The sequence below is a fragment of the Bombina bombina genome, chromosome 2 (genome assembly GCF_027579735.1).
Source record: "Bombina bombina isolate aBomBom1 chromosome 2, aBomBom1.pri, whole genome shotgun sequence".
Taxonomy (NCBI): Eukaryota; Metazoa; Chordata; class Amphibia; order Anura; family Bombinatoridae; genus Bombina; species Bombina bombina.
The window spans coordinates 459,914,355-460,487,838 of record NC_069500.1 but is presented as its reverse complement, the minus strand read 5'-3'; the positions used below and the strand labels follow the sequence as shown (position 1 = coordinate 460,487,838).

Below are 573,484 nucleotides of genomic sequence, written 5' to 3'. Positions count from 1 at the left end.
CTATAGCACTCTCAGGAAGCTGTGCTGTCTCCAGAGTCACATACAGTTAACCCCAGACAAGCCTGGGTGCAAGGCCCATAGGGAAAATTACAAAATAAATTAATACAACACACAGAGAAAGCCCAGCACTCGCTTACAAGCTCTCAGCTAAGATTAAAAGCAAAACTGGAAGAGTTAAATACCGCATCTGGCCAAATGGGACAAGCCCAGGCACCACTTCAAGATCTCTTCCAAAACCTGACTCTGGAGACAGCACAGCTTCCTGAGAGTGCTATAGCACACAGGGCTGAGCAAGTTGCAGGGTCATATGATGTGTACCCAGTCCAGTCTGAGAGTGCAGTCCCCTTCCGTGTTATGTATATGTCTAGGGAGATTACATAAATCTGTGAACCCTGACTTGTTCCCAGTTTGTTTGATTGAGAGCATCCCAGAAGCCTCAACTCACTGTTTGAATAAACCTTTTACTCTACACCCAGTCAGTATGTCAGTCTTTAACACATTTATTATCTGTCTCATAATCCTTTTCTTTTGTTATTAGTCTTTAGTTTGGAACACAATCACATTCTGCAGTGCTGATGGGTACAATTAATAGGACATAATACCCGTATGTTAAATCACTTGAAGGTGATGCAGCACAAGTGTAGAAAGTTGAGAAGCAAATATCACCTGAACATCTTTATGTAAAAAGGGAAGATATTTAACCTCAAAATTTATTCAGCTCACAAGAGTAAGTGCTCTGTGAGAAGTTATCCTTCAGATACTGTCAGTGCATGATTAAAAAAACAACAGCAAATTAGCTTCATCAGTTATGATGCCCCAATTAATTTGCTTTACTGTGATCTCATCAGATTTCACTTAAATATCATGAGATTTCATAGAAAACTTCCTAAAACTGAGGAGGGAAACATGAACATATTAACCAGAAGCACACTCCCTTGCAAGTCCTGAAACTATCATCTTGATTGGCTACTTAACCCCTTGTTTTTTTATAGCATGACTGCGCTAATCCAGGATGCCTACAGCAGGGAGGGAGGTCGTAATAGCACGGTCCTGGTGCTCGCACTGTTATGAAAAACCCTTAACGAACAGCAACATACAGGGTATGTCATGATCATTAAAGGGATAGGAAAGTCAAAAATTAAACTTGCATGATTCAGATAGAGCGTGTCATTTTAAGACACTTTTAAATTCACTTCTATTTTCAAATGTGCTTCGTTCTCTTAGTATCCCTCGTTAAAAAATGAATATGCACATATCATGCACTAGTGAAAGCTGCTGCTAATTGGTGCCTGCACACATTTGTCTCTTGTGATTGGCTAAATAGATATTTTCAGCTTCCTGTCAGTAGTGCAATGCTGTCCCTTCAGCAATGGATAACAATGAAGAAAATTTGATAATAGAATTAAATTGGAAAGTTGTTTAAAATTGTATGTTCTATCTGAATCATAAAATAAAATGTTGGGGTTTACTATCCCTTTAAGGGGTTAAAGTCCATTTACAATGTAATGTGGTTACTGGGGACATTTTGAGGTAAGACATCTTCCTTTTTTTACATATACAGATATGCTGCATCACTTTCAAGTGCTTCAACATTTGGGTATCATGTCCTTTAATATAAGGTACTCAAACATAAATGAAACAGAAAGATCTGCTCTTTTGAGAAGATTGAAATTGTGACTTGTAGGAAAGAAACAAAATACATGGCATTGATACAAGAGACAGAAAATATTAGAGTTGCAATAATGGTGGAAATAAGCTGTGGACATGAAGGTGTTCGGGTACCTCATACTCTGGAGTTGGAGTAAAGCAACTGAACAGTGCTACATAAGATGAGGGAGACAATTAGCTGCATACAACATACTGTGTAAAAATTATATCTAAGCATGTGCAATGTTTTATGATATATTTAGCTGTTCAGTTACCAATAAAAGAAGATGGTATAGGAGTAGTAGGAAATTAAATTAAAAGCACAGTGAAAATAATTAAATGAATGGGTATAAATGAAGAAAAATATGTTTGCCTAGAGAGTTTAGGAGAAATGATGGTCTGACAGGAGAAAAGTAAAAGGATAGTGATGTCTATTAGGAGATGTTTTGTACATTTTTCACTTGTGAAATAATTCAAAACCCAAATCTCTGTATGGCCTGGGTACTGACGTACATTCTACAACTAGGGATGGGTGAATATTTTGCAACATTCAAAAAATGAAACTAATTTTAATTAGGTTCGTTTGTTTCGAATTTCAAATGTTTGTAAAACATTCTAACATTCATTTAATGTAATAGTATGTCTAATGTTTTCTTTAAATGTAATATTCAATAAGAATTTTTTTTATTAATGGAATCAATATATTTGTAATAGTATTTCTAATGCTCTCATTAAATGTAATATTCAAATTATTCAATATTCTAAATAGAAACTGATATATGTGTATCTATTATGTATCAATTTACTACATTTCCTACCACATGAACTATTGAAATTCTGAATAGTATTTGAACATTCGAAAATAAAAGAAACATTCGAAAACCAGAAATTACATTTGATTACCGAATTTTAATGGATTTTCATTTTCATCAAAAATCTTTGTACACAGGAGTATTCGTTCTACCAAACAAATTACCCTTTGAGTACAGTCGCCCATCCATAGCTACAAACATGAGATAAAGTTTACCAAATTATGAAGAAGGAACTAACTGTTCTAGGGCACCATAACTTCATGGTTATTAAAAAACATAACCTTTACTTTAAAAAAATGAAAAGTCCTTCTCAAGTTAGCCAAACTAGCATGAATATTTCTATATGAGAGTTATGTACAACAATAATTTACTTAAATGACACCCACTAGAAAAAAAAAATTAATCAACCTAAAAAAGTGACCTACATAAACTGTCCTTTGGTGAGAGCTAATCTGGGCTTGGAGTAGACAATGTTTGCCACTGCCATTTTGTTAGCAAAACTTGCATTGTTTTGCAGTATATTATATAATACTTCTGCTGAGGCCAATTGGGGATAGATATGTAGCAGGGTTAGGCTTGGGAAGTATGTTGTGCACATTTTAGAATTGGAAAACCCATAATTTTATAGGTAAATTATAGAAAGAAAAAAAAAGTAAATTGCATTTTTTTTCTAGCATAAATAAACTGTATTTAAGCACCTAATGTAATCTATATTGCAACAAAAAGTTACCTGGCCTGGTATATGCTCTTCATAACCAAGACGTGAGTTGTACGCATCCTCTGCTCTCACACAGTCAATTATATGGTTGGTGCTAGGGGCGACCCAACTGTAAACTTGATAGGGCGTCGCTATTCTTTCTAATGGATGGCGATGAACCCTTAGGAAAGACAGTAAATGAAAATGATCTGTGCAAAGGACTCAAGGGTATGCAGATTAATTCACTGCTTTCACTTGGAGACATCATTTATAATAAGTGATATTATAAAGCTCGGATGGCAGATTGATAATTAAAGGCTTCAAATGTAAATTACAATAATAATTAAAAAAAAAAACGGTGCTCATATTTTTGGTTTAGTGATCCCAGTACAAATACAGCTCACTAACAGCAAGATTACAAGTAGTAGGTTATGAGTTTTCAGGCGTGCAATGTGGTCTTTTTGCAATCAATTTTCATTGTGCAGTTATTACAAGTCTTGATTTCATGATTGTGCACGCATTCACCTTTAACGCAACAACCCTTTCTGCACTCGAAGAGCTGTAATTAATGCTTTTCCGCAACAAAAACGTTTTACGAAACACTTCAAAAATACATTACATAGTACAGTTACACTCATATTAAAACCATCTATTAAATACAAATATTGCACACAAAAGTTATAAGGAATCAAAGATACAAGATCTTGGGTGTTAGAAAAAAAAAGCTGATGAAGGGATTTTTCATTGACATACATACACATACATTGAGCAACATTGATTTATATGTATAGAGATTCGTTTAACTATGGAGATAATGAAAATATTTTACATTACAATCTTATGCACATTAAACAATATCTCAGATGGATTTTCAAAGAGATATTCGCATATAGATCTCGAGATATCTAGACATATATATATATATATATTCATATACATATCTCACAATAAATAGATATATCAGTCCAAATATAATCAAATATATAGAGAAATATTTATTTAGAAATAAATAGAAAAAAACCTTTGCGAAAAGATTTTCGCAATATGAAATATTCGCTTTTCCATGTACACTTTTTTCTATTTGTCTTCTCCATTGACTTCTATGAGGAATACGTGAACGCTCAAGCAATTTCGTGGTTTGCATTAAACGGCTTAACGTGCGCACAAATAAGTTGTGTTGCAACTTGTAATACCTGCACAACCCCAAATGCAAAAAAGTCATAACGCGCATGGGGTTTTCGCAACTGATTTGCCGCGCGACTTGTAATCTTGCTCTAAAAAAAATAATGACTGTTTTGTTTTATTTATTTTTTTAAACATTTATAACATATTCTAAACGACTGAGATACTTTTGTTTTAATCTATGCCCTCAGTCCAATACATCAGTGTTTCTCATCCTTTTTGTAGCAAGTACCCCTGTAGGCATACACTTGTTTTCTATGTACCCCAGCTGTAGCACAAATGTTATTTATATTTTACAAGCTTGTTTCAGTGTGTTATATATATATATATTTAAGGAATCAGATAATTATTTTCTGTTTTCTGGAATTTAATATATTACAATATTAGAAACACAGATATACAGTCCATTGATATTAATACTTATATGCAAGTAATGTGCTTCCTAAAAAAACCCCCAAAAAAACAGGAAAATAAACTTTTCTGCATGATTAGTAAAGTAATATTTATGATACCATCTTTCTATTCTTAATAACCATTTCATACACGGCTTATCTGTCTCGTTTTACTGCGTCACACTTCAGTATGATGCGCTTTACCTATTTCACAGTAGCACATTTATCTGCCACTTGTCTCTGTGACAAGTGTCTCATTTCATATCATTTTTACCATCGTGGCCCTATAGAAATGTTGTGTTAAGGTTCATTTGGTTATTTGTTGAGTAAATTAATTTTTTTCCCCTTTCAGTAGATTCTAAGACAAAATTATTTGTCAACCTAGCTTTCAATGGACTCCATTCCAGTCCATTAAATGCTGTAATGCAAAAAGGTTGCCTAACATTCCTGTACATTACAAGAAGCATTGTTTGAATTAGTTAAGCTGACCAAATCTATATAAAAAGAGAATCTGTTTTTATTATACTTGGATTGCGTAAGCACGTGAAAATGTATAAGAGGATTTTTTTTAAGAGGATAAATGTAAATCTGGTTGGTGTGACCGATTTAATACTTGAATGGTTTGAATTTTGCATTTAGAACCATGAGCCAATAATATCCATTCATGACAATTCATCAACAATTTCAGATCATTTGGGGCCATTTTATAATATTAATATTTCTTAGCATCAAATAACTTAGTTGCAATTATAAAAGACCATTCAGAGGATTGGATTTTAGTTGTATACAGTTTACAATGTGATTTAAGCTATACATTAAACTTTTTTTTAAATAAAGCAGAAAATGAATATGATAGTGGTTTATTAATATGTATATTAAGTTAAAAAAAAAGTTTGTCTTAAAAAGCCTAAGATATGCCATGAGAAAGACCAAAAAAGGTTATCAAGAAGTAAAGGTTGTTAAATTATAAAGGTGAAGAGATTTTCTGATTGATTTTAAAGAGACATGAAACCCAAAATGTTTATTTCATGATTCAGATAGAACACAAAATTTCAAGCAATTTTCTAATTTACTCCTATAATCAGTGCTTGTTGATCAGCAAATGCTAACCAGGTGCTAAACCAAAAATGGGCTGGCTCCTAAGCTTACATTCTTGCTATTTCAAATAAAGATACCAAGAGAACAAAGAAAAATTGATAATAGGAGTAAATTAGAAAGTTGCTTAAAATTGCATGCTCTATCTGAATTATGAAAGTTAATTTTGACTAGACTATCCCTTTAATACTGCTGTGATGAGATGTTTCCCCTAGAAACTAACGGCTAGATTTAGAGTTTTGTCGGTAAAGACCCGCGTATCTAACGCTGGCTTTTTTCTGGCCGCACCTTTAAAATAACTCTGGTATTGAGAGTCCACAGAATGGCTGCGTTAGGCTCCAAAAAGGAGCGTAGAGCATATTTAACGCAACTTCAACTCTCGATACCAGAGTTGCTTACGGACGCGGCCAGCCTCAAAAACGTGCTCGTGCACGATTCCCCCATAGGAAACAATGTTTGAGCTGAAAAAAAACCTAACACCTGCAAAAAAGCCGCGTTCAGCTCCTAACTCAGCCCCATTGTTTCCTATGGGGAAACACTTCCTACGTCTGCACCTAACACTCTAACATGTACCCCGAGTCTAAACACCCCTAACCTTACACTTATTAACCCCTATTCTGCCGCCCCCGCTATCGCTGACCCCTGCATATTATTATTAACCCCTAATCTGCCGCTCCGTAAACCGCCGCTACTTACATTATCCCTATGTACCCCTAATCTGCTGTCCCTAACACCGCCGACCCCTATATTATATTTATTAACCCCTAATCTGCCCCCCACAACGTCGCCTCCAACTGCCTACACTTATTAACCCCTAATCTGCCGACCAGACCGGACCGCTATTATAATAAAGTTATTAACCCCTAATCCGCCTCACTAACCCTATAATAAATAGTATTAACCCCTAATCTGCCCTCCCTAACATCGCCGACACCTAACTTCAAACATTAACCCCTAATCTGCCGACTGGAGCTCACCGCTATTCTAATAAATGTATTAACCCCTAAAGCTAAGTCTAACCCTAACACTAACACCCCCCTAAGTTAAATATAATTTAAATCTAACGAAATTAATTAACTCTTATTAAATAAATTATTCCTATTTAAAGCTAAATACTTACCTGTAAAATAAATCCTAATATAGCTACAATATAAATTATATTTATATTATAGCTATTTTAGGATTTATATTTATTTTACAGGTAACTTTGTATTTATTTTAACCAGGTACAATAGCTATTAAATAGTTTAATAGCTAAAATAGTTAAAATAATTACAAATTACCTGTAAAATAAATCCTAACCTAAGTTACAATTAAACCTAACACTAGACTATCAATAAATTAATTAAATAAAATACCTACAATTACCTACAATTAAACCTAACACTACACTATCAATAAATTATTTAAATACAATATCTACAAATAAATACAATGAAATAAACTATCTAAAGTACAAAAAATAAAAAAGAACTAAGTTACAAAAAATAAAAAAATATTTACAAACATTAGAAAAATATTACAACTATTTTAAACTAATTACACCTACTCTAAGCCCCCTAATAAAATAACAAAGCCCCCCAAAATAAAAAAATGACCTACCCCATGCACCAAAGAATTCAGCTCTTTTGCCTGTAAAAAAAAAAAACATACAATAACCCCCCCCCCAACATTACAACCCACCACCCACATACCCCTAATCTAACCCAAACCCCCCTTAAATAAACCTAACACTAAGCCCCTGAAGATCTTCCTACCTTGTCTTCACCTCACCGGGTATCACACCGATCCGTCCTGGCTCCGATATCTTCGTCCAACCCAAGAGGGGGATAGACATCCATCATCCGACGCCTGAAGAAGTCCAGAAGAGGGTCCAAAGTCTTCATCCTATCCGGGAAGAAGAGTAGATCCGGACCGGCAACCATCTTCTTCCAAGCGGCATCTTCTATCTTCATCCGATGAGGACCGGCTCCATCTTGAAGACCGCGGACCCATCTTCTTCCGACGACGACTTCCCGACGAATGACGGTTCCTTTAAGGGACGTCATCCAAGATGGCGTCCCTCGAATACCGATTGGCTGACAGGATTCTATCAGCCAATCGGAATTAAGGTAGGAATATTCTGATTGGCTGATGGAATCAGCCAATCAGAATCAAGTTCAATCCGATTGGCTGATTGTTGGGGGGGGGTATTGTATGTGTTATTTTACAGGCAAAAGAGCTGAATTTCTTGGGGCATGCCCCGCAAAGGGCCCTGTTCAGGGCTGGTAAGGTAAAAGAGCTTTGAACTTTAGTAATTTAGAATAGGGTAGGGCATTTTTTTATTTTGGGGGTCTTTGTTGTTTTATTAGGGGGCTTAGAGTAGGTGTAATTAGTTTAAAATTGTTGTAATATTTTTCTGATGTTTGTAAATATTTTTTTATTTTTTGTAACTTAGTTCTTTTTTATTTTTTGTACTTTAGTTAGTTTATTTCATTGTATTTATTTGTAGATATTGTATTTAATTAATGTATTGATAGTGTAGTGTTAGGTTTAATTGTAGGTAATTGTAGGTATTTTATTTACCGTATTTTTCGCTCCATAAGACGCACCTGACCATAAGACGCACCTAGTTTTTAGAGGAGGAAAACAAGAAAAAAAATACAACTGCTTGTTGTTCTTCCCTCTCCCCCTTGAGACTAAAGTTACAGCCTTAAAGTAATGATAATGATAACTAACGGAACAACGCTGCAATCAAGGTGTTTAGGAAATTCCTGAATCCTGAGTGCAGTGTGGTCTGTTAGTTATTATTATCATTCCTGTAAGGCTGTAACTTTAGTCTCAATGGGGAGAGGGAAGAACAACAAGCAGTGAGTCCCCCCATAAATAAAAAATACATAATAAGCCTTTACCGTCTTTTAGCGTGCAAACACTGGGGCAGGGCACCTCAGCAACAAACTAAACACTGACTGCAGCACTGTGAAGAGACAGAACAGACATACTAAGCTGCTAGTTCTTACCATGTTGCTGCTGTTTGTTTTCCTCCGGTTCCGATAAGTTATAGTCTCGGCCACTGGAGTTCTGCTAAGATCCTCTGTTCATTTTGAATGGAGAATGTTAGCAGAAATCCAGTCACTAAAACCATAACTTATCGGGACCAGAGGAAAACAAATAGCAGCAGCATGGTAAGCGAAAGCAGCTTATTATGTCTGTTCTGTCTCTTATCTTCTATGTGCGTACCACCATATGTAGTCCCTATCCCACATCCTGCTCACACAGGGGACACCAAAAATACAATAAACCCCTAACGAAGAGGTGACCCTTTTAGAATGCACTGGTCCCCATGTGTTGGATAAAGCAAATAGTGTACCAGGAACACCAATATAATAATGCAATGTGCTAGGTGTCTTTAGTGGCCCCACGGCCCTTCGGTAGCTGTGTATGCTCAGACTTACCCTCTCTTCACGGCCCTACTTCCAGATAGCCCGGTGTGTCGCGTCTTTAGCTTGGAGCTGCTCCGCTCCCACAAGCTAACAGCTACAGTGAACCGAACTCGCGATCACTCACTCACTCGTTATGGCTCCTGGTGATGACGTCAGAAAGACGTGACCGGCTTTAGAGGGGTAGCGATTCCAATGATGTAGTCACCGCTCAATTGTAGTCAGCACCATCCGTCTTAGCAATGCCCAAACACTTACCGTAATGCTTTAATAGTCCTCCAGGGATAGACCAACCGCTCATGCTCCAAATAGAAACGGCCCATAGAATAAACAGAACACAACGTCCGGAGCAGCAGCTAAAAGAATACTTTATTGATCCTTCTTAAAACCGGATACATGTACACACACAACACATGCCCTTAGTGTGCAAAGCTTACATTGTTTTTGCTTGAACGCCGTACTCATAGCTCTCTCACACTAAGTTGTGTGTGTACATGTATCCGGTTTTAAGAAGGATCAATAAAGTATTCTTTTAACTGCTGCTCCGGACATTGTGTTGTGCTTTGTCTTTAATAGCAGGCTTCTGCAATCGGCATGTGTACTGTCCGAAGTCTCAGAGTCAGTGGGTGGGACCAAAGGTAACCGACTGTTCACACATTCGCTCCATAAGACGCACAGACATTTCTCCTTACTTTTGAGGGGGGAAAAAGTGCGTCTTATGGAGCGAAAAATACGGTAATTAATGTATTGATAGTGTAGTGTTAGGTTTAATTGTAACTTAGGTTAGGATTTATTTTACAGGTAATTTTGTAATTATTTTAACTATTTTAGCTATTAAATAGTTCTTAACTATTTAATAGCTATTGTACCTGGTTAAAATAAATACAAATTTACCTGTAAAATAAATATAAATCCTAAAATAGCTATAATATAATTATAATTTATATTGTAGCTATATTAGGATTTATTTTACAGGTAAGTATTTAGCTTTAAATAGGAATAATTTATTTAATAAGAGTTAATTAATTTCGTTAGATTAAAATTATATTTAATTTAGGGGGGTGTTAGTGTTAGGGTTAGACTTAGCTTTAGGGGTTAATACATTTATTAGAATAGCGGTGAGCTCCAGTCGGCAGATTAGGGGTTAATGTTTGAAGTTAGGTGTCGGCGATGTTAGGGAGGGCAGATTAGGGGTTAATAAATATAATATAGGGGTCGGCGGTGTTAGGGGCAGCAGATTAGGGGTACATAGCTATAATGTAGGTGGCGGTGGCGTGCGGACGGCAGATTAGGGGTTAATTATTGTAGGTAGCTGGCGGCGACGTTGTGGGGGGCAGGTTAGGGGTTAATAAATATAATATAGGGGTCGGCGGTGTTAGGGGCAGCAGATTAGGGGTACATAAGTATAACGTAGGTGGCGGTCGGCAGATTAGGGGTTAAAAAAATTTAATCGAGTGGCGGCGATGTGGGGGGACCTCGGTTTAGGGGTACATAGGTAGTTTATGGGTGTTAGTGTACTTTAGAGCACAGTAGTTAAGAGCTTTATGAACCGGCGTTAGCCCAGAAAGCTCTTAACTACTGACTTTTTTCTGCGGCTGGAGTTTTGTCGTTAGAATACTAACGCTCACTTCAGACACGACTCTAAATACCGGAGTTAGAAAGATCCCATTGAAAAGATAGGATACGCAATTGACGTAAGAGGATCTGCTGAAAAGTGAGCGTTAGACCCTTTCCTGACTGACTCCAAATACCGGCGGTAGCCTAAAACCAGCGTTAGGAGCCTCTAACGCTGGTTTTCACGGCTACCGCCAAACTCCAAATCTAGGCCTAAGAAAGCTCTCTGGAATGTAAAGTTTACATGATAGTAACTAGAGATTCTAACAATTCTTGGTTTTAAGCACATACAATTCAAACTGCAATGTTGTCAGTGAAGTTTAACTTGTAGTCATTTTTAGTTTTGTATGCATTACTTTTTGTGTTAGTGTAATAAGTGTAATTTGAGATAACTTTGGCAGCACACTGTAAAATAGTTAAATCACTGAGACCTGAAGGAGTAAAATTAGAGAGATGTTTAAACTTGTCCAAAGAACGCCCTGTCAAGACCACTCACGGACACTGTGAAAATAATTTTAAAATAGATCAAATTTAAAATAATATACTGCTGTTAAATCCTCTCAATGCAAAGTACTAGTGGAGTTCACATAATGGAAAGTTACTGGAAAACTGCAAAAATAAAATCTTATGGATTGGAATGAACTAAAATTCTAGAACCCTGTAAAAACATATTCAAAACACTTCTGTCCATTTTAATGGATTGAAATACACCTCCATTGTTTTTGAGATTATAGAAGTTCCTTCTGCAAGGGCATCTTAATATATCAAAGACAGAATGACAAGACAAGAATAAACTGAATATTAAATAAATTGAATATTAAATTATTATTTTTTAACAATACTAAAAAAATAAATATTTTTCTTTTCTAAAAAGGATATTTCACATGGACATCAGCTAGTCATACTCGGGTCCATAACATGTTTCTATAAACAAACATGATCTCTATGTGTAGCATTCTGTATTATTTGGACAATATTTAACTTCACATAATGGCTCCCATCTACTAATCTTTGTAGCCACCCGTCAATCACTCTGAATGAACATATTCAGAGCGATTTATCGCCCCCACCTCTGTTGTAGGAAGCAGGGGTCAGCAGCATGAGTGAACCTGCTCTGCAAGGGCTCCAAAGAAACATTTGATGCTTAGTACATGGAGCCCAAATTATTTATCTATACAGCTCATAAACTATATTATATGTGTGTGTAATATATATATATATATATATATATATATATATATATATACATACACATATACATACATACACACACAATTTACTATACAAGGTAGGCTAATCACTAGCCTCTATATTGTGGTGCATACAGGGGTGTATTTTGGCCTAGGGTAGAGGGATTTTAGTGGGGCAGCCAAGAACAGCTTTACTTCATAAATAATTGGAAATCGTTTTTAACTGGTCTAAAGGAGGCTGACAGAAGAGAATAACCACTGGCCTGTGCTTTTTTGTGAGTCTGGCAACAACAAGTGAATACTTAACTGGTCAGTATGTTTTATGAAAAAACAAAACAAATATGAGGCAAGTATGAACTAAAAATGGTGGAGGGGGGGGAAGTAGCACAAAACCTAAATACGCCCCTAAATGCATATAGTATATATCAGAGCTTTTATATACATGAATATCATTAATACTTCTATTATGCACTCTTGTGTTGATGGATTTTACCTCTTCTTTTGTAGGATGGAAAAGTTTTTCTTGAATGCCGGGCTGATCTGGCTCAGCAGCTCCACAAGACTGTGGCTCAGATGACTCGGAGAAGCTGGTTTGGGGTTGAACAATTCTGTTGTTGACCTTGAAAGAAATCATAAAGTCAATGAAGTATAGTTTTAGCCCAGTGTTGGTAATAAAGTCCTACTGGAATGCTCTGAATGCAAAAAAACAAATGAGTCTATCAAATAAGGCTGCATGGAACATAGGATTATCTAAAAAAGATTTCCACACAGTTTAGTCTGCACAAACAGAGATAAATAGAAACCTAATTCAAACATGGTGGCCCCTGTTAAGGTACAGAAAATAAAGTATTTTATAGAAACTAAATTTATAATTAATTTGCAATATTTAAACAACTAATTCTAAAGCTAATCTTTGATCTGAATACATCATTATGTGCAACATGTATATATTGTTTAACATTTCAGTAATTTTAACTACTGGTTATCATAAAGCAGCTCAAAAAATGAAAAATATTACCAGATCTGACAGCTTTTAAAAATATTACATTAGTGCATACTAACTTGAATGTCACAAAAAAATGTTATTAGAGAAAGCAATCTACAGTATAGTTTAATGAAGCCTGAACCTTAGTAGAATATTATTTTAAAAATATTTTTTTTAATACTTTACTCATTTTCTATATAAAACATTTTATATAGATGAGTGCAGATATTTATCTTAGTTTTTTACATTTTCTATGTATAAAGCAGTTTCCTAACTCCAGTACTCATGACCCTTAACATAACAGGCCAGATATTCACCAGATATTCACTATATCTTAACTACACTCTGACATAAGCTAAGGAATTGAGTGATGAAATCTTATTGGGACATCACAAGTAGTCTAGTACCATTTGAATTTTCTTCCCTTCCTTTTACATTGATTGAGCTAAAACACAGACTCCAAACAGTGTGTCACACAACCTGATGGCATGACTTGTCATCCCTGTATACTAAAAATAATAAGAATAACATTATTTTATAATATTCTATTATCCTAAGTGATCCCTTTACAAAACTGCAATTTAAAACTGTGCAGTCTCAACAAGATGAATATTCTAATTTAAAAAAGTAACATACTTTATATATGAGAAGAAATATGAAATCATCTAAAAGAAACAACTCAAAGGACCTCTCAATGCAGTAGAATTTAATAATTAACAAGTGCATAATTAAAAGACAATGATTTAACAACTTCTCTAAGCAGTAGTTTTTTTTTCTGACAAATTTATTTTTTCTCCCATTTTCCGACCCTCTATATCATGTGACAGACATCAGCCAATCACGGACTAGTATACGTATACCATGTGAGCTTGCGCACATGCTCAGTAGGATCATGTTCCCCAGAAAGTGTGAATATAAAAAAGGACTGAGTAAAATTTGACAATGGAAGTAAATTGGAAATGAAAAATGTCTTAAAACTGCATGCTCTATCTGAACCATAAAGTTTATTTTGACTTGAGTGCCCTTTTAATTAGCAACTCTAATGATCTAAAAAAAAAGTATTTCAACAAGACACATGCATTTAATTTTGCTTCTATACCTAATTGTGACAACTACACGTTAATGAGTGGAAAAGTGCACAATAAATTACTGCGGGAAAGTGATACATTCCTTCAGAAATACACTTACTGATTAATGTAAAATCCCCTGTTGGAAGCTGTAATGTTGATGTGATGATCTTCCATTGTTATGATATTCAAGTACATAAGGTCTCCATGCATTCTCCGATTGCCTGGAGGTGGATTCCACCCACTCATCATCAAGGCTTTGAGACACTGGGGAGGCTGTGGTGACACCAATTACTAAGGGTTAGTATTGCTAGTTAGAAACAAGAAAGCATTTGATACAAAAAAAAAGTGTCATTAAAATAGTTTTTCCTCTGGTGCATCAAAAATAGGATATTTAATAGAATATATATATATATATATATATATATATATATATATATATATATATATATATATATATATATATATATATATATATATAAAGCAGAAGAGAAATATGAGGGGAAAACCTGGGTTCCATCATAGCGGCTTTCTTTAATTTTTAGAAAAAAAACTATTCAGTTAAATCAGTTAGGAGAAAATAAAGTATACTGCAACATTTTCCTACTACACATAATTAAACATTTTATATGTTACCATATAAACTGTACAATGTCCCTTTAAGAAACATATGGACCCTGAAAGAGTAGAATCCTGGACCAAATTCACAGACTGCCTCATTAAGAAATTAAATAATTTAGTTGCCTAAGCAGGAGCTATTGTGCAATGTTTGTTTATGGGTTATCAGCCTTTGTTCTTTTACAGACTATAATACAGCTTTGACTAGTCAGACAGAATAGGAAAGGCAGAGAAAATAAACATGTTTGTCAAGTAAAAGGCCTTGAATTTTCGAGAGAGAGAGAGAGAGAGAGAGAGAGAGAGAGAGAGAGAGAGAGAGAGAGAGAGAGAGAGAGAGAGAGAGAGAGAGAGAGAGAGAGAGAGAGAGAGAGAGAGAGAGAGAGAGAGAGAGAGAGAGAGAGAGAGAGAGAGAGAGAGAGAGAGAGAGAGAGAGAGAGAGAGAGAGAGAGAGAGAGAGAGAGAGAGAGAGAGAGAGAGAGAGAGAGAGAGAGAGAGAGAGAGAGAGAGAGAGAGAGAGAGAGAGAGAGAGAGAGAGAGAGAGAGAGAGAGAGAGAGAGAGAGAGAGAGAGAGAGAGAGAGAGAGAGAGAGAGAGAGAGAGAGAGAGAGAGAGAGAGAGAGAGAGAGAGAGAGAGAGAGAGAGAGAGAGAGAGAGAGAGAGAGAGAGAGAGAGAGAGAGAGAGAGAGAGAGAGAGAGAGAGAGAGAGAGAGAGAGAGGAGAGAGAGAGAGAGAGAGAGAGAGAGAGAGAGAGAGAGAGAGAGAGAGAGAGAGAGAGAGAGAGAGAGAGAGAGAGAGAGAGAGAGAGAGAGAGAGAGAGAGAGAGAGAGAGAGAGAGAGAGAGAGAGAAAACAAATGGTTACAACATGATTTATATGGAGCTGTGCACTTTAAAACTTTAATGCACATGATTAAAAATAAATTTTGAGAGTGAAAAGTCAGAATCTGTTGACGTAAATATATGTAATGTTCACTTAGCAAAGCTATGTTGAAGAATCTTTATGCAACACCCCCTATTTTTAATATAAATTAGACTTTTAAATTTACATTAGCCTTATCTTATTTTCGTCTGTGTGATTTCCAAATGAATCATTTGTAGGTTTTTGCAATAAAGTCTTTCATGAAGGTAGTACTTTAATGCAATGTCACAATATATTGATGTTGTATACATTCCTTTCAAATCACTACGTAACATTGTCATAAAAACATAAAAAAAACAGTATGGTTCAATGTTCCTACTTTATTCTAGTTTTAAATTGTAAGTCATATTCAAATTAAAAGATGTTTAAGCCAATACCTGTCTCTATTTTTTTTTATTGACATTGGCTATTTACATGGCTTTTTATATTTATCCTGTTGTCTTCTATATTTGTATTTTCTGATATATTACATTATGTTTTATAATGTTATCATACTTTATGAGACAACAATTGTCCTTTAAATTAACACCAAAAAAAACCACTTTGAGAATATGGGGCTGAATTAGCAAGGGCCGAACGGCCCCTGATGCCCCTGTTTTCCTTTGGCTCGCTGGAGACCGCAGTTAAGAAGCAGCGGTCTTAAGACCGTTGCTCCTTAACTGGTCCGTCTGCTCTGAGCGTTGGACAGCAATCAACCCGATCGAATACGATCGGGTTGATTGACACCCCCTGCTGGCGGCAAATCTGCAGGGGATGGCATTGTACAAGCAGTTCACAAGAACTGATTATGCAATGATAAATGCCGACAGCGTATGCTGTTGGCATTCAGCGATGTCTGTTGGACATGACCCACTGAGCAGATCATGATAAATTGGCCCCCATGTGTAGAAAAAAAAAAAAAGAATTTTCTAGTACTTATAGCAATACATGTCAGGCTTGACAAGCAGTGGTGTTGCCAGAAAGTAATGATAAGGTACTTGTGGAATAGGGGTGGGGCTTCAATGGGAGAGGCGTAACCAGGCATGCATGGGGGACTGGGTCTAGCATGGGTGGTTTTTGTTGGAGAGTCATCAGCAGAGTGGTGATGGGAAAAGCAAGAGGTTTACAGTTGGGGGGCACATAGGTAAGCTAGACATTATGCTGAGGGAGCTAGTGCCCCTCTGGCAGCACCACTGTTCAAATGCCTAACTGTCACATATCTGTCTCTAATTTGCTTCAGAAAGGATGAATAAATAAGAACTGCAAAGCAATGGAGAGTTTTTCACATAATGACTATGGCTAGTTGTGTCTGTTCTAGTAACAAGTTGGGATTGGCTCCTCTAAACAAGGCAAGTGCAGGAAAACAATTGCAACAAGTTGATAATGTATTCCAAATATTTTCTATCTCAGTCAGCATCTCAGTTTATTGCAAAACTGCAGAAAAATCATGTAATTACAAAGTAGTTACTGTCCTTTAAAGCAAGTTAAACAAAAAGCATAATAGTGTTTATATTTGTTTAACAGAAATGCTGAGAAGATAAGCCCCTTTTAACACTACCTTGTTGTCTAAGCTCATTGGTTGGAGAGGCTGCAAGGGGCGTTCTGTACTCCCTGGAAGAATATAATCTGGAGGAGAACAATCAATTGCTTCCAGGCTCTGGTCTGACGTGGAACGTTTTTTCTTTTTGCCATTATTTTCAGAGTAAAGAGAATCTAGAGAAGACAACAATCATTAGTAACATTTCTGTTTAGGTGTAATATTCATTTTAAGTACTGTATTGCAAAATAAATATTTCAAAATAATTTACTACAGTCATTTCCTAAAGTTTTTGAAAATCCTAGTAGAATCCACATTCCTGGTGTCCTTTGTTGTATCCAATCAGAAACAGATTTAAAGGGACATAAAACCCAACATTTTTCTCTCATGATCCAGATAGAACATACAATTTTAAACAACTTTCCAGTTTACTTCTGTTATTAAATTTTTTCTTTGTTTTAATGTTATCCTTTGTTGAAAAGTGGAAAGGTAAATTCAGGAGTGTGCACGTCTGCAGCACTATATGGCAGCAGTTTAGCAAGAATGTTATACATTAGCAAGAGCACTAGGTTGCAGAAGTAGTTATGTAGTGCTTCAGGCATGTGCACACTACCTGGATATCTCTTTAGCAAAGAATAACATAAGAACAATGCAAATTTGATAACAGAAGTTGGAAACTTCTTTAAAATGTTTTTCTCTATTTGCACCAAGAAAGAAAATGTTTGGTTTCATGTACCTTTAAATTAACCTAAACATAGAATGTTGCCGGTTCAGGTGCATTACACCATACGTCAAGTCATTGTAAAGTTTAACGAATAAGTGCTCGGTATCTAGAAAACAGGGGCACATTCATTCATTAAACTTTACAAAGATGCTTATTTTTTAAAATACTTACCTTTGCATTATGGTAAATATAACGCCAATCCTCCACCCACAGCTTCTGCTTTCTTTAGCAGATAGATGACGAATCCAGCTTCCTCCAATCGTTGTGTGCCCCCTTTGGCGTCCAGCTCTTGAGGCACACAACGATTGAAAGAAGCTGGATCATCATCGATATGCTAATAAGAGGAGCTGCAGGAGGAGGATCGGCGTTATGTTTACCTAAAACAAAAGCGTCTTAGTAAAGTTTAATGAATGAAAGTGCCCTGTTTTTAATATTATTATTTTTTTTTTATTTAGGTTCAAGGCATACAACATTATAAAAGCAATACTTACGTTGCATATAAAATACCACTTTTAGAGAAAATAGAAAGAGCAGGTTATATTAAAGAAAATCAAGTGGGTAAAAGCTTATGTACCATAGAAATTGTATACAGATATGGTGCCAATTGGTCTGGTAGCCTCCAAAATGACATGGAAAGGCCTCTCTTGGGCCTTGTAAAACAAAAAATTTAAAGTAATTGGAGGAAATTGTAAACCTAAGAGACCACTTTTGGATCTCAGACAGACCTCTTTTTCTTTTTTTATCATGGGAATATATACAGTGGGGCAAAAAAATTTAGTCAGCCACCAATTATGCAAGTTCTCCCACTTAAGAAGATGAGAGGCCTGTCATTTTCATCATAGGTATACCTCAACTATGAGAGACAAAATGTGGAAACAAATCCAGACAATCACATTGTCTGATTTGGAAATAATGTATTTGCAAATTATGGTGGAAAATAAGTATTTGGTCAATATCAAAAGTTCATCTCAATACTTTGTTATATATCCTTTGTTTGCAATGACTGATGGTAGCCTTTGTTACGTTGGTCCCAGCTCTCTGCATGTCATTTACTAGGTCCCCCTGTGTGGTTCTGGGATGTTTGCTCACCGTTCTTGTGATCATTTTGACCCCACGGGGTGAGATCTTGCGTGGAGCCCCAGATCGAGGGAGATTATCAGTGGTCTTGTATGTCTTCCATTTTCTAATTATTGCTCCCACAGTTGATTTCTTCACACCAAGCTGCTTGCCTATTGCAGATTCAGTCTTCACAGCCTGGTGCAGGTCTACAATTGTGTTTCTGGTGTCCTTCGACAGCTCTTTGGTCTTCACCATAGTGGAGTTTGAAGTGTGACTGTTTGAGGTTGTGGACAGGTGTCTTTTATACTAATAACAAGTTCAAACAGGTGCCATTAATACAGGTAATGAGTGGAGGACAGAGGAGCCTCTTAAAGAAGATACAGGTCTGTGAGAGCCAGAAATCTTGCTTGTTTGTAGGTGACCAAATACTTATTTTCCACCATAATATATAAATTCTTTCCAAATCATACAATGTTATTGTCTGGATTTGTTTCCACATTTTGCCTCTCATAGTTGAGGTATATCTATGATGAAAATTAGAAGCCTCACTCATCTTCTTAAGTGGGAGAACTTGCACAATTGGTGGCTGACTAAATGCTTTTTTGCCGCACTGTATAAAAGACTTATGTTTTCTACCCCAGATACGAAACGGTGGGCCACTCTTGCACCTTTTATATAGAAACAATATATGGAGAGGGGTAGATACTGAGTATAGGCATACAATAACAAAAAACAAAAAAATTGGCATCATTATGAGGGTAATTGTTGTAATAGCAGAATGAATAAAGATGCCAGTGCCACAGCAGGACACTTCTATAGTGCGACAGATGATATTAAATTCCTGAAACATATATATATGTATCCTATGGACATCAGATATAGGTTAGGTGATTATTAAGTGTCACCCTCCAGCAGTCCGGTATGGTGGGATAATGAGTGAGCTATGGCACAAAAAGTATAATATTGGACCAAGTTAACATATGGTTAATCCCCTACTTTAAGGGATTAGTTTTAACATGCAAGGTATATTACCGATCCTAGGATCTCTATAGATGTTGAGCTCCATGCCAACGTTAGGTGCTACATATATATGGAGATGGGTTATTTTAATCATATGGCCATATCCCACACTGAGTCAAACAAGCCTTCCCCTCTGCGGCTCTGGACACAAGCCACAGGGTCAGGAAAAAAACCTTCTACAATCATGAGGTTGGGGGAAATAATAGTTAGTGGGTAGGGTTATATGGCTTCATGTGGAGGGCACAATGTACCAAGTATAGTTGGGCTCTCCCTGTAAAGGGATTGAAGTATATCTAAAAGGATTGCATGGTGCCAGATGTATAATACAGAAACCTCAGATTTACATAGGCTACACTCTAATACAGGTTAACAAAGACATAATTAACAGCTGTGTCACATAAGGAAATATAAAATACAGGCAGCTGTGTCAAAACATAAATACCCAATCCAGGATCTTAACACTTTAAACTACTTTTGATGATAGACAGGAGGGATATTATAGTCCGAGCATCCGTCAGCCCCATTACTTTATCTGCAGGAATAAATGGGCTTTAGATTAAACCTGAGACTTTGTGTCACATCCTCAAAGTAAAAGTTCCAATGTAAAGGGAGCCCCAAATAGCAAGCCGCACTGCGTCTACCAACATTGTCCAGCAAATGAAGGCACCCATTTACAAGGTAGAGAGTCTCTTGAGGGTGGTTGTAGAAATCCTGGGTAATGTTCTGAATTGCGAACTCGCACAATGTGTAGTCTTCGACTTCGGCATTCCAGGACCTCCCCCCCAAAACCCAGCAGGGCCTCAGCCGGCAGAAAGGATTGCACAGTTCACTGATTCTCCCTTGTGACATCAAGAGACATAGGTGTCGCTGGTGCAACTGAATCCTCCACCTTAGGGATTATTGCTTGTGAGCTACTCAGAATCTTGTAGGGTGCACTAGCATGCTGTAGCTTGTTTGAGGGAGTGCTAATAATTTCTCTATACTCGCCCTGATAACGGGACCCCTCCATATCACTGGCTTCCAAGTCTCCTTCAGTATTTGCTGAGACAAATGCTATCAGTAGAGGATCCTATGGGGCTTTCACCATTAGGCTTAGTCAGAGCGCTTCAAGCCTGTGCCAGTACTCGTTATTAAAGATGTCCTGAAAGTCAGATTCTTCCTCGGCCGCCATTTTAGATATGATATGGCGTGCATTGTTAATTTCTTCCGTCTGTGTAGAGCTGTAAGATCAGTCTTAACTTTCAAAGCTCTTGAATCTTAAGGGTAACTTGGTAAGGACTCAGGTATCAATACAAGATTGTCCCGCTGTGGCGAAATACCTCTGTTAACCGAGAGGGGTAGCGCAGCCTATTAGGTGCCGCCGTACTAGGCCTCTATCATCTGACTTCTTGCTTTAGCTTCAAAAATACAGCTTGGTATTATATATAGAGAAACACCCCGGTGAAGCAAAGCTGTTAGGTGACTCTTTAAATTGGCGGATTAGAAGAGATTCCGCTAGAGCACAAAAAGATGTGACTGTTCCCGATCACAGTTCAGACACGCCCCCTTAATATTATTTTTAGATACCGGGCACTTATTTAATAAACTTTACAATCACTTTAAGTATGATAAAGACACATCAGCCCCTCTGGAGGGAGTGGAACAAGAACAATTTTCAGAAGTAATTTATAGCAAAAGCAGGCAAAAAAAAGGAATGTATTTTGAAATGTTTATTTTCCTAAGAAGACCATTAAATATAGTAGAACTACATCATCAACAAACACAAACGCAATGCAGTAGCACCTCCTCTGAATTTCAAATAAACAGTAGATTTTTTTTGAGAAAATTTTAAAAATATCCTTCCATTTCCCTGTTCCCTATACCATGTGACAACCATCAACAAATCACAGACTCATATAAACTGTGAACTTGTGCTCATGCTCAGTAGAAGTGCCTCAAAAAGTGTATCTACAATGACAGTGCACAATTTGATAATTTAAGTATGCACTCTTCAGCACTATATGGCAGCAATTTTGCCAGTATGCTATATATTTGCAAGAACACTAGATGGCAACACTACCTACCTATCTCTTCAAAAAAGAATACGATGAGAATGAAGAAAATTTGATAATAGATGTAAATTGGTAACTTTTTAAAAATTGGATGCTCTTTCTCAAAAAATAAATAAATTGTGTTTCATGTCCCTTTAATATTTTTTAAAATAAACCCAAGCTAAAGGCCAGTTCTTTAATAAAAAGCTACAATATTCTACAGGTAAGAGACCACCACTAAAATATATAGTTGCTCTTCTGAAAAAGCAAGGTGGTTAAACACATAAAGTCACCTCTAAAGCAGAAACACACAGCCGATCCTAAAGGGAAAATAGCTAGTGGTCAATCATGAGCAGCATATGTGCGTAGCTGTTAATCATTGGCCATATTCTGCTCTAAAGCAGGTGCTCATTGCAGCTTTGGAGCAATGTGTTTAACTCCTGCATAAGTGATAAAACATATAGGGATAGATAAAAACAAGTTTGATAAAAAAAATAGTTAACACATCAAAGCATTTTTTTATTTCAGTTTTTTACTTGGTTCTCTGTTCATTCATAGCCTTTTGAACTGGGTTCCAATAAGTTGAACCAATGTTTTAACCATGTCATGACACCATGTACAAAATCTCTTTCCATAAAAAAAAAATCTATTTTGTTGCGCGCCTTGATGCAAATATTTTTATAACACTCATTTTACATCTGTATTACAAGATATACTTAAAATAACAAAGTCTAGACAATCTAAACTTAAAGGGACAGTAAAGTCAAAATGAAAGCTTTTATGATTCAGATAGACTTTCCAATTTACTTCTATAATTTTGTTCTCTTGGTATCATTTGTTAAAAAGTAAACCTAGGTAGGCTTAATGCACTACTAGGAACTAACTGAATACACCTGGTAAACAAATGACAAGAGGCATATTTGTGTAGCCACCAATTACCAGGTAGCTCCAGTGGAGAATTGCTGCCCCTGTGCCCACCTAGGTATGATTTTCAACAACAGATACCAAGAGAACAAAGCAAATGTGATAATAAAATAATTTGGAAAGCTATTTTAAAGGACATGCTCTGTCTGAATCATAAAAGAGTAATTTTGACTTTACTTTCCCTTTAAGTTGTATTATAACAATATATATACGTAGCTATATCTGGAAATATATTGGTATGTTTTTGTACCTCCAAAGTCACCCTCGGAGATGTTGCTTAGGTAAGACAGTGAACTGCAATCTACTCCATTGTAGGCATCAGTAAGGTCCAAACTCTTTAGCAGGTCCCTGAAATGGCGGATGTGAATTCGAGCCTCTCTGATTGTGTACGGTTCTAAAAGCGAAAAACAGCAACTAAGGTAATAAACAACGGAAGTCAGTTCATTTCTGAGTTTTAAATAATAATTACAATGTACTCCCATATTGCAGCTTGCTCAGTATAAATTTAATTTGTCAATCAATAAAAAACACTACTATAAAATAGTGTTTTATTATGACAAAAAACAGAATTTATGTTTACCTGATAAATTTCTTTCTCCTACGGTGTATCCGGTCCACGGCTTCATCCTTACTTGTGGGATATTCTCAATCCCTACAGGAAGTGGCAAAGAGAGCACACAGCAGAGCTGTCCATATAGCTCCCCTCAGGCTCCGCCCCCCCCCAGTCATTCGACCAACGGTTAGGAGAAAAAGGAGAACCATAGGGTGCAGTGGTGACTGTAGTTTACAAAAATAAATTTAAACCTGACCAAATGCCAGGGTGGGCCGTGGACCGGATACACCGTAGGAGAAAGAAATTTATCAGGTAAACATAAATTCTGTTTTCTCCTACATTGGTGTATCAGGTCCACGGCTTCATCCTTACTTGTGGGAACCAATACCAAAGCTTTAGGACACGGATGAAGGGAGGGAACAAGTCAGGTAACCTAAACGGAAGGCACCACTGCTTGTAAAACCTTTCTCCCAAAAATATCCTCCGAAGAAGCAAAAGTATCGAATTTGTAAAATTTGGCAAATGTATGCAGTGAAGACCAAGTCGCTGCCTTACAGATCTGTTCAACAGAAGCCTCATTCTTGAAAGCCCATGTGGAAGCCACAGCTCTAGTAGAGTGAGCTGTAATTCGTTCAGGGGGCTGCCTTTCAGCAGTCTCATAAGCCAACCGGATGATGCTTTTCAGCCAGAAGGACAGAGGTCGCAGTCGCCTTTTGACCTCTCCTCTTGCCAGAATAGACGACAAACAAGGACGATGTTTGTCTGAAGTCTTTAGTTGCTTTTATATAGAACTTTAAAGCACGAACCACATCAAGATTTTGCAACAGACGTTCCTTGTTAGAAACTGGATTAGGACACAGAGAAGGAACAAGTATTTCCTGGTTAATATTCTTATTGGAAACCACTTTTGGAAGAAAACCAGGTTTGGTACGTAAAACGACCTTATCTGTATGGAACACCAGGTAAGGTGAATTACACTGCAAAGCAGACAATTCAGAAACTCTTCTAGCAGAAGAAATAGCTATCAAAAACAAAACTTTCCAAGATAGTAACTTGATATCTATGGAATGTAGAGGTTCAAACGGAACCCCTTGAAGAACTGAAAGAACTAAATTTAGACTCCATGGAGGAGCAACAGGTCTATAGACAGGCTTGATTCTGACTAAAGCCTGTACAAATGCCTGAACACCTGGCATTGCTGCCAAACGCTTTTGTAACAAAACAGACAGAGCAGATATCTGTCCTTTTAAGGAACTAGCTGACAAACCTTTCTCCAATCCTTCTTGGAGAAAAGATAGAATCCTTGGAATCCTAATCTTACTCCATGAGTAACCCTTGGATTCGCACCAACAAAGATATTTCCGCCATATCTTATGGTAAATTTTCCTGGTGACAGGCTTTCTAGCCTGGATCAGGGTATCTATAACTGATTCCGAAAACCCACGCTTAGCTAGAATCAAGCGTTCAATCTCCAAGCAGTCAGTTGCAGAGAAACTAGGTTTGGATGTTCGAATGGACCTTGAATTAGAAGGTCCTGCCTCAAAGGTAGCTTCCATGGTGGAACCTATGACATATTCATCAGGTCTGCATACCAAGTCCTGCGTGGCCACGCAGGAGCTATCAGAATTACCGAAGCCTTCTCCTGTTTGATCCTGGCTACTAGCCGGGGGAGAAGGGGAAACGGTGGAAAGACATAAGCTAGATTGAATGACCAAGGCGCTAATAAGGCATCTACCAATGTCGCCTTGGGATCCCTGGACCTGGACCCGTAACATGGAACTTTGGAGTTCTGACGTGACGCCATCAGATTCAGATCTGGAATGCCCCATAGTTGAGTTAACTGGGCAAAAACCTCCGGGTGAAGTTCCCACTCCCCCGGATGGAAAGTCTGACGACTCAGATAATCCGCTTCCCAGTTGTCCACTCCTGGGATGTGAATTGCTGATAGATGGCAGGAGTGATCCTCTGCCCATTTGATGATTTTGGATACCTCCCTCATCGCCAGGGAACTCTTTGTTCCCCCCGATGATTGATGTACGCTACAGTCGTCATGTTGTCCGACTGAAATCTGATGAATTTGGCCTCCGCTAGTTGAGGCCATGCCTGGAGCGCATTGAATATCGCTCTCAATTCCAAAATGTTTATCGGGAGAAGAGATTCTTCCCGAGACCATAGACCCTGAGCCTTCAGGGACCCCCAGACCGCGCCCCAGCCTAGGAGGCTGGCGTCAGTCGTGACAATGATCCACTCCGGTCTGCGGAAACTCATTCCCTGAGACAGGTGATCCGGAGACAACCACCAGAGAAGTGAGTCTCTGGTTTTCTGGTCCATTTGAATCTGGGGAGACAAATCTGCATAATCCCCATTCCACTGTTTGAGCATGCACAGTTGCAATGGTCTTAAATGAATTCGAGCAAATGGAACCACGTCCATTGCTGCAACCATGAGTCCTATTACCTCCATGCACTGAGCTATGGAGGGTTGAGGAATGGATTGAAGAACTCGACAAGTGTTCAGAAGTTTTAACTTCCTGACCTCTGTCAGAAAGATCTTCATTTCTACTGAGTCTATTATTGTTCCCAGGAAGGGAACCCTTGTGAACGGGGACAGAGAACTTTTTTCTATGTTCACCTTCCACCCGTGAGACCTTAGAAAGGCTAGAACAATGTCTGTATGAGCCTTTGCTTTGTGAAAGGACGACGCTTGTATTAAAATGTTGTCTAGGTAAGGTGCTACTGCAATGCCCCTTGGCCTTAGCACCGCTAGAAGGGACCCTAGTACCTTTGTGAAAATTCTGGGAGCAGTGGCCAATCCGAAGGGAAGAGCCACGAACTGGTAATGCTTGTCCAGAAAGGCGAACCTCAGGAACTGATGGTGATCTTTGTGGATAGGAATATGCAGGTACGCATCCTTTAAGTCCACGGTAGTCATATATTGACCCTCCTGGATCATTGGTAAAATTGTCCGAATGGTTTCCATTTTGAATGATGGAACTCTGAGGAATTTGTTTAGAATTTTTAAGTCCAGAATTGGCCTGAAGGTTCCTTCCTTTTTGGGAACTACAAACAGGTTTGAGTAAAAACCCAGTCCTTGCTCTGCTGTCGGAACTGGGTGTATCACTCCCATTTTTAAAAAGGTGTTCTAAGCAATGTAAGAATGCCTGTCTCTTTATCTGGTCTAAAGATAAGCGAGACATGTGGAACCTTCCCCTTGGGGGAAGGTCTTTGATCTCTAGAAGATACCCCTGAGAGACAATTTCTAGTGCCCAGGGGTCCGGAACATCTCTTGCCCAAGCCTGAGCAAAGAGAGAAAGTCTGCCCCCTACTAGATCCGGTCCCGGATCGGGGGCTACCCCTTCATGCTGTCTTGGTAGCAGCAGCAGGCTTCTTGGCCTGTTTACCCTTGTTCCAGCCTTGCAATGGCTTCCATGCTGGTTTGGGCTGGGGTGCGTTGCCCTCTTGCCTAGTGGCTGTAGAGGTAGAAGCCGGTCCGTTCCTGAAATTGCGAAAGGAACGAAAATTAGACTTATTTTTAGCTTTGAAAGGTCTATCCTGTGGAAGGGCATGGCCCTTTCCCCCAGTGATATCTGAAATAATTTCTTTCAACTCTGACCCGAATAGGGTCTTACCCTTGAAAGGAATATTAAGCAATTTTGTTTTGGACGACACGTCCGCCGACCAAGATTTTAACCAAAGCGCTCTGCGCGCCACGATTGCAAAAACAGAATTTTTTGCCGCCAATTTAGCTAACTGGAAAGCGGCATCTGTAATGAAAGAATTAGGCAACTTCAGGGCGTGAATTCTGTCCATGACTTCATCATACTAAGTCTCCTTCTGTAGCGAGTTTTCTAGTTCCTCAAACCAAAAAGCCGCTGCAGTGGTTACAGGAATAATGCAAGAAATTTGTTGAAGAAGAAAACCTGTTGAACAAAAATTTTCTTAAGTAAACCTTCTTATTTTTATCCATAGGGTCTTTGAAAGCGCAACTGTCTTCTATTGGTATAGTTGTGCGCTTAGCTAGCATTGAAACTGCCCCCTCTACCTTGGGGACCGTCTGCCACGCGTCCCTTCTAGGGTCAACAATTGGGAACATTTTCTTAAATATAGGAGGGGGAACAAAAGGTACACCTGGCTTCTCCCATTCCTTAGTCATGATATCCGCCACCCTCTTAGGTATCGAAAACGCATCAGTGTGTACTGGGACCTCTAAGAATTTGTCCATTTTACACAATTTTTCTGGGATCACCAAAGGATCACAATCATCAAGTGTAGCTAGGACCTCCTTAAGTAAGGGCGCGGAGGTGTTCTAGCTTAAATTTAAATGCTATGGTATCAGGCTCTGCCTGCTGAGAAACTTTTCCTGTGTAAGAAATTTCTCCCTCAGACAGGCCCTCCCTCACCGCCAAGTCAGATTGATGTGAGGGCACTACAGATAAATTATCCTCTGCGTCTGCTTGCTCATTTTCTGTGTTTAAAACTGAGCAATCACGCTTCCTAGGAAAAGCTGGCAGTTTGGATAAAAATGCTGAGAGAGAATTATTCATTACTGCCGCTAACTGTTGCATAGTAATCGCAATTGGTGCGCTAGATGTACTGGGCATCGCTTGCGCGGGCATAGCTGGTGTTGACACAGAAGGAGAGGATAGCGAGCTATCTTCACTACCTTCAGCTAAAGAATCATCTTGGGCTATATTTTTAAGTGTAATTGTACGGTCCGGTCCTTAAGCTGTTTGGACGCTATGGCACACTTCACACATAAATTTAATGGGGGAACCACCTTGGCCTTTGAACATACAGAACATAGGCTATCTGAAGATTCAGACATGTTTGACAGACTTAAACAGAACTTCAATGCAATAAAAATTATTTTTGACAAAAACGTTACTGTCTCTTTAAATAATAAAAGTGCACACTTTATTACTGAAACATCAAAAAACCATCAAATAAACATCCGATTTTAATGAAATTTTCACCACAGTGTCTTAATGCTTTGAAAAGATTGCACACAAATTTTCAGACCAATTAACCCCTTAATGCCCAAACCGGAGCTAATAACAGTTATTAACCGGTTAACACACTACAGTACTATGCCCCGGCTTCCACTGTTGCCTTTACCTTCCTTAGGGATTATTTTAGTAGGAAATAAGCCTCTCTGGAGTCTTTTCTGATGCCTCTGGACTCCCCACGTGAAGCTGCATGAACTGCCTAGGCAAAACAACTGCGCAATTGAGGCGCGAAAATGAGGCCTCCTCCCTCTTCATTCCAGAGTGGAGGGGCCTTTCTGACTAGATTAGGTGTCCAAATAAGTGCCAGGCGCAAATTAAACCCCAAAAGTGTTTTAAAGTCTGAAAAAACACCTTATTTATAGTGAAAAACATGCTAAAAAGCAATCGATTTTTAAGCCCACAGTAGTGTCAACCAGCATAGAGCCCTTAATATAAGCCATCATTTTATACAGAGTCTAAGAAAAATGGCTTACCTATCCCAGAGGGGATTTCTGACAGTCTTCTAGCATTACATGGTCTTGTTAGAAAAATGACTGATCATACCTGAAGCAGTTAAGCCTGCAAACTGTTCCCCCCAACTGATGTTCTCTGGTTTCAACAGTCCTGCGTGGGAACAGAAATGGATTTTAGTTACTGGTGCTAAAATTATATTCCTCTTAGCAGAAATCTTCATCACTTTCTGCTGCAGAGTAAATAGTACAAGCCGGCACTATTTTAAAATAACAAACTCTTGATAGAAGAAATAAAAAACTACAACTAACACCACATACTCTTTACCACCCCCGTGGAGAAGCTACTAGTTAGAGCGGCAAAGAGAATGACTGGGGGGGCGGAGCCTGAGGGGAGCTATATGGACAGCTCTGCTGTGTGCTCTCTTTGCCACTTCCTGTAGGGATTGAGAATATCCCACAAGTAAGGATGAAGCCGTAGACCGGATACACCAATGTAGGAGAAACAGCGGTTTTATTTTTTATCAGAACAATGTCTTTCTAGACAGCTGATTTTACTTCAGAACAACATGCCTGGGTATATTACAATACAGTTGAAACAGTTTGTTACAAAATTCCCCATTAAAATCTCGGAATGCTTTTGTAAACAAATTCTGTGCTATAATCTGCCCCACCACATTTTACCTTCAACTACTTTTAGGACAGACCCAGCTTTCAGTCCTTCCACAGACTTCAGCTCTGAGAAATTATCCAGAACATTCCCATCTAGTTGCAGTGAAAAACAGGTTCTGTGACAGGAATCTTCATGTTCCATTAACACCTGGATTATCTCCTGCACCAACTCTTTAGAAGATACCTGTGCAGATATAGGAGGAGTGAAGACGTCAAATCCTTAAAAGGGAAGTGGAATTTAACTGCATCATGATAAAGTTAAACAATTTACAATGGAAACAAAATTCCTGTTTAATTATATTATTAAATGTTCCTCTTTCTGTTGATATAATTTGTTGAAACATAGTTCCATTTTGTTAAAGCATACCTAGATAGGTTCATGAGAGTGCACTTGTCTACAGCATTATATCTTATTAGTGTTTGTAGTAATGTTATACATTTCTGCAAACATTACTCAAGATAAATTGGTACTATTTCATGGAAAGGAGTTAAATTTCAACAGTGATGTACCAGAAAGAAGTACATTTGAAATAAATTTGATTTTATTTTTAACAAAAAGTAAATTTGAAATAAATTAGATTTTTTTAATACATGCTCTATCTGAAGTATATTGTTAACAAAATATGCACACAACTATAATAAGATTACTTGTAATAAAGAAAAATATAGATTGGTTGTCATATTACATATTTTAAGAATGACATGCAAACTTTAGAATTTCAGTGTAATATCTAAAGTATAATTTTGTCTGCAAACTAGCTCCTCTAGTTGGAAATTAATAATTGTATTGTAATTATATGGCACTTATCTGTCCGAGGGGACTCAAAGCTTTGAATGCACAGACTTCATAATCTAATTGATTATATATAGGGTGTTGGCGTTCTGCCAGTGATTCACTATTATGCTATTTATGAGTTACATTACAAATGCAATAAAACCCTTCAATCTACACAAAGCTATTATTATTTTTTTTACATATTTCTGGTTGAGCTCCACTGGAAAATTCTTTGTAGTATGTTTTGATTAAGAGTCTGATAACATATTATAAGGTTAAATTATAACAGATTCTGACCTGTATATCAAGAAATTCTCCTACTGGCAACTGGATTTTCACATCAAATACATCTTGTGAGCTTTTGGTCTCATTTGTTGATGCTATTGAACTTACTTTACTTTCACTGTTAAGTTCTGTAATTATAAACACAAAAGTATATTGAAAATAAATACACATTTTAGATGATATATTCAAGATTAGTTAAAGGTTTGTGATACAATAGGAAAAAAAATGGTTTTAGAGCACCCCCTTATTAGCATTTGGTTCAAACCTTAGATGTATGTTATTCAATGTTTACATACATTAAAGGAAATAAAACCCTAATGTTATTCTTTCATGATTCAGATAGAAAATACAATTTCCTATTTACTTCTATTTTCTAACTTGCTTCATTCTAATGGTATCCTTTGTTGAAGAAGCAGTAATGCACTAATAGAAGCTATGTAACGCATTGGGTGAGCCAATAACACAAGGTATATATGTGCAGCCACCAATCAGCAGTTCCTGAGCCTACCAAGGTATCCTTTTCAAAAAGAATCAATCAAGAAAGAAAAAAGTCTTTTATGTCCCTTTAACTTGCTAATTGCTTATATATTTATTGCAGCCTCAAATGAAACACTTGTCATTGCAGAGGTACAATCCTGTGAAACCCAGTGCCAACCTGTATTCCAGGCAACCCCCTCCCCCACACATTTGTAAATGAGAAGAAATCATTCGTTTTTTAGTAGGCCAATATATGTGTCAGCAATAAAGGCTGCCATTTCTATTTCCCTGGCTGAACACTGGTTCCCTCCCATCTCTCTTTCAAAATTACTTTATAGGGACATAAAAGTCAAATGTAAACTTTCATAATTAAGGTAGAACATACAATTATACAAAAAAATACAATTTTCTTCTACTTCTGTTATATTTACAGTAATACTTCTTTACTTTTTCCTTTACTTCTTCTATCCTTAGTTAAAACGTTGTTTCTTTCCATGAGAGCATACTGAAGTATGCTTCTGAGTATGCACGTCTTGAGCCAATATGGCAGCTGTTCTTTAAACAATGTTTGAAACAGTGAGCTCCCTCCTGCACCTACCTCAGTATGCTCTTATAGTAAGGAGCCATAATGTTTGTTTAATTTGAAAAAAGTTACCAATGGCACTACCTATGTGTGATAGACCTATTTGTATCTTCAATTATGCCACTAAAGTACGGCAAGATGTGGGTGCATGGTGTATGAGCATAAGTATTGGAGTTACAGAGAAAAGCATACACTTGGGTTGCACTCCTAGGTCAAATTCCGAAATAGTTGCAAGTAATAATCACTTAGTTGCTGATCCAAGATTGGAATGTGGGAATAGGAGTAGACACTACATTAAAATATAACTTTTATTGGGTTTTACAATTAAAATAGGAAAACTCATTAAAACCACACTTAAGTACCGACTGTAGTATATAGAAATATAATGAGCGAATTAATGGTTCAGTTAAGCAGTTATACCTGCTTGCATGCAAGCCTATTATACCTATCTACCGTTATACATAACTTGTATGTTTGTAACAGTGAGAAGCCTCCTGGGCCTACCCTAATATGCTCTTATGGTAAGGAGCCATAATGTTTATAACAGCGAGCACCCGCCTGCGCCTACCTCAGTATGCTCTTATGGTAAGGAACCGTAATGTTTGTAACAGTGAGCACCCTCCTACACTTACCTCAATATGCTCTAATGTTTGTAACAGTGAGCACCCTCCTACACTTACCTCAATATGCTCTAATGTTTGTAACAGTGAGCATCCTCCTGTGCCTACCTCAGTATGCTATTATAGTAAGGAGCCATAAATAGGCAAATTTGATAATAGATGTAAACTTTTGAAAACTGTGTATATATGTATATATATATATATATATATATATATATATATATATATATATATATATATATATATATATATATATATATATATATATATATATATATATATATATATATATATAATAGGATATAAGGAGGCACTCACTGGTCTTTTTCAATGGTGTAGTTTAATTAGCGTGACGTTTCGGGGACACGCTTCCCTTCCTCAGACAAACGTCCGTTTATTAAACTACACCATTGAAAAAGACTAGTGAGTGCATCCTTAAATCCTGATATATACATATATATACACACATACATACACACATACACAAAACAGGGGGTATTTGCACACATTCACTGCAAAAACACCAACACATTTTTAAATGCTGCAAAAAATTGCCTGCGAAAACATCTATGCTTTTATATTAAAATTGTGATCTTATGGCCATATTCTGCTTAGCCGGTCACCAACTTACAAGGTGTCCCAATGTTGACTGGTCGTAATACTACAGTACTTTGCCTTTATGGGCTGAATCATTTCTGCTTTTTCTCTTCATAATAGAATGACACAAAACAGGGGGTATTGGCGCACATCCATTGCAAATAAACTCATGACAGAGTAATGGAGTTGTTTATATAAAGCCAGGGAGTCTCATTGCTAATCACTAACAATTAGACTCTCTCTAACTCCATATACCCTCCATGTAGGCTTCTCCCCTGTGTGTGTTGATAGGTAACACCCACGCTTGTGAAGAGGTACAAAATTAGTGCCTACCTTGCATTAAAGGGACAGTCAAGTCCAAAAAGAAAAAAACTTTCATGTTTCAAATAGGGCATGTCATTTTAAACAACTTTCCTATTTACTTTTACACCAATTTTGCTTTGTTCTCTTGGTATTGTTAGTTGAAAGCTAAACATAGGAAGGCTCATGTGATCATTTCTAAGCCCTTGAAGGCCACCTTTTATCACATGCTTTTTTATTTGCTTTTCACAACAGCAGAGTACTTGTTCATGTGAGCCATATAGATAACATTGTGATCATGCCCGTGGCTTGTGGCAGACACTGCACTAATTGGCTAAAATGAAAGTCAATAAATAATAAATACAAAGTCATGTAATCAGGGGGCTGTCAGAAGATGCTTAGATACAAGTTAATCACAGAGGTAAAAAGTATATTAATTTAACTGTGTTGGTTAGGCAAAACTGGGGAATGGGTAATAAAGGGATTATCTATCTTTTTAAACAACAAAAATTCTGGTGTTGACTGGCCCTTTAAGCAAAATAAGGAAAACATTTACTCACTCATACATACAAACACACTCACAGTACATTACCAAGTCTTGTTGGGACCAAAATAATTTTTTAAAGGAACCTCTGGGGGTCCCGATTCCCAGTTACAAAGTACTGCCCTAGTGGGTGGGATTTTTCGAACCCTGGTATATGCATTATACAAGTCAAGGATCACTACTCCACTATATTATAAATATGTAAATTAGAGGAGAAAAAAATAGTTTTGGTAGCAAATACAAAAAAAAAAAGGTTAACACATTTTCACATTGTGCTCACTTCTGTGGAGTTTTTTATGAGAGGGCACGGATTGGTTAAAATGCAAGTCTGTCAAAAGAATTTAAATAAAGGGGCAGTCTGCAGAGGCTTAGATACAAAGTAGTCAAAGAGGTAAAAAGTGTATTAAAATAACTGTGTTGGTTAAGCAAAACTGGGGAATGGGTACAAAGAAAATGGATTATCTGTCTTTTTAAACAATAAAAAATTCTATAGTAGACTGTCCTTTTAAGGAACCAATTTGAAAGGAAGCTATATTTGATTTAATACTTACAGAGATACAGTTTCAAATATGTCTGTAGGTGAGAACTTAGGATCCAGTGATCATCAATCTGTTTGGTTTAGTATTAATGTGCAGTCACTGCCCACCCAGACTAAAACAAAAGTTTTAAACTTTAGGAAGGCTGATACATGGGAGGATACCTAGTCAACTATTTAAAAGGGCAAACTCTTATTACAGGGACTTAAGAACAATGGGAATTTTTGAAGGGTGCCATATTAGATGCAACTGCACACTGTATTAGACATGTCTGTAAAAGTAAAAGAAAGAGGAAACCAATTTGGTTTTCCAAAGAAGTAGCACATGCTGTAAAGACAAAAAAAGATAGTTGATACAAATTACAGACATGCAAGGCTCCATGTACCAAGCAGCAAAAGCTGCTCCTGAGCCCTTGTGGGGCAGGTTTGCATATGTGAGCCTGCTTCCCGCAATGTAAAAAGCAGTGGTCATTAGACCACTGCTTCTTAAACCCTACGCCACCTCTGAGGTGGCAAAGGAAAATCACAGAGCTTGCTCGCTCTCGGTGATTGACAGCACCTTCAGTCACGAGATTGGTTGCGCAAATAAAGGGGCGGGCATTACACACTGCGACGAGAGTGTAATGATGCATACGGGCCCGAGAGTAGTAAAGGCGGGCAGACCGCTTCGCAAGTTGAGAAGCTGTCCGCCCGCCTTTTGGTACATAGAGCCCACAGTCAGATGATGATATGCAATTATGGAGGCTCCAACAAAAAAGACTAAGAAGTTAATCAGTAAGGTTAAAGCTCATGCGGAAGAGAAGATAGTACAGTCAGTAACACAATGGGGACAAAATCTTCTTTAGATATATCAGTAAAAAAAAAAACAACTAATGTTGGAATAGTAAAATTGAAAACAGTTAATGGTACAATAGTAGAAGGAGATAAGCAAATTGCAGACTGTCTCAATGATTACTTCTGTCCTGTTTTCACAAAAGATTGTGAAGATAGAATGTCTATGCTACAAAAAATGGAATTAGCTTAACACTAATACTTTTTACAGAGGATGAGGTTTTGTTGGTATTCATCCAAGGGTTTTAAAGAAACTTCGATCAGTGCTATCCCTTTAATGTAGTACCTGTTCAAAAAATGGCAGTAGGGAAAAGTCTGGTAACTACAAGCCAGTTAACTTCAGTAGTAGGGAAATTAATGGAGAGTCTCTTAAAAAAAGAATTATGACTTACATAAAGACAAACAATTTAGGAGGACCCAAATCAGTCACCAATTGTGCAAGTTCTCCCACTTAAGAAGATGAGGGAGGCCTATAATTTTCATCATAGGTATACCTCAGCTATGAGAGACAAAATGTGGAAACAAATCCAGACAATCACATTGTCTGATTTGGAAAGAATATATTTGCAAATTATGGTGGAAAATAAGTATTTGGTCAATATCAAAAGTTCGTCTCAATACTTTGTTATATATCCTTTGTTGGCAATGACAGTTTTCTGTAAGTCTTCGCAAGGTTGTCACACACTGTTGCTGGTATGTTGGCCCATTCCTGCATGCAGATCTCCTCTAGAGCAGTGATGTTTTGGGGCTGTTGCTGGGCAACACAGACTTTCAACTCCCTCCAAAGGTTTTCTATGGGGTTGAGATCTGGAGACTGGCTAGGCCACTCCAGGACCTTGAAATACTTCTTACGAAGACACTCCTTTGTTGCCCGGGTGGTGTGTTTGGGATCATTGTCATGCCGAAAGACCCAGCCACGTTTCATCTTCAATGCCCTTGCTGATGGAAGGATGTTTGCACTCAAAATCTCACTATACATGGCCCCATTCATTCTTTCATGTACACGGATCAGTTGTCCTGTTCCCTTTGCAGAGAAACAGCCCCAAAGCATGATGTTGCCACCCCCATGCTTCACAGTAGGTATGGTGTTCTTTGGTTGCAACTCAGCATTCTCTCTCCTCCAAACACGACAAGTTGTGTTTCTACCAAACAGTTCTACTTTGGTTTCATCTGACCATATGACATTCTCCCAATCCGCTTCTGGATCATCCAAATGCTCTCTAGCATACTTCAGACGGGCCCGGACATGTACTGTCTTAAGCAGGGGGACACGTCTGGCACTGCAGGATCTGAGTCCCTGGCGGGTAATGTGTTACTGATGGTAGCCTTTGTTGCGTTGGTCCCAGCTCTCTGCAGGTCATTCACTAGGTCCCCCCATGTAGTTCTAAGATGTTTGCTCCCCGTTCTTGTGATCATTTTGACCCTACGGGGTGAGATCTTGCGTGGAGCCCCAGATCGAGGGAGATTATCAGTGGTCTTGTATGTCTTCCATTTTCTAATTATTCTAATTATTGCTCCCACAGTTGATTTCTTCAAACTAAGCTGCTTGCCTATTGCAGATTCAGTCTTCCCAGCCTGATGCAGGACCAGGGTGGAACAGATGATGTAGTATATCTAGATTTCAGCAAAGCATTTGACATCGTCCCACACAACAAACTAATTCACAAACTGTATCTCCTTGGTCTAGAATATTGTGAACGGTGTAGAATGATGGCTTCAGGATAGAAAACAGAGTGTCTTAGTAAATGGAGTACATTCAGCAGAGGGGCTGTTACTGGTGGTGTTCCTCAGGGGTCAGTTCTGGGGCCTGTTTTCTTTAACATATTTATCAGAGATTTCAGCAAAGGGCTACAGGGAGAAAGTATGTCTGTTTGCAGATTATTCAAAAATGTGTAAGAGAGTAGATGTTCCCGGGGGGGGGGGGGGGAAGAAAAATCCAACCGTTAATTACAGACTCAATGACATTTTACTGACTGTTACAAATGAGGAATAGGACTTGGGGATTATTTAAAATCTAGTAAACAATGTAGTACTGCAGCGAGTATGGGCAGTAGAATGCTTGGATGTCTTGGTAGAGGTATTTGCAGCAGAAATAGCAAGGTTGCCACTTTACAGATCATTAGTTAGGCCTCATCTTGAGTATTGTGTGCAGTTCTGGAGGCCATACCTTCAGAAGGATATAAACAAACTGGAATCTGTGCAAAGGAGGGCTACCAAAATTGTACATGGTCTAAAAAGTAAAATGTACCAGGAGTGGCTCAATGACCTAATTAAGTATAGCTTAGAGGAGAGAAGGGAAAGAGGTGATATGATAGCAACTTTCAAGTAAATTAAATTAAAGGGCTTAGTAAAGTTGAGGCTGTGAATATTTTTCATTAAAAGAAAAATTTAAGAACAAGGGGTCATCTCAAGATGAAGGGTAGTAGATTGAGGAGTAATTTGCGGAAGCATTTCTTTACAGAAAGGGTGATTGATTCATGGAATAAACTTCCACAAGAGGTGATAATGATAAACACTGTGGGGGACTTTAAGAATGCCTGGGATAAACAGAAGGCTATCCTACGAAATAAACAACACAAAAAAATGGTGTAATTAAGTACACCAAGTAGCGCTAATCTTATATCTATATGCATATATTGAATAGAAAATATATATATAAATATATATGTTGTTATATGTATAACAAATACATCACCCACAGTGTATAAAAATATATTCCCAAAACAAAGGATAAAAGAAAACCCTATATAGACCAAAATTAGTCCAAAATTATTCCAAAATTCATAGACAAATAGATATGCAATACATAAACAAATATAAAAATATGTCTCAAAAGGATAGTCCGACAGCTCCTCTTTTAAAGGTGGTTCCACAGACCTTGTAACATGTTTTTCTGAAAAAGAGAGGAGAAGAGCGCAGACTCAAATGTAGAGTAATATTCCTTTAATACATATGCACACACGACAAGTGGCAACTCACAAAATATATGATTAAAAACAGCGAATGAACACAATGTGTTAACGTTACAAATGTAACTTATCCCACACGGCACCGGCTCAGCATGCAGCTCCAGAAGTAACAGTTCCATGCTCCTGAGAGGATGACAGCAATACTTGGTCTGGGTAAGCAGCGATGTTCTCAAACTCTGCCTAAGCTCCATGTACTGGTATGAGGAAAGTAATAGTCTCTGTCCCGCCAGTAAATATAATTAACACAAGCGGTAAGTAACTTGACCCTCGGCACACAAACCAATAAGTTCCCAACTGCAGACCGGGAACTACGGTGGCCTCACTGGATCAGATAGGGACGGTCCTCTACGCGTTTCGTCCCGATACAGCGGGACTTTCTCAAGAGTGATTATTCAGATGCTGCAATGCTCTCTATAAACAGAGTGGGATGCATACACTCCCAATTATCGAACCAATGGGGTTAGCTCATTGAAAGGTGTATATTGATTACTATTAAAAAGAACATAGTGGCACCCTAATAGCGTTAGAACATGGATCCTACGAAAGTTTATACTTTTTCTATACTTTCTGGGCCTATGGCTCTTATCTGCTGTCAAAATCTATGTTTCTATAAATGTATCTTAGAAATTCAACACCAATCCAGTCTCCATCTCTTATGTGGCTCAAAATCTTAGAACACACTTTTTTACTCTTTATTCAGGAGGATGGTGGTTTAGTGAGCTCAGGAGTTGACAGATTTATTTAAAACATTGGATTAATTCAGAATACTAAGGACAAAGTGAAATGATTTCATATAGGGATGCAGCTAAATAATCCAAAAATGTAATAGCCAAACAAGAATTTTAGGAGCACAGTATTCTAAATTGCTTGCCTGTTTTATTCCATGTATCAAATAAAGAGGTAATGCTAACATACCTATATAATGTAGACTTTCTGTGTCCCACGCCTTCCACGAAGACTAAACTTTAATATATTTTTAGATCTAACCTCAGGGTAAATATTTTAAAAGCAAGGTCATATTGCAACGCTTGCTTATTAAGCCCTCTAGCAATATCTTTTTGCAGATATGAAGCGTTCTACATCTGCCATTAAACAACCACCATACAAATTCCATATGAACTTTAAATTATGTCCATACCTAAATGCTAAGGTTAAAGTCCATCTATCTTTACATCATCTTGCCAAAATTATTTATAAAGATACTGTTAGTAAATTCAAACACCTGGCTATCTCTAGGCACATAGGATTTTAGATACTTTAGCAATTGTAACTTTTTTTGCACACATTCCAGCTTGCTACAATGTTTTGGTCATAGATCTTGTTTCAACAAGAGAAATACAGCTTGTATTACTGTTCCCACACACCTGTCTCAAGATAAATACAAAATAATTAGTCTTAAAGTGATTGTAAAGTTTAATAAATAAGTGCCCAGTATCTAAAAATCTCCCTTAAAATCAGGGGCACTTTCATTCATTAAACTTTACAATGAAGTTGCTTTTTAAAAATAAATAATCTTTGCTTTATGGAAAACAGACCGGCGATCCTCCGCCCGCTTCTCCTGCTGTAGTTAGCACAGCAATGACGAATCTGGCTTTCTCCAATCGTTGCGTGACCTCATTGCTGTGCTTTCTACCGCAGGAGAAGCGGGCAAGTGTGTTGCCAGTCTGTTTTCCATTGAGAAATATAAGGATTTTAAAAAAGAAACTTCATTGTAAAGTTTTAGTGACAGTGTTTTTAAGAGTATTTTTAGATACCGGCACTTATTCATTAAACTTTACAATCACTTTTACTTTATCAGCCCCAGAAAGACATAAAATTATATTTACAAATAAACTGGATTTAAAAGCAGCTACGTACACTATTTTAAAAACCAAACAAATAGTTATATAGTATGTGTTTTGCTTTACTAGTGTGACGTTATTTCACAAGTTTTCAGGGCATATATATATTAATAATCAGGTTTCTGTCTTGTGAATTGATTTGCAGATTTGAAGCGTTCTACATCTGCCATTAAACAACCACCATACAAATTCCATATGAACTTTACTCTGAGCTGTCTCTTGAAAAAAACTGTAACATATATATATATATATATATATATATATATATATATATATATATATATATATATATATATATATATATATATAAGATTTTTTTCAAGAGACAGTGCAGTGTAAAATTGGTTTACCCTTAACATATTTTCAGTGACTTGTTATACTATTTTGTAGAGCATTGAATTTATGTTTATTTTTGTATGTGAAATAGATGTGTGTTTTGCTCTTTGAAACCACAACCCATTAAAATGATCTGAGCTTGCACAGAGAACAGATCCTGTTATCGTATCACTCTATAGAATCTTAAAGGATTCCTTATTGTATCACTGCCTGAGATAATTAAACATTATCATTGTGGTACCTACCTCTACCATCCACCCAACTGGGAGTGTTACTTTGGTTGCTAGATTTGATTACATAGCCTACTGCAGTATTGACATTTTCAGTATACCTGTTGGTTTAAACTGGCAAACACAACTAATTCAAATGACAAAATAAAGGCAAAGGAGCTATTTATACACAATTCAATACAATTTAGTGGGTGAAATGTTTAATTAAATACACATTAAAGGGGAGGGGCAATTTACAGTAGTGTCCCTTTAATCTAGTTTATTCTTAAAATGATGGTAAATCCTAGTGTTTCAATAAAACTAAGCTTCAGTCATGAGTTTTAAAAAAAAGTATTAACAAAGTAGCTTTATTTTGCTATGACTTTATTGCGATACTAAGTGCTTCAGTCCACCCACGGCAGAGAACGTTTTTTTTCAATGAGGTGATGTTTCCAACTCTCTAGCCATTCAGTACAGCACTGTATGGCTAACACGGCTATTGGCTAAGAGGTGGAAACATCAACTGATTGAAAAAAATTCATCTTTGTCGTGGGTGGCTGGGGACACTTAAAGGGGTACTGAACCCAATTGTTTTCTTTCATGATTCAGATAGAGCATGCAATTTTAAGCAACTTTCTAATTTACTCCTATTATCATTTTTTTCTTCGTTGCTATCTTTATTTGGAAAAGAAGGCATCTAAACTAAGGAGCCAGCTAATTTTTGGTTCAGACCATGTACAGCACTTGTTTATTGGTGCTGTCCAATCAGCAAGGACAACCCAGGTTGTTAACCAAAAATGGGCCGGCATCTAAACTTACATTCTTGCTTTTCAAATAAACATACCAAGAGAATTAAGAAAAAATTGATAATAGGAGTAAACTAGAAAGTTGTTTAAAATTGAATGCTCTATCTGAATCATGAAAGAAAATTTTTTAGGTTCAGTGTCCCTTTAATATCGCAATAAGGCCGCAGCAAAATAAAGCTACTTTGGGAATACTTTTTTTAAAACTCATGACTGAAGCACACTTTTATTTCTAACAATGGTACAGCCAAGCATTTTTTAAGTGCTATGATTTCCCATCACTTTAAGAAAGATACACACTTTTATCATTTAATTAAAGCATTGCAATTGACAAATGCTATATCAACTTGGAATGAGATTTATGATAATTATTTGTATTATGTTCAAATAGAGAAATTAAGCAATTATGGACTGTACCTCCATAATACATATAAATATATTAATATACCACAGGCTGATACATTTATACAGAACTAGAAAAATTTGAAGATAATTATTACAAAGGTTGTTGTATGGTAAAAAGTGCTTTGCTTTGACCAAACCTTAAAAAATAAATAAATATTTGTCTTATTCAGTCTGCACTTTTCTGTCTCCAAAGTAAATATTTAGACAGTACTTTTCTCTTTAATTTGTCCATACAGTATCTGCTAACTTTTAAATTACCTTTATAGTACTATAATGTTGCCAAGATACACAGTACAGTAAACCAAATTCACGTAGGTCAGGATATTGCAGGCATGGAAATTTAGTATAAGGATATATCTGGCTCTATCTGGGTAGTGAACAGTTTATGGTTTTGTTGCCAACTAAGCTTGAGGTTCATATAATTTTCAAAAGTTTTTGTGTGGCCTTCAGAACCACTGAGCAGAAAAAAAAAAAGGCATAAAATATTTGCTATTTATAATTAAAAAAAAAAGCAGTTAAACGCTTCTAATGAGATATTTGACTGACCATTAAACAAAGTAGAATTGCATAATCATCAAGTGTACAATAAAAAGACAATGCAATATTACTTACTCTGCATTTTAAATGAGAAGTAGACTTTTTCTTGACAAATTTCAAAATGTACTTCAATATGCTGGCCCCCTGTATCATGTGACATCCGTTAGCCCATCACAGACTAATAGCAAACACTGAACTCTTGCACATTCTCAGTAGTAGCTGGTGCCTCCAAAAGTGTGCATATTTGATGCCTGCACACATCTTGTTAAAATTGCATGCTCTATCTAAATTATGAAAGTTTAATTTTTACTTTATTGTGTATGTGCACTACATTTGAAAAGTATATACAGTTAATTTAAATTTATTAACAGCAACTTATTTACTATGTAAATTTTAACAAAAAGTGTGTTTATAATTTAATTTTATGTTATTATTGCGAATCTCACCATTATTGACTGGCCTTCCAAAAAAAAGTATGGTTACCCCTGCTCCTATAATACAAAACTGTAAATATAGAGAACTAAATCTTGTAATTACAAGACCATGTGTGGCATTACTGACCAGATAAGTGTACAGGTGGCCCTCGTTTTACAACGGTTCAATTTACACCGTTTCAGAATAACAACCTTTTTTTCCAGTCATGTGACTGCTATTGAAAAGCATTGAGAAGCAGTGCATTTATTAAAATAGCCAGTAGGTGGAGCTGTCCGCTTGTGTTGCAGCAAAGCCAAGCAAGCTGAAATTAATCAGTTTAACCAGAATTGAGCTATCGAGCAGATTTCAAAGGAACAAGATCTTCCTGTCTATAAATCAGTCCAGATTGGAATGCATAGAAAGAACTGTTTGCAGAAAAATGCAAGTGAAGTCTGTGTTGTGTGATTATTTTATTAGGATTATAATGCAGTTTAGCAAATGTTTTTGTTCATTTAACTTAGTTTAATTATATATTCTGTGTTGTGTGATTATTTTATTAGGTTTATAATGCTGTTTAGCATTTAAAGTCTTCATTTCAAAGCTTTAAAAATAATGTATTAGGTGTTACTTATGACAATTTTGAGAGGGGCCTGGAACCTATCTCCCTCACTTCCCATTGACTTACATTATAAACTGGGTTTCAATTTACAACGGTTTCGATTTACAACCATTCCTTCTGGAACCTAACCCCGGCGTAAACTGAGGGCCACCTGTATTATATTGCAGTGATAATTGCATACTGTGTTTTCTGTCTTATTTTAACATATCACAATGTATAATGTAAGCATCTTGTGTTTATGTAAATGTCTACAGGAGAAAAGTTCCAGCTATAAATATAGTACTAGTCTAGCATATGATCTGGCAGTAGATGTCAGCAGAATGTAAAAGGCATTCTCAGTCTACAAAACTTAATAATGAATTTTCTAAGTCTAGTCCTTTGTTGCTCCATCCCACAGATGTCTGCTATCACTGAGGACACAACTAGCTAAAGGTGACCTTGCAACTTTGTACACACATCCACGTGTTGAATGACCACAGCTAAAAGGCAACAAACCAGTTGATCAGTGTGAACTAGCAGCATTTTGATCGACAGGAATGTCTCTATCTGCACTGCACACAAACAAGTGCATGTATGTATGTAAGACTGTGAAAACTGCTAGTTTATATGTATGTATAAGTGTAGAAGCTTATAATTTGCATAGCACTGCTATAAAGATAACTGTATATGTTTGCATGCTATAGGCAACATGTATCAAGTATAGTGTATATAGATATACTTATGTGTTGCAAAAAGCTTAACAGATTATATATATATATATATATATATATATATATATATATATATATATATATAATCTACAGATGCAAAAAAGGTATAATTTTTTGTTCATATTTAGTGTTATGACTGTATTATGAGCACTCTATATATAGTATATATTGATGTGGTGTTTTTGTTTGCACAGCTAACAATATTACACAATAAATTGCAGGCACATATATAAGTCTAGCATGGCAAACCCATAAGGGCGCAAGTGGTCATATAAACACTGCTCCTGTCACTTATCCAATTGTTACCTTGCCCGGTATTGTCCAATGCTGCTTCCGCCTTGTGCTGAGCAGGCAGGGGGAGTCCAGCAGCCGGGCTCTCGGTCACGCTCACCATGCTTTGGCTGTGCGGTGTCTTCTGATAAGTGGATCAAAGTATCCGATCCGCAGCTTTTCCTTCTGTGATCTCCCGAAACATGGAACTAATCGCAGAGGTCACCCTGCCAGCCACAGCCGAGGGGGCGGTGACATGAGACTTATATGGTCAGGCTGCCCTAATATGGATACGGGGAATACTTGTCAGCCAATCAGAACGCGAAGGTGTGTGTGGCAGACACAGTTTTACTATCCCATTCACAGCTGAAGGCCACTGGGATGGTGTGTAGAGGTGACAGCGTTTTGCACAAGGACACACTTAAACAAGCCTAAAGTTTGCTTCAAAATAATCAATAAGCTTAAACGTAATTTAATAATACCAATATAAACATGAAGTTATGATTTGTACTGATGATAACATTTCATGACTTGCTGGAAAGCAGCCACCACTAAAAAAATAGCAAAGTTAAAGAAAATAATACTGATCATTATAAATGATGCTCAACATAATTATAATAAAATCATTGTTGAAAAAACTACTAAAGTAAACTAAATAAAACTGATAGGTTTCAGCTTATAAGTATTGAGTTTATATGATGCAAGTGTATGAACAGATGCAATAGAGTGAAACAACATACCGTGAATGTCAGCATCACAAAGCAGTTGCTCCTGCAGAATTGCTGATTTAAAAAAAAAAAAAAAAAAATTGCTTACAATTTTCTGCAAATCACACACCGAATTTTCTCTTTTTAGGTGTTAGAAGGATGAATTACTAAACTCTGGTATCCATAATTCCAAACTATGATTTCTAGCAATCTCTTAAAGGGACAGTTAAGTCAAAATTAAACTTTCATGAATTAGATAGAGCATGCAATTTTAAACAACTTTCCAGTTTACTTCTGTGTCGCGGCTTGTGTGTGCGTTGTGCGTGTGTAGTATGAAAATGTTTGTGGTGTTTGCGTCTGTTTCATGAAAGTGTGTGTGGTGTGTCTGTGGCATGAGAGTGTGTGTGTGTGGTGTATCTGTGGCTTGAGAGTATGTGTGTGTGGTGTGTCTGTGGCATGAGAGTGTGTGTGTGTGGTGTTTCTGTGGCATGAGAGTGAGTGTGTGTGGTGTGTCTGTGGCTTGAGAGTATGTGTGTGTGGTGTGTCTGTGGCATGAGAGTGTGTGTGTGTGGTGTTTCTGTGGCATGAGAGTGAGTGTGTGTGGTGTATCTGTGGCTTGAGAGTATGTGTGTGTGGTGTGTCTGTGGCATGAGAGTGTGTGTGTGTGGTGTTTCTGTGGCATGAGAGTGAGTGTGTGTGTGTGTGGTGTTTCTGTGGCATGAGAGTGTGTCTGTTGCATGAGAGTGTGTGTGTGTGGTGTATCTGTGGCATGAGAGTGTGTGTGGTGTTTCTGTGGCATGAGAGTGTGTGTGGTGTGTCTGTGGCATGAAAGTGTGTGTGTGGTGTGTCTGTGGCATGAGAGTGTGTGTGGTGTATCTGTGGCATGAGAGTGTGTGTGGTGTTTCTGTGGCATGAGAGTGTGTGTGGTGTGTCTGTGGCATGAAAGTGTGTGTGGTGTGTCTGTGGCATGAGTGTGTGTGTGTGTGGTGTTTCTGTGGCATGAGAGTGTGTCTGTTGCATGAGAGTGTGTGTGTGTGGTGTATCTGTGGCATGAGAGTGTGTGTGGTGTTTCTGTGGCATGAGAGTGTGTGTGGTGTGTCTGTGGCATGAGAGTGTGTGTGGTGTGTCTGTGGCATGAAAGTGTGTGTGTGGTGTGTCTGTGGCATGAGAGTGTGTGTGGTGTATCTGTGGCATGAGAGTGTGTGTGGTGTTTCTGTGGCATGAGAGTGTGTGTGGTGTGTCTGTGGCATGAAAGTGTGTGTGTGGTGTGTCTGTGGCATGAGAGAGAGTGTGTGTGTGTGTGTGTGTGTGGGGTGTGCCTGTGGCATGAGAGTGTGGTGTATCTGTGGCATGATAGTGTGTGTGGTGTGTCTGTGGCATGAGAGTGTGTGTGATTACATTTTACAACACTTTGATGTTTGACTACAATCAGGAGTAAAGTACACACACATTTAGTCACTTTGCTAAAATTGCAGCTATCTAGTTGTATATTAGTTACTAATATTTTCAAAGTATAAAAATAGGGTCACATATATATGTGGTATCATGACACTGGGTCTTGGGGGAAAAAGTTTGAAGAACCCTGCTCTATCTCAATCATAAAAGTTTAAATTTGACTTGAGTGTCCCTTTAACCACAAACCAGAGATGCTGATGAGCTAGCACATGAGAAGTTTGGGACATGCAGAGTTCTGCAGAGTACTGTTAAATTTGTCATTAAAGGGACATAAAACCCACATTTTTTATTTCATGGTTCGGATAGAACATACAATTTTGAATAACTTTTCAATTTACTTCTATTATCAAATTTTCTTTGTTTTCTTGTTATCCTTTATTGAAAATCAGGAAAGTAAGTTCAGGAGTGTGCATGTGTCTACAGCACTAAATGGCAGCAGTTTAGCAACAATGTTATACATTAGCAAGAGCGCTAGATGGCAGCACTATTTTCTGTAATGTAATGCTTTAGGCATGTGCACGCTACCTACCTAGATATCTCTCCAACAAAGAATAACATGAGAGCAAAAAAATTTGCTAATAGAGGTAAATTGGAAACTTTTTTTAAATTGTATTTTCTATCCGAATCATGAAAGAAAAAATTAGGGTTTAATGTCCCTTTAAAGTGAAGGTCAATTTTTATCAATGAGTGCCCGGTTTTTAAAAATATTTTTAAAAACAGGGGCACTTTCATTGATGAAAATTAACATTGCACTGGATTTAAAGAAATACTTACCTTTTACTTCTGCAAACCCGGATAAACGATCCCCCTCCGTCTTCTTCTTCCTGCTGTAGACCACAGCAATGACGAAACTGGCTTCCTCCAATCACAGCCGGGCATCACGAGATGGACGCTCTGGGGTGCAAGCCATGATTGGAGGAAGCCGGTTTTGTCATTTCTGACATCAGTACAGAGGAACTGAGGCTGAGATCGGCGATCCGGTTTTGCAGAACTAAAAGGTAAGTATTTCTTCAAATCCAGTGCAATGTAAATTTTCATCAATGAAAGTGCCCCTGTTTTTAAAAATATTTGTAAAAACCAGACACTCATTGATGAAAATTGACCTTCACTTTAAAGTGATGGTAAATGCTCCCCTTTTTAAAAACAGATCTGGAATATTGGTGATATTTTAGATGGAGTGTAATTCATCAGTTGTAATGAAGTTGCGCTATACCTTACTTTTTAATGTAGCTATAACATTCAAATTCCCTGCGCTCCGCCGCCCCCTTTAAAAGTAAATTCTTCTGTGAGCTAACGGTATGAATTGTTCTCCAATCAGCACTCTCCTCATGTTTCCCTTTTGTTGTAGCTATCGTGCTGATTGGAGAACAATTCAAACCTTTACCTCATGGAAAAAAATTACTTTTGAAGTGGACCGTGCAGCGCAGGGAATTTTAATTTCATATATACTTTAAAAAGTAAGTTATATCGCAACTTCATTACCACTGATGAATTAAACGCCATCTAAAATATCACTAACATTCCGGATCTATTTTTAAAAAGGGAAGAGTTTACCATCACTTTAATTCATTTGGGAAATTACAGTACAATGTCCCTTGTCAACTGTATGTCTTGAAAAATTATGTTGCAAGTTTATGGATTTTGACACTTTTAAGACCTGATAGCGGGGCTTAGCATGACCACTAAAGTGATTATAGCTCATCTTCTAATACAAGCAGCCTTTACTAGAAGTGTGACTATAGCGCCACATTGAAACATGGATGCAGAAATGTAATGCTATGATATTTAAAGGGACAGTACCCTGTAAAATTGTTTTTATATGAATGTATTTTCAATGATTTGTTATACCAGCTGCAGAGTATAAAATGTATGAGAAATTGCATTTTTCGGTTTATTTGTGTATATGAAGTAGCTGGTTTTGTGCTTTTAAACCACAGCCTATTACAATGGGTTGAGCTTCAGGTAATATCAGATCTCATTATGTTATTACTTTTATGTACACACACTTGCTTCCTTATCTTACATTTGTCTAGAAAACCAAAGCTCAATACTTAGAGAGAACAATGGAAAATTATCATTTTATTACTTAACTATCCTGCACCCCACTGAAAGTGTAATCTCTTCTGCTGGCTGTATTTACTTAGGCTATTCAATAGAATATACTCCAGTATAGAAACTTTCAGTATAGGTTGGGATGCCACAGGCTAAATCAGCAATTTCAAATGCCAAAATAGGGGTAAAGCAGCTACTTGTAAACAATTTAAAACACTCCAGCAGGTAAAATGAATCATTGGGAACAAGGGGAGAAACATTTTGGGTGAACTGTCCCTTTAAGGTATATATACATTTTTTTTATTATGGCCAAACAAAAATAAAACTTAAAGGCAAAGAAAGACTTATGAAAAACTAATAAATAGAAGATTCTAAAAGTAAAAATGGTTAAACAATACTATATACATGTACCATACACAATATTTTAATTTCTCTGAAAATGTTCTTTAATATTTAATATTAATTTTTATAATTATTACTATTAATACAGTCGTTAATAGCCACTAACAACATTTTATTTGCTGATGTATGTGGTTTGAATTATCAGGGGAGTTATTATTCATTATAAGTAATAATAATTCAAGCACAATATTCCATGAGTCACACCTATGACAAACTCAAGTCAATGGAACACACCTAGGCCACTTGTCAATCTTTGACAAATAAGCAGAAAGTAACCCCAGACAGCCATTAAGTGCATCATTTGTTCACTGTCTACTCATCATTTAAAAAGTGATTTCATTTGTATAGACTCAGTGTTTTATAGGTGTTCCTCAAGAGCTCTCTGAGAAAGCATCCCACACCTTCATTGTTCAAGATTTTTAAATTGTATTTGTTTGCTTATCCCAGTTTAATTAAATCTGAGATTTCACAATCTCGTTCTTGAAATGGACATTAAAATATATATATATATTTTTTATTACAACTACAGTTTTACAGTTTCATTGTGAATGTGCATTCCTGTGCTGAGAAAAAAGAAGAGACAGTTTTTGTTTTTGTGCTTGTGGGTGTGTCCCAGCTAGGGTTACCACCTCGGCCATATATTCTTGGACATATATGAATTATACATGCTGCAGAATGTGCAGAGAGGACCATAAATAGTGCTGTTCAGTGCCACTATTGATGTGCTTTTCAGGGTTGAAATTCATGTTCCTACCTGCACACCCTGCAGCATGTATAACTCATAAGTGTCCAGGAAACCATGGCTGAAGTGGCAACCCTAGTCCCAACCCATCAATATAGCTTTGGTCATTTTTATTATTAGCCAGTGACCTGCTTTCCTATGGACAGCTGCATAAACACATTCATTTGGAAAAATAAATAGCCTTTTCAATGTAAAACACATTTGCAGGTAAATGTAAAAAAATAAAAATTAATCATACTTCTATTTCACACTGTAGTAAAAAACAAACAGGTAATCTGATAGTTCCATCTGCATTACTAATTCAAGTGCAACAGCTTCAAGGACACGCGGTAACAGTTGAGATTTAGGGTGGCAGTCAGAACTCAGTTCCTAATATCAGACTTGCTTGTATTTCCATAAATTTACTGGGAGACACATTTTAGTGATTGTATAAACTGTATTTGAAGTATAAGCTCATGTGGAAAAGAGATTTCAGAGGAAACATTTAGCGCTGAGAAACAAAGATTCAGCAAACATGCTGCTAAAGGGACAGTCTACTCCAGAGTCGTTATTGTTTACAAATATAGATAATCCCTTTATTATCCATTCCCCAGTTTTGCATAACCAACATGGTTATATTAATATATATTTTTTACCTCTGTGATTACCTTGTATCTAAGACTCTGCAGACTGCCCCTTATTTCAGTTCTTTTGACAGATATACATTTTAGCCAATCAGTGCTGACTCATAGGTAACTCCACAGAAGTGAGCACAACCTTATCTATAGGGCACACATGAACTAGCGCTGTCTAGCTTTAAAGAACTGTCAAAATGCACTGAGATAAGAGGCGACCTTCAAGGGCTTAGAAATTAGCATATGAGCCTCCCGAGGTTTAGCTTTCAACAAAAAATACCAAGAGAATGAAGCAAATTTGATGATAAAAATAAACTAGTAAGTTGCATGCCCTATGTGAATCATGAACATTTACATTTCACTAGACTGTCCCTTTAATGCAAACGCTTTGATATTGTAAACTGATAGGAGCAGAAAAGTTGTATTATTGCAATATTGTATGCTTATAACTATGAGTTTAACACCTGCAAATAAATTAAATACAACATTAAAGTCAGTTCCAGAGCAGCAAAGCACTACTGGTAATATAGCTAACCACATCTGGTGAGCCAATGACAAGAAGCATATGTGTGTAGTCAGCAATCATTTGCTAGCAGCATGTAGTGCATTGCTGTTCCTGAGCCTACCTAGGTATGCTTTTCAACAAATGATAATGAGAGAATGAAGTAAATTTGATAATAGAAGTAAAGTGAAAGTCACTTAAAATTGCATGTTATATCTGTATTATGAAAGTTTACTTTTGACTCATATCCCTTTAAGAACCTTAGGAAGAAATAAAAAATGTTGTCCCGTCAGAAAGCTAGATCAGAGAACTAAGATCTCTTGGCTAGATAGACAACAGATAAGGCACGCTCTTTCTGTCCCACTTGATTTATAGCAATACTCATGGAATCAAAACAGCATGAATAAAGATAGAATCTACTCTCAGCTTCCAAGGAATTACTGTTTTGCAAAACCAACAAAAGGCTTGAGGGTGCAACACTTGCTGATTTCAACTTCTGCCTGGAGGGAACACCCTTTAGAATGACTTACAATTTAAGAAATCTGCCTGGGAGTTCAAAAACCTGTAAAAAAAATGCACATATTTATTTTCTTCCTACCTGAATATACTCACAGTTTCCTATATTACAAACTTTCTAATACCTCATGCTGCCCAAATGAATAACATCAACACAAAATTACAGGGGGGCTTCTAGTTTTTGAAACTGCTCTGACCTCTTAAACACGCATGGGGAAGAATTACTCATAAGGAGGCATCCTCCCAGGAACCTAGATTTGATCACAGTGCCCTGACCAAAATGACTGCCATCTGTGAAAATGACAATCAACCTATAGAAGTATCTGTACCACGTCAATTAATTAAGGGGGTTCCCAGCTGATGAGATGGATGAAACATCTTAAATAAACCATGAGGTTCAATTGCAATGGTCCTTTATGAAACCATCCAAAAAAATCAAAAACTACAACATTTCTGCCATCAAAAGCGAAACCACTATACAATATTTGCACAAAGAGCCCACAGGTGCTAGCGATCTACAGAAATATTTTGGCTAAACCTGCACAAGGAATAATCCAAGAGAACTGGACCTGTTTTGAAAGCATTAGATAGTTTTTGGAAATATGAATCTGTCATCAAAAATTTGAATAAAGTTTACACCAGGGTGAATTCCAGATACAATAAGAGTTTGATATTAACCACAGGTGCTGTTAGAACCTTGGCATGTGGTCATGTCAAATGTTTCCACAAAAAGCAAAGAATCCAAAATGATCTGATTGAATGGAAACAGGAAAATAATCTCCTATTAGATCTACCATGTACACAAACTAGACTACATTTTTAATATAACTTTGACCAAAATAAACACTCTCCCTAAAGAGAAAAGCTGCAAAAGACCCCTCTTCATCAGGTTTTGAGAAACCTGAAAAGAAAAAACCATGGACGAGGGGAGCTGCTTAAATGTTTATCTCTGCACTAGGGAAAAAAAGCTGTTTGCACTAGAATGTGAAAAATTTAATGGACATGTTTCCTAATACAATTCTGAAGGTCCTGAAGGCATGCAGTATTGTTATGAAAAATGCTGTATGTAGCTAAAACAAAATACCAACACTTAAGGACAAGTTCCTTTGAAATGGCCACCATAAAGATGTTGTAAGAATACTTATAATTGTATGTCCTATTACTTACTAGGGTCTTGGTGAATGTTCTCCGTACAAATAAAAAGTGTAAGGTATATAAACCAACTTAAAACAAAACCAGAACATTATGGGGGTGGAGTTGAAACAGCTCATCAACCCTGTTTGTATTCCTTCGTAAAATTGTTGCAACCAATTATTTCCCCTACCCTTCTCTTATCCCCAAGCAAACACCATGGAAGAAGCACCCTCAAAGTCTCACAGCAGAGTGAACAGAGATCAGGCCGTCAGAAAGTGAGTCCTAAACACCTCTGGGCACAAGCAGACAGAAGAACAGTAGTATAAAAATTTATAATAATAATTTGCGATTTATATAGCGCTTTTCTCCCTATGAGACTCAAAGCACTTTACAATTATACCAACATAAGACATAAAAGTTAGGAGTTTCTGAAGGTCAGATAAGCGGACTGAATGCCTGATGGAAGAGTTGGGTCTTGGGCAGCGTGGCTGAATGCTCTGGAGCCTGAGTTTGTCCTTATTCTTGGCACTGAAAGGAGGGATGTGTTGGCTGACCTAAGTACGCGGGATGGGATGTAGGGTGTCAGGAGCTCTTTCAGGTACTGTACTTTGGTTGTTTAAGGCTTTGAAGGTCAGCAGGCCAATTTAAAAATATGTTCGCCATTTGATTGGAAGCCAATGCAGGGAGTGGAGAACAGGTGTTATGTGGCTTTGCCTCCCTTGCGATCTTGTCTCGGGCGGTGGAACACCGTGTAGTTGTCTGGAATAGCTGCCTCTAAAATAGGCCCTGCATTTTCATCTAACCATGATTCTGTGCTAATTCGCATGTTTCAATAAGGTCGGCAATAATAGCTGTTTTTTTCTTTATTGATCTGGCATTGCATAGGATTGCTCTGATAGGACAGTCTTGGGATTCTGAGTTTTTGCTCTGTACTTTGGAGACAGTGTGTCTTCTAATGGGGATCACACAAAAATATTTTCTTGATTTGATAGTGCATTTTTTGTGGCTTTTAGGTTGGATCACTTCAATTGGGCTTGCGGGTGGACAGGGTGGTGGGGCAGCTGTGATAGTGTTAGCATATAAAACTTTAAATTCTGATTTTCCTCCACGACAGGAACCTGTTACATCAGCCAATTGAGAGTCACAGCACACATCATACCTCATCACAAACAGCTAACTAACAGACAGCGGATAGACTGCATAGCAGTGTAAAAAGGCACAGGCAGGGGCCTGTGTTACCCCACAGTGACTTGGAGGTAGGCCAGGGGTTTACAACTCCCTACAAGCAACCAACAGGGACAAACTGGGACCAACCTGTCTCTATACACACTTACCTGGATCCCAACACACTGCTGCTGCTCACTTACAAAAAAGGCCCCCATTGTTATAAAAACACTCACCTAGATTACGAGATTTGCATTAGAGGCTGTGCGGTGTTAACGAGCAGTTTAAGCTCACCGCTCACTTACAGACAGCGATGGTATTATGGGTTTTAAGAAACCCGGCGTTAACCGCAAAAAAGTGAGCAAAGAGCAAAATTTAGCTCCACATCTCACCTCAATACCAGCGCTGCTTACGTTAGTGGTGAGCTGGTAAAACATGCTCGTGCACGATTTCCCCATAGGAATCAATGGGGGAGAGCCGGCTGAAAAAAATCTAACACCTGCAAAAAAGCAGCGTAAAGCTCCTAATGCAGCCCCATTGATTCCTATGGGAAAATACTTTTTATGTCTACACCTAACACCCTAACATGAACCCCGAGTCTAAACACCCCTGAAAATAATAAAATAATTACAAGATTTTTAAACTAATTACACCTAATCTAATCCCCCTAACAAAATAAAAAAGCCCCCCAAAATTAAAAAAAAGCCCTACCCTACACTAAATTACAAATAGCCCTTAAAAGGGCCTTTTGCGGGGCATTGCCCCAAAGTAATCAGCTCTTTTACCTGTACAAAAAGTACAAATCCCCCCCAACATTAAAACCCACCACCCACACAACCAACCCTACTCTAAAAACCCACCCAATCCCCCCTTAAAAAAACCTAACACTAACCCCTTGAAGATCACCCTACCGTGAGACATCTTCACCCAACCGAGCAGAAGTGGTCCTCCAGACAGGCAGAAGTCTTCATCCAAGCAGGGCAGAAGAGGTCCTCACGGTAGGGTGATCTTCAATGGGTTAGTGTTAGGTTTTTTTAAGGGGGGATTGGGTGGGTTTTAGAGTAGGGTTGGTTGTGTGGGTGGTGGGTTTTAATGTTGGGGGGGATTTGTACTTTTTTTTTTTTTACAGGTAAAAGAGCTGATTACTTTGGGGCAATGCCCCGCAAAAGGCCCTTTTAAGGGCTATTTGTAATTTAGTGTAGGGTAGGACTTTATTTTGGGGGGCTTTTTTATTTTGTTAGGGGGATTAGAGTAGGCGTAATTAGTTTAAAAATCTTGTAATTATTTTATTATTTTCTGTAATTTAGTGGGGGTTTTTTTCCCGTACTTTAGATAATTTTATTTAATTGTAATTAATTGTATTTAATTTAGTTAATTTATTTAATTATAGTGTAGAGTTAGGTGTAATTGTAACTTAGGTTAGGTTTTATTTTACAGGTAAATTTGTCTTTATTTTAACTAGGTAGTTATTAAATAGTTAATAAGTTATTCTACCTAGTTAAAATAAATACAAAGTTGCCTGTAAAATAAAAATAAACCCTAAGCTAGCTACAATGTAACTATTAGTTATATTGTAGCTAGCTTAGGGTTTATTTTATAGGTATTTAGTTTTTTTTTTTTAAAAAACTTGATGCAATAAACTTTATAGTATATAATGAAACAAAAATATAGAATATGTATTAATAGTTATGAGAATAACCCTTAATCATATGAGTGATGTATTTTTTGCTATGTCAACTTAGAAATAGTTATTAAAAGTATATTATCAGACTGATAAGCATATAACATAATTTGCTTGACTATTCAATATAGCAGTATGATGCAGAAGAATTGAGTCCCAATTTATTTTATTAAAAGGAGCACTGTGGAAAATAATTTGTGTTTTAAAAAGGAAAGTGCAAAAGTAAAATGCTGCATTGTGCTGGAACATTTTATCAGTACACTACTGCATGCCTGTAACTGTGTTTAATGTCCAAAAAAAGTGTTAAAAAAAAAATCTGCTCCTGAGCTGGACATGATTTTAGGCTTTGCAGACACAGCAGCAGTGTATGATAGAAAAGGACATTTTGTTATCTAGTTATTATAATTAATTTCTAAAGCACTGGTATATACCAAAGAGATAAAAAAAATGTGGTTAATTTTCAGAAAATCTAGTTTCTTCTGATTCATGTATCATACATTAATTTTACCTCCTGCACACAGGTGCTGAATGTAAGCTAGTTTCAAATAAAGAATAATACTAAGTTTTTTTTATGTTTCTGGATTTCACTTAAATAATTTAATAATAAAAAAAATGACAAGGCAAATATACAAGTTAGGAACTAATCAATACTGCACACCTAAGTATTGTGCCCTGATAGCAAGTAAATGTCAGGTCCTAGAGAGAAAAGCAGTAGTCCAGCGAGGCACATCCGCCTGTAATTTCTCTACGGCTGTCAATTATCCACATGACAACCAGGCTCAGCAATCTCCTGTATAGTCCTGTCCTCCCCTTTAGCTCCTCTTATATGGGGTGCAGCTTACTGCATGAGGGTAACTGGCCTCAAATTCAAAAAAGGGGGAAAGAAATGGATTAAATCAGTAACTAAGTGATTACATTCTGTCTGTCTATCAATATTACAATGTATGTCTCATTAAAAATACTAAGATCCTATGAGCAGTTTGGGATGTGTGTGCCCCATCAGTACCTGCTAAACTGGTTTATTACGTGTTGTTGTGGTGCATTATTTAGATGTAAAATGAAATGGGGGTAAATGCTAAGATTTTCAGAAAAGGTGAAATTTCTGGAAGTTACTATATAACTCTATCAAAAAATCATAATTTATGTAAGAACTTACCTGATAAATTCATTTCTTTCATATTAGCAAGAGTCCATGAGCTAGTGACATATGGGATATACATTCCTACCAGGAGGGGTGTCAGTATATTTATGAAAATCTTAGTAGTGCTATCCAAATAATATATATAAGTTTATGGCAGGGTTATAAACACAATACAAAGAAATAGAAACCCTTATCAACCATGCACCTACTAGACCATACAATTAATATAAATATCTGAATTCTTTTATTTAGTTAATATCCATAAACATATTGAACTATATTTGCAGTAAAAGGAAACTGAATAAAAGTTTATATGCGTAAAACCAACTCTTAAGATATGCTATCCTTCTTACAAAACCCAGAAAAATATACCTTCACAATTCAGCCTTTTATTTATTTAACACAATGGGACTAAAAACCTTTAACATCCAAGCAATACAATTCTAAACAGTGTTTATAAAACAATAGGATAATATATATTCTGCTATTTAACTGCAATTTATCCTAATAAAAAATTAACTGACAATATCAGAACTTGCATAGATGAGTTACTTGGTCAATCAGACGCAGATTTAAACAATATATATATAGGCTGTGAAATGCTAATTAAAACACACTATTTCTTTAAATCTATTAAATACAAATTGACTATGCATATAACTTATCTTACAAAACCCTTGTATACATCACCCAAATAAACAGCAATCCGGTTCCCAATGTTTTGCAACAGATCCAATTCGTAGCGGTCTTTAGGTCATCTCATTTGAAAGAAGGTTTTTGCACAAATCAAGGATAAGTTTTAAGCTCCTTGCTGAAGTGAACTTTTTTTTTTTTAGGTATATCGCAGCCAAAATCAGATCACTAATTTTCAACAAGTTACAGACAACTCTCTCTTGTGCATTCAACACTCCCATTATATAATCATTGATGACATCATGTGGGTGGCACTACGGGAGCTGACCTTCCCATTGGTTATCTGGGAAGTCTAAATCGGATTGGCCCTTGGAAATTTCATTTTTAACAGCCAGAAAGAACCTTCTGGCTGTAGTTCTCGCAACATAACACCAGGTGGCAGCATACAGTACAACATAGCAATACAATACAGCATTTCTGACATTTTTAAGCAAGTTAATTTTTTTTTTTATAAAATGGTTATTTAATCAGATCACACTCTCTGCATTAATCATATATAACCCCAATTACAGATGGTTAATATTAGGTTATTTTTTCTGATTATTCTGATACCAAATATGTTATATTATTAACATTTTATTATATTAAGGTAATTTAACACTGCTAATTATTAGCTTAAAATGCATTATAATTTTATCAGTATTCTGGCATTTCTTTGCAAATAACAGCTTATTTTTATATCTCCAGATTGGTAGTATTTAAAACTCCTGATATTTGCATCCACCCAGATATAGTATGTGATATTTCTGTGTATTTCTTCCTGAATACATAAATCCTGTTTATGTCGATCTGAAATAAAAATAAATGTTAATAATCACTTCTCTTCAGGTCCATAAACATCTATTCATGTTCTTAAACACACAGAGGCTAAGATATTCATGCTTTCAAAACATACACATATATATATATCATATATATATATATATATATATATATATATATATACACATACACACACACATCTCATGTCCATTAAAACATATACTGTTGCTTTGAAATCATAATGTAAGTCATTTGTCTTCACTGTGTTATTCTAACCCCCGACACAACGTCTGTGTTACGTGTATTCTGATGTTATCATCCAAACAGCCTGAGTCACTCAACAAGTCTGTGCCAATTATCAGTTCCTTTGAAGAATGTTTGTATCTCTCACATTTCTTCAGACGGATCGGCATTTCTCTTGGAGGAAATCCATATATTTGCTGTATCCTGAAACTGTGTTAGTTTCCATTTCCTTTCAAAATTACTTCCCCCAACATTCCTCTAAGTGACTGTTCTGAAATTTGGCAGGCCAAATGTTCCATTGTCTCCCCCTGTGTGTTCAGCATAATTTTACATAATGAATGTGGGAGATCTCTTAGGAACAAACCTTTGTCTACAGACCATGTTCATATCCACAGATCTATTAAATAAAGACAAATATACCTCTATATATTATTTAATAACATTTCAAATACCTTGACATAAATCCCCCTTTCCAATTCAAAAACATGTAGGACACATGTATTTGAATTGGATCAAAGTTAGTGGTATTTGGTGAGGATGTTGACCGTACACATCATGGACAGTCTTCTATGTAGATAGTCTGTCAATTTTGAACCTTCATGTTTATCAGTTAGGCATCTTTAAACTATAGTATGTCTTTAGTTCATTTGGGGATGTGACACTTCATTCTCCCTCTATGACTTGTAGTTGGGATCTGGGATGACACGCTCGCAATTGATTGATATGGACCCATTTATCTATGAAACTTTCATTTTTTGGGATCCGTATTTTATAGGCCACTGGAGATATTTTGTCAGTAATGACAAAAGGACCTTTCCATGAGGGAAGAAATTTCTTCTCCCTAACCTGACCTCTTCCAAAGTTATAAAGATAAACTTTATCATTTATTTCATATTCCTTTTTGGATGTTTTGAGATCATAATAGGTTTTAGTGGCAGTTGCGGCTCTTTCTAAATTCCTTTGAGCAAATGCAAAGGCATATTGCAGGTGCTTTCTTAAGTTTTCCACATATTGATGTGTATTGGCAGCGTTTATCAAATTTTGGTCTGATGTACGGTACAGCAGATGCTGAGGTAGAACCATTCTTCTACCAGTCATCAGCTCAAAAGGTGACATCTTGGTAGCACTACTTGGAGTTGCTCTTAATGCCATTAAGACTAGAGGTAGTTTTATATCCCAGTCTTTACCTGTTTCACTCACAAACTTTTTGAGGATTTTAACAATGGATTGGTTGTAACGCTCTACACCACCACTTGAAGCAGCTCTATAAGCAATATGGAGCTTTCTTTTAACCCCTAGTATTTTCCACATTTTTGTCATCACTTCGCTAGTGAAGTGGGTCCCCCGATCCGATTCGATTCTTTGGGGCAAACCAAATCTGGAAAATACATGGTTGATGAGCAATGCTGCACATGTTTCAGCACTATTGTTAGGTGCACTAATGCACTCTACCCATTTAGTGAACAGGCATGTTACGGTTAACATGTATTTGTTACCTCTTGATGATCTTGTTACCGGGCCAATAAAATCAATTTGTATATCTGACCATGGCATTACCATCCCCCTTTTCTGCAATGGCGCTCTATGCGTTGGTGCAGTGGGTTGGAACTGTGGACAGATTAAACACCCTTGACAGTAGGTTTGAACATCTTTCAACATGTGTGGCCAAAAAGCATAATCACGCAATATTTCATACGTGAGTTTGGCACCCCGATGACCAGATGTGGGAGCATCATGGGCATGTTGAAGCATTAGACCTCTGAACTTGGTGGGTACTACCCACTGCTGGATGCCAGTTTTGGAGGTTCTAATTAACAAACCATCCTGTAACTTGAATTGTGATTTAGATTGTATTAAGATTCTCAGATCTTCTTTGCCAATACAATCATCTTTTGAGATGGGGTTGCTTTCAGGATCTTCTATGTGTTTATAGAAGATGCCTACAATGGGGTCTTCTTTTTGACTAGTGATCAGGTCCTCACTAGGAGAATCCTGACTCCATTGTACCAAGTTAGGCTCACTCTGTTGTTTTGCCTGGTTTCTGGTAATGGCTTCTACCTGAATTGCACCCATTAAGTGGTCAATATTAAGGAGTTCTCCAGTTATGGCTCCTTGTTTGGCTAATGAATCCGCAAGGTCATTGCCTTCCTTATCAGGACCTAGAACTCTGGAATGACCCTTGGTCTTTTTCCAGTGTATGGTTAAATCATTGGATACTACCAGATTATCAATCTCGCAGAACAACTTGCCATGCTTGACTGGTTTGTTATTGCTTTTCTGCATGCCATTTCTTTTCCAAGTTGGCAGGTATTCAACAAAACTGTCACGCACATAATTTGAGTCAGTTATGATCACAAATTCATGAATATCATGTTCAATAGCCATTTCAATGGTTTTGAAAACAGCAGTTAGTTCTGCAACTTGACTGGATCTTGGTCCAATGTTGAAACCTATAGATATATTTGGGAATCCATTTGCCCCAGTTATACCAATGCCAGCGACTAATCTGCGCTCATTATCAATAGTGGCATGGTAAGAACAACCATCAACATATACCCAAGGTAATGTTTGACAATGGTCCTCATTGTACATTTTATATGGGGAAAGCAATTGTTCCTCCAGAAAATCATCTTCTGATAATTCTTTCCCAGGATCTCTATCAGTACAGTCGTGGAGCTCAGCAAGTCCTTGTGCGACTGGATTCTTTTTATTCTGCTTGTAGCGAATTTCTAATGGCCAGCCTTGCAAGGAAAGAGTCCACGCTGTTATGCGGCTATTAGACAAATTCCCATCTCTTATTCTCTCACTTTGCAAATATAGCAAATGCTGGTGGGCCGTTTCTACAATAATTTTCTCGCCCTGTATATAGCTGCGGAAATTTTGTAGAGCCCATACAGTAGATAAGAGGGCTTTTTCGCAATCGTTAAACTTTATTTCTACTGGGGATAGATTTTTGCTCGCATAAGCAATGGCTTTGTTCAAATTATCATGCTTTTGGTATAACACAGCACTCATGCTTTTATCTGTGTAACCTGTCTCTAAGAAGAAAGGTTTACCACCTTCAGGGTACGCTAAGCAAGGTGCTTGAGTGAGTTTTCTCTTCAGCTCTCTGATGGCTGTCTCTTGAGACTCACTCCAGTGCCATTTCACATCCTTCTTTAGAAGAAGTAGTAGTGGTTTAGCTAATTCCGCATAATTATCAATGAATTTGCGAGAATAATTTGTCATACCCAGGAATGATCTCAATTCCTTTAAGTTAGTTGGGTTTTTAGAATTCACTATAGCTTCCACCTTTTTCTTCTGGGGATTTAATCCATCAGAGGTAACTTCATGTCCCAAGAAGTTTACACGAGTGCGGCACCATTGAGCTTTTTGCAGGGATAATTTGACACCTGCCCTTTTAAGTTGGCTGAGGACGTGTTTAAGTTCTGTGACGTGTTTTTCAAAGTCTGTGCTTTTGATTAAAACATCATCAACATAAGATAAGGTCCCCCTTTCCAGTGCGTCAGGCATAGCCTTATGCATGAATACAGCAAATTCATGTCCAGAATTTATGTATCCAAATGGAAGTCTCTGGAATGCATATTGGACCTTTTGGAAAGAGAATGCCAGCTTATACTGGTCCTCCTCATGTACCTTTATGGTCCAATATCCCTGTGCACAATCAATGGCAGTGAATATTTTGGATCCCTGCATTTGTGCTAGGCACTGGTCAATGTATGGTACAGGCCAGCCAGACATGTATACTCGTTTGTTTAGCTGTCTTAAATCAGCACACAAACGCCATTGTCCATTGGGCTTAAGGACACCTAGAATAGGATTATTATAAGAGCTGTGCACCTGTCTGATAATACCTCTTTCTTCCAAATTCCTTATGATCTCTGCAAGAGAATCATATGAGGCTAAGGGAAGTCTGTATTGTTTGACAAATACAGGTGGCGCATTAGGATCTGTTTGTATCCTTGCAATGTGCAAGTCTGTAGTACCACAGTCATAAGAATCCTTAGCGAAAATTTCCTTGTACTCCATCAGGAGTTCTCGCAGCTGTTGGCGTTCATCATTGCTGGAACAGCCATTAGCTAAGGATATTTGCTCTTCGACTATTTGCTGAAATCCTGGAAAGATTTCAGGCTGTCCTATTTCATAGGCTTCTTCCAACCTAGAGGTGAGATCCCCTTGATTATAATTTACATTGCTCCCATGACTCTGGGTATTGGGGTAATCTTGCTGTTTGATTGGCTGATCAAACACTAGAGAGGCTTCTTCAATTTTACAGATGCCTTCCTCTGAGCTGAAGGGATAAATAGACTGAATATTAAATAGACCCTCTGGCATAGATGCAAAGGATTGTTCTGTTAATTGTTCTTCAGTTAAGTATCCTTCAGGTATTAGCCCAATTACATTATTCTGGAATCCAAAAGTGTAATAACTTGATTCCAGTGCATATCCTATGGTAGTTCCCTTGGATAATGTTATATCCTGTGGGGTCATGTTATGCACAATAATATGTATTGGAACAGTTCCAATATTCACCATAGGAGTGTAAGTCACTGTGACACCCAGATTTTGTATTCTATGGGAGAGGCAAATCAGTGTTTCAGAAGTTTTTAATTTCTGCCCTCTCTTTACCTGTAAGGGTAAAAGAAATTTATCAGCCCCAGCAGGAATTATAACATCGCTAGATACCTGCATATTCACAGCATATGGCAATTGCTGGTTTGATTTCAGGGCTGCATTTTCATCCTGAAATACTTCAGGGTCCCCCTTTAACCTGCTCCAGAGGCAAGAATTAATCAAATCTATTTGTATGGCATATCTATGTAAGATATCATTGCCAATGTATATTTGATTATGGGGAGTATTTAAAACTAAAAACAGGTGCTTCACTGACTTATTTCCTATAGAGATAGATAATAAGCACTTAGCTGTGATGTTATAGCTTTCAGACCTGTCATCCAGGTTGCTGACACTGTGGTCTTGGGGAGAAAGATATTTAATCACTTTAGGTTCAGCTATCTGCGCTAATAAACCTTCGCTTATATAGCTAGCTTCCTGTTTTAAGTTTATTTTAGCATACTCGGTTTTACCAAGGTCATGCACTTGTATAGGGATAAATAGATCCTCTTTAACTCTCTCAATCCCTGTGAGGTATTGAGCATGGTCTCCCCCTTTAGGGATTTTAGGATCCCCCTTGTGGAGTGATATGGTTAATATATCGCCATCTAGGGAGATATTCGCTATTTTTCCGGGCGAAATTTTAAAAGTATTACCATCAGAGCCACTAAAAGGAGTCTGATCATCTATTTGTAGAATAGTGATTTCAGGTGTAGAGTTATTCCTGAAATGAATCTCCACAGCATCTGGTTTCTCTTCCACCACGTGACAGCTGTGTCGGGTGCGAGGTGTACCAGATTTTTCATAATTGATAGGCTGTTTAACTTGCGACCAAATTACATTATTTATGCAATCAATTATGGTGCTTAATCGTTTCAGGAGATCACTACCAATAATTAAACGATCAGTTGGCAGATCCACTATAATGACAGGGTGTCTTATGACCCTGTTCCCCAATTTAAATTTTAACCAGGCAGTACCGTAGACTTTTAGGGAGTCACCCCCAACACCTATTAGAGAACCGTCAAATTCTCTTATTTTGGGTTTGTGGGGTGTTAGCTCATTTAGCTGTGTGTAGTACCTGTGGGATAAGATAGTTGCCTGTGACCCAGTGTCAATTAATCCCCTGATAGGGTTGGAGACTGAATCTTGCAGCTCAACTAGTACATAATATCTTCCTGCAGTTTCTATCATTTCACACATAAAATTTGCATTCTTGTACATCTGTGGGCTTCGCCACGTTTTACCTGGATCCGCTGCGTCATTCGATGCAGAGGAAATTTCATACCTACCTGTTTCCCCTATGACAAGGTCAGCTGGGTTCTTGTGTACTGCATCTGTGGAAATAATGTTAAGAGAACACTGCAGAGGAAAAGTTTGGTTAATTTTTCCCGGCTGATATCGCTCATTGTCACAGCTAATTTGTCCGTTTCCGGTCTGTGGGGAGATAACATGATTAGTATCATTGATATTTATTACTACATTTTGTATATCTCTCCCCTCCCCTTCAGGTGATACTGCAGTATTTATGACTGTGCCTGTGGTCCACTGCTGACCACTGGCTGTACCCCTAAAAAAGTATTGTTCGGTTGCTGAGCCGTAGATTTTTGACTCATATTAGCGATTTGTTCGCTCAACCGATTTAATTGGGTAAACAGCATATCTACCTGATTGTACAAGTTACCTCTACCCCTGGGCCTATCTCTTGGTGCCCCATTGTACTGATTCCTGGACCATTGGGTTCCCTCAGAATCAGGGCCACTATTTCTATTCTGGCGTGGTTGCCCCTGGGGTTCAGCTTGTTCAGCATTAGTACTTTGGGGAGCATTATATACCTGGGGTGTCTGGTTACCCTGAGAATATCTTCGCCGTCTATTGTATCTACCCTTGCGCGGATACCAATTATTTGGTGAGTATTCTCTTTGTGAGTAATTATTCACCTGATTATGTCCCCCACTTTGGTTATAGTCTCCCTGCGCCTCAACCTGTGTAGGGGGAGGGGCAGAATTAAACCTCTGTGGAGATGGCCTGTTTTGACTGGCCACCTCTGCATAAGTTCTCTTGTTAGACTCCAAATTGAGGGGTTTAGGTGACACCCTAGTTTCTGCTACAATTTTGGGTTTTGATTCCTTTTTAACCCCCTGCTCACTGGACTGCTGAATAGAGTATAATTTTGTACTCTCTTTGATCAGCCATTCCAATGAGCAGTCCTCATCAAAATCTCTAGCTAAGTTAATTTTGATGGGTGTAGGCAGTGCTTCAAAAAATAAATTTACAAATTCTGAGCCGTCAAATTTGGGATTATCTTCAGCCATACTGTACGCATTTTTCAATACAGAAAGGAATTCGATTGGACTCTGATTCGCACGACACTTTAAACCATATACCGCTATCTTCGCGGCAGTTTTAGTGCAATATTGCCCGAATTCTTTTCTGCATTGTCGTTTTACCCCATTCCAGGAATGAATATTCATATCCTTTAGTGAGGCAAAGAATTTGTGATGCTTACTGTCAAATACCCAAGGTAGAAATTCAATTTTCAATTTCTCACTTGTAACATTCATTATAGCTAACGCATTTTCAAAAGCCTGTAAATGATCAATTACAGAGGTTGTTCCCTTATTGGAGAATATAGGTACTGCGCGTTGTACGAAGGTGATTATTTTATGGGAATCATAGACTTTATCAGACTTATTTTGGGACTCTCTGTTAGAGTTTCCCTCCCCCGCATCAGCTGCGCTACAGCTGTCCTCTGGATTTACATCCTGAGGGGATTGTCTATTTGGGAAATCTACTTCTGACCCGTTAGGGGTCATTTGTCTATGTTGTTCTATATATTTTCGTACCTCGTCCCTGACGCGTTCGCTAAAGGAGTTAGCATTATCTGTATTATTCTCATTGCTAATATAGGGGTTTTCATTATGGCGATATGACCTTTTTAAATCGCTTAATTCTCTCTGGCTTTGCGCAAGCTGTTTATTTAAATCTTGTATCTGTGCGATTAAGTCCATATTGTGCTTATCTAAGGTGGCTAGGTTTTGGGCAAATTCATCCATTTTATTTTTGGCTGTTTTTAAACCCTCTTCGCGTCTGCGCGAGGAACGAATACTATTTTCTAGCTCCTGTATTTGCAATCGTTTGTCTGTGACACAAAACGACATTTCGTCAATTATGCATATTAGAAGGGGCCAAGATTTTAGTATTAGTTTTTCTCGCTTTTTGGGATCTTTGCATTGATTAATCATTAATAATTCCTGGAAGAATTCATTCTCTTCATTCCACATATTATTATTAACGGTAATATTTTTAGCCCTAGTTTCAAGCATATCCACAAAATCATTTAATTCACCAGCAATATTTAACTTCCCTTTAATGTAACTTAAGATATCTTTCTTAAGGACCTGACCTTTAGTAATGGGTATTGTAATGGGACCAATTTCATTGCTATGTATAGAATTAAATGAGTCACTTCTGGCTACAGACATTATTGTATTGGTTTAGTATTTATTTAAATAAAATGCTAATACAATTTTTGCCAATAAAAAGAGAGAAAAATTTTATATTTCAAAAAAAAAAAAAATATTATTAATTTTGAAATATGAAAAATTAATATTCCGAAATATGAAAAATTAATATTTTTGATTAACTTTGAAAATATGAAAAATCAATATTTTTGATTAATTTTGAAATATGAAAAATTAATATTTTTATTAATTTTTCAAAATTAATCTTTAATAATATTTCAAGATATTAATGTCAATCTCGAAATATGAAAATTAATATTTCAACTTTTCAAAAAAAAAATTATATCTTCAAAATATTAATATCGAAATATGAATTATTTTTTTTTTTTCTCTTTTATAATAATTTCTATTTACTTACAAATATATTATATCAATTATGATGGATATTATTAAATCTCAGAAAAAGTGCCTCCAATTATTATGTCAGTATATTTATGAAAATCTTAGTAGTGCTATCCAAATAATATATATAAGTTTATGGCAGGGTTATAAACACAATACAAAGAAATAGAAACCCTTATCAACCATGCACCTACTAGACCATACAATTAATATAAATATCTGAATTCTTTTATTTAGTTAATATCCATAAACATATTGAACTATATTTGCAGTAAAAGGAAACTAAATAAAAGTTTATATGCGTAAAACCAACTCTTAAGATATGCTATCCTTCTTACAAAACCCAGAAAAATATACCTTCACAATTCAGCCTTTTATTTATTTAACACAATGGGACTAAAAACCTTTAACATCCAAGCAATACAATTCTAAACAGTGTTTATAAAACAATAGGATAATATATATTCTGCTATTTAACTGCAATTTATCCTAATACAAAATTAACTGACAATATCAGAACTTGCATAGATGAGTTACTTGGTCAATCAGACGCAGATTTAAACAATATATATATAGGCTGTGAAATGCTAATTAAAACACACTATTTCTTTAAATCTATTAAATACAAATTGACTATGCATATAACTTATCTTACAAAACCCTTGTATACATCACCCAAATAAACAGCAATCCGGTTCCCAATGTTTTGCAACAGATCCAATTCGTAGCGGTCTTTAGGTCATCTCATTTGAAAGAAGGTTTTTGCACAAATCAAGGATAAGTTTTAAGCTCCTTGCTGAAGTGAACTTTTTTTTTTTTTAGGTATATCGCAGCCAAAATCAGATCACTAATTTTCAACAAGTTACAGACAACTCTCTCTTGTGCATTCAACACTCCCATTATATAATCATTGATGACATCATGTGGGTGGCACTACGGGAGCTGACCTTCCCATTGGTTATCTGGGAAGTCTAAATCGGATTGGCCCTTGGAAATTTCATTTTTAACAGCCAGAAAGAACCTTCTGGCTGTAGTTCTCGCAACATAACACCAGGTGGCAGCATACAGTACAACATAGCAATACAATACAGCATTTCTGACATTTTTAAGCAAGTTAATTTTTTTTTTTATAAAATGGTTATTTAATCAGATCACACTCTCTGCATTAATCATATATAACCCCAATTACAGATGGTTAATATTAGGTTATTTTTTCTGATTATTCTGATACCAAATATGTTATATTATTAACATTTTATTATATTAAGGTAATTTAACACTGCTAATTATTAGCTTAAAATGCATTATAATTTTATCAGTATTCTGGCATTTCTTTGCAAATAACAGCTTATTTTTATATCTCCAGATTGGTAGTATTTAAAACTCCTGATATTTGCATCCACCCAGATATAGTATGTGATATTTCTGTGTATTTCTTCCTGAATACATAAATCCTGTTTATGTCGATCTGAAATAAAAATAAATGTTAATAATCACTTCTCTTCAGGTCCATAAACATCTATTCATGTTCTTAAACACACAGAGGCTAAGATATTCATGCTTTCAAAACATACACATATATATATATCATATATATATATATATATATATATATATATATATACACACATACACACACACATCTCATGTCCATTAAAACATATACTGTTGCTTTGAAATCATAATGTAAGTCATTTGTCTTCACTGTGTTATTCTAACCCCCGACACAACGTCTGTGTTACGTGTATTCTGATGTTATCATCCAAACAGCCTGAGTCACTCAACAAGTCTGTGCCAATTATCAGTTCCTTTGAAGAATGTTTGTATCTCTCACATTTCTTCAGACGGATCGGCATTTCTCTTGGAGGAAATCCATATATTTGCTGTATCCTGAAACTGTGTTAGTTTCCATTTCCTTTCAAAATTACTTCCCCCAACATTTCTCTAAGTGACTGTTCTGAAATTTGGCAGGCCAAATGTTCCATTGTCTCCCCCTGTGTGTTCAGCATAATTTTACATAATGAATGTGGGAGATCTCTTAGGAACAAACCTTTGTCTACAGACCATGTTCATATCCACAGATCTATTAAATAAAGACAAATATACCTCTATATATTATTTAATAACATTTCAAATACCTTGACAGGGGCAAAGTTTCCCAAACCTCAAAATGCCTATAAATACACCCCTCACCACACCCACAAATCAGTTTAACGAATAGCCAAGAAGTGGGGTGATAAGAAAAAAGTGCGAAAGCATAAAAAATAAGGAATTGGAATAATTGTGCTTTATACAAAAAAATCATAACCACCACAAAAAGGGTGGGCCTCATGGACTCTTGCTAATATGAAAGAAATGAATTTATCAGGTAAGTTCTTACATAAATTATGTTTTCTTTCATGTAATTAGCAAGAGTCCATGAGCTAGTGACGTATGGGATAATGACTACCCAAGATGTGGATCTTCCACGCAAGAGTCACTAGAGAGGGAGGGATAAAATAAAGACAGCCAATTCCGCTGAAAAATAATCTACACCCAAAATAAAGTTTAAATGAAAAAACCTGAAATTATAAGCAGAAGATTCAAACTGAAACAGCTGCCTGAAGTACTTTTCTACCAAAAACAGCTTCAGAAGAAGAAAACACATCAAAATGGTAGAATTTAGTAAAGAAGACCAAGTTGCTGCTTTGCAAATCTGATCAACCGAAGCTTCATTCCTAAACGCCCAGGAAGTAGAATCTGACCTAGTAGAATGAGCTGTAATCCTTTGAGGCGGAGTTTTACCCGACTCGACATAAGCATGATGAATTAAAGATTTCAACCAAGATGCCAAAGAAATGGCAGAGGCCTTCTGACCTTTCCTAGAACCGGAAAAGATAACAAATAGACTAGAAGTCTTTCAGAAATTCTTAGTAGCTTCAACATAATATTTCAAAGCTCTAACCACATCCAAAGAATGCAATGATCTCTCCTTAGAATTCTTAGGATTAGGACACAATGAAGGAACCACAATTTCTCTACTAATGTTGTTAGAATTCACAACCTTAGGTAAAAATTTAAAAGAAGTTCGCAACACCGCCTTATCCTGATGAAAAATCAGAAAAGGAGACTCACAAGAAAGAGCAGATAATTCAGAAACTCGTCTGGCAGAAGAGATGGCCAAAAGGAACAAAACTTTCCAAGAAAGTAATTTGATGTCCAACGAATGCATAGGTTCAAACAGAGGAGCTTGAAGAGCCCCCAGAACCAAATTCAAACTCCAAGGAGGAGAAATTGACTTAATGACAGGTTTTATACGAACCAAAGCTTGTACAAAACAATGAATATCAGGAAGCTCAGCAATCTTTCTGTGAAAAAGAACAGAAAGAGCAGAGATTTGTCCTTTCAAGGAACTTGCAGACAAACCTTTATCTAAACCATCCTGAAGAAACTGTAAAATTCTCGGAATTCTAAAAGAATGCCAGGAAAAATGATGAGAAAGACACCAAGAAATTTAAGTCTTCCAGACTCTATAATATATCTCCCTAGATACAGATTTACGAGCCTGTAACATAGTATTAATCACAGAGTCAGAGAAACCTCTTTGACTAAGAATCAAGCGTTCAATCTCCATACCTTTAAATTTAAGGATTTGAGATCCTGATGGAAAAAAGGACCTTGCGACAAAAGGTCTGGTCTTAACGGAAGAGTCCACGGTTGGCAAGAGGCCATCCGGACAAGATCCGCATACCAAAACCTGTGAGGCCATGCTGGAGCTACCAGCAGAACAAACGAGCATTCCTTCAGAATCTTGGAGATTACTCTTGGAAGAAGAACTAGAGGCGGAAAGATATAGGCAGGATGATACTTCCAAGGAAGTGACAATGCATCCACTGCTTCCGCTTGAGGATCCCTGGATCTGGACAGATACCTGGGAAGTTTCTTGTTTAGATGAGAGGCCATCAGATCTATTTCTGGAAGTCCCCACATTTGAACAATCTGAAGAAATACCTCTGGGTGAAGAGACCATTCGCCCGGATGTAACGTTTGGCGGCTGAGATAATCCGCTTCCCAATTGTCTATACCTGGGATATGAACCGCAGAAACTAGACAGGAGCTGGATTCCGCCCATACCAGAATTCGATATACTTCCTTCATAGCCAGAGGACTGTGAGTCCTTCCTTGATGATTGATGTATGCCACAGTTGTGACATTGTCTGTCTGAAAACAAATGAACGATTCTCTCTTTAGAAGAGGCCATGACTGAAGAACTCTGAAAATTGCACGGAGTTCTAAAATATTGATCGGTAATCTCACCTCCTGAGATTCCCAAACCCCTTGTGCTGTCAGAGACCCCCAAACAGCTCCCCAACCTGTCAGACTTGCATCTGTTGAAATTACAGTCCAGGTCGGAAGAACAAAAGAAGCCCCCTGAACTAAACGATGGTGATCTGTCCACCACATCAGAGAGTGTCGTCCAATCGGTGTTAAAGATATTAATTGAGATATCTTTGTGTAATCCCTGCACCACTGGTTCAGCATACAGAGCTGAAGAGGTCGCATGTGAAAACGAGCAAAGGGGATCGCGTCCGATGCTGCAGTCATAAGACCTAGAATTTCCATGCATAAAGCTACCGAAGGGAATGATTGTGACTGAAGGTTTCGACAAGCTGATATCAATTTTAGACGTCTCTTGTCCGTTAGTGACAGAGTCATGGACACTGAATCTATCTGGAAACCTAAAAAGGTTACCCTTGTCTGAGCAATCAATGAACTTTTTGGTAAATTGATCCTCCAACCATGATCTTGAAGAAACAACACAAGTCGATTCGTATGAGATTCTGCTAAATGTGAAGACTGAGCAAGTACCAAGATATCGTCCAAATAAGGAAATACCACAATACCCTGTTCTCTGATTACAGACAGAAGGGCACCGAGAACCTTTGTAAAAATTCTTGGAGCTGTAGCTAGGCCAAACGGTTGAGCCACAAACTGGAAATGCTTGTCTAGGAAAGAGAATCTCAGAAACTGATAGTGATCTGGATGAATCGGAATATGCAGATATGCATCCTGTAAATCTATTGTGGACATATAATGCTCTTGCTGAACAAAAGGCAGGATAGTCCTTATAGTTACCATTTTGAATGTTGGTATCCTCACATAACGATTCAATATTTTTAGATCCAGAACTGGTCTGAAGGAATTCTCCTTTGGTACAATGAAGAGATTTGAATAAAACCCCAGCCCCTGTTCCAGAACTGGAAATGGCATAATTGAACCAAATTTCCTTGAAAAAACGTAATCTGCCCCCTACCAGCTAAGCTGGAATGAGGGCCGCACCTTCATGTGGACTTGGGAGCTGGCTTTGGTTTTCTAAAAGGCTTGGATTTATTCCAGACTGGAGATGGTTTCCAAACTGATACCGCTCCTGAGGATGAAGGATCAGGCTTTTGTTCCTTGTTGTGACGAAAGGAACGAAAACGATTATTAGACCTAAATTTACCTTTAGATTTTTTTATCCTGCGGTAAAAAAGTTCCTTTCCCTCCAGTAACAGTTGAGATAATAGAATCCAACTGAGAACAAAATAATTTATTACCCTGGAAAGAAAGGGAAAGCAGAGTAGACTTAGAAGACATATCAGCATTCCAAGCTTTAAGCCATAAAGCTCTTCTAGCTAAAATAGCTAGAGACATATACCTGACATCAACTCTAATGATATCAAAGATGGCATCACAAATAAAATTATTAGCATGTTGTAGAAGAATAATAATGCTATGAGAATTATGATCTGTCACTTGTTGCGCTAAAGCTTCTAACCAAAAAGTTGAAGCTGCAGCAACATCCGCTAAAGATATAGCAGGTCTAAGAAGATTACCTGAACACAAGTAAGCTTTTCTTAGAAAGGATTCAATTTTCCTATCTAAAGGATCCTTAAAGGAAGTACCATCTGCCGTAGGAATAGTAGTACGCTTAGCAAGAGTAGAGACAGCCCCATCAACCTTAGGGATTTTGTCCCAAAATTCTAATCTGTCAGATGGCACAGGATATAATTGCTTAAAACGTTTAGGAGGAGTAAAAGAATTACCCAAATTATTCCATTCCCTGGAAATTACTTCAGAAATAGCACCAGGGACAGGAAACACTTCTGGAATAACTACAGGAGATTTAAAAACCTTATCTAAACGTTTAGATTTAGTATCAAGAGGACTAGAATCCTCAATTTCTAATGCAATTAGGACATCTTTAAATAAAGAACGAATAAATTCCATTTTAAATAAATATGAAGATTTATCAGCATCAACCTCTGAGACAGAATCCTCTGAATCAGAAGAACCAATATCAGTATCAGAATGATGATGTTCATTTAAAAATTCATCTGAAAAATGAGAAGTTTTAAAAGACTTTTTACGTTTACTAGAAGGAGGAATAACAGACATAGCCTTCTTAATGGATTTAGAAACAAAATCTCTTATGTTATCAGGAACACTCTGAGTATTAGATGTTGACGGAACAGCAACAGGTAATGTAACATTACTAAAGGAAATATTATCTGCATTAGCAAGTTTGTCATGACAAACAGTACAAACAACAGCTGGAGGAACAGATACCAAAAGTTTACAGCAGATACACTTAGCTTTGGTAGCTCCAGCACCAGGCAGCGATAGGTGGATAGGATAGTCATTTGGTGGAATAGTGCAACATACTATCAGTGGACCCTGCGGACATTAGACAAAGATACTGTACTGTATAGGGAGATGAAGAACACAAAACAGAGAACAGTGAGCAGAAACATTGCACATAACACACAGGAGTCATAACATGAAACTTAGATAGCTTGTAAAAACTGCTGTAGACAAGATGTACATATATCCATATTTCAGTGAATATGAGGCTAAAATAATCGTGAGCTATCAATGGAATCTCAGACACACTGTCCTCATACGGATAGCCAAGACTTTGTCCACCTGCCTCTAGAAGTAAGCAGAATGTGACTGCCCGTTAACATTAGTTACTGTTATGTCCTCCCCAGGGGTCAGGCTTATCAACCGGGGCTCAGCAATAAGGTCCTGTAACGACCGGATGGTCAGAATTGCATGTGTTGTATTAGCCCTGGGTTTCATATCACACTCCTCAGCCCACGCCTTGACGGGTAGAACCAGGGAGGTTGACTAGCAAATTGAGTCCTAAATGAAAAGAAAGCCAGTCGCTCCACTTCAGTGACAGCATGCCATCGATCAAATCCTGCCTTTCACAGCTCAGAAGCGCCTTTCCTCTTATATCGCTCCAAATCTTAGCCGCCACAGAGGCCACAGAGCGGCACAGGGTAGTCTCCCAGATGTTCAGGTAATGGTCCTTCAGTTCAAGGCTAAAGGGACCTCTCTGTAAATCCACTGTAGTTTCACTCGACAAACACATATCGTCATATGAGGAGACCCGTGCCTGTAGCTTCCAGAGCAAACCTGTCGCCTTTCCAAAAGCAGTGCTCACACAGTCCGGGGGAAGCTGCGCTTCGTAGAGCAGGTCACCCTCTATCTCAGGAGACTCCGGAGGGAGATCAGCAGAGGAGGAAACGCCATTAGAGCCCGGGAGTACAGGCTACACTGGTAAAGGGATTACATCCCGGTTTTCTTCATTTCTGTGAGTGCAGGCATCGTATGAGGAGTGTACAGCAGGTACCGGTCTGATTCCGATAAGAGGCCGTTGTCTGCTAATGATTGCACACAGCTCCGTCTCCAAATGCAGGAAGTGATTGCGGATGTGCTGGCTCATTTCTGCCTCCCATCTGTCCAGGGCCTCCATTTACACTGCTTAAAACTCAGGGATCGTTAGATGGGTCTCCCTGTAAAGATATAAGTTGTTGTTTCCCTTTTAAGTAGAACAGGCAGTCACTGCACGACTGCTATACCCGATACACGGGGGGGGGGGGGGGGTTAAGTCCTCATGGTAAGGCCACCGCCTGAGGTCTCAACGGTCCAGATTTGGGCCCAGGAGTCATAAAGTCTGCAACTTTGATATAGATCAGATCAGTAATGTATAGCCTGTTCAGAGCTGAGATGAATATTGTCAAAAGTTGCAGATCAAGCTCAATAACCGGCGGGTTAGGGAGATCATACCGGGAGCCACAAATATTGCGACCTATCATGGCCGCCGCCTATACACGCCCCCATAGGTATTTAGTTTTAAATAGGAATTATTTAGGTAATTGTAGTAATTTTATTTAGATTTATTGTAATTATATTTAAGTTAGGGGGGGTTAGGTTTAGGGTTAGACTTAGGTTTAGGGGTTAATACATTTAATATAGTGGCAGCAACGTTGGGATGGCAGATTAGGGGTTAATAAATGTAGGTAGGTGTTGGCGATGTTAGGGATGGCCGATTAGGGGGTTAATAATATTTAAGTGCGGCGGTTTAGGGGTTAATATATTTATTATAGAGGCAGCGATGTCCGGTTCGGCATATTAGGGGTTAAAATATTTATTTTAGTGTTTGCGATGTGTGTGTGTGGGGGGTCGGTCGGTTTAGGGGTTAATATGTAGTTTATGGGTGTTAGTGTACTTTTTAGCACTTTAGTTAAGAGTTTTATGCTACGGCGTTGTAATGTAAAACTCTTAACTACTGACTTTAAAATGCGGTACCAGGCTTGACAGGAGAGGGTCTACCGCTCACTTTTGGTCAGACTCGTAATACCGGCCATATGCAAGTCCCATTGAAAATATAGGATACGTAACCGGCCAACGCTGCTTTTTAACCCTAACGCACAACTTGTAATCTAGGTAAGAGTATAAACATCGCTGCAAGCTGTCTTTCATAATATTTGTGCTAGAACCTCTGCCACCGCTCAGACTGATAGGGCAAAGGGACAAAATCAGAGGGACATAACAAAATTACACAGGGCATTTGTAATTTCTCATTTGAAATAGCTGCTTTTGCCTGTTGTATCCGCACCTGTACTGAAGATTTCAATATTTAAGAAATGGCTATAGAAAAGTTATGTAAACAAGAAGGTTTAGAAGTAATCACGCACCGAGTGGGGGTTGGACAGAGATATAATAAATTGTTAAAATGTGTTCTCTCTAAGTATTGTTATAACAGTGATTGTGAGATATAAAAAAGCTGAATGTTATGTAATTATAGAGATATAAGCTAATAAAGGTCTGCTCTCCTGCAAGCTCAGCCAATTTGGTTGGGTTTTGGTTTAAATTAGCAGAGATTACTATTTCATATACAAAAAATTACATACCATTTTCCCTCTGCATCTGGTATAACAAGTAATTGGAAACACATTAAGAGAAAATTAATTTTACAAATCACTGACCCTTTAGGTAACAAACATTCAGGGCACATGAAAAATGTAGACAATAGGTTGCTAAAGCAGCAAACTATTCTCAAAGGTTCAGCTGTCATTCCTTGCTGAGTGTTTAGATTGCATACTTTGAAGGACCAATATTTACTAAACAGTATCGACTCCATTCCAAAACATCTGATTGTATTGATTTAATAGGTATTTAAATCGATTAGAAGAGCTATCAATTACATTAGAAAACAAGTTTAAAATAGAACATGATAAAACATCAAAATCCAGTTAAACACAAACGTTTTCAGAAGAATTTTCAGAAAGCAAAATATTTAAACCAAGTTTCACATAATTTTAATTTTTTATTTAACATTTTTGAAAATCCAAACACTTTATTGCAACCAAAAAAGGACACTTATGCAAGTTTTACACAAATTAGATACAATTGTTTAAGTGCTTTTTTTGACTTGATAAAAAAAAAAATATTTATTCAAAAATGGTTTAGTAATATGTGAATTGCCACTAAAAACAGGCAAACGTGTTTCAACAAGTCTAAGAATTTGAAATAAAAAACTGCTGAAAATGTGTTTTGTGATTGATTGAAATATTGTCATTGTATACAGTGTTTTCATGACACAAATTACATTTTAAAAGCATTAGATAATTGGGTTATTGTGGGATTTTCAAAACTGTTGGAGCAGATATCTTTGAATTATAAAAAAAAAAAAAAACAAACAAAAAAAAAAAAACATTCTGATTGACTGGTATGGATCCCAATATTATTCTTAATGATAAGTAAAAAACATATACTTTGGAACAAGTATCAGTAACCCAATGTTATAACTCTTGTCAATATTAGCTGTTATGAGATTAATTAGGTCTACCGAGGCTTTAACCAATGAATAAGAGTAAGAACAGCCGGAACGACAAGGGTGGACATTTCCACCTCTGTCCTCCCCAGCATCGGGGTCGCTGCTTATGCAATGCTGTGTGTAAACAGAGGCTGTCAATCACTCCGGTCAGAGAAGTCCGGGGGGATTGAGAAAACATAATTTATGTAAGAACTTACCTGATAAATTCATTTCTTTCATATTGGCAAGAGTCCATGAGCTAGTGACATATGGGAAATATACAATCCTACCAGGAGGGGCAAAGTTTCCCAAACCTCAAAATGCCCCTCAAAATCCCCTCACCACACCCACAATTCAGTTTAACGAATAGCCAAGTAGTGGGGTGATAGAAAAAAAAGGAATTGGAAATATAATTGGGCTTTATACAAAAAACATAACCACCATAAAAAGGGTGGGTCTCAAGGACTCTTGCCAATATGAAAGAAATTAATTTATCAGGTAAGTTCTTACATAAATTATGTTTTCTTTCCTGTAATTGGCAAGAGTCTATGAGCTAGTGACGTATGGGATAGTAATACCCAAGATGTGGAACTCCACAGAAGAGTCACTAGAGATGGAGTCATTTTCCGCTGAAAAATTAAATCCACAACCAAAAGAATAAGTTTTTCTCATAATTGAAAAGAAAAAAACTTAAAACATAAGCAGAGGAATCAAACTGAAACAGCTGCCTGAAGAACTTTTCTACCAAAACTGCTTCCGAAGAGGAAAATACATCAAAACGGTAGAATTTAGTAAATGTATGCAAAGAAGACCAAGTCACTGCTTTGCAAATCTGATCAACTTAAGCTTCATTCTTAAAAGCCCACGAAGTGGAGACTGATCTAGTAGAATGAGCTGTGATTCTCTGAGGCGGGGCCTGACCCGACTCCAAATAAGGCTTATGAATCAAAAGCTTTAATCAAGATGCCAAGGAAAAGGCAGAAGCTTTCTGACCTTTCCTAGAACCAGAAAAGACAACAAATAGACTAGAAGTCTTCCTGAAATCTTTAGTAGCTTCAACATAATATTTCAAAGCTCTTACAACATCCAGAGAATGTAAGGATCTCTCAAAAAAAATCTTAGGATTAGGACACAAAGAGGGGACAACAATTTCCCTATTAATGTTGTAAGAATTCACAACTTTAGGTAAAAATTTAAATGAAGTCCGCAAAACTGCCTTATCTTGATGAAAAATCAGAAAAGGTGACTCACAAAAAAGAGCAGATAATTCAGAAACTCTTCTAGCAGAAGAGATAGCCAAAAGGAACAACACTTTCCAAGAAAGTAGTTTAATATCCAAAGAAAAGTCCTCAAAACCTCAGAACTCAGACTGAGCAAACAGAAATTACAAGTAACAAACGCAGAATAAACATCTGAGTCCAGTAACATGCTGCCATCCATAGGAGGACATGGAGAAAACACTATCCGCAAGGAAGAAGTGGGCGAATGAAATAGCAAATTGCCCAACCTCCATAGACAGAGGACACTCTCCCGGCAATCCAGGCGGCCAAGTCTACTCACAGATCACAAAGGGGGAGAGGCACAGAACCTCTAAAAAACATAATTTATGCTTACCTGATAAATTTATTTCTCTTGTAGTGTATCCAGTCCACAGATCATCCATTACTTGTGGGATATTCTCCTTCCCAACAGGAAGTTGCAAGAGGATCACCCACAGCAGAGCTGCTATATAGCTCCTCCCCTAACTGTCATATCCAGTCATTCGACCGAAAACAGAGAAAGGAGAAACCATAGGGTGCAGTGGTGACTGTAGTTTAATTAAAATTTAGACCTGCCTTAAAAGGACAGGGCGGGCCGTGGACTGGATACACTACAAGAGAAATACATTTATCAGGTAAGCATAAATTATGTTTTCTCTTGTTAAGTGTATCCAGTCCACGGATCATCCATTACTTGTGGGATACCAATACCAAAGCTAAAGTACACGGATGATGGGAGGGACAAGGCAGGATTAAGCGGAAGGAACCACTGCCCGAAGAACCTTTCTCCCAAAAACAGCCTCCGAAGAAGCAAAAGTATCAAATTTGTAAAATTTTGAAAAAGTGTGAAGCGAAGACCAAGTCGCAGCCTTGCAAATCTGTTCAACAGAGGCCTCATTTTTGAAGGCCCACCTGGAAGCCACAGCTCTAGTAGAATGAGCTGTAATCCTTTCAGGGAGCTGCTGTCCAGCAGTCTCATAGGCTAGGCGTATTACGCTCCGAAGCCAAAAGGACAGAGAGGTTGCCAAAGCTTTTTGACCTCTCCTCTGTCCTGAACAAGTTGTTTCCTCTGTGTCAGACATGTTTAAACAGACTAGCAATGAGACTAGCAAGCTTGGAAAACACTTTAAACAAGTTTACAAGCAATATAAAAAACGTTACTGCACCTTTAAGAAACACAAATTTTTGCCAAAATTTGAAATAACAGTGAAAAAAGGCAGATACAATAACAAAATTTTTACAGTGTATGTAACAAGTTAGCAGAGCATTGCACCCACTTGCAAATGGATGATTAACCCCTTAATATCAAACACAGAATAATAACTGACAAAAACTTTTTTTTTTTAAAATAGTCACAACTGCCACAGCTCTACTGTGGCTTGTTACCTCCCTCAAAAACGACTTTGAAGCCTTTTGAGCCCTCCAGAGATATCCTGGATCATGCAGGAAGAAGCTGGATGTCTGTGTCTGTAATTTTTGCTGCACAAAAAAACCCCTCCCACTCATATATATGCATCTCTATTAATAAGCCTGATACCAGTAGCTTTCACTGCATTTAAGGCTTTACTTACATTAGTTCAGTATCAGCAGCATTTTCTAGCAAATTCCATCCCTAGAAATATATTAACTGCACATACCTTATTGCAGGATAACCTACACGCCATTCCCTCTCTGAAGTTACCTCACTCCTCAGAATATGTGAGAACAGCCACGGATCTTAGTTACTTCTGCTAAGATCATAGAAAACGCAGGCAGATTCTTCTTCTAAATACTGCCTGAGATAAACAGTACACACCATTTAAAAATAACAAACTTTTGATTGAAGAATAAACTAAGTATAAAACACCACACTCCTCTTACGACCTCCATCTTGGTTGAGGCTTGCAAGAGAATGACTGGATATGACAGTTAGGGGAGGAGCTATATAGCAGCTCTGCTGTGGGTGATCCTCTTGCAACTTCCTTTTGGGAAGGAGAATATCCCACAAGTAATGGCTGATCCGTGGACTGGATACACTTAACAAGAGAAAAGGTCCACAGTCATCCCCAAGACCTGAGGATGAACAACAGATCTCAGATCTTACACCTAGCCGGACCAGCCCAAGCAGCGGCAGATCTGAAAGCAAGGGAACCGAAAGGAACCCTAAAACGGCGGAAGAATGGACACAGCCACTTCAATCTAATGACAATCGAGCAGGCGATAGACCCAAGCAATCTAGCATGGCCACCCGACTAAGTCTCAATGTGGAGCCATCAGCCCCCGAGATGGAAAGGAACAACTCAATGAGCAGACCAATCCCCTAACCAGATAAAACATCTGCTCCAACTTCCCGAACACAGGAGAGGCCCCTAAAAAAGGAACCAGACGTCCGTAAGGTGGATACCGAGCCCCCTGAAAAGGAGAGCGTCGATAACCACCTGCACATAAGACAGGAAGTCGTAAAAGAACCGAGAGGACACAAGGTCACGTCACTGATGAACATGGACGAACCCCTTAAAACACCATCGTGCTAGCACACATACCAGGCGCAAAAGTGACAACTGAGCAACCGTGAACCCTCCATTTGCTAGGCAGGAAAGCCCGCCATCAGGTCACGTTAATTTGCTGTCCCAAGGGAACTGTATCGTCCGGCACAAGACAAGCCCCAAGGAGCCCCAGCTCTCAGAAAATCTGGTCAAGTTGTTAAACAGAACAGCCAGAACAAGGGCTAAGCCCAAGTACCCCGGAAACTGGAACCCCCAGGCCAGTCCTAGGATCATAAGGCCCAGTAACATCCCACAGCGGGATCCACAAAGAGAAAACGCAGAGTAAAACACTCAACCACCAGAAGATCCGGACAAGAAGCCCGGGCCCCACAAATGTTTAACAATCTTCCAGGAACATAAATCCCTCGTCTGATATAAAAAAACAGACCTCCCAGGGAAAAATCCAGAATAACCCGGATAACAAGAGCAAGAAGCCCTTGCAAGTCCCGACCCAAGGGAAGAGACCACCCCTCGCAGGAGCCCAACACGCCAAAGAGCCATGGCCATAAAAGGACACTAGAGCTAACAGGCGTCCAAGCAACATTAACATGATTGTGCTTTAAAAGTGTGGCTAATGCCCCAAAAGGGACACAAGGCGGTGCTCATTTTATCAACCTTGGAACGAGGAAAGGCTGAGTAGCCCTCGAACTAGCAACCCTCAGTTTGCCACAGTACAGAGTAGTCACAGAGCATTAGTATGTTGATCTAGCTGTCCAGCTAGCCACGAGCTCCAGACAGAAGGGGAACAGAGAGAACAAGTCACCCGAAACGAGCAACATCAAGCCTCCACATCACCTCAGAATCGAAGTCAGAGGACAGTAAAAATTGGTTTTGGATGCCACCTGGATGGCAATACCTGAACCATATGAGTGAAAAAACACTAGGACCTCTTCTATCCCAAAAAAGAGATGCAGAGCAATCCCAACACCGGGAAAGGACCCCTAACCGGAGCCCAAAAGGACCCCCCTGACTAATGTCCCGAAAAGAAATAGCCAACTCCCGAAGGGAATCCAGTCCCCCAAAGGCGACCCATCCCAAGGAGAAATGGACAATCCAAGAGGTCTCAATGAAGAAGAGAACCATTAAAGGAACAAGTCCACAAAGGACAATTTCCTAAAGCAACACCGCCCCGCCGGTGGAAGAGGCGCTAAACCCTCTAATCTTCCCACCACTAGGGAAGGAATACTCTAGGTTCCGAGGGTATCGGTAACAACAGAGATTGATGCAGCAAAATTCACTGACCCAGTCACCAGAGCAATGGCTAATTAGGACTGAAAAAATCCAGAGAGCCGCACGGACCCGCAAGTCCTCTTTAGAATGCTTAGTTGAAACTAGTAAAACAAATTACAAATAATGTTAAGAGCACTCGGCACCCTAACCTGACCAGCAAGGTATAATAGGCGCAACGTGTCTGAATAAGCCGCGAGACAGAAGATCAGAACCCAAACAGGACTAGCCTGCAACCAGGGTCATAACTGCCAAGCTGGCTAAATCCGCCTTCAGAGAGGGTGGAAGAAAAACAGACAAAAATGGGACTAACGTGTCCTGAGTATCGATCCCAAAGATTTTTAAGTTCCCGCAGGAGACATAGTATGAAAAAGAAACAAATTCATCCTAACCGGATAAAATAAAATAACAGGCAACCCGAGGGTTAACGCCCAAGAACAACAGAAATATCTGCAGGACCAGCCTAACGGAAACCCTATTCTTCCAACAAAACTGGGAAGGATCTCGATAACAAGACTTAAAGGAGATTACTTCATCCCCCCCATGTCTAGCGAGGTGAGCCATTCGAAGGAGACTGATGAGTCCCATAACCAAAAAGGATAGGGTCCCCAAACAGCTCAAAAACATGTCTGAGTAAGAAACAAAGACGAGCCTGTCTGTAACGAAAGGCACAACACTCAGGAACAGTTACACCCACAGGGAACTGCACATGCCCTCCAGTGGCCGAGAGACCCGGGGCAATCTGGCACTAGCACAATTGCAAATAAACATCTGGACTTTGTAGACGCGCAAGCGCCAAAAGTATGTAAAAGCGAAAACATGCCACAACCTCTGGGTAGAACAATCCACATAACCTGGGTTACCAACATGTGTAGTAGTAGTGAGCGGTAGGGAACTTGCCTCCCGAAGGACAGGGCCCCCTGAGGCGGATGGCGCAGCAGTCCCTTGAATCCCCGAGCCCGAGGAACAAGGCGCTCTAGGACGGCCTAAAGAACATAACTGTCTGACCTGAGTCAATGGGGCCAATTCGCATTCTTCATAGGACGAAGAATCTGTATCAGAAAGTTGAACAATCTCAACATCAGCATCCTCCATAACTGGATAAAGGATACCAAAAAAATGGACTATATACAAAACAATTTAAACGGCACCTGACACCCCAAAATGGCTGGGGCACTCACCACCTCCTATGAACCAGACACCAGTGGACTAGAATACTCCGTCACCACACAGTCAGGAATGCGGAAATCGGAGACCAAAATGTAGACACGCCCGGTCACAAGGTGAACCGTACAGTCCAAAGAAAGCGCGCCCAACCGTAAGGTTGCGTCACTTCGTTATGTTCCTAAAGCCACAAGCCCAATTAACACTACACATAAGCAGATTGGCTCACATAACAAACATGATTAAAAAAAATACCTGTTCAATAATCCCCCTCAGGAGATATTAACCCTTGATTCCAAGATACTAAAGGAGTCCCACTGAGACCCTGTATTTTTCATGCGAGTTCGCAGGAACAAATAAGTTACAGTACATTCATGAAGAAGTAAAATTAAACGATCTTACCGGAATCTACACCGTGGAACAGGAACACGGCCCTTCAAGTGTGACGAATAGTAGCCTTGCCTCCACCATGGACTTGAGAGAAGAAAGCAGGCAGCGAAGCGAAGTTAGACAACGCTGATTGCTTGTGGAGTTGTTAAAATGAGTCGGGATGGTTTCGCAGAAAGACTCTTCCTGCATCTCCGGACTCTAACTTTCATTCAAGCCCTCACTGAGAGACTGACAGGATTACATAAAACTCCAGTCCCATGTCAAAGAGTACTACCCTCCATAAGAGACAAAAACAAACTTCTGACATTTCTCTACCAACCTCCTGGGACGAAAGGCAAAGAATGACTGGGGGATGAGGGAAGTGGGAGGAGTATTTAAGCCTTTGGCTGGGGTGTCTTTGCCTCCTCCTGGTGGCCAGATTCTTATTTCCCAAAAGAAATGAATGCAGCTGTGGACTCCTGTCTAGTGCATACATCATCTCTAAGATAGTGTGTCTGTGTACAACTATGAAGGATACATGTCCTCCATGTGACTTTGTTGTTTATCATTGTAGATACCGCGCTCCAAATCTATAGCCGATTCATTCAGGTAATGGGGTTGTTTTATGGACAATAAATAGTTTGATGCCTTTAGTTGTGTGATCATAACAACATTGAGGTTGCTAGGCAATCTATGTATAGCCAATCTACTGACAACACGTCACAATAAGGAAGAAGGGAAATACAATATGATTGGCGTATTTGAAATCTATAACGTCATTAGAAGCCTAATGGATACTGTGGAATGGAGTGTGGCAATACAAATGTATGTTAAACTGTTTAATTTACTCTATACTTACAATGATTGCATCTTTACTTCATGTGGTATGTTAATTTCACACAGGTGTGTATAATTATAATAATACGTATGTGTGTGTGTGTGTATATATATATATATATATATATATATATATATATATATATATATATATTCATTGTACTTGTCACTTTTAGGATTGCTCTATTGCTGGCAATTGTTTTTTTTATCAATTTTTAAATAAATTGACTTCCAAGTCATCAGCTTGGGAAGTTATTTTAGCCTTTTTAATCCTGTATGGTGATGTTGATCATTTGCTGTGGGATATAGTCAAGGTCTGGCTGCTGATTGTGACCGGTTTTGAGCTAGCTGGGGAGCTCTTAATGACCCAGACTGTACTATTTTGCACCTTGCCAATAGATGGTGAGTATCCTGCAAACAAGGGGGGTTTGAACACCTGTGGGTCTCCATCCCTGAGTTACTACGCCATTGGATAGCAACATTTGCCTGTCTAGAATCTTGTCAGAGATCTTGAAGTGCTGGCGTACCATTTTAGATCATCTCATCTGAGTACAGAGTTCTATGGTAAGGAACCATTCTGGGACTTGCAGGTTCCGCCCTTTTTATTATGACATTTAGAGAGTTCACCCCCTGTGAAAATTGCACTATAATTTCTCTCCAAGTAGGGGAATCTTTTATCATCAGGCCGTAGATGAGCAGTTCCTCCTACGATGCATGAACTGCCCCCAGAAATAAATATCTTCATGCTTTCGGCTGGTGACTAGTTGATGTCAAAATTCTATGGTTTTCTGTTGCTATTTGTGTCCCTTCTTTATAATAATATCTAGAAAGGAAGAAAAAAAAATCAGGATGATCATACAAGTGATATTTTAAAAACGATATTCAATCAATTTTTTTTTTTTTTTTTTTTTTTTTTAACAACTTCTCTATGGGGACGTGCCACAGTACTAGTATGACATCCACATATCATAACCATAATTGTACAAAATTGTCTGTGTACTCACTTAACAAGACGCCATAAGTGTACAACGTCCAACATTAAGTCCTTTAGGATATGCCCTTTATGGCAGCTGTGTCCTGGGCTCTTACAGACATAGGGAAGACTGTTCCATTTTGGAATACGCCTTACAAAGGCGTGAACACAGTTGAATGGACCAGTCCTGAAAAAGCCCCATTAATAAAGCCTTGGTGTAAAACGTGCAACGATAGGTGTTCTCACTGGCCCGTTTTGCAGTAAGCAGTCCTGCTATGTTGATCAACTGCCAATTTCTGTAGCTCTATCTTTTATGCACAGCTTTCGCCTGAGTCAGTGAGGGGATTGGATTAATCTACACTGCTCTCCTATCCTCCCACTAGTGCTGTCTATGCAGTCCAATCTGATTTGTGCTGTGGTGATGTGAGGAAGCAGAAGTGTGTGAAATCCCTTAAAGGATACCTCTAGACTAGAGTGATTGAAAGGCTCTATTGATGTAAGATTTTCTTGAATTTCAGGCACCAAGGTGGTTCGGGATATTTCATTTCCATGTATGGGTGTTACTTACTTTTGCTGCATTGCTCCCATGCTCTGTCTGATTCATGAATTTTGACTTTACTTCCACATTAATAAGCAGACCTTTAGTGGAAATTGTGCATCCAAAGCCAATGATTCAGTTTAACACCATCCCCTCTACATCAGTTACAGTATTGAAATTACAAACAGAAGAATATCTGTACATTAAAGGGACATAACACAAGTTGGGATAGAGATATAAGTAATATGTACTTTAATTACTTTACCTGCAAATTTATACTGCAGTGCTTCGCCATTAACCCTTTCTTTATCGTTTCTGAATTTTAACACTCTAACTCCCCAACACAATTCTTTTTAAGGCTGTATCTATGTTTATTGTTCTTTCGGTAGAATGCAAAGGTGAATAGGGATTATCTGCTGGAGCATGCCTAGAAGCTTTGAATTTAGTTGAAATACAATGCCTGTGCCTAAACACTAAGAGGGGTGGAGTTAGCTGCTTCAGCCAGCTTAGCTATGTAATTCATTTTGCTTATTTTTGAAAATGATTTTAAAATACTTGCCAGCAATTTTTAAACAATTTTTTATGTAAACTATTTTAAATTAGCCCGTTCAGGATATGCACAGATCTCAACCTCTTTTGTGGGTCTTTAACATGTTTCGTTTTAACAATAAAAAAATGTGTGAGATATCAGAGTGTTCTTTAAAAAATTGTGATTGGGTTTTATCCTTTTCCTATGCATCAGCCTATAAGTGGGACTGATCTTTGGTAAATTAACTTTAACTCAGAGTTAAGAAATGCCACATTTGTACATCTAGGAGGTATGGAAGTGTTTAACCCTTAGAAAGAGGCAATAAACAAGTTTAAGTGTGCATCATTGAAGGGCTTTAGTGAGAATTAATGAGTGAAATTATATACACTCAATAGATTACAGCAAACAAAACAATGTACCAATAAAAGTTCCTTTGGTATTTTAGTATTGACATTAATATCGATAAAGTTTCACACAAAAATTATCATCTTTGTTAAAAGTGTTTAATGTTATGAGACATAAAAAATGAATGTACTGAATCATATATTAATTATTTTAAATAGAATTTTGTAAATTATATTTAAAAGAGGATACTATAAGTCGCTTGCATAACAACTCTGGGGGAAAGAAAGATCGCCAATCCACCTTGAAAAATTGTAATCCAGTTCAAAACACCAGATACCTCTGGTTAATTAAAATCACATTATTTATTAACTTTACACTAGTATAAACAAATTTAGATTCTGCTCATTGTGTAAGAACCATGTGACATTCACAATTAGTGAACATTTTTAAAAACCTTCTTGAAATAGTATTTATCTTCAAAATGTTGTTGATATTTTGTGAGGTTTGGACACCTTAAAAGAATGATAAAATAGTGCTTGTAATTCCTTATAAAATACTCACAAAGGACTATTGAGGAGTAAAAAGAAGTAGTTCATACAGTAAATTCACAAACTACAGAGATTCATTTTTACTGGGAGATTTTAAAAACTCCAAAGTACAAACAAGTGCAAATACATTCGCTCGGGACAGTCACAGTTTGGCAATGTTTGGCAAGCAATATGCTTGGATATCTCTCTTCCTTTGACAATTTCAAGGATTTTCTTCTTTTCAATGAAAAATATGTAATGCCCTGCAAAAGAATATATAAAAACTTAGCAAATAAACCAGTTTCTAATTATATATATATATATATAAAAAAAAAGTTGTTAAAATGTTATGGTAACTTTAAGGTTAGCTTCAAGTGGGGGTAAAGTCAAAGTTAAACATTGATGAAATGCAATCAAAAATATATATAACTCCCCACCCCAAAAAAACTATCCCTTTTTGTTGTTGCTATCCTTTGTTAAAGAGTAAACCTAGGTAGGCTTATAGGAGCATGCATATCTCTGTAGCATTCTATGGCATCAGTGGTTGCAAATATGTATAAAGTTGCTTTAAACATTGTTGCAGACACTGCTCCCAGATAGCTAAAGCCACGTGCACACTTCTGAGTTCACCTTTGATTATTCTATAACAAAGGATACCAAGAGAACTAAGGAGAATTGATAACAGAAGCATGCTGTACATTTATGCCAAACAAAAAAACGTAATTTATGTAAGAACTTACCTGATAAATACATTTCTTTCATATTGGCAAGAGTCCATGAGCTAGTGACGTATGGGATATACAATCCTACCAGGAGGGGGTAAAGTTTCCCAAACCTCAAAATGCCTATAAATACACCCCTCACCACACCCACAATTCAGTTTAACAAATAGCTAAGTAGTGGGGTGAAAAAATAAGTAGTAAAAAATCAAACAAAAAGAGGAACTGGAAATAAAATTGTGCTTTTTATACAAAAATCATAACCACCATAAAAAGGGTGGGCCTCATGGACTCTTGCCAATATGAAAGAAATTAATTTATCAGGTAAGTTCTTACATAAATTATGTTTTCTTTCATGTAATTGGCAAGAATTTATGAGCTAGTGACCTATGGGATAGAAATACCCAAGATGTGGGAGATCACAGAAGAGTCACTAGAAAGGGAGGGATAAAATAAAAACAGCTATTTCCGCTGAAAAAAATTAAATCCACAAAAAAATAAATCTCTCTCTATAAATTTAAAGAAAAAAAAACTTAAATCATAAGCAGAAGAATCAAACTGAAACAGCTGCCTGAAGAACTTTTCTACCAAATACATCAAAATGGTAAAATTTAGTAAATGTATGCAAAGAAGACCAAGTTGCTGCTTTGCAAACCTGATCAACTGAAGCTTCATTCTTAAAAAACCCAAGAAGTGGCAGCTGATCTAGTAGAATGAGCTGTAATTCTCTGAGGCGGAGACTGCCCCGCCCTCCAAATAAGCCTTGTGAATCAAAAGTTTAACCAAGATGCCAAAGAAATTGCAGAGGACAAGAAAAAACAACAAATAGACTAGAAGTCTTCCTGAAATCTTTAGTAGCTTTGCCATATTATTTCAAAGCTCTTACAACATTCAAAGAATGTAAAGATCTTTCAAGAGTATTCTTAGGATTAGGACACAAGGAAGGAACAACAATTTCCCTACTAATGTTGTTAGAATTCACAACCTTAGGAAGAAATTTAAACCAAAGTCCGCAAAACAGCCTTATCCTGATGGAAAATCAGAAAAGGAGACTCACAAGAGAGAGCAGACAATTCAGAAACTCTTCTAGCTGAAGAGATAGCCAAAAGAATCAACACTTTCCAAGAAAGTAGTTTAATATGCAAAGAATGCATAGGCTCAAAAGGAGGAGCCTGCAAAGCCTTCAAAACAAAATTAAGACTATAAGGAGGAGAGTGATTTAACAACAGGCTTGATAAGAACCAAAGCCTGAACAAAACAGTGAATATCAGGAAGTTTAGCAATCTTTCTATGAAATAAAACAGAAAGAGCAGAGATTTATCTCTTCAATGCACTTGCAGACAAACCTTTATCCAAACCATCCTGAAGAAACTGTAAAATTCTAAGAATCCTAAAAGAATGCCAAATTGGCAATGCTTGTCTAGAAAAGACAATCTCAGAAACCGATAGCGGTCTGGATAAATCAGAATATGAAGATACGCAGTCCTGTAAGTCTATTGAGGACATGTAATGACCTTGCTGAACAAAAGGCAGAATAGTCCTTATAGTCTCCATCTTGAAAGTTGAGACCCTTACAAATTGATTCAAAAACTTCAGATCCAGAACTGGTCTGAAAGAATTTTCCTTCTTCAGGACAATGAATAGATTTGAATAAAAACCCAGAACCTGTTCCAGAATTGGAACCGGTACAATTACTCCTAAAAGCTCTAGATCTGAAACACACTTCAGAAAGGCCTGAGCTTTCATGGGATTTGTTGGAACGTGAGAGAGAATAATTCTTCTCACAGTAAGTCTTATTCTGAAACCTATTTGATACCCCTGAGAGACAATATTCTGAATCCAATTATTCTGAATGGAACCTGCCCAAACGTCTTGAAATAATTTCAATCTGCCCCCCACCAGCAGAACTGAATTGAGGGCCGCACCTTCATGCAGTCTTGTGGACTGGCTTTGGTTTCTTATAAGGCTTGGATTTATTCCAACTCGAGGATGGCTTCCAATTGGAGCCAGAGTCCTTAGGGGAAGGAGTAGTTTTCTGTTCTCTATTTTGACGAAAGGAGCGAAACCGATTAGAAGCTTTAGATTTGCCCTTAGACTTTTTATCTTGAGGCAAAAAAACTCCCTTCCCCGCAGTAATAGTGGAAATAATAGAATCCAACTGGGAACCAAACAAATTATTACCCTGGAATGATAGATAGTAATCTAGATTTAGATACCATGTCAGCATTCCATGATTTGAGCCATAAAGCTATTCTAGCTAAAATAGCCAAAGACATAGATTTAACATTAATCTTGACGACATCAAAAATAGCATCACAGATAAAATGATTAGCATGTTGAAGCAAACGAACAATGCTATGCAAATCAGAGTTTATTTACCGTTGTGCTAAGCTATCCAACCAAAAAAGTTGATGCAGCCGCAACATCAGCCATAGAAATGGCAGGTCTGAGAATATAGCCAGAATGCAAATAAGCTTTCCTTAGATAAGATTTAATTTTCATATCTAAAGGATCCTTAAAATAAGTACTATCTTCCATTGGTAGTACGTTTAGCAAGAGTAGAAATAGCCCCATCAACCTTAGGGACTTTTTCCCAAAACTCTAATTTAGCCACTGGCAAAGGATACAACTTTTTAAACCTTGAAGAAGGAACAAAAGAAGAACCAGGCTTAGACCATTCCTTAACAATCACATCAGAAATAGCATCAGGAACAGGAAAAATCTCAGGAATAGTTACAGGAGGTTTATAAACAGAATTTAAACGTTTACTGGATTTATTATCAAGAGGACCAGACTCCTCAATGAAGTAAGAGAGATCCTCATCAGAGGAGGATATATCAGTATGTTGCCGGTCATTACAAATTTCATCATTATTACGAGAAGTTTTAAAAGACCTTTTACGTTTATTTGAAGGCGGTATAGCAGCCATAGCCTTCTGTATCGCATCAGCAATATAATTTTTTATATCAACAGGGATATCATGTACGTTAGATGTTGACAGAACAATAGATACTGTACTAGCACTAATAGAAACCTTTTCTGCATGCAAAAGCTTATTATGGCAACTGTTACACACTACAGCTGGAGATATAATCCCCACTAGCTTACAACAGATACACTTAACTTTGGTAGAACTGTGTTCAGGCAGCATGGTTTCTACAGCAGCTTCTGAGACAGGATCAGATTGAGACATCTTGAAAAATATAAAATAAAAAATAACATTTAAACAGAAATATCTTATTTCCACATACAGCAGTTTCGGGAATGGGAAAAAATGCAAATGCTAAAATTGGCAAAAAAAAAGCAAATAGCATAGCCCTCTGAGCATAAAGAAGGCAAGGAGCATATAGGAAGTGGGGTAAAATAAAACTAAATGTTTTTAACGCCAAGCATGACACACAACGCAAAAGGAAGTTGAGAATTGTTTTTGGCGCCAACAAACATCCGTAAATGACGCAACTTGCGTCATAAATGCAATTTTGCGCCAAACAACCTAGCGTCAACTAAGACCCAGGAAATGACGAACATGCGTCATTACAGACGCACATTCACGCCAAAAGAATTTCTCGCACAGAGAATTATGCAATAAAACATAATTTATGCTTACCTGATAAATTTATTTCTCTTGTAGTGTATCCAGTCCACGGATCATCCATTACTTGTGGGATATTCTCCTTCCCAACAGGAAGTTGCAAGAGCATCACCCACAGCAGAGCTGCTATATAGCTCCTCCCCTCACTGCCATATCCAGTCATTCGACCGAAACAAGACGAGAAAGGAGAAACCATAGGGTGAAGTGGTGACTGTAGTTTAATTAAAATTTAGACCTGCCTTAAAAGGACAGGGCGGGCCGTGGACTGGATACACTACAAGAGAAATACATTTATCAGGTAAGCATAAATTATGTTTTCTCTTGTTAAGTGTATCCAGTCCACGGATCATCCATTACTTGTGGGATACCAATACCAAAGCTAAAGTACACGGATGATGGGAGGGACAAGGCAGGAACTTAAACGGAAGGAACCACTGCCTGTAGAACCTTTCTCCCAAAAACAGCCTCCGAAGAAGCAAAAGTGTCAAATTTGTAAAATTTTGAAAAGGTGTGAAGCGAAGACCAAGTCGCAGCCTTGCAAATCTGTTCAACAGAGGCCTCATTTTTAAAGGCCCAGGTAGAAGCCACAGCTCTAGTAGAATGAGCTGTAATCCTTTCAGGGGGTTGCTGTCCAGCAGTCTCATAGGCTAAGCGTATTATGCTCCAAAGCCAAAAAGAGAGAGGTTGTCGAAGCTTTTTGACCTCTCCTCTGTCCAGAGTAAACGACAAACAGGGCAGATATTTGACGAAAATCTTTAGTAGCCTGTAAGTAAAATTTCAAGGCACGGCCTACGTCCAGATTATGCAAAAGACGTTCCTTCTTTGAAGAAGGATTAGGACACAATGATGGAACAACAATCTCTTGATTGATATTCCTGTTAGAAACCACCTTAGGTAAAAACCCAGGTTTGGTACGCAGAACTACCTTGTCTGAATGAAAAATCAGATAAGGAGAATCACAATGTAAGGCAGATAACTCAGAGACTCTTTGAGCCGAGGAAATAGCCATCAAAAACAGAACTTTCCAAGATAAAAGTTTAATATCAATGGAATGAAGGGGTTCAAACGGAACTCCCTGAAGAACTTTAAGAACCAAGTTTAAGCTCCACGGGGGAGCAACAGTTTTAAACACAGGCTTAATCCTAACCAAAGCCTGACAAAATGCCTGGACGTCTGGAACTTCTGCCAGACGCTTGTGCAAAAGAATAGACAGAGCAGAGATCTGTCCTTTTAAAGAACTAGCTGATAAGCCTTTGTCCAAACCCTCTTGGAGAAAGGACAATATCCTAGGAATCCTAACCTTACTCCATGAGTAACTCTTGGATTCACACCAATAAAGATATTTACACCATATCTTATGGTAGATTTTCCTGGTGACAGGCTTCCGAGCCTGTATTAAGATATCAATGACTGACTCGGAGAAGCCACGCCTTGATAGAATCAAGCGTTCAATCTCCATGCAGTCAGTCTCAGAGAAAGTAGATTTGGATGACTGAAAGGACCTTGTATTAGAAGGTCCTGCCTCAGCGGCAGAGTCCATGGTGGAAGAGATGACATGTCCACTAGGTCTGCATACCAGGTCCTGCGTGGCCACGCAGGCGCTATCAGAATCACCGATGCTCTCTCCTGTTTGATTTTGGCAATCAGTTGAGGGAGCAGAGGAAACGGTGGAAACACATAGGCCAGGTTGAAGAACCAAGGAGCTGCTAGAGCATCTATCAGCGTTGCTCCCGGGTCCCTGGACCTGGATCCGTAACAAGGAAGCTTGGCGTTCTGGCGAGACGCCATGAGATCCAGTTCTGGTTTGCCCCAACGATGGACCAGTTGAGCAAACACCTCCGGATGGAGTTCCCACTCCCCCGGATGAAAAGTCTGACGACTTAGAAAATCCGCCTCCCAGTTCTCTACGCCTGGGATGTGGATCGCTGACAGGTGGCAAGAGTGAGACTGTGCCCAGCAAATTATCTTTGAGACTTCTAACATTGCTAGGGAACTCCTGGTTCCCCCTTGATGGTTGATGTAAGCCACAGTCGTGATGTTGTCCGACTGAAATCTGATGAACCTCAGTGTTGCTAACTGAGGCCAAGCTAGAAGAGCATTGAATATTGCTCTTAACTCCAGAATATTAATTGGGAGGAGTTTCTCCTCCTGAGTCCACGATCCCTGAGCCTTCAGGGAGTTCCAGACTGTGCCCCAACCTAGAAGGCTGGCATCTGTTGTTACAATCGTCCAATCTGTCCTGCGAAAGGTCATACCCTTGGACAGATGGACCCGAGAAAGCCACCAGAGAAGAGAATCTCTGGTCTCTTGATCCAGAGTTAGTAGAGGGGACAAATCTGAGTAATCCCCATTCCACTGACTTAGCATGCATAATTGCAGCGGTCTGAGATGCAGGCACGCAAATGACACTATGTCCATTGCCGCTACCATTAAGCCGATTACTTCCATGCACTGAGCCACTGACGGGCGTGGAATGGAATGAAAAACACGGCAAGCATTTAGAAGTTTTGATAACCTGGACTCCGTCAGGTAAATTTTCATCTCTACAGAATCTATAATAGTCCCTAGGAAGGAGACTCTTGTGAGTGGTGATAGAGAACTCTTTTCCACGTTCACTTTCCACCCATGCGACCTCAGAAATGCCAGAACTATCTCTGTATGAGACTTGGCAATTTGAAAGCTTGACGCCTGTATCAGGATGTCGTCTAGATACGGAGCCACCGCTATGCCTCGCGGTCTTAGAACCGCCAGAAGTGAGCCCAGAACCTTTGTAAAAATTCTCGGGGCAGTGGCCAACCCGAAGGGAAGTGCCAGAAATTGGTAATGCCTGTCTAGAAAGGCAAACCTTAGGAACCGATGATGATCTTTGTGAATCGCTATGTGAAGCTAGGCATCCTTTAAGTCCACTGTGGTCATGTACTGACCCTCTTGGATCATGGGTAGGATGGTCCGAATAGTTTCCATTTTGAATGATGGAACTCTGAGGAATTTGTTTAAGATCTTTAGATCCAAGATTGGTCTGAAGGTTCCCTCTTTCTTGGGAACCACAAACAGATTTGAATAAAATCCCTGTCCTTGTTCCGTACGCGGAACTGGATGGATCACTCCCATTACTAGGAGGTCTTGCACACAGCTTAGGAATGCCTCTTTCTTTATCTGGTTTGCTGATAACCTTGAAAGATGAAATCTCCCTTGTGGAGGAGAAGCTTTGAAGTCCAGAAGATATCCCTGAGATATGATCTCCAACGCCCAGGGATCCTGACCATCTCTTGCCCACGCCTGGGCGAAGAGAGAAAGTCTGCCCCCCACTAGATCCGTTTCCGGATAGGGGGCCATTCCTTCATGCTGTCTTGGGGGCAGCAGCAGGCTTTCTGGCCTGCTTGCCCTTGTTCCAGGACTGGTTAGGTTTCCAGGCCTGTCTGGAATGAGCAACAGTTCCCTCTTGTTTTGAAGCGGAGGAAGTTGATGCTGCTCCTGCCTTGAAATTTCGAAAGGCATGAAAATTAGACTGTTTGGCCTTTGATTTGGCCCTGTCCTGAGGAAGGGTATGACCCTTGCCTCCAGTAATGTCAGCAATAATTTCCTTCAAGCCAGGCCTGAATAAGGTCTGCCCCTTGAAAGGAATGTTGAGCAATTTAGACTTTGAAGTCACGTCAGCTGATCAGGATTTAAGCCATAGCGCCCTACGCGCCTGGATGGCGAATCCGGAATTCTTAGCCATTAGTTTAGTCAAATGAACAATGGCATCAGAAACAAACGAGTTAGCTAGCTTAAGCGTTCTAAGCTTGTCAATAATTTCACTCAATGGAGCTGTCTGGATGGCCTCTTCCAGGGCCTCAAACCTGAATGCCGCCGCAGCAGTGACAGGCGCAATGCATGCAAGGGGCTGTAAAATAAAACCTTGTTGAATAAACATTTTCTTAAGGTAACCCTCCAATTTTTTATCCATTGGATCTGAAAAAGCACAACTGTCCTCAACCGGGATAGTGGTACGCTTTGCTAAAGTAGAAACTGCTCCCTCCACCTTAGGGACCGTCTGCCATAAGTCCCGTGTAGTGGCGTCTATTGGAAACATTTTTCTAAATATAGGAGGTGGGGAAAAGGGCACACCGGGTCTATCCCACTCCTTGCTAATAATTTCTGTAAGCCTTTTAGGTATAGGAAAAACGTCAGTACACACCGGCACCGCATAGTATCTATCCAGCCTACACAATTTCTCTGGAATTGCAACTGTGTTACAGTCATTCAGAGCAGCTAATACCTCCCCAAGCAATACACTGAGGTTCTCAAGCTTAAATTTAAAATTAGAAATCTCTGAATCAGGTTTCCCCGAGTCAGAGATGTCACCCACAGACTGAAGCTCTCCGTCCTCATGTTCTGCATACTGTGACGCAGTATCAGACATGGCTCTAACAGCATTTGCGTGCTCTGTATCTCTCCTAACCCCAGAGCTATCGCGCTTGCCTCTTAATTCAGGCAATCTAGATAATACTTCTGACAGGGTATTATTCATGATTGCAGCCATATTAGCGTGCGTCCCCTGAGCGGGAGGCGAAGGGTCTGACACGTGGGGAGAGTTAGTCGGCATAACTTCCCCCTCGACAGAACCCTCTGGTGATAATTATTTTATAGATAAAGACTGATCTTTACTGTTTAAGGTGAAATCAATACATTTAGTACACATTCTCCTATGGGGCTCCACCATGGCTTTCAAACATAATGAACAAGTAGGTTCCTCTGTGTCAGACATGTTTAAACAGACTAGCAATGAGACTAGCAAGCTTGGAAAACACTTTAAAACAAGTTTACAAGCAATATAAAAAACGTTACTGCGCCTTTAAGAAACACAAATTTCCCCAAATTTTGAAATAACCGTGAAAAAATGCAGTTACACTAACAAAATTTTTACAGTGTATGTAATAAGTTAGCAGAGCATTGCACCCACTTGCGAATGGATGATTAACCCCTTAATACCAAAAACGGAATAACAAATGACAAAAACGTTTTTTTAACAGTCACAACAACTGCCACAGCTCTACTGTGGCTTTTTACCTCCCTCAATACGACTTTTGAAGCCTTTTGAGCCCTTCAGAGAAGTCCTGGATCATGCAGGAAGAAGCTGGATGTCTGTGTCTGTAATTTTTTCTGTGCAAAAAAATGCTAAAATAGGCCTCTCCCACTCATATTACAACAGTGGGAAGCCTCAGGGAACTGTTTCTAGGCAAAATTCAAGCCAGCCATGTGGAAAAAAATAGGCCCCAATAAGTTTTATCACCAAACATATGTAAAAAACAATTAAACATGCCAGCAAACGTTTTAAAATACACTTTTATAAGAGTATGTATCTCTATTAATAAGCCTGATACCAGTGGCTATCACTGCATTTAAGGCTTTACTTACATTACTTCGGTATCAGCAGCATTTTCTAGCAAATTCCATCCCTAGAAAAATATTTTAACTGCACATACCTTATTACAGGAAAACCTGCATGCTATTCCCCCTCTGAAGTTACCTCACTCCTCAGAATATGTGAGAACAGCAAAGGATCTTAGTTACTGCTGCTAAGATCATAGAAAACGCAGGCAGATTCTTCTTCTAAATACTGCCTGAGATAAACAGTACACTCCGGTACCATTTAAAAATAACAAACTTTTGATTGAAGAAATAAACTAAGTATAAAACACCACAGTCCTCTTACGACCTCCATCTTAGTTAAGAGTTGCAAGAGAATGACTGGATATGGCAGTGAGGGGAGGAGCTATATAGCAGCTCTGCTGTGGGTGATGCTCTTGCAACTTCCTGTTGGGAAGGAGAATATCCCACAAGTAATGGATGATCCGTGGACTGGATACACTTAACAAGAGAAATAACAGCATTTTGCGTCCTCATGAGCCTAATTTGCCCGCAAGTTATTTAAAGAAAAAACAAGTCAAATTGAAAAGACAATACCCCAGGTAAGAAAAGCCTCCTAAAACATGATTCCCATAATGAAACTGCCAGACTGCAAAGGGAAATACACACATATATATATATATATATATACTTACCGAAAGACACCCATCCACATATAGCAGATAGCCAAACCAGTACTGAAAGCTATCAGCAGAGGTAATGGTATATTAGAGTATATCGTCTATCTGAAAAGGGAGGTAGGAGATGAATCTCTACGACCGATAACAGAGAACCCTTGAAAAGATTTCCCGCGAGGGAACCATAAAATCAAATAGGAGATACTCTCTTCACATCCCTCTGACAAACACTGTACTCTGAGAGGAATTGGGCTTCAGAATGCTTAGAAGCGCTTATCACATCAGAAATCATAAAAAAACAAGCACAAACTTACTTCACCACCTCCATAGGAAGCAAAGTTTGTAAAACTGAATTGTGGGTGTGGTGTACAACTACTCGCTGCTCTGTCTTTTATTCAGTTATTTATCCATGAGCTAGCATTTTCAGCTATCACCTGTCCCTTAATTTTGTACAATAATGTTTTGTGTGGCGCTGTATCAAAACTCTTTACAAAATCCAAGTATATCATATTAACTGCTTATTTTTTATCTATATTTTTACTTACTGCCTCATGGAATATAATTAGATTAATCTAACATGTTCTATTTCTTATTAAAACCATGCTGATTTAAATTTATAATCTTGTTTACACAAATATACTCCTCAATATAATCTTATATAATCCCTCCACTACTGATGTCAGACTAAATGGTCTATAATTTCCCGGATCAGCCCTGCTTCCCTTTTTAAAAAGTGGCACCACATCAACTTTACGCCAGTCGGGGTACTATTGCCTGAGAATAATGAGTCTTGAAATATTAAGAGTAGAGCTTTTGCTATAACAGTGCTAAATCCCCTTAAAAACCCTTTGGTGTATTCCATCTTCAGCAATAAGGGCACAATTTATCATCATTGCAGGTAGACAGCTTCGCAAGTAGTAAACCTGTTTGCCTGCAATTGCCACTTGTGATGCAGCATTACATGACAAAATTGCACAAGAGGTTTCTTGTGCAATACTGCCCCAAGCTCCTGCACTACCAATTGTGCAAGAGCAGAACATGTCAATCACCCCAAACGAGTGAGTGTCAGGGTGATTGATCTCACCACCTATGAGGTGGCAAAGAGGCAATAGAAGCAGTGTCCGCAGGCCTGCATATCCTTAAAACATGCAAATGCAGCCTCATAAATTTACTTTTAAGTCTCTGAAACTCAAAGGACTATCACTTCAACTGTGACATTCAGAACATAAAACAGTACTTAAAAGGGAGTAAGCTTTTTGGAGAAACACAATTATACAGTAACTTTCTGTACAATTTATTTTAAATGAATTGAGTGTAAGATGACGACATTAGAAGGTAGACTAAATTTTCCTTAAAGGGACATGAAACCCCCCAAAATACTCTCATGATTCAGATAGAGAATACAATTTTAAACAACTTTCAAATTTACTTCTATTATTTAATTTGCTTCCTTCTCTTGTTATCCTTTGCTGAAAGGTTTATCTTGGCAAGCTCAGGAGCAGCAAAGAACCTAGGTTTTAGGTGCAGATTGGTGGCTGCATATATATATACTAATTGTCATTTGCTCCACCATGTGTTCAGTTAGAAACCAGTAATGCATTGCTGCTCCTTCAACAAATGATACCAAGAGAATGAAACAAATGAGATAACAGAAGTAAATTAGAAAGTTGATTAAAATTGTATGCTCTATCTGAATCATGAAAGAAACATTTTGGGTTTCATGTCCGTTTAACATGGCAGTTGGGAAGCATGTGTGTTTTGTGAACTGGATACTATTTGCTCATTTGCTAAAAAAGGGGTTTCCCTTGCATATTATTTATGAATTTATGTTATTCCTAACGTCAACAGAAAGATGACGCTGAAATAAAATGTTCTGTTTAACTTCAATGTTTGCTTATGGAGTGTGAGAAGAAGCACTTACACAACAAAAGTTTATTCATGCCTGAGAGCAATGTAAATGTTGTTAGGATGGATTACTTATACTTTAATAAATATGCTTTAGCAGCATTATTTTCTAACCTTGGAGCTATAACTAATTTGTTATAATGACGCACAAATACATTTTCATCTACAATGACTTTTGATTGCCTTAAGCAGTACCTGAATTAATTTCAAATCACCAGTGTGAAGAGTTATTCTGATTTGCCTAGAAACAAACAGAGAAAGAAAAATGAATAGTTTGTAATCAACATATTTTTACTGCCAGAGAAAACAGGGAGTCTAAAAGAAGACAATAACTTCTAGGTCTCTCTTTAACTAAGTGCCAAATACATACCAAAAGAAGTTGACTATCAGCATACTCTAATACAACTTACCTAGTGTCAGAGGATTTTATAATAGTACTAGCAACGAGTTCTTTTAAATCAGTATTACATTAAAAAAAAAAACACAATTTTCTAGCTGTAATGTTTATTTTAAATAATAACTGCGGCGCTTGCCAGGTCCCTAATGAAATGTGCCCCTTGATCTCCAAAGAGATCTCCCTCATCCTTTGTCTATTGACTGCATCCCTGTGCCCTGTATATGTAAATAGTCACAGATCTAGCTAAATCTTAGTAGATCTTGTTTTAATAATATCACCAAGTATAATAAAAGGGGCACATGGAGAAAGAATGTAAACCCTCTACATAATATTATAAGGGACACATTTTTAATAGCTACCGCCATGAAATGTAAAGTAAGTAGATTGAGGGACATGGTATTAACCAAAGCTACAGCAAAAAAAAGGGACACTAAAGTCAAAATTAAACTTTTATGAATCAGTTAATGCAGTTTTAAGACACTTTCCAGTTTACCATCACTATCAAATTGTGCACAGTATTTTTATATGTACACTTTGTGAGGAACCAGATACTATGAGCATATGCAAGAGTTCGTAGTGTATACGTATAGGAGTCTGTGTCTTATGGCTGTCACATGGTTCAGGGGTGTAAAACAAAAAATGAAATGTATGCTTACCTGATAAATGTATTTATTTCTTGACACAGTGAGTCCACGGATCATCTCTAATTACTATTGGGAATATCACTCCTGCCCAGCAGGAGGAGGCAAAGAGCACCACAACAAAGCTGTTAAATATCACCTCCCTTCCCTCCAACCCCAGTCATTTGACAGAAGTAAAAGGAGAGAAAGGAAGTAAAAAGGTGCAGAGGTGCCTGAGGTTTATAACATAATAAAAACGGTCTAAATAAACAGGACTCACCGTGTCAAGAAATAAATAAATTTATCAGGTAAGCATAAATTTAGTTTTCTAATGACACAGTGAGTCCACGGATCATCTCTAATTACTATTGGGAATCAATACCCAAGCTAGAGGACACATATGATAAGGGAGGGACAAGACAGGGAACCTAAACGGAAGGCACCACTGCTTGAAGAACCTTTCTCCCAAAAGCGGCCTCAGCCGAGGCAAAAGTGTCAAATTTGTAGAACTTTGAAAAAAAAACAGTCCAGCAAAGGATATGAAACCCCAAAACAAAGCTCACAAACCAATAAAATAAATTAAAATATCCCAAGGCAAGGGATATATTTTATTAAAAAGTAGTATAAAAACAATACAAGAAATTCTGCTATGCGTTTCAAGATGCTGCTGGCACCTTTTCATCAGGCAGCATCTTGAAACGCATAGCAGAATTTCTTGTATTGTTTTTATACTACTTCTTAATAAAATATATCCCTTGCCTTGGGATATTTTCATTTATTTTATTGGTTTGTGAGCTTTATTTTGGGGTTTCATATCCTTTGCTGGACTGTGGATCCTGTTCTTTGGAGTGAGTCAGCTGTTAGACTCTGATTAGCTTGCACTACATTATAGTGCGCTCCATTTGTGAGTACCCATTTATTTTTAAGGGGATCATTTCTGGGGAAAACCTTATATTACAGACCACATTCAAATTGTGCAGAAGCCATTCCTTCTGAGAAGTAGGATTAGGACACAAGGAAGGAACAACAATCTCCTGATTAAAGTTTTGATCAGAAACAACCTTAGAAAGAAAACCTAATTTAATATGCAAAACCTCCTTATCTGAATAAAAATTAAGGTAAGGAGACTCAAACCGCAGAGAACTCTGATACTCTGCGTGCAGACGCAATAGCAACAAGAAATAAAACTTTCCAAGATAACTCAATATCCAACAAATTCATAGGATCAAACGGAACCCATTGAAGAGCCCTAAAAACCAAATTAAGACTCCATAGCGGAGTAACTGGTTTGAACACAGGTCTGATCCTGATCAAGGCTGATCAATGTCCCTATGAACGATTTTGAAAAGCCCCGCTTGGAAAAAACATAATTTATGTAAGAACTTACCTGATAAATTCATTTCTTTCATATTAGCAAGAGTCCATGAGCTAGTGACGTATGGGATATACATTCCTACCAGGAGGGGCAAAGTTTCCCAAACCTCAAAATGCCTATAAATACACCCCTCACCACACCCACAAATCAGTTTAACGAATAGCCAAGAAGTGGGGTGATAAGAAAAAAGTGCGAAAGCATATAAAATAAGGAATTGGAATAATTGTGCTTTATACAAAAAAATAATAACCACCACAAAAAGGGTGGGCCTCATGGACTCTTGCTAATATGAAAGAAATGAATTTATCACGTAAGTTCTTACATAAATTATGTTTTCTTTCATGTAATTAGCAAGAGTCCATGAGCTAGTGACGTATGGGATAATGACTACCCAAGATGTGGATCTTTCCACGCAAGAGTCACTAGAGAGGGAGGGATAAAATAAAGACAGCCAATTCCTGCTGAAAATAATCCACACCCAAAATAAAGTTTAATGAAAACATAAGCAGAAGATTCAAACTGAAACCGCTGCCTGAAGTACTTTTCTACCAAAAACTGCTTCAGAAGAAGAAAACACATCAAAATGGTAGAATTTAGTAAAAGTATGCAAAGAGGACCAAGTTGCTGCTTTGCAAATCTGATCAACCGAAGCTTCATTCCTAAACGCCCAGGAAGTAGAAACTGACCTAGTAGAATGAGCTGTAATCCTTTGAGGCGGAGTTTTACCCGACTCGACATAGGCATGATGAATTAAAGATTTCAACCAAGATGCCAAAGAAATGGCAGAAGCTTTCTGGCCTTTTCTAGAACCGGAAAAGATAACAAATAGACTAGAAGTCTTTCGGAAAGACTTAGTAGCTTCAACATAATATTTCAAAGCTCTAACAACATCCAAAGAATGCAACAATTTCTCCTTAGAATTTCTTAGGATTAGGACATAATGAAGGAACCACAATTTCTCTACTAATGTTGTTGGAAATCACAACCTTAGGTAAAAAATCAAAAGAAGTTCGCAACACCGCCTTATCCTGATGAAAAATCAGAAAAGGAGACTCACAAGAAAGAGCAGATAATTCAGAGACTCTTCTGGCAAAAGAGATCGCCAAAAGGAACAAAACTTTCCAAGAAAGTAATTTAATGTCCAATGAATGCATGGGTTCAAAAGGAGGAGCTTGAAGAGCCCCCAGAACCAAATTCAAACTCCAAGGAGGAGAAATTGACTTAATGACAGGTTTTATACGAACCAAAGCTTGTACAAAACAATGAATATCAGGAAGATTAGCAATCTTTCTGTGAAAAAGAACAGAAAGAGCAGAGATTTGTCCTTTCAAGGAACTTGCGGACAAACCTTTATCTAAACCATCCTGAAGAAACTGTAAAATTCTCGGTATTCTAAAAGAATGCCAAGAAAAATGATGAAAGACACCAAGAAATATATATAATAATATAATATATCTCTCTAGATACAGATTTACGAGCCTGTAACATAGTATTAATCACAGAGTCAGAGAAACCTCTTTGACCAAGAATCAAGCGTTCAATCTCCATACCTTTAAATTTAAGGATTTGAGATCCTGATGGAAAAAAGGACCTTGCGACAGAAGGTCTGGTCTTAACGGAAGAGTCCACGGTTGGCAAGAGGCCATCCGGACAAGATCCGCATACCAAAACCTGTGAGGCCATGCCGGAGCTACCAGCAGAACAAACGAGCATTCCTTCAGAATCTTGGAGATTACTCTTGGAAGAACTACTAGAGGCGGAAAGATATAGGCAGGATGATACTTCCAAGGAAGTGATAATGCATCCACTGCCTCTGCCTGAGGATCCCGGGATCTGGACAGATACCTGGGAAGTTTCTTGTTTAGATGAGACGCCATCAGATCTATTTCTGGAAGTTCCCACATTTGAACAATCTGAAGAAATACCTCTGGGTGAAGAGACCATTCGCCCGGATGCAACGTTTGGCGACTGAGATAATCCGCTTCCCAATTGTCTATACCTGGGATATGAACCGCAGAGATTAGACAGGAGCTGGATTCCGCCCAAACCAGAATTCGAGATACTTCTTTCATAGCCAGAGGACTGTGAGTCCCTCCTTGATGATTGATGTATGCCACAGTTGTGACATTGTCTGTCTGAAAACAAATGAACGATTCTCTCTTCAGAAGAGGCCAAGACTGAAGAGCTCTGAAAATTGCACGGAGTTCCAAAATATTGATCGGTAATCTCCCCTCCTGAGATTCCCAAACTCCTTGTGCCGTCAGAGATCCCCACACAGCTCCCCAACCTGTAAGACTTGCATCTGTTGAAATTACAGTCCAGGTCGGAAGAACAAAAGAAGCCCCCTGAATTAAACGATGGTGATCTGTCCACCACGTCAGAGAGTGTCGTACAATCGGTTTTAAAGATATTAATTGAGATATCTTTGTGTAATCCCTGCACCATTGATTCAGCATACAGAGCTGAAGAGGTCGCATGTGAAAACGAGCAAAGGGGATCGCGTCCGATGCAGCAGTCATAAGACCTAGAATTTCCATGCATAAGGCTACCGAAGGGAATGATTGTGACTGAAGGTTTCGACAAGCTGAAATCAATTTTAGACGTCTCTTGTCTGTCAAAGACAGAGTCATGGACACTGAATCTATCTGGAAACCCAGAAAGGTTACCCTTGTCTGAGGAATCAATGAACTTTTTAGTGAATTGATCCTCCAACCATGATCTTGAAGAAACAACACAAGTCGATTCGTATGAGATTCTGCTAAATGTAAAGACTGAGCAAGTACCAAGATATCGTCCAAATAAGGAAATACCACAATACCCTGTTCTCTGATTACAGACAGAAGGGCACCGAGAACCTTTGTAAAAATTCTTGGAGCTGTAGCTAGGCCAAACGGCAGAGCCACAAACTGGTAATGCTTGTCCAGGAAAGAGAATCTCAGGAACTGATAGTGATCTGAAAAAACGTAACCTGCCCCCTACCAGCTGAGCTGGAATGAGGGCCGCACCTTCATGTGGACTTAGAAGCTGGCTTTGCTTTTCTAGAAGGCTTGGATTTATTCCAGACTGGAGATGGTTTCCAAACTGAAACTGCTCCTGAGGATGAAGGATCAGGCTTTTGTTCTTTGTTGAAACGAAAGGAACGAAAACGATTATTAGCCCTGTTTTTACCCTTAGATTTTTTATCCTGTGGTAAAAAAGTTCCTTTCCCACCAGTAACAGTTGAGATAATAGAATCCAACTGAGAACCAAATAATTTGTTACCCTGGAAAGAAAGGGAAAGTTGAGTCGATTTAGAAGACATATCAGCATTCCAAGTTTTAAGCCATAAAGCTCTTCTAACTAAAATAGCTAGAGACATAAACCTGACATCAACTCTGATAATATCAAAAATGGCATCACAGATAAAATTATTAGCATGTTGAAGAAGAATAATAATATTATGAGAATCATGATCTGTTACTTGTTGCGCTAAAGTTTCCAACCAAAAAGTTGAAGCTGCAGCAACATCAGCCAATGATATAGCAGGTCTAAGAAGATTACCTGAACGCAGATAAGCTTTTCTTAGAAAGGATTCAATTTTCCTATCTAAAGGATCCTTAAACGAAGTACCATCTACCGTAGGAATAGTAGTACGTTTAGCAAGGGTAGAAATAGCCCCATCAACTTTAGGGATTTTGTCCCAAAATTCTAATCTGTCAGACGGCACAGGATATAATTGCTTAAAACGTTTAGAAGGAGTAAATGAATTACCCAAATTATTCCATTCTCTGGAAATTACTTCAGAAATAGCACCAGGAACAGGAAAAACTTCTGGCATAACCACAGGAGATTTAAAGACCTTATCTAAACGTTTAGATTTAGTATCAAGAGGACCAGAATCCTCAATTTCTAAAGTAATTAGTACTTCTTTAAGTAAAGAACGAATAAATTCCATTTTAAATAAATATGAAGATTTATCAGCATCAACCTCTGAGACAGAATCCTCTGAACCAGAAGAGTCATTAGAATCAGAATGATGATGTTCATTTAAAAATTCATCTGTATAAAGAGAAGTTTTAAAAGATTTTTTATGTTTACTAGAAGGAGGAATAACAGACATAGCCTTCTTGATGGATTCAGAAACAAAATCTCTTATGTTATCAGGAACACTCTGAACATTAGATGTTGATGGAACTGCAACAGGTAATGGTACTTTACTAAAGGAAATATTATCTGCATTAACAAGTTTGTCATGACAATTAATACAAACAACAGCTGGAGGAACAGCTACCAAAAGTTTACAGCAGATACACTTAGCTTTGGTAGTTCCAGCACCAGACAGCGATTTTCCTGAAGTATCTTCTGACTCAGATGCAATGTGAGACATCTTGCAATATGTAAGAGAAAAAACAACATATAAAGCAAAATTGATCAAATTCCTAAAATGACAGTTTCAGGAATGGGAAAAATGCCAAGGAACAAGCTTCTAGCAACCAGAAGCAATGAAAAATGAGACTTAAATAATGTGGAGACAAAAGCGACGCCCATATTTTTTTAGCGCCAAATAAGACGCCCACATTATTTGGCGCCTAAATGCTTTTGGCGCCAAAAATGACGCCACATCCGGAACGCCGACATCTTTGGCGCAAAAGAACGTCAAAAAATGACGCAACTTCCGGCGACACGTATGACGCCGGAAACAGAAAAAAAATTTTTGCGCCAAAAAAGTCTGCGCCAAGAATGACGCAATAAAATGAAGCATTTTCAGCCCCCGCGAGCCTAACAGCCCACAGGGAAAAAAAGTCAAATTTTTAAGGTAAGAAAAATGATTGATTCAAATGCATTATCCCAAATATGAAACTGACTGTCTGAAAATAAGGAATGTTGAACATCCTGGGGCCTAGTTATCAAGCCGTCAACCTCAAATACGCTGGAATTCCGCAGCGTATTTGTGGCGCGGCTGATTCGCCTTAGTTATCAAAGGCTCGAGACCGGCAAAAGTAGAATTTTGTGACGTAAACTTCGATCCGCCGGACTCAGTCCGACACAGATCGATTCTTACGTCACTCCAGATGTTCCGCACACAAGTGCGGCACAATCTCACTACTTTTGCTAGTTATCAAAAAACTAGCAGGTACGCTCGGCACTTTTACGGGTCTTGAATCTTCCTTCCGCCGACGCGGAACCACCTTCTTCACCGACGGACTACGACGAATGACGACTCCTTTAAGGGACGTCATCCAAGATGGCGTCCCCTCAATTCCGATTGGCTGATAGGATGGAATCAGCCAATCAGATTCAAGTTCAATCCGATTGGCTGATGGAATCAGCCAATCAGATTGAGCTCGCATTCTATTGGCTGTTCTATTGGCTGTTATTTTATTAGGGGGCTTAGATTAGGTGTAAGTAGCTTAAAATTGTTGTAATATTTTTAACATGTTTGTAACTTATTTTTTTATTTTTTGTAACTTAGCTTTTTTTATTTTTTGTACTTTAGTTAGTTTATGTAATTGTATTTAATTGTAGTTATTTGTATGTAGTTTATTTAGTTAATTTAATGATAGTGTAGTATTAGGTTTAATTGTAACTTAGGTTAGGATTTATTTTACAGGTAATTTTGTATTTCTTTTAGCTAGGTAGTTATTAAATAGTTAATAACTATTTAATAACTATTCTAACTAGCTAAAATAAATACAAAGTTACCTGTAAAATAAATATAAATCCTAAGATAGCTATAATATAATTATTAATTACATTGTAGCTATCTTAGGGTTTATTTTACAGGTAAGTATTTAGTTTTAAATAGGAATAATTTATTAAAGTATAGTGTAGTGTTAGGTGTAATTGTAACTTAGGTTAGGATTTATTTCACAGGTACATTTCTCTTTATTTTAGCTAGGTAAGCTATTAAATAGTTAATAACTATGTAATAGTTATTGTACCTGGTTAAAATAAATTGAAAGTTACCTGTAAAATAAATATAAATCCTAAGATAGCTAGAATATAATTATTATTTATATTGTAGCTATATTAGGGTTTATTTTAAAGGTAAGTATTTAGTTTTAAATAGGATTCATTTAGTTAATAAGAGTTAATTTATTTAGATTTATTTAATTAATATTTAAGTTAGGGGGGCGTTAGGGTTAGACTTAGGTTTAGGGGTTAATAATTATATTACAGTGGCGGCGGCGTAGTGGGGGGCAGGATAGGGGTTAATAAATTTATTATAGGTGGCGACGGTGTAGGGGGGGCAGATTAGGGGTTAATAAATTTATTATAGGTGGCGACGGTGTAGGGGGGGCAGGATAGGGGTTACTAGGTATACTGTAGGTGGCAGCGGTGTCCGGGAGCGGCGGTTTAGGGGTTAATACATTTATAAGACTTGCGGCGGGGTCTAGGAGCGGCGGTTTAGGGGTTAGTAACTTTATTTAGTTGCGGGGGGCTCCGGGGGCGCCGGTATAGGGGGTAGAACAGTGTAGTTTAGTGTGAGTGCTTAGTGACAGGCTAGCAATAAAGCTGGGAAAAAGCCGAAGGGCAGCGAGATCGGATGAGTGATAACTGTCACAGTCCGCTGCTCATCGCCCCGCGGCTTTTTGACAGCTTTATTTGATAACTTAGGCGAACGTATTCAAGGTCCGCGGCGGCGAAGGTAGGCGAGCTTAGGCGGACGTATTGGGCCGGCGAAGCCAGAAAAGTAGACGGCTTGATAACTACCCCCCCCTGAGTCAAGGCAAATAAATGTTTGAATACATATATTTAGAACTTTATTAAAAAAGTGCCCAACCATAGCTTAGAGTGTCACAGAAAATAAGACATATAAGACTTACTTACCCCAGGACACTCATCTACATGTTTGTAGAAAGCCAAACCAGTACTGAAACGAAAATCAGCAGAGGTAATGGTATATATATATATATATATATATATATATATATATATATATATATATATATATATATAAGAGTATATCGTCGATCTGAAAAGGGAGGTAAGAGATGAATCTCTGCGACCGATAACAGAGAACTTATGAAATAGACCCCGTAGAAGGAGATCATTGAATTCAAACAGGCAATACTCTCCTCACAACCCTCTGACATTCACTGCACGCTGAGAGGAAAACCGGGCTCCAACCTGCTGCGGAGCGCATATCAACGTAGAATCTAGCACAAACTTACTTCACCACCTCCATAGGAGGCAAAGTTTGTAAAACTGATTTGTGGGTGTGGTAAGGGGTGTATTTATAGGCATTTTGAGGTTTGGGAAACTTTGCCCCTCCTGGTAGGAATGTATATCCCATACGTCACTAGCTCATGGACTCTTGCTAATTACATGAAAGAAATAACAACTTTTCCGTATGTGGGATCTTACTAGTTGTAAGGATGGCGCCTGGATTAGTATGTCATCCAGATAGGGCGCCACTGCAAAGCCCCGTAACCAAAGCACCGCCAATAGCAATCCCAGAACCTTAGAGAAAATTCTGTGGCAAGACCTTAGGAACTTGTAATGGTCCCTGTAAAATCACGAACAGATTGGAATAAAATCTCAGACCCTGTTCCTGAATCGGAACAGGAACTATCACTCCCAGGTCGGAGAGGTCTCTTACACAATCTAAGAAAGCCTCTCCTTATATCTGGTCTACAGACTCTGGGAGGAAAACCTGTTTTCCCTTATTCCAAGACTGATTGGGTCTCCACGAAGGTTTAGACAAATCCTGCTTGGAGGCGGAAGAATTTCCCTCGAAATTTCGAAAGAAACGAAAATTACTCTGTCGTCCCTCTGGTTTGTTTCTCTTGTCCTGAGGGAGAAGATGACCCTTACCTCCCGTAATATTAGAGATTATTTCCGTCAAGCCAGGTCCAAACAAGGTCTTCCCCTTGTGAGGAATCGCTAAAAGCTTAGACTTAGAGGATACATCCGCAGACCAAGGTTTTAACCGTAAGGCTCGCTCTGTGAGCTAGAACAGAGAAACCTGACAGCATTCTCATCAGAAAATATTGGCTTAGAAAAAGTCTATTCCTGTAGCCTAAAGTTCTCTCCATACATGAGGAACAGAAAGGGATTGGTGGTTCCACATTGGTATTGAAGCATAGTGATCAAGAGACCCTTAATAAAACCCCCTGGTTCATTCTAACATCCAAGTAAACAGTTTGATTATCAAAGGGTTACATTTTTTTATTAAAAATGCAAAAGCCTAAAAAAACTTTACTGTCTCTTTAAATAATAAACACTAATTTTTTTATGAATGTCTGAGCGATTTCAGAATTTATAGGAGTAAACATTTGCCCTCCTCAGCAACCCTCTGCTGAGGTGCTGAGCAGGAGTCGCGAGATAAGACTTTTGCACTGTAGATTAAGACTTTTGCATTGCCAGATATATACAGATACAATATATTTGTATAATCTCTCCCCCTCAGCAACGACGTTTGCACTGTAGAATAAAACTCTTGCATTGTCAGATATATGCAGCTACGATAAATTTGTAAAAACATCTCTCCACCTCAACAACGCTCTGCTGAGGTGCTGAGCATGAGTCGTTGAAATTACGTTTACACTGTAGAATAAAACTCTTGCATTGGCAGATATATGCAGCAACGATATATTTGTAAAAACATCTCTCCACCTCAGCAACCCTCTGCTGAGGTGCTGAGCAAGAGTTGTTGTGATTAAGACTTTTGCCCTGTCAGTTTTACTGTCGGTCATACGCAGCTATTGGATTGGAGTAAAATCCCAGACTCTGTTCCTGCATTGGAACAGGAACTATCACTTCCAGGTTGGAAAGGTCCTGAACACCGTGAAAGAACGCCTCTCTTTTTATATGGTCTACAGATAATCTTGAGAGCAGAAACCTGCCCCTGGGAGGAAAGGTCTTGAACACTAGTTTGTATCCCTGGGACACAATGTCCAGCGCCCAGGGATCGTGAACATACAAAACCCAAGCCTGAGCTAAGAAGGAAAGTCTGCCCCCCACAAGATCCAGTCCCGGATCAGGGGCAGACCCTTCATGCTGACTTTGAGCCATTAGCGGGCTTCTTAGAGTGCTTTCCCTTGTTCCAAGACTGGTTGGACCTCCAGGAAGGCTTGGACTGTTCCTGCTTAGTAGACGGAGAGGAAGGCTTACCCTTGAAGTTTCGAAAGGAACGAAAATTACTCTGACGTCCCTTCTGCTTATTCCTCTTATCCTGAGGGAGGAAATTACCCTTTCCTCCCGTAATGTTGGAAATAATTTCAGCAAAGCCTGGCCCAAAGAAGGTCTTACCCTTGTAGGGAATCGCCAACAGCTTAGACTTAGAGGAAACATTCGCAGACCAGGATTTAAACCATAAGGCTCTGCAGGCCAGTACGGCAAACCCAGAAATCTTTGCTCCCAGCTTAATAACCTGTAGGGAAGTATCTGTAATAAAAGAATTGGCCAACTTAAGGGCCTTGATCCTATCCTGGATCTCTTCAAGGGGAATGTCTGTCTGAATAGAATAAGACAACGCATCAAACCAGTATGCTGCGCACTAATGACAGTAGCAATACACACAGCAGGTTGCCATTGTAAACCCTGGTGAACATACATCTTTTTGAGCAATCCCTCCAACTTTTTATCCATAAGATCCTTAAAGGAACAACTTTCCTCTATGGGAATAGTGGTTCTCTTAGCCAAAGTGGAAATTGCCCCTTCTACCGTGGGGACCGTCTGCCAAGACTCCTTGATAGAGTCAGCGATAGGAAACATATTTTTAAAAATAGGGGACGGAGAAAAAGGGATACAAGGTCTCTCCCATTCCTTAGCAATAATCTCTGTAGTCCGATCTGGTACAGGGAAAACCCTCCACCATGGAAGGTACATCAAAATATTGTTTAGCTTGCTAGACTTCTTAGGATTGACTACGACCGTCGTGTCGGAGTCGTCCAAAGTAGCCAAAACCTCCTTAAGTAACAAACAGAGGTGTTCTAGCTTAAACCTGAAGGATACAACATCAGCATCAGAAGATGGAATTACACTGTCTGAGATGTCACCCACAGATGGTACCGAAGTATCTTCCTCCTTAGATTTCTGGGAGAGAACATTCGGAATAGCCACGACTGTGTCAGAAACCTTACTCACCGATTCTTTACATTTCCTCTTGCGCTTTCCCTGCAGCATGGGAAAAGCAGACAGCGCATCAGATACCGCAGAAGACATGAGGGTAGCGATGTATTGCAACATAACTCCAGGCGGAGTTTGAGAGTAAGTGCAGGGCACTGCATGTGTGGACGATAAAATTTAGGACACTTGAGGAGAAAGCTGCGGCATATCTTGAAAATTTTCAGGAGACTCCTGAACAGCATCCGCCTTAGACAACATTGGCTCAGAATCAAAAACTCTATCCCTATAATTCAATGTTCTCTCAATACATGAGGAACAGAAAGGGACTGGTGGTTCCATGTTAGCATCAAAACAAAGTACGTTACATTTTGCAGGGCTTCCTGTTCCATCTTTACCCAGAATTGAATAAATTAACTTAATTTTTAATCAAAAGTTCACAAAAAAGAAAAGTTACTGTCCCTTTAAATATAAAATGAAACTGCTTTATTTTTACAGCAAAAATATAAAAAAGTTGTTCTCAAACACCCCGGACAGCCTCTACACCTCAGCTTAGCTTTGCTGAGGTGCCTACCTGCCCTGCTGGAAACCCGGAGACAATAATTAGATGAATTCCAGACTCTATCCAGAGCACTGCATCCAATGTCCGTCGAACGTAGCACATAAACAGCAAGCCGCAAACAAATTTCTCCCCTCCGGAACACAGGAAGTGAAGAGAAAGGGGGCGCGCAATATAAACCTTGGTGCCTCAGCTAGCCCCGCCCATCGTGGGCGTAACAAAACTAACCTCCCGGCCAGCATGATTAACACTGAGGTAAAAACCGCTGGAGCAAGTAAAACACGCACCACATAACTGAGCCTATCTCCTCGCCCCCAGTGCCTGCAACCACAGCCTTATATAAGCCCCTTAAATTGCTAGGAGCCATATAGTGTCCCATCAAAATAAAATATTAAATTCCATCTTTTTCCTGTATACTGCTCAGAAAATAAAAATAGCACTTACCTCAATGAAATCTGCCAGGAAGCAGGGTAGCTCACTAGGTTTAAGAGGCATGCTTCCTCACATGTGATGTAGTGAAAAGAGGGTTGGCGCTTACTAAAAAATCCTATATGCCTGGTGGATGGGGAAAACTCCTCCTCCTCAGTAGTTTAGGTAAAGAACAAATGTATGAGTTTGGATTTCCACTGGCGCTTGTAGATTAAGCTAGGATTTATACTACAGTCATATGTGTAACTTATCTAAGTGAGATATTTTAAGTGACTCTGATTGGTCCACTTGATACCAATCATAGTCACTTAAAATATCTCACTTAGATAAGTTACACATATGACGGTAGTATAAATCCTAGCTTAATCTACAGGGAGTGCAGAATTATTAGGCAAGTTGTATTTTTGAGGATTAATTTTATTATTGAACAACAACCATGTTCTCAATGAACCCAAAAAACTCATTAATATCAAAGCTGAATAGTTTTGGAAGTAGTTTTTAGTTTGTTTTTAGTTATAGCTATTTTAGGGGGATATCTGTGTGTGCAGGTGACTATTACTGTGCATAATTATTAGGCAACTTAACAAAAAACAAATATATACCCATTTCAATTATTTATTTTTACCAGTGAAACCAATATAACATCTCAACATTCACAAATATACATTTCTGACATTCAAAAACAAAACAAAAACAAATCAGTGACCAATATAGGACACTCAAAAGCCTGCCATCCATGGATTCTGTCAGTGTTTTTATCTGTTCACCATCAACATTGCGTGCAGCAGCAACCACAGCCTCCCAGACACTGTTCAGAGAGGTGTACTGTTTTCCCTCCTTGTAAATCTCACATTTGATGATGGACCACAGGTTCTCAATGGGGTTCAGATCAGGTGAACAAGGAGGCCATGTCATTAGATTTTCTTCTTTTATACCCTTTCTTGCCAGCCACGCTGTGGAGTACTTGGACGCGTGTGATGGAGCATTGTCCTGCATGAAAATCATGTTTTTCTTGAAGGATGCAGACTTCTTCCTGTACCACTGCTTGAAGAAGGTGTCTTCCAGAAACTGGCAGTAGGACTGGGAGTTGAGCTTGACTCCATCCTCAACACGAAAAGGCCCCACAAGCTCATCTTTGATGATACCAGCCTAAACCAGTACTCCACCTCCACCTTGCTGGCGTCTGAGTCGGACTGGAGCTCTCTGCCCTTTACCAATCCAGCCACGGGCCCATCCATCTGGCCCATCAAGACTCACTCTCATTTCATCAGTCCATAAAACCTTAGAAAAATCAGTCTTGAGATATTTCTTGGCCCAGTCTTGACGTTTCAGCTTGTGTGTCTTGTTCAGTGGTGGTCGTCTTTCAGCCTTTCTTACCTTGGCCATGTCTCTGAGTATTGCACACCTTGTGCTTTTGGGCACTCCAGTGATGTTACAGCTCTGAAATATGGCCAAACTGGTGGCAAGTGGCATCTTGGCAGCTGCACGCTTGACTTTTCTCAGTTCATGGGCAGTTATTTTGCGCCTTGGTTTTTCCACACGCTTCTTGCGACCCTGTTGACTATTTTGAATGAAACGCTTGATTGTTCGATGATCACGCTTCAGAAGCTTTGCAATTTTAAGAGTGCTGCATCCCTCTGCAAGATATCTCACTATTTTTGACTTTTCTGAGCCTGTCAAGTCCTTCTTTTGACCCATTTTGCCAAAGGAAAGGAAGTTGCCTAATAATTATGCACACCTGATATAGGGTGTTGATGTCATTAGACCACACCCCTTCTCATTACAGAGATGCTTAATTGGTAGTAGGCTTTCGAGCCTATACAGCTTGGAGTAAGACAACATGCATAAAGAGGATGATGTGGTCAAAATACTCATTTGCCTAATAATTCTGCACTCCCTGTACAAGCGCCAGTGGAAATCCAAACTCATACATTTATGCTTCCTCACATGGACCTGTGGAAAAAAAGAAAGACTGAGTAATCTTACTCAGGCTTTCAATGTTAGGGCAGCATTAACTACTTGAGAGGCGCAGTGAGGATTGTACCCCACAAGTTCCCATTGCTTAAAAGTCACCACTGCTCTACTGAAGAGACTGACATGGACTACTGCTACACCCCAGGAGAAAAGCAGAACAAACTTGCACTGCTGAAAAATAATAAAATCTTGATTGAAGAATCTTCTTCTAGACACCTAAACTTTACCACCTCCTTGCTCTTAACGTAGGCAAAGAGAATGACTGGAGTTGGAGGGTGCTCTTTGCCTCCTCCTGCTGGGCAGGAGTTAGTAATTAGAGATGATCCGTGGACTCACTGTGTCATTAGAAAGAAAAGATAACTGGCACAGTGGAAATAAGAGAGATTTTAGTAACAAACTAGGTGGAGACAAACCACCTAAGTTTGATGCAAACCTTCTGAAAGCAAAAGTAATAAAGAAAAATAACAGGAAAGAGATTTCTACACAATACTATAAAAATTATTCACCTTTTAATGAAAATTATGCAATTCAAATGGATACCTGTAGTCCATATACCTGACAAATAAAATCAGTCCTAAGCTAGAGGAACAATTCCCAAAGTCAGAAAAGGGGAAAGGCTGTGTCACCACCCACAGATTCCTGGCCAATAACTTAAAAGTCAGCATTTGGTGGGGAGGTGGAACACCACAGAAAAATTATGCTTCCAGATAATTTCCTTTCCTTCTGTACAGGGAGAGTCCACAGCTGCATTCCTTACTTGTGGGAAATACTGAACCTGGCCACCAGGAGGAGGCAAAGACACCCCAGCCAAAGGCTTAAATACCTCCCCCACTCATCCCCAGGGAACAAGGAACAGTAGGAGAAATATCAGGCTGGAAAAGGTGCCAGAAAAACATATTAAAATTTAGGGCCACCCATCGAAGAACACGGGCAGGAGCTGTGGACTCTCCCTATACAGAACAAAAGGAAATGATCTGGTAAGCTTAATTTATGTTTTCATTCTTAATACAGGGAGAGTCCACAGCTGCATTCCTTACTTGTGGGAAATTATACCCAAGCTCTAGAGGACACTGAATGCTAACGGGAGGGCAAAAAGAGAGGCGGCCCCCATCTAAAGGCACCACAGTCTGTAAAACCCTTTCTCCCGAAAGCTGCTTCAACAGAAGCAAACTCTATAGAAATGTAGGTTAAAGAATGTAAGGAGGACCAAGTAGCCACCCTAACAATTAGATCCACAGGCCTCATCTTAGAGGCCCAATAGGATATCACTGCTCCCATAGAATGAGCCGTGATCCTCTGAGGAGGTTTGAGTGCCGCTGTCTCATATCAAGCGGATGACACTCCTCAACTAAAGATAAACAGATAAAATCGGTCTATCCCTAAGCAGCCTAAAGATAGAACTCCAAGGCATGACTTCATACTCTGTAGTAAACATTCCTTCAAAAAGAAGGAATAGGACATAAGAAATGGACCACAAGTTCCCGATTGAAGTTGTGATTTGCCACAAGCTTAGGAGGAACACCTAACTAGGTTCATAGAACAACCCTATTATCGAGGAATACCCGATAAGGATGGTCGCCTGGCAAGGTCGTAATCTCAGAAACTTCTGCACGTAGAAACCCTAATTAGGCGGAAAAAGTCTGTAAGATAAACTTAACGACAACCTCATGCATAGGTACAAAAGGAGTCCCATGCAAAACTTAATAAGATCTAAGCTCCAAGGGGGAGCAGCAGATCAACACATCAGCAGTCAGAGCTGTAACAAAAAAACCCGACAGGGCCAACTTGTCTCAACAAGTAACTAGCTAAAAGGCCCTTCTGCAGACCATCCTGGAGGAAGGAAGAGTTCTAGCAAACTAGATTAGTGCGCCAGGACGAACTACGCGCTTTACAGCAGAAGGGTTCCTCCACACCATGAGATAGATGAAAAGGGACCAGCTTACGCACTTGAAAGAGAGGGCCATAACCTCTCAGAAAAACCCTCACTTTGCTAGGACCAAGCGACATCTTGCAGTCCGTCTCAGAGAGCAAAGATTTGATAAGCAAAGGGGCCTTGTTTTATCAGATCCATGCAACATGGTAACCTTCCTGGAGGCGAAGACGCCATCCCCCCTAAATCACGACCCCAACATCGCAGCCGCAACAAAGCAATCAGAATCCCTGGCGCCTGCTCCTGATAGGTTCGAGCCACCACTCGAGGAAAGAGTGATATGGCCGAAGAGGAAGAATTGTATTGAACCTCCAAGGCACCATTAAAGCATCCATTAGCTCCGCATGAGGATCCCTGAACCACGACCCATCTATGGGTAACTTGGTATAGAGACGGGACGCCTGATATTCCCATCCGGCATCCCTTACCAGATACAAATATCCGAAAACCCTCGGATGGATTCCTTATCCCCAATTAAGGGAAAGACCGTAGAGACCATCCGACCCGGATGACCACCCCGGAGAGTGGATTGCTGACAGCGAGCAGTAGTGGGCCTCCACCCACTACAAAACCCAAGATACTACCCTCAATAGGGATTCGCTCGTTCTCCGATGGAGATCTAAGCCACCGAGAGTAATACGGACTAGAATCTATACAATGGCGCAAACCTAGTAGACTAAACCCTCAGAGCAAAGAGATTGCCTGAAGATCCAAAGCTACTCGGGAGAAAACTCTTGAGTCCACAGGCCCCCCTCTTGGTACGCCCCCACACCCCCCTGACGGACTTGCGACCGTAGTCAAAACCGCCACGGGTGATTAAGAAAAATGTCCCTCAGGACAAGAAGATCTGGACAAAGATCTCAGAGAACAATTCTCTCAACCAGTAGTCCAGGTAAATCTGCTACAGATTCGAACAGCGCCACTCCGCTGCCTCCTCATACACCGAGCATCGGCCGAGATGAGACCTGGTAAAAGGAATGAAGTCCAGCCTAACACAAAGCCAGCAATGGCCTGAAGGAGACCTGGAGGGCAGGACCTGAGGAAGTTAACTCATAACTTCACAAGTTCGATAGGCATGTCTTTCTGCCTGAAGACTAAATGGATCCACCCTGGCGCCTACACCAGAGAACTCTGGTCTAAGTATTCTTCCCTCTCTGATCGAGGAAGACAGATGAAATCCCTAAAGGACATATATCAGACTCAACAATGGAAATTAAACCAGAATCGTCAAAACAAGGGAAGCTACGGTTAGATCTGGACTCAGGTCACTGCCAAAAGCCTCTCCAAGGCTCTAGAAGCAGTATCGAGACCAAAATGACAAGAGCAATGCTCTGGAAGTGCTGGTCCAGACAAATGCAACCTTAGGAACCAGAAATGTTCCCTGAGGAGGAAAGAAAAGGTATGATATCCTTCCTCAACAGTGGTCCTGCACTGCTCCTACTGAACCAAGGGTAGAGAGGAACTTATAGTCACCCGAGGAGGCATGATAAGGTTGCTTTAAGTACTTTAGGGTCCAAATAGGACGGGAGTTACCCTCCTCTATGAGACCCCGAATCAAAAAAACGGTTTGAATGACCTCCCAAACCTCACTCAGCTATAGGCACTGGGACAATGACTCCAAAGGAGAACAAAACCCTGAAGGATTCCCTCTCTCTGACTGAAAGACAGGATCAAGAGAAGGAAAACTGCCCTGGAAGGCTAAGATTTGGAGCCTAGCTAAAATTTCCTGAATCAAGTGTCCAAAAAGAGGGAAAGTCAGTTCCCACACGATCCAAGATAGGACCTTGAACTGGCCCCTCCTGCCAATCTAGGTTAGGCGGGCCTCTGTTCTGCATGGACTTATTCCAGGACTGGATCGGACTTGGATAGCTAAGGCTTAGCGGAGATCTCAGATGCTGGGTCATAACCGCTCCAAAAATAACGAGAAAAAGAACCTGTCTCTCAGATTTGCTTTCTTACCCAACAGTGAAAACCACAGAATAGTGGAACCAAATAAATCTTCCACCATTCAAAAGGACAGAATAGACTGAAAGACATATCTGTCAGCCTGAAACCCTAGCTTTGGGCCAGAAACTGCGAAAGTTCGAAAAAAGAATTATAAGCTCCAAGGCCTTAATTAATTCTTTCTCAAACTATATTGAGGGAAACATCACCTAGAATCGAGACAGAGATGCTTCATAGGAAGTCTCCAGAAACTGTAACAACCTAAGTCGACAATACATAAATATCCCTCTAGACGAAACAACTTATAAAAACAGTTTCCGCTAATAACCATAAACTATCCTTAAGCAGAATAGAAAAAAAACGGACGGCAAGCGCACAAAAAGGGATAGCCAAGTAGGGATGTGCAACAACACACCCCTCTAGAGAGCCCGGAAACAGAGACATAAAAAGGAAATAAGATGAAAAGGAAAAGGATCTCCATCCTTCCTAACCCGTCTTAATCAACTTCGCTATCTGATTCAATGGTCTGAGATTCAACTGGAAGATCAGTATTAAGCATTTCTAATATTGACACAACTTCACTTAGAAGCCAGTGCAGGCGTGCCACCTTAAATCTAAAGGAATAGAAGCAGCAGGCTCCAACCCAGAAGGTCCGTGCTCTGACGCCTCAGAGAGAAACGCATCCCCAGACGACTGATCGGATAAAACCGCCAATTTACATGAATCAATGCAAGATATGCTAGGTACACAAAGGAAACCAAGCTAATATCTATAAGAGGCTCCAAGCTGTATAGTTATATAGTGATGGGCAATATCAATGTGACCTATGATTATAATGTATGATACTAATAATATCTAAATGATATGTAAGTGATATGAGTATGTATGGCAGTATCTATATGATATATGGGACAAGGTAAAAAGGTATATGTAATAAAGATAAAAGGGGCACCACAAAATGTACAATATATAAAAATATAAAACCAAAATAAATTAAATATAATAAAATATAAATAAAAATGAAATATATAAAAACAAAGTCAGCAAAAATGAAATACAATAATGATAGCAGGTCAAATAAGCAAGGCGTTTCTCAGTGACACAGCAGTGTTTCCTCAAGCTATGAGCCTGAGGAAACAGTGCTGTGCCACTGAGAAACGCGTTGCTGTTTTAAAATTTACATTAAAACTTTTACACTATTATTATCTCGCTGCTGCACTTTCTTTCACCCTAGATTTTTGCTGCATCCTGCCATTTGTTGAGTGCTGTCTGTCACTGATTGCGGACCTTCTGCCTGGCACTCACTGTGGCTTAAAGTGATCATCTCTGGACTCACTCTGGTGGGACGAGGATATCTCCTGTTCCAGGTGTGCCTAAGAGTCTGCCGGACGACTTTTTGGATCCGGTCTGCCTGTATAGCATTTCTGTACTTCTCACGTGAGTAGGCTGCTTCCGGGTGGTAAATCGCCATAGAACAAGCCACTGAGCTGTTGTTCGTTCCTGGTAGAGCGCTTCTCTCTTTGTATGCAAATTATTATGACCCTGGGGAAGTCTCCCTATGGGTGATGGGGGAAACCAGACGTGGACTCCTTGCCCAGTGTGCTTAGAGGAATGTGGCTGCTCCTCACTGACGAGGCCCATAGGAGGCCAAAACGATCGTCTGGGGTTGTCATGTTCCTCGTTCAGAGGAGAATTGCCTGGTATTTCGGGGCTGGACTGACCTTACTTGGCGGGATCAGACTGATATACTTCAGAAAAGTTTTTTTCTGTGAAAAGCACACTGGTCTAAAAGAGGCTGCTTCCGGGTGGTAAATCGCCATAGAACAAGCCACTGAGCTGTTGTTCGTTCCTGGTAGAGCGCTTCTCTCTTTGTATGCAAATTATCTGGATTAACTAGCTGATTTGCACTATGTGGCGCCCTCTATTTTTTTGTATTATAGAGTCAATTTACATAATGCTCCCTGGGCCGAAGTGCATGGATTGACCCTTCGTTTGCGTGTAGCAGTACGAGGCAAAGCGGCTAAGGCCGCAGACATCACCATATGGAACTGGGCCGTAACGTCTGGTGGAAAAAGGCCCCCTCCAGGTGAAGGATTAGCGATGCAAGGGAAAGCTGCATGTGTAGGATCTGATGACTGTAGGGGACACGCCTCATGGGGCGAAGATTCCTCAGAGGCGGAAGGCTCAGTGGCATCTAACATCTCAACATTAGTTAATGAAAATACCCTGTTGCGGCATATGGAACATAATTGAGAGGGCTGGATTACCCGGGTCTCCTCACAATATAAACAGGTATCAGATTCTGTCGTAGAGGGATAACCCTCTAAAAATTCAGAATCCTCCATAACTAGGTAACCCTATTTAAATGAAGAAAACAACTGGCACCTATACCCCCCAATGGCTGGGGCACTCACCACCTTCTATGACCCAGACAGTATAGAGAAACTCGCTCCTCTCTGTAGTCACCCAGTCAGGAATAGGAAACCGTGACCACTCCCAGAATCTATGCCGTTGAACAGAAACATGACCCTTCAAGTTTGACAGACTGTAGCATCGCTTCTGACACGGAGTGATGAAAAGCAGGCAGTGAAACTCGTCAACACTGATTGCTTAGAAGACGTTAATACGAGTCTGGGTGGGTTCGCAGAAAGACTCTCCCTGCATCTCCAGACTAACTTTCATCAATGCTCTCACTGAGAGGCTGACAAGACTACTTAAAACTCCAGTCCGATATAGAAGGGTAGATACCCTTCCTAAGAAACTACTCCAAAATCTTTTGACACTTCTCTGCCAACCTACTGTGACGAAAAGGCAAAGAATGACTGGGGGAGGTAGTCTAGCCTTTGGCTGGGGTATCTTTGCCTCCTCCTGGTGGCCAGGTTCAGTATTTCCCACAAGTAAGGAATGCAGCTGTGGACTCTCCCTGTATTAAGGAAATATTGGTACAAACGCGTTTCAGCCCTCCTAACCAGGAGCTTGCACTAACATTAAACCCTTAAGAACCAATGACGGAATTATTCTGTCATGAAACAATCACCAGGCTGCGTCCCCTGAATGACATCAGATTGACTTCTAAACTGCGCCACGGGTGCATGGCAGTAACACAAACATGCTGTTAGTAACTTTGTATATAAGAGAGTCTTACCGATCCTTAAAGGGACATGAAACCCAAAAACGTTCTTAAATGATTCAAATAGAGAATACAATTTTAAGCAACTTTCCAATTTACTTCTATTATTTAATTTGCTTCCTTCTCTTGTTATCCTTTGTTGAAAGGTTTATCTAGGCAAGCACATGAGCAGCAGAGAACCTAGGTTCTAGCTGTTGATTGGTGGCTGCATATATATATCGAATGTGATTGGCTCACCCATGAGTTCAGTTAGAAACCATTAGTGCATTGCTGCTTCTTCAACAAATTATACCAAGATAATGAAACAAATTAGATAATAGAAGTAAATTAGAAAGTTGTTTACAATTGTATTCTCTATCTGAATCATGGAAGAAAAAAATTGGGTTTCATGTCCCTTTAAATTATCTTCACAGGGAAGTTATATAAGACCAGATGTAGATCATACCTGAATCTTTAATCATCGAATGTATGTAAACAAAAAAAAGTAGTTATGTTTACGATTTCTTATTGGTCAGTAATGTACTACGTGACATTGTTTACCTTTCCACGTGGGAGTATATGCTGAATCTCACAGGAGCTGTTACAGCGTCATTGCGATCATCACATAAAAAATACTGTGATAACTCAGACGCTGCACATATCCTGCCAGTTCATATTAAACCCTCATGATCTTCATTATATAAATGTTTACATAGATACAGTTCTTTATGACAGCCTCTAAGTTAAAGGAACAGTATACACACATTTTCATATAAAACTGCATGTAATAGACAATACTATAAAGAAGAATATGCACAGGGAAAGCAGTAACAGCAGATACTTTCCCCTCCCCTGCATATGAAAAGACACTTTACACAAACAGAAGCAAGCTGCAGTCTGTATACATCAGTATACATCTAAAACTTTGGGGCCTGGTTAGGAGTCTGGAAAACAGAATTTATGTTTACCTGATAAATTTCTTTCTCCAACGGTGTGTCCGGTCCACGGCGTCATCCTTACTTGTGGGATATTCTCTTCCCCAACAGGAAATGGCAAAGAGCCCAGCAAAGCTGGTCACATGATCCCTCCTAGGCTCCGCCTACCCCAGTCATTCGACCGACGTTAAGGAGGAATATTTGCATAGGAGAAACCATATGGTACCGTGGTGACTGTAGTTAAAGAAAATAAATTATCAGACCTGATTAAAAAACCAGGGCGGGCCGTGGACCGGACACACCGTTGGAGAAAGAAATTTATCAGGTAAACATAAATTCTGTTTTCTCCAACATAGGTGTGTCCGGTCCACGGCGTCATCCTTACTTGTGGGAACCAATACCAAAGCTTTAGGACACGGATGAAGGGAGGGAGCAAATCAGGTCACCTAAATGGAAGGCACCACGGCTTGCAAAACCTTTCTCCCAAAAATAGCCTCAGAAGAAGCAAAAGTATCAAACTTGTAAAATTTGGTAAAAGTGTGCAGTGAAGACCAAGTCGCTGCCCTACATATCTGATCAACAGAAGCCTCGTTCTTGAAGGCCCATGTGGAAGCCACAGCCCTAGTGGAATGAGCTGTGATTCTTTCGGGAGGCTGCCGTCCGGCAGTCTCGTAAGCCAATCTGATGATGCTTTTAATCCAAAAAGAGAGAGAGGTAGAAGTTGCTTTTTGACCTCTCCTTTTACCTGAATAAACAACAAACAAGGAAGATGTTTGTCTAAAATCCTTTGTAGCATCTAAATAGAATTTTAGAGCGCGAACAACATCCAAATTGTGCAACAAACGTTCCTTCTTTGAAACTGGTTTCGGACACAGAGAAGGTACGATAATCTCCTGGTTAATGTTTTTGTTAGAAACAACTTTTGGAAGAAAACCAGGTTTAGTACGTAAAACCACCTTATCTGCATGGAACACCAGATAAGGAGGAGAACACTGCAGAGCAGATAATTCTGAGACTCTTCTAGCAGAAGAAATCGCAACTAAAAACAAAACTTTCCAAGATAATAACTTAATATCAACGGAATGTAAGGGTTCAAACGGAACCCCCTGAAGAACTGAAAGAACTAAATTGAGACTCCAAGGAGGAGTCAAAGGTTTGTAAACAGGCTTGATTCTAACCAGAGCCTGAACAAAGGCTTGAACATCTGGCACAGCTGCCAGCTTTTTGTGAAGTAATACCGACAAGGCAGAAATCTGTCCCTTCAGGGAACTTGCAGATAATCCTTTTTCCAATCCTTCTTGAAGGAAGGATAGAATCCTAGGAATCTTAACCTTGTCCCAAGGGAATCCTTTAGATTCACACCAACAGATATATTTTTTCCAAATTTTGTGGTAAATCTTTCTAGTTACAGGCTTTCTGGCCTGAACAAGAGTATCGATAACAGAATCTGAGAATCCTCGCTTCGATAAAATCAAGCGTTCAATCTCCAAGCAGTCAGCTGGAGTGAAACCAGATTCGGATGTTCGAACGGACCCTGAACAAGAAGGTCTCGTCTCAAAGGTAGCTTCCAAGGTGGAGCCGATGACATATTCACCAGATCTGCATACCAAGTCCTGCGTGGCCACGCAGGAGCTATCAAGATCACCGACGCCCTCTCCTGATTGATCCTGGCTACCAGCCTGGGGATGAGAGGAAATGGCGGGAACACATAAGCTAGTTTGAAGGTCCAAGGTGCTACTAGTGCATCCACTAGAGCCGCCTTGGGATCCCTGGATCTGGCCCCGTAGCAAGGAACTTTGAAGTTCTGACGAGAGGCCATCAGATCCATGTCTGGAATGCCCCACAGGTGAGTGACTTGGGCAAAGATTTCCGGATGGAGTTCCCACTCCCCCGGATGCAATGTCTGACGACTCAGAAAATCCGCTTCCCAATTTTCCACTCCTGGGATGTGGATAGCAGACAGGTGGCAGGAGTGAGACTCCGCCCATAGAATGATTTTGGTCACTTCTTCCATCGCTAGGGAACTCCTTGTTCCCCCCTGATGGTTGATGTACGCAACAGTTGTCATGTTGTCTGATTGAAACCATATGAACTTGGTCCTCGCTAGCCGAGGCCAGGCCTTGAGAGCATTGAATATCGCTCTCAGTTCCAGAATATTTATCGGTAGAAGAGATTCTTCCCGAGACCAAAGACCCTGAGCTTTCAGGGATCCCCAGACCGCGCCCCAGCCCATCAGACTGGCGTCGGTCGTGACAATGACCCACTCTGGTCTGCGGAACGTCATCCCTTGAGACAGATTGTCCAGGGACAGCCACCAACGGAGTGAGTCTCTGGTCCTCTGATTTACTTGTATCTTCGGAGACAAGTCTGTATAGTCCCCATTCCACTGACTGAGCATGCACAGTTGTAATGGTCTTAGATGAATGCGCGCAAAAGGAACTATGTCCATCGCCGCTACCATCAACCCGATCACTTCCATGCACTGAGCTATGGAAGGAAGAGGAACGGAATGAAGTATCCGACAAGAGTCTAGAAGTTTTGTTTTTCTGGCCTCTGTTAGAAAGATCCTCATTTCTAAGGAGTCTATAATTGTTCCCAAGAAGGGAACCCTTGTTGACGGGGATAGAGAACTCTTTTCCACGTTCACTTTCCAGCCGTGAGATCTGAGAAAGGCCAGGACAATGTCCGTGTGAGCCTTTGCTTGAGGAAGGGACGACGCTTGAATCAGAATGTCGTCCAGGTAAGGTACTACTGCAATGCCCCTTGGTCTTAGCACCGCTAGAAGGGACCCTAGTACCTTTGTGAAAATCCTTGGAGCAGTGGCTAATCCGAAAGGAAGCGCCACGAACTGGTAATGTTTGTCCAGGAATGCAAACCTTAGGAACCGATGATGTTCCTTGTGGATAGGAATATGTAGATACGCATCCTTTAAATCCACCGTGGTCATGAATTGACCCTCCTGGATGGAAGGAAGAATAGTTCGAATGGTTTCCATCTTGAAAGATGGAACCTTGAGAAACTTGTTTAAGATCTTGAGATCTAAGATTGGTCTGAACGTTCCCTCTTTTTTGGGAACTATGAACAGATTGGAGTAGAACCCCATCCCTTGTTCTCTTATTGGAACAGGATGAATCACTCCCATTTTTAACAGGTCTTCTACACAATGTAAGAACGCCTGTCTTTTTATGTGGTCTGAAGACAACTGAGACCTGTGGAACCTCCCCCTTGGGGGAAGTCCCTTGAATTCCAGGAGATAACCCTGGGAGACTATTTCTAGCGCCCAAGGATCCAGAACATCTCTTGCCCAAGCCTGAGCGAAGAGAGAGAGTCTGCCCCCCACCAGATCCGGTCCCGGATCGGGGGCTAATATTTCATGCTGTCTTGGTAGCAGTGGCAGGCTTCTTGGCCTGCTTTCCCTTGTTCCAGCCTTGCATTGGTCTCCAAGCTGGCTTGGCTTGAGAAGTATTACCCTCTTGCTTAGAGGACGTAGCACTTTGGGCTGGTCCGTTTTTACGAAAGGGACGAAAATTAGGTCTATTTTTCGCCTTGAAAGGCCGATCCTGAGGAAGGGCGTGGCCCTTACCCCCAGTGATATCCGAGATAATCTCTTTCAAGTCAGGGCCAAACAGCGTTTTCCCCTTGAAAGGAATGTTTAGTAGCTTGTTCTTGGAAGACGCATCAGCCGACCAAGATTTCAACCAAAGCGCTCTGCGCGCCACAATAGCAAACCCAGAATTCTTAGCCGCTAACCTAGCCAATTGCAAAGTGGCGTCTAGGGTGAAAGAATTAGCCAATTTGAGAGCATTGATTCTGTCCATAATCTCCTCATAAGGAGGAGAATCACTATCGAGCGCCTTTATCAGCTCATCAAACCAGAAACATGCGGCTGTAGTGACAGGGACAATGCATGAAATTGGTTGTAGAAGGTAACCCTGCTGAACAAACATCTTTTTAAGCAAACCTTCTAATTTTTTATCCATAGGATCTTTGAAAGCACAACTATCCTCTATGGGTATAGTGGTGCGTTTGTTTAAAGTAGAAACCGCTCCCTCGACCTTGGGGACTGTCTGCCATAAGTCCTTTCTGGGGTCGACCATAGGAAACAATTTTTTAAATATGGGGGGAGGGACGAAAGGAATACCGGGCCTTTCCCATTCTTTATTAACAATGTCCGCCACCCGCTTGGGTATAGGAAAAGCTTCAGGGAGCTCCGGCACCTCTAGGAACTTGTCCATTTTACATAGTTTCTCTGGGATGACCAACTTTTCACAATCATCCAGAGTGGATAATACCTCCTTAAGCAGAATGCGGAGATGTTCCAACTTAAATTTAAATGCAATTACATCAGGTTCAGCCTGTTGAGAAATGTTCCCTGAATCAGTAATTTCTCCCTCAGACAAAACCTCCCTGGCCCCCTCAGATTGGGTTAGGGGCCCTTCAGAGATATTAATATCAGCGTCGTCATGCTCTTCAGTAACTAAAACAGAGCAGCCACGCTTACGCTGACAAGGGTTCATTTTGGCTAAAATGTTTTTGACAGAATTATCCATTACAGCCGTTAATTGTTGCATAGTAAGGAGTATTGGCGCGCTAGATGTACTAGGGGCCTCCTGAGTGGGCAAGACTCGTGTAGACGAAGGAGGGAATGATGCAGTACCATGCTTACTCCCCTCACTTGAGGAATCATCTTGGGCATCATTGTCATTAACACATAAATCACATTTATTTAAATGAACAGGAATTCTGGCTTCCCCACATTCAGAACACAGTCTATCTGGTAGTTCAGACATGTTAAACAGGCATAAACTTGATAATAAAGTACAAAAAACGTTTTAAAATAAAACCGTTACTGTCACTTTAAATTTTAAACTGAACACACTTTATTACTGCAATTGCGAAAAAACATGAAGGAATTGTACAAAATTCACCAAATTTTCACCACAGTGTCTTAAAGCCTTAAAAGTATTGCACACCAAATTTGGAAGCTTTAACCCTTAAAATAACGGAACCGGAGCCGTTTTAACACTTTAACCCCTTTACAGTCCCTGGTATCTGCTTTGCTGAGACCCAACCAAACCCAAAGGGGAATACGATACCAAATGACGCCTTCAGAAAGCCTTTTCTAAGTATCAGAGCTCCTCTCACATGCGACTGCATGCCATGCCTCTCAAAAACAAGTGCGCCACACCGGCGCGAAAATGAGGCTCTGCTTATGCTTTGGGAAAGCCCCAGAGAAATAAGGTGTCTAATACAGTGCCTGCCGATATTATAATATCAATATACCCAGATAAAATGATTCCTCAAGGCTAAATATGTTTTAAAAATGAATCGATTTAGCCCAGAAAAGTCTACATTCTTAATAAGCCCTTATGAAGCCCTTATTTACCATCGTAATAAACATGGCTTACCGGATCCCATAGGGAAAAATGACAGCTTCCAGCATTACGTCGTCTTGTTAGAATGTGTCATACCTCAAGCAGCAAGAGACTGCACACTGTTCCCCCAACTGAAGTTAATTGCTCTCAACAGTCCTGTGTGGAACAGCCATGGATTTTAGTTACGGTGCTAAAATCATTTTCCTCATACAAACAGAAATCTTCATCTCTTTTCTGTTTCTGAGTAAATAGTACATACCAGCACTATTTTAAAATAACAAACTCTTGATTGAATAATAAAAACTACAGTTAAAAACTAAAAAACTCTAAGCCATCTCCGTGGAGATGTTGCCTGTACAACGGCAAAGAGAATGACTGGGGTAGGCGGAGCCTAGGAGGGATCATGTGACCAGCTTTGCTGGGCTCTTTGCCATTTCCTGTTGGGGAAGAGAATATCCCACAAGTAAGGATGACGCCGTGGACCGGACACACCTATGTTGGAGAAATCAGCACAATGATATTTAAAAATAAGCAAAACTATACATTTTTACAAAAACACCCCCCAGATGGGCAATATAAATGTATTAGCTAAAAAACATTAATGCAAAGAAAAATCTAGTGTACAATGTCCCTTTAACGGATCAGGCAAATCTACCCACCACTTTCTCAAACCTAAACCATGAATGCATGAATTATTTGAGACAGACCCAATAATTATTAAATTAATTCATGCCCGTAGGAATAACAGATTTAATAGAAAATCCATCTAATACCCACCTAATACCAGTTTAAACTCTTTTAATGCCCCAGTACCTAAGTGCTTTCGTACTCGCATTATGTTTTCCAAATATTTTTTGCTACAGATGTAATCCTCGTGCTTTCCTCTATATCTTTCTTGGCTTTATGAATGTTACTCAAATGTGTACCTAGGACTTTCGTGGTCACCATTTATAATAGATAACAAAGTTACAGGTGATACATTAAATCACATGGATTGTTTTGCAATTTATGTAATCCCTCAATTTCCAAATATTTTCAAATCCTCTTATTTCTTGTTTATTCTACATATATGTGCATGGAATTTAAGCCTGAAATAAAGATACTCTCTTGGCATTGAGATTAATATGACTGGTGACTAAGAAGTAATTTAAATTAAGTGGCTTTCTATATCTAAAAGCAAGTTCTGTTGATATTTGTGGTAAACATTGGTCATCAGATAGATGAATCAGATTTGTGTGTCTGATTTGTTAGGTTTTGGTAAGACTCTCCTATATACAAAGTTAATAACAGTATGTTTGTGTTTATGTTGCGCAGGTCTTATGTGCGTTGACTTGAATATTATTCAGTGAGCCGGGCCTATTAAATTACTCGCCACTGGAGAATCTGGGTTACGTACCTTTTATATAAGACTTGATCAAGGTAGATAGGCTGGCTTGCCTTAACATTGAGAAAGACATAGTTAGGAGGGGCAAAATGAGTTTGTTGGTGGGGAGGTGAAACTACACCGAAATATTAATACAAAGGTTCAAGTTATTAGCCAGAAATCTGGGGGAGGTGGTGACATGGTCTTTCCCTTCCCAGCCTTTGGGAATTGTTCATTTAACGTAGATGTGATTTTACTTGTCAGGTATATGGACCAGGTGAATCCATTTCGATTGAATAACTCCAACTCCATTAAAGGTTAATTTTAATAGTATATTGTGCGGAAAAACTTCTTTCCTGTTCTTTTTCTTTATTACATGATACAGGGGGCCAGCAAATTCAAGAACATTTTAAAATTTGAGAGAATAAAAAAAAATGCTGATTATTTAAGAGTCAGAGTAAGTGCTACTGAATTGTATGTTTTATTATGCACTTGTTGATTATACAACTCTACTGTTTTAATTAAATTTTAAGCATGCAGATTGATATGAGAAAGAAAACAATTTATGTAAGAACTTACCTGATAAATTCATTTCTTTCATAATGGCAAGAGTCCATGAGCTAGTGACGTATTGGATATACATTCCTACCAGGAGGAGCAAAGTTTCCAAAACTTCAAAATGCCTATAAATAAACCTCCCACCACACTCACACCTTAGTTTAACATATAGCCAAGCAGTGAGGTGTAAAAAGGAGTAAAAAAGCATACAAAAAAGAGGAACTGGAAAATAATATTGTGCTTTTATACAAAAAATATAACCACCAAAAACAGGGTGGGCCTCATGGACTCTTGCCATTATGAAAGAAATGAATTTATCAGGCAAGTTCTTACATAAATTATGTTTTCTTTCATGTAAATGGCAAAAGTCCATGAGCTAGTGACGTATGGGATAAAATACCCAAGCTGTGGAAGTCCACAGACGAGTCACTAGAGAGGGAGGGGTAAAATAAAAACAGCTATTTCCGCTGAGAAATGAAATCCAAACAAAAAATACGTTTTTCTTATAAATTACAAGAAAAAAAACTTAAAAATATAAGCAGAATGAATCAAACTGGGACAGCTGTCTGAAGAACGTTTCTACCAAAGACTGCTTCAGAAGAAGCAAATACATCGAAATGGTAAAATTTTGTAAATGTATACAAAGACCACCAAGTTGCTGCTTTGCAAATCTGATCAACTGAAGCTTCATTCTTAAAAGCCCAAGAAGTGGCAACTGATCTAGTAGAATGAGCCGTAATTCTCGGAGACAGAGACTGACCTGCCACCAAGTAAGCCTTGTGAATCAAAAGCTTTAACCAAGATGCCAAAGAAATGGCAGAGGTTTTCTGACCTTTCTTAGGACCAGAAAAGACAACAAATAGACTAAAAGTCTTCCTGAAATCCTTAGTAGCCTCAACATAGTATTTCAAAGCTCTTACAACAACATCCAAAGAGTGTAACAATTTCTCAAGACAATTCTTAGGATTCAGACACAAGGAAGGAACAACAATTTCCCTACTAATATTAGAATTCACAACCTTATAAAGAAATGTAAACGAAGTCCGCAAAACAGCTTTATCCTGATGGAAAATCAGAAAAGGAGACTCACAACAGAGAGCAGACAATTCAGAAACTCTACTATCAGAAGAGATAGCCAAAAGGAACAATACTTTCCAAGAAAGTAGTTTAATATCCAAAGAATGCATAGGCTCAAAAGGAGGAGCCTGCAAAAACTTCAAAACCAAAGTAAGACTCCAAGAAGGAGAAATAGATTTAATAACAGACTTGATACAGATCTTGATACAGACCAAAGCCTGAACAAAATAGTGAATATCCGGAAGTTTAGCAATCTTTCTATGAAATAAAACAGAAAGAGCAGAGATTTGTCCCTTCAAAGTACTTGCAGACAAACCTTTATCCAAACCGTCCTGAAGAAACTGTAAAATTCTAGGAATTCTAAAAGAATGCCAAGAGAATTTATGAGAAGAACACCATGAAATATAGGTTTTCCAAACCCGATAATAAATTTTTCTTGAATCAGACTTATGAGCCTGCAACATAGTATTAATCACTGGACCAGAGACACTTCTATGACTAAGCGTTCAATTTCCATACCTTCAAATCTAGCAATTTGAGATCCTGATGGAAAACGGCCCTTGAGACAGAAGGTCTGGCCTTAAAGGAAGTGGCTAAGGTTGACAACTGGACATCCGGACAAGATCCGCATACCGAAACCTGTGAGGTCATGCTGGTGCTATAAGAAATTCATGCAATTGTTCCATTATGATCTTGAAGATCACCCTTGGAAGAAGAACTAGAGACGGAAAAATATAAGCAGATTGGTAAGACCAGGGAACTGCTAACGCATCCACCATCTCCGCCTGAGGATCCCTGGGCCTGGAAAGGTGTCTGGGAAGTTTCTTGTTTAGATGGGAAGCCATAAGATCTATTTCTAGAAGACCCCACATCTGTACAATCTGAAAAAAGACATCTGGATGGAGAGACCACTCCCCCGGATGTAAAGTCTGGCGGCTGAGATAATTCGCTTCCCAATTGTCTACACCTGGGATATGAATCGCAGATATAAGACAAGAGTTGGATTCTGCTCAAGAAAGTATCCATGATACTACTTCCATTGCTAAAGGACTGCGAGTCCCTCCCTGATGATTTGACATATGCCACAGTTGTGATGTCTGTCTGAAAGCAAATGAAAAGTTCTCTCTTTAATAGAGACCAAGCCTGAAGAGCCCTGAAAATAGCACAGAGTTTTAAAATATTGATTGGAAACCTCGCCTCTAGAGGATTCCAAACCCCTTGTGCTTTCAGAGACCCACAGACAGCTCCCCAACCTGAAAGACTTGCATCTGTTGAGACTACAGTCCAGGAAGGACGAACAAAAGAGGTGCTTGAACAATACGATGGTCTAACAACCAAGTCAGAGAGAGTAGAATACTGGGATTTAAGAATATCAATTGTGATATCTGAGTATAATCCCTGCACCAATAATTCAGCATGCAAAGCTGCAGAGGTCTCATATGAAAACAAGCAAAGGGGATCGCGTACAATGCTGCAGTCACGAGACCTAAAACTTCCGTGCACATAGCCACTGACGGGAATGATCGAGACAGGCTGAAACCAATTTAATTTGTCTCTTCTCTTTTAAAGACAGAGTCATGGACACTGAATCTATCTGGTAAAATAAACAAGTAACCCTTGTCTGAGGAATCAAGAAACTCTTTTGTAAATTGATCCTCCAACCATGGCTTTGAAGAAACAACACTAGTTGATTTGTGTGAGATTCTACTAAATGAAAAGATTGAGCCAGTACCAAGATATCGTCAAAATAAAGAAACACTGCAATACCCTGCTCTCTGATTACAGATAGAAGGGCACCGAGAACCTTCAAAAAGATTCTTGGAGCTGTTGCTAGGCCAAATGGAAGAGCGACAAATTGTTAATGCTTGTCTAGAAAAAAGAATGTCAGAAACCGATAGTGATCTGGAGGAATGTGAAAATAAGCGTCCTGTAAGTCTATTGTGGACATATAATGACCTTGCTGAAGAAAAGGCAGAATAGTCCATATAGTCACCATCTTGAAAGTTGGGACCCTTAAAGTATTCAAAAACTTCAGATCCAGAACTGGTCTGAATGAATTTTCTTTCTTTGGGACAATGAATAGGTTTGAATAAAAACCCAGACCCTGTTCCTGAAGCGGACCTTTTATAATCACCCCTGAAAGCTCTAGATCTGAAACACACTTCAGACCTGAGCTTTCACAGGATTTGTTGGAATGTGAGAGAAAAAATCTTTTCACAGAAGGATTTAATATGAAATCTATTCAATACCCTTGAGAGACAATGCTCTGAAGTCTGAATCCACTGATTCTGAACAGAATCTGCCCAAATTTTTTGAAATAATTATAATCTGCCCCCAGCAGTTGAACTGGATTGAGGGCCATACCATCATGCAGTCTTGGGGGCTGGTGTTGGCTTCTAAGGCTTGGATTTATCCCAACTTGAAGATGGCTTCCTATTGGAACTAGAGTCCTTAACCAAATAAATGATTACCCTGGAAATATAGAGATAGTAATCTAGATTTAGTTACCGTCAACATTCCATGATTGAAGCCATAAAGCTCTTCTAGCTAAAAATAGCTAAAGACATAGATTTAACATCAATCTTGATGATATCAAAAATAGCATCACAGATAAAATGATTAGCATGTTGAAGCAAACGAACAATGCTAGACAAATCAGGATCTGCTTCCTGTTGTGCTAAGCTATCCAACCAAAAAGTTGACGCAGCAACATCAGCAATAGAAATGGCAGGTCTGAGAATATAGCCAGAAAGCAAATAAGCTTTCCTTAGATAAGATTCGATCTTCCTATCGAAAGGATCCTTAAAAGAAGTACTATCTTCCATAGGAATAGTAGTACATTTAGCAAGAGTAGAAATAGCCCCATCAACCTTAGGGACTTTTTCACAAAAATTGTATTTTAGCCACTGGCAAAGGATACAACCTTTTAAAACTTGAAGAAGGAACAAAAATAGTACCAGTCTTAGACCATTCCATAGCAATCACATCATAAATAGCATCAGGTACAGGAAAAACCTCAGGAGTAGTCACAGGAGGTTTATAGACAGAATTGAAACATTTACTGGATTATCAAGAGGACCAGACTCCTCAATATCCAAAGTTATCAACACTTCTTTTAACAAAGAACGAATATACTCAATCTTAAATAGATAAGATGATTTATCAGTGTCAATGTCTGAAGTAGGATCTTCTGAGTCAGAGAGATCCTCATCAGAGGAGCATATATCAGTATGTTGTCGGTCATTACGAATTTCCTCAGTATTATAAGAAGTTTTAAAAGACCTTTTACGTTTATTTGAAGGTGGTATAACAGCCATAGACTTCTGTATCGCATCAGCAATATAATTTTTCATATCAACAGGGATATCATGTACTTAGATGTTGAAGGAACAACAGATACTGTACTAGCACTAATAGAAACCTTTTCTGCATGCAAAAGCTTATCATGAAAACTGTTACACACTACATCTGGAGATATAATCTCCACTAGCTTACAACAGATACAATTAGCTTTGGTAGAACTGTGTTCAGGCAGCATGGTTCCTACAGCAGCTTCTGAGACAGGATCAGATTGAGACATCTTGTAAAATGTAAAAAAGAAAAATAACATTTAACCAGAAGGTCTGAGAATATAACCAGAATGGAAATAAGCTTTCCTCAGATAAGATTCAATCTTCCAATCTAAAGGATCCTTAAAAGAAGTACTATCTTTCATAGGAATAGTAGTATGTCTGGCAAGATTAGAAATAGCCCCATCAACCTTCGGGACTTTTTCCCAAAACTCCAAATTAGCCACCAATACTTCTTTCAACAAAGACCGAATATATTCAATCTTAAAAAGATAAGAAGATTTATCAATTTCAAAGTCTGAAGTAGGATCTTCTGAACCAGAGAGATCCTCTTCAGAGGATGATATTTCAGTATGTTGTCTGTCATTACAAAATTCATCAGTTTTATGAGAAGTTTTAAAAGACCTTTTACGTTTATTAGAAGGTGGAATAGCAGACATATCCTTCTGTATTGCATCAGCAATAGTTTTTCATATCAACAGGGATATCATGTACATTGGATGATGAGGGAACAACAGACTGTACTAGTACTAATAGAAACATTATCGGCATGCAAAAGCTCATCATGACAACTGTAACATAATATAGCCGGAGATATAATCTTAGCTTGCTTACAACAGAAACACTTAGCTTTGGTAGAACTGTGTTCAGGGAGCATGGTTCCTACAGTAGCTTATGAGACAGGATCAGACTGAGACATCTTGAAAAACGTAAAAGAAAAAAATAACATTTAAACAAAATATCCAATTTCTTCATATAGCAGTTTCAGGAATAGGAAAAAATGCATATGCTAATATACGCAGAAAAGCAAACAGCATAGCCCTCTAGAATATAGAGAGAGCAATGAGCATAAAGGAAGTGGAGTAATAAAACAAAAAAATATTTGGCGCCAAGAATGACGCACGACGCAAAGGAAAGTGAAATTTTTATTATTATTATTTTTCTTTGGCGCCAACCAACTTCCGGAAATTACGCAACTCGCTTCATAACAAGTGCGACTTCGCTCCAATCAACCTAACGTCAATAAAGATGCAGGAAATGCCGAAAGTTGCAACACTAAAGACGCAAATTCGTGCCAAAAAAAAAAAACTTTGCGCCAAACTTTTGCACACTCGCGAGCCTAGATTTGCCCACGAAATTTAAGGAAAAACAAGTCAAATTGCAAAAAAAAGACTAAAACCCAGGTAAGAAAATATGAAAAAATAACTTCCTAAAACATGATTCCCATACTGAAACAGTTAGACTGCAAAGGGAAATACACATAGACCTGACTCATGGCAAATATAAGTAAATACATATATTTAAAACTTTATATTAATACATAAAGCGCCAAACATAGCTGAGAGTGTCTTAAACAATGATACATACTTACCAAAAGACACCCATCCACATATAGCAGATAGCCAAACCAGTACTGAAAACTATCAGCAGAGGTAATGGTATAAGAGTATATTGTCAATCTGAAAAGGGAGGTAGGAGATGAATCCCTACGACCAATAACAGAGTACCCTTGAAAAGATTTCCCATGAGTGAAACCATAAAAATCAACAGGCGATACTCTCGTCACATCCCTCTGACAAACACTGTACTCTGAGAGGCACTGTGCTTCAAAATGCTTAGAAGCGCTTATCATAGAAGAAATCAAGCACAAACTTACTTCACCAACTCCATAGGAGGCAAAGTTTGTAAAACTAAGGTGTGAGTGTGGTGGGAGGTGTATTTATAGGCATTTTGAGGTTTGGGAAACTTTGACCCTCCTGGTAGAAATGTACATCCCATACGTCACTAGCTCATGGACTCTTGCCATTTACATGAAAAAGTGATAGAAAACAACTAATAATGTACTATTAAAGGGACATAATACTCATATGCTAAATCACTTTAAACTGATGCTGTATAACTGTAAAAAGCTGACAGGAAAATGTCACCTGAGCATCTCTATGTAAAAAGGAAGATATTTTACCTCACAATTTCCTCAGCTCAGCAGAGTAAGTTCTGTGTAATAAGTTATACTCAGCTGCTGCTCAGCTGCAGGTAAAAAAATAAATAAATGAAGAAATGAACAGCAGCCAATCAGCATCAACAGTGCTGAGGTCATGAACTCTTTTACTGTGATCTCATGAGATTTCACTTAACTCTCATGAGATTTCATTGTAAACTTCCTTAAGCTGAATAGGGAAATAAGATGAGAGTGCACGTAAGCTCGCTCCTTCTGCTGTCCCGGGACAGACATACTGATTTGTTGCTTAGAAGTCCTTTACAATGGGATGTGGCTACTTAGGACATTTTGAGGTAAAATATATTTCTTTTTTACATAAAGATGTTCAGGTGATATTTTCTAGTCAGCTTTTTACAGCTATGCTGCATCACTTTCAAGTGTTTAAACATTTGGGTATTATGACCCTTTAAATTAAATTTAACAGATTTTACTTTCCATTTTTAGACAGACAATTTTGAGTACAATGTACCTTTATCATAAAAACTGCAGTTACATACCTGAAGATATCCTTTCAGATTATTTGGTGTCTTAAAATCTCCCTTCATGACCTGTAATGAACACAAATCAAATACAATAAGATATACCAGTAAGATACAATTAAAATTACTGCAAATCCCCTTTATGCACAATTACTAATCTTTATCATAAAGTCTGTCATGTAAAAAGTAAAATCAACTAGCATGCAAAAAATGGTTGGAGTTCTTACTAAAATATGAGTAAGCTGGGTTCAAAAGGTGCTATTAAAGTACTTTTCATACACTATAAAAAATATATAGATATCTGACCATTACACCTATATGAGCTTGTTGGGCATGCCATTCCAAAATAATAGGCATATGAGAGAGAATGTATGAGAGTGAGCGGAATATATATATATATATATATATATATATATATATATATATATATACACACACACACACATATATATATATACATATATACACACACACACAGTATATATACACTGTATATACACATACAGTGGATATAAAAAAGTCAGGTTTCTGTGATGTAAAAAAATGAGAAAGATAAATCATTTCAGAACTTTTTCCACCTTTAATGTGACCTATAAACTGTACAACTTGAAAAACAAACTGAAACTTTAAGGTGGAGGGAAGTAAAAATAAAAAAACTAAAATAATATGGTTGCATAAGTGTGCACACCCTGTTATAATTGGGGATTTAGCTGTGTTTAGAATTGAGCAATCACATTCAAAATCATGTTAAATAGGAGTCAGTAGACACCTGCCACCATTTAGAATGCCTCTGATTAACCCCAAATAAAGTTAAGCTGTTCTAGTAGGTCTTTCCTGACATTTTCTTAGTCGCAACCTACAGCAAAAGCCATGGTTCGCAGAGAGAGCTTCCAAAGCATCAGAGGGATCTCATTGTTAAAAGGTATCAGTCAGAAGAATGGTACAAAAGAATTTCCAAGGCATTAGATATACCATGGAACACAGTGAAGACAGTCATCATCAAGTGGAGAAAATATGGCGCAACAGTGACATTACCAAGAACTGGACAGCCCTCCAAAATTGATGAAAAGACGATAAGAAAAATGGTCTGGGAGGCTACCAAGAGGCCTACAGCACCATTAAAGGAGCTGCAGGAATATCTGGCAAGTACTGGCTGTGTGGTGCATGTGACAACAATCGCCAGTATTCTTCATATGTCTGTGTTATGGGGTAGAGTGGCAAGACGGAAGTATTTGCTTACGAAAAAAAACATCCAAGCCCAGCTAAATTTTGCAAAAACACATCTGAAGTCTCCCAAAAGCATGTCGCAAAAGGTGTTCTGGTTTGATGAAACCAAGATTAAACTTTTTGGCCATAATTCCAAAAGATATGTTCGGCGCAAAAACAACACTGCATATAACCAAAAGAACACCATACCCACAGTGAAGCATTTTGGTGGCAGCATCATGCTTTGGGTCTGTTTTTCTTTAGCTGGAACTGGGGCCTTAGTAAAGGTAGAGGGAATTATGAACAGTTCCAAATACCAGACAATATTGGCACAAAACCTTCAGGCTTCTGCTAGAAAGCTGAACATGAAGAGGAACTTCATCTTTCAGCATGACAATGCCCCAAAGCATACATCCAAATCAACAAAGGAATGGCTTCACCAGAAGAAGATTAAAGTTTTGGAATGGCCCAGTCAGAGCCCAGACCTGAATCCAATCGAAAATCTGTGGGGGTGATCTTAAGTGGGCTGTGCACAAGAGATGCCCTCACAATCTGACAAAGAAGAGTGGGCAAATCTTGCCAGGTCAAGATGTGCCATGCTGAAAAACTCATACACAAAAAGACTGAGTGCTGTAATAAAATCAAAGGGTGCTTCAACAAAGTATTTCTTTAAGGGTGTGCACACTTATGCAACCATATTATTTTAGTTTTTTATTTCTACTTCCCTCCACCTAAAAGATGTTGGTTTGTTTTGCAATTGGAGTTGTACAGTTTATAGGTCACATTAAAGGTGGAAAAAGTTCTGAAATGATTTATCTTTGCCTCCTTTTTTTACAACACAGAAACATGACATTTTAACAGTGGTGTGTAGACTTTTTATATCCACAGTTTACTTTCAACTCATAATATGAGCGCAAAAAGGTTACTTCTAGCAAAGTTAACTCACAAGTGAGAGTGTTAATTAGCTTTACACACACACACATATATATATATATATATATATATACATACATACATATACATACATACACATATACATACATACATACAGTACAGGTGGCCCTTGGTTTACGCCGGTTCAATTTGCGCCGTTTCAGAATAACAACCTTTTTTTTCAGCCATGTGACTGCTATTGAAAAGCTTTGGAAAGCAAAGTGCACTAATTAAAATAGCCAGTAAGTGGAGCGGTCCGCTTGTTTTGCAGCAAAGTTATGCTACTTAAAGGGCCATAATACCCAAATGTTTAAACACTTGAAAGTGATGCAGCATAGCTGTAAAAAGCTGACTAGAAAATATCTCCTGAACATCTCTATGTAAAAAAGAAAGATATTTTACCTCAAAAGTTCCTCAGTAGCCACCTCCCATTGTAAAGGATTTCTAAGCAGCATTTTAGTGTGTCTGTCCTAGGACAGCTTAGGGGATGAGCCTCGTGCACTCTCATATTATTTCCCTATTCAGCTTACTATGAAATCTCATGAGAGTTAAGTCAAATCTCATGAGATCACAGTAAAAGAGTTCATGACCTCAGCACTGCTGATGCTGATTGGCTGCTGTTCATTTCTTAATTTTTTTTAAAAACATTTTTACCTGCAGCTGGGCAGCAGCCGAGTATAACGTTTTACACAAAACTTACTCTGCTGAGCTGAGGAGATTGTGAGGTAAAATATCTTCCTTTTTTACATAGAGATGCTCAGGTGATATTTTCCTGTCAGCCTTTTACAGTTATAATGCATCAGTTTCAAGTGATTTAGCATATGAGTATTATGTCCCTTTAACAGCCTGAAATTGATCTGTGTACACAGAGCAGACATTAGCTATGGAGTAAGATTTAGCAGCCACTTCCCTATTATCTTCCAGTCCAGCAGCTTCAGGTGAGGGTGCCTAACTGCTTATTAATCACTGCAGATTGAAATGCATAGAATAGGTGCAGACCCAATATTATCGAACATGCTAACAATGCAGAGAACTGATTGCAGAAAAATGCAAGTAAAAAAACGTTTTTTGTTCATTAAACTTAGTTTGATGATGATGATGATGCAGTCTGCTGTGTAATAATTTTATTAGGTGATGTTTAGCAAATGTTTTTGTTCATTAAACTTAGTTTGATGATGATACAATCTATATTATTAGGTTTATAATGCTGTTTAACATTTAAAGTCTTCATTTCAAAGCTTTAAAAATAATGTATTAGATGTCACTTATGACAATTTTGAGAGGGGCCTGGAACCTAACCCCCTCACTTCCCTTTGACTTACATTATAAACTAGGTTTCAATTTACAACGGTTTCGATTTACAACCATTACTCCTGGAACCTAACCCCGGCGTAAACTGAGGGCTACCTGTATATTTATAAATAACTTAACATAATCATGCAAATTATAATAGAGCTTTTTGTTAAATTCAAAGTCAACTATGTGTTTATAATCACTTTGTAACACTACTTCGTATGTATGTATGTATGTATGTATGTGTGTGTGTGTATGTATGTATTGTGACAGAAAGCAAGGCCTGGTTATAAATGGAAGATATTTAAGACCAAGCATTGTACATGCTATTTCTCCTTTCAGTTAAAACCCCAGGGAGAAAGAGTGTGTATTTGATTATCCCAGACAGCTGTGAAGCTGTCCAGCAGCTAATCACAGGTGTGGCTAATTAGAAGTTGTGAGGGTTTAAATAGCAGCCTCACTTAGGCCTTGAGAGAGAGATATACAGCTACAGAAGCTGGTGTGTGTTTGTTACACTGTGTAAAAGACTTTTGTTCCTGTGAACTGTAAAAGGACATTATTTTTACAAAGCACTTGTGGAATGCTGTGAAGTGCTGGGACACATTTAAAAGCACTTAACTTTGCTGCAGAGGAAGGATTTCCCTCTTTTGAAAATGAACTGCCTGTTTGTTATTGCTGTGAAAAATAAAGCCTTTTAAACTACAGTGGATTGTCCTGTGCTGCATTTGTGCCCTAGAAGACCGTGGTTAAAAGTGTTCCTGTCACACTTGGTGGAGAATATGGGCAACCACGTTGTATGTCTGTGGGCATAATAATCTGCAAGCAACATGGAGGAAGTCATTAAAGCTTTGATCCATTCTAATGCTATACAGCAGGAGACTAACAGAAAAGCTGCTGAAAATAGTGCAGCACTGCAACAGTTGGTCTTGGCCCAGTCAGAGAGTGCTATGCTGCTGGCTAAATCACAGAAGGAGAACACTGAATTGTTGATACAACAGATGGCTGCTGTGCAAGCTGAAACATTCAGGAAGACCCGGGAGGAGCAGCAAAGTGCTACACAGACTCTGCAACGAGAGGTTCAAGCCATATCAGAAAGACTGAACTCTGAATATGTTGGTGGCAGCCAAGGTTCCAGAGTAATAAGGGCTAGTCATTATCTCCAAAAAATGACAGCAGCCGATGATGTTGAGGCATATCTTTTGGCATTTGAACGCACAGCAGAAAGAGAAAAATGACCGACAGTTGAGTGGGCGAGTATACTTGCGCCATTTCTTAGTGGTGAACCTCAGAAGGCCTACTTTGATTTAGAGCCAGCACAAGCCTGTGACTATGAGAAATTGAAAGCAGAAATCCTTGCACGCCTGGGGGTGACTTCGGCAGTCCGTGCACAAAGATTCCATTCCTGGATGTTTTCATCTCATAATGCTGCAAGATCCCAGATGTTCGACCTTATACACCTTGCCAGGAAGTGGCTGCAACCAGAGGTTAATTCGGCTACCAAAATAGTGGAACTACTGGTGATGGACCGGTTTCAGCGTGGATTACCTGCTTCCCTGCGGCGGTGGGTTAATCAAGGTGATCCTCAAACAGCGGATCAGTTGATTGTATTGGTCGAAAGATTTATAGCTTCAGGAGAAGTTTTGCAACAATCTTCAATGGATCAGCCCCACAATCCCAAGTCCCAGAGCTCTACAAGAACCAGTAAGACTGTTCAGGGGATAAAGGGGATAAGAGAGCAGCAGGTGTATAGGCAAAACACCAGAGACATTTCCCCAGGAATTAAGGAAACATTTAACTATAACCAACCTGTAAGATGTTTTAAATGTAATGAGGTTGGGCATATTGCTAGAGACTGTGATAAAGATGAATTTATGGACTGTAATGTTGCACATTCACTATTGTCTAATAGCAACAGCTCTGTTAATAATGATTCCCATTGGTGTACTGTGATGGTTAATGGTAAAGTGTCTAGGGCTTTGCTTGATTCAGGAAGTATGGTCACACTAGTGGCTAAATCTTTAGTACCAGATGCAATATTAGATTATGGGGAAAAAATGGGAATTATCTGTGTTCATGGAGATAAACGGGAATATCCTACAGCTGAGGTGGAGATTGAGACTCAGTGTGGTAAATTAAAATATTGTGTTGGTGTAGTACCAAATTTAGCCCATGAGGTGGTGATAGGGAGAGATTTTCCAAAATTTCTGGAGTTATGGGAATCTCCAGAAATATGTCAAACTTCTGATATTTATGTATTTCCTTTCTCTGAAACTGATTTTGAAGGGGGTTCCATTGAAAAGGAGAAAAATAAGATTTATTGCCCTATGCCTGTATTAGTAGGTGATCAACCTTCTCAGAGTAATGAAGTACCAAGTACTAGCTCGGAAAATATTGATGATTTGATAGATCTGGTTGGTGGCCCTGGTAATTTTAAAAAAGCCCAATGGGAGGATCCAACATTGGTAGAGGCAAGAAATAATATCAGGGTTATAAATGATGTTGTGACACAGCCAGGAAATGTATTACCCTATCCTTATTTTGAAGCAGTTAATGATTTGGTATATCGTGTAGAGAAGAAAGGAACAGACATTGTTAAACAACTTTTGGTGCCCCAGACTTTTAGGAACACTGTTTTAAATCTTGCACATAACCACATTCTAGGGGGGCATTTGGGAGTTGAGAAAACCAAAGAGAGAGTTCTTAGAAGGTTTTATTGGCCAGGGATATTTGTAGCCATCAAGGATTATTGTGCTTCATGCCCTAAATGTCAACTTACAGCTCCTGCTAAAGATTTTCGTAACCCTTTAGTGCCCTTGCCTATAATTGATGTGCCTTTTGAAAGAATTGCTATGGACTTGGTGGGTCCGTTGGTTAAATCTGCTAGAGGACATCAGTATATACTGGTAATCCTTGATTATGCTACACGCTATCCTGAGGCAGTTCCCCTTCGTAACAGCTCTGCAAAGTCCATAGCAAAAGAACTCATGCTAATGTTTAGCAGGGTCGGGATACCTAAGGAAATTTTGACAGACCAAGGAACTCCATTTATGTCCAGGGTTACAAAAGAATTGTGTAAGTTGTTTGGCATAAAACAACTAAGGACCTCAGTATATCACCCTCAGACTGATGGTTTAGTAGAAAGGTTTAACAAAACTCTCAAAAGTATGCTAAGAAAGGTAATTGACACAGATGGGAGAAATTGGGACCTTCTGTTACCCTATTTAATGTTCTCTATCAGGGAGGTTCCCCAGGCTTCTACAGGTTTTTGCCCCATTTGAACTGTTATATGGGCGGCATCCCAGGGGATTACTAAATATAGTTAAAGAGACTTGGGAGCAAGAGACAACACCTTATCGAAGTATTATTGAACATATTTCCCAAATGCAGGATCGTATGGAAGCTGTCATGCCCATTGTAAGGGAACATATGGGAAAAGCACAGGAAGCACAAAAGTACAGCTACAACCGTAATGCTAGAGCCAGGGTGTTTCAACCTAGGGATAGGGTGTTAGTTCTGGTCCCTACAGTTGAAAATAAATTCTTGGCTACTTGGCAGGGCCCATATGAGATAATTGAGAAAGTGGGTGATGTTAATTACAAAGTCAGCCAGGGAGAAGGAAACCTGAGCAAATATATCATATAAATCTGTTAAAACCTTGGAAAGATAGGGAAGTTTTAGTTGCCTTAAAACCTACAGAACTCCCTATAACTGAACCAGAGGTAAATATATCAGAAACCCTATCTGTACATCAGAAGCGAGAGGTCAAGGATTTTATTAGAAGAAACAAAGAGGTATTTTCTGTGGTACCGGGAAAAACTAATGTTATTAAGCATGACATAATAACAGAACCAGGGAAGAAGGTCTGCCTTAAACCCTATAGGGTCCCTGAGGCTCGTAGAAAGGCTATTAAACTGGAAATAGAAAAAATGTTAAAGCTTGGGGTAATTGAGGAATCACAAAGTGAGTGGAACAGTCCAATCGTGCTTGTTCCAAAGCCGGATGGTTCATTAAGGTTCTGTAATGACTTTCGTAAGCTTAATTGTGTTTCCAAATTTGACACCTACCCAATGCCTAGAGTAGATGAGTTAATAGAAAGGCTAGGAAAAGCACGTTATGTCACTACAATTGATTTAACGAAAGGGTATTGGCAGGTGCCTCTCACTAGTCAAGCAAAGGAAAAGACAGCTTTTTCAACCCCAGAGGGCTTATTTCAGTATACGGTGTTGCCATTTGGTTTACATGGGGCCCCGGCAACATTCCAGAGGATGATGGATAGAATTCTGAAACCCCATGTTTGTTATGCGGCAGCATATTTGGATGATGTTATAATTTATAGTACAGATTGGGAATCCCATCTTCCAAAAGTTCAAGCAGTACTTGATGCAATACGGTCCGCTGGGTTAACTGCCAATCCTGCAAAATGTACTGTTGGTTAACAGGAAGCTAAGTACTTGGGTTATACTATTGGTAGAGGATTAGTTAAACCTCAGACAACAAAAATAGAGGCCATACAGAACTGGCCACCGCCTCTAACTAAAAAACAAGTAAGAGCATTTTTTGGGATAACTAGTTATTATAGAAGGTTTATCCCGAATTTCGCTACAATTGCGGCACCCTTGACGGATCTCACAAAAGCAAGGGCCCCAATTATGATAAAATGGTCCCCAGAAGCAGAACAAGCTTTTAAGCAGTTGAAAGATGCCCTTTGTGCCCATCCAGTTTTGGTAACCCCCAATTTCGCTAAAGATTTTATTGTACAGACAGATGCCTCTGATGTTGGTTTAGGAGCAGTTCTCTCGCAGGAGTGTCAGGGAGAAGAGCATCCTGTCCTTTTCCTAAGCAGAAAACTTATTTCACAGGAAAAGAACTATTCTATAGTGGAGAAAGAATGCCTTGCCATTAAGTGGGCTTTAGAGACCCTTAGGTACTATCTGTTGGGAAGAAAATTTAAATTAATAACAGATCATGCTCCTCTCACATGGATGAGTCAGAATAAGGAAACAAATTCAAGGGTTACTAGGTGGTTTCTTAGCTTGCAACCCTTCAATTTTACTGTTGAGCACAGGGCCGGTCTTTTGCAGGGCAATGCTGATGGTTTGTCTCGGGTACATTCATTGATGTCCATGGTCGCTCAACCCACTGGGTGTGAGCTGGGGGGAGGATATGTGACAGAAAGCAAGGCCTGGTTATAAATGGAAGATATTTAAGACCAAGCATTGTACATGCTATTTCTCCTTTCAGTTAAAACCCCAGGGAGAAAGAGTGTGTATTTGATTATCCCAGACAGCTGTGAAGCTGTCCAGCAGCTAATCACAGGTGTGGCTAATTAGAAGTTGTGAGGGTTTAAATAGCAGCCTCACTTAGGCCTTGAGAGAGAGATATACAGCTACAGAAGCTGGTGTGTGTTTGTTACACTGTGTAAAAGACTTTTGTTCCTGTGAACTGTAAAAGGACATTATTTTCACAAAGCACTTGTGGAATGCTGTGAAGTGCTGGGACACATTTAAAAGCACTTAACTTTGCTGCAGAGGAAGGATTTCCCTCTTTTGAAAATGAACTGCCTGTTTGTTATTGCTGTGAAAAATAAAGCCTTTTAAACTACAGTGGATTGTCCTGTGCTGCATTTGTGCCCTAGAAGACCGTGGTTAAAAGTGTTCCTGTCACAGTATGTATATATATATATATATATATATTATATTATAATATATATATATATATATATATATATACACACACACATCTATCTATCTATACATACACACACACACACAAACAGCATTGGCCCAAATGTTAAAGCTTAGGAGCCAGCCCATTTTAGGTTCAGCACCATGGATAGTGCTTGCTTATTGGTGAATACAGTTAGAAAACCAATAAGTAAGCATAACCCAGGTTCTCAACCAAAAATGGGCTGGCTCTTAAGCTTTACATTCCTGCTTATTAAATAAAGATAGCAAGAAAACAAAGAAAAATTGATAAAAGGAGTAAATTAGAAAGTTGCTTAAAATTGCATGTTCTATCTGAATCATTAAAGAAAAAAAATTGGGTTTAGTATCCCTTTAATGATAGAAAACATAATTTATATAAGAACTTACCTGATAAATTAATTTCTTTCATAGTGGCCGGAGTCCATGAGCTAGTGACGTACGGATATACATTCCTACCAGGAGGGGGCAGTTTCCCAAACCTCAAAATGAATATAAATACACCTTCCACCACATTAATAACTTAGTTTAACATATAGCCAAGTAGTGAGGTATAAAAAGGAGTAAAAAAAACCCATACAAAATAGAGGAACTGGAAAAAATAATGTACTTTTATACATAATAATCATAACCACCAAAAAAATAGGGTGTGTCTCATGGACTCTTGCCACTATGAAATGAATTAATTAGGCAAGTTCTTACATACATTATGTTTCTTTCATGTAATTGGCAAGAGTCCATGAGCTAGTGACGTATGGGATATACAATCCTACCAGGAGGGGCAGAGTTTCCCAAACCTCAAAATGCCTATAAATACACCCCTCACCACACCCACAATTCAGTTTTACAAACTTTGCCTCCTAAGGAGGTGGTGAAGTAAGTTTGTGCTAAGATTTCTACGTTGACATGCGCTTCTCAGCATTTTAAAGCCCGATTCCTCTCAGAGTACAGCGAATGTCAGAGGGATGTGGAGAGTATCACCTATTGAATGCAATGATTTTCCTAACGGGGGTCTTTTTCATAGGTTCTCTGTTATCGGTCGTAGAGATTCATCTCCTACCTCCCTTTTCAGATCAACGATATACTCTCATATACCATTACCTCTACTGATAACTGTTTCAGTACTGGTTTGGCTATCTGCTATATGTGGATGGGTGTCTTTGGTATGTTTTTATTACTTAAGACACCTCAGCTATGGTTTTGGCACTTTATGCATTTATATAAAGTTCTAAATATATGTATGTACTGAGACGGGACGCCATGAGATCTATCTCTGGCGTCCCTCACTTGCTGCATATCTCTGCAAACATCTCGGGATGGAGAGACCATTCCCCTGGATGGAAGGATTGTCTGCTGAGAAAATCCGTGTCCCAGTTGTCCACACCCAGATAGAGGATCGCTGACAGCGAACAGCTGTGGGCCTCCGCCCACTCCAGAATCTGAGATACATCCTTCATCTCTAAAAAACTTCTCGTTCCCCCCCCGATGGTTGATGTAAGCCACTGAGGTTATATTGTCTGATTGGAATCTGATAAACTGTGAGGAATCCAGAAGTGGCCAAGCCTTCAAGGCCTTGAAAAATACCCGTAGTTCCAATATTGATAGGGAGGGAGGACTTCTCCTGAGTCCACAACCCCTGTGCCTTCCTGGCACCCCAAACAGCTCCCCATCCGGATAGGCTTGTGTGCGTAGTCCCAATCTCCAAGAATGGTCTTAAGAAGCATGTTCCTCGGGACAGATGATCTCGACAGAGCCACCAAGAGAACGATTCTCTCGACCAGCTGTCTAATAAAATCTGTTGAGACAGATCTGAATGATCGCCATTCCACTGCCTCAGCATGCACAGTTGTAAAGGTCTGTGACGGAACCTGACAAAAGGAATGATGTCCATGCAGGACACCATGAGACCAATCACCTCCATACACTAAGCAATAGAGAGACTCAAGGAGGTCCGGAGGGCAAGACATGCCGAAGATAGCTTGCAACGTATCTGGTCTGTTAGAAGTATCCTCATGGATATGGAGACTATTATAGTACCCAGGAATTCCACCCTGGTACTTGGGATAAGAACCCTTTTCCAAGTTTATCCTCCATCCATGTGATCGAAGAAGACTGAGAAGGGAATTCTTCCACAAGACGAAAGGATGGTGCTTGAACCAGAATATCATCCAAGTATGGGGCTACTGCAATACCCTGAGTTCTGGCAACGGCTAGAAGAGCCCCCAGAACCTTCATAAAGATTCTTGGAGCAGTATCTAGGCCAAACGGAAGGGCAACGAACTGGAAGTGCTGGTCCAGGAATGCAAACCCCAGGAACTGAAAGTGTTTCCTGTGGATATGAACATGAAGGTAAGCGTCCTTCAGATCTATAGTGGTCATAAACTGGCCTTCCTCAATTCAAGGAAAGATGGACCTTATCGTCTCCATCTTGAAGAAAGGGACACTGAGAAATTTGTTTAAGCACTTTAGGTCCAGAATTTAGCAGAAAGTTCCCTCCTTCTTTAGGACCATGAAAAGGTTTGAATAAAACCCCAAACCTCTTTCTTTGATAGGCACCGGGAAAACAACTCCTAAGGAGGATAGATCCCGAACGCACCCTAGAAAGGATCCCACTTTTCTGGTCTGGTAGACAGATTAGAGAGAAGGAATCTGCCCCTTGGCGGATGAGATTTGAAGTCTATCTTGTATCCCTGAGATACCACCTCCAGGACCCATGGATCCTGTACGTCCTTGAACTAGATGTCTGAAAAATGAGAAAGTCTGCCCCTACACGATCAGATCCCAGATCGGGGAACACCACTTCATGCCGATTTGTTTTCGGTGGGCTTCTTATTCTGCTTGGATTTATTTCAGGACTGAGCCGGCTTTCAAGTAGTCTTGGGTTGCTCGGGCTTGGAGGAAGATTGTTGTCATTGGGATTTGTTAGAATGAAAATTAGAAGATTGTCGTCCCTTAGACGTGCTCTTCTTATCTTGCGGTAGGAAGGCACCCTTGCCTCCGGTAACCATAGAAATAATGGAGTCCATGCCTGGACCAAATAAAATCTTTTCCTTGAAGGGAAGAGAAAGGAGTCTCGACTTAGAAGTCATATCTGCAGACCAAGACTTCAACCAGAGCGCCCGGCGGGCTAGGACCGCAACGCAAGAACCCTTTGCATTTTTGCATCACAGATAAAAGAATTCGCTATTCTCAGAGCTTTAATTCTGTCTTGAATATCCGCGAGGGGAGACTCCACCTCAATGAGTTCCGACAAAGAGTCGCACAAGTAGGTAGTCGCTCCGGTAACTGCAGCCGCCGGTTGAAACAAAAATCCTGTATGTTGAAACATCTTTCTCAGAAAGGTTTCCATTTTCTTATCTATTGGCTCTCTGAATGAAGAACTATCCCCAAGAGGTATAGTAGTAGGTTTAGCAAGCGTAGAGATAGCACCATCCACCTTAGGAATGGAGCCCCACAAATCCAGTTGGGAGTCCGGGACCGGGAACAACTTTTTAAAAATAGACAAGGGGGAAAAGGAAGAAACAATTCTTTCCCATTCGTTCTTAATAATGTTCGCCATCTTAACCGGCACAGGAAAAGTTAAAGGAACTTTCCTATCTTCGTAAACTCTGTCTAATTTAGGTATCATAGGTTCTTCAGGGAGCGCAGCCTCTGGAATCTCTAACAGACAGAACCTCCTTTAATAAAAAAACGCAAGTGCTCAATTTAAAATTTAAAGGACGGTTCATCCGCAGCAGGAGGCATAGACGCTAAGGACTCTGACCCAGAAAGTTCACCCTCTGAAGCTACAGAGGTTAACTCATCTTCGGATAACTTGGACATAATCAGCCAATAGGATTGAGCTTGCATTCTATTGGCTGTTCCAATCAGCCAATAGAATGTGAGGTCAATCAAATTGGCTGATTGCATCAGCCAATAGGATTTTTCCTACCTTAATTCCGATTGGCTGATAGGATTCTATCAGCCAATCGGAATTCAAGGGACGCCATCTTGGATGACGTCACTTAAAGGACCAGTCATTCAGTTGTTGGCCGTCGGATGAAGAGGATGCTCTGCGTCGGATGTCTTGAAGATGGACCTGCTCCGCTCCGGAAGGATGAAGATAGAAGATGCCGACTGGATGAAGCCTTCTGCCGGTCTGGATGTCCTCTTCTGGCCGGATAGGATGAAGACTTCGGACCCTCTGGAGGACCACTTGTGCCCGGCTGGGTGAAGACGGCTCAAGGTAGGGTGATCTTCAATGGGGTAGTGTTAGGTTTTTTTAAGGGGGGATTGGGTGGGTTTTAGAGTAGGGTTGGGTGTGTGGGTGGTGGGTTTTAATGTTGGGGGGGTATTGTATTTTTTTTTTACAGGTTAAAGAGCCGATTACTTTGGGGCAATTACCCGCAAAAGGCCCTTTTAAGGGCTATTTGTAATTTAGTATAGGGAATTTTATTATTTTAGGGGGCTTTTTTATTTTATTAGGGGGGATTAGATTAGGTGTAATTAGTTTAAAATTCTAAATTTCTTTTTTTTTCTGTAATTTAGTGTTTTTTCCCCCCGTAATTTAGTTTATTTAATTTAATTGTAATTAATTGTAGGTAGTTTAGGTAATTAGTTTAAAGGACCAGTCAACACTGTAGATTTGCATAATCAATAAATGCATGATAAGGAGACAATGCAATAGCACTTAGTATGAACTTCAAATGAGTAGTAGATTTTTGTTAAATAAATTGCAAAGTTATGTCTATTTCCACTCCCCCTGTATCATGTGACAGCCATCAGCCAATCACGTATATGCTGTGAATTCTTGCACATGCTCAGTAGGAGTTGGTGACTCAAAAAGTGTAAATATAAAAATACTGTGCACATTTTGTTAATGGAAGTAAATTGGAAAGTTGTTAAAAATTGCATGCTGTATCTGAATCATGAAGTTTAATTTTGACTTGAGTGTCCCTTTAATTATAGTGTAGTGTTAGGTGTAATTTTAACTTAGTTTAGGGTTTATTTTACAGGTACTTTTGTACTTATTTTAGCTAGGTAGTTATTAAATAGTTAATAACTATTTAATAACTATTCTACCTAGTTAAAATAAATACAAAGTTGCCTGTAAAATAAATATAAATCCTAAGCTAGCTACAATGTAACTATTAGTTATATTGTAGGTAGCTTAGGGTTTATTTTATCGGTAAGTATTTAGTTTTAAATAGGATTAATTTATTTAATTATGGTAAAATTTATTTCGTTTAATTTAAATTAAATTTAAGTTAGGGGGGGGTTAGGGTTAGACTTAGGTTTAGGGGTTAATAAATTTAATATAGTAGCGGCGACGTTGGGGTCGGAAGATTAGGGGTTAATAAATGTAGGTAGGTGTCGGCGATGTTAGGGACGGCAGATTAGGGGTTAATTAAATTTAACTAGTGTTTACGAGGCGGGAGTGCAGCGGTTTAGGGGTTAATACATTTATTAAAGTGGTGGCGATGACCGGTCGGCATATTAGGGGTTAAACATTTTATTAAAGTGTTTCCGATGTGGGGGGCCGGGCTCGGTTTAGGGGTTAATAGGTAGTTTATGGGTGTTAGTGTATTTTTAGCACTTTAGTTAAGAGCTTTATGTTCCGGCGTTAGCCCATAAAACGCTTAACTACTGACTTTTATATGCGGTAGGAGTCTTGCCAGGAGAGGGTGTACCGCTCACTTTTTTAGGCGATCGTAATACCGGCGTTAGGAAAATCCCATTAAAAAGATAAGATACGCAATTGATGTAAGGGGATTTGCGGTAAGCTAAAATCGCAGAAAAAAAAGTGAGCGGTAGACCCTTTCCTGCCTGACTCGTAATACCAGCGGGCGTTAAAAAGCAGTGTTGGGACCCCTCAACGCTGCTTTTTAAGGCTAACGCAAGACTCGTAATCTAGCCGTAAGTCTTTTTTTTTTTTTTTTAAATATTAAATTAAAAAGTTTGGATTTCAGATACAATTTTTGATTTTGGCTTCCCGGATTTGGGGGATTTGTACCTGTAAACCTAAATTTATACCTCATCACTGTACAAAGAATACTGGTTAAATATGTGTCCGTTTAATAACATGCACCGGGTTTCCATACTGGCTGGTGTAGTTAATATTACTTATCATATAGCCAATGTTGGAAGACAGCACACCCTAAGGTATGGGGCACGGAGAAAAGGTTTGCCAAGTCTCAATCAGAATCCAAAATTCATGCAATTTCCAGCCTCCAAAATTGTAAAAAGACCTTCATTTTTTAAAATGGGTCCATAAGCACACAAAAAAAGTTTTAGGCCTGCAATTCTTCATTTGGGTTGGGTTCTTAATTATGTTACATACAGTTATTCACCTGTCTCTGTAGGATTGTTTCACACTTTGTTAGTAGGATTTCAGACTATTTAATCAGTCACATAATTGCCTATATTATCTTTTTACTTTTAAAGGAACAATGTACTGCAAAACTGTTTCCATTGTAGGGCTAGATCACAAGTGGAGCGCTATTTAACGCACCTGCTCAAGCGTTAACTGCTAAAGAAGCGCTCGTATTACAAATTAAAAGTAAACTGTTTTCGCTCTTGTGCTATCCCGACGCACTTATAAAGCAGAACTTACAAAATTGCATGCATGATAACCTATTCCCCCATAGAAATCAATGAAGGAAAAAAAAAAGTAGAAAAAAACTAAAACCCTGCTTATGCGCAAACCCGATCACATTTTTCAAGTCCGCTAACCTGATATGAAAGTATGAATATTTCACATTCCCATGTTCTTTACATAACAGAATATGTTCTATTTATTCATAAATACATATTTCTATACATTTCTGATGGTATTTTGGATATATATCCCCCCTTGAACCCCCCAGATGGAGGTTAAAGAAAACAAAACATAAAATTATGCTTACCTGAAAATGTTCTTTTCTTCTGACGGGGAGAGTCCACAGCTGCATTCATTACTTTTGGGAATTCAGAACCTGGCCACCAGGAGGAGGCAAAGTCACCCCAGCCAAAGACTCTCTTCGTCAGAAGAAAAGAAAATGATCAGGTAAGTATAATTTATGTTTTTCTTCTTAATTGGTTTTACTTTTGGGAAAACAATACCCAAGCTATAGAGGACACTGAATGTAAAAAAAGTGGGGGTAGACAAAAAACCCTAACCAAAACAAAAACTGCAGTACCAAGCAGAATAAAAAAGGACTCAAAGGACTAAGTAACTGCCCAACAGTTAAATCCAGCAAGGCCTAGATAGAGACCACTCTAAGGCACTAGATTCCACTGAGCACAAAGACCAAGAAGAGACAAGTCCCGCCGGCTCCAAACCCGAACCATTCCCACATATTCCCAGGGAAAAGGAAAGAGAAATATTCAACAAGAGATCCAAAATCTCAGCAACTATGGTAAAAAGGGAACCCCAGCAAAAGCGAGCGCAACCGCAGGTTGCAGCAAGACAAAGAAAATGAATAGAGATAAACTCCAACAACCTACCAGAATTAAGATAGGAAAAAAACCCTACCCCAATCTGGAGAAAGTCCAAAGGACCAAGAATCGATCAAAAGACAACCCCGAAGACGGAGCAGAACCCATAACTCACACAGAGTGCAGACTGCACTCATGAAAGAGCGATAGCGGAATAAACAGATAGTTCCCAGAACTGCCAACAATTAGCAGCATAAGCAGTTATGCTCCAGATGGAGCTCCCGGCTCCTACTCTGCCACACAAGACTAGTAGTTTCAGTCACGAACACTAGCCTATCAAGATAGACACTGCACCAGGAGACATCCACAGAGGGAACCCTCAAAAAGTGCAATAACTCACTCCCTTACAAAATTAGGGAAGCAGGAAAAACCCTGCTAAGTAAAAAAAAAACTCCAATTTCCACCTATGGAGAGATAACAAAAACTGAGGAACACGGTCAAGCTCAACCGATCCATAGGCCTCAGGCCGTAAAATGTAAAACCAGCCCCAACAGCTGGATTCGAACCAACAACTCAAGTTGCAGAGCCCCAAAAACCCACCATTAGGTTACATGAGCTACTTCATCGAGACAAAGGCCCTGCACCAAAACGTCTGGAATAAATAAATCCATAAATAAATCCCGTACTACCCAGAACTAAAAAGAGGACTAAACGGTAAAAAAAAAGGGTAGGCAAACACTGATCATATGTAAAAAGCTTGGTATGCTAAACCCCCAAGCCGGAACAAAACGTAGTACGATCTTGGGTTCCAAAACCCAGACCCAGATTCCTTCCCTACAGAAAGGTAAATTCACAGTCAAAAGGAGACCACACACTGACAACAGTGTGAACACAATACCAGAATCCGTCCTAATATGACAGTACCACAAGGTCGAGGGACCCCCCTCCGAGCATTAGGCGGACACTATGGTATATCCCGCTCTCCCTAAGGGGAGGGAAATGAAAAGACACCTGCTCACCGACCCACAGGTACGGAGAATATGTCAACGAACAGAAGACAAAAACAGAACTGACTGAAAGGGCACCCTCTGGCTGCAACAGCCGGTCCAGGAGCCAGACAGCCAACGAGCCCACCTATAAAGTGGAACGGCTGTAATAAGAAATCAATCTCCCAAAGGACAAGTCAGGCCTTAAAAGTGTATAACCAGTACCCGTAGGTGGATGTGAACTCTGGCCTACCTGCTTGCAAGCCCAAATAGCTAGCCCCTGTGTCATAACATATGGTCCCTGAAATAAACTGGGTCTTCCCAAACCAGTCCTCATAAGTCTCCAGACATCCAAGAAGGATCCAAGACAAGAACTCCGGACCCGTGACCCAGAATCGTCCTAGAACGAACGACACCCTCAGGGAACACAATATACCCCGTCTGAAGCAATCAGACCTCATAGGGGATGAGAACCAGGAAACCCGGCAAACGGGTACAGGACTCACTCGTCATTCCCAGCCCAAAGGGAAGAGAACACCCTTAACCGGAGGTCAACACCCCCCCAAGCAAGGTATTAGGCCCCGACAAAGTCACACAATTTCTCTAGAGTCCAAAGTCCCCAAGGGCAGCACTAAGAGAATGAAAAGGAGAACAGAGTCACCGAAAGAGAGTAGAAGAAAGGCTAGTCTCCATAATCCTTTCAGATTAACATTCCAGAGGACCACACCCGAGGGAGAGGACCTCACCCGAGGGAGAAGAATGCAAAGCATCCCGAACCTAGGCAGAAATACATCCCCTAAGCAAAAAGCTTGGAAAAAGAGACAACACCTCCTATCGCCCCTGATATGGAGACGACTAATTCCCAAAGAAAGACAGATCCTCATGACCTTCACTTCCTAATTAAGCAGCCAAAGCCGCCAGAAGAACCGGACGAAGTCTAGAAAGTCTTGACCTAAAGGAAGAGAACCTCTAAAATGAACAAGTCCTAAAAGAACACTTCCAAAGAGACCATGAAAGGCAAAACCGTAAGAACGGAGGTATGAAGGACCTAAATCCTTTAAGCCTCCAACTCACAATGGGAAGGAACACTCTAGTTCCCGAAAAATTGGTTAACGACTTGGCACGGCGCCACAGATCTCAACGGAGTCCTGGCCCACTAGATTGAAAGGGCGAATGAGGACTGAACCAATCCCCCATGCCCCTAAAAAAACACGGACCCTCAAGTCCTCTCATGATGCTAGTTGGAGCTTGTAAAATAAAACAAGGCAACCACACAAATCATATTGTGATCACTAGGCGCCCTCACCGGACCAACCGGACATATGGAGGGATAAGAACAGTCAGAAAGACTTTTGTAAACAGTGCGACCACAAAATCGCGAGTATCAATTCCAGAGAGGAAAGTTCCCGAAGGAAACATCACCCCCAAACATGAGCTTTAGACCAAATAAAAATCATCCTCACTGGATGAAAATAAAATAAAAGGCAACCCATAGGTTATCGCCCAGGAAGAACGGACAGACCCCCCGGACCAGCCCAACAGGGGTCCGAGACTAACAAGCTCAGAACTGGAAAAGGATACACAAATAACAAGATTACTTCATCCCTTTATGTCTATGTATGCAAGCCAGTCGAAGAGTAAGACTGAGAATTCCCAGACCCATTAAGAGTGGGATCCTCCAGCAATGCCAAAAACGTGCCTTAGTAGGACACGAAGGCGCGCCAGTCTATAACGAAAGGCGCAACATAGCTCCGCCGGAACAAAAGGAAACACCGGGCCCTGAAGGTTGACCCCCTGAGCCCTCAGGGGCAGTCACTCCCACGGAAGGCTGAACTGAACCAGGGGATCCCACGCCTGACGAGCCCCGGTTAAGGAAACACGGACAATATCGCAAGCACACTCCCGGGAGGTGCAGATGCGCCAGAAATACAGCCATGCGGAACCGTGTCGTAACCTCCGGTGGGAACAGGCCACACTCCCTAGAAAGGATAAATAGCATTTTGGTTACCTGCATGCGTAGTAAGAGTTGATGGTAGGGAACTCGTCTCGTGAGAAATAGAATCCCCAGAGACGGGTGGCTCAGTGGGCACCCGAATCCCCGATCCCAAGGAACAGAGCACTATAAAACGGCATTCGGAACATAACTGATGGGCATGTATCCCCCGGGCCAATTCATATTCTTCGTAAGAAGTAGAGTCTGAATCAGAGACATCCGTACATAACTAGGATACTGCCGCCTCCAGAGAACCAGACACCAGCGAGGATTTCTCCGTTGCCACGCGGTCAGGAAAACGGAAATGGAGTCACAAGGTAAACCGTGCAGTCCATGCAAAAGCGCGCCCGACCGAAAAGGAAGTGGGAGGAGTATTTAAGCCTTTGGCTGGGGTGTCTTTGCCTCCTCCTGGTGGCCAGGTTCTTATTTCCCAAAAGTAATGAATGCAGCTGTGGACTCTTTCCATTTATGAAGAAAAAGATATCCAAAGAAAAACATAAATCGGAGACAATAAGGAGATTAACTTCATCCCCCCACGTCTAACCCAGCTTGCCGTCCGGAGCAGAAGACCGAGGACCCCTCAACCCCTCCGGGCTGCCAAAACATGCCGCAGCAGGGCGCGCCAGTCTATAACAAAAAGTAAGACTTACCTCCACCGGGGGAACAGATGCCGCCGGGGAACAGACGACCCCGAGGGTTGGGCCCCTGAAACATCAGAGGCAACCGCTTCCCCAGAGGGCTGATCTGACCCAGACAATCCCTCGTCTGACGAGCCCTGGTTCACCAAACATGGACAGAATCTCACTAACGTCTCCCTCCCTGGAAGATGTAAATGCGCCAATGCCAAAGAAATGGCCATGCAGAACCGTGCTGTAACCTCTGGAGGAAACAAGCCGCAACCTGGAGAAGGGGTAACGGCATTAGGGACACCTGCTTGCGTAGCCAAATAAGGTTCTAGGGAACTCGCCACACGGGATATAGGGCCCCCAGGGGCGGATGGCTCAGGAGACTCTAAGTTCCCTGGTTCAGGAGAAAAGAGCACTATAAAGCGGCATGCGGAACATAACTGATGGGCATGTATTACCCGGGCCATTTCATACTCTTCGCAAGAAGTAGAATCTGAATAAGAGACATCCGTCTCCAAAAAATACATCAGACCACACAGAATGTGTGTGTCTAAGAGAGAGGTGCGCCACAAAATCAATTACTCTATGGTGAGTGAACAATGTAAAAATGAACAATATTACATATAAGCAAACAGAGCTATAATAAACATATAAAAGGTGAAACAAAGTCCGTTAAAAATTGTTATAACACCAACAGATGTTAGTTGTTATTCAACAAACCCTTGAACATATAGTGTATAGGTGTATACTAATCCCAGATAGTCTTTCAACAAATTCTTTGGGAAACAAAGCAACGTGTAAACCGAAGGGCAGCTTTCTCCACAGGAAGAAGAAGAAATGATGAGTCCTAAAAGACACAAAAACGAGAGGCGCCCTTGGTGCAGCAACTTCTAAATGAGCACAGTGAATAAAATTGTAACGTTCATGTACTCACAAAGGTGACTGCACATCCAGTGCAATAGTAGACAAGCCGAAGCTTCAGAGCCGTTCGGCTGACTCCCCAATGGCCAGTTGGCTGTATGCAGAACTCGTCTCCAGATCAAGACGCGAACTATATGCCAACAATAAGTACCAAACAAGGCGGGTTTCCAAGAGGTGCATATATAATAATCCAAGAGCATGGTAAAAGTATAAAGATACTTTATTAAAACAAATTTAAAATGTTGCTTAGCAACGCGTTTCTCGGCTCAGTACGCCGTTTCATGAGGCTACATATTATCTGATAATACCTTGCTCCATTTTAAACCTCAACTAACCAATCAAATGCTCAGAATGTCACACACCCACAAGTGCTACGTAATGCAATGATACATAGGGTCATCATAATAAACTATACATATTAATTTAAAAAAAATATAATAAATATGACATCTAATAATTTCATAAACAAATCCTTAGATTATACATGATGATAATAATAATTAATAATAAATACAGTGTTAAGAATGATAATTAATACTAAGGCTCAACAATATAAAATTATAATTTATCCCGACCCTCTACTACATTTTTTTTATTTTAGTTATTTTTGTACATTATGATTCTTATGTAGTAGAGGGTCGGGATTTACTTCCTACAATGCATAATGGAACAGTTTTTTTATTTGGATTTAGAGCTTTTAGACATAACGATAAATTATAATTTTATATTGTGGGTGTGTGACATTCTGAGCATTTGATTGGTTAGTTGAGGTTTAAAATGGAGCAAGGTATTATCAGATAATATGTAGCCTGATGAAACGGCGTACTGAGCCGAAACACGCGTTGCTAAGCAACATTTTAAATTTGTTTTAATAAAGTATCTTTATACTTTTACCTTGCTCTTGGATTATTATATATACACCTCTTGGAAACCCGCCTTGTTTGGGACTTATTGTTGGCGCCTTGATCTAGATAACAGCACCAGAATCTGTGCCATCACCAGGAGACGAGTTCCCAATGGCCAGTGGGCTGTATGCGGGAGTCAGCCGAATGGCTCTGAAGCTTCGGCTTGTCTACTATTGCACTGGATGTGCAGTCACCTTTGTGAGTACATGAACGTTACAATTTTATTCACTGTGCTCGTTTAGAAGTTGCTGCACTAAGGGCGCCTCTCGTTTTTGTGTCTTTTAGGACTCGTCATTTCATCTCCAAAAAATCAGAGTCCTCCATAACTAGGATAGAAATTATGGGTAGGAAAAAAGAAATAAAACGGCACCTTACACCTACAATGGCTGGGACACTCACCACCACCTATGACCCAGACAACTGGCGAAACAGACTCTCTCCTTTGCAATGCGGTCAGGAATATGAAAACGGTGACTTGAAACGTTACCACGCCTGGTCACAAGGTACACCATGCAGGTCAACGAAAAAAAATGTGCCAAAGCCACAAGGGCTATAGCCACGAGCACACATATCACTACACATTAGCAGATAGAATCACATAACAAACATGAGTAAAGTCCCCCTGTTCAATAACCCCCCTCAGGAGATATTAACCCTCGATTCAATAAGATAAAGTAGTCCCACTGAGACCCTGACTTCTTTGTTTACTTTACATTTCACACATCTTAAAGGGACACTGAACCCAATTTTTTTATTTTTTTATTCAGATAGAGCATGACATTTTAAGCAACTTTCTAATTTACTCCTATTATCAAATGTTCTTCAATCTCTTGTTATCTTTATTTGAAATGCAAGAATGTAAGTTTAGATGCCGGCCCATTTTTTGTGAACAACCTGGGTTGTTCTTGTCGATTGGTGATAAATTCATCCACCAATAAAAAAAGTGCTGTCCAGAGTCCTGAACTAATAAAAAAACTTAGATGCCTTCTTTTTCAAATAAAGATAGTAAGAGAACGAAGAAAAAACGATAATAGGAGTAAATTAGAAAGTTGCTTAAAATTGCATGCTCTATCTGAATCACGAAGGAAAAAATTAGGGTTCAGTGTCCCTTTAAGTAAAATGAAACGATCTTACCAGAATATACGCCGTGAAACAGGAACACGGCCCTTCAAGTGTGACAGACAGTAGCCTTGCTTCTGACATGGACTTGAGAGAACAAAGCAGGCAGCGAAACTCGTCAACACGGATTGCTAAGGAGCTGTTAATATGAGTCGGGATGGTTTCGCAGAAAGACTCTCCCTGCATCTCCGGACTCCAACTTTCATCCATGCTCTCACTGAGAGCCTGACAGGACTATTTAAAACTCCATTTCCATTCCGAAGAGTACTACCCTCCATAAGAGACTATCTTTAATCGTCCGACACTTCTCTGGGGGATGAGAGAAGTGGGGGAGGTATTTAAGCCTTTGGCTGGGGTTTCTTTGCCTCCTCCTGGTGGCTAGGTTCTGAATTCCCAAAAGTAATGAATGCAGCTGTGGACTTTCCCCGTTTAAGAAGAAAAAGATAGTGAAGACGGGGAATTACAGTGCATCGTATATATGTTTGATGCAGTGACTCGATCAGTCTGAGGGGATTTATAATCTTATATTGAGTTTTACCCACAGCCGCTTAAGTAATCCTAGCATTACCCGGGTAATAGTTAGGATTACCCAAAATCTGACTTTAAGCGCACTCTACTTTTTTGCCTGCACCCTTGTAGGTGATTTAAAGAAGTGAAAGTATAATCCCAGAACAGGCATACACTCTCTGGAAATTTTCAAAGTGCTTTAATGTGCAGAAAAAGAGTAAGACGTGACGTATCCAGGATCTCACCCTTTCATCAGACAAAGTCATTTCATGTTGACTTTCATTTTGTGTTTAATGTCCCTCTAAAGAAATACTGTGCAAAAAAAGAAAATGCTGTGCTGTGTTAGAGTATTTTATTACTGCCCTGTTGCTTAAAGGGACAATTAACACCAAAATTGTTATTGTTTAAAAATATAGATAATGCCTTTACTACCCATTCCCCAGCTTTGCACAACTAACATTGTTATATTAATATACTTTATACACTTTATAACCTTTAATATACTTTATAAACCTTTAAACCTCTAAATTTTTGCCTGTTTCTAAGCCACTTAAAGGGACACTGTACCAATTTTTCTTTTGTGATTCAGATAGATCATGCAATTTTAAGCAAGTTTCTAATTTACTCCTATTACCAAATTTTCTTTATTCTCTTGGTATCTTTACTTGAAAAGCAAGAATGTAAGTTTAGATGCCGGCCCATTTTTATTGAAAAACCTGGGTTGTTCTTGCTGATTGGTGGGTAAATTCATCCACCAATAAACAACTGCTGTCCATGGTTCTGAACCAAAAATTGTCTGACTCCTTAGCTTAGATGCCTTCTTTTTCAAATAAAGATAGCAAAGGAACGAAGAAAAATTGATAATAGGAGTAAATTAGAAAGTTGCTTAAAATTGCATGCTCTACCTGAATCACAAAAGAAAAAAATTGGGTTCAGTGTCCCTTTAAGACAGCTTCTTATCACATGCCTTTTTAATAGTTTTTCACAATTGGGGAGTGCTAGTTCATGTGAGCTATATAGATAACATTGTGCTCACTCCCATGGGTCGTGGCAGACTGCACTAATTGGATAAAATGCAAGTCAATAGATAGTAAATAAAAAGTCATGTGATCAGGGGGCTGTCAGAAAAGGCTTAGATACAAGGTAATCACAGAGGCAAAATGTGTATTAATATAACTATGTTGGCTATGGAAAACTGGGGAATGGGTAACAAAGGGATTATATATCTTTTTAAACAATAAACATTTTTGAGTTGACTGTCCCTTTAAATATAACTGTGTGTTTAACCCCTGCAAAGACAAGTCAACTCCAGTGCACTACTGGTGAGCCAATGACAAGAGGTGTTACATGTGGCCTCCAATCTCCAGCTAGCTCTTAGTAGGGGGGCACTGGTGCTCCTGAGCCTAACTAGTTATGTTTGCTTTTTTTTTTTTTTTTTTTAAACAAGGGGTACCAAGGGTTTAAAATAAATTTAATTACGTGAGTGAATTAAAAAGTGTTGAATAGGTTACTTTATAAGACCATTATGTATAACTGGATATCAAAATGGTTAAAGCAGTTTAGAGGTTTGTTTTGGAAAATATGTTTTTTTATGGCAAAGTTAATCATAAGCAAACAATGACAACACCAGGATACTCACTCTGTGTGTGTTGTTAACCACTATAGCATCTGGACTTCCGTATTTTGGTGGGTTTGCAAATGGATCATACCCAAGCCTGGCAAGCATGGGGGCAATACGTGGCATGTCATCCAATACATCCACTGGGATTTTGCCAACCCATTTAGACAAAGCTTCAAGATTCACTGGCTTCATTACTTGGTCAGTTGATTTCTCAGTTCTGTAAATAAAATTTTAAAAAAAGTTAAAAACATACAACACCTATGAATATATACATCATCTATGAGTGAGCACAATGATGTCCACAAGAACTTAAAAGGACACTGAACCCAATTTTTTTTTATTTTGTGATTCAGATAGAGCATGACATTTTAAGCAACTTTCTAATTTACACCTATTATAAAATTTTCTTCATTCTCTTGGTATCTTTATTTGAAATGCAAGAATGCGAGTTTAGATGCCGGCCCATTTTTGATGAACAACCTGGGTTGTCCTTGCGGATTGGTTGATAAATTCATCTACCAATAAAAAAGTGCTGTCCAGAGTTCTGAACAAAAAAAAGCTTAGATGCCTTCTTTTTCAAATAAAGATAGCAAGAGAATGAAGAAAATTTGATAATAGGAGAAAATTAGAAAGTTGCTTAAAAACAGAATTTATGTTTACCTGATAAATTTCTTTCTCCAACGGTGTGTCCGGTCCACGGCGTCATCCTTACTTGTGGGATATTCTCTTCCCCAACAGGAAATGGCAAAGAGCCCAGCAAAGCTGGTCACATGATCCCTCCTAGGCTCCGCCTACCCCAGTCATTCGACCGACGTTAAGGAGGAATATTTGCATAGGAGAAACCATATGGTACCGTGGTGACTGTAGTTAAAGAAAATAAAATATCAGACCTGATTAAAAAAACCAGGGCGGGCCGTGGACCGGACACACCGTTGGAGAAAGAAATTTATCAGGTAAACATAAATTCTGTTTTCTCCAACATAGGTGTGTCCGGTCCACGGCGTCATCCTTACTTGTGGGAACCAATACCAAAGCTTTAGGACACGGATGAAGGGAGGGAGCAAATCAGGTCACCTAAATGGAAGGCACCACGGCTTGCAAAACCTTTCTCCCAAAAATAGCCTCAGAAGAAGCAAAAGTATCAAACTTGTAAAATTTGGTAAAAGTGTGCAGTGAAGACCAAGTCGCTGCCCTACATATCTGATCAACAGAAGCCTCGTTCTTGAAGGCCCATGTGGAAGCCACAGCCCTAGTGGAATGAGCTGTGATTCTTTCGGGAGGCTGCCGTCCGGCAGTCTCGTAAGCCAATCTGATGATGCTTTTAATCCAAAAAGAGAGAGAGGTAGAAGTTGCTTTTTGACCTCTCCTTTTACCTGAATAAACAACAAACAAGGAAGATGTTTGTCTAAAATCCTTTGTAGCATCTAAATAGAATTTTAGAGCGCGAACAACATCCAAATTGTGCAACAAACGTTCCTTCTTAGAAACTGGTTTTGGACACAGAGAAGGTACGATAATCTCCTGGTTAATGTTTTTGTTAGAAACAACTTTTGGAAGAAAACCAGGTTTAGTACGTAAAACCACCTTATCTGCATGGAACACCAGATAAGGAGGAGAACACTGCAGAGCAGATAATTCTGAGACTCTTCTAGCAGAAGAAATCGCAACTAAAAACAAAACTTTCCAAGATAATAACTTAATATCAACGGAATGTAAGGGTTCAAACGGAACCCCCTGAAGAACTGAAAGAACTAAATTGAGACTCCAAGGAGGAGTCAAAGGTTTGTAAACAGGCTTGATTCTAACCAGAGCCTGAACAAAGGCTTGAACATCTGGCACAGCTGCCAGCTTTTTGTGAAGTAATACCGACAAGGCAGAAATCTGTCCCTTCAGGGAACTAGCAGATAATCCTTTGTCCAATCCTTCTTGAAGGAAGGATAGAATCCTAGGAATCTTAACCTTGTCCCAAGGGAATCCTTTAGATTCACACCAACAGATATATTTTTTCCAAATTTTGTGGTAAATCTTTCTAGTCACAGGCTTTCTGGCCTGAACAAGAGTATCGATAACAGAATCTGAGAATCCTCGCTTCGATAAAATCAAGCGTTCAATCTCCAAGCAGTCAGCTGGAGTGAAACCAGATTCGGATGTTCGAACGGACCCTGAACAAGAAGGTCTCGTCTCAAAGGTAGCTTCCAAGGTGGAGCCGATGACATATTCACCAGATCTGCATACCAAGTCCTGCGTGGCCACGCAGGAGCTATCAAGATCACCGACGCCCTCTCCTGCTTGATCCTGGCTATCAGCCTGGGGATGAGAGGAAATGGCGGGAACACATAAGCTAGTTTGAAGGTCCAAGGTGCTACTAGTGCATCCACTAGAGCCGCCTTGGGATCCCTGGATCTGGCCCCGTAGCAAGGAACTTTGAAGTTCTGACGAGAGGCCATCAGATCCATGTCTGGAATGCCCCACAGGTGAGTGACTTGGGCAAAGATTTCCGGATGGAGTTCCCACTCCCCCGGATGCAATGTCTGCCGACTCAGAAAATCCGCTTCCCAATTTTCCACTCCTGGGATGTGGATAGCAGACAGGTGGCAGGAGTGAGACTCCGCCCAAAGAATAATTTTGGTTACTTCTTCCATCGCTAGGGAACTTCTTGTTCCCCCCTGATGGTTGATGTACGCAACAGTCGTCATGTTGTCTGATTGAAACCGTATGAACCTGGTCCTCGCAAGCTGGGGCCAGGCCTGGAGAGCATTGAATATCGCTCTCAGTTCCAGAATATTTATCGGTAGAAGAGATTCTTCCCGAGACCAAAGACCCTGAGCTTTCAGGGATCCCCAGACCGCGCCCCAGCCTATCAGACTGGCGTCGGTCGTGACAATGACCCACTCTGGTCTGTGGAACATCATCCCTTGAGACAGATTGTCCAGGGACAGCCACCAACGGAGTGAGTCTCTGGTCCTCTGATTTACTTGTATCTTCGGAGACAAGTCTGTATAGTCCCCATTCCACTGACTGAGCATGCACAGTTGTAATGGTCTTAGATGAATGCGCGCAAAAGGAACTATGTCCATCGCCGCCACCATCAAACCGATCACTTCCATGCACTGAGCTATGGAAGGAAGAGGAACGGAATGAAGTATCCGACAAGAGTCCAGAAGCTTTGTTTTTCTGGCCTCTGTTAGAAAGATCCTCATTTCTAAGGAGTCTATAATTGTTCCCAAGAAGGGAACCCTTGTTGACGGGGATAGAGAACTCTTTTCCACGTTCACTTTCCAGCCGTGAGATCTGAGAAAGGCCAGGACAATGTCCGTGTGAGCCTTTGCTTGAGGAAGGGACGACGCTTGAATCAGAATGTCGTCCAGGTAAGGTACTACTGCAATGCCCCTTGGTCTTAGCACCGCTAGAAGGGACCCTAGTACCTTTGTGAAAATCCTTGGAGCAGTGGCTAATCCGAAAGGAAGCGCCACGAACTGGTAATGTTTGTCCAGGAATGCAAACCTTAGGAACCGATGATGTTCCTTGTGGATAGGAATATGTAGATACGCATCCTTTAAATCCACCGTGGTCATGAATTGACCTTCCTGGATGGAAGGAAGGATAGTTCGAATGGTTTCCATCTTGAACGATGGGACCTTGAGAAATTTGTTTAAGATCTTGAGATCTAGGATTGGTCTGAACGTTCCCTCTTTTTTGGGAACTATGAACAGATTGGAGTAGAACCCCATCCCTTGTTCTCTTAATGGAACAGGATGAATCACTCCCATTTTTAACAGGTCTTCTACACAATGTAAGAACGCCTGTCTTTTTATGTGGTCTGAAGACAACTGCGACCTGTGGAACCTCCCCCTTGGGGGAAGTCCCTTGAATTCCAGAAGATAACCCTGGGAGACTATTTCTAGCGCCCAAGGATCCAGAACATCTCTTGCCCAAGCCTGAGCGAAGAGAGAGAGTCTGCCCCCCACCAGATCCGGTCCCGGATCGGGGGCCAATATTTCATGCTGTCTTGGTAGCAGTGGCAGGTTTCTTGGCCTGCTTTCCCTTGTTCCAGCCTTGCATTGGTCTCCAAGCTGGCTTGGCCTGAGAAGTATTACCCTCTTGCTTAGAGGACGTAGCACCTTGGGCTGGTCCGTTTTTACGAAAGGGACGAAAATTAGGTCTATTTTTTGCCTTGAAAGGCCGATCCTGAGGAAGGGCGTGGCCCTTACCCCCAGTGATATCAGAGATAATCTCTTTCAAGTCAGGACCAAACAACGTTTTCCCCTTGAAAGGAATGTTTAGTAGCTTGTTCTTGGAAGACGCATCAGCCGACCAAGATTTCAACCAAAGCGCTCTGCGCGCCACAATAGCAAACCCAGAGTTCTTAGCCGCTAACTTAGCCAATTGCAAAGAGGCGTCTAGAGTGAAAGAATTAGCCAATTTGAGAGCATTGATTCTGTCCATAATCTCCTCATAAGGAGGAGAGTCACTATCGAGCACCTTAAGCAGTTCATCAAACCAGAAATATGCGGCAGTAGTGACAGGGACAATGCATGAAATGGGTTGTAGAAGGTAACCCTGCTGAACAAACATCTTTTTAAGCAAACCTTCTAATTTTTTATCCATAGGATCTTTGAAAGCACAACTATCCTCTATTGGAATAGTGGTGCGTTTGTTTAAAGTAGAAACCGCTCCCTCGACCTTGGGGACTGACTGCCATAAGTCCTTTCTGGGGTCGACCATAGGAAACAATTTTTTAAATATGGGGGGAGGGACGAAAGGAATACCGGGCCTTTCCCATTCTTTATTAACAATGTCCGCCACCCGCTTGGGTATAGGAAAAGCTTCTGGGAGCCCCGGCACCTCTAGGAACTTGTCCATTTTACATAGTTTCTCTGGGATGACTAAATTTTCACAATCATCCAGAGTGGATAATACCTCCTTAAGCAAAATGCGGAGATGTTCCAATTTAAATTTAAATGTAATCACATCAGATTCAGCCTGCTGAGAAATGTTCCCTAAATCAGTAATTTCTCCCTCAGACAAAACCTCCCTGGCCCCCTCAGATTGGGTTAGGGGCCCTTCAGAGATATTAATATCAGCGTCGTCATGCTCTTCAGTAACTAAAACAGAGCAGCCACGCTTACGCTGACAAGGGTTCATTTTGGCTAAAATGTTTTTGACAGAATTATCCATTACAGCCGTTAATTGTTGCATAGTAAGGAGTATTGGCGCGCTAGATGTACTAGGGGCCTCCTGAGTGGGCAAGACTCGTGTAGACGAAGGAGGGAATGATGCAGTACCATGCTTACTCCCCTCACTTGAGGAATCATCTTGGGCATCATTGTCATTATCACATAAATCACATTTATTTAAATGAATAGGAATTCTGGCTTCCCCACATTCAGAACACAGTCTATCTGGTAGTTCAGACATGTTAAACAGGCATAAACTTGATCAGAAAGTACAAAAAACGTTTTAAAATAAAACCGTTACTGTCACTTTAAATTTTAAACTGAACACACTTTATTACTGCAATTGCGAAAAAACATGAAGGAATTGTTCAAAATTCACCAAATTTTCACCACAGCGTCTTAAAGCCTTGAAAATATTGCACCCCAATTTTGGAAGCTTTAACCCTTAAAATAACGGAACCGGAGCCGTTTTAAGCTTTAAACCCCTTTACAGTCCCTGGTATCTGCTTTGCTGAGACCCAACCAAACCCAAAGGGGAATACGATACCAAATGACGCCTTCAGAAGTCTTTTATAAGTATCAGAGCTCCTCTCACATGCGACTGCATGCCATGCCTCTCAAAAACAAGTGCGCAACACCGGCGCGAAAATGAGACTCTGCCTATGCTTGGGGAAAGCCCCTAAAGAATAAGGTGTCTAAAACAGTGCCTGCCGATATTATTATATCAAAATACCCAGATAAAATGATTCCTCAAGGCTAAATATGTGTTAATAATCAATCGATTTAGCCCAGAAAAAGTCTACAGTTTAAATAAGCCCTTGTGAAGCCCTTATTTCCAATCGTAATAAACATGGCTTACCGGATCCCATAGGGAAAATGACAGCTTCCAGCATTACATCGTCTTGTTAGAATGTGTCATACCTCAAGCAGCAAGAGACTGCTCACTGTTCCCCCAACTGAAGTTAATTGCTCTCAACAGTCCTGTGTGGAACAGCCATGGATTTTAGTTACGGTTGCTAAAATCATTTTCCTCATACAAACAGAATTCTTCATCTCTTTTCTGTTTCTGAGTAAATAGTACGTACCAGCACTATTTGAAAATAACAAACTCTTGATTGAATAATGAAAAACTACAGTTAAACACTAAAAAACTCTAAGCCATCTCCGTGGAGATGTTGCCTGTACAACGGCAAAGAGAATGACTGGGGTAGGCGGAGCCTAGGAGGGATCATGTGACCAGCTTTGCTGGGCTCTTTGCCATTTCCTGTTGGGGAAGAGAATATCCCACAAGTAAGGATGACGCCGTGGACCGGACACACCTATGTTGGAGAAATAGCATGCTCTATCTGAATCACGAAAGAAAAATAATTGGGTTCAGTGTCCTTCAGCTCATTTTACTAACCACCCGGCTAACAATTTAGCTAATATTAAATTTTTATTGCACAAATTATCATTAAATACATTTATTTTAAATTATGCAATTAATTTGTGCTTTGGATAGCAGAAAAAGATATATTATTAGAAAACATTACCCTGGCACCACCCGTCTACTTCATAATGACACCCGGCTGCCAACATTTTCTGTGGAGAAGATTGAAATAAGTAGAAATGGAAAACATAAATTATGCTTACCAGATAATTTCCTTTCCTTCTGTATAAGGAGAGTCCACTGCATCATTCCTTACTGTTGGGAAATACTGAAACTGGCCACCAGGAGGAGGCAGACACCCCAGCCAAAGGCTTAAATACCTCTCCCACTTCCCCCAGTCGTTCTGCCGAGGGAACAAGGAGTAGGAGAAATATCACGGTATAAATGGTGCCAGAAGAAAAATATAGAGGGCCGCTTATCGGAGAACACGGACGGGGGCCGTGGACTCTCCTTATACAGAAGGAAATTAAATTATCTGGTAAGCATAATTAATGTTTTCCTTCTTAATATAAGGAGAGTCCACAGCATCATTCCTTACTGTTGAGAAACTTATACCCAAGCTCTATAGGACACTGAATGATAATGGGATGGACAAAAAGAGAGGTGGACCCTAATCTGAGGGCACCACAGCCTGCAAAACCTTTCTCCCGAAAGCCGCATCAGCCGAAGCAAAAACATCAAACTTGTAAAATTTAGAAAAAGTGTGTAAGGAGGACCAGGTAGCCATCTTACAAATCTGATTCATAAAGTCCTCTTTCTAAAAGGTCCAAGAGGAAGCTACTGCTCTAGTAGAATGAGTTGTAATCCTCTGAGGAGGCTTATGTCCCACGGTCTTATAAGCGAGACGGATAACACTCTTTAACCAAAAAGATAAGGAAGTCGAAGAGACCTTCTGTCCCTTACGCTTCCCTAAATAGACAACAAAGACGAAGTTTGTTTCAAATCCGTAGTAACCTGAAGGTAGAACTTCAAGGCACGAACCACGTCCAGATTATGAAGCAAACGTTCCTTCGCAGAAGGATTTGGACACAAAAACCACAATCTCTTGATTGATGTTGCGGTCGGACACGACCTTAGGAAGAAAACCTAACTTAGTACGTAGGACAGCCTTATAAGACTGGAACACCAGATAAGGAGGCTCAAATTTCAAGGTGGCAATCTCAGATACTGTGCGCGCAGAAGCAATAGCCAGTAGAAAAAGAACCTTCCAGGACAACAATTTAATGCCAATTTCATGCACAGGCTCGAACGGAGCCCGTTGCAAAACCTTAAGAATAAGATTTAGACTCCAAGGAGGAGCCTTAGATCTAAACACAGGTCTGATCCTAGCCAGAGCCTTAAAAAAAGGACTGCACATTTGGAAGCTCTGAGAGCCTCTTGTGCAGTAAAATAGATAGGGCCGAAATCTGGCCCCTCAGGGAACTGGCAGAAAGGCCCTTCTCCAGTCCATCATGAAGAAACGATAGGATCATGGCAACTTTAACTTTATGTCAGGAAAATCCACACTCTTCACACCAGAATAAGTAGGTTCTCCACACCTTATGATAGATGCAGAGAGTAACCGGCTTACGAGCTTGAATGAGAGTATCAATCACTCTCTCAGAAAAATCTCTCTTGGCTAGGACTAAGCGTTCAATCTCCACGCAGTCAGCCTCAGAGAATCTAGATTTTGATGAGCAAAAGGACCTTGTTCCAGAAGATCCTGTGACAAGATAACTTCCACGGAGAAGATGACATCCTCACCAGATCCGCGAACCACATCCTTCGCAGCCACGATGGAGCAATCAGTATCACTGATGCCTGCTCCTGCTTGATGGAGAAGTGGTAACAGTGGGAAAAGGTAAATTAGACTGAACCTCCAAGGCACTGCTAATGCATCTATTAGCTCCGCCTGAGGATCCCTGGACCTCGACTTATATCTGGGTAGCTTGGTATTGAGACGAGACGCCATGAGATCTATCTCCGGCGTCCCCCACTTGTTGCATATCTCTGCAAACACTTCAGGATGGAGAGACCATTCCCCCAGATGAAAAGATTGCCAGTTGTCCACACCCAGAATGTGGATCGCTGACAGCCTCCGCCCACTCCAGAATTCAAGATACCTCCCTCATTGCTAGGGAGCTTCTCGTTCCCCCCTGATGGTTGATGTAAGCCACCGAGGTTATATTGTCTGATTGGAATCTGATAAACCGGGATGAACCCAGAAGGGGCCAAAGCCTTCAGAGCATTGAAAATTGCTCGAAGATTCAGAATGTTGATTGGGAGGGAGCGTTCCTCCTGAGACCACAGGCCCTGTGCCTTCTTGGCACCCCAAACAGCTCCCCATCCTGATAGACTTGCATCCGTAGTCACAATCTTCCAGAATGGTCTTAAGAAGGATGTCCCTCGGGACAGATTATCTGGACAGAGCCACCAAGAGAGCGATTCTCTCGATCAGTTGTCCAGAGAGATCTGTTGAGACAGATCTGAATGACAGCCGTTCCACTATCTCAGCATGCACAGTTGCAGTGGTCTGAAACGGAACCTGGCAAAGGGAATGATGTCCATGCTGGACACCATGAGACCAATTACCCCCATACACTGAGCTACAGAGGGCCTTAAGGAGGTCCGGAGGGCAAGACATGCCAAAGCAAGCTTGCAACGTCTCTGGTCTGTTCAGGTCAGAAATATCTTCATGGATATGGAGTCTATTAAGTACCCAGTACTCTTTTCTATGTTTATCTTCCATTTATTAGATCGAAGAAGAGAGAGAAGAGATTCCGAATGGTCCTTCGCTGGAAAAAAAGACGGTGCTTGTACCAGAATATCGTCCAAGTAGGGAGCTACTGCTATACTCCGGGTTCTGGCAACGGCTAGAAAAGCCCCTAGAACCTTTGTAAAAATTCTTGGAGCAGTAGCTAGAACAAACGGAAGTGCAGTGAACTTGAGGTGCTGGTCCAGGAACGCAAACCTTAGGAACTGGAAGTAATCCCTGTGGATTGGAATGTGAAAGTAAGCATCCTTCAGATCTATAGTGGTCATGAACTGTCCTTCCTGAACTAAAGAAAGGATGGACCTTATCGTCTCCATCTTGAACTTTAGGTTCAAATTTAGGTCCGAAATTTAGGTCCAGGATCGGGCAAAAAGTTCCCTCCTCCTTTGGGACCACGTACGGTTTAAATAGTATCCCAAATCTCTTTCTGCGATAGGTACCGGGACAATGACCCCTAAGGAGGACAGATCCCACACACACCCCAGAAAGGCTTCCCTCTTTTCTGGTCTGGAAGACATGCTTGAGAGGAGAAATCTGCCCATGGGTGGATGAGACTTGAAACCGATCTTGTATCCCTGAGCTATGATCTTGTATCCCTGAGCTATCCTCGGATAACTGAGTCAGAACAGATAAATCCAATAAATCACATGATGACCCCTGGGTAGGAGAGCTACGTGTAACCTTTTGCTTGCATTTAGCGGGGCGAGGAAAAGCACTGAGGGCCTCAGACACCACCGTTTTTAAATGCGCGGTAAAATCTGATGGTAAAAGGCTCCCTTCCAGATGGAGGATCAGGCGTGCTACAAAAAGCTGCGTGTGTAGAAGGAGATGACTGATGGGTATGCACCTTATGGGACAGCGAGTCCTCAGAGGTGGACGGCTCAGTGGTACTAAAGGGGTTAACCTTCTTAGACCTAATAATGTATTCAAGGCATGTGAAACATAGTTGAGAGGGCGGGCATACCAAGCCCTCCTCACAATATAAACCGGTATTACTATTTAGAATAGAGGGCGTACCCTATAGTATCTCAGAATCCTCCATAGCTTAAGCTAATGACAATAGGATACAGAAAATAAAACAATCCTTTTTTATTTCTCAAAAAACGGCACCTTTATACTCTCAATAAGCTGGGGCACTCACCACCTCCTAGACCCAGACAATACAGAGAAAAAGAGTCTTCTCCGACAGCCAGCTCGGTCAGGAGAGAGGAAATGAAAGCGAGACCACTCCCGGTCACATGGTGCGCAAGGCAGGTCCGCCCCTGCTATGAGAAATAGCACGCCAAGCTACAAGCTGCGCAGCGTTCAAAGTGAAAGTAAAAACCTGTGCGTTCCAGCCACATAACGAACAGTCTATGAGACCAATAAATCTCACATATAAAGTAGCATAAAATCAAAGCATCACATTTGATTAATCCCCACTGTTCAATAATCCCCCCCAGGAGATATTAAGCATGTTTGTAGCCAGGATATAACGGACCATAGCTCCTTCTGCATTACAGGTTTAGCACATACATACTATACAAAACAAACAGTAGACTTTGCCATGGAAAGACCATTTTAATGTCTGTGGAAGAAACAAATTTGTCTTCCTTCGATCTTTTGTTCTGTAAACACAATGGTATAAACATCTGACATCATCCAGTGTTTACAATGGTTTTCCATCAATTGTCCTGCTGCATATAGACAACATCCTTCGAGGCATTGAAGTCTGAAACAACACTAGGTAAAATTTAGGAAAGTGTATGAAATAGTTCCTTGTCCTTATGAAAAAACATAATTTATGTAAGAACTTACCTGATAAATTCATTTCTTTCATATTGGCAACAGTCCATGAGCTAGTGACATATGGGATATACAATCCTACCAGGAGGGGCAATGTTTCCCAAACCTCAAAATGCCTATAAATACACCCCTCACCACACCCACAATTCAGTTTAACGAATAGCCAAGCAGTGGGGTGATAAAGAAAGGAGTAGAAAGCATCAACAAAGGAAATTTGGAAATAATTGTGCTTTATACAAAAAATCATAACCACCATAAAAAGGGTGGGCCTCATGGACTCTTGCCAATATGAAAGAAATGAATTTATCAGGTAAGTTCTTACATAAATTATGTTTTCTTTCATGTAATTGGCAAGAGTCCATGAGCTAGTGACATATGGGATATCAATACCCAAGATGTGGATCTCCACTCAAGAGTCACTAGAGAGGGAGGGAATAAAATAAAAACAGCCATATACCGCTGAAAAAATTAGTCCACAACCCAAAAAAATAAGTTTATTATATATATTTGAAAGACAAAAAAAAACTTAAATCAAAAGCACAAGAATCAAACTGAAACAGCTGCCTGAAGGACTTTTCTACCAAAAACTGCTTCCGAAGAAGCAAATACATAAAAACGGTAGAATTTAGTAAATGTATGCAAAGAGGACAAAGTTGCTGCTTTGCAAATCTGATCAACTGAAGCTTCATTCTTAAAAGCCCACAAAGTGGAGACTGATCTAGTAGAATGAGCTGTAATTCTCTGAGGCGGGGCTTGACCCGACTCCAAATAAGCTTGATGAATCAAAAGCTTTAACCAAGAGGCCAAGGAAAAAGCAGGGGCCTTCTGACCTTTCCTAGGACCAGAAAATATAACAAATAGACTAGAAGTCTTCCTGAAATCTTTAGTAGCTTCAACATAATATTTCAAAGCTCTCACCACATCCAAAGAATGTAAGGATCTTTCCAAAGGATTCTTAGGATTAGGACACAAGGAAGGGACAACAATTTCTCTACTAATGTTGTTAGAATTCACAACCTTAGGTAAAAATTCAAATGAAGTCCGCAAAACCGCCTTATCCTGATAGAAAAGGAGATTCACAAGAAAGAGCAGATAGCTCAGAAACTCTTCTGGCAGAAGAGATAGCCAAAAGGAACAACACTTTCCAAGAAAGTAGTTTAATGTCCAAAGAATGCATAGGCTCAAATGGAGGAGCCTGTAAAGCCTTCAGAACCAAATTAAGACTCCAAGGAGGAGAAATGGATTTAATGACAGGCTTAATACGAACTAAAGCCTGTACAAAACAGTGTATAGCAGGAAGTATATCAATCTTTCTGTGAAATAAAAAACAGAAAGAGCAGAGATTTGTCCTTTCAAGGAACTTGCAGACAAACCCTTATCCAAACCATCCTGAAGAAACTGCAAAATTCTAGGAATTCTAAAAGAATGCCAGGAAAATTTATGAGAAGAACACCATGAAATATAAGTCTTCCAAACTCTATAATAAATCTTCCTAGAGACTGGTTTACGAGCTTGTAACATAGTATCAATCACTGAGTCAGAGAAACCTCTATGACTTAGTACTAAGCGTTCACTTTCCATACCTTCAAATTTAATGATTTGAGAGCCTGATGGAAAAACGGACCGGACCTTGATAGAGAAAAAGTAGGTCTGGCCGTAACGGAAGTGGCCAAGGCAGGCAACTGGACATCCGAACCAGATCCGCATACCAAAACCTGTGTGGCCATGCTGGTGCCACCAGCAACACAAATGATTGTTCCATGATGATTTCGGAAATCACTCTTGGAAGGAGAACTAGAGGCGGGAAGATGTAAGCAGGATGATAACACCAAGGAAGTGTCAGTGCATCCACTGCTTCCGCCTGAACATCCCTGGACCTGGACAGGTATCTGGGAAGTTTCTTGTTTAGATGAGAGGCCATGAGATCTATCTCTGGAAGACCCCCACATCTGAATAATCTGAGAAAAAACATCTGGATGGAGAGACCACTCCCCTGGAAGTAAAGTCTGGCGGCTGAGATAATCCGCTTCCCAATTGTCTACATCTGGGATATGTACCGCAGAGATTAGACAGGAGCTGGATTCCGCCCAAACAAGTATTCGAGATACTTCTTTCATAGCTTGGGGACTGTGAGTCCCACCCTGATGATTGACATATGCCACTGTTGTGATATTGTCTGTCTGAAAACAAATGAACGGTTCTCTCTTTAACAGAGGCCAAAACTGAAGAGCTCTGAGAATTGCATGGAGTTCTAAAATATTAATTGGTAATCTCGCCTCTTGAGATTTCCAAACCCCTTGTGCTGTCAGAGATCCCCAAACAGCTCCCCAACCTGAAAGACTCGCATCTGTTGTGATCACAGTCCAGGTTGGCCAAACAAAAGAAGCCCCTTGAACTAAACGATGGTGATCTATCCACCATGTCAGAGAGTGTCGTACTTTGGGATTTAAGGATATTAATTGTGATATCTTTGTATAATCCCTGCACCATTGATTCAGCATACAAAGCTGAAGAGGTCTCATGTGAAAACAAGCAAAAGGGATCGCGTCCGATGCTGCAGTCATGAGACCTAAAACTTCCATGCACATAGCCACTGAAGGGAATGACTGAGACTGAAGGTGCCGGCAAGCTGCAACCAATTTTAAACGTCTCTTGTCTGTTAGAGACAGAGTCATGGACACTGAATCTATCTGGAAGCCTAAAAAGGGGACCCTTGTCTAAGGAATCAAGAAACTTTTTGGTAAATTGATCCTCCAACCATGTTTCCGAAGAAACAACACTAGTTGAATCGTGTGAGATTCTGCAGTACGTAAAGACTGAGCTAGTACCAAGATATCGTCCAAATAAGGAAACACTGCAATACCCTGTTCTCTGATTACAGAGAGTAGGGCACCCAGAACCTTTGAAAAGATTTTTGGAGCTGTTGCTAGGCCAAATGGAAGAGCAACAATATGGTAATGCTTGTCTAGAAAAGAGAATCTCAGAAACTGATAGTGTTCTGGATGAATCGGAATATGAAGGTATGCATCCTGCAAGTCTATTGTGGACATATAATGTCCTCGCTGAACAAAAGGCAGAATAGTCCTTATAGTCACCATCTTGAAAAATGGTACTCTTGCATAACTATTCAAAATTTTCAGATCCAGAACTGGTCTGAATAAATTTTCCTTCTTTGGGACAATGAATAGATTTGAATAAAACCCCAAACCTTGTTCCAGAAGAGGAACTGGCATGATTACCCCTGAAGACTCCAGGTCTGAATCACACTTCAGGAAAGACTGAGCTTTTACTGGATTTACTGGGATACGTGAGAAAAAATCTTCTCACAGGAGGTCTTACTCTGAATCCTATTCGATACCCTTGAGAGACAATGCTCTGAATCCATTGATTTTGAACAGATTTTATCCAAATATCCTTGAAAAACCTTAATCTGCCCCCTACCAGCTGAGCTGGAATGAGGGCCGCACCTTCATGCGGACTTAGGGGCTGACTTTGGTTTCCTAAAAGGCTTGGATTTATTCCAATTGGAGGCAGATTCCTTGGGGGGAGGATTGAGTTTTTGTTCCTTATTCTGACGAAAGGAACGAAAACGGTTAGAAGCCTTAGATTTACCCTTAGGTTTTTTATCCTGAGGCAGAAAAACTCCCTTTCCTCCAGTAACAGTTGAAATAATAGAATCCAACTGAGAACCAAATAAATTATTACCTTGGAAAGAAAGAGATAGTAATCTAGATTTAGATGTCATATCAGCATTCCAAGATTTAAGCCACAAAGCTCTTCTAGCTAATATAGCTAAAGACATGGACCTAACATCAATTTTGATATCAAAAATGGCATCACAAATAAAATGATTAGCATGCTGCAGTAAGCGAACAATGCTAGATATGTCAGAATCCAATTCCTGTTGCGCTAAATTCTCCAACCAGAAAGTTGATGCAGCCGCAACATCAGCCAAAGAAATTGCAGGTCTGAGAAGATGACCTGAATATAAATAGGTCTTCCTTAGATAAGATTCAAGCTTCCTATCTAAAGGATCCTTAAAGGAAGTACTATCTTCCATAGGAATAGTGGTACGTTTAGCAAGAGTAGAAATAGCCCCATCAACTTTAGGGATCTTTTCCCAAAACTCTATAGATTTTGCTGGTAAATTATACAATTTTTTAAACCTTGAAAAAGGAATAAAAGAAGTACCTGGCTTATTCCATTCCTTAGAAATCATATCAGAAATAGCCTCAGGAATAGGAAAAACTCCTGGAGAAACCACAGGAGGTTTAAAAACAGCATTTAAACGTTTATTAGACTGAACGTCAAGAGGACTGGTAACCTCAATATCCAAAGTAATTAACACATCTTTTAATAAAGAACGCATATACTCAATTTTAAATAAGTAGATTTGTCAGTGTCAGAGGAAGGATCTTCTGAATCAGATAGATCCTCATCAGAGAAAAAAGCAAGAGGCAAACATCAATGGGGTATTGAAATAATGAAAAAGTTTGGCGCCAAGTATGACGCACAACGTAACTAAACTTTTTTGGCGCCAAAAATGACCGGAAATGACACACTCGCGTCACTAATGACGCAACCGTGTGAAAGGTCTTGGCGTCAAGTATGACGCCGGAAATGACGAACTTGCGTCATAGACGTACTTTTTCGTGCCAAAAAAATTTCCGCGCCAAGAATGACGCAATAAAGTTTAGCCTTTGACACACCCGCGGGCCTAATACCACCCGCAATTTGTAAGAAGTAGTCAATTGAAAAAAAGACTAAACCCCAGGTAAGAAATAAATTTCTTTAAAAAAACGTTTATACAGGTGGCCCTCAGTTTACAACAGTTCAATTTGCACCGTTTCAGAATAACAACCTTTTTTTCCCAGTTATGTGACTGCTATTGAAAATCATTGAGAAGCAGTTCATTGATTAAAATAGCCAGTAGGTGAAGCTGTCCGCTTGTGTTGCAGCAAAGCCAAGCAAGCTGTTGAATTAATCAGTGTAACCAGACCTGAGCTATTGAGCAGATTTCAAAGGAACAAGATCTTCCTGTCTATAAATCAGTCCAGATTGGAATGCATAGAAAGAACTGTTTGCAGAAAAATGCAAGTGAAGTCTGTGTTGTGTGATGGTTTATAATGCTGTTTAGCAAATGTTTTTGTTCATTTAACTTAGTTTAATTATATATACTGTGTTGTGTGATTTAATTAGGTTTATAATGCTGTTTAGCATTTAAAGTCTTCATTTCAAAGCTTTAAAAAATAATGTATTAGGTGTTACTTATGACAATTTTGAGAGGGGCCTGGAACCTAACCCCCTCACTTCCCATTGACTTACATTATAAACTGGGTTTCAATTTACAACAGTTTAGATTTACAACAATTCCTTCTGGTACCTAACCCCGGCATAAACTGAGGGCTACCTGTATTCCCAAATATGAAACTGACAGTCTGCAGAAGGAAATACATTAACCTGACTCATGGTAAATATAAGTACAATACATATATTTAGAACTTTATATAAATGCATAAAGTGCCAAACCATAGCTGAGGTGTCTTAAGTAATAAAAAACATACTTACCAAAAGACACCCATCCACATATAGCAGATAGCCAAACCAGTACTAAAACAGTTATTAGTAGAGGTAATGGTAAATTGAGAGTATATCGTCGATCTGAAAAGGGAGGTAGGAGATAAATCTCTACGACCGATAACAGAGAACCCATGAAAAAGACCCCCGTTAGAGAAATCATCGTATTCAATAGGTGATACTCCCTTCACGTCCCTCTGACATTCGCTGTACTCAGAGGAATCGGGCTTCAACAATGCTGAGAAGCGCATATCAACGTAGAAATCTTAGCACAAACTTACTTCACTACCTCCATAGGAGGCAAAGTTTGTAAAACTGAATTGTGGGTGTGGTGAGGGGTGTATTTATAGGCATTTTGAGGTTTGGGAAACTTTGCCCCTCCTGGTAGGATTGTATATCCCATATGTCACTAGCTCATGGACTCTTGCCAATTACATGAAAGAAATCGTTCCTCCACTGAAAATGCTTGAAGCTCTGAATTTTTCTTGCAGAAGTATTATCCACAAGAAATAGCTTAAAAGTGTCAAAACCCATAAAGGGAATTTACTCAAAGGTTTGAATGTGCTTCCAAAAGTGCATCAAGCTCAAGAGTTAGGTTACAAGGAGGCATAAGTAAATTGCTTTAAAAATGAATATGAGGAGAAAATATATAGTGAATAAATTGTGGATGTGAACGCCAAATATAAAGAACCTATAACATAAGTAAGTATAATCTAGTTCAGTGTGTGAAATGTTATTAACTAAAAAAATAAAGAGGTGTGTAGTGGATGTGAATGGGATACCTAGTATCAGTGGTTAATCTGTAGATATCTAAGTGCTCAAACATACATAGTAAAAGAAGAAGAAAACAAGATGATAACAAACTAAGGTAAATACAAAACGTATACTAAATTCTAATGGTGTAATCTTAAGTGTGAGAATTAATAGGCTAAGAATCCTCCAAGTAGATAATGGGTCTCTCGTTAATAAGGGATCCCCAGAGACGGCGTAAAATCACTGTATGTACTATTATAAGATATACAAACAAGCCGGACGGTCATCAAATAATATAATACAAAATGGATATGGTAAGATAGCTAATTTAATAAACAAGAATGAATTTAAAGTTTATAAAAAAACACATATAACTATACTTATACTCAAAATTAATACAGTCTAATGGGAATAAAAAATAATAAAAATAACACCGGTGTAAAAATTCTATAATACATCAAACATTAAAAATACAAGTAAAAAAGGGAATTTAAAAGCGACTGATGCTTGTACAGAGAGTATGTACAAAATTATTAACTGGGTTGAGATAAGGATAAAGGTTGATTATTGTTGGAGCGTTCATCAGTCCCAATCTTTCTGTATTCAATAAGCACTCAAAAACAAATATATGATCTGACGATATAGACGCTTAAACACAATGTATCCATAGACGTAATATTTGTAACGAGTGACACTGTTTGCAAAGTTTTGACACTTCTTTCGTTTAACAGATCTGGGTACCTTATGTTAACGTAATGTCAGATACAATAAATTCTTGTCTTCCTGTGGATACTTTTTAATAATCCGGAGTAAAATAAGATCACAGTACCTTTAGGTGTAATCCTTGAAACACCTCTCTCCTCTCTGTTGGCGTTCCAACTTCTGGTGTATCGGCTGTGGGGTCACATGGGTTTCATGGACCAATGGTGCAGGGTATTTTTTTGAATTAAGTGTGCGCACTATGTTCCTTGGTAAATCCTCCACACGGCTCCTCTCGCTGGCCTATTACTAACCCCGGTTTCTTTATTTCAAACAGCAGGGTTAGGTGCAGCGGTCCTGGGTGCCGTTCACATCCAGAATTTATTCACTATATATTTTCTCCACTAATTAAATTGTCCATCATCCACAGGACGAATTGCTCTAGGAATATTACACTTAGTAAGTTTGAAATAAACCTTCACAAATAAGGAATATTATTATTTTTAATTAACACTTTTTGAAAATATCCAGATTGGTTTCTCTAGCGCCCCTTTCATACTTTTTCTATTTCTCCAACACATTGTGTTGTCATTTGTGAGAAGACAACACTAGCAAAGGAGGCTATATCTGGAGTGAGGTGTAAAGTTCATCACTTGTCTAGAAGTACAGATCCTCCCTTCTGAACTTCTGCAACTATTGGTAACTACATCGGTAAAAGTCTTTTGGAAATGTCAAATAGAATTGATACAAACAGAATTGATACAAACTGTAACTTTGTGTTCCTACGGCAAACAACATTTATGAAACATGACAGCTTGTCACTGGAATGCACATCCATTTAATATATATATGGAAAAAACTATGACAAGGATTAGCTTAAACATAACTCCATCATAAATCTGGAACTGGCCTTAAACACCCCCCCCCCCCTTTCCAGATAAAGATGAAAGTGAAACCCCGGTCTGTACATCAAATGATTTATGTACTGCAGAAAGTTGCCTCTTTTGCCTAAATGTGTTGGCAACAGGGACTGTATAAAACAATACCTAGTACCCCTTAAGTGAAATTGCCAACACTTTTGTGAGTTGCTGTTCTATCATCACAAAGACCTTCTGGGTCCTCTACATTGTTTACAGCTTTGTGAAAGAGATGCTTCTCTGGAGGAAGAATCTTTGCCGGTATTAAACTGAGAACACTGTCTGTAAAAAAAAAGGAGGATGATTACCTAGCCTTGAATAGAAAAGGACTTTGAAATCAAATCAACTAATGCTTTTCCAAGTGATAAACTGAACAAAATGGAAACTGCCCCCAATAGTGTAACAATAGGGCAAGCCTTACTTACCAGGTCTTTAGCCAACACATTCTTGGCATCAAATTTAAGATGTTACATAATAATCTCACCAAACATGTTGCATATTAGAGTAGGGCTGCAACTAACTATTATTTTCATAATCAAATAAATTATTATTATTATTTTTTTTTTCGATTAATCGGATAAAAAACAACAATTTTTTTTCCTATATTTAAAATAAAATCCACATATTAAGTGTAACAAATATAAACTTCAGGTTAAAACTTTACATTAACACAGCTGTCCAATTTTTTTGCAGCAGATTTTTTTTTTATAATAAAGCAAAACAAAACCACATACTGTTTGAAATGTGGTAGAACTAGAAAGATTCACTGTTTATAACATTTTGTTATTCACTCTTTCAGAAACTTTGCATAGAAATGCAAACATGGCCACATGCTCCTGGTTGAGGTTGGCTCTCTTTTTGCAAGCTATTTTGCCTACAGCAGAGAAGAGGCGCTCAGATGGTGTTGAGGTGCCTGAGATGCATAAGTAGGGATATTTTATCTATGTTAGCTATCCACCAATGCAAGGGGCCTCTTAAAGTAAGCCTGGACTTCATTCTAAAATAAAAATATCTTGAATATCTTGATTATGCAATGGTAAATAACCAGCTATAAGGATAGGGAAATCTAGTACACTCTTAAAATAACAGATATATACTTAGAGGTTAAATTTGGTACATATTACAATTAATTAAAAATATATATATAAAAAAAAAGTCAAAAGTGCTAATGACTATCGGCTAGATTACGAGTTGTGCGTTAGGCTTAAAAGGCAGTGTTGGCCAGTCCCAACGCTGCTTTTTAACGCCCGCTGGTATTAAGAGTCTTGCAGGTACAGGTGTACCGCTCACTTTTGCAGCCAAACTTGGAAATACCGCAAATCCACTTACGTAAATTGCGTATCCTCTTTTTTCCAATGGGACTTGCATAGCGCCGGTATTACGAGTCTGACAAAAAGTGAGCAGTACACCCTCTTCTGTCAAGACTGGTACCGCATTTTAAAGTCAGTAGTTAAGAGTTTTACACTACAACGCCGTAGCATAAAACTCTTAATAAAGTGCTAAAAAGTACACTAACACCCATAAACTACCTATAATATATTAACCCCTAAACCGCCGCACTCCAGCCTCGCAAACATTAGTTAAATATTATTAACCCCTAATCTGCCGTCCCTAACATCGACGCCACCTACGTCGTGTTAAATGTAATTTAATTGTATTTAATTTAAGGAAATAATTTAATTGTAGTGTAGTGTTAGGTGTAATTGTAACTTAGGTTACGTTTTATTTTACAGGTACTTTTGTATTTATTTTAGCTAGGTGGAATAACTATTTTACCTAGTTAAAATAAAAACTTGCCTGTAAAATAAAAATAAACCCTAAGATAGCTACAATGTAACTATGAGTTATATTGTAGCTAGCTTTGGGTTTATTTTACAGGTAAGTATTTAGTTTTAAAAAGGAATAATTTAGTTATAGTAATTTTATTTAGATTTCTTTTAATTATATTTAAGTTAGGGGGTGTTAGGTTTAGGGTTAGACTTAGGTTTAGGGGTTAATAAATTTAATATGCTGGGGGCGGCAGATTAGTGGTTAATAAATGTAGGTAGGTGGCGGTGATGTTAGGGCCAGCAGATTAGGGGTTAACAATATTTACCTAATGTTTGCGAGGCGGGAGTGCAGCGTTTTAGGGGTTAATACGTTTATTATAGTGGCGGAGACGTTGGGGGCGGCAGATTAGGGGTTAAGAAGTGTAGGTAGGTTACGGAGACATTGGGGAAGGCAGATTAGGGGTTAATAAATATAATGTAGGTGTCGGCGATGTTGGGGGCAGCAGATTAGAGGGTCATAAGTATAATGTAGGTGGCGGCGGTGTCCAAAGCGGCAGATTAGGGGTTAATAATATAATGTAGGTTGCGGCGATGTCGGACGGCAGATTAGGGGTTAATAAGTGTAAGACTAGGGGTGTTTAGATTCGGGGTTCATGTTAGGGTGTTAGGTGTAGACATACATTTTATTTCCCCATAGGAATCAATGGGGCTGCATTAGGGAGTTTTACGCTGCTTTTATGCAGGTGTTAGACTTTTTCTCAGCCGGCTCTCCCCGTTGATTCCTATGGGGAAATCGTGCACAAGCACGTTACACCAGCTCACCCCTAACGTAAGCAGGGCTGGTATTGGAGTGCGGTAAGGAGCAAAATTTTGCTCAACGCTCACTTCTTGTCTGGGTTGTAAAAACCTGTAATACCAGCGCTGTCTGTAAGTGAGCGGTGAGCATAAACTGCTCGTTAGCACCGCATAGCCTCTAACCAAAACTCGTAATCTAGGTGTATATGTCTAACAGGTCAAAGCCTTACACATTTATCTATACAGTAGATATAATCAGCAGTAGCAAGCGATCTGCTAACAATTGTGCAAACAGATAATAGTGCACATCAATTCAAATAACTCCCATCAATCTAGGGCTTAGTGTAAATAACAACCTCGGCACTATATCATACAAAGCATAGTCCTAAATCACCTTATTTAATATAAACAAAAAATCCAAATGACTCCTATTTTATTTCTGGGTTGCACTTAAGACAGGAGTAGTTGTAAACCTATACTGTCCTGAAAAAGTGAAAAGTAATTGTAGACATCCTTTAGACTAAGGGCATTACCATAAACACAATACCATGAGCAGGAGCTCATGGGAGTGAAGAAGCTGGTGCCCATGCAAGGAAGGACAAAAAGAATAAAGTCGACACATTTCAGCTTAAAAACAGACTTTTTGTAGCAAAACTCACCCTGTTTTCTTGATTGAAAAAAAGCCAGTTTTCAAGCCGAAATGAGTCACCTTTATTCTTTTTGTCCTTTTCTCTAAAAAGGCTGTATATTAGTCATTAGCTATTTTATGGATTTTTTTTGTAGGCAATCAAGTTTTAAAAGGAAAAAAAAAAACATGTTTTTTATTTTATGCACCCTAGCTGCATAGAGTTCCTCTAATGTTTTTAATAAAATTAAAATGAGCTAAATAAGAAAGCAACTAGATACTTCAGTATCCAAATTTTTCACATTCTAAAAAGCTTTATGTAAAACATTGGAGATATCCATCATCTGACTGATTAATTGGCTATATAAAAAAGTGCCTCGAAATATGTTTTGCGAAAGACTGAGTTCAGGGCTAAAATGTTTTTAAAAAGGGAGTAAAATCGGCAATTATAATAAAAAACAGAATTTATGCTTACCTGATAAATTTCTCTCTTGTGATGTATCGAGTCCACGGATTCATCCATACTTGTGGGATATTCTCCTTCCTTACAGGAAGTGGCAAAGAGAGCACTCACAGCAGAGCTGTCTATATAGCTCCTCCCTTAGCTCCACCCCCCAGTCATTCGACCGAAGGCTAGGAAGAAAAAGGAGAAACTATAGGGTGCAGAGGTGACTGAAGTTTTTTAAATAAAAATATACTACCTGTCTTAAATAAACAGGGCGGGCCGTGGACTCAATACATCACAAGAGAAAGAAATTTATCAGGTAAGCATAAATTCTGTTTTCTCTAGTAAGATGTATCGAGTCCACGGATTCATCCATACTTGTGGGATACCAATACCAAAGCTTTAGGACACGGATGAAGGGAGGGACAAGACAGGGACCTTAAAAACGGAAGGCACCACTGGCTTGTAGAACCTTTCTCCCAAAAATAGCCTCCGAAGAAGCAAAAGTATAGAATTTGTAAAATTTGGAAAAAGTATGAAGCGAAGACCAAGTCGCCGCCTTACAAATCTGTTCAACAGAAGCCTCATTTTTAAAAGCCCATGTGGAAGCCACTGCTCTAGTAGAATGAGCAGTAATTCTTTCAGCAGGCTGCTGGCCAGCAGTCTCATAAGCCAAACGGATGATGCTTTTCAGCCAAAAAGAAAGGGAGGTAGCCGTAGCCTTTTGACCTCTCTGCTTACCAGAATAAACAATAAACAATGAAGATGTTTGACGGAAATCTTTAGTTGCTTGTAAGTAGAACTTTAAAGCACGAACCACATCAAGATTGTGCAACACACGTTCCTTCTTTGATGAAGGATTAGAACACAGTGAAGGAACAACAATTTCCTGATTGATATTCCTATTAGAAACAACCTTAGGAAGGAATCCAGATTTGGTACGCAAAACCACCTTATCTGCATGGAAAACAAGGTAAGGTGAGTCACACTGTAAAGCAGATAACTCAGAAACTCTTTGAGCCGAAGAGATAGCTACTAAAAACAAAACTTTCCAAGATAGAAGCTTAATATCTATGGAATGCATAGGTTCAAACGGAACCCCTTGAAGAACTTTAAGAACTAAGTTTAGGCTCCATGGCGGAGCAACAGGTTTAAATACAGGCTTGATCCTGACTAAAGCCTGACTAAACACTTGAACGTCTGGGACATCTGCCAGACGTTTGTGTAAAAGAATAGACAAAGCAGATCTCTGTCCTTTTAAGGAACTAGCTGATAATCCCTTCTCCAATCATTCTTGGAGAAATGACAATATTCTAGGAATCTTAATCTTACTCCATGAGTAACCCTTGGATTCACACCAATAAAGATATTTGCGCCAAATCTTATGTGGATTTTCCTGGTGACAGGCTATCTAGCTTGAATCAGGATATCAATGACCGACTCAGAGAAACCACGCTTTGATAGAATCAGGCGTTCAATCTCCAAGCAGTCAGACGCAGAGAAATTAGATTTGGATGCTTGAACGGACCATGGATTAGAAGGTCCTGCCTCATTGGCAGAGTACACGGTGGAACAGATGACATGTCCACTAGGTCTGCATACCAAGTCCTGCGTGGCCATGCAGGTGCTATCAGAATTACTGAAGCTCTCTCCTGCTTGATTCTGGCAACCAGACGTGGGAGGAGAGGAAACGGTGGAAATACATAGGCCAGATTGAAGGACCAGGGCACTGCTAGAGCATCTATCAGTACCGCCTGGGGATCCCGGGACCTGGACCCGAAACAAGGAAGCTTGGTGTTCTGACGGGACGCCATCAGATCCAATTCTGGTGTGCCCCATAGCTGACTCAGCTGGGCAAATACCTCCGGATGGAGCTCCCACTCCCCCGGATGAAAAGTCTGACGACTTAGGAAATCCGCCTCCCAGTTCTCTACTCCTGGGATATGGATTGCTGAGAGATGGCAAGAGTGATCCTCCGCCCATCGGATTATTTTGGTTACCTCCATCATCGCTAGAGAACTCCGTGTTCTTCCTTGATGATTGATATAAGCTACAGTTGTGATGTTGTCCGACTGAAATCCAATGAATTTGGCCGCAGCTAGCTGAGGCCACGCCTTTAGCGCATTGAATATCGCTCTCAGTTCTAGAATGTTTATCGGGAGGAGAGTTTCCTCCCGAGACCATAAGCCCTGTGTTTTCAGGGAGTTCCAGACTGCACCCCAGCCTAGCAGGCTGGCATCTGTCGTTACTATGAGCCACTCTGGTCTGCGGAAACACATTCCCTGAGACAGGTGGTCCTGAGACAACCACCAGAGAAGAGAATCTCTGGTCTCCTGGTCCAGATGTAGTTGAGGAGATAAATCTGCATAATCCCCATTCCACTGTTTGAGCATGCATAGTTGCAGTGGTCTGAGGTGTAGGCGGGCAAAAGGAACTATGTCCATTGCCGCTACCATGAGTCCAATTACCTCCATACACTGAGCCACTGATGGCCGAGGAATGGAATGAAGAGCTCGGCAAGTGGTTAAGAGTTTTGATTTTCTGACCTCCGTCAGAAATATTTTCATTTCTACCGAGTCTATCAGAGTCACTAGGAAGGAAACACTTGTGAGAGGGAAGAGAGAACTCTTTTTTTATGTTCACCTTCCACCCGTGAGATCTCAGAAAAGCCAACACGATGTCCGTGTGAGACTTGGCTAGCTGGAAAGTCGACGCTTGAATTAAAATGTCGTCTAGATAAGGCGCCACTGCTATGCCCCGCGGTCTTAGAACCGCCAAAAGGGACCCTAGCACCTTTGTGAAAATTCTGGGAGCTGTGGCCAACCCGAAGGGAAGGACCACGAACTGGTAATGCCTGTCCAGAAAGGCGAATCTGAGGAATTGATGATGACCTCTATGAATAGGGATGTGTAGATACGCATCCTTTAAGTCCACGGTAGTCATATATTGACCCTCCTGGATCAAAGGTAGAATAGTCCGAATAGTCTCCATCTTGAATGATGGTACTCTGAGGAATTTGTTTAGAATTTTGAGATCTAAGATTGGTCTGAAAGTTCCCTCTTTTTTGGGAACCACAAACAGGTTTGAGTAAAACCCTAGCCCTTGTTCCGCTTTTGGTACTGGGGGGATCACTCCCATGGTATGTAGGTCTTCTACACAGCGTAAGAACGTCTCTCTCTTTGTCTGGTTTGCAGACAATTGAGAAATGTGAAATCTCCCCCTTGTGGGGGGAGCCTTTGAAGTCCAGAAGATATCCCTGGGACACAATTTCTAAAGCCCAGGAATCGTGAACATCTCTTGCCCAAGCCTGAGCGAAGAGAGAGAGTCTGCCCCCTACTAGATCCGGTCCCAGATCGGGGGCTACCCCTTCATGCTGTCTTAGAGGCAGCTGCAGGCTTCTTGGCCTGTTTACCCTTGTTCCAAGCCTGGTTAGGTCTCCAAACTGACTTGGATTGGGCAAAATTCCCCTCTTGCTTTGCAGCAGGGGAAGCTGAAGTGGGACCACCCTTGAATTTCCGAAAGGAACGAAAAAGATTTTGTTTGGTCCTCATTTTTGTTTTATCCTGAGGGAGGGCATGGCCTTTCCCTCCAGTGATGTCTGAAATAATCTCTTTCAGTTCAGGCCCGAATAGGGTCTTTCCCTTGAAAGGAATGTTCAAAAGTTTAGATTTTGATGACACATCAGCAGACCAGGACTTAAGCCATAACGCCCTGCGTGCTAAAATGGCAAAACCTGAATTCTTTGCCGCTAATTTAGCCAGTTGGAAAGCGGCATCTGTAATGAAAAAAATTAGCCAACTTAAGGGCCTTAATTCTATCCATAATATCCTCTAATAGAGTCTCCATCTGAAGAGCCTCTTCTAGAGCCTCAAACCAGAAAGCAGCTGCAGTAGTTACAGGAACAATGCACGCAATAGGTTGGAGAAGAAAACCTTGATGAACAAAAATTTTCTTCAGGAGACCCTATAATTTTTTATCCATAGGATCTTTGAAAGCACAACTGTCTTCGATAGGTATAGTTGTACGCTTAGCGAGAGTAGAAATAGCTCCCTCCACCTTAGGAACCGTCTGCCACGAGTCCCACATGGTGTCAGATATGGGGAACATTTTCTTAAAGACAGGAGGGGGAGCGAACGGTATACCTGGTCTATCCCACTCCTTAGTAACAATATTCGCAATCATCTTAGGGACTGGAAAAACATCAGTGTAAACAGGAACCTCTAAGTATTTATCCATTTTACACAATTTCTCTGGGACCACTATAGGGTCACAATCATCTAGAGTCGCTAATACCTCCCTGAGCAACAAGCGGAGGTGTTCAAGCTTAAATTTAAAGGCCGTCATATCAGAATCTGTCTGAAGGAGCGTCTTTCCTGAATCAGAAAACTCTCCCTCAGATAACAAATCCCTTACCCCTACTTCAGAACATTGTGAGGGTATATCGGATACGGCTACTAAAGCATTAGACGGCTCAGCATTTGTTTTTAACCCAGAGCTGTCACGCTTTCCTTGTAAACCAGGCAGTTTAGATAAAACCTCTGTGAGGGTTGTATTCATAACTGTGGCCATGTCTTGTAAAGTAAATGAAGTAGACGCACTAGAGGTACTTGGCGTCACTTGTGTGGGCGTTACTGGTTGTGACACTTGGGGAGAGCTAGATGGCAAACCCTCATTTCCTTCTGTTTGAGAATCATCTATTGCTATATTTTTAAGTGCTAAAATATGCTCTTTATAATTTATAGACATATCAGTGCAAGTGGGACACATTCTAAGAGGGGCTTCTAAACACATTGAACAAGGATTTTCCTTGATGTCAGACATGTTAAACAGGCTAGTAATGAAACAAGCAAGCTTGGAAAACACTTTATTCAAAGCACATAATACTTAGAAAAAAACGGTACTGTGCCTTTAAGGGAAAAAAAGATGCACAAACTCTGCAAAACAGTGTAAAAAAGCAGTAAAAAGTATGGATGAATCCGTGGACTCTATACATCTTAAAAGAGAAATAAAGGTTACTAACACTTCTTTTGCCTTCTGAGCCCAAAACATAATACTGTTTCTATTCAGTTTAGAGGCCTTAAAGTGAAGGTCAATTTTCATGTGAAAGTGCCCGTTTTTTTTAAAAAAAAACTATTAAAAAAAGGGACACCTTCATTCATGAAAATTGACTTGGCACTGTATTTTAAAAATACTTACCTTGTTCTTCTGAAACGATGCCCCGCCTGCTGCTTCCTGGTTTACTTACCCAGCAATGACGAAACCGGCTTCCTCCAATCACAGAGTTGCCTCAGGCAATGATTACCCTGGGGGGGTAATCCGGATTGGAGGTAGCCGGAGTCGTCATTGCTGACGTATGAAGAGGCTTGCGACGGGCTGGTGAAGTACTGGAGCGGCTTCAAGAAGAAAAGGTAAGTATATTTTAAAAAAACGGCTGCAATGTCAATTTTCATGAATGAAAGGGCCCTTGTTTTTAATAGTTTTTTTTTTTTTTTTAAACCGGGCACTTTCACATGAAATTGACCTTCACTTTAACAACCTGGGCATCCAGAAAGTCACTACTTCCATCTAACATGGAAAGCAATTAAATTAAATATTACCATCCAATAAAAAATAAAACAACAACAAACGCAGAAAACCAAAATTAACTTTCTTAATGGAACTTACTTTGAAAGTGATACCCCTCCTGGTTTCCCAATCAGTTCTTCATGATGAAGAACTGCATCATTCCAGGAAATGTCTAGGAAATCCATAATTGCATTCATGGTTTGCTTTGGATGTAGGACCAACTGTTCATAATAAACTGCTAGGCACTTCTGCTCACCAATTTCTAAACACTGAGCATACATAATCTCTATAGCTTTGTTCCACTTGGTTAGGCAGTCTCTATAACTATTCAAATCAAATCCAGCTATAGTTACTTTCCTGGTGATCATAGAATGTACAGAGGCACGTCCATCACGAATCATTAGAAGAAACTTGGAATTTGGAAACAGTCTTGAAAGATAAACAGAAGATTTCAAGGTAAAAGGGTCCTTATTACATAAAAACTTGGCAGGCTCTCCATGCTTAGCTATTATTTCTAAAATAAAAGCCTGCATTGCAGCGTCCATCACTTGGTCCGTCACACCAGCTTCATCAAGACGCATTTTTTCACGTCCAGACTTTGACCAAGCCTGACGCATTGCTAAAATCCTTGGAATAATACGAGTTTCTTCCCCACAGCGGACATCTGGATGGGCATCTAGCATGGCCCTCATTAATGTTGTACCACTTCGAGGCACTCCACCAATAAATATAAGAGGCATATCTTTGCTGTACTTATACTCAACATTTTTTGAGTCTAGCATTATTAGTTCTTCATTCTCTGGTTTCATAACACCACGATTTCTTTTGCTGTTACCTTCATCAAGAATCTGACGACACTGCAACATCTGCTGCCCTAGATGAACTGCCAGTGCCCCAAGTATGATGAAGCAAAAGACCAAGAGTACCTTCCTCACTGTGAATCGCATTCTTACGGGTCCACATACGGTGGCACTGTTACTTACAGCTAATTAATCTTTGGGATGACAAGTTTTCCTTAAGTAACCTATAAAAGAAAAAAAAATGTTGAAATTTAGCCATTTAATAATTTAAATAAGCCATAGTCTTCCACTGCACAAAGACTAATCAAATTGATCTAAGAATGGTTATAATGTTGCTATATGGAAATAACATACACATTATAGCATAATAAAAATATCAATCCAGAGACCTTACTGTCAGCAGATTTTATCTCCTACTGAACAACAAATAATTTGCTATGGCTTTATGTAATCTATTTCTAATGCACAAATTTTAAAGCGACAGTACACACATTGAGATTGTTATACAAAAGTTTTATTTTTAGCAAAGCGATTTTGCAATATAGAAGTCAACTAATCTCATTATCGATTAGGTGGTCAGTTGCATGGCACCAGTTGCTTTACTCCCATGAAGTCCTGCACATGGTATTGTGCAAAAAAAAAAAAAAAAATCGGATAGAAAAAGAAAATTGATAGATACCATTTTGTGCACAATGCCATGTGCAGGAGTTCATCTGAGTGAAGCAACTGGTGCTGTGCAACTGACCAACTAATCGAAGACCACCTAAATCAATAATAAGATTAGTTAACTCCTGAGAATTAAAAAAACACACTTTTTTAGAGTTAAATTTCATGAAAAGAGTGCAACTGACCAACTAATTGATAAGATTAGCTGACTATTAGTTGTGACAGCCCTAAAAGCAATCTAGTTTTTGCCAACATAATGACTGTGGCTAGGCTGGTCTACTGCAACAAGTATGCATTGGCTCCTCCAAATAAGGGAACGTTGGGTGGAGTTTGGCTACAAAAATAATAACTGTAGCAAACAAGATTTTAAATTTGTTTGTTAAATTTAGATTTGGCGGATATCTTATTCTGTAATTACAAGGTGTTTAGTGTCCATTTAAGTCATTGCTTACTCCAATTACATCAAAAGGGAATTGTGTAAAATATGTTTCTCAAGTAGAATTTGGCAAGCATGAGAGCATTTTAAATACCATTAGAAGAATGTTTTACAAATGTGCAGGAGAGCCACTGCCTGTTCTGCACTTAGATGTTTACCGACATAACTAACCCTAGAACTGAACATGAGTCGCTGGCACATGAACCAATAGTAACTAACAACAAGATAATTATAACACTTTCTATTCACATAATAATATAAAAAAAATGGCATGCTTTAAATCGTTAAATCAAATCATAGCTTAGTATTTAATACTATTTATTAGGGCTGCAACTAATGATTATTTTCATAATCGATTAATCGTCCGATTATTCTTTCGATTAATCGACTAATCGGATAAAAAAAAAACACCTATATTTAAAGAAAAATCCACATACTAAGGCCTAGATTTAGAGTTTGGCGGTAGCCGTGAAAACCAGCGTTAGAGGTTCCTAACGCTGGTTTTAGGCTACCGCTGGTATTTGGAGTCAGTCAGGAAAGGGTCTAACGCTCACTTTGCAGCCGCGACTTTTCCATACCGCAGATCCCCTTACGTCAATTGCGTATCCTATCTTTTCAATGGGATCTTTCTAACTCCGGTATTTAGAGTCGTGTCTGAAGTGAGCGTTAGAATTCTAACGACAAAACTCCAGCCGCAGAAAAAAGTCAGTAGTTAAGAGCTTTATGGGCTAACGCCGATTTATAAAGCTCTTAACCACTGTGCTCTAAAGTACACTAACACCCATAAACTACCAATGCACCCCTAAACCGAGGTCCCCCACATCGCCGCCACTCGATTAAAATTTTTTAACCCCTAATCTGCCGACCGCCACCTACGTTATCCTTATGTACCCCTAATCTGCTGCCCCTAACACCGCCGACCCCTATATTATATTTATTAACCCCTAACCTGCCCCCCACAACGTCGCCGCCAGCTACCTACAATAATTAACCCCTAATCTGCCGACCGCAAAGAGCCGCCACCTACGTTATCCTTATGTACCCCTAATCTGCTGCCCCTAACACCGCCGACCATATATTATATTTATTAACCCCTAATCTGCCCCCCTCAACGTCGCCTCCACCTGCCTACACTTATTAACCCCTAATCTGCCGAGCGGATCTCACCGCTAATATAATAAAGTTATTAACCCCTAATCCGCCTCACTCCCGCCTCAATAACCCTATAATAAATAGTATTAACCCCTAATCTGCCCTCCCTAACATCGCCGACACCTAACTTCAATTATTAACCCCTAATCTGCCGACCGAATCTCGCCGCTACTGTAATAAATGGATTAACCCCTAAAGCTAAACACTAACACCCCCCTAAGTTAAATATAATTTAAATCTAACGAAATAAATTAACTCTTATTAAATAAATTATTCCTATTTAAAGCTAAATACTTACCTGTAAAATAAACCCTAATATAGCTACAATATAAATTATAATTATATTATAGCTATTTTAGGATTTATATTTATTTTACAGGCAACTTTGTATTAATTTTAACCAGGTACAATAGCTATTAAATAGTTAAGAACTATTTAATAGCTAAAATAATTAAAAAATTACCTGTAAAATAAATCCTAACCTAAGTTACAATTAAACCTAACACTACACTATCAATAAATAAATTAAATACAATTCCTACAAATAAATACAATTAAATAAACTAACTAAAGTACAAAAAATAAAAAAATATTTACAAACATTAGAAAAAAATTACAACAATTTTAAACTAATTACACCTACTCTAAGCCCCCTAATAAAATAACAAAGACCCCCAAAATAAAAAAATGCCCTACCCTATTCTAAATTACAAAAGTTCAAAGCTCTTTTACCTTACCAGCCCTGAACAGGGCCCTTTGCGGGGCATGCCCCAAAGAATTCAGCTCTTTTGCCTGTAAAAAAAAACATACAATACCCCCCCCCCAACATTACAACCCACCACCCACATACCCCTAATCTAACCCAAACCCCCCTTAAATAAACCTAACACTAAGCCCCTGAAGATCTTCCTACCTTGTCTTCACCATGCCAGGTATCACCGATCGTTCCAGGCTCCGAAATCTTCATCCAAGCCCAAGCGGGGGCTAGACATCCATCATCCGATGGCTGAGGAAGTCCAGAAGAGGCTCCAAAGTCTTCATCCTATCCGGGAAGAAGAGTAGATCCGGACAGGAAACCATCTTCTTCCAAGCGGCATCTTCTATCTTCATCCTATGAGGACCGGCTCCATCTTGAAGACCGCCACCGCGGACCCATCTTATTCTTCCGACGACTTCCTGACGAATGACGGTTCCTTTAAGGGACGTCATCCAAGATGGCGTCCCTCGAATTCCGATTGGCTGATAGGATTCTATCAGCCAATCGGAATTAAGGTAGGAAAATTCTGATTGGCTGATGGAATCAGCCAATCAAAATCAAGTTCAATCCGATTGGCTGATCCGATCAGCCAATCAGATTGAGCTCGCATTCTATTGGCTGATCGGAACAGCCAATAGAATGCAAGCTCAATCTGATTGGCTGATTGAATCAGCCAATCGGATTGAACTTGATTCTGATTGGCTGATTCTATCAGCCAATCAGAATTTTCCTACCTTAATTCCAATTGGCTGATAGAATCCTATCAGCCAATCGGAATTCGAGGGACGTCATCTTGGATGGCGTCCCTTAAAGGAACCATCATTCGTCGGGAAGTCGTCGGAAGAAGCAGATGGGTCCGCGGTGGAGGTCTTCAAGATGGAGCCGGTCCTCATCGGATGAAGATAGAAGATGCCGCTTGGAAGAAGATGGTTGCCGGTCCGGATCTACTCTTCTTCCCGTATAGGATGAAGACTTTGGAGCCTCTTCGGGACTTCTTCAGCCGTCGCTTGATAGAAGACTTCAGCCGGATGATGGATGTCTAGCCCCCGCTTGGGCTTGGATGAAGATTTCGGAGCCTGGAACGATAGGTGATACCTGGCATGGTGAAGACAAGGTAGGAAGATCTTCAGGGGCTTAGTGTTAGGTTTATTTAAGGGGGGTTTGGGTTAGATTAGGGGTATGTGGGTGGTGGGTTGTAATGTTGGGGGGGGGTATTGTATGTTTTTTTTTTACAGGCAAAAGAGCTGAATTCTTTGGGGCATGCCCCGCAAAGGGCCCTGTTCAGGGCTGGTAAGGTAAAAGAGCTTTGAACTTTTGTAATTTAGAATAGGGTAGGGCATTTTTTTATTTTGGGGGTCTTTGTTATTTTATTAGGGGGCTTAGAGTAGGTGTAATTAGTTTAAAATTGTTGTAATTTTTTTCTAATGTTTGTAAATATTTTTTTATTTTTTGTAACTTAGTTCTTTTTTATTTTTTGTACTTTAGTTAGTTTATTTAATTGTATTTATTTGTAGGAATTGTATTTATTTAATTTATTTATTGATAGTGTAGTGTTAGGTTTAATTGTAGATAATTGTAGGTATTTTATTTAATTTATTTATTGATAGTGTAGTGTTAGGTTAATTGTAGGTAATTGTAGGTAGTTTATTTGATTAATTTATTGATAGTGTAGTGTTAGGTTTAATTGTAACTTAGGTTAGGATTTATTTTACAGGTAATTTTGTAATTATTTTAACTATTTTAGCTATTAAATAGTTCTTAACTATTTAATAGCTATTGTACCTGGTTAAAATAAATACAAAGTTGCCTGTAAAATAAATATAAATCCTAAAATAGCTATAATATAATTATAATTTATATTGTAGCTATATTAGGGTTTATTTTACAGGTAAGTATTTAGCTTTAAATAGGAATAATTTATTTAATAAGAGTTAATTTATTTCATTAGATTTAAATTATATTTAATTTAGGGGGGTGTTAGGGTTAAAGTTAGACTTAGCTTTAGGGGTTAATAAATTTATTAGAGTAGCGGTGAGCTCCTGTCGGCAGATTAGGGGTTAATACTTGAAGTTAGGTGTCGGCAATGTTAGGGAGGGCAGATTAGGGGTTAATACTATTTATTATAGGGTAATTGAGGCGGGAGTGAGGCGGATTAGGGGTTAATACATTTATTATAGTAGCGCTCAGGTCCGGTCAGTAGATTAGGGGTTAATAAGTGTAGTTAGGTGGAGGCGGCAGATTAGGGGTTAATAAATATAATATAGGGGTCGGCGATGTTAGGGCAGCAGATTAGGGGTACATAGGGATAATGTAGGTGGCGGGGGTGTACGGAGCGGCAGATTAGGGGTTAAAAATAATATGCAGGGGTCAGCGATAGCGGGGGAGGCAGATTAGGGGTTAATAAGTGTAAGGTTAGGGGTGTTTAGACTCGGGGTACATGTTAGAGTGTTAGGTGCAGACGTAGGAAGTGTTTCCCCATAGGAAACAATGGGGCTGCGTTAGGAGCTGAACGCGGCTTTTTTGCAGGTGTTAGGTTTTTTTTCAGCTCAAACAGCCCCATTGTTTTCTATGGGGGAATCGTGCACGAGCACGTTTTTGAAGCTGGCCGCGTCCGTAAGCAACTCTGGTATCGAGAGTTGCAGTGGCGGTAAATATGCCTGTACGCTCCATTTTTGGAGTCTAACGCAGCCATTCTGTGAACTCTCAATACCAGAGGTATTTAAAAGGTGCAGCCAGAAAAAACATAATTTATGTAAGAACTTACCTGATAAATTCATTTCTTTCATATTAGCAAGAGTCCATGAGCTAGTAACGTATGGGATATACATTCCTACCAGGAGGGGCAAAGTTTCCCAAACCTCAAAATGCCTATAAATACACCCCTCACCACACCCACAAATCAGTTTAACGTATAGCCAAGATAAGAAAAAAAAGGAGTGATAAGAAAAAAAGTGCTTTAGCATAAAAAATAAGGAATTGGAATAATTGTGCTTTATACAAAAAAATCAAAACCACCACAAAAAAGGGTGGGCCTCATGGACTCTTGCTAATATGAAAGAAATGAATTTATCAGGTAAGTTCTTACATAAATTATGTTTTCTTTCATGTAATTAGCAAGAGTCCATGAGCTAGTGACGTATGGGATAATGACTACCCAAGATGTGGATCTTCCACGCAAGAGTCACTAGAGAGGGAGGGATAAAATAAAGACAGCCAATTTCGTTGAAAATAATCCACACCCAAAATAAAAAGTTTAAATCTTTTAATGAAAAAAACTGAAATTATAAGCAGAAGAATCAAACTGAAACAGCTTCCTGAAGTACTTTTCTACCAAAAACTGCTTCAGAAGAAGAAAACACATCAAAATGGTAGAATTTAGTAAAAGTATGCAAAGAAGACCAAGTTGCTGCTTTGCAAATCTGATCAACCGAAGCTTCATTCCTAAATGCCCAGGAAGTAGAAACTGACCTAGTAGAATGAGCTATAATCCTTTGAGGCGGAGTTTTACCCGACTCGACATAAGCATGATGAATTAAAGATTTCAACCAAGATGCCAAAGAAATGGCAGAGGCCTTCTGACCTTTCCTAGAACCGGAAAAGATAACAAATAGACTAGAAGTCTTTCGGAAATTCTTAGTAGCTTCAACATAATATTTCAAAGCTCTAACTACATCCAAAGAATGCAATGATCTCTCCTTAGAATTCTTAGGATTTGGACATAATGAAGGAACCACAATTTCTCTACTAATGTTGTTAGAATTCACAACCTTAGGTAAAAATTGAAAAGAAGTTCGCAACACCGCCTTATCCTGATGAAAAATCAGAAAAGGAGACTCACAAGAAAGAACAGATAATTCAGAAACTCTTCTAGCAGAAGAGATGGCCAAAAGAAACAAAACTTTCCAAGAAAGTAATTTAATGTCCAATGAATGCATAGGTTAAAACGGAGGAGCTTGAAGAGCCCCCAGAACCAAATTCAAACTCCAAGGAGGAGAAATTGACTTAATGACAAGTTTTATACGAACCAAAGCTTGTACAAAACAATGAATATCAGGAAGATTAGCAATCTTTCTATGAAAAAACAGAAAGAGCAGAGATTTGTCCTTTCAAGGAACTTGCAGACAAACCTTTATCCAAACCATCCTGAAGAAACTGTAAAATTCTCGGAATTCTAAAAGAATGCCAGGAAAAGTGATGAGAAAGACACCAAGAAATCTAAGTCTTCCAGACTCTATAATATATGTCCCTAGATACAGATTTACGAGCCTGTAACATAGTATTAATCACAGAGTCAGAGAAACTTCTTTGACTAAGAATCAAGCGTTCAATCTCCATACCTTTAAATTTAAGGATTTGAGATCCTGATGGAAAAAAGGACCTTGCGACAGAAGGTCTGGTCTTAACGGAAGAGTCCACGGTTGGCAAGAGGCCATCCGGACAAGATCCGCATACCAAAACCTGTGAGGCCATGCTGGAGCCACCAGCAGAACAAACGAGCATTCCTTCAGAATCTTGGAGATTACTCTTGGAAGAAGAACTAGAGGCGGAAAGATATAGGCAGGATGATACTTCCAAGGAAGTGACAATGCATCCACTGCTTCCGCTTGAGGATCCCTGGATCTGGACAGATACCTGGGAAGTTTCTTGTTTAGATGAGAAGCCATCATATCTATTTCTGGAAGTCCCCACATTTGAACGATCTGAAGAAATACCTCTGGGTGAAGAGACCATTCGCCCGGATGTAACGTTTGGCAACTGAGATAATCCGCTTCCCAATTGTCTATACCTGGGATATGAACCGCAGAAACTAGACAGGAGCTGGATTCCGCCCATACCAGTATTCGAGATACTTCTTTCATAGCCAGAGGACTGTGAGTCCCTCCTTGATGATTGATGTATGCCACAGTTGTGACATTGTCTGTCTGAAAACAAATGAACGATTCTCTCTTTAGAAGAGGCCATGACTGAAGAGCTCTGAAAATTGCACGGAGTTCCAAAATATTGATTGGTAATCTCACCTCCTGAGATTCCCAAACCCCTTGTGCTGTCAGAGACCCCCAAACAGCTCCCCAACCTGTCAGACTTGCATCTGTTGAAATTACAGTCCAGGTCGGAAGAACAAAAGAAGCCCCCTGAACTAAATGATGGTGATCTGTCCACCACGTCAGAGAGTGTCGTACAATGGGTTTTAAAGATATTAATTGAGATATCTTTGTGTAATCCCTGCACCACTGGTTCAGCATACAGAGCTGAAGAGGTCGCATGTGAAAACGAGCAAAGGGGATCGCATCCGATGCAGCAGTCATAAGACCTAGAATTTCCATGCATAAGGCTACCGAAGGGAATGATTGTGATTGAAGGTTTCGACAAGCTGAGATCAATTTTAGACGTCTCTTGTCTGTCAGAGACAGAGTCATGGACACTGAATCTATCTGGAAACCTAAAAAGGTAACCCTTGTTTGAGGAATCAATGAACTTTTCGGTAAATTGATCCTCCAACCATGATCTTGAAGAAACAACACAAGTCGATTCGTATGAGATTCTGCTAAATGTGAAGACTGAGCAAGTACCAAGATATCGTCCAAATAAGGAAATACCACAATACCCTGTTCTCTGATTACAGACAGAAGGGCACCGAGAACCTTTGTAAAAATCCTTGGAGCTGTTGCTAGGCCAAACGGCAGAGCCACAAACTGGTAACGCTTGTCTAGGAAAGGGAATCTCAGAAACTGATAGTGATCTGGATGAATCGGAATATGCAGATATGCATCCTGTAAATCTATTGTGGACATATAATGCCCTTGCTGAACAAAAGGCAGGATAGTCCTTACAGTTACCATTTTGAATGTTGGTATCCTTACATAACGATTCAATATTTTTAGATCCAGAACTGGTCTGAAGGAATTCTCCTTCTTTGGTACAATGAAGAGATTTGAATAAAACCCCAGCCCCTGTTCCAGAACTGGAACTGGCATAATTACTCCAGCCAACTCTAGATCTGAAACACATTTCAGAAATGCTTGAGCCTTCTCTGGATTTACTGGGACACGGGAAAGAAAAAATCTCTTTGCAGGAGGCCTTATCTTGAAGCCAATTCTGTACCCTTCTGAAACAATGTTTTGAATCCAAAGATTGTGAATTGAATTGATCCAAATTTGTTTGAAAAATCGTAATCTGCCCCCTACCAGCTGGGCTGGAATGAGGGCCGCACCTTCATGTGGACTTGGGAGCTGGTTTTGGTTTTCTAAAAGGCTTGGACTTATTCCAGATTGGAGATGGTTTCCAAACTGATACCGCTCCTGAGGGCGAAGGATCAGGCTTTTGTTCCTTATTGTGACGAAAGGAACGAAAACGATTATTAGACCTAAATTTACCTTTAGATTTTTTATCCTGTGGTAAAAAAGTTCCTTTCCCTCCAGTAACAGTTGAGATAATAGAATCCAACTGAGAACCAAATAATTTATTACCCTGGAAAGAAAGGGAAAGCAAAGTTGACTTAAAAGACATATCAGCATTCCAAGTTTTAAGCCATAAAGCTCTTCTAGCTAAAAACATAATTTATGCTTACCTGATAAATTCCTTTCTCCTGTAGTGTAGTCAGTCCACGGGTCATCATTACTTCTGGGATATTAACTCCTCCCCAACAGGAAGTGCAAGAGGATCACCCAAGCAGAGCTGCTATATAGCTCCTCCCCTCTACGTCACACCCAGTCATTCGACCGAGAACCAAACGAGAAAGGAGAAACTATAGGGTGCAGTGGTGACTGGAGTATAATTTAAAAATTTAGACCTGCCATAAAAAACAGGGCGGGCCGTGGACTGACTACACTACAGGAGAAAGGAATTTATCAGGTAAGCATAAATTATGTTTTCTCCTGTTAAGTGTAGTCAGTCCACGGGTCATCATTACTTCTGGGATACCAATACCAAAGCTAAAGTACACGGATGACGGGAGGGACAGGCAGGATCTTTATACGGAAGGGACCACTGCCTGAAGAACCTTTCTCCCAAAAACAGCCTCCGAAGAAGCAAAAGTGTCAAATTTGTAAAATTTGGAAAAAGTATGAAGAGAAGACCAAGTTGCAGCCTTGCAAATCTGTTCAACAGAGGCCTCATTCTTAAAGGCCCAAGTGGAAGCCACAGCTCTAGTAGAATGAGCTGTAATTATTTCAGGAGGCTGCTGTCCAGCAGTCTCATAGGCTAAACGTATTATGCTACGAAGCCAAAAAGAGAGAGAGGTAGCAGAAGCTTTTTGACCTCTCCTCTGTCCAGAATAAACGACAAACAGGGAAGAAGTTTGGCGAAAATCTTTAGTTGCCTGTAAATAAAATTTCAGGGCACGGACTACATCTAGATTGTGCAGAAGTCGTTCCTTCTTTGAAGAAGGGTTAGGACACAATGATGGAACAACAATCTCTTGATTGATATTCTTGTTAGTGACAACCTTAGGTAAGAACCCAGGTTTAGTACGCAGAACTACCTTATCTGAATGAAAAATCAGATACGGAGAATCACAAAGTAAGGCTGATAACTCAGAGACTCTACGAGCCGAGGAAATAGCCATTAAAAACAGAACTTTCCAAGATAACAATTTAATATCAATGGAATGAAGGGGTTCAAACGGAACACCCTGTAAAACGTTAAGAACTAAATTTAAGCTCCACGGTGGAGCAACAGTTTTAAACACAGGCTTAATCCTGGCCAAAGCCTGGCAAAAAGCCTGAACGTCTGGAACTTCTGACAGACGTTTGTGTAAAAGAATGGACAGAGCTGAGATCTGTCCCTTTAAGGAACTAGCAGATAAACCCTTTTCTAAACCCTCTTGTAGAAAAGACAATATCCTAGGAATCCTAACCTTACTCCATGAGTAACTCTTGGATTCGCACCAATGTAAGTATTTACGCCATATTTTATGGTAAATCTTTCTGGTAACAGGTTTCCTAGCCTGTATTAAGGTATCAATTACTGACTCCGAAAATCCACGCTTTGATAAAATCAAGCGTTCAATTTCCAAGCAGTCAGCTTCAGAGAAATTAGATTTTGATGTTTGAAAGGACCCTGAATTAGAAGGTCCTGTCTCAGAGGCAGAAACCAAGGTGGACAGGATGACATGTCCACTAGATCTGCATACCAGGTCCTGCGTGGCCACGCAGGCGCTATTAGAATCACCGATGCTCTCTCCTGTTTGATCCTGGCAATCAATCGAGGAAGCATCGGGAAGGGTGGAAACACATAGGCCATCCCGAAGGTCCAAGGTGCTGTCAAAGCATCTACCAGGACCGCTCCCGGGTCCCTGGACCCGTAACAAGGAAGCTTGGCGTTCTGGCGAGACGCCATGAGATCTCTCTCTGGTTTGCCCCAAAGTCGAAGTATTTGGGCAAAGACCTCCGGATGAAGTTCCCACTCCCCCGGATGAAAAGTCTGACGACTTAGGAAATCCGCCTCCCAGTTCTCCACTCCAGGAATGTGGATCGCTGACAGGTGGCAAGAGTGAGACTCTGCCCAGCGAATTATCTTTGATACTTCCATCATTGCTAGGGAGCTTCTTGTCCCTCCTTGATGGTTGATGTAAGCTACAGTCGTGATGTTGTCCGACTGAAACCTGATGAACCCCCGAGTTGTTAACTGAGGCCAAGCCAGAAGGGCATTGAGAACTGCTCTCAATTCCAGAATGTTTATTGGAAGGAGACTCTCCTCCTGAGTCCATGATCCCTGAGCCTTCAGGGAATTCCAGACAGCGCCCCAACCTAGTAGGCTGGCGTCTGTTGTTACAATTGTCCAATCTGGTCTGCTGAATGGCATCCCCCTGGACAGATGTGGCCGAGAAAGCCACCATAGAAGAGAATTTCTGGTCTCTTGATCCAGATTCAGAGTAGGGGACAAATCTGAGTAATCCCCATTCCACTGACTTAGCATGCACAATTGCAGCGGTCTGAGATGTAGGCGTGCAAAGGGTACTATGTCCATTGCCGCTACCATTAAGCCGATTACCTCCATACATTGAGCCACTGACGGGTGTTGAATGGAATGAAGGACACGGCAAGCATTTTGAAGCTTTGTTAACCTGCCTTCTGTCAGGTAGATCTTCATTTCTACAGAATCTATAAGAGTCCCCAAGAAGGGAACTCTTGTGAGTGGAAAGAGAGAACTTTTCTCTTCGTTCACCTTCCACCCATGCGACCTTAGAAATGCCAGTACTAACTCTGTATGAGTCTTGGCAGTTTGAAAGCTTGACGCTTGTATCAGAATGTCGTCTAGGTACGGAGCCACCGAAATTCCTCGCGGTCTTAGTACCGCCAGAAGAGCGCCCAGAACCTTTGTGAAGATTCTTGGAGCCGTAGCCAATCCGAATGGAAGAGCTACAAACTGGTAATGCCTGTCTAGGAAGGCAAACCTTAGATACCGGTAATGATCTTTGTGAATCGGTATGTGAAGGTAAGCGTCCTTTAAATCCACTGTGGTCATGTACTGACCCTTTTGGATCATGGGTAAGATTGTCCGAATAGTTTCCATTTTGAACGATGGAACTCTTAGGAATTTGTTTAAGATCTTTAAATCCAAGATTGGTCTGAAGGTTCCTTCTTTCTTGGGAACCACAAACAGATTTGAGTAAAACCCCTGTCCGTGCTCCGACCGCGGAACCGGGTGGATCACTCCCATTAGCAAAAGATCTTGTACACAGCGTAGAAACGCCTCTTTCTTTATTTGGTTTGTTGACAACCTTGAAAGATGAAATCTCCCTTTTGGGGGAGAGATTTTGAAGTCCAGAAGATATCCCTGAGATATGATCTCTAACGCCCAGGGATCCTGGACATCTCTTGCCCAAGCCTGGGCGAAGAGAGAAAGTCTGCCCCCCACTAGATCCGTTCCCGGATCGGGGGCCCTCAATTCATGCTGTCTTAGGGGCAGCAGCAGGTTTTCTGGCCTGCTTGCCCTTGTTCCAGGACTGGTTAGGTTTCCAGCCTTGTCTGTAGCGAGCAACAGCTCCTTCCTGTTTTGGTGCAGAGGAAGTTGATGCTGCTCCTGCCTTGAAGTTACGAAAGGCACGAAAATTAGACTGTCTAGCCCTAGGTTTGGCTCTGTCTTGAGGCAGGGCATGGCCTTTACCTCCTGTAATGTCAGCGATAATTTCTTTCAAACCGGGCCCGAATAAGGTCTGCCCTTTGAAAGGTATGTTAAGTAATTTAGATTTAGAAGTAACATCAGCTGACCAGGATTTTAGCCACAGTGCTCTACGTGCCTGAATGGCGAATCCGGAATTCTTAGCCGTAAGTTTAGTTAAATGTACTACGGCATCTGAAATAAATGAATTAGCTAGCTTAAGGGTTTTAAGCTTATTTGAAATCTCATCTATAGTTAGAGTCAAGAGTCTCTTCCAGAGACTCGGACCAAAATGCGGCCGCAGCCGTGACAGACGCAATACATGCAAGGGGTTCCAATATAAAACCTTGTTGAACAAACATTTTCTTAAGGTAACCCTCTAATTTTTTATCCATTGGATCTGAAAAGGCACAGCTATCCTCCACCGGGATAGTGGTACGCTTAGCCAGAGTAGAAACCGCTCCCTCCACCTTAGGGACCATCTGCCATAAGTCCCGTGTGGTGGCGTCTATTGGAAACATTTTTCTAAATACAGGAGGGGGGGGAAAGGGTACACCGGGCCTATCCCACTCCTTAGTAATTATCTCTGTAAGCCTCTTAGGTATAGGAAATACGTCAGTACTCGCTGGTACTGCATAGTATCTATCCAGCCTACATAATTTCTCTGGGATTGCAACGGTGTTACAATCATTCAGAGCCGCTAATACCTCCCCTAGCAGTACACTGAGGTTTTCTAGTTTAAACTTAAAATTTGAAATGTCTGAATCCACTCTATTTGGATCAGATCCGTCACCTGCAGATTGAAGCTCTCCGTCCTCATGTTCTGCAAATTGTGACGCAGTATCTGACATGGCCCTAATATTATCAGCGCACTCTGTTCTCACCCCAGAGTGATCTCGCTTACCTCTAAGTTCTGGTAATTTAGACAAAACTTCAGTCATAACATTAGCCATGTCCTGTAGTGTGATTTGTAATGGCCGCCCTGAAGTACTCGGCGTTACAATATCACGCACCTCCCGAGCGGGAGATGCAGGTACTGACACGTGAGGCAAGTTAGTCGGCATAACTTCCCCCTCGTTGTTTGGTGAATGATGTTCAATTTGTACAGATTGACTTTTATTTAAAGTAGCATCAATGCAATTAGTACATAAATTTCTATTGGGCTCCACCTTGGCATTTGCACATATAGCACAGAGATATTCCTCTGAGTCAGACATGTTTAACAAACTAGCAATTAAACTAGCAAGCTTGGAAATACTTTTCAACTCAATTTACAAGTAATATGAAAAACGCACTGTGCCTTTAAGAAGCACAGAAAAAAACTATGACAGTTGAATAACAATGAACCGGAGAAATTATAAAAACCAAATTTTTCCCGGTAAAGGCATAAATTTCGCTAAGGATTGCCCCCATTAGCAATGGATAACTAACCCTTAATAGCAGAAAAAAATGTACAAAATATAAACGTTTTTTATCACAGTCAAAGCACAATCTCACAGGTCTGCTGTGAGTGATTACCTCCCTCAAAATAATTTTTGAAGACCCTTGAGCTCTGTAGAGACGATCCGGATCATGCAGGGAGAGAAACAGACTTTTGACTGAATTTCTGATGCGTAGCAAAAGCGCCAAAATAGGCCCCTCCCCCTCACACACAGCAGTGAGGGAAGTTCAGTAAACTGTCTAAAATTAAAATAAACGACAGCCAAGTGGAAAAACAGTGCCCAAAACAATTTTTCACCCAGTACCTCAGATAATTAAACGATTTAACATGCCAGCAAAACGTTTAAAATCAAATAACATGAAATGTCATTAGCCTGTTGCTAGACGTTCCCACTGTAAGTTAGGCTAAAAGTTATATGCATATAGTATTATCCCAGTGAAGTGCCATTCCCCAGAATACTGAAGTGTAAACATATATACATAACAGCCTGATACCAGTTGCTACTACTGCATTTAAGGCTGAACTTACATTATATCGGCATCGGCAGTATTTTCTCAGTCAATTCCATTCCTCAGAAAATAATATACTGCAACATACCTCTTTGCAGGTGAACCTGCCCGCTGTCCCCTGATCTGAAGTTTACCTCACTCCTCAGAATGGCCGAGAACAGCAAAATGAATCTTAGCTACGCCGGCTAAAATCATCCAAAAACTCAGGTAGATTCTTCTTCAAATTCTACCTGAGAAGGAACAACACACTCCGGTGCTGTTTTAAAATAACAAACTTTTGATTGAAGATATAAAAACTAAGTATAATCACCACAGTCCTCTCACACATCCTATCTATTAGTTGGGTGCAAGAGAATGACTGGGTGTGACGTAGAGGGGAGGAGCTATATAGCAGCTCTGCTTGGGTGATCCTCTTGCACTTCCTGTTGGGGAGGAGTTAATATCCCAGAAGTAATGATGACCCGTGGACTGACTACACTTAACAGGAGAAATAGCTAGAGACATATACCTGACATCAACTCTAATGATATCAAAGATGGCATCACAAATAAAGTTATTAGCATGTTGAAGAAGATTAACAATGCTATGAGAGTTATGATCTGTTACTTGTTGCGCTAAAGCTTCTAACCAAAAAGTTGAAGCTGCAGCAACATCCGCTAAAGATATAGCAGGTCTAAGAAGATTACCTGAACATAAGTAAGCTTTTCTTAGAAAGGATTCAATCTTCCTATCTAAAGGATCCTTAAAGGAAGTACTATCTGCCGTAGGAATAGTAGTACGTTTAGCAAGAGTAGAGACAGCCCCATAAACCTTAGGGATTTTGTCCCAAAATTCTAATCTGTCAGATGGCACAGGATATAATTGCTTAAAACGTTTAGAAGGAGTAAATGAATTACCCAAATTATTCCATTCCCTGGAGATTACTTCAGAAATAGCATCAGGGACAGGAAAAACTTCTGGAATAACTACAGGAGATTTAAAAACCTTATTTAAACGTTTAGATTTAGTATCAAGAGGACCAGAATCCTCTATTTCTAATGCAATTAAGACCTCTTTAAGTAAAGAACGAATAAATTCCATTTTGAATAAATATGAAGATTTATCAGCATCAACCTCTGAGACAGAATCCTCTGAACCAGAGGAACCACTATCAGAATCAGAATGATGATGTTCATTTAAAAATTCATCTGAAAAATGAGAAGTTTTAAAAGACCTTTTACGTTTACTAGAAGGGGGAATAACAGACATAGCCTTCTTAATAGATTTAGAAACAAAATCTCTTATGTTAACAGGAACACTCTGAGTATTAGATGTTGATGGAACAGCAACAGGTAATGTAACATTACTAAAGGAAATATTATCTGCATTAACAAGTTTGTCATGACATTCATTACAAACAACAGCTGGAGGAACAGATACCACAAGTTTACAACAGATACACTTAACTTTGGTAGATCCAGCACCAGGCAGCGTTTTTCCAGAAGTATCTTCTGACTCAGTGTCAATCTGGGACATCTTGCAATATGTAATAGAAAAAACAACATATAAAGCAAAATTGATCAAATTCCTTAAATGACAGTTTCAGGAATGGGAAAAAATGCCAGTGAACAAGCTTCTAGCAACCAGAAGCAATAAATAATGAGACTTAAATAATGTGGAGACAAAAGTGACGCCCATATTTTTTAGCGCCAAAAAAAGACGCCCACATTATTTGGCGCCTAAATGCTTTTGGCGCAAAAAATGACGCCACATCCGGAACGCCGACACTTTTGGCGCAAAAAAACGTCAAAAATGACGCAACTTCCGGCGACACGTATGACGCCGGAAACAGAAAAAACTTTTTGCGCCAAAAAAGTCCGCGCCAAGAATGACGCAATAAAATGAAGCATTTTCAGCCCCCGCGAGCCTAACAGCCCACAGGAAAAAAAGTCAAATTTTAAGGTAAGAAAAAAATTGATTTATTCATATGCATTATCCCAAATATGAAACTGACTGTCTGAAAAAAAGGAATGTTGAACATCCTGAGTCAAGGCAAATAAATGTTTGAATACATATATTTAGAACTTTATATAAAAGTGCCCAACCATAGCTTAGAGTGTCACAGAAAATAAGACTTACTTACCCCAGGACACTCATCTACATGTAGTAGAAAGCCAAACCAGTACTGAAACGAGAATCAGTAGAGGTAATGGTATATATAAGAGTATATTGTCTATCTGAAAAGGGAGGTAAGAGATGAATCTCTACGACCGATAACAGAGAACCTATGAAATAGACCCCGTAGAAGGAGATCATTGAATTCGAATAGGCAATACTCTCCTCACATCCCTCTGACATTCACTGCACACTGAGAGGAAAACCGGGCTCCAACCTGCTGCGGAGCGCATATCAACGTAGAATCTAGCACAAACTTACTTCACCTCCATAGGAGGCAAAGTTTGTAAAACTGATTTGTGGGTGTGGTGAGGGGTGTATTTATAGGCATTTTGAGGTTTGGGAAACTTTGCCCCTCCTGGTAGGAATGTATATCCCATACGTCACTAGCTCATGGACTCTTGCTAATTACATGAAAGAAAAGCCAGCGTTAGCTACGCGGGTTGTTAACGACAAAACTCTAAATCTAGCCGTAAGTGTTCTAAATATAAACTTCAGACTAAAACTTTACAACTTTACATTAACACAACTGTTGGTCCAATTTTTTTAAGCAGCAGAACACATTTTTATAATAAAAAAACACCACAAACTGTTTAAAAAGAGGTAGAACTAGTAAGAGATAGATTATCACTGTTTATAGCATTCTGTTATTTACTTTTTCAGAAACTTTGCATTGAAATGCAATGATGTCAACATATCCATATGCTCCTGGATGAGCCTGGGTCTCTTTTTTGCAAGCTATTTTGCCTGCAGCAGAGAAGAGGCACTCACATGGTGTTGAGGTGCCTGAGATGCATAAGTAGGGTTTTGCCAATTTCACCAAGGTGGGCTATTTATCTTTGTTAGCTCTCCACCAATGCAAGGGGCCTCTTAACAAAGTAAGCCTGGACTTCATTCTGACATAAAATAGCTTGAATATCTATATGCAATGGTAAATAACCAGCTATAAGGTAAGGGGAAAAATATCTAGTCCACTCTTAAAAATAACAGATATATACTTAGAGGTTGAATTTGGTACATATTCCAATTAATTAAAAATAAAAAAAAATAAAAAAGGCAAAAGGGCTAAAGACTATATATCAGTAAAAGGACACCGTCTAACACATTTATCTATAGAGTACATATAATCAGCAATAGCAAGCAATCCACTAAAAATTGTGTAAATAGGTAATAGTGACATCAATTCATATAACACATGCCATCAATCTAGGCTAGGTGTAAATAACAAGCTCAGCACTATATCATGCAAAGCATAGACCCAAATCACCTGATTTTATATAAGCAATCAAAATTATGACTCCTATTTTATTTCTGGGTTGCACATAAGACAGGAGTAGTTGTAAACTGAAAAAGAAACTTAGCCTAAAGGACGTCTACAGACATTTTACTTTTCACTTTTTCAGGACAGTATAAGGACATAACCATAAAACACAATTCCATGTGCAGGAGCTCATTGGAGTAAAGCAGCTGGTTCTGTGCACAGACCAACTAATTGCAAGCCAACTAATCGATTATGAGATTCGTTGACAACCATTTTCATAATCGATAATGCCGATTAGTTGTTGCAGATCTAGTATTTATTTAGTCCCATAAAAGGTAAACTCCAGCTTGGGAGTCTCAGGCATTGTTCAAATATGTAAACCCTACGTCATCAAATGACATTTTAGTTCAACTCACCTTGCTGTGGTAAAACCATCTTACAATAGTGCGCTTTCCTTTTGTTTAGAGATGCAGCACCTGTTAAAAAAAAAAATTAGAGTAAATAAAAAGATAAAAGCATAAATTATCAGTAGTTGAACAGAATGTTACATTACTAGCAGGTAACAATTACCTATCCATTCTGTACATTATTTATAATTATATAAAGAAAAGCATTACATAAGAATCAAATTTGTTCAAAATCTTGGAGCCAGCCCAGAAATATTTGGACATCCCTATGAGATATATTTATATTATATTCATTGACAAACGTGTATATCTCCTCAATGACATGGCCATATGTTGTGATATAAAGGGTGTTTCAGCCCTGTAATAGTGCATGTCAAAAGCCGCAAGATACTCTGTCTCTACATGCCTCACCCAAGGAGGGATTCGGTAACAGCACAGTAATACAATAAAAGGTGGATTTGTATTTCATAGCTGCAAGGCCTAAAAGCTAAATTTTAGATCCGTGGGGGGCGCTTATTGCTCCTTGGCTGATAAGTAGAATGTCCCTCATTGGCTATTTGTCGACAGTGAAACTGCCCACTAGCATCAAAACAAATTTACTAACATCTGTTAAAAAAACAAAACACCTTTTAAAAAAATACCTCATAAAGAAATGTTACAGTGCAAAAATGACATGATTTAATTTATTATAGCATGTAATGTCAGCCCTAGTGACCCTGCAATTTGCAGGATTGAAACACAAAGTACCCCTGCTCTAATAAATGAAAAGTGTGCCATTTTGTACTATAATGGCCCTTTAGGCATATTGCAAATTGCTTGAGTCCACTGCATATTACACAGCACCTTAGTGTTCTGTGTAAAGGGCACAAACTCTTTTACATCCAACCATAATTGTCTACAAGAGATATATTAAAGACTCACCAGGGGTTTCAAGTGGATTGCTATTACTTTTTCAGTTAACTCTTTAGTTGTTTGATAATATGTACAAAATAATGTATAGTGTACTATATGTCCCTTTAAAAGCGGGAATTTCCCATATATAGTATGCATGCACATACTTTAATTGAGAAAAAGCAGAAATACATAAAGGGTGCTAAACATACAGGAACTGATGACTGCATGAAAACAAAAAATGAACATCTGCAAACCATTATGAATAGGTTAGATCTTATATATATGCAAGAGTCAAAACATGATTATTCTAAGTCACATCAGTAACTTGATGAAAATTAATCTGAAAGTGAAACATTCAATTTCTAAAAAGTTTCAAATGTATAAACTTCAAATATTATTGTACAACAGTAACTAAAAGGCAGAACCATACGTGCCTCTCATGGATCCAATGAAAAATGAGAAAAGTTAACTGATTCTAAACTCCTTTGTCAAACTATATCAAAACAAGAAAATACTTTTATGTTGGACTCACCATTTGATTAAGGATATATTGTTCTAGAAACAGATCTATAATTTCAATACTGAAAATGCATGTGTGTGTTTTTGAAGCATTTAATGTGCACATAATTATAGCCAAAAGAATGTAGTCAAAACGTACATCTGCATCTCATCTGAAAGCATTTTCTTCTATGAACTAGAAAATAGAGGATATTACCTCTGGAATTATTTGTAAAGATAAAGCTTCCATCTGCAACCACGGTGCAACCTTATTTACTAACAGCCTATAACTTTAAAGACAAAAAAAACATAATTTATGCTTACCTGATAAATTCCTTTCTTCTGTAGTGTGATCAGTCCACGGGTCATCATTACTTCTGGGATATTACTCCTCCCCAACAGGAAGTGCAAGAGGATTCACCCAGCAGAGCTGCATATAGCTCCTCCCCTCTACGTCACTCCCAGTCATTCGACCAAGGACCAACGAGAAAGGAAAAGCCAAGGGTGAAGTGGTGACTGGAGTATAAATTAAAAAATATTTACCTGCCTTAAAAACAGGGCGGGCCGTGGACTGATCACACTACAGAAGAAAGGAATTTATCAGGTAAGCATAAATTATGTTTTCTTCTGTTAAGTGTGATCAGTCCACGGGTCATCATTACTTCTGGGATACCAATACCAAAGCAAAAGTACACGGATGACGGGAGGGATAGGCAGGCTCTTTATACAGAAGGAACCACTGCCTGAAGAACCTTTCTCCCAAAAATAGCCTCCGATGAAGCAAAAGTGTCAAATTTGTAAAATTTGGAAAAAGTATGAAGCGAAGACCAAGTTGCAGCCTTGCAAATCTGTTCAACAGAGGCCTCATTCTTGAAGGCCCAAGTGGAAGCCACAGCTCTAGTAGAATGAGCTGTAATTCTTTCAGGAGGCTGCTGTCCAGCAGTCTCATAAGCTAAACGAATTATGCTACGAAGCCAAAAAGAAAGAGAGGTAGCGGAAGCTTTTTGACCTCTCCTCTGCCCAGAGTAAATGACAAACAGAGAAGACGTTTGTCGAAATTCCTTAGTTGCCTGTAAGTAAAATTTTAGAGCACGGACTACATCCAGGTTGTGCAGTAGACGTTCCTTCTTTGAAGAAGGATTTGGGCAAAAAGAAGGAACAACAATCTCTTGATTGATATTCCTGTTAGTAACTACCTTAGGTAAGAACCCAGGTTTAGTACGCAGGACTACCTTATCCGAATGAAAAATCAAATAAGGAGAATCACAATGTAAGGCTGATAATTCAGAGACTCTTCGAGCCGAGGAAATAGCCATTAAAAATAGAACTTTCCAAGATAACAACTTTATATCAATGGAATGAAGGGGTTCAAACGGAACGCCCTGTAAAACATTAAGAACAAGGTTTAAACTCCATGGTGGAGCAACAGTTTTAAACACAGGCTTAATCCTGGTCAAAGCCTGACAAAAAGCCTGGACGTCAGGAACTTCTGACAGACGTTTGTGTAACAGAATGGACAGAGCTGAGATCTGTCCCTTTAATGAACTAGCAGATAAACCCTTTTCTAAACCTTCTTGTAGAAAAGACAATATCCTAGGAATCCTAACCTTACTCCAAGAGTAACCTTTGGATTCACACCAATATAGGTATTTACGCCATATCTTATGGTAAATCTTTCTGGTAACAGGTTTCCTAGCCTGTATTAAGGTATCAATAACTGACTCAGAAAACCCACGTCTTGATAAAATCAAGCGTTCAATTTCCAAGCAGTCAGCTTCAGAGAAGTTAGATTTTGATGTTTGAAGGGACCCTGTATCAGAAGGTCCTGTTTCAGAGGTAGAGACCAAGGCGGACAGGATGACATGTCCACCAGGTCTGCATACCAAGTCCTGCGTGGCCACGCAGGTGCTATTAGAATCACTGATGCTCTCTCTTGTTTGATTCTGGCAATCAATCGAGGAAGCAACGGGAAGGGTGGAAACACGTAAGCCATCCTGAAGTCCCAAGGTGCTGTCAGAGCATCTATCAGGACTGCTCCTGGATCCCTGGATCTGGACCCGTAACGAGGAAGCTTGGCGTTCTGTCGAGACGCCATGAGATCTATCTCTGGTTTGCCCCAACGTCGCAGTATTTGGGCAAAGACCTCCGGATGAAGTTCCCACTCCCCCGGATGAAAAGTCTGACGACTTAAGAAATCCGCCTCCCAGTTCTCCACTCCCGGGATGTGGATTGCTGACAGGTGGCAAGAGTGAGACTCTGCCCAGAGAATTATCTTTGATACTTCCATCATAGCTAGGGAGCTTCTTGTCCCTCCCTGATGGTTGATGTAGGCTACAGTCGTGATGTTGTCCGACTGAAACCTGATGAACCCCCGAGTTGTCAACTGGGGCCAAGCCAGGAGGGCATTGAGAACTGCTCTCAATTCCAGAATGTTTATTGGCAGGAGACTCTCCTCCTGATTCCATTGTCCCTGAGCCTTCAGAGAATTCCAGACGGCACCCCAACCTAGAAGGCTGGCGTCTGTTGTTACAATTGTCCAGTCTGGTCTGCTGAATGGCATCCCCCTGGACAGATGTGGCCGAGAAAGCCACCATAGAAGAGAATTTCTGGTCTCTTGATCCAGATTCAGAGAAGGGGATAAGTTTGAGTAATCCCCATTCCACTGACTTAGCATGCACAGTTGCAGTGGTCTGAGGTGTAAGCGTGCAAAGGGTACTATGTCCATTGCCGCTACCATTAAGCCGATTACCTCCATGCATTGAGCCACTGACGGGTGTTGAATGGAATGTAGGGTGCGGCAAGCACTTTGAAGTCTTGTTAGCCTGTCCTCTGTCAGGTAAATCTTCATTTCTACAGAATCTATAAGAGTCCCCAGGAAGGGAACTCTTGTGAGTGGAACGAGTGAACTTTTCTTTTCGTTCACCTTCCATCCATGTGACCTTAGAAATGCCAGCACTAACTCTGTATGAGACTTGGCAGTTTGAAAGCTTGAAGCTTGTATCAGAATGTCGTCTAGGTATGGAGCTACCGAGATTCCCCGCGGTCTTAGTACCGCCAGAAGAGCACCCAGAACCTTTGTGAAGATTCTTGGAGCTGTAGCCAATGCGAATGGAAGAGACACAAACTGGTAATGCCTGTCTAGGAAGGCAAACCTTAGGTACCGATAATGATCTTTGTGAATCGGTATGTGAAGGTAAGCATCTTTTAAATCTACAGTGGTCATGTACTGACCCTCTTGGATCATAGGTAAAATTGTCCGAATAGTCTCCATCTTGAACGATGGAACTCTTAGAAATTTGTTTAGGATCTTTAAGTCCAGGATTGGTCTGAAAGTTCCCTCTTTTTTGGGAACCACAAACAGATTTGAGTAAAACCCCTGTCCCTGTTCCGATCGTGGAACTGGATGGATTACTCCCATTAACAAGAGCTCTTGTACGCAGCGTAGAAACGCCTCTTTCTTTGTCTGGATTGTTGACAATCTTGACAGATGAAATCTCTCTCTTGGAGGAGAGTATTTGAAGTCCAGAAGGTATCCCTGAGATATTATCTCTAGCGCCCAGGGATCCTGGACATCTCTTGCCCAAGCCTGGGCGAAGAGAGAAAGTCTGCCCCCCACTAGATCCGATCCCGGATCGGGGGCCCTCAATTCATGCTGTTTTAGGGGCAGCAGCAGGTTTCCTGGCCTGCTTGCCCTTGTTCCAGGACTGGTTAGGTTTCCAGCCTTGTCTGTAGCGAGCAACAGCTCCTTCCTGTTTTGGTGCAGAGGAAGTTGATGCTGCTCCTGCTTTGAAATTACGAAAGGAACGAAAATTAGACTGTCTAGCCTTAACTTTGGCTTTGTCCTGAGGCAGGGCATGGCCTTTACCTCCTGTAATGTCAGCGATAATCTCTTTCAACCCGGGCCCGAATAAGGTCTGCCCTTTGAAAGGTATATTAAGCAATTTAGACTTAGAAGTAACATCAGCTGACCAGGATTTTAGCCACAGCGCCCTGCGTGCCTGAATGGCGAATCCTGAATTCTTCGCCGTAAGTTTAGTAAGATGTACTACGGCCTCCGAAATGAATGAATTAGCTAGTTTAAGGACTCTAAGCCTGTCCGTAATGTCGTCCAGAGTAGCTGAACCAATGTTCTCTTCCAGAGACTCAATCCAGAATGCCGCTGCAGCCGTGATCGGCGCAATGCATGCAAGGGGTTGCAATATAAAACCTTGTTGAACAAACATTTTCTTAAGGTAACCCTCTAACTTTTTATCCATTGGATCTGAAAAAGCACAGCTATCCTCCACCGGGATAGTGGTACGCTTAGCTAAGGTAGAAACTGCTCCCTCCACCTTAGGGACCGTTTGCCATAAGTCCCTTGTGGTGGCGTCTATTGGAAACATTTTTCTAAATATCGGAGGGGGTGAGAACGGCACACCGGGTCTATCCCACTCCTTAGTAACAATTTCAGTAAGTCTCTTAGGTATAGGAAAAACCTCAGTACTCGTCGGTACCGCAAAATATTTATCCAACCTACACATTTTCTCTGGTATTGCAACTGTGTTACAATCATTCAGAGCCGCTAACACCTCCCCTAGTAATACACGGAGGTTTTCCAGTTTAAATTTAAAATTTGAAATATCTGAATCCAGTCTGTTTGGATCAGAACCGTCACCCACAGAATGAAGTTCTCCGTCCTCATGTTCTGCCACCTGTGACGCAGTGTCTGACATGGCCCTAATATTATCAGCGCACTCTGTTCTCACCCCAGAGTGATCACGCTTACCTCTTAGTTCTGGTAATTTAGCCAAAACCTCAGTCATAACAGTAGCCATATCCTGTAATGTGATTTGTAATGGCCGCCCAGATGTACTCGGCGCTACAATATCACGCACCTCCCTCTGAGCGGGAGATGTAGGTACTGACACGTGAGGCGAGTTAGTCGGCATAACTCTCCCCTCGTTGTTTGGTGAAATTTGTTCAATTTGTACAGATTGACTTTTATTTAAAGTAGCATCAATACAGTTAGTACATAAATTTCTATTGGGCTCCACTTTGGCATTGCAACAAATGACACAGGTATCATCCTCTGAATCAGACATGTTTAACACACTAGCAAATAAACTTGCAACTTGGAAATACAATTCAATTAGAATAATATTAAAACGTACTGTGCCTTTAAGAAGCACAGAAGATCTATGACAGTTGAAAATTAATAAATTGAAACAGTTATAGCCTCAATCCTTGTAAACAACACAACTTTAGCAAAGGTTTAATCCCATTAGCAAAGATAACAAATTCTGAAAGCAGGAAACAAATTACAGAATAAACGTTTTTTATCTCAGTCAAACTACAATTCTCACAGCTCTGCTGAGAGAAATTACCTCCCTCAAAATAAGTTTTGAAGACCCCTGAGCTCTGTAGAGATGAACCGGATCATGCAGGGAATACAATGAGTTGCTGACTGAAATATTTGATGCGTAGTAAAAGCGCCAAAAAACGGCCCCTCCCCCTCACACACAGCAGTGAGGGAGAACAGAAACTGTCAGAAAACAGATTAAGCAACTGCCAAGTGGAAAAATAGTGCCCAAACATTTATTCACTCAGTACCTCAGTAAATGAAAACGATTTTACATTCCAGCAAAAACGTTAAACATAATCTCTAGTTATTAAACAGCTTTATGTATTTCTTACAGTGTAATTCTAGTGAAGTACCATTCCCCAGAATACTGAAGTGTAAAGTATACATACATGACATTATATCGGTATGGCAGGATTTTCTCATCAATTCCATTATCAGAAAATAAAAACTGCTACATACCTCTATGCAGATTCATCTGCCCGCTGTCCCCTGAACTGAAGTTTACCTCTCCTCAGATGGCCGAGAAACAGCAATATGATCTTAACTACTCCGGCTAAAATCATAACAAAAACTCTGGTAGATTCTTCTTCAAACTCTGCCAGAGAGATAATAACACACTCCGGTGCTATTTTAAAATAACAAACTCTTGATTGAAGATAAAAACTAAGTATAATCACCATAGTCCTCTCACACATCCTATCTAGTCGTTGGGTGCAAGAGAATGACTGGGAGTGACGTAGAGGGGAGGAGCTATATGCAGCTCTGCTGGGTGAATCCTCTTGGACTTCCTGTTGGGGAGGAGTAATATCCCAGAAGTAATGATGACCCGTGGACTGATCACACTTAACAGAAGAAATAATAGCAAAACATAGAAATCGTTTTACCGATTGTTCTGCTTTTTTAATTATGTAGCTGTAAAAATAAATACAAATATATATATATATATATATATATATATATATATATAACACATATACACACACACACAGGGAGAAGCGCACAGTAACAAGGTATTGAGCTGGTTGTTCATTCCTGAGCGTGCGCTTCTTTCTATGTGTATTAGATGTGAATAGAATCCTAGACCCTGTTCTGCTAGAGGGACAGGAACAATAATTCCCAGAGAGTATAGGTCTTTTACACAGTTTAAGAAGGCTTACTTCTTTATTTGGTTTGATGATAGTCTTGACAGGAGAAATCTGCCCCTTGGAGGGAAAGACTTGAATCTACTTCTGTAACCCTGAGATACTATGTCCACCGCCCAAGGGTCTGGGACATCGCGTATCCAGGGTTCACGAAAAAGAGAAAGCCTGCCCCCCGCAGGAATCGGGGGCGGAACCTTCATGCCGATTTAGAGTCAGTGGAAAGCTTTTTGTTTTGTTTTCCCTTATTCCAGGGCTGGTTGGATTTCCAAGAAGATTTGGGTTGATCTGGTTTAGATGAGGAAAAGGAGGACTTTTATCCCATAAAGTTACGAAAGGAACGAAAACTAGAAGTCTGACGACCTCTAGGTCTCTTCTTCTTGTCCTGAGGTAGGAAAGATCCCTTTCCACCTGTAATCTCGGAAATGATCTCTGCCAGACCAGGTCCAAACAGAGTCTTTCCCTTGTAAGGCAAAGCCAAAAGCTTGGCCTTAGAAGAGACATCGGCCGACCAACATTTTAACCACAGGGCCCTGCCAGCTAGAACCGTGAAGCTAGACATCTTAGCTCCCAAACAAATTATCTGCATATTAGCATCACAGATAGAAGTATTGGGCCAATTTAAAGGGATACTAAACCCAATTTTTTTATTTCATGATTCAGATAGTGCATGAGATTTTAAGCACCTTTCTAATTTACTCCTATTATCAATTTTTCTTTGTTCTTATGCTATCTTGATTTGAAAAAGCAGTACTGTAAGTTTTAGAGCCAGACCATTTTTTGTTCAGCACATGGGTAGAACATGCTGATTTGTGGCTAAATGTAGCAAACCAATCAGCAGCTCTACCAAGGTGCTGAACTAAAAAATGGGTCGGCTCCTAACCTTTTATTACTACTTTTTCAAATCAAGATAACATGAGAACAAAGAAAAATTGATAATAGGAGTAAATTAGAAAGTTGCTTAAAATTGCATACTCTATCTGAATCATGAAAGAAAAAATGAGGGGTTAGTATCCCTTTAAGAGCTTTGATCCTATCTTGGATCTCCTCTTCTAGTTTCCTCTGTAATAAGCTCAGATAACACATCACACCAATAAGATGCAGCTCCTGCAACCGTAGCAATACTCGCTGTTGGTTGCCACTGTAACACTTGATGGACATACATCTTTTTTAAGTAAGCCTCTAGATTCTTGTCCATTGGGTCCTTAAAAGAGCAACTAACCTCTATAGGAATGGTAGTTTTCTTAGCAAGAGTAGAAATAGCTCCTTCTACTTTTGGAACAGTGCACCATGAGTCACTAAGAGTCAGCCACAGGAAACATCTTCTCAAAAACAGGGGAAGGGGAAAAAGGAAACCCTGGTTTGTCCCATTCCTGAGCAATAATTTCAGACATCTTCCTTGGTACAGGAAAAACCTCCTTAGAAGATGGGGAATCATAGACTCTATCCAATTTTGAAGACTTTGTGGGGTTGACAACAACCGCCAGTTCAGAGTCGTCCAAAGTAGCTAGAACCTCCTTCAAAAGTAAATCGGAGGTGCTCAAGCTTAAATCGAAAATTAACTTCTTCAGATTTTTGTGCTAAAGTGTCAGAGTCTGAGATCTCACCTTCAGAGGCTACTGAAGTATTTTCATCATCAGACATCTGAGAAAGAGTGGCTAATGCAGTCCTAAAATCAGAAACCTTAGCATCAGGCAACAGTTTAGATTTTTTCTTACACTTACCCAATGAAGGGAAAGCTGACAAAGCCGCTGTTACTGCAGATGAAACCTGAGCGGCAAAATACTTAGGTAAATTAACACCCCCAGGTAGATAAGAGGACACAGAAGGCACAGTATGAGAAATAACTAAGGCTTGGGACGTCTGAGGAGAAAGCTGAGGCATGTCACGCACAGCAGAATCCTGAGACATCATACTTGGCTCAGAAGGGAGACTTTTTTCTTTGCATTTTAAAGTTTTTTCTAAACAATAGGAACAAAACTGCATAGGTAGGGCAATCTGGTTATCTAAACAAAGCAAACATCTATCCATAGAGCTAGATTGATCCTGATCTGTATCCATAGCTTAGAATAACAGGTTCCACAAACAATGTGCAATATAGAACATTTTAATGAAAAATAAAAATGTTCTTATCTTTCGGATAGTACTAAATAGTAAAGAATAAATATTAAACACTAAAATCGATTTAAATTTAACTTGAAAAAACTGCCTCAGATGCCTAAGGCTCCTACCGGCCAGACAAAAATGACCCACTAGTAAGAGTACTCTCTTGATGTTAGGCGGCCATCAATCAACGTCATCCTCCTCCTTTATGAGCTGCACATACGCTATATTTTTTGCTCATCTAGGGATTTCCGGCGCGCTACCGATTTGCGCATGCGTAACAATCAATGCTGCAAATTCGCCGGTTAGCGCATGCTTTGTAGAGAGCTATGTCGCCGATTTGCGGATGCGCAGTTCAAATGGGGCATAGTGAACGTGCTTTAGAGAGACGTATAGAGTGGGTGGGACCGCTCTATACGTCTAAGAACAGAAAAACAGGAAATAGGGTTTGGGAGGAGCCAGTAATGGAAATGGTAGGAAATTATAAATGTATATACAGGTGGCCCTCATTTTACAACGGTTCAATTTACACCGTTTCAGAATAACAACCTTTTTTTCCAGTCATGTGACTGCTATTGAAAAGGATTGAGAAGCAGTGCATTTATTAAAATAACCAGTAGGTGGAGCTGTCCGCTTGTGTTGCAGCAAAGTCAAGCAAGCTGAAATTAATCAGTTTAACCAGACCTGAGCTATCGAGCAGATTTCAAAGGAACAAGCTCTTCCTGTCTATAAATCAGTTCAGATTGGAATGCATAGAAAGAACTGTTTGCAGAAAAATTCAAGTGAAGTCTGTGTTGTGACTATTTTATTATGTTTATAATGCTGTTTAGCAAATGTTTTTGTTCATTTAACTTAGTTTAATTATATATTCTGTGTTGTGTGATTATTTTATTAGGTTTATAATGCTGTTTAGCATTTAAAATCTTCATTTCAAAGCTTTAAAAATTATGTATTAGGTGTTACTTATGACAATTTTGAGAGGGGCCTGGAACCTAACTCCCTCAATTTCCATTAACTTACATTATAAACTGGGTTTCAATTTACAACGGTTTCGATTTACAGCCATTCCTTCTGGAACCTAACCCTGGCGTAAACTGAGGGCTACCTGTATTTTGAAAAGTAAAAATTAAAGAGAGATAAGAAGTTAGCGATTAGTTATTGTAAGTATCAAAAGAAGCTTCGGTGTGTTCCAACACAGAAAACTTTACCTTCACTTTAACTCAATAACGGCTCAGTGAAAGCAGAAGTGCGGTCGATACGTGATCGGGATAAGCAGAAAACTCTGTCACATATTACACAGCTCTAAAATGAGCACGAAAGCTGCAGTTTAAAAATGGCTAAAGAAGTAAAACCATTAAACTGTATGAACGATATCCCTGTCAGAATGGGTATCTGTCCCACATAAACGCTCAGGTATTTAATGTGTAAGCCTCTGAACCTAGAAACTTATAAAATGTTAGGGAACCAATAAAGAATTTATTTAGAGTTAACCCCTGAACTCCCCTGGCCAAGTGAACTCCTCATATAAAAAAGTGTCTCATACTAATTATATACCCAAGTGCCATGTCCTTAAAATGAATCATGAATTAATAATGATTATTAAGTCTCAAGGAATGATCTGAAAAGTGCTGCTATCCTTCTGTGCCTAAAAGGCAAAAGCACTTACCTTAGATCCAATTGTATGATAGATGCTGATCCTCAGGTGTGGAAGGCACCTGTAGGAAAAGAAAGAACAGAGTAACGAACTTTGGCTTTCTGCAAAGGGGTAGCAAAGTGTTAAAAGTAAAGCAAAGACTTCTTCGCCACCTTTTAACTGCTAAAAGACACCACTACTCTTACTCAAGAGATTGACAGGGACACAGCTAGACCCCAATCCTTGCTTGCAGGGAAAAGTATTGATAAAAGGATTAAAATCTTCAATCACCAACTTTGCACAACCTCCATTGACAGAGGCAAAGAGAATGACTGGGGGTTATGGGTAAGGCAGTTACACTTAAAGGGACACTATACCCAAACATTTTCTTTCATGATTAAGGTAGAGAATATAATTTTAAACAACATTCCAATTTACTTCTATTACCTAATTTGCTTTATTCTTTAGATATACTTTAATGAAGAAATAGCAATGCACACAGTGAACCAATCACAGGAGGCATCTATGTGCAGCTACCAATCAGCAGCTACTAAGCATATCTAGATATGCTTTTCAGCAAAGAATATAAAGAGAATGAAGCAAAATAGATAATAGAAGTAAATTAGAAAGTTGTTTATAATTGTATGCTCTTTCTAAATCATGAAAGAAAAAATGTGGGTTTCATGTCCCTTTAACAGCTTTGCTGGGGTGCTCTTTGCCTCCCCCTGTTGGCCAGGAAATGAATACCACACTAGTAATTATAATGACGTCATGGACTCTCCATGTCATCATAGGAAAGAAATTCTGAGTGCTATTGCATGGTCTTTTTATTATGCAACATTATGTTTATTATGCAATTCTAATTTATTTAATGGTCTTTTAATGGTGCATGGTCACTAAGCAGAACTTTGGGTTGCCATACTCCTATTCAACACAAAAAAGACTAATAAGGTAAGGAAGAAAATGTACCTTTCGGTAGTAAACCATATACTTAAAAGGGACATTAAACACTGAGATGATAATATAAAATGATAAATCATATATACATTAAAAAAACTCTGCAATATACGTTCAATATTTATTTTGCCCCTTTTCCTGTAATCCCATTCTGAAATTGTGAGCTTTTCAGTTACTGTTAGAAATGGAAGTGCAGAACACTGCCATTGGCTGCACACACTAGTTACCTATTTATAACTGCCCTTAATTGCCCACAGCAGAGAAGGTAACCTAATTTACAACATGGCAGCTCCCATTGTTTTATAGACACTAACGGCTAGATTTAGAGTTATGCGGCCAAAGGGGTGCGTTAGCTATGCGTGTTTTTTTCCCCCCGCACCTTTTAAATAACGCTGGTATTTAGAGTTCTCTGAAGGGCTGCGTTAGGCTCCAAAAAGGGAGCGTAGAGTATAATTTACTGCCACTTCAACTGTCATTACCAGCGTTGCTTACGGTAGCGGTAAGCTGGCAAAACGTGCTCGTGCACGATTCCCCCAAAGGAAACAATGGGGCAGTTTGAGCTGAAAAAAAACCTAACACCTGCAAAAAAAGCAGCGTTCAGCTCCTAACGCAGCCCCATTGTTTCCTATGGGGAAACACTCTCTAAGTCTGCACCTAACACCCTAACATGTACCCCGAGTCTAAACACCCCTAACCGTACACTTATTAACCCCTAATCTGCCGCCCCCACTATCGCTGACCCCTGCATTTTATTATTAACCCCTAATCTGCCGCTCCGTACACCGCCACGACCTACATTATCCCTATGAACTCCTAATCTGCTGCCCCCAACATCGCCGACACCTACATTATATTTATTAACCCCTAATCTGCCCCCCCCCAACGTCGCTGCTACCTTACCTACACTTATTAACAGCTAATCTTCCGACCGGACCTCGTCACCACTATAATAAATGTATTAACCCCTAAACCGCCTCACTCCCGCCTCGCAAACCCTATAATAAATTTTATTAACCCCTAATCTGCCCTCACTAACATCGCCGACACCTAACTAAGTATTAACCCCTAATATGCCGACCGGACCTCACCGCTACTATAATAAATGTATTAACCCCTAAAGCTAAGTCTAACCCTAACCCTAACACCCCCCTAAGTTAAATATAATTTAAATCTAACGAAATAAATTATTTCTTATTAAATAAATTAATCCTATTTAAAGCTAAATACTTACCTGTAAAATAAACCCTAATATAGCTACAATATAACGATTAATTATATTGTAGCTATTTTAGGATTTATATTTAATTTTACAGGCAACTTTGTATTTATTTTAACTAGGTACAATAGCTATTAAATACTTATTAACTATTTAATAGCTACCTAGTTAAAATAATTACAAAATTACCTGTAAAATAAATCCTAACCTAAGTTACAATTAAACCTAACACTACAATATCAATAAATTAATTAAATAAACTACCTACAATTACCTACAATTAAATCAACTAAACTAAATTACAAAAAAAACCCCACTAAATTACAAAAACAAACACTAAATTACAAAAAATAAAAAAAGATTACAAGAATTTTAAACTAATTACACCTACTTTAAGCCCCCTAAAAAAATAACAAAGCCCCCTAAAATAAAAACATGCCCTACCCTAATCTAAAATAAAAAGTTAACAGCTCTATTACCTTACCAGCCCTTAAAAGGGCCTTTTGCGGGGCATGCTTCAAAGAAATCAGCAATCAGCTCTTTTGCCTGAAAAAAAAAAATTACAATACCCCCCCAACATTACAACCCACCACCCACATACCCCTAATCTAACCCACCCAAACCCCCCTTAAAAAACCTAACACTAAGCCCCTGAAGATCTCCCTACCTTGTATTCACCCAGCCGGGTATCACCGATCCGTCCAGAAGAGGGTCCGAAGTCTTCATCCAATCCGGCAAGAAGAGGTCCTCCAGAGGGTCCAAAGTCTTCATCCAGGCGGCATCTTCTATCTTCTTCCATCTGGAGCGGGTCCATCTTGAAGCAGCCGACGCGTAGCCATCCTTCCTCACCGATGGACTAACGACGAATGAAGGTTCCTTTAAATGATGTCATCCAAGATGGCGTCCCTCGAATTCCGATTGGCTGATAGGATTCTATCAGCCAATCGGAACTAAGGTAGGAAAAATCTTATTGGCTGATTGAATCAGCCAATCAGATTGAGCTTGCATTCTATTGGCTGTTCCGATCAGCCAATAGAATGCGAGCTCAATCTGAATGGCTGATCCAATCAGCCAATCAGATTTTTCCTACCTTAATTCCGATTGGCTGATAGAATCCTATCAGCCAATCGGAATTCGAGAGACGCCATCTTGGATGACGTAATTTAAAGGAACCTTCATTCGTCAGTCCGTCGGTGTGGAAGGATGGCTCCGCGTCGGCTGCTTAGAGATGGACCCGCTAAGCTACGGATGGAAGAAGATAGAAGATGCCGCCTGGATGAAGACTTTGGACCCTCTGGAGGACCTCTTCTTGCCGGATTGGATGAAGACTTCGGACCCTCTTCTGGACGGATCGGTGATACCCGGCTGGGTGAATACAAGGTAGGGAGATCTTCAGGGGCTTAGTGTTAGGTTTTTTTAAGGGGGGTTTGGGTGGGTTAGATTAGGGGTATGTGGGTGGTGGGTTGTAATGTGGGGGGGGGGGGTTGTATGTTTTTTTTTCAGGCAAAAGAGCTGATTTCTTTGGGGCATGCCCCGCAAAAGGCCCTTTTAAGAGATGGTAAGGTAATAGAGCTGTTAACTTTTTATTTTAGATTAGGGTAGGGCATTTTTTTATTTTGGGGGGCTTTGTTATTTAGAGTAGGTGTAATTAGTTTAAAATTCTTGTAATCTTTTTATATTTTTGGTTATTTAGTGGGGTTTTTTGTAATTTAGTTTAGTTGATTTAATTGTAGGTAATTGTAGGTAGTTTATTTAATTAATTTATTGATAGTGTAGCGTTAGATTTAATTGTAACTTAGGTTAGGATTTATTTTACAGGTAATTTTGTAATTATTTTAACTAGGTAGCTATTAAATAGTTAATAAGTATTTAATAGCTATTGTATCTAGTTAAAATAAATACAAAGTTGCCTGTAAAATAAATATAAATCCTAAAATAGCTACAATATAATTAATCGTTATATTGTAGCTATATTAGGGTTTATTTTACAGGTAAGTATTTAGCTTTAAATAGGATTAATTTATTTAATGAGAAATAATTTATTTCGTTAGATTTAAATTATATTTAACTTAGGGGGGTGTTAGGGTTAGACTTTAGGGGTTAATACATTTATTATAGTAGCAGTAAGGTCCGGTCGGCAGATTAGGGGTTAATACTTGAAGTTAGGTGTCGGCGATGTTAGTGAGGGCAGATTAGGGGTTAATAAAATTAATTATAGGATTTGCGAGGCGGGAGTGAGGCGGTTTAGGGGTTAATACATTTATTATAGTGGCGGTGAGGTCCGGTCGGCATATTAGGGATTAATAAGTGTAGGTAAGGTTGGGGGGGGCAGATTAGGGGTTAATAAATATTATGTAGGTGTCGGCTGTGTTAGGGGCAGCAGATTAGGGGTACATAGGGATAGCGCTGCGGAATCTGTTGGAGCTCTACAAATAACCGATAATAATAATAATAATAATAATAATGTAGGTGGCGGCGGTGTCCGGTCGGCAGATTAGGGGTTAAAAATTTTTATTAGAGTGGCGGCGATGTGGGGGGACCTCGGTTTAGGGGTACATAGGTAGTTTATGGGTGTTAGTGTACTTTATAGCACAGTAGTTAAGAGCTCTATAAACCGGCGTTAGCCCATAAAGCTCTTAACTCCTGACTTTTTTCTGCGGCTGGAGTTTTGTCGTTAGAGTTCTAACGCTCACTTCAGCCAAGACTCTAAATACCAGCGTTAGGAAGATCCCATTGAAAAGATAGGCTACGCAATTGGCGTAAGGGGATCTGCAGTATGGAAAAGTCGCGGCTGGAAAGTGAGCGTTAGACCCTTTCCTGACTGACTCGAAATACCAGCGGGCGGTAAAAACCAAGGAGCCCTTAACGCTGGTTTTGACGGCTACCGCAGAACACTTAATTTGTCAATATTTAATCAACAGATGAAACTTAAAAAAAACCAAAACTAAATTTATGCTTACCTGATAAATTTCTTTCTTTTGCGATGTACCGAGTCCACGGATTCATCCTAACTTGTGGGATATTGTCCTTCCTGACAGGAAGTAGCAAAGAGAGAACCACAGCAGAGCTGTCTATATAGCTCCCCCCTTAACTCCACCCCCCAGTCATTCGACCGAAGGCCAAGGAAGAAAAGGAGAAACCATAAGGTGCAGAGGTGACTGAAGTTTACATAAAAAAAAATACTATCTGTCTTGAATAGACAGGGCGGGCCGTGGACTCGGTACATCACAAAAGAAAGAAATTTATCAGGTAAGCATAAATTCTGTTTTCTTTTGCAAGATGTACCGAGTCCACGGATTCATCCTAACTTGTGGGATACCAATACCATAGCTTTAGGACACGGATGAAGGGAGGGACAAGACAGGAACCTAAACGGAAGGCACCACTGCTTGCAAAACCTCTCTCCCAAAAATAGCCTCCGAAGAAGCAAAAGTATCAAATTTCAACAGAAGCATAATTTTTAAAAGCCCATGTGAAAGCCACCGCTCTAATGGAGTGAGCTGTAATTCTTTCAGGAGGCTGCTGTCCAGCTGTCTCATAAGCCAAACGGATGATGCTTTTCAGCCAAAAGGAAAGAGGTAGCAGTAGCCTGTTGACCCCTACGCTTTCCAGCATAGACAACAAACAAAGAAGATGATTGGCAAAAATCTTTGGTTGCCTGCAAATAAAACTTCAAGGCACGAACCACGTCCAAGTTGTGCAACAGACGGTCCTTCTTAGAAGAAGGATTAGGACACAGAGAAGGAACAACAATTTCCTGATTGATATTCCTGTTAGAAACAACCTTAGGGAGGAACCCAAGTTTGGTACGCAAAACCACCTTATCAGCATGGAAAACAAGATAAGGCGAGTCACATTGTAATGCAGATAGTTCAGAAACTCTTCGAGCTGAAGAGATAGCAACTAGAAAACAGAACTTTCCAAGATAGAAGCTTAATATCTATGGAATGCATGGGTTCAAACGGAACCCCCTGAAGAACTTTAAGAACTAAATTGAGACTCCATGGCGGAGTAGCAGGTTTAATCACAGGCTTAATTCTAACTAAAGCCTGACAAAAAGCCCGAACGTCTGGGACATCTGCCAGACGCTTGTGCAACAGAATAGACAAAGCAGATATCTGTCCCTTTAAGGAACTAGCGGACAAGCCTTTCTCCAATCCTTCTTGGAGAAAAGACAAAATCCTAGGAATCCTGATCTTACTCCATGAGTAGCCTTTGGATTCACACCAAAAAATATATTTACGCCATATCTTATGATAGATCTTCCTGGTAACAGGCTTTCGAGCCTGAATCAAGGAATCTATGACCGACTCAGAGAAACCTCGCGCTTTGATCAAATCAAGCGTTCAATCTCCAAGCAGTCAGTTGCAGAGAAATTAGATTTGGATGCTTGAATGGACCTTGAATCAAAAGGTCCCGTCTCAGTGGCAGAGTCCATGGTGGCAGAGATGACATGTCCACTAGGTCTGCATACCAAGTCCTGCGTGGCCACGCAGGCGCCATCAAAATCACTGAAGCTCTCTCCTGTTTGATTCTGGCAATAAACGCGGAAGGAGAGGGAATGGTGGAAACACATAAGCCAGGTTGAACGACCAGGGTACTGCTAGAGCATCTATCAGTACTGCCTGAGGATCCTTTGACCTGGATCCTTAACGAGGAAGTTTGGCGTTCTGACGAGACGCCATCAGATCCAATTCTGGTGTGCCCCATAGCTGAATCAGTTGAGCAAACACCTCCGGATGGAGCTCCCACTCCCCCGGATGAAAAGTCTGACGACTTAGAAAATCTGCCTCCCTCGCCAAGTTACTCCTTGTTCCCCCCTGATGATTGATATAAGCTACAGTCGTGATGTTGTCCGACCAAAACCTGATGAATCCGGCTGAAGCCAGCTGAGGCCACACCTGAAGAGCATTGAATATCTCTCTTAATTCCAGAATATTTATCGGTAGGAGGGCCTCCTCCTGAGTCCACAAACCCTGTGCTTTCAGGGAATTCCAGACTGCACCCCAGCCCAGTAGGCTGGCGTCCGTCGTCACAATAACCCACGCTGGCCTGCGGAAACACATTCCCTTGGACAGGTGATCCTGTGACAGCCACCAAAGAAGAGAGTCTCTGGTCTCTTGATCCAGATTTATCTGCGGAGATAAATCTGCATAATCCCCATTCCACTGTTTGAGCATGCATAGTTGCAGTGGTCTGAGATGCAAGCGAGCAAACGGAACTATGTCCATTGCCGCTACCATAAGTCCAATTACCTCCATACACTGAACCACTGACGGCAGAGGAATGTAATGAATAGCTCGGCAGGTGGTTAAAATCTTTGATTTCCTGACCTCTGTCAGAAATATTTTCATGTCCACCGAATCTGAGTTCCCAGGAATGGAACTCTTGTGAGAGGAATAAGAGAACTCTTTTTCACGTTCACCTTCCACCCATGAGATCTTAGAAAGGCCAACACTAAGTCCGTGTGAGACTTGGCAAGTTGGAAAGTCGACGCTTGAATTAAGATGTCGTCAAGATAAGGCGCCACTGCTATGCCCCTCGGCCTTAGGACCACCAGAAGGGACCCTATCCCCTTTGTGAAGGTTCTTGGCGCTGTGGCCAACCCGAAGGGAAGAGCCACAAACTGGTAATGCCTGTCCAGAAAGGCAAACCTGAGGAACTGGTGATGATCTTTGTGGATAGGAATGTGTAGATACGCATCCTTTAGATCCACGGTAGTCCTATATTGACCCTCCTGGATCATTGGTAAAATAGTCCGAATGGTCTCCATCTTGAAGGATGGAACTCTTAGGAATTGGTTTAGGATCTTGAGATCTAGAATTGGTCTGAAGATTCCCTCTTTTTTGGGAACCACAAACAGATTTGAGTAGAAACCTTGCCCCTGTTCTGTTTTCGGAACTGGGCAGATCACTCCCATGGTAAAAAGGTCTTCTACACAGCGTAAGAACGCCTCTCTTTTTGTCTGGTTTACAGACAATTGAGAAAGATGAAACCTCCACCTTGGAGGAGAATCTTTGAAATCTAGGAGATACCCCTGGGTTACAATTTCTATGGCCCAGGAATCCTGAACGTCTCTTGCCCAGGCCTGAGCAAAGAGAGAAAGTCTGCCCCCTACTTGATCCGGTCCCGGATCGGGGGCTACCCCTTCATGCTGTCTTAGTGGCAGCAGCAGGCTTTTTGGCCTGTTTACCCTTGTTCCAAGCCTGGTTAGGTCTCCAGGTTGGCTTGGATTGAGCAAAGTTCCCCTCTTGCTTTGCAGCAGGGGAAGAGGAAGCGGGACCACCCTTGAAGTTTCGAAAGGAACGAAAATTATTTTGTTTGGTCCTTGTCTTATTTGACTTATCTTGAGGGAGGGCATGACCCTTACCTCCAGTGATGTCTGAAATGATCTCTTTCAGTGCAGGCCCGAATAGGGTCTTACCTTTGAAAGGGATGGTCAAAAGCTTAGATTTAGATGACACATCAGCTGACCAGGACTTAAGCCATAACGCTCTTCGCGCTAAAATGGCAAAACCTGAATTCTTTGCTGCTAACTTTCTAGTGGGGTCTCCATCTGAAGAGCCTCTTCTAGAGCCTCAAACCAAAAAGCAGCTGCAGTGGTTACCGGAACAATGCACGCTATAGGTTGAAGAAGAAAACCCTGATGAACAAAATTTTTCTTTAGTAGACCCTCTAACTTTTTATCCATAGGATCAATGAAAGCACAACTGTCTTCAATAGGTATAGTTGTACGCTTAACCAGAGTAGAAATAGCTCCCTCCACCTTAGGGACCGTCTGCCATGAGTCCTTTATGGTGTCAGAAATGGGGAACATTTTCTTAAAAACAGGAGGAGGAGCGAACGGAATACCTAGTCTATCCCACTCCTTAGTAACAATGTCCGAAATCCTCTTAGGGACCGGGAAAAACATCAGTGTAAACAGGAACCTCTAAATATTTGTCCATTTTACACAATTTCTCTGGAACAACAATAGGGTCACAATCATCCAGAGTAGTTAAAATCTCCCTGAGCAATAAACTGAGGTGCTCTAGCTTAAATTTAAATGCTGTCATATCTGAATTTGTCTGAGGGAACATCTTTCCTGAATCAGAAATCTATCCCTCAGACAGCAAATCCCTCATCCCTACCTCAGAACATTGTGAGGGAATATCGGATACGGCTACTAAAGCGTCAGAAGGCTCAGCATTTGTTCTTAACCCAGAGCTACTGCGCTTCCCTTGCAACCCTGGCAGTTTAGATAAAACCTCTGTGAGGGTAGTATTCATAACTGAAGCCATATCTTGCAAGGTGAAAGAATTAAACGCACTAGAAGTACTTGTCGGCGCTTGTGCGGGCGTAACTGGTTGTGACACTTGGGGAGAACTAGATGGTGAAACCTGATTTACTTCTGTCTGAGAATCAATTAATGCCAAATTCTTATAAGTCAAAATATGCTGTTTGCAATTTATAGACATATCAGTACAATTGGGACACATTCTTAGAGGGGGTTCCACAATGGCTTCTAAACAACTTGAACAATGAGTTCAGTGTCAGACATGTTTAACAGGCTAGAATGAAGCAACAAAATGTATAAGGTAAGAGAACCTCAAGATAAGGGTTTTAGGCAGCACTCATTCCTACTCATAGTATTTAAAAAATTGAATTTTTATTACAATTAATAGTTAAAAAGAAAAGGTAAACACCTTAGAAAAGAGTTAGTACCCACTAAATAGCTGATCGCCTTGTCCCCCTGTTTCCTGGCCGATAGCAGCTCCCTCGGCTTCAGGTGGCAGGGACAAGGGACAGCTTATAAAAACCAATAATTGTGCACCAAAGTGCTTACAAAGAGCACAAACGCGTTTCGGCTGTACTGATCAGCCTTTTTCAATGTGGCAGAGCAAACCAAGGCCCGAGTGCCACCCTCTTATATAGCGCTTTTTACCGGACTAGTAACCAATCATGTACCTCCCTTAAAAAACGCCCTTTAGTTTACCAATAGTAGGCTTAATACTAGGGGCGTGCAGAAAAGACTTAAATCCGATAGGTCTAAGTACGTCACTCTTGTTGTTGACGATTCATTGTGTATTATCTACATTGTAGATTCAGTTTCTCTCATGGTTATTTCTCTGACCTTATATAAATAAACATGGAACAGGCAGTATAATAGTGTATCAGATACTGTTCGTTATCGCACTAAACACTTGTCATATGGAACTCCTTATGATGTGAGTCAGTTTTATGTGCACGGATGTGAATCGGCGCTAGTGTTTGCATGCAATGGTTCTGATAATTAATTCCATAATATGTGAAGTCATTAAATTCCCGGAATCTTCTAATCGAAAATTGCAGACTATCAATATAGTTCCTCCTGTCGTATTCGTTTCTAAGCATTAGAGTAAGCTAGCCGTTGACATCGATTCTACACGTTAACATATTACACATATATTTCTTATGTAGATTTGAGATGGTATGCGTGTCATCTCTAATATGATATGCTGAGATCTAGTAATTTTGAAATGGCAAAAAATGCCACTCTTTCTTCACTCCAATAGCAATTTAAACCCGTCACCATTGTTAGTTCAGACATAAGTATCATGCGTATTGCTTCATGTATATCATTGACCCGTTGGTGTCCATTAACCCATCTGTGTATGTGCCCCGTTGTATATGCTCGTAATTTATATTAGCAATTATCATTTCGGTGGTAATTATTGTAATCCTTTAATACTGGATAATGACAATTATTGTTAAACATTGGCAGTAAAAGGTTTAGGTAATACGACAGTTAACGCTATACTGTAATTTAAAGGGACAGTAACCCTTACGATGCTGTGCAGTGATAATTTATTAAACGGACAGGCATGTTGTTATCCAGTAGTTTGTGCGTTAGCAATCGTTATTAACAGAAGCTTAAAATTGATTTTTCATATTATTCATATCCTTCAAATTTCATCATCCTCAAACCTTATATACCTAGGTTTGCTATTGTAAATGACTAGAATCAGATCCCTTACTATCTAGTTGGTCTATAGTAATAAGTCTGTTAGATAATCAAGGTTTAATAAAAATATATGGATATTTAAGTGCCAGGTTAAGGGCAATGGGGTGTAACTAGATTTTAGGGGGGGGGATTATACGATTTGTTTTGCAAATTCAAAAGTAATGTCACTTATACAGAGATTAATGGCTCCAGGATTGATACACATAAAAAAGTTAGCCTGTTCTTGGTTTACCTTACCATCAGTATTTCTGAGCCTTTCAATGTAGATTTCACATATTAAGTCAAAAATGAGAAACATAATGACAATTATAGGTATGAGTCATTTTTAATCCATGAGTACAAAATGTAAGTCTTATTTAAGTTGCACTAGTATGTTCATTGTCACTTTGTTTATAAAATACCAAAAGTATATATATATATATATATATATATATATATATATATATATATATATATATATATATATATATATATATATATATATATATATATATATATAGATATAGAGAGAGAGAGAGAGAGAGAGAGAGAGAGAGAGAGAGAGAGAATTACGTTTTCTACTATGGATAAACTTGAAACCTAAGTTACAGGTATAGAAGTCTCTGTAATCATCTATAACTTGTATAGATAAATTTCCTAGTGTATTCCTAACCTAGTGTATTCAACATAACTAAAAGATATCAATACTAGTACAATACCTATTCAATGATAATAGGTCATGAGGATGGACACTCAGGGGTATTATAAAAGTGCTATGGGCAGCATTTAGACATCTTGTTTCATTTTATATATAATCCACTGGATTTGTTCTAGATCATATGGTAATAACCCTTGTGATTCTAAGACATGAACTCTCACAGTGAGATTGTATTTGAATATAGCTGTGAATTAATGACATTCGTTTTTATTCAAAATGATAAAAAATGAAATAGATTATAGAAGACCGATACTACAGATTATATATTGTCATAGGAATACCCAATAATTATTAGCTTCATTCATTCCGTGTGGCATGACTGAATTTAATTTAAATATCCAGCCTGTTTCTTTTTGTAGCAGAATATTTTCAGTGTTTCCACCTCTAATGCCTGGTTTCACTCTTTCCAGGCCCCAGCATTTAAAAGATGTAGTTTTACCTGCATGATGTTGCAGGAAATGTCTAGCTACACTTGTAATTTGTTTACCTTCTTTCTGATCTTTCTGGGCATTTTGTATATTACTAAGATTTTCTGTGACTCTGGTGCTCAACTTACGAGTTGTCATGCCTGTGTAGATCAAATTACATGAGCATGACAAACAATATATGACATTATCATATCAATCTTTCTGATAAATTATTGACCCCTATACACATATCTGCACTTAAGAAAGGCCTATCTTTTGTACCCTCCAATCGTATTGACAAATTTGAGGCAATCAAAGACACACATTTGTTTGTTAGAAAAGTGCTACTGAAAAAATATTTCTCTAATACTGATGATCCTGACAGTTTGTCCACAGCTGACAGTATAGCCCTAAATGACTTAATATCTCTACTGGAAGACAGTGAAATAACGACTAACGACTTGTTAATTAACAATGAGAATTGGGGAGAAATTTTGAAAACCAAGTCACAGTTTGTTCCCCCAAGCACCATTTAACCTCAAGTAGTTACATTCTTAAATTTAGTCTGCCAAGACATAGTATCTATTAATGAGAATGAACAGTTTTCTGGTAATATGACTATACCAGAAATTAAGGCAATAAAAGAAATGACCCAATGGGCAGATGTCCAAATAAAAAATAGTGACAAGGGGGGTAACATAGTCATTTGGCCCACCACAATGTATATTAAGGAAGCGATGAAACAACTTTCAAATGACGCCAATTACAAAAGACTTTTGGGCAATCCAACAGAGAATTTTTTAGAGTTATATAAAAAACTTATTGATGTAGCATTTAATGATAAGATCATTGACCAAAAAGAACACAAATATTTAACAATTACGAACCCTAGAGTAGCGACTATGTATCTATTGCCAAAGATCCACAAAAATATCTCTTGCCCGCCCGGGAGACAAATTGTCTCGGGCATAGGGTCATTAACAGAAAGAGCGAGTAGATATGTCGATGCAAGACTAAGAAAAATTGTTGATGCTCTACCTTCACACACTAGAGATACAATGCACATCTTAAATAAGATGCTAAGTATCACAATCACTGAACAATCCATACTAGTAACATGTGATGTAGAGTCCCTCTACACGAATATAAAAACTGATTGGAGCATCAAAGCTGTAGCACATTATCTACAAAAAGACATCAATATGGATCTAGCAACGAAAGACTTTATCATCAGATTACTTAAATTTGTACTTACACACAACTATTTTGTGTTCGATGATAAATTCTTTTTACAAGTCTGTGGCACCGCAATGGGCACATCTTGCGCGCCTACTTATGCCAATATATACCTGGGCTGGTGGGAAGAGATGATTGTGTTCAATGACAACATGAACCAATACACTAAATGTATCTCCCACTGGTCCAGGTATATAGATGACATTCTCCTTATATGGGAAGGTCCGATGGAACTATTGGATGAATTCATTAAACTACTCAACATCAATCCTTTTGGATTATATCTAACATACAACGTTAGTTATGATAAAGTTGAATTTTTGGACCTGACCATATCTAAAAAATAATGATAAACTAGTGACGGAAACATATAGAAAAGCTACTGCTACAAACAATATCCTACACGCACAGAGCAATAATCATCCGTCTACAATCACCAGTCTTCCATACGGTGAATATCTTAGAATAAGGAGAAATTGCACAGACATTAAGTCTTTTAAAAAAATCGGCATTAGAATTGAGAGACTGACTTCTACAACGAGGCTACTCTAGAAAATTACTGGCAAAAGCTTATCAGAAAGCGCTAGCAAAAAATAGGTCAGATCTTCTTAAACCTAACAATAAAAAATGTGTATTAGAACCAAATACTATCAGATTTATATCTACCTTTAGCAATCAAAGTGATAAAGTGAGTTCAATTGTTAAAAAACACTGGCATATTCTTCAAAGTGATGAACGGTTAAAGATGTTACTACCAGATAAACCGTCGTTTACATTTAGACGTGCCAGGAATTTAATGGACAATCTTACAAATAGCCACTTTGACAGAAATAGGAATAAAAAAACAATCCATCAAGGCTCCACACTGTGTGGCCACTGTAAAACCTGCCAATTTATGATAAAAAAAGATTTTATCACTGACAGATTCTCCAAAAAATGGAAAATAAAAATTCATATTAACTGTCAGAGTGATAATGTCATATATTGTTTGTCATGCTCATGTAATTTGATCTACACAGGCATGACAACTCATAAGTTGAGCACCAGAGTCACAGAACATCTTAGTAATATACACAATGCCCAGAAAGATCAGAAAGAAGGTAAACAAATTACAAGTGTAGCTAGACATTTCCTGCAACATCATGCAGGTAAAACTACATCTTTTAAATGCTGGGGCCTGGAAAGAGTGAAACCAGGCATTAGAGGTGGAAACACTGAAAATATTCTGTTACAAAAAGAAACAGGCTGGATATTTAAATTAAATTCAGTCACGCCACACGGAATGAATGAAGCTAATAATTATTGGGTATTCCTATGACAATATATAATCTGTAGTATCGGTCTTCTGTAATCTATTTCATTTTGAATAAAAACGAATGTCATTAATTCACAGCTATATTCAAATACAATCTCACTGTGAGAGTTCATGTCTTAGAATCACAAGGGTTATTACCGTATGATCTAGAACAAATCCAGTGGATTATATATAAAATGAAACAAGATGTCCAAATGCTGCCCATAGCACTTTTATAATACCCCTGAGTGTCCATCCTCATGACCTATTATCATTGAATGGTATTGTACTAGTATTGATATCTTTTAGTTATGTTGAATACACTAGGTTATATTCCTTAGAGAAATTCCTAATAGATGCATATGAATTTTCATACTAATACATTCAGGTAAACGTTTTCATGTGAAATTTATCTATACAAGTTATAGATGATTACAGAGACTTCATCTATACCTGTAACTTAGGTTTTAAGTTTATCCATAGTAGAAAACGTAATTCTCTATATATATACTTTTGGTATTTTATAAACAAAGTGACAATGAACATACTAGTGCAACTTAAATAAGACTTACATTTTGTACTCATGGATTAAAAATGACTCATACCTATAATTGTCATTATGTTTCTCATTTTTTACTTAATATGTGAAATCTACATTGAAAGGCTCAGAAATACTGATGGTAAGGTAAACCAAGAACAGGTTAACTTTTGTATGTGTATCAATCCTGGAGCCATTAATCTCTGTATAAGTGACATTACTTTTGAATTTGCAAAACAAATAGTATAATCCCCCCCTAAAATCTAGTTACACCCCATTGCCCTTAACCTGGCACTTAAATATCCATATATTTTTATTAAACCTTGATTATCTAACAGACTTATTACTATAGACCAACTAGATAGTAAGGGATCTGATTCTAGTCATTTACAATAGCAAACCTAGGTATATAAGGTTTGAGGATGATGAAATTTGAAGGATATGAATAATATGAAAAATCAATTTTAAGCTTCTGTTAATAACGATTGCTAACGCACAAACTACTGGATAATAACATGCCTGTCCGTTTAATAAATTATCACTGCACAGCATCGTAAGGGTTACTGTCCCTTTAAATTACAGTATAGCGTTAACCGTCATATTACCTAAACCTTTTACTGCCAATGTTTAACAATAATTGTCATTATCCAGTATTAAAGGATTACAATAATTACCACCGAAATGATAATTGCCAATATAAATTACGAGCATATACAATAGGGCACATACACAGATGGGTTAATGGACACCAACGGGTCAATGATATACATGAAGCAATACGCATGATACTTATGTCTCAACTAACAATGGTGATGGGTTTAAATTGCTATTGGAGTGAAGAAAGAGTGGCATTTTTTGCCATTTCAAAATTACTAGATCTCAGCATATCATATTAGAGATGACACGCATACCATCTCAAATCTACATAAGAAATATATGTGTAATATGTTAACGTGTAGAATTGATGTCAACGGCTAGCTTACTCTAATGCTTAGAAACAAATACGACAGGAGGAACTATATTGATAGTCTGCAATTTTCGATTAGAAGATTCCGGGAATTTAATGACTTCACATATTATGGAATTTATTATCAGAACCATAGCATGCAAACACTAGCGCCGATTCACATCCGTGCACATAAAACTGACTCACATCATAAGGAATTCAATCTGACAAGTGTTTAGTGTGATAACGAACAGTATCTGATACACTATTATACTGCCTGTTCCATGTTTATTCATATAAGGTCAGAGAAATAACCATGAGAGCAACTGAATCTACAATGTAGATAATACACAATGAATCGTCAACAACAAGAGTGACGTACTTAGACCTATCGGATTTGAGTCTTTTCTGCACGCCCCTAGTATTAAGCCTACTATTGGTAAACTAAAGGGCGTTTTTGAAGGGAGGTACATGATTGGTTACTGGACCGGTAAAAAGCGCTATATAAGAGGGTGGCACTCGGGCCTCGGTTTGCTCTGCCACATTGAAAAAGGCTGATCAGTACAGCCGAAACGGGTTTGTGCTCTTTGTAAGCACTTTGGTGCACAATTATTGGTTTTTATAAGCTGTCCCTTGTCCCTGCCACCTGAAGCCGAGGGAGCTGCTATCGGCCAGGAAACAGGGGGACAAGGCGATCAGCTATTTAGTGGGTACTAACTCTTTTCTAAGGTGTTTACCTTTTCTTTTTAACTATTAATTGTAATAAAAATTCAATTTTTTAAATACTATGAGTAGGAATGAGTGCTGCCTAAAACCCTTATCTTGAGGTTCTCTTACCTTATAAATTTTGTGTCTATATTATAGGGTTAGCACCGGATTTATTATCCATTTATTCCACTATTTATACTGTATCTAGTGCCAGCTCTCGCTTCTGTATATACTATATAGTAATGAAGCAAGCAAGCTTGGAAAACACTTTATTTAATGAAAAAAACACAATTTGCAAAAACGGTACTGTACCTTTAAGAGAAAAAAAAGCATACACAAAATGCAAAACAGGTTAAAATTGCTTCAAAAATTCCGAAATTTTAACAGTACACCCACTAAGCTTTAGAAGGATTGCACCACAAGTAACAAAGCAATAGACCCCCAAATGAAAAAAACGGATTGATAAGTGTCTAAAACCGGTTAAAACCCCCTAAAGCACATTGCCACAGCTCTGCTGTGGCCCTACCTGCCCTTAGGAAGTGATATGGGGTTTAAAGCTTCAATTAGTCCCTCAGAAGACTCTCAGGACCTCAGGAGAAGTTGCTTGCTGCTTGTAAATGTAGGCCCCGCCCACCTAACTCAATGTTGCTGGGGCCTACACAAAACTATAACCAACATGGCTTTCAGGCAGGGTTTGTTAAACAACCCCAAAGAACCCTCAAGCAAATGTCCCATAAAACAGAAAACGTTACTCCAAGACACAAAAACGTTTGTCGTAAATTCACATAAACTGAGTGCCCACAAAAAATTAACCCTTTATGCAAGCTAGTAAAAACCTCTGATAACACTAGGATTACTGCTTACCCTTCCCCTAATGGGGACACTGTCAGCCTTTCTGAGTTAACACAGTCTCTGCAGAAAATATGACTGAACATACCTCATTGCTGTATAGCAAGAAACCGTTCCTCTCACTGAAGTTTTCCTGTACTCCTCAGCTTCTGTGGGAACAGCAGTGGACCTTAGTTACCAATGCTAAGATCATCACCCTCCAGGCAGAAATCTTCATATTTGTCCTGCCTGAGAGTAAATAGTACAACACCGGTACCATTTAAAAATAACAAACACTTGATTGAAGGTAAAATAAAAACTAACAGTTTAACACCTCTTCTCTTTACCCTTCCTGCTTCGAGCCAACAAAGAGAATGACTGGGGGGTGGAGTTAAGGGGGAGCTATATAGACAGCTCTGCTGTGGTGCTCTCTTTGCTACTTCCTGTCAGGAAGGACAATATCCCACAAGTTAGGATGAATCCGTGGACTCGGTACATCTTGCAAAAGAAAAACATCTACATGTTCTCAGATTAATCTTTTCTTTGAATGCATCATTCTATCTAGCATTTGTTTAGTGTAGGAATACATTTTTTAATTAAAGAAATGTGCAGTATCACCTATACACACAAAGTATACACATTTCTTAGCATATGCAATGTTCTTTATATATGTGTCTGTTATTTTAAAAGTTCAATAAAAAACATAATTTATGTAAGAACTTACCTGATAAATTCATTTCTTTCATATTGGCAACAGTCCATGAGCTAGTGACATATGGGATATACAATCCTACCAGGAGGGGCAAAGTTTCCCAAACCTCAAAATGCATATAAATACACCCCTCACCACACCCACAATTCAGTTTAACGAATAGCCAAGAAGTGGGGTGATAAAGAAAGGAGTAGAAAGCATCAACAAAGGAAATTTGGAAAGAATTGTGCTTTATACAAAAATCATAACCACCATAAAAAGGGTGGGCCTCATGGACTCTTGCCAATATGAAAGAAATGAATTTATCAGGTAAGTTCTTACATAAATTATGTTTTCTTTCATGTAATTGGCAAGAGTCCATGAGCTAGTGACATATGGGATATCAATACCCAAGATGTGGATCTTCCACTCAAGAGTCACTAGAGAGGGAGGGAATAAAAACAGCCATATTCCTCTGAAAAAATTAATCCACAACCCAAAAAAATAAGTTTATTCCCATTTTTTAAAGAAAAAAACAAATCAAAAAGCAGAAGAATCATACTGAAACAGCTGCCTGAAGAACTTTTCTACCAAAAACTGCTTCAGAAAAAGCAAATACATAAAATGGTAGAATTTAGTAAATGTATGCAAAGAGGACCAAGTTGCCGCTTTGAATATCTGATCAACTGAAGCTTCATTCTTAAAAGCCCACGAAGTGGAGACCGATCTAGTAGAATGAACTGTAATTCTCTGAGGCGGGGCCTGACCCGAATCCAAATAAGCTTGATGAATCAAAAGTTTCAACCAAGAAGCCAAGGAAATAGCAGAAGCCTTCTGACCTTTCCTAGGACCAGAAAATAAAACAAACAGACTGGAAGTCTTCCTGAAATCTTTAGTAGCTTCCACATAATATTTCAAAGCTCTTACCACATCCAAAGAATGTAAGGATCTTTCCAAAGCATTCTTAAGAATAGGACATAAGGAAGGGACAACAATTTCTCTACTAATATTGTTAGAATTCACAACCTTAGGTAAAAATTGAAAAGAAGTCCGCAAAACTGCCTTATCCTGATGAAAAATCAGAAAAGGAGACTCACAAGAAAGAGCAGATAGCTCACAAACTCTTCTAGCAGAAGAGATAGCCAAAAGGAACAACACTTTCCAAGAAAGTAGTTTAATGTCCAAAGAATGCATAGGCTCAAATGGAGGAGCCTGTAAAGCCTTCAGAACCAAATTAAGATTCCAAGGAGGAGAAATTGATTTAATAACAGGCTTAATACGAACTAAAGCTTGTACAAAACAGTGAATATCAGGAAGTATAGCAATCTTTCTGTGAAATAAAACAGAAAGAGTGGAGATTTGACCTTTCAAGGAACTTGCAGATAAACCCTTATCCAAACCATCCTGAAGGAACTGTAAAATTCTAGGAATTCTAAAAGAATGCCAGGAGAATTTATGAGAAGAACACCATGAAATGTAAGTCTTCCAAACTCTATAATAAATCTTTCTAGAGACAGATTTACGAGCTTGTAACATAGTATTAATCACTGAGTCAGAGAAACCTCTATGACTTAGAACTAAGCGTTCAATTTCCATACATTCAAATTTAATGATTTGAGATCCTGATGGAAAAACGGACCTTGAGATAATAGGTCCGGCCGTAACGAAAGTGGCCAAGGCGGGCAACTGGACATCCGAACCAGATCCGCATACCAAAACCTGTGTGGCCATGCTGGAGCCACCAACAACACAAAAGACTGTTCCATGATGATTTTGGAGATCACTCTTGGAAGGAGAACTAGAGGCGGGAAGATGTAAGCAGGATGATAACACCAAGGAAGTGTCAGTGCATCCACTGCTTACGCCTGAACATCCCTGGACCTGGACAGGTATCTGGGAAGTTTCTTGTTTAGATGAGAGGCCATGAGATCTATCTCTGGAAGACCCCATATCTGAACAATCTGAGAATACACATCTGGATGGAGAGACCACTCCCCTGGATGTAAAGTCTGGTGGCTGAGATAATCTGCTTCCAATTGTCTACACCTGGGATATGCACCGTAGAGATTAGACAGGAGCTGGATTCCGCCCAAGCAAGTATCCGAGATACTTCTTTCATAGCTTGGGGACTGTGAGTCCCACCCTGATGATTGACATAAGCCACAGTTTTGATATTGTCTGTCTGAAAACAAATGAACGGTTCTCTCTTTAGCAGAGGCCAAGACTGAAGAGCCCTGAGAATTGCACGGAGTTCTAAAATATTTATTGGTAATCTCGCTTCTTGAGATTTCCAAACCCTTTGTGCTGTCAGAGATCCCCAAACAGCTCCCCAACCTGAAAGACTCGCATCTGTTGAGATCACAGTCCAGGTTGGCCGAACAAAGGAAGCCCCTTGAACCAAACGATGGTGATCTATCCACCATGTCAGAGATTGTCATACATTGGGATTCAAGGATATTAATTGTGATATCTTTGTATAATCCCTGCACCATTGATTCAGCATGCAAAGCTGTAGAGGTCTCATGTGAAAACAAGCAAGGGGGATCGTGTCCGATGCTGCAGTCATGAGACCTAAAACTTCCATGCACATAGCCACTGAAGGGAATGACTGAGACTGAAGGTACCGGCATGCTGCGACCAATTTTAAACGTCTCTTGTCTGTTAGAGACAGAGTCATGGACACTGAATCTATCTGGAAGCCTAAAAAGGTGACCCTTGTCTGAGGTATCAAGAAACTTTTTGGTAAATTGATCCTCCAACCATGTTTCCGAAGAAACAACACTAGTTGATTCGTGTGAGATTCTGCAGTATGTAAAGACTGAGCTAGTACCAAGATATCGTCCAAATAAGGAAACACCGCAATACCCTGTTCTCTGATTACAGATAGTAGGGCACCCAGAACCTTTGAAAAGATTCTTGGAGCTGTTGCTAGGCCAAATGGAAGAGCAACAAATTGGTAATGCTTGTTTAGAAAAGAGAATCTCAGAAACTGATATTGTTCTGGATGAATCGGAATATGAAGGTATGCATCCTGCAAGTCTATTGTGGACATATAATGTCCTTGCTGAACAAAAGGCAGAATAGCCCTTTTAGTCACCATCTTGAAAGTTGGTACTCTTACATAACGATTCAAAATTTTTAGATCCAGAACTGGTCTGAATAAATTTTCTTTCTTTGGTACAATGAATAGGTTTGAATAAAACCCCAAACCTTGTTCCTGAGGAGGAACTGGCATGATTACCCCTGAAGATTACAGATCTGAAACACACTTCAGAAAAGCCTGAGCTTTCACTGGATTTACAGGGATGCTTGAGAGAAAAACAGAATTTATGTTTACCTGATAAATTACTTTCTCCAACGGTGTGTCCGGTCCACGGCGTCATCCTTACTTGTGGGATATTCTCTTCCCCAACAGGAAATGGCAAAGAGCCCAGCAAAGCTGGTCACATGATCCCTCCTAGGCTCCGCCTACCCCAGTCATTCGACCGACGTTAAGGAGGAATATTTGCATAGGAGAAACCATATGATACCGTGGTGACTGTAGTTAAAGAAAATAAATTATCAGACCTGATTAAAAAACCAGGGCGGGCCGTGGCCCGGACACACCGTTGGAGAAAGTAATTTATCAGGTAAACATAAATTCTGTTTTCTCCAACATAGGTGTGTCCGGTCCACGGCGTCATCCTTACTTGTGGGAACCAATACCAAAGCTTTAGGACACGGATGAAGGGAGGGAGCAAATCAGGTCACCTAAATGGAAGGCACCACGGCTTGCAAAACCTTTCTCCCAAAAACAGCCTCAGAAGAAGCAAAAGTATCAAACTTGTAAAATTTGGTAAAAGTGTGCAGTGAAGACCAAGTCGCTGCCCTACATATCTGATCAACAGAAGCCTCGTTCTTGAAGGCCCATGTGGAAGCCACAGCCCTAGTGGAATGAGCTGTGATTCTTTCAGGAGGCTGCCGTCCGGCAGTCTCGTAAGCCAATCTGATGATGCTTTTAATCCAAAAAGAGAGAGAGGTAGAAGTTGCTTTTTGACCTCTCCTTTTACCAGAATAAACAACAAACAAGGAAGATGTTTGTCTAAAATCCTTTGTAGCATCTAAATAGAATTTTAGAGCGCGAACAACATCCAAATTGTGCAACAAACGTTCCTTCTTCGAAACTGGTTTCGGACACAAAGAAGGCACGACTATCTCCTGGTTAATGTTTTTGTTAGAAACAACTTTTGGAAGAAAACCAGGTTTAGTACGTAAAACCACCTTATCTGCATGGAACACCAGATAAGGAGGAGAACACTGCAGAGCAGATAATTCTGAAACTCTTCTGGCAGAAGAAATTGCAACCAAAAACAAAACTTTCCAAGATAATAACTTAATATCAACGGAATGTAAGGGTTCAAACGGAACCCCCTGAAGAACTGAAAGAACTAAGTTGAGACTCCAAGGGGGAGTCAAAGGTTTGTAAACAGGCTTAATTCTAACCAGAGCCTGAACAAAGGCTTGAACATCTGGCACAGCTGCCAGCTTTTTGTGGAGTAACACAGACAAGGCAGAAATCTGTCCCTTCAAGGAACTTGCAGATAATCCTTTCTCCAATCCCTCTTGAAGAAAGGATAGAATCTTAGGAATCTTTACCTTGTCCCAAGGGAATCCTTTAGATTCACACCAACAGATATATTTTTTCCATATTTTGTGGTAAATTTTTCTAGTTACAGGCTTTCTGGCCTGAACAAGAGTATCAATAACAGAATCTGAGAACCCTCGTTTTGATAAGATCAAGCGTTCAATCTCCAAGCAGTCAGCTGGAGTGAGACCAGATTCGGATGTTCGAACGGACCTTGAACAAGAAGGTCTCGTCTCAAAGGTAGCTTGCATGGTGGAGCCGATGACATATTCACCAGATCTGCATACCAAGTCCTGCGTGGCCACGCAGGAGCTATCAAGATCACCGACGCCCTCTCCTGATGGATCCTGGCTACCAGCCTGGGGATGAGAGGAAACGGCGGGAATACATAAGCTAGTTTGAAGGTCCAAGGTGCTACTAGTGCATCTACTAGAGTCGCCTTGGGATCCCTGGATCTGGACCCGTAGCAAGGAACCTTGAAGTTCTGACGAGAGGCCATCAGATCCATGTCTGGAATGCCCCACAGTTGAGTAATTTGGGCAAAGATTTCCGGATGGAGTTCCCACTCCCCCGGATGTAATGTCTGACGACTCAGAAAATCCGCTTCCCAATTTTCCACTCCTGGGATGTGGATTGCAGACAGGTGGCAGGAGTGAGTCTCCGCCCATTGAATGATTTTGGTCACTTCTTCCATCGCCAGGGAACTCCTTGTTCCCCCCTGATGGTTGATGTACGCAACAGTCGTCATGTTGTCTGATTGAAACCGTATGAACTTGGCCTTTGCTAGCTGACGCCAAGCCTTGAGAGCATTGAATATCGCTCTCAGTTCCAGAATATTTATCGGTAGAAGAGATTCTTCCCGAGACCAAAGACCCTGAGCTTTCAGGGATCCCCAGACCGCGCCCCAGCCCATCAGACTGGCGTCGGTCGTGACAATGACCCACTCTGGTCTGCGGAAGGTCATCCCTTGTGACAGGTTGTCCAGGGACAGCCACCAACGGAGTGAGTCTCTGGTCCTCTGATTTACTTGTATCTTCGGAGACAAGTCTGTATAGTCCCCATTCCACTGACTGAGCATGCACAGTTGTAATGGTCTTAGATGAATGCGCGCAAAAGGAACTATGTCCATTGCCGCTACCATCAAACCTATTACTTCCATGCACTGCGCTATGGAAGGAAGAGGAACGGAATGAAGTGTCCGACAAGAGTTTAGAAGTTTTGTTTTTCTGGCCTCTGTCAGAAAAATCCTCATTTCTAAGGAGTCTATTATTGTTCCCAAGAAGGGAACCCTTGTCGACGGAGATAGAGAACTCTTTTTTCTCTGGGATGATCAAATTCTCACAATCATCCAGAGTGGATAATACCTCCTCAAGCAGAGCGTGGAGATGTTCCAACTTAAATTTAAATGTAATCACATCGGGTTCAGCTTGTTGAGAAATTTTCCCTGAATCTGAAATTTCTCCCTCAGACAAAACCTCCCTGGCCCCCTCAGACTGGTGTAGGGGCATTTCAGAACCATTATCATCAGCGTCCTCATGCTCTTCAGTATCTAAAACAGAGCAGTCGCGCTTACGCTGATAAGTGGGCATTTTGGCTAAAATGTTTTTGATAGAATTATCCATTACAGCCGTTAATTGTTATAGTAAGGAGTATTGGCGCGCTAGATGTACTAGGGGCCTCCTGAGTGGGCAAGACTCGTGTAGACGAAGGAGGGAATGATGCAGTACCATGCTTACTCCCCTCACTTGAGGAATCATCTTGGGCATCATTTTCAGTGTCACATAAATCACATTTATTTAAATGAGAAGGAACCCTGGCTTCCCCACATTCAGAACACAGTCTATCTGGTAGTTCAGACATGTTAAACAGGCATAAACTTGATAACAAAGTACAAAAAACGTTTTAAAATAAAACCGTTACTGTCACTTTAAATTTTAAACTGAACACACTTTATTACTGCAATTGCGAAAAAGTATGAAGGAATTGTTCAAAAATTCACCAAAATTTCACCACAGTGTCTTAAAGCCTTAAAAGTATTGCACACCAAATTTGGAAGCTTTAACCCTTAAAATAACGGAACCGGAGCCGTTTTTAACTTTAACCCCTTTACAGTCCCTGGTATCTGCTTTGCTGAGACCCAACCAAGCCCAAAGGGGAATACGATACCAAATGACGCCTTCAGAAAGTCTTTTCTATGTATCAGAGCTCCTCACACATGCGACTGCATGTCATGCCTCTCAAAAACAAGTGCGCAATACCGGCGCGAAAATGAGGCTCTGCCTATGATTAGGGAAAGCCCCTAAAGAATAAGGTGTCTAAAACAGTGCCTGCCGATATTATTTTACCAAAATACCCAGATTAAATGATTCCTCAAGGCTAAATATGTGTAATATATGAATCGATTTAGCCCAGAAAATGTCTACAGTCTCAATAAGCCCTTGTGAAGCCCTTATTTACTGTCTGAATAAAAATGGCTTACCGGATCCCATAGGGAAAATGACAGCTTCCAGCATTACATCGTCTTGTTAGAATGTGTCATACCTCAAGTAGCAAAAGACTGCTCACTGTTCCCCCAACTGAAGTTAATTCCTCTCAACAGTCCTGTGTGGAACAGCCATGGATTTTAGTAACGGTTGCTAAAATCATTTTCCTCTTACAAACAGAAATCTTCATCTCTTTTCTGTTTCAGAGTAAATAGTACATACCAGCACTATTTTAAAATAACAAACTCTTGATTGAATAATAAAAACTACAGTTAAACACTAAAAAACTCTAAGCCATCTCCGTGGAGATGTTGCCTGTACAACGGCAAAGAGAATGACTGGGGTAGGCGGAGCCTAGGAGGGATCATGTGACCAGCTTTGCTGGGCTCTTTGCCATTTCCTGTTGGGGAAGAGAATATCCCACAAGTAAGGATGACGCCGTGGACCGGACACACCTATGTTGGAGAAAAATCTTCTCACAGGAGGTCTAACTTTGAATCCTATTCGATACCCCTGAGAGACAATGCTCTGAATCCAATTATTTTGAACAGATTTTATCCAAAAATCCTTGAAAAACCTTAATCTGCCCCCTACCAGTTTAGCTGGAATGAGGGCCGCACCTTCATGTGGACTTAGGGGCAGACTTTGGTTTCCTAAATGGCTTGGATTTATTCCAATTATTGGAAGGCTTCCAACTGGAAGCAGATTCCTTGGGAGGAGGATTGAGTTTTTGTTCCTTATTTTGACGAAAGGAACAAAAACGGTTAGAAGACTTAGATTTACCCTTAGGTTTTTTATCCTGAGGCAGAAAAACTAATTTTCCTCCAGTGATAGTTGAAATAATGGAATCCAACTGAGAACCAAATAAATTATTACCTTGGAAAGAAAGAGATAGTAATCTAGATTTAGATGTCATATCAGCATTCCAAGATTTAAGCCACAAAGCTCTTCTAGTTAATACAGCTAAAGACATGGATCCAACATCAATTTTGATAATATCAAAAATGGCATCACAAATAAAATTATTAGCATGTTGCAGTAAGCGAGTAATGCTAGATATGTCAGGATCCAAATCTTGTTGCACTAAATTCTACAACCAAAAAGTTGAGGCAGCCGCAACATCAGCCAAAGAAATAGCAGGTCTGAGAAGATGACCTGAATATAAATAGGCCTTCCTTAGATAGGATTCAAGCTTCCTATCTAAAGGATCCTTAAAGGAAGTACTATCTTCCATAGGAATAGTGGTACGTTTAGCAAGAGTAGAAATAGCCCTATCAACTTTGGGGATTTTTCCCCAAAACTCTATAAATTTTGCTGGTAAAGGATACAATTTTTTAAACCTTGAAGAAGGAATAAAATTAATACATGGCTTATTCCATTCCCTAGAAATCATATCAGAAATAGCCTCAGGAATAGGAAAAACCCCTGGGGAAACCACAGGAGGTTTAAAAACAGCATTTAAACGTTTAATAGACTGAACGTCAATATCCAAAGTAATTAACACTTCTTAATAAAGAACGCATATACTCAATTTTAAATAAATAAGTAGATTTGTCAGTGTCAATGTCTGAGGAAGGATCTTCTGAATCAGATAGATACTCATCAGAAGAGGATAAATTATTATGTTGTTGGTCATTTGAAATTTCATCAACTAAATGAGAAGTTTTAAAAGACCTTTTACGTTTATTAGAAGGTGGAAATGCAGACAAAGCCTTCAGAACAGAATCAGAAACAAATTCTTTAAAATTTACAGGTATATCATGTACATTGGAAGTTGAAGGAACTGCAACTGGCAATGTACTATTACTGATGGAAACACTTTCTGCATGTAAAAGTTTATCATGACAACTATTACAAATGACATTTGGTGGAATAATTTCTACACTTTTACAACAAATGCACTTAGCTTTGGTAGAACCGATGTCAGGCAGCAATGTTCCAGCAGAAACTTCTGAGGCAGGATCAGATTGGGACATCTTGCTCAATGTAAAAGAAAAAACAACATATAAAGCAAAATTATCTATTTCCTTATATGACAGTTTCAGGAATGGGAAAAAATGCAAAAGCATAGGCCTCTGATAGAGAAAAAAGCAAGAGGCAAACATCAATGGGGTATTGAAATAATGCAAGAAATTCGGCGGCAAGTATGACGCACAACGTAACAAACTTTTTTGGCGCCAAAAATAACCGGAAATGACACACTCGCGTCACTAATGACGCCGCCGTGTGAAAGGCCTCGGCGTCACGTATGATGCCGGAAATGACGAAGCTGCGTCATAAACGCCTTTTTCCGCGCCCAAAAAATTTTCGCACCAAGAATGACGCAATAAAGTTTAGCATTTGACGCACCCGTGGGCCTAATACCCGCAATAGCAAGAAAGTAGTCAACTGAAAAAAACATAATTTATGTAAGTAACAAAGATATGTAGGGTACAGCGCTAGACCAATCCTACTATGCCTAACTATAGTAACTGTCTCCTCCCTAGACAATTCAAAAAACAAATAAATAGAGCAATAGGTATAGAAGGCGCTAAAAAGCTGTAGGATTTATAGATACGTAGTATCACCTTATATAAAATAGATAAATATCACCTTATATAAAATAGATTAATGAGCCAGTATTACTATAAAATCGCAATTTTAATAATCTTATGAAAAAATAAAACCAAACAATGGCTAAAACACACAATTCAAATATAAGATCAATGTCTCACAATGGTTAAAAAATATATGTCATTACCAGATAAACAGTCACACTATTCACTCAACATGTGTAGCGATAATATGTAAATGCTAGTACCGTAAGTGTCCAGCAGTTAATGTCTCTTATGGGGATCCCCAACCAAGACTCCTAAAGATTCTGAAGTAAATATGGGCGATTGATTAATTAAATAAATAAATCTACAGTTCTCCAACAAAAGCTTTTTATGTGTGTGCCCCCGGCTGTCAGCGTCCTCAGTTCACCTTTGGTAGCTTCGGTTTAATGCGGCTACAATTCGAGGTGGCTTATCTCCTTCCCTTTTCGCTGTATAAGCGATTGAAGCATTCTATGATACTGAATGGAGCAGGGAGGCTCGCTTACCTCCTCTAAGTGTCTACTTGTCGGCCTCCTCACCTGACCCGACACTACGGCTTCTCCTTCGGTCTCTGGCGTTCAAATTTCTGTTAATGACGTCACCCGGTTCCCGGATCCTAGGTGACTACTTGCGCAAGTACTACCACGGATGTATGCAGACGATCCTCTGCACTTCAGTACACCAGGGTACGCAGAGTTCAGCTTAGCTCAATTTCAAACAGCCCACAGTAAATGGCAGGATAGTCCTCTACGCGTTTCAACCCCTTTCAGGGTCTTTGTCAAGATACCATTTCCTGCATCTTCAGTCCTTAAATACTCTGTCTATACAGGTGATACGCTGGCGCTCCAATACCTTTTCAGCAGGTACGTATTTCCTGGGGGGAAAAAACAATTTATGTAAGAACTTACCTGATAAATTCATTTCTTTCATATTAGCAAGAGTCCATGAGCTAGTGACGTATGGGATATACATTCCTACCAGGAGGGGCAAAGTTTCCCAAACCTCAAAATGCCTACAAATACACCCCTCACCACACCCACAAATCAGTTTAACGAATAGCCAAGAAGTGGGGTGATAAGAAAAAAGTGCGAAAGCATAAAAAATAAGGAATTGGAATAATTGTGCTTTATACAAAAAAATCATAACCACCACAAAAAGGGTGGGCCTCATGGACTCTTGCTAATATGAAAGAAATGAATTTATCAGGTAAGTTCTTACATAAATTATGTTTTCTTTCATGTAATTAGCAAGAGTCCATGAGCTAGTGACGTATGGGATAATGACTACCCAAGATGTGGATCTTTCCACGCAAGAGTCACTAGAGAGGGAGGGATAACATAAAGACAGCCAATTCCGCTGAAAAATAATCCACACCCAAAATAAAGTTTAAATTTATAATGAAAAAAACTGAAAATATAAGCAGAAGATTCAAACTGAAACAGCTGCCTGAAGTACTTTTCTACCAAAAACAGCTTCAGAAAAAGAAATCACATCAAAATGGTAGAATTTAGTAAAAGTATGCAAAGAAGACCAAGTTGCTGCTTTGCAAATCTGATCAACCGAAGCTTCATTCCTAAACGCCCAGGAAGTAGAAACTGACCTAGTAGAATGAGCTGTAATCCTTTGAGGCGGAGTTTTACCCGACTCGACATAAGCATGATGAATTAAAGATTTCAACCAAGATGCCAAAGAAATGGCAGAGGCCTTCTGACCTTTCCTAGAACCGGAAAAGATAACAAATAGACTAGAAGTCTTTCGGAAAGTCTTAGTAGCTTCAACATAATATTTCAAAGCTCTAACTACATCCAAAGAATGCAATGATTTCTCCTTAGAATTCTTAGGATTAGGACATAATGAAGGAACCACAATTTCTCTTCTAATGTTGTTGGAATTCACAACCTTAGGTAAAAATTCGAAATAAGTTCGCAACACCGCCTTATCCTGGTGAAAAATCAGAAGGAGACTCACAAGAAAGAGCAGATAATTCAGAAACTCTTCTGGCAGAAGAGATGGCCAAAAGGAACAAAACTTTCCAAGAAAGTAATTTAATGTCCAATGAATGCATAGGTTCAAACGGAGGAGCTTGAAGAGCCCCCAGAACCAAATTCAAACTCCAAGGAGGAGAAATTGACTTAATAACAGGTTTTATACGAACCAAAGCTTGTACAAAACAATGAATATCAGGAAGATTAGCAATCTTTCTGTGAAAAAGAACAGAAAGAGCAGAGATTTGTCCTTTCAAGGAACTTGCAGACAAATCTTTATCCAAACCATCCTGAAGAAACTGTAAAATTCTCGGAATTCTAAAAGAATGCCAGGAAAAATGATGAGAAAGACACCAAGAAATATAAGTCTTCCAGACTCTATAATATATCTCCCTAGATACAGATTTACGAGCCTGTAACATTGTATTAATCACAGAGTCAGAGAAACCTCTTTGACTAAGAATCAAGCGTTCAATCTCCATACCTTTAAATTTAAGGATTTGAGATCCTGATGGAAAAAAGGACCTTGCGACAGAAGGTCTGGTCTTAACGGAAGAGTCCACAGTTGGCAAGAAGCCATCCGGACAAGATCCGCATACCAAAACCTGTGAGGCTATGCTGGAGCTACCAGCAGAACAAACGAGCATTCCTTCAGAATCTTGGAGATCACTCTTGGAAGAAGAACTAGAGGCGGAAAGATAAAGGCAGGATGATACTTCCAAGGAAGTGACAATGCATCCACTGCTTCCGCTTGAGGATCCCTGGATCCGGACAGATACCTGGGAAGTTTGTTTAGATGAGAGGCCATCAGATCCATTTCTGGAAGTCCCCACATTTGAACAATCTGAAGAAATACCTCTGGTTGAAGAGACCATTCGCCCGGATGTAACGTTTGGCGACTGAGATAATCCGCTTCCCAATTGTCTATACCTGGGATATGAACCGCAGAAACTAGACAGGAGCTGGATTCCGCCCAAACCAGAATTCGAGATACTTCTTTCATAGCTAGAGGACTGCGAGTCCCTCCTTGATGATTGACGTATGCCATAGTTGTGACATTGTCTCTCTGAAAACAAATGAACGATTCTCTCTTTAGAAGAGGCCAAGACTGAAGAGCTCTGAAAATTGCACGGAGTTCCAAAATATTGATCGGTAATCTCACCTCCTGAGATTCCCAAACCCCTTGTGCCGTCAGAGACCCCCACACAGCTCCCCAACCTGTAAGACTTGCATCTGTTGAAATTACAGTCCAGGTCGGAAGAACAAAAGAAGCCCCCTGAACTAAACGATGGTGATCTGTCCACCACGTCAGAGAGTGTCGTACAATCGGTTTTAAAGATATTAATTGAGATATCTTTGTGTAATCCCTGCACCATTGGTTCAGCATACAGAGCTGAAGAGGTCGCATGTGAAAACGAGCAAAGGGGATTGCGTCCGATGCAGCAGTCATAAGACCTAGAATTTCCATGCATAAGGCTACCGAAGGGAATGATTGTGACTGAAGGTTTCGACAAGCTAATATCAATTTTAGACGTCTCTTGTCTGTCAAAGATAGAGTCATGGACACTGAATCTATCTGGAAACCCAAAAAGGTTACCCTTGTCTGAGGAATCAATGAACTTTTTAGTAAATTGATCCTCCAACCATGATCTTGAAGAAACAACACAAGTCGATTCGTATGAGATTCTGCTAAATGTGAAGACTGAGCAAGTACCAAGATATCGTCCAAATAAGGAAATACCACAATACCCTGTTCTCTGATTACAGACAGAAGGGCACCGAGAACCTTTGTAAAAATTCTTGGAGCTGTTGCTAGGCCAAACGGCAGAGCCACAAACTGGTAATGCTTGTCTAGGAAAGAGAATCTCAGAAACTGAAAGTGATCTGGATGAATCGGAATATGCAGATATGCATCCTGTAAATCTATTGTAGACATATAATGCCCTTGCTGAACAAAAGGCAGGATAGTCCTTACAGTTACCATTTTGAATGTTGGTATCCTTATATAACGATTCAATATTTTTAGATCCAGAACTGGTCTGAAGGAATTCTCCTTTGGTACAATGAAGAGATTTGAATAAAACCCCAGCCCCTGTTCCAGAACTGGAACTGGCATAATTACTCCAGCCAACTCTAGATCTGAAACACATTTCAGAAATGCTTGAGCCTTCGCTGGATTTACTGGGACACGGGAAAGAAAAAATCTCTTTGAAGGAGGTCTTATCTTGAAGCCAATTCTGTACCCTTCTGAAACAATGTTCTGAATCCAAAGATAGTGAACGGAATTGATCCAAATTTCTTTGAAAAAACGTAATCTGCCCCCTACCAGCTGAGCTGGAATGAGGGCCGCACCTTCATGTGGACTTAGGAGCTTGCTTTGATTTTCTAAAAGGCTTGGATTTATTCCAGACTGGAGATGGTTTCCAAACTGATACTGCTCCTGAGGATGAAGGATCAGGCTTTTGTTCCTTGTTGTGACGAAAGGAACAAAAACGATTATGAGACCTGAATTTACCTTTAGATTTTTTATCCTGTGGTAAAAAAGTTCCTTTCCCTCCAGTAACAGTTGAGATAATAGAATCCAACTGAGAACCAAATAATTTATCACCCTGGAAAGAAAGGGAAAGCAGAGTAGACTTAGAAGACATATCAGCATTCCAAGTTTTAAGCCATAAAGCTCTTCTAGCTAAAATAGCTAGAGACATATACCTGACATCAACTCTAATGATATCAAAGATGGCATCACAAATAAAATTATTAGCATGTTGAAGAAGAATAATAATGCTATGAGAATTATGATCTGTTACTTGTTGCACTAAAGCTTCCAACCAAAAAGTTGAAGCTGCAGCAACATCCGCCAAAGATATAGCAGGTCTAAGAAGATTACCTGAACACAAATAAGCTTTTCTTAGAAAGGATTCAATTTTCCTATCTAAAGGATCCTTAAAGGAAGTACCATCTGCCGTAGGAATAGTAGTACGCTTAGCAAGAGTAGAGACAGCCCCATCAACCTTAGGGATTTTGTCCCAAAACTCTAATCTGTCAGATGGCACAGGATATAATTGCTTAAAACGTTTAGAAGGAGTAAATGAATTACCCAAATTATTCCATTCCCTGGAAATTACTTCAGAAATAGCACCAGGAACAGGAAAAACTTCTGGAATAACTACAGGAGATTTAAAAACCTTATCTAAACGTTTAGATTTAGTATCAAGAGAACCAGAATCCTCAATTTCTAATGCAATTAGGACTTCTTTAAGTAAAGAACGAATAAATTCAATTTTAAATAAATATGAAGATTTATCAGCATCAACCTCTGAGACAGAATCCTCTGAACCAGAAGAACCATTATCAGAATCAGAATGATGATGTTCATTTAAAAATTCATCTGGACAATGAGAAGTTTTAAAAGACTTTTTATGTTTACTAGAAGGAGGAATAACAGACATAGCCTTCTTAATGGATTTAGAAACAAAAACATAATTTATGCTTACCTGATAAATTCCTTTCTTCTGTTGTGTGATCAGTCCACGGGTCATCATTACTTCTGGGATATAACTCCTCCCCAACAGGAAATGCAAGAGGATTCACCCAGCAGAGCTGCATATAGCTCCTCCCCTCTACGTCAGTCCCAGTCATTCGACCAAGAATCAACGAGAAAGGAGTAACCAAGGGTGAAGTGGTGACTGGAGTATAATTTAAAAGATATTTACCTGCCTTAAAACAGGGCGGGCCGTGGACTGATCACACAACAGAAGAAAGGAATTTATCAGGTAAGCATAAATTATGTTTTCTTCTGTTATGTGTGATCAGTCCACGGGTCATCATTACTTCTGGGATACCAATACCAAAGCAAAAGTACACGGATGACGGGAGGGATAGGCAGGCTCATTATACAGAAGGAACCACTGCCTGAAGAACCTTTCTCCCAAAAATAGCCTCCGAAGAAGCAAAAGTGTCAAATTTGTAAAATTTGGAAAAAGTATGAAGCGAAGACCAAGTTGCAGCCTTGCAAATCTGTTCAACAGAGGCCTCATTCTTAAAGGCCCAAGTGGAAGCCACAGCTCTAGTGGAGTGAGCTGTAATTCTTTCAGGAGGCTGCTGTCCAGCAGTCTCATAGGCTAAACGTATTATGCTACGAAGCCAAAAAGAGAGAGAGGTAGCAGAAGCTTTTTGACCTCTCCTCTGTCCAGAATAAACGACAAACAGGGAAGAAGTTTGGCGAAAATCTTTAGTTGCCTGCAAGTAGAACTTGAGGGCACGAACTACATCCAGATTGTGTAGAAGACGTTCCTTCTTTGAAGAAGGATTTGGACACAAGGATGGAACAACAATCTCTTGATTGATATTCCTGTTAGTGACTACCTTAGGTAAGAACCCAGGTTTAGTACGCAGAACTACCTTGTCTGAGTGAAAAATCAGATAAGGAGAATCACAATGTAAGGCTGATAACTCAGAGACTCTTCGAGCCGAGGAAATAGCCATTAAAAACAGAACTTTCCAAGATAACAATTTTATATCAATGGAATGAAGGGGTTCAAACGGAACACCCTGTAAAACGTTAAGAACTAAGTTTAAACTCCATGGCGGAGCAACAGCTTTAAACACAGGCTTGATCCTAGCTAAAGCCTGACAAAAGGCCTGGACGTCTGGATTTTCTGACAGACGCCTGTGTAACAAGATGGACAGAGCTGAAATCTGTCCCTTTAATGAACTAGCTGATAAACCCTTTTCTAAACCTTCTTGTAGAAAGGACAATATCCTAGCGATCCTAACCTTACTCCAGGAGTAACCTTTGGATTCGCACCAGTATAGGTATTTACGCCATATTTTATGGTAAATCCTTCTGGTAACAGGCTTCCTAGCCTGTATCAGGGTATCAATAACCGACTCAGAAAAACCACGTTTTGATAAAATCAAGCGTTCAATTTCCAAGCAGTCAGCTTCAGAGAAGTTAGATTTTGATGTTTGAATGGACCCTGTATCAGAAGGTCCTGTCTTAGAGGTAGAGACCAAGGCGGACAGGATGACATGTCCACTAGATCTGCATACCAAGTCCTGCGTGGCCATGCAGGCGCTATTAGAATCACTGATGCTCTCTCCTGTTTGATTTTGGCAATCAATCGAGGAAGCAGCGGGAAGGGTGGAAACACATAAGCCATCCCGAAGTTCCAAGGTGCTGTCAAAGCATCTATCAGAACCGCTCCCGGATCCCTGGATCTGGACCCGTAGAGAGGAAGTTTGGCGTTCTGGCGAGACGCCATGAGATCTATCTCTGGTTTGCCCCAACGTCGAAGTATTTGGGCAAAGACCTCCGGATGAAGTTCCCACTCCCCCGGATGAAAAGTCTGGCGACTCAAGAAATCCGCCTCCCAGTTCTCCACTCCCGGGATGTGGATTGCTGACAGGTGGCAAGAGTGAGACTCTGCCCAGCGAATTATCTTTGATACTTCCATCATTGCTAGGGAGCTTCTTGTCCCTCCCTGATGGTTGATGTAAGCTACAGTCGTGATGTTGTCCGACTGAAACCTGATGAACCCCCGAGTTGTTAATTGGGGCCAAGCCAGAAGGGCATTGAGAACTGCTCTCAATTCCAGGATGTTTATTGGAAGGAGACTCTCCTCCTGATTCCATAGTCCCTGAGCCTTCAGAGAATTCCAGACAGCGCCCCAACCTAGTAGGCTGGCGTCTGTTGTTACAATTGTCCAGTCTGGCCTGCTGAATGGCATCCCCCTGGACAGGTGTGGCCGATAAAGCCACCATAGAAGAGAATTTCTGGTCTCTTGATTCAGATTCAGAGTAGGGGACAAATCTGAGTAATCCCCATTCCACTGACTTAGCATGCACAATTGCAGCGGTCTGAGGTGTAGGCGTGCAAAAGGTACTATGTCCATTGCCGCTACCATTAAGCCGATCACCTCCATGCATTGAGCTACTGACGGGTGTTGAATGGAATGAAGGACACGGCATGCATTTTGAAGCTTTGTTAACCTGTCTTCTGTCAGGTAAATCTTCATTTCTACAGAATCTATAAGAGTCCCCAAGAATGGAACTCTTGTGAGAGGAAAAAGAGAACTCTTCTTTTCGTTCACTTTCCATCCATGCGACCTTAGAAATGCCAGAACTAACTCTGTATGAGACTTGGCAGTTTGAAAGCTTGAAGCTTGTATTAGAATGTCGTCTAGGTACGGAGCTACCGAAATCCCTCGCGGTCTTAGTACCGCCAGAAGGGCACCCAGAACCTTTGTGAAGATTCTTGGAGCCGTAGCCAATCCGAATGGAAGAGCTACAAACTGGTAGTGCCTGTCTAAGAAGGCAAACCTTAGATACCGGTGATGATCTTTGTGAATCGGTATGTGAAGGTAAGCATCTTTTAAATCCACTGTGGTCATGTACTGACCCTTTTGGATCATGGGTAAGATTGTCCGAATAGTTTCCATTTTGAACGATGGAACTCTTAGGAATTTGTTTAGAATCTTTAAATCTAAGATTGGCCTGAAAGTTCCCTCTTTTTTGGGAACCACAAACAGGTTTGAGTAGAACCCTTGTCCTTGTTCCGACCGCGGAACCGGATGGATCACTCCCATTAATAACAGATCTTGTACACAGCGTATAAACGCTTCTTTCTTTATCTGGTTTGTTGACAACCTTGACAGATGAAATCTCCCTCTTGGGGGAGATAATTTGAAGTCTAGAAGGTATCCCTGAGATATGATCTCTAGCGCCCAGGGATCCTGAACATCTCTTGCCCAGGCCTGGGCGAAGAGAGAAAGTCTGCCCCCCACTAGATCCGGTCCCGGATCGGGGGCTCTCGGTTCATGCTGTCTTTGGGGCAGCAGCAGGTTTCCTGGCCTGCTTGCTCTTGTTCCAGGACTGGTTAGGCTTCCAGCCTTGCCTGTAACGAGCAACAGCTCCCTCCTGTTTTGGTGCAGTGGAGGTTGATGCTGCTCCTGTTTTGAAATTCCGAAAGGGACGAAAATTAGACTGTCTAGCCTTAGCTTTGGCTTTGTCTTGAGGTAGGGCGTGGCCCTTACCTCCTGTAATGTCAGCGATAATTTCTTTCAAACCGGGCCCAAATAAAGACTGCCCCTTGAAAGGTATATTAAGTAATTTGGACTTAGAAGTAACATCAGCTGACCAGGATTTTAGCCACAGCGCCCTACGTGCCTGTATGGCGAATCCTGAGTTCTTAGCCGTAAGTTTGGTTAAATGTACTACGGCCTCCGAAATGAATGAATTAGCTAGTTTAAGGACTCTAAGCCTGTCCGTAATGTCGTCTAGCGTAGATGAACTAAGGTTCTCTTCCAGAGACTCAATCCAAAATGCTGCCGCAGCCGTAATCGGCGCGATACATGCAAGGGGTTGCAATATAAAACCTTGTTGAACAAACATTTTCTTAAGGTAACCCTCTAATTTTTTATCCATTGGATCTGAAAAAGCACAGCTATCCTCCACCGGGATAGTGGTACGCTTAGCTAAAGTAGAAACTGCTCCCTCCACCTTAGGGACCGTTTGCCATAAGTCCCGAGTGGTGGTGTCTATTGGAAACATCTTTCTAAATATTGGAGGGGGTGAGAACGGCACACCGGGTCTATCCCACTCCTTAGTAACAATTTCAGTTAGTCTCTTAGGTATAGGAAAAACGTCAGTACTCGCCGGTACCGCAAAATATTTATCCAACCTACACAGTTTCTCTGGTATTGCAACGGTGTTACAATCATTGAGAGCTGCTAAGACCTCCCCTAGTAATACACGGAGGTTCTCCAATTTAAATTTAAAATTTGAAATATCTGAATCCAATCTGTTTGGATCAGAACCGTCACCTACAGAATGAAGCTCTCCGTCCTCATGCTCTGCAAGCTGTGACGCAGTATCAGACATGGCCCTAGTATTGTCAGCGCACTCTGTTCTCACCCCAGAGTGATCACGCTTGCCTCTTAGTTCTGGTAATTTAGACAAAACTTCAGTCATAACAGTAGCCATATCTTGTAATGTTATCTGTAATGGCCGCCCAGATGTACTAGGCGCCATAATATCACGCACCTCCCGGGCGGGAGATGCAGGTACTGCCGCGTGAGGCGAGTTAGTCGGCATAACTCTCCCCTCGCTGTTTGGTGAAATTTGTTCAAATTGTACAGATTGACTTTTATTTAAAGTAGCATCAATACAGTTAGTACATAAATTTCTATTGGGCTCCACCTTGGCATTGGAACAAATGACACAGATATCTTCCTCTGAGTCAGACATGTTTAACACACTAGCAATAAACTTGCAACTTGGTTATAATTTTTTTTTTTTTTTTTTTTTTTTTTTTTAGCAAAAACGTACTGTGCCTCAAAGAGGTACTAAACGATTAAATGACAGTTGAAATAATGAACTGAAAAACAGTTATAGCATCAAACTTTAAAACAACACAACTTTTAGCAAAGGTTTGTTCCCATTAGAAAAATAACAATAATTAAATTTGACATAAAAATTACAGAGCAACGTTTTTATTCACAGTCAATATAAAATTCTCACAGCTCTGCTGAGAGAATCTACCTCCCTCCAAAGAAGTTTGAAGACCCCTGAGATCTGTCAGAGATGAACCGGATCATGCAGGAAATATAAGAGTAACTGACTGGAATTTTTTGATGCGTAGCAAAGAGCGCCAAAAACGGCCCCTCCCCCTCACACACAGCAGTGAAGAGAAACGAAACTGTCACAATTAAAACCAAACAACTGCCAAGTGGAAAATAATGCCCAAATATTTATTCACTCAGTACCTCAGAAATGTAAACGATTCTACATTCCAGCAAAAACGTTTAACATGATAAATACTTATTAAAAGGATTAGTGACTGTTAACAGAGTAGTTCCGGTGAAATACCATCCCCAGAATACTGAAGTGTATACATACATGTCATTATAACGGTATGGCAGGATTTTCTCATCAATTCCATTCAGAAAATAAAAACTGCTACATACCTCAATGCAGATTCATCTGCCCGCTGTCCCCTGATCTGAAGCTTTTACCTCCCTCAGATGGCCGAGAACAGCAATATGATCTTAACTACTCCGGTTAAAATCATAGTAAAAAACTCTGGTAGATTCTTCCTCAAACTCTGCCAGAGAAGTAATAACACGCTCCGGTGTTATTGTAAAATAACAAACTTTTGATTGAAGTCATAAAAACTAAGTATAATCACCATAGTCCTCTCACACATCCTATCTAGTCGTTGGGTGCAAGAGAATGACTGGGACTGACGTAGAGGGGAGGAGCTATATGCAGCTCTGCTGGGTGAATCCTCTTGCATTTCCTGTTGGGGAGGAGTTATATCCCAGAAGTAATGATGACCCGTGGACTGATCACACATAACAGAAGAAATCTCTTATGTTATCAGGAACACTCTGAGTATTAGATGTTGACGGAACAGCAACAGGTAATGGAACTTTACTAAAGGAAATATTATCTGCATTAACAAGTTTGTCATGACATTCAATACAAACAACAGCTGGAGGAACAGCTACCAAAAGTTTACAGCAGATACACTTAGCTTTGGTAGCTCCAGCAACAGGCAGCGATTTTCCAGAAGTATCTTCTGACTCAGTTGCAACGTGGGACATCTTGCAATATGTAATAGAAAAAACAACATATAAAGCAAAATTGATCAAATTCCTTAAATGACAGTTTCAGGAATGGGAAAAAATGCCAGTGAACAAGCTTCTAGCAACCAGAAGCAATAAATAATGAGACTTAAATAATGTGGAGACAAAAGTGACGCCCATATTTTTTTAGCGCCAAATAAGACGCCCACATTATTTGGCGCCTAAATGCTTTTGGCGCCAAAAATGACGCCACATCCGTAACGCCGACACTTTTGGCGCAAAAGAACGTCAAAAATGACGCAACTTCCGGCGACACGTATGACGCCGGAAACAGAAAAAAAAAATAATTTTGCGCCAAAAAAGTCCGCGCCAAGAATGACGCAATAAAATGAAGCATTTTCAGCCCCCGCGAGCCTAACAGCCCACAGGGAAAAAGTCAAATTTTAAGGTAAGAAAAAAATGATTGATTCAAATGCATTATCCCAAATATGAAACTGACTGTCTGAAAAAAAGGAATGTTGAACATCCTGAGTCAAGGCAAATAAATGTTTGAATACATATATTTAGAACTTTATAAAAAAGTGCCCAACCATAGCTTAGAGTTTCACAGAAAATAAGACTTACTTACCCCAGGACACTCATCTACATGTTGTAGAAAGCCAAACCAGTACTGAAACGAAAATCAGCAGAGGTAATGGTATATATATATATATATATATATATATATATATATATATATATATATATATATATATATATATATATATATAAATAAGAGTATATCGTCGATCTAAAAAGGGAGGTAAGAGATTAATCTCTACGACCGATAACAGAGAACCTATGAAATAGACCCCGTAGAAGGAGATCATTGAATTCAAATAGGCAATACTCTCCTCACATCCCTCTGACATTCACTGCACGCTGAGAGGAAAACCGGGCTCCAACCTGCTGCGGAGCGCATATCAACGTAGAATCTAGCACAAACTTACTTCACCACCTCCATAGGAGGCAAAGTTTGTAAAACTGATTTGTGGGTGTGGTGAGGGGTGTATTTGTAGGCATTTTGAGGTTTGGGAAACTTTGCCCCTCCTGGTAGGAATGTATATCCCATACGTCACTAGCTCATGGACTCTTGCTAATTACATGAAAGAAAAGGTAGCCACACATGTAGTTCTTTCTTCACACAACCATCTTTGATACACCTAATATCAGCCCCATATTTCTGGAATCGCTAATATCTGAATACTCACACTAAATTAATCCAGACAACATTACTTCCATACAACACGCTAGACATAATTCTAAACTGAGATCGTAAAATCTAATATTTAAAATTTCAGTTCAGTTTACAATAATACATTTTAAATATTAGATTTTACGATCTCAGTTTAGAATTATGTCTAGCGTGTTGTAAGGAAGTAATGTTGTCTGGATTAATTAAGTGTGAGTATTCAGATATTAGCGATTCCAGAAATATGGGACTGATATTAGGTTTATCAAAGATGGTTGTGTGAAGATAGAACTACATGTGTGGCTACCTTTTTTCCCCCCAGGAAATACGTACCTGCTGAAAAGGTATTGGAGCGCCAGCGTATCACCTGTATAGACAGAGTATTTAAGGACTGAAGATGCAGGAAATGGTATCTTGACAAAGACCCTGAAAGGGGTTGAAACGCGTAGAGGACTATCCTGCCATTTACTGTGGGCTGTTTGAAATTGAGCTAAGCTGAACTCTGCGTACCCTGGTGTACTGAAGTGCAGAGGATCGTCTGGATACATCCATGGTAGTACTTGCGCAAGTAGTCACCTAGGATCCGGGAACCGGGTGACGTCATTAACGGAAATTTGAACGCCAGAGACCGAAGGAGAAGCCGTAGTGTCGGGTCAGGTGAGGAGGCCGACAAGTAGACACTTAGAGGAGGTAAGAGAGCCTCCCTGCTCCATTCAGTATCATAGACTGTTTCAATCGCTTAAACAGCGAAAAGGAAAGGAGATAAGCCACCTCGAATTGTAGCCGCATTAAACCGAAGCTACCGAAGGTGAAGCGAGGACGCTGACAGCCGGGGGCACACATATAAAAAGCTTTTGTGGGAGAACTGTAGATTTATTTATTTAATTAATCAATCGCCCATATTTACTTCAGAATCTTTAGGAATCTTGGTTGGGGATCCCCATAAGAGACAATAACTGCTGGACACTTACGATACTAGCATTTACATATTATCGCTACACATGTTATGTGTCATAGGACTCTGAGAGATTGTTATGTTGAGTGAATAGAGTGACTGTTTATCTGGTAATGACATATATTTTTTAGCCACTGTGAGACATCGATCTTATATTTGAATTGTGTGTTTTAGCCATTGTTTGGTTTTATTTTTTCATAAGATTATTAAAATTGCGATTTTATAGTAATACTGGCTCATTAATTTATTTTATATAAGGTGATATTTATCTATTTTATATAAGGTGATACTACGTATCTATAAATCCTACAGCTTTTTAGTGCCTTCTATACCTATTGCTCTATATAATTTATGTAAGAACTTACCTGATAAATTCATTTCTTTCATATTGGCAAGAGTCCATGAGCTAGTGACGTATGGGATATACATTCCTACCAGGAGGGGCAAAGTTTCCCAAACCTCAAAATGCCTATAAATACACCCCTCACCACACCCACATTTCAGTTTAACGAATAGCCAAGAAGTGGGGTGATAAGAAAGGAGCGAAAGCATCAAACAAGGAATTGGAATAATTGTGCTTTATACAAAAAAATCATAACCACCACAAAAAGGGTGGGTCTCATGGACTTACATAAATTATGTTTTCTTTCATGTAATTGTCAAGAGTCCATGAGCTAGTGACGTATGGGATAGCAGATACCCAAGATGTGGAACTTCCACGCAAGAGAGGGAAGGATAAAATAAAGACAGCCAATTCCGCTGAAAAAATAATCCACAACCCAAATCAAAAAGTTTTAATCTTATAATGAAAAAAACTGAAATTATAAGCATTATCAAACTGAAACACCTGCCTGAAGTACTTTTCTACCAAAAACTGCTTCAGAAGAAGAAAAAACATCAAAATGGTAGAATTTAGTAAAAGTATGCAAAGAAGACCAAGTTGCTGCTTTGCAAATCTGATCAACAGAAGCTTCATTCCTAAAAGCCCAGGAAGTAGAAACTGACCTAGTAGAATGAGCCGTAATCCTTTGAGGCAGGGATTTACCAGACTCCACATAAGCATGATGAATCAAAGACTTTAACCAAGACGCCAAAAAAATGGCAGAAGCCTTCTGACCTTTCCTAGAACCAGAAAAGATAACAAATAGACTAGAAGTCTTTCTGAAATCTTTAGTAGCTTCAACATAATATTTCAAAGCTCTTACTACATCCAAAGAATGTAAAGATCTCTCCAGAGAATTCTTAGGATTAGGACACAATGAAGGGACAACAATTTCTCTACTAATGTTGTAAGAATTCACAACGTTAGGTAAAAAATTAAATGAAGTACGCAACACCGCCTTATCCTGATGAAAAATCAGAAAAGGAGATTCACAAGAAAGAGCAGATAACTCAGAAACTCTTCTAGCAGAAGAGATGGCCAAAAAGAACAAAACTTTTCAAGAAAGTAATTTAATATCCAGAGAATGCATAGGTTCAAACGGAGGAGCCTGTAAAGCCCTCAGAACCAAATTAAGACTCCAAGGAGGAGAGATTGACTTAATGACAGGCTCAATACGAACCAAAGCCTGTACAAAACAATGAATATCAGGATTAGCAATCTTTCTGTGAAAAAGAACAGAAAGAGCAGAGATTTGTCCTTTCAAGGAACTTGCATACAAACCTTTTTCCAAACCATCCTGAAGAAACTGTAAAATTCTAGGAATTCTAAAAGAATGCCAAGAAAATTTATGAGAAGAACACCAAGAAATGTAAGACTTCCAAACTCGGTAATAAATCTTTCTAGACACAGATTTAAGAGCCTGTAACATAGTATTAATCACTGAATCAGAGAAACCTCTATGACTAAGTATTAAGCGTTCAATCTCCATACCTTTAAATCTAATGATTTGAGATCCTGATGGAAAAATGGGTCTTGAGATAGAAAGTCTGGCCTTAACAGAAGTGTCCAAGGTTGGCAACTGGCCATCCGAACGAGATCCGCATACCAAAACCTGTGTGGCCATGCTGGAGCCACCAGCAGTACAAACGAACGCTCCATTAGGATTTTGGAAATCACTTTTGGAAGAAGAACTAGAGGCGGAAAGATATAAGCAGGTTGATAATTCCAAGGAAGTGACAACGCGTCCACCGCTTCCGCCTGAGGATCCCTGGATCTGGACAGATACCTGGGAAGTTTCTTGTTTAGATGAGAAGCCATCAGATCTATTTCTGGAAGTCCCCAGATTTGAACAATCTGAAGAAATACCTCTGGGTGAAGAGACCATTCGACCGGATGTAACGTCTGGCGACTGAGATAATCTGCTTCCCAATTGTCTATACCTGGGATGTGAACCGCAGTGATTAGACAGGAGCTGGATTCCGCCCATACAAGTATCCGAGATACTTCTTTCATAGCCTGAGGACTGCGAGTCCCACCTTGATGATTGACATACGCCACAGTTGTGACATTGTCTGTCTGAAAACAAATAAACGATTCTCTCTTCAGAAGAGACCAGAACTGAAAAGCTCTGAAACTCGTACGGAGTTCCAAAATGTTGATTGGTAATCTCGCCTCCTGAGATTCCCAAACCCCCTGCGCTGTCAGAGATCCCCATACAGCTCCCCAACCTGAAAGACTCGCATCTGTTGAGATCACAGTCCAGATTGGACGAACAAAAGAGGCCCCTTGAATTAAACAATGGTGATCCAACCACCAAGTCAGAGAAAATCGAACATTGGGATTTAAGGATATTAATTGTGATATCTTTGAATAATCCCTGCACCATTGGTTCAGCATACAAAGCTGGAGAGGTCTCATGTGAAAACGAACAAAAGGGATCGCGCCCGATGCAGCAGTCATGAGACCTAGAATTTCCATGCACAAAGCTACCGAAGGGAATGATTGAGACTGAAGGTTTCGACAAGCTGAAACCAATTTCAGACGTCTCTTTTCTGTTAGAGACAAAGTCATGGACACTGAATCTATTTGGAAACCCAAAAAGGTTACCCTTGTCTGAAGAATCAAGGAACTCTTTGGTAAATTGATCCTCCAACCATGTCTTTGAAGAAACAACACAAGTTGATTCGTATGAGATTCTGCAGAATGTAAAGACTGAGCAAGTACCAAGATATCGTCCAAATAAGGAAATACCGCAATACCCTGTTCTCTGATTACAGAGAGAAGGGCACCGAGAACCTTTGAAAAGATCCTTGGAGCTGTTGCTAGGCCAAAAGGAAGAGCAACAAACTGGTAATGCTTGTCTAGAAAAGAGAATCTCAGGAACTGATAGTGGTCTGGATGAATTGGAATATGAAGATATGCATCCTGTAAGTCTATTGTAGACATATAATGCCCTTGCTGAACAAAAGGCAGAATAGTCCTTAGTCACCATTTTGAATGTTGGTATCCTTACATAACGATTCAATATTTTTAGATCCAGAACTGGTCTGAAAGAATTCTCCTTCTTTGGTACAATGAACAGATTTGAGTAAAACCCCAGACCCCGTTCCAGATCTGGAACTGGCACAATTACCCCAGCCGACTCCAGGTCTGAAACACATTTCAGAAACGCCTGAGCCTTTACTGGGTTTACTGGAATGCGTGAGAGGAAATATCTTCTCACAGGCGGTCTTACCTTGAAACCTATTCTGTACCCTTGAGAAACAATGTTCTGAATGCAAAGACTTTGAATCGAATTGGTCCAAACATCTTTGAAAATCGTAACCTGCCCCTACCAGCTGTGCTGGAATCAGGGCCACACCTTCATGCGGATTTGGGAGTTGGTTTTGACTTTCTAAAAGGCTTGGATTTATTCCAGACTGGAGAAGGTTTCCAAATGGAAACTGTTCCTTTAGGGGAAGGGTCAGGCTTCTGTTCCTTATTCTGACGAAAGGAACGAAAACGATTAGCAGCCCTATATTTACCTTTAGATTTTTTGTCCTGAGGCAAAAACGCTCCCTTCCCCCCAGTAACAGTTGAAATTATTGAATCCAACTGAGAGCCAAATAATTTATTACCTTGGAAAGAAAGAAAAAGCAACGTTGACTTAGAAGTCATATCTGCATTCCAAGACTTAAGCCATAAAGCTCTTCTAGCTAAAGACATATACCTGACACCAATCCTAATGATATCAAAAATGGCATCACAAACAAAGTTATTAGCATGTTGAAGAAGTTTAACAATGCTATAAGCATTATGGTCTGACACTTGTTGCGCTAAATCCTCCAACCAGAAGGTGGAAGCTGCAGCAACATCAGCCAAAGAAATAGCAGGTCTAAGAAGATTACCTGAACATAAATAAGCCTTCCTTAGAAAGGATTCAAGCTTCCTATCTAAAGGATCCTTAAAAGAAGTACTATCTGCCGTAGGAATAGTAGTACGTTTAGCAAGAGTAGAGATAGCCCCATCAACTCTGGGGATTTTTTCCCAAAACTCTAATCTATCAGAGGGCAAAGGGTACAATTTCTTAAACCTTGGAGAAGGAGTAAACGAAGTACCCAGACTATTCAATTCCCTAGAAATTACTTCTGAAATAGCATCAGGAACTGGAAAAACTTCTGGAATAACTACATGAGGTTTAAAAACTGAATTTAAACGCTTATTAGTTTTAATATCAAGAGGACTAGACTCCTCCATATCTAATGCAATCAACACTTCTTTAAGTAAAAAACGAATAAACTCAATCTTAAACAAATATGAAGATTTATCAGTGTCAAAATCTGAGGCAGAATCTTCTGAACCAGATAGATCCTCATCAGAGATAGATAAGTCAGAATGATGGCGGTCATTTAAAAACTTCATCTGAAATATGAGAAGTTTTAAAAGACCTTTTACGTTTACTAGGAGGAGGAATAACAGACAGAGCCTTCCGAATAGAATTAGAAACAAATTCTCTTACATTAACAGGAACATCCTGAACATTAGATGTTGAAGGAACAACAACAGGTAATGGATTATTACTAATGGAAATATTATCCGCGTTAGATAGTTTATCATGACAACTAACACAAACTACAGCCGGAGGAAGAGTTACCAAAAGTTTACAACAAATGCACTTAGCTTTGGTAGAACCAACATCAGGCAGCGTCTTTCCAGAAGTAGAATCTGATCCAGGGTCAGGTAGTGACATCTTGCAATATGTAATAGAAAAAAACAACAAAAAAAGCAAAATTATCAAATTCCTTAAATGACAGTTTCAGGAATGGGAAAAAATGCAAAACAAAACAAACCTCTAGCAACCAGAAGCAACTAAAAAGTGAGACTGAAATAATGTGAAAAAAACTGGCGCAAAGTATGACGCCGGAAATGACTATATTCTCGCGCCAAAAAAGACGCAATAAATTCTAGCATTTTCTGCACCCGCGAGCCTAACAGCCCGCAATTTAGAAGAAAAAAGTCAATTGAAAATTTTAAAGGTAAGAAAAATATTTTATTCATATGCATTTTCCCAAAAAAAGAAACTGACAGTCTTAAAGAAGGAACACTGATTATCCTGAATCATGGCAAATATAAGTTTAAAACATATATTTAGAACTTTACATATAAAGTGCCCAACCATAGCTTAGAGTGTCATGAATAAAATAAGACTTACTTACCCCTAAGACACTCATCTACATATAGTAGATAGCCAAACCAGTAGTGAAACGAGAATCAGTAGAGGTAATGGTATATAAGAGTATATCGTCAATCTGAAAAGGGAGGGAAAAGGTAGGAGAAGAAATCTCTACGACCGATAACAGAGAACCTATAAAATAGATCCCCTAGAGGAAGACCATGGTATTCAAATAGGCAATACTCTCTTCACATCCCTCTGACATTCACTGCACTCTGAGAGGAAAACCGGGCTTCAGCCTGCTGCGAAGCGCATATCAATGTAGAAATCTAGCACAAACTTACTTCACCACCTCCATGGGAGGCAAAGTTTGTAAAACTGAATTGTGGGTGTGGTGAGGGGTGTATTTATAGGCATTTTGAGGTTTGGGAAACTTTGCCCCTCCTGGTAGGAATGTATATCCCATACGTCACTAGCTCATGGACTTAAAATGTTTAAATTCCCCAAATATGAAACTGACAGTCTGCTGAAGGAAATACATGAACCTGACTCATGGCAAATATAAGTACAATACATATATTTAGAACTTTATATAAATGCATAAAGTGCCAAACCATAGCTGAGGTGTCTTAAGAAATAAAAAACATACTTACCAAAAAACACCCATCCACATATAGCAGATAGATAAACCAGTACTAAAACAGTTATTAGTAGAGGTAATGGTAAATTGAGAGTATATCGTCGATCTGAAAAGGGAGGTAGGAGATAAATCTCTACGACCGATAACAGAGAACCCATGAAAAAGACCCCATTAGAGAAATCATCGTATTCAATAGGTGATACTCCCTTCACATCCCTCTGACATTCGCTGTACTCTGAGAGGAATCGGGCTTCAACAATGCTGAGAAGCGCATATCAACGTAGAAATCTTAGCACAAACTTAATTCACCACCTCCATAGGAGGCAAAGTTTGTAAAACTGAATTGTGGGTGTGGTGAGGGGTGTATTTATAGGTATTTTGAGGTTTGGGAAACTTTGCCCCTCCTGGTAGGATTGTATATCCCATATGTCACTAGCTCATGGACTCTTGCCAATTACATGAAAGAAATATATTTAAAAATGGGGGAGGTGGCATCATCTACAAACAAATGAAGCTCTGCATCTTCTTAAAAGGTGAGTCCTTGTTTTATGTTAAAAAAAAAGAATTAGAAGGAAGAGAAGGAGGAGGAGGAGACAGGACAGAGCAGTATGTATAATAATAATAATAATATAAAACTCCAATAGTAATAACAATAAAATAGAGGTTATGCAACATGTATATTTGTATATTTATTGTAATAATTGTCTATATCAAAATTCCTTTAAAACGTTTTTTATTGGATACAAAAATAAAATGATGTCACAACCTTTACCCACAATATTAATTGAGGTGAGCAGTAAATCAATTACAGGCAGACCACTTTTCACTAATTCTTACAATTTCTTGCAGATCAAAATGTATTTTCAATGGCCAAAATCTCACATTGCTGCCAAAGACCATTCCCATGGGATAAACTACTGCTGCAGGGTTGCCAAACACTGTAATATGTAATTTCACACTTCCTAGAGAAAATAAACAACTATTGGTCCTCACAGCCAGCATAAAGTAAATTTAGCTTAAATGGATTACTAACATTTAAATATCTGCTTTTATAGAGAAAGATTACATAATTCATATGGAGTTGGAGGAAACAGATCAATATAAATATATCACATAATTAAATGCAAGTGTTTCATGAATATGAGACTTTCTTCCACTGGAAAACAACCAATGATTTCCTCTATTATGAAATAAATCCATAAATTGTTGAGTACAGAAAGCCCTGTATTATCAAAAAAATACTAAAATGGTAAAATCAAAATAAAAAAAAACATAATTTATGCTTACCTGATAAATTTATTTCTCTTGTAGTGTATCCAGTCCACGGATCATCCATTACTTGTGGGATATTCTCCTTCCCAACAGGAAGTTGCAAGAGGATCACCCACAGCAGAGCTGCTATATAGCTCCTCCCCTCACTGCCATATCCAGTCATTCGACCGAAACAAGACGAGAAAGGAGAAACCATAGGGTGCAGTGGTGACTGTAGTTTAATTAAAATTTAGACCTGCCTTAAAAGGACAGGGCGGGCCGTGGACTGGATACACTACAAGAGAAATAAATTTATCAGGTAAGCATAAATTATGTTTTCTCTTGTTAAGTGTATCCAGTCCACGGATCATCCATTACTTGTGGGATACCAATACCAAAGCTAAAGTACACGGATGATGGGAGGGACAAGGCAGGAACTTAAACGGAAGGAACCACTGCCTGTAGAACCTTTCTCCCAAAAACAGCCTCCGAAGAAACAAGTGTGTCAAATTTGTAAAATTTTGAAAAGGTGTGAAGCGAAGACCAAGTCGCAGCCTTGCAAATCTGTTCAACAGAGGCCTCATTTTTAAAGGCCCAGGTGGAAGTCACAGCTCTAGTAGAATGAGCTGTAATCCTTTCAGGGGGCTGCTGTCCAGCAGTCTCATAGGCTAAGCGTATTATGCTCCGAAGCCAAAAGGAGAGAGAGGTTGCCGAAGCTTTTTGACCTCTCCTCTGTCCAGAGTAAACGACAAACAGGGCAGATGTTTGACGAAAATCTTTAGTAGCCTGTAAGTAAAACTTCAAGGCACGGACTACGTCCAGATTATGCAAAAGACGTTCCTTCTTTGAAGAAGGATTAGGACACAATGATGGAACAACAATCTCTTGATTGATATTCCTGTTAGAAACCACCTTAGGTAAAAACCCAGGTTTGGTACGCAGAACTACCTTGTCTGAATGAAAAATCAGATAAGGAGAATCACAATGTAAGGCAGATAACTCGGAGACTCTTCGAGCCGAGGAAATAGCCATCAAAAACAGAACTTTCCAAGATAAAAGTTTAATATCAATGGAATGAAGGGGTTCAAACGGAACTCCCTGAAGAACTTTAAGAACCAAGTTTAAGCTCCACGGGGGAGCAACAGTTTTAAACACAGGCTTAATCCTAACCAAAGCCTGACAAAATGCCTGGACGTCTGGAACTTCTGCCAGACGCTTGTGCAAAAGAATAGACAGAGCAGAGATCTGTCCTTTTAAAGAACTAGCTGATAAGCCTTTGTCCAAACCCTCTTGGAGAAAGGACAATATCCTAGGAATCCTAACCTTACTCCATCAGTAACTCTTGGATTCACACCAATAAAGATATTGACGCCATATCTTATGGTAGATTTTCCTGGTGACAGGCTTCCGAGCCTGTATTAAAGGTATCAATGACTGATTCGGAGAAGCCACGCCTTGATAGAATCGAGCGTTAAATCTCCATGCAGTCAGTCTCAGAGAAAGTAGATTTGGATGATTGAAAGGACCTTGTATTAGAAGGTCCTGCCTCAGAGGCAGAGTCCATGGTGGAAGAGATGACATGTCCACTAGGTCTGCATACCAGGTCCTGCGTGGCCACGCAGGCGCTATCAGAATCACTGATGCTCTCTCCTGTTTGATTTTGGCAATCAGTCGAGGGAGCAGAGGAAACGGAAACACATAGGCCAGGTTGAAGAACCAAGGAGCTGCTAGAGCATCTATCAGCGTTGCTCCCGGGTCCCTGGACCTGGATCCGTAACAAGGAAGCTTGGCGTTCTGGCGAGACGCCATGAGATCCAGTTCTGGTTTGCCCCAATGATGGACCAGTTGAGCAAACACCTCCGGATGGAGTTCCCACTCCCCCGGATGAAAAGTCTGACGACTTAGAAAATCCGTCTCCCAGTTCTCTACGCCTGGGATGTGGATCGCTGACAGGTGGCAAGAGTGAGACTCTGCCCAGCGAATTATCTTTGAGACTTCTAACATCGCTTGGGAACTCCTGGTTCCCCCTTGATGGTTGATGTAAGCCACAGTCGTGATGTTGTCCGACTGAAATCTGATGAACCTCAGTGTTGCTAACTGAGGCCAAGCTAGAAGAGCATTGAATATTGCTCCTAACTCCAGAATATTTATTGGGAGGAGTTTCTCCTCCTGAGTCCACGATCCCTGAGCCTTCAGGGAGCTCCAGACTGCGCCCCAACCTAGAAGGCTGGCATCTGTTGTTACAATCGTCCAATCTGGCCTGCGAAAGGTCATACCCTTGGACAGATGGACCCGAGAAAGCCACCAGAGAAGAGAATCTCTGGTCTCTTGATCCAGATTTAGTAGAGGGGACAAATCTGAGTAATCCCCATTCCACTGACTTAGCATGCATAATTGCAGCGGTCTGAGATGCAGGCGCGCAAATGGCACTATGTCCATTGCCGCTACCATTAAGCCGATTACTTCCATGCACTGAGCCACTGATGGGCGTGGAATGGAATGAAGGACACGGCAAGCATTTAGAAGTTTTGATAACCTGGACTCCGTCAGGTAAATTTTCATCTCTACAGAATCTATGAGTCCCTAGGAAGGAGACTCTTGTGAGTGGTGATAGAGAACTCTTTTCCACGTTCACTTTCCACCCATGCGACCTCAGAAATGCCAGAACTATCTCTGTATGAGGCTTGGCAATTTGAAAGCTTGACGCCTGTATCAGGATGTCGTCTAGATACGGAGCCACCGCTATGCCTCGCGGTCTTAGAACCGCCAGAAGTGAGCCCAGAACCTTTGTAAAAATTCTCGGGGCAGTGGCCAACCCGAAGGGAAGAGCTACAAATTGGTAATGCCTGTCTAGAAAGGCAAACCTTAGGAACCGATGATGATCTTTGTGAATCGGTATGTGAAGGTAGGCATCCTTTAAGTCCACTGTGGTCATGTACTGACCCTCTTGGATCATGGGTAGGATGGTCCGAATAGTTTCCATTTTGAATGATGGAACTCTGAGGAATTTGTTTAAGATCTTTAGATCCAAGATTGGTCTGAAGGTTCCCTCTTTCTTGGGAACCACAAACAGATTTGAATAAAATCCCTGTCCTTGTTCCGTCCGCGTAACTGGATGGATCACTCCCATTACTAGGAGGTCTTGCACACAGCTTAGGAATGCCTCTTTCTTTATCTGGTTTGCCGATAACCTTGAAAGATGAAATCTCCCTTGTGGAGGAGAAGCTTTGAAATCCAGAAGATATCCCTGAGATATGATCTCCAACGCCCAGGGATCCTGAACATCTCTTGCCCACGCCTGGGCGAAGAGAGAAAGTCTGCCCCCCACTAGATCCGTTTCCGGATAGGGGGCCGTTCCTTCATGCTGTCTTGGGGGCAGCAGCAGGCTTTCTGGCCTGCTTGCCCTTGTTCCAGGACTGGTTAGGTTTCCAGGCCTGTCTGGAATGAGCAACAGTTCCCTCTTGTTTTGAAGCGGAGGAAGTTGATGCTGCTCCTGCCTTGAAATTTCGAAAGGCACGAAAATTAGACTGTTTGGCCTTTGATTTGGCCCTGTCCTGAGGAAGGGTATGACCCTTGCCTCCAGTAATGTCCGCAATAATTTCCTTCAAGCCAGGCCCGAATAAGGTCTGCCCCTTGAAAGGAATGTTGAGTAATTTAGACTTTGAAGTCACGTCAGCTGACCAGGATTTAAGCCATAGCGCCCTACGCACCTGGATGGCGAATCCGGAATTCTTAGCCGTTAGTTTAGTCAAATGAACAATGGCATCAGAAACAAATGAGTTAGCTAGCTTAAGCGTTCTAAGCTTATCAATAATTTCATTCAATGGAGCTGTCTGGATGGCCTCTTCCAGGGCCTCAAACCTGAATGCCGCCGCAGCAGTGACAGGCGCAATGCATGCAAGGGGCTGTAAAATAAAACCTTGTTGAATAAACATTTTCTTAAGGTAACCCTCCAATTTTTTATCCATTGGATCTGAAAAAGCACAACTGTCCTCAACCGGGATAGTGGTACGCTTTGCTAAAGTAGAAACTGCTCCCTCCACCTTAGGGACCGTCTGCCATAAGTCCCGTGTAGTGGCGTCTATTGGAAACATTTTTCTAAATATAGGAGGTGGGGAAAAGGGCACACCGGGTCTATCCCACTCCTTGCTAATAATTTCTGTAAGCCTTTTAGGTATAGGAAAAACGTCAGTACACACCGGCACCGCATAGTATCTATCCAGCCTACACAATTTCTCTGGAATTGCAACTGTGTTACAGTCATTCAGAGCAGCTAATACCTCCCCAAGCAATACACGGAGGTTCTCAAGCTTAAATTTAAAATTAGAAATCTCTGAATCAGGTTTCCCCGAGTCAGAGATGTCACCCACAGACTGAAGCTCTCCGTCCTCATGTTCTGCATACTGTGACGCAGTATCAGACATGGCTCTAACAGCATTTGCGCGCTCTGTATCTCTCCTAACCCCAGAGCTATTGCGCTTGCCTCTTAATTCAGGCAATCTAGATAATACCTCTGACAGGGTATTATTCATGATTGCAGCCATGTCCTGCAAGGTAATCGCTATGGGTGTCCCTGATGTAATTGGCGCCATATTAGCGTGCGTCCCCTGAGCGGGAGGCAAAGGGTCTGACACGTGGGGAGAGTTAGTCGGCATAACTTCCCCCTCGACAGAACCCTCTGGTGATAATTCTTTTATAGATAAAGACTGATCTTTACTGTTTAAGGTGAAATCAATACATTTAGTACACATTCTCCTATGGGGCTCCACCATGGCTTTCAAACATAATGAACAGGTTCCTCTGTGTCAGACATGTTTAAACAGACGAGCAATGAGACTAGCAAGCTTGGAAAACACTTTAAAACAAGTTTACAAGCAATATAAAAAACGTTACTGTGCCTTTAAGAAACACAAATTTTCCCAAATTTTGAAATAACAGTGAAAAAATGCAGTTACACTAACGAAATTTTTACAGTGTATGTAATAAGTTAGCAGAGCATTGCACCCACTTGCAAATGGATGATTAACCCCTTAATACCAAAAACGGAATAAGAAATGCCAAAAACGTTTTTTAAACAGTCACAACAACTGCCACAGCTCTATTGTGGCTTTTTACCTCCCTCAATACGACTTTTGAAGCCTTTTGAGCCCTTCAGAGAAGTCCTGGATCATGCAGGAAGAAGCTGGATGTCTGTGTCTGTAATTTTTGCTGTGCAAAAAAACGCCAAAATAGGCCCCTCCCACTCATATTACAACAGTGGGAAGCCTCAGGGAACTGTTTCTAGGCAAAATTCAAGCCAGCCATGTGGAAAAAACTAGGCCCCAATAAGTTTTATCACCAAACACATGTAAAAAACGATTAAACATGCCAGCAAACGTTTTAAAATACACTTTTATAAGAGTATGTATCTCTATTAATAAGCCTGATACCAGTCGCTATCACTGCATTTAAGGCTTTACTTACATTACTTCGGTATCAGCAGCATTTTCTAGCAAATTCCATCCCTAGAAAAATATTTTAACTGCACATACCTTATTACAGGAAAACCTGCACGCTATTCCCCCTCTGAAGTTACCTCACTCCTCAGAATATGTGAGAACAGCAAAGGATCTTAGTTACATCTGCTAAGATCATAGAAAACGCAGGCAGATTCTTCTTCTAAATACTGCCTGAGATAAACAGTACACTCCGGTACCATTTAAAAATAACAAACTTTTGATTGAAGAAATAAACTAAGTATAAAACATCACAGTCCTCTTACGACCTCCATCTTAGTTGAGAGTTGCAAGAGAATGACTGGATATGGCAGTGAGGGGAGGAGCTATATAGCAGCTCTGCTGTGGGTGATCCTCTTGCAACTTCCTGTTGGGAAGGAGAATATCCCACAAGTAATGGATGATCCGTGGACTGGATACACTTAACAAGAGAAATACCCACTAACACTGAGAATATATTTACTAGATTTGGTTGGTGGCTTTGAACTAAGAAAAAAAAACTACTAGAGGTTGTGTCAAGTGTTTCTACTCTCTTACATAGGGCAGTATAGTTATGTTTTAATGGGTTTTTTCCCCCCCTTATAAAGGTTTTGGCCACCTCTATTTCATAATGCTACCGAAAATTTTCTAAGGAGAACAAATATGTTTGTAACAGACAAGCCTGAGCCATTTCTCATTAGACACAATTACCTAAGACTGTTTATATAGTCTGGAAAGTCAAACTCGCTCAAATGATTACATTTATTATATCAAAAAGATTATTTTGTCCTTTTTCATTAGAGGCTGCCAAAAAATATAATCCTTTTGTTTTGTTTAAAGGGACACGGAACCCACATTTTTTTCTTTCGTTATTCAGATAGAGCATGCAATTTTAAGCAACTTTCTAATTTACTCCTATTATCAAAGTTTCTTCGTTCTCTTGCTATCTTTATTTGAAAGAAGAAAAAAAAGCATCTAAGCTTTTTTTGGTTCAGCCTCTGGACAGCACTTTTTTATTGGTGGATGAATTTATCCACCAATCAGCAAGGACAACCCAGGTTGTTCACAAAAATGGGCTGGCATCTAAACTTACATTCTTGCATTTCAAATAAAGATACAAAGAGAATGAAGAAAATTTGATAATAGGAGTAAATTAGAAAGTTGCTTAAAATTTCATGCTCTATCTGAATCACAAAAGAAAAAAAAGTGGGTTCAGTGTCCCTTTAATAATTCCAATAATCTCACCATGTGAAGCTGTCCATCGTCAACTAGTGGTTGAGTGAGGTTGTGCAGGAGTTTTCGGCACCCTCTCAATTATAATTTAAAAGAAATATATAAACAAAAATTATACACAACAGAAAATTGGTTTCTTTAACTTTGAAAATGGTGGGTTTTCCAACTCTGAAAAGGAGGTGCACACTGCAAAGTTAACAAACCAAATATTTGTACCTAAATGGCCTTGGCACAGGTGATAAAATATTGCAAAACAATGCAAGTTTTGCTAAGAAAATCACAATGACTAACTAGGTCTACTCTAGTAACAAGTCTGAATTGGCTCCTCTAAATAAGGTAAATGGTGTGTGTGGGGGGGGGGGGGTAGTTTGTTCGTTGAAAAACAACAGCAACAATTAGGTTGATACCAATCTTCCTGTTTATTTTCCCTGACGATGGAACAATGGGAACAGACTATTTCTGTTAAAGTGATCAGTCTTTTCAATTTAAACACATTCCCCAAAACACTAGGAACTGACAATAATGAATGTTGATCACTAAAATCCCAAATAGGTTAAATGGGTCCGTGTGTGTGTGTTTTGCAATTGGAGTGGTGTTTCTAAGAAGTATTAACCCATTTTTCACCACCCCTCTAAGCCGATTTAGTTTTTTGTTGTTGTTGCTTAAATTGTAACACTTTTGTAAAATAACCCACACAAATTATATATATTGTTTTGTTTGATTTTTTACAGCTGGCCCAGCGGATCTAAAATATACCATTTTTATATTTATATGTCATGGCATGTGAGAAAGCTGCAAAAAAATATAAATATATATATATATATTTTTTTTATTTTTTTTGTTAAGATTTTAGTAAATAATATTGAAAATAACTAGGTGACCATTGTTACTGTGATTAACTTTCTAAATTGTCATCAAGGGTAGCCAAATGTGGCTTTTGGGGGTTGCCACAGTGATTACCTGACTACATAGACAACATTCATATATTGAAGGAGGATTTTTCTACTATAAAATTAAAAGGGACATGAAACCCACAATTATTATTTCATGATTCAGATAGAGAATACAATTTTAAACAACTTTCCAATTTACTTCTATTGTTTAATTTGCTTCCTTTTCTTGTTATCCTTTGCTGAAAGGTTCATCTAGGTAAGCTCATGAGCAGCAGAGAAACTAGGTTCTAACTGTTGTATTCAGTTAGAAACCAGTAGTGCATTGCTGCTCCTTCAACAAATGATACCAAAAGAATGAAGCAAATTTTATAATAGAAGTAAATTAGAAAGTTGTTTAAAATGTTATTCTCTATCTGAATCATGAGAGAAAAATTTTGGGTTTCATGTCCTTTTAAACGTTATTTTTGAGCCTAAAAAGTACCACTCTCTGGCAAAACCCATGTGTTGTGCATTTATTTTTATTTTTATTTTTTAAATGGTTTGTGAGACCACCACTTTTTAAAAGAGTAGATGATTCAGCTCCCTTTACTGTTTGTCACCACATGCATATTTGGTGACATCACCAGCACTCCCATGTAGCCTTGGGAGTGCTGCCACTACACCACCATTGATTGCAGGGGATCTCTGACAAAAGCATTGGATTGTCAATCCCCCTTCATGACGAGAACAGGCTATCATGCTCTCATATGCGGAGATTTGTATGACCCACCTCTCATTATGCACATGGGACTGGTTAAACAATGATAATCCCATTTGCATATAGGCGTGAATTTAAAAGATTTTTTTATTGTTTAATTTATTAAAGTGAATGTAAATTTGAATGAATAAGTGCCCGTTTTTTAAAAATACTATTAAAAACATGGGCACTTGGATTGTCAATGACCACAGAGTAAAAAGGGCAAAACTACCCCAACCCGCAGTCACCTCTTGAACCTATAGGCCTGTACCTTTCAACTTTTATTTGGGTCTAACTTTGACCCCGAATCACAGTCACTTCTTGAACTTATGCTCTCATGTTTACTAGATCTATATTTGCACTACATATTGTGTTTGTTTTAGTTAAGTATGTTCTGCTGATTATTGTTCATTGTTCTAGACAAGCTCTATGTTACTTCTTTACTTTTAGTTTGTATTTTAGTACATATACGTTGCAGAGCGGGGCTGTTGCTGATGTTCTCAGCTCTGCGCACTTTAGCTTAATTACCTGAACTGCTCCGCCCCCACATAGAAGTCCACGCCATGACTCTCTGAGGTGGACTATTTCCACCGCAATTTTTTGGGTACTCTTTTTTTGTGCCCTCCTACTTCCCCTTTTCCCCTCCCAATAGTCTCTCCTTTACCCCCCCCCTCGTTCACAACACAGTCTAAGTACACTTTAGGGTTCTCTACCCTCATACTTTTCATCTCCTATGTCCACAATTAGACTACTGACACATAACGTTAGAGGCCTTAATTCTCCACATAAACATAGTCTTTTGCTTAGATCCCTAAAACACCATAACCCAGATGTTGTATTTCTGCAGGAGACCCATTGGCTGGACAAGGAGCCTCTTAGGCTCACCTCCAAGTCTTATACTCATATCGAAGCTGCTTCTTTTGTTAAAAAAGCCAGGGGGGTAGCAATACTACTACACAAGCGTCTCGCCTTTGAACTTATACAAGTCATCAGAGACCCTCAGGCAAGATATGTTATACTCATCTGTAAACTAAATCATGTTACTTACACCCTGGCATCTGTATATCTCCCGAACTCCAATCAGCCAAGATACCTTAAACACATCCTCCATGTCCTCTCCCAGGGCCAGCAGGGCAGGGTCCTCATGGCTGGGGACTTTAACATGGTTTGGGATCATACAATAGATAGAAGAAACATGTCACAAAATATCACACCCTCCCCAGCCAAACAACTATCCTTTAGATTCCGATAAATAATGTCAGCCTCAGGCCTTTATGACATTTGGAGAGCCCTACATCCACGTGACCATAACTATACCCACTTTTCACATCCTCACAAACAATACTCAAGACTAGACTACATTTTCTCCACAGCTGATACCCTTGATTTGGTTAAGAAGGCCAGTATATCTCTCTGTGCCTGGTCGGACTTTGATCTAGTCCAGTGTGACGTAACCTCCACTAACACTACTCGTATTAGACCCAAATGGCGTTTACCCCACCAGATTCTGGAAGACGTACCCTTTAGAGAGGAACTCCGCAAAGACATTACTCACTTCATCCAAACTAATGACAATCTTTCTGTTAGAGACGACACTTTATGGGGAGCTGCCAAAGCTACGATCAGAGGTCTCCTTATTACTAAACAAGCACACCTTAGAAAGCAGGCTGGCCTCACCCTCTCACAAGCTCACATTAAGCTGAGGCAACTAGAAGAACGCAATAGAAGTACTGTCACCGCAAATACCACATCCCAAATTATCGCACTTAAGGACCACATCGCCCAGATTGAGTTATGTAGAACCCAGCTTAACCTTACCAAGCTTAAGCACTTATTCTACTATAAAAGTAATAAGGCCGATACTCTACTAGCGAACAAAATTAGAAATAGGTTGGGGGCATCCCGAATTCACTCCATAAGGTCCTCAGGTTCCCTTCTCCAGATCCCGTCCCAGATAGGCGAGGCTTTCGCAGATTACTATGCCAAGCTCTATAATATAGCCACTGCAGAGTCACCTAGGTCTACACCTCAGGATGTCCTGCAGACTTATCTGGAGACTTTGTCGCTCCCCACACTAGCCTCGGAACAACGAGACATCTTAAGCTCCCCCTTCTCCCTCCCAGAAATATTGAGAGTTATCAAGAACGCAAAGTCCTTCAAGTCTCCTGGCCCAGACGGCTACCCGGTCCATTTCCATAAGGTCTATGCACAAGAGCTTGCTCCCTTACTATTAAAGTTTTAAAATTTAGCTAGAAAAGAAGGCTGCTTCCAGAGAGAATTCTTAGAAGCTAATATTGTCACCATTCTAAAACCCGACAAGGACCCTTCCTCTTGCGCGAGCTATAGGCCTATCTCCTTGATAAATACTGACATTAAGTTCTACTCCAAGATATTAGCTAACCGTCCCTCAACGAGAGGGTCCAGACAATACGAGGCGACTCCTTAATATCTTCACTCTTGCCTCGCGACTCCGAAAGCCACTCGCGGTCATCTCTCTTGACGCCTAGAAGGCTTTCGACCGTTTCAGATGGCAATATCTTTGGGCGGTCCTTGAGAGATTTCACCTCCCTACTGACTTCATAACGGCCATCAGGCCCTCTATTCGACTCTCACGGCTTCTGTGAGCGGTCTAGGCTTCCACTCCCCTCTCTTCTCCATCACAAACGGCACCAGACAGGGGTGTCCCCTCTCGCCGCTTCGGTTTGCCCTCTCGATCGAGCCCCTTGCAGAGCAAATAATAGCTGATCCCCAAATCAAGGGTGTCACCCTATCGGGTACCTCACACAAGATAGCACTATTTGCCGACGACGTCACCCTCTTTTCGTCGCATCCTGAGCATAGTATCCCCAGACTTCTAGATATACTCACCACCTTTGGCGCCCATTCTTACTACAAACTGAATTTATCAAAAACTCAAGTGTATACACAAGGACTTACAAGTGCACAATTAGCTCCCCTCACTAAAAGTTTTAATTTTACCTGGACAGACCAATCTGTCCTACACCTGGGTGTCCGACTCTCTAGCAGCCTTCCTCAAATAATTAAAGATATTTATCTCCCTCTCTTAACCTCACTTCGCTCCTTGGGAAAAGACTGGAATCTTCAGCACGTATCCTGGCTTGGTAGGATCAAGGCGTTGAAAATGTCGTTCCTCCCCAGGCTGACTTACTTATTCCACTGCCTACCCATTAAAATACCGAAACACTTACTTCTCCAATTTCAGAGCGGGTTTACCAAATTTATCTGGATGGGTAAACCACCTAGAGTCGCGCAGAGTGCTTCAACTCCCTAAATCCTCGGGTGGCATAGCTTCTCCGTCGGTGGTCCGGTACTATGAAGGCGCAATGCTTACCCATGTATCCCAATGGGGAGTAAAGACTTCCAATGCTAAATGGAAAGCTATCGAACAGGCCTCACTACCCTTTCAAGTTAACCTGCGGGACCTAATCTGGACCCCACCACATTGTCGCAGAGAACTAGCCTTGATCAACCCTGTTGTACGTGACTGTCTCGACTTCTGGGATAGAATCCGGCATCATCCGCATATTGCTCCGCATCCTTCCCCAGTCACCTCCATAGCAGGCCTTCTTTCGGGCCTACAAGACTCTCATCCCAATAAATGGGCCCAATTAGGAATTAATCTTGTATCGGACCTTTGGTCTTCAACTCCCCGGGACTCCTTCAAACAACTGTCCCAAATTAGTGGAGATATCCAGGTGCCTCCGTACTTATCTTTTGAATTTCACAGGATTAAGAGCTTTCTAAGCAGCTGGGGTTTTAAGCCCAATCTTGCTAGGCCACTAACCCTCTGGGAGTCCAACTGGGCCAGAGGAAACAGGCTATGTAGGCCCCTCTCTCTTCACTACGTGCTACTAGGTGGCTCACGTTGTCCGAAAACACCTGCCCATCTGTCCCGTTGGGAAACACTGATAGGGAGGAACATTACTTCTGAGGATTGGGAGCGAGCCTTCTCTTTGACCCAGAAGGCTATCCATTGCACTACGTTGTACGAGACCTATTTCAAACTTATCTCCCATTGGTATTATGTACCCACTAGGCTAGCGAAAATCTTCCCGAGTGCGTCCCCTGAGTGCTGGCGAAACTGTGGCCACAGGGGCAATGCTCACCATATTTGGTGGGAGTGTCCTGTGATTCAACCCTTATGGAGAAAATGCTTTACAGTTCTACAGAGTATTGGCATCCTGCTCCCCAGGCTGTTTACCTCAGCTCTCCTCCACCTAAATTTACATTCCCTACCTAAACACCACGCATATATCTGTATTTACTTGTTATTGACTATCAAATACTCCATAGCATGTTCATGGAAAAAGGAACTACCCCCCAGTTGGTCTATAGTTTGTAATAATATGGCTTATATATATACCATGGAAAAGGACATCTTTTATAAATTAAATAAATCTGATCTGTTCGAGCTGGTCTGGGCAGATTGGAAAGAGCTTCACAACACAGACTAGAAACCCAACGCAATCGCCCAAGATCCTTAGCTAATGGACTGTGCCCCCGCCACGCCTACTACTCATATAACACGACTTTGACCAAGCCTCAAATACCCCCCCTCTTCCCCCCAGTCCCCCCCTCAATCCCAATTCCCTACTACCTCTTACACACATAAGAATATGCGATACTTAGAGGGCATGATGCCCTCCTCCTGATCCCAAGTTTAACACTCACGTTTTAAAGATTGATAAGACAAGTTCAGTCTGCATTTTCATTTTGTTGAATTGTTTCTTTAATTCTGATGTAGTTGAATGTATGTTATGCCTCTAAATTTTACCTTGATGTTTTGGAGCTGCGTCTCCTCAATATGCGAATATTCATCACATTATTTTTCAATAAAATATTTAAAATATAAAAAAAAAAAAAAAAAAAAAAAAAACATGGGCACTTTCCATTCATTAAGATGACGAAACCAGGTTTCTCCAATCGTTGCTTGGCCTCACGAGCTGGACGCCTTGGGGTGCTTGCAACGATTGGAGGAAGCCAGTTTCGTCATTACTGTGCTAAGTACAGAGGAGCTGCGGGCAGAGGATCATCGGTCTGGTTTTCCTAAAGAAAAAGGTAAGTATTTAAAAAACAAACAAAAAAAAACGCTTCAATGTAAATTTTAATGAATGAAAGTGCCCCTGTTTTTAATAGTATTTTTAAAAAAACGGGCACTGATTCATTCAAATTTACATTCACTTTAGATTTCAAAAGTTCTCACACTGTAAATCATGAAGCCGCTAAGTGACGGATTAAAATAACACAAAAAAATTCCAAACCTAACTGTACAGAACAAGGTCGGTCTTTGCTGAATATCTATTACCATAAGAAGATGGTGACGTGAGGATCTAGATACAGTAAATTCTGTTTTTATATTTTTTTTTTTATTTTCAAAACATGAATTTTAGGACTTCTGTTAAATGTAAATACCTATGCAATTCATCTAGGTTACCAATCAACAGGACAGGATAGTAAAACTGATATATCCGAATCATGAATACGTGAATGCATTTCTAGATGTCACAGTTTTGTGTTTCCTGTACAAGGTATCACATTTATGTTTATTAAATACATATACATATGTAAAATGTCTGTCCCAGCCACTACCAAGGGACTATACAAAAGTGATGAATCTGGATCATATATTGAGATATAGAGAGATATACACACACACTGTAACCATTTCTGAGGGTATTGCACATGCTCAACATAAAAATCTTTGAAAACTGTCAAACATGTTGAAAAGGCAAGTTTTGCACTTTATCAGCACCCTATTTGTTGAATTAGATGTGTCCATTTTATTGCTAAGATACAAGTACAAAACCGGTGGTGAGGACGACTGTGGTCATGAAAGCCATTGCTGCTCATGCATTGTATGGGAAATTTTCCCAATATCTGCTTAGATTTGATAATTTCTTAACATGGAAATAGTATTATAAACTTGGATTGTGATCACTCAAAGTTTGAAAAACACAGATCAGGAACCAAAAAAAAACTTTGATAAACAGGATCGGAAAGGTTGTAAGAGACACCATTGTGTTTATGTATTAAGAAAAGGTGTTCGTAGGAAATTTCTCAGATGAAAGAAAGTATATAAACAGAATAAAAAAAAAAAAAAAAAGAACTGCAAAGTACCACAGTATTACACTTGTAGGTATCATCTATGAAATGTGTCAGAACCTTGTGATCTTAGCTGTGTCTTACCAATTCTTTTTCTTCTTTTTTTTTTTATCAAAATAAGGTGTTGACATTATGAGGCCCATTTATCAAGCTCCGAATGGAGCTTGAAGGGCCCTGTTTCTGGTGAGTCTTCAGACTCGCCAGAAACAGCAGTTATGAAGCAGAGGTCTATAGACCACTACTCCATAACCCTGTCCGCCTGCTCTGATGAGGCAGACAGGAATCGTCGCAACTCAACCCGATCGGGTTGATTGACACCTCCCTGCTGGCGGCCCATTGGCCGCGACTCTGCAGGGGACGGCGTTGCACCAGTAGCTCGTGAGCTGCTGGTGCAATGCTGAATACGGAGAGCGTATTGCTCTCCGCATTCAGCGAGGTCTTGCGGACCTGATCCGCAAGACCTATGATAAATAGGCCTCTAGGGCTGCAACTAATGATTTTTTTCATAATCGATTAATCAGTCAATTTTTTCCCCTGACTAATTGGCTAAAAAAATAAAATCCACATACTGAATGTTACAAATATAAACTTCAGACCTAGGGCACCATTTATTAAGCAGCGGATGCTGCTTTGGAGCCCCATCGTTTCAGGTCCGCCTGAAACGGAAGTTAAGAAGCAGCTGCTCCTTAACTTCTCCGCCAGTGAGCAGGGGGCGGCACTGCACAAGCAAATAACCAGAAATGCTTGTGCAATGTTTAATGCCGACAGTGAGGTCGAGCGGACATGATTCGCTACCACTGTCCACTCACCTTTTAATTAATCTACCCCTAAAACTTTACATTAAAACAGTGAAACAAAACCACAAGCTGAAAAGAGGTAGACTATCACTGCTTATAACATTTTGTTATTCACTCTTTCAGAAACTTTGCTTTGAAATGCAAAAATGTCAACATGACCACATGCTCTTGGCTGAGGCTGGTTCTCTTTTTGCAGCTATTTTGCCTGCAGCAGAGAAGAGGTGGCCAGATGGTGTTGAGGTGCCTGAGATGCAGAGTTTTGCCAATTATGCCAGGTGGAAAATATATCTTTGTTAGCTCTCCACCAATGCACGGGGGGCCTCTTAACAAAGTAAGCCTGGACTTCATTCAAACATAAAAATATATTAAATATCTATATGCGATGGTAAACAACCAGCTATAAGGTTATTGCGTGGAAAATAAATATCTAGTCCACTCTAAAAATAACATATACTTATAGAGGTTGAATCTGGTACATATCACAATTAATTAAAAAATATTTAAAAAAAAAAAAATATTAAAAGAAGTCAAAAGCGCTAAGGACAATATATCAATAGCAGGACAAAGCCTTACACATTTATCTATACAGTACATATAATTAGCAATAGCAAGCAATCCGCTAACAAATGTGCAAACAGATAATAGTGTATATCAATTCAAATAACAAATCCCATTAATCTAGGGCTTGGTGTAAGTTAGGAGCCAGGGGTAAAATTCTAGGAGCCAGTGGCTACCAGGCTCCTGGGTTTGTCGAGCCCTGCTTTAGGCTAAGGACATAACCATAAAACACAATATCATGTGCAGGAGTCCATTGGAATGAAGCAGCTGGTGATGTGCACAGACCAACTAATCGATTATGAGATTTGTTGACAACTATTTAAATAATCGATTATTATAGATTAGTTGTTGCAGCTCTAGTTGACATGACTTTTTTCGGTTACCACAGAATTGAATGGTGAGACTACCTTCCTTGAAGAGTTTATGTAGGCTAACCATATTTACTCTTTAAAAAGGGACGCATATCAAAAATACATATGGCAGGGCTGTTCAAAGAAACATTTTGAATAATGTTCTATTATAAGAACCCTGACATATGTATTTTTCATATGTGTCACTTTTAAAGCAGCAACAGTTACCTTAGTTTTATTGCATGTAAGGAGCTTCTTTAACCCCTTAACGACTGACGACGTATGGGGTACATCCTCTTAAAAAAATACAGTTAACGACTGAGGACGTACCCGTACGTCGTCGGTCTTTGAAAGTGGTGGAAGCGATCCTTCTAATTACCAAAAAGCAACGCCAAAGCCACATATGTCTGCTATTTCTGAACAAAGGGGATCCCAGAGAAGCATTTACAACCATTTGTGCCATAATTGCACAAGCTGTTTGTAAATAATTTCAGTGAGAAACCTAAAGTTTGTGAAAAAGGTTGTGAAAAAGTGAACGATTTTTTTTTTATTTGGCCGCATTTGGCGGTGAAGTGGTGGCATGAATAATACCAAAATGGGCCTAGATCAATACTTTGGGATGTCTTCTAAAAAAAAAAAAAAAATATATACATGTCAAGGGATATTCAGGGATTCCTGAAAGATATCAGTGTTCCAATGTAACTAGCGCTAATTTTGAAAAAAAGTGCATGGAAATAGCAAAGTGCTATTTGTATTTATTGCCCTATAACTTGCAAAAAAAGCAAACATGTAAACATTGGGCATTTCTAAACTCAGGATAAAATTTAGAAACTATTTAGCATGGGTGTTTTTTTGTGGTTGTAGATGTGTAACAGATTTTGGGGGTCAAAGTTAGAAAAAGTGTGATTTTTTTCCCCCTCATATTTTATCATTTTTTATAGTACATTTCATTATAAGATAGGATGAAAATAATGGTATCTTTAGAAAGTCCATTTAATGGCGAGAAAAACGGTATATAATCTGTGTGGGTACAGTAAATGAGTAAGAGGAAAATTACAGCTAAACACAAACACAGCAGAAATGTAAAAATAGCCTTGGTCCCAAACGGACAGAAAATGGAAAAGTGCTGTGGTCATTAAAGGGTAAAGACAACAAAACAAGGTGTACTCACAGTTGTGTATTTGTCAATGTGATCTGCACGTGCTAAGCACAAGAGAATTTCAACTTGCAAACAAAATGCATACCTTTGCTTCATAAAAGAACTTCTATTCTCGTGATGAATCACCCTTTTGTAATCAAGCTCACTGTATTGGTGCAAAACATATGGGACACTTGCATTAAACCATCAATGTTGTGAAGTATTTGGGTTGGCTCCTAGATTTTGAACAAATGTGCCCAGCTCTGTGTATAGACTTGATAAAGTGTTATAGCTTGTGTATGGTCTATGCCTTGCTAACTTTTGTTATTATTGACTTTGAAAACTCAAAATTAGTTTATAAAAAAATAAAATGGAAGCGCTTAACACAAGTAGATACAGACCGTGGTAACTGGAAGGATAAAAGGAACAAACTGCAAAGACTTTCACATAAAACAAAGACTTATATTTGCATGGTTGGGTCACCTATACATTAAAGTGAATGTCAATTTTGATGCTAAAGTGCCTGGTTTTAAAAAAAATTATTAAAAACAGGGGCACTTAAATTCATCAAAATTTACATTTCACTCCTGTTGAGAAAAAAAAAAAACTTACCTTTTAATCTTTACAGCAGCTCCAGCTTCCTCCGCCCATCGCAAAGCCTCTTCCTTGGTCTAAAATGAGGAATCCGGCTTCCTCCAATCACAGCATTGAATCAGACACTGATTCCCCCGGGGGGAAGCCGTGATTGGAGGATGACCTATCCATCATTTTTTTACGTCAGAAATGGAGTGCAACGACCAGAAGAAGCTGGAGCTGCTGTGAAGATTAAAAGGGAAGTTTTTTTTCTCAAGAAGAGTGAAATGTAAATTTTGATGAATTAAAGTGCCCCTTTTTTTAATCAAATTTTTAAAAACCGGGCACTTTGTAATCTTAAAGTGAATGTCAATTTTGATGCTAAACTACCACAATATTTTTGCATAAACTAATTTACAGTGTTGAATATTGTCAGGGTATCTGAATGTTATTAAATAATATTTATATACATACATATATATATATATATTATTTAATATATATATGGCTGTCTACACCAAATAATTTATTATTTGTAAGACATTAGATGCCTGGCTGACCCCATTCAATCCTCCCCCACTCAATATGCAAAATTACAATGCATCCAGGTGAGAACAAAGGGAAGATATGTGGCCTAGTTGGTTCAGACAGTCATTTCAAAGGAAGGCAAATTACTTCAAAAAGATGGTCATCTATATGGTTGTGTATTGCAAATCTTAGATCAGACACAAGAAGCATATGCCAACAGACATGATGTCTATGGAAATCCCTTTGAAACTCTCTAAAGAAAGGAATATGGTGATTAGCACAGAACTGTTGATTACCTCTAGACCTCGAATCCACATATGTGCTAACAGAGACACGTTTTGCATTATAACTTGTAAATTCATTTTTGAATCACAACTAATGTTTAAATCTCAAACATTTAATATATGCCTTAGACTGTATTAAATGTCTATATATGGATCTAGGGAAATGCAATTTAGATTGTAAAGGATTAAATAACAATTGTAATTATCCCACTTTAAAATATGTAACATATTTATATATTTTTTTCTGTCTTCCAGACATCTAAAGGACAAATTGGGATACATATGCTGTGTTAATAAATAGCAATACAGTCAATTTAAAATTTTAGTAACCTATTCCTTTATATTTTTCAGGCACCTAATAAGTACACATATAATTGGTATTTTAAATAATATCCTGTGTTTTATACTCTAAAAGAGAGATATACAGATATGAAATATTAATCTGTATGGGATAGTAATCCAATGTAGATATATATAATTATATGAAAATGACATTTGTTTGCTGATCTCAAGGTATGTATGCCATATTAATATGATTCTGGGGAAAGCAAATGATTGACAATGTAATTGCTTATTGGTATGATCGCTAGAAACATGCTTGTATTTAGTATTGAAGTAATCAGAAAAATGACATTATATTATCCCATCTATAATTAAAATGGTAAGTGATAAATGCAAAATGTTATAGTATGTTAAATAATCACTATATAGGGAGATATTTGGATTGTAGCAGTGATTGATGGTGAGAATGTATTTGCTGGTTATCTGCTGCCCCCTAGGGGATTGGAACTGGTATGACAGCAAAATAAATTGTCTATTAGAACATATACAGAGCCAGCCAGGGAGGCGTCTCCCAGGGGACCAAGGAGAGGGACAAACTCCGGGGGGCCAATCCAAAAAGACAGCTCCGTTAAGGGCCTATCGAACTCAGATCACCAATGATTAGAATAAGGAGGGGGAGGATTATACCACATGTTATAACCTCAATGCAAAGGGAGAGAGTCTTTTATGTCTGCTAAAACTTGTGATTGATTAACTGGCTGCCATACTTGGGACACAATCACTTTAAGCAAAAAGCTGAGACTAACTTCTTGATCTATGCAATAACCTTTCTTCATATGAGGTGATCTGAATATACTTGAAAGAGATTGGAATACTAAATTGGTTCATGTGATAATGTATGACTGTGGGGTATTTGGTAACTATAACTAAATTGCAGTTAGTAAATTTAAAAGGGCGCTTTGTATTTTAGCTTGCATTCATAGTGCTCTGTAGTCTTAACTAGTCACTCTTGTATGCCAAGTAATTAATTTATTTGCTAGATAAATATCCCTTGTGTTGCATATTTCTTAGTCAGGCCCATTATTGTAAGTACATCTTTCTGGTGTGTAATTTATCTTTGTGTATATATATATATATATATATATATATATATATATATATATATATATATATATATATATATATATATATATATATAATTAGAATTTATCTTAATTGTAGATAATTAAGAATTTATTTCAGCTTAGATAAATTGGCATATAAACTGACTGTTTACAGTAAGAATATATATAATTTCTGGTGTTTTATTTAGGGTTGTATGGAATCATTTGCGGGCTAAATAGCTTAAGTATATTTGTCCGGAAGCTAGGGACCCATACTGTGATATTTCATTGTGGTACTTTAATGCAATTCAATTGTGAATAAGGTTAAAGGGACACTGAACATATTTTCTTTTCTTTTGTGATTCAGACAGAGCATGCAATTTTAAGCAACTTTCTAATTTACTCCTATTATCAATTTTTATTCGTTCTCTTGCTATCTTTATTTGAAAAAGAAGGAATCTAAGCTTTTTTTGGTTCAGACCTCTGGACAGCACTTTTCTTTATTGGTGGATGAATTTATCCACCAATCAGCAAGAACAACCCAGGTTGTTCACCAAGAATGGGCCGGCATCTAAACTTACATTCTTGCATTTCAAATAAAGATACCAAGAGAATAAAGAAAATTTGATAATAGGAGTAAATTAGAAAGATGCTTAAAATTTCATGCTCTATCTGAATCACTAAAGAAAAAATGTGGGTTCAGTGTCCCTTTAATTCTAAAGGTATATTTGGTTTGCTTTGTAAAGAATATTATAACAATTTTAAACTTGTATAGTTTGATTCATATATGGTTTTCTATAAATATAATTCAATGTGTCTATAAATGTGAGCTAATATAAAGAATTTAGGAATTTACATTAATTTTATTGTTTTGTATATGCATTTTATTGGGGGTTTGTTTTAAAGAATAATTATTAAATATATTGTATTATAACCCGGCCATATACTGACAATATTTTTTCCCAACAAATTCTTTAACATTTTTAAATCACCATCAACTTCACATCAGAATGAACACCTGTCTTTATCTTTACATTTAACCTGTCATACAATTGCCCACAAAGAAACAATGAGTAGTACTTTGGAAGACAGCCATTCATCATATTGCAAGTACCTATGTTTTGTCCAGTTGCTTAGCAATCCCTGCCAAGACTCCAATAGTAAAAAGAATCAGACAGCATAGAAATAAAATGGCATTAAAACAAGTGGAACACATTGTGGAGTTCAGAAACTATCGTGTTCAACTGTGAAAAGAAGCTTTAAAAATAAACTATAATTGCTAGTTGCTCCTATATGCATAATAAAATATTCATATTAAAAAAAAATAAAAAAAAAGTCGGTCCTAGTAATTAATAGCAAATACAAACTGATATTTTTACATGTTTAGTAGAACAGCAATGAAAACATTTAAATATGACGTTTGTTTCTGTTCACTTTCTGTGAACTTTGCTTGTAGAATGAGCCTAAGTCTCAGAAACAAGCATTTTCGTTACTTGATAGACAGACATGATACCTGCAAACCTTAGTCTTTTGCCAGCACACATCCTTAACACTTGTTTCACAAGCCCATCAGAAGCGGTTAACCTCCATTCTTTTATACTTTTAAAAGGGGCATGAAATTCTCTCTCTTTCTTTCATAATTGAGATAGAGCATACAATTTTAAACAACTTTTCTATTTACTTCTTTTATCTAACTTGCTCAGTTTTCTTGCTATCCTTTGTTACTGATTGGGTGCTGCACATATATGTCAGTGGCTCACCTGGCGTATCCAGATAACTCACAGTAGTATAAAAGAGAATGAAGAAAATTTGTTGCAAGTTGTTTGAAATTGTATTCTGTTTAAATCATGAAAGATAATTTTGGGGATTCATGTCACTTTAAGATATGTATATCCGATGTCTTGAGAGGCAAAAAACTAGGAATCAACGTTAAATCAGAATTCAGCAACAGGCCAAACTACCTTATACAGATAGAAGAGTAAATAATACATTTATGCAAATTATGACTCTTAGGCAAGTATCCCTAAGAGTGATATGAGAATCCAGACATGGACCCGTTGCTCAGTGTGCCTAGAGGGATATGGCTGCACCTCACTGATGATGCCCACAATAGACCGAAACGTAAGTCTGGGGTTTTGCCGTTTATTTCGTTCAGACAGAAATTGCCTGGTATTTCAGGGCTGAACTGTATTGTTATGTCAGGATCAGACTGATATGCTACAGGAAAGTTCTTCTCTGTGAAAGGCACATGTTGAGCAAAAAAAAAACAAATTGTGTTCCGCACATCGGAGTATACGGATGGGGGCCGTGGACTCTCCTCATACAGAAGGAAATGAAATTATCAGGTAAACATAATTTATGTTTTCCTTCTTAATATGAGGAGAGTCCACAGCATCATTCCTTACTGTTGGGAAAACTATACCCAAGCTCTAGAGGACACTGAATGATATTGGGAGGGGTAACAGAAAGACAGACCCTAATCTGAGGACACCACAGTCTGCAAAACCTCTCTCCCAAAAGCTGCTTCAGCCTAAGCAAAAACGTAAAATTTGTAGATTTTTGAAAAAGTATGTAAGGAGGAATAGGTAGCCGCTTTACAAATCTGATCCATAGATGCCTCGTTCTTAAAGGCCCAAGAGGAAGCCACCGCTCTAGTGAAATGAGCCGTAATCCTTTGAGGAGGTCTAAGTCCCGCTGACTCGTAAGCTAAGCGTATAACACTCCTCAACCAAAAAGATAAGGAAGTCGAAGAAGCCTTTAGAATCTTACGCTTCCCAGAGTAGATACCAAACAAGGAAGAAGTTTGTCTAAAACCCTTAGTAGCTTGAAGATAAAACTTCAAGGCTCGAACAACATCCAGATTATGAAGTAAACGTTCCTTCGAAGAAGGATTAGGACACAAGGAAGGAACCCCAATCTCCTGATTGATGTTACGATCAGACACCACCTTAGGAAGAAAACCCAAGTGGGTACGTAGGACAGCCTTAAAAGTGAGGAACACAAGATAAGGAGGCTCACATTGCAAGGCAGCCATTTTAGAAACTCTGAGTGCCGCCGCAATAGCCAATAGAAAAAGAACCTTCCAGGACAACAATTTAATGTCAACCGAATGCATAGGCTCACACGGAGCCCCTTGCAAAAATTTAATTACAAGATTCAAACTCCAAGGCGGAGCGTTAGATCTAAACACAGGTATGATCCTGATCAGAGCATTAATGAAGGATTGCACGTCAGGGAGCTCTGCAAGCCTCTTGTGCAGCAAAACAGAAAGGGCCGAAATCTGTCCCCTCAGGGAACTGGCAGAAAGGCCCTTCTCGAGACCCTCCTGGAGAAAGGAAAGAATCCTCTCAGCCTTGACCTTATGCCAGTCGAAACCACGCTCTTCACACCAGAACAAGTAAGCTCTCCACACCTTATGATAGATGCAACGAGTAACAGGCTTACTAGCCTGAATGAGAGTGTCAATAACCCTCTCCGAGAAACCACTCTTGGCTAAGATTTAGCGTTCAATCTCCACGCAGTCAGTCTCAGAGAATTTAGATTTTGATAAACAAAAGGGACTCTGTTCCAGTAGATCCCTGCGACAAGGTAACTTCCATGGAGGAAATGAGGACATCCCCACCAGGTCTGCGAACCACATCCTTCACGGCCACGATGAAGCAATCAGTATGACCGATGCCTGCTCCTGCTTGATGCGGGCCATTACACGAGGGAGCAGTGGTAACAGCGGAAAAATGTAAATTAGATTGAACCTCCAAGGCACTGCTAATGCATCTATTAGCTCCGCCTGAGGATCCCTGGACCGCAACCCATATCTGGGTTGCTTGGAATTGAGCTGGGACGCCATGAGATCTATCTCTGGCATCCCCCATCTGTTGCAAATCTCCACAAACACCTCGGGATGGAGAGACCATTCCCCCGGATGAAAGGACCGTCTGCTGAGGAAATCCGCTTCCCAGTTGTGTCCACACCCGAAATGTGGATCGCTGACAGCGAGCAGTTGTGGGCTTTCACCCATTTCAGAATCTGAGATACTTCCCTCATTGCTAGGGATCTCCTCGTTCCCCCCCTGATGGTTGATGTAAGCCACCAAGGTTATGTTGTCTGATTGGAATCTGATAAACTGGGAATAAACCCAGAAGAGGCCAAGCCTTCAGAGCATTGAAGATCGCTTGAAGTTCCAAAATGTTGATCGGGAGGAGGGATTTCTCTCGAGTCCACAGGCCCTGAGCCTTCCTGGCACCCCAAACAGCTTCCCATCCTGATAGACTTGCGTCCGTAGTCACAATCTCCCAGGATGGTCTCAAGAAGGATGTCCCTTGGGACAGGAGATCTGGACAGAGCCACCAAGAGAGCAATTCTCTGGACCGGTGACCGGTTTTCCAGAGAAATCTGTTGAGACAGATCCGAATGATCGTCGTTTCACTGTCTCAGCATGCACAGCTTAAGTGGTCTGACGTGGAATCTGGCAAAAGGAATGATGTCCATGCTGGACACCATGAGACCAATCATCTCCATACATCGAGCCACAGAGGGTCTTAAGGAGGTCTGAAAGGCAAGACAAGTGGAAGTTAGCTTGTAACATCTCTATAGTACCCAGGAATTCCACCCTGGTACTGGGAATAAGGGAACTCTTTTCTAAGTTTATCTTCAATCCATGAGATCGAAGAAGAAATAGAAGAGCTTTCAAATGGTCTTCTGCCAGACGACAGGATGGTGCTTGAACCAGAATATCGTCCAAGTATGGCACTACTGCTATAGCTCTGTTCTGGCCACTGCAAGCAGAGCCCTAGAACCTTCGTAAAAACTCTTGGAGCCGTAGCTAGACCAAACGGAAGTGCAAAAAAATGGAAGTGCTGGTCCAGGAACGCAAACCTCAGGAATTTGACGTGTTCCTTGTGTATTAGATCTGAAGGATGCTTACCTTCACGTTCCATCGTGGACATGAACTGTCCTTCCTGAACTAAGGGAAAGATGGACCTTATTGTCTCCATCTTGAATGAGGGGACAGTTAGGAATTTGTTTAAGCACATTAGGTACAGAGTCGGACGGAAAGTACCCTCCTCCTTTGGGACCACAAAAAGGTTCGAGTAGTATTCCAGACCTCTTTCTGCAAGAGGTACCGGTACAATGACTCCTAGGGAGGAGAGATCCCTCACACACCCCAGAAAGGCTTCTCTCTTTTCTGGCTTTGAAGACAGGTTTGACAAGAGGAATCTGCCCCTGGGTGGATGAGACTTGAAACCTATCCTGTATCCCTGAGCAATGACCTCCAGGACCGACGGGTCTTGCACATCCCCAAACCAAGCGTCCGAAAAGAGCAACAGACTGCCCCCTACAGAATCCAGATCGGAGGCCGCCCCTTCATGCTGACTTTGTCTCGGCGGGCTTCTTGTTTTGCTTGGATTTATTCAAGGACTGAGCCGGCTTTCAAGTCCCCTTGGATTGCTCGGGCTTTGCGGAGGGCTGCTGATGTTGGGATTTATCTGAACGAAAAGGAACAAAAATTAGGACCTTGTCCCTTAGGTTTGTTTTTCTTATCCTGTGGTAAAAAGGCACCTTTGCCTCCAGTAACCGTGGAGATAATTGAGTCTAGGCCTGGACCAAATAGAATCTTTACCTTAAATGAGAGGGAAAGAACTCTCGACTTCGAAGTCATGTCCGCAGACTAGGATTTCAGCCAGAGTGCCCTACGGGCTTGAACAGAAGTACCTGAAGCCATAGCATTCAGGCGAATAATTTGCATATTTGCATCACAAATAAAAGAATTAGCCACCCTTAAGGCCTTAATTCTTTTCTGGATCACGTCGAGGGGACCCCCCCATCTCGATCAACTCAGATGAGCAACACCAGTAGGTAGCCGTTGCAGCAACCGTAGCAACAGCCGCTGCCGGTTGAAACAAATATCCCGTACTGTTTCTAAACAGTTTCGATTTTCTTATCCATGGGCTCTTTAAACAACGAACTATCCTCAAGCGGGATAGTAGTGTGCTTAGCAAGCATGGAAATAGCGCCATCCACCTTGGGGATGGAACCCCATAACTCCAATTGAGAGTCCAGAACTGGGAACATTTTTTTAAAAGAAGAAGGGGAAAATGAAGAACCAATTCTTTTCCATTCATTCTTAATAATGTTCGCCATCTTTATGGGAACCAGGAAAGTCTGTGGTGCAACCCTGTCCTCGTAGACCTTATCTAAATGTTCAATCCTAAATCTGAAGTCTGGTTCCTCCGCAGCTGGAGGCTTAGAGGCAGGAGATTCCAACCCAGAAAGAGCACCCTCTGAAGTATCAAAGTAGTCATCATAGGATAATCTTGTATCAGATACATCCAATGAGCTAGTAGATGACCCCTGGGAAGGATAGCAATATTTGACCTTTTGCTTGCGCTTAAGCAGGGCGAGGTAAAGCATTAAAGGCCGCAGACACTGCCGTTTGTAACTGCTCAGTAAAGTCTGGCAGTAAAAGGGCCCCTCCAGATGGAGGATTAGGAGTGCTACGGGAAGCTGCATGTGTATTGGGAGATGACTGTAGGGTGCGCACCTCACGGGATGGAGACTCCTCAGAGGTGGACGGCTCAGTGGTATCAAACATATTAACCTTCTTTGACACGATTACTTTATCAAGGCACGTCGAACATAATTAAACAGGCAGGTATACCGTGGCCTCCTCACAATATAGACAGGTATTAGACTTGGGTAAAGAGGGAGTACACTCTAACGCATCAGAATCCTCCATAGCTTGTGCTTATAAAGCAGACTATTGAATAATAAGATAAAATGGCACCTTTATACCCCCAATGGCTGGGGCACTCACAACCTCCTATGACCCAGGCCAAACAGAGAAAGTTACTTCTCTGGTAAACTGAACGGTCAGGAAAGAGGAAATCAGTGTGACCACACCCGGTCACATGGTGCGCAATGCAGGACCGCCCCTGCTATAGGAACAAAAGCGAGCCAAGCTTTTCAGGCTGCGCAGCTTCTAAAAACGAAAGTAAAACCTGTACATTCCAACATCTGCCTGAGCCTCATCTCACACATGTCGCAGCATAATCATAATAAAATTATGTGATAAATCCTCCCTGTTCAATAATCCCCCTCCGAAGAAATTAACCCTTGATTCCAAACAGATAAAAGGAGCCACACTGTTACCCTGTCTTCTTGTGTTATCATATGTGTATAAAAAAATGAAACAAACTTACCGGAATCTATGCTGTGGAACAGAAACACAGCCTCTCAAGTTTGACAGTCTTGTAGCATCGCTCCTGACATGGACTTGAGTGATGGAAGCATGCAGTGAAGCTCGTCAACACTGATTGCTTAGGAGCTGTTAATACGAGTCTGGATATGTTCGCAGAAGACTCTCCCTGCATCTCCAGATTCTAACATTTGTAAATGCTCTCACTAAGAGGATGACAAGACTACTTAAAACTCGAGTCCCATTTCGAAGGATAGATACCCTCCGTAAGGAACTACTCCGTATCTTCTGACACTTCTCTGCCAACCTCCTGTGACAAAAGTCAAAGAATGACTGGGATATGAGGGAAGTAGGGGGAATATTTAAGCCTTTGGCTGGAGTGTCTTTGCTTCCTCCTGGTGGCCAGGTTCAGTATTTCCCAACAGTTAGGTGATGCCGTGGACTCTCCTCATATTAAGAAGGAAAGAGGCTGCTTCTTGGGTGGTAACTAGCCATAGATCAAGCTATTCTGCTTTTGTTCATTCCCAGGTTGAGCGCTTCTCTCTTTTTAGTTATGTAAATAAGGAGGAGTGGCTGGAAAGTGTCTGGAGCTCAGCTATTTAACTAGCTGAGGTAATAGCAGAAGGAAAATGTATTGTCCGCATGTTCCCTTAACAGTTCTTAAGGAGAGGTCATCAACAAAGCACTTGCACCTATGCTATATATGAGGAACTGATTTACCAATGGCTTCTAAACCCATCTGACATCAGTAATGGCTGATAAAGCAAAAACTTTCAGACCATTAAAATGGAGATATATGACCAATAAAATAATAATAAATAGTGGTAGAGAAGAGTAATGGATTGTGGATTCTCACCTGTATGAGAGAAATACTAATTGGTTTGTTTGAGTTTAAACCTGTGACATATTCCTCAGCAGCAAGGTGCTCTATCCCCTGGGCTATTTCCCACATAGATTGTGGTTTTACAATTTAAATAATGACTTCATGTAGATAAATAACTGAGCCCTAATCTACTAAAGATTAATTTGGTTTCAACAAACTAACTATGCAAAGTATATTTAAAAGTATTGTGTTGCAATGACCACAAAAAAAACACAACAATTTTAAAGCTCAATTTTGCTCTGTATTTTGATTTTTGTAAAATGTGCCAGGCACCCTCTAGTACAGAGGTTTCAAAGTCCAAGAAAGTGGGCCTGCCTGTTAGCGAAACTTTCAAGCTGCACCCCCCGCAATAGATTTAAGACAGACTTACAAACAGGAAAGACATTCAGTAATGTATGCCATGAATATACCATGGATACATAATAGTCTTACACATACACACCCTCACAAACACAAACTCATACATACAGACATACATACACACAAACTCATACATACACACTTTAATTTTAAAATCATTATAATAGTGAGATTAAATGTCAGACATTGTTATTACATAGTGATGTAATGTTTTGAGTGACACTTAAAAAAAAAAAAAAACACTGTAATAGCTACTATAGTATACTCATAATCCACTGCTGACCAAACACAGAAGCACTGTGGCCTGGGCACTGCAACAATGTGGTCTGGGGATATAACCAGTATAAGCACACCTCACTGTCTCACACAAAAACACCACAACAGGCTGGATAGATGTCGCTTTCATGAGGGTAGCATTGCTAGCAGGCTTGCGAGAGGTATGCACAATGTTGGTTGCTGCTAGCAATGCTACCCTCACATAGGCATCCTGCTGCAATAATACCTTGCACTGTTACAGAGGTTTTAGGAGGATTAATAGTTTCTGTCTGAGCCACACAACAGTGTGCGCACTACTTACTTCAAGTTCAACCACCCTCACCAATTCAAAACAGAGTCCTCCCTTCCTCCCTGTGACCATCTGTACTTACAGGAAGCTGGTCACACATTCAGCCTTCATGGCAACCGGAGCAGCCTTCACTGTACCCAGAGTAGTCTCCTAAGCACACAGAACAGTCTCCTTAGTACGTCCCTCAATCCTCCCGGGCCTCCCCTTAAGTGCTTTGGAGCCCCCCTGGGGAGGTGAGCCCACTGTTTGAAAACTGCCGCTCTAGTATAAATAAATTCAGTTTTAGGGGCCATATAAGTTAAGTAGAATACCCAAAAACCATACATCTAAAAAACTAAAATCAATTTACAACTACTAAAATTAAGAATTTCCTAAACCCATTTAAACACCAAGACAAAATATATATTTTTTATTTTTACATGAATAAAACTAATTCAAATTTAAAAATGGTCGACAACTTCTGATAGAGAAAACAACAACAACCAGCTAAACATACTAACAAACTCATTTTAGATGGAGAATTATAAATTATCTTGGCCCTCCCTGGTAATGCCATCTAGTGAGAAGAATAAAAATCAGAAAAATATATATATATATATATATAAAAATAAGGGTGGGAAGAAAAAAAAAGAAAAAAAAAAGAAAAAAATCATATGCTGCAAAATATAACAAATAGTTTATTTTATGATAACACTGAAGATAAAATCTTGCAGCCAAATTTAGCTGAAGCAGACTGACGAACATCTAGCTTGTAATGGGACACAAAAGTATGAGGAGACTTCCAAACTGCAGCCTGACAGATATCCTCAGGCGTTGCATCTGCTTGCAAAGCCAATGATAATGAAATTGCCTTTGTTGAGTGTGCCTTAAATGTACCCATCAATCAGCAAGCACTACCAAGGGTCGGCTCCTAAGCTTTACATTCCTTAATTTCAAATAAAGATATCAAGAGAATGAAGAAAAATTGATAACAGGAGTAAATTAGAATTTTTGCTTAAAATTGCACGCTCTATCTGAATAATGAAAGAAAAATGTTGGGTTTCATATACCTTTAAAGTAAGAGCCAACGATTGTAAATCATTCTTTTAATTCCTCAGGTGCAAAGGAGGTAGCAAAACTTCAACCATATATTGCCCAATACAGATGCTACATAAATCTAGTCAGCAAGATAAAAAAAAAACAGAATTTATGTTTACCTGATAAATTACTTTCTCCAACGGTGTGTCCGGTCTACGGCGTCATCCTTACTTGTGGGATATTCTCTTCCCCAACAGGAAATGGCAAAGAGCCCAGCAAAGCTGGTCACATGATCCCTCCTAGGCTCCGCCTTCCCCAGTCATTCGACCGACGTAAAGGAGGAATATTTGCATAGGAGAAACCATATGATACCGTGGTGACTGTAGTTAAAGAAAATAAAATATCAGACCTGATTAAAAAACCAGGGCGGGCCGTGGACCGGACACACCGTTGGAGAAAGTAATTTATCAGGTAAACATAAATTCTGTTTTCTCCAACATAGGTGTGTCCGGTCCACGGCGTCATCCTTACTTGTGGGAACCAATACCAAAGCTTTAGGACACGGATGAAGGGAGGGAGCAAAACAGGTCACCTAGATGGAAGGCACCACGGCTTGCAAAACCTTTCTCCCAAAAATAGCCTCAGAAGAAGCAAAAGTATCAAACTTGTAAAATTTAGTAAAAGTGTGCAGTGAAGACCAAGTCGCTGCCTTACATATCTGATCAACAGAAGCCTCGTTCTTGAAGGCCCATGTGGAAGCCACAGCCCTAGTGGAATGAGCTGTGATTCTTTCAGGAGGCTGCCGTCCGGCAGTCTCATAAGCCAATCTGATGATGCTTTTAATCCAAAAAGAGAGAGAGGTAGAAGTTGCTTTTTGACCTCTCCTTTTACCAGAATAAACAACAAACAAGGAAGATGTTTGTCTAAAATCCTTTGTAGCATCTAAATAGAATTTTAGAGCACGAACAACATCCAAATTGTGCAACAAACGTTCCTTCTTTGAAACTGGATTCGGACACAAAGAAGGCACGACTATCTCCTGGTTAATGTTTTTGTTAGAAACAACTTTCGGAAGAAAACCAGGTTTAGTACGTAAAACCACCTTATCTGCATGGAACACCAGATAAGGAGGAGAACACTGCAGAGCAGATAATTCTGAAACTCTTCTAGCAGAAGAAATTGCAACCAAAAACAAAACTTTCCAAGATAATAACTTAAAGGGACAGTTTACTCAAAAATTTTCTCCCCTTTAATTTGTTCCCAATGATCCACTTTACCTGCTGCAGTGTATTAAATTGTTTACAAGTAGCTCCTTTACCCTTATATTGGCATTTGAAATTGTTAATTTAGCATGTGGTATCCCCACCTATTCTGAAAGTTTGTGGCCGCGCGTACCAGCTATAGATAAGCTTTGTAAACACAGCCAGCAGAAGAAATTACACTCCCAGTGTGATAAAGCAGAGATAAGGTAATAAAATGTTTATTTTCCATTGTTGTCTCAAAGTATTGGTGATTGTTTTAAGGACAGATATAAGATAAAGAAGCAGGTATATGTACACATGGTGATACAGTAATGAGATCTGATTATACCTACAAGCTCAACCTATTTTATTAGGCTGTGGCTTCAAAACACAAAATCAGAGCTTTAATATACAGAAATAAACCTTAAAAAGCTAATTTTCATTAATTTTTTACTCTGCAGTTGGTAAAAAAGCAATTGTAAACACATTAAGGGAAAAACTATTTTACAGTATACTGTCCCTTTAATATCAACGGAATGTAAGGGTTCAAACGGAACCCCCTGAAGAACTGAAAGAACTAAATTGAGACTCCAAGGAGGAGTCAAAGGTTTGTAAACAGGCTTGATTCTAACCAGAGCCTGAACAAAGGCTTGAACATCTGGCACAGCTGCCAGCTTTTTGTGAAGTAACACAGACAAGGCAGAAATCTGTCCCTTCAAGGAACTTGCAGATAATCCTTTCTCCAAACCTTCTTGAAGAAAGGATAGAATCTTAGGAATTTTTACCTTGTCCCAAGGGAATCCTTTAGATTCACACCAACAGATATATTTTTTCCATATTTTGTGGTAAATTTTTCTAGTTACAGGCTTTCTGGCCTGAACAAGAGTATCAATGACAGAATCTGAGAACCCTCGCTTTGATAAGATCAAGCGTTCAATCTCCAAGCAGTCAGTTGGAGTGAGACCAGATTCGGATGTTCGAACGGACCTTAAACAAGAAGGTCTCGTCTCAAAGGTAGCTTCCATGGTGGAGCCGATGACATATTCACCAGGTCTGCATACCAAGTCCTGCGTGGCCACGCAGGAGCTATCAAGATCACCGATGCCCTCTCCTGATTGATCCTGGCTACCAGCCTGGGGATGAGAGGAAACGGCGGGAATACATAAGCTAGTTTGAAGGTCCAAGGTGCTACTAGTGCATCTACTAGAGTCGCCTTGGGATCCCTGGATCTGGACCCGTAGCAAGGAACCTTGAAGTTCTGACGAGAGGCCATCAGATCCATGTCTGGAATGCCCCACAATTGAGTAATTTGGGCAAAGATTTCCGGATGGAGTTCCCACTCCCCGGATGAAATGTCTGACGACTCAGAAAATCCGCTTCCCAATTTTCCACTCCTGGGATGTGGATTGCAGACAAGTGGCAGGAGTGAGTCTCCGCCCATTGAATGATTTTGGTCACTTCTTCCATCGCCAGGGAACTCCTTGTTCCCCCCTGATGGTTGATGTACGCAACAGTCGTCATGTTGTCTGATTGAAACCGTATGAACTTGGCCTTTGCTAGCTGAGGCCAAGCCTTGAGAGCATTGAATATCGCTCTCAGTTCCAGAATATTTATCGGAAGAAGAGATTCTTCCCGAGACCAAAGACCCTGAGCTTTCAGGGGTCCCCAGACCGCGCCCCAGCCCACCAGACTGGCGTCGGTCGTGACAATGACCCACTCTGGTCTGCGGAAGCTCATCCCCTGTGACAGGTTGTCCAGGGACAGCCACCAACGGAGTGAATCTCTGGTCCTCTGATCTACTTGTATCGTCGGAGACAAGTCTGTATAGTCCCCATTCCACTGACTGAGCATGCACAGTTGTAATGGTCTTAGATAAATTCGCGCAAAAGGAACTATGTCCATTGCCGCTACCATCAAACCTATTACTTCCATGCACTGCGCTATGGAAGGAAGAGGAACAGAATGAAGTATTTGACAAGAGATTAGAAGTTTTGATTTTCTGGCCTCTGTCCGAAAAATCCTCATTTCTAAGGAGTCTATTATTGTTCCCAAGAAGGGAACCCTTGTTGACGGAGATAGAGAACTTTTTTCTACGTTCACTTTCCACCCGTGAGATCTGAGAAAGGCCAGGACAATGTCCGTGTGAGCCTTTGCTTGAGGAAGGGACGACGCTTGAATCAGAATGTCGTCCAAGTAAGGTACTACTGCAATGCCCCTTGGTCTTAGCACCGCTAGAAGGGACCCTAGTACCTTTGTGAAAATCCTTGGAGCAGTGGCTAATCCGAACGGAAGTGCCACAACCTGGTAATGCTTGTCCAGGAATGCGAACCTTAGGAACCGATGATGTTCCTTGTGGATAGGAATATGTAGATACGCATCCTTTAAATCCACCGTGGTCATGAATTGACCTTCCTGGATGGAAGGAAGAATTGTTCGAATGGTTTCCATTTTGAACGATGGAACCTTGAGAAACTTGTTTAGGATCTTGAGATCTAAGATTGGTCTGAATGTTCCCTCTTTTTTGGGAACTACGAACAGATTGGAGTAGAACCCCATCCCTTGTTCTCCTAAAGGAACAGGATGAATCACTCCCATTTTTAACAGGTCTTCTACACAATGTAAGAATGCCTGTCTTTTCATGTGGTCTGAAGACAATTGAGACCTGTGGAACCTCCCCCTTGGGGGAGGCCCCTTGAATTCCAGAAGATAACCTTGGGAGACTATTTCTAGTGCCCAAGGATCCAGAACATCTCTTGCCCAAGCCTGAGCGAAGAGAGAAAGTCTGCCCCCCACCAGATCCGGTCCCGGATCGGGGGCCAACATTTCATGCTGTCTTGGTAGCAGTGGCAGGCTTCTTGGCCTGCTTTCCCTTGTTCCAGCCTTGCATTGGTCTCCAGGCTGGCTTGGCTTGAGAAGAATTACCCTCTTGCTTAGAGGACGTAGCACTTGGGGCTGGTCCGTTTCTACGAAAGGGACGAAAATTAGGTTTATTTTTGGCCTTGAAAGACCTATCCTGAGGAAGGGCGTGGCCCTTACCCCCAGTGATATCAGAGATAATCTCTTTCAAGTCAGGGCCAAACAGCGTTTTCCTCTTGAAAGGAATGTTAAGCAATTTGTTCTTGGAAGACGCATCCGCTGACCAAGATTTCAACCAAAGCGCTCTGCGCGCCACAATAGCAAACCCAGAATTTTTCGCCGCTAACCTAGCCAATTGCAAAGTGGCGTCTAGGGTGAAAGAATTAGCCAATTTGAGAGCACGGATTCTGTCCATAATCTCCTCATAAGGAGGAGAATCACTATCGATCGCCTTTTCTAGCTCATCGAACCAGAAACACGCGGCTGTAGTGACAGGGACAATGCATGAAATTGGTTGTAGAAGGTAACCTTGCTGAACAAACATCTTTTTAAGCAAACCTTCTAATTTTTTATCCATAGGATCTTTGAAAGCACAACTATCTTCTATGGGTATAGTGGTGCGTTTGTTTAAAGTAGAAACCGCCCCCTCGACCTTGGGGACTGTCTGCCATAAGTCCTTTCTGGGGTCGACCATGGGAAACAATGTTTTAAATATGGGGGGAGGGACGAAAGGTATACCGGGCCTTTCCCATTCTTTATTTACAATGTCCGCCACCCGCTTGGGTATAGGAAAAGCTTCTGGGGGCCCCGGGACCTCTAGGAACTTGTCCATTTTACATAGTTTCTCTGGGATGATCAAATTCTCACAATCATCCAGAGTGGATAACACCTCCTTAAGCAGAGCGCGGAGATGTTCCAACTTAAATTTAAATGTAATCACATCGGGTTCAGCTTGTTGAGAAATTTTCCCTGAATCTGAAATTTCTCCCTCAGACAAAACCTCCCTGGCCCCCTCAGACTGGTGTAGGGGCATATCAGAACCATTATCCTCAGCGTCCTCATGCTCTTCAGAATCTAAAACAGAGCAGTCGCGCTTACGCTGATAAGTGGGCATTTTGGCTAAAATGTTTTTGATAGAATTATCCATTACAGCCGTTAATTGTTGCATAGTAAGGAGTATTGGCGCGCTAGATGTACTAGGGGCCTCCTGAGTGGGCAAGACTGGTGTAGACGAAGGAGGGAATGATGCAGTACCATGCTTACTCCCCTCACTTGAGGAATCATCTTGGGCATCATTTTCAGTGTCACATAAATCACATCTATTTAAATGAGAAGGAACCTTGGCTTCCCCACATTCAGAACACAGTCTATCTGGTAGTTCAGACATGTTAAACAGGCATAAACTTGATAACAAAGTACAAAAAACGTTTTAAAATAAAACCGTTACTGTCACTTTAAATTTTAAACTGAACACACTTTATTACTGCAATTGCGAAAAAGTATGAAGGAATTGTTCAAAATTCACCAAAATTTCACCACAGTGTCTTAAAGCCTTAAAAGTATTGCACACCAAATTTGGAAGCTTTAACCCTTAAAATAACGGAACCGGAGCCGTTTTATCTTTAACCCCTTTACAGTCCCTGGTATCTGCTTTGCTGAGACCCAACCAAGCCCAAAGGGGAATACGATACCAAATGACGCCTTCAGAAAGTCTTTTTTATGTATCAGAGCTCCTCACACATGCGACTGCATGTCATGCTTCTCAAAAACAAGTGCGCAATACCGGCGCGAAAATGAGGCTCTGCCTATGATTAGGGAAAGCCCCTAGAGAATAAGGTGTCTAAAACAGTGCCTGCCGATATTATTTTACAAAAATACCCATATTAAATGATTCCTCAAGGCTAAATATGTTATATATGAATCGATTTAGCCCAGAAAATGTCTACAGTCTTAACAAGCCCTTGTGAAGCCCTTATTTACTCTGTAATAAAAATGGCTTACCGGATCCCATAGGGAAAATGACAGCTTCCAGCATTACATCGTCTTGTTAGAATGTGTCATACCTCAAGCAGCAAAAGTCTGCTCACTGTTCCCCCAACTGAAGTTAATTCCTCTCAACAGTCCTGTGTGGAACAGCCATCGATTTTAGTAACGGTTGCTAAAATCATTTTCCTCTTACAAACAGAAATCTTCATCTCTTTTCTGTTTCAGAGTAAATAGTACATACCAGCACTATTTTAAAATAACAAACTCTTGATTGAATAATAAAAACTACAGTTAAACACTAAAAAACTCTAAGCCATCTCCGTGGAGATGTTGCCTGTACAACGGCAAAGAGAATGACTGGGGAAGGCGGAGCCTAGGAGGGATCATGTGACCAGCTTTGCTGGGCTCTTTGCCATTTCCTGTTGGGGAAGAGAATATCCCACAAGTAAGGATGACGCCGTGGACCGGACACACCTATGTTGGAGAAATGTAAAATAAAAATGAACATGTGAGCTTAGGCTGGGGCTCTTGGCTAAAACATAAATAACAAAACATAAATAACACAAATATAATGACTATCAGAGCCTAAACACAAATATGAAGGCAGAACATACTGCAATGTGCGATCTCATCGCAGAAAATGTACCGTTTCTGCAGAAAAAAATTTTGCCTGCACTTTTAATTTCTGCCTGCAGGTGTCACTGTTCCATTCTTTCTCCATGTAAATATTTACTACGTTCCTCTCTTCAATTTACTCCCCCTTCCTGAACTTAACAATTTTTTTTCTAGGAGTCAACCAAAATACCTAGGAGACAGATTTTTTTGTTGTTCTTTAATGTGTGTGTGTGTGTGTGTATATATATGTGTGAGTATCTGTGTATGTATATCTCTGTGTGTGTGTGTGTGTGTGTGTGTATGTATGTATGTATGTGTATCTGTATGTATGTATGCGTATTTATCTGTGTGTGTGTGTGTGTGTGTGTGTGTGTGTGTGTGTGTGTGTGTGTGTGTATCTATATATATATATATATATATATATATATATATATATATATATATATATATATATATATATATATATATATATGTGTGTGTGTATCCACACACATATATATATGCGTGTGTGTGTGTGTGTGTGTGTGTGTGCAGTGAGACACTGTAGAAAATATATCACTAAACAAATCTCATTGCAGAAAATAAAAATAAAAGTTCTGCCTCTGGGTGTAGTGTTTACATTAACATCTAAGCAAAGCATACCTTAGATCCATGTCAGAAAAGCAATATAAGAGGCATTAAACATGCCAAAAACTTCCCAAACAACAATAGGCAAAGATAGCTAAATCACTCACAGCCAGTCCACATAATCTTTGTGGGATTTTTAGAAAGAAAAAAAAAAACACCTGGTAATCCAACTAATAGCACTACAGCAAAGATCTGCAACGAGGCTTAAAATAACAGTCTTGCACCAAAGACAGCCCTCAGAGAAGGGCCCCCGCAACATTGAAGTCCAATGATGTTATGGTAATACGGCGGCACCCACAGGGAAACTCCAGATTGAAGGTCGGCTGCACACTACATCAGTGACCTCAGATCAAATTTAGAGCGGTGTGGGTGGGGAGGAGTCTGCCGCGTACACGAATGGTCGCATATCTTCAGAGCTCCGGGTACAATTTCTTTAAAATTGAATAAGGACACCAAATGGAGGCAAATTGAATCTTTAAAATTAATGGGTCACATGCTCGTCTCCTAAATTAACACTAGATGCATGCTAATCCCTGTCACGAACACAATAACCTCAAGCTGAGGCAGGAGGCCTGGTTTCAACTACGTAAAAGGCAGCCATACTTTCACCCACGTGGACTAACGGTTATCTATAATAACTAAACCTACACTTTTGTAAGCTTTGCCCTCCTACCAGCTATATCTGATATGGAGAGTGTTGGCCATGTATTGACTGAACTTGGTAGACTCTTGAACTCGTACCAGCTTGCTTTTACCGCAGCCTTAAATGGAATGGTTGACCCCCGTGGATAGCCTTGGAACCACGACAGAAGTTTACTTAAGCTCAACCGGCATTAGGAGTGTTAGCAGAGATGCTCTGGGGCCCCGGCATCTACTGCACACTGAGTGGACTGAGACTTAACAGGTCAGGGGACTGTAAATATGGATGAAAAGCGCTTGGTAACGAGCACCCCGGGTGTGAATCCCGTCACAGTCATGGAGAGGATAGGAGATTTTGGCACTGACCACCAACTGAGCGACCACAGCATTTTCCTTTCAGTCTTAAACAAAATACCAGCAAGAAACCCTATGCAACGACAGCTGGATTACCTATCCAAAATATACTGGCAAAGGTCATGCAAGACATTCTTTTGCCCTGTCGGATTGTTCCTATTTGATCACCTAATTCTACAATGGGATCCTGGAGGTATACTTTTCAATGAGTTGATCCTGCATGGCCAGACTGTGTCTGGGTTACTGAGTTGTAATCGGTTTTTTTATACACACTTGGCTGTTAATTGAATATTACACTAGGGTCTTATATCCTCATTACTAGCTATTATAGTTTTTTAGATTCCCAACAAAATTTTATTGCTTCGCTAACTTGGTTGTAGAGCTATCCGAATTGATTGTCTCCCTTATTGTATTTTATTTTCATTTGGTTTAGGGCTTTGAGTCACGGTAGTCTGGAAATTAATAAATTTAAATGTCCCATTACGACCAACTTATAAAAATGTGTAGCAATACCTGATCTCATTTACTTAGGGGTAGCTTCTGACTTGAACTTATAATTACCATTAATGCAAATAGGGAACTTTTTTTAAAAAATAAGTTAGGGAGGCCATGTACAATAATTTTATATTTGTTAATTATTCACCTAATGTGGGGAGCTGCCAGCAGCCGAAGTAATGCCCTGTATATAATTTTTTTTGCTCAGCAGTATAGAGATTATGTGTTTTTGCCTCCTTTACATCAAAGTAGAGCTAGTCCCTATTATCACCTATAACCCCTATAGTAATTTATATAAACCATATAGTTATGCTATGAAGCTTAACACTTAGGCGGCTTCAATAGTATTTTAGATTATTACAATATCCCCCCCCCCACCCATTGATATACTCTGGCTTCTGTAATTACGCTCAAAACGTTCTTTTATGCGGTTCTCTCGTAACATACCGCAAATGCAATAATTATATTTAACATGCGAGTAGTCCTTCACATATTTCTACAACCTAAGCTAATAACAGTATATTTCAATGTAAATTTAGATTATTCCGAACCTGTATAACATTGAGGAGTGTTAATTTAGATAGTACTCAGATTGAAATTATCCATACTATGGGATGTATTGAAAAATTATATAATGGTACTCTAAACTATATAATATATACCACGATACTGGCTATTTTAAAAATATCTTCCACTTGGAATATCTTCAATTTGAGTCAATAGTTTTTGGTATAACAGGTTTTATGTTCCTGGAAATACTTCCATATTGGTCTATACTGCAACATAGTGAAGAATGGTTGATTTTGATAATACATTTTAATTAGATGAGTGGCTCCTATATGCTTTTCAATTTTTCATTTTCTGACTGATCTTATATATAGGGAACAACTGTTTAATGGGTTTTTTTCACACCTTTTATGTGTAGTAACGAAGCACTCTTTGACTCTTTGTATGTTATAAAATAAGTTATACATATCTTCAGGATATTTCAAAGCAAGAAAAATAAACTTGAAAATGTGAGGTTAAGTTTATTTTATGCACTAGTATTTGTATTCGGACATACTATCCTGTGTTGTAACAGATATGATTGTATAATATTTTTATCAAGACAATTGATATGATTTTTGTTTCTGTACCAACACACTATTTGAAGTATTGCTCATCTGTTATTGCATATCAAACCTCAATAAAAAAAAAATAAAAAAAACTAAGACTTGAAGACTAATGCATAGTTTAGGCTAGAACTCTTCATATGGTCACTGAACTGTATACAATTAAAATATTTAATCTCACATACATATATAAATTAAACTATACCTAAAGCTAGTCTAGCAGTAAAAATGTACACAAAATACATGCAGCTCTTAGTAAAATAATTGTAATACCTAGTTTATAGTTAATTATATTTTATTAAAAAAAAACTTCCTTATCTTTAATCAGATGAAGTATACTCTGAGCTGCAATCTCATCTGTTCCCTTATTTTTGAAGCATTTAAAAAGGTAGAAAATATTTTATTATACCAAACAGAACTATAAATGGCAGAACTGAATTTTTTTTTTTACAGACTTTACTGTATTAGCATAAAACAGGGCCTCGACAAACCAAGAAGCGAGGTAGCCACTGGCACCTAACATTTTGGGTTAGTCTTCATATATCTATATACAAATACCACTGTCTGGCTCCTACATATTCTTAATGGCTCTTAAATATGTTGACCCCTGACATAAGAAAAAAAGACATCAAATAGAACACACAGGTGGCACTCAGGAGGCAACAGTACCTTTTATTACAGTGAGCAACATTTCTGGGCTCCTACCCCTTTATCAAGCTGACAGTAAGTGAATGCCAAAAAACATATATAGACAAAGCATTGACCTGAGGTCACACATCAAGGGGAGATGTTAGCAGATAATGGGATCACATATGACCTCATCTAAATATAAATTACCAAACATATTTAACCCTTACCCCCTATGTGTAAAGTGACACCTCATTAAAAACAAGTGCAGCAAGTTGCTATGTATACCAAGGAAGAACAAGCCCCAAATGTGCGCCTAAATATATATATATATATATATATATATATATATATATATATATATATATATATATATATATATATATATATATATATATATATATATATATATATATATAATTAACATCTTATGAGAGATATATTTTAAACAAAGGCCTTTATCTGCAAAAACAGAATGCATGTTATTCAAATGAACGGAAGCAGATCGATTCCCTGTTCAATTTCTTAAGGTGCATAGTGTCTAAACTTCAAATCCACCTAGCTTCCCTGTATAAGGGGTCCTTGGCCCTATCTCCCTCTCTAGTACGTTTGGGGGGGGGGGATGGTCTATGACCATGTACCTAAGTTGGCTCCCTTCACCTAAGATAATTAATTTTGTAAGTTCATTTAATTTTTTAAATAAAGTTTTTAACCTTATTTTAAAAAATTGGCCTTGCCCTGACATAGAAGAATTTCAAACTATCCCTAGAGCACCATATCGCAGGGGTAATACTATAGGCAGAAGGATGGTGCATTCCATGGACTTGCCTAGGCCCGATAAAAATCCAGAGATTATTTGGCATACCCTTGTTTGGGTTGTACCCAATGTAAAAGTGTAATTAAAGGGGGTATTATTTCACACCCTTATACTGGCAAAAAAATTCTTGTTAAGGAGTATTATACATGCAACTCGACCCATGTGGTCTATGCGTTAAAGTGCCTGTGTGGGCTATTGTATGTAGGAGAGACGACACAGAAGGTCAAGGACAGTATATGCCTGCACAAATCGACCATCAGAAATTATAAAACTACACACCTCCCTGTACATTTTATAGAAAAAGGTCACCAAGTTAGCCAACTTAGGTACATGGTCATAGACCACGTCCCCAAAACGTACTAGAGGGGGAGATAGGGCCAAAGACACTATGCAACCTAAGGGATTGAATAGGGAATTTGATCTGCTTCCCTTCATTTGAATAGCATGTATTCTCTTTTTGCAGGTAAAGGCCTTTGTTTAGAAATATATCTCATATAAGATGTTAATTATCATATAAAATATGTGTACATTTGGGCTTGCTCTCCCTTGGTATACATAGCAACTTGCTACACTTGTTTTTAATTATTATTATCGGTTATTTGTAGAGCGCCAACAGATTCCGCAGCGCTAATGAGGTGTCACTTTATACATTGGGAGAGAAAGGGTTAAATAGGTTTGGTAATTATGTTTAGATGAGGTCATGTGTGATCCCATTATCTGCTAACCCCTCCCCTTGATATATGATCGGTCGCCTCAGTTCCATGCATTGTCTATATATGTTGTCATTCACTTATTGTCAGCTTGATAAAGGGACAGGAGCCCTGAAACGTCGCTCACTGTAATAAAAGGTACGGTTACCTATCCTGAGTGCCACCTGTGTGTTCTATTTGATGTTTAAGTTGGGATCCTGGGAAGGGGGGCCCTTCAGGTGTTGCACCAGAACCTTCTTTCTAATGCACTACATGGATGGGATATGGTGATGTGCTGATTCCAGTGTTTCCATAAATAAAAATATAGTTGTGGATTGAAAAGATTTCTTTTAAGAGTGCACAGTTTAGTTTGAAAGTTATCAGAGGTCTTGCCGCCAGCGGGAGACAGTTCAAGCAGACAGTATTTCAAGTTCAGTTTCATGGACAGGGGTTTACCACCTCTGCCCGTGAATCTGTCAGGGACAGGGAAATTAGGTCAACTACTTAAACAATATACAACACAAGGTTAACTAAACACATTGGCGACTGTCAATTTACTATATGAAGGTCTAAATGTCTGCCATTATCCCAAATCCTTACCAAGGCATTCACTTCCCCAAACATGTACATTCGCTGCCACCACCTAAAAATTTATAATTCAGAGCTTTTGTGCTACCCCTAAATTACATTTGCTTTAAAAACCAAAGAGAAAAAAAAAATACAATATATAAATATATATACCGTATTGTTCCGAGTATAGGCCGTTCCTGATTATAAGTTGCACCCTTAAAGTTTGGTGTCATTTTAAAGAAAAGGAAATTTATGCTTACCTGATAAATTTATTTATTTTACGATATGACGAGTCCACGGATTTTATCCTTACTTGTGGGATATCGCCTCCTGGTCAGCAGTAAGTGGCAAAGAGCTCTACAGCAGAGCTGTATATATAGCCCCTCCCTTCCCTCCCCCTCCAGTCATTCGACCGAAGTTAGGAAGAGAAAGGGAAGGTTAAGGAGCAGAGGTGACTGAAGTTTAACAAAAAACAGAATTTATGCTTACCTGATAAATTACTTTCTCCAACGGTGTGTCCGGTCCACGGCGTCATCCATAACTTGTGGGAATATTCTCTTCCCCAAAAGGAAATGGCAAAGAGCACAGCAAAAGCTGTCCATATAGCCCCTCCCAGGCTCCGCCCCCCCAGTCATTCGACCGACGGTTAGGAGAAAAAAAGGAGAAACTATAGGGTGCCGTGGTGACTGTAGTGTATAGAGAAAGAAATTTTTCAAACCGGATTAAAAAACCAGGGCGGGCCGTGGACCGGACACACCGTTGGAGAAAGTAATTTATCAGGTAAGCATAAATTCTGTTTTCTCCAACATTGGTGTGTCCGGTCCACGGCGTCATCCATAACTTGTGGGAACCAATACCAAAGCTTTAGGACACGGATGAAGGGAGGGAGCAAATCAGGTTACCTAAACAGAAGGCACCACGGCTTGCAACACCTTTCTCCCAAAAATAGCCTCCGAAGAAGCATAAGTATCAAATTTGTAGAATTTGGCAAAAGTGTGCAGAGAAGACCAAGTCGCTGCCTTACATATCTGATCAACAGAAGCCTCGTTCTTGAAGGCCCATGTGGAAGCCACAGCCCTAGTAGAGTGAGCTGTGATTCGTTCAGGAGGCTGCCGTCTGGCAGTCTCATAAGCCAATCGGATGATGCTTTTCAGCCAGAAAGAAAGAGAGAGGTAGCAGTAGCTTTTTGTCCTCTCCTCTTACCAGAATAAACAACAAACAAAGAAGTTTGTCTGAAATCCTTTGTTGCTTCTAAATAGAACTTTAAAGCACGGACTACATCTAAATTGTGTAACAAACGTTCCTTTGAAACTGGATTCGGACACAAAGAAGGAACAACTATTTCCTGGTTAATATTCTTGTTGGAAACAACTTTTGGAAGAAAACCAGGCTTGGTACGCAAAACAACCTTATCTGAATGGAACACCAGATAGGGTGGATTACACTGCAAAGCAGATAATTCAGAAACTCTTCTAGCAGAAGAAATAGCAACCAAAAACAGAACTTTCCAAGATAGTAACTTAATATCTATGGAATGTAAGGGTTCAAACGGAACCCCTTGAAGAACTGAAAGAACTAAATTTAGACTCCAGGGAGGAGTCAAGGGTCTGTAAACAGGCTTGATTCTGACCAAAGCCTGTACAAAAGCTTGTACATCTGGCACAGCTGCCAGTCGTTTGTGTAACAAGACAGATAAAGCAGAAATCTGTCCTTTTAGAGAACTCGCTGACAATCCCTTATCCAAACCTTCTTGGAGAAAGGAGAGGATCTTAGGAATTTTAATCTTACTCCAGGAGAATCCCTTGGATTCACACCAACAGATATATCTTTTCCATATTTTATGGTAAATCTTTCTAGTCACAGGTTTTCTGGCTTGGACCAGAGTATCTATCACTGAATCTGAAAACCCACGCTTGGATAAAATCAAACGTTCAATTTCCAAGCAGTCAGCTGCAGAGAAACTAGATTTGGATGTTCGAATGGACCTTGTACTAGAAGATCCTGTCTCAAAAGGTAGCTTCCATGGTGGAGCCGATGACATATTCACCAGGTCTGCATACCAAGTCCTGCGCGGCCACGCAGGAGCTATCAGAATCACCGAGGCCTTCTCCTGTTTGATCCTGGCTACAAGCCTGGGAAGGAGAGGGAACGGTGGAAACGCATAAGCTAGGTTGAACGACCAAGGCAGATTAGGAAAATACTTCAGCACCCTGACCAGTTTGCGCGTTACCCAAGGACCACTGCCCAGGTCCTTAACATTCATAAAAAGAGGCAGGCAGGTAACAGCAAAATCAATTACATTTATTGTAATAAGACAAAAAAGGTGACGTTTCGGGACCTTAATCCCTTAATCATACCATCATGGTATGATTAAGGGATTAAGGTCCCGAAACGTCACCTTTTTTGTCTTATTACAATAAATGTAATTGATTTTGCTGTTACCTGCCTGCCTCTTTTTATGAACGACCAAGGCGCCACTAATGCATCCACTAGAGTCGCCTTGGGATCCCTGGATCTTGACCCGTAGCAAGGAACCTTGAAGTTCTGACGAGACGCCATCAGATCCATGTCTGGAATGCCCCATAATTGAGTCAACTGGGCAAACACCTCCGGGTGGAGTTCCCACTCCCCCGGATGGAAAGTATGACGACTCAGATAATCCGCCTCCCAGTTGTCTACTCCTGGGATGTCGATTGCAGATAGGTGGCAGGAGTGATCCTCCGCCCATTTGATGATTTTGGATACCTCTCTCATCGCCAAGGAACTCCTTGTTCCCCCCTGATGGTTGATGTAAGCTACAGTTGTCATGTTGTCCGACTGGAATCTTATGAATCCGGCCTTCGCTAGTTGAGGCCAAGCCCGGAGAGCATTGAATATCGCTCTCAGTTCCAGGATGTTGATCGGGAGAAGAGACTCTTCCCGAGACCATAAACCCTGAGCTTTCAGGGAATCCCAGACCGCGCCCCAGCCTAATAGACTGGCGTCGGTCGTGACAATGACCCACTCTGGTCTGCGAAAACTCAATCCCTGAGACAGGTGATCCTGGGACAACCACCAACGGAGTGAGTCTCTGGTCATCTGGTCTACTTGAATCTTTGGAGACAAGTCTGTATAGTCCCCATTCCACTGCTTGAGCATGCACAGTTGTAATGGTCTTAGATGAATTCGAGCAAAAGGAACTATGTCCATTGCTGCAACCATCAACCCTACTACTTCCATGCACTGAGCTATAAAAGGCTGCAGAATAGAGTGAAGAACTTGACAAGCGTTTAGAAGCTTTGACTTTCTGACTTCTGTCAGGAAGATCTTCATTTCTAAAGAATCTATTATTGTTCCCAAAAAGGGAACTCTTGTCGACGGAGACAGGGAACTCTTTTCTACGTTCACCTTCCACCCGTGAGATCTGAGAAAGGCTAGAACAATGTCTGTATGAGCCTTTGCTTTGGAAAGAGACGACGCTTGGATTAGAATGTCGTCCAGATAAGGTGCCACTGCAATACCCCTTGGTCTTAGAACCGCTAGAAGGGACCCGAGCACCTTTGTGAAAATTCTTGGAGCAGTGGCTAGTCCGAATGGGAGAGCCACGAACTGATAATGTTTGTCCAGAAAGGCGAACCTTAGGAACTGATGATGATCTTTGTGGATAGGAATATGTAGATACGCATCCTTTAAATCCACGGTAGTCATAAATTGACCCTCCTGGATTATGGGTAAAATTTTTCGAATGGTTTCCATTTTGAACGATGGAACTCTGAGAAATTTGTTTAGAATTTTTAAATCCAGAATTGGTCTGAAAGTTCCCTCTTTTTTGGGAACTACAAACAGATTTGAGTAAAACCCCTGACCTTGTTCCACAGTTGGAACTGGGTGTATCACTCCCATCTTTAACAGGTCTTCTACACAATGTAAGAATGCCTGTCTCTTTATTTGGTTTGAAGATAAGTGAGACATGTGGAACCTTCCCCTTGGGGGTAGTTCCTTGAATTCTAGAAGATAACCCTGAGAGACTATTTCTAGTGCCCAGGGATCCTGAACATCTCTTGCCCAAGCCTGAGCAAAGAGAGAGAGTCTGCCCCCTACTAGATCCGGTCCCGGATCGGGGGCTACCCCTTCATGCTGTTTTGGTAGCAGCAGCAGGCTTCTTGGCCTGTTTACCCTTGTTCCAACCTTGCATTGGTTTCCAAGCTGGTTTAGTCTGGGAAGCGTTACCCTCTTGTCTAGAGGCTGCAGAGTTGGAAGCCGGTCCATTCCTGAAATTGCGAAAGGAACGAAAATTGGACTTATTCTTAGCCTTGAAAGGTCTATCTTGCGGGAGGGCATGGCCCTTTCCCCCAGTGATGTCTTTTTATTGTAACTCCTCAGGGTGCACGTTCTTATTGCACACTATGCCCCTTCACAGAGAAAACATATCCTGAAGCATATCAGTCTGACCCTGCCCAATGACAGCCCAGCGCCGAAATACCAGACAATTCTTCTCTGAACAAGGGAAGCAACAACCCCAGACGATCATTTCGGCCTCCTATGGGCCTCGTCAGTGAGGTGCAGTTGTATCTCTCTAAGGGCAAGTGTGCATGGAAGTCTTTATAGCTTTTGTTCTCTCTCATGGAGTGCTGTTCTCTTTCGATTTTTATAAAAAAGTTAAAGAAACCTAACACCCTACTAGCGTGCAAACTTGAGGACATATTCTCAAGCGCGCTAACCTGACATGAAAATATGAATTATAGAGGGTTAGAGTTAATACAAAGATTCTACACTCAGACTCTTAGCTAATCCCAAATGGTGATGTAACCTCAAAAACACTATCACCGAGTTTAGAAAAGGGGAAAGAGTGATTGGGATAGCGCTATGCAGCTGCGAGTCTTATACAGGGAAAATAAATAAATATTAGTTTGGATCTATTTATATCTGCATATGAGGGTGTCCCTGTTTTGGTTATTCAACTTTGCGATTTTTATTTTGGTATGTGAAGTTCCCCAGTTTGTTTGGATCATATAAGTTGGATAATAAAGTATTTACTATATTTTTTAAAAACAGTCTGGTTTGGATCGTATAATCTGGATGATAAAGTTTTTACTATATTTTTAGAAATAGTCTTGTGTCCTATGTTTTTCATATATATGTATCTTATAGATATTTTTATAAAAAATGATGCATAATTATAAAAATAAAAGATGATGCATAAGAAGAAAGGGGAGCAAGTGCTTTAAGATATATGTATTAAGATATATGTATTAAGATATATGTATTTTATTCCTATACAGATAGGGTACTTATCATAAAATAGTAAACAATAAAATCTAACACATAGATGCCGGCATCTAGATTTAAAAAACAGTTTCAGTTTGAAAATTGTACTTGTTTTATTCTATTCTATCAGTATTACTGCTAGTTTGGGACTATACCCGTGGTTTTATGAAAGCAGCTCTGATTGGCAACACCTGATAAACAACAATAGGTTTCTATTACTTGACACACATGTATCGTATATTTTGTTGGTTACAATTACAATTTTTCAGTGCAGATCTAGTTTTACAGTATATAAGCTAGGTTAATGTGAATACCACGTATTTTTGCTTAGACAGCGATATTCCAGGTCTATGGTGGTTATTTACAGCAGTAAATGGTAGAAAGTGGATTTATCTGTCATATATACGTATATACGTGTATAAGCAGATTGTCTCTTGTTATAAAAACCTTTTTACATTGTCCATATTCTTGATCTCCTCCGTTAGAGTTGTGACCGGCCGGTCCTTTGGTGAAGTAGTTCCGTATGTTTTCCTCTGTTTAGGTTAAAAATCCGGGTTCTTCCGGTGTTTCCTGATCCAATTGTGGATTTTCTCCTTGTGTCTGTGTAGCCCTTGAGCCAGGTGATTGAGGCTGGAACGGTTACTGGATCCTTGGATAGGAATTGCACATATGGAGTCTGTCCCTAGAAAGTGGGATATGGCTCGATGTACCTATCCTAGCCAGCCCGAACGCCAGAAACACCTCTCACCTGCTGGGCTCTGTATTTGGATCTCCTGTGACTGTCAGCAATCTCTACGCGTTTCAGCCTGGGGCCTTTATCAAGATGCTTGTGTGCTGTGCAGTCTGGATTTAAATATCGTCTCCATCTTCCTGATTGGATCTTGTTCTTGACCAATCCCTATTGTTTATTTGTTGTTCCTCCTCCTGGCAGGTTGTCTCATATTCCTTAATGTTGTTAATATAAGATTATCTATCCTTTATACATCCTGACCTGTTGTTATTAAATTTATTAATTCATCTGTGATTGCATATGTGTTGTTTATTTATCGTGAAAATAGAGATATAGATAAAAGTACAAATGCAAATAGAAATAAGAACACCATTCTCAAGCCTATGCTCCATTCTTCCTTAAATGTTTTTTTGAAATGTTTTTTTGTAATGCTTTTTTGGGGGGGGTTTTATTCTTAATCAACTTATATCATTTTATATCATTTATTTCTTCATATTCCTATGTTTTAAATAGAAATATATATTGTGGTCTCAAACGTGTAGTTTTGTGCTCTCGCTTTGATTTGCGAGAGGTAATAATCCTGGATAGTATATAGTTTATCAAGTAATAGTTTATAAATTTTATACAGATAACTGCCTATATTCCAGTCATATATATACCCTTTTCTAACATAATTGTGAAATACGTTTCCTAAGTTTTAAAAGTGTAAGTTTTATTAGACCATTGTTTATCTATGTGTTTAACATCTTAATTCTATTGGTTTTCAGGGGAAAAGGAAAAAAAAAATATTTTATTATTATTTATACGAATAGGTTTGCTCCATGTTTTTGTGAAAATTTTTTGTTGTGTTAGAGTTCCTTAAATCTCTAAGTGAGGAGCGTGATAGATATTTTTAAATACGTTCATTACTTTACCTATGTGTTTAACATGTGTCTATATATTGTTCGTGCTAGAAAAAGATTTTTTGGGTGTATGTTTTAAGTGTTTATTCGTGAACTTTTTTAGAAGTGTAATTTTAGGCAGATTGTCTCTTGTTATAAAAAAAGGTTTTTATAACAAGAGACAATCTGCTTATACACGTATATACGTATATATGACAGATAAATCCACTTTCTACCATTTACTGCTGTAAATAACCACCATAGACCTGGAATATCGCTGTCTAAGCAAAAATACGTGGTATTCACATTAACCTAGCTTATATACTGTAAAACTAGATCTGCACTGAAAAATTGTAATTGTAACCAACAAAATATACGATACATGTGTGTCAAGTAATAGAAACCTATTGTTGTTTATCAGGTGTTGCCAATCAGAGCTGCTTTCATAAAACCACGGGTATAGTCCCAAACTAGCAGTAATACTGATAGAATAGAATAAAACAAGTACAATTTTCAAACTGAAACTGTTTTTTAAATCTAGATGCCGGCATCTATGTGTTAGATTTTATTGTTTACTATTTTATGATAAGTACCCTATCTGTATAGGAATAAAATACATATATCTTAATACATATATCTTAATACATATATCTTAAAGCACTTGCTCCCCTTTCTTCTTATGCATCATCTTTTATTTTTATAATTATGCATCATTTTTTATAAAAATATCTATAAGATACATATATATGAAAAACATAGGACACAAGACTATTTCTAAAAATATAGTAAAAACTTTATCATCCAGATTATACGATCCAAACCAGACTGTTTTTAAAAAATATAGTAAATACTTTATTATCCAACTTATATGATCCAAACAAACTGGGGAACTTCACATACCAAAATAAAAATCGCAAAGTTGAATAACCAAAACAGGGACACCCTCATATGCAGATATAAATAGATCCAAACTAATATTTATTTATTTTCCCTGTATAAGACTCGCAGCTGCATAGCGCTATCCCAATCACTCTTTCCCCTTTTATGAAAATATGAATGTTTTACATTCCAATGTTTTTCACATAGCATAATATGTTATTTTTATTCATAAATACATATTTCTAATATTATTTTTATACAATATATATCTATCTGTATGATTATATATTATATTTGAGCCTTTATAAACTTTTTTGTGCAATTTTTTTTTAGTTATTTTTATTAGATAGTGTTATTGTGAGTGTAACTATACTTTTAAAATGTATTTTTGATGTGTTTTGCAAACTGTGCTCTGAGGTTGCACTATCCCAATGCGAGTTAAATGTAATTGCGCTCAAGCGTTCATGTTTACTTTCAACTTGTAATACCAGAGCTACATCCAAGGTGTGCAAACAGTCCTGATAAACCCGATATCGCTCGCATGTAACTGATTTTGGCATTTATCTTAACCCCTTAAGGACCAAGGACGTACAGGGTACGTCCTACAAAAACTGTCACTTAATGACCAAGGACGTACCATGTGTGTTCTCAGGGTTTTCCAGCCGCTTTTAGGGTAGTGCAGTGATGCCTCAATATTGAGGCATTCTGCAATACCATTTTTTAAGCATCCGATCCAGAGAGCCACTCTGTGGCCCTCTCTGCATCGGCCAGCAATGGTGCCGATCGTTGGTGGGTGGGTGGCCCATCACTTAAGAACTTCCGGCCAGTAGGGGGGGATCTTACTTGCGGGTGCGCTCAACCACTAAATTAGAAGTGGGAGAGGAAGCAGCTACAATACAGAAAAAGTGTGATTTATATAAAAAGGGGCACATTTTATTGCAATGTGGTGTCAAATAGTGAGAGGGCTCAGGGAGGTTGGGTAGTAGGGGGGGGGGATCTTACACTGTAGAAAATATAGAATTTAAAAAATAAAATAAAAAAAACAAACACACACCTTTTATTTTTATACTGGCAGACTTTCTGCCTGTACTAAAGATGGCGATGACAATAGTGAGGTGGGGAAGGGAAGAGAGCTGTTTGAGAGGGGTCAGGGAGTTATCAGGGGCAGGCTGATCTCTACACTAAAACTAAAATTAACCCTTCAAGCTCCCTACAAGCTACCTAATTAACCCCCTTCACTGCTGGGCATAATACAAGTGTGGTGCGCAGCAGCATTTAGCAGCCCTCTAATTACCAAAAAGTAATGCCAAAGTCATAAATGTCTGCTATTTCCGAACAAAGGGGATCCCAGAGAAGCATTTACAACCATTTGTGCCATAATTGCACAAGCCGTTTGTAAATAATTTCAGTGAGAAACCTAAAGTTTGGGAAATAGTAAAAAAAGTGAACAATTTTTTTTATTTGATCGCATTTGGTGGTGAAATGGTGGCATTCAATATACCAAAATGGGCCAAGATCAATACTTTGGGTTGTCTACTAAAAAAATATATATACACACACATGTAAAGGGTTATTCTGGGATTCCTGACAGATATCAGTGTTAAAATGTAACATGCAAATTTTGGAGAAAAAAAAAATGGTTTGGAAATAGCAAAGTGCTACTTGTACCTATTGCCTTATAACTTGCAAAAAAAGCGAAGAACATTTGAACATTGGGTATTTCTAAACTCAGGACAATATTTAGCATGGGTGTTTTTTGGTGGTTGTAGATGTGTAACAGATTTTGGGGGTCAAAGTTTTTTTTCAATTTTTCATCATATTTTATAAAAAAAAAATTTTTATAGTAAAATTAAAAGATATGATGAAAATAATGGTAAATTTAGAAAGTATATTTAATGGCGAGAAAAACGGTATATAATATGTGTTGGTACAGAAATGAGTAAGAGGAAAGTTACAGCTAAAGACAAACACCGCAGAAATTTAAAAATAGCCCTGGTCCCCAACGGTAAGAAAATTAAAAAATGGTCACTAAGTCACTAAGGGGTTAATTATTGTATTCAATTTTTATAGTTTCTTATACTGTCTTATTTTCTATGTGCTTATTTATAAATAGTTTAGCCACTGTAAAATAATAGATTTTAATGCATTCCTTTTTATACTTAGATATTCCTGTATGGGAAAATTTGCCTTCAATATACCAACATTTATATTGTAAATGTAGTTGTTTTTGTGTTGTCTGTAAAGCCACACGTGCAAATACAAAAATCACACACACAACTAAAATTTTGAATGAAAAACCAGTAACCTAATTCAGTGACTGCTAGCAAAACACGTATGCTGCTAATTGTTTCACTGTCTGTTTCCTGATCAAAAGCTGCAAAGTGTTAAAATAAAAATGCAAAATGACAAATTAGAATGTCCCTTTAAGATTTCTAGGCTCTAGATAGCGGTTGATCAGAAATGCTATGCAACATGCAGATAACTACAGTACCGAAGGTATTTACAATCTGTATAAATGCCTACAATACATGGTAACGACACATCTGTTCACAATTGACAGTACTAAAGAGAGAACAAGAGTGAAGAGTCTGGGGATGGTCTAGGACACCCAGGTTCGATATAGCCGTTAAGAATAAATGTTGCCTAGGACACCAAAGTACTGTGTAATGTCCTGGGCAGTGGCTGCTTGTTTTCCATTACTATTTTGGGCAACTTACGGATGAGTGAGGGATGGCAGAGGAAGGCTTTCATAGGCTCCAGGAAGCCCCAAGTGATATTACTGACATAGGTGTAGTCAGGGCTCTCCGGCACACACTCACTACATTTTAAAGAGGTCTAAACTACAGAGGAAACCTTAGAATCAAATGTATTCAGCCTTAAAGAGACAGTCAAGTCCAAAAAAAACTTTCATGTTTCAAATGGGGCATGTAATTTTAAACAACTTTCCAATTTACTTTTATCACCAATTTTGCTTTGTTCTTTTGGTATTCTTAGTTGAAAGCTAGACCTAGGAAGGCTCATATGATAATTTCTAAGCCCTTGAAGGCCGTCTCTAATCACATGCTTTGTATTTGCTTTTCACAGCAGGGGAGAGCTAGTTCAGGTAAACCCTATAGATAACATTGTGAGCACGCCCATGGATTGTGGCAGACACTGCACTAATTGGCTAAAATGAAAGTCAATAGATAATAAATAAAATGTCATGTGATCAGGGGGCTGTCAGAAGATGCTTAGATACAATGTAATTACAGAGGTAAAAAGTGTATTATTATAACTGTGTTGGTTATGCAAAACTGGGGAATGGGTAATAAAGGGATTATCTATCTTTTAAAACAACAACAATTCTGGTGTTGACTGCCCCTTTAACTGATTTTGTGGGTTAACGTGTATGTGCATGTCCTGCATTGCAAAACATCAGGTTGATTGTAAGCTTGAGGGCTTCTTCTTTGCTAATAGTAGGATGAAAAGGTACTCCCTCTCATTGCTATATGTATTAATCCAGATGTTAACCCCTTGGGTCCTAGAGGGGGCAGCACTGTATCGAGTAACGTCTTAGCCATGTGGCACATACATACATATATAATATATATATGTATTATAAAAGGTTTTTACATACATGTAAAGAAGCCAGTACCAAGGGTAAGATTTACAGAGGGGATGGAATGTACAGGTAGAAAATCCTTTATACATACTGCTTGGGACCAGAAAAGATTTGGATTGTATAATAGTTTGGATTTTGTAATATTTGCATCTGTAAAATGGGATATTTTGGAGAGGAGATGGAACCAAGTGTGAACAACAATATCTTATGTCAATTAGACGAGGGCTTGACAAACGCAGGCTCCTAACTTTTTCAGTTATTCTCCATATATGTCTAAACAAAATACCACTGTCTGGCTTCTAAATTTAGAACAGATTTTTTGCTCCTGATTTAGACAATATTTAAAATGTCATAATACAGGTTATACATGCAACCTAAAAGGTAGTTTTACATCATTTTTAATACTTTTGTATACATAGTATAAAGGATAGTATAGTACTGTAATCAGAACTGTCATATTTGTTGTTTTAAATATAGACTATTTGTATTTTAGAACACACACAAAAACAAACAAACAAAAAAAACCCCACAAAGATCATGACTTGCAGGGAGGAAAGTTTTAAAAAACTATAGTATTTCAAAAGTTTGGATTTTGAAATTCTGGATTTGGGGATTTGTACCAGTATAGTATAATTACAGTCTAAACACAACCAATGCACATGAAGGGCTACACTACAGGTATTTGTTTTCTTTATGCAACGGCGGTGAGCACATAAAAAAACTCCTTTAAAAACAAATACCTGTATATATTATTCTTTTAAAACTAATTAACTGAGTTAAAGGAAGTTTTTCATTATATGTTATCCTTTCACAAACAAATGCAAACCATTTCCAAACTGGAATGAAGTGTAAGGCATTTTTAAGCCAATTACTTTACAGAGACTTATAGGTTCATAAAAATTGGTTCTATTGAGAGTTCAAAAATAATAATATGAGTATGTAACTTTTGCCGGGAAAAAATAATTTACAAATTATACAACAAATGTATTCCATATCAGTGTGTAAAAGGTAGAAATAAAAACATTAATGGGATAGTAAACACAATTTTTTTCTTTCATGATTCAATTAGGAGCGTGCATTTTTAGGCAACTTTCTAATTTACTCCTATTTTCAATTTTTCTTCGTTCTCTTGGTATCTTTATTTGAAAAAGCAAGCATTTAAGCATAGTAGCCAGTTCCTTTTTAGTTCAGCACCATGGGTAGCGCTTGCTGATTTGTTGGCTACATTTAGTCACTAATTAGCAAGCGCTACCCAGGTGCTGAACAAAAAATGGACGGGCCCCAAAGCTTTGATTCGTGTTTTTTTAATAAAAGATACCAAGAAAAAGAAAATGATAATAGTAGTAAAATAGAAAGTTGCTTAAAATTGCATGCTCTATCTGAATCATATACAGTCGTATGCAAAAGTTCAGGCACCCCTGACAATTTCCATGATTTTCATTTATAAATAATTGGGTGTTTGATTCAGCAATTCCATTTTGATCTACCAAATAACTGAAGGACACAGTAATATTTCAGTAGTCAAATTAGGTTTATTGGATTAACAGAAAATGTGCAATATGCATCAAAACGAAATTAGACAGGTGCATAAATTTGGGCACCCCAACAGAAATATTGCATCAATATTTAGTAGAGCATCCTTTAGCAGAAATAACAGCCTCTAGATGCTTCATATAGCCTGTAATGAGTGTCTGGATTCTGGATGAAGGTATTTTGGACCATTCCTCCTTGCAAAACATCTCCAGTTCAGTTAGGTTTGATGGTTGCCGAGAATGGACAGCCCACTTCAAATCACCCCACAGATTTTCAATGATATTCAGGTCTGGGGACTGGGATGGCCATTCCAGAACATTGTACTAATGTACAACAGGGAGTGTAGCAGCTATGGATGCCTGTGTGTAAAATGTACGCACAAACATACAGTTACCCAGGTTTGTAAAGACCTGTCCTTTAATACCAGATTACCATTTTATTTTGAAAATGTTTGATTTTAAGCATTAAAATAAGTTCCTAGTTCAACTGGTACCAGTTATACTTGCTCCTTATGCTCATTGATGCATATGAGCAGCCATTCTCTGCGTCAGTGCTTACAGAATGAACTGCCCACATGTTGCCGTTGTAAAATCTGACAAAATAAAACTAAAACCCTCCAGGCCGCTGAGATGTCTAGATGATTCATATGGCAAAAAATAGCTGGAAAAAAAATTCCCATTTTGCCCAGAATGTCACGATTCCTATAAATGTTGTGCCAAATATTCTAGAATATATAGTACATGGGGGTTTGCTTCTTACAAAATGGAGGGGAAAAAAAATGTTGTTTGCAAGCAACACACAAGAGCGATGGCTGTTGCAGGACAACCCTAATACTCACATAAAAAAATCTCAGCTTCCAGGCCACATAACTCCTTTCCTGCTACCCAGGGTCTCTGGTGTGTGCACAATGTTCAGTATGAGGTGGCCATTCTCCTCCAGTATTTAAGTTAACAGCCAGGAAAGGGGTAGCAGGAGGTGGTGCCTGAGCCAAGGGAGCAGCCGGCACACTGTGTGACTTACGGATGGGACCTCTGTATCTTTGCCCACGCCGTATTATAGCGCCAAGCCGCAGGGCCTAGAAAGCATCCAGCTGCACCGGGCTAAATTTTAGGTGCGCTAGCAACGCTAAGCAAGGGTCAGTGTGGGTAAGCGGGGGATGATACTACAGCAGACTTACAGGTCTGCTGCTTTTCCCATTGGGCTATTAAAAATTTTCTTAAAAAAATAAAAAATATAATGCCTGCCCAGTGCCCATAACAATGTCCCAAGCGTCAGGTGATACAATTCACAAATCCCTGCATTTTTTCTCTTTCATATAATCATACATTATACAATTTACAGATTTTACAGTTATCTGTAGACTTGTGGATATAAAATGGCACTAAACATTTGTGCACAACTGGTCCGTAGGAACAGAACCACACTGCTGGAGATGCTAGCCAAAAAACTAATACATTTTAAAATCCCCTCATTTAAATACAATAAAAGTGCAACAAGTCTTTACACTGAAATAAAACTGCTTTTAAGGAATATAAGTAGAGATATTAGACATGCCACAGAAGATGAAAACTGAACAGATGTTATATTTGTAACTATCAAGATGTTATCAGTCCTCTGACACAGCAAAGTAGTATGAAATGTATGACGTTATGATTGAAAGGAATCAATCTCTCTTATAAATAATCTATTACAAGATTTGTATATGGAGTTTGAATAGCAGCATTTGGTATAGACCCATGTAAGCTCAGTAAAATCGGTTTTGCACATTAAGGGCTAGATTACAACTGGAGCGCTATTTTAACATGCACCTGTAAAAGGGCAATTTTGCCCAATTACGGGCACACGTTAAATAACCAGCAATTACAAGTTACTGGTTAATGATTTCGGGAGCACCTTTCACAATAAACCAGAGGTCAGACCTCTGGTTAATAAAAAAAAGTGCCCCAATTGCCCCCAAATAAAATGGACAGTTCCTTTTTTTAAATAAAAAAAAATTAGCATTTTTAAAAAAAAAATTTAAACTGTACAAGGCAGTTATAACGGCTTAAAGTGAAGGGAAGTAGGGGGAAGAAGCACTGAAAAGTTCCTTTACATTGCGGTCTATGGGGACCATGTTTAAAACTTTTAATATATATGTATATGCTTATATACCGTTTATATCTGTAATTACACATATAAACACAAACATATGTATATATTCATATATATTTTTAATTTGCTGCCCAACTCTGTGCGACTTACCCTGTGCGGTGTACTAGGTGCTTTGTCGTGTCTCACAGCATGAGTACAAGGCCTATGGAAGCACGTTCTTGTGAGCGAGAGGCTTCCAGGCAAGGTCGCATTCGCAATGCGCTTAACTTGTAATACTAGTGCACATTTGCGTCCGCTGGTATTACTGAGTAGAGAGCAAATACCGCGCTCGTGAAATCACAATATTGCTCTCCACTCATAATCTAGGCCTAAATAGATTCTGGGGAGAACACTGAACTTTTTTATTTTGAAAAACTTTATTCAAGTCGAGGGTTTAAAGGGAAATAAAGTTCACCAGGGTTTACAATATAATGTGAACTGGGAATTCCAGAAGAAACCATGGCTACTAAAGAGTTCAGCATCCTAACTTTTGAGTTATTATACACATGTATTACATACACTAAGGGGAAGATTTATCAATAATTGTATTAATGCGCCGCATATTGTCATTATAAAAATGCACAAATACGCCAATTATATTCCACAAAAAAAATAAAGTAGCTTTGCTGTGCCGTAAAAAGATGCGCTAAAGGCCGAATTGGAAAAGATGATAAATCATGCAACTTGTTAGGGGCATAGTATACTCCTGTCTAGTTTTGAATAATGCAGAAAAAAAGAGAGCTATAAATATTTTCTTAACAACATTAAAAATATAGGTCTATAAAGATATAGAGTGACATAGTATGCACCTTTTTTTAGAGCACAACTATTATAGCATATGGTGTGTGAGCGGTACTCTTGCCTAGTTGTGTGGGATGCCAGTAACATTTAAAGTGTTAACTTGTGTGTAGTTGTGGGAGATAGAAAAACAATTTAAAAAGTGCTACGGCTGTGTACTTGTAAGTAATGATAAGGAGCTCACCTAATGAAAATCTTGGTGTTCTAGACATTTTTTTTTTTTATTATTTTTTTTTTTAATTGTGAGAGAAAAATATTTTTTCAATCCCTTTATACTTATAATATAAATATAATAATGCACCAAAAGAAAAATCGCAAACAATGTGCAGATTTGAAATGTTATTTGTGCCATTTCATATTATTCATTTATTTTACAGGTCGACATATTATGCCCCTTTTTAGGGCAGAACTATTGTAGTTACATAGATATAGATATAGATATATTATATATATATTAGCTAGGTGTCTATGCTAAAATGCAGCTTTATTGAAACGTACGAAAATAAGTTCTGCTTAATTTAATGGTAGATAGCTTATGCCCTTTTTGGGGGGCATAAGTGTCTTGAGGAATCATTTATAAAAATAAAAAAAAACACTACGGATGTCCCTCCACATTAGACCTAAAACGTGGCTTCACAAATCAATAGGGCTTGCAAGCAATGGCTCAAAAGAAAGAAAAAAATAATACTTTTGGCCCTTTTGAACAACACTGTCCTTACTGTTAAACTGCTGCCATCATTTTCAAATGTATTCGCTCCCAGCCACTAAACTACTCCACTGTTGTACAAGTGATTCCTCCTTGTCTAAACTCTTCCCAATCAAGAATACATCAGTCTTCTAATGCTGTGACTATGCCTGAAACTTATCTCAATGCTTACGGTCTTCAAACCTAAAATGATTTAAAAAGAACTTGAACTCACATCTTAAATACAGTATATCAGGGCTCAATAAACTGGCACTGCTGCCATTTGCATATCACCTTAACACCTGGTACATTCTAATGGAGCTTTTCAAACCATATTGAGGATCCATTTGTAACAGTAAATGCACGTGGCATGCAGGCAATTGCTCCCTTGAGTGCACAGAAACTATAATTCCCAGCATGCCATGTGGCTAATCGGCATGAATGCCACTTAGTAACAGCAGCCACATAGTAAACAGTTTGGATGTCAGCACAAAAGCACTGAGAAGTCATTTTAAAAAGGGACATGAAAATACATTTTTATTTCATGGATTTGAGTAGAATAAACAATTTTAAATAACTTTCCAATTTACTTCTATTATCAATTTTGCTTAATTCTTTTGGTGACCTTTAATGAAGGAGCAGCAATACACTACTGGGAGCTAGCAGAACACATTGGTAAGTCAATAATAAGTGGTATATTTGTACAAACATGATTCAGCAGCTAGCTACCAGCTCCTGAAGCTAAATAAGTATGATTTTCAACAAAGGATACATAGAGAATAAAGCAGATTAGATAATAGAAGTAAATTATAAAGTTGATTAAAATTGTATGCTCTATCTGAATCATGAATTAAATGCTTTGAGTTTCATGTCCCTTTAAATAAAAGATACAATTTGAGGGAATATAACAAGGTTAGACAATACGCTTTGGCGTTGCTTAGGTCTCACAGATTACCGCTTACTTGCACCTCCTGATGCAGCAATTTCACTTTATTAAATCAGAAATGACTGGAAAACCACACAAATATTTACAATCGTGAAAAATAAAAAGGTTTGGTTTTATGTCCCATTATGGTAAAACACTTCCCCATTATCATCATCAAATATATAATTAAACGCACATTAAACTGACAAACGTTCTATTATATTAGTGTGACTGAGATGCTACAAAGAGTTTAAAGTGTCAGTAAACCTTAAAAATAATGTTATATAATTCTGCACATAGTGCAGAATTATATAACATATTAGCGCAAACGTTTTAAAACAAAATTTCCCCTTTGAATTTTAAATAAAACCTGCTGTTTCAAAGACCCGCTCTCTGTGATCTTCTGAGCGGGTCTGTTTTTTTCAAACAGCGCATCGGGCCAGCTGTATAGTCACAGCCCGGCCCGACCGCGCCATAGCACTAAGTGCAGCTCGCTCCTGCTCTGTCAGACAGTAGGAGCGAGCTGCACTTAGTGCTATGGCGCGGTCGGGCTGGGCTGTGACTATACAGCTGGCCGATGCGCTGTTTGAAAAAGACAGACCCGCTCAGAAGATCACAGAGAGCGGGTCTGTAAAACAGCAGGTTTTATTTAAAATTCAAAGGGGAAATTTTGTTTTAAAACGTTTGCGCTAATATAATGTTATATAATTCTGCACTATGTGCAGAATTATATAACATTATTTTTAAGGTTTACTGACACATTAAATATATTATTTTATTTAAATAATGAAAACAGCATCATGTGCACGCACAGGGTAACAATCTTTGAGCTGGCACCAATTAAATTAAATTGTAAGCCGCATGGACTGTGCATGGAACATACGTACCAATCAATGACAGTGTAGGCAGCCCCAGCATACTATAAACTACTTCCATTTCTGTTGTGTTTTTCATGATTTACATAGAGCATGCAATTTTAAACAATTTTCTAATTTACTTTGATTATTAAATTTTCTTCATTCTCTTGGTATCCCCTAGTTTTGAAAGCTTCAAGCGCTCAATACAACCAACCTAGTGTAGGTTGTATGCTTACAGGGATGCATACAACCTACACTAATCTTCCCCAACTCCATTGCTATCCCCTTTAACCTCCTTACAATGTAAGCATAAGAGCCCAACTGTTTGACGATCACCTTCTTAAGAGCCGACTACAACACAGGTCCTCTACCCATTTGATCTCTATATATGTTACCTTGTATACTGTCTATGTTTATAGCGCTGCAGAATTTATTGGCGCTCTACAAATAACCGATAATAGTAATCTTTTCTTGAAAACTAGGAACGTAAGCTCAGGAGAGTGCACCTGTCTGGAACACTATATGGCAGCAGTTTTGCAAAAATGTTATCCATGTTAAAGAGAAGTAGATGGCAGCACTATTTCCTGCCATATAGTGCTCCAGACACCTACCTAGGTATCTCTTCAACAAAGAATAACATGGGAATTTAGCAAATTTGATCATTTTGGGTTTCATTTCCCTTTAACGTTTTTAGAACAAATTAACATCCTTTTTACTGCAGTTATTTTTCAATAGCCAAACTCCAAAACCATTTGCCTTATTTAGGGGAGCCAATCTGGGCTTTAGTCCACAGACAAGTCATGGTCCCAGAGTTAATATAAAGTGAATTGTTTTGCAGTTGGTATCTTAAAAATCCAATTAGGGTCAGATATGTAACAGGGTTAACCTTGAGACATCAGCAGAGAAGTGCATTACAAGTTCTGATAATCAGAAATGTCGTCATTTAACTCTGAAAATTTAGCAAAGGGGCAAAATAAATCATGGAAATATGTTGAAAAGTTGTTTCATTACACATAACTAAACATGTTATAAATAAATCTCAAGGTGTTTAGTGTCCCTTTAAAGACAAATGTAACCCCTTGAGTGCCAACGACAGTTTTGAGACATCACAAATTGTCTCAGTCAGGTGCTAACGAAGGCTCAGAGCCGTCGCTAGCACACTCCCACCTTGAGGGAGATCTGGGGGCTCCCACCCGCTCCTACCCCGGCGATCAGGCCTGCATAGTGACAGGCATCGCTGGTGCTTCAGGTTTTGCGCGGTGATGTCACATACAATGACGTTATGACGTCACCGCGCAACTTTATTCAAAGTTCACAATAGATAGTGTAGGGAAATGGGCATGCTGCTTAGATGCCTATATCTCAGGCATCTAAGCAGCTAAAGACCCCCAAGACCCACAGTTGGAAAGGTAATCACCTAACCTTTCAAACGGTATATATCTTGGGGATCTGAAAAAAAGCTTAGCAATGTTTTAATTTTATACGAGGAGGGCACTAAAGAAGCTGATAGGGTGGATCAGATGATTAATATTCTAATATTTTACAATATAAAAATTGTTATTAGGTAATAAATCAATTAAAAAAAAGTGTAGTGTAAACAGAACAAGTGAATACCTATACAAATATATTAATTTATATAAACTGTGACATAATTGTAACTATTTTAGTCTTTTTGACAATCTTTATGTGACAAACTTCTGTTTAAAAACTTCTACTATTAGTTTAACTCTCAAATAGAGATCTGCCCTCAAGAGATCTGCCCTCCAAGAGAGGGCACTCAAAAATTAACAGCAAAAACAAAAAATAGAAGAATCCAGAATAAGAAAAAGACCACTAGAGGAAATAGAGGAGGGAGAAGAGGGAAGAGTAGAGTCAAAAAAACAAAAAAGGACAACCAAAGATAGAAACAAAAGGAATTTTTCTACTTGAGCAAAAAGGTACTAACAGCAGAAGAGTCCAGAGTATTAAGTCGAGGGCTATCGTTTGCCCCATCAAAGAATTTGAATAAATTTGAAACACACTTAAATGTAAAAAAATTGTACATAATTTGACACTTAAAAAGGTACTTCCTTAAACATCCAATAGAAAGATCAAGTCAACAATACAGCACTGCAAATATCTCGCAAAAAAACATTTGTACACACTGATTTAATAATGAAATCCAAATTTTATCCCACATCAGATAAAGGTAGTAAAATTGAAAAAAGATAGATACAAAGAAAATGAAACAAAGACCAAATTTGAATAAAGCAGAAAAGGAAGTGTTAAAAACCTTAGAAAAGGATAATGAAATAACGATTAAATCCGCGGATAAGGGAGGCGGGTTAGTCATCATGGATACTGATAAATATAGACAAGAAGCTGAAAGGTTATTAAACGATAGGAAGACCTACAAAAAACTAGAATTAGATCCAACCAAAAAATTTTCAGAAAGATTAATACGACTATTAGATGAGGGTAAAGATAAGGAAATTCTAAATGATAAAGAGTACAACTATGTGAAACCAAAGGAACCAAGGATACCGATCTTCTATTTCTTACCAAAAATTCATAAGAGTTTAGAAAATCCACTCAGTAGGCCAATAGTATTTGGCATTGGTTCTATTACAGTGAATTTATCACAATATGTTGACAAATTCTTGCAAAAATATGTAAAGAAATTAGACTCACATCTTAAAAGATTCAACACAACTTCTAAGAATCCGAGAAAAATATAACGTGGGAAAGGGATTTTGTGATGGCAACCTGTCATAATTTTGGGATTGATGCTATAGAATATTTTCTAAGTAAAGATGATGAATTACAGGAATTACAGAAAGAGTATATTTTAAAGCAATAAGATTTATCTTGGAACATAATTATTTCAGTTTTGATGGCAGATATTACCTATAAATAGAGGGGACAGCAATGGGTACAAGATTTGCACCAAGCTACGCAAAAAAAATTATGGGCGAGTGGGAAGAAAAATTCTTGGAACATGCCGAGCTTGGTGCGAATCTTGTACTCTTCAAAAGATATATTGACAATATTGTTATTATATGGAGAGGAAGTACAGAAACTCTTGAAGAGTTGTTCCTACTAATGAATAATAATGATAGATGTCTTCATTTTACCCATAATATTAGCAAGGGAAAAATAACTTTTCTGGATTTGGACATTGAGATAGAGGAAGGACAGTGTATAACTAAAACACACTTTAAACCCGTAGATGCAAATAATTATATACATATGTCTAGTTGCCATTTTTATAAATGGAAAGATAATATCCCAACAGGACAATATTTAAAAATTAGAAAGTGACTTTGAAAATCAGACAAGTACTTTAGAAGATAAATTTCTCGAAAGAGGTTATAAAAAAAGATGAGATAGAAAAAGCCAAAGAGCAAGGAATACTCCAAGGGAAAAATTACTAGAAATAAAACATAAACCGACAAATGAAATAATTAAAATTTGAAGTTATATTTATAAAATGAATATAGTGATGATCATTGGGCTATGAAAAAGATATTGTACAAACACTGGCACCTTATTAAAAAAGACCCCATAATAGGTGATATAATATCACCTTACTCAAAAATGATATATAAGAAAAGTAGGAACCTCAAATCTATGCTAGCCCCAAGCGAATTTAAAAAGGATAAAAAATCCTGTTAATAAAGATGGAAATCTAGAAGGTCAAAAAATTCAAGGTTTTTTCCCCTGTCTGACATGTCGGGCATGTAGAGATAGTGATAAAAAAAAAATATAGAGCTTTCAGGTATTGACTTTAAAATCAAAGATACAATCAGATGTTGTAGTAAAGGAGTTATCTATATGTTAAAATGTACTTGCAATTTAGTCTATATAGGAGAGACCTCTAGGATGTTAAGAGACAGAATTAGGGAGCACCTCTTGTGCATAGAGAAAAGCTTAACCACCACTCATCTTTATAAAACATTTTACAGAGGTTCATAAGAAAAAGATTAAAGATGTTAAATATTGGGGTCTATTAAGGTGAGACAGGATTGACAGAGAGGCAGTTATGAACATAAACTTTTAAAAAAGGAAGCTGAGTTTATTTATAACTTTGACACCCTACACCCCAAAGGTCTAAACTCTGAGTTAGAGGTTACCCCGTTTTTAAATTAAAAGATAAGATAGTTAAATAAATAAAAAAAATAAAAATAAAAAAAAACTATTAATACTGTCCTTTAGTATTTACTAAAATGACTCAAATCTATTTAATTATAGAAAATAAAGGTTTCAATTAATTTAAATATATTCTGCTCAATCTGCTTAAAATATTTAAGAATTTGTACATTAGAATAGTCAGACGAGCCGGAATCAGCAACAAGGAAAACAGCAGAGTCAGGAACAAGCCAGGGATCAGGAAGGACGTCAGGCAGCCAGGTAATACACAGGAACTCTCACAAACAGGTCTGAGACAACGCAAAGCATACTGAACAGAGGCCCTTTAAATAATAAGTAATGACATCACAATTCTGAGACTGCATCCTGTCTCACATGGATGATGCACACCAGTCTGGCCATAAAAGGAAGTGCAGGAAATTAGCAGCATCCCCCACAATGCACCATAGTCAGGAAGAGAGGTGAGCAAAATGGCTGCCAGCAGCACATGGCAAACAAAACAGTGAAAAAACCCTGACAATGGGTTAATAAGTTTCCTTTTTAAGTATACAAGTTTTTTAAAAGTTTTAAAAGATAGAGAGTATTTTTACTAGTTTTTTATAAGAACATATATACCGTAGAATTTGTCAGTTTGTGGTATAAAAAGGCAACCAAGGTACAACAAAAGACAATAAGGGGTTAAAAGAACAATAGGGGATTGGAAAACTACGAACCAATTAGCAAAGAGAAGAATTGGACCAATAAGATCAAAAGCAGGGATTTAAAAGAAGAAGCGGGAGACTTACACAGCATCTTGATAAAGCCCGGAGAGGCGGGTGAAACGCGTAGAAGCTGTGTTAATCTTCTAAGAAAAAGGAGCATTTTAGCCATAGGATCCGTGTCTCACCATCTCAAACTCTCAAGCAAAAGTACCAGCGTACATATGTACTAGTGTGCGGTATTACCAATAGAGAGAGGAGACAGCGGTGAAGGGTTTTTGACATCGACTTGCGCAAGTAAACAGATTCGGTTAAAAGGATTCCCTCTGCAATACCTGACACGTCAGTGAGAGACGTAAACAAACAGGGAGGAGAAAGCAAGTTTGGTGTCTCTGGACACAGAGTAAGTCAAACAGAGCAGAAGTAAGATCCTTTGAATTACCTAAGAACCAGAGGTAAGATCCTTCAACGAAAAAATAGAGACTGTGAGACACTATTATTGGGAAAACCATTATTATCTTTATACCAAGACAGAATCTGCATGTTAGCCAACGAAGATATTTTTCCAGACTTGGACTAATAACTTTTGGTCCTTTCCGAAAAGGACGCTATTGAAAAATAAAAGTGTCCCCAGGTTGAACATTTGAACCTTTTAAAAAGAAATACACATCCCCTGACTTTGGCCATTAATCATTTTGTACCGATATAGTTATCTTTTAATGTTGGTATTTTAGATTATGGTGTTTTAAATGGTAACATTAAGACTGTAACTACATTTTATACTTGGAATATGGTGATTGAAATCGTTTGAGAGTAGATTAAGGATATTTGCTTAAACAAATGTACTACCAAGATTTAAAGCAAATATAGTGTAAGTAAAATCCTGCTTCTTAATCGAGTAAACATTGACTAACAGACAGACAGACAGACAGACATCAGGTGATGCCTGTAAGTTAGCAATCGTGATAGTAACAAAGAAACAAAAGTATAAGTATAAGCGGAGTAAAATATCAATAACGGTAATCCAATCGAATTGTAGTCCTAATAGTTTTTATTGAGTGTAATATAAATTTATGATAACAATTTAATTATATATGTATATGTTTTGACCTTGATGAAATAAACACTTTTTGAAGTTTTAGAACAAATATTCTAGCTTTTTCCATTCGACTATTTGAGAGTTAAACTAATAATAGAAGTGTTTAAACAGAAGTTTGTCACATAAAGATTGTCAAAAAGACTAAAATAGTTACAATTATGTCACAGTTTATATAAATGTATATATTTGTATAGGTACTCACTTGGTCTGTTTACACTACACTTTTTTAATTGATTTATTACCTAGTAACAATAGTTATATTGTAAAATATTAGAATATTAATCATCTGATCCACCCTATCAGCTTCTTTAGCGCCCTCCTCGTATAAAATTAAAACATTGATAAATTATTCTTATTTAGGAAGTAAATAAGTTTAGGAGTGGCTAGGAATAGGAGTATAGTTAGCGCTAACGTTAAACACTTTCCACAAAAAAAGCTTAGCACGCAAAGGGTTAAAATACATCAATTCATAAATCTGCAAAATGCTTCTAGTATGATTAGCACAGGTTTGATGATAACTCTTATTGTGCAAGCAATTTGCAAACATACAGCAGTAAGTCACAAGCAAGCACTTTCCAATCTCGCACATGCACAGAACACTAGCATTTATTTGTAGCATTTTCAAATTTTGTTTCAACCCTTATGATACATTATGGTGACAGCTGTAATAAAGGAATTCAAATTGGCAACCTTCATTTTGACAAAACACAGCACATAGGTAATTCAGGGTCAGACAATAAACAGACAGTTCTTAAAGAAATAGTCTAGTCAAAATTAAACTTTCATGAGTCAGATAGAGCATGCAATTTTAAGCAACTTTCTAATTTACTATTATCAAAATGTTTTCATTCTCTTGGAATCTTTCTTTGAAAAAACAGGAATGTAAGCTTAGGGGCCAGCCCATTTTTGGTTCAGCACCAGGGTAGTGCTTGCCGATTGGTTGGCTACATTTATACACCGATCAGCAAGTGCTACCCAGGTACTGAACCAAAAATGGGATAGCTCCTAGGCTTACATTCAAATAAAGATACCAAGAGAACGAATACAAATTGATAATAGGAGTAAATTTAAAAGTTGCTTAAAATTGCATGCGCTATCTGAATTAGGAAAATTTAATTTTGACTAGACTATCCCTTTAAGGTGTGGATGGAAAAACACCAAAACAAAAATGATGAATAGGGAATAGACTGAAGTTATGTTATTGTGTCATATTTAATAACTATAATGTAAATTAGTGTAGCACGGGAAAAGACTGACAACTGTCCATTTAACCCTTTCGTGACAGGGTTAAAGTGCCTACATCGGAACACCTGTTCCGATGTAGACAAATTGAAACTACGCGATCGTGCATACCATCGCGAGATTTCAATTATTGGATCGCATCTGGGGGGCGTCCCTACAACCCTAGGAATGCCCTCCAGACCGCGATCAAGTCCTTGAAGCACAGAAGGCTTCAGGACAGCCGTTTGTTATGACGTTCTATTCCGTCATAACGGCTTTAAAGCCCAGTGTAAATATGACGGAATAGAACGGCATAACGGCGTTAAAAGGTTAAATTAGCTTTGAGATTTTGTTTTCTTATGTCTGAAGTAGCCAACTTCAGGTCTAGATAAGTGTAGTACAAAAATGTAAACAGGTACGCTAATACCGCTTGCACAAAATCCACACTGCTTCCATTTTTGCACTCAGATTGCAGAAAGACTAATATTTTTTTGTTTGTGCCATGCAATAATTTTATAAATAGCATTCATTGCACAAGCATAAAACAGTCAGTGCTAGGACAAGATCTAGGGGAGTCCCCAAAATAAAATACTGTATATCTAAAAACATTTTCCTTACAACTGCTCTATCACACTATTTAACCCTAAACTGTAATTATCATCAACACATAAAACCCATGATTTTATAGGGTTTTTATTTTTTAGTATAGTTTTTTTTAGATTTTTTTGGGGGGTGTATGGTTTTTGACTGGTAACCTAGACCACAGTAATTAAAAACAACACACAAAACTTACATACACCTATGAACACTCATCTGCAAAGTGTCACTAAGGGGAAGTCAAGTTTCCATATTCAATCAGGTTATGTACTGACATTACACCATTAAAAGTAATCAAACAAATACAAAATATATCGCAAATACAGACTATGTGCATTATGAACTGATGCATATACCATAGCTGTGTCTTGTAGCTTGTGTTTATATAGAACTAGGTACAGACATTACTGTACTACTTGATCTGCTGATAGTGTCTTACACAAGCTACGTATAACACCCTACTGCAGACCCCTTTAAAAGACATACACTTGTAACATAATTCCACCTAAATTATTTGAGAATGAATGATGGGATGAGGTTTGGAGAAGCTGCAGCATGGCTGGGTTGGTGTACCCTGGTTATGCCACCTCCGCTATCTCCTCCTTTGCCTCCCCCTGAAACTTCAGCGGCCATGGGGAACCCTCGGTTGCCTCTCCTTCCCACACAAATAAGTCGATCAATTTAACTCCACTCACCTCTTTCCGCCGCTGTATGATCACTACACCCTCCCATCCACCCGGCATTATATGTGGGTATTCTCGTGCAGCGATATCACTCCCATCTCTAACACCCCCGATCACTCAACAAACTCGGCCACGCGCCCACGCACACGGCTCAATCATATTTAGAGCTCGGCCTCGCAGACACTGCCAAAGCGCGCGTCTTGGCTGCAGACTGGCCACGCCTACATAGCCCTCAAGTTGAATGCGCGTGCCCGCAACTTTTTTTTTTTTTTTCTTGTTAGCAGGTCTGTGGTTTCCAGTGCGGGTTGCACAGGGCCTGTGAAAATGAATGGGGGAGCTCGCTCTCTCAGTGTAGCTGGTGTTTCTTAAGAGAAGTTTTTTTTTGCAATGGGCTGGCGACCGAGTTGGAGGAGCGGTGGGTTTTATTGACCACGTAGATTTCCTTGTGTCCTTTGGATGATCGTGATATTTTCCAGTTACTGTAATGCGGATGCGCAGGCGTTGTCACAAAACCATGTCAGATATTTATATATATTTCATGGTTGCTCCTCCAAGGGACCTGAGTGAAAAGACACATTTTTAAATCAGTTTCTATATCTGGTGTGTCTTGATCGCGTGCCCAGCATACTTCCCTAAATATTTAAGGTGTCTTGGTTTAATTATACGGTATTTACTACGCAAACAGCTCTGTGTCGTCTTCCAGTTTCATTCATCTTCCTAGCTCTAATTTTTGCGATCTCCACACACAGATTTTTGGATATTTTATTTCCCAAAGGACACACGTTGTGTATTTTGTAGCACATAAACTGTTGTAGGCAGTGCTAGGTAGGTGTCCCCATCCTATTAGATATCTTCAGACCAGACATCATTTTCTAAACCACCAGCTTAAAGGGTCAGTAAACACCTTGAGAGTTAAAGGGACAGTAAACACCTTGAGAGTTAAAGGGACATTTCAGCCAAAATTGGAATCCACATGGATACATTTCATTTTGAAATAAAAGATTTTTTGTAATATAAATGTATTAGCTAAAATGCTTCTAATAAAAGCTACGGCTGTTTCAAAAGTGTATTTAACCCTTTGGCTACTAAGCCATTTCCCACCTATGTGCTAAGCTGTAATACAAACAGAAATAGGTGAAACCCAAATTAGCAGCGCTTCTCTATAACAGGCTAATTATGTACCAAAAAAGAGAAACTATGTATATAGTCTAGATGGAAATTGCCTGATAAGTGAAGCAATATATATTGAGGTATATCAGTCGAGATATAGTTTATAATAAGATACAATAAATATTGGGACAGAGTAATGGTCCTAAAAAAAAAAAAATTAACAATTTGCTGTTATTACAAAACTCAAATCACTATTCGTAGGATAGGTTACGAGAAGATAACAATACTTCCCAATAGTGTTGTGGATGGTGGGTGCCGCTCCAAGTGATGACACAGGGCTGCGGTCCTGGTCTTAGGAAGTGGCTGGAAAACAAGATAAAACACAGAGCGCAACCCACTCTAAGTGTAAAATCATTTAATATCAAACAATAAAAAAACGTGTAAATCGCACGTACAGTGTTACAAAATAAACAGGCACAATAAAACCAATCCCAGATTGTATCACCAAATGTCAGGGGTGTGATGTCCGTCACCTCGTAGCTCACAATCCCCAAAACGGCTTCCGGATCGCCGTGTGAGAATTCAGCTTGTGCCGAGGGATACTCCAAATGGCATTGATAACAGGGAAGCTGGGAGAAGTTCCTTTTGTGCCGCCTCGACGCGTTTCCTCAGGCTACGACCTGACTTTCTCAAGAGGATGTTTGGAGTGACGTCACTTAGGTCTTTTAAACAGTCCCGGTAAGGCGTGCCTCTCAAAGGAGTCATATCATTGGTTGTGACTCATCAGTGATGTTTAGGTAAGTCTTGCACGTTACTAATAAACAAAAAGTCCTTTCTGAATAAGCTATAAAAATATAAAAAGTCGAAGTATCAATGCAACAACATTAGACAGTGTTATTTCAACACAAAATGCTACATTTAAAATCATGTATTTATACATTTAGAACGAATTATAGAAAAATTGTTACAATCTATTATGGCAAAGTAACAAAGAATGTAGATACTTTTAAACTAAGTAGACTCCTAATGTGGCCTTATGATTATGCTAGATTGCCAAGAGTTTTGGACAGAAGTTTTTAAACCCACAAGGACACAATGTGAAATGGGCACGGATGGTCTCAGAAGCAGTTATCCGTTTTCATGGGGAATGTTCAGTAGTGTGTTACATGAATGCTTGTAAATCTAGGTCTATATTGAGACCCAGATTGCTAACAGTATTCAAGGATTGAAGTTCGTGGATCCAGTATGTTTCGCGTTGCCTTAAACTCCTTAATCTATTTTTACAACTATTGGGAGGGATCCAATCTATAACCATAATGCGTAACCCAGAATTGTTTGCATTATGGTAGTTTAAAAAGTGGTAAGGTACACTGTGATTATCAATTTTGTTTTTAATATTGTTAAGATGTTCACTGAATCTATTTTTAATATGTCTTTTCGTGCGTCCTATATAAACGCATTTGCAATCGCACATGAGGAGATATACCACATACGTGGATTTGCAAGTGAATTTATGCTGTAATCTAAAAGTTTTTGAGCTATTTGCATCCTTAAAAGTATCCCCCTTAATGATGCGATTGCACATATTACAGTTTTTAGTTCCACATGGCCAAGTACCATTGGTTCTACTGAGCCAGTGTGATTCTCTTACTACGGAGGGTTTGGGTAAGCTCTTAAGTTTTGAAGGCGCTAAGAGATTTTTTAAAACTTTGTTTTTCTTAAAAGTCATAGTTGGTCCATCAGGCAACACTTTGCCCAATATAGGGTCTAGAGTCAAGATGGACCAATGTTTTTTCAAGATGTTCTCTATATCTCTGCTCCCTTGACTATATGTAGTGATAAATCTTATGTCGTTAGTCTTTTCAATGTTACATATAGTGTTTCCATCGGGTTGTTCATTATTCTTATTAAGCATATTATTTCTATCCATCTTTTTAACCTTATCTTTAATGTTGGATAAGAGACCCGCATCATAGCCCTTTTCTTTAAACCTCTGGTCCAGAATATCTGATTCTTCATAGAAATCGTCCAAATGTGTACAATTTCTACGAATGCGTTGGTATTGGCCCAGAGGGATATTTCTTTTCCATCTGGGCAAATGCCCACTCTTTGCACTTAAAAATCCGTTTTTATCAGTTGGTTTTCGATAATTTTGAACTGCAATTTTCCTATCCTTATCTACAAATAATATGAGATCCAGGAATTCAATCCGCTCTTTTTCTGTTTTACTGGTAAATTTTAAATTAAGGTTGTTATTGTTAATGTGTTCAATAAAATTTACTACTGACTCTTCTTTCCCTCTCCAGATGATTATAACGTCATCGATGTATCTAAAATATTTGTAAAGTTGTCCACTATAGGGATTGTTGGACCAGATAAAATTATTTTCAAAATAATCCATTAAAAGATTGGCATACGATGGGGCGAATGTTGTCCCCATCGCAGTCCCCTGTAATTGTAAATAAAAATTAGAATTGAACTCAAAATAGTTGTGTGTTAAAATAAACCTTATGCTTGTAAGGATGAAATCTATTTGAATGGATGGGAGATTGCTGTTAGTAAGATTTTCTTCAATGGCTTTAATGCCCAGGTGATGGGGAATACAGGTATATAGCGAGGAGACATCGCATGTCAACCATACGAAGTCTTCCTGCCACTTCACTCCTTCAAATATTTTTATGGTCTCAGTGGTGTCTTTTAGGAAAGACTTGGTACTTCGAACCAGAGGTTGGAGGAAGAAATCTATGTAGGCCGATAAATTGCTGGTAAGAGAATCTATTCCAGAAATTATCGGCCTACCTGGAGGGTCCACTAAGGTCTTGTGGACCTTAGGGAGATGATAATATAGAGGGATACTCGGGTCCCTATTGACCAGAAAGTGGAATTCTTCATTTCTTAGTATGCCTTGTACTTTTGCTTCAGTGAGAATAGACAATAAATCCTTAACAAAAGTATTAGTGGGATTAAATGTTAGTTTTTTATATGTATGTGGATCGCTTAAGATTTTATCTGCCTCCTTGAGGTAGTCTGCTCTGTCCTGTACAACTACTCCGCTTCCCTTGTCCGCCGTTTTAATAATTATATTTGGGTTATTTTTGATGTTTTGGAGTGTTGTTCTTTCTTGTTTAGATAAATTGTCATTGAATTTGTTAACCCAAATACCTTGTTTGTCTATCCATAATTTTGATAGATCTGTACTCACCAATTTATTAAAAATTTTGATGTGTTCACCTTGCGCACCTAGAGGATTAAAATTTGACGGTTTTTTGAAAGTAGTATGTCTAATCTGTTCACTTACTGGTTCCTCATGTGTACTGAAATCTAGTTGTGTACTTCCCTGTGTGGGATTTTCTTCATTTAGACTTTCTAAAATGTGTAATGTGTCACTGTCATTTCCATTTAGGTGAATGTCCATTTTTGATATTGTTCTATCTAATGGCGATTGTTTTAAAAAATATCTTTTTAGAGTCATCTTTCGTATGTATTTCTGCAGATCAATATAAGTTTCAAATTTATTGGGTGCTCTCTTAGGGGCAAAATTGAGACCCTTGGCGAGAAGATTAAGCTCTTCATTATTCAATTTCTTGGAGGTTAGATCAAACACACACTCTTTATTTTTGGCTAATATCGCCTTCTGTATTCTTGTTCTCTGAACCTGTCTCCCTCCTCTCTTTCCTCGCTTGTTCTTTTTCTTTTTGCATTTAAATGTGCCTCTCTTCTCTCTATAGGCTCTTGATAGGATGGGGGTGTGAGATTTAATCTTCTGTCTTCCCGTGAGTCTAAAAAATCCTGTGATTTAGGTTGACTTTTATTATTATGGCTAGATCTTTCCACTGAGTCTCTTCTTTGCAAATCTCTTTTATTTGGATTATTGTCCCTAGGTCTTGCTCCCTGATTAGCAAAGTCACCCTCTGTTTGGTGGCTTAAAATACGGAACCTGTTATTATAAGAGTTGTAGTTATCCCTTCTAGAATCTTGTTGTGTGGATCTATTCTCTGTTGATCTATGATGACTGTAGTTGTGTGTATTATTATAATGTGGTTTATCCCTATGTGAGTGGGAGTATCCCTCATTTCTATAATAATTGTTTTTATGAGCGTGTGGGTGTAAATACGGTCTATCCTTCATATCTCTAGCTGGTGTATGTATATATATTTCCTCTTTATGGGGATTGCTAGCTTTATTATTATTAGTAGGATAAACTTGCTTCTGAGCCCTCCGTGTATTGTTGGAATTATTCACATTATCATTATTAGTTCTATATCCATCTGCCCCCTTGTTGTTAGTATTGGATTTTTTATATGTAAAAACCTGATTATTTTTGTAATCGTCTAAGTCTCTTTTAAGCTTAAGTTGCTTTTGTCTTGCTAAATCTTCATTAAGTTTGTTATTCCGTGCTTGGATGTTTTTGTTTAATTTTTTCCACCTCTCTTCCTCCTTGAATGGTTGAATTTTAGGAAGGATAGTGTCAAGAGCTACTTTGACTTTTTTCAATTTCATTTCTCTGTATCTAACTAAAATTTTAATCAGAGTCATAGAACAATCTTGTAAGGCTTTTTCCCAGTCAGTGGTAAACTCTACCTCCTCCAAATCAAAGGCCGGGTATTTAAAAATTCTTAATCCCCTTGGGACTACCTCATGAAGAACATAATTGTCCAATAATAATAAATCTTGCCATTTTTTACTATCACTATTAAGTAATTTTTCAAGATCCCTGAAGAGTTCTGTTGGATTCTCTAAAGAGTCCCCTGTATTGTTGCTAGTTTCTATATTCAACATGTTTTGAGACCTTTGCCTATTATGTCTTAGAGAGCAATCACCGAAAACACCTGAATTGTCAGTTTGTTCGGTTGTATCCATTGTTCACCTTATATATATGTCGCTATTAAATGGAAAAATAAGTTATATAAAAAGGTCTCCAAATACAAAAATTATATATGAAATATACAGGATTATTCGAAATAATAAACAAAAATTATATTGCTAACGAGATGCGCTGCTCTAACACAGAAATATGTAATACAAACAGAAATAGGTGAAACCCAAATTAGCAGCGCTTCTCTATAACAGGCTAATTATGTACCAAAAAAGAGAAACTATGTATATAGTCTAGATGGAAATTGCCTGATAAGTGAAGCAATATATATTGAGGTATATCAGTCGAGATATAGTTTATAATAAGATACAATAAATATTGGGACAGAGTAATGGTCCTAAAAAAAAAATAATTAACAATTTGCTGTTATTACAAAACTCAAATCACTATTCGTAGGATAGGTTACGAGAAGATAACAATACTTCCCAATAGTGTTGTGGATGGTGGGTGCCGCTCCAAGTGATGACACAGGGCTGCGGTCCTGGTCTTAGGAAGTGGCTGGAAAACAAGATAAAACACAGAGCGCAACCCACTCTAAGTGTAAAATCATTTAATATCAAACAATAAAAAAACGTGTAAATCGCACGTACAGTGTTACAAAATAAACAGGCACAATAAAACCAATCCCAGATTGTATCACCAAATGTCAGGGGTGTGATGTCCGTCACCTCGTAGCTCACAATCCCCAAAACGGCTTCCGGATCGCCGTGTGAGAATTCAGCTTGTGCCGAGGGATACTCCAAATGGCATTGATAACAGGGAAGCTGGGAGAAGTTCCTTTTGTGCCGCCTCGACGCGTTTCCTCAGGCTACGACCTGACTTTCTCAAGAGGATGTTTGGAGTGACGTCACTTAGGTCTTTTAAACAGTCCCGGTAAGGCGTGCCTCTCAAAGGAGTCATATCATTGGTTGTGACTCATCAGTGATGTTTAGGTAAGTCTTGCACGTTACTAATAAACAAAAAGTCCTTTCTGAATAAGCTATAAAAATATAAAAAGTCGAAGTATCAATGCAACAACATTAGACAGTGTTATTTCAACACAAAATGCTACATTTAAAATCATGTATTTATACATTTAGAACGAATTATAGAAAAATTGTTACAATCTATTATGGCAAAGTAACAAAGAATGTAGATACTTTTAAACTAAGTAGACTCCTAATGTGGCCTTATGATTATGCTAGATTGCCAAGAGTTTTGGACAGAAGTTTTTAAACCCACAAGGACACAATGTGAAATGGGCACGGATGGTCTCAGAAGCAGTTATCCGTTTTCATGGGGAATGTTCAGTAGTGTGTCACATGAATGCTTGTAAATCTAGGTCTATATTGAGACCCAGATTGCTAACAGTATTCAAGGATTGAAGTTCGTGGATCCAGTATGTTTCGCGTTGCCTTAAACTCCTTAATCTATTTTTACAACTATTGGGAGGGATCCAATCTATAACCATAATGCGTAACCCAGAATTGTTTGCATTATGGTAGTTTAAAAAGTGGTAAGGTACACTGTGATTATCAATTTTGTTTTTAATATTGTTAAGATGTTCACTGAATCTATTTTTAATATGTCTTTTCGTGCGTCCTATATAAACGCATTTGCAATCGCACATGAGGAGATATACCACATACGTGGATTTGCAAGTGAATTTATGCTGTAATCTAAAAGTTTTTGAGCTATTTGCATCCTTAAAAGTATCCCCCTTAATGATGCGATTGCACATATTACAGTTTTTAGTTCCACATGGCCAAGTACCATTGGTTCTACTGAGCCAGTGTGATTCTCTTACTACGGAGGGTTTGGGTAAGCTCTTAAGTTTTGAAGGCGCTAAGAGAGGGAAAGAAGAGAGGGAAAGAAGAGTCAGTAGTAAATTTTATTGAACACATTAACAATAACAACCTTAATTTAAAATTTACCAGTAAAACAGAAAAAGAGCGGATTGAATTCCTGGATCTCATATTATTTGTAGATAAGGATAGGAAAATTGCAGTTCAAAATTATCGAAAACCAACTGATAAAAACGGATTTTTAAGTGCAAAGAGTGGGCATTTGCCCAGATGGAAAAGAAATATCCCTCTGGGCCAATACCAACGCATTCGTAGAAATTGTACACATTTGGACGATTTCTATGAAGAATCAGATATTCTGGACCAGAGGTTTAAAGAAAAGGGCTATGATGCGGGTCTCTTATCCAACATTAAAGATAAGGTTAAAAAGATGGATAGAAATAATATGCTTAATAAGAATAATGAACAACCCGATGGAAACACTATATGTAACATTGAAAAGACTAACGACATAAGATTTATCACTACATATAGTCAAGGGAGCAGAGATATAGAGAACATCTTGAAAAAACATTGGTCCATCTTGACTCTAGACCCTATATTGGGCAAAGTGTTGCCTGATGGACCAACTATGACTTTTAAGAAAAACAAAGATTTAAAAAATCTCTTAGCGCCTTCAAAACTTAAGAGCTTACCCAAACCCTCCGTAGTAAGAGAATCACACTGGCTCAGTAGAACCAATGGTACTTGGCCATGTGGAACTAAAAACTGTAATATGTGCAATCGCATCATTAAGGGGGATACTTTTAAGGATGCAAATAGCTCAAAAACTTTTAGATTACAGCATAAATTCACTTGCAAATCCACGTATGTGGTATATCTCCTCATGTGCGATTGCAAATGCGTTTATATAGGACGCACGAAAAGACATATTAAAAATAGATTCAGTGAACATCTTAACAATATTAAAAACAAAATTGATAATCACAGTGTACCTTACCACTTTTTAAACTACCATAATGCAAACAATTCTGGGTTACGCATTATGGTTATAGATTGGATCCCTCCCAATAGTTGTAAAAATAGATTAAGGAGTTTAAGGCAACGCGAAACATACTGGATCCACGAACTTCAATCCTTGAATACTGTTAGCAATCTGGGTCTCAATATAGACCTAGATTTACAAGCATTCATGTAACACACTACTGAACATTCCCCATGAAAACGGATAACTGCTTCTGAGACCATCCGTGCCCATTTCACATTGTGTCCTTGTGGGTTTAAAAACTTCTGTCCAAAACTCTTGGCAATCTAGCATAATCATAAGGCCACATTAGGAGTCTACTTAGTTTAAAAGTATCTACATTCTTTGTTACTTTGCCATAATAGATTGTAACAATTTTTCTATAATTCGTTCTAAATGTATAAATACATGATTTTAAATGTAGCATTTTGTGTTGAAATAACACTGTCTAATGTTGTTGCATTGATACTTCGACTTTTTATATTTTTATAGCTTATTCAGAAAGGACTTTTTGTTTATTAGTAACGTGCAAGACTTACCTAAACATCACTGATGAGTCACAACCAATGATATGACTCCTTTGAGAGGCACGCCTTACCGGGACTGTTTAAAAGACCTAAGTGACGTCACTCCAAACATCCTCTTGAGAAAGTCAGGTCGTAGCCTGAGGAAACGCGTCGAGGCGGCACAAAAGGAACTTCTCCCAGCTTCCCTGTTATCAATGCCATTTGGAGTATCCCTCGGCACAAGCTGAATTCTCACACGGCGATCCGGAAGCCGTTTTGGGGATTGTGAGCTACGAGGTGACGGACATCACACCCCTGACATTTGGTGATACAATCTGGGATTGGTTTTATTGTGCCTGTTTATTTTGTAACACTGTACGTGCGATTTACAGGTTTTTTTATTGTTTGATATTAAATGATTTTACACTTAGAGTGGGTTGCGCTCTGTGTTTTATCTTGTTTTATGTGCTAAGCTGGTTTTGAGCTTTTTTTTTTTGCAGTTCATGTTAAAACACTTTTAGAAGTAAAGTTTGTGTGAATAAACTATTGTTTTATTCAGCATATTCAAAATATACCATTATTATATGTGTATGTATCATCAGGTTTAAAAAATAGTGTGTAAAATGTAAAAAATCCCCCCAAATAAAAACACCCCCTAATCTAATACTAAACTACCAATAGCCCTTAAAAGGGCTTTTTGTAGGACATTGCTCTAAAGAAATCAGCTCTTTTACATTAAAAATAAACAAAGTCCCCCCTAACAGTAAAACCACCCCACCCACCAAACCCCCCATAATAAAAAAAACTAACACTAATAAACCTAAACTACCCATTGCCCCTAAAAGGGCATTTGTATGAGCATTGCCCTTAAAAGGGCATTCAGCTCTTTTTCACTGCCCTTAAAAGGGCATTCAGCTCTTTTGCAAATTGCCAAATAAACCCTAATCTAAAAAAATAATAATTACGGTTTCAGAAGTCCAGCGGAGAAGGTCTTCTTCCAGGCGGGTCCATCAACTTCATCCACAGCGAAGGCGGAGCGGTCTTTCCAGATGTGGCGATCCTTGGCAGTGGTCATCTGTGGCGGCGGCATGGAGGCTTCATCTGATGTCAGTGGTATACTGAATATTGAATGCAAGGTACCACAATGAATTTGGGGTACCTTGCATTCCTATTGGCTGAATTTATCAAAACAGTCAATAGGATTAGAGCTACTGAAATCCTATTGGCTGTTCAAATCAGCCAATAAGATTTCAGTAGCTCTCATCCTATTGGATGATTTTGAAAATTTCAGCCAATAGGAATGCAAGGCACCCCAATAAATATGGGGTACATTGAATTCAATCTTCAGTGTGCGGCGGACGATCACATGAAGAGGAACCTCTTCGCCGATGATGACCGCCGCCGAGGATTGTCACATCTGGGAAGACCGCTCCGGACCTCCGTGCCGCCTTCGTTCTGCGCACATCTGGGAAGACCGCCACATGTGGGAAGACCGCTCCGGACCTCCGCGCCGCCTTCGCTGTGGATGAAGATGATGGACCCACCTTGAAGAAGTTCTCCGCCGGACTTCTGAAACTGTGAGTACCTATTTGGGGCTTTAGTGTTAAGTCTTTTTTTAATTTTTTTTGGGGGGGTTTGTTTTTTTAGATTAGGGTTTATTGGGCAATTTGCAAAAGAGCTGAATGCCCTTTTAAGGGGCAATGCCCTACAAAAAGCCCTTTTAAGGGCTATTGGTAGTTTATTCTTAGATTAGGGGGTGTTTTTATTTTTAGGGGTTTTTTTTATTTTCATAGGCCTAGATTTGGAGTTCGGCGGTAGCCGTCAAAACCAGCGTTAGAGGCTCCTAACGCTGGTTTTGGCCGCCCGCTGGTATCTGGAGTCAGTGATTAAAGGGTCTAACGCTCACTTTTCAGCCGCGACTTTTCCATACCGCAGATCCCCCTACGCCATTTGCGTATCCTATCTTTTCAATGGGATCTTTCTAACGCCGGTATTTAGAGTCGTTTCTGAAGTGAGCGTTAGAGCTCTAACGACAAAATTCCAGCCGCCTGAAAATAGCAGGAGTTAAGAGCTTTCTGGCTAACGCCGGTTTATAAAGCTCTTAACTACTGTACCCTAAAGTACACTAACACCCATAAACTACCTATGTACCCCTAAACCGAGCTCCCCCCACATCGCCGCCACTCGATTAAAATTTTTAACCCCTAATCTGCCGACCGCCACCTACGTTATACTTATGTACCCCTAATCTGCTGCCCCTAACCCCGCCGACCCCTGTATTACATTTATTAACCCCTAACCTGCCCCCCACAACGTCGCCACCAGCTACTTAAAATAAATAACCCCTAATCTTCCGACCGCAAAGCGCCGCCACCTACGTTATCCCTATGTACCCCTAATCTGCTGCCCCTAACACCGCCGACCCCTATATTATATTTATTAACCCCTAATCTGCCCCCCTCAACGTCGCCGACACCTGCCTACACTTATTAACCCCTAATCTGCCGAGCGGACCTGAGCGCTACTATAATAAAGTTATTAACCCCTAACCCGCCTCACTAACCCTATCATAAATAGTATTAACCCCTAATCTGCCCTCCCTAACATCGCCGACACCTACCTTCAATTATTAACCCCTAATCTGACGACCGGAGCTCACCGCTATTCTAATAAATGGATTAACCCCTAAAGCTAAGTCTAACCCTAACACTAACACCCCCCTAACTTAAATATAATTTACATCTAACGAAATTAATTAACTCTTATTAAATAAATGATTCCTATTTAAAGCTAAATACTTACCTGTAAAATAAATCCTAATATAGCTACAATATAAATTATAATTATATTATAGCTATTTTAGGATTAATATTTATTTTACAGGCAACTTTGTAATTATTTTAACCAGGTACAATAGCTATTTAATAGTTACCTAGTTAAAATAATAACAAATTTACCTGTAAAATAAATCCTAACCTAAGATATAATTAAACCTAACACTACCCTATCAATAAATTAATTAAATAAACTACCTACAATTACCTACAATTAACCTAACACTACACTATCAATAAATTAATTAAACACAATTCCTACAAATAAATACAATTAAATAAACTAACTAAAGTACAAAAAATAAAAAAGAACTAAGTTACAAAAAATAATAAAATATTTACAAACATAAGAAAAATATTACAACAATTTTAAACTAATTACACCTACTCTAAGCCCCCTAATAAAATAACAAAGCCCCCCAAAATAAAAAATTCCCTACCCTATTCTAAATTAAAAAAGTTACAAGCTCTTTTACCTTACCAGCCCTGAACAAGGCCCTTTGCGGGGCATGCCCCAAGGATTTCAGCTCTTTTGCCTGTAAAAAAAAACATACCATACCCCCCCCCCAACATTACAACCCACCACCCACATACCCCTAATCTAACCCAAACCCCCCTTAAATAAACCTAACACTAAGCCCCTGAAGATCTTCCTACCTTGTCTTCACCATACCAGGTTCACCGATCCGTCCTGGCTCCAACATCTTCATCCAACCCAAGCGGGGGTTGGCGATCCATCATCCGGTGCTGAAGAGGTCCAGAAGAGGCTCCAAAGTCTTCCTCCTATCCGGCAAGAAGAGGACATCCGGACCGGCAAACATCTTCTCCAAGCGGCATCTTCAATCTTCTTCCATCCGGTGCGGAGCGGGTCCATCTTGAAGCAGGCGACGCGGATCCATCCTCTTCTTCCGTTGTCTCCCGACGAATGACGGTTCCTTTAAGGGACGTCATCCAAGATGGCGTCCCTCGAATTCCGATTGGCTGATAGGATTCTATCAGCCAATCGGAATTAAGGTAGGAATTTTCTGATTGGCTGATGGAATCAGCCAATCAGAATCAAGTTCAATCCGATTGGCTGATCCAATCAGCCAATCAGATTGAGCTCGCATTCTATTGGCTGTTCCGATCAGCCAATAGAATGCGAGCTCAATCTGATTGGCTGATTGGATCAGCCAATCGGATTGAACTTGATTCTGATTGGCTGATTCCTCAGCCAATCAGAAAATTCCTACCTTAATTCCGATTGGCTGATAGAATCCTATCAGCCAATCGGAATTCGAGGGACGCCATCTTGGATGACGTCCCTTAAAGGAACCGTCATTCGTCGGGAGACAACGGAAGAAGAGGATGGATCCGCGTCGCCTGCTTCAAGATGGACCCGCTCCGCACCGGATGGAAGAAGATTGAAGATGCCGCTTGGAGAAGATGTTTGCCGGTCCGGATGTCCTCTTCTTGCCGGATAGGAGGAAGACTTTGGAGCCTCTTCTGGACCTCTTCAGCACCGGATGATGGATCGCCAACCCCCGCTTGGGTTGGATGAAGATGTTGGAGCCAGGACGGATCGGTGAACCTGGTATGGTGAAGACAAGGTAGGAAGATCTTCAGGGGCTTAGTGTTAGGTTTATTTAAGGGGGGTTTGGGTTAGATTAGGGGTATGTGGGTGGTGGGTTGTAATGTTGGGGGGGGGGGTATGGTATGTTTTTTTTTACAGGCAAAAGAGCTGAAATCCTTGGGGCATGCCCCGCAAAGGGCCCTGTTCAGGGCTGGTAAGGTAAAAGAGCTTGTAACTTTTTTAATTTAGAATAGGGTAGGGAATTTTTTATTTTGGGGGGCTTTGTTATTTTATTAGGGGGCTTAGAGTAGGTGTAATTAGTTTAAAATTGTTGTAATATTTTTCTTATGTTTGTAAATATTTTATTATTTTTTGTAACTTAGTTCTTTTTTATTTTTTGTACTTTAGTTAGTTTATTTAATTGTATTTATTTGTAGGAATTGTGTTTAATTAATTTATTGATAGTGTAGTGTTAGGTTAATTGTAGGTAATTGTAGGTAGTTTATTTAATTAATTTATTGATAGGGTAGTGTTAGGTTTAATTATATCTTAGGTTAGGATTTATTTTACAGGTAAATTTGTTATTATTTTAACTAGGTAACTATTAAATAGCTATTGTACCTGGTTAAAATAATTACAAAGTTGCCTGTAAAATAAATATTAATCCTAAAATAGCTATAATATAATTATAATTTATATTGTAGCTATATTAGGATTTATTTTACAGGTAAGTATTTAGCTTTAAATAGGAATCATTTATTTAATAAGAGTTAATTAATTTCGTTAGATGTAAATTATATTTAAGTTAGGGGAGTGTTAGGGTTAGATTTAGCTTTAGGGGTTAATCCATTTATTAGAATAGCGGTGAGCTCCGGTCGTCAGATTAGGGGTTAATAATTGAAGTTAGGTGTCGGCGATGTTAGGGAGGGCAGATTAGGGGTTAATACTATTTATGATAGGGTTAGTGAGGCGGATTAGGGGTTAATAACTTTATTATAGTAGCGCTCAGGTCCGCTCGGCAGATTAGGAGTTAATAAGTGTAGGCAGGTGTCGGCGACGTTGAGGGGGGCAGATTAGGGGTTAATAAATATAATATAGGGGTCGGCGATGTTAGGGCAGCAGATTAGGGGTACATAGGGATAACGTAGGTTGCGGCGGTTTACGGAGCGGCAGATTAGGGGTTAAAAAAAATATGCAGGGGTCAGCGATAGCGGGGGCGGCAGATTAGGGGTTAATAAGTGTAAGGATAGGGGTGTTTAGACTCGGGGTACATGTTATGGTGTTAGGTGCAGACGTAGGAAGTGTTTCCCCATAGGAAACAATGGGGCTGCGTTAGGAGCTGAACGCTGCTTTTTTGCAGGTGTTAGGTTTTTTTTCAGCTCAAACAGCCCCATTGTTTCCTATGGGAGAATCGTGCACGAGCACGTTTTTGAGGCCGGCCGCGTCCGTAAGCAACTCTGGTATCGAGAGTTGCATTTGCGGTAAAAATGCTCTACGCTCCTTTTTTGGAGCCTAACGCAGCATTTGTTTAAACTCTCAATACCAGAGTTAAATTTATGGTGCGGCCAGGAAAAAGCCCGCGGAGCGTTAACAGCCCTTTTACCGCCGAACTCCAAATCTAGGCCATAGGGATTAGGTTTAATTTTTTTTATTTTGGATAGTGTTGTTTATTATTTTTTGTAATGTTAGCCTTTTTTTATTTTCTGTAATTTTAGATTAATGTAATGTAATTTTTTTTATTTTAATTGTAATGTAGTATTTTTTTTATGTATTTAAGGGGTTAATTTAGGGGGTGTTAGATTAGGGGCTTAGTCATTAAATTAGTTTTTTGCGTTCGTGCGGGCGGTTAGTTTATTTTTTTCTTAATAGTTCATACGGGCAGTTATTTTTTATTATTATTACTTATTGCGGACGGTTAGGTTTTCTTTTTTAATACTTATTGCAGGTGTTTGTTTTTTTTGTAATGCTCCGTTTGCCTTCGCTGCATCCCGGTGGATTCCAAAAATGACAGGGTGGTCAACATTCCTTTGAGGATGCGTGCGCAACTGCCGACGGCGACGGACGCGTTACAAACGTGATTATAGTATAGATTGTCTATTTTTGTGCTAGCAATACATATAACCCCTCATTTGATGCGCCAAGGGGTGTACTTTCCTAAAATGTGTACTTTATTTAATGTATCTTAGTTTCCCAGGTTTCTACAGCTGTCTGATTGCAGACATAACCCATAAAAGTTGAAAGGCAATTTTCTTAGACGATTTCAAGATTGCCATGTCTGCAATTAAACCGTCTAGCCATTTGGAAAATTAAAATATGGTACACAAAGCACAGATTTGTAGAAAGTACACCCTTTGGCGAATCAAATGAAGGGGCTATCTGTATCTAGCACATAATTGAGGTGCGCAACAACTAATGGAATATGGTGCTTTGCATAAAAAATATTTTATTTTTAGCAAAGAGTCATATTCCACTTATTATTACATTGTTTTTTTGTGCTGGCAATACTTGTAGCCCCCCATTTGATGCGCCAAAGGGTGTACTTTCCAAAAATGTGTACTTTATTTAATGTATCCTAATTTCTCAGGTGGCTACAGCTGTCTGATTGCAGACATAAACCCGTAAAGTTGAAAGATTATTTTTTTATTCTCTTTACAAAATAAATAGATATTTTTAAAGGAATTATGTCGCTAGAAAATATGTAATTTTTATTGCAAAAATAAGCTTCTTTACAAAACAATACAGAAGTTTTGAAAGATGTTGAGAGCTGCGTAAAGAAGATGTTTTACTCATCTTCCACGCAAGCGATTATAAAAAAATATATATATATATATATTTTTAACAGCATTCCTCTACCATTTATTAATTTGTAACCACATTATCCAGGTGATCATGGGATTTCAAATATATCGTTCCATATTGTAAAAGAGAATGCAACATTTCTTAGCTAGGTGATCACTGCGGTAACGCGAGTTATTACGGTGATCATTTAGCTATAATACTGCAACCGATATTTATTTAAAAAAAATAAACAACTTTATTTTTAGATTATGTATTTTGGGGGTCTCTAGGCAATTTTGATCTTTATTTATGTGCCTTTAGAGACCCCCAAATCCCTTTTTTTTTTTTTTTACTATACACATTAAAGTGAAAGTCAACCATAGCATTTTTGAAACACTAGGGTTGACTGTTGAAACAAATAAAGGGCACTTTCATTCATGAAGTATAAGATACTTCATGCAGAAAGTGCCTTTATTCGTTTCAACTGTTCGCCGTTCTTAGCAGCTACGGCAGCCCATGGCCAAAACATTTTTTTGCTAAGAGGTGACATTTTCGTGGATTTACCGCACAGCTATTCGCTAAGAGGTGAAAACGTCACCTCTTTGCAAAATATTTTTTTGCCATGGGCTGCTGTAGCAGCTAAGAACGGCGAACGGTTGAAATTAATAAAGGCACTTTCTGCATGAAGTATCTTATACTTCATAAATGAAAGTGCCCTTTATTTGTTTCAACAGTCAACCATAGCTTTTCAAAAATGCTATGGTTGACTTTCAGTTTAAAGACTTACACCATTGGAAAGGTTAGACAATTACCTATCCAATTGTGGGTCTTGGGGGCATCTAAGCAGCATGGCCCTATCTCCCTATTACTGACAATTGTCAGTTTTAAATAAAGTTGCACAGTGACGTCATTGCGCATGATGTCACTGCACAAAACGTGAAGCCCCGGCGATGCCTGTCACTATACAGGCCAAATCGTTGGGGTGGGAGTAGGTGGAGGTCCCCAGAACTCTACAAAGGTGGGGGAGTGCTAGTGAAGGCTCTGAGCCGTCGTTAGCACCTGAGAAGGAAACTTTGCGACAGCTCAGAGCCGTCATTTGCTCTCAAGGGGTTAAAGGGATATGAAACCCAAAAATGTTCTTTTTTTTATTCAGACACAGCATACCATTTAAAAAAGTTTCCTATTCTCTTCTATTATTAAATTTGCCTTGTTCCCATGACATTCTGTGTTGAAGAGATACCTAGGTAGGCATCTGGAGCACTACATGGCAGGACATAGTGCTGTCATTCTTGTGTAAGGATAACATTCTTGCAAAACTGCTGCCATATAGTGCTTCAGAAATGGGCTGGCTCGTAAGCATACGTCCCAGCTTTTCAACAAAAGATACCAAGAGTAAAAATAAAAAAAATATACTAGACATATATTAGAATGTTGCTTGAAACTGCATGCTCTGAATCATGAAAAGAAACATTTTGAGTTTCATGTCCCTTTAAAGGGACAGTCTACTGCAGAATTCTTTTTGTTTAAAAAAAATAGATAATCCCTTTATTACCTATTCCCCAGTTTTGCATAACCAACACTGCTATATTAATAGACTTTTTACCTCTTTAATTACCTTCTTTCTAAGCCTCTGTAGACTGCCACCTTGGCTCAGCTATCTTAACTCTCAAAAACTGTCAAAAGAGATAAGAGGCAGATGAACAGTTTAGAAATTAGCATATGAGCTTACTTATGTTTAGCTTTCCACAAAGAATACCAAGAGAGCAAAGCAAATTTCATCATAAAAGTAAATTTAATAGTTGTTTAAAATTGCATGCCCTATTGGAAGCATGACAGTTTAATTTTGACTAAACTGTCCCTTTAAGCATTCACCGTGAGGCAGCATTTGAAACACAGCACCAGAGAGCATAAGGTACTTGTATCATCTGGTAAAGACTCAATTTGTTAATTGCTGACATGATACAATCCCCACTGGCTCTCTGATCAGCTGTAGTATTTAATATTCTTTTTATGTATGTATGTGTATATACATATAAAATGACAAAAAATGCCGCACTCTTGATTTATGAAACAAAAAATATTTTCAAAAGGGATGTTTCGGGGACTTCCTCATACCAACCACAATAGGTACAACAAACCCCTTCTCCCAGTGTGCAATTGTGCCAAAAGGTTCAGTTGCCTAGCAGCAGCATGTCAAAAAAGTACCAGTGTATGTATACAATCTCTAATCGTATAAAGGAATTTCATAAAATATAAAATAAGATTACATAGCATTAAGCATTCCTTAAATTGCTAAAATGATCGTATAAATGCAAGGTGAGCACACAACACCAATAAAATCATTGAATAAATAATCAGAACCAAAGTCAGCAGTGGGCCATTAAAAGGCAGATGGAATTTTACATGGCATCACTTCTATAAGTATCAAAATACATAAATAGGAGGGTAAGGCTTTACTTTGTTGCTACTTGCATATATTGCACAAAAAATGTATGAGGAAACGGTATCCTAGCCCCTTCTGCTTAGGCAATGTTAGTATACAGATTGCAATGTAATAGTGCTTTTAATCATAACAGAGATTTCAGTACTAAGTATGTAGCAGTTGACTAGAGGGAACTCACATGTAAATAGCTGTCACTCACAGGCTTACCTAAGTGGGCGGGACTACTCAGTATCAAATTATACTGACCTATTATCTTGAAAAGGACATACAAAGCAATTAAATACAATATGTATCAGCTGCTTTATCAGATGATAACAAACTTTCCAATATAAATGGAGTGGGTCATTTCTGTTTTTAATGGCTCACTGCCTTGTCCCACAAAATATGGTATCAATGTATAACCAAATGAAAAAAAAAGTGGCCTGTACACTCAATGACGACAAGGGGCATATCAGTCATTTGTGTAGTCACATGTGTGCGTATATGATCAAATAATAAGGTGAACTTGCTATCACTGCTGTTGTAACAATTGGGTATCAAAACAAGAAATTGAGAGTTAAAGGGACACTGAACCCAAAAATTTTCTTTCGTCATTCAGATAGAGCATGCAATTTTAGGCAACTTTCTAATTTACTCCTATTATCAAATTTTCTTCATTCTCTTGGTATGTTTATTTGAAAAGCAAAAATGTAAGTTTAGATGCCGGCCCATTTTTGGTGTACAAACTGGGTTGTCCTTGCTGATTGGACAGCACCAATAAACAAGTCCATGGTCTGAACCAAACATTTGCTGGCTCCTTAGCTTAGATGCCTTCTTTTCCAAATAAAGATAACAAGAGAACGAAGAAAAATTGATAATAGAAGTAAATTAGAAAGTTGCTTAAAATTGCATGCTTTATCTGAATCATGAAAGAAAAAATTTGGATTCAGTATCCCTTTAAGCATAGCTCTAATAGCTTCAACAGACACTTACTGGGCAGACCAATATATGGGTAACATGCTAGAGCTTTCCAAATAGATGCTATACCTTGTGCAAGTGAGATAGCAGTATATAAACTATATTTTATTCCCCAGCATTCTTAATCTGCTGTAACATTCTTATGTCAATAGAATCCTGTAGGACGTTACAAACTAGTAACTGTAAGAAATGGTCAATATACAGCTATGAGTTGTTACAGTGAGCTGAAACAATAGTTCTGCCATGTGGATGCAAATCATTTTGTATCTTGGGTAGAGTGTACAAAATGAGACAGGTTGAATGTCTCACCTTTTTCATAGATGTTAACATCAATCCAACCCTCACTTTTGCCTGAGCTGATTTTTTGCTGTAGTGTGTGTAATCCATTGCACCCTTATGCACATAGCAGATTATAATGCTTGGATTGATACCTAAATCGTTTAAAGGGACAGTAAACACCTTGTAATTACAAGACATTTTGGTTGTGTTACTATAGAATAATATACCAGCCAAGTCTTAATGTTTTAAAAACAAATTACCATCCTTTTTACTTTAATTATTTATCAATAGCCAAACTCTACCCACCCTTTGCCTTATTTGGAGGAGCCAGCCTGGGCTTTAGGCCACAAATAACAAGGCTAGCCCTGGCTATAATGTTAGTATAGAGTGCATTGCTTTCCAGTTGTTATCTGATAAAGCCAATGAAGGACAGAATATAGCTGCTTTAGCCTTAAGAAGTCAGCAGGTTGCAGTTTAAGTTCTGGGAATTAGGAATTGCTCCATTTTCAGAGCTAAACTATGTGAAATGGGGACCAAATAAATAATGAAAGTATATTGCAAAGATGTTTCATTTTGCGTAACTAAACATTTTATTTACAAATCCCAAGGTATTTACTGTCCCTTTAAGCCTTTAAATTAATCCTTGATTTAGTTTGGTCTGGATTGAGATTCATAATTTCTTAGAAGTTTATCCAAAATAAGCCGGGTATATATTCTTTTACTGGAATTAATAGGTTGAAACTTACTGGATGGTTTAAAAATGTTGGAGGACTCAACACCATTTCCAAATTGATCAGTCTCAAAGATATGGACAAAACTGAGGCCTTTAATGAGCTGACATAATTCAGAATCAGTCAGCGCTGTTGCTAATGTTGACTACAATATATAATTCACTTGCCATAGAGGTAGAGGATGATTTTTATAGTTGCCCCTTCTAAGGTTCTTGCTGCATTCCTGGACCTGGTGCTCACTCCTTAAAACAATCACCTGTCTGCTGTTTAAAAGACGTTGCTTCTGTGGGTATTGTGTGGGAATGTCCGAATCTGATCCCAAGCTGCTGTAAATGGTATTTATTATAATAATCCAGCTATGGGGTGTGATCTGCACTTGTACTTGCTCAGCAGTATTAATTAGGGTGTCGGTATCACAGCAAATAATTACAAAAATGACTGCACTGGCACACTCGGATTTATGAAATAAAAAACTAAAAAAGTTACACTTTGGCCATATTTTCTATTTCTCAGACCAACTAGGATAGGACTATCAAACAAAGCTGAGTGCTTAAATCTCTATCGATAAAGAGTTTTAATAATAAATTATGTTATACCACTAAACTATAGACTAAATCCATACTTATGCCATCTATTTCCCTCACTAATCATTTTTGTGTTTGTAAAGATATAAAACTTGACACAAGGGGTTTGGAGAGTTTATCAACCTAAGTAAGCTTGAACAGATAGCATTAGCCAAATGATGTACATGAGCTGAAGTTGTCATAACACATAGCTGTAAAAGTTATCTAAAGATATGCACAAGAAAGAAATGAGGCAGCAATGTGCTAACATTTCAAGCTATGAAAAATTAAAATGTCATCTCAGAAACTTGTTTTCTGCACTGCCACTTAGCTGGCAATGTATTTTCTCTAAGATTTTATCCCATCTAGGTCAAACAATTGTTTAAGTTTGGTCTGTTTCTAATCTAGTGTACAAATAGAATGTTTTTGTTAATAAGATGGTGAGAGTCCAAAAGCTATCACACGTGGGATTAAACTCAAGTCCACTAAGAGGAGGCAAAAACACCCAACATACCAGAGCACTCCCACTCACCTGTACAACTGAGTCATTTGTTTGTCTTCCGCAAGGAGCAGGGCCGCCACTAGAAATTTTGGGGCCCCTGACTTAACCATTGATCAGGCCCCCCCCCTCCTCCTTTGACATATGCAATTTTTGACCAAGTGACTAAAACGTATATGCACTTTATTCTTAAGTGTCTATTTAAACTTGGAAATGTTGTAAAGGTAGTAACATACAAACACACAGACACACTCATACACTGAAACACACACACTCACACATAATGATTCACATATAGATACTCTAGCAGACTCGCAAAGAAACACACTCAGACACAGACACCCAAACAGACACTCAGCACTTGTTTACATTGACCTGACAAGTAATGAGGTAAACTACAGTTTTGTAAAAAAAAGGAGATTTAGAAAACAAAATATGGAGTTCTGATTATCTTTTTTAAAGGAAGATGCCAACTAAATGATGACAACAGCATGCAGTGGCTGAAAGGAAGGGCCCTGAACTGCCTAAACAATAATTTAAAGGTTAAATGATAGATTGAGACTAATGAGACCTTTCCGGAAGTCACCAAAGTCTGTAGAAAGATGTGAATAATCAGTAGTAAGGTCAAAATGTCCTAACAAGGAACAGACAATGGACACACACACACACAAACTCAAACTTGCACATACACCCAAAGAAACACTGACAGAGACAGCCTCAGAAAACAAACATACACACACCCACAGAAAACACAGAAAGACATACACACACAAAGAGACAACCACATAAAACACAGAAAGACATACATACACACACCCTCACTGAGACATCCACAGAAAACACACAAAGACATACACACACTCTCACAGAAACATCCACAGAAAACACAGACATACATACACACACACACACACCCTCACAGAGACATCCACAGAAAACACAGACATACACACCCACCCTCAGAGAGGCATCCAGAGAAAATACACAAAGACAAACACCCTCATACCCTCATAGAAAAAGCTCAAAGACATATGCACACATCCTCACAGACATCCACAGAAAATGCACAAATACATACATACCCACCCTCACAGAGACCCACAGAAGAAAAAATACATACACACTCATAGAGACACAAACCAAAGCACAAAGACAAACAAAGACACCCACAGAAACACTCACAGGAGGAAACATTTATGCACCTTGCATCCCCTAAATCAACAGTGTGTGACATGCATGATAAAAAAATTGCATAAATTAAGAGATCACTTTTTAAAGAATCATATTTGTAAATGTGCAAACAAAAATAATTCTGTGAATTCAAAATTGTACATTAATGATAGGGGTAGATGGCTAGATGAAGAAAAGTACTTTTAAAAGGTTGACATATGTTTGTTTGATTTTTCCCCATTTTCCCCAACCAAGAGCACCACTTCAAATATAGTGTACAAATGTTCCCATCTGTCAGCTTTACTTATGAATTTTGAAAATGCTGTACTCTATATGGTCTTGGTGGAACCATAAGCTGTGGTACTCACACCATTAGATCTGGTTAAATGCAGGATTTAGGCTTGTTGGTATGTATTTCAAAATTAAGTCAGCTGTAGTGTAAACTGAACAGTTTTAAGTTAACCTGTCTCATTTCAAACACTGAGCAATCTTAGTCTGAGAATATAACATGTTATGCAGATGTAAAAATCTTAGATAAAATGCCTCCATGCATTTGGAAAGTCCTTGCCTAAAGGAGCAGTAAACTGGAATGTTTTATATATATATATATATATATATATATATATGCATATCTGCCAAAAGGGCACCTACCATTTGTGTATTAAGGAGGAAACATTTCTGCATGGTTTTAAATATATAATTTCTACAGCTTAGTCAAATAATCATAAATACACTGCTGCTAAAAATGTGTTTTTATGGACCCCTGGCCCCACCATACAACTACTACCACACTGAAGTTACAATCCAAAATTGCACAAAGAAATAAAAAACATTTGCTAAGTAAGTCCTACCTCCTCTGCAAATGAAAGTGATCTGCCGTCTGACTCACACTGTACAAACAAAGTGCCAAGTCTGTCTCACACTGCATAATAGTTTAGTGCACACTCAGAAATCCTCTCAAATGCTAATACTTTACTCCTTGTAATAACATTTCCCATGCTCAATTAGCACTCTGCTGTAGTACCCACTGGTGGCTGCCAAAATGTAAAAAAAAAAAATGTTTTTATTTTTTTATTTCTTGCCTCATGGGGTCCCATTGGGCCCCTGACAGGAGTCACCCCTGTCACCCCCTGATGGCGGCCCTGGCAAGGAGTGAGGTGAAATCAGAAGTGCTGATCCACACGTCTTTAAGTGGAGTTCTGTTACAGATCGGATACCTATTTTCTCCAGTATGGAGATGCCACATGCCTCCCAGTTATGCCTACTAGTCCCCTGGTTTACAGTTTGCTCCACTTTGTCAAATCCTTACCAGATCCTTGCACCATGCTTGTACTGTCTAGGATGAGCAAGTTTACTGGAAGTAGAATCTTCAGCTGAGGTGAGCATGGTAGATGATGGTGCTGACAGGTAATTAGAATGCACCTTCATAACCAGCAGGTTATTAGTATGGAGAGGTACACATGATTTACCTAGCCTAGCGACATAGATACATGCACCAACTAACTTCTACAACACATTTAAGCACTTTTGGGCCAATATCTGCACTCACAGAAATGTCGTTTCTGTCATTTTCAGCTTCCTTTGCCCTTTAGATTTCAATTTGGTAGAAATCAGCTCATACCTAATATTTTCTGGAACAGCATATTGGTAACATTTAGGTGCTGGATTTGCTTCCTGCTTTTTCTCCTTCACTCAGAGACCAGTGGCCATCTTTACAGCAGCCTTGCAGTCCCCAGGAGTTTGGAGGAACCTAGTTCATCCAAACCTATCAGAACTTAACCCAGTCTAGTGCATTAACCTTCTATAAACTGCAGAGGCATTTATATATTGAAATAAAGTTTTTTTTCTGAAAATCCAGACAGGGTCTTGCTGTATTGCCCCTACAGCTTTTGTAACCCACTAAGTTACAAAAAATTAAAAAAAACAAAAAACAACCCACTAAAAAAAGCCCATCCTAAAACTAAAGGACCTCAAAAAAACTATATTAAAACTAAAATAACCTATCTTTTAAAAAAAAACCTAACCTAAATATCGCCTGAAAGGGCATTTGTCGGGCAGTGCCCTAGTTTAAGTGGTTATAGTTCTTTCTGCAGAAGTGATTATAGCTCTTTTTTACTTGGTCTTCTTTACATACTTTTACTAAATGTTATCACTTTGATGTGTTTGCCTCTTCAGAGGATAGTTCTGTGGGTCTCTTTTTCTTTCCTTTTTCTCTGTTTTTACTCCTTTCCCTTGGTCACTTGTATTACTGAGTGGTACAGAACAGTGGGAAGGATTTAAAGCTCTGGCATGCAATCATATAATACAAATATTTTAAAATAACTTCCTTTATATTATAGATGCTACAGAAGTTAGCAATTTTTGCATAACTCTTCAGAATGATGTTGCATATTTTAAAAATTGAATAAATAAAGATACATTAAAAAAAGATATATTAAAAAAAACTGGCATGTTGGGTGTTTTTGCTTCCTAGAGTTTAATCCCATATGCGATGGCTTGTGGGCTCTCACCATCATGAATTTAATTTGCCAGGTAAGCATAAATTTTGTTTTGCAAATGTTGGACTATAAAAGTGTGTGTGTGGGGGGGGGGTGTCTAAAAAAATAGCTGAGACAAAATATTTCTTATTAGTTTTCAAATGTCAAACATTAGTTTAAAAGCTGTCCATGAATTGGGAATGGGGGTGAGCTAATTGATATTTATTAGCTGACAATGGCGGACAATATGTGAGAGGCAGTGGTGTATTTAGACTCTGTGCTGCCTTAAACACTGGGAAATCTGGTTCACAACTCCCCCCATAAGCATATGTATAAAATATTTTTCTACAACTGAAGTTGAGGGATGCATGGAGGAGTAATGTACCCTCATTAGACAACGAGGTATTAGTATTTTTATACTTCAACTAAAAGTACTAAATTATACATTTGGAGAGCGTAGTAGTGGGAAAGCATCAGGGTTTACAACTACCCTGCCCCTTCTACATCCTACTGCCATAGGCCCATGTATAATTGGCCTAGACCAAAATATGCTGCTGTTTACAGTCAACAGGGTACACTTTTATAAATGTATAGGCATATATACATATGTAGATGTAATGACTACGTGATATTATATACAGCTTTGAGGATCTGGCATAATTGTCACAAACATTATTAAAATTGTGTTTTTACAGGAAAACCCTTAATTGCAACTTTCATAATTAACTATTGTAATCCATTTCCATCTGCACCACTGCTAACCCATTTATAGAATTTATAGAACTGTGCACTTTTTTTCTATCACTTTATGGGCATTTGACAACGTTCACAAGGTTTCTTCCATTTTGAAGTGAGCTATACATAAGATGGGGAATATGAGTTTCTATGCAAAATACTTAGTTGTTCTTTTAATGCAATTGCTTGGTTCTCATATGACTATATTTTATATAGGTGCATTACAACTAAATACCTATCTAAGGGTTTCTCAGTAAGTAGACTTGCAAGAAAGATGGTATTCCCAGATATGGGAAAAAAATTGATACCTGATCAAAGAGAATTGTCTTACTATATGAACCATCTGTAAACCATACATTACATTTTTTTGTAATGTAAGAGCAGTGAATTATTGCTTTTTAATCTTCACAATAGACTAGCTTATGAGTGGTGCACTAACTGTTGCATGCAAGCAAAACTGGTTTATTGCAGCTCTTTCCGATTACGAGTTAAAAGTAAATGTGTTCGCTTGAGCTCAATTTAATTCAACACGCTTTTTGTTAACTGATATGTTTGACAAAAAAGTTGCACAAAACACATCAAAATTACATTTAAAAGTACAGTTACACTCATAATAACACTGTCTAATACAAATATTAAAAAAAATATTGCATTAAAATGTTATAAGGGCTCAAAGATATAAGGTCTCAGGTGTTAGGAAAAAAAGACATCCAAGGGGCTTTGACATAGAGATACAAACATATACATGTATATATATTGTAGCCATTCTGTTATTATTAGGGTAGGATAACCGGATATATAAATTATTTTATATAAAGATGGAGGAAAAATCACACAGGCACTTCTTGCTTCTATGTCTTTATTTAAAGGGACAGTCTACACCTATACAAACATTCGCCCATACCTTAGATCCATTGCAGATTTTCATAGCGCACCTCTTCAACCCTAATGAGTCAGCGACACAACTGAAGTTATTTGAATTCAAAAGTTGGATTTAGACAGTTAGAAATGGCCACCCAGCTCCGCCTATGAACGACATCATACACTGTGTTAATGTCAATGGTCCAATCAAAAGTTGATCACTTGTTAAAATTGTGTCTTGCGCTTTTGTTTCGCGCATGCGCAATAGTAGTGGAACCAAATATCCGGAACCAAAACATCTTTCCAATTCTCACAGGGATCGAATTATTCATAGGACCATCACTGTATTGTGTAAGTATATTGGGAATCTGCGATACGCTTTTTTTTTATTCCAGATGCGCAGATGGACTTCCGCTTCCTCACTTCCCTAAAGATGCGCATGCGTATTTTGATAGTCCTGACATCACTTGGTGCTACGTGCACGAGTGTTAGCTAGAAAGAAAACACCACTATAAGGTAGGTGGAGAAGGGATTGGGCGGAGTTTGTCGGCCATTTTTAACAAATAAAATATAACTTGATTTTAAATAACTTAAGTTGTGTCGCTGACTCGTTAGGGTTGAAGGGGTGCGCTATGAAAATTGGCAATGGTTCTAAGGTATGGGCAAATGTTTGTATAGGTGTAGACTGTCCCTTTAACTACACTGCTTCTGCTTCCTGTGTCAGGAGGAAGGAGGAGGTAACAACATAAAATAAACTTTATTTACACTTCTGTTAACATACAATGCATATAGGCTACAACACTGTAAGAGCACTTTCAGTTTATATCTCAACATATATATATGTATACAGGGAGTGCAGAATTATTAGGCAAATGAGTATTTTGACCACATCATCCTCTTTATGCATGTTGTCTTACTCCAAGCTGTATAGGCTCGAAAGCCTACTACCAATTAAGCATATTAGGTGATGTGCATCTCTGTAATGAGACGGGGTGTGGTCTAATGACATCAACACCCTATATCAGGTGTGCATAATTATTAGGCAACTTCCTTTCCTTTGGCAAAATGGGTCAAAAGAAGGACTTGACAGGCTTAGAAAAGTCAAAAAAAGTGAGATATCTTGCAGAGGGATGCAGCACTCTTAAAATTGCAAAGCTTCTGAAGCGTGATCATCGAACAATCAAGCGTTTCATTCAAAATACTCAACAGGGTCGCAAGAAGCGTGTGGAAAAACCAAGGCGCAAAATAACTGCCCATGAACTGAGAAAAGTCAAGCGTGCAGCTGCCAAGATGCCACTTGCCACCAGTTTGGCCATATTTCAGAGCTGCAACATCACTGGAGTGCCCAAAAGCACAAGGTGTGCAATACTCAGAGACATGGCCAAGGTAAGAAAGGCTGAAAGACGACCACCACTGAACAAGACACACAAGCTGAAACGTCAAGACTGGGCCAAGAAATATCTCAAGACTGATTTTTCTAAGGTTTTATGGACTGATGAAATGAGAGTTAGTCTTGATGGGCCAGATGGATGGGCCCGTGGCTGGATTGGTAAAGGGCAGAAAGCTCCAGTCCGACTCAGACGCCAGCAAGGTGGAGGTGGAGTACTGGTTTGGGCTGGTATAATCAAAGATGAGCTTGTGGGGCCTTTTCGGGTTGAGGATGGAGTCAAGCTCAACTCCCAGTCCTACTGCCAGTTTCTGGAAGACACCTTCTTCAAGCAGTGGTACAGGAAGAAGTCTGCATCCTTCAAGAAAAACATGATTTTCATGCAGGACAATGCTCCATCACACGCGTCCAAGTACTCCACAGCGTGGCTGGCAAGAAAGGGTATAAAAGAAGAAAATCTAATGACATGGCCTCCTTGTTCACCTGATCTGAACCCCATTGAGAACCTGTGGTCCATCATCAAATGTGAGATTTACAAGGAGGGAAAACAGTACACCTCTCTGAACAGTGTCTGGGAGGCTGTGGTTGCTGCTGCACGCAATGTTGAAGGTGAACAGATCAAAACACTGACAGAATCCATGGATGGCAGGCTTTTGAGTGTCCTTGCAAAGAAAGGTGGCTATATTGGTCACTGATTTGTTTTTGTTTTGTTTTTGAATGTCAGAAATGTATATTTGTGAATGTTGAGATGTTATATTGGTTTCACTGGTAAAAATAAATAATTGAAATGGGTATATATTTGTTTTTTGTTAAGTTGCCTAATAATTATGCACAGTAATAGTCACCTGCACACACAGATATCCCCCTAAAATAGCTATAACTAAAAACAAACTAAAAACTACTTCCAAAACTATTCAGCTTTGATATTAATGAGTTTTTTGGGTTCATTGAGAACATGGTTGTTGTTCAATAATAAAATTAATCCTCAAAAATACAACTTGCCTAATAATTCTGCACTCCCTGTATACATGTATATATATATATATATATATATATATGTGTGTGTGTGTATGTATAATGTATTTATGTATGTAAATGTGTATTTACAGAGATATATAAATATTTAATCATATATATATATATATATATATATATATAATCATATATATATCCTATAGTATAAAAGGCCAAGTGTGTTTGTCCGAAGCTGTCATACACAGTAGATACTGCGTGCAAGGACGAACATACCTGGCCTTCTACTCTGCAGACTCAGAGTGAGTAGTGACGGGCCGTCGAGTGTGACGTGGACGGGCATGGGCGGGGTCGGTGTGACGTGGGCGGAGCCGTGTGTGGGGCGGGGCCATGCGAGGCCGTGCGGAGAGCTCAAAAGAGGGATAGAGAGAGCAAACTATATAAATAAAATGTAAGTAATGTTTAATAGTTTTTTGCAAAAATATGTGTTTTATATTGTTGTTAACTCTTTTAATGTTCTTGTCTTTGCGCCCTTAAATGGACATTAAACAAATAAAAATTGCTTCAAAAGAGGAAAATGTATTCATGTTAAAATATTGTTGCATAAAAAAGGTTATATTCAAGTTGTTTACACTGATATTAGAACTAATGTATATTTGTAAACAACTAATCCTCAAGGATCTATTACCCACTGGGTAGTAGGGACAACTCCCACGTTTATTGGTGACACTATGTTATGCATTTTTTTTTTTTTAATCTTTGGGGTGTTTTTGAGTCAAGAAACAATACTCATGTGTACTATTTAATGATGTCTAAAATCAAAGCATTTATTTCTAGACATGTGCGATTCGGTTCGATTCGGAATTTCGGCAAATTCGGCCATTCGGATCGAACCAAATTTCTTATTTAAAATTCTGCTGAATTTTCCGAATCGAATCGATTCGTAAATTCGGATGGCCATTGGGATTACACTAGTATTGTACAGTATGTTAGGTTAACACCTAATATACAGTATAATACTAGTCTAATCCCACCTAACACTTACCGAAATGCCGAATTTACGAACCGAATCGAACCGAGTCCAGCAGAATTTCTTCGAATTCGAATGAATCCGAAACGAATCCGAAACGAATCGATTCAGAATTTTCCGCATTTGAATCGATCCGAACCGAACTTCGAAAAATTCCGAATCGATCAGAACCGAACCGAATTTTTTCGCCATGCACATGTCTATTTATTTCATGCATCAGCTCATTTTGAAAAAGTTAGCTTTTCTATAATTTTGTATCTGTTGGTAAATACTGAGAAAAGTTATATTTTCAGATTTTATTTTAATGCTAATGCTTCTGATTGAACCATCCTTAGAGAATATAAGCTACTTACTTCACTGATTTAATTTCTACTATGTTAATGGTTTGGTTAGGTTTCTGATTGTCTCCTGCTGTGTATTTAAATCTTTTTCCAGTTATTTCTTTGTGTTCCTCTCAGTCTTTGGATATATATTGCTAGTTATTTCTGTATGTATTATCCATGCTGCTTCTGTATTTCTCTATGACATTTGTACTTATTTAATGTCTAGAGACATGTGCTTGACCATGACCACCAGTAAACAAAAAGGCACTAAGGGGTAAATTATATTCTAGTTGAAAAGCTTACAATAATTATCAAAGGTTTTGTGTAGAATTTATGTTAATAAATAAAACATGGTGATCTAGCATTGACTCTTTGGAAAATATGGAAAATGTAATTGCACCATCATAGTGTCTTGTTTTTTCATTTAACCCCTTAGTGACCAGAGCACTTTTCCATTTTCTGTCCGTTTGGGACCAAGGCTATTTTTACATTTCTGCGGTGTTTGTGTTTAGCTGTAATTTTCCTCTTACTCATTTACTGTACCTACACATATTATATACCGTTTTTCTCGCCATTAAATGGACTTTCTAAAGATACCATTATTTTCATCATATCTTATAATTTACTATAAAAAAAATGATAAAATATGAGGAAAAATTGAAAAAAACACACTTTTTCTAACTTTGACCCCCAAAATCTGTTACATATCTAAAACCACCAAAAAACACCCATGCTAAATAGTTTCTAAATTTTGTCCTGAGTTTAGAAATACCCAATGTTTACATGTTCTTTGCTTTTTTTGCAAGTTATAGGGCCATAAATACAAGTAGCACTTTGCTATTTCCAAACCATTTTTTTCCAAAATTAGCACTAGTTACATTAGAACACTGATATCTTTCAGGAATACCTGAATATCCCTTGACATTTATATATTTTTTTTTAGTAGACATCCCAAAGTATTGATCTAGGCCAATTTTGGTATATTTCATACCACCATTTCACCGCCAAATGCGATCAAATACAAAAAATTGTTCACTTTTTCACAAATTTTTTCACAAACTTTAGGTTTCTCACTGAAATTATTTACAAACAACTTGTGCAATTATGGCATAAATGGTTGTAAATTCTTCTCTGGGATCCCCTTTGTTCAGAAATAGCACACATATATGGCTTTGGCGTTGCTTTTTGGTAATTAGAAGGCCGCTAAATGCCACTGCGCACCACAAGTGTATCATGCCCAGCAGTTAAGGGGTTAATTAGGGAGCTTTTAGGGAGCTTGTAGGGTTAATTTTAGCTTTAGTGTAGTGTAGTAGACAACCCCAAGTATTGATCTAGGCACATTTTGGTATATTTCATGCCACCATTTCACCGCCAAATGCGATCAAATTAAAAAAAACGTAAAATTTTTCACAATTTTAGGTTTCTCACTGAAATCATTTACAAACAGCTTGTGCAATTATGGCACAAATGGTTGTAAATGCTTGTCTGGGATCCCCTTTGTTCAGAAATAGCAGACATATACAGGGAGTGCAGATTTATTAGGCAAATGAGTATTTTGACCACATCATCCTCTTTATGCATGTTGTCTTACTCCAAGCTGTATAGGCTCGAAAGCCTACTACCAATTAAGCATATTAGGTGATGTGCATCTCTGTAATGAGAAGGGGTGTGGTCTAATGACATCAACACCCTATATCAGGTGTGCATAATTATTAGGCAACTTCCTTTCCTTTGGCAAAATGGGTCAAAAGAAGGACTTGACAGGCTCAGAAAAGTAAAAAATAGTGAGATATCTTGCAGAGGGATGCAGCACTCTTAAAATTGCAAAGCTTCTGAAGCGTGATCATCGAACAATCAAGCGTTTCATTCAAAATAGTCAACAGGGTCGCAAGAAGCGTGTGGAAAAACCAAGGCGCAAAATAACTGCCCATGAACTGAGAAAAGTCAAGCGTGCAGCTGCCAAGATGCCACTTGCCACCAGTTTGGCCATATTTCAGAGCTGCAACATCACTGGAGTGCCCAAAAGCACAAGGTGTGCAATACTCAGAGACATGGCCAAGGTAAGAAAGGCTGAAAGACGACCACCACTGAACAAGACACACAAGCTGAAACGTCAAGACTGGGCCAAGAAATATCTCAAGACTGATTTTTCTAAGGTTTTATGGACTGATCAAATGAGAGTGAGTCTTGATGGGCCAGATGGATGGGCCCGTGGCTGGATTGGTAAAGAGTAGAGAGCTCCAGTCCGACTCAGACGCCAGCAAGGTGGAGGTGGAGTACTGGTTTGGGCTGGTATCATCAAAGATGAGCTTGTGGGGCCTTTTCGGGTTGAGGATGGAGTCAAGCTCAACTCCCAGTCCTACTGCCAGTTTCTGGAAGACACCTTCTTCAAGCAGTGGTACAGGAAGAAGTCTGCATCCTTCAAGAAAAACAAGATTTTCATGCAGGACAATGCTCCATCACACGCGTCCAAGTACTCCACAGCGTGGCTGGCAAGAAAGGGTATAAAAGAAGAAAATCTAATGACATGGCCTCCTTGTTCACCTGATCTGAACCCCATTGAGAACCTGTGGTCCATCATCAAATGTGAGATTTACAAGGAGGGAAAACAGTACACCTCTCTGAACAGTGTCTGGGAGGCTGTGGTTGCTGCTGCACGCAATGTTGATGGTGAACAGATCAAAACACTGACAGAATCCATGGATGGCAGGCTTTTGAGTGTCCTTGCAAAGAAAGGTGGCTATATTGGTCACTGATTTGTTTTTGTTTTGTTTTTGAATGTCAGAAATGTATATTTGTGAATGTTGAGATGTTATATTGGTTTCACTGGTAAAAATAAATAATTGAAATGGGTATATATTTGTTTTTTGTTACGTTGCCTAATAATTATGCACAGTAATAGTCACCTGCACACACAGATATCCCCCTAAAATAGCTATAACTAAAAACAAACTAAAAACTACTTCCAAAACTATTCAGCTTTGATATTAATGAGTTTTTTGGGTTCATTGAGAACATGGTTGTTGTTCAATAATAAAATTAATCCTCAAAAATACAACTTGCCTAATAATTCTGCACTCCCTGTATGACTTTGGCGTTGCTTTCTGGTAATTAGAAGGCCACTAAATCCTGTTGCGCCTCACACGTGTATTATGGCTAGCAGTGAAAGGGTTAATTAGGGAGTTTGTAGTGAGCTTGCAGGGTTAATTTTAGCTTTAGTGTAGAGATCAGCCTCCCATCTGACACATCCCACCCCCTGATCCCTCCCAAACAGCTCCCTTCCCTCCCCCACCCCACAATTGTCCCCGCCATCTTAAGTACTGGCAGAAAGTCTGCCAGTACTAAAATAAAAGGGTTTTAAAAAAAAAATGAATTTTTTTTTAGCATATTTACATATGCTACTGTGTAGGATCCCCCCCTTAGCCCCCAACCTCCCTGATCCCCCCCAAAACCGCTCTCTAACCCTCCCCTCTGCCTTATTGGGGGCCATCTTGGGTACTGGCAGCTGTCTGCCAGTACCCAGTTTACAATAAAAAGTGCTTTTTTTTTTCTTTGGTTTTTTTTTTTCTGTAGTGTAGCTTCCCCCACCCCCCACAGACAAACCCCCACCACCTTGCTGATTATTTTAATTTTCAATTTTTTTTATCTTTTTATTTGCACATTTTCTGCAGTGTAGCGGTTCCCACCCGCTCCCTCCCCGTGCACGAGCCCGCCCCCACCCTCCCGTGCACGCGCGCGCGCCCGTGCGCGCCCCCAGCCACCCCCGCCCACGATCCCGCCCCCCTTCACTTCCACAGGGCCATCGATGGCCGCCACCCGCCTCCCGGTCCGGCTCCCACCCACCAACACAGGGAGCAACCGATCTCCGGTGCAGAGAGGGCCACAGAGTGGCTCTCTCTGCACCGGATTACTTAAAAAGGTTATTGCAGGATGCCTCCATATCGAGGCATCACTGCAATAACCGGAAAGCAGCTGGAAGCGAGCAGGATCGCTTCCAGCTGCTTTCCACACTGAGGACGTGCAGGGTACGTTCTCAGGCATTAACTGCCTTTTTTCTGAGGACGTACCCTGCACGTCCTCAGTCGTTAAGGGGTTAAGTTTCTTTTTGTTTCTTTTAGTTTCTTTTTCTATGTCATATCTTTGTATTTCTAAAATTTTCAAAAAAACATTTGGGAATAAATCAATAAAACTTTTTTATATTGTAGTAATTTTAGACAGTGTTCAATTAGCTGCTGAAAATAATAATTACAAAAAATAAATAATAGAGAACAATCCTAATTAATTCACAAAAAAAGCTCCAGAGAAATATTGTGGTCACTACAATTAAAGAAATAAACAGAAATTAATATTGTTTTTCTTTACATTTACTAGATGAGCATGCTTTTTTATTTTCGAAAATTACATTTTTAATGAAATGACAATAACTTTATTTCCTTCTGCTGCCTGCCTCCTTTCCAAACAATTAATATTGCGTTGGGTTGTTTTAGGCTAGGACTTCTCATGTGAGTTAATATCATGTTGGCACCACAGATGCATAATCTGATCTGTGTGCATGGTTGTGTCTGGGGGCTGGTTAAGTGACCTCTGGGCAGACGAGGGACACCAGGGCAGAGTTCCCATATCACTGTGAGAAAATAAAGTATGTGTGTTTATTAACATTAATATCCAATTATGCTTTTCGTGGTTGTCTCACTTTGGACTCGATTCTCTAAAGCTCTCTGGTCTGCTGAGATTATCTAAGACGGCCTGTCGGTACTGCGAGGTTCCACAAAGAATTTTAGAAAGGCAAATTTTGTGAAGGAGAGACCTCTACATTGTAATACCATACTAAAAAAAACTCTCTGAAGATTTTGATTGATTTATCTCCACGCCGGAAAGTTTTAAATCATCACGTCCTTTGTCATAAGCACAAGGACTGGCATTCTCTTGTAGGTATATATTGTATTGGTATAGCAGATGCATTAACCTGTGAGTGCGTGGTATCATGTTCCCAACATGTTAATTGTAAAATTCTAGGTAAAGCACAAGACTGAATGAAATAACACATTGAGGACAATTACAATCTATTGGAAATTTGCTCCTGAAATGGATTTTTGGTTACTATTCAAATTGGTCATTGAGTATCTCAAGAGATCACAATGCAAAATGAATCTGTGCATTAAACCATTGCAGCAACAAACATATTTTTAACAGAAAAGCTCCCAAAAGGCCTTTAAGTGTGTTTAGTAACTGTTTTTGGAATAAAAACTGGGAGGTCACCAGAAGCTGACAGATAAAATAGTCCTTTCACATCTATTAGGGTTATAGTAAAGGGCTTTTGAATTAAATCCTTTGTTTACTGTTTAAGGGAAATACTCATTTACATGTGTGAGATTTAACTATTTCAATCTGATTCCATCCTCATCACCGCATAACCATCATGCCATTTGTATATTGACATGATGGGCATACTGTGCTTGTGCCTACATTATTGAACTTATGTTTACAAAGGTGAAACATTGTTACACACCATGTGTAGATGTTGTGTTCCTGATGTTACTTTTCCTGCAGGTCCCCTTAGAGGATATCACATACTCAACACATTATCAGGGCAGTGTCTGTCCTGGAAAGGACCCAGAGACTGAGAAGTGGCAAGTAACAACACTGAAACCCAGGACTTGACTCTCAGCAAGATGGCGTGAAGATTAGAAGCAAAGGATACTGTAGAGTAGTCACCCAGGCTGGGCTACATCATCAAAAGCAGGTCAAAGCAGGAATCACAAGGCAAGGAGTAGTCCGGGGCAGGCAGAGGCAAAAATCCAGATGGCCAATACTGTACCAAATATTCATATAAAAGGGTAGTCAAATAACACTCCTTACACAGAAGGAAAATCCATAAAACAAGCAAGGTTTACAACAAGAAATTACTAAGATAATTGTATTATCTCGTAGCTTGTAGTTTCTGCTACGAGATAATACAATTATGTAAGCAAAATTGAACCAGTTGGGCACACCAACTGACACAATATTGTGTAAAAGGACATAGATATACCAGCACACAATAATACTCCTCCAATGTACATGAAATAGAATCTAAATAAATGTCCAATTTGTTATTATGCATAAAAATAAAAATCATTTCTCAAGTAAAACCGAACCAGTTGGGCACACTAATCTACACCTCAATTTACTTCTTTAAGTAATATTCAGACATAACCTCAATTCCTAAGCAAATACTAGAAAATTCTTATTATTCAGCTAGCTATCCCCCCATTCCCAACACTGTTAATTTCTCCCCTATATTTGTGTAACCAATACCCAAATAGGTACTGGAACCAATGCAACTTCGAGTTTCTTTGTGGTTTTAATAAACACACACCTACATACATACTAAGTATTTTTATTGAACGTATATTATAAAATAAAAGTTAAGTTTTATTTTTACCTACTCCGACCTCCATGCTTTCTCAAGTATGATGTTTTTTATTTAAGGGGTCTCAGAAGTGCTATAAAAGTGTATTCTTTCCAGTCAAAAATTCCCTCTCTGGGAAATCCTCTTGACTTAAACTTCACATTTAGTTCTTTTGCACAAGCACTCTAGCTCAGAAAATATAATTAAAGTAATTCAAATAGAGCAACCCCTCGTTATATATTTAGTGCTATTGCTACTCCTTCCGCGCTTATACTAGTTCACGCTTATACTAGTTCATGTGTGTCATATAGATAACATTGTGCTCACTCCCGTGGAGTTATTTAGGAGTCTGCACTGGTTGGCTAAACTGCATGTCTGTCAAAAGCACTGAGATAAGGGGGCAGTCTGCAGAGGCTTAGATACAAGGTAATCACAGAGGTAAAAAGTATATTAATATAAACATGTTGGTTATGCAAAACTGGGGAATGTGTAATAAAGTGATTATCTACTTTTTTAAACAATAAAAATTCTGGTGTAGACTGTCCCTTTAACAGATGTAGGCAAATAACTTTTAAAACCAACCATATAGTCTTGGCGTCCAGGAAACAACAGGGAAACGTCTGAAATATAATATACAAATAGCAATATGCTTAGCACACTCCATTTCAGGAATCTTTAAATGGGAGACAATTAGTACACCCCTAGCTGTGGACCATGCTAAACTAAAGCTCTCTTAGTACAGCCCAGACTCCTTCAGAAGCAGCCCTCCTAGACTTAATGTGCCCAATGGACCTCAACACCAGCGCTACGGGTATGGCTAGTAAAGCTGTTACAGATTTGCAGGGCTTGACACTCTCAAAAATAGGTTGTGATCAATGAGAACTTTTCAACCCCTATAGTAAAAATAGATCGTTAAGCGAAGATCCAAAAACTTGATTGTGGGTACAGAAAAAAAAGAGCAGAAAAGGAGCTGTTATGACTGCATCAAATTGAAAATTGGCCTTTTCCCATCGGGGTTAGAAAAGCCAGAACGTACAGAGCTCAGATGACAGTCCCACAAATAGATGATTTGGAGCTTTGTGATATTTGTCAAGGAAATGTTCCTTCTTAAAGAAGAAGAAGTAATATTCGTATTGTAGGTTTACCAGAAGTTAATGAGTATAAGGATTTAATTACATTCGTTTCTATAACACTACCTAAGTTACTGGGAATGTCACCACAAAATGGGAAGTTATAGGTAGAAAGAGCACACAGAACAGGCTCCAATATAAAATACCAAGATGGTTACACAAGGCCAAGAATGGTCATGGTGAAGTTTTTAAATTTTCAAGAGAAAGTGGAGATAATGCGGGAATACAGAAACCACAACCCATTAATGCTTGGCTCTACCCAAATATATTTATTTCAGGATTACTCTATGGAAACGGCATCCAAAAGAAAAAACATGGCCCCATTTTGTACAACCCTAATTAAGCACAATTATAAAGCCAGCCTAAGATACCCAGCAAAAATAGTGGTAGAAGACACAGAGGGCAATAATCTGATCTTAAACAATGGGGTAGAAGCTAAAGCATTTTTTGTAGAGCATAACATAAAGTTACCATCGCAAAATGTACAATCAGACAGTACTAGAAGATAGGTAAAGGTAACTGTTCAACATTTCATATGGGTAAAGGTAAAGGACCAGCATAATATATATGCCCAGAGTGATAAGTAGAAAGTACATATGTGTAAGTTATAAGACATGAAGAAGCAGGTTATGCTTTGGTACCACAGTCATCTTGACTGGGGATGCCTGGGAAGTAAGGTCGTTTGTGTAATAGGTCTAAAGGGTATTAGGTATTATCATAATGTATGCTGTAAGAAATATTACTGCTGGTTAATGTACAGGTTGTTTTTAAATATGTGTTTGGGAGATCCAAGGGAGATAGTGCCCTGGACTCCCTGTTGGTGGGGAGTTTTTTTTTTCCTCCCCTCTCTCCCCCCTGTATATTGTTCCTCAGAAAACGCAGTTAATCGGTGCCTTAATCTAGAATGAACCAGGTGAACTTAGTGTCATGGAATGTGGGGGGGGGGGGGTCACCTCCCCAATTAAGAGGAAGAATATTCTTAAGCTGCTTAAAAAACAAAAAGCAGAAATTATGTTTTTACAAGAACTTCACTTAAAGGCATTAGAAATAGAAAAACTTAAGGTCAACTGGATAAACAAAATTATTGCAACACCTTGTGATAAACGTAGTCGGGGAGTAGCGATTTTGTTCCATAGAAATTTTGAATATGAGATAATTAAAAGTGAGCTTGATGCAGAAGGCCACTATATTATTATACAGATACGAATAGATAAACGGATATGGTCCTTCTGTAACGTATATGGGCCAAATAAATACAATAAAATATTCTGGAGCAAAATGGAGAAAAAATTATTCCCCCTAAAGGGACAGAATCTAGTAGTTTTAGGAGATTTTAATATGACCCTATGCCCCGCTATTGATAGATTCAGGCAAACAAATATGCAAGTATATAGCTCAGAATCCAAACAGTTTAGAAATGTTTTAAAAGTACTTGAATTAAAAGATGTTTGGAGGGTGCAACAGCCTGATGAGCGGAATTTCTCTTGTGAGTCCAGAGCATTTAAAAATTTCTCTCGCATAGATTTATTTTTAGTGGACAAATCTCTATTAAAGTGTGATTTGGATACTACAATTAATGAAATCCTCTTATCAGATCATGCGATTATAGGTTTAAAGATAAAATTAAGAAAGGCATCATCTAGGAATAATTTCTGCTTCCCAAAATACATGAGTAATAATACTAAATTCTCCAATTGGTTATCAATAACTTGGAATTTTTTTTTAAGGAATAATAGTACATTCGCAAATAAACCAGAGATTTTATGGGAAACAGGGAAAGCCGTATTGCGAGGAGAGATAATAGCATATATGTGCAGTTTAAAAAAAAGATAAAGGCTCGGGAAATGCAGCTAGCAAATCAATTAAAGAATGCATATAACCTTTACCTCTGCAATCCTCAGACAGAAACGTGGGATAAATATAAACAGGTAAAAATTGAAAGAGAAATCTTTCTAAAACAGAAATGGGCTATGGAAGACTTAAAAAGTAGGGCTCTGTTTCAAGACCCACATGGTATCTCCACTGGGTACTTGGCAAAACTAGTAATATAATATCGAATATAAGGGTAGGAGATAAGCATTTTACACATGCCTCTGAAGTTAGACAGGAGTTTTTCAGATATTACCAAAAACTGTACTCTGCGGAGTCAATAGATGAAAAGGTAAAAAAGGAATTCTGGCAAAGTATTAAAGTACCAAAAATTTTAAGAGCGGCGCTCAATAACATCAATCTAAGAATATCTGAAACAGAAATTATAGCGGCCATTAAAAAACTGCAAAATAATAAAGCACCGGGGCCGGATGGGCTCCCGGACGAATTTTATAAAATTACTAAACACTGCATAGCTGACACGTTAGGCAACTTATATAATGAAATTTATGTCAAAAATAACTTACAGTCAAAGTATTTTACGGACTCGATCATCAAACTAGTTTACAAGAAAGGTAAAAGTCGTGAAGAATTATGGTCGTACAGACCAATTTCCCTGCTAAACGTAGATTACAAAATGTTGATGGCAATAATTGCAGAAAGGTTAAAAAAAAGTCCTTGGGGAGGTCATTCACCAAGATCAGACTGGATTCATGCCAGGTAGGAATGTGGTAAGAAATATCAGACGCGTACTGGTGACTTTAGACTATCACTATAATAAAAATCTGGGAAATGAGAGGAAAAATAAGGGGGACCTGGCCCTTTTAGCAATAGATGCAGAAAAAGCTTTCGATGCTTTCACTTGGGACCATTTATTTACAGCATTAAACACATTTGGTTTGCAGGGAAATCTACTTAATCTCACCAAATTTATCTATAATAATCCAAGGTCACAACTCCTAGTTAATTCAGAGCTATCTTAATATATAACTTTGTTCAAAGGAACCAGACAAGGCTGTCCATTATCGCCACTCTTATTCAACATTTCGCTTGAGCCCTTGGCAATTCTACTAAGACAAGAATTAATAGGTGTCAGAATTGGTAAACACATTGTGAAAATTTCACTATATGCAGATGACATAATCCTGTTTTTATATAACACTACAGAAAGTATACCGAAATGTTTAAATATAATTGACGCCTATAGTAAATTTTCTGGTTATAAAATGAATATGAAAAAATCAGAAATACTTTGGTTACATAAAAATAATAAGAGTTATATTAAGCACGGATTTCAAGAAGTACAGCAGTTAAAGTATTTAGGATTGTATATCTGTAAAAATCTGAATGATAAAATCAATTATGAAAAGATTCTTAAGAAGCTGCCTCTGGATGTATGTACAAACTATCATTATCTGCGAAGATTATGGTGATTAAAACAAAAAACTTTCCTAAAATTTTATTTTTATTACAGAATCTACCACTATTTATAGTAAAGGCGGACTTACTTAAATTTAATAAAATAGTAACTCAATTTTTATGGAATAATGGTAAACCTCGCCTGGCTATTAACAAATTATTGCAGCGTAGGAAAGAAGGGGGTCTGGCACTCCCATGCCTTAAATCCTATAACTTGGTGGCAATGGTTAAATTTGCAGTAGACTGGCTGGTTGAGGGGGAATTATGTAACATACTATAAACTGGAAACAGAAATAATCGCCCATTCGACCTGAAGGCAGTCCTACATATTGATAAGAAATCCGTTCCCAGTAACGTCTCAGAGTTAGTGACCATCAATAATATTATAATAGCGTGGCAGAAATATGGCACTCTCTTGAACAAACAATTTCATATTTCTCATCATTGCCCCATAGTGGTAATGCCTGATTTCTCGCCGGGTATATACGATCCGGTTTTTAAGTCTGGAAAGAGAAAGGGCTAGTAAATTGGTATCAGCTTAAGCACGGGGGTACAGCAAACATTCAATTATTTGCAGAAATTGCAAATAAGTTCCAGCTACCCTCAAAATTTTTTACCCAACAATGTAATTTATATGGTACAGAGTGGGACTGGTAGGAGATAGAGTCAGGACTTAAATTGTATAAAGGTGGGAAAAGATCGATTTCAGTATGGTATAATATGTTAATATCTAAATCTGGGGCTCTACAGCTTGAAAATATTAAAACTTACTTAAATAAGTTTTTTCCTCAGGTACAGACAGAAGAGATTAAAAAATGTTTCATTAACATGGAAGCTGCTACGGCAGTTAGTAGCTGGAGGGAGTCACAATGTAAACTATTGAATAACTATAATTTAACACCTGACAGAATAAACAAATGTGCTAATATAGCATCACAATGTAAAAGTGTTAAATGTAGAGCCGAGAAAGCTGATATCTGGTTCTGCCCGAAGATATTACAATTTTAGGGGAAAGTTAATTTTTGGCTTAATAAATTTTTATCAGTTAGAATCTCTCTTTCTCCTGTCAACATTGTACTGTTATTTAATGAAGGCGAATGTAAAGCAGTTAAACTTCTCATAAATTTAGCAATTATGGTAGGGCGTAATTTAATATTCAAAAAATGGAAAGCTGCTGAAGCCCCTAGCCTAAAAGAATTTACAAATAACATGCATACACAGATGAACATAGAGTTAATCAACATTAAACCTTTTTCCGAAAAGAGACTTTTAGTGTTTTTTTTCTAAATGGTTAAAAATAATCAGGGAATGGCCATTAACCGCACAAACCCAATTTATTTCACCTATACAAAATTCTCCTGAGTTCATCCTACTCATTCTAAAAAACGTGCTACCTCAACAATGGGGCCCAGCACGACGGTAGTGACATTCGGAAGGGTCGGGTGTGTGGGCTGGATGGGGACATATCGAAGGAGGGGTGTGAGAGAGGTGCGGAGGTTTTTTTTTTTTTTTTTCAATAGAGTTTTTATAGATAAGTCAGCAATGAAATCAATCAATGTCTTGTCCACCACCCAGAGACATATGGGTTATGGATGTTTTTGTTAGAGCAGTTTTTGTTCATAAATTTATATTTGATTAGTCTATAATACGTGGAAGAACGATACAAAAATTCATGGTATAAGATGTATTCAGATTTCTATGTATAATTGACTCTTGTAGGGCTGCGTCCCTGGATAAAAGAGATGTCGCTGTCTTTTTTTCTTTTTTTCTCTTATGTTCATACAAATGTGTTTTTTTGTTCTTGTAATAAGATGTACTCAATAAAAATTTTTAAAAAATAAATTAAAAAAAACGTGGTTATGTTGGCTATTTGATGGGTTGAGCAGATCATTTACTACTTTAAAAGATCTTTCAAGGGAATATTATTTTATTATTATTTTAATAGTTGTAGAGACAGGATGTTTTTTTGTTTTTTTATCTGGTGGATATTGTTTTGGTGGTCATAGAGACAGGGTGTGCCTCACATTCATGAAGGCCAATATTTCCTGTGATATAAACTGGCAGAATTTCAAGTTGCATTGAAAAGACCGAGTGCAAAGAGATGTCTTATCTTAAGGTGTTTTCCCTTTGATCATTACAGAAGCCCATATATTAGTGGGCAGTGTTTACTCAAAGTTATTGGCATTTAACATAAAACAAAATACTGATGGACTTTTATATCTAGAGTGGCTCTTTTTATAATTGTTTATAAAAGCAAAACAACAAGTGATAGTTATAAATTATTTTTCAGAAGACTCATGCCATACATTAGAGCTTGCATAATTCTAAAAATGTCCAGCTATAAAAAAATCTAAGAAATGTTTAATTCTCTGGACTTACAACAAGGTATATAATATTTTAAATGTGAAAATGTGTATTCATGGAGGCTGCAACAAGGCATAACATAATTTATATTTGCAGTGGAATCGACATATATTGTGTCAATATTTTGTAGATGAAGTTAACAAGATTGGCAGAGTTGCTGTATATGAGTTTGAAGGAAAGTCTAGAATCAAAAGTAATAACCAGGAATGAGCTCCATCAGTACTGTTGCCATTTAAGATAATGGATTTGATTGGCACAAGACAAGACAAGACAATTAGATCAGTTTTGACCATATTAAGTTTTAGATAGTGGTGTTACCTCCAGGAGATGACATAAAGATAGGGACATACGATAAATACTTGGGTGAGATGGCAGTAAAAGATACATAATCAGTGTTAAAGTGGTACTGAAAGTAAATGCGTATATTATGTTTTTCAATGAGGAGATGAATATAATATATAGAAGTGGAACAAGAATAGATCCTATTGGATACCAATAGCCTAATGAAGTAGACAAGATATGGAAAGTGAATAAAAAAGGCAGGGAGAGTACAAAGTAGGACTGCAAGGAAAGGGCACAGTTGCAATGGTCAACAGGGTTGAGATATTCTAGAAACTTTAGGGTAGTCATCAGTATTAAAGAGACAGTAAAGTAAAAAATAAACTTTTATGGTTTATGGAACATGCGATTTAAAAAAAAAACTTTCCAATTTACTTCTGCTTTCAAATTCATTTTGTTCTCTTGGTATCCTTAGTTGAATAGTGAATCTATGTAGTCTCATAGGCGTACAGGAGTGTGCACTTGTCTTCAGTTTTCTATGGCAACTTTGTTTGTAGTAGTGTTATAAAATTGCATGTTTAATCTAAACTATTAAAGTTTAATTTTGACATTGCTGTCCCTGGACTAGGATGAGTAAATATATGCAAGAAAGTAATTGGATACCTTATTAAGTGTAGTGTCTGTGGTTTGTAGAGACTAGAAGATTGGAGTGATTGGATTGTGAGTTTAGTTGAAATTTAGAGGGGACAAAAGCAAACCTCACAGCTGTGGGATTTTGTCAAGCAACTTGGTAATTGGAAGATTTGGTATGGTTAAGGGCCAAACCAATCAACATTTTAAGTTTCATATTATAATGTATATGCTCTCCATCACAATCAAACCCCTTCAGAGTGAGATAAACAACTGTGAAGCTAAAATGTTGTCTTTCTAAAAGTATTTGAGGGACCTTGCAGTATTGACAAGTCTTCTAAGACAATCTCACCTGACCAGAGAGCTTTAGATCCCCAGGGCCTAAGCAGGAAGACAGCAGAGGTAAGGGAGAGATAAGATATGATTTATGATACGACAAAGAACCGATGCATCAAATAGAAAAGATATTTTTTCTCCTCTGTCACTGGGGGGGGGGGGGGGTAGGCTGTATATAGACATTAGTTAAGAAGAGATTGTCTCTATAAAAGTAATACCTTGATATTTACTTAAAGTATTTGATCACAGTAGTAGAAGAATCCAACAGATGGTGGGCAGGTAATATTAATAACATAATCTTCCTAGATTGTATTTAAAAAATATTAAATTATATTACTAAAATATAGAATTGTGCAGGAATCTAAAAATTGCAATTGTATTTGATGATGTAGTGGTTTAGTAGCTAATTGATCAGCCAAAACAAACATTGTTTTTCAATATAGCATAAATTTAAACCAGGGTATAGTAAGCTGGTTAAAGGGAAATCAAATTCCCATATGATTAATTCATTAATTAAGAAACTTTAATATCCATTCAATGCATTTTTTTGTACTTAGCACCCTTCTGTTTATATTGGTTGAACTAAGCAGATTAATGGCATGCTTGTACAATTAAACCATACAACTTGATGGTAACAAAAGCTAATGTTTGGCTGTTCTTACAACCAGTTACAATCTGCCTTAAACCACAGTGCACCCTAATGAATAACTGTAAATTATGTAGTTCTTTAAAAAAATATGTTTCTCCAACATAGGTGTGTCCGGTCCACGGCGTCATCCTTACTTGTGGGATATTCTCTTCCCCAACAGGAAATGGCAAAGAGCCCAGCAAAGCTGGTCACATGATCCCTCCTAGGCTCCGCCTACCCCAGTCATTCTCTTTGCCGTTGTACAGGCAACATCTCCACGGAGATGGCTTAGAGTTTTTTAGTGTTTAACTGTAGTTTTTATTATTCAATCAAGAGTTTGTTATTTTGAAATAGTGCTGGTATGTACTATTTACTCAGAAACAGAAAAGAGATGAAGATTTCTGTTTGTATGAGGAAAATGATTTTAGCAACCGTCACTAAAATCCATGGCTGTTCCACACAGGACTGTTGAGAGCAATTAACTTCAGTTGGGGGAACAGTGAGCAGTCTCTTGCTGCTTGAGGTATGACACATTCTAACAAGACGATGTAATGCTGGAAGCTGTCATTTTCCCTCTGGGATCCGGTAAGCCATGTTTATTACGATTGTAAATAAGGGCTTCAAAAAGGGCTTATTAAGACTGTAGACTTTTTTTTGGGCTAAATCGATTGATTATTAACACATATTTAGCCTTGAGGAATCATTTTATCTGGGTATTTTGATATAATAATATCGGCAGGCACTGTTTTAGACACCTTATTCTTTAGGGGCTTTCCCAAAGCATAGGCAGAGCCTCATTTTCGCGCCGGTGTTGCGCACTTGTTTTTGAGAGGCATGGCATGCAGTCGCATGTGAGAGGAGCTCTGATACTTAGAAAAGACTTTCTGAAGGCGTCATTTGGTATCGTATTCCCCTTGGGGCTTGGTTGGGTCTCAGCAAAGCAGATACCAGGGACTGTAAAGGGGTTAAAGTTCAAAACGGCTCCGGTTCCGTTATTTTAAGGGTTAAAGCTTCCAAATTTGGTGTGCAATACTTTTAAGGCTTTAAGACACTGTGGTGAAAATTTGGTAAATTTTGAACAATTCCTTCATGTTTTTTCGCATTTGCAGTAATAAAGTGTGTTCAGTTTAAAATTTAAAGTGACAGTAACGGTTTTATTTTAAAACGTTTTTTGTACTTGTTATCAAGTTTATGCCTGTTTAACATGTCTGAACTACCAGATAGACTGTGTTCTGAATGTGGGGAAGCCAGAATTCCTATTCATTTAAATAAATGGGATTTATGTGACAATGACAATGATGCCCAAGATGATTCCTCAAGTGAGGGGAGTAAGCATGGTACTGCATCATTCCCTCCTTCGTCTACACGAGTCTTGCCCACTCAGGAGGCCCCTAGTACATCTAGCGCGCCAATACTCCTTACTATGCAACAATTAACGGCTGTAATGGATAATTCTGTCAAAAACATTTTAGCCAAAATGAACACTTATCAGCGTAAGCGCGACTGCTCTGTTTTAGATACTGAAGAGCATGACGACGCTGATATTAATATTTCTGAAGGGCCCCTAACTCAGTCTGATGGGGCCAGGGAGGTTTTGTCTGAGGGAGAAATTACTGATTCAGGGAACATTTCTCAACAAGCTGAACCTGATGTGATTGCATTTAAATTTAAGTTGGAACATCTCCGCATTCTGCTTAAGGAGGTATTATCCACTCTGGATGATTGTGACAAGTTGGTCATCCCAGAGAAACTATGTAAAATGGACAAGTTCCTAGAGGTGCCGGGGCTCCCAGAAGCTTTTCCTATACCCAAGCGGGTGGCGGACATTGTTAATAAAGAATGGGAAAGGCCCGGTATTCCTTTCGTCCCTCCCCCCATATTTAAAAAATTGTTTCCTATGGTCGACCCCAGAAAGGACTTATGGCAGACAGTCCCCAAGGTCGAGGGAGCGGTTTCCACTTTAAACAAACGCACCACTATACCCATAGAGGATAGTTGTGCTTTCAAAGATCCTATGGATAAAAAATTAGAAGGTTTGCTTAAAAAGATGTTTGTTCAGCAGGGTTACCTTCTACAACCAATTTCATGCATTGTCCCTGTCGCTACAGCCGCATGTTTCTGGTTCGATGAGCTGATAAAGGCGGTCGACAGTGATTCTCCTCCTTATGAGGAGATTATGGACAGAATCAATGCTCTCAAATTGGCTAATTCTTTCACCCTAGACGCCACTTTGCAATTGGCTAGGTTAGCGGCTAAGAATTCTGAGTTTGCTATTGTGGCGCGCAGAGCGCTTTGGTTGAAATCTTGGTCGGCTGATGTGTCTTCCAAGAACAAGCTACTTAACATTCCTTTCAAGGGGAAAACGCTGTTTGGCCCTGACTTGAAAGAGATTATCTCGGATATCACTGGGGGTAAGGGCCACGCCCTTCCTCAGGATCGGCCTTTCAAGGCAAAAAATAAACCTAATTTTCGTCCCTTTCGTAGAAACGGACCAGCCCAAAGTGCTACGTCCTCTAAGCAAGAGGGTAATACTTCTCAAGCCAAGCCAGCTTGGAGACCAATGCAAGGCTGGAACAAGGGAAAGCAGGCCAAGAAACCTGCCACTGCTACCAAGACAGCATGAAATGTTGGCCCCCGATCCGGGACCGGATCTGGTGGGGGGCAGACTCTCTCTCTTCGCTCAGGCTTGGGCAAGAGATGTTCTGGATCCTTGGGCGCTAGAAATAGTCTCCCAAGGTTATCTTCTGGAATTCAAGGGACTTCCCCCAAGGGGGAGGTTCCACAGGTCTCAGTTGTCTTCAGACCACATAAAAAGACAGGCATTCTTACATTGTGTAGAAGACCTGTTAAAAATGGGAGTGATTCATCCCGTTCCATTAAGAGAACAAGGGATGGGGTTCTACTCCAATCTGTTTATAGTTCCCAAAAAAGAGGGAACGTTCAGACCAATCTTAGATCTCAAGATCTTAAACAAGTTTCTCAAGGTTCCATCGTTCAAGATGGAAACCATTCAAACTATTCTTCCTTCCATCCAGGAAGGTCAATTCATGACCACGGTGGATTTAAAGGATGCGTATCTACATATTCCTATCCACTAGGAACATCATCGGTTCCTGAGGTTCGCATTCCTGGACAAACATTACCAGTTCGTGGCGCTTCCTTTCGGATTAGCCACTGCTCCAAGGATTTTCACAAAGATACTAGGGTCCCTTCTAGCTGTGCTAAGACCAAGGGGCATTGCTGTAGTACCTTACTTGGACGACATTCTGATTCAAGCGTCGTCCCTTCCTCAAGCAAAGGCTCACACGGACATTGTCCTGACCTTTCTCAGATCTCACGGATGGAAAGTGAACGTGGAAAAGAGTTCTCTATCTCCGTCAACAAGGGTTCCCTTCTTGGGAACAATAATAGACTCCTTAGAAATGAGGATTTTTCTGACAGAGGCCAGAAAAACAAAACTTCTAGACTCTTGTCGGATACTCCATTCCGTTCCTCTTCCTTCCATAGCTCAGTGCATGGAAGTGATCGGGTTGATGGTAGCGGCAATGGACATAGTTCCTTTTGCACGCATTCATCTAAGACCATTACAACTGTGCATGCTCAGTCAGTGGAATGGGGACTATACAGACTTGTCTCCGAAGATACAAGTAAATCAGAGGACCAGAGACTCACTCCGTTGGTGGCTGTCCCTGGACAACCTGTCACGAGGGATGACATTCCGCAGACCAGAGTGGGTCATTGTCACGACCGACGCCAGTCTGATGGGCTGGGGCGCGGTCTGGGGATCCCTGAAAGCTCAGGGTCTTTGGTCTCGGGAAGAATCTCTTCTACCGATAAATATTCTGGAACTGAGAGCGATATTCAATGCTCTCAAGGCTTGGCCTCAGCTAGCGAGGGCCAAGTTCATACGGTTTCAATCAGACAACATGACAACTGTTGCGTACATCAACCATCAGGGGGGAACAAGGAGTTCCCTGGCGATGGAAGAAGTGACCAAAATCATTCTATGGGCGGAGTCTCACTCCTGCCACCTGTCTGCTATCCACATCCCAGGAGTGGAAAATTGGGAAGCGGATTTTCTGAGTCGTCAGACATTGCATCCGGGGGAGTGGGAACTCCATCCGGAAATCTTTGCCCAAGTCACTCAGCTGTGGGGCATTCCAGACATGGATCTGATGGCCTCTCGTCAGAACTTCAAAGTTCCTTGCTACGGGTCCAGATCCAGGGATCCCAAGGCGGCTCTAGTGGATGCACTAGTAGCACCTTGGACCTTCAAACTAGCTTATGTGTTCCTCTCATCCCCAGGCTGGTAGCCAGGATCAATCAGGAGAGGGCGTCGGTGATCTTGATAGCTCCTGCGTGGCCACGCAGGACTTGGTACGCAGATCTGGTGAATATGTCATCGGCTCCTCCTTGGAAGCTACCTTTGAGACGAGACCTTCTTGTTCAGGGTCCGTTCGAACATCCGAATCTGGTTTCACTCCAGCTGACTGCTTGGAGATTGAACGCTTGATCTTATCGAAGCGAGGATTCTCAGATTCTGTTATCGATACTCTTGTTCAGGCCAGAAAGCCTGTAACTAGAAAGATTTACCACAAAATTTGGAAAAAATATATCTGTTGGTGTGAATCTAAAGGATTCCCTTGGGACAAGGTTAAGATTCCTAGGATTCTATCCTTCCTTCAAGAAGGATTGGAAAAAGGATTATCTGCAAGTTCCCTGAAGGGACAGATTTCTGCCTTGTCTGTGTTACTTCACAAAAAGCTGGCCGCTGTGCCAGATGTTCAAGCCTTTGTTCAGGCTCTGGTTAGAATTAAGCCTGTTTACAAACCTTTGACTCCTCCTTGGAGTCTCAATTTAGTTCTTTCAGTTCTTCAGGGGGTTCCGTTTGAACCCTTGCATTCCGTTGATATTAAGTTATTATCTTGGAAAGTTTTGTTTTTAGTTGCAATTTCTTCTGCTAGAAGAGTTTCAGAATTATCTGCTCTGCAGTGTTCTCCTCCTTATCTGGTGTTCCATGCAGATAAGGTGGTTTTACGTACTAAACCTGGTTTTCTTCCAAAAGTTGTTTCTAACAAAAACATTAACCAGGAGTTTATCGTACCTTCTCTGTGTCCGAAACCAGTTTCAAAGAAGGAACGTTTGTTGCACAATTTGGATGTTGTTCGCGCTCTAAAATTCTATTTAGATGCTACAAAGGATTTTAGACAAACATCTTCCTTGTTTGTTGTTTATTCTGGTAAAAGGAGAGGTCAAAAAGCAACTTCTACCTCTCTCTCTTTTTGGATTAAAAGCATCATCAGATTGGCTTACGAGACTGCCGGACGGCAGCCTCCCGAAAGAATCACAGCTCATTCCACTAGGGCTGTGGCTTCCACATGGGCCTTCAAGAACGAGGCTTCTGTTGATCAGATATGTAGGGCAGCGACTTGGTCTTCACTGCACACTTTTACCAAATTTTACAAGTTTGATACTTTTGCTTCTTCTGAGGCTATTTTTGGGAGAAAGGTTTTGCAAGCCGTGGTGCCTTCCATTTAGGTGACCTGATTTGCTCCCTCCCTTCATCCGTGTCCTAAAGCTTTGGTATTGGTTCCCACAAGTAAGGATGACGCCGTGGACCGGACACACCTATGTTGGAGAAAACAGAATTTATGTTTACCTGATAAATTACTTTCTCCAACGGTGTGTCCGGTCCACGGCCCGCCCTGGTTTTTTTAATCAGGTCTGATAATTTATTTTCTTTAACTACAGTCACCACGGTACCATATGGTTTCTCCTATGCAAATATTCCTCCTTAACGTCGGTCGAATGACTGGGGTAGGCGGAGCCTAGGAGGGATCATGTGACCAGCTTTGCTGGGCTCTTTGCCATTTCCTGTTGGGGAAGAGAATATCCCACAAGTAAGGATGACGCCGTGGACCGGACACACCGTTGGAGAAAGTAATTTATCAGGTAAACATAAATTCTGTTTTATATTAGCATTCCATCAGTAGTTATGTAAGGGAGGAGGTGGCTTTTAACTATACTTATCTATAATTATCTGTAACTCTTTTTTTTAATTTGGGATAAATACATTTATTGTTGAGTCTAAAAGGGGAAATAAGTGTGAACTAAAATGTTTAATATAGAAATTGCTTAATGTTGCTTAACATGCAAAAATGTGCTTTAACAGTAAACATTAAACGTTGTAGGGAGTCCCTATAACTTGGGTACACATTTTATAGATACATTCTTCTAGTCACTGTAAAACAATTAAATAGAAATAGTTATACGTATGTTGTCATTTTCACTTGGCTAAAATGTTCATCTTCATTGTCATATTTTTCAGCTTAAGGTGACATAAAAGTGCAATAAGAAAATGCTCTAGTGTGTTACGTGCAATGCTGTATTTGAACCGTGATTTCCATGTCCCTTTAAAGAAGACATTTCATAATGTACTACAGTTTTTGTACATGCATGATCCTTTCCTGTACAAAGTACCTATAACTGATTTGAGTTTTGTACTGATGAGCATAACATGCAAATAGGTCATATTGATCCATGTTTTTAGTTTTTCTGTAGAAATTACTGCAATCCAAAAGATTGTATCAGGTTAAAGTCTAACAGCTCTTTAAACCTTAAAGGGACATGAAATCCAAAATATTTATTTTATGATTGAGATAGAGAATACAACTTTAAACAACTTTCTCATTTACTTCTATTATCTAATTTGCTTTATTCTCTTGGTATCCTTTGCTGAGGAAGCAGCAATGCACTAATGGCAGCTAGCTGAAAGCATTGGGAGGGCCAATAACATGAGTCATACATGTGCAGCCACCAATCATTAGCTCCTGAACCTACCTAGGTAATCTTTTGAACAAAGGATATCAAAAGAACAAAACTAATTAGATAACAGAAGTTAATTGGAAAGTTGTTTAAAGTCACATGCTCTATCAAAATCATGAAAGAAAAATTTTTTTGTTTTATGCCCCTTTAAAAACTAGTTTTATATTACAACTACATTGATTTTGTAATTTTCCACAAATCTTTAGCAAATAATGCACAAGTGAATTACATAGGTAGTGCATTTTGCCTACTCAAGTATACAACAAGGAAAAATGTATATTTCATAAATTGTATTTATTTGCATCATAAAGTACATCCAGTAAATGTGAAATATACAGCAACTCAGTTGACAAGAGCAGATTATAAAAATGTGGAAATGTCAATTTGAAGCTTCCCGATAGATCTCTGTCAACGTTGGGGCAGTGTGTAATTGGATTACTTGGTTGTTGCAGCAGCAGTAGCGGCGGGTATAAGGAAGCAACCCTTCTGATGCCATTGCATGTCTCTGATACGACGGATAGACTGAATCTGGGGCTGAAAGGCACTCCATTCACTCCAGTGCCTGAAATCACAGTTCTCAAACAAATATTGGTAACCTCTGTATCCTGGGTACTGATATCCAACCCAACTGGAAAAAAAAAAAGAAACCCGCAGCAATTTAGAAGGGATGAAAAGTCATAGTTTAACAAAGATAATTTTTTTTAAAACTCAGATTATCCATTTACAAGCTAATTTTATACTCATTAGGGAACCATATTGGTTCTTTAAAAAGGCATTATTTGTTATACATGTATTTTACATATAAGCAGTTATGTACTGAATTGTGAAAAACCTACATTCAAAATAAATGTTTTAAAAGCATTTCAAAATAGCAAAACTACATTAAAGGAACACTAAACCAAATTTTTTCTTTTGTGATTCAGATAGAGCATGACATTTTAAGCAACTTTCTAATTTACTCCTATTATCAAATTTTCTTCATTCTCTTGGTATCTTCATTTGAAATGCAAGAATATAAGTTTAGATGCCGGCCCATTTTTGGTTAACAACAACCTGGGTTGTTCTTGCTGATTGCTGGATAAATTCATCCACCAATAAAAAAGTGCTGTCCAGAGTCCTGAACCAAAAACAAAAGCTTAGATGCCTTCTTTTTCAAATAAAGATAGCAAGAGAACAAAGAAAATTTGATAATAGGAGTAAATTAGAAAGTTGCTTAAAATTGCATGCTCTATCTGAATCACGAAAGAAAAAAATTTGGGTTCAGTGTCCCTTTAAAGCCCAGCTGAGTTTATCTTACCTGCTTTAATTGAAGACAATTAGGGCTATCTGTAAGTGCAATTATTTTTAGTATGTAGCTGCTTTAGGCAATTTGCACGATTTCAAGGGAAAACAAGCACAATTAAAAAAAAGAAAAAAACAAGGATTTTTTATGTCCATTTTATGTAATTTGTATACTTATATAAACACATACTTATTTCCAAATATTGTAATTTAATAGTGAATCAGGACAATAACGCCCAACATATCTAATTCAAATCTCTTTAGCTTCTAAGATAAAACATTCAATGCATAGGCTTAAAGGGACACTGAACACAAATTTTTTTCTTTCGTGATTCTGATAGAGCATGCAATTTTAAGCAACTTTATAATTTACGTCTATTATGAATTTGTCTTCATTCTCTTGCTATCTTTATTTGAAAAATAAGGCATCTAAGCTTTTTTTTGGTTCAGCCCCGTGGACAGCACTTTTCAATTGGTGGATGAATTTATCCACCAATTGGCAAGAACAACCCAGGTTGTTCACCAAAAATGGGCCGGCATCTAAACTTATATTCTTGTAATTTAAAATAAAGATACAGAGAAAAATGAAGAAAATTTGATAATAGGAGTAAATTAGAAAGTTGCTTAAAATTGTATGCTCTATCTGAATCACGAAAGAAAAAAATTGGGTTCAGTGTCCCTTTAAGCTACTCGTTTATTTGGTGTTTATCATGAATGAGCCATGCTTCTTACACTCTGTAAAATGTATTTTTGTAGCAAGAGTTAACAATTATAAACAATAAGGAACAGCTTGATAGAATCAACCAAAATAAGCTAAACTCACGTTCCGCTAGGGACTTTTACGCTTCCCACGCGGTCACAGAATCCGTAGGCCCACAGGCTGGGCACGTCATCCTCAATGATTTCCATCTTGTTGCCCTTGAAGTCGGCGGATTCATACAAGGAGATTTTATGTTCTTGGCTATCCTGTAGGTGGCCGTACATTATGACAATTAATTAAGATGAATTTGTTACACCATATTTCATTACGATAAATGACAGTAGGTCTTCAAAGACATTTCGTGATGAATGATTGCACCAAAACATTTAAACACTGGCCACGCAGCTGTTAATAGTTTTACTAAACTTTTGTCAGTAACTCTGTGTTTGCTTTGTACATGTTTCTGAGTATGTTGTTGGCAGTGTACCCTCTAAGGCCAGTTTTGTGTGTGGCCCAGCAGTGAAACAGTTAATAAGAGAACCATACCTTCAAGTCTGCATTGTGTCATGTTTGCTAATTGCAGTGTGTGGTTACCTGATTAACAGTTTCACTGCTGGGACGCACACAAAACTGGCTTTAGAGGAAACAGTGGTCATTGGTATTTTTGTTTTTATCCAACTTCACATTCTACTTTAGAACAGTATGTTATTCTTTAAGTCAATGAGAACCAATAAATAAACTATACAACCACAATTAGACAAACAAGTTCACAACACCTAATTTAAGACACAAGGGAAAAAGCAGGGCACAAAATGATGTCAGATGTAGTAACTTTTTTAATATACTTTTTAAATAAAATATTTGCCGTTCATACACTGAAACCTTGGACTGTAATAAATCAAATGAAAAGTGAGCTATTTTAATTGATAATGTATTCTGTTCATGGAATATGAGAATATTTGTCTTTCCCGTTGTCTTGAAATTATTCCTCTCAATCTAAACCCACTTATTTTCAATAGCAGGTTATGCAAATTATTTTCCTTTTTTATATGCCATTTCTCTCAACTTACATATATCATGCTGTGGGATATGGAATTATTATAAATAAAACATTGTTATGATAATAATTTTGATGCCTGCGTTGGCAAAAAAAACAGTGGTTTTACATAGTTCTGATTGTGAATATAGCTGTAGTGTCCAATCATCACTAATTGAATGAGCAGCTGGGTAAAAAAAAAACACCTGGGACATAGGCCAACACAATGCTGAAAACACAATAGCAGATAGAGACACACTACTTAGATAAACTTGCTTTTGTTAAGCTAAATTGGACTGATCCCTGAATGTCGTAGGAGGAAAAGCAGTAAAAATTTGGTTTAACTATTTGGCTGCTAGATGATCAGAACTTACAGCTATTCAAGCTAAATTTGTGGGGCTGAAAAACCTTTGAATAATTCTTGTCACTATGGTTGCATTTCTTAAATATTGCTAATTGGTTAATTATTGTACTTGGGTAAAATGAAACATTTAGTCTGTGTTCCTGTAAGTATATTAAATGCATAGGTAAAGTCCCATTTGTGAGCTGTAAACATTGCAGCTCTTGAGCAGGAAATCATAGATAATGTAATCAAAAGTGGCAAGCACATGGCCGGCCAGTCACAAGCCATGTTCTGCTTGCATCTCCCAAGTGGGACTTTGCCTATGTGTTTAATCCATTTTGCTGTCAGTAGTTCAAACACTACATGCTTCAGTAAACTAGAGCTTATCATATTTTTCATTATAATGTCCCTATAACTGTATTAAAGGACAGCAGTTCAAGCTTAGAAGACAGATTTGATGAATTGCCATATGATTTAATTTATCTCTACAAAGATCCAACAGAGCTAATGCAATTATTCTGTTAAATGACCGGCTATATTTTTAAAAGCTGCACTTAAAATATTACAATTGCAACACATTGCAATGAGTAAAGTATTGTTAGTACAACTGGGCACCCTCTTTAGTGGTCAAAGTTCTTCTGGGTGATCAGTTTATATCGGAAGTTCACTCTATTGATTTCATGTATGTTTATTTTGTCTGTCTAAATCCTGCAATACTAATATTTTCAGTTAGGAAAATTACACTTTTTAATTATTTGCAAGTTGTCATCTTCATATTTCAGGAAATATGATCATTGAGTTAGGAATTTTCAATTTTTTTTTTAAGTTTTGGAAGAAAGATTTGTGGTATAAAACTGTTTGAAGTTTAGATTAAATTGAGACAATGGGCTGAGAGGGAACCTTGGTATCCATTTTTGCTGTATATTATTTAATTTATGTGATGTAAGTCAGTGCTGGAAAGACATTAAAGGAACATGTAACCCAAATACTGAAGTATTTGAAAATGATGCAGCATATCTGTAAAAAGCTGACAAAATTTCTTCACTAGCGACATACCACTGGAGATGGACTTTAAAGGGACACTGAACACAAATTTTTTCTTTTGTGATTCAGATAGAGCATGACATTTTAAGCAACTTTCTAATTTACTCCTATTATCAAATTTTCTTCATTCTCTTGGTATCTTTATTTGAAATGCAAGAATGTAAGTTTAGATGCCGGCCCATTCTTGGTGAACAACCTCTGGGTTGTCCTTGCTGATTGGTGGATAAATTCATCCACCAATAAAAAAGTGCTATCCAGAGTTCTGAACCCCAAAAAAAGCTTAGATGCCTTCTTTTTCAAATAAACATAGCAAGAGAACGAAGAAAAAAAATTAATAGGAGTAAATTAGAAAGTTGCTTAAAATTGCATGCTCTATCTGAATCATGAAAGAAAAAATTTGGGTTCAGTGTCCCTTTAAGCAGCCAATCTAGTCTGGGAATTTGTACCTAGTATGTGCAGGCAATCAGTCATGTAATTGCCCTTCTCAGTTTTAGAAAGTTTATTATGAAATCTTGTGAGTCTATGATGATGCTGATTGGCTGTTTGCTGATGGTTAACTGCTAACCGAGCACTTATTCTGGTAAGATGAATAAATTTGAGGTAAAAATCTTCCTTTTTTGCACTGAGATGTTTATGTGATATTTTTTTATGTTACCTTTTTACATATATGTTGTATCCCATATGGGTATCATGTCCCTTTAATCTGGCAATTAGTTTTACTATTATTACATGAATACTATGGATAATGAGAAGTTTTGAAAGCTTTATTCCAAGAAAATAATATTTAAACAAATAAGTTTACATTACCCGGTCTTTGGCTGTATTACAAAATGTGTAACTGGCACTTTTTGGTTGGTATTACATACTGTGCTGGAATTAAACTGTCTAGAATTAAAGGTGTGTTCTGTTGCGTATATGTGTACTTGTATGTTTTCTAAACATTAAATACATAATTTTAATGCATCATTTTAAAGCAAAACATGTCAACATATTTATAATATTTACCTTGAATGCATTACTGCCAGTTTTAGTTTAATAGCTAAGAGTGACTAGACAAAATTAAAACATTCAAATTTTTACCATTCGGATGGGGCGTAGGGACACGAAGCAGTCGCTCCTATAGCTGCTAGACCAGGTATCCCAACGAGGATACTCGCCCTTCTCCAGGATAAACATCTCGCCACGGAAGTTCGACTGCTCATAAGCAACCCAGCTGAGAAGATGGTTACAAGGGAGGCCACAATTCAGATTGAAGTGGTTGGAGGAATAAGGATGGATTCACATTGGGGAAAAAGACAAACCAACATGATGACAAACATACATAAAAATGCAAAAATAATAAGAAAATAATCCATGAAATGAAATTAACCATACAATTCATGTTAACAAAATTAGACATAAAATACATTTTAAATCTTATTGTTCTATTTTATTTAAATATTTGCACCATTATGCAAACCAAGTACTTTTAATCATAGATTGTCACAATTAATATTTTCTTTGTATTTGCATAGGGGGCTAATAATAAAATATAATTGTGAAAATATAATATTTACTTTCCTGTTTAAAAAAACCAAACAAACAAAACTCATGTTACTGAACACATTCACATATAATAAGAAGTGCAAATATTTTCTGATTACTTGCACTTTGAGCTGCGACAGTAGCATAATACACTATAACAGTTTTCACCAAATGCATTGGTTAAACAAAACAGATTTAAAATGTTTGCAGCTACATTTATTCATTGCTTAGTTGACATGGTTAATGATTAATCCATAACTGCGTTTCTATTAGGATTAGTTTAAAAATGAATGTGCTTTTTTTATTTATTTAAAGGGACACTGAACCCAAATTTTTTCTTTCGTGATTCAGATAGAGCATGCAATTTTAAGCAACTTTCTAATTTACTCCTATTATCAAATGTTCTTCATTTTCTTGGTATCTTTATTTGAAAAGCAATAATGTAAGTTTAGATGCCGGCCCATTTTTGTTAAACAACCTAATTTGTTCTTGCTGATTGGTGGATAAATTCACCCACCAATAAACAAGTGCTGTCTAGAGTTCTGCACCAAACATTGGATGGTTCCTTAGCCTAGATGCCTTCTTTTTTTAAACAAAGATAGCAAGAGAACTAATAAAAATTGATAATAGGAGTAAATTAGAAAGTTGCTTAAAATTGCATGCTCTATCTGAATCATGAAAGAAAGAATTTGGGTTCAGTGTCCCTTTAATATTTAATCGCAAAAAAAAACTTTTTAGCATTAAGATTACACTAGTCTATAGAGTTTGTGGTTATTTTAAGCAAGTTAGTATATAGGGGTGCTTCTGGATTTTATAATTTTGCAGGAGTAACAAAAGTAACCAAAATGTTTTTCCGTTAACCTTCTCCTGCTGCTATGAATTCCCAGATTGCTGTTTCTAGCAAAAAGGTAATGATGAACTAACATAAAAAAAAAAATCGTCTGGCAAGAAAGCTACACACTACTCGAAATGTTGGGCTGCTGACATTTGTGGTTCTTTAAAACTGATAGTCACATAGCAGCATTTTTTTTTTATTTTGATGAAGTTATTCATTTAAAAATGAAAACTTTTACAAAATGCCATAAAAGATAGAAGTAGTATTCATGAAACTGCTTTAAATGAAAGCACCTTTGTTGCACCTGTAAGTTATCAATTAAGTTTCTGTACCTGATTATGAATAGCGAGGGTTTGTCCCATATGTTATGTGTATATATATATATATGTGTGTGTGTGTGTGTGTGTATATATATATATATATATGTGTGTGTGTGTGTGTGTGTATATATATATGTGTGTGTGTATATATATATATATGTGTGTGTGTGTGTATATATATGTGTGTGTGTGTGTGTGTGTGTATATATATATGTGTGTGTGTGTGTGTGTATATATATATATATATATATGTGTGTGTGTATATATATATATATATGTGTGTGTGTGTGTATATATATATATATATATATATATATGTGTGTGTGTGTGTATATATATGTGTATATATATATATATATATAAAAATATATATATATATATATATATATATATATATATAAGGGACAGAGTCACTTAACCCTATAATATGATGAATTATATCATATTGTTTCAATATACATCACAGTCAACTTTATTATTGTTGTTTACACAATGGTGTAATTGTTTTTGTTTTGCAAAATAACATCACAATGCACGGCATGAATTTTTCACTCCAGTGTCAAACTCACAAACCAGGCAGCTACTCATAAATCAGCAAAGAACACCCTGCACTTCTCTGTCACTTCCAATTTTCTGTTTGCTGAACATTAGCCCCCGGCTCTGGTTGTCAAATTCCTCTGATGTACCTATGGTACTTTCAAGTTATTATTGCCTTTGTGCCCAAGCAGAAATAATAACTGAAGCCAAGGATTACCAGATAGATAAAGAACTATTTTTAAAGGGACATTGATGTCAAAATTAAACTTTAATTATTCAGACAGAGCGTACAATTAAAAAAAAAAGTGGAATGTATTATTCTTGGTTTTCTTTGTTGAAACTTAACTCTTCCCATTTCAAGGAAATATCTGTAGTGAGCACATCTTGCGCTCTATATGGCAAGTGGTTGCTATGTTTGTAACTATGTTACACATATAGTGCTCATGTGCATGCTACTGAGCCTATCTAGGTATGCTCTCATGGAAAGGTGATACATTTTAACAAAATTCAGGAAGAAAAGTGGAAGTAATTGACTTCACATGCATTTTATGTTTAAAGCAACTTGATTTAAAACTAATACAAATTAAACCTCTATTTTAAATGCATTTCTTATTTACTATTTATTTCATAACACAACATGTATATTAAAGTAATCGATAAATGCCTTCATATTACCAGGTGTAATGAGAAAGTCTGGTAACCCATCAAAGACTTATTTTATATAGATTTGTGAGACTGCTGAAATGTGATTTAAACCATGTGTTTATATATAGAGTATGTGGTGATGAGGTCTAGACAACAGAATACTATACAACACGCCCTACTAGAGAAAGGAAATGTATTTATAAAATATGTAGAACTTAACCATTGTCAGTCTTACCAAGGTTTGGAGAATCTCTGGTTATATTTGTATGGCTCTTTATTTCTATTTATATCTTTAAAAGTAAAGCTGACCCTCACCTGCCTGTAATCAATGCGAAGGATCTCATACAGCTGCAGGGGGTGAGTTTGGCATGTGAGGACGAAACGCCTATTCTGACAAAACAAGGTATTATCCTTGATCTACTTTACCTTCCCTTTGCTATACTCAGTGCAGCATAGTGGCACACTCTGAAAAAATGTATATCTTTAAAAGTAGCAGAATGCTTTCTTTCTGTCTGTCTGTTTGTCTATCTATCTGTCTATCTATATATCCATCTATCTGTCTGTTTGTCTATCTATCTGCCTCTATATTCATGGCTGGAAATGTCCACTAGTCTAGTAAGAAATAATACTTTTTACTATACTTAAAGGGCCATTATAGTCGAGAAATGACAAGTCCTCATTCATTAGAGCAAGTGATTTTAAGGCTAGCAACCCTTTAATGCTATGTGTTTAACCCCTGCAAAGGATCCCAAGTGGTATTTCTACTATGTGTTTAGCCCCTTTCCGAGGGTTAAACACAGAGCATTTAAAGGCCATCATTTTTAAATTACATGCACTAACAAATTAGAGCATGTAATTTAGACTTGTGCATTTTCCTGCTGACTAGAAAACTATAATGGTAGATGATAGATAGATACATAGATAGACAGATAGATAGATAGATAGATAGATAGATAGATAGATATTAGACATTCTCAACCTGTGACTTACAAGAGCAGTTTATAAATCTCACTGGAGATTAGAAATATAAGATGGAGTTTTTAGCACTTACGGTCCAGAGTCAACAATAACACTGCGTACTCTGTCAAAGCCGCGCTCCCCAAGGTTTACACACTCATTCAGGAGTTCCATGTGTCTTCCCTGGAAATTTTCCTGCTCAAAGATTACTATCTGCAAAAAAATAATGTTGTTTATGTTATTTTCATACCAAAAGAAAAATTAACAAATAAAAGTGTTCTTCAAGTGTTCTACATCGGAAAAAAAAAAAATGTAAACTCTAACTGTAAAAGCTGTTGATTAAAATGTTAACGTATTGAATATTATCTTAAAATGATAGAACTTTCTCTTACCTTAGTGAGTTCCATTTCACAGGTTCGCCCTTTTCTCCAAGTAATTACACTTTACAAATAAACTCATGCTGGGTCATAATTTTAGGTTACCCACTTTGTTGATCAAATCATTGCTTTGAAAGGATGCGAAAGTCAAAATAAAATTTTCGTGATTCGAATAGAGCATACACTTAAAAAAATGTATCATTATCAAATTTGTTTCCTGCATTTGGTACCCTGGATTAAAAGGTGGCTTAGGAGGGTGCACTTGACTTAAAGGGACATAAAACCCAAACCATTTCTTTCATGATTCACATAGAACAACAACTTTCCAATTTACTTCTATTATCAAATTTTCTTTGTTATCCTTTGTTGAAAAAAAGGAAGGTACATTCAAGAGCGTGCACGTGTTGCAACAATGGTATACATTAGCAAGAGCACTAGATGGCAGCACTATTTCCAGTCATGTAGTGCTACAAACATGTACACACCATACCAATCTAAATATCTCCTCAACAAAGAATAACAAGGGAATGAAGCAAATTTGATTATAGAAGTAATTTGGATTTTTTTTTTTAAATTGTGTGCTCTATCTGTATCATGAAAGAAACATTTTGGGTTTCATGTCCCTTTAAGCACTATATGTCTAGCATTTTTATGAAGAGAAAGATGCAAATTTGATAATGGAAGTAAATTACAACTTTTTTTTTTTTTTTTTAAATAGTACCCTGTATCTGAATCATGAAAGGTTAATTTTGACTACCAATATCTTTTAACTTTACTAAACCATGTTTAAGATGATTTCATATAAATTGCAGATGACATTACAGATTTAAATATATCACTACCTCATAACTATACTGATGTGTTGCAAAGACTTTCTGCTAATACTAACACTGAGCAAATTAATATGAAGATAAATGATGCGGCTTTCTCCTCACAGCAGGAACTCTGACTCACTGCATCCGTATGCAACTATGCAAAACTGCATCAATGTCTCTCACATCACATTTCCTGACAATCTTTGTTGCAGGGTGCTCATATCTTAAAGTGATGGTAAACTCTCCCCTTTTTAAAATCAGATCTGGAATGTAAGTGCTATTTTAGATGGAGTTTAATTCATTAGCTGTAATGAAGATGCGCTATAACTTAGTTATTAATATAGATATGAAATTCAAATACTGCATGCTCCTCCGCCCACTTCAAAAGTAAAATTTTCTGTGAGCTAACAGATTGAATTGTTGTCCAATCAGCGCTCTCCCCATCTGGCACTTTTGTTGTAGCTAGAGCATTGATTGGAGAGTAATTCAATCATTTAGCTGACAGGAAAATTGACTTTTGAAGTGGGTGGTGTAACGTGGTGTATTTGAATTTCATATCTATATTAATAACTAAGTTATAGAGCATCTTCATTGCACATGATGAATAAAACCCCATCTAAAATAGCGCTTACATACCAGATCTGATTTTAAAAAGGGGAGAGTTTACCATCACTTTAAATTATTATTCATTTGTTTTCTGAAGAGTCCAGCTTTAGATTTCCAGTCATTTCAAGCAAGAAAACCCAATATAGAATACTCTCATACTGCATTTTGCTTACTTTGTACCTGTGTTGATGAACCTCTCTTTCATTTTAATTTTGTATGTGTAACACTACAATAAAAAATCCAAAAGAAACAGGGTGGCCTGTTATCTACCTTAAAGGCATATGCACAAATATTAGACATTTGTTTATGATAATTCTAATTTAAATTTTGCTCAGAACCTTTAGTGGAGTGCAGATGCCAACTATGTGATATTGGAGAGTGTGTGCACATATATGTAAATATGTATATATATGTAAATGGTATGCTTTGGTATGCTTTGGTATGCTTTGTAGCATTGAGACCCAGGACCGATTTATCAATGTCTGTCCGACATGATACGCTGTAGCGTATCATGTCCGCCAGACATCTCTGAATGCCGACAGCATATGCTGGTGAACTGCTTGTGCAATGCCGCCCCCTGCAGATTCACTAGCAGGGGGTGTCAATCAACCGGATCGTATAGGATCGGCGGATTGATGTCCGCATGCCTCAGAGGCAGCGGACCAGTTAAGGAGCAGCGGTCTTAAGACCGTTGCTTCATAACTGCTGTTTCCGGTGAGCCTGAAGGATTTCAAATCATAATAAACATTTTACAAAAACCTTGCTTTCTTGCATTTTTTTTTTTTTTTTGGTTGCTGAGTTTGGCCACTTCCCCCAGAAAGCAGTTGCACTAATACTATGCTTTCTGTATATTAGTACTTCAATAAGTTATTCCTCAATGCACTATTCTTTCCTGTCATCTTACATTACTGTAATACATTGTTCATATGTAATAATTTCATAGACTATGATTTGCCACTTCCAGCACTCACTAGGTATATATAGAAAGGAAAATTGAGGGTCATTATTTGACAGGATGTTTGAGTATTTTAGTATTCTGTACCTTGAAAATAATATAGTAGTGGAGTCCTAACAGAGGTACAAACTTTTATAAATCTGTACAGAAAGCTAATCCCAGGATCATTACAAGTACTGCATTTGAATAAAAAGGGTCAATCTGTGTATCTCCTTCCTAATCCTAACATTATAACTAAAGTCCTTTTAGTTTCAGGTCCAAATTCCCAAAACATCCCAGGCCTGGGCATACACGAATATGCTCTAGTTTTATCTAAATTCAACCTTACAAATACTTTATTTGGATAAGTAACATTGGAAACAAAATACACAGGGCCTGATGATCAAACACCCACTGGCATGGAGAGAAAATCTTTAGAGTTTTGAGGTCCTGAGCATCATATTGTAATGTAGGTGTCTCCTTCACATCCCAAACTCTGCATAGCGAGATAAACATCTTTCAAGTTAAAGATGGGCATTCTAAAATAAATTAAGGGACATCCAAGTACAGATGAGACTTCTTAGATAATCTCACCAGAGTGGAGAACTTTAGGTCATCAGGCCCATGGTGTCAAAAGAAAATTTTTACATTTTTAGAGCATTTTATTTTCAAACAAATTGCTTACTTTCACAGCTTTTACTATGTGTTTAACTCTTTCAAAAGGGGTAAACACAGTCAAAGTGGCATTTGTGAAACACCCCCATTCTAGTCAAATAGGAATACATCTAGTGATTGGCACATACACATGTATGCCTGCTGCTAATTTTTTCACCAGCTATATCTTCTTCTGGAGTTGAAAAGGAGCATAACTTTGACTATGTTTTTAACTCCTTTGCAGATGTTAAACATATAGCAAATGTTTTATAAAATATGATATTGGGTACTTCTTATGAAAGTAATCTGACATTTTGCTATCTAATATATTACATGTTGATTTTGCTAATTAATATCCTATATTTTGAAGTCTAGATAAAATATTTTCTCTAAACAGCCAGAAATTTAGAGTTTAATATTGACCTTTCAGGCACAGTATAGTCAACTTTAAACTTTCATGGTTCAGATAGAGTATACAATTTTAAACAACTTTCCAATTTACTTATCTAATTTACTTTTACTCTTTGTATCCTTTTGTTAAAAAGCATACCTCGTAGGCTCAAGAGCAGCACTTCCCTACTGGGAGCTAGCTGTTGGTTGGTGCCTGCACATACATGCCTTTTGTCATTGGCTCACCCAAAGTGTTCAGCTAGTTCCCAGTAGTTATTTGCTGTTTCTTCAACAAAGGTGAATGAAGCAAATTTGATAATCAAAATAAGTTAGAAAGTTTTCTTTTAAATGATATGCTTTATCTCAATCATGAAGTAAAACAATGTTGAGTTTCATGTCCCTTTTAGTTTAGCCATCAGTTGTGATATTAGTACATACCTTGAAAGATCCCACACTTTGTTCTCCAGGTTTTGTGGGCTTGGTAACAGGCAGTGGAACTGGTGCTGGGGTGCCCTTTTCTTTGACATCACTACCCTGACTGGCAGCAGCAGCAGCGGCTTTAGGTGTTTGAGACATTTTGAGCCTTTAATTTCTAAAACCTGTGTAAAAGGAATTTAGTTAATATACTTTAATAAATATCAAGATACAACATGTTTTTGATTTTGTCATGTTCAAACAAATTATTTATAAAACCCCACTTGGAAGGTCATCCTAGTATTACAATTTAAATTAGAATTTGAGAAATAGTTTAATGTGTATGGTGTTTTAAAGAGTCAGCTTCCACTGAGCCAAATACATTTAAAGCAATTTGTACATTTACTCTGCGGTTTGTCAGGCTTAATATGATGTACCCATGGTGCAATGCGCAGTCTGCCATTTTCACACTTTACATTTAGTTTAAGCAAACAAATAAATGATTGTCTATGTGTCAATATTTTTTTCTCTTTGCCAAGTTCTTACTTATTTTCTTACCTGAGGAGCAGTTTGTTGCTGGAGCTACCTGGTTTGTTGCTGGAAGCTTAGTGAGACACAGAATTTATACTCTGGCAAGAAAAGACCAGGAATAGTAAAGGACAATAGAATTCATAGCTCATCAGTGTCTACTTAGGAAGACCATAGTCATCACATATTCCAATGTGTTCAATCATCTGGAACAATTTCCCATTCACGGCAGCTGAACCAAGCAGTTTACATTGTTGGCAAATAGTGTACTAAACATGTTGTACAAATTCCCTGACATGATATTTCGGATCCTATATAGAAAACCTAAACATTTTTTTAACAAATATGAAACCTATATGAAAAAAATGATTGAAAATTACTTTGTTTGAGAGTCAGAAGAGTAAAAATGATAAAAAAAAGGACAGTTTTGTTAAACTAAATATATGTTTTAGAGCTATAGTAAACACCAAAAATGTTAATGTTTAAAAAGATAGATAGTCCTTTTATTTACCATACCCCAGTTTTGCATCACAGACACTTTTATAGAAATATACTTTTTACCTCTGTAATTACCTTGTATCTAAGCTTCTGCTGACTGCCTCCTTATCTCAGATCGTTTCACAGACTTGCATTACAGGTAATTAGTGCTGACTCTTAAATAACTCCACGTGCATTAGCATAGTGTTATTTAATATGAAACACATGAACTAATGCCCTCTAGCTGTGAAAACTGTCAAATGCATTCAGATAAGAGGCGGCCTTCAAGGGCTTAGAAATTATCATATGAGCCTACCTAGGTTTAGCTTTAAGATAAGAATAACAAGAGTACAAAGCAAATTTGATGATAAAAGTAAATTAGAAAGCTGTTTAAAATTACATGCCCTATCTAAATCATGAAAGTTTAATTTGGACTTTACTATCCCTTTAAATAAACATTTTAGTACAAAAATAACATGTTCCGTTTTGTTACAACCTTTTACTTTTTAACAGTTACTTATTTTAATTTGGGATTAACCACTGCAAAACGATTCAATATATTGTGTGCCTGTGCCACTCCAGAGGAGAATACAGCTGGTGAGCCAATCAGGAGCAGCCATTCATGCGTATTCTCCATCTGACTGTACCCTCATCTGGAGCAAAATCTGGAGTGCAACTCTGACTATGTTTAACTCTTAAGAAGATGTTAAACACATAGGGCTCCATTTATCAAGCTGAGGGAGCAGTTTTGGAGCCATATAATTTTTTTATTTTTTTTTCGAGGACAAGGTCTGCCAGTTGTTAAATGGAGCCCATATAATAGAAGATAATTTACTGTAATGGAATAGTGCATTAATATGTATCCACAGTGAGGTAATATTTCTAGTATTTTAATTAAAATGTTTACATTAAATTAGAGAATAAACGTTATAGTATGAAATATCCTTACTATATGTTGACTATATAAAGTAAGATAGATATTGAAATCCCTTAGAAGATCTAATCAATAATAGACTGACAGACAAATACATAAGAATAATAAATGTAATTAGCTTGTTCTGTTGTAGATTTAGGCCGAGGGCAACAATGTGGCCCTCTAGAGAATTCTCACTGGCCCTTACATTTCTAATCTTAATAATTTATGCATATGGTTAGGGATGAATTTTCAGTACATTTTATCACGTAATCCTTTCAGAAGACAAAATGTTTACTGTTAGGAGAGATCGTGCACATATATTTTCCTGAATATGTACAATAAAAAGTTATGCAGTTAATGGGATTCTGGTAGTTTAGGAGCCCTGTCCCTCCTTTATTTCCTTTCACCTTATAAAGGTCCTGTTTTGAGAAGGACCACTTAGCCATGCAACCAATCTGCTCACCCCCCATCAAACTTCACCCAATACAGCCCAACTTTGCCCCCTGATGTTATGTCAGTCCACCCCTAGTCACTCCCAGATTTCCATGACTAAGCCACAAGCCTCCATATCCTGCATATTATCTGGCAAATGAAGAGGTTGTGCCACAGGTACATCACTGTATTATGTTGCAGGATAAATATTAGTATTTGGTACATTTCCTGAAGGTGTCCTGGTACTGACAAGGTGAGTGAGAGTTGTATTCAGAGCCACATATTTTATTTGGGCAGAGCTGTGACCAGAGAGGCAGAGCAGTTGGTGTATAATGGGTTTGGTTGGGCAGCTGGGGGTGGAGCATTGGCAGCCCCTGGTTTCATTTATAAAGCCAGGACATTTGCCCTGAATGTGAAGCTGCAAGATGGTTAGGGGAGCTGAGCACTGAAATCATAACAATCCCACAATAAGCAAATAAAAAATCATGCTTTACAAGCAGGTAAAACTATTATTTTGCTAGAAAAACTTGTATTTTTTTTGTAGACCAGGGACACACCCCTTGTAAACCCTTGAGAATTATTAAAGGGATACTAAACCCAAATTTTTTCGTTGATGATTCAGATAGAGTATACCATTTTAAGCAACTTTCTAATTTACTCCTATTATCACATTTTCTTTATTCTCATGCTATCTTTGTTTGAAAAAGCAGGAATGTAAGCTTAAGAGCCGGCCCATTTTTGGTTCAACACCTGGTAGTGCTTGCTGATTGTTGGCTAAATATAGCTAACCAATCAGCAAGCTCTACCCAGGTGCTAAACCAAAAATGGGCTGGCTCTTAAGCTTACATTGCTGCTTTTTCAAATAAAGATAGCATGAGAATGACGAAAATTAATAATAGGAGTAAATTAGAAAGTTGCTTTCCCTTTAACTGTGGCCATTTAAAGGAATAGGAAAGTCAAAATTAAACTTGCATGATTCAGCATAGTTTTATGACACCTATTTTCAAATGTGCTTTGTTCTCTTGTTAATGCTTTGTTGAAAAAGAATACGCACATATCCTACATTAGTGGGGGGCTATCTGCTAATTGGTACCTGCACACATTTGTCTCTTGTGATTGGCTAACTAGATGTGTTCATCTAGCTGAAGTAGTGCGTAACTATTCCTTCAGCAAAGGATAACAAGAAATTGAGGCAAATTTGATAATAGAAGTAAATTGGAAAGTTGTTTAAAATTGCATGTTCTATCCAAACACCTTGTCACATATACCATATAACTGTGAAGCCTTATACCTTTTTAAATAATATTTCTATGAATATTTTTTATTAGATAGCGTATATATAAGTGTAACTTATTTGTTATCTATTTATGTTGTGTTTGGTGCACATTTTTTAAACCCTTTACGCGAGGTCTTCAGTCCCGCCAACCAGATAAGAGCAAATTTAGTTTGCGCTCGAGTGGACATGTTTACTTACTACTTGTAATGCCACGCTAAAGTTTAGCACAATAACGATATTAATATTATGACTTGTGCTAAGCTTAGCACACAATTTGTAATCTTGCACCTTTTCACGGGAGTTCAATTTTGAGTTTACTGTCCCTTAAAGCTCCAAAAGATTATTCAGTTCTCCTCTAAATTAGAAAATCTTCTTATGGCCTGCTGGGTATGTGAGCGATGAGCTGCTGTATTGCTGTAGAGAGAAATGGGTTAATCATAAAAAAAAACAAGTGGCTGCACTCAGAAGTGGTGCAACATAATTAAAAAAACATCCTTTATTGTTAACAAAGTTTAAAAAACAACATCTGAGCATGGAGATGGCAAAGCAATGGGTTAGTGTCCTGTTTCCCTTGTTTACCATAGAATAAGTAAATGTTATATGGAGAAAATAATAAAAAGAAAACTCTACTGTATTGCCCATTCATCTCTAGATTGACAGAAATCCTCTACTGAAAGATGGCATTTTGTTGCAAATCTATTTTATTGTTGATGAATGCATGAAAAATTAAATGCTTATCCTCATCTTTATTTACAACAACTTCTATGACCCACCATTTTATTTGCAGGCCAAAAATTAAGTTTTCATGATTTCAAATACGGCATATACTGCATATATATATATATATATATATATATATATATATATATATATATATATATGTGTGTGTCTGTGTGTTAACAATTATTCAAATTAATATACATTCCAAAGGCTCGAGTGGAGCTGACAAAGTGAAGAAAGAAGATTGAGAGAAATCTACCCTGGACAGAACCGAAGGCTTACAGTGGTATCACATCTAAAACCATAGCCCTACAATCTGTTGGAGATCCAGGAGTATACGCTACAGTTAACCGTTTGACAAATAGGATCCAGAACTAAAGTGCTGGTAATAGCCAAAATCTGTATTAGCAGTCTTTCTGAAGAGAGGTGGTCAAGTGACCGGGACTAACCAACAACGCTGAGATTACACGGAGGAGAGATGCCAAAGCTCCAGTGAAGACCCAAGTAAGGTAAACTAAGGGCAAGATTTATGACAGGGTGAATGCCCCATTGGTTTCAGGCTCGCTCGTTTGTGCCTGCAGTTGATATTTATGAAGCAGTGGTTTAAACTGCTGCTTTATAAACCCTCTCTACCAAACTGGAGTTTGCGGATGACAATCACCCCGGATACATTCAACTGGGGTGATTGACAAGCCCTACTCTAACATAATTGGTTGAGTGAGGATAAGGGGCCGGTATTGCACTATAAATATGGGGAACACATTCACCCCACAATTTGCGATAAGATATGGATAGGTTTACAATGTGTGAATCCTTTCCGCTCGCAAATTGATACATTTTGCCCTAAATCTGGGCACGGCTCATCCTTTTACACTTACACTTTATGGAAATATTGTCATTCATTACTTGTATTAGTGTATTTTTTTGACTTTTTGAATTTATTATTTTTCATCTGACAATTTAAATCCTTTTAATGGGAGTATAAAAATGCCTATCTGGATTATAGATTCTTATACAGACTGTATTTACATTTTTTACAGACATCGGTATCTCTATATATGATATTTTATGTTTCATGTAAATAAATAGATTCATTGATTTATTTTTATCTTTGTGTTTTAGTGAGTTGCAGTCTTTTGAGCTACCCTAGTTTGTATTCTATTGTGCTTTTGTTTTGATCTGCAATGGGAAAACAGGTTATTCTTTAGTTTGATCAAGATGTTGGACTGGGAAGGGCTTAAAGGTATGTGTGTATGCATATATGTGTATGTATGTGTACATATGTATGTGTATGTATGTATGTGTGCACATACATATGTGCACATACATACACATACTGTATATAAATACACATACAATATACACATACAAATCTACACACTAACACACATATTGTATATATATATATATATATATATATATTATATATATATATATATATACTGTATATATATATATACAAATGTAGGTAAAGTGGCACACACCAATAAAGCAGCTACCCGGTGCACTGCAGAGTAAAGTATTGCATGAAGGTAATATTCCAAATACACACACGGCCTTAGTGTGTCAGGTATCCGGAAAAATAGCAGGCAACACAGGGAGTTCAATCAACAAGCCTTTTGTTCTCTTTTTCTTTCTTTTTTTTTTATACATATGGACTAATGTTTGTAGTGCCCTGGGCTTTTAACTGTTTGTAATCTGGAGTGCTAACTGCAATTGGATTATATATATACCTTTGAGCCCTTCCCAGGCCAACATCTTATCATATACCATATCCCTTTATATCACTGTTAAAACATTTATTTAAATAAAAACATATATTTTACTTTTAATATGTATAAATATTAATGATATACTTTATTTTAATATGCTTAACATGTGTTTTGATATACTTTTTTTAACCCTAACACTTTAATGCAGGCCTCCAATTACGCTAACTTTTTTTAGCACTAGTATATCTTGCATTTGAGTATATACTTTATTTTAACATGCGTTTTGATATACTTTTATTTTAACCCTAACACTTTAATGCAGGCCTCCAGTCATGCTAACTTTTTTTAGCACTAGTAAATCTTGCATTTGAGTACAACAAATTTACCAGTTGTAATGTGCGTGATGTTGAGGGTGGTTAAAAGTATAGGATGCGCTAAAAAATGTTGGCCGCACTATCATTCTCTGATAAAGCCTTTCTTTCATGTAATTAGCAAGAGTCCATGAGCTAGTGACGTATGGGATATACATTCCTACCAGGAGGGGCAAAGTTTCCCAAACCTTAAAATGCCTATAAATACACCCCTCATCACACCCACAATTCAGTTTTACAAACTTTGCCTCCCATGGAGGTGGTGAAGTAAGTTTGTGCTAGATTCTTCGTTGATATGCGCTTCGCAGCAGGCTGAAGCCCGGTTTTCCTCTCAGAGTGCAGTGAATGTCAGAGGGATGTGAAGAGAGTATTGCCTATTTGAATACAATGGTCTTCCTCTAGGGGATCTATTTCATAGGTTCTCTGTTATCGGTCGTAGAGATTTCTTCTCCTACCTCCCTTTTCAGATCGACGATAAACTCTTATATACCATTACCTCTACTGATTCTCGTTTCAGTACTGGTTTGGCTATCTACTATATGTAGATGAGTGTCTTGGGGTAAGTAAATCTTATTTCTATTTATGACACTCAAAGCTATGGTTGGGCACTTTATATGTAAAGTTCTAAATATATGTTTTAAACTTATATTTGCCATGATTCAGGTTAATCAGTATTCCTTCTTTCAGACTGTCAGTTTCATTATTTTGGGAAATGCATATGAATAAATATTTTTTCTTACCTTCAAAAATTTTCAAATTGACTTTTTTCCTTGCGGGCTGTTAGGCTCGCGGGGGCAGAAAATGCTTCAATTTTTTGCGTCATTCTTGGCGCGAACTTTTTTGGCGCAAAATTTCGTCATTTCCGGCGCCATAGTTGACGCCGGAAGTTTACACATGGTTGAGTCATTTTTTGACGCATGTGTGTTACAGACGTTTTTTTGCGCAAAAAATGTGGGCGTAATTTTTGGCGCCAAAAAATATGGGCGTCATACTTGGCGCCAAATAATGTGGGCGTCTTCTTGGCGCCAAAAAATGTGGGCGTCATACTTGGCGCCATTTTTATCACATTATTTCAGTCTCACTTTTTTGTTGCTTCTGGTTGCTAGAGGCTTGTTTGTTTTGCATTTTTTCCCATTCCTGAAACTGTCGTTTAAGGAATTTGATAATTTTGCTTTATATGTTGTTTTTTTTCTATTACATTATGCAAGATATTTCAAAAGCTGTTCCTGAATCAGAAAATACTGAGGGATTCCTGATGACTGATATCAGTCCTACCAAAGCTAAGTTCATTTATTTTAATGTTATGAATGTTTATAATTAGCTATGGTTTGTAATCAGTTTTTATGATACATTTTTACATGCAGAGTCCATTAGTATTTATGCATTTTTTATTGATATTCTTTTTACATCTTATGTACAAGATATATTTAGGAATTTATAAGAATATTTTTCTGATTCTAGTATAAAGGCTTTGTCTGCTATCCCGCCTTCTAATAAAATTTTTAGGTCTTTTTTAAACTTCTCATTTAGTTGATGAAGTTTCAAATGACCAACAACATACTGAATTATCCTTCTCTGATGGTGTATTTTCTCATTCAGAATATTCTTCATCAGATATTGACACTAACAAATCTACTTTTTTATTTTTAAATAGAGTACATTCGTTTTTTGTTGAAAAGGTGTTGATTATTTTGGATATTGAAGTAACTAGTTCTTTTGATTAAGACTAGTTAACATTTAAATTCTGCTTATTAACCTTCTGTGTTTTCTTCAGAGGTTTTTTTCCAGTTCCTGATACTAGGGAATGGAATAGGCCGGGAATTTCTTTTATTCCTTCTTTAAGGTTTTTAATTGTATCCTTTGCCGGCAGTTAGTTTTCAGTTTTGAGGAAGATCCCCCAATTTAATGGGACTATCTCTACTCTTGCTAACATACTACTATTCCTATAGCAGATAGTATTTATTTTTTTCCTTGGGAAACTTGTATCTTATTTAAGGAAAATTATTTATTTTCAGGTACTTTTCTTAGACCTGTAATTTATTTGGCTGATGTTGCAACTGCTTCAGCTTTCTGGTTGGATACTTTAGTGCAACAAGTATCGGATTATGATTTGTTTAGTATTGTTAAGTTTATCAACATGCTAATAATTTCATTTGTGTCGTCCTTTTTTTGATATTTTCGCAAATGAGGTTTAATCTATGTCTTTAGTTATTTTAGCTAGAAGAACTTTATGATTTCAATCTTGGAATGCTAATTTGATTTCTAAATTCCATATTTCTTTTTTTCCAAGGTAATCAATTATTTGGTTCACAATTGGATTCAATTCTTCAACTGTTACTCTGGGCTGCAAGATTGAGTTCTAAGGCTAAATATTAAGCTTTTTTTCTTACTAAGGAACGGAATTCTGAATTCTTCCCCAAGTAACATGTTTATAATTGGAAGTTTTCTTCATTCAATTTAAGCCATTTTAAAAATCAAAGTCAGCTCCCCAAATTTGCATTTAGGTGCCGTTCTTATTCCAGCTTAGCTGGTAAGGGGCAGGTTAAGACTTTTTTAATAAATTTGTTTGGTTCAATTCGGTCCAAACTTCTTAGATTTGGATACAGAATGAGTAAAACCGTCTGTGAGAAGTATTTTTTCTCTCTCTAACATATTCCAGCTATTCCAGTAAGGCTCACACTTTCCTGAAGTGTGTTTCAGTCCTATATGTATTGGGTACTTGTGAAGCGCGGCTGGTCACCCGTTGGGGCTCAAGGCGCTGCTCAGACCTGTAGTTTTCTGGGGTATTTATACCAGTTCCTTTTTAGGAACAGGATTTGGGGGTTTTATTCACAACTATTCATTATTTCAAAGATAGAAAATCTTTTTGAATTGTCATATAAGTATACCATCTTTTAGAATGGAGTTTATATGGTCTGTTCTGCCTTTTTTGGTCAGTAATGGCATTATTTGTTCACAATAGATACAATAGATGCATATCTTCATTTTCTGCTTTCATTCAGATTATTTTCATTTTCTGAGATTCTCTTTTTTTGACAAGCATTACCAATTTGTTGCTTTTCCTTCTGGTCTAGCGACAGCTCTAAGAATCTTTTCAAGGTTCTCAGTGTTTCCTTATTTGGACGGTCTCGTGGTACTGGCTCAGTCTTTTCGTTCTGCGGAATCTCATACGATTCAACTTTTGTTGTTTCTTCAAGACATGGTTAGAGGATCTTTTTATCAAAAGCTCTTTGATTCCTCAGACAAGGGTCACCTTTTTTTAGGTTTCCAGATAGATTGTGTCAATGTCTTTGTCTCTAGCAGACAAGTGACAATTTTATTGGGTTCTGTTTGTCGGAACCTTCAGTCTCTATTATTTCCTTCAGTTGCTATATGCATGGAAGTTTTTGGTATTATGGTTGCAGCATTGGATTCGATTCCCTTTGCTCATTTTCATAAGAAACCTTTCCAGTTTTTTATACTGAATTAATGGTGCAGGGACTCTAGGATATCACTTTTTATATCCTTGAATCCCAATGTTTAACTATCTTTGATTTGGTGGTTAGATCACCATCATATAGTTCTACGGGTCTCTTCGGTTCATTCAACCTGGACCATGATCACTACAGATGCAAGTCTTTTAGGTTGGAAGGCTGTCTGGGGATCTCTGTCAGCACAAGGGGTTTGGAAATCTCAGGAGGCGAGATTACCAATCGATATTTTGGAACTCCGTGCATTTTTCAGAGTTCTTCAGTTTTGGCTTCTTTTTGAAGAAAGAGACGTTTATTGTTTTTCAGACAGACAATGTCACAACTGTGGCGTAGGTCAATCATTAGGGTGGGACTCTCAGTCCTTAGGCTGTGAAAGAAGTATCTTGGATACTTTCTTGGACTAAATCCAGCTCCTGTCTAATTTCTGCGGTCCATTTCCCAGGTATAGACAATTGGGAAACGGATTATCTCTGTCAATCAAGCTTTACATCCGGGAGAATGGTCTTTACCTAGATGTGTTTTTTCAAATTGTTCAGATGTGTGGGCTTCCAGAAACAGATCTGATGGCATCTCATCTAAACAAGGAACTTCCCAGGGGCCTATTCAGGTCCGGGGATCCTCTGGCGGAAGCAGTGTATGCATTGACACTTCCTTGGAGTTATCAATCTGCCTATATTTTTTCGCCTCTGGTTCTTCTTTTTAGAGTGATTTTCAAAATCATCAGGGAGCAATCTTTTGTGTTGCTGGTGGCTCCAGCATGGCCACACAGGGTTTGGTATATGGTTCTTGTTCGAATGTCCAGTTGCCAATCTTGGTCACTTCCATTAAGGCCAGACCTTATATCTTAACATTAATTTTTTCCATCAGGAACTCAAATTACTAATTTGATGGTATGGAGTTTTAACGCTTAGTACTTAGTCATAGAAGTTCTTTGACTCAGTGATTAATACTATGTTGCAGGCTCGTAAATCTGTGTCTAGTAAGATTTATTATCGAGTTAGAAAGATTTACATCTCTTGATGCTCTTTTCATAAATTCTCTTGGCATTCTTTTAGAATTCCTAGGATTTTATAGTTTTCTTCAGGATGGTTTAGATAAGGGTTTTTGTCTGCAAGGTCCTTGCAAGGACAAATCTCTGCTTTTTCTGTGCTGTTTTCATAGAAAAATTTGCTAATCTTTCTGTTATTCATTGTTTTGTTCAGGCTTTGGTTCATCATATCAAGTCTGTCATTTAAGCCAATTTCTCCTCCTTGGAGTCTTAATTTGGTTCTAAGGGCTTTACAGGCTCTTCCGTTTGAGCATATGGTTTCTTTGGACATTTAAATTACTTTCATGGAAAGTATTGTTCCTTTAGACATCTCTTCAGCTAGAACAGTTTTTGAATTATCTGCTCTTTCTTGTGAGTCTTCTTTTTCTGATTTTTCATCAGGATAAGGTGGTTTTGCTATCTTCTTTTCAATTTTTACCTAAAGTTGTGAATTTTAACAACATTAGTAGAGGAATTATTGTCCCTTCCTTGTGTCCTAATACTAAGAATTCTTTGGAGAGATTCTTACATTCTTTGGATGTGGTAAGAGTTTTGAAATTATGTTGAAGCTATTCAGATTTCAGAAAGACTTCTAGACTATTTGTTATCTTTTCTGGTTTTAGGAAAGGTCAGAAGGCTTCTGACATTTCTTTGGCTTCTTGGTTAAAGCTTTTTGATTCATCTTGCTTATTTCGAGTCGGGTTAATCCCGCCTCAGAGGATTACGGCTCATTCTAGGTCAGTTTCTACTTACTGGACTTTTAAGAATGAAGCTTCTTGTGATCAGATTTGCAAAGCAACGACTTGGTCTTCTTTGCATACTTTTACTAAATTCTACCATTTTGATGTTTTCTCTTCTTCAGAAGCAGTTTTTGGTAGAATAGTACTTCGGGCAGCTGTTTCAGTTTGATTCTTCTGCTTATAACTTCAGTTTTTTTCATTATAAAAATTGTAACTTTTGATTTGGGTAGTGGATTAATTTTTCAGCGGAATTGGCTGTCTTTATTTTATCCCTCCCTCTCTAGTGACTCTTGCGTGGAAGTTCCATATCTTGGGTATCTGCTATCCCATACATCACTAGCTCATGGACTTTTGCTAATTACATGAAAGAAAACATAATTTATGCAAGAACTTACCTGATAAATTAATTTCTTTCATATTAGCAAGAGTCCATGAGGCCCACCATTTTTGTGGTGGTTATGATTTTTTGGTATAAAGCACAATTATTCCAATTCCTTATTTTTGATGCTTTCGCTCCTTTCTTATCACCCCACTTCTTGGCTATTCGTTAAACTGAATTGTGGGTGTGGTGAGGGGTGTATTTATAGGCATTTTAAGGTTTGGGAAACTTTGCCCCTCCTGGTAGGAATGTATATCCCATATGTCACTAGCTCATGGACTCCTGCTAATATGAAAGAAATGAATTTATCAGGTAAGTTCTTACATAAATTATGTTTTTTACCCTTCATTTTTAATACCAGATTGTGCCCGATTATTAGCATTGGCCCACAATATTGATCAACGCACTTCACTTGTAATGTGGTCTTATGTGTTTAACCCAGTATAACTTTATGTTTTTAAAGTCCTGCTTGGGAGCCATAAGCACTGCAGCTCTTAAGATGACCTCAGCTGGTGATTTTCAGGGTCATGTGACTGCCGTTTCCATTTGGCTCACTGGCTGTTTCCTGCTCTGCACTAACATTTTTGGCTTCTCCCAGGTGTGACTTCATTTATGTTTTTAATCTCTTTGCAGGAGTTAAACCCATAGAATTCCATGACAAGTAGAGCAAAAGTTACATAGGGAAGATCATTTTTGCATTTCAATACCCCTTTCATTTTTACTTTCAGATCCCTTTAAGACTGATGTCATAGCATTTGTGAACATTTTTATTTTCATATGCGTTAGTTATAAGAAACTGAATGGCAATAACAATGAGAAAGTATTACTATTTTTAATATGCATACATTTGTTGTATGTGTGATATAAGAGCTTCATGGGATACATGTAATGTTATGGCTGCCTTCCCATATTTTCTACTTAGTTATAACACCTATAACAATGCACTAGGTATTAGTTACATTTAAGTTTCTTTCACATTTCTTAACTTATATAGCCATACGCATTGCTTTTATATGTGACAGCAAGCCGTATCAGAGAGCCTCAGTAACTACTTGCAAAAATATTGGGGTTAAGGTTTAGGTTATTTTCCATGAACCACTATACATAAAAAATTAAAGGGATATTAAACCCAAAAATTTTCTTTCATGATTCAGATAGAGAATACAAATTTAAACAAGATTCCAATTTACTTCTATTATCTAATTTGCTTTATTCTTTACATATTCTTTGTTTAAGAAATAGCAATGCACACGGGTGAGCCAATCACACGAGGCATCTATGTGCAGCCAGCAATCAACAGCTACTAAGCCTATCTAGATATGCTTTTCAGCAAAGAATATCAAGAGAATTAAACAAATTAGATAATAGAAGTAAATTAGAAAGTTGTTTAAAATTGCATTTTCTTTCCAAATCATAAAAGAAAAAAATTGGGTTTCATGTCCCTTTAAATAATTATACCTTCTGTGCTTGTTGACAGACAGTACTAAAACACACAGCTTCTTAAACGGAAACCACACATTCCTTTTATCTTTTAATACAAAAAAAAAAAAAAAATACCACAGATCACTAACACTATTTAAAAGGAATAAGACCAAAGCCAGTATTAATGCTGATAGATACTCCCCCCCCCAATAATAATAACAATAATTTATAAAGAAACTAGAGGCTTTCATATATGGGTTGGGATCGCAAGTAGAGACTCACGACGGACGCAGCGCATACCACGATATAGTGAGAGCCAAGATCCAGATCGCACTACCATACTGCGGAGAGATACCAAGTCAGCAATATCGGAGACCAGGAGACTCCAAGGTTGAAAGTACCATACACAAGCCTGGCATGAAATAAAAGAAACAAAGGATAAGAACATCTTCCAACACAGGAAAGACTGCCAAGACATACCGGAGAGACACCAACCAGACACTCAGACATTACCTCATATGATTGAGGTACCCTCTGGTAAGGGCACACTACTGGTCTCCTAGTACCAGCGTTACTGTTACCATTAAGTCTTGTTGATAAATATACATCTTGAACGTATAATATTCATCTTACTTGTTCATAGTCATCACCTGAACTTTTTTTGTAAGACTAAGGACATTTGTCTACTTCAATCAAGAGACATTCCATTTCATTCCATTTCTTTTTGATAGAACCGTTTATATATTTACACATTCTGAGTATTTGTAGCGCTGAATATCTTTCGACATTTCTCTTGTACATAATATATATATATATATATATATATATATATATATGTATATATGTGGGTTTTTGACTTCACTCTATTTTCTCTTTCACTTATACTACACCAGATGGTCCCTCTGGCTCTGAGTGCTCCTCCCCCTCTTTTTGTTCTAGATATATATATATATATATACACAGTATATATATTTGTAAGTAAAGAAGGCACTCTCCGTTTCACAATATACCATTTAATATGTACGGTAAACGTTTTCGGGGTCTCCCCCATCCTCAGACCACTTACAGCCAAATAAACAAACACCTTACTTATAACACCTTACCTCCACCGTGGCAAACTAGCGTCAGGTCCCCCAGCGTCCGTGAAGCGCAACTACGCATGCGCGACCGGAGTTATGGAGAGCCGACTAGGACACATCTAGAAAGTGCAAAGCAAAAACCAAATACTATGTTAAAAACAGATAGGCGATGCATAGTACATTGTTAGTGCACATTTCAATAACCTGGGCCTGATACTACAACACGTGCTTGTGGGTGCTAACATAGCATGTTATAAACATTCAGGCCTAGATTTGGAGTTCGGCGGTAAAAGGGCTGTTAACGCTCCGCGGGCTTTTTTCTGGCCGCACCATAAAATTAACTCTGGTATCGAGAGTTCAAACAAATGCTGCGTTAGGCTCCAAAAAAGGAGCGTAGAGCATTTTTACCGCAAATGCAACTCTCGATACCAGAGTTGCTTACGGACGAGGCCGGCCTCCAAAACGTGCTCGTGCACGATTCTCCCATAGGAAACAATGGGACTGTTTGAGCTGAAAAAAAACCTAACACCTGCAAAAAAGCAGCGTTCAGCTCCTAACGCAGCCCCATTGTTTCCTATGGGGGAACACTTCCTACGTCTGCACCTAACACTCTAACATGTACCCCGAGTCTAAACACCCCTACCCTTACACTTATTAACCCCTAATCTGCCGCCCCCGCTATCGCTGACCCCTGCATATTTTTTTTAACCCCTAATCTGCCGCTCCGTAAACCGCCGCCACCTACGTTATCCCTATGTACCCCTAATCTGCTGCCCTAACATCGCGGACCCCTATATTATATTTATTAACCCCTAATCTGCCCCCCTCAACGTCGCCGACACCTGCCTACACTTATTAACCCCTAATCTGCCGAGCGGACCTGAGCGCTACTATAATAAAGTTATGAACCCCTAACCCGCCTCACTAACCCTATCATAAATAGTATTAACCCCTAATCTGCCCTCCCTAACATCGCCGACACCTAACTTCAATTATTAACCCCTAATCTGCCGACCGGAGCTCACCGCTATTCTAATAAATGTATTAACCCCTAAAGCTAAGTCTAACCCTAACACTAACACCCCCCTAAGTTAAATATAATTTTTATCTAACGAAATAAATTAACTCTTATTAAATAAATTATTCCTATTTAAAGCTAAATACTTACCTGTAAAATAAATCCTAATATAGCTACAATATAAATTATAATTATATTATAGCTATTTTAGGATTTATATTTATTTTACAGGCAACTTGGTAATTATTTTAACCAGGTACAATAGCTATTAAATAGTTAAGAACTATTTAATAGTTACCTAGTTAAAATAATAACAAATTTACCTGTAAAATAAATCCTAACCTAAGATATAATTAAACCTAACACTAGACTATCAATAAAATAATTAAATAAACTACCTACAATTACCTACAATTAACCTAACACTACACTATCAATAAATTAATTAAACACAATTCCTACAAATAAATACAATTAAATAAACTAGCTAAAGTACAAAAAATAAAAAAGAACTAAGTTACAGAAAATAAAAAAATATTTACAAACATAATAAAAATATTACAACAATTTTAAACTAATTACACCTACTCTAAGCCCCCTAATAAAATAACAAAGCCCCCCAAAATAAAAAATTCCCTACCCTATTCTAAATTAAAAAAGTTACAAGCTCTTTTACCTTACCAGCCCTGAACAGGGCCCTTTGCGGGGCATGCCCCAAGAATTTCAGCTCTTTTGCCTGTAAAAGAATAAATACAATACCCCCCCCCCAACATTACAACCCACCACCCACATACCCCTAATCTAACCCGAACCCCCCTTAAATAAACCTAACACTAAGCCCCTGAAGATCTTCCTACCTTGTCTTCACCATACCAGGTTCACCGATCCGTCCTGAAGAGCTCCTCCGATGTCCTGATCCAAGCCCAAGCGGGGGCTGAAGAGGTCCATAATCCGGTCAAAGTCTTCATCCAAGCGGGGCAGAAGAGGATCTTCCATCCGATTGAAGTCATCATCCAGGCGGCATCTTCTATGGTCTTCCATCCGGAGCGAAGCGGCAGGATCCTGAAGACCTCCAGCGCGGAACATCCATCCGGACCGACGACTGAACGACGAATGACTGTTCCTTTAAGGGACGTCATCCAAGATGGCGTCCCTCGAATTCCGATTGGCTGATAGGATTCTATCAGCCAATCGGAATTAAGGTAGGAATTTTCTGATTGGCTGATGGAATCAGCCAATCAGAATCTAGTTCAATCCGATTGGCCGATCCAATCAGCCAATCAGATTGAGCTCGCATTCTATTGGCTGATCGGAACAGCCAATAGAATGCGAGCTCAATCTGATTGGCTGATTGGATCAGCCAATCGGATTGAACTTGATTCTGATTGGCTGATTCCATCAGCCAATCAGAAAATTCCTACCTTAATTCCGATTGGCTGATAGAATCCTATCAGCCAATCGGAATTCGAGGGACGCCATCTTGGATGACGTCCCTTAAAGGAACAGTCATTCGTCGTTCAGTCGTCGGTCCGGATGGATGTTCCGCGCTGGAGGTCTTCAGGATCCTGCCGCTTCGCTCCGGATGGAAGACCATAGAAGATGCCGCCTGGATGATGACTTCAATCGGATGGAAGATCCTCTTCTGCCCCGCTTGGATGAAGACTTTGACCGGATCATGGACCTCTTCAGCCCCCGCTTGGGCTTGGATCAGGACATCGGAGGAGCTCTTCAGGATGGATCGGTGAACCTGGTATGGTGAAGACAAGGTAGGAAGATCTTCAGGGGCTTAGTGTTAGGTTTATTTAAGGGGGGTTTGGGTTAGATTAGGGGTATGTGGGTGGTGGGTTGTAATGTTGGGGGGGGGGGGTATTGTATTTATTCTTTTACAGGCAAAAGAGCTGAAATTCTTGGGGCATGCCCCGCAAAGGGCCCTGTTCAGGGCTGGTAAGGTAAAAGAGCTTGTAACTTTTTTAATTTAGAATAGGGTAGGGAATTTTTTATTTTGGGGGGCTTTGTTATTTTATTAGGGGGCTTAGAGTAGGTGTAATTAGTTTAAAATTGTTGTAATATTTTTATTATGTTTGTAAATATTTTTTTATTTTCTGTAACTTAGTTCTTTTTTATTTTTTGTACTTTAGCTAGTTTATTTAATTGTATTTATTTGTAGGAATTGTGTTTAATTAATTTATTGATAGTGTAGTGTTAGGTTAATTGTAGGTAATTGTAGGTAGTTTATTTAATTATTTTATTGATAGTCTAGTGTTAGGTTTAATTATATCTTAGGTTAGGATTTATTTTACAGGTAAATTTGTTATTATTTTAACTAGGTAACTATTAAATAGTTCTTAACTATTTAATAGCTATTGCACCTGGTTAAAATAATTACAAAGTTGCCTGTAAAATAAATATTAATCCTAAAATAGCTATAATATAATTATAATTTATATTGTAGCTATATTAGGATTTATTTTACAGGTAAGTATTTAGCTTTAAATAGGAATAATTTATTTAATAAGAGTTAATTTATTTCGTTAGATAAAAATTATATTTAACTTAGGGGGGTGTTAGTGTTAGGGTTAGACTTAGCTTTAGGGGTTAATACATTTATTAGAATAGCGGTGAGCTCCGGTCGGCAGATTAGGGGTTAATAATTGAAGTTAGGTGTCGGCGATGTTAGGGAGGGCAGATTAGGGGTTAATACTATTTATGATAGGGTTAGTGAGGCGGATTAGGGGTTAATACATTTATTATAGTAGCGCTCAGGTCCGCTCGGCAGATTAGGGGTTAATAAGTGTAGGCAGGTGTCGGCGACGTTGAGGGGGGCAGATTAGGGGTTAATAAATATAATATAGGGGTCGGCGATGTTAGGGGCAGCAGATTAGGGGTACATAGGGATAACGTAGGTGGCGGCGATTTGCGGTCAGAAGATTAGGGGTTAATTATTTTAAGTAGCTGGCGGCGACGTTGTGGGGGGCAAGTTAGGGGTTAAGAAATATAATATAGGGGTCGGCGGGGTTAGGGGCAGCAGATTAGGGGTACATAAGTATAACGTAGGTGGCGGTCGGCAGATTAGGGGTTAAAAATTTAAATCGAGTGGCGGCGATGTGGGGGGACCTCGGTTTAGGGGTACATAGGTAGTTTATGGGTGTTAGTGTACTTTAGGGTACAGTAGTTAAGAGCTTTATAAACCGGCGTTAGCCAGAAAGCTCTTAACTCCTGCTATTTTCAGGCGGCTGGAATCTTGTCGTTAGAGCTCTAACGCTCACTTCAGAAACGACTCTAAATACCAGCGTTAGAAAGATCCCATTGAAAAGATAGGCTACGCAAATGGCGTAGGGGGATCTGCGGTATGGAAAAGTCGCGGCTGAAAAGTGAGCGTTAGACCCTTTAATCACTGACTCCAAATACCAGCGGGCGGCCAAAACCAGCGTTAGGAGCCTCTAACGCTGGTTTTGACGGCTACCGCCGAACTCCAAATCTAGGCCTCAGTTTGCTACCAATACAGATCGATCCCACAAACAAGTGGCATTATCATGATACAATCAGTAAGCCCACAATAAGGATTTTTTTTGCAAATAATCCCTGTTAAATAGAAACAAAGTGTTAATCCATATTAACTGTTAACCGTCCACTGGCTTGCTATACATATTAACATACATCCTTACAGCTTATTATAGTGGGATACAATCCCTATTCTAGCATTCACTAGTCACCGTTTGTCAAATCATTTGCCCACCCCTACCACGGGTATGTTGTGACAGTTAAAGAGACACAGCAACAAGTAAATACACTATATACACTGTTAGTTGTCCACTGACTTACTACATGCAATAACATATAGCCTTACAACTTATTGTAGATGGATATAATCCCAATTCTAGAATTAGATAGTCACTGTCTACCAAATCGTTTGCCCACCACTTATTTGGTTACACATAATGTGACAGTTAAAGGGACAGAGCAACAAATAAATACCCCATGCCCTATATATATATATATATATATATATATATATATATATATATATACTTCCAAATGAAGTGCACTCAGGAACTTTTGGGTGAGGAAATTCCAAAATTTAATTAACGTTTCCGAGATATACAAATCCCCTTCATCAGAACAACTCAATCATGTGAAATACAAAATATTTATAATACAATCAATTAAGTGATGTACAAACCCCATGCAGCTCCAGTGGCGCCAAACAAACAGTGTTTGGAACACAAGCCTGCATTCCAGCATATCGCCAAACCGGAAGGGACAGTCTGCAACGTCCGCAGACTGCAAAAACTGTTGCAAAACTGTTGCAAAGTGCAAACATTACATGTAATTTTCATCTCTCAGTGAGTTTGTATTCCTATAACTCTTTTTTTTCATAATACTTTAATTAAGCTTTTCAAATATAAACAATATTACAAAATCTGAAATATTTCGATATACAGAAAGTAATAAACATATTTGTTTCAATATATAAGTCTTACAAAACTTAGAAATGTCTGTATATACAGATTAACAGACAGTCAAGTAGATTACGAGTTGTGCGTTTGTCTTTTAACGCTGAAAAAACGGTAATTTCAGCGTTAAAACAGCAACGCTGTGTACATTTAGACTATCATTTTAAGCCAATTGAGATTTTCGTCCTGGTCACATTTCAAGGGATTTCTAAAAACTTTAAACTTATAAACACTATTATATTAATTGGTCGTAATCTTATTCTTAAAACATGGAAATCGTGGGCAACACCTAAGATTTCTCACTTTAAAAATGCTCTGTTTACACAATATACGGTAGAACAATTAAACTTAGCATATCCTTATGAGGAGCATCCACCCCGTTTTTACAGTAAATGGGAAGTCTTTATTTTGTCTTTACCAAAATTACTTTAAAAAAAAATGATTAAACCTTAAAGGGACCGTCAAGTATAAATTAAACTTTCATTATTCAGATAGGACTTTTAATTTTAATTGACTTTCCAATTTACTTTTATCATCAAATTTGCTTTTTTCTCTTGGTATTCTTAGTTTAAACTAAACATAGGTAGGCTCATATGCTAATTTCTAAGCCTTTGAGGGCTGCCTCTTATCACATGCTTTTTAAATCTCAGGCACATAAAGTTATTTAAGATCTAGCACAATACAATGCTAAATTTAAGACAATAGATAGTAAACAGTCACAGTCATGTGATCAGGGGGCTGGAAGAAGGTTCCTAGATATAAGGTAATCACAAAGGTAAAAAGTACATTTATATAACTGTGTTGGTTATGCAAAACTGGGGAATGAGTAATAAAGGGATTATCTATCTTTTAAAACAATATCAATTCTATGGTTGACTGTCCCTTTAACTCAACTCTGTATTTGTACAAACAAATATATATGCTGGTCACTTCCCCCAATTTTGGTTAGAAGAGAGTGAGGTTGACCTTTGAAAAAGTTTTTGTTCCCCCCCTTTTTTTTTCTTTTCTCTTTGTTGTAACTTATGTTGTTAATGTTCTCCCCTGTTATGTTTATATACAAAAACGTGTGGCGTATCTCAAATGTGGTACTGGAATATACATGTCAGGTCAATTGCACATATTAGGTCAACATTATGCGGGTTGACTTTACATTGTAAAATTGTGCTGTTGTAGAATATCTGTTCCCTTGCCCTGTGTGGCAAAAAACTTGTATATGATTTTGGCATTTATTGTTGGTTATAAATAAAAGTTAAAAAAAACCCCAAAAAAACAGCAACGCAGTCATTACAAGTCTTGTCGGTATAGGTGTACCACAAGCCTTTTAGCCTGTAACGCAACGTCAGTCCTGCACTCGTAAAAATTATTTTTTTTCCTGGTACTTCCATAGTGCAGCCATTACGAGTTTTGCGGTGAGGCTAAAAAGCTTGCGTTACACCGTATAACGACACGATCCATTTCGCAATCTGAGAGTAGTTGTTATGGGTTTTACGCTACAAAACTGTTACATAAAACTCATAACTGAAGTGTTAAAAAGTACACTAACACCCATAAACTACCTATTAACCCCTAAACTGAGGCTCTCCTGCATCACAAATACTATATTAAACTTATTACCCCTAGTATGCCGCTCCAGACATCACCGCCACTAATAAAATTTATTAACCCCTATTCCACCGCTCCCCGACATCGTCACCACTATAATAAAGTTATTAACCCCTAAACCGCTGCCCTGCCGCATCGCAAACAATATTTAATTATTATTAACCCCTAATCTGCCGTCCGCCCACATCGCCCCCACTATACTAAAGTTATTAACCCCTATTCTGCCGCTCCCCGACACCGCCGTCACTGTAATAAACTTATTAACCCCTAAACCGCAAGCCCCCCACAATGACATATACTAAATTAAACTATTTACCCCTAAACCGAAAGCCCCTTAGATCGCAATAAACTAGTTTAAACTAGTAACCCCTAAACCTAATGCCCCCCTAACTTTATAATAAAAATATAATTTCCCTATCTTAAATAAATTAAAATTTACCTGTCAAATTAAAAAAAACTAACTAACAATTAAACTAATATAACTATTAAACTAAAATTAAACTAACTACCAATCAAAGACAACTAAAATACACCTTAAAAAATCCTATCACTACTATAAATATTACAAAGTATCTAATTACAGAAAATAAAAAATACTAAATTACAAAAAATAACAAACACTAAATTATGAAAAATAAAAAAGAAATTATCAAAAATAAAAAAGAATTTCACCTAATCTAATAGCCCTATAAAAATAAAAAAGCCCACCCAAAAAAAAAAACCCATAGCCTACAATAAACTACCAATAGCCCTTAAAAGGGACTTTCGTAGGGCATTGTTCTAAGTTAGACATAAAAAAAATACAAAGACCCCCCAACAGTAAAACCCACCACCCAACCAACCCCCCCTAAATAAAACAAACTCTAACAAAAACTTAAGCTACCCATTGCCCTGAAAGGGGCATTTGTTTGGGCATTGCCTTTAAAAGGGCATTTAGCTCTTTTGCATTGCCCTGAAAAGGGCATTTTGCTCTTTTAAGAAAAGCCCAAACTCAAACTAAAAGAAAAACCCACCCAAAAAAGTTTAAAAAATCCTAACACTAACCTCCGAAGATCCACTTACAGTTGCTGAAGTCCCGTTTGAAGGATCTTCATCCTATTGGCTCCATCTTCATCCAGGTGGCTCTATCTTCATCCAGGCGGCATCTTCTATCTTCATCCTGGTGGCGTCTTCTATCTTCTTCCCGGCGGCGCGGAGCAGGTCCATCAAATTGCATGCACCTAAATAAAAAAAGCTGCTAGATCTATGTCCATGTTGAGTCCGAGGGGAACTAAGGTACCCATTTTGTGGATCCAAAATGTTTTCCTTTGTCGCTGATCCAGGGTCCTACTACCCCCCTCTTTTTTGTTTCACTACTTCTAGGATAGTACCCTTCAACCCCTGCGAGTCTTTGTTATTAAAAATGGGTGAAATGAAAAGATACATTATGAGTGGTGAGTCCTGCTTTAATATTATTGATATGTTCCAATAGTCTCACCTTAAAGGGGCGTGTCGTACGTCCTATGTACTGAAAACCGCAATTGCACTGCAGAAGATAAACCGCAAAAGTTGATTTGCAATTGCATAAGGTTTTGAGCTCACAGGTAAACTGGTTACTAGTTGATATGACTTGCTTCGTTGGTTTTTATCATAATGATGTTCACAGGACACACAGTTAGCTCTATTGCACTTAAAATACCCCACAGTTTGTGTTTGTAGCCAATTCCCTTGGTTCTTTGGCCTCTCTCTGAACTGACTAGGTGCCAATATATTTTTAAAATTTCTATTCTAAAATTTTCTATTCTCTCTCTGATGAGAGAGCTTCTTTTAATAACTCGTCTTTCTCTAATATGTGCCAGTGTTTCTTAATCACTGCTTGTATTTCTCTAGCTCCCTTGTTATAAGTAGTTACGAAGTTCACTCCTTCATGTCTCTTTTTCTTTTTATTAGTTTTTACTTCTAGGAGGCTTTCTCTTTTCATTGATTTAGCCTTCAAATAAGCCACATTAATGTTCTCCTCTTTGTAACCATTATTGAGAAATCTCTTCCTAACTTTATTTTATTCTAGTTCAAAATCCTCCATCCTACTACAATTTCTGCGTAATTAGGATAGTGGCAGCTACTGGCATGTAGGTAGCTGTTTCTGTCAGTTTCTTTTTGTACAACCTAGTTATTATCTGTTCACTCTCGCTAGATTGAAACAGATCTAAGAATTCTATTTCTTTTTTACACAATTTATGGGTGAACCTCAGATTGAACTTGTTCTCATTGGCATACCGAATGAACTTTGTAAGGGTTCTATCTCCCCCTTTCCATATCATAACAATATTGTCAATGTAATGACCCCACATCACTATATCTCCTTGAAAGGGATTGTTAGTCCATATTTTACTTTCCTCCCAGAACCCCATATAGAAGTTGGCATAGCTAGGGGTGAATTTAATGCCCAAAGCTGTGCCACTTATATAGAGAAAGTATTGATTTTCAAAGAGAAAGAAATTGTGCTCAAGGATAAATTGTATGGCCGATAAAAGGAATACTTGGGTATTGAGAGGCAATGTGGTCCTACACTTGAGCCAAAAATCTATAGTTTTGACTCACCTATCATGTGGAATGCAAGTATACAAGCTACTTACGTCCAAAGTGACCTATTGGAACTTTTCCTCCCATTTTATCGTGGAAAGTTTAGTAATAATATCCGTTGTATCCCTCACATATGATTTTAGAGTGGGTACAATGGGTTGTAAGTATGTATCCGCAAATTCAGACAATTTTGTAGTGAGGGAGTTCAAACCTGACACAATTGGCCTTTTCTGGGGGGAGTTACAAGATTTTTATGCACCTCATTCTCATTCAGTGTTCCTGAGTCCTCATCCAAAAGACTCAAATACAACTTAGTGAATCTTGGGATAGGATTTCTATCCAATTTCATATAAACCCCCATGTCACTTAATAATCTATTTGCCTCCAATAGATAATCGCTTTTGTCCTGTACTACTATCCCTCCCCCCTTATCGGCCTCCCTAATCTCTATTGAACCATCATTTTTCAAAAACTCAAGCCACATTTTCTCTTTTTTTGTGAGATTATCATGTTTGATCTTATACGACTGGCACATTTTGTCCAAATCCACCTGAACCAGGTTATTAAATACCGGTATAAAATTCCCTTTAGAGTGGACCGGGTAATATACAGAGTTAGGTTTAAATGAAGTGTGTGAGTCGTAAGGCAGTAAGATATCTATATCTCCCAATTGATCTTCAACTCTAGTCTGACACTGCAATGACTCCAAAACTTGGAGTGTCTCCAAATCCTCTGGATTTAACACATTGCCCAACTCCTTTTGTTCCTGCTTGGGACCCTCATTCTTTTTGAAGTGTCTATACAGTGTTAATTTGCGTTTATATTTATTCATGGCCACAAATAAATTGAAAGCATTAGTACCCCTTGTGGGTGCAAAGGAGAGACCGTGTCTCAAAATGATCTCTTCATCCGTGGTGAGAGTTCTTTTGGAAAGGTTAAATACCTTTATTAGGTTTCTATCCTGCCCATCCACAATGATCTTCTCCTTTTGCTTTCATGATCTCTTACCTTCTCTACATCCTGATTTGAACAGCCAATAGGATTTAAGCATTCTATTGGCTGATTCATCATCCAATCGAATTAGAGCTGATAAATCCTATTGGCTGATTTGAACAGCCAATAGGATTTTAGCAGCTCTAATTCCTATTGGCTGATTCAAATTTTTCAGCCAATAGAAATGCAATGGACGCCACTTTGGATCGCGTACCTTGCATTGAATATTCAGTGTACAGCGGCGACCGTATGAAGAGGATGCTCTGCACTGGATGTCTTCAGGATGGACTCGCTCCGCACTGCTGGGATCAAGATAAAAGATGCCACCTGGATGTAGATTGAAGAGGCCACCTGGATGAAGACTTCTTGCTGCTTGGATGAGGACTTCACAGCCGGGATGAAGATTGAAGAGGCCATCTGGATGAAGACTTCTCGCCACCTGGATGAGGACTTCTCCGCCGGGATGAAGATCATTTAAGCGGGACTTCAAAAACTGTAAATGGATCGTCGGGGGTTAGTGTGGGTTTTATTTTTAGCTTAGGGTTTGGGCATGTAAAAGAGCTAAATGCTCATCCAAATGCCCTTTTCAGGGCAATGGGTAGCTTAGGTTTTTTTAGATAGTTTTTTTTTATTTTGTGGTTTTGGGGGTGGGGGGGGGGTGGGGGTTTGTAATGTTAGTGGGTATTTGTATTTTTTCAGAAAAAGAGCTGATATCTTTAGGGCAATGTTTTTTTTTAATGGGTATTAAAATAGGAATCATTTTTATTATTTTTGATAATTTGTTTGTTATTTTGTGTAATGTATTTTTTTAGGGGATTTTTTGTAGCAAAAGAGCTGTTTAACCTAGGGCAATGCCATACAATGCCCTTTTTTTTGTATTGGTAGTTTTTATTTAATTTTTTGTAATGGTAGTTTTTTTAATTTTTTTTGTAATTTTAGTGTTTTTTATTTTTTGTAATGTTAGTTTTGAGTGTAAGGGAGCTTAGTTTTTTTTTAATAGTTTTTATTGGGGTTTAAAAAAATACAAAAACATTTTGCTCATGTAGCATACCAAGCTTACAGGTTACGAAGATGATATTACCTCTACAGAGATATGACTACATCGACATAAAAGGAGAACAGTAGGAGATTACAACACATTAACCAGTCAAAGTACAGCATAACCTACTCTTCAAATATTTAAGAAGCAAACCTATGGACACCCCTCTTTTTTACCCTCATTAACATCCGAGGCCGCTTATGGACCCCAGAAATGTGTAACTCTCTAAACTGAGGGATTTTAGACAACGCAAGCCACCTTCGGGCCTGCACCTTTGCTTAATATATGCAACAGTTATAAAAGCTCAAACAGAGAGCTAAAAACTCCCAAAAATTCAAAAGAGCCATTAGACAGAAGAGCACACTTATATTTAGAACTTAGCCACAAATCTAACTCTCAAAACAAATATTAAAACAAACAAAGTGAGCCGGTACTAGACCCTGGAATACATATGTATAATGGATAATATGAGTTCAAGCAGAAAAGTTGAGGCCTCCCCAAAGGACTAAAAGTAATGTCTTGTTATAATCTGTAGGCTCCATGTGTAACTATTTTGATTAAAGAGCCTAATATATAACAAAACCACAGATATAAGTTCACTGGATCTCTAGATACTTCAGAGAATTCTAACGAAAGTGTGCCCTAACTGCACTATCTCGGCCGCAGACAGCGCACCCAGGTTGCTAGAAAACTAAAAATATCTATGGGGCAGAGAGACCCAGCAAATGAGTGTATTTAGTTAAATCCTGTGGGGACTTCAGTACATTAGAGCATAAGCTTCATGTTGGCCCGCAGCCCCAAACCTAAGGGGGGTACAAGCATAACAAATCTGGCTAAAGCAAGCTACTCATTTCATAAGTTCAGTAAAATGACAATCAAAGCCTGCAAGCCTAATAAAGCCTCCCCTACCAACCAATAAGTTAGCCAAAAAGTTACACATGAACTAAGGTTATGTTAAGACTAAAGAGATAAATTCAAAAGATGTAGTATAACAAGGCACACATATTCAGCTTAGTTAATGTCACGTATACAAAGGGACAGTAAGTGTCTCCGCATCCCTGGGCCATCAACTCCCGCCATTGCCATTAGCATGCTCTCCTCCAGTCTAGAAAAATGCGCTCATATCAGGGAATCTATTGACTCTAGCAGAGTTAACTGTATGTGCTCCATTATGTAGTCTCAATAGGTTGATTCCTTAAATATATACAGCTGCTAGACTAGACCTGATCTGTCGGGAGAGTAAGAGTGGGTGGAAGAAAGTTCCGGCTGTTAATAGGCCTCTGCTCCGCACACTCCATTTAGATCAGCCTGACCAGATTTTTTTTCATAAAAGTATTACCAAGTTGTTCTCCATGCACTATTTGTCTTGTGGATCGTGAAAGAGACATAAGGCTTTAGGTTTATGAGGGGTAAATAGCAGTTTTATCTGCTCTGTTGGTTAGTCATAATTTTAGGGCTGCCATCTTGGTTGCTGGTTATTGTTTTTCAACTCTTTCTCTTTTACTATGAATGTATGTACTTATTCTCTAATTCATAACCAATTGATAAGCACTGGCTTTTGTAAGCTGGGGTTTTCTATATGTATGCAGACATTTTGGTTTAAGATGAAACTCGGATATTACGTATGTCTTATACAGTATATAATATATACCATTGTAAACATTGATGATGTTTAATTAACGTAACAAAGCATAGTTTGACTGGGTGAAAATCGGCAAGTACTGATATTAGGCACATGAGCCTTAATATTTTAAGTATATAGTTCCAATTGGAAACTTTGTGTTTTTAAAACGAATCAATTGTTTTGTAACTGTAATTAAATAAATATTGTATTATAAGGAAGTAGGTAGCGTGTGAGCAATATGGGAGTTTTAGTCCATGAACCCAGTGATCAACGTTTTCAGCATCCGCCAGATTTAGCCTTGGTGGTAGTGGGCGGGGTGGAGTCCCTCCTGGGGTCTTTTAAATGCGGTGGGTAGTGTTATTATTTCTGCTTCTCAAGACCTGTCCTCCTGTTTATGTAAAGCATGTCCCTTTAACGATCACTAAGGCTGGTACAAATGCTTTACATAAACAGGAGGACAGGTCTTGAGAAGCAGAAATCTTCTGTATCAAGTATACGTGAGAGCTTCCCCCTCCCGGAGATTCTTCTAATGATTAACAGTCACAATAGTGTCTGAAGCTGTTTAATGCAAACTGATTTGCTTAGAGCATAAAACTTTTTGGCAGTTTGAAGAAAAAACTGTGGAGGGAGTTAAAAACATAAACATATTGCTTATAAAGAATTTTATTTATATTTTTCTGCGAATTATGTGTATATAAATAGATGGGAAAGTCTAATACATTTATACTCTCACTGACAAATAAATATTTATCTTCACACACTGAAGACAGATGTGATCCTCTAAAAATATATGTAACAGACAATATGTTGTGTGTGTGTCACATGACTGCTTCTTGAGCATGTGACTACTGTGCCCCTGTAACATAGGTTACAATATGGCAGCTTACATAGTAGAATCAAGCACTGGATAAATTATCTACTTCAAAACAATCTTCTTCAACAGTTTGGGGTAAGAGGAACATAATAAATAGACAGCAGTGATTATTTTATTTTTATTAATAGGAAAAGTTAGGTTTTAGCCATTTTTATCAGGTATTTAATGTCCCTTTACTCTCACTATAGAGTGAGGGACGCTTGGGAGCGTACGCTTCATTGCTTTCTTGTGTGCTTATATTTATATTTTTAAGGCATATATATTACCTCATATCATTGAGGGTTTTTTATGTGAGTGTGCATTTTTACTTTTGACTTACAGTTTATATTCATTTGTGTACTCTTGAATAAAACTGTGTTGCACTATTATCACATGTTGTTTTTGTCCATATGTTTCCTTGATAAACGTTATATCGGAGAGATCGAAAAGAGATGCATCCATTGGACACAGAATAGTAGTAGGGACTTCTCCTCAGAACCGGATTGGATCTATACAATCTATTGAATCTATGTTCAGCACTCCAGACTCTGATTGGACCCACGCCCATCACTTACCTCATAGCTATTGAGGTTGGATCCTGTGAGTACATACCCTTGGGGGATGTATTTAGACTTTAGCACAAAGTGATCTTATATGATCTATAAGGACTTCTGTTATATTCACCTTGGTTCTATTTGCTTTGTGCTTACGTCAGTTCTCCCATAACGGTAGTTCATCATTACCTGTGATTTTGTATTTGAATATTTATTATTCTTCTGTAAACATACGTTTGGGTTTAGCCATACATATTGCAATACTTATTCCTGAATTTCTCTCCGTATTGTATTGTATCCAACCATTCTATACTGCTGTTGTATACCCATGGTGTATAGTATATGCCAGCTCTCTTAGTGCCTTACTGTTTCATTGATGAGCGCTTTATACGACTTCCACTCATTTGTTTGTATCTATAAATATATATATATATATATATATATATATATATATATGTGTGTGTGTGTGTATGTAATTCAGCAGGAATTTATGTTTAAAGGGCTATGATACCCAAATGTTGAAACACTTGAAAGTGATGCAGCATAGCTGTAAAAGGCTGACTAGAAAATATCACCTGAACATCTCTATGTAAAAAAGAAAGATATTTTACCTCAAAAGTTCCTCAGTAGCCACATCCCATTGTAAAGGACTTATAAGCAGCAAATCAGTATGCCTGTCCCGGGACAGCTAAGGGAGAGAGCTTTTGTGCACACACATCTTATTTCCCAATTCAGTTTAAGGAAGTTTACTATGAAATCTCATGAGAGTTAAGTCAAATCTCATGAGATCACAGTAAAAGAGTTCATGACCTCAGCACTGTTGATGCCGATTGGCTGCTGTTCATTTCTTCTTTTTTTTTACCTGCAGCTGAGCAACAGTTGAAGTATATTGTTTTACACAGAACTTACTCTGCTGAGCTGAGGAGATTGTGATGTAAAATATCTTCTTTTTTACATAGAGATGCTCAGGTGATATTTTCAGCTTTTTACAGTTATACTGCATTGGTTTCAAGGGATTTAGCATATGAGTATTATATCCCTTTAATTGATAAATCCATGATCAATTACTCCTGGGAATTACTCTTTCCTACCACTAGGAGGAGGCAAAGATTCCCAAACCCCAAGAGCTTTATAAAACCCCTCCCACCTTACTGCGCCTCAGTCTTACGTATAGACAAAAGTGGTAGGAAAGAAATAATAGCAAACAATAGGAGCAGTGAGCAAAGATGTGCGCAAAAACAAACAAAGAGTGGAGTCTCATGGACTCTCACCACCATGAAATAAATAAATTTATCAGGTAAGCATTAATTATGTTTTCTTTCATACAGGTCGTAAGAGTACACGATCCATTACTCCTGGGAACTAATATCCAAGCAGTGGAGTCCACGAGTAATGAAACGTAAAGGGTGGGATATAAGAAACTATTTTTTCACTGAAAAGCTAAATCCAACCCCCCAAAATAATGCAAAAATGAGCAAAACCATGCAATGAAAAAATAACCAACCAACAAATAATCTTCCTGAGACAACTACCTGAAGGACTTCCTACCAAAGGCTATCTGAGAAAAAGCAAAAACATAAAAATGGTAGAATTTAGCAAATGTAGCTGTCTTGCATAGTTGGACAACTAAAGTCTTAAAAGGCCAATAAAGGGTAACTGATCTAGCAGCATGAGCAGAAATCCGTTAAAGGGACATTAAACACTTTGAGATGGTAATATAAATAGATAAATCATATATATATAAAAGAAGTCTTCAATATACTTTCATTATTTATTTTGTCCCCTTTTCCTGTAATTCCATTCTGACAATTTTTAGCTTTTTAGTTCCTGTTAGAAATGGAAGTGCTGAACACTGTTATATGCCACACAGTCATTGGCTGCACACTCTAGTGACCTATTTATAACGGTCCCTAATTGGCCACAGCAGAGAAGGTAACGCAAGTTACAACATGGCAGCTCCCATTGCTTTATAGACACTAACGGCTAGATTTAGAGTTGGGCGGTAGCCGTCAAAACCAGCGTTAGAGGCTCCTAACGCTGGTTTTTACCGCCCTCTGGTATTTGGAGTCAGTCAGGAAAGGGTCTAACGCTCACTTTGCAGCCGCGACTTTTCCATACCGCAGATCCCCTTACGTCAATTGCGTATCCTATCTTTTCAATGGGATCTTTCTAACGCCGGTATTTAGAGTCGTGGCTGAAGTGAGCGTTAGAAATCTAACGACAAAACTCCAGCCGCAGAAAAAACCCAGGAGTTAAGAGCTTTCTGGGCTAACGCCGGTTTATAAAGCTCTTAACTACTGTGCTGTAAAGTAAACTAACACCCATAAACTACCTATGTACCCCTAAACCGAGGTCCCACCACATCGCCGCCACTCTATTAAATTTTTTAACCCCTAATCTGCCACTCCGTACACCGCCGCCAGCTAAGTTATCCCTATGTACCCCTAATCTGCTACCCCTAATACCGCCGACACCTATATTATATTTATTAACCCCTAATCTGCCCCCCCCCAACGTCGCCGCCACCTACCTACACTTATTAACCCCTAATCTGCCGAGCGGACCTCACCGCTACTATAATAAAGTTATTAACCCCTAATCCGCCTCACTCCCGCCTCAATAACCCTATAATAAATAGTATTAACCCCTAATCTGCCCTCCGTAACATCGCCGACACCTAACTTCAAGCATTAACCCCTAATCTGCCGACCGGAGCTCACCGCTATTCTAATACATTTTTTTAACCCCTAAAGCTAATTCTAACCCTAACCCTAACACCCCCCTAACTTAAATATAATTTAAATCTAACGAAATAAATTAACTATTATTAAATAAATTAATCCTATTTAAAGCTAAATACTTACCTGTAAAATAAACCCTAATATAGCTACAATATAAATTATAATTATATTGCTGCTATTTTAGGATTAATATTTATTTTACAGGCAACTTTGTAATTATTTTAACCAGGTACAATAGCTATTAAATAGTTAATAACTATTTAATAGTTACCTAGTTAAAATAATTACAATATTACCTGTAAAATAAATCCTAACCTAAGTTACAATTAAACCTAACACTACACTATCAATAAATTAATTAAATAAAATACCTACAAATAAATACAATTAAATAAACTAAAGTACAAAAAATAAAAAAGAACTAAGTTACAAAAAATAAAAAAATATTTACAAACATTAGAAAAATATTACAACAACTTTAAACTAATTACACCTACTCTAAGCCCCCTAATAAAATAACAAAGCCCCCCAAAATAAAAAAATGCCCTACCCTATTCTAAATTAAAAAAGTTCAAAGCTCTTTTACCTTACCAGCCCTGAAAAGGGCCCTTTGCGGGGCATGCCCCAAATTTCAAAATTCAGCTCTTTTACCTGTAAAAAAAAAACATACAATACCCCCCCCAACATTACAACCCACCACCCACATACCCCTAATCTAACCCAAACCCCCCTTAAATAAACCTAACACTAAGCCCCTGAAGATCTCCCTACCTTGTCTTCACCTCACCGGGTTCAGCGATCGGTCCAGAAGAGGGTCCGAAGTCTTGATCCAAGCGGCGGCTAAAGAACTCCATCATCGGGCTGAAGTCGGAAGTCCATCATCGGGATGAAGTCTTCTATCAAGCCGCATCTTCAATCTTCTTTCTTCCGGAGTGGAGCGGAGCCATCTTCTTCCCAGCCGACGCGGATCCAACCTCTTCAAGCGACGCCTACTCGCCGAATGACGGTTCCTTTAAATGACGTCATCCAAGATGGCGTCCCTCGAATTCCGATTGGCTGATAGGATTCTATCAGCCAATCGGAATTAAGGTAGGAATATTCTGATTGGCTGATGGAATCAGCCAATCAGATTCAAGTTCAATCCAATTGGCTGATCCAATCAGCCAATCAGATTGAGCTTGCATTCTATTGGCTGATCTGAACAGCCAATAGAATGCAAGCTGAATCTGATTGGCTGATTGGATCAGCCAATCGGATTGAACTTGAATCTGATTGGCTGATTCCATCAGCCAATCAGAATATTCCTACCTTAATTCCGATTGGCTGATAAAATCCTATCAGCCAATCGGAATTCGAGGGACGCCATCTTGGATGACGTCATTTAAAGGAACCGTCATTCGGCGAGTAGGCGACGCTTGAAGAGGTTGGATCCGCGTCGGCTGGGAAGAAGATGGCTCCGCTCCAGAAGAAAGAAGATTGAAGATGCGGCTTGATAGAAGACTTCATCCCGATGATGGACTTCCGACTTCAGCCCGATGATGGAGTTCTTCAGCCGCCGCTTGGATCAAGACTTCGGACCCTCTTCTGGACCGATCGCTGAACCCGGTGAGGTGAAGACAAGGTAGGGAGATCTTCAGGGGCTTACTGTTAGGTTTATTTAAGGGGGGTTTGGGTTAGATTAGGGGTATGTGGGTGGTGGGTTGTAATGTTGGGGGGGGGTATTGTATGTTTTTTTTTACAGGCAAAAGAGCTGAATTCTTTGGGGCATGCCCCGCAAAGGGCCCTTTTCAGGGCTGGTAAGGTAAAAGAGCTTTGAACTTTTTTAATTTAGAATAGGGTAGGGCATTTTTTTATTTTGGGGGTCTTTGTTATTTTATTAGGGGGCTTAGAGTAGGTGTAATTAGTTTAAAATTGTTGTAATATTTTTCTAATGTTTGTAAATATTTTTTTATTTTTTGTAACTTAGTTCTTTTTTATTTTTTGTACTTTAGTTAGTTTATTTCATTGTAGTTATTTGTAGGTATTTTATTTAATTAATTTATTGATAGTGTAGTGTTAGGTTAAATTGTAGGTAATTGTAGGTAGTTTATTTAATTAATTTATTGATAGTGTAGTGTTAGGTTTAATTGTAGGTAATTGTAGGTAGTTTATTTAATTAATTTATTGATAGTGTAGTGTTAGGTTTAATTGTAACTTAGGTTAGGATTTATTTTACAGGTAATTTTGTAATTATTTTAACTATTTTAGCTATTAAGTAGTTATTAACTATTTAATAGCTATTGTACCTGTTTAAAATAATTACAAAGTTGACTGTAAAATAAATATTAATCCTAAAATAGCTACAATATAATTATTATTTATATTGTAGCTATATTAGGGTTTATTTTACAGGTAAGTATTTAGCTTTAAATAGGAATAATTTATATAATAAGAGTTAATTTATTTCGTTAGATTTAAATTATATTTAATTTAGGGGGGTGTTAGGGTTAAACTTAGCTTTAGGGGTTAATCCATTTATTAGACTAGCGGCGAGGTCCGATCGGCAGATTAGGGGTTAATTATTGTAGGTAGCTGGCGGCGACGTTGTGGGGGGCAGATTAGGGGTTAATAAATATAATATAGGGGTCGGCGGTGTTAGGGCCAGCAGATTAGGTTGCGGCGGTATACGGAGCGGCAGATTAGGGGTTAAAAAAAATATGCAGGTGTCAGCGATAGTGGGGGCGGCAGATTAGGGGTTAATAAGTGTAAGGTTAGGGGTGTTTAGACTCGGGGTACATGTTAGAGTGTTAGGTGCAGACGTAGGAAGTGTTTCCCCATAGTAAACAATGGGGCTGCGTTAGGAGCTGAACGCTGCTTTTTTGCAGGTGTTAGGTTTTTTTTCAGCTAAAACTGCCCCATTGTTTTCTATGGGGGAATCGTGCACGAGCACGTTTTTGAAGCTGGCCGCGTCCGTAAGCACCGCTGGTATTGAGAGTTGCAGTGGTGTTAAATTATGCTCTACGCTCCCTTTTTGGAGCCTAACGCACTGAAAACCCAGCCATTCTGTGAACTCTAAATACCAGCGATATTTAAAAGGTGCGGAGGGAAAAAAGCACGCGTAGCTAACGCACCCCTTTGGCCGCAGAACTCTAAATCTAGCCGTAACATTTTTACGCTTATTATGTATTTATGTATTTAAACAGCTAATGAAACTTAAAAAAATACATCTACATTTTATTCTCAGACTAATCTATTCTTTGAATGTATTATTCTATCTAGCTTTTATTTAGTGTTTAATGTCCCTTTAAGGTGGAAGCTAAACTGTCTCAACCAAGGAGACAAAGAAATGGCAGAAGCTTTCTGTCCTTTCCTGGAACCACAAAAAGAGCACAAACAAACTAGAAGTTTGTCTGAAAACTATAGTAGCGTCAACATAATACTTCAACAACATCCAAAATAATGTCACATTAATGTGTTTATTGACTCATAAATGGGATTGCTTGTTTATGTTGGCAAATGCAAAAACTACTGATAATGCATTATTTGTCCAAAAACAAATGCACATGTCTAACACACACCTATACCCATACACACATATATAAATATATATATTTATTAACATTTTATATACACAGTATGAGAGAGGCATACTGAAAGGGAAAGGCTATATCCATGCATAGACAATGGCTCTTAGAATATTTCCATGTGAAGTGTGCTCAGATATTCTTGAATGCTTTTACAGTAATGTTACTTACTAGTACATATATTTAAAGTCTGTTCTATTAATCAACCACCCTGTCAGCAAAAGCAAGGCATGGGGTCTGTCTTTAGTTTCATGATAAAGATGGAGAGACATTAGAAAGCCCATAAAGTCTAATGCACAATATTCATGTTATCTCCTTACACCAGGCAAATACTTTACAAAAAAACCCACCCAAAAACTCTTGATATAACAGATCTAAATAAAAACAAAGTGTATCAAACAACCAGTAAGTCTGCTATCTCCTCCTCATTTCATTTCCTCCCAGCAGTACTTGTCTTGTCTTTTCAGGCACAGTTGTCTGTCCCTGTGGTTAAATTGACATGCTAAAGAAAAAAAGCAACATGCTGTAATTCAAGCGTTGTAACTCCTGAGCAGGACATGGTAGATCAGCAAATCAGAAGCAGTAGTTGCATGCAGCTGTCAATCACCAGTTATATCCTGTTTAGGTGTTGCGTTACAAGTTCCTCTTAAGCAGGACTATACCTGAGTGTTTAACCTTTTTTGTGAGGGTTAAACACAAATTATGCTATTCAGAAAGGTAAAAAAATGAAATGCTATAAATAATTTAAATATTACATTCCCCCTCTCCACATTATTGTGCCTTATCCAGCACTAGTGAGCGTTACATTTATCTAAATGTTGTGATCGAGCAAGTTGTAATTGAAGAACAACCTATTGACGTGGTTTTATATACAGAACACAATATTTTCAAAAGTTGAGGGTCCTATTGTAGTAATAAATTGTTTCCATACTGCACAGTTATGGGTGGGGGATGTAATATTACTGTCCCTTTAAAAGACTAGATTGTAGTTTTATTCTGTATTACTTTCCCTTTCAGTTGTGATGCTCTGTGTAAAAAAACAACTTTACATGGACAGTCCACCCAAATATTTTCTCCCATTTTAATTGTTCCCAATTATCAATTTTACCTGCTGGAGTGTATTAAATTGTTTACAATAGCTCCTTTACCCCTATTTTGGCCTTTGAAATAGCTGATTTAGCTTGTGGTTTCCCAACCAATACTGAAAGTTTTAAATCTGGAGTCTCAGCTATTGAATAGCCTAAGTAAAAACAGCCAGCAGAATAAATGACACTGTCAGTGGGGTGCAGGATAGATTATAAGTAATAAAATGATAATTTTCCATTGTTCTCGCTATGTATTGAGCTTTAGTTTTCTAGACAAATATAAGATAAGGAAGCAAGTGTGTGTACACAAAGTGATAAAATAATGAGATATGATATTACCTGAAGCTCAACCCATTTTAATAGGCTGTGGTTTAAAAGCACAAAACCAGCTACTGCATATACACAAATAAACCTGAAAATGCAATTTCTCATACATTTTATACTCTGCAGCTAGTATAACAAATCGTTAAAAATACATTAATATAAAAACAAATTTACATTGTACTGTCCCTTTAATATCTCTTCTACTCTTTTACTTTTAATATAAAAATATATGGGGCTCTGTTTAACAAGCTCCGTAAGGAGCTTGATGGCCCCTGTTTCTGGCGAGCCTTCAGACTCGCCAGAAACAGCAGTTATGAAGCAGCGGTCACAAAGATCGCTGCTCCATAACCTGTCCGCCTGCTCTGAGCAGGCGGACAGACATCGCCACAATACAACCCGATCGAATGCGATCGGGTTGATTGACACCCCCTGCTGGCGGCCCGTTGGCCGCGAGTCTGCAGGGGGCGGCGTTGCACCAGCAGCTCTTGTGAGCTGCTGGTGCAATGCTGAATACGGCGAGCGTATTGCTTGCTGTATTCAGCGAGGTCTGGCGGACCTGATCCGCAGTGTCGGATCAGGTCCGCCAGACCTTGATAAATATGCCCCATGGAGTTGAACAGTAGCAGACAGTTATTAATGGATTTTCTGTATTTGAATGATATATATTTGTTTGTCCATGGTTGAGTCATGCTATGTAGGCTATTAGTTATAATAATACAAATAAAACTAAATATTACAAATAAAAATAAAAATAGAACAATTTCTTTGACAAGGACATCTTTCTGATTTTGAGGTTGTCTTGCCCTAAGATTTTATTATTTTTTTGTAGTAAATAACATGTTTGCTTCCTATCTTCATATTTGTTTACCACTTGATCCTTGGATAATAATTCTATCCTTGACTTTCGGCCCCATTAAATCTTCACAGCATAAGTTGATAACCAAGGTTTTCCTTACTGACAGACATGCTATTTTTCTATTCTGTAAACTGCCTGATCTCCCTAAATTACAAGGTCATTTGAAAATGATATCTTCATGTATATTAATAATTAATGCAGATGGTTAAGATAAGCTTATTTTTTTCCTGCTTTCTCCATAGCCACTGTTTGGTGTTATTTGCCATTTATAAAGGGACACATCTGCTATACAATATTGCAAAATCTTATTAAAAAACTAATATTAAATATGAAATAAAATAAGGATTAAACAATAGGCAAAATAATAGTGTTACAAACCATAGACCTTTGTTATAAGAACACACTGAATGTGGAAAAAAAAACTTTTGATAATTTGAAAAATTAATAAAGATTTGAACTCTTCAGAGCTGCAAGTGTGAGTTAAAATGACATTCAAATAAACTTTTATTATTCAGATAGAGCATGCAGTTTTAAGCCACTTTCCAATTTACTTCCTTTAACAAATTTTGCAGTCTTTTTATATACACACTTTCTGAGCACCAGCACCTACTGAGCATGTGCACAAGTTCAGAGTATACATATACTAGTCTGTGAAAATAATCATCTACTGTTTTTTTATTTTATTTATTTTTTATTGAGATATAATGATAACAAACAGTAATATAAGTCCAAATATAGGCACAGACAGCAATAAAATGTAAGTGAAATATGGGAGAGATGAGAAGTATCACCAACATTGTACATATTTAACATACAAACATGAAAGCCATTGGGATGTAGAAAGACAACATTCAGTTATATTTATGACAGTGTATTATAACCAGACTAGTAAACTCCCATGTAGCTTGAGTATGTTCGCCTCACTAACTGTGCTTAAGATATATAGAGGACTAACGAAAACCTATATGGACCTATTATGATATCTCTTATTTTTTAATATACAATATCGCTGTATGGTAACTACTGGACCGGTCACTTTTGGACCAACTGATGCACTAAAGAAATATTAAATAGTAGTTACTGAGGGGCCACTCTTGGGCCACATGGAAAAAACTTGTGTGGGGGGGATGAGTTAGTAAACTTTGGGCCACATAATGAAGCTGGTGTGTAAAACATGTGTAAAACAGATAATAAGGGTAAGATGCTGACATTTGAGAACTCTATAGCAACAGAGCATATAAATAAATAAAATATTACTCATGGATAGAGTCTAGCTAGCATTTATGGAGCAAATAATATGATTCACATAGTACTATCTAAGGATTAAATATGAGTGTAGCTGTATTAAATCAAATTAAAGGGAGCAGAGGGCTCGAGCATATACAATAGTTGCCTTGCAAGGAGCTGTGTGCAGGGGGAGCTTGGTACTTAATTCCAGGAAATAAACTTGAACTAATTCTGCTCAGAGAGAAGAAATTATTTGTACATAGACAAGGTTTGCTGAGACCATATAACCCCAAGCTAATATGCACCTCTCTATTTATAAACACAATTGAATGGAAATATATCAGACCCCTCTTCATAGTCACAATGTAATGCGACTTCCAATATATGCAAAAGTTTAAATAAGAGAGGGCAGATAAAGACATACTAGAAATATGGTCCTGGAGCAATGGTCCCAATCAACTGTAAAGTATGAACTGGGAAGGGAAACATATTTGTGCAGCCTAACTAGTAACATGGCTATTTAATAATAACTCAACTCCAATCAAATACTAACAACAGAAATATATAGATGTGTCCTTAACAATAAAGTCCCATGCAGCTATAGGCTGGAGATTACCAAGTTAGTAAGTGCAATGTCCGTAACTAAGGGTTACTAGAGGATCAGCTTTCAAGTCCAAAGGTCCGTCCCGACCTCCGCACACTTCACCCTATGCCTTCTCTCGCAGAGGGCCACCTGCCCCCAGGGCTGTCAAATAAGTCTACATATCTGGCTAGCTGGGTAACATGGTGCTGGAAAGACAATCCAGTTAAGTTCCACCTATGAGTGATTAGCTTCTCTGCAGGCACCGATCTCTGCATTTTCTCATTCTTGGCCCCCACATCTGCATATTGAGTCTCTCTTGTACCCCTTTCCCTCAGATGTCGCATATTTCAGGCTTTTGTTGCTCTACTGGGGCGATGTTTAGGCACATAGCAAAAGTAAAGGAGTCTCTTAGCACGGCTAACCTTTTTAGTAGAAATTGCGTTCTGAGAAGTTTTCCGGCTCTCAGCCCCACGTGGGGAGAGTGACAGCTTGTTCCCCAGATCCGTGGCAACTGTGCCCGGCATCCCCGCTGTGGGCCGGGGACTCCGAGTTCTCTGGGGGTCAGAACCCACCACCTGCTGAGGCTCCATGTGTGCCAGCATCTGCATCAGGCTCCGTTGCAGATCGCAAAAGTGCTGAGTCAGGGCATCCCCGATCTTCTGCTCCCAAAGATCGACTGCCTCCATTGCAGTTAAGCAATTATGCTTCATATACGGCTAGATTTAGAGTTTTGTCAGTAAGGACCCGCGTAGCTAACGCCGGCTTTTTTTTGGCCGCACCATAAAAATAACTCTGGTATTGAGAGTCCATATAATGTCAGCGTTAGGCTCCAAAAAAGGAGCGTAGAGCATATTTAACGCAACTTCAACTCTCGATACCAGAGTTGCTTACGCAAGCGGCCAGCCTCAAAAACGTGCTCCTGCACGATTCCCCCATAGGAAACAATGGGGCTGTTTGAGCTGAAAAAAAACCTAACACCTGGAAAAAAGCAGCGTTCAGCTCCTAACGCAGCCCCATTGTTTGCTATGGGGAAACACTTCCTACGTCTGCACCTAACACCCTAACATGTACCCCGAGTCTAAACACCCCTAACCTTACACTTATTAACCCCTAATCTGCCACCCCCGCTATCGCTGACCCCTGCATATTATTATTAACCCCTAATCTGCCGCTCCGTAAACCGCTGCTACTTACATTATCCCTATGTACCCCTAATCTGCTGCCCTAACATCGCCGACCCCTATATTATATTTATTAACCCCTAATCTGCCCCCCACAACGTCGCCTCCACCTGCCTACACTTATTAACCCCTAATCTGCCGACCGGACCGCACCGCTATTATTATAAAGTTATTAACCCCTAATCCGCCTCACTAACCCTATCATAAATAGTATTAACCCCTAATCTGCCCTCCCTAACATCGCCGATACCTAACTTCAATTATTAACCCCTAATCTGCCGACTTGATCTCACTGCTATTCTAATAAATGTATTAACCCCTAAAGCTAAGTCTAACCCTAACACTAACACCCCCCTAAATTAAATATAATTTTAATCTAACAAAATTAATTAACTCTTATTAAATAAATTATTCATATTTAAAGCTAAATACTTACCTGTAAAATAAACCCTAATATAGCTACAATATAAATTATAATTATATTATAGCTATTTTAGGATTAATATTTATTTTACAGGTAACTTTGTATTTATTTTAACCAGGTACAATAGCTATTAAATAGTTAAGAACTATTTAATAGCTAAAATAGTTAAAATAATTACAAATTTACCTGTAAAATAAATCCTAACCTAAGTTACAATTAAACCTAACACTACACTATCAATAAATAAATTAAATACAATTCCTACAAAGAAATACAATTAAATAAACTAACTAAAGTACAAAAAATAAAAAAGAACTAAGTTACAAAAAATAAAAAAATATTTACAAACATTAGAAATATATTACAACAATTTTAAACTAATTACACCTACTCTAAGCCCCCTAATAAAATAACAAAGCCCCCCAAAATAAAAAATGCCCTACCCTATTCTAAATTACTAAAGTTCAAAGCTCTTTTACCTTACCAGCCCTGAACAGGGCCCTTTGCGGGGCATGCCCCAAGAAGTTCAGCTCTTTTGCCTGTAAAAAAAAACATACAATACCCCCCCCCAACATTACAACCCACCAACCACATACCCCTAATCTAACCCAAACCCCCCTTAAATAAACCTAACACTAAGCCCCTGAAGATCTCCCTACCTTGAGTTGTCTTCACCCAGCCGAGCCAAATTCTTCATCCAAGCGGAGCAAGAAGAGGTCCTCCATCCGGTAGAAGTCTTCATCCAAGCGGGGCAGAAGAGGTCTTCCATCCGATTGAAGTCTTCATCCAAGCGGGATCTTCTATAGTCATCCATCCGGAGCGGAGCGGCAGCATCCTGAAGACCTCCGACGCGGAACATTCATCCTGGCCGATGACTGAACGACGAATGACGGTTCCTTTAAATGACGTCATCCAAGATGGCGTCCCTCGAATTCCGATTGGCTGATAGGATTCTATCAGCCAATCGGAATTAAGGTAGGAATATTCTGATTGGCTGATGGAATCAGCCAATCAGAATCAAGTTCAATCCGATTGGCTGATCCAATCAGCCAATCGGATTGAACTTGATTCTGATTGGCTGATTCCATCAGCCAATCAGAATATTCCTACCTTAATTCCGATTGGCTGATAGAATCCTATCAGCCAATCGGAATTCGAGGGACGCCATCTTGGATGACGTCCCTTAAAGGAACCGTCATTCGTCGGGAAGTCGTCGTCGGAAGAAGATGGGTTCGCTGTGGAGGTCTTCAAGATGGAGCCGGTCCTCATCGGATGAAGATAGAAGATGCCGCTTGGAAGAAGATGGTTGCCGGTCCGGATCTACTCTTCTTCCCGGATAGGATGAAGACTTTGGACCCTCTTCAGGACTTCTTCAGCCGTCGGATGATGGATGTCTAGCCCCCTCTTGGGTTGGATGAAGATATCGGAGCCAGGACGGATCGGTGTGATACCCGGTGAGGTGAAGACAAGGTAGGAAGATCTTCAGGGGCTTAGTGTTAGGTTTATTTAAGGGGGGTTTGGGTTAGATTAGGGGTATGTGGGTGGTGGGTTGTAATGTTGGGGGGGGTATTGTATGTTTTTTTTTACAGGCAAAAGAGCTGAACTTCTTGGGGCATGCCCCGCAAAGGGCCCTGTTCAGGGCTGGTAAGGTAAAAGAGCTTTGAACTTTAGTAATCTAGAATAGGGTAGGGCATTTTTTTTATTTTGGGGGGGCTTTGTTATTTTATTAGGGGGCTTAGAGTAGATGTAATTAGTTTAAAATTGTTGTAATATTTTTCTTATGTTTGTAAATATTTTTTTATTTTTTGTAACTTAGTTCTTTTTTATTTTTTGTACTTTAGTTAGTTTATTTCATTGTAGTTATTTGTAGGTATTGTATTTAATTAATTTATTGATAGTGTAGTGTTAGGTTTAATTGTAGGTAATTGTAGGTATTTCATTTAATTAATTTATTGATAGTGTAGTGTTAGGTTTAATTGTAACTTAGGTTAGGATTTATTTTACAGGTAATTTTGTAATTATTTTAACTATTTTAGCTATTAAATAGTTCTTAACTATTTAATAGCTATTGTACCTGGTTAAAATAAATACAAAGTTACCTGTAAAATAAATATAAATCCTAAAATAGCTATAATATAATTATAATTTATATTGTAGCTATATTAGGATTTATTTTACAGGTAAGTATTTAGCTTTAAATAGGAATAATTTATTTAATAAGAGTTAATTAATTTCGTTAGATTAAAATTATATTTAACTTAGGGGGGTGTTAGTGTTAGGGTTAGACTTAGCTTTAGGGGTTAATACATTTATTAGAATAGCGGTAAGCTCCAGTCGGCAGATTAGGGGTTAATAATTGAAGTTAGGTGTCGGCGATGTTAGGGAGGGCAGATTAGGGGTTAATACTATTTATTATAGGGTTAGTGAGGCGGATTAGGGGTTAATAACTTTATAATAATAGCGGTGCGGTCCGCTCGGCAGATTAGGGGTTAATAAGTGTAGGCAGGTGGAGGCGACGTTGAGGGGGGCAGATTAGGGGTTAATAAATATAATATAGGGGTCGGCTGTGTTAGGGGCAGCAGATTAGGGGTACATAGCTATAATGTAGGTGGCGGCGCTTTGCGGTCGGCAGATTAGGGGTTAATTATTGTAGGTAGCTGGCTGCGACGTTGTGGGGGGCAGGTTAGAGGTTAATAAATATAATATAGGGGTCGGCGGTGTTAGGGGCAGTAGATTAGGGGTACATAAGGATAACGTAGGTGGCGGTCGGCAGATTAGGGGTTAAAAAAATTTAATTGAGTGGCGGCGATGTGGGGGGACCTCGGTTTAGGGGTACATAGGTAGTTTATGGGTGTTAGTGTACTTTAGAGCACAGTAGTTAAGAGCTTTATAAACCGGCGTTAGCCCAGAAAGCTCTTAACTACTGACTTTTTTCTGCGGCTGGAGTTTTGTCGTTAGAATTCTAACGCTCACTTCAGACACGACTCTAAATACCGGAGTAAGAAAAATCCCATTGAAAAGATAGGATACGCAATTGACGTAAGGGGATCTGCGGTATGGAAAAGTTGCGGCTGAAAAGTGAGCGTTAGACCCTTTTTTGAATGACTCCAAATACCGGCGGTAGCCTAAAACCAGCGTTAGGAGCCTCTAACGCTGGTTTTCACGGCTACCGCCAAACTCCAAATCTAGGCCATAGTAAATAGTCAGGTTTGAATGTCAGCTACTGGAAAGTTACTACTCAAACCCGGGACACTGGAGGGGTTAGATAGAAATAGAATTTTGAAGCTGCCGCCTCACTGTAATGATCCACCATCTTTAGCTTATCTGATGCCTTGCTCGTTGCGTGGCGCGTCTTTTCCCCTGTACCGGGTCACACATAAAAAAAAAAAGCATGTATGTGCTCCCAGACTCATTCTTGAATTATCTCAGTTGGTTGGAGCTTAACTTTGTGTAGCCAAATAGATATGTAGGTCTCTTTTGCAGGCTTAGAGTCGGGAGCTCTGTAGGAGTGCGGCCATCTATCTCGGCAGCTAGTCCCGCCCCCAATCTACTGGTCTTTTAATCGGCATTATATAAACAGTTCCACTATAAAGCAATGCACATGGGTGAGCCAATCACACAAGGCATCTATGTGCAGCCACCAATCAGCAGATACTGAGCCTATTTAGATATGCGTTCCAACAAAGAATATCAAGAGAATGAAGCAAATGAGATAATAGAAGTACTTTGGGAAGTTGTTTAAAATTGCATGCTTTTTCTAAATTACGAAAGAAAAAAAAAATGGGTTTCATGTCCCTTTAATGGCAGGAACACCCACTAGTAGAATACTGGAAAATATAGGTGAAGTGATGCTCATTGAATTTTGAACATAATTTCTCTTTTACACTGATGCAACTTGAAAACCTCACAAACATCTATGAATCTGGGCCATTGAGTGAACTAGTAAACTATAGTGATATTTTTCTACCTCACCTATATTGCATATTTGCGTTGTAAAATTTAAGATATGAAAGTCAAATTTGGACAATTTACTAATAACACTGTTCTACAAAAAAAAGTTCCCTTACTTAAAGGGACAGTCAACACCAGAATTTTTGTTGTTTAAAAAGATAGATAATCCCTTTATTACCCATTCCCCAGTTTTGCAAAACCAACACTGTTATATTAATACACTTTTTACTGTGACTAACTTGTATCTAAGCATCTTCTGACTGCCCCTAATCACATGACTTTTAGTTATTATCTATTGACTTGCATTTTAGCCAATTAGTGCAGTGTCTGCCACTAGCCACGGGCATGATTACAATGCTATCTATATGGCCTACATGAGCTTGCTCTCCCCTGCTGTGAAAGTGAAGAAAATAGAGGCGGCCTTCAAGGGCTTATAAATTATCATATGTGCCTTCCTAGGTTTGCTTTCAACTAGAATACCAAGAGAACAAAGCAAAATAGTTGATAAAAGTAAATTGGAAAGTTGTTTAAAATTACATGCCCTATTTGAAAAATGAAAGTTTTTTTTGGACTTGACTGTCCCTTTAAAATAGTCATACTTAAAGGGACATTAAACCCAAATTTTTTTTTTCATGATTCAGTTAGAGAATACAATTTTAAACAACATTTCAATTTACTTCTATTATCTAATTTGCTTTATTCTTTAGATATACTTTGATGAAGAAATAGCAATGCACATGGGTGAGCCAATCACATGAGGCATTTATGTGGAGCCACCAATCAGCAGCTACCGAGCCTATCCAGATATGCTTTTCAGAAAATGATATCAAGAAAATGAAGCAAATTAGATAATAGATGTAAAATAGAAATTTGTTTCAAATTGCATACTCTTTCTAAATCATGAAAGAAAATATTTGGGTTTCATGTCCTTTTAACTAATATTTGGTCTTGAAAAACAATTATGACTTCAAAAATTTTTACAACTGAAAAAGATTGCTCTTCCCTGTGTTTTTATTAAAGGGTTACTGCTTTAAGAGAATACCATCAATAGCAGTGTATCAAAACTTATGGAGCTTGATGCCCCCTGTTTTGACTTGTCCGTCTGCTCTGAGGCGGCGGAAAGAAATCAACCCGATCGATTGACGCCCTCTGCTAGCGGCCAATCCGTGAATGTGCAGGGGGCATCATTGCACCAGCAGTTCACAAGAACTGCTGGTGCAATGATAAATGCCAACAACGTATGCTGTCGGCATTTATTGATGTGCATCGGACATGATCCGCTATATCGGATCATGTTCGCTTGCACCATAATAAATAGGCCCCTATATCTATATTATTGTAAACAAACAACCATTCATTCCAGCAATGTGTGCTATTTTAAAACCACTTAAACCTCTGAGGAAGCGTTCTTGTGAAACACGTGTCAGGGGTCCTTAGGAGAAGCTTTGTCTCTCCGGTTTTAATCAGTTTACCTTAATCCAATTACCTAATATGTATCGATACTTGTGCACTTGGTACTCGGCAGCTCAGACGCTCATTGTAATAGTAAAAATAAAAATGGCTCCCGGATTGAAGAGGCTTAGTTGATATTCACTTTTCTGTCTGCTGCAGTAGCCTCATTATCTATTTACGGATATAGTTATCATTTTGTGAATTATTAAGGTTTAAGTGGTTTTAAATTTAGCACACGTTGCTGGTATGAATGGTTGTTTAAAATAATAAAGATATAGGGGCCTATTTATTATGTGTCTGTCCAACATGATCCGATCAGTGGATCATGTCCGACAGACATCGCTGAATGCGGAGAGCAATACACTCTCCGCATTCAGCATTGCACCAGCAGCTCTTGTGAACTGCTGGTGCAACACTGCCCCCTGCTGATTCGCGGTCATTCGGTTGTCAATCAACCCGATCATATTCGATCGGGTTGAATTGAGGCAATGTCTGTCCGCCTCCTCAGAGAGGCGGACAGGTTATGGAGCAGCGGTCTTTAGACCGCTGCTTCATAACAGGTGTTTCTGGCGAGCCTGAGTGCTCGCCAGAAACACGGGGCTTCAAGCTCCATACGGAGCTTGATAGATAGGCCCCATAATATGAATGTGGTTATATAAGTTTTGATACACTACTATTGATGGTATTCTCTTAAAGCGTTAACCCTTTAATAAAACACAGGGAAGCGCAATCTTTTTCAGTTGTATGCCTATTTACAATTATTTAATAATTGTGTCCATCTTGCTTACACCCTGGGGCATAAAACCTAAAGTCATATAAATAAGATTATATAGAAATAAATTATTCTACTAAGAGGTTCTTTATGCTGATTGTTTTACTGCTTTCCCCCACCTTTTGCTCTTTTTAAAAAAAATAAAAAAAATAGTTTTATTAGCTCTAATTTTTGAGCTACACTGCTTGCGCTTCAGTAATATAGTCATAGTGAAAAGCAATATTAAAGCAATATGATATTTTCTTGATACAACATAAATGAAAGTTGTTTTCATTCAATCGCAAATAACAACACAAACAGAAAAAATATACAGAAATTAAAATTACTTTCTGAAATAGTGGCCTATTCACAACAGCTCCTTCTGTTTGCTTGTCGCTTGTACTCCCCTTCAGTTGCAACTCGTGTCCAACAGTAGTCGGCAAGCATAGAAGCGTTCCACCTACCCTGATATCTTTGTTCCATTGCTGAAATATCTTGGTGGAATCGTTCACCGTGCTTATCACTCACTGCACCACACTTGTTAAGGAAGAAGTCCATTTGAGAGTCTAGAACAGTGCTTTCCAAACTGTGTGTCGGGACACACTAGTGTGTCGGCAGCAGTGTGTAGGTGTGTCCCTGCTTCAGCACAAATTTTTTTAAATTTAATTATTTTTTTTTTAAATAGTTTTTTGGTTTCAAACTTTCCACCTGCCTGCTACACATATCACATGGTTGACACGTGACTGATACCTAGTGGGTCACAGTTCATCTTAACCAATTGGCACAGCTCAGTGGGAACTGAAACTATTACCATTGGCGGATTTGGCGGCACATTGGCTCCTGACTGCACGTGTAGTCTCCTTAATTGGCTCGTGACTGCAAGTGTAGCCAGTGCGGGTAGTAGTCAGTCGGACTCACAGAGCTCTGAGGGTGGCAGCTTAAACGCTGAGCTGAAGTCAGAAGTCAGTTGGATTTTTTTGCAGCTAGCTCCCAGTAGTGCTTTGCTGCTCCTGCTCTTGATATATGGATAGGAAGTGGAAGCTTAAAAATGCTTGATGATGAAATGTGAGTGTCTTTATCTAATATTACACCAAATATTCCGAAACTGTGTTCATCCCATCAACCTCATACATCCTTTTTGCTAGTACAACTTGAATTACTGTGTCGCGAAATGATGTAGGTCTACAAAGTGTGTCACCAACATGAAAAGTTTGGAAAGCTCTGGTCTAGAAAGTGGATTTTGAGTGAAATGTTGCAGTCTATTTGATGATACTTTTGTTGAAGGTTGTTTTGAAGTTCAACATAGTTTCCAGCTTTTCGTTTACCCAAGAAGCCATGCACGCAACATCTTTAAAAGCTTCCCAAGCCGCTTTCTCATTACCCTTGAGCTATATCTTGGAACCGAGAGCTCACTGACAGATTTAAATGTCATATTTGTTTTCTGCACGCTGATATTGTAATGTCCGTGGGATATTTCCTTATCAGACCAATCCTAGTCAGTAGTCTTCTTATCCCAGCATCAAGTGGAAAGATAAGGAACAATCCCAGAACTAATTATAACAGTTTGAAGGAATGAGGAAGAACAGGAACAGTTGACATCACAAGCTGCAAGGGTTAATGAGGAGCAGGTCATAGGCCTGAGAAGGGTTCAGAAGTAAGCAGACAGTACTATGCCCGGGAGAAACACAAAAATAGAAGAAATGCTCACCAGGCAGTGCAGGGTTCAGTGAGAAGAGGCAGTCCAATGTTTCTCAGAATCAAAGGATTAAGCAAGGGAATGGCCACTAGGGAATGCAGGATTCATTAACAAGCAGGCAGTCCAAAAAAAAGCGTTAAACAGTAGAATGATCAATAGGCAATGCAGGATTCAGTAACATGCAGGCAGTCCAATCTTTCTGAGTATCAAAAGGGTTAAACAGTAAAATTATCAATAGGCAATGTAGGATTCAGTAACAAGCAGGCAGTCCAATCTTTCCGAGTATCAAAAGGGTTAAACTGCAGTAGAATGATCAATAGGCAATGCAGGATTCAGTAACAAGCAGGCAGTCCAATCTTTCTGAGTAACAAAAGGGTTAAACAGTAGAATGGTTAATAGGCAATAAAGGTTTCAGTAGCAAGCAGGCAGTCCAGTAAAGCACAATAGTAAATAGCAAAAAAAAAATAATAACACCCAAGAGTACACAGACGTAAACCTATACTAGGGCACTTACAGACTGAAGGAGATTACCTTAACTAGGGTCAGGCTCACACCCAGGTGGAGGCACAGGTTTACAGTAAATGAACAGAGCAGCAATCATGGAGTGTGGTGATGATGTCACCGCCGTGCGCCACATAACAACCAGATGCTGCCATGGCAACGACCGGGAGGAGAGGGGCAGTGGCATGACAGATATAAATTAGAAGTAAGTATTTTCAAGCCAGAAAACATTAAATTGTTGAGCAGTGTAATCAAAACTAATTAATGAACTGTGCAAAAATGACAAACACTTTTTAGAAATGAATATACTAATGCGGACAAGTGAAACCTATAATGAGCAAAAATTACAAAACTGTAGAAACTGGGATAAACCTTGGCCCTTAAGGGGCTAATGAAATGAAGTATAAAACACTTCACACATACACACATCTACAAATGCACCTTTGACCACATCACAGTCTTGCCATATACCAATTCCTTTAAATTCTGCTACAAAACGTTCTTTTTTTAATTATTATTATTAAACCTTTGTTTTGTAAGTATTAAGTCTAAATATAACTTAAAACCTTTATTGCTATAACATTTCCATGTGTTTTTTCATGCCGACTAGCATGTGATAATGGTTTGCTTCAGGTCTCAAAAGCTCTAAATTTTAACCTCTATTTTGGAATAATCTCAAGTGCAACACTGCGCTCATCACCTGTAATACGAGTGCAATGAATGTGCTAATAGCGCTCTTTACATTAGCCATTTAAAGTATACAATGTACTAAAAAAACGTTTGGCTTCGTTATGGTGCTTTGATTAAAATTTTTAGCCACTATTGCGTATAAATCTTTTTGAGAAGATGCGCAAAAGATAGTGAAGCCTGTACTATTGATTTTGCTCCACTTGAAATCTAGCCCCATGTGTTTAAACACCACAAAGGCTGGACACTGCCGGTCAGACAGTTAGGAGCATCAGTCACACAAAGGGCTAGATTACCAGTGGAGCGCTCAAGCAACATTTTGAGGCTCTTTCCGTGTAACTGAAATTATGCACATATTATGAGTTAAAAACGTGTTTACTTTTGCACTTTTCACCCTCGATTGAAGTCTATGGGAGAATACGGAAATGTGGTTGCGATATTTGAAGCAACCTGACGTGCGTAAAAAGCTTCCGTCTAGTGATGACTTCTGTAACAAATACAAGAAGTCTCTTTATTTCTTAAAGAAAATATTGAAGCTGTGAAGACAGCTGATAGTCATTTTGGTTTCTTTACACCTGGTCTGTTGCCATTACTATTTGACAGATTAGTGTTAAGGAACTGTTAGCAGGAACTAATTTGTCTGTACAACATAGTATATTTGTATATATTCCTGGCATGTAAGTGGTTTTTTCATGTATTAGTCCTGGCACACATTACACCTTGTGGATAGACTGTTACACATAAAATAAATGCAACAGTATTTGGACAAATCTTTGGCATTATGAAGATATCCAAAGAATTTAATATGAAGTGTGACAGAAAAATATTTCCTTTTTAAAGGGCCATTATACACTCATTTTTTCTTTGCATAAATGTTTTGTAGACGATCTATTTATAAAGCCCATGAAGTTTTTTGTTTTTTTTAAATGTATAATTTTGCTTATTTTTAAAGAACATTGCTCTGATTTTCAGACTCCTAACCAAGCCCCAAAGTTTTATTTGAATACCGTCAGCTACCTACTCCAGCTTGCTCCTGTTTGTGTAAAGGGTCTTTTCATATGCAAAAGAAGGGGGAGGGGGGAGTGTCTTATTTCCCACTTGCAGTGGGCTTTCCAACTGCCTTTTCAACAAAACTAAACTGAAAGCTACTAAGTACATTTTTAAACTATTTTATACTGGATTTTTATATCAGTATTTGTGTATCTTATTCTTTATAGTAGTGTCTATTACATGCAGTTATATGAAAATGAGTGTATACTGTCCCTTTAATGATTTACTTTGTCTGTATTGTATGACTATGTATAGGTGTCATTCACTGTTTCCCCCTTTTGCTCACATACTCAAAAATAGTGACACTTTACAAATAACTAATTAATAAAACAACTTTTATAAGCCATCCTGGTATTGATTTGAATGTTTTTTGTACTGTAGGTAAGCACTTAAAGGGGCATTGCAGTCAACACTTAAATGCACACAGATTACTTACATTATCTTTAAATAGAAACATATTTGCAATAAACATGTATAGGTAAAAATGCTTCTAGTAAAAGTTATCACTGTTTGTGTTCACATTTTTCTCTGGATGTGCATGTGAAACATAGCTAGATGTTCTCAGTGCACCAGCATTTTATATCCTGCAGCTGCTCAGAGTGCCAGTGGGGTTTGTATCATATCAGCAATTAATACATTGAGTCATTAACAAATGGTACAAACACCTTAGGCTGTCTGAGCAAGTGCTGTGTTTTAAATGCTGGTACATGGTGCATACTTAAAGGGCCATGATACCCACATTTTTTCTTCCATGATTTAGAAAGAGAATGCATTTTTAAACATCTTTCTAATTTACTTCTATTATCTGATTTGTTTTATTCTCTTGATATTCTTTGCTGAAAGCATATCTAGATATGCTCAGTAGCTGCTGATTGGTTGCTGCACATAGAAGCCTCATGTGATTGGCTCACCCATGTGCATTACTTTTTCTTCAAATAAGGATATCTACAAAATGAAGCAAAATAAATAATAGAAGTAAATTGTAATGTTGTTTAAATTTGTATGTTCTATCTGAATCAGGAAAGAAAGATTTTGGGTTTAGTGGCCCTTTAAATACACTTTTGAAAAAGCTATAGTTTTTATTACAAGCATTTTTGCTAATACGTGTATATTTAAAAAATGCTTATATTCACAACTAAAAAAGGGTGGATTCCAATTTTGGCTTGAATGTCCTTTAAATTCTATGTTTTTGTAAAACATGAACATACGGTAGGTGAGCACATCTGTAATAGCTTCTAAAGGATTATTAAAAACTTTGGACTAGATTACAAGTGGAGAATGTGTTCAAAGACTCACAATCTGGTATTACAAGTCAACTGTTAAAATATATAGTAAAGTCCAAATGAAACTTTCATGATTCAGATAGGGCATGTGATTTTAAACAACTTTCTAATTTACTTTTATTTGCTTTGTTCTCTTAGAATTCTTAGTGTAAAGCTAAACCTAGGTAGGCTCATATGCCAATTTCTAAGCCCTTGAAGGCTGCCTCTTATCTGAATGCATTTGACAGTTTTTCACAGCTAGAGGGCCTTAGTTTGTGTGTTTCATATCAATAACATTGTGCTCATGCACATGGTGTTATTTAAGAGTCAGCACTGATTGCCTGAAATGCAAGTCTGTCAAAGGAGCTGAGATAAAGAGGCAGTCAGCAGAAGCTTAGATACAAGGTAATTACAGAGGTAAAAAGTATATTTCTATAACAGTGTTGGTTATGCAAAACTGGGGAATGGGTAATAAAAGGATTATCTATCTTTTTAAACAATAACATTTTTGGTGTTTGCTATCCCTTTAAATATTTTAACTAAAGCATCTTAAAGGGACAAAAAACCCCAAAATATCTTTCATGATTCAGATAGAAAATACAGTTTTAAACAACTTTTGAATTTACTTTGATTATCAAATGTTATGCATTAGTAAGAGCACTAGATGACAGCACTATTTCATATCATGTAGGCATTTGCACGCTACCTATCTAAATATCTCTTCAACAAAGAATAACATGAGTACAAAGTCAATTTTTATAATAGAAGTAAAATAGAAACGTCTTAAAAATTGTATCCTCTATTTGAATGATGAAACAAAAATGTTGGGTGTCATGTCCCTTTAACGCCACCAAGATATTTTTTAGCATGCCCTTTACTTTAAATGGATAGCACAGGGGGCACTAATAGGGCTCACAGTCTGCTTGTATTACCAGTGCTAAGTTGTGTGGGTTTTTTGGTGAAAAATTACATCCAGTAGTGTTTAAAGGGACAGTAAATTCAAAATTAAACTTTAAAGATTCAGATAGAGCATGCGGTTTTAATCAACTTTCCAATTTACTTTTGTTATCAGATTTGTTTGTTTCACTTAACCCTTTGAGTGCTAATGATGGCTCTGAGCCATCACAGAGTTTCCCACTCTGGTGCTAACGATGGCTCTGAGCCGTAACTAGCACTCTCCCACCTTGAGGGAGATCTGGGGGCTCCCACCGCTCCTACCCCGGCGATCGTGCCTGTAGAATGACAGGCATCGCCGGGGCTTCCCATTTTGCGTGGTGACATCACGTGCAACAACGTGATGATGTCACTGCGCAACTTTATTTATACTTAACAATGTTAAGTATAGGAGCAGGGAGCATGCTGCTTAGAAGCCTGTATCTCAGGCATCTAAGCAGCTACAGACCCCCAAGACCCACCATTGGAAAGGTAATCGCCTGAAAGAAAAAAAGAAAAAGTTTAAAAAAAAATGTGTTCAAAAAATAAAACAATAAAAAAAATCTTAAAAAATCTTAGTACCCAGGTGGGAAAGTGCTTAGCACTCAAAGGGTTAATATCCTTTATTTAGTCAGTTAGAAAGATCTGGGCTGATAGGAGTTTAGGAGCGGGCATGTGTCTATAGCTTCCTATTGCAGCAGTGTTTGTAACTATGTATAACATTGCTACAAACAATGTTGCCAGATGGCTAAAGATACAAAGAGATCTAAGTAAAATTGATAATTAAATTAAATTGGAAAGTTGTTTAAACATGTGTGCGCCATCCAATCCATTTAACATCTACAAGATACAAAACCATTCAGCACAGGAATGTAAAATACTTAAAGGGACATTAAACCCCAAAATTTTCTTTCAGAATTCAAACAGAAAATACAATTTTAAACAACATTTCAATTTAGTTCTGTTATCTAATTTGCTTCATTCTTTAGATATCCTCAGTAAAAGAAATAGCAATGCACACGGGTGAGCCAATCACATGAGGCATCTATGTGCAGCCACCAATCAGAAGCTACTGAGCCTATCTAGATATGCTTTTCAGGAAAGAATATCGAGAGAATGAAGGAAATTAGATAATAGAAGTAAATTAGAAAGTTGTTTAAAATTGTATTCTCTATCTGAATCATGAAAGAAAAAATGTGGGTTTAATGTCCCTTTACGAGGTTAAACAACTAATATTTTTTAAAAATCTGCATATTATTTTTATGTTTATCTTTGCTTTAATAAACAAATTAGTTTAAAAAAAAAAGATTTTTGTATAGCAAAAGATGTGGAGTAGACTGTAAAAATCCCCAAATTTGGATTTAAAATGAATGATGACAAAATACAAGTTCATCCTCCAGATATTGCATTTAAATAGCAAAAATAACTGTTTCAATCTGTATAGTCATCTATTTTGAAGATTTCAAGTTCATTATAGCAGTTTACCTTTTATTAATCAGTCAATTGATATCAAATATATCAGATGATGCTGAGAAGCTAAGAGATGTTTAATACCACATATTGTATTACAAATGATGTTAGTGTAAATGTCTTTTTTTGATTCACACAACATTTCTGCTAATTAAAATGCAAAGAAAACTGTCTGGTGCAAGGAGGAACCAGTGAAGTATAAGTTAATTAAAACAACATAAGGTGACAAGATGATAGGAAAAACAGAGATCCCTCACAACAGAAATCAACACTTGCTTTAATTAGTTAATTCTACCTGGCTTGATGAGGTCCTCTTGGGAAGTGCAAGTTCCCTCATGGGATTTATTAAGGGAAGTTATACATTGAAAGCTTTATTTCAAATGGGGTATTCTCTTCAATTATCGATTAAATGAAGAAACAAGTACATTTAATATTTTGTATTATGTGTGTTTAGAAATACAGCTTTAAATTAAGCACTATAATGTCACATCAAGTTACCTGTAAAAATGATCTTGAAGGCTCAATAAGTAGGTTGGAAAAGAGACAATTCAGCTTTTCTCATAGCTGTCTTCATGCAGTGCATTGCTGTATAGCTTTCTTGCTAACTACTAACAAATGACAGTTCTGTAGGGGTACTGGGGGTAATAAGCTCCCCATTTATTGCTTATGCTCTATACACTTCAAAGGTGGCAGCTGCCTGGACTTTGCAATGCAGTCCCTTTTTTTACCTGTCCAGTACTATACCACTGTCAGTGAGGAAGGGAAATATACTGTATCAGAATCTAAAAAAAAAAAAAGAAAAAGAAAAGAAGCAACAGAAATAATTATTAGAAGATTAGGTAAAACACCAATAACATCCTGTAACCTTGAAGAGTAGCTTTGTGGTCATCTACATTAACATTCCTCAATTGTTATGGTCTGAACCTTCCATGTTCTTATAGCATTTGTATAAATTATGAAACACATACTTACTTATATCTCCTAATATTCTAATTTATACTGCTGGGACTGGAATGTGAAGTAAGGTGTGACTGGGTGTCATGTGATTGTAGCTGTTTAGTTAAAGGATGCATGTGTGGGCAGGATTTGATTTGGGATGGAGTCGGGTTGATCTATGTTTGAGCTTTAGTGGTCCAGGATCATTAATACGGTAGGGAAAGTAATGGAATTGACAGTGGGAGTTCCACAGCTATCATAATCCCACAAAATATGGGACAGTCATTAATTCTGCTTACTAGGCAGTTATATTTTATAGCCTGTTTTGTACTTCTTTTTTTGGTGGATAATCATGTCATGTGCAGTAAATGCCTATGCCCTTAATGTGTCTAAGCTACCATCTCGTACCCATGTAGGACTTCTCACATGCACCATACTGTGGTATTCTGAGCTTCGTATTTAAGTAAACAAGTATTTGCACATTGGTTATAAAGGTTAGCTCTAAAATTAGAGCTTGTTGCTCTTTTTTGTAGTAATCAGAAAACAACTTCTATGTAGCCTGATTAAACAATATGAGACATTTAATATATGATGAATTTGTATATTAACTACTGACTTAAGTGTTAATAAATATAAGGAATATTTAATATAATATATATCTTATGTTCAAGATATATATATATAACCGGAGGCCACAGATGAAAAAGAAATACTGACAAGCTCAGAATCTGAATTGGTAGAAACAAATGATTCTTCTTACTTCACGCAATCACACACAGCCTAAAATATTTACAAGTTCAGACATTCCACAGACATACAATGTTTGTTCATATTGGATGTTGCAGGTAATAGGAGTTGCCCAATAATTCAGTATGGTAACAAAAACAAGCAGGTAAGAAGTTTAATGGCTTTAGCATTGTTCGTATACGTTACCACCTTGAGGACCGTGATATTTCTGTTACCGCATTGGAAGATCCGTGTTTGGAGAGGCAGCGTGTGTGAATGCGGCTTACTTCCGGGTAGCGGTGAAAAAGTAGATCCGGCCGTTGAATGATCCAAAGTCGGTAATGACAAAGTAACGATTTGAGCATAAGAGATTCAAGACGCAGCTAGAGTAAACAAAGTAAACCACCTTGCACAGGATACAAGCAATAGGAGACCTGAGATAAGGAAAGCTACACCAGAGTAGCTAAGACTTCAATAATCAGGCAGTAAATGAGTGTTACAGGTAGTCCTTATATAGGGTGGAGACCAAATAGGAGGGGTTATAGTTAAAGGTATACCACATCTCCCCCCCTTCAAGGAAGCACCCCAGGGGTTTCCAAACTAGGTTTCTCAGGATAGCGGCGATGAAAATTTCGTAGAAGACGGGGAGTGCGAAGATCAGAATGAAGCTGCCAAGAGTTATCCTCCGAACCATAACCTTTCCATTTCACAAGATACTCCAACCTCTTCCTATGGATCCTAGAATCCAATACAGCTTCAACTTCATACTCCTCTCGATCATCAACGAGTATTGGAGGTGGTCGAGACAAGGAGAGAGACTGAGGTGAAGGAAGATATGGCTTTAACAGAGAGACATGAAAAGAGGGGTGAATCTTAAAATCCTGGGGAAGCTCTAATCTCACAGCATTGAGGTTGATTATTTTAGAAATCTTAAAAGGACCCAAATATTGATTTGCTAACTTTTTGCTAGGAACTGACAGTTTGAGATTCTTTGTCGAGAGTAGTACCAAATCTCCAATCTGATAAGCCGGGCTAGCAGTGTGATGGGTATCATATAACCTTTTTTGATAATCTTTAGCTTCCGAAAGATGTTTTTTCAGGATGTTAAGTCTTTCTTGTAGGGTAGTTGCGAAATCCAATGCTGAGGGAGAGTTCACTTGTTGAGAGGACAATGAAATAGTAGTAGGATGATATCCATAAGTAACGAAGAATGGGGATAGTTTAGTAGATGTAGAAGTAGTATTGTTATAACAGAATTCAGCCAAAGGTAAATAGGATGACCAGTCATCCTGCAGATGAGATATATAACAACGAAGATATTGCTCAAGGGTTTGGTTGAGTCGTTCTGTAAGGCCATTTGTCTGAGGGTGAAAAGCAGTCGAGTATCTAGAATCAATTTTGATTAACTTACATAGGGATCTCCAAAAATTAGAGGTAAACTGTGTACCACGATCAGTTATTATAACTTTGGGCAGTCCATGTAAGCGAACTATGTTGTCTAGGAAAACGTGAGCTGTAGTGAAAGCTGTAGGGAGACCTTTTAGGGGAATGTAATGAGCCAGTCTTGTTAAATGATCAATGACAACTAAAATAGTATTGTAATGGTGGGATTCAGGTAACTCGACAATAAAGTCCATTGATATGGTACTCCAGGGTTTGTCAGGAATAGGCAGAGGAGATAAAAGACCTGATGGTCTTTTGTGTGTTAACTTGTTTCTGGCACAGGTATCACAATGTTTTACATAGTTTGTAATATAGGTATCCATGAGTGGCCACCAATAATTTCTCCTGGTTAGGTCTATAGTTTTAGAAATACCTGGATGGCCTGCTAGTGTCCCGTCATGGGTTTGTTTAAGAATAGAAGATCTAATTTGTTTGGGGATATATAGTTTAGAATTATGATAGAAAAGACCAGTCTTGGAATCTTTTTGACAGTCTATTCCATGTGGTGGTTCATGTTTTAATTCTTTTAAGATCTCCTCTTCTAAAGGCGTTAATAAACCTATAATTTTTTCTTTTGGAATGATTTGGTACATTTGATTATGAGTGTCTTGTTCATGTAATCTAGAGAGGGCATCGGCTTTGGTATTTAAATGTCCTGGTCTGTAGGTTAAGAGAAAATCGAAACGATCAAAAAATATAGACCATCTTGCTTGTCTTGCAGACAAGGTCTTACTTGTTTTTAGAAATTCAAGATTTTTATGGTCAGTATAAATCTTAAAAGGTAGCTTAGAACCTTCTAATAAATGTCTCCAATGATCTAGAGCACGTTTTATAGCTAGAAGTTCTTTATCTCCTATGCTATAGTTTTTCTCAGCACTAGTTAACATTTTTGAATAGAAAGCAATAGGATGAATCTCAGTCTTGTTCTTATCTTGTTGTGATAAAACTGCACCGATACCTGAGTCGGATGCATCTACTTCAAGGATAAATTCTGAATCAAAATCTGGCATAATTAGAATGGGAGCTGTAGTAAAATTTTCTTTCAATTTCTTAAAGGCAAGACTAGCGGATTCGGTCCATTTAAATCTTTGTTTTTCACTAGTGAGTGTTGTTAATGGTTTAACGATTGAAGAGAATTTTTTTATAAACTTCCTATAAAAATTCGCAAAACCAATGAATCGTTGTACAGATTTTGTGGAAGTAGGAGTAGGCCAATTTAGAATTGCTGATACCTTCTCCGGATCCATTTGAATTTTGTTGGGACTGATGATGTAACCCAAGAATTTTATTTCTGTGACATGAAAGGAACATTTTTCCAGTTTAGCATATAGTTTGTGTTCTTTTAAACGAGTTAATACCCAGCGTACATGTTTTTCATGCTCATGAGGTGTTCTAGAATAAATTAATATGTCGTCAAGGTATATTATGACACAAACGTCTATCAGGTCACGAAAGATCTCATTTATAAAAAACTGAAAAGTTGCCGGAGCATTACTCAGACCAAAAGGCATTACATTATATTGGAAAAGGCCATATCTGGTCCTGAATGCCGTTTTCCATTCGTGACCTTCTTTAATTCTAATCAAATTATAAGCTCCCTTTAAATCTAATTTGGTGTAAATAGTTGCACCAGTTAGACGTTCCAAAAGTTCAGGTATTAAAGGTAACGGGTATCTGTTTTTTATTGTGATGTTATTTAATGCTCTATAATCAATAATAGGTCTTATGGTACCATCCTTGTTTCTTACTAGAAACATACCTGCAGCTGCAGGGGATGTGGAGTGTGAAATAAATCCCTTACGTAAATTTTCGTCTAAGTAGTTTCTTATATACTGGAGTTCCTCTTGAGAGAGGGGATAGATCTTACCATGAGGGATTTTGGAACCAGGTATTATATCGATAGGACAGTCAAACTCCCTATGAGGTGGAAGGTTTTCTGCCTCTTTTAAATTAAATACATCTGCCAAATCCTGATAACACGAGGGTAAACCAATATCAAGTGACGCTATGGTTTGATGTGGATAACAAGTTTGGGAACAAAAAGCAGAATCTAATGTTACCTTATTTGAAACCCAATTTATGTGAGGGTTGTGTTTCTTCAACCAAGGATAGCCTAGGATGAGAGTATGCTGATGTATGGTTATGAGATCAAAAGTTAAATATTCAGTGTGTCCCTGCAATGATGTTACAAGCAGGGGAATAGTATGATGTGTAATAGGTCCTTGTTCTATTAATGAACCATCTATCAGCTTAATAGATACAGGATTTTGTTTACAAATAGTAGGTATTCGATTTTTATTTACATAAGTGGAATCAATGTAATTTCCGGATGCTCCTGAATCAATTAATGCCTTGGTTTGGATATTTTTCTGGTCCCATTGTAAAGAAATAGACAAAGTCATGTGTGTATCATTAGCTATGCTGTAAACAAAGTCACTGGTTTTTTTCTTACCATTCTTTTGTTTTTTCAACAAAGGACAAGTAGATACTACATGTTCTTTTTGAGCACAATATAAACAGAGATTTTCCAACCTCCTTCTAATTTTTTCCTCTGGTGGCAGAGGTCCTCTAAGTACACCAATCTCCATAGGGGTAGCACTGCCATGAGCTTTGTCATGACTTGTTGTGACTTGGTAAGGTCTTCTATATGAGGTATCATTAGAGGCCTTTTCTGCCCTCCTTTCTCTCAAACGACGATCTAAAGATGTACTTAATTTAATAAGACCATCAAGGGTATCTGGGATCTCAAGACGTGAAAGTTCATCTTTGAGTGTTTCAGATAAACCTAAACGATATTGATTTTTCAAACTGATTTCATTCCACTGAGAGTCCTCTGCCCACATCTGAAACTCAGTGGTATAATCCTCCACATTTCTCTTACCTTGTTTTAAAGACCTCAATCTCATTTCAGCATTTATTTGAGAATTTGAGTCTTGATATAGACTAGTTAAAGCAGAAAAAAAATCTTGTAATGAATCCAGGATATTGTTATTGTTTTCAAAAAACCTATTAGCCCAAGTCCTGGGTTCACCTTGTAGGAAAGATATTGTGGTACAAACTTTAATCCGCTCAGTATGATAAGTCTTAGGTCTAAGAGAAAATAATAAATTACAGGCATTCTTAAATTCCCTGAACTCAGAACGTTTCCCTGAAAAAGGTTGTGGATAATTAATATGAGGTTCAGGTGGGTCATGAGGCTTTTGTGTAACAAAATCTTTAACTATAGTTTTCAGTGCAGCATTTTCAGTCTGCACTTCTGTCACAGCTCTTGCTAAATAATCAAGTTTAAGGTAAACATTATTAAACTCCTTTTTTATTTCATTAGGATCCATAATGTTTAATTAATTCAAAATTCGGTTTTTTGGGCCTGATTATTATGTGGTATTCTGAGCTTCGTATTTAAGTAAACAAGTATTTGCACATTGGTTATAAAGGTTAGCTCTAAAATTAGAGCTTGTTGCTCTTTTTTGTAGTAATCAGAAAACAACTTCTATGTAGCCTGATTAAACAATATGAGACATTTAATATATGATGAATTTGTATATTAACTACTGACTTAAGTGTTAATAAATATAAGGAATATTTAATATAATATATATCTTATGTTCAAGATATATATATATAACCGGAGGCCACAGATGAAAAAGAAATACTGACAAGCTCAGAATCTGAATTGGTAGAAACAAATGATTCTTCTTACTTCACGCAATCACACACAGCCTAAAATATTTACAAGTTCAGACATTCCACAGACATACAATGTTTGTTCATATTGGATGTTGCAGGTAATAGGAGTTGCCCAATAATTCAGTATGGTAACAAAAACAAGCAGGTAAGAAGTTTAATGGCTTTAGCATTGTTCGTATACGTTACCACCTTGAGGACCGTGATATTTCTGTTACCGCATTGGAAGATCCGTGTTTGGAGAGGCAGCGTGTGTGAATGCGGCTTACTTCCGGGTAGCGGTGAAAAAGTAGATCCGGCCGTTGAATGATCCAAAGTCGGTAATGACAAAGTAACGATTTGAGCATAAGAGATTCAAGACGCAGCTAGAGTAAACAAAGTAAACCACCTTGCACAGGATACAAGCAATAGGAGACCTGAGATAAGGAAAGCTACACCAGAGTAGCTAAGACTTCAATAATCAGGCAGTAAATGAGTGTTACAGGTAGTCCTTATATAGGGTGGAGACCAAATAGGAGGGGTTATAGTTAAAGGTATACCACACATACTGACATCAACCAGCACCTCAGCAATGAAAGGCAGGATAGTGCCGTCCCTACATCATACATACGAATAATGCAGCTCTACAGCCCCTACATTAATCTGGCCCTGATACAGGGGTGTATTTTAGTCTGTGTCTTGGACAGCATAATTTAGTGAAGCAGTAACTTTTGAAAGCTAGTTTTATGGCATGATACCTTCCCATGCAAAATGGGATGGAGAAAGGGGAAGGGATGAGAAGCGATTGATGAGCACTCTTACTCCTATATGATTGTATCAATATGCTGTATAACAACAGCTATAAGGTAATGTATATAAGTTTAAAATAAAACTTTATTGAATTTGGTTAAAATTATTAAGTGTATGATAGTGATACAATAACCAATGAACAACTACCCCCACCTATAAACCTCCTAAGGATTACCACCCAATTAAAACCAGATCCGCTGTGTGTTTCCCCCCTGTATTCCTGGCCAATAGCTGGAATTGTTGGCTTCAGGTGCCATGGGTAACTACCACAGCGTACTGGAATAAAGTGAGCTAAAATCAATTAAAAGAAAAGAAATTTCCTTAAGCTAAAGCACAAACGCGTTACAGCCGTTAAATCTCGCCTTTTTCAATGTGGATGAAGTTGTGTTATGACAAGCCGAATGCCTGCGACACGCCCCTTTATTAGCCAATGATAACTGTTTTATGGTATTGACGTGTTGGTTGTTCTTAGGCGCCACTCGATGGGACTGCAAGAAAGTCAGCTGCACCAATCATGGTGCAGCCTGTGTGACACACCTCTCCACCAGCCGTATCGTCACAGAGTAATACCTATTATGAATTTGGTCACAGGGATCTGTTCACATATAGGCGACCGATGGCTTTGTTGAAAATCATATGTGTTGACAGTGATTGTATACATCCCACTAGTTGATCTAATTCTTCATTGTGAAGCGATTCACTAATTTCAACACATGATTTTTTAGGCCAATCGGATTTCGCCATTTTACGTCCATCCCTTATTTTGACCAATAGTGACAGTTTATTTACTGTATCAGGATACAATGTAGAATTCTTGAACTATAAAAGATTAATAATGTACTTACATCCTATTATTCATGGATTGAGTGCCATTATATGAGTCATTATGTATTGATCCCTATATAGTTAGGAACTGTTGATACATTTTCATAGACCTGATTACTAGATTACCCTTTCTGAGTGCTCATCTCATTATGGGTTTCTCATAAACCAAAAGTGTGTTTATACTAATACTGTATATTGTTGCGTATGTCTGATATTTTCCAAAACTGGAACAGAGATAAATATATTGGATGCCTAACGGGTATATAGTATGCCAATTTGCTAGACATGATATAAACTAATATCAACGGTGACATATAAAAGGAATCACCATAGTTTTTATTTACATTTATATGTCAGGCTATACCCTCACGTTAATGCCCAATAAAAATTCAACTCAATATATACAGTATAATTTACACCAATTAGGACATGCCAATGTTTATGTATTATGTTGGAGATATTATTACTCTGATTGGCAAATGTGGATATAAACCTGAGGGGGTTTGTATTTAGGATACGTTTTGGTGTTAATAGCTCTTGCCTATTTCTGTTGAGAGCTTTATTATAAGCTCTTGCTAAAGATTTTCTAGAGTAACCTCTCTGAAGAAGCCTTGTTCTAAGGTCAATTGCTGCTTTATTAAAAGATTCCAAAGTGGAACTATTCCTGCGTATCCTTAGGTATTCACCTATAGGTAAACTTTTAATAGTATTTGGGTGATGATAACTATCTGCACATAGAATATAATTGGTTGACATGGGTTGTCTGTATGTGTCTGATTCCAGATGGTTGTCAACCCTTTTAATGGTTAAGTCCAAAAATTCTATTTTAGTTTCATCAGTTACCATGGTGAGATACAGACCAAAGGGATTCGTATTTAATAATGAAATAAATTCCTGTAAGAGTTCTTTAGAACCGTCCCACACAAAGAAGATATCATCAATATACCTGGACAAGTGGGTAATGTGTTGGGTTAAATGTGTTAATGTGTCATGAAACACTACAGTTTCCTCCCACCAGCCCAGGTATATATTAGCATAAGTTGGGACACAAGACGTCCCCATCACTGTGCCACACGTTTGAAGATAATATTTATGATCAAAGACAAAATAATTATGTCCTAATATGAATTCCAATAAGTCCACAAGGAATCCCTTGGTCTCATCAGACAAGGAATCATTTTTTAGGAGAAAGTGTGATACTGCCTTACATCCCCATTTTTTATCAGTACTAGTATATAGTGACTCTACATCATAATAGTGTATAAAGTCACTAGGATGGAATTGGGGGTTAATGAGATTTTGTCAATTTTATTCAATAGGTGCATTGTGTCTCTTGTGTGGGATGGCAATGAGTCTACACTATATCCAAGTCTTGCAGTCTCTGTCAGCGATCCAATACCCTAAACAATGGGTGTGCCTGGGGGGCATGACAGATTTTTGTGTATTTTAGGCAGTAAATACAGGGTCGCTACCTTAGGTTGTTTGACTTCTAAAAATCTCAACTCTTTGTTATCAATTATACCTTCAGAGAGGGCAGAGCTAATTAAAGTATTATACTGCCTGAGAAATGTTTCTGTAGGGTTACTGAAGAGGTTCTTATAGTTTTTATTGTTGCTAAGCTGTTTTTTTTTTACTCATTAACATACATATGGGTGGGCCATGTGACAATGTTACCACCTACGAATAGGATGTAAGTACAATATTATATGATATGCATAGAACCATGACTTTCCTCAACTTTAACTGTGTTAAAAAATAAATTATGATTAATGCATACCATATATAGTAATATTATTCAGTATTGTTTAATACATAATAACTGAAAATTAGCATATATGGTATACATAATAGTTTAGAGTTGTAATTTCTAATAGTGCACGTCCGAAATTGTAATTCTATTCAGTCTATTATCCTTATACTGAATATAAGTAACCCCAAATATTCATCTTATAACTTGTGTGGTACACGTGTTGCACTAAGTTAATCTTTTATAGTTCAAGAATTCTACATTGTCCAATTAAGTAGTTTCCTGATACAGTAAATAAATTGTCACTATTGGCAAAAATCCGATTGGCTTAAAAAATCATGTGTTGAAATTAGTGAATCGCTCCACAATGAAGTATTAAATCAAGTAATGCGATGTATACAATCACTGTCAACACATATGATTTTCAACAATGCCATCGGTCGCCTATATGTAAACGGATCCCTGTGACCAAATTCATAATAGGTATTACTCTGTGACGATACGGCTGGTGGAGAGGTGTGTCACACAGGTTGCACATGATTGGTGCAGCTGACTTTCTCGCAGTCTAATCGAGTGGCGCCTAAGAACAACCAACACGTCAATACCATAAAAAGTTATCATTGGCTAATAAAGGGGTAGACAGGAATAAGGAGTATTGATTGGTGAAATAACTGCACTAAGGAGTTTTAAAAAGAGGTGTTTTAGCAGGCATTCAGCTTGTAATAACACAACTTCATCCACATTGAAAAAGGAAGAGATTTAATGTCCGAAACGCGTTTGTGCTTTAGCTTAAGGAAATTTCTTTTCTTTTAATTGATTTTAGCTCACTTTATTCCAGTACTCTGTGGTTAGTTACCCCTGGCACCTGAAGCCGACGATTCCAGCTATTGGCCAGGAATACAGGGAGGTAACACACAGCGGATCTGGTTTTAGTTGGGTGGTAATCCTTAGGAGGTTTATAGGTGGGGGTAGTTGTTTACTAAATTATTGTATCACTGTCATACACTTAATAATTTTAACCAAATTCAATAAAGTTTTATTTTAAACTTATATACATTACCTTATAGCGGTTGTTATACAGCATATTGATACAATCATATAGGAGTAAGAGTGCTCATCAATCCCTTCTCATCCCTTCCCCTTTCTCCATCCTATTTTTTCATTATATTTAAAGGGGCAGCACCAAGGTCATACACACCTCTTATTTCTATACTTTACTAGTATACAGTGCCAATATTGTATCTCCTTTCTCATGATACCTTCCCACTCATATGTTCTCCAGATGTTTTGTTTGTTCATGCTACTACAAATGAACTACCTGTGGTTGTATAGTAAAAAAACATAAACCCTCCATGTGTACCAGGTAAATGCTTGTGAAACATATTTTAGAATATCCATCAAATCTCAATTATAGTGAGTAAAGAGACGAGTTATCAACTTCCTCCACTATGTGTAACATGTCACTCAATAAATTATTGTACAGCCCATATGTAAATCCCTCTACAGAAATCTGAGCTACCAGTAATTTCCAAAGTAGCAGAGGTTTCTGGGTAAAGATTTGCAAATGAGTAGTAGTCAGGCAATCTGTGTATACAACAGATATGTGATGAAAATAAATGTTCATTTCCATATATTTTGCATGTGCTTTGCTCTGTTCTAGTGGAAAACACTAGTAGTTTAGGTTTCTTCGAAAGGATGCACAGGTGGGCAATACAATTATATATTGAGTAAAAAATATTTAACATTTATTTTTTTATTTGAGGTTTGAAATAGGCATACAGAGAGCATGGTACAGTAAAACACAATAATCGCTATAATACATAAGTCTCATGACAAGAAGCTTTAAATACACATTATGTTTTTCTGAAACAGAAGTCCACAAAAAAAAGTGAATAATTCAGATGCCTAATGATCCATTATCCTCCGTATTGACATAAGAGGTCACTTATGGGCCTCTTCACTGAAAAGTCTAAGAGAAGGAGGTTAATCCCAACAATGGAGACCACTTTTGGGTCCCAACTGATATACCTCAATTTTTAGTAAACACTCTAAAATAATCTACTATGGTCACAACAACTGTGGATAATATTTTTAACCATCCATAAAGCTAAAGTACAAGATAAGATATGAAGTGTGGGATGTAACGAATGCTATGTAATATAGTAGAATGTAATATAAATATAGACTCCCCTAGTAACAAATAGAATCCATAGTAGGGTTTTCAACCGAAATAAGGAGGCACGTGCAAGCTTTGCTCTAATCTCGATGATCTTAAAGGAGGCCTCTGAAAAATGCTTTAGAAATGGTGGTTTGGTTAATAGGTACTGTTGATCAGACCTGCTGATCTGAATAAAAGGGATGGAATCTATACTGTAGTTTTATGTAAGAGAAAATAAGTGCTAGGGGAGTAATGAGATGATGAAAATTGCGGCATAAGCAAGAGAAGCCGCGTATTTAGTTCTCCTATTGCTAGGGGACTCATTTCTTGGGGGGGGGGGGGAGCCTTATAATAGTCGTGGTGGTTTGTAGGGATAGGAAGCATGGACCAATTTACAGCTGGAGCAGGGGAAGACTTACTTGGAATTACGTTAATCAGTGTGACATACGCTTGGAGAGGAAAAGATATAAAACTAGTTTTACAGAACTGGGATTCAACTCCTGTAAGTCCCACTAAAACAAGAGATGCTAGTATATTTGTTATGCTATATCTGTTTTCATATTGATAAAATTCAAATGTGTAAAATCTCAAGATGCAATATAGAACTACATTTTAACATTAACATTAAGGATTCAAGCATATAGTAAGGGGCCAAGTGGCCCAGATACAAAGGGTAGTGAGAAAATGTTTAGCCTCTCAATAAAAAAGACTATGCTTAGAACTATAAACATAAATAACATGTTTACACATTGAACCAAAAGTTACTAGATAGTATGGGCTGCCTAACTTTCCTATATAAGTACATTACATCCTCGTTTGCAGCTATAAATAGACATATATGTCTACAGCAATTAAATCTTCTGCTATCAGGCTAAAATGTCTACTCAGGTGAAGAGAGATAAAAATACCTCCAGAGTTTTAAACATAGCAATTGGTTAGGCATTATAATGTAAATAGGGAATATTATTTTTCCACATGCCTGGAATTTTTTTTTTTTTTAAACTCCGGTGCCTGGGCATGGGCCCTATGCCCAGACAGCAAGTAAAGCAGTTATATGCACAAGTGTGTAATTCAGATGGATGATAACTTAACTATACCTAAGTTATTGGAAAAACGTTTTTAATGCCTATTATGTTAGATAGGAGGTCTGACTCAAAAGATTTAGATCTAAGGCACATCTGATAGTTAGCTGTAGCAATTTGCATTATAGTATACTTAGACAAGCAAGAAGAGTGGATACCTGTGTATGAGATAAGTTAGGGCTAAATAATAACCAGCGCAACATATTTTTTAAATTTAAGACTAAGAAATAGTATAAACAAGTTTAAACTACAACATATGGGACTGATCTAAGAGGCATTAATATTTTGAAAAGGAAATGCATCTCGTGGGAGAGGCAGATATTGTTAATTACACAGACCTCAAAAATATAGGTGTTGCTATTTGTGACTTCTAATCTAATATAAACCACCCAAATTAGCTTTCTAAACTAACAGAGTAAACTTAGACGGCAGTGTCCAACTGTAGCAGCAACTAATGTTATTCTAAGGAATAATGGCGAGCGCCAGCAACAGAGATTAACGGTAAAGGTGTTATAGAAATTTCAACAGATGTCCCACATAAATAACTTCTTGAATCCTTCATGGGGGCAAAACGACTATTGCGAATGTTTGAGACCTGGATGGCATATCATCAATAAAGAAAAAGGTGCTGTCTTCTCTATTGCGTGAAAGACAAGAAACATGGCGGGGGCAGCTGTGCATGGGAGGTCCCGCTAGTGTCCAGATTTCTAACCCTCACCCTTCTTATGTGCCTGTGGGGCAAATGTATGTGTCCTCTGGGCAATACCGGGTCTGCTTAGAGTCATCTTAAAACAGACTGTTGGCCTGATAGTCTTTGTAAGAAGCAGGAGGGCAGGTGCTTCAAAAGGAGAGAGCAGCAGGAAATTATTGCCTAAAATGCGGTGCGCTAATGGTCCTTCATATTTATGGTGCTGCATCCCTTGACCTCTCCTCTCCAGAATGAACATCTTGAAAAGCTTCAATAGTGTATACCTTCTCCTGTCTGATAAGACATGGTGAGTCGTCTCTGACCTCGCTATTTCCCCTCTATGGGCTTGTAGTCCGTCAGATGCAGTCTCACCTGCCTTTTGCTGCTGAACCGGGTTGTCAGCTAATGCCTGCGCTGAAGTCAGACCTTGCCCACGTTCAAGCCGAGCAGTTCCAGTTATCTCCCGGTCTGTTATTCCGATCTCCGGTCTCAATCTGGGAGCGGTCTCTGGAGTCATTGGAACAGTACTTTGTGCGTCTGCCGCTCCTCCCCAGGCCGCCATCATGCTTTTCTCGAGACTCGAGAAGTGGTTGCGCAGCAGGGTGTGTAGCGACTCCACAAAAGCATGGCTTAAAAGTTCCATTGTATTTGTGTATTGTTCCGCCATATTCCATAGGAGCCCACCACCTAGATCAGTAAAAGCGGTGATCGCGGCAAGATGCTCTCACTTAGTAGGTCTGCCCAGGGTTCTGAAAATGGCCGCTCCACGGAGCCTCTGTGAGAAAACAAGGGCCTCTCCCAATAAGCGTTATCCCGCTAGCTGTGAAGGTATGCTAGGCTCCAAACCTCTTATATTGGTTCCCTGATACTCAGGTTATCTTGTTATTTGAAAGTTAGGCTGATCAGATCGGTCAATGTGTAATTTAAAAGTATAAGTTGAGCAGAGCTGTATAGGCATGCGACCTCTCTGTTTCAGCGTTGGCTCCGCCCCCCCTATATATTGAGTAAAAAATATAAGCTCATTTTTTAGAGGGTGGGGATTTAAAGGGCAGCATGTTTCCCTGTGCTTAGGTCAGCACAAAAACTAAATGCATATCTGCACAGGCATATACATTTCAAATCATATATTTAACATGAATTGTAAAAGTATGTCAGGAGTGTTGTAATGAAATCAAGTCGTGTGGAAAATACTGCTTTAAGCAAATTAACAGAAGATTAAAATTGAACTTCAGCTTGACTGATATTTGGGGAGGGCACCCAGTACCATCCATGGGGACATTTGGTAAAATGTGACATTTTTAGTCTGATGTCCTGTCTCTTCAGTTGTGTTTTATAATAGAATTATACAGGAAGAAGCAAATGTAAAAGTGGTTTTACTTATTACTTACATTTACACTAATAAATATCTAAACAGCTGTTTATATGTTAGCTTAAACAATCCTCTGCATTAATTAACAACTGAATTTCACAAGACACAGTGTGCTAAGTACTCAGTGGTTGGCAAATTCATCAATTAATAACACTGGCTTTGTTGTCTGTTTAGGGAGTAATAACAGCACTCTTTAGGTCAATTAGTACATATAATGCATTTGCTATTTAACTGTGTGGAAAAATGAAAAGAGGCTTTTTAAAAAAAAATAAAAAAATTGCTGTACTGAAATGTAATGTAAAATCACTAATATAGCATATATATTGTTCTTTGTGTACTATGGACAAGTTCACAATCAACACAGCGGAAGGACAGGACTATATATTGAACTTTACACACACACACACACACACATACACACAGGGCCGTCTTTAATATTGACTGGACCCTGGGCAAAAATTTTCTTGGGCCCCCCCATGCAATTTCGCTCTCCACCCCAACATCCCAAAAAACAACTAAATCAATTTAGCCCACTGCTGGGCTAATCATTTTAAAAAAATGAAATAAATTGCAATATGTGAAACTGGACCTAAGCAGAACTAATAAGTAAATAAATATATAAATTCCTCCACTGTGGATTCATTTAATATTCTTTTGAATGTGATTCTGGTGTGAGGTTAGCTGGTTAAAGAGATTTAGGGCATCCAACAGGAGCAAAGCAAAGTAAAGACTGAGGAGGTAGCATGGAGGTGCAGACAAAAATAAGTTTACTGACTGGAACAGCAGAACTACTATGGGAAGCTGTAAAATCTGAGACAGAGAGAAAACAAAAACTATAAAAAATAAACCTTACATTAATGTGTGAAGTATCAGCATGACACTATACATCAGCCACAGCAGCACATGTCACTTCTTTGCTAGGAACAAGTTCCCTCTCACCCTGCACTAGACAATGCTGCATGGGGAGTGGTGTGTCTGCACTAACTTATTCTTCCCACTGACACCTTTCTACAAAGCACTGTTCCCCTAACTTCAGTTAGTTGATCTTAGGGCCACAGCAGAAAGAGCAGGGCTAAGGGGGCCAGCAGACAGGATGCTGTCTGTCCAAGGCTGCATGGATACAGTGTGGGATGAGTCACACAGCCTCAAGACTGAAGAGAGCAGTGTATGCAGCTGCACAGATACTCAAATTCTCACGTCCTTGCCACTCCAGCTTTCTGCTGCATGAGCCTACAGTCAGCCCTACCCAGAAACAATCCCCACCACCAGAGCAGTGACCTGGTAACAGTGGTAATCCCAGTAGGACCTTTTCTGATGCAATGGGAATGGCTGGATACCAAGTTAGGGCTTTGCATTCAGTGCTGCACAGTGCACATCTAAAACAGCACATGGCAATAGCTTGGCATGTCACATGACACCGGCACGGTCTGGCACAGTTTTTTTTAAAAACATATATATAAACAGAGTACCTTTGACTGTGACAGTATTAGGATTGAATGTATGTGTTCCCCCATGTCACATCAGCAGTCTGGTATGAACCATAAAAAAAAAAAATTTTTTTTTTTTTTTTAGGACTCTTGGGCCCCTCAACAGAGACTGGGCCCAGGGCAGCTGCCCCTTTTGCCCTGTGTTAAAGACGGTCCTGCATACACACACACACACACACACACACAGGGCTAGATTATGAGTGGAGCCCTATTTATCACTCCCGTTCGTGCGCTAACTCAGCAAGAAGTACGCTTATTACACCCGTTGGGGTATTGCGCGCAATACAAATTGAATGTATAAGTTTTTGCTCATGCACTAATCCAACGCACCCAAAAATTTTAAGTTACACTATTGTAAACGCGTTAACGTATCCCCCCCCCCCCCCAGAAGTCAGTGAAGCGCAAAATGTGATGCCCCTGCAATGCCTGTCACTCTACAGGCACGATCGGCGGGGAAGGAGCGTGTGGGAGCCCCCAGATCTCCCTCAAGGTGGGAGAGTGCTAGTGATGGCTCTGAGCCATCATTAGCACTCAAAGGGTTAAAATACCTTTGCATTATGCTAAACATAACGCCAACCCTCTGCCCACAGCTCCTGCTTTCTTTAGCAGATCGATGATAAATCCGAATTCCTCCAATCGTTGTGTGCCCCCTTTGGCGTCCAGCTCGCTAGGAACGCAATGATTAAGGGGTGTATGCCCTGAAACGTCACTTGAATAAAGGACATCTTTTGTTGTCAAGCCCAGTGAGTGTTGTAATCAAATTATTCAACCCCCATTGCAAATCAGGTGTATTATGCAAATTTATAGGCTTTCAGTGGTTTGCAATGAAAAAAAATCAAACAAATGCAATAGAAATTACTCAAAACAATGAATGATTCAAGTGGTTTCTATAAAATTCAACTAAAAATGCAACTTTTAGTACATTCTGTAGTCTCAAAATTATTCAACCCCCTTGAATAGAATCCCTCACAACAGCACAGATATGCAAATCAGATGTTGTCTCAAGCACACCTGATGCAACTAATCAATGCCTTCCTTAGCTGCACCAGGTGTGCTTGAGGTAGAACACATAAAATACCTAAATTGGCTAGGGGTTTGTTGAGTGTCAAGTTTGACTGCATGTTAGAAATAAGTTAAAAGAATGGTCCAAAAAGTTAAGAAAAGAGATCATCGCCCTTTACAAACAAGGAACAGGATACAAAAAGATAGCGAAGGCACTGAATGTTCCTAGAGACACCATTGGAAGCATAGTTTGCAAGTTAAAAGTTAAAGGAACAGTGGTTACACTACCTGGACAGAGCAGAAAAAGGAAGCTGTCAATGACTGCAACCAGATTTCTGAGAGGGCAGGTTGAGACAAAACCCAGAGTGACTGCAACAGACCTGTAGCAAGACTTGGTGGCAACAGGCACTGAGGTTTCAGTTTGCACAGTAAGGTGAGTACTAAACGCAGAAGGTTTGCATGCCTGAACTCCAAGACTTACACCACTACTGACCCAAAAATCTGCTCCAATATTCTTAAAATCATATGACCAAAACTGGAACTTTTTGGCCAGTTGGGTCAGCGGTATGTCAGGAGGAATAAGAATGAAGCAATCACGGAAAAGAACAATCGGCCTACAGTTAAGCATGGTGGTGGCTTGGTGTTGCTCTGGGTCTGCTTTGCATCCTCTGACACTGGAAACATGCAGCATGTGGATAGCATGATGTATTCCTTGAAGTATCAAGAGATTCTAGGAGAAAACATCATGCCATCTGTGAGAAAGCTGAAGCTTGGGCCTCATTGGACCTTCCAACAGGTCAATGATCCAAGCTTACCTCAAATTCCACCAAGGCTTGGTTGCAGAATAAGTCCAGGAAGATTCTACAGTGGCCATCACAGTCACCTGACTTGAACCCCATAAAAAATCTCTGGTAGTATTTGAAGAAGTTGGTTGCAGCACTTAAACCCAAGAATATTACTGAACTGGAGGCCAATGCTCATGAGGAATGGGCTAAGATTCCTCAGGAATGCTGCCAGAAGCTGACTATACATCTTGTTTGAATCAGGTCAAAACAGCAAAAGAGTGCTCTACTAAGCACTAAAGATGCTTGCCATGAAGGGGGTTGAATAATTGTGAGACTGCAGAATTCATTAAAAGTTGCATTTTCAGTTGAATATGGGGAAACCACTTGAATAATTAATTGTTTTGAGCTTTATTTTTTCATTCCAAACAGCTGAAAGTCTGTAAATTTTGACAATAAACCTGATTTGCAACGGGGGTTAAATAATTTTGATTACAACTGTATATATACACATATAAATACATAAATACACATGTACACATATAATATATATATATATATATATATATATATATATATATATATATATACATATGAAAGAACCAAAGGTGGCACATGGTTAAGGAACTATACCTTTATACCTTAGGACGAGCAACGTTTTGAGGCACCTGAGGGGGGTCTCCAAGGTGTTGCACCGGACACTTGTCACAGACTTTACTGAATTATTTTGTTGTGCCTGTGCTGATCCCTTGTACAAATATATATATATATATATATATATATATATATATACTCCTCCTAGTAGTAAATCCGTCCTCCTGGGCCAACAGCCTGGGTGCTAGCATGAAAATGTATACCTCAGTGGAAGAAAGCACTCACAGGACTTTTCAGTAGTGGGTCAACCAAAAGAGTTAGTGTTTATTAACGTTTCGGGCTCACACAGACCACACAGGGTTCACACAGACCCCTTCATCAGAATGAAGGGGTCTGTGTGAACCCCAAAGTGTTAATAAACACTAAGTCTTTTGGTTAACCCACTATCGAGAAGTCCTGTGAGTGCTTTCTTCCACTGAGGTATATATATATATATATATATATATATATATATACATATTTATCTTTAGGCATGTATATGTATATACCTCTATGTTAAAGCCCTTTGCAGTCCATTTCTTTGAGTCCTTATAACTTTTTTGTGCATTTTGTTAATAATAATTTTAATTAGAAAGTGCCATGATTGTACTTTTAAATGTTTTTGTGATGTATTTTGTGCAACTTTTCAATTGAGTGTAACACTTAACCAGATCTCTGAAGTCTTGTTATCCTGATGTGTGTTAAATCAATTCCACTAAAGCAATTGCATTTACTTTCAACTAGTAATACGCACACTAATTCCGACGCTCACAAAAAGTCATGATAAACCGCATTTCAATTGCATGCAACAGTGGGCTAGATTACAAGTGGAGAGCAATTTATAGTTGTCAGGGTACCAGGAACCAGCCAGAGACATAAAATGCTAAAATAATCACACCTTTATTAAACAAAAAAAATTATGAGTCCAAAAGCCAAATGACAAGCCAGGTGTCAAAGCCATAGTAGATAGTCAGACGAGCTGGGTCAGAAACCAAAGTGAGTAGTCAGACGAGCCTGGGTCAGGAACACGAAAATCATCAAAGTCAGGAACTTGCCAGGGATCAGGAACCAGAAGGGACGTCAAACTATCCAGGTTATACACAGAGTCAGGAACACAAGGACTCACAGAGGGATCAGAGACAACACAAGGGCAATGGCAAACAGGACTATGGCAGTTAAATAGGCAGTGATAACATCATCATTCTGGGACAGCAACCTGTCTCGCTCTAATGATGTTCTCCAGTTTGGCCATAAGAGGGAGCCTGGGAGTGATGATCAGCATTATACATTCTGTTACAGGCAAGGAAAAAGACAGGTAAGTCTAAAATAGCATCCAAGATAAAAAGCAGCAAATAACTATTGAAGTCAGGGTGAAACCCTGACAGTACCCTCCCCTCAATGGCCCCTCACCCGCGGAAGGACAAAAGGCTTATGGGGAAACAGGCATGAAAGGCACGGAGGAGGGCAGGAGCATGAACATCAGAGGAGGGAACCCATTAATGCTTCTCCGGACCATAACCCCTCCAGTGAACCAAGTTCTGTGCACGACCTCTGGACATAGAAGAGTCAATAATGCTGCTGACCTCATATTCTTCATAGTTGTCAACATAAATAGGATGGGGATGAAGCAACACAGTGGTAAACCGATTGCAAACCAATGGTTTCAAGAGGGAGACGTGAAAAAGAGATGCACATTGCAGAAGGAAGGTCAAGAGCGTAGGCAACCAGGTTGACCCATCAGAGTATTTGAAAAAGCCCAACATAACAGGGAGCAAGTTTATTGGAAGGCACACAAAGCTTCAAGTTGTGGGAGGACAGCCAAACCCTCTCCTCTACCTGGTAGGTAGGTGCGGCAGACACCTACGATCAGCCTCAAACGTTTGGCACTGCATTGACCGACAAAGGCAAGCTTAAATACATAAACATGAGTAATTAGGGCATAAAAAGGTTGGTTGAAACCCATAGTTCATCATAAACGGGGACAACTGAGAGCAAGCATTGATATCACTATTACGAGCGAACTCCTCCCATGGTAACAGGTCATGACAGTTATTGTGGTGATCTGAGACATAGCAACGGAGGAACTGTTCCAGAGCTTGGTAAGCCTGTACAGCAAACCCATTGGATTGAGGTTGATAGGCCGAGGAGAAGGAAAGCTGGATCCCCATTTGGGCACAAAATGAGCACCACAATCTGGAGACAAAATGGCTCACCTAGTCCGAGACTATCTCCTTGGGTAAAATGTAGAAAGAAAGAATAAGGAATTCCGGTTTCTTGCAAATCACGATCCAAAGTTTATTGGGTTAAAATTGTGCAACAACAACAACATTTGTTACAGCCTTCTGTGGTACAGCACTGGGTGGTGGTCACTACTGCTGAAGCGTTTCGGCTTTCCCCGCCGTAGTCATAGCATAGTTAGTGACCATCATCCTGTGTTTAAAAAGGCAATAAGCTCTCCCCATTGGATAAGAAAAAAATCACACCCTCCCAATGTGCTGCTGGTTCATACTAAGACTGAGCTGTGTTAGTATAATTGTTTAGGTTAATCACTTTTTCTAACTAAGATTGTGACAGTTGTTATATTTGTATTTAAAGTATACAATGAACTATTTTAGTATTGCTAGCTGTTCTTGGGTTTTAGTATTAGGAAGGCCTATTATATTTATGGAAATTAATGTTTGTAGCATAGTCCAAAACTGATCTGTTCATGCGTATACAAATATCAAATATCTTTGGGCATATTAGAATAGATCAAAATGTTCTTTATAACTTTGCACATAATGACAATGGTAAATAGTTGTGTCAATATAATGACACTATCTTAGACTTTGTATAATATTTTGAATTTTGAATATATATTGTATAATTTTATTGTTTGTGTTTTATATTTGTAGTATTGATGGGGTTAGGTTAAACATTTCTTTATGTTATTTTTTAAATGATAATTAAATCAAATTTCAAGTAAATAAATGTCTATTTTACTTCTGTAAAATAACCATTTTCCTATTATCACTATGCATGGACTATTTCCAGAAATTGATTAGGTCAAATTCACTGTTTAGTCCAGAGGGCCATCTCGTGCCAAGTCTGAGTATCCAATATACTTCTTCCCTTGCTAGCAGTAATGATCTATCTCCTCCCCTCACAGGTTGTAAGATGTGTTTGGCAATGGTCCATTTCAGTGTGCTACTGCTTCTGTCATGAGTCTGGCGAAAATGTGTGATGAGTGGTGTGGTGAGTGTCCCCTGCTTAATGTCATTTACATGCTCCCGAATTCTTAACCTTACTTCTCGTGTGGTCATACCTACGTATTGTAGGTTACAATCTGAGCATGTCAAAACATAGACCACATAGTTGGCCCTACAGTTGTAGCACCTCTCATGTGAGAAATACTCACTGGTTGTAGCACTGACAAATTCATTCCCTTGTGAGAGGTGTTTACAGGCGATGCATTCATTATAATGACATCTGTAAACTCCCTTGGTGCTTAGCCATGAGCTAGTTGCTCTATTATCAGTGTTTTTCATTAGGGTGGGCAGGGCCGCCACTAGAAATTTTGGGGCCCCTGACTTAACTATTGATCAGGCCCCCCCCCCCCCCCGACATGTGCAATTTTTGACCAGGTGACTAAAACGTATTTGCACTTTATTCTTAAGTGTCTATTTAAACTTGGAAATGTTGTAAAGGTAGTAACATACAAACACACAGACACACTCATACACTGAAACACACACACACACACTCACACATAAGGATTCACATATAGACACTCTAGCAGACACGTAAAGAAACACACTCAGACACAGACACCCAAACAGACACTCAGTACTTGATTACATTAACCTGACAAGTAATGAGGTAGACTACAGTTTTGTAAAAAAAGGAGATTTAGAAAACAAAATATGGAGTTCTGATTATCTTTTTGTAAAGGAAGATGCCAACTAAATGATGACAACAGCATGCAGTGGCTGAAAGGAAGGGCCCTGAACTGCCTAAACAATAATTTAAAGGTTAAATGGTGGATTGATGACTTCCGTAAAGGTCTCATTAGTATCAAAGTCTTTAGAAAGATGTGAATAATCAGTAGTAAGATCAAAATGTCCTAAAACGGAACAGAAAATAGACACACACACACACACAAACTCAAACTTGCATATACACCCAAGGAAACACCAACAGAGACAGCCTCAGAAAACACATAAAGACATACACACACAGAGAGACATCCACAGAAAACACACAAAGACATACATACACACACTCTCACTGAGACATCTACAGAAAAAACACAAATACATACACACACCCTCACAGAGACACCCACAGAAAACACACACCCTCACAGAGACATCCACAGAAAACACAGACATACATACACACACACACTCAAAGAGACATCCACAGAAAACAGACATACACGCACCCTCACAGAGACACCCATAGAAAAAGCTCAAAGGCATATGCACACACCCTTACAGACATCCACAGAAAATGCACAAAGACATACACACCCACCCTCACAGAGAGACCCACAGAACAAAAATACATACACACTCATAGAGACACAAACCAAAGCACAAAGACATAAACACAGACACCCACAGAAACACTCATTGGAGGAAACATTTATGCACCTTGCATCCCCTAAATCAACAGTGCGTGACATGCATGATAAAAAAATTGCAGAAATTAAGATAACACTTTTTAAAGAATCATATTTGTAAATTTGTAAACAAAAATAATTCTGTGAATTCAAAATTGTACATTAATGATCTGGGTAGATGGCTAGATGAAGAAAAGTACTTTAAAAAGGTTGACATATGTTTGTTTGTTTTTTCCCCATTTTCCCCAACCAAGTGCACCACTTCAAATATAGTGTACAAATGTTCCCATCTGTCAGCTGTACTTATGTATTTTGAAAATGCTGTACTCTATATGGTCTTGGTGGAACCATAAGCTGTGGTACTCATACCATTAGATCTGGTTAAATGCAGGATTTAGGCTTGTTGGTATGTATTTCAAAATTAAGTCAGCTGTAGTGTAAACTGAACAGTGTTAAGTTAACCTGTCTCATTTCAAACACTGAGCAATCTTAGTCTGAGAGTAACATTTAACCATTAGATCTGGTTAAATGCAGGATTTAGGCTTGTTGGTATGTATTTCAAAATTAAGTCAGCTGTAGTGTAAACTGAACAGTGTTAAGTTAACCTGTCTCATTTCAAACACTGAGCAATCTTAGTCTGAGAGTAACATTTTATGCAGATGTAAAAATCTTAGATAAAATGCCTCCTTGCATCTGGAAAGTCCTTGAATAAAGGGGCAGTAAACTGGAATGTAATGAAAATATATATAGTAATAAAAAAACTAATATCTGCCAAACTGGAATGTAATGAAAATATATATAGTAATAAAAAAACTAATATCTGCCAAAAGGGCACCTACCATTTGTGAATTGAGGAGGAAACATTTCTACATGGCTTTAAATATAGAATTTCTACAGCATTGTCAAATAATCATAAATACACTGCTACATATTGCTAAAAAATTGAGTTTTTATGGATCCCTGGCCCCACCATACAACTACTACCACACTGAAGTTACAATCCGAAATTGCACAAAGAAATAAAAAAGATTTGCTAAGTCCTACCTCCTCTGCAAATGAAAGTGATCTGCTGTCTGACTCAGGCACACACTGTACAAACAAAGTGCCTAATCTGTCCCACACTGTGCATAGTGGTTTAGTGCACACTCAAAAATCCTCTCAAATACTAATACTTTACTCCTTGTAATAACATTTCCCATGCTCAGTTAGCACTCTGCTGTAGTATCCACTGGTGGCTGCCAAAATGTAAAATTTGTAAAATTTAGTTCTTGCCTCATGGGGCCCCCCTGGCCCATTGGGCCCCTGACAGGAGTCACCCCTGTCACCCCCTGATGGCGGCCCTGAGGGTGGGGGCTACTTTGTTCCCTATGGTGCTGCCCCTTCTGAATGCAAAGCGGCAGCCTTTCCTTGCTATGTCAGCCAGACCATCATCAGCTATTAATAGAGGGAAATGTTTAGAAATGATATTACAAATTTCCCCAAGTTGGTCGCTGTATGTTGTAAGGAAAGTGGTTTTCTGTACATTCCCCTTATTGGCAGCCCTGCTTCCCTGCTTCAAGAGGGAGTCCCTGTCTCTTTTGCTCACATCTTTTTTGATGGCATTAAGCATTGATTTTGGGTAATCTCTAGAGACTAATCTATCAGTAAGCTCTTTAGCTTGAATTTCATATGAAGACTTAGTTGAGCAATTTCTAAGGGTTCTCACAAATTGTCCCTTGGCTATGGCTTTAAATTCCCTATTCGGGTGATTGCTTTTTGCATGCAAGATGGTATTTCTGGCTGATGGCTTGCGGTAGACACTCGTAGTTATACTACCTTTCTGTCCTCCTTGTGTCCCAACTAGAGTTATATCTAGATAATTAATACTCTCGGTATTAAACTCAAAAGTGAAGCCAAGACCTATGTTGTTATTGTTAAGCTCCTCAACAAAGTGATGGATCCTATTCTCATCACCCTGCCATATTATCAAGAGGTCATCGATGAATATCTTGTAGAAGGCAATGTTTGCCCTGAACTGGTTCCTATCTCCATAGATGTGGGACTGCTCCCACCACCCCATATAGAGGTTGGCGTAGGAGGGGGCAAACTTTGCCCCCATCGCAGTCCCACATCTCTGGAGGTAAAAAGCACCATCAAAACAAAAATAGTTGTGAGTTAATAGATAACTCGTGACCCGTAGTATAAAGCTACATTGTTCCTCTTCAAATCTACCTGATCTAGTCAGAAAAAATGTGATGGCCTTCAATCCTTCTTTATGGGGAATTGAGGAATAAAGTGACTTTACGTCTATGGTTACCCAGACATTGTCTTTATTGCAACCCTCATCTTTCAACAGACCTAGTAAATGCTTAGTATCTGTTAGATGGCTTTGTAACCCCTCTACAAAGGGCTGGAGTATTGCATCTAGCCATTGTGATATTTTTTCAGTCAGTGAACCAATACCACTGATGATGGGTCTGCCATGAATCTCCGGCCCTGGTTTGTGTATTTTGGGCAGGTGATTGAATGTGGGTCTGATTGGAAACTTGACCCGTAGGTAATTGTATGTATCATCATCAAGTATACCTATCTCTCTGCCTTCATCCAATAGATGCTCTAATTCATTTCTGAATTCATCTGTAGGATCCTTTTTTAATTGGATTTATTGGTTTTCATCCATGAGCTGTCTTTTGGCTTCAGTGATGAACTGATGTTTGTTCATTACTACTACAGAGCCGCCCTTATCTGCGGCTCTGATGACCAAGTTTTCATTGTTTTGTAGCCCTGCCAGTGCCTCTCTTTCTCTCAGGGACAAATTTGCTTTGTTCTTTCGAGAACCGTTTTTATGATCAAGTTCAATGAGATAATTTTCTACTCTTTTTTGGAAAATTTCCAAAATATGCCCCCTGCTCTGTATGGGGTAAAATGTGGAACTGCCCTTGAACCTGGGAAAGGTCAGAGCATCAGAGGGTCCCACTGCTCCCTGAGCATGCAGTTCGTCCAAAGCTACCACGTCACAGTCTTCACTGAAAGTAAGGTTGGGCTTAGGGGAAACAACTCTTACATTAGTTTCACTGTCAAGTGTATCTTGTTTGAAGTATTTTTTCAGTGTTAGAGTTCTAATTCATTTATTCACATCCAGCAGTGTTGTGAACAAATTGAAACTAGAGGTAGGAACAAAATTAAGACCTTTATTTAAAACCTTTACTTCTATGTCTGTTAGTGTGTGATCAGAAATATTAATGACATTATTGCTCATTGGTATTTTGTGTGGTGACCCCTCCTTTGACTTCTCTGAGGGTATCTGTTTGGTCTTGTTGGGTCTGTGCCCTGATCCAGTGTTGGTATTTGGGGGATCTGTTTGTTTACAGTTTGTGCCCTCCCCCCATTTGACCAACTGGGCCCAAACAAAAAACCTGTTCAATGTCACTGCTTTCTTTGTGTCTAGTGTCTCTTGTTTCTTCTGAAGGCACATATTTACTACTATGTCCCACTATCTCATCAACTTGGTGTGTTGGAGGCGGTTGAACCAAAATGGATTTTATCTTTGGTTTAACTGCAGGGGTTATCTGTGATTCCACGGAAGGGTGGGGGTGGGAGTGGGGGTATGTTGTTGAACTCTTACAGTTAATTGCTCATATTCACCTTCTGAGCTAGAATAGCCTCCAGAAGATTCCCCTTCACTGTCACTGAATCTTACTCTTCTATTATCTGATTGATATGTATTTCTACCTCTGCCTCTCCTCCCCCTCCCTCTATCTCCTTGGGTAACCCATGTATACGGAAGACCTCCCGGGCAGAAATTGAAGCAAGCTCCTGAATGATAGGCAGCTTCTTCAAGGGAATGCAATGTGACATTTTGGAAAAACAGTCTACAACCATCAGCATAACAGTATTGCCATTGGAAAAAGGAAGGATGACAATGAAGTCCATGGATAGATGTGTCCAAGGATGCTCGCCATTGGCAACAGGCTGGAGATGACCCACCCCACTGCACCCCGTTGCTTCACAGTGTTTTCTGGTATCTAGGGGTTAATATACATAAACACAGTCTGCAACTGCTCACAGTATATCTTTCACTAACAAGTTGCCTAAGCAGGGGAAGGGCCCACAGCCTCACACATGACAAACTCCTTGCCTGCCAGAGAAACTGCACCCCTTTGCTTCACAGTGTTTTCTGGTATCTGGTGGTTAATATATATAAACACAGTCTGCAACTGTTCACAGTATGCCTTACAAGTTGTCTAAGCAGGGGAAGGGCTCACAGCCTCACACACGACTGCTGGCAGCGCAGCTAAAGTGAGTGACTGAAGACAGAGAGAGAGGGCAACTGTCACACTGCCCTTTAGGTACGTGATCTCTTGCTGCAGGGGAGAGAAGTATGGGAAAAAGTATCCTTCCAAACATGTCAGCAAGACAGATAAAGCCAAGTGAGTGGCTGTGCATGCAGCTGAAGAGGAAGTAAGAGGCAGAGGCTATATTGCTCCACTGCTGTCTGCAGTTCCCTCACCAAACACGACAGCTGACCTGAGGACTAAGAAGATTAGGCATTTATTAAACAAAGGGCTTATTGCAGCAGGGATACATACTTTACAATGTGGCTGGAAACTTATGTTCCACTATCTGCTCACGCTTTGACTATTATACTATATGACTGATCTTGGAGGAAGACAGTGGCATTAGCTAATATGTCACAAACTGTTTGCCCTGAGAAAAAAAAGGCAGATCTTTTTTCTTTGCCCCTGTGCGAGGCCACATCATGAGTGAAGCCTGAAGCGATCACCTATTTGGCCTAATGGTAGAGCTGCCTTCGATTGTATGATATATTATTTCTCTCTTTTTAATCAATTATGAGTAAACAATGACTGTCATCTGACATCTGTCAGTGTTGTAGTGTGGGGAAGCATGGGTCCGAAATAAAGAGAAGAAAATTAATTGTGTAGAGGACATTGAGAGCCACACCATTTTAGTAGCTACCAACACTTCAGATTTTTAAGAAATATGTATTAAAATACTGTGCTTAGTTCTTGAGTCAGTATGAAGCTGTCTACATCTTTTGTTAGCTGATAGTGGATCTTGATGAATAAAGAGGTTACAATTTTATAAAAATAGTGTTTCCTGCTGATACCTTCAACGAACTTTTCTTGAATTGTCAGTTCAAATAGTTTTTTTAATAGAGCTTTTTATTTCTTGTGACTTTTTTTATCCTCTTTGGGGTTTATGCAATTGTATAGCTGCTAAAAATACTAAACACTTGTTCCTTTTCTCTCTGCCTCTCTCTCTAGTTACAACAAGAGAACTACTTAATTCTAGGAGCAGTGGGGATCTTTTATCTTTTAAAGGCAAAACAGTTTTACTCAAATTTGTGACTCTCAGCTGTATTCTAATGATTTTTATATAACATTAAATTCCTATATACTTTATGATCTGTGATTTTTTTTATCATTATGATTATTATTTAACATGTTATTGTTGTTATGGGTGCAGATTGTTAGGTATGCCCTGTGCACAGTACAAAGCTTACTTACCAATCAGCTCCTTTGTCAGCACAGACATCCGCTCTGCAAGTATGCATGTTGTGTAGATCTTTAAAGGGATACTAAACACAATTTTTTTTCACGATTCAGGTTGAACAAGCAATTTTAAGCAACTTTCTAATTTACTCTTATTATCATTTTTTTCATTGTTCTCTTTGTATCGATATTTGAAAAATCAGGAATGTAAGCTTAAGAGCCGGCACATTTTTGGTTCAGCACCTGGGTAGAGCTTGCTGATTGGTGGCTAGATAATAGGAGTAAATTAGGAAGTTACTTAAAATTGCATGCTCTATCTGAATCATGAAAGAAAAAATGTGGGTTTAGTATCCCTTTAATAATTATTATTAAAAAAAACAGCACTTAACTGTGTCTGCTACAGTGTTATGAAAGAAGGAACATAAACTCATTACATAATAACAGAACACAGTGCCAATTACTAGTATGGGCACATTTAAAGAAGCCCTTTTTAATTTTGCTTTAATTACTTTAGCCCCAGTATACTTCTTATGTATATGTCCCTTTAAGGGGAGTTGTGATTGTGGGTTGAAGGATCTACTATGTTACATATTTCAGTTAGCTGTCCATAATCTGTTACAAATGCTGCTCCAGAATATAAAGAGGAAATAATCATAACTTTTGCATGTGACTACATAGTGTTGTAACTACTATGAAATGAAAGGAAAACTCAGTTTCATATGACTTCCTTATATTTCAGGAAGTTGTCTTAAAAATTACTGTTATCATTATTATCAATTAATTGTGAAAGCAATGCTTTATTCCATAGATGTAAATAAGAATTATACTGAGCACTATGTACAATATAGGAGAAAATGAGCCCTGCATATTAGTGTCGATTTGGGGTTAATTAAAAAGCTGGCCACAACGCTAATCCTACCTTTATTTCTATTAAAATGTATTTATTTCTATTAAAAACCCACTCCTTCCTCCTTAAACTCTTTTCTTCTGCTTATAGTCCTATATACACAAATGGCACTTGCTTGCAAATTCAGGGCAACTAAAACCTTAGAGTTTTTAGGGCTGCTACAGTAATTAGGAATTGGGGTGTATATCAGCCAATAGAATTACCTTTGTATGGAAACAAATAATGTATTTTAAGACCTGTCAGTTGCTTGCTAATTCATGGCTCTTTAAAATCCTGAAGTTTGTGGGATGGTGCCATTTTATAAGCCTTTTTTTTTTTTTTACAAGCCCCTCCTTCATATATTTATGTAATTTTACAACTTGTTCTACCTAGCTCCACCTCCAGGTCAGACTGCCAAGATAATGTTCTGGTTTAAGACAATTTGTAATACAAATGAGATCTTTTTTTCATTAGAATGTCTCATTAAAGGGACAGTCTAGTCAATATTAAACTTGCATGATTCTGATAGGACATGCAATTTTAAGCAACTTCAAATTTATTTTTTATCATCAAATTTGCTTTTTTTTCTTGGTATTCTTTGTGGAAAACTAAACCTAGGAAGGTTCATATGCAAGCCCTGGCTTGAAGACTGTAACTTATCTCAGTGCATTTTGACAGTTTTTCACAGCTAGTTAATGTTTGCCATATATATAACATTGTGCTCACTCCAGTCGAGTTATTTAAGTCAGCACTGATTGGCCAAAATGCAAGGCTGTCAAAAGAAGTGAAATAAGGGGGCAGTCTGCATAAGCTTATATGCAAGGTAATCACAGAGGTAAAAAGTATATTAATATAATATAACTGCAAAACTGGGGAATGGGTAATAATGGAATTATCTATCTTTTTGAACAAAACAAATTCTGGAGTAGATGTTAAAAATAGAGGTTATACACAAGACAGTAACAAGGGTGATACTGCAAATTGTAAGAAGCACAACTGTAGGATAGGCAACTGGCACACCACATAATGGACAAAGATTATACAAGCCTGATCTTTCATTAAAGGGACACTGTACCCAAAAAATTTCTTTCGGGATTCAGATTGAGCATGAAATTTTAAGCAACTTTCTAATTTACTCCTATTATCAAATTTTCTTCATTCTCATGGTATCTTTATTTGAAATGCAAGAATGTAAGTTTAGATGCCGGCCCATTTTTGGTGAACAACCTGGGTTGTCCTTGCTGATTGGTGGATAAATCCATCCACCAATAAAAAAGTGCTGTCCAGAGTACTGAAACCAAAAAAAGCTTAGATACCTTCTTTTTCAAATAATGATAGCAAGAGAACGAAGAAAAATTGATAATAGGAGTAAATTAGAAAGTTACTTAAAATTGCATGCTCTTTCTGACAAAATTTGTGTACAGTGTCCCTTTAAATTAAAACGTATTTATTTATTTTTCCATTATACCAAATAATTGTACCTTTTTTAAGTGTTCTGTCAAAATCCAGTATACATGATGCCTTGAGATTCTAGGTTTTTATCTACTATGAGTTTAGTGTCTTCTATGTATTGGGTCTTAAAGGGACATGGGACTAAGTTGACCAGACATCCCTATGTTTAGGGACAATCCTGAATTTGGGCAATGTGTACCTAATTTTGTTTTGTTAAAGGGACATGCAACCCAAATGTTTTCTTTTATGATTAAGGTAGAACATACAATTTAAACAACTTTCCAGTTTACTTCTATTATCAAATTTGTTTCATTCTCTTGGTATCATTTGTTAAAGGAGTAGCAATGCACTACTGGTTTCTAACTGAACACATGGGTAAACCAATGACAATCGGTATATATATGCAGCCACCCATCATCAGCTAGAACCTAGGTTCTTTGCTGCTCCTGAGCTTACCTAGATAAACCTTTTAGCAAAGGATAACAAGAGAAGGAAACAAATTAAATAATAGAAGTAAATTGGAAATTTGTTTAAAATCATATGCTCTGTCTAAATCATGAATGTCTAATTATCACTTTACTGTCCCTTTAAGGACAGTCCTAAATTTGGTCAGTTTGTCCCTAATTTTTTTAAAGGGCTAAGCATTGCTGTCCTAGATCATCCTGAATTTGCCCAAATGGGTTTCCTGTCCCTTGTCCTACTGTGTAAATGACAAGAACCAACTTCACTTTGCACAAAATCAGCTGCAGTTATTTCTCCAATCCAGCAGGGGTTGTGTATAACAGTTTGCATTATATTCCCACTGACAGCAGGAAGTGACAATTTACTTGCTCTTTGCCTTGTGGAGAATGGCTGGCATGAAGCTAGTGGAGAAGGGAAATGCTGTTATACAGGGACCATCTGTGCCAGGTACAATATGTGCAGAGCTGGAGTAGTTCTATACTTATATACTATAGCAGGGCATAGTGGTTTTCAAAAAATACAGTAGCTCTTCTTTATTTTAAAGTAAAGATAACCACAGTTTATCTAAGCAATAGTTTTTACTACTGACTTTCATTTTAGGTAAACTATTATTACATGCCTCAACGTTTATGAGCTGTCCTGAATTTGGACTTGGAAATCTGGTCACCATACTTCTATTTTCCTTTGTTCTCTCAGTTTTTTTTTTGTTCTCAGAGTCAGGAGCACTACTGGGAGCTATCTGATAAATGCTGGCTACACCCATTTGTCTCTTGTCATTGGCTCACCAAATGTGTTCAGCTAAATCCAAGCAATGCATTACTGCTCTGGTGCTGACTTTAACTACAGAGTCAGTTTTAATCTTTCCCTTTTTTCACAATAGCTACTGTTCCTAGTGATCACATGACCACAATTTAGGAACTTATTCCACAGGCTCTTTAGCTAAAAACAAAAGATTTGAAGAGAAGTTTTTTTGCCACCTGCATTTATAGTGCAGCCCTGTAACACTGTCTACAGCACATGTGAGATCCCTACCCAGTAATTTGTCAGATGCAGAGAATTTACAGCAGTAATATGGGGAATATGATGAACGGGCCTCTTCTATCCGTGGAAACAGTGAATATGACTGAGACACAGTGCATAGAGTTACTGGAATGATGTTACAGAATCTCCCCTCACCTGCCATGACAATGGGCCAAACAGCAAAGGATCTCTCACATATTTACCCAGATAGCCTGCTTGCTATATAAACCAAACAGGGCCATAACAATTTGGATTCCTTGCATTCTCGTTTTGCTGCAAGGGCAGGACTAGCACTGCATACTTGGGGGATACAGAGGACACTTCACAACTCTAAGTGAAGTTCACTGTCAACTTCTAAAATTGGATTGGGTTAAGGGGACTTCTGGTACATTGATCACAAACCTGATGATCATTAGAACAAGCTACAATGTTTTTTTTGCTTATACTTATGTTCATGTCAAGCTTTAGTCAACTGATGGTCTGTTTATATGTTCATGTTACTCTGTTAAGCTTGCACACTTTCTACATTTTTCTACTATAGCCATACTACTGTACTAAACAGTATATAGTATTTTTGAATAATTAATCATCTTTAAGAGACCACATGTATATTGGATAAGTAGTTAATTAAAGGGTAGCTACTCCTATAAGTTTAGGTCATTGACATTAAGACAATTTATTTTGTCATTGGCTGCTAAACCTAAATATTGTCCACTTTAAGCAACACTGCTACACAACTCTCCCTGCTCTCTGTAATGTAGGAATCCTATATGATACTTCTACTCACAATTCCTAAAGAGCAGGGGGTTTATTTTTATTTTTCATAATCTTTTATTGAGGTTTTGTGTGAGAAAAAAAGATAGACATACAATAAATGTCGTAACATAACAGCATATTCATAAAACACAGTACAAAGATTTAAACAAGCAAGCAGTAAAATGATTACTAGTATATAGACATCTTAAACCTCCATTTTATAGTTTTTGGTAGTTTTTATAAGAGACTAATGAGCTGGCCACTTATGGACCCTTTGAAGTAGGTAATACTAGTGAGGCATGTTAGTTAGATAGAAGTCCCTATTGGAACTAATGTCACAGATTAGTTTCAAGAAAGTTTTCAGCGGATAAGCACCGCTTGAGATAATGTAAACTAAGTGTGAGATAATATAATATATAAATATATAAGAAAAGAAGGGAAATACAATAATAAAAGAGTACCGCTCATGAGTAGTCAAGTTTTTTTTAAACATTCATATAATACTATACTATATGCAAGCTATGTTGAAGTTTAAGCTGAAGCTGGGGCATGTTAAAGAGAGGTCACCTAATCAGAAGTGTATTTTTATTGTATCAACCCCCTTGTTTTTTGTTCTAGTTATAACTTCCCTTTTGCCAAGGCACGAGTCACATGCAGATCTCCAGTAAGACATCAAAGCCCCATCTAGCAGGCTATAAATAAGGAGGATCATTATAAATACTTAGTATGTCTTAATTACATGTTTATAGTAAAAATAACATACAATGAGATAGGAACCTGATGTAAACACTGGACTTAGTTGTAACAAATGTATTATACAGGTACCTACGTAGTTATTCCCTAGGTATACATATATCAGTTCTACTTGTCTGCAGTGTGATTTAGCATCTGCTTGTAGCAAAAGAAGAAACTACCACCACACATATCGGGTGCATAAGGGGGATATTGAAATATTAAACAATTATACCAGATTTATAGCAAGGAGGGCAAACAAAATTAGCTACTAACAGTTATGTAAGATGTATTAGAGAGCGCTGCTCAGCCAAATACAGAGAGGTCTAAGTAAAGAATAATTATGTGCCTACCTTCATAGTAGTATAAGTATTTGCATAATTATATAAACTAAAACTGGGGTAGTATAGCTTAATATTCCACACATGGGGAGGATAAAATAGAAAAGCTGGTTAAACTATATGGCCTGAAACAGTAGGAATTATGATGGTCTCTCAACTGCGCAGAGTAACATAGGGTTAAGTCTATATGAGACTGCGTAGTTAAAATAGGTTTTATGATGGAGGATATTTAAATATCTATTAATATAACAGGTCAATATTAGAAGGGGCTAAACAGCATAATTACTAACAATTATGTAAGTTGTATTAGAAAGTGCTGCTAGATCAAATACAAAGAAGTCTAAGCAAGGAAAAATTATGTACTAATATTCGTGGCTATAAAAACATTTGCATGTAGATTTAAACAAGAGCTTAGGTAGCATAGCTCAGCAATTCAAACATGGTGTATAACAAATTCAAATCAAACGATGTGCTCTTAGATATCTGATATTGTAATGGTCTCTTCACTTCATAGAATAGAACAGCTTGAAGTCTAAATGAGATCATACAACTGAAATGAGTTTTATGGAGTAACCGTCTCTGCTTAATCCACTCCAGAGACCACAACCTGGTTTGCATATTGTATGTGGAGGAGCTGCCGTATGGTCTTGAGCGGTTGGGATATGTACTGCCACTGAGCAAACGGGTTCAGACTGCTGAGATTGCCATAGAGCAGTGGGCCAAAACGAACATGCATCCCATATACTGTACTTTTTTGCTTCTTATAGTTACCACCTTTAAAGGGACACTCAGGTTAAATTAAATTTTCATGATTCAGATACAGTATGTAATTTTAAACAACTTTCCAATTTACTTGCATTAAAAAAAATGTGCACAGTCTTTTATATTTACAATTTTTGAGTCACCAGATCCTACTGAGCATGTGCAAGAATTCACAGACTATACGTATATGCATTTGTGATTGGCTGATTGCTATCACATGGTACAAGGGGAGTGGAAATATACATAACTTTGAAATTTGTTATAAAAAATCTACTACTCATTTGAAGTTCAGACTAAGTGCTATTGCATTGTCTTGTTTTCTTGCATTTGTTGATTATGCAAATCTAATGTGTTGACTGGTCCTTTAAGTCGGGTTTCTTCTCTCTCTTCCAGTTCAGCTGAAGTCTGACTGCATGCTCTCAAGACTTCAGTTATTTTGATATTACTTATCAGGAGGCTAGCCGCACCATCCTGAGTTCCAGTCAGTGTGAAATCTACTTGATTCAGCTAAGAGATAAGGATCCCTAGGTTCACTCATGAGCAGAGTTTGCTCCTCTTCTGTCTCGCAAGACTGTAGTAATCTGTGATGATTATTAACTGCTGAGTGATAGTGGTTATTGGCAGTGACTTGAGGTTCCGTGTACTGCGTGGTGACACCTCCTCTCTCCACCATCTTAAGTATGGTAGTATCATCCTCTCTACCTGGGTCTCTGATGGAGTGCATGAGATTGTAAAAGTTGCCCCACATCTGCTGATCCAGCTTTATTAGCAGTGCTTGCACTGAAAGGTGGTCCCCTTCCATATTTAGATTGAAGTAAATAGAATGGTCTCAGATTTTCATCAGGACTATCACTGCTCTTACCCAGGTGGCCGGGGGGTTTGGTGTTGTGTGAGGGCCTCCGTATGTGCTCCAACTCTGGGAGTCCAAATAAAATATTCACAGCATGTCAGGTTAACCCCAGTATAATATGATTGAAAAAACAAAATATGGGGTTTATACTCTTGATTAATTAGTAATTTAACGAAGAAGAGTCTACAGAGTTTCACGAAGTGCTCCGATCATGGGCGCTGCTTAGCCACGCCCACAGGGGATTTATTTATTTTTATTTTATTTGTATTATTCCCCCCCCCACTTCATGCCCAGATAGGCCTAAATGCATAGGGATTTATTCTCATATTGCAATAATTGGCTGTCATCGGACGGGATGGTGGGTGAGGGGAGCCTTCAAACTTAAATTATAGTTGTCAGTCCTTTATAGGATATATGGAACCAGCCTCACAATCTAACTCAATATCCTCTTCATTGCCTAAAACCAGTAGAATATCCCCATAAGAGTCTAAGTCCTTGTTCATTTACTTATCCTGATAACCTTGGTCAGTTTGATGACACATCATGACCCTAATACAATAATATTTGCACTTCTAATATATGCATGTGGAAAAACCACCTTCACTGTATAGATTAAGCTTTCTAGTCGCCAAAACACTATTCCTTCTTCTACAATTCCCCTATATTATTAAACTGTTTTATAATAGGCCCATGAGAGGCCGTCATATATTATAATTGCAATATATAAAAATCTCAGGTTCACTTTGACTTACACTAATGTGTATATTTTTATTGCAACACTGAGTTTTGTAGACTTGTTTCTTGCTATCTGATATGTATACGTTTGATCTTTTGTATCCTAAAGCACAAAAGGGTGCATACTGTGTGTAACTTTTCTTGGTTCCTCAATTTAAAAAAAAAATGTTTCCATGCTGACTTTTTTTTTTTATATTAAAGTTAACAGGAAGTGTATGTCTGTGTGCATGTAAAAAAATATGTTACAAATTGTCATTTTCATATGCAGCAAAGAAAAAAAAAGACTGCCCACGGGTTATAATCTGAACTGCCTTATTGATGGATAGTGACATAAGCATAAAAACATTTTTTATATTGCTGTTTTTACTTTTATAACATTAATTTCAGAGCTATAAATGTAATATAATATTATATAGAAACACATATACCTATAATTAGGCTGACCATATTGCCGCTTTAAGAAGGAACACATATGAAAAATACATATGTGAGGGTTCTTATACAAAACCATTTCTTTAAACAGCCCTGAAAACAGCCTTGACATATGTATTTTTCATATGTGTCCCTTTTTAAAGCGGCAATATGGTCAGCCTACCTATAATATATATTAAGTTATAATATAATATTACATTACTAATGTCAATTTTGGCAGGGACATGGAACCTATCTAATTTACTTCCTATTAACTTACATTACATAATTGGTGCATCTCTCTCTCTCTTTTTATTTATGCAAATTGCTCTTGGGTCTCCCTAAGAGCAAAAGGGGAAACCAGACGTGGACTCCTTGCACACATGCCCTTAGAGAGATGTGACTGCACCTCACTGACGAGGCCCACATAAGGCCGAAACGATCGTCTGGGGTTGTTGTTTCTCTTGTTCAGAGAAGAATTGCCTGGTATTTCGGCGCTGGACTGTCATTGGGCAGGGTCAGACTGATATGCTACAGGATATTTTTTCTCTGTGAAGGGGCATAGTGTGCTAAAAGAGTATGCACCCTGAGTGACACACTATAATAAAATGAACAGGCACGGAAGTTTTTCCAGCTTTTGTTCTGTCTCAGCTGAGTGCATCTCTCTCTCTCTTTTTATTTATGCAAATTGCTCTTGGGTCTCCCTAAGAGCAAAAGGGGAAACCAGACGTGGACTCCTTGCACACATGCCCTTAGAGAGATGCGACTGCACCTCACTGACGAGGCCCACATAAGGCCGAAACGATCGTCTGGGGTTGTTGTTTCTCTTGTTCAGAGAAGAATTGCCTGGTATTTCGGCGCTGGACTGTCATTGGGCAGGGTCAGACTGATATGCTACAGGATATTTTTTCTCTGTGAAGGGGCATAGTGTGCTAAAAGAGTATGCACCCTGAGTGACACACTATAATAAAATGAACAGGCACGGAAGTTTTTCCAGCTTTTGTTCTGTCTCAGCTGAGTGCATCTCTCTCTCTCTTTTTATTTATGCAAATTGCTCTTGGGTCTCCCTAAGAGCAAAAGGGGAAACCAGACGTGGACTCCTTGCACACATGCCCTTAGAGAGATGCGACTGCACCTCACTGACGAGGCCCACATAAGGCCGAAACGATCGTCTGGGGTTGTTGTTTCTCTTGTTCAGAGAAGAATTGCCTGGTATTTCGGCGCTGGACTGTCATTGGGCAGGGTCAGACTGATATGCTACAGGATATTTTTTCTCTGTGAAGGGGCATAGTGTGCTAAAAGAGTATGCACCCTGAGTGACACACTATAATAAAATGAACAGGCACGGAAGTTTTTCCAGCTTTTGTTCTGTCTCAGCTGAGTGCATCTCTCTCTCTCTTTTTATTTATGCAAATTGCTCTTGGGTCTCCCTAAGAGCAAAAGGGGAAACCAGACGTGGACTCCTTGCACACATGCCCTTAGAGAGATGCGACTGCACCTCACTGACGAGGCCCACATAAGGCCGAAACGATCGTCTGGGGTTGTTGTTTCTCTTGTTCAGAGAAGAATTGCCTGGTATTTTGGCGCTGGACTGTCATTGGGGAGGGTCAGACTGATATGCTACAGGATATTTTTTCTCTGTGAAGGGGCATAGTGTGCTAAAAGAGTATGCACCCTGAGTGACACACTATAATAAAATGAACAGGCACGGAAGTTTTTCCAGCTTTTGTTCTGTCTCAGATGAGTGCATCTCTCTCTCTCTTTTTATTTATGCAAATTGCTCTTGGGTCTCCCTAAGAGCAAAAGGGGAAACCAGACGTGGACTCCTTGCACACATGCCCTTAGAGAGATGCGACTGCACCTCACTGACGAGGCCCACATAAGGCCGAAACGATCGTCTGGGGTTGTTGTTTCTCTTGTTCAGAGAAGAATTGCCTGGTATTTCGGCGCTGGACTGTCATTGGGCAGGGTCAGACTGATATGCTACAGGATATTTTTTCTCTGTGAAGGGGCATAGTGTGCTAAAAGAGTATGCACCCTGAGTGACACACTATAATAAAATGAACAGGCACAGAAGTTTTTCCAGCTTTTGTTCTGTCTCAGCTGAGTGCATCTCTCTCTCTCTTTTTATTTATGCAAATTGCTCTTGGGTCTCCCTAAGAGCAAAAGGGGAAACCAGACGTGGACTCCTTGCACACATGCCCTTAGAGAGATGCGACTGCACCTCACTGACGAGGCCCACATAAGGCCGAAACGATCGTCTGGGGTTGTTGTTTCTCTTGTTCAGAGAAGAATTGCCTGGTATTTCGGCGCTGGACTGTCATTGGGCAGGGTCAGACTGATATGCTACAGGATATTTTTTCTCTGTGAAGGGGCATAGTGTGCTAAAAGAGTATGCACCCTGAGTGACACACTATAATAAAATGAACAGGCACGGAAGTTTTTCCAGCTTTTGTTCTGTCTCAGCTGAGTGCATCTCTCTCTCTCTTTTTATTTATGCAAATTGCTCTTGGGTCTCCCTAAGAGCAAAAGGGGAAACCAGACGTGGACTCCTTGCACACATGCCCTTAGAGAGATGCGACTGCACCTCACTGACGAGGCCCACATAAGGCCGAAACGATCGTCTGGGGTTGTTGTTTCTCTTGTTCAGAGAAGAATTGCCTGGTATTTCGGCGCTGGACTGTCATTGGGCAGGGTCAGACTGATATGCTACAGGATATTTTTTCTCTGTGAAGGGGCATAGTGTGCTAAAAGAGTATGCACCCTGAGTGACACACTATAATAAAATGAACAGGCACGGAAGTTTTTCCAGCTTTTGTTCTGTCTCAGCTGAGTGCATCTCTCTCTCTCTTTTTATAATTACATAATTGGTTTAATTTTACACAAATTTTCTTTGCAACTGTTTATTCAGGGCTACCTCTATTTTTTGTTGTTAATAAAGTAACATTGTTAGCTCACATGGATGCCAATCACTGAATACCAAATGGTTTATAGGGGTTAATGAAGTCCATATGTGTGTTTTGCTTTGTGATAAGTGTTAAACAATCAAGTGATCCAAGGTAGATTGGCTTAGTCGAACGTGGGGCTTGCTGCAAACTTAGCTGTGCTAAATGTTGGTAGAAGACTATAAATGTTAAAGGGCCATTATACACTCATTTTTTATTTGCATAAATGTTTTGTAGATGATCTATTTATATAGCCCATAAAGTTTTTTTTTTTAAAAAATGTATAATTTTGCTTATTTTTAAATGATATTGCTCTGATTTTCAGACTCCTAACCAAGCCCCAAAGTTTTATTTGAATACTGTCAGCTACCTTCTCCAGCTTGCTCCTGTTTGTGTAAAGGGTCTTTTCATATGCAAAAGAAGGGGGAGGGGGGCAGTGTCTTATTTACCACTTGCAGTGGGCTTTCCAGCTACCTTTTCAACAGAGCTAAACTGAAAGCTTCTAAGTACGTTTTTAAACCATTTTTTACTGAATTTCTGAGTTTCTGTGCATCTTATTCTTTATAGTAGTGTCTATTACATGCAGTTATATGAAAATGAGTGTATACTGTCCCTTTAAGATTAATTTGGGACTGTGGAATTTCTCCCAACTAATTATTTTACTTCTGAAACAAGACTCCTGTTCATTTAAAAAAAAAAAAAAATAAGAATGCAAAGGGCTCATATGGCTCCAATCTGTAGTTTTCTAGTCTTTTCCTCTTCATGCAAAAACTACATTTTATTTTAATGCTGATGGTGTCATGTTCAAATTCACCAACAGAGATACTGTATGGGAATTATCTGTATCAGCCGATAAGCATTTGATCTCTGGTTATTAGTTGTGCACCTAAATGAATTTAAAAGGGTGAATTGATGCTCTTTTGTGTGCATAACAAAAATATTTTAACTAAGAGTGAGAAATTAATATTCGGCCAATTTAAGAGTTTTGCGTTATGGCTCATAACGCTGCTTTTTCACTACTGCTGCTATTACAAGTCTTGTAGGTATAGCTGTACCGCACTCCTTTTTGGCCGTAACGCAACGTAACTACCGCACCTTTCTAAAAGTCCTTTTTCAATGGGACTTCCATAGCGCCGGTATTACGAGTTTTGCCTGGGAGGCCAAAAAAGTGAGCGATACAGCCTATAGTCATCTAAAGTCAGTAGTTATGGGTTTTGCGCTACAACGCTGTAGCATAAAACTCATAACTAAAGTGTTACAAAGTACACTAACACCCATAAACTACCTATTAACCCCTAAACAGAGGCCCTCCCGCATTGCAAACACTATAATAAAAATATTAACCCCTAATCTGCCGCTACGGACATCGCCGCAACTATAATAAACATTATAATTATAACATTATACATTATATAACCCCTAAACCGCCGCACTCCCTCATCGCAAACACTAGTTAAATATTATTAACCCCTAAAATGCCGCCCCCAACGTCACCGCTGCCACTATACTAAAGTTATTAACCCCTAAACCTAACCCTAAGTCTAACCCTAACCTTAACACCCCTAACTTAAATATAATTAAAATAAATCAAAATAAAAATTACTATCATTAACTAAATAATTCCTATTTAAAACTAAATACTTACCTATAAAATAAACCCTAAACTAGCTACAATATAACTAATAGTTACATTGTAGCTATCTTAGACCTAGATTTGGAGTTTGGCGTTAGCCGTGAAAACCAGCGTTAGAGGCTCCTAACGCTGGTTTTAGGCTACCGCCGGTATTTGGAGTCACTCAAAATAGGGTCTAACGCTCACTTTTCAGCCGCGACTTTTCCATACCGCAGATCCCCTTACGTCAATTGCGTATCCTATCTTTTCAATGGGATTTTTCTAACTCCGGTATTTAGAGTCGTTTCTGAAGTGAGCGTTAGACATCTAACGACAAAACTCCAGCCGCAGGAAAAAAGTCAGTAGTTAAGAGCTTTCTGGGCTAACGCCGGTTTATAAAGCTCTTAACTACTGTACTCTAAAGTACACTAACACCCATAAACTACCTATGTACCCCTAAACCGAGGTCCCCCCACATCGCCAACACTCGAATAATTTTTTTTAACCCCTAATCTGCCGACCGCCACCTACGTTATCCTTATGTACCCCTAATCTGCTGCCCCTAACACCGCCGACCCCTATATTATATTTATTAACCCCTAATCTGCCCCCCTCAACGTCGCATCCACCTGCCTACACTTATTAACCCCTAATCTGCCGAGCGGACCTGAGCGCTACTATAATAAAGTTATTAACCCCTAATCCGCCTCACTAACCCTATAATAAATAGTATTAACCCCTAATCTGCCCTCCCTAACATCGCCGACACCTAACTTCAATTATTAACCCCTATTCTGCCGACTGGAGCTCACCGCTACTCTAATAAATGTATTAACCCCTAAAGCTAAGTCTAACCCTAACACTAACACCCCCCTAAGTTAAATATAATTTACATCTAACGAAATTAATTAACTCTTATTAAATAAATTATTCCTATTTAAAGATAAATACTTACCTGTAAAATAAATCCTAATATAGCTACAATATAAATTATAATTATATTATAGCTATTTTAGGATTTATATTTATTTTACAGGTAACTTTGTATTTATTTTAACCAGGTACAATAGCTATTAAATAGTTAAGAACTATTTAATAGCTAAAATAGTTAAAATAATTACAAAATTACCTGTAAAATAAATACTAACCTAAGTTACAATTAAACCTAACACTACACTATCAATAAATTAATTAAATAAACTACCTACAATTACCTACAATTAACCTAACACTACACTATCAATAAATTAATTAAATACAATTCCTACAAATAAATACAATTAAATAAACTAGCTAAAGTACATAAAATAAAAAAGAACTAAGTTACAAAAAATAAAAAAATATTTACAAACATAAGAAAAATATTACAACAATTTTAAACTAATTACACCTACTCTAAGCCCCCTAATAAAATAACAAAGCCCCCCAAAATAAAAAAAATGCCCTACCCTATTCTAAATTACTAAAGTTCAAAGCTCTTTAACCTTACCAGCCCTGAACAGGGCCCTTTGCGGGGCATGCCCCAAGAAGTTCAGCTCTTTTGCCTGTAAAAAAAAAACATACAATACCCCCCCCTTTAAGGGACGTCATCCAAGATGGCGTCCCTCGAATTCCGATTGGCTGATGGAATCAGCCAATCAGAATCAAGTTCAATCCGATTGGCTGATCCAATCAGCCAATCAGATTGAGCTTGCATTCTATTGGCTGATCGGAACAGCCAATAGAATGCGAGCTCAATCTGATTGGCTGATTGGATCAGCCAATCGGATTGAACTTGATTCTGATTGGCTGATTCCATCAGCCAATCAGAATATTCCTACCTTAATTCCGATTGGCTAATAGAATCCTATCAGCCAATCGGAATTCGAGGGACGCCATCTTGGATGACGTCCCTTAAAGGAACCGTCATTCGGCTAGTAGGCGTCGGGAGAAGAGGATGTTCCGCGTCGGAGGTCTGCAAGATGGATCCGGAAGAAAGAAGATTGAAGATGCAGTTGATAGAAGACTTCATCCGGATCATGGACCTCTTCAGCTCCCGCTTGGATGAAGACTTCATCCGGATCATGGACCTCTTCAGCTCCCGCTTGGATGAAGACTTCAGCCGGATCATGGACCTCTTCAGCCCCCCGCTTGGGCTTGGATCAGGACATCGGAGGAGCTCTTCAGGACGGATCGGTGAACCTGGCAGGGTGAAGATAAGGTAGGAAGATCTTCAGGGGCTTAGTGTTAGGTTTATTTAAGGGGGGTTTGGGTTAGATTAGGGGTATGTGGGTGGTGGGTTGTAATGTTGGGGGGGGGGTATTGTATGTTTTTTTTTACAGGCAAAAGAGCTGAACTTCTTGGGGCATGCCCCGCAAAGGGCCCTGTTCAGGGCTGGTAAGGTTAAAGAGCTTTGAACTTTAGTAATTTAGAATAGGGTAGGGCATTTTTTTATTTTGGGGGGCTTTGTTATTTTATTAGGGGGCTTAGAGTAGGTGTAATTAGTTTAAAATTGTTGTAATATTTTTCTTATGTTTGTAAATATTTTTTTATTTTTTGTAACTTAGTTCTTTTTTATTTTTTGTACTTTTGATTGTTTATTTAATTGTATTTATTTGTAGGAATTGTATTTAATTAATTTATTGATAGTGTAGTGTTAGGTTAATTGTAGGTAATTGTAGGTAGTTTATTTAATTAATTTATTGATAGTGTAGTGTTAGGTTTAATTGTAACTTAGGTTAGTATTTATTTTACAGGTAATTTTGTAATTATTTTAACTATTTTAGCTATTAAATAGTTCTTAACTATTTAATAGCTATTGTACCTGGTTAAAATAAATACAAAGTTACCTGTAAAATAAATATAAATCCTAAAATAGCTATAATATAATTAGAATTTATATTGTAGCTATATTAGGATTTATTTTACAGGTAAGTATTTATCTTTAAATAGGAATAATTTATTTAATAAGAGTTAATTAATTTCGTTAGATGTAAATTATATTTAATTTAGGGGGGTGTTAGTGTTAGGGTTAGACTTAGCTTTAGGGGTTAATACATTTATTAGAGTAGCGGTGAGCTCCAGTCGGCAGATTAGGGGTTAATAATTGAAGTTTGGTGTCGGCGATGTTAGGGAGGGCAGATTAGGGGTTAATACTATTTATTATAGGGTTAGTGAGGCGGATTAGGGGTTAATAACTTTATTATAGTAGCGCTCAGGTCCGCTCGGCAGATTAGGGGTTAATAAGTGTAGGCAGGTGGAGGCGACGTTGTGGGGGGCAGATTAGGGATTAATAAATATAATATAGGGGTCGGCGATGTTAGGGAAGCAGATTAGGGGTACATAGGGATAATGTAAGTAGCGGCGGTTTACGGAGCGGCAGATTAGGGGTTAATAATAATATGCAGGGGTCAGCGATAGCGGGGGTGGCAGATTAGGGGTTAATAAGTGTAAGGTTAGGGGTGTTTAGACTCGGGGTACATGTTAGAGTGTTAAGTGCAGACGTAGGAAGGGTTACCGCATAGCAAACAATGGGGCTGCGTTAGGAGCTGAACGCGGCTTTTTTGCAGGTGTTTTTTTTTTTTCAGCTCAAACAGCCCCATTGTTTCCTATGGGGGAATCGTGCACAAGCATGTTTTTGAGGCTGGCCGCTTGCGTAAGCAACTCTGGTATTGAGAGTTGAAGCTGCGTTAAAAATGCTCTACGCTCCTTTTTTGGAGCCTAACGCTGACATTATATGGACTCTCAATACCAGAGTTATTTTTATGGTGCGGCCAGAAAAAAGCCGGCGTTAGATTTTCGGGTCGTTACCGACAAAACTCCAAATCTAGCCGTTAGTTTTTTTCTTTTTTTTTTTTTTTGAAAATAATTTTTTATTGAAGTTAAAGCATATATCAACAAACAAGACTCGCCTTAAGGCCAAAGTTACAACAAAGAGAGTAATACATTGTCTATACATAGGCATTATTGAAAAAGCAATATGCACATGCAGCAATATAAATACATATCAGATCTGAATATGAAGATAGACAATAGTTTAGGCGAGATAAGATAGAACTTCATTTTATGTTATATTATTGATGTATGATCTCCACAGTATAATAGTAAATTACCTGAGACCAAGATATCAGCCTGCGGAGAATTAACATATGTATCAGCCACTCTTGGGCTGAGGTAAATAGGGGGGAAGGGGAAATTCAGCGGATAAGCACCGCTATACACATAGGGCAGGGGGTGGAGGGCGGAGTCATGTATAAGTGTAAGTAGGATAGGGTACATGGTGGGAACTTAGGAGTGCCCGATCATAGAGACCTTAGGCCTGTCAGCAGGGTCATTGTAAGCACAAATTAGATGTGCCATGGAGAGTTAAGCTACTTAGAGGTATACAGTGACATACAGTGACATCTTAACACAATAAGGAGCAGCTATATAGGGGCCCTAAGGCCGCTCTACCTATTAAACATTAGCTTACATCGAGTGTAATTATTCTGCATGGGTCTGAGAAAGAAAGTTATACAGCTATAGTCGGTTTTGCGTATCTACCTAATTGCAACGTAAATGGACCTATTGACCTAATCTCAAACCACGTGTCCTGCTGTAAAAATATATGAGTACATTGAAGCTATGAGACTCTTGTGAACAAGCTTATAGGCAGCTATCACTTAACCATGGAATAAATAACATTAGGTAAGGCACATGTCTTCTAGTAATGCACTAATATAGCTATGAATTAAGTGTAACCACATCAAATATAAGATATAAGCAGATGTACTTAACCATCCAAACATAAATAATAAACATGTGAATACAGAATAAACAATAAGATGGGGAAATTATCGAACCCTATATTGTTATAGCAGACTAAAAAACAAATCTGAGCATGACTCAATAATATATGCCTAGAGGGTAATACTCACTTAAAAATTTGTATATGTTAGCTGTGAGACTCTAAACTGAAAAGCTAGTAGGAGTTAAGAATGTCCCTCCTAGGTTGAGACCTGACGTTGCCTAAGATATCTCCTCAGAGAAGTATCCGAAGTGCATAATTGTTCCTAGATTGCTCATGTGGTATGCTCCCCTTATGCAGGGGCTACATGTGCAGTTTCATAAATGTTAAGAGATATATTAAACATAAAAAATGTGAATCTGTTTGCATATAGCTGACAATACAGGGAGTGCAGAATTATTAGGCAAGTTGTATTTTTGAGGATTAATATTATTATTGAACAACAACCATGTTCTCAATGAACCCAAAAAACTCATTAATATCAAAGCTGAATAGTTTTGGAAGTAGTTTTTAGTTTGTTTTTAGTTATAGCTATTTTAGGGGGATATCTGTGTGTGCAGGTGACTATTACTGTGCATAATTATTAGGCAACTTAACAAAAAACAAATATATACCCATTTCAATTATTTATTTTTACCAGTGAAACCAATATAACATCTCAACATTCACAAATATATATTTCTGACATTCAAAAACAAAACAAAAACAAATCAGTGACCAATATAGCCACCTTTATTTGCAAGGACACTCAAAAGCCTGCCATCCATGGATTCTGTCAGTGTTTTGATCTGTTCACCATCAACATTGCATGCAGCAGCAACCACAGCCTCCCAGACACTGTTCAGAGAGGTGTACTGTTTTCCATCCTTGTAAATCTCACATTTGATGATGGACCACAGGTTCTCAATGGGGTTCAGATCAGGTGAACAAGGAGGCCATGTCATTAGATTTTCTTCTTTTATACCCTTTTTTGCCAGCCACGCTGTGGAGTACTTGGACGCGTGTGATGGAGCATTGTCCAGCATGAAAATCATGTTTTTCTTGAAGGATGCAGACTTCTTCCTGTACCACTGCTTGAAGAAGGTGTCTTCCAGAAACTGGCAGTAGGACTGGGAGTTGAGCTTGACTCCATCCTCAACCCGAAAAGGCCCCACAAGTTCATCTTTGATGATACCAGCCCAAACCAGTACTCCACCTCCACCTTGCTGGCGTCTGAGTCGGACTGGAGCTCTCTGCCCTTTACCAATCCAGCCACGGGCCCATCCATCTGGCCCATCAAGACTCACTCTCATTTCATCAGTCCATAAAACCTTAGAAAAATCAGTCTTGAGATATTTCTTGGCCCAGTCTTGACATTTCAGCTTGTGTGTCTTGTTCAGTGGTGGTCGTCTTTCAGCCTTTCTTACCTTGGCCATGTCTCTGAGTATTGCACACCTTGTGCTTTTGGGCACTCCAGTGATGTTGCAGCTCTGAAATATAACCAAACTGGTGGCAAGTGGCATCTTGGCAGCTGCACGCTTGACTTTTCTCAGTTCATGGGCAGTTATTTTGCGCCTTGGTTTTTCCACACGCTTCTTGCGACCCTGTTGACTATTTTGAATGAAACGCTTGATTGTTCGATGATCACGCTTCAGAAGCTTTGCAATTTTAAGAGTGCTGCATCCCTCTGCAAGATATCTCACTATTTTTGACTTTTCTGAGCCTGTCAAGTCCTTCTTTTGACCCATTTTGCCAAAGGAAAGGAAGTTGCCTAATAATTATGCACACCTGATATAGGGTGTTGATGTCATTAGACCACACCCCTTCTCATTACAGAGATGCACATCACATAATATGCTTAATTGGTAGTAGGCTTTCGAGCCTATACAGCTTGGAGTAAGACAACATGCATAAAGAGGATGATGTGGTCAAAATACTCATTTGCCTAATAATTCTGCACTCCCTGTATGTAAGGTCAGATTGTATACCTGTTCAGCAATCTCATTACACAGTATGATTTAGGATATATAGCATATTGTGCCAGTATGAAATAAGCTTTAGAACTCTTAAACATAGCTCCTGACACGTCTTAGATATAAATATTCAGCAAAGCAGAAATACATGGTGTATAGAAGATATAAAGGCTCTGTCTATGACATGCATAATACTAGATCTCAATTGAGTAAATATATGGGAACCTTAAAGTGTTTAACGTGCACACCGACAGGAGTTGAGATGAATAAACAGAACACATTAAAAACATATAACTGCACACATCTCTAAATAAAAAGTACGTAGTGAACTAGGCAGTAACATAAACTAACATCAGCTAGATAGTATCTAGATATCTCCTTTCCACTATAAAAAAGAAGGTAGTAATACGGTGTCATGTATAAGTATTAGTTAGACAACATTTTGTAATATTTGGTCCAGAGTGAGAGAGCCAATAGAAATTTTTTCTGAAGTCCTGTCATGTACAGCAAACAATAGGCAATTCCCACAATTATAGCATGGGCAGAGAAAAATAGCATGGGGAGATATATTTTCTACATATCTAATCAGAACATATAATTATAGAACAATTACCTTGCTCAGACAGCACCTCAAACACATCTAAAGAGGAAGACATTTAGCATGGAAACAAAAAGGTACAACTAGTCAAGTGTGTAAAGTAGCGTCTAAGAACCTTGTCTTACCGAACATTATCACTAAGGTACTAGCTCAGTCTGTGGTGTCAGACTGTTAAGTATTTATATGCGACCAAGACTCTGATAATAAGCAACAAGTCTCTGCTGCTGAACTAACAGCATAGTAAACATTTAAAACAGGTCGCTATTAATGTTAATTTGTAGGGAGTAGGACAGTGCAGAGAGATGCCAAACTTAAGGGGTTAGTCCAAGATTCCAACACTGGCCAATTTACATATTCTAACGGAGGCATATTAACTGGGGGTTTAAGCCAGTAGAGAAGTGCCTTCCGAAGGAGAAAAGTCTGCTGTCCAATGTTTTAGCTGCAGTCTTATAGAAAGCGCCCACAGCTCTGCCGATATCTACCTCGAGGTCTGGAATCTCCGGTACAATCATCCACCATCAGGAGGTCCAATTGATTTCCCCACAAGCGCTCCAAACTGGCGAGCAACACCCTCAGAGATTGCAAGTCAGCAGACAGGCCCTCTGCCACCGGGTCCCAGGGATGTGGCGAGTGTACTCTGCGAGAGCAGAATCCCTGCATCCATGCCACTGAAGCTAAAGGCACCGGGTAAGTGCACAAGGCAAGGGACACTTCAGCACTCGTCAGGAAGGATCCCACACGTGAGACAAAGCTGCCGGTCATCCCCGGACCACCAGACAGAAGCATACCACATATTGAAGAACCGGCCTCATTCATCCTCACTGGTAACTGTTTACTCTCGGGCACATTAGCGATCACTGGATCATAGGGGAGAGATGCGTCGTGTCCACATCCTTGCTGCCAAAAGTAGGCTCTTATTTGCTTCATAGGTAAAGCTTCACAGAGTGCTAGAGAACATAAATTAGGCTCCCCCACTGTGAGAGGGGGTCGCGAGTAGGTACACAGCACTTCTTGTTCCTCTATGGGCGCCATTTTCTTCTCCTTTAGCGGCTGCTGTTTAGGGTGCGCTGTTAAGATAGATGTAAGGCTAGTAAAGTGAGAGTCCATTTTCTGATCCAGAGTGACAAGTAATGCCAGCAATTTCGTTATGATAAGTCTCATCCATATTGAGAAATTTCTCTGCTGCTTATTGATAGTAGGCTGTAAACTGGGTTGTTAGCCACGAGTGACACAGTAAAGCAAACTTGTTCATGCGGCGTTTCACAGGCCCGGAGGCACCTTCTGTATAATCTTCATCTAAACACCGTCAGGGACCTGAAAAGGGGGTCATCCACCTATGGAGGGTTGACCCATCACTATTTATATGTGGCACAAAGTGTAAAAGTCTCTTTTTGATGCATAAATTGACTTGTTTGAGTATTATGCTTGAGGAGCTCCGTGTAAAGACGTCTGTACTGCTTGGTTGTTGGCTCCGCCTATCTTAGTTTTTTATTTCACAGCTAAGTTTGTATTTATTTTAACTAGGTAGATTAGTTAGTAAATAGTTATTAACTATTTACTAACTACCTAGTTAAAATAAATACAAATTTACCTGTAAAATAAAACCTAACCTGTCTTACACTAACACCTAACATTACACTAAAATTAAATAAATTACATTAATTAAATACAATTAACTAAATTACAAAAAAATAAACACTAAATTACAAAAAATAAAAAAGAAATTATCAAATATTTAAACTAATTACACCTAATCTAATAGCCCTATCAAAATAAAAAAGCCCCCCAAAATAAAAAAAAACCCTAGCCTAAACTAAACTTCCAATAGCCCTTAAAAGGGACTTTTGCAGGGCATTGCCCCAAAAAAATCATCTCTTTTACCTGTAAAAATAAAATACAAACAACCCCCAACAGTAAAACCCACCACCCACACAACCACCCCCCCAAAAAAAACCTACCTAAAAAACCTAAGCTCCCCATTTCCCTGAAAAGGGCATTTGGATGGGCATTTCCCTTAAAAGGGCATTTAGCTCTTTTTCGTTGCCCAAAGTCCCTAAGCTAAAAATAAAGCCCACCCAAGAAACTCTTAAAAAAACCTAACACTAACCCCCGAAGATCCACTTACAGTTTTTGAAGACCGGACATCCATCCTCATCCAAGCGGGCAGAAGTCCTCATCGAAGCGGCAAGAAGTTGTCCTCAAGGCCGGCAGAAGTCTTAATCCAGACAGCATCTTCTATCTTCAGCCTTCCGACGCGGAGCGGCTCCATCTTCAAGACATCCGGCGCAGAGCATCCTCTTCTTTCGACTCCTCTTGAAGAATGAAGTTTCCTTTAAATGACATCATCCAAGATGGCATCCCTTGAATTCCAATTGGCTAATAGAATTCTATCAGCCAATCGTAATTCAAGGGACGCCATCTACCTAGTTAAAATACAAATAAAACCTAAGATAGCTACAATGTACATATTAGTTATATTGTAGCTAGCTTAGGGTTTATATTATAGGTAAATATTTAGTTTTAAATTGGAATTATTTAGTTAATGATAGTACTTTTTATTTTGATTTATTTTAATTATATTTAAGTTAGGAGTGTTAGGGTTAGGGTTAGACTTAGGGTTAGGTTTAGGGGTTAATATATTTATTTAGTGTTAGTGATGTGGGAGGACAGAGGTTTAGGGGTTAATAACTTTGGTATAGTGACGTTGGGGCAGCAGATTAGGGGTTAATAAATTTATGTAGGTGGCGGCAACATTGAGGGCGGCAGATTAGGGGTTAATAAGTGTAATGTAGGTAGCGACGACATTGGGGCAGCAGATTAGGGGTTAATAAGTGTAAAGTAGGTGTCTGCGATGTTGGGGGCGACAGATTAGGGGTTAATAATAAGTGTAATGTAGGTGTCGGTGATGTCAGGGGCAGCAGATTAGGGGTGTTTAGACTCAGGGTTTATGTTAGGGTGTTAGGTGTAAACATACATTTTCTTTCCCTATAGGAATCAATGGGGCTGCGTTACGGAGCTTTATGCTCCTTTATTGCAGGTGTTAGGCTTTTTTTTAGCCTGCTCTCCCCATTGATATTTATTGGGAAATCGTGCACGAGCACGTAAAACCAGCTCAAAGCAGCACTGGTATTTGTGTGCGGTATGGTGCTCAACGCAACCATGTTGCCCGCTAACGCAGGTTTTTGGAAAACCTGTAATAGCAGTGCTATTAAAGGTTAAAGGTGGCGATAACTTGCAAGTTATTACCAAGCCGCTCATAACGCAAAACTCGTAATCTGGCCGATTGTTTGTTGATAACAATTCTGATAGAGCCAAACAGAGAGCCAAGGGGTTAAGGGGTTATGATACCCAAAAAAAATAAAAATAAAAAGTAGCTAATTAGGATGTTAGCCCCAGAACTTACAAGGGAGTGTGCACCTGGCATGTGCAGGCACAGTCATGTTATTTCCCTCATCAGTTTACAAGAAGAAGTTTACTATGGAATCTATTTAGACATCTTTACTGATGAAACTGATTGGCTGTTTTTTTTTCTTCTTTTCAATATGCATCTTACAGTAGCTGAAGGATAAATATTTACAGAGTGCTTCTAAAATATCTTTCCTTTTTACATAAAGATGCTCAGGTGATATTTTCTTGCCAGATTTTTGCAGCTATGCTCCATCATTTTCAAGTGATTTAACATATGAGTATTATGTCCCTTTAATTTAAGGAAGTTGACCTAAACAAACAGAAATGTTTGCCAACATTTATTATGCTGACGCCCAATATTGATATAGGCTACTTTACAATTGACTAATGATGTCTGTAAATTCATTTATTGCACAACAATTGCAAAATCTCTGCTGCATTAAAAAAAAAAGAATGATACATTGCCTCCTAAGAGAAAAGCTTATTCTTCCATTGCCATTCTATCAGCATTGCCTATACCTATAGAGTTAAATAATTTGAAAACTGAAATGCATTAGAGTATTAACAGGGAGGGCCATGACAAGCTATGTCCCTTATGAAATATGGTTAATTATATAAAGTGAAATGTTAAAACAAAGACCACTGCAGACTACTCCCGTGCAGAAGATTCCCTCAAAAGCTCTCACTTGCTTTAGCCACATATATTTATTATTTAAATAGCTCATTAATGTTGCATTATATACAGCATGGAAATGCACAGCTTTTTATAGCTTCATCTTTCAGTTGTCTTCTGGAGTTTTTTTATACTTCATCAATTAAGAATGAGCCTCCTGAGCAGAACAATGAGAAGTTAGAGAGCTGGGTAATCATTCTATTGGCTTTGTATTTAGAGACTGCTATTCTCAGGCATAATTTATAATCAGTAAAATGTCTTCTTTAAAAAATTTTTTTTTAAAGGTTTCTTTAAAAAAATAACAGTGTTATTCATTGAATGATGCTTTTTCCCCCAAAATAATGCGATCAATCTCTTATTTAATTTGCACCATGGTGTGCGCTAATAGGTCATGTATGTAGTTTGCTAATTTATGGAAGTGTTTTTATTTGGGAATGTTGTGTCAATGCCCTTCTGTATGCAGTATTATTTCCTTGCTTACATTATTAATATATATTAGCATATAGCACAATGCTGTAATAAAGGATGGCTTCTCAAGAAATACAATGTCTGTAATGTAAGTACAATGTATAGTGAGTTTTTAAAGCTCAAAAAATATAGAACTTATTTTATGACACAGTAAGTGCATTTTATATCTGTCTATCTAATCTATCTATCTATTTATCTATCTTTATCTCTCTCTCTCTCTCTCTCTCTCTCTATCATCTATCTATACATCATCTATCTATCTATCTATCTATCTATCTATCTATCTATCTATCTATCTATCTATTTATCTATCTCTCTATCATTTATCTCTATATCTCTCTTTCTCTCTCTCTCTATATATATATATATATATAAATATATATATATATATATATATATATATTTATATATTTATTTGTCTATCTATCTGTCAGGGTTTTTCCTGACTATGGTGCATTGTGGGGGATGCTGCTCACTTCCTGCACTTCCTTTAATGGCCAGACTGGTGTGCATCATCCATGTGAGACAGGATGCAGTCTCAGAATTGTAATGTCATCACTAACTATTTAAAGGGCCTCTGTTCAGTATGCTTTTACTTTGTGTTGTCTCAGACCTGTTTGTGAGAGTTCCTGTGTATCACCTGACTGCCTGATGTCCTTCCTGGTTCCTGATCCCTGGCTTGTTCCTGACTCTGCTGTTTTCCTTGTTCCTTATTCCGGCTCGTCTGACTATTCACTTTGGCTCCTGACTTGGCTCGTCTGACTACCAGCTCCCTGCTTGTTATTTGACTTGTGGACTTTTTATTATTTTTTGCTATTAATAAAGGTGTGATTATTTTTGCACTTCTTGTCTCAGTCTGATTCCTGGCACCCTGACATTACGCAAAGGCCATGAATCCTGATGGTGCTAATAATCCACCTTTACCTGCCATCATTTCCAGAATGGATGAACAGGATCACCGCTTGGATCAATTTGCACTAGCCCTGCAAACCCTGCTGACTCGCACTCACGAAACTGCTCCATTGTCCATGGCTGTTGGGGTTCTCCATTTTGAAACCCTCCAGTTCCAGGTGATAAACTCTCCGCATTTTCCGGTTGTTCTGGGTTATCCCTGACTCCAAAAGCACAATCTGAAATTTTGTCGTGGTCCCCGCAATGTATTTCCACTAGTCTTCGGAAATCAGTTAAAGTCTTGTGCACTTCTTTGGTATCTCAATTGCCAGAGGAGTACTGAAAATTCCTAGACGTGTTTGACAAGGTGCGTGCCGGTACATTGCCTCCTCACCGGTCTTACGATTGTGCCATAGACCTGCAACCTGGAGCCATTCCTCCTCGGGGCCGGGTGTACCCTCTGTCTGTTGCAGAGAATTGTGCTATGGAGGAGTATGTTGCCGATGCTCTGTCGCAGGGGATCATCCGCAAATCCTGCTCTTTTGCAGGGGCTGGCTTCTTCTTTGTGAAGGAAAAAGGGTGGCGATTTAAGACCATGTATCGATTATAGGGGTCTTAATCGTCTTACCATTAAGAATGCTTACACTATTCCGCTTATTACGGAACTCTTTGACCACCTCAAGGGAGCTACGGTCTTTACTAAACTTGATTTGAGAGGAGCGTACAATCTCGTTAGGATTAAGGAGGGCCACGAATGGAAAACAGCATTTAACACCAGGAGCGAGCATTATGAGTATCTTGTAATGCCCTTTGGCCTATGTAATGCTCCTGCTGTTTTTCAGGAATTTATTAATGATGTCCTACGAGATATGTTGCAACAGTGTGTTGTGGTGTACTTAGACGACATCCTCCTACACTCACCCACACTTGAGGCTCATCGTTCTGATGTTACACTGGTTCTTAAGAGACTATGTGAGAACGGCCTGTTTTGTAAACTCGAGAAATGTGAGTTCCATCAGACTCAAGTAACCTTCCTAGGTTATGTTATCTCCGTTGCAGGGTTCTCCATGGATCCTGAAAAGTTATCTGCAGTTCTGCAGTGGCCTCGCCCAGTTGGTCTTCAATCTATTCAATGTTTTTTGGGGTTCGCCAATTACTATAGAAAGTTTATTAAAAACGTTTTCTTCCTTGGTCAAACCTATCACAGACATGACCCGTAAAGAGAATGATCCACTCCATTGGTCACCTACTGCCATTAAGGCCTTTGATAGTCTTAAGACTGCCTTTGCTGCTTTTCCAGTTCTGGCTCATCCTAACCCTGTCCTGTCTTTCGTTCTTGAGGTTGATGCGTCTGAGACTGTAGTAGGTGCCCTCTTGTCTCAACGTCCCACGCCTGACGGTTTCTTGCATCCATGTGGTTTCTTCTCTAAGAAATTGTCTCCAGCGGAGTTCAATTATGAAATTGGCGACAGGGAATTACTGGCCATAATTTTGGCACTTAAGGAATGGAGGCATCTTCTCGAGGGTACTAGTGTGCCAGTGCTCATTCTTACTGACCACAAGAATTTAACTTATCTATCTGAAGCAAAACGTTTGTCACCCCAACAGGCCAAAACTTGGTTTAATTACGTGGTCTCCTACCTGCCTGGTAGTAAGAATGTTAGGGCTGATGCCCTCTCTCGACAATTTTCGCCTCTGTCCAAGGAGGAGTCTGTACCTACTCCTGTTATACCTCCTGACCATATTTTGGCTACCATACGTACTAATTTGACTTCTCCCTTGGGGGAGGAGATCCTGGCTGCACAAACCAATGCACCTCCTGAGAAACCTAGTGGTAAGTGTTTTATTCCTGAAAATCTTCAAACTAAACTTTTGCACACTTACCTTTATCCTAAAGCCGCAGGTCACCCAGGCAAGAACCAAATGATTTGGTCTGTCACTCGACAATTCTGGTGGCCAGGTCTTCATTCTGATGTTGCTGCGTATGTTGCCTCCTGCTCAGTTTGTGCACAGAATAAGACTCCTTGACGTCTTCCTGTGGGTCTTCTTAAACCTATTGCTAATGGTGAGTGTCTTTGGACACATCTTTCCATGGGCTTCATTGTCGAGCTCCCTGTTTCCAATGGTAATACTGTTATCCTTATGGTGGTTGACCGTTTTTCTAAAATGTCACATTGCATTCCCTTGATGAACCTGCCTACCGCTGAGGAGTTTGCTTCAATTTTTGACCGGGTGGTCTTCTGTTTACGTGGGTTACCCAAGGAGATAGTGTCGGACCGGGGTAGCCAGTTTGTCTCCAGATTTTGGCGTTCCTTTTGTGCTTAAATGGGGATCCAGCTTTCCTTCTCCTCGGCATATCACCCTCAATCCAATGGGGCTGCGGAACGGTCTAATCAAGCTCTGGAACAGTTCCTCCGTTGCTATGTCTCAGATCACCACAATAATTGGTCTGAACTTTTACCTTGGGCAGAGTTTGCTCGTAATAGTGCTATCAATGCTTCCTCCAAGTTATCCCCGTTCATGGCGAATTATGGGTTTCAACCATCCTTGTTGCCTGATTCATTCATGTTTCAGGGTATTCCGCCTTTGGAGGAGCATCTCCGGCAATTCCGTTCCACGTGGGTGTAGATTCAGGATTGCCTTCATCATTCTATGCAGCGCCAAAAGTTCCAGGCTGATCGTAGGCGTCTGCCCGCACCTGGTGAGAGAGTTTGGCTGTCCTCCCACAACTTGAACCTTTGTGTGCCTTCCAATAAATTGACTCCCCGTTATGTTGGTCCTTTTCGAATACTCCGATGGGTTAATCCTGTGACCTACGCTCTTGGCCTTCCTCCTGCTATGCGCATCTCCAATGTTTTTCATGTCTCCCTCTTGAAACCATTGGTTTGTAATCGGTTTACCACTGTGTTGCCTCGTCCCCATCCTATCTTTGTTGACAACCATGAGGAGTATGAGGTTAGCAGCATTATTGACTATCGTATGTCCAGGAGCCGTGTACAGTATTTGGTTCACTGGAGGAGCTACGGTCCGGAGGAGCATTCTTGGGTTCCCTCCTCTGATGTTCATGCTCCCGCCCTCCTCGGTGCCTTCCATGCCCGTTTCCCCAATAAGCCTTTTTGTCCTCCCGTGGGGGAGGGGTCATTGAGGGGAGGGTACTGTCAGGGTCTTTCCCTGTTGTGTTTGCCATGTGCTGCTGGCAGCCATTTTACTCACCTCTCTTCCTGACTATGGTACATTGTGGGGGATGCTGCTCACTTCCTGCACTTCCTTTTATGGCCAGACTGGTGTGCATCATCCAACTGAGACAGTATGCAGTCTCAGAATTGTGATGTCATCACTTATTATTGAAAGGGCCTCTGTTCAGTATGCTTTGCCTTTGCGTTGTCTCAGACCTGTTTGTGAGAGTTCATGTGTTTTACCTGACTGCCTGACGTCCTTCCTGGTTCCTGATCCCTGGCTTGTTCCTGACTCTGCTGTTTTCCTTGTTCCTGATTCCGGCTCGTCTGACTATTCGATTTGGCTCCTGACTCGGCTCGTCTGACTAACAGCTTTGGTTTTGACTCCTGGCTTGTTATTTGACTTGTGGACTTTTTTTAATTATTTTTTGCTATTAATAAAGGTGTGATTATTTTTGCACTTCTCGTCTCAGTCTGATTCCTGGCACCCTGACACTATCGCGCTATCTATGTACAGCAATGTGTGACCCCTACAGTAAAAATAAAAATAAAATACTGCAATTTAGCCCCTCTTGCAGCTGTTCAAAGAGAAGAATATTACTAGTAATAAATCATTTTTTTATTTTAGGTTTGGGGGATTTTGTCCTACAATGTGATTACAAAACTCATCATTGTGTTATGTTAAAAGAACTAAACTGGCTCTCACTTGACTAGACACTTCTTTCTTCACCTCTCTTGCCTTGTCTATAACCACTTTTCTGATAAACTCCTGCGCTAATTGAGCAGTATACTCACCCCTGCTCCTCACTCCCCATATAGCATAAAGGGACATTATACACTCATTTTTTCTTTGCATAAATGTTTTGTAGACAATCTATTTATATAGCCCATAAAGTTGTTTTTTTTTAAAAAGTTTTTTTTATAGTTTTGCTTATTTTTTAATAACATTGCTCTGATTTTCCAGTCTCCTAACCAAGCCCCAGAGTTTTAGGAGAATACTGTCAGATACCTATTCCAGCTTGCTGATGTTTGTGTAAAGGGTCTTTTCATATACAAAAGAAGGGTGAGGGGGGAGTGTCTTATTTCCCACTTGCAGTGGGCTTTCCAGCAACCTTTACAACAGAGCTAAACTGAGAGCTTCTAAGTAAGTTTTTAAACAGTTTTATACTGGATTTTTATATCAGTATCTGTGCATCTTATTCTTTATAGTAATGTCTATTAGATGCAGTTATATAAAAATTGGTGTATACTGTCCCTTTAAGGTCCTCTTCTTCCACTCTTCCTTCCATTCCCAGTTACAACAAGGAAGCTGGGCAGTCAACGTTTTCATTCAGAGCTCAACTGTGAAATAACCTCCCAGAAAGCACCAAATCCTCCAGAAACCTGAGATCCTTAAAAAGAAAAATATATCTTCACAAATAAATCAATTCTAAAAACACTGGCCTAGATTTAGAGTTGGGCGGTAGCAGTCAAAACCAGCGTTAGAGGCTCCTAACGCTGGTTTTTACCACCCTCTGGTATTTGGAGTCAGTCATTAAAGGGTCTAACGCTCACTTTCCAGCTGCGACTTTTCCATACCGCAGATCCCATTACGTCAATTGCGTATCCTATCTTTTCAATGGGATCTTTCTAACGCCGGTATTTAGAGTCGTTGCTGAAGTGAGCGTTAGAAATCTAACGACAAAACTCCAGCCGCAGAAAAAAGTCAGTAGTTAAGAGCTTTATGGGCTAACGCCGGTTTATAAAGCTCTTAACTACTGTGCTCTAAAGTACACTAACACCCATAAACTACCTATGCACCCCTAAACCGAGGTCCCCCCACATCGCCGCCACTCGATTACATTTTTTTAACCCCTAATCTGCCGACCGCCACCTACGTTATACTTATGTACCCCTAATCTGCTGCCCCTAACACCGCCGACCCCTATATTATATTTATTAACCCCTAACCTGCCCCCCACAACGTTGCCGCCAGCTACCTACAATAATTAACCCCTAATCTGCCGACCGCAAAGCGCCGCCACCTACATTATAGTTATGTACCCCTAATCTGCTGCCCCTAACACCGCCGACCCCTATATTATATTTATTAACCCCTAATCTGCCCCCCACAACATCGCCTCCACCTGCCTACACTTATTAACCCCTAATCTGCCGAGCAGACCGCACCGCTATTATAATAAAGTTATTAACCCCTAATCCGCCTCACTCCCGCCTCAATAACCCTATAATAAATAGTATTAACCCCTAATCTGCCCTCCCTAACATCGCCGACACCTAACTTCAAGTATTAACCCCTAATCTGCCGATCGGAGCTCACCGCTACTCTAATAAATTTTTTAATCCCTAAAGCTAATATTAACCCTAACCCTAACACCCCCCTAAGTTAAATATAATTTTATTCTAACGAAATAAATTAACTCTTATTAAATAAATTATTAATATTTAAATCTAAATACTTACCTGTAAAATAAACCCTAATATAGCTACAATATAAATTATAATTATATTATAGCTATTTTAGGATTAATATTTATTTTACAGGCAACTTTGTATTTATTTTAACCAGGTACAATAGCTATTAAATAGTTAAGAACTATTTAATAGCTAAAATAGTTAAAATAATTACAAAATTACCTGTAAAATAAATCCTAACCTAAGTTACAATTAAACCTAACACTACACTATCAATAAATAAATTAAATAAAATACCTACAATTATCTACAATTAAACCTAACACTACACTATCAATAAATTAATTAAATACAATACCTACAAATAACTATAATTAAATAAACTAACTAAAGTACAAAAAATAAAAAAGAACTAAGTTACCAAAAATAAAAAAATATTTACAAACATTAGAAAAATATTACAACAATTTTAAACTAATTACACCTACTCTAAGCCCCCTAATAAAATAACAAAGACCCCCAAAATAAAAATATGCCCTACCCTATTCTAAATTAAAAAAGTTCAAAGCTCTTTTACCTTACCAGCCCTGAACAGGGCCCTTTGCGGGGCATGCCAAAAAGAATTCAGCTCTTTTGCCTGTAAAAAAAAACACATACAATACCCCCCCCAACATTACAACCCACCACCCATATACCCCTAATCTAACACAAACCCCCCTTAAATAAACCTAACAGTAAGCCCCTGAAGATCTTCCTACCTTATCTTCGCCATACCAGGTTCACCGATCGGTCCTCGGAAGTGTTGATCCAAGCCCAAGCGGGGGGCTGAAGAGTGACGTCCATCCTCGGCTGAAGTCTGGATCCAAGCGGCGGCTGAAGAAATCCATCATCGGGCTGAAGTCGGAAGTCCATCATCGGGATGAAGTCTTCTATCAAGCAGCATCTTCAATCTTCTTTCTTCCGGAGCAGAGCGGAGCCATTTTCTTCCCAGCCGACGCGGATTCATCCTCTTCTAACGATGCCTACTAGCCGAATGACGGCTAGAATGCAAGCTCAATCAGAACAGCCAATAGAATGCAAGCTTTATTGGAACAGCCAATAGAATGCGAGCTCAATCTGATTGGCTTATTGGATCAGCCAATCGGATTGAACTTGATTCTGATTGGCTGATTCCATCAGCCAATCAGAATATTCCTACCTTAATTCCGATTGGCTGATAGAATCCTATCAGCCAATCGGAATTCGAGGGACGCCATCTTGGATGACGTCATTTAAAGGAACCGTCATTCGGCGAGTAGGCGTCGGTTGAAGAGGATGTTCTGCATCGGCTTGGAAGAAGATGGCTCCGATCTGCTCCAGAAGAAAGAAGATTGAAGATGCGGCTTGATAGAAGACTTCATCCCGATGATGGACTTCTGACTTCAGCCCGATGATGGATTTCTTCAGCCGCCGCTTGGATCCAGACTTCAGCCTGAGGATGGACGTCACTCTTCATCCTTATTTAAGGGGGGTTTGGGTTAGATTAGGGGTATGTGGGTGGTGGGTTGTAATGTTGGGGGGGGGTATTGTATGTGTTTTTTTTTACAGGCAAAAGAGCTGAATTCTTTGGGGCATGCCCCGCAAAGGGCCCTGTTCAGGGCTGGTAAGGTAAAAGAGCTTTAAACTTTTTTAATTTAGAATAGGGTAGGGCATTTTTTATTTTGGGGGGCTTTGTTATTTTATTAGGGGGCTTAGAGTAGGTGTAATTAGTTTAAAATTGTTGTAATATTTTTCTAATGTTTGTAAATATTTTTTTATTTTTTGTAACTTAGTTCTTTTTTATTTTTTGTACTTTAGTTAGTTTATTTAATTGTAGTTATTTGTAGATATTGTATTTAAATAATTTATTGATAGGGTAGTGTTAGGTTTAATTGTAGATAATTGTAGATATTGTATTTAATTAATGTATTGATAGTGTAGTGTTAGGTTTAATTGTAGATAATTGTAGGTATTTTATTTAATTTATTTATTGATAGTGTAGTGTTAGGTTTAATTGTAACTTAGGTTAGGATTTATTTTACAGGTAATTTTGTAATTATTTTAACTATTTTAGCTATTAAATAGTTCTTAACTATTTAATAGCTATTGTACCTGGTTAAAATAAATACAAAGTTGCCTGTAAAATAAATATTAATCCTAAAATAGCTATAATATAATTATAATTTATATTGTAGCTATATTAGGGTTTATTTTACAGGTAAGTATTTAGATTTAAATAGGAATAATTTATTTAATAAGAGTTAATTTATTTCGTTAGAATAAAATTATATTTAACTTAGGGGGGTGTTAGGGTTAGGGTTAAAATTAGCTTTAGGGGTTAAAAAATGTATTAGAGTAGCGGTGAGCTCCAGCAGATTAGGGGTTAATACTTGAAGTTAGGTGTCGGCGATGTTAGGGAGGGCAGATTATGGGTTAATACTATTTATTATAGGGTTATTGAGGCGGGAGTGAGGCAGATTAGGGGTTAATAACTTTATTATAATAGCGGTGTGGTCCGCTCGGCAGATTAGGGGTTAATAAGTGTAGGCAGGTGGAGGCGACGTTGTGGGGGGCAGATTAGGGGTAAATAAATATAATATAGGGGTCGGCGGTGTTAGGGGCAGCAGATTAGGGGTACATAGCTATAATGTAGCTGGCGGCGGCGTGCGGATGGCATATTAGGGGTTAATAAGTGTAGGCAGGTGGAGGCGACGTTGTGGGGGGCAGATTAGGGGTTAATTAATATAATATAGGGGTCGGCGGTGTTAGGGGCAGCAGATTAGGGGTACATAGGGATAATGTAAGTAGCGGTTATTTACGGAGCGGCAGATTAGGGGTTAATAATAATATGCAGGGGTCAGCGATAGGGGGGGCGGCAGAATAGGGGTTAATAAGTGTTAGGTTAGGGGTGTTTAGACTCGGGGTACATGTTAGAGTGTTAGGTGCAGACGTAGGAAGTGTTTCCCCATAGAAAACAATGGGGCTGCGTTAGTAGCTGAACGCGGCTTTTTTGCAGGTGTTAGGTTTTTTTCAGCTCAAACAGCCCCATTGTTTTCTATGGGGGAATCGTGCACGAGCACATTTTTGAAGCTGGCCGCGTCCGTAAGCACCCCTGGTATCGAGAGTTGAAGTTGTGTTAAATATGCTCTACGCTCATTTTGGAGCCTAACGCAGCCATTCTGTGAACTCTCAATACCAGCGGTATTTTAAAGGTGCGGCCAGAAAAAAGCAAGCGTTAGCTACGCACCCCTTTGGCCACAGAACTCTAAATCTAGGCGACTGTAAATTATAAAAAGACCTAACTTGTGTCTGTTTATAGCTATGTAAATGTAACTATTTGTACAATATATAATGTATTGCTGGCATATCCCAGGACATACTTTTTGTCCTGGTAAAACATTTTGTAAAAAATAAGTACATTTGATAATTTAAAACTACTATTTAATGTCCTAGATTGAGTAAGAACATTCACAAAGCTAATTTCTTTCAGTAATAACTTATAATGATTTGTACCCTTCTATAGTCACAGTCACGATTTGTGACTTAAAGGGACAGGGTACTGTTATTTTTTTTTTCTTTTAATGTGTTCCCAATGATCCATTTTACCTTCTGCTCTGTATTAAATTGTTTACAGGTAGCTCCTTTACCTTGATTTATGTAATTTGAAATACCTGATTTTTCCTGTTGTATTACCACACGTAGTGAAAAATTCAATACTTGTACTAATTGTAGAAAAGCTATGTAAATGAGAATGTTTAGAAAACATCATAGTCCCAGTGGGGGTTCATTTTTCATTGTTCTCTACTGTCTCAGGGCCTGATCATAAAATATGCTGGAGAAATTGTAGTGCAGACTTCACAGGGGCTGAACTCACTAAATCCTAAAAGAAAAAATGTGGACCCCAGCACTGCGAGTTCTCTTACAAGATTCTAGACAGGCAAATGTTGCTATAATTATCTAATGGTGCTCTCTGTATTTCTGTTTGTGAAGGAGAGACAAGGCCAGTGCAATATAGCACTGCATGGTATTAAAGTTTTCTTACACTTACACTTTGTATTTTATATTACTTTACAATTCAGATTAGGTCCTTTCAGTATTATTACATTTAAGCTTTGCACTTTCTATTTTCTATTTTAATATATTTAGAATTAAATCCAGTAGGGATTTTACAAATTCTGATGTTTTGAAAGTTTCTGTGTTACTCTAACAAATTAGGATCACACTTTGGCCTCTAGTTATCAAGGTCTGTCGGACCTGATCCGACAGTGTGGATCAGGTCCGACAGACCTCGCTGAATACGGCGAGCGTATTCATCAATGCACCAGCAGCTCATAAGAGCTGCTGATGCAACGCCGCCCCCTGCAGACTCACGGACAATAGGCCGCCAGCAGGGGGTGTCAATCAACCCGATCATACTCGATCGGGTTGATTTCCGGTGATGTCTGACAGGTTATGGAGCAGTGGTCTTTGTGACCGCTGCTTTATAACTGCTGTTTCTGGCGAGCCTGCAGACTCACCAGAAAAACAGGGCATCAAGCTCCATTCGGAGCTTGATACATATGCCCCTTTGTATATTTCTGTGTATACAAAAGTATTTTGGAAGTGTTTTGTGAAACTTTTCTGTTGCGGAAAATTGTTAACTACAGCCCTTCGAGAACAGAAAGGATTGTTGTGTATAAGGCGATTGCTCGCACTCAATCGCGCGACTTGTAATCTTGCTCATTAAGGGGAAACAAATTTACAGTATGTCATGAGATGCAGGACATATGCAGGACACAGCAATGATGGTACAACTCTATTTTATTACAGAGCATAGCAATACACATCCAGACAGGTTGATTGTACTAAACTAACTGCGACACAGACACCGGACCTAACCCCGCCCACAAGCTAGTGACATCACATCCTGCTCTCATCACACAGTACACTGTAAATTTAAGCTCTATTACAACTGATTGAGCAGCATCAATCTTCTAACCATTTCATTTTGGCACATAGAATGTCTCTAAAAGGAAATTGCTACACAGAAAAAAAGCATATTTACTTGCATGGGATCTTGTCCTGAATCTGCTACTTTTATCATGATACTGAATATTTTTTACCACTATGCATGCACATAAATAACTTATTTTAAACAAACTTCCGATAGATTGCAGGTGTGACCTTTTTAAATCCCTTACAGGTACACGTAATAAAAACCAGGAAAGACTTGGCCAACAACAAATCCATATTACAAGAAGCCCTATTTAAATTACTGCAAATTCGTTTGCGCAAACTCACGGTAATTTATGCTCTCCATATTTTCTATGGGCGGGGCGTTGATGAAGATAAGAAGATCTTTGTGGTTTAGGGGCGATTTATCAAAGTAATCCGCCCGCAATTGCACCCAAAACTACGCATATGACCATATCTCCATATACAGTACAGGTAGCCCTCAGTTTACGCCGGGGTTAGGTTCCAGAAAGAATGGTTGTAAATCGAAACCGTTGTACATTGAAACCCAGTTTATAATGTAAGTCAATGGGAAGTGAGAGAGATAGGTTCCAGGCTCCTCTCAAAATTGTCATAAGTAACCCCTAATACATTATTTTGAAAGCTTTGAAATGAAGACTTTAAATGCTAAACAGCATTATAAACCTAATAAAATAATCACACAACACAGACTTCACTTGCATTTTTCTGCAAACAGTTCTTTCTATGCATTTCAATCTGGACTGATTTATAGAAAGGAAGCTCTTGTTCCTTTGAAATCTGCTTGATTGCTCAGGTCTGGTTAAACTGATTAATTTCAGCTTGCTTTGCTTTGCTGCAACACAAGCGGACAGCTCCACCTACTGGCTATTTTAATAAATGCACTGCTTCTCAATGCTTTTCAATAGCAGTCACATGACTGGAAAAAAAGGTTGTTATTCTGAAACGGTGTAAATTGAACCGTTGTAAAATGAGGGCCACCTGTATATGTAAGATATCTGTGCCTATAATTGCGCAAATCTGAAAGAAAATTCTTCGCATTCTGCTTGCATTCACCTAGGCACACAGGCGCGCTCCCGAGTACACCAATATACATTAGTAATTAGATTAGATTAGATTAGATTCGTTTCATTGTCATTGTACAAAGTAGGAAAACAGAGACAACGAAATTATATTTGAAAATCTAACCAATCCTATACACAGATAGCACTATAATGGTAAAACTAATAGATAGCAAAAAAATTCAAGTGACTTGTGAAAAAAATTTCTATACCACAAAAGTAAGTACAATGCAAGTGTAATAAAGTGCAAGTGCAAAAAAAATCAGTTCCATACAAAAAAGTATATATATGTGTAAAAAAATGTAATAAAAAATTAGTCATCTTGCACACATATGTGTACATTTGCATTATATATATGATGTGAATCATGAGTGTTTTATATGAATCATATGTGTATTTTATATTATATGTGTTATGTGAATATAAAGTGAGGTGAAAAAGAACCATTAACAGGATAATCAATAAATTAAATTAAAACCATTAATTTAGCACTTTCTTCATTATAATAAATAGGCGTAATTTCAAAACCCGACCTACAAATACGCCCAGTTTCTTATTTATCATTGTTTGCGCCGATAGGGAACTAAAATTTCTCCTTAAATTGTGTGTTTTATATATATATATATATATATATATATATATATATATATATATATATATATATATATATTTGTGCTTATAAGTTTACATACCTTGGCAGAATGTATGATTTCTTAACCATTTTTCAGAGAATATGAATGATAACACAAAAACTTTGGCTGAAGCCATTTAATATCAATCAGCTGTGTTTACTCTTTTTAAATCATGACAACAGAAACTACCCAAATGACCCTGATCAAAAGTTTACATACCCTGGTGATTTTGGCCCGATAACATGCACACAAGTTTACACAAAGTGGTTTGAATGGCTATTAAAGGTAACCATCCTCACCTGTGATCTGTTTGCTTGTAATTAGTGTGTGTGTATAAAAGGTCAATGAGTTTCTGGACTCCTGACAGACCCTTGCATCTTTCATCCAGTGCTGCACTGACAATTCTGGATTCTGAGCCATGGGGAAAGCAAAAGAATTGTCAAAGAATCTGCGGGAAAAGGTAGTTGAACTGTATAAAACAGAAAAGGGATATAAAAAGATATCCAAGGAATTGAGAATGCAAATCAGCATTGTTCAAACTCTGTTGTTTTCTTCTGTTTTTTTTTAAAGTTTTTTTATTCAGTAATGTTAGTTTTTTTATTTTTAAGCTAAGCTTAGGTTTTTTATTTTTTCAGGTAAGGTTTTTTTTTTTTAAAGGTACTGTTTTTTTTTTTACAGGTAAGATTAGTATGTTTTGGGGTAACTTAGGGGGTGTTAGGTTAGTGGGGTTAGCTGCTTAGAGGGTTTAGATGTTAGTGGGTTACTTTATGATGGGGGTTGTGACAGTTTAGGGTTAATAGTATAGTGGGTTACTTTGCAGCTGTTTAGGGGTTAATAGTGTAGTGGTTACATTCGGGTGGGTTAGGGGTTAATAGTGTAGCGGGTTACTTTGCAGTGAGGGCAGTGGCATTTTAGTGGTTAATATTGTAGTGTGTTACTGTGCGGTGGGGTTGTGGCATTTTCAGGGGTTAATAGTGTAGTGGGTTACTTTGCAATGTGGGTTTTTGGTGGTTTAGGGGTTAATAGTGTAGTGGGTTACTTTGTGATATGGGGGTGTGGGGTGTGGTGGTTTAGGATTTAATAGTGTAGTGGGGTGCTTGCGGTAGGCTATGCGGTGGTTAGGGGGTTATTAGAGATGGGGGATTATGGCGATTCTGGTTAGTGTGCGAGTAGGGGTGTTTGTTTGTTTTCCTATGTTTCTCTCTCGATTGAAGTCTATGGGAGAGTACGTTAACGCGGTCACAATATTGTAACTTCTCCTCTTTGTGCGTGTTGGGTTAGCGCGCAAGTGAAAAAGATTTACTTTCAACTTTTAATACGCTACCTGATGCATGCACAGAGCAGAAGTCAAACCGAGTTACTGTGCAAGCAGGAGCGGTAATTACCACTCCACTTGTAATCTATAAGATAAAAAAGGGACAGGCGCAACCGCGACTCAAAGCATCCGTTTTATTAACACACATGCATGACATACAATATTGCACTTACAAGATGGCAATAGGTTATTCGCCTTAAAATACTCCAACCCTCTTGGCAGACAGTTTGTAGTCTCTGCAGGCTGTTTGTGTGAGTCCTCCTCGAGCAGGTACTGTTATTATATGTTTTTGCTCACTATATGCGCACTACTCTGCCAGGCTCATCTTCCTTTCACGTCGCTCTTCATCTGCTGCACCTCTCGGCCAATACCTTCACTGACTTCCTCTTGCCTCTGCATGAAACCGATGTTTTGAGATCTCCACTTGTAATCTTGCCCATTATTGGCTAGGCCAGAACACAAACACTCACACATTTTTCAGAATTAAATTATAATAGTTTGTAATTTAAAAAAAAGTCACATTTTTTTTCCAGATTTCAGATAGATCAACAACTTTTGTTGAAATGCAGGGACGTATTCTTACGAGCCGGCCCATTCCTGGAGCACTATATGGCAGCGGTTTTGCAAGAATGTTATCCATTTGCAAGACCACTAGATGGCAGCACTATTTCCTGCCATGTAGAGCTCCAGATGCCTACCTAGGTATCTCTCCAACACAGAATAACATGGGAACAAAGAAAATTTTATAATAGAAGTAATTTGGAAACTTTTTAAAATGGTCTGCTCTGTCTGAATCACAAAAGGAAAATTAGTATAGCTAATAAGTATAGCTCAGAGGTGAAAAGAAGCGAGGTGATACAGCTACATTTCATCACTATAAGCATCACGCCCTTAAATGGTAGCTGACCAGACTCAACTGCTGAGGCCCTATGGGAAATCTTCTTTTAAGCCCATATGGCCTTGCCAATCACCTCATTCACATCTACCCTTATCGCCCTACTTAACCCCTTAATGACCTAGGCCTCTCTCTGCCATGATCTCGCTTAAAGTAGCAAGATAATGTGTGGGGGGGCAGACAGCTGCCAGTACCTAAGATGGCGGGAATTAGTTAGAAGGGGGAGGTTTAGAGAGCTTTTTGGGAGGGATCAGGGAGGTAAGAAGGTAAGGGGGTAATCCTACACTAAGGAAAATAATAACAATAAAAAAAGGTGTAAAACTGCATACTGGCAGACTGTCTGCCAGTACCTAAGATGGGGGTGACGATTGGGGGGTGGGGAAGGGAAGAGAGCTGTTTGAGAGGGATCAGGGGGTGGGAAGTGTCAGCTGTGAGGGTAATCTGTACACTAAAGCTAAAATTAACCGTACACGCTACCTGACTAACCCATTCACTGCTGGGAATAATAAAAGTGTGGTGCACAGCTGCAATTAGTGACCTTTTAATAACTAAAAAGCAATGGCAACGCCATATATGTCTGCTATTTCTGAACAAAGGGGATCCTAGATAAACGTTTACAACCATTTGTGCCATGATTACATAAGCTGTTTGTAAATAATTTTAGTGAGAAACCTATAGTTTGTGAAAAGTTAACTTTTTTTTAATTTGATCGCATTTGGCGGTGAAATGGTGGCATGAAATATACCAAAATGGGCCTATATCAATACTTTGGGTTGTCTAATAAAAAAATATATATATATAGTTTTGATAGGTAAATAAAAAAAAAAACAAGGCTCTTTTTCTGTTTAAATGTAGTGATGTCAAAAATGCTAAAAATGCTCTGGTCCTATTGGAAAGTTTTAGCCTTAAATGCCCGCTCCTTAAGGGGTTAAAACTCACTTTAATTATGTGCATCCTATATTTCTCTATAGGTACAAGTAAAACACAACAACAAAAAACATACTTCTTTATCTTATGTTAGATTTTCACTTTATTTTTAAATCAGCATTTAGAGAAGAGGTTGAGATGTGATGAGCAAATAACCTGGGTTCTAATGACAAAGAAAGTAAGGCTAAATACTACTATAAAATGTAAATAGCTAATACACAGCTATACTTTTTATGAAAATTGATTTTTGGCTACAGGGATATTTTGAGTTACATCAGTTTTGACATAACCTTGTGTGATTTAGATTAGCAAAGGGAAACACTACCATGTGGCAGATATGGAAGATTGGAGCATTACAAAAGAAACGAAGAAGCCGCTACATAGCAACAGTTAAAACAGTCTTTATTTCCATAATAAAAAGTCATCAAACACAGAGGAGAGGGCTTAACTGTCTTACGCGTTTCACGCCACAGCAGGGTGCTTACTCATAGACATAGAGCACAAGTAAAACAACCAGAATATTTGAAAGCTAAAACATCCAATCAACTGTGAGTCCAAAATGATGTTAGCACTTCTAATCATGGAGTCGTATATATACGTGTTGTCGGAGTAATCAATCACAATATGGTGGTAATTTAAAACAATGTATAATTTTTACTTGTAGACAGTGGTAGATTAAAGAAACATTGTATATATTTGTAATTACAGTCAATATTAGAAAAAACAACTAAGAAAAGCAAATAGAACATGAAATTTAAGAAAGCATACTATAGTGGAATGCAAAACAGATATTTGAATTCGAAGAATGGCAGTGCATGACATATGTAAAGAATATAAAAAGGAATTTACCATCGTAATATAGAATAAAATGTTAATATATTGAATGTCCAAATAAGTTTATCAATTTAAACTAAGCTGATAATTAAACACTTCAAGTTTTTAGTTTACTTAAGAATCAAAAGTGGAAATACTTCAACAATAACTTCATAAATGGAAAAAACAAAGAAAGCATATGCATTTTTCAAATCAATCTACAAAGGACTCTATTTATCATTATTTTCTGAAATACGACTTAGAATTCTCCTATCAGCTCTCCACAGCTCTCCCTTGGAGAGGCGCACAGGTGCGCCAATATTTTTCATTAAACTGGTAGTATTTTAACGCCAATTTGCATTGTTGAGATGTGGTGGATTAATGATAAATCTTTTTTGGAATGCGCCTTATTTATTATTCTAACAGCTTCGAATTCCAATTATTTCTATTTAATTATTTTTTTCCATTAAAATATAATGTTTTTACTAACCTTAGCCCTGTCAATTCATGATTTTTATATACCTAATTACATTCAAAAGTAACTATTGAAAACAAAAACTTACATAATGATTAATGTTAATGTTATCAAATATGTTATCATTGTTCAAGGGAGACAGTGTCTACAGTTTGAATTCACTATTACATGACACCTATAGTTTTTTAATCTTGTTAAGTTGCTAACAACAAAAGAATGTAAGTAAATGATTGATTGAAAAAAAATTGAAACATTTTATTTTAGCTAAAGCATTAATAAAATTGTTACTATTAGAATAAATTTTACTTTTTTCTATTAATGATTACATTCCTGATCATATCAATAAAAATAATAAAAATTGAAAAGGCTTACATTTACGCAAGTAGCATCAGATCAGAGTCCTCAATTTGGATTGCCTCCTGTACAAATCACTGTACCTTTTAAGGCATTGCTTTCTGGTCCTCTACAGTCCAGAAATACGCCTCACTCGCCGCACCATCTCACACAGAATACTATTTCTCCTATACTGATCCAAAGTATAAATTCCCCTACTTTTTTCTGTAAATATTTTTCCATGGTATAGGAAATTATTAGCAATTCCCCAATGGAGAATTTCTTTGATTTAGCCCTCTTGCTATTAACCAAACAATTTCTAAAATGATGTACCAAAGTAACGGAACTCAATTCTATAGAAAATTGCGAAATTGCGGGTAATAAAATAATTCAATAACTAAAAGACAATTGTCTTTTATTTGTTACATTTCAAAGCTGCAAATTTTGTTTTACTATTGATTAGAAACTATTTGTAACTTATATTATCATCCTAGTGTTTTATCAACTTTAATGTATCAATATAGTCTAGTCGTATAAATAAAAAAGGAAATTTTTTACATATGTTTGCGCAACAAAAAGTATTTCTTATTATACACAATATTAGTTTTTATGTACACAATTTGTTACTGTTAATAATGACATATCTTTGATTTTTTATTTTCAACATTTATAACAAAAAAAAATGTTTTCTAATTATATAGATTAATATTCGTTTACAGACATTATATAAACCTTAAAATATCACATGACCGGAAAACAATCCAATAACTGTTTACTGTGATATAGCTAATGCGACATAGGGATCTTTCCAGAACTAAAAAGTATATGCACTTTTTAATCAAGTTTACAAATAGCAGTCTATACCAGGCTGAAAAGAGAAAGTTTACTATTGAAGAATTGTATCTCTATTTTGCGCACGTTAATAACTCTAATTTAAGATGGCATCATTGCAACCAGGAAAGACCAAAAGTGGTAGAAGTATAATTTTTGCCCATCGCCAGAATTGTATTTTGGTTGAACTAGTGGTGGAACATTATGAAGAGATAATTGGATACCAGGCAAGAACTGTAAACCCACAGCGAAAAAGGGTAATATGGACAAATCAGTAGATCAGTGTCTGCAGAAGGTAGCTTTCCAAAGGATGTAAGGGCCTGTCGTAAGAGGGTAAATGATATTAGAACGAATATCAAGAAAAAGGTATGCAGAAAAAAGCAATCTGCTAAAGGAACTGGTGGAGGCCCAGGATACAGTGCTGAATTGACTGATTTCGAACAACAGCTCTATGCCAGGATGGGTGATACAGTTGTGGTGGGCCTCGATGTTCCTTCGGACACATTGGACTTTAGAGGTAAATATATTATTTTTTTCCATTTTTTTATTTGGGAATTAGTAAAAAAATAAGTTATGTGACAAACTATTATTTGATATGTGTAGAGCAACATGATGAGGTATGTGTGGAAGAGGCGGTCTATGTACAGGAGGATCAACCGTTTCTCCATGAAAACACCTCACAGGAGCCACAACCGTCAACTTCTAATGTAAATATGGATAGAGAAAAAAAGCGCTTGTAAGTAATTAAAAATACGTTTATTTTTTAATTTCATTATTTCTTAGAATTAAATATATTTTAGTCTCTCTCTCTCTCTATATATAAGTAAAATAATTTTGTTGTTGGTTAGTTTTTGGATAGTCAAGTAAAAAATAATAATAAATAATAGTTTAAAAAATTAATGTACATTATAATCAAATTTCGATTTCAATGTTATCTACAAATTTAATTTGTTATCTTGAAATTATTATTGTAATGCTAAACATAGGAGGTTATTAAGCTAATTTATTAGACCTTGAAAACTGCATTTTTGAACATTAGTTCATGTGTTCATAACATTGAGTTAAATCACATTAAGTTAACCTGTAGTGAGTACCGAATGGATGAAATACAAGTCTGTAGAATTTTTTTTTTATAAGGCTAAATTTTACAGACGCATAGAAACAACATAATTTACGTAAGAATTTGCCTGATAAATTCATTTCTTTCATATTGGCAAGAGTCCATGAGCTAGTGACGTATGGGATATACATTCCTACCAGGAGGGGCAAAGTTTCCCAAACCTCAAAATGCCTATAAATACACCCCCCACCACACACACAATTCAGTTTAACGAATAGCCAAGAAGTGGGGTGATAAGAAAGGAGCGAAAGCATCAACAAGGAATTGGAATAATTGTGCTTTATACAAAAAAATCATAACCACCATAAAAAGGGTGGGCCTCATGGACTCTTGACAATATGAAAGAAATGAATTTATCAGGTAAATTCTTACATAAATTATGTTTTCTTTCATGTAATTGGCAAGAGTCCATGAGCTAGTGACGTATGGGATAGCAAATACCCAAGATGTGGAACTCCACACAAGAGTCACTAGAGAGGGAGGGATAAAATTAAAGACAGCCAATTCCGCTGAAAAATTAATCCACAACCCAAATCAAAAGTTTTAATCTTTATAATGAAAAAAACTGAAATTATAAGCAGAAGAATCAAACTGAAACAGCTGCCTGAAGTACTTTTCTACCAAAAACTGCTTCTGAAGAAGAGAAAACATCAAAATGGTAGAATTTAGTAAAAGTATGCAAAGAAGACCAAGTTGCTGCTTTGCAAATCTGATCAACAGACGCTTCATTCTTAAAAGCCCAGGAAGTAGAAACTGACCTAGTAGAATGAGCCGTAATCCTCTGAGGCAGGGATTTACCCGACTCCAAATAAGCATGATGAATCAAAAGCTTTAACCAAGAAGCCTTCTGACCTTTCCTAGAACCAGAGAAGATAACAAATAGACTAGAAGTCTTTCTGAAATCTTTAGTAGCTTCAACATAATATTTCAAAGCTCTTACCACATCCAAAGAATGTAAAGATCTCTCCAGAGAATTCTTAGGATTAGGACACAATGAAGGGACAACAATTTCTCTACTAATGTTGTTGGAAATCACAACTTTAGGTAAAAATTTAAATGAAGTCCGCAAAACCTCCTTATCCTGATGAAAAATCAGAAAAGGAGACTCACAAGAAAGAGCAGATAATTCAGAAACTCTTCTAGCAGAAGAGATGGCCAAAAGGAACAATACTTTCCAAGAAAGTAATTTAATGTCCAGAGAATGCATAGGCTCAAACAGAGGAGCCAGTAAAGCCCTCAAAACCAAATTAAGACTCCAAGGAGGAGAGATTGACTTAATGACAGGCTTGATACGAACCAAAGCCTGTACAAAACAATGAATATTAGGAAGATTAGCAATTTTTCCGTGGAACAGAACAGAAAGAGCAGAGATTTGTCCTTTCAAGGAACTTGCAGACAAACCCTTATCCAAACCATCCTGAAGAAACTGTAAAATTCTAGGAATTATAAAAGAATGCCAAGAGAATTTATGAGAAGAACACCATGAAATGTAAGTCTTCCAAACTCAGTAATAAATCTTTCTAGACACAGATTTGCGAGCCTGCAGCATAGTATTAATCACTGAGTCAGAGAAACCTCTATGACTAAGCACTAAGCGTTCAATCTCCATACCTTCAAATTTAATGATTTGAGATCCTGATGGAAAAATGGGCCTTGAGATAGAAGGTCTGGCCTTAACAGAAGTGGCCAAGGTTGGCAACTGGACATCCGAACAAGATCCGCATACCAAAACCTGTGTGGCCATGCTGGAGCCACCAGCAGTACAAATGAACACTCCATTATGATTTTGGAAATCACTCTTGGAAGAAGAACTAGAGGCGGAAAGATATAAGCAGGTTGATAACTCCAAGGAAGTGACAACGCATCCACTGCTTCCGCCTGAGGATCCCTGGACATGGACAGATACCTGGGAAGTTTCCTGTTTAGATGAGAAGCCATCAGATCTATTTCTGGAAACCCCCACATCTGAACAATCTGAAAAAACACATCTGGGTGAAGAGACCACTCTCCCGGATGTAATGTCTGGCGACTGAGATAATCCGCTTCCCAATTGTCTATACCTGGGATATGGACCAAAGAGATTAGACAGGAGCTGGATTCCGCCCATGCAAGTATCCAAGATACTTCTTTCATAGCTTGAGGACTGTGAGTCCTACCTTGATGATTGACATACGCCACGTTTGTGACATTGTCTTTCTGAAAACAAATAAACGGTTCTCTCTTCAGAAGAGGCCAAAAACTGAAGAGCTCTGAGAATCGCATGGAGTTCCAAAATATTGATTGGTAATCTCGCCTCTTGAGATTTCCAAACCCCCTGCACTGTCAGAGATCCCCAGACAGCTCCCCAACCTGAAAGACTCACATCTGTTGTGATCACAGTCCAGGTTGGACAAACAAAAGAGGCCCCTTGAACTAAACGATGGTGATCTAACCACCAAGTCAGAGATAGTCGAATATTGGGATTTAAGGATATTAATTGTGATATCTTTGTATAATCCCTGCACCATTGGCTCAGCATTCAAAGCTGAAGAGGTCTCATGTGAAAACGAGCAAAGGGGATTGCGTCCGATGCTGCAGTCATGAGATCTAAAACCTCCATGCACATAGCTACTGAAGGGAATGATTGAAACTGAAGGTTCTGACAAGCTGAAACCAATTTCAGACGTCTTTTGTCTGTTAGAGACAAAGTCATGGATACTGAATCTATTTGGAATCCGAAAAAGGTTACCCTTGTCTGAGGAATCAAGGAACTTTTTGGTAAATTGATCCTCCAACCATGTCTTTGAAGAAACAACACTAGTTGATTCGCGTGAGATTCTGCAGAATGTAAAGACTGAGCAAGTACAAGATATCGTCCAAATAAGGAAACACCGCAATACCCCACTCTCTGATTACAGAGAGTAGTGCACCAAGAACCTTTGAAAAGATCCTTGGAGCTGTTGCTAGGCCAAAAGGAAGAGCAACAAATTGGTAATGCTTGTCTAGAAAAGAGAATCTCAGAAACTGATAATGATCTGGATGAATCGGAATATGAATATATGGATCCTGTAAGTCTATTGTGGACATATAATGCCCTTGCTGAACAAAATGCAGAATAATCCTTATAGTCTCCATCTTGAAAGTTGGTATTCTTACATAACGATTCAAAATTTTTAGATCCAGAACTGGTCTGAAAGAATTCTCCTTCTTTGGAACAATGAACAGATTTGAATAAATCCCCAGACCCCGTTCCTGAAAAGGAACTGGCACAATTACCCCAGATAACTCCAGGTCTGAAACACACTTCAGGAAAGCCTGAGCCTTTACTGGGTTCACTGGAATGCGTGAGAGAAAGAAACTTCTCACAGGCAATCTTACTTTGAAACCTATTCTCTACCCTTGAGAAATAATGTTCTGAATCCAATGATTTTGGATTGAATTGATCCAAACATCCTTGTAAAATTTTACTCTGCCCCCTACCAGCTGCGCTGGAATGAGGGCCGCACCTTCATGCGGACTTGAGGGCTGATTTTGATTTTTTAAATGGCTTGGATTTATTCCAGACTGGAGAAGGCTTCCAATTGGAAACCGTTCCTTTAGGGGAAGGGGAAGGTTTCTGTTCCTTATTCTGACGAAAGGAACGAAAACGGTTAACAGCCCTACATTTTTTATCCTGAGGCAAAAAAGCTCCCTTCCCCCCAGTGACAGTTGAAATAATAGAATCCAACTGAGAACCAAATAATTTATTACCTTGGAAAGAAAGAGATAGCAACGTTGATTTAGAAGTCATATCAGCATTCCAAGATTTAAGCCATAAAGCTCTTCTAGCTAAAATAGCTAAAGACATATGTCTGACATCAATTCTAATGATATCAAAAATGGCATCACAAATGAAATTATTAGCATGTTGAATTAGCTTTACAATGCTATGCACATTATGATCTGGTACTTGTTGCGCTAAAGTTTCCAACCAAAAGTTGAAGCAGCAGCAACATCAGCCAAAGAAATAGCAGGCCTAAGAAGATGACCTGAACATAAATAAGCCTTCCTTAGATAAGATTCAAGCTTCCTATCTAAAGGATCTTTAAAAGAAGTACTATCTGCCATAGGAATAGTAGTACGCTTTGCAAGAGTAGAGATGGCCCCATCAACTTTGGGGATCTTTTCCCAAAACTCCAATCTATCAGTCAGTAAAGGATACAGTTTCTTAAACCTTGAAGAAGGAGTAAATTAAGTGCCCAGTCTATTCCATTCCCTAGAAATTACATCTGAAATAGCATCAGAAACTGGAAAAACCTCTGGAATAACTACATGAGGTTTAAAAACCAAATTTAAACGTTTACTGGTTTTAATATCAAGAGGACTAGTCTCCTAATAAGGAATGAATAAACTCCATTTTAAATAAGTATGAAGATTTGTCAGTGTCAATATCTGAGGCAGAATCTTCTGAACCAGATAGATCCTCATCAGAGATAGATAAATTAGAATGCTGTCGGTCATTTAAAAATTCATCGAATTTATGAGAATTTTTCAAAGACCTTTTACGTTTATTAGAAGGTGGTATAGCAGACAGAGCCTTCTGAATATAATTAGAAACAAATTCTCTCACATTAACAGGAATATCCTGAACATTAGATGTTGAAGGAACAACAACAGGTAATGGATTACTACTAATGGAAATATTGTCTGCGTTTGAAAGTTTATCATGACAACTAACACAAACTACAGCCGGAGGAACAGTTACCACAAGTTTACAACAAATGCACTTAGCTTTGGTAGAACCGACATCAGGCAGCAGGATTCCAGAAGTAGATTCTGAGACAGGGTCAGAGTGAGACATCTTGCAATATGTAATAGAAAAAACAACATATAAAGCAAAATTATCAATTTCCTTATATGACAGTTTCAGGAATGGGAAAAAATACAAACAAAATAAGCCTCTGGAAACCAGAAACAAAATGAAATAAGGACTTAAATAATGTCAATAATCTGGCGCCAAGTATGACGCCCACAACTGACTAAATATTTTTTGGCGCTAAGAACGTCTGCAACAAACACGAGCGTCATAGATGACGCAACTACGAAAACTCTCGGCGCCAACTAAGACGCCGGAAATGACGAAATTACGTCAAAAAACAGCCTGCAATTTAGAAAAGAGAGTCAATTTGAAAATTTTTCAGGTACATTTTTTTTTTTTTATGCATTTCCCAAAATGAAACTGACAGTCTGTAAGAAGGAAATATACTGATTAACCTGAATCATGGCAAATATAAGTACAAAATATATATTTAGAACTTTACATATAAAGTGCCAAACCATAGCTTAAAGTGTCTTAAATAAAAGAAAACATACTTACCAAAAGACAGTCATCTACATAAAGTAGATAGCCAAACCAGTACTGAAATGAGAATCAGTAGAGGTAATGGTATATAAGAGTATATCGTCGATCTGAAAAGGGAGGTAGGAGATGAATCTCTACGACCGATAACAGAGAACCTATGAAATAGATCCCTGTTATGATGACCATTGTATTCAATAGGTAATATTCCCTTTACATCCCTCTGTCATTCACTGCACTCTGAGAGGAACCGGGCTTCAGCATGCTGAGAAGCGCATATCAACATAGAAATCTAGCACAAACTTACTTCACCACCTCCATAGGAGGCAAAGTTTGTAAAACTGAATTGTGGGTGTGGTGGGGGGTGTATTTATAGGCATTTTGAGGTTTGGGAAACTTTGCCCCTCCTGGTAGGAATGTATATCCAATACGTCACTAGCTCATGGACTCTTGCCAATTACATGAAAGAAAAGGTAATACCATAGGTTAAAAAGTATTTATATTACAATTTTTGTTATGCAAAAATAAAAAATAAAGTGATTATCTTTCATTTGAAATAAAAAAATTGTTGTGTTGACTGTATCTATAAAATTAAAAAAAATTATCTCTTGAAAAAAACTTATAACTGATAACTTATGATAGATTGTTAATTCATAAGCTTTTCAAATCTCTCAGACTGAATTTTACGTGTATCTGCCCAGTATTCTTAGAGAATCACAGACCTTAATATCTCAGCTGTAACACTGCTCTCTGCAAACAGGTAGCCTTTTGAAGATAGTTTCCCTCCCACCCTGCCCCTCACCCCACCCTCCCCAAGCTCATTTCCTTATTTATAGATAGTCTCATACTCAACTTTCATTCTCCCAAAATGACAGCTGCAACCACTGATTCGCACATCCTTTCATTCACTTAACCCTTTAGAATACTTACTCTCTCTCCCTACAAATAGCTATATATCACACATCAGTAGTATATACTTTTATTTCTTTTACATTTTGTACTACTTTTGTTTTATTTTCATCTACACACCTCATACCACTAACATGAATCCAAATATGGCCATACTGTTATTTGTGTTAACCCTTTTCTCACTCAAATTTTGTTCACACCACTACTGCCATAAGCACACACCTCAAACTGGAAAACAAATTATCATACACCATGGCCTGCTCTGTTGCTGTAACTTATCTGCTGAGTGCTGGTGGAGAGTTATAAAAAATAACCCTCCTACCCCCACCTCACAAAACTATAAAATATCCCATTCACTAATTGGCAAAACAAAAAATATGCCCAAATTCCTATTCCTTCTGTTACTTGTCCTTGCAAATGATGTAGAATCTAACCCTGGTCCCCCAACAAATTCCATTCCTAGCTTCCAGCTAAAAAAGGAATCTCCTTTGTGCACTGTAATATCCGCAGCTTACTACCCAAAATCGATGCACTACAAGCTTGGTGTTTACAATACAAGCCCAAAATCATTGTGATCTCTGAATCGTGGCTAACCGCAAAAATACCCGACTCTGCCATTGCAATACATGGGTATTCATGCCATAGAAATGACAGAGCAAAGAGAGGAGGCTGCATTGTAATCTATGTTGACAACTCCACAAAGTACACCCCCTTACAAAAATCTAGCTCTCCTGCCAACTTTGATTTCCTTTCTGGCACAATTGAGATCCCGTGCAGTAAATCAATCATTGTTGCAGGAATCTACCGCCCACCTAGCTCTCCTGTACATTCCCTTTCAGACATAGCCCATCTCCTTAGTGAAACCATAGCTCAAAACTTAAAAAGTGAAGTTTTGGTTTTTGGAGATTTTAAGATTGATTGGCTGAATCCAAAAAATAATAGTTGTTGCTCTGTGTTTAAGTCTTTGCAGCTAACACAATTAATCTCCTCCCCAACTCGCATAAACAACAAAAGCCATAATCACACCCTGCTCAACTGGATTCTCTCCACCTCTCCCGACTGAATCCAGGAGGCAGGTGTTCTCCCTAACAATTTCAGTGACCACTGCTTAGTCTAATGTGTGCGCAAAATAAAGGCAACTAAAACCTCTCCCAAGGTTAAAATCACCAGATCCTTCAAAAAATGTAATCTTCAATCATTTCTAAATGACATCAAGAACCTCCCCTGGCACAGATTAAACCTAATCCCAGATCTTGACTCTGCAGTTGAATTCTTTCAGTCCGAACTCCTACAAGTTTGGAATTTACATGCCCCGCTGCGTAAGGTGAGAGTAAAAGGAGCACACTTGAATTGGATCACAGCTGACCTCATTCAAATGTACCAGTTTCGAGATTCATTGTGGTCAAAGTTCAAGCATACTGGCTCTATGAACGATCACTGTGTATATAGAAAATGGCGAAATATATGCACTAAACAAACAAAATTGGCCAAGGCCCAATATTTCTGTGAAAATCTGAACAATAACATATCAAACCTTAGAAAGTTTTGGAAAGTCATAAATAATTTACAAACTCCAACAATCCACTCCCAACCCTCCACTGTGAATGTGGACAACCAAACCCTGCAACTCCCCTTAGATGTAGCAAATGCCTTTAACAAATATTTTGTTGGATGCTCCACCACCCTGATTGACAAACTAATAAATGGCATGCATCCTGAAGCTACAAATGTGGATCAGGCCCCACTAAATCAGCAAAGACCCAATATAGAGAAGTTCAATTTTAGACCTGTACCCATCAATGTCATTAAGAAACACCTTAATAACCTAAAAATTAAAAACCAGTCTGGACCTGATCAAAATCCCAGCAATGCCATTGAAGCTTAGTGCGCCAGCAATTGCTAAACCTGTCACAACCCTAATTAACAAATCCTTGGTGTCTGGATACATACCCAAACTCTGGAAGACTGCAAGAGTAGTGCCTATCAATAAAAGTGGGGAGATTGGTTTCTAACTATCACCCAATATCATTGCTACCAGTATTGTCAAAAATCTTAGAAAAATGCGTCCATACGCAATTATGTGAATATTACCAACAATCTAACTATCTGACCCCTGATCAATCAGGGTTTTCGTACAAATCACTCCACTACAACTGCCCTCCTAAAAGTTTGCAATGACATCCAAACTGGAATGGAACAAGGTGACCTAACTGGAGCTATTTTCTTTGATTTTGCAAAGGCCTTTGACACAGTAGACCACGACATACTACTGCTCAAACTAAAAAACTCAGGTATTGGTGATCGTCCGCTAACCTGTATTGGATCGATCACAATATGTCTCCATTTCTGACAGTGACTCCCTCCCTCTCCCAGTCACGTGTGGTGTTCCCCAAGGTTCCATTCTCGGCCCCCTGCTATTCACATTATTTATAAATGATCTGCCTAATGTCTGCAAATCCTCAACTGTACACATGTATGCAGATGACACAGTAATCTATGCAAACAATTCCGATCTACCGCAACTTGAAGCAGTGCTCCAAGACCAGTTCACAGAGGTAGAAAAGTGGATCTCAAAAAACAAACTCTTCCTAAACACTGACAAAACTGTCACAATGATCTTTGGAACGGGACCTAAACTACACAAACTACAAAATTCTCATCTATGCATCAAAACAAAATCAAATTTCACACTGACTGCATTCCACTCTTTTAAATACTTGGGTATGTTGTTAGACCCCAATCTATCTTTTGGCTTCCATATAGAAAAACTGGCATCTAAACTTTATCCAAAAATAGGTGCCCTGTACAGAAACAAATCCTGCCTCAGCCCTACTGTAAAGGAAAAGATTGTACAGCAAATGCTGATGCCAATCGTGGATTATGGGGATGTAGTATATGCACCTGCACCGCAAACTCACCTTAATAAACTTAATATATTGTATAACTCGTTCTGCCGCTTTGTGCTACAATGTAACTACAGGACCCACCATTGTGACATGCTAAAAGAACTAAACTGGCTGTCGCTGGAATCTAGACGCACCCTCCATCTTTCCTGCCTTGTGTTTAAAAGGTTTTCTGGGAAGCTCCCACCCTACCTGAGCAGTATGCTCTCACCGGTTATTCCCACCTCCTATAATCTCCGATCCAGTACCAGCACATTATTTAGCGTGCCTCAATACAAAAAGAAAGCAGCTCGATCCTCCTTTTCCTACAGAGCACCGCAATTATGGAACGACCTCCCGCACACTTTCAAACCTTCCCCATGCCTAATATCCTTTAAGAGATCCCTCTCTACATATCTCAAAACAGAATGCACCTGTCATTGTTGATTATATATTTCCTACCTGTTCTATGTTAAATTTTTGTATTATTATTGTTTTTTATTTTATTGTACCCATTGTATCAATGCAATGTTTTGTGTGCCCAGGACATACTTGAAAATGAGAGAAATCTCAATGTATCTTTCCTGGTAAAATATTTTATAAATAAATAAATCAACCAAGACAATTTGTAGAATGATTCTCTGTATTCTGTGTTTTGTTTTGTTTTTTTTTCCGTTTTTTTTTTTATATATTAATCATTGAAAGGTTAGGCAGTACTTCAATTAAATTAAAATCCATTGACCATGATGCATAACTACAAAACAGTGAAAAACTCTGTGAAATGTATTTATGAAACATAGTGTACAGATAAACAAAATGGAGTTAGAATTAAAAAATTAATTGATTCTAATCTACATTTTTGTCTCAACAGGTGTTAGAGCATTGCTACAGACTATGCAAGACAGGTCAATATCATTATACAATGGTATGTATAAAAGATTTTTAAAATTCTGTTTTCTATACATATAGCTTGTTACTAATTTAATTTTAATTTCTTCAAAAAGAAGACCAGGTAGAAATCACATTGGAACCTCTCATAGAGGATACCATTGATCAAGAAGATGAGGATGAGACACAAATAGGGACACACACACCGGAGGGACCAACCCCTCCCAAATTATTTACACCAGAGAATTCAATGGTCACTGAATCAGACATTGAGGAAACAGCAGAAGAAGTCATACAGCCACAAATAACAGAGAGACCCATTTACATTCAGACACTGACAGATATGGCTTTGTCATTTAGAAAGGAACAGAGTGTTTTTTAAGGATTTACTGCAATTGCAAAAAAAAAAAGGAATATTATTCTGCAACGTGATTCTGAAGTAAAGAGTGATTATTATAATTTTTGTTTAGAAATAATGAATCGTAGATCTCAAAATTAAAGATTTTATTTTTAATTTTTATTTTTATTGTTACTTTGTTGTCTTTCACTTTATTTAATATTGTTTGGTTTGAACATTTGATTAATGTGTATATTTTTAAAAAATTATTTATAGACCATAAATACTGGATTATTCAATGTTCAATACTGGTAAATACCTTTTAATAAAAAATAAAAAAACAATTGTAAAATCAGATAAGATTTTATTAATCACATTAATGAGTCAAGGTAACAACACAAGATAGCACACAGAAAATTCCACTCTATTGCGAACATGTAACCAAAACACATAAAAACAGGGAATAGAAATTAAGGTTCTTCTAAATCAAGACAAATCCAATGTGATACAATGATTTCTGAAAGAAAGAAAAAACAATGTATTAGTAATTTAAACACTTTAATAATTGTCTAAAAAAATAAGGAAGAAAATATACACTTACAGGAAAAATATCTTTCAATTATTTTCAAACGATTTTGAACACCTGCCCTGGTAGTGTGCCTGCTTACAATGTCTTGTGGTAGATACACATCTTTTGTGGGATCATTGGGACACTCCTCCTCTATGTTTCCTTGCGAAATAGCAATATTGTGCAACATGCATGTAACAAGAATGATATCATTGCATTTTTCTGGAGCATATTAAAGGTCTCCAGAACGGTCTAACACTCTAAAACTCATCTTTAACACACCAAATGTTCTCTCTATTGCACTTCTTGTGCTACGATGGGATTCATTAAATTTAATTTCTCCTCGTGTATGAGGCATTATGACTGGGGTCAACAGCCAAGGTCTGCACGGATAACCACTATCACCTAAAAATGTTTTAAGAAAATTAAAGTTAATTACACATAAATAATAATTGAAAACTATAACTATGAACAAGTAACAAAAATGTATATAAAAAAGGACATTATGGGAATCGAATATTGATTGATGGAAGCTGATATATCAATTTTAATGAACATAAGGAGATTTGAAAATAATAAAAAAAAGTTAATAATTCTGAAAAAAATGGTTACATGATCATTTATACATATAACTCAATTAATTTAGAATTACACAATAGAAAAAATGTCATATTTACCCAATAGCTAACCATGTGGCATGTCACCATGTTTAAATGCTGAAAATAAAGCTGATTGTTTGAGAATGTGAAAATCATGGCATGAACCTGGAAATCCTGAACGAACAGCCCAAATTCTAAGGTTAGCATCACACACTGCCTGTACATTTAGAGAATGAAAGCTTTTCCGGTTCCTATATTGCTCCTCCCTTAAGGATGGTAGTCTAAGAGCAATGTGGGTGCAATCAATAGCACCTAGAACATTGGGCATACCAGCTACTTGCTAAAATGATGACTTTACTGTATGCTATTCATGCACATTCCTGGGTACATAAATAAACTTTGAGAGATGCTTGAGAATAGATTTTCAAAACAATCCTTAAATAGCAGCAAAATGAAGGCTGTACCACCACCATTAAAATAAAAATAAGCCGCCCTGTGCTTTGCACACTTTTAACAGACATGTGCGCTATCTTTGGAAAGGTGTGGGTGTGCACAAGGAAATGTGGAAGTAACCAGGGAGGGACTTTTTTATGCAATAAAAATCTATGACTTTTCCGGTTTCCTGCAGAATTAGGTAAACATGTTACCCAGCGTTTACTGTCCCTGTTATGTGCATTTATTTGCATAGAGGCTCATAGGAGCCCATTTGTGTAGATCAACATTACATAACCATACCTTATCTATAAGAGAATAACCACTTCTTTTTTACTTTAGAGTTTAGGTAAAAAAACAAACACACACTATTGTTTATAACCAGATTATTAATAGTTTAATTAAAAATGCATTTTTTCACATTTTTTATTGTAGGGCTTAAATGTGAGTAGCATCTAAAAACTGCAAAACAGCTCAACACTGGGGTGGAAAAGGTTTAGCAGTTAAAGGGTTATTTTTTTTTAAAAAAATACACACAAAAAAACCCTTTGTGTTTAATCAACTTATTTGGCCTTGCTGGTTTCTATGACAAAGAGGATGTGATTTATTATATGTCAAGTCAATAGTGGCCGTATCCTTTTGAGGTCAGTATGAGATTCATTTATGTACTGGTTTTCATTCTAACAGTGACCTTTTTATTATTATTACCTTAGTAGTTCTAGTGAATGTGTCTCTAGGGGTAAAATAACTTTATATTCAGAATATCAAACAATTAATATAATTTTATCTATTAGTGTCACATTCAAACACCCTAGAAAGACTATAAGAAAGAATTTAAGAGTTTGTTGTTAGTTTAAAGGTACAATGAAGGCAGAAAATAACTGCTCTTAACCCAATTTAGCTGAACTTCAATCTGCAAACTTTTTTGTTGTAAATAGTACATTTTCTGTACTTTATGGGCCAAATTACGAGTGGCTCGCTAACAGTTGCGCACAATCGATATTGGGGTTATCGTGGCTTTTTGTGCGCGTCGGAAGTAGTGCGCGTATTACAAGTTGAAAGTGCAGGTGTTCACTCGGGCGCAATTCAATTTAACTTGCGTTGGGTTACAGGAACTTCAGAGCTCTGGTTTAACTGTTACACTTGAAAATGTTGCACAAAAAAACTTTAAAAATACATTTAAAAGTACGGTTACACTCATAATAACACTATCTAATAAAAAAAATTTAAAAAAAATTGCAAAAAAATTGCAATTTATAATTTATAAGGGCTCAAAGACATGAGGTCTCAGTTGTTAAAACAAGGCTACAAAGGGCTTTAACATAGACATACATACATACACGTTTCTAAATACATATATATAAAGTTAAAATTAAAAACAGCAAAGCAGAATACTAACGTAGTTAGATGGTGTAGGCTGCCTATATCAAATTTGGGACTTTATCAAATGCATAATATCACAAATGTTTCAACAAATTGGCAAGATAGATACATATAATTCCCCCATTAACAGGGAATCTTTGAAGATGCTTTAAAGTAACATCATGCCCTGATATCTGTAATAGAATAGCACTAATCCCTTCTTTTTGATCCCTGTAATATGGTAGAAACTTAGATTGTGAACAACACACTCGTGGTGGGTTTCCAGTTTATAAACCTTTGGGAACTTCAAAATAGGGTAGTCAGCCATGAGAGGTTAATGCTCCAACATTAGACTACATGTAGTTACATAACTAGAAAAAAGACCTAGATCGTCCAATCATAGCCAGATCCAGCTATAGAAATACGTTATAGTCAAGTTGTATGTTCAAACCTCTAGGAGAAACAGTGTCCAGACGATAGATCCAAGCGGCTTCAATCTGTAACAGTTTGGTTTGTCTGTCCCCACCTCTGTTCAACGGTGGTACATGGTCAATGACCATTGTCCTCAAACTTGCAGCCGTGTGCCCTGCTTGCATAAAATGTCTGGCAAACGGTTGGTCCGACTCTTTTTTATCAATCGCCGCTCTTATCGCATGGCGATGGTTGGCCATCCTTTCCCGGAACGTAGTGGAGGTCTTCCCAACGTAGACCAATGAGCACGGGCAAGTTAGAATGTATATCACGAAGCTGCTGGTGCAGGTTAATCTATGATATATTTTATATTTCTTCCCTGTACGTGGATGGTGGAATGTTGATCCAGTAAGCATACTGTTACATGTGGTGCAGTCCCCACACCTAAAACAGCCAAGTTTCCTGTTAGCGTCAATCCAAGTGCCTTTCTGATAGCACCGTATAGGGTCATTATGGACCAAAATGTCCTTCAGGTTGGACGCTTTCCTGTATACCATCCGTGGTGGCTTTGTAAGAGTAAAAGGGAGAGATTTATCTGTTTTCATAATCTCCCAATTCTTACGTACAGACTTCTCCAGGATCTGGTGCATGGGGGTAAATGTGGTGATCAGATTGATCTCATTTGTATTTGTTTTCACAGTCTTTGTCTTATGAAGTAGTGCCCTTTGATCATATTGTGACAAGTTCAGTGAGGAATTATTGATATCCACTGATCTGTAACCTCTCTCTTTCAGTTTATTTTTCATACCATTCTCTTGGAGAACCCTAGTATCATTGAGTGTGTTGTTCCGGGCTACTCGCATAAGTTGAGAGTTGACAACCCCTTTCTTCTGATGTGTAGGATGAAAGCTAGTGGACAACAGGAGAGAGTTTTTATCAGTTGGTTTAGTATATAAAGATGTACTAAACCCAACTGACCCATCAATCATATACTTTGAAATTTGTAAGTCAAGAAATGGTATGGAGTCCCTGCTGATATCATGCTTAAATCGAATGGGTGATTCCAATCTATTAAAGGGACAGTCTACACCAGAATTTTTATTGTTTTAAAATATAGATAATCCCTTTATTACCCATTTCCCAGTTTTGAATAACTAACACAGTTATAATAATATACTTTTAACCTCTGTGATTATCTTGTATCTAAGCCTCTGCAAGCTGCCCCTTTTTTCAGTTCTTTTGACAGACTTGCAGTCTAGCCAATCAGTGCCTGCTCCCAGATAACTTCTCGTGCACAAGCACAGTGTTATCTATATGAAATATGTGAACTAACTCCCTCTAGTGGTGAAAAACTGTTAAAATGCAATCTGAAAGAGGTGGGCTTCAAGGTCTAAGAAATTAGCATATGAACCTCCTAGGTTAAGCTTTCAACTAAGAATACCAAGAGAACAAAGCAAAATTGGTGATAAAAGTAAATTGGAAAATTGTTTAAAATTACATGCTCTATCTGAATCATGAAAGTTTATTTTGGTCTAGACTGTCCCTTTAAGGCCCTCAATCCAATTTTGTAAAGACTCAGACGTGCCCCTCCATACGAGGAACACGTCATCTATGTCACAACCATACAATTTAATCTCAGGGATCGATAGGGTCTTCATTATAAAGGTCTCATACCATAGCATGTATAAGTTGGCATATGCGGGAGCCATGCTGGAACCCATAGCAGTCCCAGCTATCTGTAGAAAAAACTCCCTTTCAAATCTGAAGAAATTCTTTTTCAGACAGAAAGTTAATAGTTCCAGCAAAAACTCTATGGGGGGTCCCGCATATGCCAACGAACTACTCAGCATGGTTCTGACAGCCTGCACACCCCCACCATGGGGGATGACAGTGTACAAGTGGCTGAGTTCATCGATTATCATCTTCAGCCAGTAGTAAAAGAATCTTTTTCTATTATACTGGATTCCCCATCACTAATCAAAAAATTGCTTGACGTTGATTGGTTGGAGGAGAATGACTTGCTCGTTACCATGGATGTTGACAGCCTGTACACTGGATACTAGGGTTCTCCAAGAGAATGCTATGAAAATTAAACTTAAAGAGAGAGGTTACAGATCAGTGGATATCAATAATTCCTCACTGAACTTGTCACAATATGATCAAAGGGCACTACTTTATAAGACGAAGACTGTGAAAACAAATACAAATAAGATCAATCTGATCACCACATTTACCCCCATGCACCAGATCCTGGAGAAGTCTGTACGTAAGAATTGGGAGATTGTGAAAACAGATAAATCTCTCCCTTTTACTCTTACAAAGCCACCGCGGATGGTATACAGGAAAGCGTCCAACCTGAAGGACATTTTGGTCCATAATGACCATATACGGTGCTATCAGAAAGGCACTTGGATTGACGCTAACAGGAAACTTGGCTGTTTTAGGTGTGGGGACTGCACCACATGTAACAGTATGCTTACTGGATCAACATTCCACCATCCACGTACAGGGAAGAAATATAAAATATATTATAGATTAACCTGCACCAGCAGCTTCGTGATACACATTCTAACTTGCCCGTGCTCATTGGTCTACGTTGGGAAGACCTCCACTACGTTCCGGGAAAGGATGGCCAACCATCGCCATGCGATAAGAGCGGCGATTGATAAAAAAGAGTCGGACCAACCAGTTGCCAGACATTTTATGCAAGCAGGGCACACGGCTGCAAGTTTGAGGACAATGGTCATTGACCATGTACCACCGTTGAACAGAAGTGGGGACAGACAAACCAAAATGCTTCAGATTGAAGCCGCTTGGATCTATCGTCTGGACACTGTTTCTCCTAGAGGTTTGAACATACAACTTGACTATAATGTATTTCTATAGCTGGATCTGGCTATTATTGGACGATCTAGGTCTTTTTTCTAGTTATGTAACTACATGTAGTCTAATGTTGGAGCATTAACCTCTCATGGCTGACTACCCTATTTTGAAGTTCCCAAAGGTTTATAAACTGGAAACCCACCACGAGTGTGTTGTTCACAATCTAAGTTTCTACCATATTACAGGGATCATGAAGAAGGGATTAGTGCTATTCTATTACAGATATCAGGGCATGATGTTACTTTAAAGCATCTTCAAAGATTCCCTGTTAATGGGGGAATTATATGTACAGGGAGTGCAGAATTATTAGGCAAGTTGTATTTTTGAGGATTAATTTTATTATTGAACAACAACCATGTTCTCAATGAACCCAAAAAACGAATTAATATCAAAGCTGAATAGTTTTGGAAGTAGTTTTTAGTTTGTTTTTAGTTATAGCTATTTTAGGGAGATATCTGTGTGTGCAGGTGACTATTACTGTGCATAATTATTAGGCAACTTAACAAAAAACAAATATATACCCATTTCAATTATTTATTTTTACCAGTGAAACCAATATAACATCTCAACATTCACAAATATACATTTCTGACATTCAAAAACAAAACAAAAACAAATCAGTGACCAATATAGCCACCTTTCTTTGCAAGGACACTCAAAAGCCTGCCATCCATGGATTCTGTCAGTGTTTTGATCTGTTCACCATCAACATTGCGTGCAGCAGCAACCACAGCCTCCCAGACACTGTTCAGAGAGGTGTACTGTTTTCCCTCCTTGTAAATCTCACATTTGATGATGGACCACAGGTTCTCAATGGGGTTCAGATCAGGTGAACAAGGAGGCCATGTCATTAGATTTTCTTCTTTTATACCCTTTCTTGCCAGCCACGCTGTGGAGTACTTGGACGCGTGTGATGGAGCATTGTCCTGCATGAAAATCATGTTTTTCTTGAAGGATGCAGACTTCTTCCTGTACCACTGCTTGAAGAAGGTGTCTTCCAGAAACTGGCAGTAGGACTGGGAGTTGAGCTTGACTCCATCCTCAACCGAAAAGGCCCCACAAGCTCATCTTTGATGATACCAGCCCAAACCAGTACTCCACCTCCACCTTGCTGGCGTCTGAGTCGGACTGGAGCTCTCTGCCCTTTACCAATCCAGCCACGGGCCCATCCATCTGGCCCATCAAGACTCACTCTCATTTCATCAGTCCATAAAACCTTAGAAAAATCAGTCTTGAGATATTTCTTGGCCCAGTCTTGACGTTTCAGCTTGTGTGTCTTGTTCAGTGGTGGTCGTCTTTCAGCCTTTCTTACCTTGGCCATGTCTCTGAGTATTGCACACCTTGTGCTTTTGGGCACTTCAGTGATGTTGCAGCTCTGAAATATGGCCAAACTGGTGGCAAGTGGCATCTTGGCAGCTGCACGCTTGACTTTTCTCAGTTCATGGGCAGTTATTTTGCGTCTTGGTTTTTCCACACGCTTCTTGCGACCCTGTTGACTATTTTGAATGAAACGCTTGATTGTTTGATGATCACGCTTCAGAAGCTTTGCAATTTTAAGAGTGCTGCATCCCTCTGCAAGATATCTCACTATTTTTGACTTTTCTGAGCCTGTCAAGTCCTTCTTTTGACCCATTTTGCCAAAGGAAAGGAAGTTGCCTAATAATTATGCACACCTGATATAGGGTGTTGATGTCATTAGACCACACCCCTTCTCATTACAGAGATGCACATCACCTAATATGCTTAATTGGTAGTAGGCTTTCGAGCCTATACAGCTTGGAGTAAGACAACATGCATAAAGAGGATGATGTGGTCAAAATACTCATTTGCCTAATAATTCTGCATTCCCTGTATATATCTTGCCAATTTGTTGAAACATTTGTGATATTATGCATTTGATAAAGTCCCAAATTTGATATAGGCAGCCTACACCATCTAACTACGTTAGTATTCTGCCTAGCTGTTTTTAATTTTAACTTTAACTCTATTTTTCTAAATTTTATTTGGTATTTGCACATTTTCAGAGAGGCATTTGCCTTTCTTTCTATCCTCCCTGATTGCCAGCTGATTGTGGTGCTGCACGCGCATTGAACTGAGCAGACAATGACGAGTGACTGTGCCGGTCCCAGAAGGCGTGACTATGCTAATTAGCCACGCTGTTGCTTGACTTTCTTTTTCCCATGTTCGGCAATTATGACGCAGCGGCTCCGCATTGGCTGGTGATACCGGAAGCTAGGGGCACGCTAGGGGTTTAAATGGGGTGGTAGCCGTGTTAGGAAGCTAGGATCGTTTGCTGGGGAACTATAACACACCCATTGAGAAAGGTACCAGGAGGGTACTGAAACGTTTGGGGGTATTTGTGTTTTTTGGATGTACTGTTAAAATCGTGAATAAAAGGATCTTTTCTACTAAAGACCGGTGAGTGCAGCATCTGTTGATTCTCTTCCTGGGAGTTAAACTGGACATGATATTTATTTATATGCAGCACTACGGCAGTTATATTTGTCTTATGGAGTGCACCTATCAATTGATTGTTTTATATATATATATATATATATATATATATATATATACATACATACATACATACATATTAGTGCTGCACACAAGCGGTATCGAGCCTGCACACAGAAAAAAAAATTGCCCACAAGGAAAAAAATTGAACATTGGTTAGCGTACATGAATAATTAGTTATCTTAAGGCGCGTTATTAAAATATTAAAAATACAATGTTAAAAAACATGATTAAATATTTATATAGAATTATTATTTAGACACACACAGACATATACAGTATATATATATATATATATATATATGCTGTATATATATATATATATATATATATATATATATATATACTTTGCAGTCAAATTAATTCATGCATATACAGCATATACCTTTGAACCCTAATAAAAAATGTTTTATTAATATTTCTATCAATGCTTTTTATTAGATAGTATTTATATGAGTATAACAGTATTTAAATTTTTTCAAGTTGTGTTTGGCGCAGGGTCTTCAGTCTTCAGTCGCGCTAACACGACGTGTGTTAAAGGGACACAAAATCCAAATTTGTTTTGTCATGATTCAAATAGAACACGCAATTTTAAGCAACTTTCTATTTTACTCCTATTTTCAATATTTCATCTTTCTCTTGATATCTTTATTTGAAAAATCAGAAATGTAAGATTAAGAGCCGGTCCATTTTTGGTTCAGCACCTGGGTAGAACTTGCTGATTGGTGGATAAATTAAGCCACCAATCAGCAAGTGCTAACGAGGTGCTGAACCGAAAATGGGCCGGCTCCTAACCTTGCTTTTTAAAATAAAGATAGCAAGAGAACTAATAAAAAATGATAATAGGGGTAAATCAGAAAGTTGCTTAAAATTGCTTGCTCTATCTGAATCATGAAAGAAAAAAACTTGGTTTAGTATACCTTTAAATTCAATTGCGCTTGAGCGCAAGTTTACTTTCAACTTGCAATACCTACGTAAATTAATGCACCCAATATTCTTATATTGAGTCTGCGCAAATCTTTGCGTACCACTTGTAATCTAGCCCTTTGTGTATAAAACGTTAGAAAGTTGCTTTTTTTATTAAAGCCCATATTTATTTAGGCACTCCAGATGTTTACCTCTTTAGCTTATAAAATTACAAATATATTGTGCTTTTATTTTTAAAATGATATGATGAAATCACTTGTCAGTCTTAAATATCGGAAAATGTTTTATTTAAATTGGACTTTACTAGATAAAACTAAAGGGGAATTAATCAAATAAACATTAGTAAGAATCAGATCAGCTGCTGATTTTGGTAACATATGGTAAAGTATGGCCTTCCCCTTAGGGGTTTAAACTTTAGTGGTATAATGTAATGGGAAATTTAAAGTAGAGATGCACTGATTAAAAGACCATCAGGCCAAGTGCATTGGAAAATGTATAGCCATAAATTATTTAAAGAAATGGAATTGAAGCTGAGCTGTAAACACAAAAATCAGATGCTTAGTGTTTGGGAAGGCTAAAAGTAACAATAAAGAGAGTACAGTGTAGTACATTGGGACAAGATGTTACATATATACTGTATATATATATATGTCTTTGGGACAGATTACAAGTGACACGCTACTGATAGCACGAGACGTGATATGCAATATCACTGGACCCCGCTAACATTAGCGTGTGACTTGATATTACATGCCCATTTACCAGAGAAGGGGTAGCAGTGAGCACGGCCGACATCGCCCTTGCACGACTTATACTTTCAATGGATAACGCAACAGAGCTAAATAGCGCTCGTATTACAAGTTTAAAGTTATAAGTTGCGCTCAAGGGAACGCCGACACTGCTCTAGAATATTTAGCACAACATGAGACCTGAAGTAAAGTGTAAAGGTTAAAAAAATATTTTCTCAAAGCAGATAAAAAAAATATTACACTCATATTTACACTTTTAAAAAATATATAATTTTAATGCTGTTAAAAAAAAAAAAAAGGTTTCAAAGTGGTTAAAAAGGGATGTGGTATATGGCAAAGTGTTTGACTAGAAAGGGTTAAAGTAGTGCTCCTTTAGTAAAAAAAATAAGTTAAATCAAAGTAAACAGATTGGCCCAGATTACAAGTGGCATGCTAAAAGGTGTTTGACTGGAAAGAGCTATAATGTATATATATATATATATATATATATATATATATATATATATATATATATATATATACAGTATCCCACAAAAGTGAGTAAATATTTTATTATATCTTTTCATGTAACAACACTGTGAAGAAATGACACTTTGCTACAATGTAAAGTAGTGAGTGTACAGCCTGTATAACAGTGTACATGTGCTGTCCTCTCAAAATAACTCAACACACAGCCATTATTACCTAAACCGTTGGCAACAAAAGTGCGTACACCCCTAAGTGGAAATGTCCAAATTGAGCCCAAAGTGTCAATATTTTGTGTAGCCACCTTTTTTTCAGCACTGCTTTAACCCTCTTGGACATGGAGTTCACTAGAGCTTCACAGGTTGCCACTGGAGTCCTCTTCCACTCCTCCATGATGACATCACAGAGCTGGTGGATGTTAGAGACCACACGCTCCCCCACCTTCTGTTTGAAGATGCCCCACAGATGCTCAATAGGGTTTAGGTCTGGAGACATGCTTGGCCAGTCCATCACCTTTACCATCAGCTTCTTTAGATAGGCAGTGGTCATCTTGGAGGTGTGTTTTGGGTCGTTATCATGTTGGAATACTGCCCTGTGGCCCAGTCTCCGAAGCGAGGGCATCATGCTCTGCTTCAGTATGTCACAGTACATGTTGGCATTCATGGTTCCCTCAATGATCTGTAGCTCCCCAGTGCCGGCAGCACTCATGCAGGCCCAGACCATGACACTCCCACCACCATGCTTGACTGTAGGCAAGACACACTTGTCTTTGTACGCCTCACCTGGTTGCCGCCACACACGCTTGACACCATCTAAACCAAATAGGTTTATCTTGGTCTCATCAGACCACAGGACATGGTTCCAGTAATCTATATCCTTAGTCTGCTTGTCTTCAGCAAACTGTTTGCGGGCTTTCTTGTGCATCGTTTTTAGAAGAGGCTTCCTTCTGGGACGAAAGCCATGCAGACCAATTTGATGCAGTGTGCGGCGTATGGTTCGACCCCCCCTCCCCTTCAACCTCTGCAGCAATGCTGGCAGCATTCATACGTCTATTTCTGAAAGACAACCTCTGGATATGACGCTGAACACTTGCACTCAACTTCTTTGGTCGACCATGGCAAGGCCTGTTCTGAGTGGAACCTGTCCTGTGAAACCGCTGTATGGTCTTGCCCACCATGCTGCAGCTCAGTTTCAGGGTCTTGGCAATCTTCTTATAGCCTATGCCATCTTTATGTAGAGCAACAATTATTTTTTTCAGATCCTCAGAGAGTTCTTTGCCATGAGGGGCCATGTTGAACTTCCAGTGACCAGTATGAGAGAGTGTGAGAGCGATAACACCAAATTTAACACACCTGCTCCCCATTCACACCTGAGACCTTGTAACACTAACGAGTCACATGACACAGGGGAGGGAAAATGGCTAATTGGGCCCAATTTATGCATTTCCACTTAGGGGTGTACTCACTTTTGTTGCCAACGGTTTAGACATTAATGACTGTGTGTTGAGTTATTTTGAAGGAACAGCAAATGTACACTGTTTTACAGGCTGTACACTCACTACTCAATTTTGTGGGATACTGTATATATATGTGTGTGTGTGTCTAAATATGTAAACATGTGTATATATGTGTATACATGTGTATTTATGTGTTTATATGTATAAATATGCATGTACACAAATACATACATATAAACACACAATTTTGAGTCCTTCCCAGTCCAATACCCTGAAATATGCAATCTATTTTTAATGAATTTTATTGTTTTTTTAATAGAAATACTTGAAGTACCTATGTTCATTTTATATTCTATTTATTTTAAAATATACATGTCTATATGTGTATGTATATACAATATATAGCTATACACATATCTATATCTGTATATATTCATATAGGGATATAAGTATAGATGTATAGTTTAATATATATATATGTTAAAACAAAAAGAGTAATTTCTTCTAAGTAAAGAACATTGTAGAGAGGTAGTTAGCATGGTCACAATATCCAAAGTCCTAAAGCTAGCTCACCTGAGTCTTTCAACTTAATATTTCAACGTCTTTTAAACGTAATACCAGCGCTAACCTGGGAGCGCTAATGTTTCACTTTGAGTACAGTTAGCACTTATGAATGATAGAAATGTATTACTCCTCATGTAATCTAGGCCATTGTGTTAAAACACAGCAAACAGCTCACTTGTTTTCTTGCAAAATGTGCACTTAAACATTCTCAGTGTAGCCACTGCCTATAGGAGGGGAAGGAGGCTGCCATGATGATTGTGTTCAGCTGGCTTCTTGTCACATGATTTGTGCAGCATATTGAGCAATGAGCATGTGTAAGAAACTGACTTCCGGTTGCTGTTTGTGCAAATGTATCCTGTGAAGCCAGCTCGTTGTACATAAGTTTTTTTTTGTTTTTTTTTTTTTGTTTATTCTTTACCACATTTTTGCTAGACAATTCAAGATAATGACTACAACTGTATATAGCAATCATAATGGTTGCAACAATCAGAATATTATTAAAAAAAATGGACATTAATTTTCAGTAGTAGTGCGTACTATGAATTGTGTTTCCAAAGATGTGGTATTTGTACATAGTAGATTTGTTTTGTTTTTTTCATCACATGATGTTCGCAGAAAAAGTCCTCTAATGAGCATGGGCAAGAAACTGACTGGAGCTACTGCACAAGTCTCCTAGCAACACTTAACACTTTTGCCATCCTATACAGACTAGAGCCCTCTTGTGGGACTGTGACAGCAAGTAATGGACCCTGCGCAAATTAAGTTAAAAAATAAATTAAAAAAAAGGAAAAATACTTTTAAAATGACGAATAATACATATAGCAAATGAAACAGACTGCTTTATACCCTTTAATATGTAAAATAACAAAACGCCTATAACTACTGAAACATTATGGGCTAGATTACAAGTTAGGCGCAAACGGATTTGTGCTAGTATAATCGAGTTTTCGTGAGCCATTTTTATGGCTTTGATATTGCAAGTGGAGCGAAAACGTGAATGCGCTAGTGCAATTGCCATTTTTGCTTCAATCCTTACCACAATCTCAGAGCTGTGGTTAACTTGTCAGGGTATCTGTGAAGTAACCTTAAATAAACTACAGATGTATCATAGAATCTAATATTTCATTTAGCTAATATCTACTATGAATTGATTTAGCTGCATTGCGAACAAACACTGGAATGGGTGATATCAACCCCTCCCTTTTGCTCTCAACTACAGACTTGTAGAACAAAAGAAATAGACAGGACGTCTAAAGAAAAACAAACATTGGTCCCAAATTATAAGAGATAATGTCACATCTAAAGAGCCTTTGATCACGGTCTCAGAAGAGAGATAGCTTCTAATGAATTATTGTTGGATAGCCTTCCCAGATTGAAATCTCTAAATTAATTTAGCCAAAGAAGTTCATTACTTAGATCACAGGAACCCCTGTAAGGAACAGACGGTCCGTCTGTAAGAATAGGGTAATATACAAACATACTCAGAGGATACAGCTGTTCTCATCCAAGTGTTAAATTGTCCCTGCTGAGACCTAATTCACATTCTCAGTTGAAAAGGCTGTTGGCTCAGATAAACAGCACATCAGAAACTAGATCTCAGATAAAGGAATTGTGCCTAATTGTCATGTAGTTTAAGATAGTCAAATGAATATATATATTCAGACAACATATTAAATATGAACACATGAATCTGGGAGATTGTCTATGCCTAAGAAGGGAAGCTGAAAACCTAAGAATCAAGATTTCAACATGTCAACCTGTCAGAGTATATGAATATTATGATGAATATTACATATGTGTACATATATATATATATATATATATATATATATATATATATGTATATTTTATACACTGTATATGTTAGATGAGAACTCAGGATTAATTAAACATGAGTTTGTTGAACACAGCTTCTAATACACGTCTATCAGGATTGACGATCAGTAGAGCCTTTTTGAAACACAAACATTTCTTTTCTAAAGGAAATAGCTCAGTGACCCTATTCATTTGACTATATATGCAGATTTTATAACCTCAGAACATTTGGTGAGGTGAGAAAAGAATGTGTTCAAGGACCCCTTTGGAATTTGACACGTGTGATACAACAGTTCTATCTCACTGAATCTCTATTTGAAGACTTACTGCAAAAACCCCTCTTGGGGGAAGGTGACACAAATAAAATCAAATACACATCTGCACTGCTGGCTAAACAGGAAATATGCTGTTTTAAAGACTCTTACAACTCCTCATGGATTGACCCCATGTGGAGCAATAAAGGCCTTGGAAAACACAGACAAATGCTAAGGTGTGACTCTGGAAGTTCACGTAAGCAGACAGCAAATAAACATTTTTTTTTCTCTCTCTGTTTAAATACATGCCCCAGAATGTATTAAATATAGAAATTTGGGAAATTGTCTAAATTCTATATTATTATTACATGGGTATTTGCTAAGCTTGGGAGGTAACTGTTTTAGTCAGTCAAAAATGTGTAATAACCTCTGTTTTTGCTTATATTTTTCAGACAGATAAATTCAGATATACATAGAAATGATATATATGTTTTGAAAACACAAAAGATCTTACTTAGCCTCTGTGTTTTTAAGAATATAAATAAATACTTATGGACCATACACATACTAATGATTGGATCATCTCTAATAATTATTTCTATTTTTATTGCAGACAACCATTGGTCATGAGCATCAATCTTAGAAAGAGACGGAATGCCGCATGAAATGAATTAAGTCATATCATATAAACATACAAATAAATGTTTATAAAGTTTCACATACATCTTTTAAAATATAGTGAGATGAAAATATGGAAGTTACTTTGATGTGATATGACTATGAGATATATATTTGATGTGATATAACTATGAAATATAAGTTATTTTAATATAATGTTAGATATGTGATGTTTCATATCAAAATGATCAGAAAATTCATTAAGATATAACTTATCCAAAACAAATATTATGAATAGTTGTCGCAGTAAATTATGATAAAAATTAATAACCATTTCATAGAAATACTGACTTAAGCTGTTTCAAATGTTGCTGTGTCTGTTTGTGCTGCCACCTGGTGTTATGTTGCGAGAACTACAGCCAGAAGGTTCTCTCTGGCTGTTAAAAATGAAATTTCCAAGGGCCAATCCGATTTAGACTTCCCAGATAACCAATGGGAAGGTCAGCTTCCGTAGTGCCACCCACATGATGTCATCAATGATTATATAATGGGAGTGTTGAATGCACAAGAGAGAGTTGTCTGTAACTTGTTGAAAATTAGTGATCTGATTTTGGCTGCGATATACCTGAAAAAAAAAAAAAGTTCACTTCAGCAAGGAGCTTAAAACTTATCCTTGATTTGTGCAAAAACCTTCTTTCAAATGAGATGACCTAAAGACCGCTACGAATTGGTTCAAAATTGGTGAAGTATATTGTATTTTAAATTGGTAGTTATAAGCCTAGGTATTGTTCAAATCTGTGTCTGAATTGGCTAAGTAACTCATCTATACAAGTTCTGATATTGTCGGTTAATTTTGTATTAGGATAAATTGCAGTTAAATAGCAGAATATATATTTTATCCTATTGTTTTATAAACACTGTTTAGAATTGTATTGCTTGGATGTTAAAGGTTTTTAGTCCCATTGTGTTAAATAAATAAGGCTGAATTGTGAAGGTATATTGTTCTGGGTTTTGTAAGAAGAATAGCATATCTTAAGAGTTGGTTCTAACGCATATAAACTTTTATTTAGTTTCCTTTTATTGCAAATATAGTTCAATATGTTTATGGATATTAACTAAATAAAAGAATTCAGATATTTATATTAATTGTATGGTCTAGTAGGTGCATGGTTGATAAGGGTTTCTATTTCTTTGTATTGTGTTTATAACCCTGCCATAAACTTATATATATTATTTGGATAGCACTGCTAAGATTTTCATAAATATACTGACATAATAATTGGAGGCATTGCATGAGATTTAATAATATCCATCATAATTGATATAATATATTTGTAAGTAAATAGAAATTATTATAAAAGAGAAAAAAAAAAAAAAAATCATATTTCGATATTAATATTTTGAAGATATAATTTTTTTTGAAAAGTTGAAATATTAATTTTCATATTTCGAGATTGACATTAATATCTTGAAGTATTATTAAAGATTAATTTTGAAAAATTAATAAAAATATTAATTTTTCATATTTCAAAATTAATCAAAAATATTAGTTTTTCATATTTTCAAAGTTAATCAAAAAATATTAATTTTTCATATTTCGGAATATTAATTTTTCATATTTCAAAATTAATAATATTTTTTTTTTTTTTAAATATAAAATTTTTCTCTCTTTTTATTGGCAAAAATTGTATTAGCATTTTAGTTAAATAAATACTAAACCAATACAATAATGTCTGTAGCCAGAAGTGACTCATTTAATTCTATACATAGCAATGAAATTGGTCCCATAACCATACCTATTACTAAAGGTCAGGTCCTTAAGAAAGATATCTTAAGTTACCTTAAAGGGAAGTTTAATATTGCGGGTGAATTAAATGATTTTATGGATATGCTTGAAACTAGGGCTAAAAATATTACCGTTAATAATAATATGTGGAATGAAGAGAATGAATTCTTCCAGGAATTATTAATGATTAATCAATGCGAAGCTCCCAAAAAGCGAGACGAACTAATACTAAAATCCTGGCCCCTTTTAATATGCATAATTGACGAAATGTCGTTTTGTGTCACAGACAAACGATTGCAAATACAGGAGCTAGAAAATAGTATTCGTTCCTCGCGCAGACGCGAAGAGGGTTTAAAAATAGCCAAAAATAAAATGGATGAATTTGCCCAAAACCTAGCCACCTTAGATAAGCACAATATGGACTTAATCGCGCAGATACAAGATTTAAATAAACAGCTTGCGCAAAGCCAGAGAGAATTAAGCGATTTAAAAAGGTCATATCGCCATAATGAAAACCCCTATATTAGCAGTGAGAATAATACAGATAATGCTAACTCCTTTAGCGAACGCGTAAGGGACGAGGTACGAAAATATATAGAACAACATAGACAAATGACCCCTAACGGGTCAGAAGTAGATTTCCCAAATAGACAATCCCCTCAGGATGTAAATCCAGAGGACAGCTGTAGCGCAGCTGATGCGGGGGAGGGAAACTCTAACAGAGAATCCCAAAATAAGTCTGATAAAGTCTATGATTCCCATAAAATAATCACTTTCGTACAACGCGCAGTACCTATATTCTCCAATAAGGGAACAACATCTGTAATTGATCATTTACAGGCTTTTGAAAATGCGTTAGCTATAATGAATGTTACAAGTGAGAAATTGAAAATTGAATTTCTACCTTGGGTATTTGACAGTAAGCATCACAAATTCTTTGCCTCACTAAAGGATATGAATATTCATTCCTGGAATGGGGTAAAACAACAATGCAGAAAAGAATTCGGGCAATATCGCACTAAAACTGCCGCGAAAATAGCGGTATATGGTTTAAAGTGTCGTGCGAATCAGAGTCCAGTCGAATTCCTTTCTGTATTGAAAAATGCGTACAGTATGGCTGAAGATAATCCCAGATTTGATGGCTCAGAATTTGTAAATTTATTTTTTGAAGCATTGCCTACACCCATCAAAATCAACTTAGCTAGAGATTTTGATGAGGACTGCTCATTGGAATGGCTGATCAAAGAGAGTACGAAGTTATACTCTATTCAGCAGTCCAGTGAGCAGGGGGTTAAAAAGGAGTCAAAACCCAAAATTGTGGCAGAAACTAGGGTGTCACCTAGCCCCCTCAATTTGGAGTCCAACAAGAGGACTTATGCAGAGGTGGCCAGTCAAAACAGGCCATCTCCACAGAGGTTTAATTCTGCCCCTCCCCCTACACAGGTTGAGGCGCAGGGAGACTATAACCAAAGTGGGGGACATAATCAGGTGAATAATTACTCACAAAGAGAATACTCACCGAATAATTGGTATCCGCGCAAGGGTAGATACAATAGACGGCGAAGATATTCTCAGGGTAACCAGACACCCCAGGTATATAATTCTCCCCAAAGTACTAATGCTGAACAAGCTGAACCCCAGGGGCAACCACGCCAGAATAGAAATAGTGGCCCTGATTCTGAGGGAACCCAATGGTCCAGGAATCAGTACAATGGGGCACCAAGAGATAGGCCCAGGGGTAGAGGTAACTTGTACAATCAGGTAGATATGCTGTTTACCCAATTAAATCGGTTGAGCGAACAAATCGCTAATATGAGTCAAAAATCTACGGCTCAGCAACCGAACAATACTTTTTTAGGGGTACAGCCAGTGGTCAGCAGTGGACCACAGGCACAGTCATAAATACGGCAGTATCACCTGAAGGGGAGGGGAGAGATATACAAAATGTAGTAATAAATATCAATGATACTAATCATGTTATCTCCCCACAGACCGGAAACGGACAAATTAGCTGTGACAATGAGCGACATCAGCCGGGAAAAATTAACCAAACTTTTCCTCTGCAGTGTTCTCTTAACATTATTTCCACAGATGCAGTACACAAGAACCCAGCTGACCTTGTCATAGGGGAAACAGGTAGGTATGAAGCTTCTCCTGCATCGGAAAGCATGGCAAACTCAGGTAATACGTGGCGAAGCCCACAAATGTATGAGAATGCAAATTTTATGTGTGAAATGATAGAAACTGCAGGAAGATATTATGTACTAGTTGAGCTGCAAGATTCAGTCTCCAACCCTATCAGGGGATTAATTGACACTGGGTCACAGGCAACTATCTTATCCCACAGATACTACACACAGCTAAATGAGCTAACACCCCACAAACCTAAAATAAAAGAATTTGACGGTTCTCTGATAGGTGTTGGGGGTGATTCCCTAAAAGTCTACGGTATTGCCTGGTTAAAATTTAAATTGGGGAACAGGGTCATAAGACACCCTGTCATTATAGTGGATCTGCCAACTGATCGTTTAATTATTGGTAGTGATCTCCTGAAGCGATTAAGCACCATAATTGATTGCATAAATAATGTAATTTGGTCGCAAGTTAAACGGCCTATCAATTATGAAAAATCTGGTACATCTCGCACCCGACACAGCTGTCACGTGGTGGAAGAGAAACCAGATGCTGTGGAGATTCATTTCAGGAATAACTCTACACCTGAAATCACTATTCTACAAATAGATGATCAGACTCCTTTTAGTGGCTCTGATGGTAATACTTTTAAAATATCGCCTGGAAAGATAGCGAATATCTCCTTAGATGGCGATATATTAACCATATCACTCCACAAGGGGGATCCTAAAATCCCTAAAGGGGGAGACCATGCTCAATACCTCACAGGGATTGAGAGAGTTAAAGAGGATCTATTTATCCCTATACAAGTACATGACCTTGGTAAAACCAAGTATGCTAAAATAAACTTAAAACAGGAAGCTAGCTATATAAGCGAAGGTTTATTAGAGCAAATAGCTGAACCTAAAGTGATTAAATATCTTTCTCCCCAAGACCACTGTGTCAACGGCCTGGATGACAGGTCTGAAAGCTATAACATCACAGCTAAGTGCTTATTATCTATCTCTCTTGGTAATAAGTCAGTGAAGCACCTGTTTTTAGTTTTAAATACTCCCCATAATCAAATATACATTGGCAATGATATCTTACATAGATATGCCATACAAATAGATCTGATTAATTCTTGCCTCTGGAGCAGGTTAAAGGGGGACCCTGAAGTATTTCAGGATGAAAATGCAGCCCTGAAATCAAACCAGCAATTGCCATATGCTGTGAATATGCAGGTATCTAGCGATGTTATAATTCCTGCTGGGGCTGATAAATTTCTGTTACCCTTACAGGTAAAGAGAGGTCAGAAATTAAAAACTCCTGAAACACTGATTTGCCTCTCCCATAGAATACAAAATCTGGGTGTCACAGTAACCTACACTCCTATGGTGAATATTGGAACTGTTCCAATACATATTATTGTGCATAACATGACCCCACAGGATATAACATTATCCAAGGGAACTACCTTAGGATATGCACTGGAATCAAGTTATTACACTTTTGGATTCCAGAATAATGTAATTGGGCTAATACCTGAAGGATACCTAACTGAAGAACAATTAATAGAACAATCCTTTGCATCTATGCCAGAGGGTCTATTTAATATTCAGTCTATTTATCCCTTCAGCTCAGAGGAAGGCATCTGTAAAATTGAAGAAGCCTCTCTAGTGTTTGATCAGCCAATCAAACAGCAAGATTACCCCAATACCCAGAGTCATGGGAGCAATGTAAATTATAATCAAGGGGATCTCACCTCTAGGTTGGAAGAAGCCTATGAAATAGGACAGCCTGAAATCTTTCCAGGATTTCAGCAAATAGTCGAAGAGCAAATATCCTTAGCCAATGGCTGTTCTAGCGATGATGAACGCCAACAGCTGCGAGAACTCCTGATGGAGTACAAGGATATTTTCGCTAAGGATTCTTATGACTGTGGTACCACAGACTTGCACATTGCAAGAATACAAACAGATCCTAATGCGCCACCTGTATTTGTCAAACAATACAGACTTCCCTTAGCCTCATATGATTCTCTTGCAGAGATCATAAGGAATTTGGAAGAAAGAGGTATTATCAGACAGGTGCACAGCTCTTATAATAATCCTATTCTAGGTGTCCTTAAGCCCAATGGACAATGGCGTTTGTGTGCTGACTTAAGACAGCTAAACAAACGAGTATACATGTCTGGCTGGCCTGTACCATACATTGACCAGTGCCTAGCACAAATGCAGGGATCCAAAATATTCACTGCCATTGATTGTGCACAGGGATATTGGACCATAAAGGTACATGAAGAGGACCAATATAAGCTAGCATTCTCCTTCCAAAAGATTCAGTATGCATTCCAGAGACTTCCATTTGGATACATAAATTCTGGACATGAATTTTCTGTATTCATGCATAAGGCTATGCCTGACGCACTGGAAAGGGGGACCTTATCTTATGTGGATGATGTTTTAATCAAAAGCACAGACTTTGAAAAACACATTGCAGAGCTTAAACACGTCCTCAGCCAACTTAAAAGGGCAGGTGTCAAATTATCCCTGCAAAAAGCTCAATGGTGCCGCACTCGTGTAAACTTCTTGGGACATGAAGTTACCTCTGACGGATTAAATCCCCAGAAGAAAAAGGTGGAAGCTATAGTGAATTCTAAAAACCCGACTAACTTAAAGGAATTGAGATCATTCCTGGGTATGACGAATTATTCTCGCAAATTCATTGATAATTATGCGGAATTAGCTAAACCACTACTACTTCTTCTAAAGAAGGATGTGAAATGGCACTGGAGTGAGTCTCAAGAGACAGCCATCAGAGAGCTGAAGAGAAAACTCACTCAAGCACCTTGCTTAGCGTACCCTGAAGGTGGTAAACCTTTCTACTTAGAAACAGGGTACACAGATGTAAGCATGAGTGCTGTGTTATACCAAAAGCATGATAATTTGAACAAAGCCATTGCTTATGCGAGCAAAAATCTATCCCCAGTAGAAATAAAGTTTAACGATTGCGAAAAAGCCCTCTTATCTACTGTATGGGCTCTACAAAATTTCCGCAGCTATATACAGGGCGAGAAAATTATTGTAGAAACGGCCCACCAGCCTTTGCTATATTTGCAAAGTGAGAGAATAAGAGATGGGAATTTGTCTAATAGCCGCATAACAGCGTGGACTCTTTCCTTACAAGGCTGGCCCTTAGAAATTCGCTACAAGCAGAATAAAAAGAATCCAGTCACACAAGGGCTTGCTGAGCTCCACGACTGTACTGCTAGAGATCCTGGGGAAGAATTATCAGAAGATGATTTTCTGGAAGAACAATTGCTTTCCCCATATAAAATGTACAATGAGGACCATTGTCAAACATTACCTTGGGTATATGTTGATGGTTGTTCTTACCATGCCACTATTGATAATGAGCGCAGATTAGTCGCTGGCATTGGTATAACTGGGGCAAATGGATTCCCAAATATATCTATAGGTTTCAACATTGGACCAAGATCAAGTCAGGTTGCAGAACTAACTGCTGTTTTCAAAACCATTGAAATGGCTATTGAACATAGTATTAATGAATTTGTGATCATAACTGACTCAAATTATGTGCGTGACAGCTTTGTTGAATACCTGCCAACTTGGAAAAGAAATGGCATGCAGAAAAGCAATAACAAACCAGTCAAGCATGGCAAATTGTTCTGCGAGATTGATAATCTGGTAGTATCCAATGATTTAACCATACACTGGAAAAAGACCAAGGGTCATTCCAGAGTTTTAGGTCCTGATAAGGAAGGCAATGACCTTGCGGACTCATTAGCCAAACAAGGAGCCATAACTGGAGAACTCCTTAATATTGACCACTTAATGGGTGCAATTCAGGTAGAAGCCATTACCAGAAACCAGGCAAAACAACAGAGTGAGCCTAATTTGGTACAATGGAGTCAGGATTCTCCTAGTGAGGACCTGATCACTAGTCAAAAAGAAGACCCCATTGTAGGCAACTTCTATAAACACATAGAAGATCCTGAAAGCAACCCCATCTCAAAAGATGATTGTATTGGCAAAGAAGATCTGAGAATCTTAATAAAATCTAAATCACAATTCAAATTACAGGATGGTTTGTTAATTAGAACCTCCAAAACTGGCATCCAGCAGTGGGTAGTACCCACCAAGTTCCGAGGTCTAATGCTTCAACATGCCCATGATGCTCCCACATCTGGTCATCGCGGTGCCAAACTCACGTATGAAATATTGCGTGATTATGCTTTTTGGCCACACATGTTGAAAGATGTTCAAACCTACTGTCAAGGGTGTTTAATCTGCCCACAGTTCCAACCCACTGCACCAACGCATAGAGCGCCATTGCAAAAAAGGGGGATGGTAATGCCATGGTCAGATATACAAATTGATTTTATTGGTCCGGTAACAAGGTCATCAAGAGGTAACAAATACATGTTAACCGTGACATGCCTGTTCACTAAATGGGTAGAGTGCATTAGTGCACCTAACAATAGTGCGGAAACATGTGCAGCATTGCTCATCAACCATGTATTTTCCAGATTTGGTTTGCCCCAAAGAATCGAATCAGATCGGGGGACCCACTTCACTAGCGAAGTGATGACAAAAATGTGGAAAATACTAGGGGTTAAAAGAAAGCTCCATATTGCTTATAGAGCTGCCTCAAGTGGTGGTGTAGAGCGTTACAACCAGTCCATTGTTAAAATCCTCAAAAAGTTTGTGAGTGAAACAGGTAAAGACTGGGATGTAAAACTACCTCTAGTCTTAATGGCATTAAGAGCAACTCCAAGTAGTGCTACCAAAATGTCACCTTTTGAACTGATGACAGGTAGAAGAATGGTTCTACCTCAGCATCTACTGTACCGTACATCAGACCAAAATTTGATAAACGCTGCCAATACACATCAATATGTGGAAAACCTAAGGAAACACCTGCAACATGCCTTTGCATTTGCTCAAAGGAATTTAGAAAGAGCCGCAACTGCCACTAAAACCTATTATGATCTCAAAACATCCAAAAAGGAATATGAAATAAATGATAAAGTTTATCTTTATAACTTTGGAAGAGATCAGGTTAGGGAGAAGAAATTTCTTCCCTCATGGAAAGGTCCTTTTGTCATTACTGACAAAATATCTCCAGTGGCCTATAAAATACGGATCCCCAAAAATGAAGGTTTCATAGATAAATGGGTACATATAAATCAACTGCGGGCATGTCATCCCAGGTCCCAACTACAAGTCATAGAGGGAGAATGAAGTGTCATATCCCCAAATGCATTAAAGACATACTGTAATTTAAAGATGCCTAACTGATAAACATGAAAGCTCAAAATAACAAACTTTCTTCATAAGAGACTGTCTATGAGGTATACGGTTGATCCTCATCAAATACCACTGACTTTAAGCCAATTCAAATACATGTGTCCTACATCTATTTGAAGTTGGAAGGGGGATTTATGTCAGAGTATATGAATATTATGATGAATATTACATATGTGTACATATATATATATATATATATATATATATATATGTATATTTTATACACTGTATATGTTAGATGAGAACTCAGGATTAATTAAACATGAGTTTGTTGAACACAGCTTCTAATACACGTCTATCAGGATTGACGATCAGTAGAGCCTTTTTGAAACACAAACATTTCTTTTCTAAAGGAAATAGCTCAGTGACCCTATTCATTTGACTATATATGCAGATTTTATAACCTCAGAACATTTGGTGAGGTGAGAAAAGAATGTGTTCAAGGACCCCTTTGGAATTTGACACGTGTGATACAACAGTTCTATCTCACTGAATCTCTATTTGAAGACTTACTGCAAAAACCCCTCTTGGGGGAAGGTGACACAAATAAAATCAAATACACATCTGCACTGCTGGCTAAACAGGAAATATGCTGTTTTAAAGACTCTTACAACTCCTCATGGATTGACCCCATGTGGAGCAATAAAGGCCTTGGAAAACACAGACAAATGCTAAGGTGTGACTCTGGAAGTTCACGTAAGCAGACAGCAAATAAACATTTTTTTTTCTCTCTCTGTTTAAATACATGCCCCAGAATGTATTAAATATAGAAATTTGGGAAATTGTCTAAATTCTATATTATTATTACATGGGTATTTGCTAAGCTTGGGAGGTAACTGTTTTAGTCAGTCAAAAATGTGTAATAACCTCTGTTTTTGCTTATATTTTTCAGACAGATAAATTCAGATATACATAGAAATGATATATATGTTTTGAAAACACAAAAGATCTTACTTAGCCTCTGTGTTTTTAAGAATATAAATAAATACTTATGGACCATACACATACTAATGATTGGATCATCTCTAATAATTATTTCTATTTTTATTGCAGACAACCATTGGTCATGAGCATCAATCTTAGAAAGAGACGGAATGCCGCATGAAATGAATTAAGTCATATCATATAAACATACAAATAAATGTTTATAAAGTTTCACATACATCTTTTAAAATATAGTGAGATGAAAATATGGAAGTTACTTTGATGTGATATGACTATGAGATATATATTTGATGTGATATAACTATGAAATATAAGTTATTTTAATATAATGTTAGATATGTGATGTTTCATATCAAAATGATCAGAAAATTCATTAAGATATAACTTATCCAAAACAAATATTATGAATAGTTGTCGCAGTAAATTATGATAAAAATTAATAACCATTTCATAGAAATACTGACTTAAGCTGTTTCAAATGTTGCTGTGTCTGTTTGTGCTGCCACCTGGTGTTATGTTGCGAGAACTACAGCCAGAAGGTTCTCTCTGGCTGTTAAAAATGAAATTTCCAAGGGCCAATCCGATTTAGACTTCCCAGATAACCAATGGGAAGGTCAGCTTCCGTAGTGCCACCCACATGATGTCATCAATGATTATATAATGGGAGTGTTGAATGCACAAGAGAGAGTTGTCTGTAACTTGTTGAAAATTAGTGATCTGATTTTGGCTGCGATATACCTGAAAAAAAAAAAAAGTTCACTTCAGCAAGGAGCTTAAAACTTATCCTTGATTTGTGCAAAAACCTTCTTTCAAATGAGATGACCTAAAGACCGCTACGAATTGGTTCAAAATTGGTGAAGTATATTGTATTTTAAATTGGTAGTTATAAGCCTAGGTATTGTTCAAATCTGTGTCTGAATTGGCTAAGTAACTCATCTATACAAGTTCTGATATTGTCGGTTAATTTTGTATTAGGATAAATTGCAGTTAAATAGCAGAATATATATTTTATCCTATTGTTTTATAAACACTGTTTAGAATTGTATTGCTTGGATGTTAAAGGTTTTTAGTCCCATTGTGTTAAATAAATAAGGCTGAATTGTGAAGGTATATTGTTCTGGGTTTTGTAAGAAGAATAGCATATCTTAAGAGTTGGTTCTAACGCATATAAACTTTTATTTAGTTTCCTTTTATTGCAAATATAGTTCAATATGTTTATGGATATTAACTAAATAAAAGAATTCAGATATTTATATTAATTGTATGGTCTAGTAGGTGCATGGTTGATAAGGGTTTCTATTTCTTTGTATTGTGTTTATAACCCTGCCATAAACTTATATATATTATTTGGATAGCACTGCTAAGATTTTCATAAATATACTGACAAACCTATGTATTTTTGAAAACATCGAAGTCTTAAGGATTCGAAGTTTGGACAAATTGTATATATAGTTTTCAAACATTAAATATGTGCCTCAGACTATTAAATAATAGGTACGAATAAATGGATATGAAATTGTTTGTTTGCATAATATTAAATGTGAAT

At 38.6% G+C, this 573,484-nt stretch overlaps 2 protein-coding genes, 1 long non-coding RNA gene and 1 pseudogene across 3 annotated transcripts; 1 reads left to right on the top strand and 3 right to left on the bottom strand.

Moving 5' to 3' along the window:
* Positions 1–44,446, bottom strand: part of LOC128649050 (clustered mitochondria protein homolog) — a 103,294-nt pseudogene extending 58,848 nt beyond the window's left edge.
* Positions 44,447–86,570: 42,124 nt separating this feature from the next.
* Positions 86,571–340,984, bottom strand: TPST2 (tyrosylprotein sulfotransferase 2). The gene is made up of 7 exons (XM_053702085.1): positions 340,519–340,984; positions 210,129–210,188; positions 190,535–191,459; positions 162,166–162,364; positions 136,959–137,009; positions 99,394–99,439; positions 86,571–87,216 (listed from the first exon to the last, which is right to left on the bottom strand). Exons 3-6 carry the CDS (start codon positions 191,380–191,382, stop codon positions 99,410–99,412), a joined length of 1,128 nt encoding a protein of 375 aa, XP_053558060.1. The 5' UTR covers positions 191,383–191,459; positions 210,129–210,188; positions 340,519–340,984; the 3' UTR covers positions 86,571–87,216; positions 99,394–99,409.
* A 45,085-nt stretch (positions 340,985–386,069) lies between these two features.
* Positions 386,070–546,002, top strand: LOC128647824 (uncharacterized). The gene is made up of 3 exons (XR_008400427.1): positions 386,070–386,094; positions 545,792–545,845; positions 545,925–546,002. It is a non-coding gene; the product is annotated as an uncharacterized LOC128647824 (long non-coding RNA).
* Positions 393,546–426,493, bottom strand: CRYBB1 (crystallin beta B1). Its single transcript, XM_053700540.1, has 8 exons — positions 426,428–426,493; positions 421,254–421,348; positions 407,239–407,309; positions 406,705–406,865; positions 402,585–402,703; positions 398,753–398,885; positions 395,373–395,515; positions 393,546–393,896 (listed from the first exon to the last, which is right to left on the bottom strand). Exons 4-8 carry the CDS (start codon positions 406,840–406,842, stop codon positions 393,704–393,706), a joined length of 726 nt encoding a protein of 241 aa, XP_053556515.1. The 5' UTR covers positions 406,843–406,865; positions 407,239–407,309; positions 421,254–421,348; positions 426,428–426,493; the 3' UTR covers positions 393,546–393,703.
* Positions 546,003–573,484: the final 27,482 nt, after the last annotated feature.

What these genes read in the sequence shown, in the direction of transcription:
- TPST2 (XM_053702085.1), bottom strand. Translation starts at nt 191,382, where the DNA reads ATGCGATTCACAGTGAGGAAGGTACTCTTGGTCTTTTGCTTCATCATA. An exon ending in TGGTTAACAACACACACAGA is followed by an intron (nt 137,010 to 162,165) that starts GTGAGTATCCTG and finishes TGTTCATTACAG; the next exon opens with GTCATGAAGGGAGATTTTAA. An exon ending in ATCTGAAAGGATATCTTCAG is followed by an intron (nt 99,440 to 136,958) that starts GTATGTAACTGC and finishes GTTTGTTTCTAG; the next exon opens with GCAAATCAGAATAACTCTTC.
- CRYBB1 (XM_053700540.1), bottom strand. Translation starts at nt 406,842, where the DNA reads ATGTCTCAAACACCTAAAGCCGCTGCTGCTGCTGCCAGTCAGGGTAGT. An exon ending in AAAGTGTGGGATCTTTCAAG is followed by an intron (nt 402,704 to 406,704) that starts GTATGTACTAAT and finishes ATTTTTTTGCAG; the next exon opens with ATAGTAATCTTTGAGCAGGA. An exon ending in CCCTACGCCCCATCCGAATG is followed by an intron (nt 395,516 to 398,752) that starts GTAAAAATTTGA and finishes GGCCACCTACAG; the next exon opens with GATAGCCAAGAACATAAAAT.